The following is a 417,137-nucleotide window of genomic DNA, read 5'->3' as shown; positions in this document are numbered from 1 at the left end:
ATTAATCCAATTTGCTTCCAGAGGGATGGGGTTTTGATCTGTTGTTTTTCCCAGCAATCAGATTTTGGACAAAGCCAGGGAAAAGAGTGAAGCAAAATAAAGCCGAAGCTGGAAGAGGTGGGAGAGGGAGGGAGGGGGAGCCCAGGGGCTCGGGGGCTAACCAGTGTGGGAACTGCGGGAACAGCCAGTCCTGACCTGAATCTCTGCGGCCTCAGTTTACCTCATTTGCTTGCCTGCGTGGGGCCCTAGTCTACTTCCCTGCCTCCCAGCTCCCAAGCAGAGCCCCGTCTGGAATCGGCACACTCCTCCGAAGGGGAGTGCATGACTCCAGGGCCCTGCTGGCTCGCCCATGCCCCTCAGCACAGGGGTCGCCCGCAAGCACAGCCGTTACTGCGGTTGATGACCCGTGGGTATCCGCTGGTCCATGCCAGACCCAAGGTGCACCTGCTCTTCCTGGTTGAACCGTGACATGAACTTGAACTGCAGTCCCCGCCCTTCTGTTAGAAACGAGGTTCGTTCTGAGATGGGCAGCGTCGGCTCTGCAACTCGCTGCAGCTGCTCACTGCGCCAGGGGGATTCTTGCTCCACGGAGCCATCTCGGAGCCCACCCAGAGCCCTCCACGGTGGCAAGTCACAGATCAGTCATGGGTAGTCATGGCCACGGGGCCTTTGTGAACGCTTTCCTTGTACAACAATGTGCGACAGCTGAGCAAGAACAATCACCCACCCCGTGGTTTCCACCCGCCTCCGACAAGGAAACCAGCAGGCCGGTGCTGTGGCGTAGTGGGTAAAGTCACAGTCTGCAGCTCCAGCATCCCATATGGGCGCCGGTTCGAGACCCAGCTGCTCCACTTCCGATCCAGCTCTCTGCTATGGCCTGGGAAAGCAGTGGAAGATGACCCAAGTTCTTGGGCCCTGCGCCCGCTCCTGGCTTCGGATCAGCACAGCTCTGGCCGTGGAGGCCAACTGGGGAGTGAACCAGTGGATGGAAGACCTCTCTCCTCTCTGTGTAACTCTTTCAAATAAATAAATAAATCTCTTTAAAAAAAAGGAAACCGGGGTGCCCCTACGTGAAGGGCTCGGGCTCACGTCGGCACCCGCAGGCCTCTCCTTCTCTTCCCTTCTCCAGGTTTGCTTTGAATTCAGCTCTGTGTTTGCCGGATGCAAGGACCAGGAGGGCTGTGTGTGTGTGTGTGTGTGTGGGGGGGTGATCCATGGCTGATGCGACCGACTCCCAGCGGCTTCTCCTCGCTCCGCCTGTCGCCTGGCATTCGAGGGCTTGAGGCAGCCAATTCTCAGAGTCCTCGTGTCGGGGAAGGAAGCAGCGTCGTCTTGGCCGCGGTCCTCCCAAGCAGCCCAGACACGGCTCAGCCTGCACGTCCGCTGTCAATGCGTGTCCCAGGCGCGGGGCGCAGGTGGGGGACAGAGCAGCCCTGGCAGTGAGAGCAGAGAGGAGGAGGCCGGAGCTCTGTCCTCGCTGTTCTGCAGGCTGGCGGGGTAATTAGTGCCAACGAGCGGCCTCTCCCAGCCTGTACTTAACTCCCGGCAGCACTCGGGGGCTCCTCCCTGGTGGGAGCAGGGGCCAGAGGGGAGCCACCGCGGCACCTGTTCCCCCTACAGCCTGGGCAGCCCAGCTTACGTCCTGCTGAGGGCTCAGGACCCCCCCCCCCCTCCCCGGGCTGCCACTGAGAATCCTTGATGTCCTCGGAGCACCACCACTTCCTGTGCCCCCTGGGAGTGATCGTCCCCACCCCCAGGAAAGAGAAAGGAGGGCCCGAGGTTGGCTGCTCAGGGCCATGGAATGCGGGAGGACCGCCGACACTGACACAGGCATCCACACGGCCCACTTCTCCCGCCTGGGCATGTTCTCCTCCCGCCCTGAGCCTCCTCCCTCAGACCAGGTTCCAACCCCCAAGCACATGGCTACTGCTCAAAGTAAATGCTTACTTGCTAATATTACCACTTGCGATTAAAATACTGAAAGTACTGATCCAGCCAACACAAGAGGCACTGCGCCCCGTGAGTCTGTTCCGAGACCAGAATTCCTTCCGCTGGGAAAGCCCAAGACCCAGGCACTGAGCCTGCCTCATCCTCGCTCAGCCCAAGGCCAAGGGCGAGTGACCCGCCCTGGCGCGGTTTTCTGACTCCCCATGCTACGTTAGGTGCTGTCCAGTACGTGCACCTGTGCACCAGGAGGATGGTGCTGTTGACTTCTCAGCAGTCTGAAGTGTTGGGAAGCTGTGTGACTCCTAGTGGCAGGTACACATTTTCCAACATTGTCAACAATCGTTCTTACATGGGAAGCTCACTTTGTTTATTTTCAGAAAATACTTAAATTTGAATAATTGTAATTTGTCATTTTCCTTATTTATTTATTTGAAAGAGAGAGAGAGAGATGTCATCCATCTACTGGCTCACTCCCCACATGCCCACAACAGCCAGGGCTGGGCCAGGCCAAAGCCAAGATCCAGGAATTCCCTCTGGGTCTCCCACATGGGCAGCGAGGGCCCAAGCATTTGAGCCATCTCTGCTGCTTTCCCAGGCACATGAGCAGGAAGCTGGACAGGAAGCAGAGGAGCCAGGACTTGAACCGGCCTTCTGATATGGGATACAGACATCACTAGGGGTGGCTTAACCCACTGCCCCGCAGCGCCTGCATTTGACCTGTATCTTCACTGCCAGGCTCACCACCTGCACCTGCACCGCTGTTACAAGGGGACACAGAAGTATTCTGAGGACACAGGTATTTGGGGTAGCAGTCAAGATGCTGCCTGGGAAGCCCACATCCCATACCAGGGTCTTCAGGTTCAAGTCTCAGCTCCACTCTCAATGCCAGCTTCCTGAAAATGTGCATCTTAGGAGGTAGCAGGTGCATACTTAAGTCGTTGGGTTCCTGGCACCCACAGGAGAGACCAGACTGAATTCTTGATTCCTGACGTGGGCCTGGACTAGCCCTGGGGTTGGAGGCAGGCGTTTAGAGATCGAAGCAGCAGATGAGAGACTTCTGTCTGTGGGTCTTTCAAATAAAAGCAAACAAACAGGAAGGAAGGGGCTGGTGTTGCGGCACAGTGGGTTAAACCGCTGCTCGTGACACCGGCATCCCATATCAGAGTGCCGGCTGGGGTCCCGGCTGCTCCACTTCTGATTCAGCTCCCTGCTAATGCTCATGGAAAGGCAGCAGATGACGGCCAAAGTGTTGTGGCCCCTGCCACCCATGTGGGAGACCAGGATAGGGTTCCGGCTCCTGGCTTCAGCCTGGCCCAGCCCCCTTTTGCAGCCATTTGGGGAACAAACCAGCAGATGGAAGACCTCTCTCTCTCTGCACTTTGCCTTTCAAATAAATAAAATTAAGGGGGGGGGGACCCAAATATTTTTTTTTAACGATTTATTTATTTATTTGACAGGTAGAGTTACAGACAGTGAGAGAGAGAGGACAGAGAGAAAGGTCTTCCTTCCATTGATTCACTCCCCAAATGGCCGCTACAGCTGGTGCTGCACCAATCTGAAGCCAGGAGCCAGGTGCTTCCTCCTGGTCTCCCATGTGGGTGCAGGGCCCAAGCACTTGGGCCATCCTCCACTGCACTCCCGGGCCACAGCAGAGAGCTGGACTGGAAGAGGAGCAACCGGGACAGAATCCGGCGCCCATATGGGATGCCAGCGCTGCAGGCGAAGGATTAACCAAGTGAGCCATGGCGCCGGCCCAAAAAACCCCAAATCCTTAAAAATGCATTTTGAACTGAAGACAGATGGTACAACAACATATCACAACTGCTGAGATGTTGCAAAGCAGTACTTATGGGAAAATTTATAGCACTAAACCCTTGTGTTTGAACAGAAGAGAGGTACCAACAATACCAGCTTCCAAATTACAAAACAGTCAAGAACATTTTAAGCCATTTAAAGTAAGCAAAAGAAACACAACATAATATCAGAGTGGAAATCAGTAAAACAGGAAACAGAAAACCACTGGAGAAAATCAATGACAGCAAGGCTGGATTGCCCTGGAGCCATGTAATTCCTAGCAACAAACTGAAATTCGTACCATACACCAACAGAAGCAGAAAACGCAGCTGGCAAAACCCAACAGTCCTTCCTCACTAAGAAAAACCTACACAGCAGTCCAGACACTGCTTGAGATGTCCAATACTCCACACTGGGTGCCTGGGCTTCAGTCCTGGCTCCAGATTCCTGCTTTCTGCTAAAGTGCACCCTGGGAGGCAGTCAGTGATGGCTCAAGTCCTTAGGCTCTCACTGCACACATGGGAGAGCAGGATTGAGTTCCTGGCTCCCGGCTTTGGCTTGGCTCAGCTCTGGCTGTTGCAGGCATCTGGGAAGTGGATAGGAGATTCGTTCTCTCTCCTCCTGCCTCCCCCCCTACCCCGCCTTTCAAATAAATATAACTTTAAAAGCAAACTCATGAGGCCAGCGTCATGCTATAGCAGGTAAAGCTGCCGCCCACAACGCCAGCATCACATATGGGCGCCGGTTTGAGTCCAAGCTGCTTCTCTGCCCATCCAGCTCCCTGCTGTATGGGAAAAGCGGCAGAAGATAACACCCACATGGGAGACCTGGAAGAAGCTCCTGGCTTCGGTCTGGCCCCAGTCCCAGCTGACACGGCCATTTGGGGAGTGAACCAGTGGATGGAAGATCTCGCTGTTTCTCCCTCTCTCTAACTCTGCCTTTCAAATAAATAATCAAAAAAAAAAAAAATCATACGGAAACCAGGACCCTAACACAGCCTCTCAATCTGGGAAATGAATGACAAAACCGGCGCGGGAGCAGTTCCTGACTGCGGGACTTAGGTACAAAGCCGCAGTAGCCAGGACAATGTGGTCATGGTTCAGACGACAAACGTCACTGAGCAGAACAGAACCCAGCAGTGGACTGACTCCTACTAGACACTGACACCTAATAATACCTCTCTAACAAGGAAAGAGGACTTGGCCCTCTACTCCCACCACGCACAGACGTCGGCTCACGGACGCTCCAGAAACGGGGACCCGGAAGCTGCGGGGCTCTCTGCTGGGCCTTCTGCAAGGTCTCCCCACCACGCGGGAAAGAACTTAGAGGTAGAGGCACGGAGGTGTGCAGGCGAGCAGGACTTCTGTGGGGCAGAAGCACAGTGCAAACTCAAGAATCAAGCAGAGCGTTAACAGACGTCCAGAACCACTGAAGGCCTCGAGGAAAACCCGACCAAGGAAGAGCATCCACAGTCGCAGGCCCTGGATGAGGAGGACAAGCCCCCTCGGCACGGCTTCCAGAGGCACAGGGCCAGTATCTGCAGGGGAACCCAACTGGAGAGTCAAAGGCGGTGGAGTCTGGGGCAGGGCTCAGGCACCACTCATTTCCCTACCCCTTTCAGAAATACCGGAAGCGCCATGGTGTCAGGTGCACGATAGGAGTGGGAGTGGCCATGGTAATTTGATGATAATGACCTAAGGTCCTGCAGCCATGGTGGGTGTTTCCAGTTTGCAGCAATGTGGAACTCGTGGCTTCTGATGCATGGAAAGGAGCCGAGAAGGGGGAGGCAGAGGTCCTGCACAGGTGCCCAGAAAGGGGAGGGAGTTGGGACAGCACACAGAAGGGCACTTGTCCTGTGGGCTGGGCCACAGCAGGCTGGCTGTGGCTGTCAATCACTGACATGCACTGTGCTGAGGAGCTGTCCACACCTCGGTTCCTCTCCTAGCCACCTGTGTCTCCACAACACACAGACAACAGGACCAGAAAAGACGCCAGCAACATCCCTCACAGGGGAGCTGCCGGGCCCGTCTGTTGAAATGCCCTCTCAGATGCGGACATGGAAGTGGATGGAGCGCACCTGTCACACTGCTGAAGCGATGGGCAGCGGTGCAGTCACTCTGTGCATTCTTTGGCTACCCTGACACCCAGCATAGTATCCAGCCATTCCATCCAGGCCTTTTACCAAGCGAAATGAAAGCATTTGGCCGAAAACCCTTGCAAAGCAGCTTTACTTGCGGTAGGGACAGGCTGGCAATAACTCACATGCCCACCGACAGGTGAATGCCTAAGCCAACCAGAATACTCCTTGGCAGAACATGGGAACGCACCGTCCACACACGTACAACACAGGTGAATGTCCAAACAACAGCTGAGTAAAAGCCAGGCCATTTGGGGAGCAAACCAGCGGATGGGTGATCTCGCTGCCTCTCAAATAATTGTTCAGACTAAAACAAAAATGCAGGACAAAATCAAGGACAAACATGTGCATCACACATTATGTCAGTTCTCTACTCAACAGACTCCTGATGACGGTCAAAGTCCCTGTTGGGCAATTCGCCATGCACACAAGACCAAACCCAGAAGTAGTTCAGTTGGAGAGTTTGACTTCATCAGAATTTTTTTAGATGAAAAACAAATAAGTAAAAGTATCGTTTCCCCTGCTGTCCACTTCAGGAAGCCACTCCTCACATCATCAGCTCGTGATTTCTGGTAGTCTCGCTCCCGATCTGAGCCCGCATTCGGGGTCCCTGGCTGTTCTAGGACGTGGCAGTGGTCTCCACCCTCAGCTGCAGCTCCTTACGCCAAGGCTACTTCTCCCAGGCATCCCGCAGTGACCTGGGGCTGTCTCCAGCACCATGGCCAGCTTCTCCACCCTGACAGGGCCTTTCCCAACCCCGCTGGTGGGCCCTTCTTGCTTTTGTAAGCCAAAGCATTTTTTAATTTAACCTTCTCAGCCCCTTGGAGAATAAATTACCACACAAGATTTTTTCAAGCCCTTGCTTCAACACAGGCCATTTTGCACCTGTTAAGCATGAACTTCTCATCCTCCCCACCCCAAGTCCCTGGCAATCACCCTTCTTTCGGTTGCTTATGAACTTGACTACTCTTAACGGTACCTCACAGAAGCGTTTACTTCTCTTAGCATAGTGACTTCAAGGCGTGTGTCCCTGCGGCAGTGCAGAATTCCCTTCCTTTTGTTCATCCTTCATGTTTTATTTACCTGCCAACTGACAAATTTCACTTGTCTGCCAATGAGCATTTGGGCTGCCCGCCACCTTATGATTAGTATGGATACTATGGACGCTGGTACTCAATATATTTGAGGCGCTGCTTTCACTTCTTTTGAGTATATACCCAATGTAAAATTGCTGCAACGTGTTTTTTTTTTTTTGAAAAATCACTATATTTCCACCAGCAATGCACAAGTGTCCCAGCTCCTTCATATCCTTTCCAATAGTTATTTATTTTTTGGGGGGGAACAGTTGTCCCAATGGATCAAGTGGTAGCTCACTGTGGTTTTTTTTTTTTTTTTTTTTTTTTTTTTTTTTTTGACAGGCAGAGTGGACAGTGAGAGAGAGAGACAGAGAGAAAGGTCTTCCTTTTGCCGTTGGTTCACCCTCCAATGGCCGCCGCGGCTGGCGCACCGCGCTGATCCGATGGCAGGAGCCAGGAGCCAGGTGCTTTTTCTGGTCTCCCATGGGGTGCAGGGCCCAAGCACCTGGGCCATCCTCCACTGCACTCCCTGGCCACAGCAGAGGGCTGGCCTGGAAGAGGGGCAACCGGGACAGAATCCGGCGCCCCAACCGGGACTAGAACCCGGTGTGCCGGCGCCGCTAGGCGGAGGATTAGCCTAGTGAGCCGCGGCGCCGGCCGTCACTGTGGTTTTAATTCGCATCTTCTCGTATGGTTATTGCCATTTGTTATACTTACTTGGGGAAAATATCTACTTGGGTCCTTTGCTCATGTTTCTCTTGAGGTGATCTTTAAAAATTCTAAACACTTACTGATTATACAACTTGCAAACATTTTCTCCCATTCAGTATGTTGCCTTTGCACTCAGCAATGTCCTTTGATGTGTAAACTCTTAATTAAGTTCTTTTTCTATTTTTAATTTTGCCACTCATGCTTTTGGCATTCCATCCAGGAAACCACTGTCAAGCCAAATTCTAAAGCTCTGTTTTCTTCTTAGAGTTTTATCATCTTCCCCCTTCAACTTAATTTTCATGCGGATGGGGTTAGGGAAGGGTCCAACTTCATTCTTTGCAAGTCTACGGAAGTTTTCCCAGCATCACTGTCATTGAACCTCTCCCCATAGACTGATCTCGGCACTCGCGCTGAAAATAATTTGGGCTTACATCAAAGGGATCATTTCTGGCCGTTTCTGTCCCATTGCTTTGTGTGTCTCTCTGCTGGTGCCCCACTGCTGTGATGGCTATGGCTTTCTAGCATGGATTTTCTCTCCAGTTTAGGATGATACACATTTTGGTCCCTGTTGAGTTCTTCACCCCCCTCTGAGTGTTTATGGAGAGATCAGTACCCTGTGGTTCTCAGCTTTATGGAGGACCCAGGGATAGCTGTGCATCACGCACCGCGGAAGGGGAAAACACGCAGGGAAGTCATCCAACATGGTGTCTGGCTCCCTCGGAAAAGAAAAAGCACAGTCGCCTGGTAAAACTGTACGCCTTTATTCCACATAAAATCAGTCATTGAGATAAGAGTCCGCCCATGTGCAGAAACATTATTGTACATTCAACTCTCAAGAAGGTAGTTTTTATATGACCAATAAAAAGAACAGTCTGGGAGAGGAGTAGGGACAGTGAGGAGCTGACAGGCAGAGTGTCATCTGTCAAGGTGCTAAGGCCTGTGTGCAGACTGGAAAGTGAACAAGACCAAGGTAAGGTCATTTCTTCCATTCGGATTTTCCTTGGTGCTGGTGAAAGGTGCGGTGCAGTGAGTTACAGATCTAAGATGCGTCTGGAACAAACAGGTTAAAGCACTTATGGCTAAAAGTTTTCTCATTTCCAGAGTTTCATTTGTCATGTACTCTAGATCTTTCATGGATTCTAGAAATTTTGCGACTTCTCCAAGAACTTGTTCTTTAATTAGCATTTTAATATCAGAGAATAAGTTAGCATGTCTTTCCTGAGCCCAGGATCTACTTTCTTGTCTAATAAAAAGGTAACCACGTCTGATTAATTTACAACTTGTGCAAAGTGATTACACACAGGGTCGGCTGCGGTCACTACCGAGGACATCTCCAAACTGCGTTTGCCTGAAACCCAACGTGGAAAGAATGATCGACTTAGGGTCCAAGTCCAACCCCCCCGTCCCTCCCCCACCCCCAGGCTCCTGGATCTGAAAATGTCAGACTCAGGTTTTTAAAGAACCATGTGCTCTACTCCCCATGGGAAGGAAACAGGTGGTGTGTCAAATAGTTCTTCAGCTTATCTTGTGATCATTTAATGCATGGCTTTCTTACTGGGCTATCTGAATTTTAGATACTTAAGAAGAGAACTCCTGATTAAGGCTGGCAACACTTAGTGTTTATGAAGCCAAATCCCATTCCACCAACACACGGGGCACAACTCCAAGTTCTCATCAGTGTCCAAAGTGGCCACCATCAACAGACAAGCGCTCCTTAGCCCACAGCACGTCTCAAAAATCTTAAAACAGAGAAACAAAACGACAAAAACCCCCTTAATTCAAAGTTTACTTGAATGCACTTAAAAGTCGATCTTGGTTTCTCTTTCCGCTCTCCAAGCCTCCCTGTGGGACTTGCAGTTGACGCAGCTCGCGGCAGCTTCTTTAGGGCGAGGAGGGCCAGGAGGACCGAGCCGGAAGTCCGTCCTCAGGAGCCCCTGTGCAGGCGGAGCCAGCCCCGCTCCTCCCGCGGCTCCTTTGCAAGCGGCCTGCCCCTCCCTCACCGGGAGACCCTTCCAGGGCTGCCCCTCAGAGACCTGAGTTTCCTCACACAGGGTCTCCGTGCGCCCCGTTCCTGGGAGTGGAGCCGGCACCACCTGGTGGCACACACCTGCCACCTCTGAGAGGGGAATGGCGTGCGGAATGCAAGAGGAATCATCCGGAGGAAGCGATGGCAGACACGGATTTGCATTCCGAAACCCCCCTCCAGAGCAGCAGAGCGAAGAGTGAGGGTTTGGGCACTGAAGTGGAAAGGACGAGGACCTAGCTGCAGTGTTCTAGAATTCAAGTACTGTGACTTCACAGGGGGAAAAGGCCAATTCTGTAGTAGCACAGAACACCAATTTTGCCTACCATGGAGGAATAAAACAGGAACCGCAACAACTGGAAATGAGGAAAGACAGCTCCTTCTCACCTGTAAAATGGAAATCATGCTTAAAAAATCTCCTTTCGCTTCTTTTGGGTTTGAACAGTGACGGGGAAGCTGTGTTACTGACGCGACTGTTACCTGAAAGCCGAACATGACACTGACCTGCTGAACTGCATTATGGGAAGAGGCTGCTCTGGCTTCTCTCCCAGGATCCACTCAGATTTCTCAAAACTTCTACGAACAACTTCTGCTATTCCAACAATTCTTTAAAAGGGTCAATGTTATTCACACGGCTCCTAACTCCCACGGTGTTGTAAAAATTTTTCATCTGGAGGCAGTATCTCCTTTCTTCACATTTTGTCCTGTACCCCTTTACACTTTCACACCGGGACACGCTCAGCATCTGCTTCTCTCGACTAGAAACGTGCGGTGTGGATACCACTTCAGGAAAACCTCTGTACAGCTGACACAACTCTGCGTACCCTTGTATAAACAACACTTCAGTTCTCATAAATCTGTCAGGGAATAAAATGACTTGTACAAAAAGCCAGAAACATTTTGCAAAATCTCCATCTTCCAGAGACCAAATGAGACCAAGCAGTGTCAGAGGCACCGGACACAGGTTTCCAAGGCTGTGGGCTTGGCGAGAGGCAGCTGGGAGATGCAGGTGGAGGCTTCCTGTGCCGGCACACTGCTTCTCCTCACTCGGCTGCAGACCCGCTCGCCCACGTCGTCACCTGAACGTGAGCTCTGCTTCCCATGAGGTAGAAGGCGGCCCCCCGGAATCACAGTTCTGGACGTGGGGAGGCGCTCACTGGAAATGGTCGTTATGGACTGGTCAGACACATTCAGCTGTTTACCTTCACTGCGATGAGGGGACAGGAATGAGGCTGCAGGTATTCCCTGAGACGGAGGTAGCTGCCTGTCGAAGCAGTACACTTTCAGCTAATACCTTGAGCACCATGCTCTTGGGTGGCTGAACTATCTCCAATGTCTTTGGGCAACCCTCATGTATGAAATTTCAATTTTTGAAAAATAATGTTGTCTTTGAAAAGGCATTACTATGCATTAATTTCCAAAATATGCTATTTTTCTCCAGTGAAAATAACCCCAGCTCAGCAATTATGGGGAGAACTAAATATAGTACAAAGTCAATTTCATGGATCATCCAAGATACATTCTTAAAATATCTGATCTTCCCAATTTTTCTTCCAGGTTACCACTGTTTTTAAGGAACGGGCTACATACCTTGATTTGCAAGACCATCTAGTATTGATTTTCACCCTCCATCATACCCTAAAACCAAGTATTTACAACACGAAATGAATTCTGGACCAGACAGCTGTCTCCCACATCCAGGTGTGGGACCACAGACACTGGGCTCAGCCGCATTTCCATGACGTCCTTCCCAACACCAGCGAGTTCAAAATTCAAGTGTCAAACGTGCAGACACATTCTAATTAAGACAGGGATGCTTCTCCCAGCTCTGATCCAGCCCCTCCAGATCAGTCAGGCAGGACAGGGCTCCGGCTCTGGAAGTCACCTCTCAGAGCTGAATCTCCACACAGGACAAGTTTCCAATGATCTTCAAGAGGTGATTTCTTCACACACCCCGGGCCGGAAGGTGGCGGCAGCGAGTATTCGCTAATGGATGCCTAACCACTGTGGAGAAAGGAAAACCTAATTTTTCCCCTGAGATGTTTTCTTACCATTCTTCCTTTTAGAAGCAAACCAGGGGCACATTAAAAAAAAAAAAAAAAGAAAAGAAAAAGAAAAAAAGACACTACATTGTGTTTCTTTTCCAGTCAAATCAGGTGGGTACAAGACAGAACAAAGGACAAAACGTGGAGAAAGACAGACTAGGAGAAATCAGGAATATTTGTGCTAAATCTCTGAGAGAAGACACCCCCCGGTCTGCCAGCAAGCCCCTCCTTTGCGTCTGTCCGTGCCAGCAGCGGCAGCCTTCGCAGAGCAGCAAGGGAGCCACGGAGAGCCTCCGCTCGGGCCCGTCTCAGCGAGCCGGCTCATCTCAGGAGTCACCAAAAACTCGAAGGGTTTTATTTTCACTTTTAATCATCTTTTACTTAATAATAAAATGAAAAATAAGAATATATGAATACATACAATCTATATACATATATTTATTGCAAATACTTAAAATTCTTATGTAAAATGATTTTTTTCTATATTTGTGAAAAAATATGACTTTTTAAATGGTGTTGACACCAACTTCTCTGTACATACCCTCAATTCCAATGTTAACAATTCCTTTAAAAAGGCAAGAGACACAAAAGTTTTAGCAATTACCAAACCAGTCTGTACAAACCTTACAGCCAGAAGGGAAAAATAGCCTGTGGTAAATAAGTCATTTTCCTTTTAAAATAAAAAATAAACCCCAAAACCATTCCCCTTATTGCATTCTTGGGAAATAATCTGAGCGTCCTTAGAGTAACTTCCTTTGCACTAACCTGTGCCTTAACAGTGAGGGCCTACATTAAACACACCATACTTGAGAAATCCAAAGTCTTCCACTGTCACTTTTTACATAGATATTAAAATATATATTACTTAAAATATATTACTGGAAAGCTATTTTTAAAATTGATCTTTAATAGTTGTATCAAATGTAAAGCATTAAAAAAAATAAAGTAACCAAGAATCTATGAAGCTCCTGCTTCAACTTTAGGAATTGTTTTACCTACTGCTCTCTTTCAATAGGTTTGCAGGTATTGAAACATGGTAGGAAAGGTCCCTGCCTACCATCATGTTTCTCAAAGTCTCTTTGGACTATTCTATGAATGGAGCTGAGTTTTCACTGAGCACGGAGCAGTAATACGATGGGGAGACGTTTTCTCCTTGCTATGACATGATGTCAGAGAGAAAACCACCCTGGCACTGCTCCTGGACAGCAAGTTCTGGAAATAAACCGCAGTGGAATGGTCAGAGAAGACCCCCATCATTAGAACACATCATTTCACCAGAGAGTTCTTTAAGGATCTCTAAGGCGGGGCCGGGCAGGAATACACAACGGGGATGGTACCGTCAAGTCATGAGGATGTGACATTGCACCTTCAACTAGAAGGCAAGGAGTGCTTCCTTTGGCTACTTAATTCAATCTGAGATAAGCTCTAAGACATCAGTGTGTGTGCCTTCCCAGCCCAGGTCCCTGTGCTCCCTGGCCCCCAAGAAAAACTCCCCACTGGCCAGCTCTTAATCTTACAAATCGGACACAGAATTCCACAGCTAACTTCAGTGTCTTGAGCACAGGGGTTAAGGAGCAGAAGTAGGGCAAACGATTTCAGATTATTTGGCTTTATTTTCTCTTTTGTAGGATGGAGAACTTTAATCAAAATGCTCTAAGTTTCAGGAAGCCTTCTTTCTAGACCACTGAGAACACTGAGAAGTGAGACTGAGATGACGTACTACGAGTGCTCTCTCCTGAGGTGCCCTGCCATGGGCGGGGCTACGAGACCAGGCTGGGGGCAGGTGCACTGGACACACATCTAACTAGTCACCGGACATGGCGGCGCTTCATCTGCTGAGGGCAAGCTTAGCACTTCGTAAAACATTCTGGATTGGACTGAAAGGCAAGGCAACTCAAAAGCTAAGACAGAAACTGCTTTCAGACTCATCATGTAACGGCTTTCTTGCTCCTGCTTCATTTACTAATGGGCCAGACTGCAGCCCCCCTCCCCAGCCCGGTTCAGCTTACAAGATGACTGCTTTCTCCCTAAAACCACCGCTTTCAAACAGACTGCCAAAGGGACTGGGATTCAATCTGCTGCCGGTCAAGACTCTGATTGTCAGGACGGAGGCAGAGCACCCAGCGGCAACTTCTGCTTGAGAGTCCGCAGCAAACATCAGCTGCGTGGTCTTCAAGAGAATCTGGCAAACAGCAGTGCTGAGCACCTGTGTGCAAGAGCCTGGTCAAGAGCAAGGGAGGCACAGCATGGTTTGCTCTACCTGGACTTGAAATTCCCTGACACCGGTCCTCCCCTGACGACAGCCTGCCTGTGCCCAGATAGAGGGGTGCGTGCAGGAACACTTTTCCAACAGAAAATCAGTGAAGAAAGTAAGTCACTTTTATCAATCCAAATTGGTGGCTGACACTTTGCAATGGGGTCGATTCTGAAACACTCAAACCAACCCCCCCAGCACGCAGAGGAGCAGCCCTCGGCGCTGCCACCACGGCGAGGAGGAGAGACGGAAGTGAGACCCAGCAGGAGGTCTCCCTGACCCCCCTCGGATTACCCAGGGGTCGGCAAGTTTGGCAGCAGAACCACAGTTTCTACTTCCTACCCTCGGTGGGACTGAACTGTGTGTGTATGCGTGTACGGGGGGGAAACGGGAAGACGGAAGGACTTCACGCTGCCTCGGCTGAAACTGGGACACAGATCCTCTATGTGCCTTGGGCCACAAAAAAGCTGGAAAAGAAAAATGAAAAATAGTGGAGTGAGTTTCTTCTGGGTTTGGAGCAGGGACTGTGAGGAAACGCTGACAGGGTTTTATGATCACTCATGCTCTCCTAACCTGGAACGCGTCTCAGTGAGCAAGCTTAACTGGTCCGCAGCTTGTAAATGCCGCGTCCTGAATATGTGGTACAAATGTGAATGCACTAGGTTGCACGAATGCTTTTACACATTTCAAATTAGGAGATGAGTTCTATACGCAGGTGGTACCAGTTGACAATCTCCTACTTAGTACCAAATTCTGGTAAACTGTAGGCTGTTTCTAATGTTCTACAACCATGACCTAAATAATATGTACTCCAAAATTCTTCAGCCACTAAGAAAGATTTAACAATGAATAAACAAACAAACAAAAAATGAAACAAAAAACCAACAAAACTTTGGAGCCAATTCTTCTTCCTTTCAGACATTTTCTTAGCCATTCACCAAATCCCCTTTACATAAGAAATTTCTAGTACACAGACAGCAGTAATGCAAAGCAGGGCACAAGCTTGCTAAAACAGAAACTGTGCTCTGTGTGTGCGGACACGTGTGTTTAAGTAAGATGTAATCAGATCACTCCATCCTCAGATGCCTGGGAGGTCCAAACAGGTTGAACAGAAGGAGCAAATGTGTTACTGAGCTTTTCTACCTGTGACTATAAAACTTTAGCTACGGGGTTGGGAGAGAAGAGGAGAAGACAGGCTACCTTGTTTCTAGTGCGAAACTGTTTTCCAAAGCTCTTTATGCTCAGTTTAACAGCTTCTGCAGTTTCATTCCCCTCACTCAACAAGACATGGTTCCAATCACCCACTCACTCACCCTTTCCTGGTTATTTTACCCTTGGATTTCCAATCTGTCACGCAGAGCTGTTATTGCTGGAACCGCGGCCCTGCACAGGCCATGGTTACACGGCGGGGCCTGGAGAGGCGCTCCCGCCCCAGGCCACACTCACGTCTGGGGGCAGAGGGGTGGGGTTAGGGGACAGCAGGGCTCCAGCAGCTGCAGGCAGAGCGCCTGCCAACAGCACTGGCTGACAGAGCCAAGAACCACTCAGCTGTCAGGGTCTGCAATGCTGCCTGTGGGAGTAAGGCCTTAGCAAAAACCTCGACTTGAAACAGTTCCATCTAAGGTAAAGGGACTGAGGAAACCCTGATCCAAATCCTGGAAAGGCCGAATGGTCTCCGCACAACGTGCAGCCGGAATGTGCAGACACTCCTCACCTCCAGTCATCTGTCCAACACTCCCTCTCTCCCTGCTCTTCCAAGCCTCTCAGCGGAGGTCAGAGGCAGCCAGCATGGCATTCGCCTTTCCTCAGTCACGTTGAGTGGAACAAAATCTGAATTCAAAGTAACACATCATTACCGCGACCCTTGGGAAAGCCATGTTAGACAAAATGTGACATATTTACATGATTTTCTAAGTGCAAACTTGTCACAGACTCACAGTCCTGCCTGCCTTAGACTTGGTATACAAGGTGCTCTTCCTCTAAAATGCAAAAAACCTGTACTCTGTCTTCCTGATTAACATCCGTCTGCTCAGACAGCCCAAGCCGACTTATCTCTGTGATTCCAGGGACGCACACACGTCAGCAGCCCTTCCCTTCCCCCACCCTCACAGTGTGTACCTTTCTGCTCTCATTACCGAACAACAAGGCAGGAGACGCAGAGTTTGGAGGGCCCAATGCAATCATCATGGCAGAAAGCTCCGCAGCCCTTGCACATGATCATGGCTTTCAAGCGGCAGTAGCACTTCGAAGGCGCGTCCTCGATGCTGTTCTCCTCCGCAAAGGCCTGCACAGGAATGGTCTGGCCGTGGCTGCCGGGATTCATGGCTTGGCCAGCAGGGATGGTAGTGACGGTCACTGAGAAGGACATGACGTCACCCACATTGCTAGACACCTGGCTACCTGGTACGGCAGAGTTGTGGTCCATGTCGGGAGAGGTGGAGACATTGATCATGCCCCTGTAGCTTGGCCCTAGCTGGGTGGGGCTTCCATACAGCTTTGGGGTTTGCAGGGGCGGAAGGCGCAGAGGCTGATGGGTGGGACTGTCGGCAGGCAGAGGCAGGGCAGAAGAGCCGAAACGCTCAGGGCTGCTGCGCATCGTCTTACCTCTCCCTGCATGCGCCACCTGCTTCTGCGCTGCCTGAACAAAATCTCTGGCCACAGTCTTTTCATCCAGCGCTTGGCCCCTGGGGAACAGGTAATGCTCCTTCGCTGAAGTGGTCTGCTCGCTCAGCGGTGCCTCGGCCGAGCAGTCGCTGATGGACGGCGCTTCCCTGCTGTGGGGTCCTGCACTTGCATCGCCCTTGCCGGAACTCGGGGGCGCCTGGGGCTCCCTCTTCGCCAGCACCGACTCCTGCTCCTCTTCAGTGCTCTCCTCGTCAGTGTCGTCTTCCCTGCCGCTGCTGCTGTCCCCTGCTGCGCTCTGACCATCTGCATATCCCGTTTTCAAGGCTTCCGGGGGGCTACTTAGACAAAAACGGTCTTCAGGGTTTACCGAGTGGGTCCTCCTACAGCTCTCCGAGCCTCGGCCGTAGGTGGAAATATTAAGCAAGTAGTGGCCTGCCATGGCAGGCCTGGATGTCCTTCTGCCAGCAAAGCCCAGCATGAACCTCTGGCTCGTGGAGATGTCTTCCAGCTGGAAACCTGAGTGGGTGAAGCTGAACTGGGAGGGCGGCACGAACGACAGGACGCTCTGCCTGCGCACCCTCTGGATCAGCGTCTGGAGGACCTGATCCTGGGCCGCTTTACTGAGTCCTTCTGGGTACTGGTGCACCTCAACGCCCGGGTCCCTCAGGTCCTTAGGCGAGAAGAGCTGCAGGGGCCGGGCACCCTGGGGGAGGGGCTGACTCTGCAGGCTCTTCCCCAGCGGCTGCACAGCTGGATGGGACGGTCTCTCGTGAACTTCTTCTCTGGCGCTACTCTCTGTTCCGGCCGTGCCTGCGGGGGCTCCTACTCCCTTCTCCTCTTTTGCGGTCATTGGAAGAGTTTTCATTTCAACTTTGGTGAGAGGCTTAGGCAGGATTTGCTCCATCGGGACATCTTTGCCCTGGAGCAGCTGAGTAACTAAAGGGTTATTAGCAGGGATACTAGAGCTGGGTCGTGAAATGGGTCCGTTCACACTTGAAGTTCCCGGGGTTTTCAGGCTAGAAGCTGCTGGCAAAGTGCTCGAGGACGGAGCTGACCCAGTGGGAGCTGCAGTCACACTGACCTGGGGTACAGAGCGCTTCTCTAAAGTGGCTGTTGTCAATAAAGATGTGACAGGGGAGGGAGCCAGAGCCACCGGAGCACTAGCATTTGTCTCTGCCGAGGCGCAAGGGTTCGGTGTACTCTGACCAGAGCCTGCTTTGGACTCAATGGTGCCATTAGCTGCAAAACGAGCAGGTGAAGCATCTGAAACCAGAGCAGGACCCGCCGGAGAAGGTGCTTTTTCCTGTCTGCAGCCACTGGGCCCTGCGGGCTGACCGAGAGGGGCCGCTGCGGGTGCTGCCCTGGCGGGGTGCAGGGTCTCACTGTTGGGTTTCTCTACGTGGGCTGCTGATGGGACACCTGAGCACCCTCCGCTGACGGCAGGTGTTGGAGGCACTGAGGGGGTTTGCTGTAGTTGTGCTCCAGAGCCACTAGGAGGCTGTGCCTGGCCTGGGGTCTTGGTCTTAGACTGGGGCTGAGTCTCTGCACCACAGGGTAGAAGCTCTCTCGTACCTCCCCCGCTTCCAGTTCCTGCCAGTTCCAGTGCGGGGCCCTTTCCAGTTCCACTGACCCTGTCTGAGCCTGGACTGCCTCCTCTTGCAGTTTTCCTTTCGCCACCTTCTCCTGAACCTTGTCCACCCCCTGGGCCAGGTCCTGGAATGGTCCCTCCAACGGAGGCGGCGGCAGCGGCGGCGGCGGCGGCGGCAGCGGCTGCCCTCTGTGCTTTGACCAGCTGGGCTTTTGCTTTGATGTCTGCGAGGGTTCTGGCTCCTGTTCTGTTAGGACTGATGATGGGGATTGGAAACCGAGCCCTGGGAGAGACCTGCGACGGAGGAAACGGCATGGAGGAGATTCTGGAGACCGGGATCTGAAAGGAGGGGAGGGAAACAACAGAGCTTAGCTTCCACTCGTGAGAACAGCAACACTTCTGGAATGCCTGCGTTCTGAGAGCAGATGGACACCACACCTGTGACAGCCTCGGGAGAGCCCAGCCCGTGGAGACGGGCACACGGACACCAGTGACTCCGGGGCCCTTCATCTTGTCTATCGATGCTGGAGGCTGCCTCCCTCCACTCCCTCCCCCAGACTCTCATCCCTCTTTCCTCCACCCAACCTCCAACTGCTGATCACTTCAAATAGAGCCCTTCCTATGGTTTCTGCATTTTTAAAATGAGAGAGAACTAGGAAGAGAGAAAGAAAGAGAAAAAATAAAGGAAATACCATACCATTTGCGTCTTTTACTTTTTAGCATTACTATCAAGGCCTGGAGAAAATACTTTTGTTCTATACACATACACACAGCGTATATGCTGGATTGTCTGAAATTAGAGAAGCCTTTGCATAGCCCTGGAGGAAGACTTGTGTGAATGACACCGCTGTACCCTGCTATACACCATATAAAGGAGCATCTACATGCCAGGCATTTTCACCCCTGCTGCCAGTACACTTATTTGTGTAGCTTTAAATATATATACACACACACACACACACACACACACACACACACCCTGATTCCTATCCCAAAATTTACAAATCATAAAAATTAAGAGAAAAAAGTATTTATTAAAAAAAAAAAAAAAAACTACTTGTGGGGCTGGCATTGTGGCACTGCAACACTGGCATCCTAATTTTCAGTGTTGGTTTGAGTCCTGGCTGCTCCAATTCTGATCCAGCTCCCTGCTAATGTGCCTGGGAAGGCAATGGAGGATGGGCCAGCTGCCTGGATCCCTGTCACCCATGTGGGAGACCAGGATGGATTCCTGGCTCTGACCTGGCCCCAACGTGGCTGCTGTGGCCACCCGGGATGTGAACCAGCAGATGTAAGATAACTCTCTCTGTCTCCCTCTGTTACTCTGCCTTTCAAATAAATAAATATTTTTAAAGATACTTGTGAGATTCTGATACACTATCAGATTTGAAAACACTGGTTTTTATATCATAAACCAGCATGTTTCATAAGATTGTGAGGCCTGCACTAAGCTATACTTTGAAAACTACTGGAATTAATCACAACACTAATTAGGTTGTGGACATTTTAGAGCATTTAATTAAAAACAAAAATTAAGTCCATGAATAATATACCATGAGATGTACTTAACCTCTTCTTAGAGCTAAGTTTATTTTATATACAATGCTAATAAGCCTTGACAGCACATTTACTCCGCACATAGCACTTCAGAAGCAAATATCATCTAGTGGTGCCTATTGGAGAAAACTCGGTGGGGAAGAAGGGTGGCAGGTGGTAGGAAAGCCAAAAGTAGAAATTAAATACAAGAAAGTTGTCTAGGGGAATTTTAAAATATATATATTTATTTATTTAAAAGGCAGAGCTATAGTGATACAGAGAGAGAAAGAGATCTTCCATCTGCTGGTTCACTTGGCTGCAATGGCCAAGGTTAGGCCAGGCCAAAGCCAGGAGACAAGAACTGCATCGGATATGCCATTTGGGTATATCCCAATGGAGCCCGTACTTGAGACATCTTCTACTGCTTTCCCAGGGGCATTAGGAGGGCAACAGGACAGGAATCAGATCTCCTGTGGGATGCCGGCTTCCCAGGTAGCAGTTTAACTCACTGTGCCACAATATCAGCCCCTCTGGGAATTTTTTTTTTATTTTTATTTTTATTTTTTTTTTGACAGGCAGAGTGGACAGTGAGAGAGAGAGACAGAGAGAGAAAGGTCTTCCTTTGCCGTTGGTTCACCCTCCAATGGCCGCCGCTGCAGCTGGCGCACCGCACTGATCCAATGGCAGGAGCCAGGATCCAGGTGCTTTTCCTGGTCTCCCATGGGGTGCAGGGCCCAAGCACCTGGGCCATCCTCCACTGCACTCCCTGGCCATAGCAGAGAGCTGGCCTGGAAGAGGGGCAACCGGGACAGAATCCGGCGCCCCGACTGGGACTAGAACCCGGTGTGCCGGCGCCGCAAGGTGGAGGATTAGCCTAGTGAGCCACGGCGCCGGCCCTTTTTTTTTTAAATTTTTTTAAAAATTTATTTGAAAGAGTTACAGAGAAGGGGAAGAGAGAGAATGAGGAAGAAGAGGAGGAGGAGGAGGAAGTGGAAGCGGAAGCAGAAGCAGCAGCAGCCCCGGGGAATTTTATATAGAAACAAACAACTTGATATTGAGAACACTTTTTAGAGTATCATACATACCTAGCAAAATAAATGATATCTATAATAGTACCTGAAAATCTTAATAACATGCTGAAATCAAATAAGGATAATCATTAAAAGGAGTTTAATGTCTTAACAATTACAATAACATAACAAGTTTTGGCTATTTATGTAAATAGTGATATTACCTGGTTATACAGAATAAATGAAATGCTGTCCATGATAAATGAGATGTTTTAAGTACAAAACCACTGCTGGGGCTGGCACTGTGGCACAGCAGGTAAAGCCGCCACGGGGAGTGCTGGCATCCCATGTGGGCACCAGGTTCGAGTAATAGCTGCTCTACTTGAACCAGTGGATGGAAGACTCTCTGTCTCTCTCTCTGCCTCTCAAATAAGTAAATCTTAAGAAAAAAAAAAACAAAACAAACTAACTAATTTACTGAAATGCCCCACCCCACGCATCAGAAGTAGTAAATTCTTTTGAAGAATATACTGAATATAAAACAAATAATGTATACACGTGTGTGTATATACTACTTTTTTTTTTTTTTTTTTTTTTTTTTAATTTTTGACAGGCAGAGTGGACAGTGAGAGAGAGAGACAGAGAGAAAGGTCTTCCTTTTTGCCGTTGGTTCACCCTCCAATGGCCGCCGCTGCAGCCGGCGCACCGCGCTGATCCGATGGCAGGAGCCAGGATCCAGGTGCTTTTCCTGGTCTCCCATGGGGTGCAGGGCCCAAGCACCTGGGCCATCCTCCACTGCACTCCCTGGCCATAGCAGAGAGCTGGCCTGGAAGAGGGGCAACCGGGACAGAATCCGGCGCCCCAACCGGGACTAGAACCCGGTGTGCCGGCGCCGCAAGGTGGAGGATTAGCCTAGTGAGCCACGGCGCCGGCTCGTATATACTACTTTTTTAAAAAAGATTTATTTATTATTATTTATTTGAAAGAGTTACACAGAGACAGAAGGAGAGGCAGAGAGAGAGATATCTTTCATCCGTTGGTTCACTACCCAATTGGCCACAGTGGCAGGAGCTGCGCCAATCTGAAGCTAGGAGCCAGGAGCTCCTTCCAGGTCTCCCACGCAGGTGCAGGGGCCCAAGGACTTGGGCTATCTTCTACTGCTTTCCCAGGCCACAGCAGAGAGCTGGCTTGGAAGTGGAGCCGCCGGTACAACTGGTGCCCATATGGGATGCCGGCACTGTAGTTGGCAGCTTCACCCACTACACCACAGTGCCAGCCCCTGTGTGTATATTTCTCATATATTTGGACTAAAACTCAAATTTTTTTATCCTATTTAAATTTTGTTTAAAAGGTTTTGTCCTGCTATAATTTACATTAAGCATTTTAAAAAACATTTTATTTATTTGAGAAGCAGAGTTACACACAGAGAGGGAGAGACAAAGAAAGAGGTCTTCCATCCTCTAGTTCACTCCCTAAATGGCTGCAACAGCCAGAGCTGGGCCAATCTGAAGCCAGGACCCAGGAGCCTCCTCAGGGTCTCCCACGTGGATGTAAGGGCCCAAGCACCAGGGCCATCCTCCACTGCCTTCCCAGGCCATAAGCAGAGAGCTAGACTGGAAAAGGAGCAGCCAGGACACAAACTGGCACTCATATAGGATGCGGGAACCACAGGCAGAGGCTTAGCCTACTAGGCCATTGGCCCCATACATTAAGCTTTGTCTAAGAAAGTGGGATTTGAAATAGGTCTGGCTGGCGCCGCGGCTCACTAGGCTAATCCTCCGCCTAGCGGCGCCGGCACACCGGGTTCTAGTCCCGGTAGGGGCGCCGGATTCTGTCCCGGTTGCCCCTCTTCCAGGCCAGCCCTCTGCTGTGGCCAGGGAGTGCAGTGGAGGATGGCCCAGGTGCTTGGGCCCTGCACCCCATGGGAGACCAGGAAAAGCACCTGGCTCCTGGCTCCTGCCATCGGATCAGCGCGGTGCGCCGGCCGCAGCGCGCCGGCCGCGGCGGCCATTGGAGGGTGAACCAACGGCAAAAGGAAGACCTTTCTCTCTGTCTCTCTCTCTCTCACTGTCCACTCTGCCTGTCAAAAAAAAAAAAAAAGAAATAGGTCTAAGGTAAATTAGCTACCATAGGAACTTCCAGTGAAATCTTTTTTGGGTGAGTAAGGAAAAAAGTAAAATCATAGTCACTTAGTCCCAGCGGGTTTAAGTTTTCAGCACAAAGTCTGTCCAGATTATCAGTAAGTAGGCAGAAAGTGATGCACCTTAGACTTTTTCAGATGACAAAACAGAAAACTCTGTCAGCACTGAGCTCTGGAGATGAGCTGTGACTGACAGTCATTAGAGAAAGCTTTCTAACATGCTTGTTAAGAAGAATAGGAAAAGTAGTTCTCATAAAAATCAGTATATGGCGGCCGGTGGTGTGGCACAGTGGGTAAAGCCACCACCTGCAGTGCGGGCATCCCATGTTGGCACCGGTAAGTGCCAGCTGCTCCACTTCTGATCCAGCTCTCTGCTGTGGCCTGGGAATGCAATGGAAGATGGCCCAAGTCCTTGGGCCCCTGTGCCTGCCTGGGAGGCCTGGAAAGAAGCTCCTGGCTCCTGGCTCATGATTGGCCCAGCTCCGGCCATGCAGGCCATTTGCAGAGCGAATCAGCAGATGAAGATTTCTCTCTGCCTCTGCCTCTCTGTAGTTCTGCCTTTCAAATAAATAAATGAATCTTTTAAAAAAAATCAGTATCTGTAGCAAAGCATGACTGTGTTATGTTAATGACAGAAAAAAAACTCAACCAAATAAAACCCAAGATTCATAGGTGCTAAAGTTGCAAAACTTAAAATTAAGCAGCACTGAAGAATGAATGTCATCCTACAGGTAATTAAGAGGCACAGTGAGAGAGAAGTCAGGTGGTACAGGAATGGGAAAAATGAACGTCAGGAAAGTATTATTTCCAAGGAGTATTTCTTGATAGTACTAACTGGTTCATTTAAATTAAACAGAAGGGCCGGCGCTGCGGCTCACTAGGCTAATCCTCCGCCTTGTGGCGCCGGAACACTGGGTTCTAGTCCCGGTCGGGGCGCCGGATTCTGTCCCAGTTGCCCCTCTTCCAGGCCAGCTCTCTGCTGTGGCCAGGGAGTGCAGTGGAGGATGGCCCAAGTACTTGGGTCCTGCACCCCCTGGGAGACCAGGAGAAGCACCTGGCTCCTGCCATTGGATCAGCGCGGTGCACCGGCCGCAGCGCGTCGGCCGTGGCGGCCATTGGAGGGTGAACCAACGGCAAAGGAAGACCTTTCTCTCTGTCTCTCTCTCTCACTGTCCACTCTGCCTGTCAAAAATAAAAAATAAAAACTAAATAAATAAACAGAAGGGGGCTGGCACCGTGGCTCAATAGGCTAATCCTCCGCCTTGTGGTGCTGGCACACCGGGTTCTAGTCCCGGTCGGGGTGCCGGATTCTGTCCTGGTTGCCCCTCTTCCAGGCCAGCTCTCTGCTATTGCCTGGGAGTGCAGTGATGGCCCAAGTGCTTGGGCCCTGCACCCCATGGGAGACCAGGAAAAGCACCTGGCTCCTGGCTTCAGATCAGCGCGATGCGCCGGCCGCAGTGCGCCGCCGCGGTGGCCTTTGGAGGGTGAACCAACGGCAAATGGAAGACCTTTCTCTCTGTCTCTTTCTCTCTGTCCACTCTGCCTGTCAAAAATAAAAAAATAAAAAAAAATTAATTATACAGAAGGGGAGAGGAGAGTACCTTTACTGGAGTTTAAAAAAAATGTATATCCTAATGTGAATAATACCCAAAGTAGTATTAAAGACATATGCAGAGGCTGGTGTTGAGGCATAATGGGTAAAGCCACCGCCTGCAACGCTGGCATCCCATATGGGTGCAAGTTCAAGTCCCAGCTGCTCCACTTCCAATTCCATTAGCCCTGCTAATGGCTTGGGAAAAGCAGCAGAAGTTGGCCCAATTGCTTGCACCCCTGCCAGTCATGCGGGAGACCCAGATGAAACTCCTAGTTCCTGGCTTCAGCCTGGCCCAGCCCTGGCTGTTGTAGCCATCTGGGGAGTGAATGAAATGAATGGATAAAAGATCTCTCTCTCTTTCTTTCTGTGTAACTCTTTCAAATAAATAAATAAATCTTAAAGAAAGACATGCTGAGCAGAAAGCTTAGTAACATTATGTCATCTTTGTTTTTTTTTTAAAGACAGAGGCAGAGGCAGAGAGAGAGAGACACACACAGAGAGAGAGATGTCTTTCATCCACTCCACAGATGGCTGCAATGGCTGGAGCTGAGCCAAACTGAAGCCAAGAGCCAGGAGCTTCTTCCAGGTCTCCCACACAGGTGCAGGGGCCCGAGGACCTGGGCCATCCTCTACTGCTTTCCCAGGCCATAGCAGAGAGCTGGACGGGAAGTGGAGCAGCTGGGACTCGAACCAGTGCCCATATGGGATGCTGGCGCTGCAGGTGGTGGCTGTACCTGCCACACTATAGCACCGGCCCCACATTATGCCATCTTACTCATCTTCCTCAAGTAACCAGTGGTGACAGGACAGACACACAATTCTCTTCATAAGAGGGAGCCACAGGTCATTCCAGACTCACAGAATATCAAGTCAGCTATGGCAGTGTGGAAAGAGACACAGTACACTCAAATACCAAGCTCTTGGTACAGGATCAGATCTTCTAACCACACCCATGGCCTCCTTGTTCTTATTCTCGCAATTATCTTGCCATGTAAGACAGACTAATTTCCAGAACTGTCTTAATACACAGAGTGGCGAGCATGAGTAAGTGAGGGTGGTACCTCCCAACTCAGAACCCAACAAAGATCTGCAACAACGCAGTTCTAAAGGGCAGCTTATCGACCATTTTATCTGTGTAAGGCCAGATACATGCAGACCAAGTACATATGTTTCTGCGTTAAGAAATGCCACAAATTACTTGAAATTTACTAGGTTTGACCAAAAACATGGTGTTCAGACCAACTCTCCATTTCAAGTCTCCCTGCTCTCTTACCTTGAGGGGTGGAACTTTCCGCACGGGGACCCTGTCTCCTCTGTTGAGAAAGGGCTGCGGCGAGACCTGAAATGGCTGCTGGTGCTGGCGATTCTCGGTGACCCGTGGCCTCTTCTCCCAGCTTGCAGGGGCCTCTTCTTGGCTAAGAGATTTTCTCTTGAGGCTTTCTGGGCTCTGATCAGCAAGAGCTGCTGGAGCTTCTTTTGTGGGGGTCTCCTGTGGACCTGCCTCTGCTGGGAGCTTCAGGACCGGTTTCTCCCCGCCAGGACTCTGAGGTTGCACTGGGGACGCCAGGGGGGCTTCTTGGCCTCTGTCTTTGCTGTAAGCAGGAACGGCGGGGAGACGATCATCCCGCTCAGACTCCTGCTCAGCAGAGGCAGCCGGCTTCTGCTCCGGGACAGCCGCGTCCTGCGGGCACTGGCCGGGAAGGACGCTGCCGGGCTCCTCTGCGGCCGAGGCCGGGTGCGGCTCTGCGCACCGGGAGAGGTCCAGCTGTCCCTCATCCTGGCTCCCGTGCTCTTCCTTTGCGACGGGTGATGGCGTCGTCACTGCTTCTTCCTTACACTCCGCCGGGGGAGCCACCGGGACTGTTCTGACAGGAGAGGCCTCTGAAGGAAGTGCGGGTTTTGGTTGCTCGGCTGGGACTTTCTTGACTTTGGGATCACTGGGCGAAGCAGTCAGTTTCTTTGAATCTTCAAGGCTCAGACCAGAACTAAAGAGTGGAAGAAAGAAAGATCTTAGTTGAGAAATGGTCCGCATTACTGAGGCTGTTGTGGGACAATGGACTATGACAACACACAGAGGCTTTCTTCACGCGTTGGCTTCACTGCCGTTACTGGTCGTGAAGGCTCTGACAACTCCTGCACGCTGAGTTACTAAGTGACTAGGCTCCCGTACCTCCGTTCCTTCAGCGATCCGCTGGGGCTAATTACGCCATGCTGCTGCTCTGATGAGGAAGCGGCCTGGCGCTCAGGAAAAGTCTGGGGATGCTGGTTATTGTTACTGCTCTGGCTTATGCAGGCCCCATGATGTAGAGGCATCACAGCCCACTTACAAGGAGCTGGAAGCAGGCCAGGACCCATCCACCTGGGGACTGGGATCAACTGTGCTCTGTGGCACTTGCAGAAACGCTGACCCAAGAAATCTAAAGAACTCTGAGGAGACAGTAGGGGCCCACCAGCCAAGGTACCCCAGAAGCTGAGAATTCTGACGGAGCTTTTGGAAACCCTGTTTATTTATCTTTTATTTAAAGATTTATTGATTTATTTGAAAGGCAGAGTTACAGAGAGAAAGGAGAGACAGAGAGAGGTCTTCCATCCACTGGTTCACTCCCCAAATGGCCATAGTGACCAGGGCTGAGGCAAGACCAGAGCCAGGAATCAGAAGTTTCTTCCGGGTCTCCCACATGGGCGCAGGGGCCCAAGGACTTGGGTTATCCTCTGCTGCTTTCCCAGGAACATTAGTGGGAAGCTGGATTGGAAGTGGAGAAGCCAGGTCTCAAGCTGGCACTGATACAGGATGTGGTGCTGCAGGCCATGGCCTAACTTTCTGCACCACAATGTTGGCCCCTGAAAAGCCTGTTCAATTGCCATGTTGTTTAGCTCTAAAATTTCGAGATGAAATGACTATTAGGCATTTTGGGGTATAGGTCAATTAAGACTTTCAGTGTGTGTCCTGGCTAAGAGACAAAGAAACAGAGAGAAAAAGATGCACACAAATAAGAAAGAAAGTGAGCTCCCAACTATCAGTTCACTCACTAAATTCCTATAAGGGACAGGACTGGGTCAGGCTGAAGTCAGGAGCCAGAGATTCAATCCAGGTCTCATATGTGGGTAGCAGGAAGCCAATTATTTGAGCCATCCTCACTGCCTTCCCTAGGGTCCCCATTAGCAGGGAGCAAGAATCATGAGCTGAGGTGGGCGTCTAACCTAGGTGGTCTGATATGGGATGCAGGTGTCTTCTTTAGCATCCTAACCACTAGGCTAAATGACTGTATCTTCTTAATGTTTTAAAGCGTCATGGAACAGGTAAAATCAACATAGCCCTCTCCGATGACTGCAAAGAATCAGTACTCCAATTCTAGATTGACTAGCTTCTTTGATCGAATGGCTAAGGACAAAACAGAGCTATAATGAAAGATAATCCTTCTATAAAAGCTGGTAAAGAGTAATATTGAGGCCGGCGCCGTGGCTCACTAGGCTAATCCTCCGCCTTGTGGCGCCGGCACACTGGGTTCTAGTCCCGGTTGGGGTGCCGGATTCTGTCCCGCTTGCCCCTCTTCCAGGCCAGCTCTCTGCTGTGGCCAGGGAGTGCAGTGGAGGATGGCCCAAGTGTTTGGGCCCTGCACCCCATGGGAGACCAGGAGAAGCACCTGGCTCCTGCCATCGGATCAGCGCGGTGCGCCGGCCGCAGTGTGCTGGCTGCGGCGGCCATTGGAGGGTGAACCAACGGCAAAGGAAGACCTTTCTTTCTGTCTCTCTCTCTCACTGTCCACTCTGCCTGCCAAAAAAAAAAAAAAAAAAGAGTAATATTGAAAATAGAAAAAATTGGGACCAGCATTGTGGCTTTTGAGTTAAAAAGGCCACTGCCTATGATGCCAGCATCCTAAATAGGTGCCACTTTGTGTCCTGGCTGCTCCACCTCTGATCCAGTTTCTTGCAAATGGTCTGGGAAAGCAGAAGATGGTCCAAGTACCTGCATCTAGGACATTTGCATTGGAGACCTGGATGAAGCTCCTGGCTTCAGCCTGGCCCAGCACTGGCCACTTCAGACATCTGGGAGTAAACCAGCAGACAGAAAACACTTCCTTCTCTCTCCCTTTCTCTGTGTAACTATTTCAAATAAATCAATAAATCTTGAAAGAAAGAAAATAGAAAAACTTAATTGCTGTAATGTTCCAACTGTCTAATAAAGAGAGGATGAAAAAATATTTACAGGATCACTGCTACTTACAATTACGGTTCAAATATATAGCCATTATTTCTATAACACAGAAATATCCGTATTTGACCATAGGAATATACCCTGCATAATTGTGAAGGGGATCCTTGTCTCTACTTGGAGACAAGGAAAAGGAGCCCTTGGTTCTCAACCAGTGACTTATGGAGTCTCCTTAAGGGCTAATATTTGGTATGCACAATGAATGGAGACTAACAAAAGTCTAGGTGTTCAATCCTATTCCAAACAAAACAGCTCCACTATCATCTATTTATTTATTTAAAGACTTATTATTTATTTGAAAGGCAGAGTTACAGAGACACAGAGGCAGAAAGAGAAGTCTTCCATCTGCTGGTTCATGCCCCAGATGGCCACAATGGCTGGAGTCAGGAACCAGAAGCTTCTTCCAGGTCTCCTAGTAGCGTGCAGGGGCCCAAGGACTTGGGCCATCCTCTGCTGCTATCCCAGGCCGTAGCAGAGAGCTGGATCAGAAGTGAGGCAGCCAGGACTCGAACCGGCGCCCATATGGGATCCCAGCACTGCAGGTAGCAGCTTTACCCACTATACCACATTGCTGGCCCCTATCATCTATTTAAATATGCACATTAAGATTGCATTGGGGGAAGGTGTTTGCCACAGTTGTTAAGATGCTACTTGGGGCCGGCGCTGGGGCTCACTTGGTTAATCCTCCGCCGCCTGCACCGTCATCCTATATGGGCACCGGGTTCTAGTCCCGGTTGCTCCTCTTCCAGTCCAGCTCTCTGCTGTGGCCTGGGAAGGCAGCAGAAGATGGCCCAAGTGCTTGGGCCCCTGCACCTGCATGGGAGACCAGGAGAAAGCACCTGGATCCTGGCTCCGGGCATTTTGGGGGGTGAACCAACAGAAAGAAGACCTTTCTCTCTGTCTCTGTCTATAACTTTACCTGTCAAATTAAAAAAATTTAAATTAAATTAAAAAAGATGCTACTTGGGATACAAGAATCCCATATGGAGTGCCTGGGTTCAAATTCTGGCTCTGATTTTGATTCCAGCTTCTTGCTGACGCCCCCTGGAAGGCAGCAGATGATGGTCCAATTACTAGGGTCCCTGCACCCATGTGGAGACCAGGATGAAGTTTCAGGATACTGGTTTTGGCCTGGACCAGCTCAGGCTCTGACGGATACCTGAAAAGTGAACAACTGAATGAAGGATCTCTCTTTCTCTGTCTCTGCTTTTCAAATAAACTTTGAAAAATTACATCTGAACTTTGTGTTCGTGGAAAGAACTGATTCAGACCACAGTCCCTGGAAACAGGGACTGTATCTTGATCCAGCCATCTCCCAGAGTGCCGTTTACAAAGGAGTCAGGCTATTTCATTTCACGCTAGTTCAACAATCTACACTACACAATTCCTAGGTTGCCTGAGTGATTCTAGATTTTGAGATGATTAACTATTTTAAAAAATGTGCAAACTTCACATTCTTTTATCTTTTACACAGTTACTAGGGAAGAAGTCAACCTTTTCAAAGAAGAGCATCTAAATCAAGATAAAAATAATCTTTTTTATTTTTCTCTTAAAAGATACCATCACACCTATAATGATAATATGCTAGGGTCAAGAACTATTAGTAATTAAATGCTGTGGTGCAGTGGGTTAAAGCCCACTGAAGCGCCAGCATCCCATATGGGTGCCAGTTCTAGTCCCAGCTGCTCCACTCCGCTCCAGCTCTCTGCTATGGCCTGGGAAAGCAGCAGAAGATGCCCCAACTCCTTGGGCCCCTGCACCCACGTGGGAAACCCGGAAGACGCTCCTGGCTCCTGGCTCTGAATCGGCGCAGCTCCAGCCGTTGTGCCCATCTGGGGAGTGAACCAGCGGGTGGAAGACCCCCCCCCCCACCTCTCTCTGTAACTCTTTCAAATAAATAAATCTTTAAAAAATAAATAAATGCTGTGCCCTATGATTTATGAAAGAAAAAACCTTTTGGTGAAGAACTGGTGACAGGGTTCTCCCACTCTCCCTTCAGACGAGAACAAGACAGGGTCTGGAGGCACCGTCTGTACTTCCCACCCCTATTCATTTCCTCTTCCTGCCTACTCTATCTCTGAACAGTGCCCACACGCTTGTGTGTATTTTCCTCAACTTTTAAATAAACTTTATAAGTTTGTGTACCATAAAAAATTCTTTTAAAAATTGTGACATAAATAAAAAAGGAAACTGGCATTAGTTTTTTTTGTGAAGTTAATGAGATGAAGTACCATATGACATATATGCAGGAACTAACATTGGTTTAATAGAAACTGTCTTATATTACCTCTGACCATAGTAGCTTTCAAAGAACTGTTCTTTCCAAGGTTCCACTTTTTTCTCCTTCTCAATCTCCTGTCGAATTCTCACCTGCATCTCAGGTGTAAACTCACCTGTAAAACAACATGAAAAGGATATTCAAGAGGGAGGAGGATGTGGTGGAAAATACCATTATGTTCTTAAAACTGTATTATGAAATATATGAAATTTGTTTCTTCTACATAAATTTTAAAAAGAAAAAGGGATATTCCACTTAAAAGTATTTAGAAATCCTAACAGACTCTTGCAGGAATCAGGTTACTATCATGTAAAAGGAACAGACTTGGCTGGCGCTGCGGCTCAATAGGCTAATCTTCTACCTTGCGGCGCCGGCACACTGGGTTCTAGTCCCGGTCGGGGCGCCGGATTCTGTCCCGGTTGCCCCTCTTCCAGGCCAGCTCTCTGCTGTGGTTTGGGAGGGCAGTGGAGGATGGCCCAGGTGCTTGGGCCCTGCACCCGCATGGGAGACCAGGAGAAGCACCTGGCTCCCGGCTTTGGATCAGCATGGTGCGCCGGCCGCAGCGGCCATTGGAGGGTGAACCAATGGTAAAGGAAGACCTTTCTCTCTGTCTCTCTCTGTCCACTCTGCCTGTCAAAAAAAAAAAAAAAAAAAAAAAAAAGGAACAGACTTGCCAAAGCACCCGACTGTAAGAAGGCCCTACATGCCATCTGCACTTACTCCACACAGTTCTCAATGCTCAGGTGAGGCCTAGACAGCCTTCACCATGGGCCTTCCCTATAGCACTTCCTCCTAGTCCCAACATCATATCCCATACAGATTTCTTTTAGTTCAAATTCCAGTTAAAAAAAAAAAAAGTGATGTGTTTTCAGTAAATAATGCTACTGGGAATATTATTACATTAAAATCCTGCTTCTCCAAGACAAACTGCATTTTAGAATTTTTACCTGTAACTATATAACGAAAAGCTATTGCCCTGCTTAAAGGCATTTGAAATTCTACTAAAGAGGTAGGAAATGATTCTGGAGTTGTCAGGTTTCTAATTGTTCCAGAAAATGTACCAGTCTAGTTCCCTAGCAACAAGATTCTCAACATGTTAACATCTAGCTGCTTTGACTATGCAATTTATTTGCATAAACCACCAGCCACCTCAATCCTGCCCACTCCATCAGCATACAATAGTGAATGCACTGGGCAGCCTATCTTCAAACCTGTGGCTTGCCCCCTTTTATATTTCTTTATATTTAGTCCCAGGGCATCAGCGAATAAGAGGTGGAAATGGCAGAACACAGGGTCTGGTGTTGTAGCGTGATGGGTTAAACTGCTGCACGCAATACCGGCATCTCATTTAGGTCTGAGTTCCAGTCCTGGGTGCTCTCATTCTGATCCAGCTCCCTGCTACTGTGCTTGGGAAAGCAGCAGTAGACAGCCCAAGTGCTTGGGCCCCAACACCCATGTGGGAGACCTGGAAGAAGCTCCTGTCTCCTGGCTTTTGCCTGGCCCTCCCCCTGGCTATTGTGGACATCCAGGGAGTGAACCAATGGATGGAAGGAAGATCTGTCTCACCTCATCGTAACTTTGCTTTTCAAATAAGTAAATAAATAAATAAATCTTGAAAAAGAAAGACAGAAATGGCAGACTTTTCAGTTGGAAACCTCCAGGGGGTAAGAAGGAAGGATAGAAAGAAAAGTGTTAGATGACTGTAACATCACAGGCAGGAGCCACAGAGCGGGACCAGAGAAATTCTGACTGCCAGAATTCAAGCTAGAGTCTACTCTGTCACACGCACTGAGGAAGAGAAGTGTTGGCCTCTGCTCACATGTGTACTGTTCAGTTTTTGTTGCTCATAAAGCATGATATGACTGTGGTATAGCAGTCACTGGCTTGCATGCTTTTCTTTTTCTCTCTCTCTCTCTCTTTTTTTTTTAACAGGCAGAGTGGACAGTGAGAGAGAGAGACAGAGAGAAAGGTCTTCCTTTGCCGTTGGTTCACCCTCCAATGGCCGCCGCGGCTGGCGCACTGCAGCCGGCGCACCGCACTGATCCGATGGCAGGAGCCAGGAGCCAGGTGCTTTTCCTGGTCTCCCATGGGGTGCAGGACCCAAGTACTTGGGCCATCCTCCACTGCACTCCCTGGCCACAGCAGAGAGCTGGCCTGGAAGAGGGGCAACCGGGACAGAATCCGGCGCCCCGGCCGGGACTAGAACCCAGTGTGCCAGCGCAGCTAGACGGAGGATTAGCCTAGTGAGCTGCGGCGCCGGCTCTTTTTTTTTTTTTGACAGGCAGAATTAGACAGTCAGAGAGAGAGACAGAGAGAAAGGTCTTCCTTCCGATGGTTCACCCCCGCAAATGGCTGCTGCGGCCGGTGCACTGCGCTGATCAGAACCCAGGAGTCAGGTACTTATCCTGGTCTCCCATGCGGGTGCAGGGCCCAAGCACTTGGGCCATCCTCCACTGCCTTCCTGGGCCACAGCCGAGAGCTGGACTGGAAGAGGAGCGACCGGGACAGAATCTGGCGCCCCAACCGGGACTGGAACCTAGGGTGCTGGTTCATAACCTGGCTGCTCCTCTTCCAATTCAGCTCTCTGCCCATGGCCTGGGAAAGCAGTGGGAGATGACTTCAGTGATTGCGCTCCTGCACTCAAGTGGGAGATCCAGAAGAAGCTCCAGGCTCCTGGCTTTGGATCAGCCTAGGTCCAGCCATTGTGACCATTTAAGGAGTGAATCAGTGGATGGAAGACCTCTCTTTCTCTCTCTCCCTCTCTGTATCCCTGCCTCTTAAATAGATAAATAAATCCTTAAAAAAAAAAGTAACCCTGATAATAATCAAAGCATCATTGTTGGTACTGTCTACTTACAAAAACTGGGGGTTGGAGAAGTAAATCCTTTTTTTTTTTTTTTTTTTGAAGATTTATTTATTGTAAGTCAGAGTTACACAGAGAAAGGAGAAGCAGAGAGAGAAAGAGAGAGAGAGGTCTTCCATCCGCTGGTTCACTCCCCAGTTGGCCGCAACAGCCAAAGCTGCGCCGATCCAAAGCCAGGAACCAGGAGCTTCTTCTAGATCTCCCACACGGGAGGACTTGGGCCATCTTCTACTGCTTTCCCAGGCCATAGCAGAGAGGTGGAGAGGAAGTGGAGCAGCCGGGACTGGACTCGGCGCCCAAATGGGATGCCGGCGCTTCAGGCCAGGGCGTTAACCCGCTGCGCCACAGTGCCGGTCCTGGAGAAGCAAATCCTTTAACAATATATTCTTAACTGATCTGCTTTAAATACTTATGTGATTTTAATTAAATCAGTAAAAAGGGGATCTCTGCCCAAAGAAATCTGTAAGAAAGGGCTATAGTAATCAAAAAGTCCTTCCTTGGCCGGCGCCACGGCTCACTAGGCTAATCCTCCGCCTAGCGGCGCCGGCACACCGGGTTCTAGTCCCGGTCGGGGCGCCGGATTCTGTCCCGGTTGCCCCTCTTCCAGGCCAGCCCTCTGCTGTGGCCAGGGAGTGCAGTGGAGGATGGCCCAAGTGCTTGGGCCCTGCACCCCACGGGAGACCAGGAAAAGCACCTGGCTCCTGGCTCCTGCCATCGGATCAGCGCGGTGTGCCGGCCGCAGCGCGCCGACCGCGGCGGCCATTGGAGGGTGAACCAACGGCAAAGGAAGACCTTTCTCTCTGTCTCTCTCTCTCACTGTCCACTCTGCCTGTCAAAAAAAAAAAAAAAAAAAAAAAAAAAAGTCCTTCCTTCTTCAAGAATCTATGGTGAGCAATATAAATACAGGAGAATACTCCAGGAATGCCATTTTTCCAGTCATCGCAGTACTCTCCTATATTAGCTGATCCTGATTCTAATTGTCAGGGATCTGATGAAAAGTAAGCAATGAACAGCATTTCTAAGGCTTTCCTTACAAATGTATTTATTTTAAATCTTCTCACACTTGTTTAAAGCTTACATATATATCAGTTTTCAAGTGTTATTCTGTATCCTATATACATTGAAAGGTGTAATATTTGAAATAGTACAGGTTTCAATCACGGCTGCATATTAGGATCACTTGGCAAAACTTACAAATGAAACATTTAAGCTCAGGTACCACCATAAATTTTTCAAATCAGAGTTAAATGCACAGCATAAAGGGCAGCCAGTCACCATAGGTCCTAATCTACACTTAAAATGTTCTTATTGGGACCGGCTCTGTGGTGCAGTGGGTTAAAGCTCCAGTCTACAGTGCCAGCATCCCAGGAGATGCCAGTTTGAGTCCCGGCTGTTCTATTCCCGATCCAGCTCCCTGTTAATGGGCCTGAGAAAACAGCAGAGGATAGCCCAAGTGCTTGGGACCCTGTACCCCTGTGGGAGACCTGGAAGAAGCTCCTGGTTTCAGATCAGCTCAGCCCTAGCTGTTGTGGCCACTTGGGGGAGTGAACCAGCAGATGGAAGACCTCTCTTGCTCTGTCTCTCTCTCTCTCTGTAACTCTGATAATTCCTTTTTTTTTAAATTAAGATTTATTTATTTATTTGAAAGTCAGGGTTACAGAGAGAGGAGAGGCTGAGAGAGAGAGGTCTTTCACCCGCTGGTTCACTCTCCAGATGGCCGCAACGGCTGAAGCTGCGCTGATCCGAAGCCAAAAGCCAGGAGCCAGGAGCTTCTTCCAGGTCTCCCACATGGGTGCAGGGGCCCAAGGAATTGGGCCATCTTCTTTTTTTTTTTTTTTTTTTTTTTTTTTGACAGGCAGAGTGGACAGTGAGAGAGAGAGACAGAGAGAAAGGTCTTCCTTTGCCATTGGTTCACCCTGCAATGGCCGCCGCGGCTGGCGCACTGCAGCCGGCGCACCACGCTGATCCGATGGCAGGAGCCAGGTGCTTCTCCTGATCTCCCATGGGGTGCAGGACCCAAGTACTTGGGCCATCCTCCACTGCACTCCCTGGCCACAGCAGAGAGCTGTTGGGCCATCTTCTACTATTTTCCTAGGCCATAGCAGAGAGCTGGATCAGAAGTTGAGCAACTGGGTCTTGAACCAGCGCCCATATGGGATATCCGGCGCTTCAGGCCAGGGCGTTAACTCACTGCATCACTGCTCTGGCCCCAAGATACTTCTTATCTTCTTATCTTAAAGTTCTTATTGCCACTTACCTGTACACTTCAAATATATACATTTTATAGTATTTTAAATATATCTCAATAAAGCAATTTTTCAAAAAGTTCTGATACCTTTCTTTGCTAGTTTGATGCTATCTTACTGCTAATGAAACTGTGATTCATAGCACCACAAGATAAATATGACCTAAAAAAAATCTACACCTCTTAGTTTCTCAGGAGACTGTGAATCATTAAAGAAACTTATTGCTGGACTCTCCCAGGAGTCAACATAGCTACATGGGCTCTGCATCTAAGTGCAGCCATGTGTTTCCCACAGGACAGCTAATTCTACCTGTTGGAGTCAACCTGCCCATATACCTGAGGAGGTGTAGAGGTGCCACCACATCCTCACGGTAGCTCCAAGTGCGCATACATCCTGGGAGACACTTACCTTCTGAGAGCCTTTCCTTCCAGCCTTGGGCTGCCGAAGTGAAGAACTCATTGTTAAGGGCTGAGCCATTTAGCTTCATCAAACCATCAGGACCAACCTGGGTCAAAGAATATGCCAGAGAAAGCTCACAAAGAAAGCAAACGGCATCACGTGGTAGTTGGCTTCCATCTCAGAAAACAATGTGTGTACACTTAGTTTCTTAGAAAAATCATCAACTTGTACCAATGCTGCCCACTAAACATGGGTGCCTGTTTTTTAATGTAGTTATGATTTTGTTCTAAAAACACCCCTTTTCACTTTATCTCTCCATCCAACTCCCAGTGATTAAAAAACCAGCTCACAGAACCACACCTAAAGATGTATGTACAGTTTTTGCTTTTTTTTTTTTTTCTGCTTTTTTTTTCCCCTGGGAAAGGTCTTTTATAAAAGTGGTAAGCCAGTTATGTATACTGTTTTGCATTTTACTTTTCTCTCGGAAAGCACTGTGCCAGTCTTTCCCCATCAGTAAACAAAGCTTAAGCCCATTTATAATGGCTGCAGATTATTTCATTTTATGAATGTAACTCAGTTAATTTACCCATTCACTAATAATAGATTTATGCTTTCTTTCCAAGGTTTTCCCAAAGTCGATAAAATTGCAACAGATACCCTGGTGGAGAGGAACATACCAGCACTTTTATTTAAAAGGGAAACATTCCTAGAACAAGAATATTTGTGTGTGTTTAATTACTGTCCAGTAAGGCTAAAACAACAGGTATTTCCACCAGCAATATATGGGCTTACTTTTTCCCTGCCAACAGATGTTAATATACTACTTAATTTCTGCCCAATCTAGTGGGTTTAAATGGCCCAAAAATTTTCTTATTACTACTTATGTATCCTTCTGTACTGTTCATTAATTCTGCTATCACCTGAACTCCCAATTCCTGTCATTTTCTCATTTTTCTATTAGGTTGCTTTTTTTCTTTTATTCTTTAATATTAACCATTTGAGAGGCAGAGAGATGGATGCAGAAGAGAGAGATCTCCCATCTGTTGGTTTATACCCCAAATGCCTGATAGCCAGGAACTCAACCCAGGTCTTCCACGTGGGTGGGAGGAACCCAATTATTCGACCTATCACCAATGCCTCCCAGGGTATGCATTAGAAGGAAGCTGGAATCAGAAGTTTGGAATTAAAAGCAGGCACTCTGATATAGGACACAGTGTCTTCACATCTAGGCTAAACACCTGCTTATTTTTATTATTTATTTGTGAGGTCCTTTAAATATTAAACATGGAGGGGTCAGCGCTGTGGCCTAATGGGTAAAGCCACTGGCTGCAGTGCCAGCATTCCATATGGGCACCTATTTGAGTTGTGGCTGCTACACTTTGAATCCAGCTCCCTGCTAATGCACCTGGGAAAGCTGAGGAAGATGGTACAGTCTTCGGGGTCCTTCTACCCACGTGGGAGATCCAGAAGAAACTCCAGGCACCCAACTTTGGGTTGGTCCAGCTCTGGCCACAGTAGCCATTTGGGGAGTAAACCAGCAGATGGAAGATGTCTCTTTCTGTCTCTATCTGCAACTCTGCCTTTTAAATCAATCAATCAATCAATCAATCTTTATTTTCCCTCAGAGTGGAATTTCTTAATATCCATTAAGACATCACTTGGAGTGCCTGAATCTCATACTGTAATGCTTAAGTTCAAGTCCCAGCTCTGCTCCAGAATCCAGCTTTCTGCTAATGAACATCTTGGGAGGTAGGACGTGATGACCCAAGTACTTGGATCTCTGACCCTCACAAGGGAAGACCTTGATTGAGTTCCAGGCACTTGGCTTTAGCCTGGCTCAGCCCTGGCTACTGTGGATATTTTGGGAGTCAACTAGCTGTGGAAGATCTGTCTCCATCTCTCAAATAAATTAAATTAAAAATATTTCCCCTGGGGCCAGTGCTGTGGCATAGTGGGTAAAGCCGCTGCCTGCGGTGCCAGCATCCCAAATGCACCGGTTCGAGTCCCAGCTGCTCCACTCCGATCCAGCTCTCTGCTATGGCCTGGGAAAGCAGTAGAAGATGGCCCAAGTGCTTGGGCCCCTGTACCCACATGGGAGACCCAGAAGAAGCTCCTGGCTCCTGGCTTCAGATCGGCGCAGCTCCGGCCATTGTGGCCATCTGGGGAGTGAACCAGCAGTGAAAGACCTCTCATTCTCTCACTCTCCCTCTCTCTTTGCCTCTCCTCTTTCTGTGTAACTGAGACTTTCAAGTAAAATAAATAATTCTTTAAGTATTTCCCCATAATGTATCTATTGACTTGATTTGTGATGATCTGCCAAATGGTTTTAAAATTCTTAATAAATAATGTAAAACCTAAAATCTTATTTAAGGGCATAAAATATAAGAACTAAAAAACCTGAGTGGGAAAACTTAATATAAAAGTAGTTATTCTCTCCAAAATTGTAATCTAGTATTCTATCAGAATCCCTAAACAGATTTTTCATGAACTCAATAAAACAATCTGAAAATTCACATGGAAAAACAGTTTAGAAAAACTGGGATAGAGGATTGTCTTTCAGATTATTAAACAAACCAAATGATTGCAATCAAAACTCTCATAATTGGCATTAGAATGAAAAAGGTGGTTATATAATACGTAAATAGGTAGTGCTGGGAACAACTCGCTATCCATTCAGCAGAAAGTAACACTGAGGGGCCAGTGCTGTGGTGTAGTGAGTAAAGCCACCGCCTGCAATGCTGGCATCTCATACAGGTGCCAGTTTGAGTCCCGGCTGCTCCACTTCCAATGCAGCTCTCTGCTATGGCCTGGGAAAGCTGCAGAAGATGGCCCACATGCTTGGGCCCCTGCACCAGGGTGGGAAGACTTGGAAGAAGCTCCTGGCTTCGGATTGGCACAGCTCCAGCCAATTGCAGACAACTGGGGAGTGAACCAGCAGATGGAAGACCCCCCCCCCCCCCGCCTCTCCTCTCTCTGTATAACTCTGACTTTCAAATATATAAATTAAAAAAAAAGTAATCTTGAGAAGAAACGAGCACTTTCCACTAAGGTGCCTGGGAAGGGAGTGGATGATGACCCAGGTTAGATTGGAAGTGGAGCAGCCAGGACTCAAACCAAAGCTCTGATACAGGTGTTGGTGTTGGAGGTATAAAGAGGTTTAACCTGCTGCCCAACAATGCTGGCCCCTCTGCTTTTTTTTTAAGTTATGTTGCCAGCACACAGAACACGCCACTGTTGTACTGGGGGAAGGGGCCTAGGTCATAACAGAATGTCTCCAAAGCTAGACTGAGGTGGAAGAAAATCTCCCTTCTAGTTGAAAGACGTCTTGACATCCAGGAGGAATGGGTTTCCCTGCCACCGAAACACACAAAAACACCTGTGGTGTGGAAAAATTAAAATTTAAATTTGTTTTTATGACTTTCTCCCTGTCAGTCTTTCTCATAGACTTAACTCCCTGAAACCTAGGGACCTGTTGGGATTTGACTCAAAAATCTGAGACCAACAGGACAGGCCATCAGGAGTTAACACTCACAGCACAGAGATGGTGTCCCTCAAAAGAAACAGTTCTTTTTTAGACCGTGGATTTCGATTGACAATGCTTCCACTTTCATTTCATTTCCTGAAAGTCAAGGTTGCTTATGCTAAGCTGTTAACAAGCTAAATGTGAAAGGTCAACGCTCACTCTAAACTTCTCCTGTTGAGAGCATCGAATAAAGCCTCCACTGGGTTGTACAGTGGTCTTCTGATTTTGATAGTCCACTGAAGGGGGGAGTTTGAGAGTAGCTGTGTACTGTCAGCAGTGGTCTGCCCATGACCTGCCTGAAATACAGTGATTATCTATGAAAAGAGTCTTTTAGTTATATTGGTTAGACCTGAGAGGCAGACAAATTGACAGTGCTTCCATCCACTAGTTTACTATCCAAATGCCATGACTGAGCTGGGATGAAGCCAGGAGCCAGGAACTTAATCCAGGTCTCCCACATGGGTGGCAGGAAACCACCTGCATGAGCCATCACTGCTGCCTCCCGAGTCTGCATTAGCAGAAAGCTGGACACAGGAGCCAGAGGTAAGTACTGAATTCAGGCACTCTGATACGGATGTTGGAATCCCACAAAGAGTCTTTAAGAAGATGAATACAGGGGCTGGCGCTGTGGTGCAGTGGATTAACCCCCTCGCCTACAGTGTTGGCATCCCATATGGGTGCTGGTTCAAGTCCTGGTTGCTCCACTTTCCATCCAGCTCCCTGCTACTGTGCCTGGGAAAGCAGCAGAGGATGGCCCAAGTGCTTGTATCCCTGCATCCACATAGGAAACACGGAAGAAGCTCCTGGCTCCTGGCTTGGGATCAGCACAGCTCTGGCTGTGGCAGCCATTTGGGGAGCGAACCAGCAGATGGAAGACCTCTCTCTGTCCCTACCTCTCTCTGTAACAGTTTAAAATAATAAATAAAATAAATATTTAAAAAAAGGAAGAAAAAAAAGCTGAATACAGTTTAGCCTTGGGGGAGGAGGGAAGGTTGAATAACCCCCAAACCCTGAATCTAGATGGATTAAAAAGCAAAATGCAGGGGCCAGTGTTAAGCACATCACTTAAGACACTGCTTGGGATATGCCAGCATCCTGTATCAAAGTGATTGGTTTGAGTGCCAGTTCTGTTTGCAATCCTACTTCCAGCTAATACGTTCCCTGGGAAGCAGCAGGTGATGGCTCAATGGTAGGGTTCCTGCTACCCCTTGTGCGAGACCCACAGAGAGTTCCAGTTCCAGACTCCAGTCCTGGCTTTTGTTGGCATTTGGGGGGTGAACTGATGGATGGAACACTTCTTTCTCTCTACCTTTACTTAATTTATTTTTAAAGATTTATTTATTTGAAAGAGTTACAGAGAGAGAGGGAAAGACAGGTAGAGAGAGATCTTCTATCAGCTGATGTACCCCCTAGATGGCCATAACAGCCAGGGCTGAGCCAGGAGCTTCATCTGGGTCTCCTACATGGGTGGCAGGGGCCCAAACAGCTGGGTCATCATCCACTGCTTTTCCAAGGCCATAAGCAGGGAGCTGAATCGGAAGTGGAGCAGCTGGGACATGAACCAGTGCCCATATGGGATGTCGGCGTCACAGGCTGCAGTTTTCCCAGCAACAACAGAATCCAGCCTCCACATACAGTGAGAGCACAAGGGCCTTCAAACTGAAGACAACTCTGAGGAACTGTCATTAGTGTCCCAGAAATCAGCCCTGGTTAGGTCCTTTATCGTTACTGCTAGCCTAATTACCCTGAGTCTTCAAAAATGGTCAGAGTTAACTCTCAAAGACAGTCCTCAAACACTGCTGAAACTTCAGTCTCCCAACACGTTCTAAGCAAGAACCTGGACTCCCTGAGCTACAACGTCTCCAAGAGGAGTGAAGGAGGTAAAGGCAGTCCCTGGGAAGGACAGTTTCACGTCTTAGTCCCCAGTGCTGGACGAATACTTGACTCATTTGGATTCCTGGGATAACAGACTCTGACGTGCTTTGACACAGGACGATTCACAGCATTATGAAATTGGTACCAATGAGGTCTAGTAGAAAGACAATTTTCAGAATTAGAGGGATTTTGTTTTGACTTTATAGTCAATAAACTGTAATGGACTTATTCTCTGTCTACCTCTTACTACAAGTTATGCAATAAAACTAGTCCCTTTATTAAAAATAACAGAAAACACCTTCCTCTCATCTTGTTTCTACAACGATATTAAATAGGTAAAAAGAAGGAACCTATCACACATTACTCAGACCATAGTAGGTGTTTGGAAATAATAATGAATTTTTAGGGGCCGGCGCTGTGGCACAGTGGGTTAAAGCCCCAGCCTGCAGAGCTGGCATCTCATATAGGCACCAGTTTGGGTCCTGGTGGCTCCACTTCTGATCCAGTTCTCTGCTATGGCCTGGGAAAGCAGTCCAACTCCTTGGGGCCCTGCACCCTTGTGGGAGACCTGGAAGAAGCTCTTGGCTCCTGGATTCGAATCAGCTCAGCTCTGGCCACTGCGGTCAGTTAGGGAGTGAACCAGCAGATGGAAGACCTCTCTTTCTGGCTCTACCTCTCTCTGTAACTCTTTCAAATAAATAAAATAATTCTTTAAAAAAATAAAAATCCAAGAAGTAAATAAACCTTAGAAAACCATAAAGGTCCCATCTTCCTTCCTCAGAGGAGAAAACAGAAGAACACAGGGTTTTGTGCGTAGCAGAGCAGCTCGCTCACTGAGATCTATTGAAAGTCAGCCCTTGACACAAGGGTTTGTAAAAAAAAAAATAATAATAATACTTTTTCAAAAAAGAAAAATATAAGGAAAAAAAAAAAGAAAGCAGAAGAACAGAAGGGGCAGTAACTTGCCAGTTACTCTTTCCTTGATGAAAGCTTTGCTTTATTCCTGATCAAGTGAGAGCTCTTTGGTCCCAAACCTTTGGCACTTCCTGTTATTTTTTTGTTTTTAAAATATAACATACTGTATTTTAACTTCTGTATTACCAAAGCAATAAATATTTCCTTAGAAAAAAATTCACAAAAAGAATATAAATAATGAACACTCAATTCTATCACTGTTATTCCATGTTGCATGCCGTTCTAAATGCATCTATTTATCTGGACTCATGAGGCATTGGCCTAAATCCTGCTTATACAGGACCAAGACAACTCTTCCTCCTGAATCTGTATTCTTTTTTTAAATTATTTTTTAAACATTTTTATTTATTTTTAAAATATTTATTTATTTATTTGAAAGGCAGAGTTAGAGAGTTAGAGAGTTAGAGAGAGAAAGTTGTCCATCCGATGGTTCACTCCCCAAATGGCTGCAACATCTAGAGCTGGATCGATCCAAAGCCAAGAGCTTCTTCCTGGTCTCCCATTTGGGTGCAGGGGCCCAAACATTTGGGCCATCTTCTGCTGCTTTCCCAGGCTTATTAGCAGGGAGCTGGATCAGAAGCAGAGCATCTGGGTGTCAAACCAGTGCCCATACGGGATGCCAGCACCACAGGCAGCAGCTTTACCACAGTGCCGGCCCCTGAACCTGTATTCTATGTCCTAATACGGTACCTAGTCAAATTTGTTGTGTGAACTTGACATCTTGGTACAAAAGTTCCCCTGCCACTCATATGGGAGACCTGGAAGAAGATCTTGGATTCCTGGCTTTGGCCTGGTTAGTCCCAGCCATTGTGGCCATCTGAAAGTGAACCAGTATACGGAAGATCTTTCTGTCTTTTAAAGAAATCTTTAAAGAATGATACCACTTTCTTACAGGCATACCTAAAAAACTATTTTAAAAAACCATAAGCAGTTTCTAAAGGTGCTGTGTAAAGGAAGCTCCAGAAAGGTTTCAAATTGCATATGTTTGAAATGACGCACCTGTCGATCTACCTCTGGAAGCAGTAGAAGCAGTCGCTGTTGGCAGTCTCCAGGAAGGACTGAGAAAGTGTGTTTGTTGATCAGTGCTCGCAGATTTGTATTAACCAGAATGGAGTCCGGTGTCTCAACATCAATGTCAGCACATTTAGTCCTTTTCATTTGCCCTAAAAAACACAGAAAAGAATCATTTAGGCTTCTTTCACAGCCCTCTTTCTACCTGAACTATAGATCGCTGTGCAGTGCAAAAACCAGCACTTAGCTAAGCACCACACTGTGGAGAAGGCTAACACATAAGGATCTTAGAAATGTCTTCTAAGACTAACAAATCAAGTCTTGTTCACTACAGAGGATATGGAACATAACTTATCATCTCTGTAAAAACAGGACAAGGTCTGTAAAGTGCATCTTTTGCTAGACTAGATTCTTTCCCAAGATAAACTGAAGAGGTTTCTGATAAATGACAAATACACAGAATGTCTAACAAAGCTGAAAACCAAAATCAACCAATGATCATGATACCCTTTTCTTCTTCCTATTAGAATTTGTTTTACTGATTTTAATTTGCACATCTAAAAATGTAATAATTCTATAGCTTAGCAGTTTCAGTAAATCTGTCCATAATAGGTTTACAGTCTTTAAAAAAAAATGATTTGAGTACACAAAGGATTTAAAATGTAAATGAAAAACAACAACAACATATAAATCAAAGACTAACTTGGAAAAACATTTGCCAGATGTGACAAAAGATACTATTCTTCATAGGAAAGTGAATTTACAAATTAATAAGAAAAAGTCAAAGGAAAACAAGCAAAGGCAATTTATTCAGTTTACTGGGTTCGGCGCTGTGGCATAGCGGGCAAAGCCACCACCTGCAGTGCCGGCATCCCATATGGGCACCAGTTCAAGTCCTGGCTGCTCCACTTCCAATCCAGCTCTTTGCTGTTGCCTGGGTGTGGGGAGCAACTGGGAGCAACTCGGACTAGACTAAGTTACTGGAATTAAGACTTATTCTATGCATCTGCTCTCCCACAATATGGCGCTGGGAGAGGAGGAAACAGCTTCTACACAGCTGCCTCCAGTTCAACCAATAAACAGCAGGACCTGCTCCTGATTGGAGGAGAGCAGCATACTCGGCGTGTGGGTAGCAGAGTTGGGATTGGTGGAAGAGGACTATAAAGGAGGAGAGAGACAACATGCATGAGGAACATCTAAAAGGAACATCTATCTGAAGGAACACCTGTGCAGGCCCCGAGAGAGCCGGCCGGCGGTGTGCCGCTCCCCCGCGGAAGTGGGGAAAGTGGCAGGGGGAACCGCCCTTCCATGGAGGTGGAAGGGACGGTAGCCAACCCGGGAAGAACCAGCAGCAAACCCGGGGAGGGCCGAGCAGACAAAAGAACAGCGCAGGGTCCTGTGTCGTTCCTCCACGAAGAGGGGGAGCGACATAATGGTGCCGTGACTCGGATATGAAGCCTAGGCAGGGTTTAGTGTCGTTCCTCCATGAAGAGGGGGAGCGACACCTGGGAAGGCAGTGAAGGATGGCCCAAGCCTTTGGAAGAAGCTCCTGGTTCCTGGTTTCTGAACAGAGCAGCTCCAGCCATTGCGGCCAATTGGGGAGTGAACCATGGGATGGAAGACCTCTCTCTCTTTCTCTCTCTGCCTCTCCTTCTCTCACTGTGTAACTCCGACTTTCAAGTAAATAAATAAATCTTAAAAAAAAATTCAGTTTACTAATCATAAGCACATTCAGACATCCCAATTGGGCACAAGTTCAATTCCTGGCTGCTCCACTTCTGATCTAGCTCCCTGCTTGTGTCCCTGAGAAAGCAGCGGAAGACGGCCCAAGTGCTTGGGCCCTGCAACCACATGGAAGACCCAGAAAAAGCTACTTGCTCCTGGCTTTGCCCTGGACTAGCCTCAGCCGCTATAGCCATTTGGGGAGTGAACTAGTGGGTAGAAGACCTGTCTTTCTGTCTCCCCTCCTTCCCTCTGTAACTCTGCCTTTCAAATAAACAAAAATAAGTCCTTAAAAAATGAACAAACAGGAAGAATGAGGACAAAGAATGTGGACCAAACAGGAAAAATCTGAGAAATTCAGTCTCCCACTAATGATCACATGAGTGCTTACCAATATTTGTATAAACAATGCTGCAAAAGGCAATGGAAGATGGCCCAAGTCTTCGGGCCCCTGCCACCCACTGGGGAGACCCAGAAGAAGCTCCTGGTTCCTGGCTTCAGACCAGCCCAGCTGTTTTGGCTATTTGGGAAACAAACCAGTGGATGGAAAATCTGTCTCTCTCTCTCTCTCTGTATAACTCTACCTTTCAAATAAATAAATAAGTCTTAAGAAAATAACAACAATGCTGCAATGCCCCTAACAGGTTGGAAAGCAACACCTGTCTTCCTTTCCCATACGTAGCTCATGGAATCTGGCAACATCAGTGTGCCTTGAATAGATTTCACTGTTTTTGCATTCGCTGTGCCTTCACATCTGAACCGAACTTTTAGTTAAAATCTGAACTTAACTTCTTTAGTGAGACTTGAGGGGCAGCTATAAATTATTCTCCATACTGGTTAAAGTATACTCCGAAGATACTTTTATGTACCTCAAAGTGGCTAATTTAAGGCCTCTAATTTTGGTAAAATTGCCTTACCTTTTTTTTTGTTTAAGTTATGTTTATTTTTCTGACTATGTGATGTAAAACTATAGGATGTCTCTTCAAACATTCACGGGAAATGTGTATTATAAAGAAGTATGCATAAATTTCAAAATTTTTAAAAAGATCTTATTTATTTACTGGAGAGGTAGAGTTACAGACAGTGAGAATGAGAGACAGAGAGAGGTCTTCCATCCACTGGTCGCTCCCCAGATGGCCACAATGGTCGGAGCTAGGCCAATCCGAAGCCAGGAGCCAGGAGCCAAGAGCTTCCTCTGGTTCCCCCATGTGGCTGCAGGGGCCCAAGGACTTGGACCACCTTCTGCTGCTTTCCCAGGCCATAGCAGAGAGCTGGATTGGAAGAGGAGCAGCCAGGACTAGAAACAGAGCCCAGAGACCATATGGGATGCTGACGCTGCAGGCGGAGGATTAACCTACTGTGCCACAGGGTCAGCTCCTCAAAATTTTTTATACCATATAAACTTATCTTTAAAAAATTATTGAGAGGCAGAGCAATGAGGGTAAGGGTTGGGGACTGAAAAAGAAAACATTCCCATCTGCTGATTCACTGAACCAGGTTGAGGCTAGGTGCTGGGAATTCACTCCAGGTCTCCCAGGTGGAGGACAGCGACCCAATTACTTAAGCCATCAACATTGCTTCCCACAATCTGCATTAGGAGAAAGCTAAAGTCAGGGGCCAGAGTCACATTACCAAATGGAGGCACTAGGATTCAGGTGGAATAGGTCAGTGGGGGAAGCTGTCATCATCTTTATCCCCAGTTCAAACAGCCGCCCCTCCACGAACTTCTTGAGTATCTTTGTACTAAGAATTTTACTGATATTAAAACAAGCTACACAGGGGCAACATTTGGCCTAATGGTTAAGACACGGCTTGGCACACCTGCATCCCCTTATCAGCTGCCTGGATTCCAGTCCCAGCTCCACTCCTGATTCTGGCTTTCCTGCTAATGTGTACCTACAAGGCAGTGATGATGACTCAAGTAGTTGTCCTCTGACACCCATGTGGGAGACCCAATTTAAGTTCTTTGCTCCTGGTTTCTGTTTCCAACATCTCTTACATTACCTGCCCAACTGATGTCTCCTTGCCTTCTTCACCTGTATTTAACCTTCATTATTTCCACAATCTTACCTTAGTGGGATTTCAGAAGGAGCAGAACAAAAACAATTGGTTACATTTCACTATCTTTTTGCATACAGAAAAAGAAAATGTAACTAACACTGGACAAAGCAACCTATTGGCATAAAGAGAAAAAAATTCACAAAATGGCTGATAACAGATCTTTCTCTGAGAGTCTGGTAAGGGGAGGGGACAAGAAAAAAATTAAGAGCTCAAAGGCAAATAGGGACTAACAAGTAAGGGGAAAGACACACTGAATCAATTCTGTTCACGCTTTGCTTCATTTCTTTCTTTCTTTCTTTTCTTTTTTCTTTTTTTTTTGACAGGCAGAGTGGACAGTGAGAGAGACAGAGAGAAAGGTCTTCCTTTTCTGTTGGTTCACCCCCCAAATGGACGCCACGGCTGGCGCGCTGTGCCAATCTGAAGCCAGGAGCCAGGCGCTTCCTCCTGGTCTCCCATGTGGGTGCAGGGCCCAAGCACTTGGGCCATCCTCCACTGCCTTCCCAGGCCACAGCAGAGAGCTGGACTGGAAGAGGAGAAACCGGGACAAGAACCTGGGTGCCGGTGCCGCAGGCAGAGGATTAGCCTAGTGAGCCACGGCGCCGACCGGCTTCATTTCTTACAAGTACTTATGTCAGTAACAGAAACTATGTCTAATCTTTGCTGTGTAACTCAAATCAGGCTCTAAACCTAAGCCAAACAGTTGATGAATTTCAAATATCCAGTTGATAAATCATGCAGTGAGAAACCAGTCTTCATAAACTAACTTACTTGTGTGGAGTCTGTCAGACCTCTGGAAAGCCTTCTTCCCCAAGCCTAGCAAGGGGCTTTCCACTTTGGCTGAAGAAGAAAAGCTGGAGTTTGAGTTCTGGGGGCTGCTTGACTGTCCGTCAGCTTGCTTTCCTTCCCATATTGCTGGGGGAAAAAAGGTAAAGACTAGTTGCACTAAGGTTACAGACAGAAATCAACCATCAGTCAAACATTCATTCAACACTAGCGAAATGGAGTCATGTATGTAGAAGGTAATGTAAAGTCAAAAAGTAAAATAAAATCCCTTCGCTTCTCTCAGCATACTGTTGGCTTTTGGTGGTACATTTCCTCTCTAATAAAAACACAAAATTCTGCGAGACTCAGACTAAGACTGGCAGGCTCACAGAAATCAGTTTATCGCATCAAACTGATATGTAATATAGCACAAAGTCTATATCCAGGTCAGTTCAAGTTAAAAACAAAATAAACAAATACAAGAATAACAGAAAATCCAAAGATCATATAGACAAGTCCAGTGGAAGCCAAGGCGGTCTGAGTTCCTGAGAAAGCTTTCTGTTTGTCAAGGAGAGAACTGGTGAGGAGCTCTACCTGGTGTTCCATGAAAACATCAACTGTTCAAGATTTACTAGAAGCCCTCACACATGATTAGGTCAGGCATCTTAGAAGTCAGTCGGATTTCATTCTCGCACTCAAATTCTGGTGATACTTCTTCAAAATAACTGCAGGATTGTTTTACATAAAAAATTTCCCTTTTATCCTGGAAGGATTTACATTGATGATACAACAGTCTAAGAATTGCATAAGTAAATACAGTAAGTTAAGAATAAGTGATGTAGAATATAAATTTGGGAAACCAACACAAATCCCTAGGAAAAACATTTTCCAATGAAGAAGTGCCCAGACTGCATACCGGGTTTAGCAGGTGCAGGATCAGTGGTGGTCTTGACATTCTTGAGAGAGAGATGCTGGTTGGAGGAGATGGACATGCTGGACCTGCATTGCTGCTGCTGTTTCTTTTGCTGTTGCTGCTTTAGAGCCTATAAAGAAAAAACTGACTGTAAGAAACAAAACAAATCAGATTTCAGTAATAATAGAAGACACATGAATTCTTTTTAAATGGTGAGAAGCATGTGGATCATCCAGCTTCTCTGAAATCTATCAAAGCAATGAAGAACTTAAACCAACTAAACATAAAGCCTCTTATTATCCTTAAGAATTTGGACTTTTTTGGATTACATACTTTTTAAAAATGTGAAAATCATTCATACCTTTGATTAAAAAATCTTTTTTTATTATTTTAAAGGCAGAGAAACACACACACTCACTCTCTCTCTCTCTCTCTCACACACACACACACACAGCTCTTCCATTCACTGGTTTACTCCCCAAAAGCCTGGGTGGGATCAGGCTTTTGGGAACTCAATCTGGGTCTTCCATGTGGGTGACAAAAAAACAATTATCTGAGCTATCACCAGCTGCCTCCCAGGGTGTGTGTTAGCAGGAAGCAGGAATTACAAGTGGAATGAGGACTTGGTCCCAGGCACCCTAATAAATGCAAGCACTCCAAGCAGCATCTTAACTGCTTTGCCAAATGCCTGTCCCTTATTTTTTAGAACTTAAAACTCACCAGTAAGCCAAAGACTTCCCAATCTTATAATCAGAGGATCATGTTTTCAATCGTCTCCAGAAACAGAATTCTGAGCCCTACACAAACAAGAGCGCTACTTGCATTACTTATTTGTAGAAGTGTAAATATTAATGTATGCTACCCAGGTGCCACATTTGAACGAAAGGTTGTAAATAACTACTTGAGTTATCCTGGAAGAACAATGAGATTTGTCCCAACTTCCAAACTTCAGAAACCTAAAGCAATGCAGTACACAGAAAGAAGGGAAGGAAGACTAGACAATACTAGTTCTAAGAACAGCACAGCTCCTTCCGGCTACTTCAGAACATTTTCTTTTTTCTGAGGTTCATAATTTATAGAATATGCTTGGCAATACTATTTAAACTAAATGGAAAAAATAAGATTTCCCAAAAATATAATCATAAAAATATAAAAGACAATTCTTTTGTACTCAAAGTTTTGAGTTAAAGAGAAAGAAAATGAAACCAAGATGGTAATTTTAAGGAAAAAATTGGAAACTCATGACTTTGCTAAGTTGCCAGTTTCAAGTCTTAACCTGAAGACCATTATGAAGTGGGGGGCAGCAGCAGGGGTGGCATTGTGGCACAGGTGGTTAATCTGTCACTCACTGGTCTGACTATCTCAGAGGGCTTGGTGTGTGACCTGGTTATTCTGCTTCTGACTCAACTTCCTGCTAAAGCACTTGGGAAGCAGCAGATTACGGCTCAAGTCTCTGCCACCCATGACCATATAAATACAAACAGGTATAGAAGGTACAATAATTTTTTAAAAAGATTTATGTATTTATTTGAAAGGCAGAGTTACAGAGAGGAAGAGGGAGATGGAGGGAGAGGGAGAAGGAGAGAGAGGGAGAGAGAGGATGAGAGAGGGAGAGAGAGGAAGACAGAGGGAGAGAGGGTCTTCCATCCACTGGTTCATTCCTCCAAATGGCAGCAATGTCCAGAGCTGGGCCAGACTGAAGCCAGGAGCCAGTAGCTTCTTCTAGGTCTTCCACATGGGTGCAGGGAATCCAGCACCTGGGCCATTTTTCGTTGCTTTCCTAAGCATACCAGCAGGGACTGGATCAGAAGTGGAGTAGCCAGGAATTGACCTGATGCCCATATGGGATGCCAGTGCTGCAGGCAGTGGCTTAATCCACTATGCCATAGTGCCCACCTGGAAGGTACAATAATTTAAACTCCCTTTAACTAGAAACTGCACATAGTTTTTCCTCATTCAGTGGTTTACAAATAAATGGAGTTCCTGGCTTCTGATTCTAGCACAGACTTCTACAGGCATTTGGGGGAGTGAAGCAGACCTACCTGTCTGTCTGTCTCTCTCTCTCACACACACACACACACACCCCCAAGACCATCACACAGAAAATTGTGGAATAACTGGCTACTTTGATTTTCCTGTTCTCTCTTATGAATACAGTTTCTTCTACATTCATACATCTCTCCAGCTATGCCATGGGCACAGTGGTGACAGCTCCTCTCTTGCTCTAAGCGACCAATGGAGAAAAACACCCAAGAGTCACACACTGGGCTGAGATTCACCTACCACATTTATAATAGATGAGGCACAAGCACAATGTGTGAAAAAGGGCACTGCTGCTTAACCACTGATTCTGGCTTACTCTCTCGTGCTGTGCAATCAGGTTAGAAGATGTTCACACATTTCTTATGCAGCAGTCACCAGTATTCATCCATTGCTACTCAGAGTGTTGTAATTTTTAGTTCATGTAAAACTTAACAACTCATCCATTTCTGCTGTGACATATAACTACATGGTAGAATGGTAGATGGTAGAATAATTTATACACCCTCTGATCAGAAACTGCAGTTTTTCCTCATTGGCTAGTTTATAAATCCTATTCTTGAGTCTATTTTATAGTCAATAAACAAATATTAAAAAACTCCTTCGTACTAATTTCCTAGTTCTATTTAAAAACTAGTAAATTACAACAAAACCCTAAAAATGTTAAAAGTAATTTTTCTCACCAAATACTATGAGAAGCAAATGCCGGAAGCAAAGACGACTTACTTTATATACTAACAACCTAACATATATAACTTTCCCTGTTGATACTACTTAGAAAACACAAAACATAACATTTGGCTCTCAGGACTGTCTAAGTGCACTTTAGGAGTAGTATACATGTCATGAATTAGTCAACAGAGTGTAAGAAAATACTCCTCTTTCCCTGTGGAGAAGCAGTACTCTGTATTTCTTAAAGTCTTCCAAAGAAAACAGAAATTCAAGTGCTACAAAATACTCAGGCAGACAGTAACTAATCTTATCAAATTTATGAGTATCTAGTAACTGATTTAAACACTTTAAAACCTATACAATTTAAAATTTTCTATTAATTTTAATTACACAGATAATAAGTGAATATATTTCTACCAATGAATTGAAACACAAAGCTAGGGAGCAGCATCGTGGCATAGCAGGTTAAGCTGCTCTCTGTAACACTGGCATCACATATGGGTGCTGGTTGGTGTCCTAACTGCTCCACTTCTTTTTTTTTTTTTTTTTTTTGACAGAGTTAGACAGTGAGAGAGAGAGAGAGAGAGAGAGAGAGAGGGAGGGAGGGAGGGAGGGAGGGAGAGGTCTTCCTTCCGTTGGTTCACCCTCCAAATGGCCACTACGGCCAGCGCACTGTGCCGATCTGAAGCCAGGAGTCAGGTGCTTCTCCTGGTCTCCCATGCTGGTGCAGGGCCCAAGCACTTGGGCCATCCTCCACTGTCTTCCCGGGCCACAGCAGAGAACTGGACTGGAAGAGGAGCAACCGGGACAGAATCCAGCACCCCAACCGGGACTTGAACCTGGGATACCGGCGCCGCAGATGGAGGATTAGCCTAGTGAGCCTCAGTGCCGGCCCTGGCTGCTCCACTTCTGACTCAGCTCCCTGCTAATGTGTCTGGAAAAGCAGAAGATGGCCCAAGTGCTTGGACTCCTGCCACCAATATGGGAGACCTGGAATAAGCTCCAGGAGCCTGGTACAGCCCTGGCCATAGCAGTCATTTATGGAGTGAACTAGCAGATAGAAGGCCTCTCTCTCTGTCTCTTCCTTCCCTCCAACTTTGCCTTTCCAATAAATTTTTAAAAATAAAGTTTAGGGGCCAGTGCTGTGGCGTAGTGGGTAAAGCCACTGCCTACAGTGCCAGCATCCCATATGGGCACCGGTTCGAGTCCTGGCTGCTCCACTTCCTCTCCAGCTCTCTGCTATGGCCTGGGAAAGCAGTAGAAGATGGCCCAAGTCCTTGGGCCCCTGCACCCACGTGAGAGACCCAGAAGAACCTCTGGTTCCTGACTTCGGATCGGCGCAGTTCTGGCCATTGCAGCCAATTGGGGAGTAAACCAATGGATTGAAGACCTCTCTCTCTGCCTCTCCTTCTCTTTCTGAGTAACTCTTTCAAATAAGTAAATAAATCTTTAAAAATAAATAAATAAATAAATAAATTTTAAAGACCCACAAAGCTAAACTCTTTTAACCATAATTTTTATTAACACTTTTATACATATACATATGTATAATGTATGTGTACGTGTATATGTGTGTTTGTGTGTGTTGCTGTGTGCAAAAGTATTTCTATGATATTTTGTAGGTATGTGCATGTTTACGATGTCGTAGTAAAACTTAAAATCTAATAATTCAACATTCTATCTTGGTGATTTTACCATATCCAAACACACAGAACGATCACACTAAAATAAATTTAATCACATTTGGTTATTTGCAAGTTCCTGGCTATTATAAACTTTAATCCAAATATTTCTGTGTTTTTGCATATACATTTTTCTAACATAAGTTCCAAATTGTTTAACTGGTTAATCATGGGTTATATGCATTTAAAAATTTAATAACTGGGGCCAGTGCTGTGGCGCAGCGGGTTAATGCCATGGCCTGAAGCACCGGCATCCCATATGGGAGCCAGTTCGAGACCTGGCTGCTTCATTTCTGATCCAGCTCTCTGCTATGCCCTGGGAAAGCAGTAGAAGATGGCCCAAGTCCTGAGGCCCCTGCACCCGCGTGGGAGACTCAGAGGAAGCTCATGGCTCCTGGCTTCAGATCGGCACAGATCCAGCTGTTATGGCCATTTGGGGAGTAAACCAAAGGATGAAAGACCTCTCTCTCTCTCTCCCTCTCTGCCTCCTCTCTCTGTGTAACTCTTTCAAATGAATAAATAAATCTTTAAAAAAATTTAATAATAACAAAATTTCTCTTCAAAGTTCCTATAATAATTTACATGCAATCAGAAAGTGAGTAATTATTTTCCCACACACTTACCAATGCTTGATATAATTAAATTCTCTATACCAAAATCTGAAGATAAAAGTAATGTTATTTTAATGGTGTTCTGATTACTGGGGAATTTATATTTATTGATCAGTTGCATTTTGAAAAACAATTCAAAGTGAATTCTTTGAAAAATGTGGTAACACAGATAATCACTGGCAAGTAGTGTTGGGAAAAAAGAAGATATCAATTATAAATGAACACCACTGAGGAACCAGGAGGAGACATAATAAAGTACTGTGGGGGTTGGTGTTGTGGCACAGAGGGACAAGCTACAGCCCGAGACGCCAGTATCCCATGAGTACTAACTAGTTCATGTCCCAGTTGTTCCACTTCAGATCCAGATCCCTGCTATTGTGCCTGGGAAAGCAACAGATGATGGATGGCCTCTGCCACCCACATGGGAGACCCAGATGGAGTTCCAGCCTCCTGTCTTTGGCCTAGCCGAGCCCTGGCCATTGTGGCTTTTGGGAAGTCAATCAGCTGATGGAAGATCTCTCTAACTCTGCCTTTCAAATAAATAAAACAAATCTTAAAAAAGAAAAAAAAACGTACTATGGAAGTGGGTGTTTGGTGCAGTGGTTAAGATGCCAGTGGGACACCTGAATCCCCAATCAGAGTGCCTAGGTTTGAGTCCTGGCTGTACTCCTGATTCCAGCTTCCTGCTAACGAATACTCTTGGAGGTAACAGAGGACGACTCAAGTGGTTGGGTCCCTTCCAGCCATTTGGGAGACCTGGACAGAATTCCCAAGTCCTGGCTTCGGTCCGGCCCAGCTCCAAACATTGTGGGTACTTGAGGAGTAAACTAGCAGACCAGTGTTCTGTTTTTCTCCCTCAAATTAAAAAAAAATAAAACGAAATAAAGAAAAAAGTACTATGTACAAGTTTGTAACAATATTTGAAAATTTTAGAAGTGGACCATTTTCTAAGAAAAATAAATTTCCAAAATTGGTTTAAAAAGCAAAAAAAAAAAATCAAGTTACTAATAGCAGACAAAACTGTATAAATAACAGCAGGAAACAGTTTTAACAGGTTTTATTTACTGAATTTTCAAGGAAAAGATGACTTCTACAATCTTGTTCCAAAATCTGCAAAACTATAGAGAGCTATACAACTTATTTTAAGGTATAAAAGCAATCCTATTTTCAAAACTGCGTAAGGATAGTACAAGAAAACTGCAAAATTCAAACTAAAATCTTAACACGGAAAATTCAAAAGGATTTTTTAATTAAAAATTTATTTATTTATTTGAAAGGCAGAGATAGAGAGAGGGAGGTCTTCCATCTGCTGGTTTACTCCCCAGATGGCCGCCATGGCCAGGGTTGGATCAAACCAAAGCAAAGAGCCAGGAGCTTCTTCCAGATTTTCCACGTCAGTTCAGGGGCCCAATTACTCAGGCCATCTTTCGCTGCTTTCCCAGGTACATTAGCAGAGAGTTGGATCAAAAGTGTAGCAGTAGGGAATTGAGCCAGCACCCATACTGGGTGCCAGCACTTCAGGCAGTGGCTTTACCTGCTATGCCAAAGCACCGGCCCCCAATAGCATGTTTTTAAAATGTAGGGGTTACTCCAATTACAGCAAATTACAAAGTCTAGCTGTATAATTCTGCATACCATATTAAAAGAGAAAAATCAACCTGATCATGTCAATAAATCCCAAGAAAACAAACCTGAAATTCAATACCTATTCATGATTAACACATACACACACTTCATAGCAAAGAAGGAATGAATTAGAAACTTTAAAAACGTGGTGTAAAGAATAACAACCAAAAACCTACCACAGGCATTATTATACATGGAAGTGCCTCGGCCTCTAAACACAAATCAGGGTACTGCATGGAATTCCCCTGACAAGAGCAGATTGTAAGAGCTTTCAAGAACTTGCCAAGGACTGCCAAAGCCATGCGTTTGTAAAATGAGAATACACTTCTGAAAAAACAGACTAGCTCTGCTTACCTGCTTTAGCGCCTTCTTGCTGTGCTTCTGTGACGGAGAAATGACTTTACCTGCTGGAATGGTGGGTGACGGGCAGCCTGACTGGGGGGAGGATGGCTGTGACAGTCTAGATGATACTGGAGGGGGGCGGAAAGTGACAATGAGGAATTTTGTTATCAGAGTTGATAAAGCACCATTCCTTCCCCAATCATATGCTGCTACCTGTATTAAGAACTGTGACCAAACACTTTTGGGAAGGATCTTCTCTTTGGAGTTCTACTGCAAACAGCCTCCCTTTTCAGTTTATTTCCTCAGAAAGCTCTAGTGAAGGATGATATAGGGTGGGGAAGGGATGGGCGTTAGTATTCATTATGCTTCATTCTTTTCTTTTTCAATAGAATTGACTGAAGTAGCAGGAAGCAGAATACAGAGCATGAATCATCAAATTAGAACGGAGAAAGCATCCTGGAGCCCTCTGGACACCATCTATGTTCTTACAGTAAATCTGAGGTGTAACCTGACAACATGATGCAGTGTAGGAGCTGTGGACTGGCCATTTAAAATGCAGGCAGTTGGTCATTCCACCACAAAAACTCTACCATAGCTATAATCCTTAAATCAACAGATTTAGGCTTATCAGTGTGAAAGGGCATCTTAAGACTTCTCTAATAGATGCAATGTAGGTTTGCATAGGACAGAACCACTCTACTTCATCACTAGCTGTTTTCCATAGCCTTTGAGAGCTGAATTAAACCTGAATCATGTGAAACTATACCTCTCACAATTAACAGCAAGTAAATCTTCATGTTCTATAAAGTTCAACAGCATGAGAATATTATTTATGATAAGGAAGAACATAGAATTGCTGATTCAGATCCCTTATTTAGAAAAAATAGAAGAAATTATAATTGCTACTGCTAGTGATGATTCTCAGAGTACCCTGTTTACCAATGTCTTCTTCCTTCATAGAAGTTGGCCTGAAAATGTATGACCCACACAATGGCATTTCACGACAAGGCAATAAGCTTTAGGATACCATAAAAAAATATGCACTGGCAAGTAGCTGCCTGGCATGAAAAGGCAGAAGCACAGTTGATAGATGAGAGTTTTAAAATACACTATCTGAATTTACTCTTAACTTTCCTAAGAAAGGAATACGTAATACACTTATTTAAAGAAGGTAACAGTCAATACCAAGACAATGACTTATTCTCACACTTAGCTTTAGCTCTGTACCCCAACCTTTATGAGAAAGTTTATATGTGAGAAAGAACTGTCATATAGAAAGGCTGGGGGTTAAAAGAAGAAGAAGAAAAAAAGCGAAACCTAACAAACACATGAACTGTTGGCTGAAATACATGATACAAAAGGGGAGATGGGTAATTCTTGTGATGGTTGAGCAATGAAAAGAAGCCATATCATCATCAGTGCTCTCTGATGTTGACCAATTTTTCTAAAAACCAGCTTTGGAGATATAATTTATACACCATACAATGCGCCTATTTGAAGTGTAAAATTCAGTGGCTTTCAGAACAATCACAAAGCTGGGCAAATATCACCAATATGTCTGTTATGGACATTTTTGGATGGCATCATACATGTGCTCGCCTGTGTCTGGCTTTTCTCACTTGGAATAGTACCAGGATCACCTATAATGTGACGTGTGTGCATTCCTCACACCTTCATACTGCTGACTGCTTCTCCAGTATATGCATATGCCACATTTTATCTACTCAGCAGCTAGTGAACATTTGGATTGTTCCCACTTTTTGGTTACTATGAACAATGTAGTGAAGAAGACTTATGTGCAGGCTTTTGTGTATAATGTTTTCAATTCTCTTGAGTTCTCTCCAAGGAGTGGAATTGCTGGGTCTTACAGAAACAAACTTTTTAAGGAGTTGCCAAGCTGTTTTCCAAATGTCAGTGAGACTTTTGTAGTTCTACAAGGAATATACTCGGATTCTGTTTTCTCTATATTCTTGCCAACATTTGTACTGTCTTTTTGACTTGGCCAGTGGTCTTAAACGGACACAATTAAAATAAAAGTTAAAACTATTAACAATTAACTATGCTCATTTTCTTTTTAATGTCTTGCAGAAATATGAGAATACACATTTCCTCACCTGCCTCAAGTACTGCCTGATTATAAACACATAACTAACAAACCAAAATAGCCCCATTAGAGAAAGAATTCTACTTTGCAGCTTGGAAAAGAGATCATAAAGCAGCCTGTAATTACCAGAACTGCTTGGAACAATCTCCCTAAAGGCAGAAGCCTTTTCTAACAAATGAAACCACAAGCATATAGAGTCACCTGAAATCAATCATGAGAACTACAGGACCCGCCACTGAAGCACATCTCCCAGAGCCGACTCAATGCTAAGTACTGGTCTCAACGTCCATAAAACTTAAACACTATTCTAATTTTTTAAATATTAAAGGCTCAGAAGTATAAACAGAAAACCAGACTTAGACAACAAAGATTTTAATACATGTTGAAAACTTCTCTGTCATAATTCCTTTCAGCTGCTACACTTTTCTTGAAAGACACAATTTCATTCATCTCTATGTCTAACACTGTCCTAGGTTTGACAGAATTTCACTGAATTCTCCTAAGACAGGTATGAGTTCTCTTTTAACTCCCACCCAAATTCCTCCAAAGTCTACTTCCAGAGATTGATAAATAATACAGTTTGGCTGTCATCTTTATAGTATTAAATAAGAAGATTTTTAGGAACATAGTTCCTAAAAACAAATCTCAAATATATATTCATCTGCACAGTATTATCTAAATTTTACATATAAATAAATTTAATAAGCTTGCCAAAGGACACATAGCTAAATGAGTACAGACAAGTTTTGAATTTTTTTAGCATAACGAATAGGTACCTGCAGCAGGCTGATAATGGTAGCCACCAAAACTATACAACCACATCCCTATCTCTATAATGTGACTATTACTTTATTTGAGAAAAGGGTCCTGGTGGGTATGGTTAGGTTGAGGATCTTTAGATGTGCTCATCATCCTTGGTTATCCAAGGGGGTTCTAAATCCAATCACAAAGGTCTCCATACGGCACAAACAGAAGACAACGTGAAGACAGCTGTAAAGACTGGAGTTAATGTGGCCACAGGCAAGTCAGTCAGCAGCAACTAGAAGCTGGAAAAAGCAAGCAACAGTCTCCCTGACTAGGGCCTCTGTAGGGGAAGCACATGTGTCAACACGCTGCATTCAGACATCCTGGTATGTAAAATGAGTGAGTTTACATATCGCTATCAACACACAGACGTTCACATATCTGAAATGTTCAAATCCAAGGCAACTGTTAAAAGATCTGGCATTCAGTTTGTCCCACTTTGAGCTAAAGGGAACTCCTTCAAGTTGTACACTGGCATTGGGACATGGCTCTAGCACTGCTAGGCTGCTTTTTTGCTATCATGCATACTAATGGCCTGGGATCAGCCACTTCTCCAAGGAACTCCGATTATCTTTGTAATCGGACATGGTATTGAAAGGATTGCTCACTGCTACTGCCATAAAACTGGTACAAAGGCTTTTCCTTGGTTGGAACAAGAAAACAAGGCTTGTTTTAGAGAAAACGGAATTCATGCTTACATACCAAATTACAATTCGGATTATGGGTTGTCACTTTTCTGATTTTACATTTCTATCCTTTTTCTTCTCCCTTAAGAATCCCAGTTCCTAATAAAATTATAATTATTTATTTTCTATTAGTTAGTTTCAAAGAATCTATCAAAATAATTAGTAAAAATAAAGATAACTGAACATGGTTTAGTAGTTCTGTCTGGTTTCTCAGACCCAAGATAAATCCCACACCAACTTATCTATGTCATTATGCCACAAATTTAAAATATACTGTTTATTTCATATTTCTAGAAAATGCATCTAAAACTTGTGATAAAAATATAGATCTATTTTAATCCTTTTACTCATTTCTTTAAACAAAAGATAATGTAGTATTAAATGTAAAGCACTTTTACTTGCTTCCACTTAATGTATCCTGGAGAATAACCTAGAACAGTAGAGATTTTCCTCCTTCCTTTAACAGCTGCGTAGAAGTCCAATAGGTTAGGGTTAGGGCTTTGTCTTCTACCAGACAAAACAGGTATCTGGGTTCTTTCAGATCTTTTGTGGTTATTATTGCACTGTCTTAACTAAGGGTTCCTAAGATGGAATGGTCATAACCATACCATCACTACCCAAAAATCTATTAGAAATGCAGATTACTGGGTCCAAGGCTAGACTTACTGGATCAGAAACTCGAAGGGTGAAGCCCAAGAATCTGCATCATAAATGTACTCTCAAATCAGAAGCACTGGTTTTAATTTGTAACGTTTTATATTTCTGACAGCGTTATCTTCGAGATTCAGCCTCAGAAGTGGATTTGCTATGCCAAAACTCATGCTTCTAGAAGCAACAATGAAAAGTTTCACTATGTTTGAGTTTTAAAAGAAATGCACTAGTGTTTTCCTTTAATAGGTGGTTTCATGTTTTATTATATTTTTCATGTTTTATATTTTCTGTATCTCTATAATTTTGGGGAAATTTAACCTGGAATATAGAATACATGAGTCCATTTTCATATTTTTGGCTATTCAGTTGATTCAGTATTTTGCACATTATCGCACAAAGGTAATGACCAGCTATTAGTGTTGTTTTTCATGTTGTTACTACAAATGTGTCCTCTTCAATATTATCTACAAGATGGCCAATGGCTATGTTAGTTTTATTTTTATACTGCTACTTTACTAAATTCTCCCTTATTAATATCCACTGATTCTTTGTCAGATATAAAATCATATCATCTGAAAGCAGCTTAACCTTTATTTCAGTCCTACTGCATATTACTCCAACTGCTTTCTCTTGCTTACCTGTGTTGAGGTAAATACCTCTAACATAATGCTAAGTGAGAATGGAGATAGTGGGCCTTATCTTGATTTGTTCTGCCTAAAGAGTAAGTCAGTAGTGGTTCCCCAATAAGATGCTGACTTTTCAACTGAGTCATCATGTTAAAGAAGTGTATCACTTCCCTATCTTATCAAGTATTAAAGTTATTAAAGGGCTTCTCATCAAGAACAGAGATGGACACATCATTTTGCACATTAGTTCCATTAATATGATGAATAATGGATTGCCCAGCAGTTACCACACTTAAAATAAAAATATCTCATTTGTGATATATACTTGTAATGTGTAGTTGCATTCTATGTGAAAAAGCTTTTAAGATTTTGCCTGGCTGGCACTGCGGCTCACTAGGCTAATCCTCTGCCTTGCGGCGCCAGCACACGGGGTTCTAGTCCCGGTCAGGGCGCCGGATTCTGTCCCAGTTGCCCCTCTTCCAGGCCAGCTCTCTGCTGTGGCCAGGGAGTGCAGTGGAGGATGGCCCAAGTGCTTGGGCCCTGCACCCCATGGGAGACCAGGATAAACACCTGGCTCCTGCCATCGGATCAGCGCGGTGCGCTGGCCGCAGCGTGGCAGCCATTGGAGGGTGAACCAATGGCAAAAGGAAGACCTTTCTGTCTTCCTGTCTCTGTCTCTCTGTCTCTCTCTCCCCACTCTGCCTGTCCAAAAAAAAAAAAAAAAAAAGATTTTGCCTCAAAATTAATGAGCCAGTTCTGCAGTCTCTGGAAAAACCTGAAAATCTGCTTCCAAAAAGAATCTGGATCATCTCTTTTATTCTTGCTCTGACACAGCATTAAGAATGTGAGGAATGTTTGATCGCTAGACACAGGATTGTGGCTGGATTTCCTTGAAGAAGTTTCTGGGTGGGTCATTTTTTTGAGAGTTCTACTATAACTCTACTTCCATGAAAACTTATTATTTACACCTTGGTCACTAGTGGGCTCCATTGTTGTGTACCAAACTTATAAATTGAATTCTGGAAAATCTATCTCATTTAATCAAAGTTTTTAAAGCACCGTGGAAAAGTATGATTGTTTTAGAATCTTAATATCTCAGACTGAATTGGTATATTTGTTGCTTTTCCCCAAAGTAGGTTGACAAGTTTGCCCAGTTTATCATTTTTTAAAAATTTAATAGAGACAGAGAGATCTTCCATCTCTTAGTTCACCACCATCCCCAAATAGCTCAACTATTTGGGCAAGGCCAAAGCCAGGAGCCAGAAACTCCATCTGGGTCTCCCACATGGATGGCAGGGGCCCAAGTACTTGAGCCATCTTCTGCTGCTTTCCCAAGCCTATCAGCAGGGAGCTGGATCAGCAGCAGAGCAGCTGGGACTTGAGCCAGTACTCCAATATGGGATGCCAGCAACACAAGCAGCAGCTTAACCTGCTGTGTCGAAACACTGGCCATTTTATTGATTCATTTTGAAACCAATTCTTTTTTGTCTGTTAACTATTGTTTCTACATTTGAACTTAGTAGCTTCCATTTTATTTTTATTATAAATTCATTATTTTACTGTTGCATTTTTAGTTGTATGTTTATTTTCCTTTTATTAACAAGAGATATCTTGTTATTTATTTATTTATTTAAAATTCATTAATTTACTTGGAAGAGAGAGAGGGATCTTCCAGCTGTTAGTTTATTCACCAGATGGCCACCAACAGGCAGGAATGGGCCAGGTTGAAGCCAGGAGCTTCTTCCAGGTCTCCCATGTGGGTAGCAGGGACCCAAGCACTTGGGCCACCCTCTGCTGCTTTTTCTAGGCCATTAGCAGGGAGCTGAATCAGAAGTGGAGCAGCTGGGACTCGAACCGACACCCATATGGGAGACTGGCATAGCAGGCAGTGGCTTTACCCACTACACCACAATGCTGGCCTCTGTTTATTTTTTAAAAAGATATATTTGAAGGCCGGTGCCGCGGCTCACTAGGCTAATCCTCCGCCTTGCGGCGCCGGCACACCGGGTTCTAGTCCCGGTCGGGGCGCCGGATTCTGTCCCGGTCGCCCCTCTTCCAGGCCAGCCCTCTGCTGTGGCCCGGGAGTGCAGTGGAGGATGGCCCAGGTGCTTGGGCCCTGCACCCCATGGGAGACCAGGAAAAGCACCTGGCTCCTGGCATCGGATCGGTGCGGTGCGCCGGCCGCAGCGCGCCGGCCGCGGCGGCCATTGGAGGGTGAACCAACGGCAAAAGGAAGACCTTTCTCTCTGTCTCTCTCTCTCACTGTCCACTCTGCCTGTCAAAAAAAAAAAAAAAAAAAAAAAAAAAAAGATATATTTGAAAGTCAGAGTTACAGAAAGAGAGAGATAGGGGGCAGGGAGTGTCTTCCATCCACTGGTTAACTCTCCAGATGGCCACACAACAGTCAGGGATGGGTCAGGCCGAAGTCAGGAGACAGGAGCTTCTTCTGTGTCTGCCACGTGCATGGATGGCACGGGCCCAAGCACTTGATCATCTGCTGCTGCTCTCTCAGGTGCATTAGCATCAGCAGGAAGCTAGATGGGAAGGGGAGCAGCTGGGACACAAACCAGTGCTGCAATGCCAGCCCCAGTGGAACTTTAAATCAAAGTTTGATTCTTTTCTCATGTTAGACCTATAAGCCATCTGGAAATTTTCTGTATTGTGAAATAAGGATCATTTTTTATTTATTTCATTTGCCTCCCCCATTTGGATACCAAATTAAAGGAATGTTCTTTCCTTCACATCATTTCCTTCCCTTCATTGCCCTTTATGTCACAAGTCAAATGACCTTACAGATGTTTGGTTTCTGCACTCTTTCTGGTTCCATGTTTCCACATACCCCTTCTACAATCAATCAGCTGAGATTCTGGTTAAGATCACATTCTATCCATAAACTAGGCTGAATTCTGCTGACATGTTTACAGTACTGAGCCCTTCAGTCCTTGAATGTTGTATATTATGACATTTTGTGTAATTTATTTATTTTTTAAATATTTTTAAATATTTTTAAATATTTTTTTTATTTATTTGAAAGAGTTACAGGGAGAGAGGTCTTCCATCCACTGGTTCACTCCCCAGATGGCCACAATGGCCGGATCTGCGCTGATCCAAAGCCAGGAGCCAGGAGCTTCTTCCGGGTCTCCCACGCGGGTGCAGGGGCCCAAGGACTTGGGCCATCTCCCACTGCTTTCCCAGGCCGTAGCAGAGAGCTGGATCAGAAGAGGAGCAGCCAGGACTAGAACCGGCATCCAAATGGGATGCTGGCGCTTCAGGCCGTGGCGTTAACCTGCTGTGCCACAGCACCGGCCCCTTTTGTAGTTTATTTTATCAAAGCTATGCACAAAGTTTTTGCACATACTTTTTATTAATTTTTGACATTTTAAATTATGATGTGAATGACCTTAGAATTTTTTCATTTCGTAGTTGCTCACTGCTAATAGAAATAGTTAAGTTTCAAAAGTAGACTGCCAGTGTTTATGAGGAACCTGAGATTTTACCCTGTTTGTAAGCTAATAAGCCTCTTAGTGGTCCATGAATGTTGACAGAAGATATACAATTCCTGGATCTAAGAAAAAAGGATTTGATTACTCACAGCATAGCAAAGCAGTGTGAGTATCACCATCCCTTCTGTGTCAGTTTCCCTATACCCTCCCATCGCGCATTGGCAATGAGATATAGGTTCAGGTGCATGCTACTTGCGCAGTGGGTTTGCATCTCAGCCAAGAACACTGAGCTTAAGGGATTCACTGTTTTTATAGGAAGCAGAAGTAAGCACACATTGCCTGGTATGAAACACTGCCTCATTTCAAGATTTCTCACTATAAACATAACCTTGAGAGACAGCATGGATAAGGAGTGACCAGGGGCTTGCAATCTGAACATATCCAGTAAGTACCTGCAACAAAGCCAGGGTCCAAGGTAGATCTCTGGTGGAACAAGAAGGCCATGCCAAGATGGCCACTGTCAAGCAAGTGTCAGTTACCAGGAATGGCTTTGAAACCTACCTGGCAACGGAGCCTGCCTGGCAACAGGCTGTGATTGGTTAGGGCATAAACCGCCCCTTGACCGGACTGGCTGTCTTGGCTATATAAGCTGTTGTACCAACTGAAATAAACGAGTCTGCTGGCTGCTCACCTCTAGCCTGCTTTCACCCTACTCCCGGGGTCTGTGTGGTGACTCTGCGCCTCTTGCACCCACCATGCTCCTCCTCTCAGAACGAATCCACCACAACAGATCTCCCCTCCCAGCACTGACATTGTATGCAACAATATTACTAACTTTTAAAATGTGATGATTTACACACAGCCTTATTCTTAGAACTGTCTACCTATGCAAACATATGTTTTATTAATAATGGGAGGTGTCTTCTTCTTTCCTTTTTTGCCATGTTATAATTTGCTAGGGCTTCTAGGAAAGAGCAGAATAAAAATGTTCATGTTAATAATTCTTTCCATGCTTTATCTTATTGCAAAACTGAGTGTTATGACATTTTAAGAATGAGCTTGACTACACAGTAGGTTGTTTGCAGACACTATCAGATGAAATTAGTTCTCTTCTCATTTTTAGCATGCTATTTTAGCATTTTGTTATAAACAGATGAACTGTTGTCAGTGCCTTTTCTTCACCCACTGAGATGATATTTTTCGCTTTATCCTGTTTATGTAGTAATCCAGCTTCATGCTCCTAGGAAAAACCAACTTGGTCATGGTGTATTATTAAAACTATATATCACTAGATTCGATTTACTAATACTCCAAATTTATTTATTTATTTTTGTTTTATGGAGGAGAAATATTTGTTAGTATTCTCCCTCAATAATGTCCTTGTCAAAATGTGGTATCACAAAACAAGTTGGTAATATTTTCTGAGTTTTGGTTCTTTGAAAAAATTTGTGTAATATTGTTGTTTTCCTCCCTTAAAAACTCTGGGATTATTCGCTAGAAGACATTAGCTGGGCTGAGAAATTTCTTTGTAGAGATATTTTATCTTGAGTTAAAGCTTAACATAAATATGTGGAAAATACACAGGTCATAAATCTGTATCTCATATGCCGGATGAGAATATGTGCCAGAATAAATGAATGCTTAGTACAATTCCTTGACCTTGGGAAAAACTCTATTAGTCCAGGTAGCACTTACATTAGCTTATATTCAATGAATGGCAAAGTGTTAGTTCATACCATCTGTACAGCTCTGAAAAACTGGGTAAATAAAAAGTGAGTGTTGTGGTTCAAATTGTGTATCCCAAGAAAGATAAGGTGAAATCCTAATTCCTGGTACTTCAAAATGTGAACTTGGAAACAAGAGTTATTACAGAGATAATTTAGCTAAGATGAAGTCATATTGGATTAAGGTAAGCCCAACCTAATGCAACAAAACTAGTGTCCTTTTGAAGACATGAAGACATAGGAAGAATGCTATGTGAAGAGGCAGAAATTGGTGTGATGGATTGATGAGCCAAGGATTGTCAGATGCCAGAAGCTAGGAGACAGGGACAGAATTGCTTCTTCATCAGAGACTTCAGAAGCAATCAACCCTGCTATAATAACACTGTGATTTCTGACTTCTAGTCACCAGAACTGAGGGAATAATTTTTGCTTTTAGCCACGGAGTTTACGATTTTTAAGTTTATTTATTATTTATTTTCATCTGCTTGAAAGGCAGAACAAGAAAGGAAGGATGATATCTTCCATGCACTGGCTCCATTTGGGTCTCCTGCGTGAGGACCAGGGGCTCAAGCATTTGAGCCATCATCTGTTTCCCAGGTTGTATTAGAAAGGAAATGAATTAGAAGCAGACCAGCTGGGACTTGAACCAGCACTCAGACAAGAGATACAGGTGTCCCTAACCCACTCTGCCACAAGAGCTGCCCTGGTAATTTTTAAATGAGTGTCCTATGGAATTAATACAGGAAACAAAGTTGATTTCCCATGACAATAAGAAAAGTGCCAGTGACATTTATTTTTTAACATTTTATAGTTCATCATCTCTGCTGCCATAACCTTTTTTTGGTAAAGATTTTAACCATCTTATTTGGTGCCATCTGCTTTCACTGTGGGGTTTTATGGGCAATTTCCCACCTAGTTTTACTGAAGATGTTGCCCATCAGTATTCCCTTTTGCTATCATAATTATACTATCTTGAAATTGGGGTAGATCCAAAGCCTTCTCCATGACTTTTACTAAGTCGCTTCTCTTTTTTTGTATTTGAAATGAAGGATTTTGATGAATACTGCTTTAGTGGAGAGGTGGCTCACTGGAGGGGCCATATTTTTAATGTTCAATTTTTTAAAAATTATAAAGGAGTTGCAAACTCACAAGATAGCTGCAAATACAATACATGGGTATTTTTTCCTGAATCCTTGGAGAGCTACGTTGCTGAACTAAGAATGAAATGCCCTATTTTTTTTTTTTTTTTTTTTTTTTTTTTTTTGACAGGCAGAGTGGACAGTGAGAGAGACAGAGAGAGAAAGGTCTTCCTTTGCCGTTGGTTCACCCTCCAATGGCCGCCACTGCAGCCGGCGCACCGCGCTGATCCGATGGCAGGAGCCAGGATCCAGGTGCTTTTCCTGGTCTCCCATGGGGTGCAGGGCCCAAGTACCTGGGCCATCCTCCACTGCACTCCCTGGCCATAGCAGAGAGCTGGCCTGGAAGAGGGGCAACCGGGACAGAATCCGGCGCCCCAACCGGGATGAAATGCCCTATTGTTCCAAACACTTTACTGTAAGGGTCAACACATTTTCTAACGAACATCTAAAACAAAGAATGGATAAAAATAAAAAGAGGGTAAAGATAGGATAAATGATTCTAAATATGAAGAAAACAGTAGTTGCAAAGCTGGTATCTGACAATGAATAATTAGGGGCAAACATTTAAATAATCAAAAGCTTAAATGCATAATGAAAATAGAAGAGATGATCAAAGCTATTAAAATTATGCAACACAGCAAATTTTATAAAGCAAAATCTTGTGGCAGGCATTTGGGGCAGTGGCTAAGATGCCACCTGGCACACCCACATCCCCTATCAGAGTACCTGGTTCATGTCCTGGCTTCTCTTGTTGAGATCCAGGTTCCTACTAGAGACAACAAGTGATGGTCCAAGAACTTGGGTCCCTGCCACCCACATGGCAGTCCTAGGTAGAGTTCCTGGCTCTTGGCTTTGCTCTGATCCAGCCCTGGCTGTTGTAGACATTTGCAGAGTTAAGCAGCAGATGGAAGATCTCTCTTTTTCAAATAAAATGAAAATGAATAAAAATTAAAAATGAAAACAAAGGAGCTGGCAGTGTGCCACAGCATGTAAAGCCACCACCTGCAGTGCCGGCATTCCATATGGGCACTAGTTAAGAATCCCGGCTGTCCAACTTCTGATCCAGCTTCCGGCTAAAGCACCTGTGAGAGAAGTGAGGGACAGCCCAAGTGCTTGGGCTCCTGTACCCACACGGGAGACGCAGATAGAGCTCCTGGCTCCTGGCTTCAGTCTGGCCCTGCCCTCGCCATTGAGGCCATCTGGGGAGTGAACCAGCAGATGGAAGGCCTCTACCCACTCTTTGTTTTTGCCTCTCCCTCTTGGTAACTCTGCCTTTCCCTTTCAAATAAATAAAGAAATCTTTTTTTTTTTTTTGGACAGGCAGAGTGGACAGTGAGAGAGAGAGACAGAGAGAAAGGTCTTCCTTTGCCGTTGGTTCACCCTCCAATGGCCGCTGCAGCCGGCGCACTGCGGCCGGCACACCGCGCTGATCCGATGGCAGGAGCCAGGTGCTTTTCCTGGTCTCCCATGGGGTGCAGGGCCCAAGCACCTGGGCCATCCTCCACTGCACTCCCGGGCCACAGCAGAGAGCTGGCCTGGAAGAGGGGCAACTGGGACAGAATCCGGCGCCCCGACCGGGACTAGAACCCGGTGTGCCGGCGCTGCAAGGTGGAGGATTAGCCTAGTGAGCCGCGGCGCCGGCCAAGAAATCTTAAAACACACACACACACACACACACACACACACACACACACTACAGAGATGCAGGGTGAAATACAGGAACATGGTAACACGAAGAAATGTTTACATCCCCTTTCAGTTGAAGATATCAGGCCAGTCAAGACAGTGGGTCCTTTTGAGGAAGGAGGAGTCATGATCAATAGACAGCATGATTAATGAGTATCTCTGCAGTGCTGGTAAAGAATCATTATAGTTAATTATTTATTCATGGGAGTAGAGTTACTTTCTGCTTTTAGTTTGGAAAAAACAAAAAAGGCCAAGATCATTTTATCGTTTTATAAGGCTGAAAAGTCAAGTAAACCATTGCTGTTTCAATATGGTCCATCTAATCCATTGCTATTCACATGCTACTCAATCCACAGACCAGTCTGCAACAAGATAAGTGTAAAACGAGAACAAACATTTAGATACTTTCATAGAAATTTGATATTTCTGGGCAATTCTTACTGCATTTTATAAAAACATCAGTCTGCAATAGACTGGGGGGAAAACTGGTCCCTTAGGATGAGTGATTTGAGTGTATCAGCTAATTAAGGATGCTAGCTGGTGACAGGTAGGGGATGAGTGAGAAGGGCATGAGAATGGTGCCAGTCAGAAAATAAGCAACCGAAGCATCCTAGGACTACATCTTCAAAAGGATTAAGATGATAAAAATAAAAGTCTGTTCAAAATAAACATTAAGGCTTCATTTTAAGTCTATCATAGTACCGTAACAATCTTTTCTTACAAAGTGACACTTACAGAAAAATAATCCCAACATTTCTCTATTATTAGCTTTGCTTCAAACAAAACAATGCCACAACTAATGTCATCATGTACCAAGGAAACACTGTCCACACAAATGATTGTCAATATCACAATGCAAATGAATTATTTTAACCTTTATGAGTTGTTAGGAATCTACTGAACTAACCTGAACACTACTGAATAGAAAAACAAAAAAACAGCATATTATTAATTCAGACATTTAACGGTTAAGAGAGTGAAATCAACAATACACAATCTTGTTCCTCTTGGTACATGGCTATGAAAATTTGAGTCTTCAGTGTTGTAATGTTCTCTCTGATCCTTCCTTTAGCTTTCCTAAGAAAGAATCTTCTTAATCTCTAAAAAAATTATTTTTGAGAGGCAGAGAGACAGACAGAAAGACAAGACAGACACAGAGCTTCCCATCCTTTGGTTCATTCCCCAAATACCAGCAACAGCTCAGACTGTGCGGGGCTAACGCAGGAAGCCAAGAACTAAATCCAGGCCTCCCACGTGGGCAGCAGGAATCCAGCTACTTGAGTCACCACCTGCTGCTTCCCAAGGTGTAAATAACAGCAAGCTGGAATAGCGGCAGAGCTGGGACTCAAACCCAGGCACTCCCACATGGATGAGGGCACCCAAGCAGCATCTGAACTGCCATACCCAAGGCCTGTCCCAGTTAACATTTCTTTCCTTTCCACAATACAACTTGTCATCGTTGTCTTCTTTTTTTTTTTTTTTAAAGGTTTATTTTATTTATTTGAGAGGTAGTGTTATAGACAGTGAGAGGGAGAGACAGAGAGAAAGGTCTTCCGACCACCGGTTTACTCCCCAATGGCCACAATGGTCAGGGCTGCGCCGATCCGAAGCCGGGAGCCAGGAGCTTCTTCCAAGTCTTCCCACCCTGGTGCAGGGGCCCAAGCATGTGGGCCATCTTCTGCAGCTTTCCCAGGCCACAGCAGAGAGCTGGACTGCAAGAGGAGCAGCCAGGACTAGAACCGGTGCCCATATGGGATGCCAGGACCACAAGTGGAGGATTAACCTACTGCACCAACGTGCTGGCCACACAACCTGTCTTCTTTAGTGATTAAACTCTCAAGGGAATGACAGTATCAAAAAACTTTCTATAGCTCATACAATACTTAATAAAGTAAACTTATTATCCCTTCTCTACTGCTGCCATAATATGATAAATATTAACACATCTATCTTTTTACATCATTTGCTATTATCTGTTTATTTTTCTATATCTGAGAAAACTTCTATATGTTGAAAAAACTTTCAGTATGTAGGCCACATCTCATTCCAATTTGTTTCCCAAATATCTTGCAAATAGTACATTGTGGAGAAAGAAAGAGTATATCAAGAAGTTTAAACAGAGATGTTACTTTGGTTATTGTAAATAAAATATTAAATAAAATTACTTAAAATATAAAAAGATTAAAACAAAAGAGCTCTTAAACAGAAATGTGACTGTGGTTGTTGTAAATAAACTACTGGATTGAACAAGTTTTCAAGATTATAACTGGTCCTCCAATGTGGAATGCTCAACAGAGTAAAATAAAAGAACTCACTTTTTTTCTTTTTTTTACAGGGAGAGTGGACAGTGAGAGAGAGAGACAGAGAGAAAGGTCTTCCTTTTTGCCGTTGGTTCACCCTCTAATGGCTGCTGCAGCCGGCGCACTGCGGCCAGCGCATCGCATTGATCCAAAGCCAGGAGCCAGGTGCTTCTCCTGGTCTCCCATGGGGTGCAGGGCTCAAACACTTGAGCCATCCTCCACTGCACTCCCTGGCCACAGCAGAGAGCTGGACTTGAAGAGGGGCAACCGGGACAGAATCAGGCGCCCTGACCGGGACTAGAACCCGGTGGGCCGGCGCCGCTAGGTGGAGGATTAGCCTAGTGAGCCGCGGCGCCGGCCGAAGAACTTACTCTTTAAAAAAAAATTACTTTATTAACTTGAAAGGCAGAGTTAGAGAGAGAGAGAGGGAAAGACAGATAGAGGTCTTCCATCTGCTGCTTGAACCAGTGCCCATATGAGCTGCCAGTGTTGCAGACAGAGGCTTTATCCTCTACACCACAAAGCCAGCCCAAATATGCTTAAAATGAAGACTGAAAAAACCCAGAATGGTTTCTCTTGAAGGTGAGGTTTTATTCTAACAGGCTTTCTAAGAGAAACTTCATTCCTCTAAGTAACAGACTTTTAGTTCTCTCAGTCCCTTCTTCCCATTCCAATACATTCTATTCCAAACTGGGCAGGCTGTGGTTTTGCCTATTTTCAGAGTTTCATAACCAAAATGGGAAAGGCCATTCCTGCACACCTTTCCCTGCTTCTGGATTCTCGCTGACTCTCCAAGCCCTAACAGCGTCGTCAGCTTGAACACAGCACAGAACACCTCCATCTAACTCAGCCATCAGCAGGCACCTCAGAGGAAAAGAGATCACCTCCCAGAGAGCTCAGCCCACCGAGTTAAGTGTGCCGAAAGGGGCCCGGCCCCTCGTATACCTCCCAAGAGACGTAATCATCCTCCTTCAGTGACTCCACACAGATATTAGAGGGCAAGTGGATTCATGGCATGTCAAGTAACTATGGACACAACATACCAAATTGCTGACTTAAAGTGATTCTTAATAAGCAGTAATTTTAACATTAATTTATGTTCCCAGAAATAATTAAGATGCCTTATAATAAGCGAAAAGCTGCATTTCTCATAATTAACTTTTTGTAAAGTACTCTAAAAGCATTCCAAAAACCCAACAAAACTTTTCTTTTCTGAAGATAAAAATAATAGTCCTGCAGTTACTTCATGCTGCAATATTTACATTTTATTTCTAGGGAAAAGAGAATTTATTTAGCTATGATCATAAAAAAGCAAAAAATCATTGATTTTAGTAATCACTTTTCTGGAGTTGTTCCACCTTACCTCGGCTTGGGATTCCATAAAGCTCTTCTCTGAACATTGTTTCCTGTCTGAAAACTACAAACTTTTAAGTTCTTCCCACTTTACATAAAAATCAATAAACTAGTTTTAACATTGGACTGAGTTTCAAAGTTCTGTTCTCTGTTCCTAATCTGGCTGAAATGTATCCATATATCAGGAGACTTTCTATAGATTTTCAACCAGAAGCATCAATTTTGCTGTCAGAGCTCTTTATTTGCATACATAAAAGGAAGTGGGTTTTGATACTTATCTCAGAGTTCTTCCTGTCTTACAAAGCATTTGAAATAAAGTGATGTCAGATTGAGAGTAAAAGCCCTAATGGAGAAAGGAATAAGCAGGCTTTGCTTCACTTGTATTGACAACTGCAACTGACTGAGAGCTTCTCAGCTGTGTGCTGCTACGATCCCTGCACACTACCAAGCGGCACTTTGATTAGTACTGAACTATATTTTTTATTTTTTTATTTTTTTATTTTTTGACAGGCAGAGTGGACAGTGAGAGAGAGAGACAGAGAGAAAGCTCTTCCTTTTGCCGTTGGTTCACCCTCCAATGGCCGCTGCAGCCGGCATGCTGCGGCCGGCGCACCGCGCTGATCCAATGGCAGGAGCCAGGTGCTTTTCCTGGTCTCCCATGGGGTGCAGGGCCCAAGCACCTGGGCCATCCTCCACTGCACTCCCTGGCCACAGCAGAGAGCTGGCCTGGAAGAGGGGCAACCGGGACAGAATCCGGCGCCCCGACCGGGACTAGAACCCGGTGTGCCGGCGCCGCTAGGCGGAGGATTAGCCTAGTGAGCCGCGGCGCCGGCCAGTACTGAACTATAAAAACATCTAAATATACCTAAAATGTACATGGTGTGTACATGCCTTACGTATCAGCCATGCAATACAGATGCATATTCAGTGAGAGACTACATTATTCTTCATTACTGGTAGCTTGGCATTCATCCAGTTCTTGAGAATATCCAAGCTGCTTAAGTAAAAATGAACTACAGGTGACAAAATGTGCATCTCTCACCTCACCTTCCAACCTCTTCTCCTCTCAGCTGTATAAACTACTTCCAACTAGAAAATAATCTTATCTTAATAATAATAAAATCTTATCTTGTACTAACTGAGAAAAAATACTGTGATGGTCTCTTGGGGCTTCAACTATGATGTAGTAGGCGGAGACTCAGCCTGTGACACCAGCATCCCATATGGGCGCCGGTTCCAGTCCCAGCTGCCCCACTTCTGATCCAGCTCTGCTATGGCCTGGGAAGCAGTGGAAGATGGCCCAAGTCTTTGGGCCTCTGCACCTGCGTGGGAGACCAGGAGAACCTCCTGGTTACTGGCTTAGGATTGGCGCAGCTCTGGGCATTGTGGCCATTTGGGGAGTGAACTCTGTCTCTCTCTGTCTGTAACTCTGACTCTCAAATAAAAACATTAAATCTTAAAAAAAAAAAAATTTATAATCTCTACAAGAGGAATGAATCAAAGGTAGCTCAAAAACAACTTAAATGGATCCAATTTTAAGTTGATATTACTTTGTTGTTTTAAATTTATTTATTTGAAAGGCAGAGTGACACAGTGTAACACACAGAGAAAGAGAGACAGACAGACAGACAGACAGACTCATAGAGAGAGCAAAATCTCCACCTGCTTCTTCACTGCAGAAATGGCTGCTATAATCTGGGCTGGGCCAGGCCAAAGCCCGGAGCCAGGAACTCCATTAGGTCTCCCATGTGGGTGACAGGGACCTAAGTACTTCAATCATCACCCACTGCTTTCCCAGGTACATTAGCAGGGAGCTGGACCAGAAGAAAAGCAGAGCAGCTGGGATTAGAACTGGCACTCTGATATGGGATGCCAGCATCACAAATAATAGCTTAACCCACCATGCCACAATGCCTGACCCTTACTTTGTTTTGTTTTTTGTTTTTTTTTTTTTTAATTTATTTTTATTTTTTGACAGGCAGAGTGGACAGTGAGAGAGAGACAGAGAGAAAGGTCTTCCTTTTGCCATTGGTTCACCCTCCAATGGCCGCCGCGGCCGGCACGCTGCGGCCTGCACACCGCGCTGATCCGATGGCAGGAGCCAGGTACTTCTGGTCTCCCATGGGGTGCAGGGCCCAAGTACTTGGGCCATCCTCCACTGCACTCCCTGGCCACAGCAGAGAGCTGGACTGGAAGAGGGGCAACTGGGACAGAATCCAGCACCCTGACCGGGACTAGAACCCAGTGTGCCGGCGCCACAAGGCGGAGGATTAGCCTAGTGAGCCACGGCGCCGGCCTACTTTGCTGTTAATGTCTCCTATTTCATACAGCGTGTAGGGCAAGTTTACGTTACTCAAATCTACTTATTAAGCCACAGACAACAGGGTTCTTAGATGTTCCCACAGCACAATACACTGATCTCAAGTTCCCAGAGCTAGTCACTGAATGTTAGTTTTGAGCAGAACATTGGCAAGCACAGAGCACCAAGTCACCACTCCAAACAGGTACTGTGATGCATGTGGCTCTTGAAAAGTGAGGGCCACTCCCTATAAGTAAACTCCCAGGCAGGGATCAGGTTCCCAGTTTATCAGACTGACCTCCTTTAATATTCAATTCCCTGTGTCCAACCCATTCAGAAACATCCATTTTGCTGTTTCCCTTGCCTGATGCTTGGTTCCTAATTTTACAGCTATCCTTTGCAAGCATAAGAAGAAAAGCTTAAGTAGAGAACAAACAGTGAATATATAAAGCCCTTTATTCTTCCAAAAATGGGTGCTTAGAGGACCCCAGCAAATGGAGGGCCCTGGACCACACCACCTTTCACTACTGACCAGGACTATGCTAAAACTATACACCAAGAAAACTGGTGAGGAGCCTCCACCTTGTCTTGTTTTCATTCCACTTGTCTCTAACAACTGAGGTGGCTCTCAAAATGGTGTGAAATTAAAGCTGGAATCCTCTGTTTGCAAAGTTTGTTCAAACTGCAGACATAGAAGCTATACCAGAGAGCAAAGCAGGCTTCACCAGTTCCAGCAGCTCTCCCAGTTCTTTTCAGGAGTACCTCACACATTAGCTCAGGGAAGGGAAGGAATCAGAATGTTCTGATTCAGACACATTATCAATTCTGAAGGGACTTAAAATGGAACATGCTAGTATTTCAGAAAATATAATCTTAGCTTTTAAATCCAAAGCCAGCTCACTGATTACTCAAAGGACAGGGGCTGGCATTGTGGTGTAGCAGGAAAAAGCTGCTGCCTGCAAAGCTGGCATCCCATGTGGATGCCAGTTTGAGTCCTGGATGCTCCACTTCCAATCTAGCTCCCTGTTAATGGCCTGAGAAATCAGTGGATGATCGCCCAAGTACCTGGGTCCCTGTCACACAAGTGGGAAACCCAGAAGAAACTCCCAGCTCCAGCCTGGCCCAGTGCTGGCCATTGTGGCCATCTAGGGAGTGAACAAGCAGATGGAAGACCAATCTCTCTGTCTCTCCCTCACTCTAAGTTAACAGGATATTCAAATTGAGGAAATCCTGGAATCTCAATTTTGTTCTGGAATATCACTTTGTCAGTCTTTGTAAAGGAAGCAGGCTTAAAATTTACCTGGCCATGTATACCAAATTATAAACAGTGGGATAAAAAAGATTTGCCATCTTCAAACAAATTCTGAGAAGAACCTACAGAACCATTAGCAGGAATAAGTAATTATGTGACCTTAATTGGAAAATCCATTCCAGCAAAGCTGCAGCAAACAAACACATCATTCCTTAAAGAAAGCTTTTTGGGTGAGCGATGAAGCAGACACCAAACGGGATAAGAGCAAAGACCAGCAGACTAAGCTTAATGTTTGCTAGCAGAAATGAAAGCATTCTTTTCCTAGTAAGGAGACAGTTGTTAAAGCAATAAATGCTTGAAGTTTAGAAGGGAGGATTAGAGTGACAAATAAAATAAGAGCATCTTTAAAAAGCCCATGGATGGCCAACAGCTAAGAAGAAACCCAGGTACTATACAAAGTGTTGTTCAATCTGGTAAACACTAACTACTATTGGCTATTTAGAGCTCAATTACAAATACAGTTCCTATCTGGACATCCAGATGCAAAAAAGAAAAAAAAAAAAACACCTAAACACAGATCTCATACCTTTCACAAAAATTAACTCAAAATGTATCACAGAACTAAATACAAAACAAATTTAGACCTCCTAGAAGATAACATAGGAGAAGGTCTGCAAAAATCTCAAAGGCACAACCCACAGTACATAAGCTAGACTTTATAAAAATTCAGAATATCAAGGGCCAACATTGTGGCATATGGGTTAAACCACTGACTGCAACGCTGCCATCCCATATGGGCACTGACTCAAATCTCAGCTGCTCCATTTCCTATCCAGCTCCCTGCTGATGCACCTGGGAAAGCAGCAGCAGATGGCCCAGTGCCCGGGCCCCTGTACCCAAGTGGGAGACCTGGATGAAGCTCATGGCTCCTGGCTTTGGCCTGGCCCAGCCCCAGCCACTGTGGCCATTCCTCTCTGTAACTCTGCCTTTCAAATAAAATAAAATCTTTTTTAAAAAAAATTCAGAATTTCTGCCCTATGACAGAAACTGCCAAGAAAACAAAAGAACAAACCACAGATTAGAAGACTATATTTGAAAAAAAAATCTGATAATATGTACTGATAAGGACTGTTACCCAAAATATACAAAAAACTCTTACAGTGCAATAATAAAAAAAAAGCCTTGACCTAAAACAATATACAAAAAGATGCTTCATAATCCATGATTATCTAGGAAATACAAATTAAAACAACAATGATATACTTATTAGAATGGCCAAATTCCAGAACACTTAATACCAAATGCTGATAAGAATATACAGCAACAAGAACCCGTATTCACTGCTGGAGGGAATGAACAACAGTACAGCTACTTTGCAGAGAGTCTGGCAGTTTCTTACAAAAGAAAACATACTCTTACCATATGATCCAGCAAGCACACTCCTTGATTGTTCCTCAAAAGAACAGAAAATACTCCACACAAAAACTGCACACAGATGTGTATAGCAGCTCTATTCATAACTGCCAAAACTTGGAAGAAATCAAAATGTCTTTCATTATGTGAAGAAACTCTGCTACATGCAGATGGTGGAATGCTAGTCCACACTCAAAAGAACTGAGCTATCAAGTCATGAAAAGACATAGAGGAATCTCAAATGTGTATTACTAAATGAAAGAAGCCTCTCTAAATGACACTCTGGAAAAGGCAAACTTTGGAAATAGTGAGAAGATCAGTGGTTGCTAGGGGTTAAAAGGGAGGGAGAGATGAACAGATGGAGTACAAGGATTTTTAGGGCAGTGAAAATATTTTGTATAAAATTCTAATAGTGAATACATGTCATTTTATATCATGCATTTGTCCAAACCCACAGGATGTCAACACCGAAAGTAAACCCTAATCTAAACTATGGGCTCTGAGTGATATTGGTTGCCAATCTGAAGGAGATCTTGATGGTAGGGGAAGCAGTGTATGTGGACGGGACAGGGGCATGTGGAAAAATCCCGGTACCTTCTGTTCAATTTTGCAGTGAACCTAAAATTGCTCTTAAAAATAAAGTATTTTTAAAAAATTCCTTGGTCATATTAGCCATATTTCCAGTGTTTGCTAGGCACACATAGCTAGTAGCTACAGTGTTGTGAGAGACAATATAAATACAAACATGTCTGTGGTTGCACAGTACTGGTCCAGAGGGTAAAGGAAAGAGACTGACTGGGCTGGGGGATGGGAAAACAGGAACTACTAACAGGCACTGGTCCTAGAGCAATCAGTACTTTATTGAAGGATCAGGTGGATTTACCTTTCCTTTTCCACCTGCTCTTTTTTCCCTCCTTGTTGCTGCCACCATCACTGCTGCTGCTGCTGTTCTCAGAACTCTGGGAATCTGACTGACCATCACTGCTTTCTTCTGAACCTTCTGATAGCTCTTTCACCCCATCCGGCACATCTTTCTGCAAATGTAGGCATCCAATTAGGATTAATCATTACCATTTCAGCAAATAGGAATTAAATTTCTGATAGTCAATGTTGCAATTTAATTGCACTGATTAACTTTAGCATTATCAGGTTCAGGAACAGAGCCAGCAATAATTATAAGACTCAGTAACAGAGCTAGCAATATTTTCTGAATTCCTGTAGTTTCTGTTTTTGGGTCAAATAAACTAATGTTTCTATCTCCTCTCAAAGATTAAAAAGTATATACACAATATTCATATACAGGTACAACACACAAGATAAATTTAGACAAAAATTAGGTAGATGAAAATCCAGGTAAGTGATGAAATTTTCAAGAATTGTAAAAAAAAAACCTATATAATAATTTTGTTAAATATATGTACATGTGTTTGTGTGTGTGTGTAAGTACCACCGTGTATTCTGAATTCAACTACAGAATGAGAGTACTGACACTTAAGAAATAGTACATTATTTAAATCTAATTGGTTCCTGGATATTGGTTAGTAAGACGCAAGCGTCAAATTAAAATAATTTTTAAAAATATCACATGAATCTCTCTGGTTTCCATACTTAGTTAATGAGAATACTAATCAAAAAGGATAACTCTGTCAGCTTAGTACTTAAGAGATGTAACAGCTTAGTTTCAAGATCAAAGACAAGGAAAAAAGATTTTCTGGCTTTATCTTCCTAACTGTGCAGCCTTGGTCAAAGACTCGCCTTCTCATGCCTCAGTTTCCCTGACTCTAAGGTGGAGGTAACAGGAACAACTTTAAAAGATCTTTATGAAACAAAATGAGCTAATTACTATTAAATGCTTAAAACAGTGCCTGGCTTAAGAATTCAGTAAAATATTAGCTACTGTGTATTTATGTAGTATATAAAAATATAACATTTAAAGGCATTTGTGGATGCTATTTCTAAGTTATGTAACTATGGGTGGTTCTTCCCTCCACTATTTTATTCCCTACATAGTTGACTTTTATAATCAGATTAAAAAACAATTCTGGCAAACACAAAATGGCAAGGGACATTAGAAAAATAGAAAACATTTATAGCATTTTGAATGGGTAAAAGAGGGGGTGAAATGAATCTAGAATTTGAGCCGTGACCAGTTGATTCTGGAGGAGTCAAAGGTTAAAAAAAGATAATTCTATTTCAGATACTTGTTAAACCTACAGGTCAAGATATCTGTGTGCCAACTGATTGTATAAAAGCTACTGTGCATTTTGAAGAACAGAAAAAGAAGGGGTTTATATTTTACCAACCCTCTTAGTTCAGGACCTGAAACTCCTCCACACAACCATAACCACCTTTTCCTCTGCTTTCTCCTTAAATCTATCTATCTGATTTATCTTCCTAAACATGGATTTGACCATGCTATTGAGAAAAACCGCTGCCATCTACTCCCACACACACAGCAAACTCCTCTGTGAGGCTGTCAAAGGACTCCATTGATCAGAACCTAGTGGTTACACTATCCTAACCCCTTAATACATAAGTCCACATGCAGATTATAGGCTCTACTTTCACATACATTCTGATCCTTTTGTCTGTGCGTTTGCTTAAGCTATTCCCATGTCCTGGAAGGCCTTTCCTCACATTACTTATCTGTCAAAGTCCAGCTCATCTTAAGAGGATGACAACAAAATACTAGCTAGACACCTTTAGTCAAAATCAACTTTTATTTCTCTTCACGATCACAGAACTTCATAGCATAGTGTTTTGTGAGTATGCACCTATCTCAATAAGCAGAATGTGAGCCTCAAGGGAGAAGCCACCACAGAGGACCCGTCTCTACAGGCTCCACAGTTCCCAGCATGGGTGTGGAATTTTGATATAATAAATATACACTTGGTCTCTGACCATGGTTCCTGACACAGAGAGCGAGAATTCTAAAATTCTTGTAATCTCCTGAGCAACAGAGCCATTAGAAAAAATCTTTTGTTCTGATATTTGGTCTTTGATCCCAGTTCCTATCACAGAACTCCTAAGACCTGTAGAAATTCCTGGTTGATAGGAACATCTTTTGTTCTAGTGAGAAGAATCTTGGCCTCCTAAACAGCCACCGTTTCATGGGACTGAGCCCTCAATCTATGGAGCCCGACCCCATCTCCAAGGAGACAGCGTAAGAACTGAGGTGAAGAGCCAGTGCAATGGGCAGCGGGTTAAAGCCCCAGCCTACAGCGCCAGCATCCCAGAGAGGCACCGGTTCGAGTCCCAGTTACTCTACTTCTGATCCAGCTCTCTGCTATGGCCTGGGAAAGCAGCAGAAGATGGCCCAAGTCTTTGGGCCCCTGGCTTCAGATCAGCTCAGCTCTGGCCATTGTGGTCATCTGGGGAATGAACCAGCAGATAAAGACCTCTCTCTCTCTCTCTCTCTCTCTCTCTCTCTCTCTCTCTCTCTCTCTCTGTAACTCTTTCAAATAAATAAAATAAATCTTTAAAAAGAACTGAGGTGAATTTGAGGACATCCAGCTGGTACCTGCTGGAGAACTGCTTGGTATGTGGGAAGAAATTCCTACATGTCTGGTGTTGGAAGTATTGTACTGAATGGTGTCTGACAAAAGGAAAAACACTTTGATTATTTTCCTACATCTATTAACACAGCAGGGACTTATTTACTTATTTTTTTTAACAATATGGAAGGTCTAGAATTGTTAAAACCTAAGAGAAATGTAGAAAGCTCCATGTGGGAATTAAGTACAAAAAGGAGGTGTTTGAAGAGGTTAGATCTTTTGACTGTGAGCGGGCTGCACACAACCACTGAGCACAGAGATGACTAGGGCTCAGAATTAAAGAGGCAGCAGGGGACAGAGCACCACATACACCGGAACACAGACAATCTCATTCTCCTGTTGCTGATCGATGTCCTGTGCAGAACAAGCCCTCTCCTTCAGGTCCCCTGGCTTCAGTGGGCTTAATCTCAACTTTACAACAAGAGTGATCATGAACTGAAGTCCGGCCAATCAGAAAAATCTATACATTTGGCAACAGTAATCACTTGGGTACAGCCACAAGGACCAAGCCAAACCAATGAAACCAAGTTAGAATTAGGTGACAGGCTCCTCCCTCAGCTCCTAGAACAGAGCTCTGTACCGACAAGTTTGCAGAGTGAGGGTAGGGAATGAAATCATGTATGATGAAGAGAAAGCCTAACTAAGAACTAAACCAAAAGAAAGTGGAGAGAACAATCCTGATGACATCCTTTGAGTTCTTGGATCCAGCCTGGGTTTTCTTAGAATTTCCAATTATGTGGGCAAATAAATTATCTGTCTTACTCAAGCTGATCTGAGTTGGTTTTCCTGTTAGTAATGGAAAGGTCATTGATAAGTAATGGTCACTTCTCAATGTAGCAATTGGAAAGTAGCAGCTTTTTCTGGTAGAAAGAATGTGGGCTAGGAGTGAGAGACAGACCTGCATTCTTTTCCTGGCTCTGATACTATATGGCTGCAACACTAGGCAAGAAAATACAATCTTCTAACCTTTACCTTCCTACATTCTAAAAAAGAAAAGAAAAAATAACCATAACTGCTACTTGTGTGGAGAATTAAATGAGAAAGTAATATACAGCATTTACATAGCATGCTCCACAGTAACTTTTATTATTCAAATACAGTAAGGCTCCTTAAAAAGGCACTGTAAGTATGTTTTACTTCATCATTTAAAGATAAGGTAATAAGAAAGAATAAAAAATAAAGTCACTCCTCTGATCTATTTATACATAGTAAGAGATTAGTTTAAAAAAACACACACATATATATTGGGTACAGGATTAAAAATATTGCCTCTTCCTGAAAATAGGTTCTTGAAGGACAGAATTCTCTATGATGAGTCAAATATTACTTAAAAATGGTCACTTTCTCTTTTTTCTTTTTAAATGACTCCCCCCAAAAAATATTTACCTTCAGAGTATACACTCCCATTCTACCTGGAACCTTATAAAAGATGCCCTCTTCACCTCGGGAGTTTGTGTGCAGCATTGCATTCAGGCATGCAAGAGGGGAAGTCCCACTGCAAAACAAATAAAAACAAGATGATGATGAAGATCGCAATGATTAGTTTCTTTCCCCAAATACCCATGTTAACACCCACTTAAAGTTAATTGGTCAATACTTCATTCACTTATATACACTTTACAAACTACCAAAAGAGGAGGAAAAAAAAATCAATTCTTTGATCCTGATTCAGCAACTAACATTTAACTCTAGACAAGTACAGAAATGAGGATGACCTTGTGGCATAGTAGGTTAAGCCATTACCTACAACGAGGGTACGAGTTTTGAGTCCTAGCTGCTCCACTTCTGATCCAGCTCCCTACTAATGCGCCTAAAAAAAGCAACCCAAGATGGTCTAATTACTTGAGCCCCTACCACCCATGTGGGAGATCTGAATGAAGCTCTTGGCTCCTGGTTTCAGCCTGGTCCAGCCCCAACCATTGTGGCCATTTGGGGAGTGAATCAGCAGATCAAAAATCAATCTCTCCCCCTTCTCTCTCTAATTCTGCCTTTCAAAAAAAATAAATCTTAAAAAAATACAGAAACATCACATTTTATAAACATCCTATTTTATTTAGCATTAGCTTTACAAATGTAAAAGTAAACAAAGAAAAAAGAACAAATACAAAGATTCAAATAAACAATATTTATCCTCTTGCACACTGGTGTCCCAGATAAAATCTGATCTCTAAAAGTAACACATTGCCATGGTTTCTTGTATTTAAATCTATCATGAGACGACTTTAAAAATGGATTATATAGGCTTCAGAATATTTATCTTGTATGTAGCAACTTAGTTACATGTTGATTAATTCTAATATACATTTATATTTTCTGGAACTTTAGGTATATAATAAATTATCTACAAAAATATAAAAATTATTTTCTTTCCAATTACAACCAGGTTTCATTTTCTTGTCATTTTATATTTATTTAATAAAACAAATAACAATAAAAATTACTAAAAGGTATTCTTAGCTTGTCCTTTTATAGAGGGGATAACATTCATTAATGAAATTTTACCACTGAATCTAATGTTGATTTTTGTTTTAAAATAATTACTTGCATATTAAGAAAAAGAAAAGAGAACTGTAAATTAGATGCATACTTTTTTTCTGATCAGAGAATCACCTACAAAGTTCTGTATAAAATATCAAATTGTAGACTGACTAGCACTATGCTGAAAAAGATAACACTTATCTCGGATGATAAACCTTTAGTTTATAATGCAATAGGAATTATAAAAAGCTGAAGAAACTGGATATTATAATAGCTTCTAAATAAGAAACATATTAAGACATAGAAAACAAAATTGTAGAACTACTGTTAAGAATCAGCTGCTACAGCCGGCGCCATGGCTCACGAGGCTAATCCTCCCCATTGCGGCGCCGGCACACCGCAAGGGTTCTAGTCCTGGTCTGGGCTCCGGATTCTGTCCCGGTTGCCCCTCTTCCAGGCCAGCTCTCTGCTATGGCCCGGGAGTGCAGTGGAGGATGGCCCAAGTGCTTGGGCCCTGCACCCCATGGGAGACCAGGAGAAGCACCTGGCTCCTGCCTTCGGATCAGCGCAGTGCGCTGGCTGCAGCGCGCCGGCCACGGCGGCCATTGGAGGGTGAACCAATGGCAAAGGAAGACCTTTCTCTCTGTCTCTCTCTCTCACTGTCCACTCTGTCTGTCAAAAAAATAAAAAATAAAAAAAAAGAATCAGCTGCTACGATAAGCGATAGTATCGGGGCTGGCATTGTGGTGCAGCAGGTTAAGCTGCTGCTTCAGATGCCAGCACCCCATTCTGCAGTGCCAGTGTTTGAGTCCCGGCTGCCCTGATTCCATTCCAACTCCCTGGGGAAAGCAGCGTAAGACGGCCCAAGTACTTGAGCCCCTGCTATTCTCATGGGAGACTTGGATGGAATTCAGGCCTGGACTAGTCCTGGCCATTGTGGACATTGGATTAGTGAACCAGCAGATGGAAGATCTCTGTATCTCCTGCTCTGTTATTTTGCCTTTCAAATAAATAAAATAAATGTTAAACAAATAAATAGAAGACCTGTAGAGTTTAAAGATAATGCTGTAATACTTAAAGGCAAGATTCTTATATCTGAGGAAAATAGCAAAAATATATTTGCACAAAATATCAGAACAAATGAAAAAACTAAGTAGCAGGAAAACATATGGAAAGATTATACAGAGCAGTTAGAGGTCTGGAGTTTCTTGACTGGAGATGTGCGGCAACCTTAAAAGTTTTTTAAAGATTCCTCATAAGACCTGAGGGGTAGGGCAACTTAAATATGTATTCCCAACTCCTCTCCCTCTCAGTTCTCTTTGAAACTACTCAGTAACCAAAAATAGGCACTCCAAGAGGCTGTGAGTTATCTTGGGTGTCCCTGAAGACAAGTGCTCTCCAACAGGGGCACAGATCATGTGCCCACTGCCTTCTGGAACTAAGTATGGAGGGCCAGACACTGGAGACAAGGTCTGTATCCCCCTCAATACAGGAGGAGGACAACACAAAGAAAAAAAATAAAGGCTTTTAAAAAATTATTTATTTGAAAGTCAGAATTACACAGAAAGAGATCTTTCACATGTTGGTTTACTCCCTAGATGGCTGCAAGGACCAGGGATGGGCCAGGCTGACGCTGGAGCCACAAGCTTCTTCCAGGTCTCCCCTGTGGGTAGCAGGGGCTCAAGCACTTGGACCATCCTCTGATGCCTTTCCCAGGCCATTATCAGGGAGCTGTATTGGCAGTGGAGCAGCTGGGATACAAACCAAAGTCCTATGGGATGCCAGCGCTACAGGCGAGGAAGACTTACCCACTACACCATAATGCCAGCACCAAAGAAAACCTTTTGATGAAGAAAATTTTGAGCATCTCCACGATGGCTTTCATTGTTATAGTCATCTAATTTACATAGTTCTATGCTAAAAATACATATAATGTTGGGGCCAGAGTTGTGGCACAGCAGGTTAAGCCACTGCCTGTGATGCAGACATCCTATGTGAGTGCTGGTTCAGGTACTAGCTCCTCTACTTCCAATCTAGCTCCCTGCTAAAGTACCTGGGAAAGCAGCAGAACAAGGCCCAAGTACTTTGCCACCCACATGGGAGACTCAGATGCAGTTCTAGAATCCTGACTTCAGCCTGGCCCACCACCAGCCGTTGCGGCCATTTGGGGAATGAACCAGTGAGTGGAAGATCATTTGCTCTTTCTCTCTAACTCTGCCTTTCAAATGAATAAATACATCTTAAAAAAGATGTATTTATTCATTTGAATGTCAGAGTTACACAGTGAGAGGAGAGGCAGAGAAAGAGGTCTTCCATTTGCTGGTTCACTCCCCAGTTAGCTGCAATGGCCAGAGCTGCACCGATCCGAAGCCAGGAGCCAGGAGCTTCTTCCCGGTCTCTCATGTGGGTGCAGGGGCCCAGGGACTTGGGCCATCTTCTACTGCTTTTCCCAGGCCATAGCAGAGAGCTGGATCAGAAGTGGAGCAGCCAGGACTAGAACCAGCACCCATATGGGATGCCGGCGCTGCAGGCAGTGGTACCTGCTTTGCCACAGCGTCAGTCCCATAAATAAATCTTAAAACACATACGCACAAAGAAACTCCAGTTGGGATTCTAACATTTGTTCAAATAAATATTGCCAAGAAATATCTAGGAAAACAATCATGGAAGACTTGCTTAAAAAGACAATAAAAAGTACATCAAGCCACTATTATTGAGGCAACTGGGACAGGATGAAAAGGCAAATGAGCATTCTTATAGACAGCTGGCAGAGGAAAACAAAAAATGCAGAAACAGAATATAATAAAGCCAAAAGGTGCCATTTATGTTTTGTAGAAGACGGATTATGAAATGGTCATCTGTGCCTTGATTATCTGGCATCTGTGCCCTTTTCCAGACAATACCTAAAACGTCCTGGGAACACTGGCTTTCCCACTACTGCTCACGTGTTTTAGAGGGACTTAATCTCGTGCTCAACAAAGAGCAGATCTGCACTGGCTTAATGAGCCCTGACACACGCACGCCTCAGTCCAGCCCACAGTGACAGACTCAGGGACAGATACACGAATCCAAGCAGCTATTTACTGGAGCATTAGAAGCAGGCAGGGAGGACCCACTGTCTAGGAAATCTTCAAAAGACATCCTCTCTTCATCTGAGTAACATTAGGAAATGAGACCTAACCTAAACCTTTGATGAGAAAGGATTTGGACAGAAAAAATAATGGCAAGGTGAAAAGTGTAAAGAGAAATGCAGCATCAAAAGGGAAATATTGAGAAAAAAGGGGAAAAAATTTTTTAAAGCAGTATTACTTTTTCCACTGTATCAAATCTTGCCTTAAAAACATGGAATTTGTTGAGGTGTTAAGTCATAAAACAGTGGGGCCAGTGCTGTGTCACAGAGGGTTAACACCCTGGCCTGAAGTGCCGGCATCCCACATGGGTGCTGGTTTGAAACCTGGCTGCTCCACTTCCGACCCTTCTCTCTGCTATGACCTGGGAAAAGCAGTAGAAGATGGCCCAAGTCCTTGGACCCCTGCACCCATGTGGGAGACCAGGAAGAAGCTCCTGGCTCCTGGCTTCGGATCAGTATAGCTCTGGCCATCGCAGCCACCTGGGGAGTGAACCAGCGGATGGAAGACCTCTCTCTGTCTTTACCTCTCTCTTTAACTCTATCAAATAAATAAAATAAATCTTTTTTAAAAAGTCATAAAACATTGAAAGAATCCTAAATGAAACACCTAAAAGATAAACATTCTTACAAAACAAATTCAAAACCACAACAGACATTTGGCTGTATTAATAATAAAGATTTCTGGTGTAGTGCTGTGTCCATCAGGTGAAACTGCTGCCTGCAATGCCGGCCTACCAGATGGGCAGCGGGTCCAGTTCTGGCTGCTCCACTTCCAACCCGGCTCCCTGTTAATGCATCTCGGAAAGCAGCAGAGGACGGCCCAAGTGCCCAAGCCCCTGTATCCACGTGGGAGACCAGGATGAAGGCCCTGGCTCTTGGTTTTGGCCTTGCTCAGCCCTGGCAGATGCACCCATTTGGGGAGTGAACCAGCAGATGGAAGACCTCTCTTTCTAACTCTGCCTTTCAAATAAATAACTCTTTAATATATATATAATAAAAAATAAATATTTCTATACAGAAAAAAATCAACAACATAATGGAAAATAAAGCTAGAATAATTAACTGCAAAACATATGGCAAATAAAAGATAAATAGTTCTATGAAGAGCTTCTTTTAGGAAAACACCAGCAACTCATTAGAAAAGACATAAAGGGTATGAATAAGTGATTCAGAAAACATGAATGTAAAGGGCCAATGAAAAGTAGCACATAACAATAGTCAAAGAAAATCAAATTAAGTCAAAATACTATTAGTCAAATTGGGTGAAAGCAAATGAATTTAAGTCTTGGTCTTACACCAATGGCAATTGTCTGGTTTTGATTGAACTGGAGTGACATAAGACATCACCATCACAGCAAACTGAGCAGAGTGTAAACGGGACTCAATGTACTATTTTTGCAATTTTCTGTGAAATATTTGGGATCACTGATTTAACAATCCCACTTGTATCTATTTATAAAAATGAAGCCACAAGGAGCTAAGGATTGTCAGAAGTGTCAAAACAATGAAAATGACTTACAAATTCATTAATAAAGGGAACGCCTGACCACGTATTAATGACGTAACCAATGGGATATGAACAACAGCTGCAGCTATATTAACAACTAAAGGAGTGCTAATTCCAGGAAGCCTTCACAACAATCTCAGGAGGCAAACAAAATGACTGCACCATTTTTACAAACGACTAACATATAAAGGTGTTAAATAAGCTGTTCAATGTCACATCATAAATGCTAAAGCCAAGACTGCCACAAGAAGAATGCAGAATAGGAAAGAGCTTAAAAAGAGCATAGGGGCCGGCGCCGCGGCTCACTAGGCTAATCCTCCGCCTTGTGGCGCTGGCACACCGGGTTCTAGTCCTGGTCGGGGCACCGGATTCTGTCCCGGTTGCCCCTTTTCCAGGCCAGCTCTCTGCTGTGGCCCGGGAGTGCGGTGGAGGATGGCCCAGGTGCTTGGGCCCTGCACCCCATGGGAGACCAGGAAAAGCACCTGGCTCCTGGCTCCTGCCACCAGATCAGTGCGGTGCGCCGGCCGCAACGCGCCGGCCGCGGCGGCCATTGGAGGGTGAACCAACGGCAAAGGAAGACCTTTCTCTCTGTCTCTCTCTCTCACTGTCCACTCTGCCTGTCAAAAAAAAAAAAAAAAAAAAAAAAGCATATGTATCAAAGTTCAATAACCTATCTGGTAAATTCACATTAAAAAATAGTTTGCAATTTCAATATTAGGTTCTTACTGATGAAGGCAATAATCTAGGGTCTGAGGATTCAAAGAGGAAACTGTTACTAGCTCAGAGTCTGATGGGAAAGGTAGACAAGGGAGCAAACGGCCACTCCATACTGTTATCAGTGCTATTACTATAATCCTTCATCTACTTGGGCCAAATATTTCAGTCATAAGAATTTTTTTAATTTTAGAAAGCTAACAGGATATAATGTAAATAATGTAACACCATCAAAAAGACTGGGATGATATCTCATACTCAAACACAATGAAAACTATAGACACTCATACTAAGTGAGATAAGCAAACTATGTATAGTCTTATGTCATTTCAAAATAAGTGTTGTCAAATGAGTTCTGGTGCTAAGGAAAGAAACCATTTTTCAACAATTTGGGATACTGAAATTATGGAGGGGCCAGCACTGTAGCAGAGCAGGTTAAACCACAGACCCAGCTGCCCCACTTACGATTAAGCTCCCGCTAATGGCCTGGAGAAGCAGCAGAAGATGGCCCAAGTGCCTGGGCCCCTGCACTCACATGGGAGACCCAGAAGAAGCCCCTGGCTTTGGCCTGGCACAGCACCAGCTATTGTGGCCATCTGGGGAATGAAACAGCAGGCAGAAGATTCCTCTCTCTCTGCCTTTCAAATAAATAAAAATTAAACATTTAAAAAAAGAAAAATTATGGAAGAAAATACTGCAAACCTGTACTTATAAAGTATCTTAAGTCAGAGAGGAAAAAAAAAACAAATAATCCAGTCTAGGTCTTAGTACTTATAACAAAAATTAAAATGAGGAGGCCAGTGCTGTGGCTTGGAAGTTTAAGCCTCTGCCTGTAGTGTAGACATGCCACATGGGCACTGGAAGGAGTCCCAGCTATTCCACTTATGATCCAGCTCCCTGCTAATGCGCCTGGGAAAGCAGCAGAGATGGCTCCACGTGGGAGGCCAGGAAGAAACTCCTGACTCCTGGCTTTGGATCGGCCCAGCTCCTGCCACTGTGGCCATTTGGGGAATGAACCTGCGGATGGAAGATATTCTCTAACTCTGCGTTTCAAATTAATTAAAAAAAGACAAAAAAAAAAAAACAAAAAAAACAAAAAAAAACAAAAAAAACAACACTCTCCTTAAAGTGAAAACTATAAAAGTAAAGGGCACATGCATTCTGATGAAAAGATGTGGTAAAAAAGTAACTACAGGGACACTGTCAGAACGTTTTTCTTTCAAGTCTGAGTCTAATTTTCTTTTGAAGAAAATAAGTTTTGAAAAATTCACAAGATATACAAGACCTGCACTATTTAAAATAAAATTTATATTTGATCTCAGAAAAACACAAAAAGTCAGGGAACCCTGGCAAGTTTATTTTTTATGAATAATGAAGCAATGGCAGAGGAGTAAAGCAGGTATAAGGCTCATGATGGCAAGAATACATTTCATGAGAGCATATCCCAGATTCTATAATTAAAGAAAAGGAATGATTTGAAGAAATAAAGCTTCATCTATAGTACTGAGATCAACACCATCTTAATTTAACAGGGGGAAGTAACTACACTTGAGACAGCTGTAATAAGAACCACCTCAAAAGATTACAAAACTATCACAAGACAAGCTGGCTTCTAATTTTTCTTGTCTATGCTCACAAAGTTGGAGTTGAAGAGGTAGGGGTTCTTTCAGGGAAAGGAATTAAGTGCAATGCTCTAATGGTATGCTGAATGTAGCGTACCTAAGGATATATACTAACATGTTTATATACAAAGCCCAAAGAACAAAAATAACTTCAATAATATTGCCAACAGCCTTTTTCAGCTCTCTTGCAATAAAAGTAGTTCTTTAGCAGTGGCTAGCAGAGTCGAGAGACTTGAAGTATACAATTGCACCGCTTAGTTGAAGTAAATATAGTAACTCATGAAAAGAGACATAACTGCATAGTAAAAGAGCCTGATTTGGGGGTTCAAAGCAATCTGAATTCAGATCTATGCAAATTAGGCAAATCAATGTTAACACTTGTAATCTCACACACCTGTAAAATGGAAGCAATAGCACCATCCTGCAACATAACTGTGCAGGTCACAGAATATACAAACTTACATATTGTATATGTCAGATTCTAGGTGGTTTCTTCAGCAATCTGTGCCCCACCCCGCCCCCGTCCCAGTCTGGTGATGTTCCAGTGTTCCCCATCTCCAGTGAGACATCTAGACTCATCTAGACTCCCACCTATTCTTCACTTTGAAGCCGGAGTAACCATTTTTTTTAAAGATTTAATTATTCATTTGAAAGACAGAGTTACAGAGAGAGCAGAGACAGAGAGAGGTCTTCCATCTGCTGGTTCACTCCCCAGATGGCTGTAACAGCCAGAACTGAGCCAATCCGAAGTCAGGAGCCAGGAGCTTCTTCCAGTCTCCCATGTGGGCGCAGGGGCCCAAGGACTTTGGCCATTTTCTACTGCTTTCCCAGGCCATAGCAGAGAGCTGGATCGGAAGTGGAGCAGCCAGGACTAGCACCAGTGCCCATATGGGATGCCGGCACTTCAGGCAAGGGCTTTAACCTGCTGTGCCACAGTGCCGGACCCCAGAGTAACCGTTTAAAAATGAATATAATGGTGCTCCCCCCTGTCTAGTTTAAAATTCATTCATATTATCATACTGTTCTTAGGACAAAGTTCAAGATGATCAGTGTGATCTGACCTTGACCATTCTCCTACATACTTCCTCTGCTCCAGCCATCTTTCCATCTGTAACTTAGTTCTTCTGACTGCTTGGCCTAATGCTTCTGTTTGCAATGATAACTCTCACTTGTTCTCCTCGTTGGCTCCAATTCACTTTTCAGATTTCTGCTTTAATGTCTCTTGCTTAAAGAAGACACTTTTCCAAAACACCTGTAATTTATAATTATATACATTGTAAGAAAAAAATTAGTTTAACATCTGATTCCATAATGGGCCAGCCAGAGTCCGGCATGCGATTTTATTTAAGGTCTCTGGGAAGCATATTGTCTCTCCTTCTATGTTTGAACCTGAAGACACCCAGCTCCCCAGCTTGCTAGCAATCATGATGGATGACACTGATGAAACTGCTTCGAGCACCTGAATCAGATTTTGCCTGCTTTTTTCACTCACATTAGATGATGAATTTCCTTCAATGTTTAAGCCAGTTTACACTGTTTCCTGTTGTTTACAACTAAAAATATCCTATTTGATATAAAATACCTAGGTAAAAGCATTCAAATTTACAGAGATATATGAAAAGGAAACAGAAGCTACAGAATATTCAAAGGTAAATAAATCTCTTCAATTAATGAGAAAATACAATCTTTATGAATCCATAATGTACATTAAATAATATACAAAGAGACAAGGTATTAGCCAAACTTGTACAGATTACCTCAAGTACTCAGATACTCAAACATGCATCTTAATTTTTTTTCTAAATCTGAACTTCAAGGATTCAGAAAAAAATTAAACTGCATCCAGGCACAAAAAGTCAAAGTGGCAGGGTGAATTATTATTTTTTAATTCATGATCCATTTTATCATATGACCTTGTAAGTACACAAGAGTAGGTAAAATATACTTTACTACTCCAGTGATGCTGGGTGTGGCCACAGACTTGATTTGGTCCATGAAATGATAACAGACATGACAGAATATGATGTTAAAATGTACTTGCACTGTTTTGTTTATGCTTCTGATTACCAGGAAAGCAATGCCACAGGTTCCATAAACAGAACAATTCACAGCCTAGAGCCAAGCCTTGCCAACCACTACTAGCTCAGCTAACCTAAGGACATGACAAATAAAATTGCTTTTGTTGTAATAAGCCAATAAAATTTTGAGATTATGCAGCAAAAACGGACCAAAAAAGCAAGCTCTTAGCAATACTCAATGCCACAAGAAAGTAAACAAGGTTCTTAAGAAAAATGTGAAGGAAATCCTATTTATCAACCATAAATGTAAAACAGAAAATTTGTTTTAAACCTATAAGATTTCAGAGAAAAGATCGACACCATAATCTCAAAAATTCTATTTGATCAAGAAATCCAGCAACAACAACAACAAAAATGCAAAATAAACAATTTGGGAATGGAAGGGAAAAAATTTAAGTAGTATACAGTTAGTTGTACTTAGGTAATATAAATGTAAATGCTTTTTATTTTCTCAACTCTTATTTTAAAATAACAACACGGGGCTGGCGTTGTGGCGCAGTAGGTTAAAGTCCTTCTAGTCCCAGCTGCTCCTCTTCCAATCTGGCGGATGGAAGACCTCTCTCTCTGTCTCTAGCTCTTTCTGTAACTCTTTCAAATAAATAAAATGAATCTTTAAAAAAAAAAAAACAACACACACCCTCAGAATTTTTAATTTTCTGTTCCCTCAACTTTGGGAATCATTTAGAAATTAATATTCTCTCATGGTAAATAAAGCTCCAGCGGGGCCGGCGCCATGGCTCACTTGGTTAATCCTCCGCCTGTGGCTCCGGCATCCCATATGGGCACCAGGTTCTAGTCCCAGTTGCTCCTCTTCCAGTCCAGCTCTCTGCTGTGGCCCAGGAAGGCAGTGGAGGATAGCCCAAGTGCTTGGGCCCCACACCCGCATCAGAGACCAGGAAGAAGCACCTGGCTCCTGGCTTCGGATCGGTGTAGCTCTGACTGTTACGGCCATTTAGGGGGTGAACCAACAGAAGGAATACCTTTGTCTCTCTCTCACTGTCGAACTCTGTCAATTAAAAAAAAAAAAAAAACGCAGAAAACTCTAGCAGCTTTTTTTTTCTTTTTCTTTTTTTTTTTTTTGACAGGCAGAGTGGACAGTGAGAGAGAGAGACAGAGAGAAAGCTCTTCCTTTGCCGTTGGTTCACCCTCCAATGGCCGCCACGGCTGGCGCGCTGCGGCCGGCACACTGTGCTGATCTGAAGGCAGGAGCCAGGTGCTTATCCTGGTCTCCCATGGGGTGCAGGACCCAAACACTTGGGCCATCCTCCACTGCACTCCCAGGCCATAGCAGAGAGCTGGCCTGGAAGAGGGGCAACCGGGACAGAATCCGGCGCCGTGACCGGGACTAGAACCAGGTGTGCCAGCGCCGCTAGGTGGAGGATTAGCCTAGTGAGCCACGGCGCTGGCCAAGCAACTTTTCTTAATCATGCAATAAACAATGCTTACTGCTAGTGACAGAGTCCTAGGATATTTTCTCCAGTGTACATTTCTTCAATATTGAGAGTTTTATCAGGTATCATTTGTACAAAAACATTAAAAAATCCAAAAATATATGAATAAGCTATTAAAAAAATCAAGGAACTTTCTGAAAAAGAGTAAAGCTCTTTTTTCAAAATTACTACCTTTGTCATAGGCACACTACCTAACACAAAACAAAACAAAAACTATAGCAGCAGATACTTTCCCTCAAAAAAAAAAGAAAGACACAGTGGATGGCATAGTAGTTGTTGGCCAACCACAAGGAAACACATACTCAAAAGAGAGTCAGAGTCCTAGCTGTCCACAGATGCACATGGAGGGGCTACTTTACTTAACAAAGATCAACAGGCAAGTCAAAGATGAAGAGGCTAAGATGATACAGTGGTTTTGGAATGAATGTCTTTAGATTATAACACCAAAATTTAATTATCAGAATGACATGGTAATGATCTTTAGGGAAGAAATTAGCTTTTCACTTGAAGAATACTGATATAAAAGCAATTTGGCATTTTGGTAATATGGAAATTTCTTATATGAAAGCATATTTTCAAGTACAATTATAAAGGCTTTGCAAACCTGATACTCACACGCCTCCCCTGGATTGTGGGTAAACAGTACAGAAAGGCGCTGGGGTGTCACTTTAGTGGCTGTTTTCCTAAGACTGCAGTACCCTTCTGACCAGGTGACTCTCCCTGGCTGCCCTTTGTAGCCACGCTAGGAAGGCCCATTTGGGAAAGGATTCAGGACGGCCTGTAGCCAACAGCCAGCTAGGGACAGATACATGGATGAGAGTTGAATGAATGTTATTGACATTTGAAGAATCAAGGTAATGGCTAAATAAAAATTCTTTGGTACAGGCATTTAGCCTAGCCTTAAGCCTATGTCTCGCATCTGATAACCCACAAGGATCTGAAACCTGCCAAACACCATGAGCGCTTGGAAGTGGATTCATCATGTCTTCATCATTGCAGAGGACCCAAAAAGCCTGTGCCCGCACTCCTGACACACAAACAGCCAGACAATAAATGTCATTTTAAGCAACACATTGTTAACAATGCGGTAATACTGTAGAGCTAACTTTATAGTTTACAAAGTAGATCAGAAATAGGTAATAATGAGATACTAAAACCAAGTGGAAGGCAAAGCAGCTTAACCTGCTCCTTGGAATACCTGCATCCCATACCAGTATGCCAGTTCAAGTCCCAGCTATTCCACTCTGAATCCAGCTTTCTGCTAATGCACCCTATGAGGCAACAGAAGTTGAAGGCCCAAGTACTTAGGTCCCTGCCACCCATGTGGGAGACCTACATGGATTTCTGAGCCCCTGGCTTCAGCCTGATCCAGTCTAGCTATTGTAGGCATTTTAAGAGTGAACCAGTGATGGAAGACCGATTTTTCTCTCTCTTTCTTTCTGCCCCCCACCCCCACCCCTGTATTGTGTGTATCACTCTACTCTGACCTTCAAGCAGATGAAAGCAAATAAAAATTTTTAGGAAATAAAATTATTGAGCAAAGACGAGTAAGAAACAAGAAAATTTATATAGCACCAAAGTATCTTTCCCCCTGTCCCTGGTTCCACCAAGACACTTACTAATCATGAGTATAAAGCGGAAAATGTCATCTTTATAAGTGGAGAAACTTGGGTGGGCACTGTGGCACAACAGGGTAAGCCACCAGTTGAGACACCTGCATTCCAGATCACAATGCCTGCCCTGGTTGTTGTAGGCATTTGGGGAGTGAACCAGCAGGTGAAAGATCTCTCCTTTTTGTTTTTCTCCCTTTCTTTCTCTCTCTCTCTCTTTCAAGTAGATGAAAATAAACATTTAAGTGGAAACATTTGGTAGTCATCACATAAACCAAGTGATCTAAATTATCTCACCAATACTGTGGTAAACTAAATTCATGTGTGTCCTAACAGGATATAGTAAGACATATCAATTCTGTAACATTCCTGCCAAAATGAACAACCATATCTAATCTTGAGAAAACATGTGACCTAACCAAATTGAGGGACAGTCTACAAAACAGTCGGCCTACACTCAAAATAAAAGTCAATCTAGCAGGTAAGAGTTTGGAGCAGTGAATGAGAAGCTGCACCAAGTCCTAGTACCTCTGCTTCTTGTATATCTTCCTGCTAAGGCATTCTGGGAGGCATTTAGCCTAGTGGTTGTTTGCTCACATCTCACACTAGAGTAACTGGGTTTGATCCCTGGCTGCAGCTTCCTCTAATTACGTCATGGTGGTGGCTCATGTTGTTGCCACCCGTATAGGAGACCTGGACTGCATTCCTGGCTCCAAGTTTCAGTCTGACACAGCCTGGCTACCACACATTTGAGGAATGCGCTCTCTCCAATTAAAAAAAATTATCTGTGCTACTTCTATAACTTTTGTGAGAGCCAATAATTAATAAATTCAATAAACATCATAATTAAAAGTTAAAAAGAATGTCCTATCTAAATGAGAAAAGTCTATAAAATATGGACCAATGAAAAGGAATGAAGAACTTATAATGAAGTACAGCAGAGTAACTTCTAAACACCACATATTATATAACAAGGGAACTTCAAAATTTTGCGGAAAATGAAATTAAAGATACTTTAGTACAAGACTGTCCACGCAGCATCCACAGATATTTTTCAAAACTTTTTAAAGATCTCATATAATTTCATTTACATGAATATCCAGATATGGCCAATCTTCAAAGAATGTAGATGAGGGGCTGGTGGGAGCAACCAGTGTTAGCTATTGAGGTGTATGAGGAATCGTATTGGAATCGTGAAAATATTTTAAATTTGAATTATGGTAATGGTTGCACAATTCAGTAAATACATTAAAGATGGGTGAGAATCTGGCCGGCGCCATGGCTCACTAGGCTAATCCTCTGCCTTGCGGCGCCAGTACACCGGGTTCTAGTCCCGGTCGGGGCGCCGGATTCTGTCCCGGTTGCCCCTCTTCCAGGCCAGCTCTCTGCTGTGGCCAGGGAGTGCAGTGGAGGATGGCCCAGGTGCTTGGGTCCTGCACCCCATGGGAGACCAGAATAAGTACCTGGCTCTTGCCATCGGATCAGTGCGGTGCGTCGGCCGCAGCGGCCATTGGAGGGTGAACCAATGGCAAAAGGAAGACCTTTCTCTCTGTCTCTCTCTTACTGTCCACTCTGCCTGTCAAAAAATAAAAAAATAGCCGGCGCCGCGGCTCAGTAGGCTAATCCTCCACCTTGCGGCGAGGGCACACCGGGTTCTAGTCCCGGTTGGGGCACCGGATTCTGTCCCGGTTGCCCCTCTTCCAGGCCAGCTCTCTGCTGTGGCCCGGGAGTGCAGTGGAGGATGGCCCAGGTGCTTGGGCCCTGCACCCCATGGGAGACCAGGAGAAGCACCTGGCTCCTGCCATCAGATTGGCGCGGTGCGCCGGCCGCAGCACACCGGCCGCGACAGCCATTGGAGGGTGAACCAACGGCAAAGGAAGACCTTTCTCTCTGTCTCTCTCTGTCTACTCTGCCTGTCAAAAAAAATAAATAAATAATAAAAAAATAAAATAAATCTTTAAAAAAAATAAAAATAAATAAAAATAAAAAAATGGGTGAATCTTATGGCAATGTAAACTACATCTCAACAAAATTGTTTTTAAAATAATATGGACAGGGGCTGGTGCTGTGGCACAGGTTAATCCTCCACCTGCAGTGCTAGCATCCCATACAGGCACGGGTTCTAGTCCCAGCTGCTCCACTTCCAATCCAGCTCTCTGCTATGGCCTGGGAAAGCAGAAGATGGCCCAAGTGCTTAGACCCCTGTACCTACACAGGAGACCTGGAGGAAGCTCCTGCCTCCTGGCTTCAGATCAGCTCAGCTCTGGCCATTGAGGCCAATTGGAGAGTGAACCAGTGAATGGAAGACCTTTCTCTCTGTCTCTCCCTCTCACTGTCAGTAACTCTACCTCTCAAATAAATAAATTCTTTAAAAATAATAATAATATGGACAAGAAGCCGACTTTCTTTTGCATTTCATTGAACATTTACAAAGTACCTCTTATGTGGTAATAAAGTGGTTCGTGTGGGTGATATAAAACAAGAAACAGAAGTTTCCATAAGAAGTACACGTTTATGCATTTTAATGTAAAAGTAACTGAATCAGGACTAAGCAGAGCCAGTCTTAATTTGCTGGTGCACACACACTAAAATATCACTTAATTTATGACTAAATTGGTTTTTCTGTTCTCAGAGAGATGAGGCAAATTGGTCCAAGTTTAAAATGTGCAGTACATAAAAACTTTAGCCACATTTTTGATTTTGCTATGAATTCAAGAATTGAGCAAAAGTAGAAACTCAGATTTAGAGCTTATATTTTCTAATTATTCATCACTAACACCTGACTTATAGCAAGAACATATTCAGGGTCCGGTGCCTTGGCTCACTTGGTTAATCCTCTGCCTGTGGCGCTGGAATCCCATATGGGCACGGGGTTCTAGTCCCGGTTGCTCCTCTTCCAGTCCTGCTCTCTGCTGTGGCCCGAGAGGGCAGTGGAGGATAGCCCAAGTCCTTGGGCCCCTGCACCTGCATCGGAGACCAGGAGGAAGCACCTGGCTCCTGGCTTTGGATTGGCGCAGCGCTGGCTGTAGCGGCCATTTAGGGGGTGAATCAACAGAAGGAAGACCTTTCTATTTCTCTACCTGTCAAAAAAAAAAAAAAAAAAAAAAAAAAGAGCGCATTCAGGGGGCCAGTGCAGTGGGTTAACACCCTGGCCTGAAGCGCCAGCATTCCATATGGGTGCCGGTTCTAGTCCCAGCTGCTCCACTTCCCATCCAGCTCTCTGCTATGGCCTTGGGAAAGCAGTAGAGGATGACCCAAGTGCTTGGGCCCCTGCACCTGCATGAGAGACCCAGAAGAAGCTCCTGGTTCCTGGCTTCGGATTGGCGTAGCTCCAGCCGTTGAGGCCAACTGGGGAGTGAACCAGTGGATGGAAGACTTCTCTCTCTCTGCCTCTCCCCTCTCTGTGTAACTCTGTCTTTCAAATAAATAAATAAATCTTTAAAAAAAAATCCAGCTGTTAGTACAATACCACTTGCAGCAAAATGATCATTCTTAATAATTTCAAGTTTTGCATTTAAAAAATAATATCTGAAGTGCGGCATTTTGACTAGAAGTTAGGATGCTGATTAAAATACTCGCATCCCAAAACAGAGTCCTGAGTCTGACACCAGACTCCACTCCTACTCCAGATTCCTGCTAATGCAGGCCCTGGGAGGCAGCCATGATGGCTCAAGTGATTGGGTTCCTGTTTCCACATGGGAGACCTGTCCTAGTTACCTACTCCTGGCTTCCAACTGGCCCTGTCCCAGCTGTGTGAACATCTGGAGAGTCAATCAATGAATGGGAGCTCTCTCTTGCTCTCTTCCTCTCTCAAATAAGTAAGCATGCCTAACTTTTCCACTGAAAATCTGGACACTTTCACTATTATTTTCTTTCATTTTTAGTTTCTGGGATCTGAAGATACAAGTTAAAAATGTAACTAAAGCCTGAAATAGATTTCTAAGTATACAGGGCCCATCAACTGTCAGTAAAAATTAAAGTCAGTTCCTAAGAGCTTTATCTTGCTTAATTTTGTCTATAGCTCATCCCATTCTAAAGACCCTTCTCAAGAGTCTTAAAAAATGATTTCACTTGTTTTATCAATTCTGAATCATCACACTGTAGGCAAAAGTTAATAAAACTCTACTCTTGGGGCTGGCATTATGGTACAATGTGTTAAGCTACTGCCTGCGATGCTAGCATCCCATATGGGCTCCAGTTCTGCCACTCCACTTCTGATCCAGCTTCCTGCTAATGCACCTGGGAAAGCAGTGGAAGATGGCCCTTGGCACCCATGTGGGCGACCTGAATAGAGTTCCAGGTTCCTGGCTTCAGCCTGGCCCAGCCCTGGCTACTGTGACCATCTGAGGGGTGAACTAGCAGATTGAAGATTTCTTTCACTCTCTTTCTCTGTAAATCTGCTTTTCAAATAAATAAATAAATCTTTTAGAAAAAAGAAATCACTCTTAACTTCTGTAGCCTTCTGTCAAGATTTTAAATTTAACAAGAAAAAATTAACCTTTACTACCTTCTATAAAAAGGTAAAGGCAGACATACCCCTGTTCATTCCTTCCACCTTAGGCAAATGTTATGACTATTTCTCCTACATTACCAACAAAATCCTACAACTTTATTCACTGTGGTAAAATATACATAAAATGTATTACCTGAGCCATTTCTAAGCATACAGTTCAGTAGTACTACCTGTACTCTCACTGTTGTGCAACCAACCTCAGAACTCTTTCATCTGCAAAACTGAAAGTCTATGCTCTGTGAACAAAGCCTTTCCCTGTTCACCCAGCCCCCCACAACTCCATTCAGCTTTCTGTCTCTATAAATCTGACTTGCCTAAGTACCTCATATAAATGCAAGCGTAAGTATTTGTCCTTTTTTTGGTAAGATTTATGCATTTATTTGAAAAGCAGAGTTACAGAGAGGGAGAGGCAGAATCAGAGATAGTGATGTCTTACATCCACTGATTCACTCCCCAAGTGGCTATAACAGCCAGGCATGAACCAGACTGAAGCCAGGAACCAGGAGCTTCATTCAGTTCTCCCATTTGGGGAGTGAACCAGTACATGGAGGATTTATCTCTCTCTCTTTCTCTCTCTCTCTCTCTAAACTCTGTCTTTCACATAAATAAATAAATCTTTAGAAGAAAAAAAATCTGTTCCACAGAGGGCAGGCATTTGCTCTAGTGGTTAAGACACTGGATAGAATGCCTGTGTCTCAGACCAGAGTACTTGGGCTCGAGCTCTAGATTCTGATTATACTTCTGACTAATGCAGACCATGGAAGGTAGCAGTGATACCTGAAGTAGCTGGGTTCTTGCCACTCAAATAGAAAAAAATGACTGAATTCCCTGCTCCTGGCTTCAGCCCCAGCCCACTCCTGGCTGTTGCAGGGAGAGAACCAGAGGATGCGGGCTTACTCTCTCTCTGCCTCTAAATGAGAGAGAAACAGAGAGAAAGAGAAAAAGAGGAAATAAGCATTATATAAAAAATCTGTTCAAGACCCTGCTTTCAATTGCTGTGTATACAGGAGTCAGAAAGTTTAAAGAAAATGAGTATTATGAAAAGCTATGAGGAGTGATGTTTTGGAGCACTGGTTAAGACACTGCTTGGAATGCCTGCACCCCATACTGGAGAGCCTAGGTTCAGGTCTCTGCGCTGCTTCCAATTCCAGCTTTCTGCTAGTATATACAGGACAGGCTGGGGTGGGGGGAGCAGGTGCTTCAGTCCCTGCGCCCCACATGGGAGACCTGAATTGAGTTCTGGGCTCCCAGCTTTACCCTGGCCCAGCCCTACCTATTGCAGGCATTTGTTGTGTGAACCAGTGAATGGAAGCTATTTCTCTGTGCCTTTCACATTTAATGAAATTTAAAAATGAATGCAATTTTAAAAGTTCATGCAAAAAACTTAATTATAAGATAATACATTTTCCATAAACTTTAAATAAAAAAAAAAAAACAGATTTCAAAACTTTTCTCACTGGGGGCAGCATTGTGGCATAGAGGGTTAAACCTGCAATGCCAGCATCCTATACTGGCGCCAGTTCCAGTCCAGTTGCTCCACTTCTTTTTTTTTTTTTTTTTTTTTTTTTTATTTTTTGACAGGCAGAGTGGACAGTGAGAGAGAGAGAGACAGAGAGAAAGGTCTTCCTTTTTGCCGTTGGTTCACCCTCCAATGGCCGCTGCGGCTGGCGCGCTGCGGCCAGCGCACCGCGCTGATCCGATGGCAGGAGCCAGGAGCCAGGTGCTTTTCCTGGTCTCCCATGGGGTGCAGGACCCAAGCACCTGGGCCATCCTCCACTGCACTCCCTGGCCACAGCAGAGGGCTGGCCTGGAAGAGGGGCAACCGGGACAGAATCCGGAGCCCCGACCGGGACTAGAACCCGGTGTGCCGGCGCCGCTAGGCGGAGGATTAGCCTAGTGAGCCGCGGCGCCGGCCCAGTTGCTCCACTTCTGATCCAGCTCCATGCTAATGCACCTAAGAAAACAGTGTAAGGTGGCCCAAGTGTTCGGGCCTCTGCAGTGACATGGTAGACCTCCAGGTCTTGGCTTTGGCCTGGCAAAGCAGTAGCCATTTGGAAGTGAACCAGCAGTTGAAAGATCACTGGCTGGCTCTCTCTCCCTGTAACTCTGACTTTCAAATAAATAAATAAATAAATCTTTAAAAAAAAATCTTTTTGTACCAAAACAAACTTATCTTTTCAATTCACCTTCCATGAACTTTTTGTAATATCATTATATACCCAGAAAAGGAACTGTTGGGTCAAATAAAATCCTATAATGTTTAATATTTTTTTTTACTTAATCCTCAGTTTATACTACTAACTCTCTGGTCTTATCACCTACTGACAAGAATTAGAGAAATCCTGAGGTTGTCATGGAATTTCATAAGTAATCCAGTCCATTTACCTACAGATGTCTCTCCCCCCTCTAAAACATCCAAGTAGGACATACATCATCCAGTCTTTAGTACAAACATATAAGGTGAAAGACAGTATGTCCTCAAGCATTTCCAATTATTCAAAAATTCTTACTCTCATGCCAAATATGTCTGCCTTTAACTCCACTTATCAGTCTTAATTTTACAATGAAAATCGTAGTTATCAATGTGGAGAAACTTGAGTGTATCTTTGCTTTCCTGCTTGTGTTTTTCTGCACTATCTGAATTTTCCAAAATGACTGTTTAACGATCATTGAAAATAAAAAATCTAGGCTGGTGCTGCAGCTCAATAGGCTAATCCTCTGCCTGTGGCGCCGGCACCCCAGGTTCTAGCCCCGGCCGGAGCACCGGATTCTGTCCCAGTTGCCCCTCTTCTAGTCCAGCTCTCTGCTATGGCCCGGGAGTGCAGTGGAGGATGGCCAAGTCCTTGGTCCCTGCACCTGCATGGGAGACCAGGAAAAGCACCTGGCTCCTGGCTTCGGATCAGCGCGGTGCGCCAGCCGCAGTGGCCATTGCGGGGTGAACCAATGGAAAAAGGAAGACCTTTCTGTCCTCTCTCTCTCTGTCCACTCTGCCAGTCCAAAAAAAAAGGGGGGGGGGAGAAAAGAAAAAGTCTGACGTTTTTCTTTTTTATTCCAATGATAGTCCTTCAAGTATTTTAAGACTTCCATAAAATCCTGAAAGTCCACTACCTTCCAGATTACCTTTCATCTTTTGTTGGCATTGCTTGCTGCAAAAAATATCAAAGAATTTCAATACAGGGGCTGGTGCCATGGCACAGCAGGTTAAACCACTGCTTATATCTCGTATCAGAGTGCTGGTTCAAATCCTGGCTGTTCTACTTCCAACCAACCTTCCTAATAATGCACCTGGGAGGACAGCGAGGGAAGGCCCAAAGAAGCTGGGCCTCTGCCACCCATGGGGGAGACCCAGATGGAGTTCTGTGCTCCTGGTTTTGGCCTTGCCCGGCCCCAGCAGTTGCAGCATTTGGGAAGTGAACCAGTTGATGGAGTATCTGTCTCTCTCTCCTCTCCCTCTCTTCCTCATCCTTTCCCTGCCACTTTGCCTTTCAAATTAAAAAAATTACATTATATAAAGATTTATTTATTTATTTGAAAGTGAGAGTTACAGAGAGAGAGAGAGAGAGAGAGAGAGAGAGAGGTCTTCCATTTGCTGGTTCACTCCTCAATTGGCCGCAATGGTTGGAGCTGAGCCAATCCAAAGCCAGGAGCTTCTTCCAGATCTCCCACGTGGGTGCAGGGGCCCAAGGACTTGGGCCATCTTCTACTGCTTTCCCAGGCCATAGCAGAGAGCTGGGTTGGAAGTGGAGCAGCTGGGACTTGAACTGGCACCCATATAGGATGCTGGTGCGGCAGACGGCAGCTTTATCCGCTATGCCACAGCAGTAGCCTCATAAAAAAATATATTTTTTATAAAAGGAATTTTTAATTGTCCATGTTCAAAATTCATCTGTATCCTCTAGTATTTATGATCCCCATTTCAAACCCCTGATAAACCACTTTAATGGACTTCATTATCTCATTTCTTCAACCCCTCAGATTTCACCCCCTTACAATGGATTACCCCACTTAATCCCTAATTTAATGCCCATTCTCTTGTTCAGTTTTCTGTTCTCCAGCCTAGAAAGCATTCTTGTCAAAACTGAAGCCTTAATCAGCTTCTATATCCCTGGGCTAAACTATTACAAGCACTATATTTATAAAGGAGGAGAGAGATGGCGTGCACCAGGAACATCTAAGGGGAACATCTAGCTGAAGGAACACCTGTGCAGCCCCCGAGAAAGCCGGCCGGCGGTGTGCCGCTCCCCTGCGGAAGTGGGGAATGTGGCCAGGGGGAACTGCCCTTCCACGGAGGTGGAAGGGATAGTAGCCAACCCGGGAAGAACCAGCAGAAAACCCGGGGAGGGCCGAGCAGACAAAAGAACAGCGCAGGGTCCTGTGTCGTTCCTCCACGAAGAGGGGGAGCGACAATTCTCTTTACCATCTCATTATTGTCTTGTTTCTCCTACTGTCTTTTTTAAAAGCATGGCTTACTCAGTAACATGTGAGCAAAACAATTTCAAACAGAAAAAAAGGCTGTGACTCTATATTCGATTCTAAGTAAATATATACAAGAGCAAGGTTCAATTTCATTTAGATTAGATAATCCCTCTCTTGGTTTAGAATGACCTTGGAAACAGAAATTTTTCACCTAAAGAAACACACAAACCAGTTCATTAAGATCCTTGCCCAGGGGCCAGTGCTGTGGCATAGTGGGCTAAGCTTCCACTTGCAGCGCTGGTATCCTATATGGGCACCAGTTTGTGTCCTGGCTCCTCTTCTGATCCAGCTCTCTGCTATGGCCTGGGAAAGCAGCAGAAGATGGCCCAAGTCTTTGGGCCCCTGCACCCACGTGGGAGACATGGAAGAAGCTCCTGGATCCTGGCTTTGGATCGGCTCAGCTTTGGCGGTTGCGGCCATTTGGGGAGTGACCCAGAGAATGGAAGACCTCTCTCTCTCTCTCTCTGGTTCTACCTCTCTATGTAACTCCTACAAATAAATAAATCTTAAAAAAAAAGAAAGAAAGAAAGAAAGAAAGAAAGAAACTAACCTACAGATTCAAGAAAGAGAAAGAACTTTAACAGTTCACACCAAGATACATCATTTTGAAAACAAAATGCAAAGAAGCAGCCCCAAAAGCAGTCAGAGAAAAACATATTACCTATAAGGAAACACTAACTCAAATGACAGATTTCTCATCTAAACCACGGAGGCCAGGTGGAGGTGGTGTAGTATTTCACATGTCCTGAATGAGAAGAACTGTCAACTGTGAATTCCATATCTGATGAACTACCATTCAGAAACAGAGGGAAAATAAGACAGCCATAGACAATGCAGAACTGAAAGAATCTGTCATCAGCAGACCTACAGAAGTTCTTCAACAACAGAAGTAATCCTGTAGCAGCAGGAACAGAGAGGAACAACAGAAAGAGTGGATACAGGTACATACAACAGACTACTCTTCCAATGAATTTTGAAAGTCATATTTGATGATTAAAAGAAAAATTATAAGAGCATGTGATACTCAAGAATATAAATGTTAATAAGGTTTCTAACTTCATTTAAAGTGGTAAAATGAGGATACAGTAGATTGTGATAAATTACATGTGCATATTATAATATTCAGTACAAACACTAAGAAAACTATACAAAGCTATATAAAGAAATACATTAAAAGTAAATCAAAATGGAATTCCAAAAAATGACCAATGTAGTAGGCAAGAAAAGAGAAAAAAGGAACAGTAAACAGAAAACAATAATAATAGCAAACTTAAACTTATATTTCATAAATTACCTTAAACATAAATGGAATAAGTACTCAAATTAGAAGGCAAGGATTGGCAGAGACATTTATAAAAGTGCATTACACAAGAAATTCATTTCAAATTTAAAGAAACTAGATCACTCACACATTGCTAGTAGGAATGTAAAATGATAGTCACTTCAGAAAATAATTTGGAAGTTTCCTTAAAACTAAACATTCACTTACTGTATAACTCAGCAATTACACTTCTTCACATTTATCCCCAAGTAGATAATTTATCCCCATAGAAAAGCTTTAGTAGAGAAAAAAATTGGAAATAAGCCAAAAGTTCTTCAATGAGTAAACAGTTAAACAGTGTTATGTCCATGTCATGGAATACTCCTCAGCAATAAAATAAAATGAACTCCTGACTCAGCAATTTGGAGCAATCTCCAGAGAAGCACACTATGGCAGTGGTGGGGGTGTTTGGGTTGGATGTTGGAAAGTAATCTCAAATGGTTACATACTGCATCATTTCATTAATGTAAATTCTTAAAATGAAAAATTATGGAAATGCAGGACAGGGTTGCATCAGGGAGGGAGGCAGAGAGAAGGTCCTTGAGAAATAGGTTTGACTGAACAACGGGAACACAGGGATGCACTTCACGAAACTCTTCTGTATCCAGACTGTGCTGGTGGCTACATGAGTCTATACATATGATAAAATTGCACAGAGTTATGGATACATCCATGAGCCCCTGCCACTCTCCACCAAATACACACACACTCATACCAGTAAAACTGGATAGGCTGTATCAAAAGCAATACAATGGCTATTACACTGTACTTTTTTTTTCTTTTTCTTTTTCTTTTATTTAACAGGTAGATCTAGACAGTAAGAGAGAGAGAGAACAGAGAAAGGTCTTCCTTCCGTTGGTTCACACCCCAAATGCCTGCTATGGCCGACACTGCACCGATCTGAAGCCAGGAGCCAGGTGCTTCCTCCTGGTCTCCAATGAGGGTGCAGGGGCCCAAGGACTTGGGCCATCCTCCACTGCCTTCCCAGGCCACCTCAGAGAGTTGGACTGAGAGTTGGACTGGCAGAGGAGCAACTGGGACTAGAACCCGGCACCCATATGGGATGCCAGCGCCGCAGGCAGAGGATTAGCCAAGCGAGCCACGGAGCCAGCCACCCCCCCCCTTTTTTTTATTTGACAGGTAGAGTTAGACAGTGAGAGAGACAGAAAGGGACACTGTACTTCTTACAATTGTTCTTCTGTTGTGCTCTATTTTTCTACAGTCAATAATGTAGTAGTAGTAGTAGTAACAACAATAACAATGTTGTTATTGCCTGGCTAATACCCATTTCTTCTTCTGGAAATAATGCTCAGTTTTGCTTTGGGGAAATATATCCTAAAACCATCAGAAATAGTCTTGGTAAGACAGTCCACCATGATATCTTACTATCCCCAGGCACTGGGCCAATCAGATTCACTCTCTCTTGACTAATTATTCCCAGCTGGAGTGCCCTGATGAGACATCCATTAATCCCAGTTGCCTCATCTCTGAAGTTGCCTTCATTCTTTTAATCTCAAAACCTGCTTTTTTCCTTTGAATCTGTGAGATATGCCAGATTTTTCAAATAAATCTCATCTTGCTTAAGTGAGTCACATTGACTTCCTGTTATTTGCACCTAAAAATTCCTTCATGTAAACTTAACACTCTAAAAATGTATTTCGTTTAGAAATTTTACATTGCGGGGCTGGAGCTGCGGCACAACGGGTTAAAGCCCCAGCTTGCAACACTAGCATTCCATATGGGTGCTGGTTCGAGTCTCAGCTGCTCCACTTCCAATCCATCTCCCTGTTAATGCATCTGGGAAAGCAGCAGAAGATGGCCCAAGTCCTTGGACTCTTGCACCCACAAGGGAAACCTGAAAAAAGCTCCTGGCTCCTGGCTTTGGATTGGCTCAACTCTGGCCAATACAGCCACTTGGGGAGTGAACTAGCCAATGGAAGACCTCTCTTTCTTTCTCTCTCTCTGTACCTCTTTCTGTAACTCTTTCAAATAAATAAAATAAATCTTTACAATGTATATAAAGCTTACATTATAACTTTACTATTATTAATAATTTACTATTATTAATACAGTACAAGTTTTAACTGAAGTAAAAAAGATACATTAAGCTCTAACTATAAACCAAGCATGCCATGTTCAAGTGATACAAAAATTCAAAGCCTTCAAAAGAGTTCATGAATAATGCACATCATCTTTTAATTCCATTTTTCCATCAACTTTCTGAAGCCTCCCCATACATGGATATGGTTCCTACTCTCAAGTCTCACAGGCAAGTCAGGTAGCTGTGATGAATAGTTATATCATGGGAACCGCTGTAACAGAGAGATATCTAAAATGGCATGCCAACAAAGACAAAAAGCCAATTCAGTAAAGAATACAGATCATGAATTTCTGGATAATATGCAGATTATGAACCAGGCTTCTTGTGGCCTAATTTTAAATAAGTATCATTCTCCTTGAGGATTTACTAATATTTTCTATATTCAGGCAGAGCAAAAATATACATTTCACAGCAATAGAGTAAATGTTAACATAAACATTTCCAATCTCTTAAATATTTTTATTTTAGTCTGCAGATTATTAGGTATCCCAATAGACTAAGTCAAAATGATTTAGTTAACCTTAATGTAGATGAGTTTCTAAAATTATGACCAAATAATGACTATAAACTACAAGAACAACAAAAAAGCACATTTAATGAATAAACATTTACATAATAGCATAATATTTAGGTTTTGGATTTAGCTTTATGAAGTATAAAAATCATATACCCAAAGGTAACTACAACTTGTAAAGAGTGCTTTATCATTATGTAACACTTCTTTAGAATAAAGTAATACTTCTTACCTTCTGGAATTGGAATGCACCCCAAGAAAATGAAAGGAGGAAGAAAAAAAAAAGTTTCTCATTATTCTTTACAAAGCACCAATAAGGCCAAAACATGAACTGTCCCTTCCCTTCCCAGCAACATCTGCAATCCTTCAAATCAACTCACACACACACCTCACTACTATACAGAACATCAATTTATTCCTTAAAATTTATAGATTAGCCCAAAATATCACTGTCTTTTAAAAAGCACAAATTCAACTAACTAGTCTAAAACCACCTCAGAAAACTGTTGCAATTCCTTAATTATGTGGCAGAATAACACTCTTAAATTACTTGAAAGTTAAAAGTGGATACAATGAGTATTTCCCATTCTTTATTACTCTTCCCATGCATTTCAACTCTAAGGAGCCATCATGAAGCCATCAGCGACAGATCTGATGTCGACTACTTCCCTTAGATCATAACTAAACTCATTGCAAATCTGAATAACACTGGATAAGAATTCTCTTTTCCATCAAAACCATGTATTTTGTTTCTATGTTTTCATTAGCAATTCTTTTTGACATCTCTATCAGGTTTGCGGGCTTGAAAGCAGACTGCAACTAGTAGATGATTCAGGCTTAACAACAAAGATATCAGCCAACCTCACATAAAAACAGTATTAATTGAATAAATAATGTGCATTCTTAAACTGTGCTCTTTCTAATGAAGCCACTGTAAAGCAATTCAGCTTGCCAAAGGACCAAGTTATCTATTGTGGAAGCATAAAAGTTTCTGCTGAAGTCACAGAAAATGTGGACCTTATTTCTCTTGCTCTGTTTTTTGATGAGGACAGGTAGGGAGAATTAGATGCCCTGATTAGCTCTTGGAATGAGGTAAGCTAAAACAACCTTAAATACCATGTGAGAGATAATTTTGTTAATAAATAAATATAATAGTGCTAATCAGATGTGACTGGGACTCCCTGAAACAAAGTCAAAATTTCAGTCTAGCCAATGTTTGTTTATTCAGTATGCTTTTGGCTGGATGGTTCCCAGAGTTCTTTATAATCTCCACCTGAAATATGCTCACTACTTTGCTTGGGATATAAAACTGAAACATAAACTCCTTGCTAGATAAGTTTTGTGCTCTGTAAACCAACAACACAGAAAGAACTATTTTAATCCAGCTTTTTCTAAATGTGCTAGGCCTTTCAGAAGCCACGTTATTACAGTAACTAAGCTTTTTACTTCAAATTCTCCCAGTAAGCAATATGTAATTAAATTACTAACCTAATATTGTTGTATGACAGCATACAATAAGTTTGGCTTGAAAAATAATACTGAAAGAGCAAATATATTAAACAGAAGGGTAAGAGAAACAATGGATATAAAGGCAGCGCAACATAAAGACATATGACTGAAAAGATCAAAAGAAGAAGCAGTAAGCTTCGGTCTCTGGTTTCCCCGAGCTGGTTGTAGGATCCTGGCCAAGTCTCCACTTTAATTCTTCAACAATAAACGAGATGTAACTGTAATATTTACCGAAAAAATAGAAAAGGGATAGAAGAGGGAGGAGAGAAGATGAAGAATACAATCGATGAATACCCACTTTGGAGTGCTGTTAATTAGAGGCATCACGCTTCATGCAATGGCAAAGACTACACGTCCAAATCACCTGCGTGTCCGCAATCTGCCGGCACTGCTATATAACCAGCACTAAGCGTTCCTTCCCAGGTCTTTTCTCATATAGAATCAAATATTTTAAATACTCCTTGATCTTTTCAAAGGTGACAAGTAATAATGAATCTCATTTAGGAGCCTAGGCAGTTAGTCATATCCATCAGCTACATCAATCTTATAGTGCGAAACTTTTAAACTCATACCTCACCAAAATTAGAATTTTACATGATGAACCCTTGGGAGCATTCATAAGTGGTCTAATTTAGAAAATGCTTAATTTGTGGATGATTAATTCATGAACAAAGAAAATTCTTAATTTTTCTTCATTCATGATTGGAAACACAAGAAAAACTAAAAAGGGAACAGGGTCTCAAGAACTAGATATTTAACTATTTTATCTTTTTCCCTAAAAACTCTCTATTGGCAGATAGAAGAGTCAAGATAATATTCTACAGCTAGAAAGATGAGCAAAGTATGGTAAGAAAATCTAGTGTAGAGGAAAAAAAGCACTGAAGGCCATGGCTGTTTCAGAAGGAAGGCACGACATCCTCTACACTTAACGTAGTTGCGTCTCTGCCACCCGTGCGGGAGAACCAGATTGAGCTCCAGGCTCTTGGCTTCAGCCTGGCCCAGCCCTAACCATTTGGAAAGTGATCCAAAGGATGGAAGCTCTCTCCCTCTGTCAAATAAACAAACAAACAAACAAACCTATAATCAATCATTCTTGGCAGCTGAAAAAATAAAAGAACTGATTTGAACTTTTTGTACTGGTGAAGACAGAGCAACCCATATCACCTCTCCCATTCCTCACTAGTTACAACTAAAAACTCTGGGCAAAAACACACAAAACACTTGTACATGAAATGCTCAAAGTGATGATGAATGGATAAACAAAATGTGGTATGTGCCTACAATGAAACATTATTCAAAACAGGAGTGAAGTGCTGATAAACGCTATAATGTGAATGAACCTTCAAATCATTGCAAGAAAATGCCAGTCACAAAAGAGAACAAACTGTATGGTTTCATTTGTATGAAATGTCTAAAACATGCAAATCCACAGAGACAGAAAGTAGATTTGTGGGACTAAGGGGCACGACAGGTAATGAATATGGTATGTTTTTACATGTGATGAAAAGATTTTGAGTGAATATAACAAAACACACCAAACTATACACTCTAAACTGGTGAACTTCATGATATGTGAACTGCATCTCAATTTCTAAAACACAACTATAAAAAACACTAAAAATTAAGAAAGCTGACATATGGGGAGGGAAGTAAAAGCTTTATTCCTATGGAGATAAACAAAAAGTTCTTATCTTTGTCCTGGGGGAGCTGGAGAGAGAGGAGTCCAGAAAGAGAACCAGAGAAGGGAATGTCTTTAACACTCACATCAGACCTGCGCTGGGGCCGGCACTGCGGCGCAGAGGGTTAAAGCCTTGGCAGCCGGAGTCCTGCCTACTCCATTTCCGATCCAGCACTCTGTTATGGCCCCTGGGAAAGCAGTAGAAGATAGCCCAAGTCCTTGGGCCCCTGCAACCATATGGGAGACCTGGAAGAAACTCCTGCCTCCTGGATTTGGATCAGCTCAGCTCCAGCCCTTGCTGCCATTTGGGGAGTGAACCAGCAGATGGAAGACCTCCCTATCTCTCTGCACTCATCACTGAACCAACATCTGCAGAAGACTAGCAAGAACACGTGAGCTCAGATCACTTGGGTTGATTGTCTACCTTTTAAAGAAAGAAACCATGAATCTCTAGACACATTTAACAGAAAAATAGAGCCTAAAATATAATACTGAAAATATGTACAGAATATAAAATTAATTTCTAGAAAATAAAAACCCAGGGAAACATGAAGCCCTCCCAATGGAAAAGTCAATCAGCATGGGTCAATCCTGAGGTTACCCAGGTATTGAAATTATCAGACAAAAACTTTGAAAGTACTTAAAATAACTACACTCCATGAGGCAAAGATAAACAAACTTGAAACTGATGGAAAGGCAGGTTTTCAGCATAAGGTTTTTACTGTGAATAAGAATTTTAACACTAAAAGATATGATAACAGAAATTTTAAAAGCCAAGGGTCAGGGAATGTGAGAGTAGAGCAACAGAAATTATCCAATCTAAAAAGTAGAAAAGGATTGGGAATTATGATAAAATACCATAAGGTAATTATGTCATTGGACTCCCAGAAGAAGACAAAGTGTATGACAAACAAAAAATATCGGGGCAGGGGAGGGGGACACTATGGCATAGGAGACAAAGCCACCATCTGAGGTGCCAGCATCCCATATGGGCACTGGTTCGAGACTCAGCTGCTCCCCTCCGATCCAGCTCTCTGCTATGTCCTGGGAAAGCAGTGAAAATAACCCAAGACCTAGGGCCTCTGTACCCATGTGGGAGACCCGGAAGAAGCTCCTGGTTCCGGGCTTAGGCCTGACCCAGCCGTAGACGTTGTGGCCATTTGGGGAATGAACCAGCAGATAGAAGATCTCTCTCTGCAACTCTGCCTTTCAAATAAATAAATAAATAAATCTTAAAAGGAAAAAAAGGAGCCGGCGCCGCGGCTCACTAGGCTAATCCTCTGCCTTGCAGCGCCGGCACACCAGGTTCTAGTCCCGGTTGGGGCACCGGATTCTGTCCCAGTTGCCCCTCTTCCAGGCCAGCTCTCTGCTGTGGCCAGGGAGTGCAGTGGAGGATGGCCCAAGTGCTTGGGCCCTGCACCCATGGGAGACCAGGAGAAGTACCTGGCTCCTGCCATAGGATCAGTGTGGTGCGCCAGACGCAGCGCGCCGGCCGCGGCGGCCATTGGAGGGTGAACCAACGGCAAAGGAAGACCTTTCTCTCTGTCTCTCTCTCTCTCTCTCTCACTGTCCACTCTGCCTGTCAAAAAAAAAGGAGGGAATAAATACAACTCAAAAGAAAATCTAAAGAATTGCTGAAAAACTGAAAGCTACAGATTCAAGAAGCTCAGTGAACACTAAACAAATTAAACACAAATTCACACCACAACAATATTAAAATCACACTGCTAAAAATTAAACAAAGTATCTTGAAAGCAACCAGAGAAAACATTTGTATTATTTGGAGAAGAGCTATGATTCAAATGAATGCAAATTTCTCATCAGAAACATGAAGGCAGCAGAGCAGTACTTTTGAAATACTGAAAGAATAGAGGGGAGGATGCAGGGGTAGCGGTTAAGACACGACCCAGGATGTCTCTGTCACATGTTGGAGTGCCTGCTCCGACTGATTCCAGTTTGCTGCTTATAAGCCCCTGGAAGCAGTGAACGCCTGCCACCCATGTAAGGAGATCCACACTAAGTTTTCAGCTCCCATTTCAGCCTGGCACAGCTCTGGTTATTGCAGGCATTTGGAGAGTGAACCACAGGATAGGAAATCTCTATCTTTCAAACAATGAAATAAGTAGATAACATTTCTTTAAAAGCCTACCAGAACATATAAAAATAAAAGAGCAGAGTTCTTTATTTAGAAAAAAATACTCTCAAAAAGACAAGGGGCCGGGGCTGTGGTGCAGCAGGTTAACACCCTGGTCTGAAGTGCTGGCATCCCATATGGGTGCCAGTTCTAGACCCCGCTGCTCCACTTCCCATCCAGCTCTCTGTTATGGCCTGGGAAAGCAGTAGAAGATGACCCAAGTCCTTGGGCCCCTGCACCCACATGGGAGACCTAGAGGAAGCTCCTGGCTCCTGATCGGCACAGCTCCAGCTATTGTGGCCAATAGCGCTCTCTCTGCCTCTCCTCTCTCTTCTCTGTGTGACTCTTTCAAATAGATAAATAAATCTTAAAAAAAAAAAAAAAAAGGTAAGACAAAAGTAAAAAGACAAAAAGTAAAGCAAATACATATGCTTAGATGAGAGACAACTAAGAATTAATCACATGAAGGCCTGCTCTAAGAAATATTAAATGCAAGTCCTTCAGATTGAATGAAATGATCCTAGAGGGACATCTGAAACTTAATGAGATGAAGGGAAACCAAAAGAAATGGTAACTCTCTAGGTAAACATACTCTTTGAGCTATCTGTGACTGTAGAAAGCAAAATTAATAATAGTATAGATAGGGCCTTCTGTGTGTGTTATATGACAAGCAGAAAATGAATAGGATGGGCAGGTTGTAGAGCTTCTATATTTTTTATTTATTTATTTATTTATTTTTTATTTTTTGACAGGCAGAGTGGACAGTGAGAGAGAGAGAGACAGAGAGAAAGGTCTTCCTTTGCCGTTGGTTCACCCTCCAATGGCCACCGCGGCCGGCGCACTGCAGCTGGTACACTGCGGCTGGTGCACCGCACTGATCTGAAGCCAGGAGCCAGGTGCTTCTCCTGGTCTCCCATGGGTGCAGGGCCCAAGCACTTGGGCCATCCTGCACTGCACTCCTGGGCCATAGCAGAGGGCTGGCCTGGAAGAGGGGCAACCGGGACAGAATCCGGTGCCCCAACCTGGACTAGAACCTGGTGTGCCAGCGCTGCAAGGCGGAGGATTAGCCTAGTGAGCCGCAGCGCCGGCCTAGAGCTTCTATATTTTTAAAATATTTTATTTATTTGAAAGAGAGACACAGATCTCCCATCTGCTGGTTCAACCCCCAAAGGTCCACAGTAGCTAGGGTTGGGCCAGGTCAAAGCCAAGAGCTGGGAATTAAAACTAGGTCTCCCACGTGGGTGGGGAGGACCCAGCTTCTTGAACCCTCACCTTCCAGTGTACATAATAACAGGAAGCCAGCTTCAGGAGTGGAGGTGAAACTCTAATGCAAACTGAATGGAATGCAGATGTCCCAAGTATCATCTAACTACTGCCCATTGCCTACCCGAGGCTTTACATTTTATTCACAGTAAAAAGGTTTGGGGTGTATCTGTATTGTAATCTCTAGAGAAATTACTAAGACAAACAAAAAAAACACTACAAAATGTTTAATTCAAAAGAAGACAGTAAGTAGGGAGGGAATAGTGAGATAACAGGAAAAACAAAAATAATAAAATGGGAGAATATATATAATCATGGCAATAATAATCAGATTGCATTTTTTAAAAAAGCAATTAAATGGGGGGCTGGCACTGTGGCGCAGTGGGTTAAGGCCCCAGCTGCTCCACTTTCGATCCAGCTCCATGCTTATGCAGCAGGGAAAGCAGCAGTGGAGGATGGCCCAAGTGCTTGAGACCCTGAATCCACATGGGAGACCTGGAAGAATCTCCCGGCTCCTGGCTTCAGCCTGGCCTAGCCCTGGCCACATTGGCCATTTGTGTAATGAACCAGTGAATGGAAGATTTCTCTCTCTGTCCCCCTCGCTGCCTCTGTAATTGTGCCTTTCAAATAAATAAATCTTTAAAAAAAAAAATCAAAGATTCAGATAGATGTGTCCACTAGTGTAGCTTGTATACTTAAGTTCCTCTCTAATGGAAACTTTCTGTGCTTCTGTTTTGCATTGAATCATTGAAAATTTGTGGCAAACGGCTCTTCTGAGCCATCAGTATATAAAGTTACCTTAAAATGTCAGTTGTTTCCTTTTTGTCTGAAGCTGAAGATTTTACAGTTTGCAGGAAAACTAAAACTCAATGAAGCCAGCGCCCTGTTCTGGTTTTAGTTTCTCCTAACTTGAGGTCGCACTGCTTCCTGTGATTATGACCTGAGTCATGAACAGTCAGGCGGTTCACCCCCTCCAGCCTGCCAAGTGTATTTTCACGGGGCTGTTTCTCAGCTTTTGGGCATCACTTTTTTTAAAAATCTTTTTAAGATAGGAATTTACGTGGATGTTTTCTGTAGTCTTTGAGCCCTAGTGTTCTGTAGTTCTGAGTTCAATCAGAGGACAGAAAATGCATGATAATCTGAACAGGGAAGTTATTGACTGGTTCAGTTACTAGCTGGACACTCATCTGTCCAACTTGCTGGGGAGCCTGCGGAGGCAGCAGCATGATTTTCTGGAAAGCCACCGCAGGTCTTACGTTGAACCTCGTGGAAGAGTTGAGTGTCCCTCCTGCTGCTGCCTCTGGTGTGCCACAGGTTAAGCAGGCAGGAGGACGGCCCTTCTTCCTGCTGCGCTCTCCAGTACTCTAAAGGCAAAACCTAACACTGAGCCAGCTGCCAGAGGAGACATGTTTTCAGGCTCCAACTAGGATCTGGAGCTAGAAGTCCATGAATTGATAACTGGCACAGGGGCCTGCAGTAGTTTTTCTACAGAATAAATATCCTCTATTGACTAATCTCACTTACTGCTTTGGTTTATTACAAGATTTATTTTTTGAAAAATTATTTGTTTATTTGAAAGAAAGGAGGGAGAGAGAAAGAGATCTTCCATTTGCTGATTCATTAAAGGGACACAACAGCCAGGCTGGGTGAGGCTAAAAGTAGGAGTCAGGCACTCTCATTTTGGGTCTCACACGTGAGTGACAGGAACCCAGGTACTTGGGCCATCACCAGCTGCTTCTCAGGCACATTAGTAGGAAGCTGGACTGGAAGTGGAGCAGCTGGGGCTCAAACTGGCTCTCTAATATGGGATACAGGCATCACAAGAGGCAATTTAATCTCTATCACAACAGCCATCGCTACATGATTTCTTTCTGCTTATACCTGCTAAACTGATAACTACTTGTTCTCAGTACATGACCTAAGATTTCTCACCTTTACTTAGGATATTGAGCAATCTTTTATCCCCATCTATTCTTGAAAGTTTTCTGACATTCTTTTAAAACTGACTCTACAAAGTTGGCCTTTTCCCCTTCAGCTCAAAGTAATCTCTTGTCTGTATCTTTCTTAAAAGGAGGGCTATCACTTGCTCTATTTTATGTAGTAATTTACCTTCACTTCCCTCACTAGATTTTTATTAAGATTTATGATCAGTTTCTTTGAGTATTATGGATATTCAATACCAAGACAAACTGGACTTCGTTATTTTAAGATTTTATACACAAAATTTCAGAGAAAATAAGCAAACAATATATTATTTTTAATGGAATATTCAAATTCTTTTGTACTGTGAGTTAAAAAGTTAGAAATGGTAGATTTTTGCATGGGAGATAGATATTAAGAACATTTCAGAGCCGGCGCCGTGGCTCAATAGGCTAATCCTCCACCTTGCGGCGCCGGCACACCGGGTTCTAGTCCCGGTTGGGGCGCCGGATTCTGTCCCGGTTGCCCCTCTTCCAGGCCAGCTCTCTGCTATGGCCAGGGAGTGCAGTGGAGGATGGCCCAGGTGCTTGGGCCCTGCACCCCATGGGAGACCAGGAAAAAGCACCTGGCTCCTGGCTCCTGCCAGGATCAGCGCGGTGCGCCGGCTGCAGCGGCGGCCATTGGAGGGTGAACCAACGGCAAAAGGAAGACCTTTCTCTCTCTGTCTCTCTCTCTGTCCACTCTGCCTGTCAAAAAAAAAAAAAAAAAAAAAAAAGAACATTTCATTTTAGAACTCAGGAGACTTTAGAAATCATTTGATTCCAACTTATAATTTTGAATGGACTTAAAGAAATATTTCAAACTTAGAATATATCAAACACATGAGCTGTGAAATAGAGTGATAAAGACACCCGATTACCCGTGCCGTTGGAGCTACCTCTCTGCTTCTCTACCAACACATTCACCTCCCTTATTGTGCTGGCTGAAACTTTCAGTACTATGCTGGTAGGAACATAGTCTTTGCCTTTTTTTTTTTTTTTAAGAATTTTATTTATTTATTTGAGAGGTAGAATTACAGACAGAAAGAAAGGTCTTCCATCCGCTGGTTCACTCCCCAATTGGCCACAACGGCCAGAGCTGCGCCAATCCGAAGCCAGGAGCCAGGAGCTTCTTCCAGATCTCCCACGTGGGTGCATGGGCCCAAGGACTTGGGCCATCTTCCACTGCTTGCCCAGGCCATTGGCAGGGAGCTAGGTTGGAAGAGGAGCAGCCGGGATACAACCAGTGCCTATACAGGATGTCAGCACTGCAGATGGAGGCTTAGCCTTCTACGCCACAGTGCTGGCTCCTTTGCCTTGTTCTTAGGGAAATGGATACTTTTACCATTCAGTATAACACTAACTGTAGGTTTTTTTAGATCTTTTTATTAAGGCGAGGAGGTTCCCATTCTCTATCAGTGGCCTAGGGCTACCATAACTAAGTGCCACACAGTTCTGAAATCAGTGAAGTCTGAAATCCAGGTGTTGGCAGAACTGACGCCTTCTGAGGGAGAATCTGTTCCATGTTTTCCTTGCTGCTTCTCTGGTGGTTGCTAAGAACCCTTGGAGTTCCTTGGCCTGCACAGCCATCCTCCAGTCTCGTCTGTTGTAGGGCATTCCACCTGTGAGTCTGCGTACAGAGTGCCATCTGCTCAACAAGCACACCAGTCACAGAACTAGTCACTCTATCCTAGTAGACCTCCTTTTAACTTGACTTATATGTAAAGACCCTACTTCCAAATAAGGTTATATTCAGAGGTACTAGGATTTAGGACATATGTTTTTGGGGAACGTAATTCAACCCACAACACCCTCTATTCCCAGTTACCTGAGAGTTTTTATCATAATTGGGTGTTGGATTTTGTTGAATGTTCTACATGTGCTGGTTGTAATATCATTTTTCTTGTTTAGCTTATTGATATCACAGCTTATGCTGATTTTTGAATGCCAACTAACCTTTGCACACTTATAATACTACTTGATTGTGGTGTATAATTCTTTTATCTTTATTTGGTTTTGCTGATGTATCATTGAGGATTTTTGTTTTTAAGTTCATGAGAAATACTGGTCTGTAGCTTCCTTATTTTTATACTGTCATTGGTTTTGGTATCAGAGAGACACTATCTCATAAAATAAATTGAGAAGTGGGGCCGGAGTTGTGGCATAGCGGGTTAACGCCCTGGCCTGAAGCGCCGGCATCCCATATGGGCACCAGTTAGAGACCTGGCTGCTCCACTTCCCATCCAGCTCTCTGCTATGGCCTGGGAAAGCAGTACAAGATGGCCCAAGTCCTTGGGCCCCTGCACCCGCAGAGGAGACCCAGAAGAAGCTCCTGGCTCCTGATCGGCCCAACTCCAGACATTGAGGCCAACTGGGGAGTAAGCCATCGGATGGAAGGCCTCTCTCTCTCTCTGCCTGTCTTCTCTCTGTGTAACTCTGACTTTCAGATAAATAAATAAATCTTTAAAAATAATTCCTAAAAATAAATAAATAAATAAATAAATAAGTAGAGAAGTGTCTCTTCCTCTTCTGTATTCTGGAAGATACTATGTAAAATTGGTGTTCTTAAAGTGTTTGGTGGAGTTCTTGATTGACATTGGACCTGAAACTTCCTTTTCAGGAGGCTTTGGAAAAAACAAAACAAAACAAAACAACCAATATCAGCCGGCGCCGAGGCTCACTAGGCTAATCCTCCGCCTAGCGGCGCCGGCACACCGAGTTCTAGTCCCAGTTGGGGCGCCAGATTCTGTCCCGGTTGCCCCTCTTCCAGGCCAGTTCTCTGCTGTGGCCAGGAAGTGCAGTGGAGGATGGCCCAGGTGCTTGGGCCCTGCACCCCATGGGAGACCAGGAAAAGCACCTGGCTCCTGCCATTGGATCAGCGCGGTACGCCGGCCGCACCGCGCAGGCCGTGGTGGCCATTGGAGGGTGAACCAACGGCAAAAGGAAGACCTTTCTCTCTGTCTCTCTCTCTCTCTCACTGTCCACTCTGTCTGTCCCAAAAAAAAAAAAAACCAAAAAACAAACAAACAAAAAAAAACCAACATCTATTATTTGGTGGGTGTGGATGGGTAAAGAGAATGTTTTCATCTGCTGATTCATTCCTCAAATACCTGCAATGACTAGGGCTGGACCAGGCTGAAGCCAGAAGTACCCATTCTGTAACATAACTTCCTGTCTCCTGTCTTGGGATCTGTATTTGCAGGAAACTAGAATTGGGAATCTGAGCATAGACTCAAACCCAGGTCTCCAATGTGGGTGTTTTAATAGATATCTTAACTGTGAGACTAAATACCTGTTGTCCCCCGGCTGCACACAAAGCTCCTCCCCCACGGCCAAGGTGTTGCTGTTATTAAGATTTACTTATTTGACAAGTAGAGTTACAGAGAGAGGTCTTCCATACACTGGTTCACTCCCCAGATGGCCACCACAGCCAGGGCAGGGTCAGGAGCCAGAACCTCCATCCAGGTCTCCCACAAGGTCCATCAACTGCTGCTTTCCCTGGAGCATTAGCAGGCAGCTGGGTCAGAGTGGAGCCGTTTGTACTGAAGATGGTGGGTTAACCTGCTATGCCACAATGCCAGCTCCCTGCTGAGGTTTTTCATTACAAACTTGATTCTTTAATCAATAAAATAATAGAGGACTATGGAGATTATCTGTTTCATCTTGGTTGGATTTTAGTAGTTTGTAGTTTCTGAGGAATTGGTTCATTTTTTCTAAGTTGCTGAATTAACAAGTGCAAAGTTGTTTGCACCACTTCCTTATTTTAATGGCTGTAGAACTTAACACAGTACTTCTGCTTCATTCCTGATACAGGTGACTTACGACTTATCTCTTATCTTTGTGAATATTGCTAGAGATTTATTCTAATTATTTTTAGAAAAAGAAAGATTTCTATTTCATTGACATCGAACCAGCGCCCATATGGGATGCTGGTGCTTCAGGCCAGGGCATTAACCTGCTGTGCCACAGCACCAGCCCCTCCCCCAATATTTAGATTCATATAAGTGGAGAGCATGATCCAGGATCAACACACAAGCTGTAACAACAAGAGTTCTTCAACCAAGCAAACCAAATAAGCAAAATCTCTACCCACAGAATTTTTAGAAGCTGCCTGGATAAAAGTAAATGAGTAAAAGCTTACAGAATTTCTTTAAAGATTCTAACATTTCAAATTTGGAATGATCAATTCTGTGTTGACTAGCTCAACCCCTGGGCAACAACTGCCACATTACCCTTGGTAAATATGTTATGACTCAGAGCAATGAGGTCATACTTTAGCCACAGAAAACTGAACAAGCTGAAATGTCACTCAACAAATGTTTCTAAACTATTTAAAATATCCTAAAATAACTATTCACTAATAATGCAGAAATTAACTTTTCTCTTTATTTACAAATAACCAAATGTCACAACAGCATCCATCTACATCATGTCTTATTTTTTTATTCAGCTAGAACTGAGTACTTTAAGAATATTCTAGAGTATCGATGCCATTCACCCTGACTTCTAAGTATACCAGAAACAGTTTTTTTTTTTTTTTTTTTTGACAGGCAGAGTGGACAGTGAGAGAGAGACAGAGAGAAAGGTCTTCCTTTGCCGTTGGTTCACCCTCCAATGGCCGCCGCGGCTGGTGCACTGCGGCCAGCGCGCCGCCCCGATCCAATGGCAGGAGCCAGGTACTTATCCTGGTCTCCCATGGGGTGCAGGACCCAAGCACTTGGGCCACCCTCCACTGCACTCCCTGGCCACAGCAGAGAGCTGGCCTGGAAGAGGGGCAACCGGGACAGAATCCAGCGTTCTGACCGGGACTAGAACCCGGTGTGCCGGCACCGCTAGGCGGAGGATTAACCTACTGAGCTGCAGCGCCAGCCCAGAAACAGTTTTTAATCTTCCTTGGCCTAAGTCATGCCTTATTTCATATGAAACATCAAAACCTATATCTTCTTTCTTCCATATGACTCTTAAGAGAACTCTAAACTATGTATTTCTTAAAAATACCAGGGCATTGTGGTGTAGCACAATGGTAGAGTCATCAGAAATAGCTTCTGACTTCACTTACTGACAATTTACATGTAGCTATTCCTAGTTAAACTAGGAATGAACTAGTTGTGGCTATGTGGCTTTCTGACCACAAAGCAATTCTTTCTAAGTCATCAGTGACTTCCATTTTGCCAGATCTATGGTTCATGCAGTCCTTGCCTGTTTGAATCACTTAATGCAGTGTCCTACTGCTTCTGTGCTGAAACTCTGCGAGTGCTAGTTCAAGTCCTGGCTGCTGCATTTCCAATCCAGCTCCCTGCTAATGTGCCCGGGAGAGCAGCAGAGGGTGGTTCAAGTGGGGCCCCTGCCCCCCACATGAGACTGGTTTCAGCCTGGCCCATCAAGGACCAGTGTATTAGAGGAAGGAAGATCTTTCTCTCTCTCTCTCACTGCCTTTCAAATAAAAGATGTAAATATTAAAAAAGAAAAGGGGCGGGTGCAGTGGCGCAGTGGGTTAACGCCCTGGCCTGAAGTGCTGGCATACCATATGGGTGCCAGTTTGAGACCTGGCTGCTCCACTTCTGATCCAGCTCTCTGCTATGGCCTGGGAAAGCAGTAGAAGATGGCCAACTGGGGAGTAAATCATCAGATGGTAGGTAGATACATAGATAAATAGATAGATAGATAGATAGATAGATATAGATAAATAGATCTCTCTCTCTCTCTCGCTACCTCTCCTCTCTGTTTGTAACTCTGACTTTCAAATAAATAAATAAATCTTTAAAAAGAAAGAAAAGAAAAGAAAAGAAAAGAAAAGAAAAGAAAAGAAAAGAAAAGAAAAGAAAAGAAAAGAAAAATGTGCATGGTGGTGGTGGGGAGACAGATTTTTCTAATTCATTCAGAACTGCATACTTTGGATAAATGAATAACAATCTTTTTTTTTAATAGGTAGAGTTTTATATATATATATATATATATATATATATATAGAGAGAGAGAGAGAGAGAGAGAAAGGTCTTCCTTCCGCTGGTTCACTCCCCAAATGGCCACTACGGCCGGCGCTGCGCCAATCCGAAGCCAGGAGCCAGGTGCTTCTTCCTGGTCTCCCATGTGGATGCAGGGGCTCCAGCACTTGGGCCATCCTCCACCGCCCTCTTGGGCCACAGCAGAGAGCTGGACCAGAAGAGGAACAACAGGGACTAGAACCTGGTGCCCATATGGGACGCTGGCAGCACAGGCAGAGGATTAACCAAGTGAGCCATGGCACCAGCCCCTGAATAACAATCTTAACATCTAAGTTCTCTTTAAATTTTTTTAAATAGATTTTATTTATTTCTTCTTGAGGTAGAGTTACAGAGAGAGAGGGAGAGACAGAGAGAAAGGTCTTCCATCTGCTGGTTCACTCCCCAAATGGCTGCAATGGCCAGTGCTGGGCCAATCTGAAGCCAGGAGCCAGGAGCTTCTTCTGGGTCTCCCACACAGGTGCAGGGACCCAAGCACTTGGGCCATCCTCCATTGTCTTCCCAGGTCATAGCAGAGAGCTGGATTGGAAGCGGAGCAGCCAGGACACGAACTGGCACCCATACTGGATGCTAGCACCTCAACCTACTATACCACAGCGTGGGCCCTAGTGTTTTAAATTTTTTTTAAAAATTTATTCATTTGAAAGGAAGAGAGACAGAGAAAGACAGTGAAATTGTCCATCCAGTTTCCCTTCCTAAATGCCCTCAACAACTGGGGCTAGACCAAGCCAAAATCAGGAGCCAACAGCTCAATCTGGTCTCCCACATGGGTGGCAGGGACAGAAGCATTTGTCCCTACCTCCCAGGGTATGCACTGGCAGAAACCTGGATGAAATAAGCATGTGGGCATCCCAAGAGCATTTACCACTGCACCAAATGCCTGTCCCTCGCCCAAATTCTTTTTTTAAAAAAAAAATGCTTATTTATTTTCACTTTATTTGAAAGCCAGAAAGAAAGACACAAACATAGTAAAAGAGAGACAGACAGACAGAAAGAGAGAGAGAGAAAGAGAAAGAGAGAGATCTACTTATCCACTGGTTCACTCCCCAAATACCTGCAACAGTTGAAGTGGGCCAGGTCTAGATTAAACATTCTCCAAAAAAGCAATATTCAAATTGAGGCCTGACAGAGTTAGCAGTCAAATAACTGAGGGAAAGCTTCTTCCTTGCCAAGAGGTCAGTATGTACACAAGCTAGGATGCAATGCAGCATCCCTAAATATTTGAGTTCTGAAAAAACAATACATAAAGTTGTAAGAATGGGCAACATTGCACTTATGTTAGACAAAAGATTATTAGGGGGAAAAACACAAAATCAAAGCCTGAGCAGGAACGCTTAGAGGGGAAGTAAGGAGGAATGCCAGCTGTGCCACTTATGGTAACAAGAGCTTCAGGACAGAAGCAGAACACTGCAGTAAGTGATTCTGACAGGCAAGGACCACAAGAACCTAGAACTGGTAAAATGCAAGTCATTGATGACTTACAATTGCTTTGTTGTCAAAAAGCCACATAGCCACAACTAGTTTATTCCTAGTTTAACTACATGTAAATTGTCAGTGAAATCAGAAGCTATTTCTGATGAGTACCATTTTGCTACCTTTAAAAAAAAAAAAACTCTTCCTTTGATTTCTCATTTCTCTTTAAAATTTTTTACATTATTTTATTTTTATTTATGTGAAAGGCAAGCAAGCAAACTGAGAACTTCCATCTGCTGGTTCACCTTTCAAACACCCACAAGGTGGGGTTGGGCTGGGCCGGGCCGAAAACAGGAGCCCAGAATTCAACCCAGGTCTCCCATGTGGCTGTCAGGGACCCAATTATTCGAGCCATTGCCTGTCACCAACAAGGGTGTATACCAGCAGGAAGTTAGAATCAGGAGTGGAGTCAAAACTGAAACCCAGGCACTCAGGTAAGGGATATGGGTCTCCCAAGCAGTTTCTTAACTGCAGCACCCAACGCCTGCCCCTCTACTTCTTTCCTATTCTTTACTTATTTACTATTTTTGTCTGTTCCCTGGAAATGATAACGGCAAGTTTAAAATTTCAGATCCTTACTCTGTAAAAGCAGGGTGAGACAATTAACATTTAGGCCCAAAAAGATTACAAGTCTGATCCCTACCGGAATTCCTCTATTATTTGCCTTATGTGTCAAAATTCTAATTTTATGGAAACAAACAAAAACTCTTGCTAATTCCTAGATTATAAGACCCAATAAAGTAATAAAAGGATACTGCAATGCTTTAGCAGAATCTGTTCCTTGGAGTCACAAACCACTTTCATTTTCTCCTACAGCTTCACACAAACTAATCTGCGATGAAATGGGTATTGTACTTTAACCATTTCTATCTAAAATTCAAATAAAAGTTTAGAATTACATATTAAGTAAAGTGCTTAAGTTTTTAAGTTTGCAAGAGATACTCTTAAAGACTGATTCTTCAAGTGCTTATTTATGGTTTTATTTAAAAATGTTTACACTCAATTCTTAAGGGACATAATATATAAAGGGAGATATGCTGATTTATATTTTATTTTTTCTTATCAATGGAGCAAATCTAAATTATTCCCAGCCTATTGAAGTCTGACCACAGATCGAAAGACAAATTTTAAAACTGCTTTAGAAAAGGAACGCCAATAACAAAAAAAATCTCAAGTCAAATTTCCTGTTGAAGAGAGTTCAAGTCTAGAAATGGCTATATCAAGAAACACACTGTTGTCTATTTACAAATATTTCAACATAGCTCACTATTTCTCAATGAGAACATCATCAGTATTTGAATTGAACAACTATTCGGTGTAAAGGACTATCCAGCACAATGCAAGACACATAGGATCCCTGTTACCTGTCCATTAAATATCACCATGCATCCCCTCCCTAGACACTATGACAATCAAAAAAAAGAGGGGAGAAGTGTTGGCACTGTGGCACAACGGGTAAAGCCGCTGCTTGCAGTGCTGGCATTCCATATGGGCGCCATATCAAGTCCCCACCTGCCCCTCTTCCGATCCAGCTCTCTGTTATGGCCTGGGAAAGCAGTGGAAGATGGCCCAAGGGAGACCTGGAAGATGACCCAAGGGAGACCCAGAAGAAGCTCCTTGCTCTTGAGTTCAGATCAGCCTAGTTCCAGTCGTCGGGGCCAATTGGGAAGTGAACCAATGGATGGAAGACTTCTCTCTCTGCCTCTGCCTCTTTGTAACTCTGCCTTTCAAATTAATAAATAAATCTTTAAAAAACAAAGTCCCAAAAATGGCTGGTGTTGTGGTGCAGTGGGTTAAATTATCACCAGTGATGCCAGCACTCCATATCAGCCCTGAGTTGAGACTCAGCTGCCCTACTTCTCATCCAGCTTCCTGCTAATGCACTTGGGAAAGCACTGGAAGATGGCCCAAATACTTAGGCCCCAGCCACTCATGTGCAAGACGTATAAGGAGCTCCTGCCTCCTGGGTTCAGCCTAGCCCGGCCCAATCCTGGCTGATGTGGCCATTTGGAAAGCAAACAAGAAGATGGAAAACCTCTCTCTCTCTCTATCTCTCTGTTTCTCTGTCTCTCTCACTCTTTCTAACAGATGAAAAGTCTTAAAAAAAAAAAAAATGGCAGAATAGGGATGGCGCTTAATGTTCTAGTCCAGGGGAAGACTGCTTTAAAAAAAAAAAAAATGGAGAGAGTGGTGTAATCTCAGGGAAAAGTTAGAGAGAAAACTCCATGCAAATCAGAGGGACACTGAGAAACTACACAAAGGTGTGGACACGCACAGCTCAAGACCCCAGCAGCCGAGAGCCTCAGCACCAGTTCTGGAGAGTGAGGTGAGACCAGACAGCAGCTGCCCAAGCCACTGGAGGTAAAGCTGCGAGAAGAGCCTGGCAGGATTCTGGCTTGTTAGACGCACAGTGGACTTCTCAACCGAAACCCTACAGGCTAGGAGAGAATGGCAAGATATATTCCAATATTCCAAGTCTTAAGAGAAAAACCTGTCAACCCAGAACACTGTACCCTGCAAAGCTCTCATTTATGAATGAAGGTGAAATAAAGACCTTCCACAACAAACAGAAATGGAAAGAATTCGTCACCACCCATCCAGTCATACAAAAGATGCTTAAGGATGTTCTACAAACAGAAACACAGAAACATGATCATCACTATGAAAGAAAGTGAAGGGGCTGGCACTGTGGCACAGCAGGTTAATGCCCTGGCCTGAAGCTCTAGCATCCCATATGGGCGCCGATTCTAGAGCTGGCTGCACCTCTTCCTATCCAACTCTCTGCTACGGCCTGGGAGAGCAGTGGAAGATGGCCCAAATCCTTGGGCCCTTGCACCCACGTGGGAGACCTGGAAGAAACTCCTGGCTCCTGGCTTTAGATCGGTGCAATTCTGGCCATTGCAGCCATCTGGGGAAGTGAACCAGCGGATGGAAGATCTCTCTCTCTATCTTTACCTCTCTCTGTAACTCTGTCTTTCAAATAAATAAAATAAATCTTAAAAAAAAAAAAAAAAGTGAAGGGACTGCGCCACGGCTCAATAGGCTAATCCTCTGCCTTGTGGCGCCAGCACACCGGGTTCTAGTCCCGGTCAGAACGCTGGATTCTGTCCCGGTTGCCCCTCTTCCAGGCCAGCTCTCTGCTGTGGCCAGGGAGTGCAGTGGAGGATGGCCCAAGTACTTGGGCCCTGCACTCCATGGGAGACCAGGAGAAGCACCTGGCTCTTGCCATCGGATCAGCGCGGTGCGCCGGCCGCAGCGCACCGGCCGCGGTGGCCATTGGAGGGTGAACCAACGGCAAAGGAAGACCTTTCTCTCTGTCTCTCTCACTGTCCACTCTGCCTATCAAAAAAATAAAAATAAATAAAAAATAAAAAATTTTAAAAAAAGTGAAGACAGAAAATCTCCCAGTAAAAGTACCAAACAACAGGAATATTTATGGAAAAATGGCAGGGCCAAGTCATTATTTATCAATAGTCACCTCGAATGTAACTCTCCAGTTAAAAGACACAGACTGACAGAATGGATTAAGAAAAAAAAAAAAAAAAAACATCTATTTGCTGCTTACAAGAAACACATCTCACCAACAAAGATGTACACAGAGACTGAAAGTGGAAAAAGATACTCCATGCTAACAGGAACCAAAAAAGAGCCAGTGTAGCCAACCTAATATCAGATAAAATAAACTTTAACATAAAAACTGTTAAAAGAGATAAAAAGGGCACTATGTAATGATTAAGGGATCAATACAACAGGAAGATGTGACTATTATAAACATATATGCATCTAATTACAGGTCACCTGGTAATTTAAACAAATGTTAAGAGATCTAAAGGGAGACATAGACTCCAATACAGTAGTAATGGGGGACTTCAATACCCTACTTTCAGCAATGCACAGATCAACCAGACAGAAAAGCAGCAAGGAAAAAGTTAATCAATACTATAGACCAAATGGACCTAATGGATATCTACATAACTTTCATCCTACAGTTGCAGAATACATATTCTTCTCACCAGTGCATGGAACATTCTCTAGAATAGACCACAGGCTAGGCCATAAACCAAGTCTCAGCAAATTCAAAAAATCAAAATCATACCATGCATCTTCTCTGACCACAATGGAATGAAGCTGGAAATCAACAACTCAGGAATCTCTAGAATATATGCAAATATACAGAGACTGAACAACATGTTCCTGAATGAACAGTAGGTCATAGAAGAAATCAAAAAAATTTCTGGAAACGAATGAAGATCACATTACAACGCATCAACACTTATGGGATGCAGCAAGAGCAGTGTTATGAGCAAAGTTTATAGCATTTGGTGCCTACATCAAGAAATTGGAAAGGCATCAAATAAATGAGCTATCAGTGTATCTCAAGAACCTAGGAAAACAGCAGTAAACCAAGCCCAAAACAAGTAGGAGAAAAGGAGTAATTAAAATTAGAAAAGAAATAATTTGGGGAGTGAACCAACGGAAGGAAGAACTTTCTCTCTGTCTTTCTCTCTCTTACTGTCTAACTCTACCTGTCAAAAAAAAATAGAAAAGAAATAAAATTTAAACCAAAAAATAAATATAAAAGATCACAAAAGATCAGCAAAATGAAGAGCTGGTTTTGTAAAAATATAAACAAAATTGATACACCATTGGCCGAATTAACCAACAAAAAGAGGGAAAAGACCCAAATCAATAAAATTAGAGATGAAAAAGGAAATGTAACAACAGATCCCAAAGACATAAAAAGAATCATCATAAATTACTACCAAGAGCTGTATGCCAACAAATCAGGAAACCCAGAAGAAATGGATAGAGCTAAAACCATTCCTGGAGCAACGACAGTCTCCTCAAGAAATAGTGCTGGGAAAACTGGATCTCTACAGGCAGAAGTATGACGCAAGGCCCCTACCTCACACCCCACACAAAAACCCACTCATCATGGGTCAAAGACTGAAATCTATAACCCAATACCATCAAGTTATTAGAAAACACTGGGAAACCATGCAAGCCATTGGCATAGGCAAAGAGTTATTGGAAAAAGACCCCAGAGACACAGGCAATCAAAGCCAAAATTGACAAATGGAATTACATCAAATTGAGAAGCTTCTGCACTACAAATGAAACAACCAGCAAAGTGAAGAGGTCACCAACAGAATGGGAGAAATTATTTGCAAACTATGTAACTGATAAAGGATTAATATCCAGACTAAATAAAGAGCTCAAGAAACTCAACAACAACAAAACAAACAACCCACTTAAGAAATGGACAAAGGACTTAAACAGGCATTTTTTCAAAAGAGGAAATTCAAATGGCCAACAGACACATGAAAAGATGCTCAGGATCACTAGCCAGAGAAATGCAAATCAAACCACAATGAGGTTTCACCTCACCCCTGTTAAAATGGCTTTCATACAGAAATCAACAAACAGCCGGCGCCACGGCTCAGTAGGCTAATCATCCGCCTACAGTGCTGGCACACCGGGTTCTAGTCCCAGTCGGGGCGCCGATTCTGTCCCGGTTGCTCCTCATCCAGTCCAGCTCTCTGCTGTGGCCCAGGAAGGCAGTGGAGGATGGCCCAAGTCCTTGGGCCCTGCACCCACATGGGACACCAGCAGAAGCACCTGGTTCCGGATCAGCGCAGTGCGCCGGCCGCAGTACGCAGGCCACAGCGGCCGTTGGGGAGTGAACCAACGGAAAAGGAAGACCTTTCTCTCTGTCTCTCTCTCTCACTGTCTAACTCTGCCTGTCAAAATGAAAGAATGAAAGAAGGAGGGAGGGAGGAAGGAAGGAAAAAAAGAAATCAACAAACAAATGCTGGTGAGAATGTGGGGAAAAAGATACCCTAATCTGTTGGTAGGAATGTAAACTGGTACTGCCATCATGGAAGACAGTATGGAGATACCTCAGAAAGCTGAATATAGACCTACCATATAACCCAGCCATCCCATTCCTGGGCATTTACCCAAGGGAAATGAAATCAGCATATGAAAGAGTTATCTGTACCCCATGTTTATTGCAGCTCAACTCACTATACTGTTATGAAATCAACCCAAATGTCCATCAACTTTAGAATGAATAAAGAAATTATGGGAAATGTATACCATGGGATACCACACAGCAGTTAAAAAAAAAAAAATGAAATCCTGTCATTTGCAACAAAATGGATGCAATTGGAAAACATTATACCTAGAGAAATAAGCCAATCCCAAAAGGACAAACACCATATGTTCTCCCTGATCTGTGGTAATTAACAGAGCCACCTAAAAGGTAATCTATAGAAGTGAAATTGACAGTTTTGAGATGTGATGCCTTTGAACAGCCCTCGTCTCAACCATTGAGGAACAGTATTGTTTTTTCATACTATTTGTTGAACTCTTTACTTAGCACAGAGTTAACCTTATGTGTATAAAGTTAACTGAAAATAGATCTTAGTAAAAAATGGGAATAGGAGAGAAAGGAGAAAGAAGGGTGGGAATGCAGGGGGGAGGGCGGGTATGGTGGGACAAATCACCATGTTCCTAAAGTTGTATTTAAGAAAGGCATGAAGTTTGTATACCTTAAACAAAAGGTTTTCGGGGGAAGATAAAAGAATTAAAAAAAAAAAAAAAATCCCTCAAAATTCTGAACCCCTTCCCTAAGGGTGTTTCACAATATCTATACAAAGAACTACTAGTAGCAGTTTGAAAGCACCGCAGTCTTTTCCTATCTTAATGAAAGTTTGTCTAATATAGACTCCCAAATTTCTGTCTTAATAGACAAAGCATGCTTAATATGATTTTAACATTTCTTGATGAAAAAAGTCTTGATTATGAAGAATGACTATTTTGTGACATTGTAATAATAGCTCTCAGAAATTACAGTGTGCCATCTTTGATCCTATACAAATTGACCCCTGTCTATTATATTTGAACATAAGACTTATTATTTGACATATAATACTGCATTTTATCCTTTTTGGCCAGTGTGACTTCTTCCTCGCCTGTCTACCTCTAGCACTGGAGTAATTTTTAGCTGCTGATGACCAAGCTTATTACCTCAAAGCCTCGAGTGATGAATGACGGCTTGAAGATGGCTCCAGGCCTTCACAAAAACTAAAATGCATGGGCTTGGAAACAGCTGCCCTCTTCGTTGATAAGAATATTTTTTAACTCACTTTCAGTTTTACAACTGTGCTAAGACTTAAAATCTCCAAAAATCTGACAGCTAAATAAATCTGAAATTATAAAAGCATTCATTACTATATAATCAATCTTTAGTACGAATGCACACTACTATATACTACCAAATACTCTAATTATTATAATTGCTACTAATAATATTTAAATAACTCACCTGATTTCTTTTAGTCCTTCTCTCTGGATAACTTGAAGAATTTCTTTATGACTCATGGGTGTATTAGGATATTTTTCTAAGACCTGAGAAACAAGTATATAATAATAAATTATTCCTTCTTATTTTAATTATCTATGTAATTATATACGTATGTCTTAATAATTACATCCAGAACATAATACCCAGAGATTTTTATTCCTTACATTTTCAGATAAGGAGAGAAGTAACTGAATATAAACCAGTCTTCCCTCCTTTAGTCATAAACAGTAAGTTTATGGGTGACCAAAAAGACTACTTATTCACTATTAACTAGAACGAAATTGTTTACTTTCTGCCTCCTTCCCTATATCCCACCTCTGTGACTACTATTAGCACCTCAAGATTATCCATTTCTAGTATTTCTATCCATTTCCAGCAAAGCCTAGTACAGCATGGATATGCAAAAAATTCTTAACCAAAACAAATGTATATAAAATTTACAATGAAATTTAAATGATATCTACATTCTAGTTCCAGTAAGACAGAGTAGGTATAGTCCATGCTGTCTCTCCCACTACATGCAACTAAAAGCCTGGGCACAATGCACAGAGCAGCTATTTGAAAACGAGAGCACGTGGCATAGGGAGGAAACCACAACTAGAAGTACCACCAGCCCAGCAGTTAGTTTCCTGGTTTTGTTTACTCTAGTAAACAGCCTGGACTCAAAGGCAGCCCACAACTCCAAACTGTGCAGACAGAAAGCACTCCAAGAAAAAAAACACCCCTTTTTTTGGTTTGAGGCACAGTGAAAAGGATCTTCGTAAGTGTTAGCTAAAGGAAGAAGAAAACCCCTGAGATGTTCTTTTTCTCTCTGTCCCTGCTCCAAGCAACAACCTCAAAGATGCTATGGCAGTGATGATACTAACAGTAACTATACAGGGACCTAAAACTTTCAACATGGAACACTTCTGGTCCCATAAGCACAGGGAAAATCCCTAGGACCGACATTCTTTCTCTATTATCCTGATGCTTGGCACTGAATTCAGTTGCAGAAATGAACAGTGAAACAGAAACAGAACTGGGCCGGCACTGTGGCTTAGCGGGTAAAGCCGCCACTTGCAGTGCCAGCATCCCACGTGGGTGCCGGTTCAAGTCCCAGCTGCTCCTCTTCCAATTCAGCTCTCTGCTATGGCCTGAGAAAGCAGTAGAAGATGGCCCAAGTCCTTGGGCCCCTGAATCTGCGTGAGAGACCCAGAAGAAGCTCCTGGCTCCTGGCTTCGGATTGGCGCAGCTCTGGCCATTGCAGCCAACTGGGGAGTGAACCAGCAGATGAAAGACCTCTCTCTCTGCCTCTCCTTCTCTCTCTGTATAACTCACTTTTAAACAAATAAATCTTTAAAAAACAAACAAAACCTCAAAAGGACATGAAATAGGGGTCACAAGAAGCCAAAAAGTGTCAGGTTACTCACAAAGATGAACGAGCTTCAGAAAGCGATATATGAAGTTCTATAGTACTTCCAGGCCCTGGTGCTGCTATACACACGTGCATCTGATCCTGAACAACATAAGGTCAGCTTCCTGTATCCACAGATTCTGCTTTTGTAGATTCAACCAATCATGGGCCAGAAATGCAGTTTTCAGGGAGAACAAATCAATATATTCGTACTGAACACCTACATACTCTCTGTTCCTGTCATTACTATCTAAATACAGTATAACAACTATTTACATCTAAATACAGTATAACAACTATTTACATAGTATTAGGTATTATAAGTTATCTAGAAACAAAGTATACAGGAGAGCTACAAAGGTTAAATGCAGATATTACACCATTTTATGTAAGGGACTCAAGCACTTGCAGACTTTGTTATTGCAATCTCTACCAGTTACCAAAAGATGACTGTGTTATAAGATAGACCAATATCCAGCTGCCAAACTAGTCACTATGTGTCACAAACAGGACAGTTTGAAATAGCTGTGTAAAGGCTGTGAAAACTAGACACTGGAATTATAGTGTACAGAAAGTATGTAGAAATTTACAACCTGAACTTAACAGTTCAAATGCCTGCTTTAAAAAAAAAAAAACCTTTCCATACACCCTTCAAAAAATATTGTCAACATGACAAGATTGTAACAAAGCATTAAAATGCCTAATATACAATCCAAAATCACCTGACACATAAAACCACAAAAAGTTCGACTAATAAAAAAACAAGCTACACACAAAAAACCAAGATGACACAGATATTAAACTCTCAGACAAAAGCATCTACTTTAACTATGCTTCAGGAAGTAAAGATGAACACAGCAGTCTCAGCAAAATACATTTATGAATGCTTATTTGTTTCACTGTTTAATTTCATATTTTATATTTATATATGAAATAAAATAAAACATTAGAACTAAAAAATAATCAAAATTTAAAAACTGAGATTTCCTCTAAGGGCTCAATAGCAGCAGGGGAATGAGAAAGAGAGAGACAGTGATTTGAAAGATCAGCAGAAATTAACTAACCTGAGGAATACAGAGAAAATTTAAAAATAAGGAAAGGGTCAGCATCATGGTATAGTGGGCTAAGCCTCCAGCTGCAGCACCAGCATCCCATATAGACGCCAGTTCTAGTCCCGGCTATTCCTCTTCTGATCCAGCTCTCTGCTGTGGCCTGGTAAAGCAGTGGAAGATGGCCCAAGTATTTGGGCCTCTGCATCCCCACGGGAGACCTGGAAGAAAGTCCTGGCTCCTGGTTTTGGATTGGCCCAGTTCCAGCCATTGCACCCATTTGGGGAGTGAACCAATGGATGGAAGACCTTTCTCTTTGTAACTTTACCTCTCAAATAAATAAAAAATCTTAAAAAATAAATAAGTAGGCCGGCGCCACGGCTCAATAGGCTAATCTTCTGCCTGTGGCGCCAGCACACTGGGTTCTAGTCCCGGTCAGGGCGCCGGTTCTGTCCTGGTTGCTCCTCTTCCAGTCCAGCTCTCTGCTGTGGCCCGGGAGTGCAGTGGAGGATGGCCCAAGTCCTTGGGCCCTGCACCCGCATGGGAGATCCCGAAGAAGCTCCTGGCTCCTGGCTTCGGATCAGCCCAGCTCTGTCCACTGTGGTCATTTTGGCAGTGAACCAGCAGATGGAAGACCTCTCTCTCTGCCTCTGCCTCTCTGTAACTATTTCAAATAAATAAATAAATCTTTAAAAAAAATCTAACTGCAGGAAATCCTCAAATTTGGGGGAAAACAGCACTTATGTCAAAATGATCAACGATTTTCACACAAGACAGATTCAAAGAAATACATCCTAGATACATTACATCAAACTACAAAAAACTCCTGAAAGCAACCAGAATTTTCTGAAAACAATCAGGAAAAATTAATGTATCCCAATTAGAAGAATAATTCAAATGATTGTGGATTTCTCATCTAAAACCAGGGAGGGCATAAGCAATAGGAAAACATTTTAAAGTGCAAAAAAAGGGGGCCAGTGCTGTGGCATAGCTGGTTAGGTCACTGCCTGCAGCGCCAGCATCCCACATGGGAACTGGTTCGAGCTCTAGCTGTTCTACTTCCAATCCAGCTCTCGGCTATGGCCTGGGAAAGCAGTGGAAGATGGCCCACGTCCTTGGGCCTCTGCACCCATGTGGGAGACCCAGAAGAAACACCTGGCTCCTGTCTTCAGATTGGCCCAGTTCTGTCCATTGTGGCCATTTGGAGAGAGAACCAACAGGTGGAAGACCTCTCTCTCTCTGTAACCCTGCCTTTCAAATAAAGAAATAAATCTTTTTAATAAAAGTGCCAAAAGAAAAGAATTACTAGTCTGAAATTCCCTATCAGAATCAGAGAGAAATCAAGACATTCTCATCTGAAGAAAATCACTATCAACAGATTTGATTTAAAATGATTTTTTCCCAAAAAAATCTTTTATTTAAGGCATACAAACTTCATGCATTTCCTAAGTACAACTTTAGGAACACCGTGATTCTTCCCACCATACCCACACTCCTACCCACACTCCCACCCCTCTTCCTCCTCCCTACCTCCTTATTCCCATTCTTATAAAATGCTTTTTAAGTCAATTCTGGTTTCCCTTTATTTTTATTTCAAGTGGGTTTATTTATTTTCATTTTATTTGAAATGCAGAGACACACACACAGAGACATATCTTCTGATAGTTTGTCCCCAAATATACTCAAAAGTACAAGCTGGGCTAGGATGGAGCCAGGAGCCTGAAACTACTTCCAGGTCTCCCACATGGGTGACAGGGACTCAAGAGGGGTCATCTGCTGTCTCCCAGGATGCACATTAGCAGGAAGCTGGAGCTGAAGCAGAGCAGAAAACCAGGTTTGCAGGCATTGGCATCCCAATCAGCAACTTAAGCCACTACACTAAATGCCTGTCCTATAGTTATCCATTTTTTAATGTAAGATTTTTATTTGTAAGTCTTTATTTATTTATTTGAAAAGAAGGCAGGGAAGAGGGGGGAAGGGAGAGAGAGAGGAAGGGAGGTAGGAAGGAGGGGGAGAGAGGGGGAGAGAAGGGGAGAGAGGGGGAGAGGAAGGGATGGAGGGAGGGAGAGAGAGAGAGATACAGAGGGACAGAGACAGAGATCTCCCGCTCACTGGCTTATTATCCTGTACCTGTAACAGGAGGTGCTGGGTCAGGCCAAAGCCAGAAATCATGAACTCAATCCCACATGAGTGGAAGAGACCCAAACACATAAGCCAGCACCTGCTGCCTCCCAGGGTGTTCATCAGTAGGAATCAGGAAGAGAGCACTCTGATAAAGGATGTGAATGTCCCAAGCAGCATCTTAACCACTGCACCAAACACGTACTCATCACTGGCATCTTTTAGCAGCCAAAGGTTCTTTATCTTTAAATTAGTAAAAATGGAAAGTGGGGCGCGGGTTAAACTACCAGTGGTAATGCTGGCATCCCATGGCAAAGTGCCAGTTCAAGTCCCAGCTGTTCCACTCCCCATCCAGCTCCCCACTAAGGCACCTGGGAAGGCAGTGGATGATGGGCCAAGTACTTGGTTCCCTGGAGACTTATACTGAGTTCCTGACTCCTGGCTTTAGCCTGGCCCAGCCCCTTCAGTTGCAGGCCTTTGTGGAGTTAACCAGGAGGTGGGAGATTTCTTTCTTTCTGACTCTTTCTAGTCCCGGTTGCTCCTCTTCCAGTCCAGCTCTCTGCTGTGAACCAGGAAGGCAGTGGAGGATGGCCCAAGTGCTTAGGCCCCTGCACCCGCATCAGAGACCAGGAGGAAGCTCCTGGCTCCTGGCTTCGGATCAGCGAAGCCGGCCCTAGCAGCCATTTGGGGGGTGAACCAACGGAAGGAAGACCTTTCTTTCTGTCTCTCGCTCTCTCTCACTGTCTAACTCTGCCTGTCAAATAAAAATATATAGATATATATTATCTCAGATTGGCACAGCTATAGCCATTGCAGCCAGTTGGGGAAGTGAACCAGCAGATGGAAGGCCTGCCTCTCTCTCTCTCTTTCTCTGTCTCTCCTTCTCTCTGTGTGTAACTCTGACTTTCAAATAAATAAATTTTTAAAAAAAGAGAGAAAGAAAACTGAAAGGGGAGCCAAGACTCAAATCCAGGAACTCCAATATGGGCTGGAAACTTCCAAAGCAGTGTCTTTTTTTTTTTTTTTTTTTTTACAGGCAGAGTGGACAGTGAGAGAGAGAGAGAAAGGTTTTCCTTTGCCGTTGGTTCACCCTCCAATGGCCGCTGCGGCCGGCACGCTGCAGCAGGCACACTGCGCTGATCCGAAGCCAGGAGCCAGGTGCTTCCTCCTGGTCTCCCATGCGGGTGCAGGGCCCAAGCACTTGGGCCATCCTCCACTGCACTCCCAGGCCACAGCAGAGAGCTGGCCTGAAAGAGGGGCAACCAGGACAGAATCCGGTGCTCCGACCGGGACTAGAACCCGGTGTGCCGGTGCCGCAGGTGGAGGATTACCCTATTGAGCCATGGCCCCTGCCCAAAGCAGTGTCTTAAGGACTGCCAAATGCCTGTCCCTTTAAAAAGTTCTTATTATGCAAATTTGAAAACAATGACACCTCAGAAACTAACTACAATTTTGTAATACCAAGCTATTTAGTCCTATAATTTCATGGGGGAAAAAAACTTTTTAAACAGTTCAAACTAATACCCAAGGAATAATATATACAGCATTTGGTTAATATGTATTTTTTTTTATTTTAAACACTTTTTATTTGAGAGGTAGAGCTACAGACAGAGAGGAAGAGACAAAGAGAAGCTGCCATCCTCTGGTTCACACCCCAAATGGCTGCAACGGCCAGAGCTGGGCCAGTCCAAAGCAGGATTTTCTCTGGGTCTCCCACGCGGGTGCAAGAACCCAAATACTTGGGCCATCTTCCACTACTTTCCCAGGCCACAGGCAGAGAGCTGAATCAGAAGAGGAGCAGCTGGGACTCAAACTAGTGCCCCTACAAGATGCCAGCATGGTAGGCAGAGGCTTAGCCTTCTACACCACCGCACTGGCCCCTTAAAATGTGTCTTAAAGTGTCTTCTCACTCTTTTTCGTTCTAATTTACATACTGAAAAAAACAAGCAGACTATGTACTAAGTGTTCCACATTCTGTATTTTGCTAATTGCATGGTTCTCTGACCCCTTCTATTTTCAGAAAAAAGAATTTACGGCCGGCGCCGCGGCTCACTAGGCTAATCCTCCGCCTTGCAGCGCCGGCACACTGGGTTCTAGTCCCGGTCAGGGCACCGGATTCTGTCCCAGTTGCCCCTCTTCCAGGCCAGCTCTCTGCTATGGCCCGGGAGTGCAGTGGAGGATGGCCCAAGTGCTTGGGCCCTGCACCCCATGGAAGACCAGGATAAGTACCTGGCTCCTGCCATCGGATCAGCGCGGTGCGACGGCCACGGCGGCCATTGAAGGGTGAACCAACGGCAAAGGAAGACCTTTCTGTCTCTCTCTCTCTCACTGTCCACTCTGCCTGTCAAAAAAAAAAAAAAAAAAAAAAAAGAATTTACACCTAGAGGCTTGTTCACATGTAGAATTTTTAAATGTTTTATTTATGAATTTTTATGTATTTGAAGAGCAGAGAGAGAAAAACAGAGATCTTCCATCTACTTGTTCACTCCTCAACTGCCCACAACACCTGGGATTGGGGCAGGCCAAAGAAAGGAGCGAGAACTCAATCTAGGTCTCCCATGTGGGTGGCAGGGATCCAATAGCCATCAGCTGTTGCCTCCCGAGGAGTGTAACAGTAGCAAGCTAGAACCACAAGCAAAGCCAGGACTCCAACCCAGGCCCTTCTTATTAATGTTATACATTGTAATTAATTGGCCTTGTTTTTCTTTCAAGACTTCTCCACTTAAATGTACCTTCCTTCCTTTCAATAACAATTTTTCTTTCATTTACACTTAACCCTTTTAATTCACTTAAGAAAATATGCATGGAAATGAGAAAAATGTGCAAAAACCTTAGAGGGAGAGGAGATAAAAAACAAAATGGCCCCATATAATCATATGTGTAAAAATACTAGATTAACTATTACATTCTTCTACTACATGATCAATATAAATGGAGACTAGTACTTTATAAAACATTTAGCTTACTTCAACCACAGGAGGGCAGTGTTCATCAAACAAACCCTCATTACATTGGAACTACTCATGGAACTACAAAATAACAGTAACTTTTAGAAATTCCCTTATGACAATATGAATAACCACAAAGAATCAAATTAAACCAAAAAATTTAAGGTGCAATTAAATAGTTCTAAAACATGCCTAATATTCCTAATTTTTAGTTTGCAGATTCTCAACTCAGCTAGTAAAACAGATGTAAAAATCGTTATTTTCTGATACTCAAGAATAAGCTGGGTAGCCGTCAAGATTCACATTAGACTTCAGCAGTATTTAAATTTCAATTGTTGTTACACTTACGAGTTCATTCCAGGTATGCACAGATGTGTAGTCTGAATCCTGCATAATCTATGACTATTTTATACTTAAATGTCCAAATTAATGACATGATGATCTTTATAGAATTATATCAGTATTAAAAGACTTATTTACCAAAATACAAAAGTTTTAACTGGGGCTGGCATCATACCATAGCAGGTAAAGCCTCCAATTGTGATGCCAGAATCCCACATGGACCCTGGTTCAAGCCCCAGCTGCACTACTTCTGATCCAGCTCCCCTCTAATGGTCTGGGAAAAGCAGTGCCTGGGCCCTGCCACACAGGAGAACTGAATGAAGCTCCTGGCTCCTGGCTTCAGTATGACCCAGCTCCAGCCTTCACGGCCACTTAGGAAGTGAACCAGCTGACAAGAGATCTCTCTCTCTCTGTCTCTCCCTCTCTCTATGACTTTCAAATAATAAACAAATCTTGGAAGTGGGGGAGCTTTTTTTTTTTTTAAACAGGCAGAGTTATACAGTGAGAGAGAGAGAGAGAGAGACAAAGGTCTTCCTTCCATTGGTTCACCCCCTAAATGGCCGCCACGGCCAGCATACTATGCTGATCCGAACCCAGGAGCCAGGAGCTTCCTCCTGGTCTCCCATACGGGTGCGGGGCCCAAGCACTTGGGCCATCCTCCACTGCCTTCCCGGGCCACAGCAGAGAGTTGGACTGGAAGAGGGGCAACCGGGACTAGAAACCGGGAGTGCTGGGTGCCGGCCAAGGGGGTGGGAGAGCTTTAATTAGGGAACCAAGAATATTGAAGTGAAGAGGTCAGAGTATGCAGAGTGAGAAAGATGAGAGCTGACGATGCTACAGAACAATCTGCCTGTGGTTAAGAGGCAGAGAAGAAAAGCTAGCAAATAAACTAACAGGTGGCCAGAAGGATAGGAAGAAAAGCAGAAAATGCTGGGGCCTCTGAAAAGATGAAAGTATTCTAAGAAGCTGAGGTGGGCACAATGGCAAAAGCTACTCAGAAGCTGAGATAACAACAGAAGTGCATTCCCTGCATTTAGCAACACAGAGATCTTTACAAGTTCAGATTCCATTTAATCAGGAAGGAAGAAATCAGGCTGGAGGGGGTTTAACCCTGAATGGGAATCCAGAAGTGGCAACAGAGTTGAAACAGCCCTCCCAGGAAGAGGGAAGGAAGCACAAGTGGGGACTCAAGGAGTAACTGCTTCTGTCAAGACTTGAGTAGTGTCACTGAACCAGGATAAAAGGAGATGCACGTATCCCTTGTCCCCATGTCAACACAACAGGCAAATGGATTCAGACAAATTTTTTTAAATAAGTAGCCTTAGACAATTTTTTAAGTTGAAAGCAAATACAAATAAGGTTATGAATTTGGGAGCTGAAACTTATGTGTAATAAGTAGCTGAGACTATTTACATACCCAATTTATACAGAAAGGCACCTTTTGCCTCAATCAGCACAGTGGTTTTGTTTTATCTAGGGATCCCTTAATTCTGAATGACTAGTAAGTCACACAAGTGACTAAAGTCTTCTAGCTTGGATTCTTCTTTTTACTTGATTATCCAAGAAGTCTGGATATTACATACTCTGTATTACAAAAAAAAAAAAAAAAAAAAAAAAAGTCTCAAAATCTAATTCTCCCCAACTCTGAAGAATTGGTAACAATTTAATAGTTAATACTTATCTAACATTTAAGTGTCAGGTACTATTTTAAGTGCTTTACATATATTAGCTAATTTAGTTTTTATAATAAAGCTACAAGGGGGATACTATCATCCTATTTCTTTTTTATGAAAATTGAAGTGACTTGCCCAAGATCACATCAGCCAGCAAATGATGAAAACCACCAGCACTGCCAACCATAAGGCTCCGTGTGTCACAGCTCTTCAACAAGATGAGCCCATGGCAAGCTGATTACACTGGACCTCTCCCACCAGGAGAGGGACAGCAATTTGCTCGGGCCGGCACTATCAGTAAGTCCAGCAGAGCTTGCTCTCTCTGCCTCTAATACCTCAACCACCACCACTGTCCAAGGGTAGCTGATTCGCCACATGGGGCCTAATACCACCTCAGACCCCCCCCCCCTTTTTTTTTTGCAAAAGGAAGCATAAAGAGCCAGTGCCGTGGCACAGTGGGTTAATGCCCTGGCCTGAAGCGCCAGATGGGATGCCGTTCAAGACCCAGCTGCTTCCACGTCCGGTCCAGCTCCCTGCTGTGGCCTGGGAAAGCGGTGGAGGAGGGCCCAAGTGCATGGGCTCCTGCACCCGTATGGGAGATCCAGAAAAGTTCCTGATTCCTGGCTTTGGCCTGGCCCAGCCCAGGCCATTACTGTCATGTGGGGATTGAACCAACAGATGGTAGACCTCTCTCTCTGCCTTTCTTCTCCCTCTGTAACTCTGTCAAATAAATAAATAAATCTTTAAAAAAAAAAAAAAAAAGAAGCATAAAAATGGGTTCTAGGTTGCGATCTCACAGTCTGTGATATCATCAAAAAGAAAAAAAAAAAGCCCAAGAGAATACTGGATTGGCCTCCAAAATGCAGTAAATACATCCTCAAAGTACAATCAGAGGTGAAACTGGAAGTTAAGATTGGTTCCTACGATTCCAGAGACCAAATTAAATACTTGGTTCCCATCCCTGCAACTTTAGGCTCTACTGGGAATAGAGATCCTATTCCTAGAGAAAACATTTTTATCAAGGGACCTTTAATCTGAATCCGAAGTTAACAACTACTGGAGGGCTTATGCAGATAAACAAGTAGGCAAGAAAAGGAGTCATTACAATGGCTGCTACAACTGACGCTACCTTGCAGGTAACTGAATCTACCAGATGGTTCTCCATGCTTCCCACATGTTGCCTTCCAACAGGCAACTTCAGCAGAGGGCAAAGACGTGATGAGAGCTCAGACTCCTCAGGAGTAATGGTCTCAGGCAAGCAACCTAGACCAGCTGAAGTCTGGCCAAAAGTAAGCAACTCTAGAATGGGTGGAGGTGGAGGGACATGAGGACTATCATTATGGCCTTGGAACCAGCTGTGCAGCAGAGACTGTCACTTATCCCATTAATCTCCTACAATAAGCCATTCTAAGACCCCAGCCAATGTTAGCCTTGAGACACTGATGACAAGAGTTGGCTTACTGTGGAGCACCAACTGTGTACAAACAGACTCAACAGAGTCCGGGTGGGTGTCAGGAGCAGTAGTTAAGCCAGCTTCCATATTGGCTTACCTCAGTTCAATACTTGCCTCTGGCTCCTGATCCCAGCTTCCTACTAATGCAGACCCTAGAAAGCAGCAGTGATGGCTGTCAGCAATGGCTCAACTGATTGGGTTCCTACCACTCACGTGGGAGACCTGGGTAGAGTTCCAAGTTCCCAACTTTGGCCTCAGTGGGCCACTACAGGCATGTGGGGAGATAGTCAGAATATGGGAGCTCTCTCTGCTTCCCAAATAAAAATTTTTTTATAAATAAAATACGACACAGTTTTTCAGTGTCCTCCAACACATCCCTAAAAAACCCCTTGCCTCTAATCTCCACTACAGCTCTGATGAATAGAGAATTTCACACTGCCAACAGGCCACCTTCACTCATGCTGCCTCGTAGGGAGGGCATTAGCAGAAAACTGCAATTGGGAATGGAGCCCAGACTTGAATCCAGGAACTCTGATATGAGATGCCAGCATCCCAGTGTCTTAACTGCTATAGCAAATGCTCACACCCAAAAAAAAAAAAAAAAAAAAAAAAGGTGTAACTTTTATTGTTGGTTGCTGTGGGTCCACACACTTCATGAAGCCTAAGGTAGATCTGTGTTTCTAGGAACTCACCTCCCTTTCAGCATTCTCATGATAAAAAAGTCCTACTGTTCTTTTAGAAATGCACCTCTCTGGGGCTGGCGCTGTGGCACAGCAGGTAAAGCCACCGCTTGCAGTACAGCCATCCCATATGAGCTCCAGTTCGAGTCCCGACTGCTCTACTTCTATTCTTTTTTCTTTTTTTTTTTTTGACAGGCAGAGTGGACAGTGAGAGACAGAGAGCAGAGAGAAAGGTCTTCCTTTGCCGTTGGTTCACCCTCCAATGGCCGCCGCGGCCGGCGCACGGCGCTGATCCAATGGCAGGAGCCAGGAGCCAGGTGCTTTTCCTGGTCTCCCATGGGGTGCAGGGCCCAAGCACTTGGGCCATCCTCCACTGCACTCCCTGGCCACAGCAGAGAGCTGGCCTGGAAGAGGGGCAACCGGGACAGAATCCGGCGCCCCAACCAGGTCTAGAACCAGGTTTGCCGGCACCGCAGGCAGAAGATTAGCCTATTGATCCGCAGCGCCAGCCCAGACTGCTCCACTTCTGATACAGCTCTCTGCTATGGCCTGAGAAAGCAGTGGAAGATGGCCGAAGTCCTTGAGCCTCTGCACCCGCATGTGAGACCCAGAAGAAGCTCCTGGCTCCTGGCTTCGTATCAGCACAGCTCCAGCTGTTGCAGCCAATTGAGGAGTGAACCAGTGGATGAAAGACCTCTCTCCTTCTCTTCTCTCTCTCTCTGCCTCTCCTCTCTCTGTGTAACTCTGACTTTCAAATAAATAAAATTAAAAAGAGAGAGAGAGAGAGAGAGAGAGAGAGATCCACCCTCTCTGCCATCCTCAATCCATACTGTATAAACCAACAATAACAGTAAAGCATGGAACCAATGAGTACTTTCCATCATCTTGGCCACAGCAATTGGTTTAGAAACGTGCAGAAGACCGGCGCCGCGGCTCACTAGGCTAATCCTCCGCCTAGCGGCGCCGGCACACCGGGTTCTAGTCCCAGTCAGGGCGCCGGATTCTGTCCCGGTTGCCCCTCTTCCAGGCCAGCCCTCTGTTGTGGCCAGGGAGTGCAGTGGAGGATGGCCCAGGTGCTTGGGCCCTGCACCCCATGGGAGACCAGGAAAAGCACCTGGCTCCTGGCTCCTGCCATCGGATCAGCGCGGTGTGCAGGCCGCAGCGCGCCAACTGCGGCGGCCATTGGAGGGTGAACCAACGGCAAAGGAAGACCTTTCTCTCTGTCTCTCTCTCTCACTGTCCACTCTGCCTGTCAAAAATAAATAAATAAATAAATAAATAAATAAAATAAAATAAAAATAGAAACGTGCAGAAGACTCAAGCTAAGACTGAATGGGCAGAACATGAGATAAGTAAGGATTATTTCTCTCCAGCAATCACTAGACTTCAACCTGAATGATGTGAGGCTGGGGTTAACAGCTTTTTTGCTCCATTAAGAGTTTGGCGCCGGCGCCGCGGCTCACTAGGCTAATCCTCCGCCTAGCAGCGCCGGCACACCGGGTTCTAGTCCCGGTTGGGGCGCCGGATTCTGTCCTGGTTGCCCCTCTTCCAGGCCAGCCCTCTGCTGTGGCCAGGGAGTGCAGTGGAGGATGGCCCAGGTGCTTGGGCCCTGCACCCCATGGGAGACCAGGAGAAGCACCTGGCTCCTGCCATCGGATCAGCGCAGCGCGCCGGCCGCGGCGGCCATTGGAGGGTGAACCAACGGCAAAGGAAGACCTTTCTCTCTGTCTCTCTCTCACTGTCCACTCTACCTGTCAAAAAAAAAAAAAAAAAAAAAAAAAGAGTTTGGCAATCAAATCAGCACCCCAAAGACAAAGAGAAGCAAAATTTTGATAATGCCCTATTTAAACACTGAACCAATCATACCTAATGTTCTTTGAAAGTTTTCAGTGACAAATTCCTTTTTCTTCTTTCTACCACTTTGGGATAAGTTTTCTTATCATTTTTTAAGAGTCCTAAGTGAGAGAGAACCTGAGACCAAGATTAAGAACTGGAATAGACAACAAATCTATATTATGAATTCATACACATGGATTCAAGACAGTAAAGCTAATTATGGGAAACAGACTGGCAATAATTAGAGTCTACTAGTCACACAAAGCTTTTAATCATACTAGAAAAGAATTTTCTTAAATCTTCACATGATTTTTTATTTAAGCTTTGTAAATTATTGAACAATATGATGAAATATTCCCAGAAACTAGCCAAAGCAATGCCTTGAAGCTACCAAGACAAGACAATTGTTTAGGATGGCAGAGTTTCCCAGATGTCAAACAGAATCTGTGCTCCCACATCCTTGCTCAAAAGAACCAAGTCCAGATACATCTCTCTCTCCATGAAATGTGCTCTCACCCACAATGACACCCTTCCTTCTCAGCTACTTCAGGTACTTCAAGTAAGTAACTGCCACAGTTAATTACTTCATATTATTTTTCTTATCTCCACTTATTCACTGAGATTTTATTAAAGAGAGAACGTAGGGCTGGCATTGTGGCACATGGATTAAGTGCTACTTACAACATTGGCATCCTATATCAGAGTGCCAGTTCAAAACCCGGCTGCTCTCCTTCAGATCCAACTCTCTGATAATGCACCTGGGAAGGCAGTAGATGATGACCCAAGTACTTGGGTCCCTGCCACCCATATGGGAGAATTGCCTGAAGTTCCAGGCTCCCGACTTCAACTTGGCTCAGCCTTGCTGCAGCTTATATGGGTACTGAACCAGCAGACAGAGGCGCTCTCTCTCTCGCTCTCTGTCTCTGACATGCCATTCAAGTAAATAAAACTAAAAAAAAATAAAAACAAAAACAAACAAAAAAACAGAGCACTGAAAGGAGGCCTCCTGAAGCACAGGACAGCCAAGGGGCTGGCACTGTGGTGCAGCGGAGTAAGCCCAGCCTTAGACACCGGCATTCCATACAAGCAAAAAGTTAGTGTCCTGGTAGTGCCACTTCTGATCCAGCTCCTGGCTAATGTGCCTGGGAAAGCACCAGCAGAAGGCCACATTGCTTGGGAACCTGCAACCCACATGGGAGACTCAGATGGAGTTCCTGGCTCCAGGTTTCAGGGTGGCCCAGAGCTAGTCGTTGTGGCCATTTAAGAAGCAAACCAGCAGATGGAAGATCTCTTTCTCTATCCCATATCTTTATCTGCCTTTCAAATAAATAAATCTTTTTTTTTTAGAAAAAGAGAGAGATTGAGAGAGAAGGCTAAGGAAGCAATCCCAACTTAGATTTCCTGAATTTCACGTTCCTTATTAGAGAAAACTCTAGAGTTTTCTGTGGTTAATACTGCCACCAGCACAATGGCCCCCCCAGAAGTACAATGATCTCTATTTAAAGCTCTGATTCAAATGTGAAATAAAAACCCTTTTGCTTTGGCTGCCTTTCCATGGTTTAAAAGAAAAAATGCAGGCACTGTAAAAAGAACATTACTAAACAGGGAGGGAAAGTTGCACAACAGAATGAAAGGAAAGAAAATACAACTTGCAGTCACTTTTATATGAAGACATTTCTGAATGCCATTGTGATGACTTTTCAGTATTGGCACTCCCTGCTCTAGCTTCTGCCCACCCTAACTGCTTACCAGCTACCAAGGCTCTAGTGAGCCATACCAGCGCTCACACAGGCAGCAGGAGGCAGCTAGGCCTGCATAATCAGTAAGCAGAGTTACTTCTTCAAGAGTTATGTACTAATGACTCACAATAACACAAGCCAGCACAAGGTTAAGTAGAGGGAAACCCTGGAGGAATAGTATGCTGACCTATCACTGGTTAAGACTGTGGGAAGCTTTTCTCCTTTTTTTTATTCTCCCCATATTTTTTAGCATGTACAAGTATTATTTACCTATAAGATATTTTTTCATTTTCATATAGTTAAATCTTGTCCTTTGTGGATTTTGCCTTTGTTAAGTAAGCTTTCAAAAGAATGACATAGGGGTCAGCGCTGTGGCGCAGCGGGTTAAAGCCCTGGCCTGAAGTGCTGGCATCCCATATGGGTGCCGGTTCTAGTCCTGGCTACTCCTTTTCTAATCCAGCTCTCTGCTATGGCCTGGGATAGCAGTAGAAGATGGCCCAAGTCCTTGAGCCCCTACACCTGCGTGGCAGACCGGAAGAAGCTCTTGGCTCCTGGCTTTGGATCGGCGCAGCTCCAGCTGTTGCGGCCAACTGGCGAGTGAACCAGTGGATAGAAGACCTCTCTCTCTCTGCCTTTCCTCTCTGTGCAACTCCAACTTCAAATAAATACAATAAATCTTAAAAAAAAAAAAAATGATACAAAACCCAGAGCAATAAGAGGGAAAATATTTGCAAGTGTGACAAAAAAAAATAAAATTTGGCATTGTGGCACAGTAGGTTAAGCCACCAGCTGCAAAGCCAGCGTCCCATTTTTGCAGCAGCAGTTTAAGTCCTGGCTGCTTGGTTTCTGATACAGCTTCCTTCTAATGTGCCTGGGGAGGCAACAGAATACGGCCTGAGTACTTGGATCCTTGCCATGCACATGGGAGACCAGGATGGAGGTCCATGTTCTTGGTTTCAGGACAGACCCACAGTCTGCTGATGCAGCCATCTGGGGAGTGAACCAGCAGATGGAAGATCTCTCTCCTTCTCTACCCCTTTGATACTATGCCTTTCAAATAAATAAAATAAATCTTTAACAAAAAACATGGATATTGTATATAGGCGCATGCATGCATAAGCATACACAAGAATGCACATACACACATGTATACACATTCCCCATAGACAAAATCTACAGAGAAATCAGGGAGAAAAGCTGGAAAACATACCACCAACAACACTGTGACAAATCAATGAGAAAAATTCCAACAATTCAAAACAAAACTGGCAAAGGATATAAAGAAGCAGTTCAAGGGCCGGCGCTGTGGCATTGTGAGTAAAGCTGCTGTTGCTTGCAGTGTCGACATCCCATATGGGTGCCAGTTCAAGTCCTGACTGCTCCACTTTTGATCCAGTGCTCTGCTATGGCCTGGGAAAGGAATAGAGGGTGGCCCAAGTCCTTGGACCCCTGCACCCACGTGGGAGACCAAAGAAGCTCCTGGCCCCTGCCTTCGGATTGGTGCAACTCTGGCTGTTGCGGCCAATTGGGGAGTGAACCAGCGGATAGAAGATCTCTCTCTCTCTTCGCTTTCTGTCTGCCTCTCCTTCTCTCTGTGTGTAACTTTGCCTTTCAAATAAATAATCTTTTAAAAGATAAAATAAACAGGTTTAGAGAAACTGAAATACGAGACGTTCAACCACAACCTTACAACCATGAATACAGAAATCAAAAGCTAAACCAGGTATTTTGCAGCCAACATTGTGACGCAGAGGGTTAGGTGGCCACTACATATCTGCACGCTACAGCAGAGTGCCAGTCCAAGTCCCGGTTCCTCAGCTTCTGATCTAGCTCCCTGCTAATGCACCTGGGAAGGCAGCGGGGAATGGACCAAGTGCTTGGGTCCCTGACACCCATGTGGGAGACCAGGATGGGGGTTCCTATCTTCTGGCTTCAGCCTGGCTGTTGCGGGCATTTGGAGAGTGAACCACCAGATGGAAGACCTCTCTCTCTCCTTCTCCTTCTCCTTCCCTATCACTTGCCTTTCAAATAAATAGCTTTTTTTTTTTTTTTTTTGGACAGGCAGAGTGGACAGTGAGAGAGAGAGAGACAGAGAGAAAGGTCTTCCTTTTTGCCGTTGGTTCACCCTCCAATGGCCACCGCAGCCGGCGCGCTGCGGCTGGCGCACCGCACTGATCCGAAGCCAGGAGCCAGGTGCTTTTCCTGGTCTCCCATGCTGGTGCAGGGCCCAAGGACTTGGGCCATCCTCCACTGCACTCCCGGGCCACAGCAGAGAGCTGGCCTGGAAGAGGGGCAACCGGGACAGAATGCGGCGCCCCGACCAGGACTAGAACCCAGAGTGCCGGCGCTGCAAGGCAGAGGATTAGCCTATTGAGCCACAAATAGATCTTTTTTAAAAAATGTTTTTCAACTACTGAACTCGCAAGGCAAAAAATGTTAAAAGCCTGGTATTCAACAGGATATAGGAAGCAAACACTCGTCCACTGCTGTACAATGGTATAGTCCTTTTGGAGCACAATTTGATACTCTCCACAATTCCAATTTAAAAAGTAATTCTATCTATTTCTGTAAGTATACAAATAAATGTGTTCTACTATATTTACTGGAGCCATATTTGTTAGCATCACAAATCTGGTAATGACCTAAACTTGAATAAGGAATTAGTAAAATAAATTGCTGAAGAACCAATTAGAAGACTACCTCCATCAAAAAGAATACTGTAGGCACCAAAGTCTTAGAAACACAGTAAAAATAAACAAACAGCACTACATCAAAATCTGAAACTTTTGTGCACCCCAAGATGCAATAACAAAGCCAAACATCTAGCATAGCAGTTAAGATGCCAAGTGGGATGCCCACATCTCATACTGACAGTGCCTGGGCTTTTTTTAGGATTTATTTTATATCATTTATTTGAAAGGCAGAGTTATAGAGAGGCAGAGGCAGAGAACGATCTATCCACTGGTTCACTCCCCAAATGGCCACAACAGCTGGAACTGGGGCAATCCTAAGCCAGGCGCCAGGAACTTCTTCCTGGTCTTCCACGTGGATACAGGGACCCAAAGACTTGGGCCATCTTTTGCTGCTTTCCCAGATGCATTAACAGGGAGCTAGATTGGAACTGGAGCAGCCAGGACTTGAACCAGTACCCATCTGGGATGCAAAACTGCAGGCGGTGGCTTCAGCTGCTGGGCCACAGCACCAGCCCTGGTGCCTGGGTTTGAGTTCTGGCTCCAGCTCCAGACTCCAATTTTCCACTAGTGCAGGGCTGTCTCCAGTAGATAGGTCCCTGCAGCCATACAGGAGACTGGGTCTCCAGCTCCCAACTTCAGCCTGGCCCACCCCCAGCCATTGCAAGCACTTAGGGAGTGAACCAGTGGGAGAGAGCTCTCTGTGTTACAAATGAATAATTTCTAAACTCACAATGAGGTAGCATTTCACATCCATGATGATGGCTACTATTAAAACAAAAAGTGTTGGCAAGTATGTGGAGAAGTTAGAACAACAGTACAGTAGAGATGAGAATATAAAATGGTAGATGTTATGGAAAATAATATGGCTGTTCTGCAGAAAATCAAAAATAGAACTACATGATCCAGCAACATCACTTCTGAAGATACATCCAAAAAAATTCAAAGCAGGATTTCAAAAAGGTACTTATACACTTCTGCTCATAACAGTATTATTCACAATAGCCAAAAGGCAGAAACAAACCAAGTGTCTACAAACTGTAAACAAATTGTGGTAAATACACAAAGTGGTACATTATTTAGCCTGCTACAACATGGATGAAACTTAAAGATATTCAGCTAAGAAAAATAAAGCAATCACAAAAAGTCAAATACTGTGTAATTTCACTTATATTGGGTCTTTTGTGAAGTCAAACTGGTAAAATGGAAAGTAGAATGGCAACTGCTAGCTGGGAGAAAGCGTGACTGGAGAGTTGCTTCCCTGTAGTTTCAGTTCTGCAAGATAAAAAAGGTCTGCAGATGGAACAATGGGAATACACTTAACACCACCAACCTGCAGACGAGAACGGTAAGGATGGTAAATTCACATGCACTTTGTCACAATGTTTTTAAAAAAGAACAATGAGGATAAATAATAAAATGGAATGTAGACCATAATTTCACTGTAAAAATTCTTTTTTCTAGCTTTATTTGGACAAAGAATTGGGAGATGAGAAGCCCTGAGATAGCATATTCAACTAAGGAGTGAGACCAGGTTCCAAAATGACATTCAGAGCTCATCAACCAAATGGATCCCACTTCCCAGCAGTCCTGTAGTTGGTACAATCAAAGAAAGGCCTGCTGGGAAATATATCTACCACTAAATCATCCAATTGTGCCGCCACTATAACAAAGATACAAGTTTTTTTTTTCATAATTAAATTTCCACAAAACCCTCCGATCACAAGTATTACAAAAGAAGGGGGGGGGGGGATCACATTTTTTACATCTTAAAATTTCTCTTCAGCATCTAGCTCGAAGGCCTAAGCATCTTCAGATAACAGCTCCCCTGCTAACTCTTCAGCTGTAAGATCTATCCAAGCAGGCAAAGAGATGACCTTTGGTAGCCCATGGTAATCCTCTTCCCATTTTCCTTGGCCGTCAGGGCTGAACAGCAGGGTAAGCTTCAGATGTGGGGTGGGGGCTCAAGGGCTAACAACCCCAGTACAACATGGCAGCTGCAGCTTGATGGGCGAGCAGAACTGGGGAGACCTGAAGGGAGGGTTCAGGCCCAGTTTTCAGTCAGCATCACTGCTGGAAGAGGAGGAGGAAGAGGGATGCCGGGCCTGCCTGTGGTGCTTGTGCATCCTTCCACAGGCTTTCTACATTCTTGTCCACATCTTCTTGTCCACTGCCAGACTGGGAACCAAGAGACTCACAGGAGGCGTGCCAGGAGTACATGGTGGATGTGGGGGAGGGCAGGGGCCCGAGGGTTGGCATCCTGCATACATCCAGGGGCACAGGATGACGAGGCCCACCTTGCGGGGAAGATGAATTCCTCTGGGGAACTCCTGGAACAGTGGGAAAGAAGCCTGGAAGAAAGGCCGATTGAGAAGCAGTAGGTCGGCAGGGCTGGAACCTCCAGGGCACTGACGTGTGAGAAGACCAGGATGTGGGCACTGGGATTCCACGTGTTCAGGTGTTTCCCACAGCTTTCCCACCACCAGACTCAATTCGTCCTTCTTTCTAGTCTGTAAACATTCTATTTTGCTCCATGTTCTAAATTTTTCACAATAAAAATGTTGAGAAAAAAAACATAGTGTTCTATGTACAGATAGGCAATGAAGTCACAAATAAGTGAAAAACAGAAGTTGCAGAATTGTATATATAGTTTTAACTCTTTACCCACTAAAAAGTGTTATTTCAAACAAATCATGGAAAACTGGAATTCAAAAATAATACACATTTTCCACAAACTCTCTGAAGACCTGCAGTATAGTTATGCAAAGAACAGCTTTGGATGTATACCTTACAAACCATTATCAGTCATCGCCTCTAGAAAGGGGGAGCTAGAGATGTAAAAGTCTTTACATTCTTCAAGTATTTGGGATTTCTGCTATGAGCATCTATTACTTTTACTGCAAACATATACCTTTATACAGCTGCTGCACCACCACCACAAAACAAATTAAGAAGTACTTTCAGGCCGGTGCCACGGCTCACTAGGCTAATCCTCCGCCTAGCGGCGCCGGCACCCCGGGTTCTAGTCCCGGTCGGGGCGCCGCATTCTGTCCCGGTTGCCCCTCTTCCAGGCCAGCTCTCTGCTGTGGCCAGGGAGTGCAGTGGAGGATGGCCCAGGTGCTTGGCCATGGGAGACCAGGAAAAGCACCTGGCTCCTGGCTCCTGCCATCGGATCAGTGCGGTGCGCCGGCCGCAGTGGCCATTGGAGGGTGAACCAACGGCAAAAAGGAAGACCTTTCTCTCTGTCTCTCTCTCTCACTGTCCACTCTGCCTGTCAAAAAAAAAAAAAAAAAAAAAAAAAAGTACTTTCAGGGCCGGCACTGTGGTGCAGCGGATTAAAGCCCTGGCCTGAAGTGCCAGCATCCCATGTGGGCACCAGTTCTAGTCCTGGCTGCTCCTCTTCCAATCCACCTCTCTGCTATGGCCTGGGATAGCAGTAGAAGATGGCCCAAGTCCTTGAGCCCCTGCACCCATGTGGGAGACCTGGAAGAAGCTCCTGGCTCCTGAACAGCGCAGCTCCAGCTGTTGTGGCCATCTGGTGAGTGAACCAGCAGATGGAAGACTTCTCTCTCTGTTTCTACCTCTCTCTGTAACTCTGTCTTTCAAATAAATAAAATAAATCTTAAAAAAAAAAAAGTATTCAAAAATTTGCAGAAAAATGGAATTAAAATGTTTAGTTTGAAACAAATAAATTTGAAATTTATATAAGGGGTATTCAAAAACATTGTGGAAATGCATATTATGAAAAAACTATGCATGGATTTCAAATTTTTTTACACCAAAATAAACTTTTTTAAATCCACTTTCTAGGAACTTTCTGAAGTATATTCACATTTACCTTATAGACATCTAAATTTCCCAGTCCTACTGTAACTTACTTTGGTATACAATATGAGGCAGGGATATAATTCTTTTTTTTTTTTTTTTTTTTTTTTTTTGACAGGCAGAGTGGACAGTGAGAGAGAGACAGAGAGAAAGGTCTTCCTTTGCCGCCAGTGCGCGCTGCGGCCGGCGCACCCCACTGATCCGATGGCAGGAGCCAGGTACTTATCCTGGTCTCCCATGTGGGTGCAGTGCCCAAGGACTTGGGCCATCCTCCACTGTGGGGAGCAATCCGGACTAGACTGAGTTACTGGAATTAAGACTTATTCTATGCATCTGCTCTCCCACAATATGGCGCTGGGAGAGAAGTAAACAGCTTCTGCACAGCTGCCTCCAGTTCAACCAATAAACTGTAGGACTTGCTCCTGATTGGAGGAGAGCAGCGTACTCGGCGTGTGGGCAGCCGAGTTGGGATTGGCAGAGGAGGACTATAAAGGAGGAGAGAGACGGCATGCACAAGGAACATCTAAGGGAACATCTAAGGGAACACCTGTGCAGCCCCCGAGAGAGCCGGCCGGCGGTGTGCCGCTCCCCTGCGGAAGTGGGGAAAGCGGCCAGGGGGAACTGCCCTTCCACGGAGGTGGAAGGGTCAGTAGCCAACCCGGGAAGAACCAGCAGCAAACCCGGGGAGGGCCGAGCAGACAGAAGAACAGCGCAGGGTCCTGTGTCGTTCCTCCACGAAGACGGGGAGCGACACTCCACTGCACTCCCTGGCCACAGCAGAGGGCTGGCCTGGAAGAGGGGCAACCGGGACAGAATCCGGCGCCCCGACCAGGACTAGAACCCGGTGTGCCGGCGACTGAGCCGCGGCGCCGGCCTAGCACACATATACTCTTTCCCAGGCTTATCAAGTCTCATATCAGCACAATCCTGCATTTTAAAGATGCTTTTATTTATTTCTTCATTCATTTATGTGAAAGGCAAGGATATAGGAAACACAGATCTATCTGCTGGTTCACTACCCAAATGCCCACAAAGGCTGCAGGAAAGCTGGGAGCCAGGAATTCAATACAGGTCTCCCACGTGGAACCCAATTAACTGAGGCATTCACCACTACCTCCCAGATAAGAGTATGTCAATTTAAGAAACTGAATCAATAATTAATAACCTTCCAAAACAGAATGCATCAAGCCCTGATGGGTTCACTGGTGAGTTCTGCCATTTAAGGAAGAAATTTATACCAATTCTCTACAATGTCTTCCAGAAGACAGACACAAAAGAGTATTTCCTAATCAATCCCATGAGGCCAACATTAAAAGAATAGAAAACTACAAACCAGTATCTCTCATGAACAAAGATGGAAAAATCCTAAACCAAATACAACAAGGTAAATGGTGGCAAGGAGACTTGGGAATAAAATCAGAATTAAAGTACCATCAGAGGTATTTCCCCCTCCAATATCTCTCAACTTGAATTCAACACAGACCAAACCTAGAAACAGGCAATTAGCATGGATACAGAGAGTTCCATGAAAAGCCCTCATTCCCCAATGCTCAAAGAAACAGAGGAAAAAGTTCTCATTCTCTCCCTCCTCAACTCTCTCCCCTTGATTCCTGTCTCCCCTTTTTAAACTTTCCCTTTCTTTTAGATCTCAGTCTCCAAGTGACCCTGTGACAACCATAGCAACAGAGTAATAAGCAGGTACCTACAACTCCGAAGGAAATTTTCCCTTTCAATAGGAGTTATGGTCTTAAGAGAATGAGACAAAACCCACGGTTCTTTTTCCCTTTCTTGTCTCCTGCTACTTGGCTCAAGGGGAGCACAGTTGAAGGAAGTATTAGGAGAAGAGGTTGAAGAAAGTGCCAGATTTCTGGACAAAGAGCTGAAAGGAGAAGCTAAAAGAACTGGAAAGCACTAGGAAGAACACAAAAAGGGAAGAACTTAGGCAAGCCATCCCTTGAAGGTGTTTACCAATCTCTAGAATAATTACTGAGCTGGGTAGAGCCTGGTCCTACAGAGTATACACAGACTTTGAGAACTGAACTAGACACATCACACCAGCAAATCTTTTTAGCGTCCCAATTTTTCAACTATGACCACTATCATATGAAAGCAGCCTCACATAACACATAAAAAAATGCGCACAGCTGTATTCCGGTAAAACTATAAAAAAAAAAAAAAACAGGTAGTGGGCCAGATTTAGCCTACAGGTCAGAGTCTCACAACCCATGGAGAAGATCACTACCTAAATTCCAGGTGAGCCACTTGACAGCACACAAGGAACAAATCCAAATAATGGCACTAACAACGCTTTGAAAACTTAACGGACATTAAAACCATGACCCACAAGAACCTGATCAGCACTAGTGGCCCATACTCAATCTAGCCAACTGAACTGCTAAAATACAACTACAAACACTCCCAAGTAAGGGTAAACACTCTTGAAATGAATGGAAAATCACAGTTTAGAAGAAGAACTGGGGCAGTGTGGTGGCTTAGCAGGTAGAAATGCCACCTGTGATGCCAGCATCCAATATGGGCACTGGTTTGAGCCCTGACTGCTCTACTTCCAATTCAGCTCCCTGCTAATGGCCTGGGAAAAGCAGTGAAAGATGACCCAAGTATCTGGGCCCTGTTACCCATGTGGGAGACCCAGATAAAGCTCCTGGCCCCTGGCTTCAGCCTAGCTCAGCCCTGGCCATTGCAGCCCTCTGGAGAACAAACCAAAGGATGGAAGATCGATCTCTCTCTCTCTCTCTCTCTTTCAAATAAACAAACAAAACTTTAAAAAAAAAAAAAAAAGAAAAGAAAGAATTGTGGCAATCTAAGATGAAAGAACCAAATGGGGGGCCAGCACAGTGGCACACCAGGCTAACGCCCTAGCCTGCAGCGCTGGCATCCCATGTGGGCGCCGGTTTGAGTCCCAGCTGCTCCACTTCCAATCAAGCTCTCTGCTATGGCCTGGGAAAACAGTGGAGGATGGTTCAAGTTCTTCAGTCCCCACACCCATGTGCTTTGGAAGCTCATGGCCCCTGGCTTTGTATCAGCCTAGCTCTGGCTGTGTGGCCATTTGGGAGTGAACCAGTGGATGGAAGACCTCTCTGTCTCTACCTCTCTCTTTCAAATAAATAAAATAAATCTTAAAAAAAAAAAAAAAAAAAAAAAAAAAAAAGGAACCAAATGGAAAATTTGGAACTGAAAAATACAATAACCAAAAAAGCAAAACAAAACCAGAACTCTGGGGCCAGCGCCATGGCTCACTTGGCTAATCCTCCACCTGTGGTGCCAGCATCCCATATGGGCGCCGGGTTCTAGTCCCAGTTGCTCCTCTTCCACTCCAGCTCTCTGCTGTGGTCCGGGAGGGCAGTGGAGGATGGCACAAGTGCTTGGGCGTCTGCATCCACATGGGACACCAGGAGGAAGCACGTGGCTCCTGGCTTCAGATTGGCGCAGTGCGCCTGCCGTGGTGGCCATTTTGGGGGTGAACCAATGGAAGGAAGACCTTTCTCTCTGTCTCTCTCTCTCTCACTAACACTATCTGTCAAATAAAAACACACACACACACACACACACACACACACCAGAACTCACTGGATGGACTCAATAGCAAAAAAAAAAATCGATGAACATGCAAAAAAAGAAAAAACAAATTACCAAATGACTGAATAAAAATAATTACATTTTACGTATTGATGGACTTATCAAGAAAGCCAAAATAAAATGCAAAGAGAAACTATCTGCATATCATGCATTTGATAAGAAAATTCTATACAGAACGCTTACAAACCAACAAGACAATACAACTTTTAAAATGGACAAAGCATACAAAAATACATTTCTCCAAACAATGTATACAAGTGTTCACTAAGCGCCCGGCTCAGTAGGCTAATCCTCCACCTTGCGGCACCGGCACACTGGGTTCTAGTCCCGGTCGGGGCGCCGCATTCTGTCCCGGTTGCCCCTCTTCCAGGCCAGCTCTCTGCTGTGGCCAGGGAGTGCAGTGGAGGATGGCGCACTGGCCGCGGCGGCCATTGGAGGGTGAACCAATGGCAAAAAGGAAGACCTTTCTGTCTCTCTCTCACTGTCCACTTTGTCTGTCAAAAAATAAATAAATAAAAGAAAAAAAAAAGAACAAGTGTTCAATAAGCACATGAAAAGAAGCTAAACACAAAACAAGTCCTTACAGGAATACAAATCAAAACCACATTGAGATACCTATTAGGTACCTACTCTAAGCCATAATTTGGGGGAAAAAAAAAGAAATAAAGGAATACAAGCATTGGCAAGGATATGGAGAAATTAGTACTCTCAAACACTGCTGTACAAGTAAAACAGCCTATGATCCTGTGACACTAGACACATATTGAAAAAAATTAAAAACACTTGTTAATACAAGAAGTTAGACACAAATGTACCTAGAAGCATTATTCATACCAAGAAAATGGAAACAATGTCTATCAGCTAATGAGTGTCTATCTAACCAGATGTCTATCACCTAATGAATGAAACGTGGTATATTCATACAATGGAGTACTATTCAGCCATAAAAAAGATTTGTTACAATATGAATGAACTTTGAAAACATTATGCTAAATGAAAACAATCCCAAAAGGCCACTTATTATGACACCATTCACATAAACTGCCCAGAATAAGCTAATCTAGACATAAAAAGTAGATTAGTTGTTACCAGTGCCTGAAAAAGTAACTGATAGTAAGTGTGAAGTCTCTCTTTACAGCAATGAAAATATTCTGGGGGCCAGTACTGTGGCGTAGCAGGTAAAGCTGCCACCTGCAGTGCCAGCATCCCATGTAGGCGCTGTTTGGAGGCCTGGCTGCTCCACTTCCGATCCAGCTCTCTACTATGGCCTGGGAAAGCAGTGGAAGATGGCCCAAGTCCTTGGGCCCCTGATCCCACATGGGAGACAAAGAAGCTTCTGGCTCCTGGCTTCACATCGGCTCTGCTCCGGCTGATGCAGCCATTTGGAGGACTGAACCAAGCAGATGGAAGACTTTTTTTGTTTTAAGATTTATTTATCTATGTGAAAGGCAGAGTTACAGAGAGGCAGAGGCAGAGAGAGAGAGAAAAACAGACAGACAGAGAGACAGAGAGAAGTATATTCCATCTGTTGATTCACTCCCCAGAGGGCTGCAATGGCCAGTACTGCGCTGATCTGAAGCCAGGAGCCAAGAGCTTCTTCAGGTCTCCCACGCAGGTGCAGGGACCCAAGGACTTGAGCCATCTTCCACTGCTTTCCCAGGCCATAGCAGAGAGCTGGATGGGAAGTGGGGCAGCCCGGTCACCAAGCGACGCCCACATGGACACCGGCACTGCAGGCGGTGGTTTCACCCGCTATGCCACAGCACTGGCCCCAGAAGACCTTTCGCTCTCTCTCTCTCTCTCTCTGCCTCTCTGTAATTCTGCCTTTCAAATAAATAAATAAATCTTAAAAAAAAATAACCAAGAATATAAAGGAACTGAACAAGGTCACTCACCAGACAGATCTGACACTTACACAGTATTCTGCCAAACCACTAAACACGTATCATTTTCAAGTGTACAAAGAATACTCACTAAGACAGACCACATCCTGTGTTGTTGAATAATAGTTTAATAAATGTAAATGTAAAAGTACTAAAATTATACAAAGTGTGGTGTCCTGACCAAAATGAAATCAGACTAGAAACTGACACAAAGACTACAAAAAATTTTGATAACACTTGAATTAAATAACACATTTCTAAATGATCCAAGAGTAAAGGAAGAAGGCAAACAGTTAATTAGAAAGCATTTTGAATTAAATAAAAATGAAAATATGATGGGGCGAGTGTTGTGGCACAGCAAAGTAAGCTGACAGTCGAGACACTTGTATCCTTTACTGGGAGCCTGACTGGCATCCCGGCTACTCCACTTCCAATCCAGCTTCCTGCTAATGAGCATCCTGGAAGGCAGCAGCTGATGGCTATGGACTTGGGTCCTTCCCACCCACATGGGAAACCCTGCCCTGGTTGTTAGAGAGTAGACCGTGGATAGAAAGTCTCTGTCTCTCTCGTTATTCTGCCCTTCAAACAAATAAAAAGAAACATTTTTTAAAAATAAAAGTATAACAGATCAAAACCCATGGGCTGCTATTAAAGCAGTTATGATAAAAACAGAGTTTTAAACACCTGTGACAAAATAAATATCTCAAAGTAAATATCTGTGCTTTGGTACCTCAAAAAGTTAAACAATGACTTTTTAAAATATTTACTTACTCATTTTTATTTATTTGAAAGGCAGAACAATGAACAGAGAGAGACATCTTCGTCTGTTGATTCACTAACCAAATACCTGCAGAAGCCAGGGCTGAGTCACGCAAAAGCCAGGAGCCAGAAATTCCATTCCAGTCTCCCATATAGGTAGCAAGGACTCAGTCCTTGAGCCATCATCTGCTACCTCCCAGATGCACAGCAAGAAACTGGACCAGAAGCAAAGGCAGGGACAAGACTAGATCCCAAGCACTCCAATATAGAATGGTATCCCTAGCAAGAGCTTAACGTGCCACACCAAAATTCTGGCCCCTAAACACACACTTGCCATAAGACTTAGCAATTCCTCCCCAAGCTATATACCCAAAAGAACTGAAAACAGATAATACTCAAGCAAATAACTATATATGAATGCTCCTAACAGCACAACAAACTTAGTCAAAAGAAACAGCCCAAATGTCCACCAGTGAATAATCAGAGAACAAAATATGCCATATACATAAAAATGAAAGAAGTAGGGGCAGGCGTAGAGCAGCAGTGAAGCTGACCCTTGGGGCACTCACAGACTCTGACAGAGTGAGTGCCTGAGTCCAGACCCAGATCCACTCCTGTCTGATTCAACTTCCTGTTACTGCACACCCTGGGAGGCAGCAAGTAATGGCTTAGGATCCTGGGTCCCTGCCACCCATGTGGGGGTCCTGGATTGAGTTCTGAGCTCCTGACTTCAGCCTGGCCCAGCCCTGGCTATTGCCTGCATTTGGAGAGTAGAACCAGCAAATCTCCCTCCATCTCTCTCTCTCTCCCCTCTTTTCAAATAAAATGGAAATAAAAGGAATAAAGTACTGATATGGGTCAACTTTCAAAATAATGTCAAGTGAAAGCAGTTGGACATAACACAGGTCATATATTGTATAATTTCATTTATGTGAAATGGCCAAAATAGTTAAATCTATACACGGAAAGCAGAGTGGTGGTTGCTAGGAGCTAGGGAAAGGTTGAAATCAGTATTGTTTATTGGGTAGGGCATTTCTTTTTGGGTGGTAAAAAATGTTTTGGAATTTGGGAAAGGTGGTAGCTACACAAAAACATGAATGTATACTAAATGCCAGAAAACTGCGTACTTTCACATCATTTCTTTTGTTATTTATTTCATCTCAGTAAAATAAAAATTCATAGCTTTCACTTTTATTATTATTTTTTATTTATTTGACAGATAGAATTAGTGAGAGAGACAGAGAGAAAGGTCTTCCTTCCATTGGTTCACCCCCCAAATGGCTGCTACGGCAGGCGCTGAGCCGATCCGAAGCCACGGTCTCCCACGCGGGTGCAGGGGCCCGACGACTTGGGTCATCCTCCACTGCCTTCCCAGGCCACAGCAGAGAGCTGGACTGGAAGAGGAGCAACCGGAACTAGAAGCCGGCGCCCATATGGGATTCCAGCGCCACAGGCGGAAGATTAACCAAGTGAGCCAGGGCGCTGATCCCCATAGCTTTCACTTTTAAAAAAATTTAAATGAAGAAAGGAAGCCTAAAGGAAAAAGGAAGAAAATAATAAAGAACAGATATTAATTAGAACTAACACAGAAAAAGAGAAAATGTAACAAAACCAAGAGCTGGTTCTTTCAATACATAAATAAAAATGATAAATCTTTAAACAAACAAAGAAAAAAGTGAGAAGACAAAAATTATCAATATCAGGAATAGAGGGGACAGCAATATAGATTTTGCAAATGATAAGGAGATAGCATGTACAACTCGGCAGACAAAAATTCAGCAAATCCTGGAAAATCACCTATAACCAAAACACAAGAAAGATAATCTGAATTGTTCTATAATTACAAAAGAAATAGAATTTATAATTTAAAACTTCTGCAAAAGAATTCTTTAGGCCCTGATGGTTTTATTGCCAAAGACTATCAAAAACACTTAAGAAACAACACTAGTTCCTCACACACTCAATTCTCAATATTCACGACGGTCATGTTAGGTCAACTTAAACATTAAATTGGCAACTACTGAACCACAAATTCTAGGAAAAATATAGAGTTGGTTCCTACAAGCCCCTGGCCACAACATTTTTGTCAAGTTTTCAATATAACCTTATTTTCAAGTATGTTTCTATCTATTTAATACACATTGATTCATTAATATTGAACTCACATCCGACAGCACAGTAACTCATGCCTGAACAAAGGTTATCTAATACAATATTTTCTCCTAAGGCACATTGTAGCCTTCCTGTGCATAAGAAAACCAGACAGCTCTTCAGCAAAAAAGACTACAGAAATGCAAAAATCATGGCACTAAATATACTACAAAAAGGACTAGGCTAGCTCAAACAAAAAGGCAGAGGGCCACCCTGTCTGTTCTCAACTGGGAATACCTCAGATGACTCAGCTGTCATTCTGGGCTCCTCCCTGAATGCAGCAAAGTGGGTACAGATTTGGGAGCAACAGGCAAACTTCAAAAAGTATGGGAACTCACAAATATGGAAACCATGAACATCAAAAATTGACAACCTTTCAGGAAACGAAGAGGAAGAAAGACTTCTCAATTTGGTTTTTATAAGGCTACCATTATTCTGGTAACCAAAACAGATATAGTAAAAGAAAAGAAAACTACAGCACGACATCCTTCAAGAACCTAAGTACAGGGGCCAGCACTGAGGCCTACCAAGTTAAGCCACCACCTGCAATGCAGGCATCCCATATGGGCGCTGGTTCAAGTCCTGGCTGCTCCACTTATGATCTAGCTCCCTACTAATGTGCCTGGGAAAACAACAGCAGATGACCCAAGTCGTTGAACCCCTACACCCACATGGGAAACCTAGAAGAAGCTCCTGGCTCCTGGGTTCAGCCCAGCCCAGCCCTGGCTGTGGGCAGCCATCCAGCAGTTGGAAGATCTCTCTCTCTCTCTCTCTGTAACTCTGCTTTCCCAATAAATACATAAATCTTAGTTTAAAAAAAAAAAAGGAAGAAAAGAAGAAGGGAAAAGGAAGAAAAGAAGGAAGAAGGAAGGAGGAGGGAGGAAGGAGGAAGGGAGGAAGGGAGAAAGGAAGAGGAGGAGGAGGAAGAGGAGAGAACCAAGTATAAAAGTCCTCAACACAATATGTGCTAGTTGGGCCAGCGCCGTGACTCACTTGGTTAATCCTCCGCCTGCCGCACCGGCATCCCATATGGGCGCCGGTTCTAGTCCCGGTTGCTCCTCTTCCACTCCAGCTCTCTGCTGTGCTCCAGGAGGGCAGTGGAGGATGGCCCAAGTGCTGGGGCCCTGTACCTGCATGGGAGACCAGGAGGAAGCACTTGGCTCCTGGCTTCAGATTGGCCGTGGGGCCATTTGGGGGGTGAACCAACGGAAGGAAGACCTTTCTGTCTCTCTCTCACTGTCTATAATTCTACCTGCCAAATAAATAAATAAATAAATAAAAACAAAATATGTACTAGTAAATTCAGCAATACAGGAATACAAGGCTTTTTCAAAATTTGAAAGTCTATGTTCTCTACCACTTTAGGAACCTAAAAAAGAAAAGCCAAATAATCTTATCAATAAATTCAGAAAAATTAAAAAAAAAAAAACCAACATTTTTTAAAAAGGTTTATTTATGTATTTATGTACTTGAAAGGCAGAGTGACAGAGAGATCATCCACCCTCTAGTTCACTACCAAATGACCCCAACTGCTGGGGCTGGGCCAGGCAAAGCCAGGAGCCAGGAACTCCATCCAGATCTCAAGGACCAACTACTTGGGCCATCATACACTGTCTTCCCAGGCACATCAGCAGGAAGCCACACGGGAAGTCAGCACTCATATATGAAATGTGGACATCACAAATGGCGGCCTAACCCACTATGCCACAACCCCTTGTCCCTTTTTAAAAATCATTGACTATCTGTTATTCAAGTAATTAATATAATTCATTCATTACTAGCTGCTTCAATAATGTTTTTTTTTTTTTTTTTTAAGATTTATTTATTTATTTATTTGAAAGGCAGAGTTACAGAGAGGCAGAGGCAGAGAGAGAGGTCTTCCATCCACTGGTTCACTACCCAGATGCCTGCAACAGCTGGATCTGGCCAATCTGAAGCCAGGAGCTTCCTTGGGATCTCTTACATGGGTACAGGGGCCCAAGCATTAGAGCCATCTTCTACTGCTCTCAGAGAGAATAGCAGAGAGCTGGATTGGAAACAGAGCAGCCAGGTCTCGAATCACTGCCCACATGGGATGCCGGCACTGCAGGTGGTGGCTTTACCCACTGTGCCACAGTGCCGGCCCCGATACTGTTTCTTTATTTTTATTTATTTGTAAGGCAGAGCGACAGAAAGGGAGATACAGATCTTCTACCTGCTGATTTACTCCTCAAATGCCCCTAACAGCCTGAAATGGGCCAGGAACTCAATCCAGGTCTCCCATGTAAGTGGCAGGGACCCAGTACTTCGGCCATCATCTGCTGCCTCCCAAGTGCATTAGCAGGAAGCTGAACCAGAAGTAGAAGAGGTACTTGATATAGGATGCAGGTGTTCCAAGCCACAGCTTAAAACTACAATGATCCCTTTGGGGGATGAAGCAACGGAAGGAAGACCTTTCTCTGTGTGTGTGTCTCTCTCACTGTCTAACTCTATCTGTCAAATTTAAAAAAAAAAAAAAAAAAAAAAACACCTACAATGATCCCATCTGCTGGATTACTCCCCGCAAATGTCAGGCACTGCCCATGCTGAAGCCAGGTCAAGACCAGGAACTGGCAGAAACCTGACTACTCAAGCCATCACTGCTGCCTCTCAGGGTGCAAATTAACAGGAAGCTGGAATCAAGAGCAGAGCCAAGAGTTAAACCAAAGTACTGCGAAATGGGATGCAGTCGACTTATCCACTAGGCCAAACATCCACCCCAAAACACTACCTGAAATTTCATTTTTAGGAGCTGGTGCTGTGGCACAGTGGGTTAACGCCCTGGACTGAAGTGCCGGCATCCCATATGGGTGCTAGTTCAAGTCCCGGCTGCTCCATTTGCGATCCAGCTCTCCGCTATGGCCTGGGAAAGCTGCAGAAGATGACCCAAGTCCTTGGGTCCCTGCACCAGCGCGGGAGACTCAGAAGAAGCTCCTGGCTCCTGGCTTCGGATTGGCGCAGCTTCAGCTGTGCAGCCAACTGAGGAGTGATCTATCAGATGGAAGACCTCTCTCTCTCTGCCTCTCCTCTCTGTGTAATTCTGACTTTCAAGTAAATAAATAAATTTTTTAAAAAATTTCATTTTCCAAGAACTTCTTGAAGTGCCCTTGTAAGCACAAGATGATAACAACATTAGAAAAGTTAACCTAATTAGAAAAAGAAATTAAAACTACAATGATACACCAGTTGGCAGTATTACAATTGCTAACATTAAAAATGCTGGTAATACCAAATGCTAGCAAAGATGTGGAGCAAGTAAATTTCACATAGACTGCTGGTGGTAGTGCAAAATGATTCAATCACTCTGAAAACCAGTTTCACAGCTTCTTATAATGTTGAGCACTTATGTACCATATTACCAAGCAAATCTCCACCTAGGTATTACCCTAAAGAAATGAAACTTACATTCAAAGGGAAACCTGCCCATAAATGTTTACTGTGGCTTCGTCCTCAAGTGTCAAAAAGAGAAACAACCCAGAAGTTTTTCAACAAGTGAAATACTGCTCAGCAATAAAAATAACTTTGATGAATCCCAAAGGCACTGTGCTAAGTTAAAGACACCAGTCTCAGTTAGCTATGCACTGCTTGAATCCCTTTATAAGTCATTCTCAATAAGAAAACTACAGTGATGAAGAACAAACAGCTTAGTGGTTGCCAAGAACCAGGGGCAAGGGGAGGATGACTACGTCATGATAGCAGGGACAGAATCTGGGGTATACCCAATTGTGATGGTAATGATTTTAAAATTCATAAATCTGTGGAACAGAAAAGGTCAACAGTTGCTGTATGTTCTCTTTCTTTAATATTTATTTATTTGAAACGCATAGTTACAGAGAAGGAGAGACAGAGAGTTCTTCTATCCAGAGGGTCACTCCCCAAATGGCTACATCAGCCAGGGATGGGCCAGGAGAGAGTCAGGAGCCTGGAACTCCATGTGGGTCTTCCATATGACAGGGTGGGGGCCCAAGTACTTGTGCCATCTTCTGCTGCTTTCCCAGGTGCATTAGCAAGGAGCTGGATCAAAACTGAAGCATCCAGGACTCAAGCCAGTGCTCAGACAGGATGTCAAGTGTCCCAGGCAGTGGCTTAACCTGCTGTGCCACTACACCAGCCCCCATTTTATTTTTAAAATAAAAAATATTGGCATATTGGGGCAGGTGCTGTGACATAGATTATGCTGCCTGCAATGCCAACATCCCACATGGGTGCCAGTTCGAGTCCCAGCGGATAAAGCTACCACCTACAGCGCCGGCATCTCATAAGGGCGCTAGTTGAAACCCAGGCTGCTCCACTTCCGATCCAGCTCTCTACTATGGCCTGGGAAAGCAGCAGAGCCTTGGGCCCCGGCACCCGTATGGGTGACCTGGAAGAAACTCCTGGCTCCAAGCTCCTGGCTTCGGATGAGCCCAGCCACTGGCTGTTGCGGCCATTTGGGGAGTGAACCAGCAGACTGAAGATCTATCTCTATGCCTCTGCCTCTTTGCAACTCTCTTTTTCAAATAAATAAACAAATCTTTTTTAAAAATGCTGGGATATTTTGACAACCACACAATAAAATACCAAAAAGGGTTAGCAAACCCAAAGAATGACATACAAAAACATTTTTTTAGATTTATTTGAAAGGCAGATATTCAAAAAGAAATGCGTGGAGGGGATGGGGGAGATCCATCTTCCATCCTCTGGTTCACTCCCCAAATGGCCACAATGGCTGCGGCTGTGCCAGACTGAAGCCAGGAGCCAGCAGCTTCTTCCGGTTTTCCCATGCGGCTGCAGGGGACCAAGCATTTGAGCCACCTTCTGGGTTTTCCCAGGCACATTAGCAGGGAGCTGAATCAGAAGTGGAGCAGCTGGACGCTGCAGTTCTCTCAGTTTGTTTCTCAAATAAATGGAAACTATAATAGATGTGCATATACGTGAAAAGACGTTGTAGTAATTCCAGAAAAGGCAAACAGAAACACAGATATGGCGAAACAAAATGGCATGTATTATGGATTGAGTAGGATCTGTATCTCCCAAAATTCATGTAAGATGTTTAAACTCTGATACCTTAATTTTTATTTTATTTTATTTTTTTTGACAGGCAGAGTTAGACAGTGAGAGAGACAGAGAGAAAGGTCTTCCTTCCGTTGGTTCACCCCCCCAGATGGCTGTTACGGCTGGCGCACTGCATCGATCTGAAGCCAGGAACCAGGTGCTTCCTCTTGGTCTCCCATGCGGGTGCAGGGGCCCAGGCACTTGGGCCATCCTCCACTGCCTTCCCGGGCCACAGCAGAGAGCCGGACTGGAAGAGGAGCAACCGGGACAGAATCCGACGCCCCAACTGGGACTAGAACCGGGGGTGCCGGTGTCGCAGGCCGAGGATTAGCCAAGTTATCCACGGCGCCCGTCCTGATGCCTTAATCTTAACAGTCAAAAGATTCAGGGTGGATATTTGATCTAATCCTGGTAGCTAGGAAGCAGGGCCAGTGGGAAGTCGCTGGACTCCTGGGTTTGATCTGAGTTCAGCCTCTGCCTCTCTACCTCCTGACTCACCATGTGACTACATCTTGGTACCCATCACAACCAGCCTAAGCCCCCACAGACACCGACCTATAGATCCACCCGATCCACCCAACCCCGAACTATCATCTCCAACTGTAAACTGAAATAAACCTCTTTTTTCCTAAAGAAGATCCTCCAGGTATTTTATTTAAGGTAACAAAGAGTGGACCTACACAGCATGTTTGAAAAACTACTCAATACTATTAAACTATCAGGCACAAAAGCAGCAACAGTAAAAAAGAAAACTGAACAGATAAACATGAGCAATATCATAATAAAATGTCTTTAATGCCAGGGCATAAGCCTTGAATTTACCCTATTGGCAAATAAGAAGGAGTTAGCAAAAACAAACAAAAAACTAAGAAAAGAAACACTGGGGCCGGTGCTGTGTCAAGTGGGTAAAGCTGCTGCTTGCAGTGCCAGCATCCCATATGCATTCCAGTTCGAGTCCTGGCTGCTCCACTTCTGATCCAGCTCTCTGCTATGGCCTCTCTCTCTCTCTGTCTCTGTCTCTGCCTCTCTGTAACTCTTTCAATTAAATAAATAAATCTTAAGAAAGAAAAGAAAAGAAACATTACAATGAAATTCACGTTTTAAAAACATGAATCTAACAACCCTAGGGAGAACAGATGGACTGAAGGGGGCTTTAATACACAGGCAGTGAAATATAGTTGTGTAAACCACAATAACTAAGCAGGCAAAATGAAAATGCAAAAGAAATGGATTTTAAAAACCCATGGGGGCCAGTGCCATGGCATAATGGGCTAAGCCTCCGCCTGTGGCACCAGCATCCCATATGGCTGCTGGTTCATGTCCCAGCTGCTCCTCTTCCAATCCAGCTCTCTGCTATGGCCTGAGAAAGCAGTGGAGGATGGCCCAAGTCCTTGGGCCCCTGCACCCACATGGGAGACCCAGAAGCTCCTAACTCCTGGCTTCGGATTGGCCCAGTTCCAGCCGTCGCAACCATTTGGAAAGTATATACCAGCAGATAGAAGACCTCTCTCTCTGTTTCTCCCTCTGTCTATAACTCTACTTTCAAAGGAATAAATAAAATCTTAAAAAAAAAAAAAATGAGGTTTTCAGAGGCAGGTGACCTTAAAAACATACAGGATGGGGCCAGCACTGTGGTACAGCAGGTTAAGCTGCTGCCTGAGATGCCAGTGTCCCAGTTCAAGTTCTGGCTGTCCTGCTTCCAATCCAGCTCCCTGCTAGTACACTCAGGAAAGCAACAGGTAGCCCAAGTCCTTTGGCCCCTTCCACCCACACAGGAGACCCAGACAGTTACACCTCCTGGCTCTGGCCTGGCCCAGCCCCACTGGGGCCATTCAGGGAATGAACCAGAAGATGGAAGATTTCTCTCTCTGTACCTCTCCCTCTAACTCTTTCAAATAAATAAATAAATCTTTAAAAAAAAATCACAAAGTATGATTCTAAATTTTTATATTCTGGTAAAAGAAAAAAATCAAAAACAAAAAAAGTTTTGAAAAGATTCAGTTTGAACACATGGTAATCTCTTGTTAAACCAGAGAAAACATCAGTTAAAGTAGTATAGATCAAACTTGAATATTTAAAAGAAAAAAAATCTCAGGGCTCACTCCATCTCCATATTAACTTTAAATTATGACACATACATACATACACATGACAGGGAAAAAAGCCATAAATCCTTTATGCTTATTTTTCTTATAAAAGCACAAAAATAAAACATTTATTTAAAAATATAAAACAATGAATCTTCCTTTTAAATAAAGAGTCATGTTACTGACTGATAACTTCATCAGCATGGTGCTGACTGCTAATACACACAGACTTTTGCGATGTTCCTGTGTACACAAAATGCCCACAGCTTCTATTCCAGCTATGGTGAAACCCTCATTCCATTAACGCACATGATGACAGCTGTGACCTTGCCTTGGTACAAATGCATCATTTCACTATTAAGTCTGCCTACTCCGTTAAAACAAACAACAAAATCACAAGGCAAGTCACAAGATTATCATGAGAGCCTAAAATCTAAACATTTTCAGACAACTTCAGAATGTTTCAAGTTATGCTACAAACTCCTGGGAGGTCCACCAGAAAGCTAGTCTGAGAAACATTTTCATTAAACCTTTCTCATCTGTTACCTCTTGTCTGCTAGAAAACAGAACTGAGAATAAAAGACTTCACCTGTTCTTAAGGTGTGGCTTTTATAATACAAACCAGTAACAGCTATCTCCAGCAAAAATGTCCTTAATATTTTTCAGCAATGAATATATCAACATGGAATCCTGTTTTCACAAAAGCTATCTATCATAGGGCCAGTGCTGTGGCGTAGCAGGTACAGTCACAAGTCCCGGCTGCTCCTCTTCCGATCTGGCTCTCTGCTATGGCCTGGGAAAGCAGTAAAAGATGGCCCAAGTGCTTGGGCCCCTGCACCCACGTGGGAGACCGGGAAGAAGCTCCTGGATCAGCGCAGCTCCAGCCATTGCAGCCAATTAGGGAGTGAACCAGCAGATGGAAGACCTTTCTCTCTGTTTCTCCCTCTCATTAACTCTACCTCTCAAATAAATAAATTCTTAAAAAAAAAAAAAAAAAAGACAGAATATTGTGTTAAAGAGTATTCCAGAGGCTCTTCTACGAGGATATTTCAAAAAGTTCACAGAAAACTGAATTAGCAAATTATTTTGGGGCAAAACAAATTCTCAAACTTATGCATAGTTGTTTTTTTGTTTATTTGTTTTGTTTTTTGACAGGCAGAGTGGACAGTGAGAGAGAGAGACAGAGAGAAAGGTCTTCCTTTACCATTGGTTCACCCTCCAATGACCACTGTGGCCGGTGCACTTCGGTTGGCGCACTGCACTGATCCGAAGCCAGGAGCCAGGTGCTTCTCCTGGTCTCCCATGTGGGTGCAGGGCCCAAGCACTTGGGCCATCCTCCACTGCACTCCCTTTCCACAGCAGAGAGCTGGCCTGGAAGAGGGGCAACCGGGACAGAATCCGGCAACCCGACCGGGACTAGAATCCGGGGTGCCGGCGCGGCAGGCAGAGGATTAGCCTATTAAGCTGCGGCTCCGGCATATGCATAGTTTTTTTATAACACATTTTCCATGAACTTTTTGAAGATCTCTCTATGCATGGATTTCAAAAATGTTTTGCACTAAAATAAACACATTTTAATTCTAATTTCTAAGAACTTTCAGAACTATCCTTGTGTATATGAAAATTTCAGGGGCCAACGCCCTGGTGTAGTAGGCTAAGCCTTCACCTGTGATACTAGCATCCCATATGGGTGCCGGTTCATGTCCTGACTGCTCCTCTTCCAATCCAGCTCTCCACTTAAGGCCTGGGAAAGCAGTAGAAGATGGCCCAAGTGCTTGGGCCCCTGCACTCATGTGAGAGACCCAGAAGCTCCTGGCTCCTGGTTTTGGATCAGCTCAGCTCCGGCCACTGCAGCCATTTGGGGAGTGAACCAGCAGATGGAAGACTTTTCTCTCCATCTCTCCCTCTCAAATAAAATAATTTTTAAAAAGAAAGAAAGGCCGGCGCCGCGGCTCACTAGGCTAATCCTCCGCCTTGCGGCGCCGGCACACCGGGTTCTAGTCCCGGTCGGGGCGCCGGATTCTGTCCCGGTTGCTCCTCTTCCAGGCCAGCTCTCTGCTGTGGCCAGGGAGGGCAGTGGAGGACGGCCCAAGTACTTGGGCCCTGCAACCCATGGGAGACCAGGATAAGTACCTGGCTCCTGCCATCGGATCAGTGGGGTGCGCCGGCCGCAGCGCGCCAGCCGCGGCAGCCATTGGAGGGTGAACCAACGGCTCTCTCTCTCACTGTCCACTCTGCCTGTCAAAAAAAAAAAAAAAAAAAAAAAAAAAAGACAGACAATTTCAGGAGAAGACTGACAGAATCTGTGAGGATTCCATCAGAAAATTTACAGATTGAAGAGTAATTAAAATAGATATGAAATGAGAAAAATCTAGAGGATAGGAAAATAAATTTATACTCCCTCACACCAGGCTTTCCAGCCCTCTACAGAAAATCTCACAAATGAGCCAGTCTGCTCAACACAGACACAATGCTACCTTTTGCATAAAAATTCTCTGCCACTCCTAGACAAAAGTAGCTGTCAGCCCAACTTCTACCAGCCTCCACAGTTTGGCCCCAATCTAACTTGTCTGGGTTTATCTGCCTCTACATTTCACAATACTCAAGGGTAAATTAACCATGAGTCAAACATACCCAGCATTTTTCGGTCTTTTTTTCAACTCTTCCCTTTGCCTGGAACGCCCTTACCTATTATTCACCTGTAAGGGTTTTATCCATCATCCTTGAATATCCAGGTCAAACCTTCTCTGAGACCAACTCTGCTCCCCAACCCTCCCACATTTTTGTATGACCAGTAGTTTGCTATTATGCAGCTGCAATAACACAAATTTATTTTATTTGTGATTACAAGTCTTACTATCAAACAGAGGTGAAACAACACCCATTTATCTCACAGCTCGTGTCAGGATTCTGGGCAGATCAGCTGGCTCCTGTGCTCAGGCTCTCACTAGGCTGAAGTCAAAACATCAGCTGAGGCTGTGACCTCATCCTAAGTGTGAGGTCTCTTACTGGCTCACCAGTTCTTGACAGATTTCAGTCCTTTTTGGCTGTAGACTCCAGATTTGTTTCCTTGCTGGCTTTTAGCCAGGAATCTCTCAGCAATCAGGGGCTGCCTGCCACTCCTTGCCCCCTGCCTGTCTCCAGAGGCATTTACAACATGGTCGTTTGCTTCTTTTCAAGGCCAGCAGAAGCACTTCCTCTTGCTTCAAATTTCTCTTCTCTCTGACCTCTGAACTCTGTTTTTCAGAGCTCATCTGATTAGGTCAGGCTCACTCCCTCTGATGAAAGTCAAGTGTAATTATCCCAACAAAATCCCTGTATCTCTGCTGCAGAATGTACGCAAATCACAGCAGTTATATCCACAGGGCCCACTCACTCAGAGGAATGGGGATCTCACAGAATCTCAGACTTCTTCCTACCAAACTATACGCACATGCTTGATATATTTCTTAAAATGTAGCTTCATGAATGTCAGCAGTAACTCCTTGGTCTGCCTTCTGTGACACAGTGAACTCCAGGACAGCAAAGACAGTATGTTGCTTCCCAGAGGCTCCAACGTGATAGAGTAAGCAGTCAATAAACAGAAATGGATGAGAATAAAGTGAATTTGCAGTTGACACTCTTAAGTTCAAAAGCAGTTGAAAGCAGTATGTTGTTATTACTCATTAACAAAAATCCATTATTTTAAATAAATAAAGCACAGCTGGACTTACACCTGAACATCACTACTAAGCGGGGGGAGGAGGAGTTGAAGAGATCCGTACAAATCGGGGCAGATCTGGTGTGGAGATGTCTGCAATTGTGCTGTAATGCACTAGATGGGTCTTTTGGTGATTTCGTAAACTTGTTTATAGCTATTTTAGGTCTCCGCGTTGATTCTACATTGATGCAGGGAAACAAGCAGCCAATGAGATGCCCCTAAGGTTTTCCTTTTTTTTTTTTTTTCAAGATTTTTATTTATTTATTTGAGAGGTAGAGTTACAGACAGTGAGGAGAGAGAGAGAGAAATGTCTTCCATCTGCTGGTTCACTCCCCCAAATGACCGCAACAGCCGGATCCAGGACAATCTGAAGCCAGGAGCTTCTTTCGGGTCTCCCACGCAGGTGCAGGGGCCCAAGCGCGTGGGTCATCTTCTACTACTTTCCCAGCCCATAGTAGAGAACTGGAATGGAAGAGAAGCAGCTGGGACTAGAACCGGCATCCACATGGGATGCCAGCGTCACAGGTAGGGGATTAATCTGCACCACAGCACTGACCCCAGAGGTTTTTCCTTACAACTCTCTCAAACTGCACTTACTTACTAAGACAAACATCTTTATAATATTTAGTTTTCCCATTCAGAAACATAACACGATCCACATTTATTAAGTTTTCAGCAATATTAACAAACAGTGCTTATAATATACCAAGCATTGTATGAAGCATTTTTCATATATTTTCCTTTTTTTTTTTTATTTTATTTATTTATTTATTTTTTGACAGGCAGAGTGGACAGTGAGAGAGAGAGACAGAGAGAGAGAAAGGTCTTCCTTTGCCGTTGGTTCACCCTCCAATGGCCGCCGCGGCCGGCGCGGTGCGGCCGGCGCACCGTGCTGATCCGATGGCAGGAGCCAGGAGCCAGGTGCTTTTCCTGGTCTCCCATGGGGTGCAGGGCCCAAGCACCTGGGCCATCCTCCACTGCACTCCCTGGCCACAGCAGAGGGCTGGCCTGGAAGAGGGGCAACCGGGACAGAATCCGGCGCCCCGACCGGGACTAGAACCCGGTGTGCCGGCGCCGCTAGGCGGAGAATTAGCCTAGTGAGCCGCGGCGCCGGCCCGCATTTTTCATATATTTTCAACTCATCACTTAACATCCCAAGTAGTAGATTTCATTATAATCTCCATTTTACAGTGAGGAAACTGAGAAAGCTTAGATAGTATAAAGCCTTTCAACTCCAAATATGGTCCTTGGAATAGAGCACCAGCATTACTTGGAAACTTGCAGAATCTCCAGCCACATCTCACATCTATTCAGTCAAAATCTGCATTACAGGGTGGGTACTTGGCACAGCAGTTAAGATGCTGCTTGAGGGGCCAACACTGTGCAACAGTGGGTAAAGCCGCTGCCTGCAGTGTCAGCATCCCATAAGCTTGCTGGTTCGAGTCCCGATCCAGCACTCTATGGCCTGGGAAAGCAGTAGAAGATGGCCCGAGTCCTTGGGACCCTGCACTCGTATGGGAAACCCAGAAGCTCCTGGCTCCTGGCTTCGGATCCACGCAGCTCCAGCCTCAGCTGAGGTCATCTGGGGAGTGAACCAGTGGATGGAAGACCTCTCTCTCTCTCCCCCTGCCTCTGCCTCTGCCTCTCTGTAACTCTTTCAAATAAATAAATAAATCTTAAAAAAAAAAAAAAAAAGATGCTGTTGAGATGCCACATCCCATATCTGGGTGCCTGGATTCAAGTCCCAGCTCTGCTTCCAATTCCAGCTTTCTGCTAATGTGCACACAGAGAGCAGAGGGGAAGGTCTAAGTACTTGGGTCCTTGACACCCATGTGGGAGATCTAGATTGAGTTCTAAGCTCCTGGCTTTGGCCTGGCCCAGCCCCATCAGCTGCAGGCATTTGGGTAATGAACCAGCAGACAGAAGCTCTCCCTCTCTCTTTCAAATAAATTTTCAATTTTTAAAAAATTTTTATGACAAGATTTCTACATGACTCTTATACACATTAATATTTGAGCACTGGTTTAAATAACTTGTCTAAGTTGACACAACAAATGGTGAAGTCAAGATCAAACCCAGATTGGTATGATTCAAGGTCCTTGTACTTAACCACCAGCTAATAATTATGTAATTTTCTTAAACAAGGTCCACATATTTATTGTCATGGTTATTCCCAAATGCCATTTAAAAAACCCACTTTTTCCCCATTATGTCTTTTGTGGGTTATTAGTGATTCATATGAAAATTATTTTTCCATTATCTTTATCTGTAAACCATCCTTTTACATTTTGACATAAACATACAAAATACACATAAGAGAGAAAACCCTGCATAACAATTTAATATGTTTCATGGATACAATCATAAATCTGTCAAAACCTCAAACCAGATAGGAAAACTAGTTTAAAGAATGGCAATACACAGAAAATGTTGTGCTACTATTTATAGAGTCACTAATACCATTGAACACTTACTTTATTTGAAACTGAATATGGCTAAACCAACTAATGAATAATTCAAACATCAGTGAGTTAAAGATTCCAGATGATGTTGGGCCATCACAAGTTGTGAACTCCAATGAAGTCCATCCTAGATGTAGTGTAACTGCTAGAGTGTGCACCTAAAGAACTGGCAAAGCAAAGGTCTTTCACAACATATTTTTTTGCCTAAAGGTGGCTCAACTTAGAGGACATTTTAATTAGTAAGCTTTACAATGCCCTCTGCTACTCAGGACCAAGTACATGTGCAATTACCACTAACCAATTTTAGTCCTGTTAAGTAAGGTCAAAAGTAAGAATTGTCACAGACATTCCCCAATGTCTAAATGTAACTCCAAAGAGTCTTTGTAGGCAAATACCCTAATGTGTCATGAAATAATTTTCTTTCACAAAAAAAGATATTCAATCAGACTTCAAACAAAACCCAACAATAGTCTACTAGCTTCTAAGTGAGAACAAATCTATCTCAAATTCTTGCAAGACACAAAAAAGACTCAAAATTCCTGTGCAAGAAACTAAATTAAAGGGCTGGTGCTGTGGCTTAGCAGATAAAGCCCACCTGCAGTGCCAGCACCCCATATGGGCTCCAGTTCAAGCCTTGGCTGTTCCACTTCCAATCCAGCTCTCTGCTAATGTGCCTGGGAAAGCAGTGGAAGATGGCCCAAGCCCTGGGCCCCTGCATCCTCATAGGAGACCCAGAGGGAAGTTACTGGCTCCTGGCTTCAGATCAGCACAGCTCTGGCTGTTGTAGCCATCTGGGGTGTGAACTAGCAGACAGAAGACCTCTCTCTGTGCGCTCGTTCGCTAGCGCTCTCTCTCTCTGCCTCTGTCTCTCTGTAACTCTGCCTTTCAAATAAATAAATCTTCTAAAAAAAAAAAAAAACACACAGAAAAGAAATGAGTTAAGCTCTGCAGACAACATTTTAAAAGAAACTCTTTAAGCAGCACAAAGTATTATTACAGGTATATAAACAGAATTTTCCCCTACTTGTCCAAAATAAAATATATATTTTTTATTTAGGAACGATATGCATTCAGGACCATCATTATTAAAAAGTACTTCACTTGGGCCGGCGCCGCGGCTCACTAGGCTAATCCTCCGCCTAGGGGCGCCGGCACACCGGGTTCTAGTCCCGGTCGGGGCGCCGGATTCTGTCCCGGTTGCCCCTCTTCCAGGCCAGCTCTCTGCTGTGGCCAGGGAGTGCAGTGGAGGATGGCCCAGGTGCTTGGGTCCTGCACCCCATGGGAGACCAGGAAAAGCACCTGGCTCCTGGCTCCTGCCATTGGATCAGCGCCGTGCGCCGGCCGCGGCGGCCATTGGAGGGTGAACCAACGGCAAAGGAAGACCTTTCTCTCTGTCTCTCTCTCTCACTGTCCACTCTGCCTGTCAAAAAAAAAAAAAAAAGTACTTCACTTAAAATCTTTGAGCTGGGAAACTTTTCTTAGTAGGACCCAAATATCAGAAAAAAATAAAAGACAATTTTGTTTACATAAACATTAAAAATGGGCAACAAAATACAAAAAAAAACTCCCTAAGTAAAATCAAAAGAAAAAACTGGGAAACGGATCTTCAGCACATAAGACAAAGGGCCAGTTTTCAAGATCTATCAAGCACTCTCAAAAATTAGTATGAAAAAAAAAAAAAAGGAAGCAAGAAAGAAAAAGGTAAAAAAAATTTAACATACAAGTTTACTGAAAAAACTACAGTCAATATACATAGGAAATTACTTGACATCTATACTAATAATAACAGCAGTCACTAGCCAAATATGACTATTTAAAGTAGTTAAAATTAAATGAAATTTAAAATGCAATTCCTTGCTCACTCTAGCCACATTTTAAGCATACAAATGGCCACACACATGTGACTAGTGATTTCCACACTGGAGAGCACCAACACAGAACATTTTCATCAAGTTCAACTGAATAAAACAACCCCCAAACTGCTTTGCTCCTATATTACAACAGCGAACAGCAAGACTTCACATATCCCTGAGGCTCAGCAAGTTAAACCACTGCTTGTGATGCTGCTGTCCCACATCAGTGTGCTGGTCAGGGTCCCGGCTGGTCTGCTTCTGACCCAACTTCCTGAAAATGTGCCCAGGGAAGGCAGCAGCACATGGCCCTGGGCTCCTGCTTCTAATGTGGGACACCAGGATGGAGTTCCTGACTCCTAGCTTCAGTCTGGCCCAGCCCTGGCTGTTGGGCCATTTGGGAAATAAACCAGCAGATGTAAGATCCCTCTCTTTTTTTTTTTTTTTTTTTTATTTTTTGACAGGCAGAGTGGACAGTGAGAGAGAGAGACAGAGAGAGAGAAAGGTCTTCCTTTGCCGTTGGTTCACCCTCCAATGGCCGCCGCGGCCGGCGCACGGCGCTGATCCAATGGCAGGAGCCAGGAGCCAGGTGCTTTTCCTGGTCTCCCATGGGGTGCAGGGCCCAAGGACCTGGGCCATCCTCCACTGCACTCCCTGGCCACAGCAGAGAGCTGGCCTGGAAGAGGGGCAACCGGGACAGAATCCGGCGCCCCGACCGGGACTAGAACCCGGTGTGTCGGCGCCGCAAGGCGGAGGATTAGCCTAGTGAGCCGCGGCGCCGGCCAAGATCCCTCTCTTAACTCTTGTTTCTCCTTCTCTGTCGCTGTGCCTTTCAAATAATTAAAAACAAATCCTTGGCCGGCGCCACGGCTCACTAGGCTAATCCTCCGCTTTGCAGTGCCGGCACACCAGGTTCTAGTCCCGGTTGCCCCTCTTCCAGGCCAGCTCTCTGCTGTGGCCAGGGAGTGCAGTGGAGGATGGCCCAAGTGCTTGGGCCCTGCACCCCATGGGAGACTAGGAGAAGCACCTGGCTCCTGTTTTCGGATCAGCGCGGTGCGCTGGCCACAGCACACTGGCGGCGGAGGCCATTGGAGGGTAAACCAATGGCAAAAGGAAGACCTTTCTCTCTGTCTCTCTCTCACTGTCCACTCTGCCTGTCAAAAAAAAAAAAAAAAAAAGGAAGACTCTCTCTTACTGTCCACTCTACCTGTCAAAAAATAAAAATAAATAAATAAATAAATAAAAACAACAACGTAAGCATAGTGGTACAGTATGTTAAGCCGTTGCTGGGAATGCCCAGCATCAGTGCTGGTTCAAGTCCCAGCTACTCTGCTTCTGATCCAACTTCCTACTAATGCATCCTGGGAGGTAGTGGATAATGACCCAAGTGCTTGGGCCCCTGCTACCCATGTGGGAGACCAACCTAGATGGAGTTCCTGGCTCCTGACTTCAATTTAACCCAATCCTGCTGTTGAAGGGGTACCTCGAGATACCTTTCTCTTTCTTATTTTCTGCCTCTGTCTCTGTCACTCTGCTTTCAAGTAAATAAAAATAAGTAATACACATTTTTTTTAAAAAAAGAAAAGAACATAGAACCAGAGGGCTTTCAGAGTGTTCTTGTAAAAAGGACGAAGATGACAGATTTTTTTTTCTTTTTTAACGATTTTTATTTTATTATTTGAAAGGCAGAAGGCCGGAGCCGTGGCTCACTAGGCTAATCCTCCGCCTGTGGCACCAGCACACTGGGTTCTAGTCCCTGGGCAGGGCACCAGATTCTGTCCCGGTTGCCCCTTTTCCAGGCCAGCTCTCTGCTGTGGCCAGGGAGTGCAGTGGAGGATGGCCCAAGTGCTTCGGCCCTGCACCCCACGGGAGACCAGAAGCACCTGGCTCCTGGCTTTGGATCAGCGTGATGCGCCGGCCGCGGTGGCCATTGGAGGGTGAACCACTGGTAAAGGAAGACCTTTCTCTCTGTCTCTCTCTCTCACTGTTCACTCTGCCTGTCAAAAAAAAAAAAAAAAAAAAAAGAAGAAGAAGAAGAAGAAGAAGAAGAAAGAAGGAAAGAAAAAGAAAAAGAAAGGAAGAGCCACAGAGAAGGAGAATCTTCCGTCTTCTGGTTCACTCCCTGAACAGCGGCTACAGATGGGGCTGCGCGGGCTGAAGCCAGAAGCTTCATCTGAGTCTCCTATGTGAGTGCAGGGGCCCAAGCACTTGAGCCATCCTCAGCTTTCCCAGCAGTGAGCTGGATCGGAAGTGGAGCAGCTGGGACTCAAACTGGCGCTCATCTGGGATGCAGGCACTGCAGGTGGCAGCTTAATCCACACCATGGGTTTTATCAAACCTTTGCACTGATCAGATTCCTAACATGCTGGCCTCCTTCCAGACGGCTTTTGTAGTATAAAAGTAATATTCTGGCCGGCGCCGCGGCTCACTAGGCTAATCCTCCGCCTAGCGGCGCCGGCACATTGGGTTCTAGTCCCGGTCGGGGCGCCGGATTCTGTCCCGGTTGCCCCTCTTCCAGGCCAGCTCTCTGCTGTGGCCAGGGAGGGCAGTGGAGGATGGCCCAAGTGCTTGGGCCCTGCACCCCATGGGAGACCAGGAGAAGTACCTGGCTCCTGCCATCAGATCGGCGTGGTGCGCCGGCCATTGGAGGGTGAACCAACGGCAAAGGAAGACCTTTCTCTCTCTCTCTCTCACTGTCCACTCTGCCTGTCAAAAAAAAATTAAAAAAAAAAATAATATTCTTTCACTGACAATAAAACTACCACCTTATCGGAGTAGACGGATCTAAGGAGAGGAAGCATCAAGGACTTCTGCAAAGCTGAGGTTATTTTCTCAGCTCCCGTCAGAACTCTAGAATTCTACAACAGATGCACCTGCCAGCAACACCACCTTTCTGGAAGTATCCAAAAGAGATTTTGATTTTCTTCCCCTCCAACAAGCCAGGAGGCTTATGGACTTTCAAGTCAGGAACATAAAAACAGGACAGAAATAATCATGAAGTTAATAATAACACAAAATGCAAAAGGCAAAATGCAGGGAAACTTCACTAATATGGCAAGGACAATCACTCAGAGTTATATCAAGTCCAGCACAGACAGACTAGTGGCAAGTAGTTCCACAAATGTAAACACGCAGCTATTGTTTTCAGAATTATGCATCTGAGGGGACTGCTGGCTTGGCAGGTAAAGTTACTGCCTGGGATGCCATCATCCCATATGGGCGCCGGTTTGAGTCCCAGCTGCTCCACTTCCAATCTAGCTCTCTGCTAATGTGCCTGGGAAAGCAGCAGAAGATAGCCCAAGTATTTGGGCTCCTACACCCATATGAGAGACTCAGAAGAAACTCATGGCTCCTGGCTTCAGACCAGCCCAGCTCCAACTACTGCAGCCATTTGGGGAGTGGCCCTCTCTGTAACTCTGCATTTCAAATAAATAAATAAATCTTTGGGAAAAAAAAAAAAGTATGCAGCTGAGCAGTTTCTCAATTTTTACCCCGTGTCCCTTACAGTGGTTTCCTGCTCTAATTTTCATGTGTTCTACAAGCCAAGAAAATTTTGCCCAGTTATACTTTCTAGTTTGTACTATAAAACAGTGAAGGTTTTTTCAAGCTGGAGATTATAAATATAATGCAAACATAGACCTAAAAGGACTCTGGACCAGTTAATATATACTCAACGAGGCATAAGAGGCCCACCCTTGTTCTTAAAGAAAAAGTTATTCAACTTGGGCCCTGCAGGACGGCTCCCACAGGAAGGATGAAGAGGAGCTGCTCTTCTATCAGTGAGGTGGTGACCAGGGATGTACCAACATTCACACGCGTGTCCGTGGTGTGGGCTTCAGGAAGCATGCTCCTCGGGCACTCACAGAGATCTGGAAGTTTGCCATGAAGGACAAGAGAACTCCAGATGTGTGCATTGATACCAGGCTCAACAAAGCAGTCCGGGCCATACCACATCCATACCACACCCACGTGAGATTGCCTAGAAAACGTAATGAGGATGAAGATCTGCCAAACAAGCAAGTAACAGACTGCTCCCCTCTGGACCTCACCCAGAACTCTATGGATCAAATTAGTCTTTCCAGATTTTAAATGCAATTTTCCATACAACTACTTAGAGAATGAAATGAGCAAACAGAATAATTTGCTATAGGGAAATCTACACAGATTAGATGTAGACTAATTCTTGCTATTTGTCACTATCTCCCAATGATCAGACTGTCTTATCCAAGGAGCTCACTACTCTGTAGGTCCTAGCAACATAAAATTAATTAACATAATTCGGGTTGAGGTCTGCTTACCTATAATTAAAATTAATCATGCTTCTTTTATTAATCAGGAAGAAAGTATCTGTGGAGGAGCAACCTTCCCACCATCATCAACAAAGTAATTTCTAGCATTTTATCCTAGTTTTACGGAGATGTACTGTAGGTGAAAATTCTCAGTAAAATAAAAGCGTTACTATTTTTTGACTTTCCACATTTCCACCTAAACCAGAAAGGCAGGATGAAGCCTCATCAACCCCCTAATGCATAAAGTTTACAAAACAAATGTGCCCGGTTTACAAAACAAATGCACGAGGCTTAATAAAATGCGGGGGAAACAAGAGACTAGACAGCAACATAACAAAACGCTAATAGACATAGCCGAGGGGTGAAATACATGATTTTTTTTAATTTTCTTTTTTATACTTTGCTATAATCTTCCAAACGTTCCCAAAGTGAATCTTTTTTTTTTTTGTATTTAGAAAAACCTCACTCAAAAAAAAAAAAAAAAAAAGGTTCATTTACAAGAGCTGCCCACGCTGTCCCAGCCATCACCGACATTATCCACGGCGTGCACGCGGGACCCTCTCGCTTCCCCGCGGGCCAACCCTGTCGCTCCGCTCCCGCCTGTGTGAGGCTCCATCCCTATAGACACACGCGCCTGCACCGTTCCCGTCCGAAAAACACACAGCCCAAAGTTCCCACCGCGCCGCGAGCCGCCACTGTCCTGAGCCCACCTCTACAACTCCGCTACTACACGATCAGGGCGAGGGGAGAGCTACCGCGCCCACCCGCGGCCACCTGGCCCGGCCCCCGGCCCCCGGCCCCCGGGCTGCGGACCAGCGGAGGCCGGGCAAACTACACGTCCCGCCATGCATTGCTGCCCTGTTCGGAGTAGGTCTCTACGGAAACAGAAAAAAAAAAAAAAATCCTACAAGTCCCACCTGTTACTTCGTTTCTAAACACCTCCTGCACTTTCAGCTCCAACAGCAAACAAAAACAAAAGCCTCGTGAGCCCGCGCCGGCTGCGAGGGCCAGCGGCACAGGGCGCCCGGGGGCGGCCGGCTCGTCTGCCGCGGCGGGCCGACTCCGCCGGGCTGCAGCAGCCGGGCTTGCCCCTCTTCTCCCCCGGGCTGGGTGCACGCACCAGCCTGCCTCCGGGCCGCGGCCAGTGGGGGCTCTCCGGCCGCACAAGGGACGAGAGCCCGCTCACGGTGCGAGCACAACAAGCCCGTCCCGAGCCGCGGCGGGGGCTCCCCCACGGAGCGGGGGCGATGGCGACGTGACCCCGAGAGGCAGCCTCCACACATCGAGGGGGCTCGTCGCACACGCTGGGAGAAGCCACGGCCCCGCCACGACCTCCTTCCGCCGGGCGCCTCCATTCCCGCAGGGATCGCAACCCCGACGCTAACCGCCGCCCTCTCCGCGCGGTTTTGCGCCCCCTCAGCCGGGTCGCCGGGCGGGCGACCTCCCCTCCTCTGCGACTGGCGGGCGGCAGGGCAACGAAACCCTCCCGGCCTTCCCTTCGCTCCCTCCCCCTTACCGTCTTGGCGGCCTCCGCCCAGGTCCTGCCCTTCTTCCTACGGCCCTTTTCCCTCATGTCGGGTCTTGAACTGACTGGGAGGCTCCCGTGTCCGGGCTCCGGCCGCCCTCCCTGCCTGCTCTGCCCTGCGCTGCTTTTCCCGCGGTGCCGGGAAAGGTGGGAGAAAGGGGAAGTCAGGCCGGAGGAGCGCCCGAGCAGAGGAAGCGGCGGGGGTGGTGCGCGGGGGGGTCTATGGGGCGGCCGGTCCTCCTGCTGCCGTTGCTACTGCGACCGCCGCTGCCATATTGGGTTCTTACTGTACAGGCAGCCGCTACGGTCATGTGACCACTCCCGCGCGGCCGTCACTACTGTACGCAGCCGGCCGCGCGGACGAGCGCGCGCGCGTCCCCGCCTCCCGCGCCCGGCCTCACAGCGAGCGAGCCGGCCGTCCGCGGCGCCCGGCCACGCCCCCGCCCTTCCGGTCTCCGCCCCTCCGCAGGAGCATGCGCGTGAGGGAAAGCGGACGGCAGAGACCTGCCTGCGGAAGCGGAACTTGATCCATCCGAGAAGGCTTATCGAGCTGCGCGCTGGGCGCCGCGGTGGCTCCAAAGATGGGGGTCTTGGGTCGGGGTCGGAGGGGGTGACCGTGCCAACTGTCACTTCCACTGAGACTCGTGCTTACTCATTTATGCTCGTGTTTACAAAAGTTATCTTAGTGAAGGCTTGCGACGGCACTCATCTGCTTGTTATCGCCGTTCGGTGAATGAGGCTGCACAAGGGCGGGTTTGCCAAGCTCAGGAGCCTGGGACGTGTGGAGGCCGGAGGTCGCCGGCTCAGAGCCCTTTGCGTCTCCCCCTGCCCCGGCACTCACACTCTGGCTGTGAATCCTCTCGTCAAGGACAGAAGTGGCGTCTCTTATCGCTGTGAGCTCAGCCCCTGGCACGGTGCCCGGAAGTCCAGGCACCTGGTAAATATTTGCCGAATGATTCAGCGGGGGCTGCAGTCAGAAGCCATTATTTCTGTTGTCCGTCAGTGCCTCCCGAGGGACCCAGCGTGGCATCTCCCGTCGCGTTATCTAGGTCTCTGTTGGCGAGTGAAGGATGTGTAGTCCCCCCCCCCGCTGATCCCGAAAGCCCCTGCCTCCGAACTCAACTATATTCTGAAACAGGACTGAGGCTTGGGCCGGTTCTGGAGGAAAGATGGCTGAGAGCGATGGTGGAGCCGTGTGGATTAGGACGCTGTAGTTTCTATTTAACTTTCCGCAAACCTAGATAGTTTAAGTAATTCCCAAGAGGGCATGGTACGGTTCTCCAGGTGACTATTAATTCAGTCTTGAGCCTTCTCCCGTCTCACTCAGAAGTGACCACGGTAGTTCTGGACTTCCTTAAATGTTCTGTTTCACTTTCACCCTACTGGAGCTCATTGTAGGTAGGATGCCAGACTATCTTCTTAGTACCCTACTCACCCTCCTACGAACGTATCCCCTGTAGCTTGAAAAGTGTCTTAGCTGTACAGACACAACCTCTGTATTCAATCTACTCATCCTCTCACTTATCCCTGATGGCTTCTATCAGCATTTGTCCCTCCCCTGAGGACCCCCGCCTCAATGTCTGCCTCTTCATTTAGCTAATAGCATGTCTTCTTCAACATTGTATAAAAATTAGAGACTACCAGTTGCAGTCTTGCCTTCCCTTAGCCCCAAATTTGCCCACAAAGGAATTTGCCAATCTGAAACTTCCCCCTCCTCACCGCAGCTAATGTCTTCTTAAGGGTACATCATGCTACATACAGGCCTCCACCCTACCTCACCTTCTATCCAGTGTTGCTCCATGAACCATTCTTGTTTAGTTCATTATTTTCTAGTTCTGAACCCCCCCCCCCTTCTACAAGCATACTCAGAATCCTTCCAGGTTAAATAAGTCTCTTTATCACACTACTCTACCAAATTATTTTTTCCTCTCTTCCCTGCCCATATATATCTTAAAAGTGTGACCTGTCCGCACTGTCTCCATGTCCACGACTCCTGCCCACTTCTCTGGCCTTCCCAGCATAACAATACTTTCTCTACATTAAGAAATAGAAATCTCGGCTGGGCATTTGGCATGGTAGCTGAGTCCCTGTGTTTGGGACACCCACATCCCCCATCAGGGCGCCTGGTTCAAGTCCTGGATACCCGACTTCGGGTCCAGCTCCCTGCTGATGTGCCTCCTGAGAGCCAACACATGATGTCTCAAGTGCCACTCCCATGAGAGGTCTGGGCGGCGGTCCAGGGCCTGGCCTAGCGCTAAATGGTGCAGGCATTTGGGGAAGTGAACCAGCAGGTGGACGACTCCCTCTCTCTCTCTCTCTCTCTCTCTCTCTCCCTCCCACCCTCTCTTCCTCCCTCCCTCCCTCCCTCCCTCTTTCAAATAAATACATAAACATTTAAAAAAAGATAAATAGACGTCTGACTCTTTCATGGTAAAGTGAATGACCTGCTTTGACAAATGATGCCTTTGCACACCTTAGAAAATGAGAAATCAAGATCAGGCAGCAAATACCCAGCCACAAGCAATGGGCATGTTTTATCCTAGAGTTCACGTGAGGTTTTCCTTTTCAAACTACAGATAACTTTTTTAACATTACAAAATTCTAAACATTCCATAGCTTTTTGTTTTATGTCTGGGGAGACATGGACTGCGACTTTACTCTTTAAGCAAGTAATTCATTGGAGTGTTCTCAGAAGAAAGCTGTAAAGGTGTGAGGGAAACGTGATAGAGGAGGGGAGAAGCTACGAAGGTCTCTACTCAGGCTGATATCTGGGCTGAGCATGAACAGCCCCACGTTGGCTAAGCGTGTCTCCTCTGCAGAACCAGGCTTGCACTCAGACGTGATCTCATCAGGTCTAGACTTGAGGAAGTTGGGGACAGGAAGTGCCGGCAAGCCCACTGGGCCCTAGCACCCAAGCTGTTTTATCTTCAACAACTTTATCATTATGAATGTGATATTTTTAACCTCCATCTGCTTGCCTCCTCTAGGTAGCTGTCAATTTTTTGCCAAGTTTGGGAAAATTGATACTCTCAAACTTCAGCACATAATTTTAAATAGCTACATCATCCAACTGTTTGGATTGTGTGCAATGATTTTAACTAATCTATAGCTAACAGTTTCTATAGTTAACATGTCAGTACTATTTTAAACAATATTGAGATGAATATCCTTGTATCCACATTGCTACTCATTCGAGGAAAGACCTAACAATATTATTAAAGTGCAAAGGCAAGGTGTAGAATCATATGCATTATATGGTTGTTCTGGATTAAAAGAGGGAGAATAAAATTTCCTATTCAAATTAGACAAAATTGGTTTCTCTTCTCTTTGTCTTTACCTGGACTGATGCATGGGGGGCACCCACGTACATACACACACACACACACACACACACGTACATGTGCTTGCGTGCGTGTGTGTGTGTGTGTGTGTGTGTAGTTCTGAGGTGCCACCCAGAATGCACTTCAGGCCTGAAGGACTTAGCACCGTAGCTTCTGGAAGTACTGCTAAAGAAATCCACCTAATCCAAGGTCCTGCTCTAAATGTGTCCAGATGACTGTTTGACGTGGCGACTACAAAGCCGTGCCCTTTTGTCCCACCCCAGGCCGACAGCAGTGAGCCATCCCAGCTTCAGGAGTCTCAGTAGGGATGATCGGGGCTGTTGTTGGTGCTGCATCAAAGCTCAAGTTCTCCTTCTTCCCTAACTGGCTTCCTCTCCTCCCCACCACGTGTTGATCCTGAAAGTACTCCCCAGCTAACTTCCTGCATGCCATCACAAGCCTATTAAAGTATGGGGGTGGGAGGGCGCATGTCAGGCCCTCAACATAGGGAAGGCCAAGTAGAGGCTCTGAATCAGCCTCTGCCTTCATTACCCCTAGGCGGTCAAGATCATAAGCCAACCCAAGATCCCAGCACAGGGGATGTAAAGGATTCAGGGGTGTTGGTCCTCACACCTGTCCATTAAGTTCACTAACCCCACCTCCACAGAAGCCAAGTGGATGCTGGAGGATGACAGAGGACTACCAGAAATGGAACCAGCTGGGATCTCAGTTGCCACCTAAGGAAAAGAATGATACGTTTTTTGAACCTAGTATCCAAGCATGCAGCCAGAAAACTATGTCTCGTCAGCTTTTGTTTGTCCATCAACTTCACCAAATCATAAGGGCACATGGGTCCAGGAGCCAACCTGTTGTCTGATGGAAGTTGTACACATGAGGCCAGAGAGCTTACAGGTAAGCTGCATAAACACGTGGTCCAGGCCCCCCACCCATCGTTTAACACTGATGCACCGACACTTCTTTAGTTCCCATTGTGGCTGCCTGGAAGCCTTGGCTATTTGACAGAGGAGAAGAAAAGCCAAGCCTGGTTCGCAGATGAGTCAACTTGGTAAGTAGGGACAAGGTAAAAGGTAACCTCAGCTTCATTACAGTCCCATGGAGGGGGTGCTTTTAAAGCTAACAGTGTGGGCAGAGCTTCAGGCAGTGTACTGAATTATCTATTGTATGTGGGAATAGAAATGGTCCAAGGTCAAACTATAAATAGACTCATGGTCAGTGGAGAAAAGCTTGGCCAAGTGGTCAGGGACCTGGACATAAAGAGATTGAGATCAGAGAAGATACGGCTAGGGTAGAGGTATGTGAAGAGACCCTATGGACAAAAGTGTGAAGCTGTCACACTGGTGCTTACCAGAAAGCATTCACCACAGAAAAGGCACTAAGCGAACAAACATAATGACTAAGTGGGCATGAGCCACATTCCCACTGAGTGTTTGATTCACCGACATGGGACCCCCTGTAAGATTGCAACAAAACAAAGAGCCCGTTTGACAACAAAAGAGTTAAGGCAGCAGACACATGGCTGTGGGATCCTCTGCTCCCAGGAGCTGAGTATTCAAAAAGTGTGTGATTCTTCACATAGCAATCACAATACTAATGAACTGAATTCTTGTTAAGTGGTCGACTGCCATCATACACTACTGAGAAACTGCCAGTCTGAGCAATGCAATGACCATCGAAAGCACTCTGAGGTACCTGCTCAGAGACACACCCCGTAAGGACAAGACACCACCCTGGGACAGTTATTTTGAGGTCTCACCTTGACTGGATTAAGGACTACCTGGAAACCTAGTAAAGCATTATTTCTGGTTCATCTGCAAGGATGTTTCCAGAGACAATTAGCATGTGAGTTTGAGTGGACTAGGTGCCAAAGAGTCGCCTTCAATGTGAGCGGGCTCTGTCCAATTGATCGGGCCCAGAGAGAACAAATACAGAAGAAAAACTGGTCTCTTCACTGAGAGTTGGGGTAGACTTGGTCTGCTGTTTTGGATGTCAGAGCTCCGGGCTCGCCAGCCCTTGTACTTCAGGACTTAGAGTAGGGCCCCTGGGTTCTCAGGCATTTGGCCAAGGACTGAGAGTTATATCGTTATATCATCAGCCCTCCTGCTTCTGACTCCGTCCAGCTTGGACTTGCCATGCTACCGGCCAGGGTCTCTTGCTTGCAAATGGCCTGTCAAGGGTTCTCCTAACTTGACATGATCATGTGAGCCAGCTTCCCTAACAAATCCCTCTTGTGCATTATATACATATTATATACATATTCCATTCACTCCGTCTCTCTGGAAAACTCTGACTAATATGACTACAACTTTCAAAACACTTTTACATTCTCTGTATCAATGACCAATATGTGGTGCTTTGTCCCCAGTAGATAGAGTACAAGGGACTGGAAATACAGGGGTAGAAGTAAGAATGGCTTTGTTTTATGCATCCCATCCCCTAAACGCTAGAGTCTGTGAGTTTAGAAATCTTGATTTTTTTAAAAAAGATTTATTTATTTATTTGAAAGTTGGAGTTACACAGAGAGAGGAGAGGCAGAGTGAGAGAGGTCTTCCATCCAATAGTTCACTTCCCAAATAGCTGCAATGGATCCGAAGCCAGGAGCCAGGAGCTTCTTCTGGGTCTCCCACGCAGGTGCAGGGGCCCAAGGACTTGGGCCATCTTCTACTGCTTTCCCAGGCCATAGCAGAGAGCTGGATCGGAAGAGGAGCAGCTGGGTCTCCAACTGGTGCCCATATGGAATGCCAGCGCTTCAGGCCAGGGTATGAACCTGCTGTACCACAGTACCAGCCACAGAAATCTTGACTTTTTAAAAAAATAATTGGTTTATTTTAAAATATTAATTTTTGTTTAGTTGGAAATGCAGAGAGATCTTCAAACTGCTGGTTCACTCCCCAAGTGGCCACCGTGGCTGAGGCTGGGCCAGGCTGAAACCAAGGGTCTGGAATTCCATCTGGGTCACCCACATGGTTTGCAGGAGCCCAAGTACTTGGACTGTCTTCCATTGCTTTCTTTGGCACGTTAGCAGGGAACTGGATTGGAAACAGAGCAACCTGGATTCAAACTGGTGCCACTATGGGATGTTGGAATCATAAGTGTTGGCTTATGCTGTTGTGCTAAAAAATACCATCCCCAGAACTCCTGATTCCTGAAGCGTGGTCTTTCCTCCAAGTGGCATACCCATTGAACTTTAAGCTACATTTGGTACCTGAGTACCCTGTGTCAAGGCACCTGCTGACACAGAGAAGTCACCATCATGGCCTGGGTAACTGACCCTGATCTTCAGGAGAAGCCAGAAGGACCCTATCTAGTACCCAAGCGATGCACTCACTTAGCCGATGTTGTTAGGAAATGGCTAAGTATATCAGCCACAGCCCAAATGAGGATTCTCACCAGGGGCCCGGAGCCTGCAGGCATGAGGTCTGGGCCACACCGCCAGACAAGCCACCTAGGGCAGTGGAGGCACTGCAGAAGGGTGAGAGGACCCTGGACAGCGGAGGAGGGACACAATGACGGGTTTCACCTCGAGATGGGCTGCAGCGGCGGAGACTGCTCTGTCCCACTCACTCTGGATGAACTTTGCTCAGAAGGCAGCCCACGAGAACCCTGGAAGTTCTGTGCCTAGCACGTACACAGGTAAATGGCTCCCGGTGAGCCACACACAACCACACATCCACCCCTCAAGCCCTCCTTCAGGACAGACTTTCTCCCCGGCTGCTACAGATGTCCCTGAGAATGTCCTTCATCTGAAGACGACCGTTTTGTCCAAGGCCACTTCTCGGAGCAGCTCACGTTCAACGATGGATCAGTCAGGCCAAAGGCCTGGCCACCTGACCCCAACTCGGGACAGCTTCGAAGCTGCCCATGGAGTACATGGAGCATTTGCCAGGACTGTATCAGAGCCCCACTTCGCCGCCGCCCAGTCCTGCTGCCTGCCTTGCCTTCCCCTGCGGGTTGGTCCCGAGCACACTGCAATAAACTTGCCACAGGCCAGCCTCCTCTGCAACCATGCTGGTGCTTACCAAGGAAATCTCTGGAAGGATGCCTGGGAAATTATGTGGAGTAATTATCTCACAGTAGTGGGACTGAGAGGGGTAGGAATTATGAAAAAAGACTTTGTTAATAAAGCAAAAATGCATTAATAACGATGATGATTGAGAACTAATTAGGTTTTTTTTAAAGGAGAGATTTTATTCCTCCATTTCTTCCTGTGATCGTGCTGCTGCCACCTGGAAAGCACACCAAAATTTATTGAATTAAATTATCTAACCCCACGAGGAAACACACACGCATCACGGTGCCCCTGCTAAAGCATCGTAGTAGCTCCCAAAAGGAACACAAAAGACAGATATGAACAGATAATTCACAAAACAGGAAATTCAATTAGATAATAAACATAAAAAACAGCATCTACTTCGTGAAGATCAGTGAAATTCAAATCAAAATATGACTAACTAACCAAAAGTTTATCTGGGGCCAGCGTTGTGGCACAGCGGATTAAGTCATGGCTCATGATGCCAGCACTCCGTGTCCTACAATGCCAGTTCTAGTCCTGGCTGCTCCACTTTCTGATCCGGCTCCCTGAGAACGCAGCTGGGAAACCAGTAAAGATGGCTCAACTACTTGAGTGCCTGCCATCCACAGGGGAGACCAAGATGGAGTTTCAAGCTCCTGGGTTCCTCCTGGCCCAGGAGGAAGATCTCTTGCTCTCTGCCATCTTCTGCTCTTCGCCAGATGTATTAGCAGGGAGCTGGATTGGAAGTGAAGCAGCCAGGACTTGAACCTGCGCTTGTATTTGAACTGGTTTAACCTGCTGTGCCACAATGCCAGCCCCTAAAATAACACCATTTGTCTGCTGACCTGTTACTCCACTAAATGCAGCAAGATTTAGCTTACTTAGGGGACTGGGCCAACCAACAGGAACTGAAAAGGAAGAAGAAAGGAATTAACTATTGAATGTCTGTTGCAGACCAGACAATTTATATAAGGACAAGAATATTTTGAAGAATTTCTCAAGAAATATTTCGTAGTACTCTGACCTTGAAGTAATCCAATTCAATGCAACAGATTAATTTACTATCTTTCAATTATGAAACAAATGCTGAAGACCAGAAAGGAGTACAAAACCACAAGCAGTAAAGGCAGGGACCAGGTCTCCCCTGCCGTTACGATATTTGAAGTGCTCCTGGCAGCACCTTGTAACGGATGCATTTTTATTGAACACTGTTGACTGTTGACGGGCGGGCGTGAACTAACCCACCTCGTGGACAGGAACTGAAAGCCAGAGCCCTGATGTAAACTGTATTGTAGTGCAGGTGGCCAAAGGCTCGTAGACTGTAGGAAGCAGGAAGGAAGGCGAAGGAGTTGGAGACCAGCCAGGAGTGCGCTGGGAACCCGAGCTGTGCTGCTCCTTAGTTACTGCGGCTTTGTCCAGCCAGATGTCCCCGGAATCTCCTGGGTTTTCTGCCTGAGGAATTGGACTATTCATTCCTGGGTTGTCTTAAATGCTCTTTGCATTCACAACCACTCCTCAGAAGCCAAATACATTTCAAATGCTCATTCTAGCAAGAGATCTTTACATAGGTGAGGACGTAGCCTAGACCTAAATAGACTTTGGCTTTATCCCAACCTTGTCATTTACCGGCTGAGGGAACTTAAGCAATTTCTTCAGATCTTGTAATCTTCAGTTTTCTCATTTGCCAGAGGCTGGGATAATTTACTCAATAAATACTCATTTTTGAATGACCATTATGTAAGAAGCTCAGATTTGGGCTTTCGTGTCATGGAGGTTCAGTCTTGTGGCATTGGGGAAGAAACAGACAAGACAATATCAGATGTTGATCAATGTTTTGAAGACAGACAAGTTCACATGCAAGAGTGCACCTGAGATGACAAGGAAAACCCCTCTGAGAATTGACTCTGGCGCTGAGACAGAAGACAGGAGGACAAGAAGGGACCGGCCCTGGGCACACCAGGGTCAGGTGGAGGGAAGGGGCATTTCAAAGGCTGGAAGGCAGAGGAGAGAGCTTGGTGTGGTCGTGGAACCCGAGAAAGATCAGGCTGGGATGAGGCAGGAGAAGTAGGCAGGGCTGAGGCAGGGGACCAGGAGGTGGGAGACATGTGGAGGGCAGAGCCTGTGAAAACGTTGTTCCGAAGAATGGGGAGTGTAGTGTGGCTCCTTGGCAGCTTTGATAGTCCTTTTGAGTTGTGTGGTCATGAATTTAAACTAGAACTAGTTGGCATAGTTGCTGTTCTGAAGGTTAGATCAAATGAATAGAAGTTATTGTTTTTAATTTTTACAACTCCTGTAATTTATTTGAGAGGCAGAAAGACAGAGGAGCCGGCATGATGGAGTAGCAGGTAAAGCAGCCGCCTGCAGCGCCAGCATCCCATATGGGGTCTGGTTTGTGTCCTGGCTGCTGCACCTCCCATTCAGCTCCCTGATAATGGCCAGGGAAAAGCAGCAGAAGACGGCCTAAGTGTTTGGGCCCCTGCACCCACGAGGAAGACCTGGAAGAAGCTCCTGGTTCTTGGCTTCTGCCTGGCAGATGTGACAGAGAGAGGGAGAGACAGAGAGAGATCTTCCATCTGCTGGTTCACTCTCCAAAGGGCTGCCACCTTTGGAGACACCAAAGCCAGGAGCCAGGAACTCCATCCAGGTAGCCCCTATTCATGGAAAGGACCTAAGTACTTGGGCCGTCATCTGCTACCTCCCAGATGCTTCAGCAAAAAGATAGATTAAAAGTGGAATTAGAGGTTGAGGCAGAAATCAATCACAAGGCAGTGTCCCAACCAGCACTTAACCCACGGTGCTGTGACGCTGGCCCTGCATCTGCATATTTTTAATCTGATTGCTTTTTCATACATAATGCAAAGTGCTGTGATGTTTGGCTCTGTACTCTTAACAAACGGGAAGTAAATTTCTTTGGCCAGTCCCTTATAGAACCACTTCCTTGTATCCCAAATACAGGAACTCAGCTCCTCTCGATAGATACAAAAACAACAACAACAACAAAGGAATTGCTTCTCTTTATTTTTCTGAGTTCTCAGACAACAGAAACGTGTCTTCTGGTAATCTTCCAAGATGTTTTGAAATTGTTCTTTCACACACCTGGTACCTGGGAACAGTGCTGCAGCCTAGGATGTCACAGGCATTGCAATGTTCGGTAGCATCTCCCGCTTCGGGCAGGCGCTGTGGCATAGTGGAATAGCATCTCCCCTACCAGGCAGGCCTGTGTGTGATGCTACACACGCTGGAGATTTCATGCAATTTCATGTCACTGAGGAGATCCAGCTGGACAAGTCCCATCGTGAGCCTTCTTAAAGTCTGGAAGTCCTGAGTAGAAAAGCAGAATGAGGGGCTGGCGCCGTGGCTCACTTGGCTAATCCTCCGCCTGCGGCACTGGCATCCCATATGGGTGCCGGGTTCTAGTCCTGGTTGCTTCTCTTCCAGTCCAGCTCTCTGCTGGGGCCCGGGAGTGCAGTGGAGGATGGCCCAAGTGCTTGGGCCCTGCACCCGCATGGGAGACCAGGAGGAAGCACCTGGCTCATGGCTTCGGACTGGGGCAGCGCACCAGCCGTAGCAGCCATTTGGGGTGTGAACCAATGGAAGGAAGACCTTTCCCTCTGTCTCTCTCTCTCTCTCTCTCTCTCTGTCTAACTCTATCTGTCGAAAGAAAGGAAGGAAGGAAGGAAGGAAGGAAGGAAGGAAGGAAGGAAGGAAGAAAGAAAGAAAGAAAGAAAGAAAGAAAGAAAGAAAGAAAGAAAGAAAGAAAGAAAAGCTGAATCAAGTGGATTTGAACACAATAGAACCTGGAGACAGGCTTGAGAACACTGAGGCCCTCAAGGGCAGGGGCCAGGGACAGGCAGATGCTAAAGCGATAAAAAGGACAACAGGTCGGCAGGAGGCTATTGAGGAGTTCAGCAAATAGCAATGAGGGGATCCCAGATGTGTGCATTCAAGCAGCACTGGGTTCTAGGCAAGGAGTCTGACCAGCAGGCTACAGGCTAGGAGAGCTCCAGCCCTTACACAGCGAGAGGCTGAAAAGAACAAGGTAGGGAGGGCACTGGGCACAGTGGGTTGGGCCCCCACGTGGGCATCCACGTCCCATATCAGAGTGCTGATTCAAGTTTTCTTCCAATGCAGCATCCTGTTAATGCATCCTGAGAAGCAGCAGATCACAGTCCGAGTACTTGGGTATCCACCACCCATGTGCAAGACCCGGATGGAGTTCCAGGTCTCTGGCTTCGATCTGTGCCAGCCCTGGCTGTTGCATTCATTTCAAGAGTGAGTCAGAAGCCGGCGCCATGGCTCACTAGGCTAATCCTCTGCCTTGCGGCGCCGGCACACTGGGTTCTAGTCCCGGTCGGGGTGCCGGATTCTGTCCCGGTTGCCCCTCTTCCAGGCCAGTTCTCTGCTGTGGCCAGGGAGTGCAGTGGAGGATGGCCCAGGTGCTTGGGCCCTGCACCCCATGGGAGACCAGGAGAAGTACCTGGCTCCTGCCATAGGATCAGCGCTGTGCGCCGGCCGCAGCGTGCCAGCTGCAGCGGCCATTGGAGGGTAAACCAAGGCAAAGGAAGACCTTCCTCTCTGTCTCTCTGTCTCACTGTCCACTCTGCCTGTAAAAAAAAAAAAAAAAAAAAAAAAAAAAAAGTGAATCAGAATGGAAGACTCTTACCCTCTCTCCCTCTCCTTTCTCTTTCTCTGATTTTTCAAGTAGATAAAAAAAATCTATAAATAAACTTTAAAAAGAGAAAACTTTGTCTAAAAAAAGAAAGAAGAAGAAGATAGGCCCCGTATCTCAGTCTCTGAGAGCCCACCTGTATGTCTGGCAGACTCTTCCCCTCTGCGGTGGCGCCTTCCAGAGGGATGATCTCAAGGTCATGGCTCCTCACAGAAACCTACTCCTCTCCATCTCCCACCCCCACGCGGCCCATGCAATGCTTATAAATTGGGCAAAGGAGGTCTGAGGTCTTAGCAAATGTTGCAGGCCAAGGTCATAGCAAATGTTGCAGGCCAAGGTCATAGCAAATGTTGCAGGCTGAGGTCATAGCAAATGTTGCAGGCCAAGGTCTTAGCAAATGTTTCAGGCTGCCCCTGGTATCTGCCTGCACTCAATGTTCTGTGGATGCTGACAGCTCCTTCCTGCAGGTGTCTGGGGCTCTCTGCCTGACAGTTTTTTTGCATCTCTGGAGCAGGCTTGCTTCATGAATAGGGCAGACCAGAAAAGCCAGGATGTTCATGCCCCCAGGAGCAACCATCAGTGATGGACTGAAGCCGCTCAAACAACCCTGAATCTGGTGGCTTTACAGAATTTTATAATTTGCTGTTCTCATGATGCTGTGGGTGGGCCTGGTGATTCTTCTGGTTTCATCCAAGCCCACTCACATCGCTGCATTCAACTGCAGAGTAGGCGGGGCTGGAAGCTCCAGCTGGTACCTCGTTGAATCTCAGTGGGGGGGGGGAGGGGGCTGAGGTTGAGAAATCTACATAGTAGAATGCACCAGGCACAACCAAGCTTAACAAATGGATAACTCTCCTAAAGGTAATATTGAGTAAATCAGGACAGACATACTTCCATTTACAAGATATAATTCCATTTATATGAAGTACAAAAGCAGGCAAAATTAATCTGTGCCATTAGAAGCCAGGACAGTGGTAACCCCTGGGTGGGTAGGTGGGGGTGACTGACAGGTGGTGCAGGGACAGGTTCTGGGCTGCTGGGACCATTTCTTTCATTATCCACATGCTGATAACATGGGTGCCTCTGAAAATTCATCCAGCAGTATGCCTGAAGCTTGTACCATTTTCTCTTTGTATGTTATATTTTTTATTAAAAAAATCCTCTTCCATTTCTTTCGTGTAGTGGTGGACTCCCAATAATTTGAGCCAAAAAATAAGTAACCCAAAGTATAAAGATCCACAGTCCACACCGACAGAAATAAGTGACTGGACCATCAATGAAAGCAGGAGAAGAGACAACAGGTCCATGCTGAGGAGGTCCCAGTAACTTGCACAGGTGGCACTGCGGCCACATGGGCTGGAGCCTGACTCCCGTTATTTATGCATGGGCCTTCCTTCCACAGAGCACCATATAGAAAGGGGGAAATGGTACCTTCGCAGTGGAGAAACCTGACCTCCACTGCTTTAGCCAGGAGCCCCAGGTCAGCATCAGCAGTGCTAAGTCATGTTGATAATATGCAGAGATAGCGTGTGATGCTAGCAGCATGATACTTCCTCCCCCAAACTGTAACACAGTCATGACAAAAACATCAGACAAAGCCCAAGAAAGGGATTTCTTTTTTAATGATATAGGACCTGGTTAAAAAACAAACAAACAAAAAAAAAAAAAACAACTCTAGCGTTTTTCCTTATAGGAAAGATTTGTTTTATTTATTTGAAAGGCAGAGTGACAGAGAGGAGAGAGACAGAGGGAAAGAGATCTTCCATCCACTGGTTCACTCCCCAAGTGGCTGCAATGGCTGGTGCTAGACCATGTTGAAGCCAAGAGCCCAGAATTCCCCCCAGGTCTCCCACAGGTGCAGCAGGGCCTAAGTACTTGGGCCATTTTCTGCTGCTTTCCCGCTTGCATTAGCAGGGAGCTGGATCAGAAGCAGAGCAGTGGGAACTCAAACTGGTGTTCCAGTGTGGGATGTAGGCGTCCCAGGCAGCAGCTTAATCCCTGCATCACAACACCAGCAACAACCCCTCTCGTTGTTTGTTTGTTTTTAATTCTGTTTTATATTTTTAGAAGATACATTTATTTATTTGAAAGGCAGAATTGCAGAGAGAGAGAAAGGTCTTCCATCTGCTGGTTCACTCCCCAAATGGCCACAACGGCCAAAGCTTTGCCAATCTGAAGCCAGGAGCCAGGAGCTTCTTCTGGGTCTCCCACATGGGTGTAGGGGCTCAAGCACTTGGGCCATCTTCCACTGCTTTTCCAGGCCATAGCAGAGAGCTGGATTGAAAGTAGTGCAGCTGGGACTCGAACCAGTGGCCATATGGGATGCCCATGCTGCAGGCCGGGGCTTTAACCCACTGCACCACAGCGCCGGCCCCTATTTTTACCCATTGTAATCCAGATTTTGTCTTCTTCCTGGCAGTTTGCAAGTGTTCTTTGAATATCAGGAATATGTCATATGTGTTACAATTTTTGCCAAATCTGCCTTTCATTTGACTTCATTGACAGTGTCTTTGGACATATCATTTTTAAAAAATTTTTCTTAAAATCTGGGCATTTTTCATATGCTTTTGGGTTTACTGACTTATTTGTGGTTTCACAGGAGTTATGCAAACACCCACTTAATGTTATTACTGTTCTATTTTTTACATTCACACCTTCAATTTAATTCTCCCTTTCTTTCCTTTCTGGGCTGCCCCATTGATGAAATGGAGAATCCCAAGTCACTCCCCCACCCGGCTTCCACCAGCTGGTAGGTGCAGGGGATCTGCATAGCTGTCAGGGCGGGGGAGGCAGGGTACTGGCTGTTAGCTGAATTTTTTGGTTATCACAGTCCCCCCACCCCCACCCCCGTGCCCGGCACTCTCTAGCCCACTCCTATCCCCTGCTCTTTTTCTCAGCTAGAATGCTGGTTTTTAGCAGCTTGGAGACTTTCTTTTCCCTTTGCAAAGAAAAGGGAGTGGGGGCGGCGGCGTGAGAGCCATGCAGTGTTCTTGGAGGTGGCCGGGCTTGGTCGGACTCCAGGGCCCTGGTTGCTGGGAGAGGCGAGTTGTGTGCGCCGGGAATGACAGCAGCTCCTGCCTGGCGCTCCCAGGGCAATGATCAACTCATTCCGTCAAGTCTTTTTCTCTGCATTGTTTTTGTTGCTGTTCATCTCAGCTGGAACAAGCAATCAACATATGGATTTAATTTGACAAGGAGACAGCGCCTCCAACAACTGGCAGCCCACCTGTGGGCAATGCCACGGGTGAGGAGCAGCCCACTTTTGCACACCAAAGGGAACTGTCATACCGCTCTGTTAGGCGCCATAGAAAGTATCTGACACAGAAGTCATTCCTTCCAAAGCTAGCAAAACGCCTGGGGTTTCCACGGCAAATAAACCATTGTTTTAGCCTTAAGTTTCAAAATGTCGAAATAATAATTAAAGCAGAAAACCTGTCTTTCTTTCCAGAGATGACACCGAAGTCCTTGCACCAGCCAAAAAAATGCAAAGGTCAGTTTCCACTCTGGCTGCCAGGGCCCTGGAGGCCTGGGGGAGGGGAGCGTGGGGGAGGGGTCCTAGAGCACAAAGTGTCACTTGCGGTAGTCCCGGGTCCTGCCTCTCCTCTTCTCTTCTTTGATGAACACTGCACTCCCCAGGGACGTCCCTGCATGGCTTTCTCACACGCACTCTTACTTCTTTATCACTTTCCTGCAAACTCATTTCTTCTTTCTCTCCCATGCACTGCTGTATCTCCACCAGGCAAACCAAGTACAAAGCTAGCCAGATTACACAACTGAAGTTTGGGTCTTTTTAAATGTGTATTACTTTAATGCTTATCATTCTTCATTAAAATTATAATTAAGTAAAATAGCTCATCTTTTTTTTCTCAACAGTAAAAAAATACCATGCCTCCTTTAAAAAAAAAAAAAAGATGTATTTTTATTTGAAAGGCAGAGAGATGCAAAGACAGACAGAAGTCTTCCATCCATGGTTTCACTGCCCGAATGCCCATAACAGGCAAGACTGGGTTGGGCCAAAGCCAAGAGCCCAGAACACCTTCCTCCTACTCTCTCACACGGGTGGCAGGGGCCTGAGCCCTTGAACCAGCATCCACTGCCTCCCAGGGGCTTTAACAGGAAGCTCGATTAGAAGCAGAGGGACCAGGACTTGAACATGTATACTGATAAGCGACGCAGGCATCCGAAGCGGCAGCTTAACTGGCTGTACCACAACGCTCTACCCTTACAGTTCTTCAAAAAGTTTGACACTATGAAAATTTCCCGGGGCCGGCACTGGGTCACAGAGTAAGGCCACTGCCTGCAGTGCTCACATCCCAGATGAGCCATGGCTGGAGTCCCAGCTGCTCCCCTTCCCATCCAGCTCCTTGCTGCTGTGCCTGGGAAAGCAGTAGAAGATGGTCCAAGTGCATGGGCCCCTGCCACCTACGTGGAGACCCAGATGGAGTTCCAGGCTCCTGGCTCTGGCCTAGCCCAGCCTCTGCCATTGTGAACATTTGGGGAGTGAACCAGGGGATGAAAGCTCTCCCTCTCTCCTTTCCCTTCTTTAACTCTGCCTTTCAAATAAATAAATGAATCTTTTTAAAAATAAAATTAAAAAAGAAAAATTCCCATGGTAATTCTTGCCTTCTATACTTTTTTTTTCTATTTAAAAGATTTCTTTATTGGAAAAGCAGTTAGAGGGGAAAAGATCTTCCATCCACTGGTTCATTCCCCAGGTGGCTCCCAAATGGCTCCCAAAGCCAGAAGCCTGGTGCAAGAGCCCAACTGCTTAGGCCATCCTCCACTGCCTTCCCAGGGGCATCAGCATGGAGCTGGATCAGCAGTGAAGCAGCCAGGACTCAAGGAACCGAAACTCCTCTGGGATGCAGTGTGCGAGTGTCCACAGGCAGCGGCTTGACCCCCTGCGTCACAACGCCGGCCCCTTTCTCAGGAAGAGAGAAATCCTTGGGATAGGAGTTGAAAATAGAGTGGTACGGAGGGGAGGCCTGAACAGGCAGGACCAGGGTTTGCAAGGTTGCTCTGCACCGTCTACAACTTGGCCGTGAAAGCACTACCCCTCCCTGCCACGACCGAGGCAGAGTCACTGGGAAGCTTTGGAAGCTGGAGGCCCAGCACCTCTCCCGCAGGGGTCCCTCCCAGAGCCCAGTGAGCAGCCCCAGCAATGCACTCTCGGGGTCCCGTGTATCTTTACAATTCCCCAAAGTGACATATATATCATATCTACTTATTTATTTATTTGACAGGCAGAGAGACTGAAATCTGATGGTTCATGGTCCAAATGCCCATGGCAGCTACAATTCAGGTCTCCCATGTGGGCGGCAGGGACACAATGACTTGAGCCATTGCTGCTGCCTCCTGGGGTCTACACTGTCAGGAAGATAGAGTTAGGAGCCAGTGCCAGGAACCAGACCAGGTACCATGAGTGGATGCAAGTTCCTTAACTGCTAGGCTAAAAGTCCCCTCCATACATCATATATTCTCAGTTGTTTTTTTTTTAGCAATTTTTAAAAGATTTATTTATTTGAAAGGCAGGTTGACAGAGAGGCAGAGAGAATCGATCTTCTATTTACTGGTTCACTCTCCAAGTGCCCACCACAGATAAGAATAGACCAGACCAAGGCCAGGAGCCAGAAACTCCATCTGGGTCTCCTGCACAGGTGACAGAAAAGTGTTGCCTTCTGGGTGTGTTGGCAGGAAGCTGGACTGGAAGCGTGGAGCAGCTGGGACTCCAATCAGGACTTCATATGGGATACAGCATCCCAGACTGTGCCTCAACCCACTGCACTATGATGCCTTCCCCCGATTTTTTTTTCAAGGAAGATTTATTGACTTATTTGAAAGGCAGAGTGACAGAGAGAAAGGGAGAGATAATTTTTAAGTTATTTTTAGTAAGCTCATTATTTCTTGAGAAACAAACAGAGGAAGAGAGCCCCCATCTGCTGGTTCACCCTCAGCTGCCGGCCCTGGTCAGGACTGGCCTGAGCTGAAGCCAAGAGCTGGGAGCTCGAACCAGGCCTGCCACAGGCGACAGGGACCCAGCTGCCCCAGCCATCACTGCTGCCTTCCATGTTGCACATTAGCACATGCTAGAGCCAGCAGCTGGATACCAAGCCCAGGTTTTCCACTTCCACAAGGCCACACGCCCACCCTGTACGTGTTTGTGGGGTACAACATGATCATGTGACACACGTGGACCATGTATCAGGCCTGTAAGCGAGACGCTTTGATTACAGTCACACAAGAACATTGTCTCTTTGCACTCCTACTTCTTCGTGGTGTGGGAGAGGTTGCAGGCATTTTTGGGATCCGGCTAAATAGGGGAGCTGATCCGGGGACACATTTAGTCTGTTTACGGCATACACATACGTGGTTCATGGTCTTGTCCGCGTGTACATAGTTATCCCTAGCTGACCAGGTAGGAGAGACTGCCAGGAGTACTCCTCTATCACCCACTCCACCAGCCTACTGTAGCAAGACACAAAGGTGCCATGGCAGAGCCACTGAATGGGTAAGAGTCCCACAATGCCTGGCCCTGGACATGAGTGTGGGGAGTAAAGGAGAGACAAGGTTGAAATTTACAGGGGCTGGCGCTGTGGCGTAGTGGGTAAACCTGCTGCCTGCGGTGCCAGCATCCCATATGGGCGCTGGTTCGAGTCTGGACTGCTCCACTTCTGATCCAGCTCTCTGCTATGGGCTGGGAAAGCAGTTGAAGATGTCCTTGGGCCCCTACACCCTCGTGGGAAGACCTGGAAGAAGCTCCTGGCTCCTGGCTTTGGACTGGCGCAGCTCCAGCCATTGCAGACATTAGAGGAGTGAAGCAGTGGATGGAAGACCTCTCTCTCTCTCTGCCTCTCCTTCTCTCTGTGTGCAACTCTGACTTTCAAATAAATAAATAAATCTTTTTTTTTAAGAAATCTACAGAGCCAAGATACAGTACAGGAAATTCTTCCAGTTATCAGACGAGTGAGTGGAGGGTTGAGTCTTCATCCACGCCTGCTTGAACCCAATTCCCCATCAGAAATGCACCTGACGCTCTTCCATATGATCAGAGACAATGAATGTTTTTTCATTTGTTGAAGAAAACTGGGCAAAAGAGAATGTATCAGATTCAGGTGTGATCTTGTAGCGACACTGAAAAAGCTTGTACACCTCTGTGTCTGTTGCATACTTTCTGCATCCACACAAACACTGATACATGAAGATAATGCTAAACACTCATTAAGCCATCACAATTAGCACATCATCAACAAACTGGCCAATTCAAGATCAGTAAACAGTCTGAAAAATTGGTTACTGCACACACACACAGACACAACTTGAAATGAGTGTGCAATGACTGAACGTTGGTGTCCTTTCACAATTCGTGTGCTGGAACCTACTGCCTCATGATGATATTACAAAGCAGGGCCTTTGCAAAATAAAATTAAGTCATGAGAGCTCCACTCTAATGAATAGGATTAGTACCTTTTTTTTTTTTTTTTTTTTTTTTTTATGGAACGCTTCACGAATTTGCGTGTCATCCTTGCGCAGGGGCCATGCTAATCTTCTCTGTATCGTTCCAATTTTAATATATGTGCTGCCGAAGCGAGCACAGGATTAGTACATTTTAACAAAAAAGTATTTATTTTTATTTGAAGGCAGAGTGACAGAGAGAGATCTTCTACCTGTTGGCTCATTCTGCAAATGCCTGTAGCACAGCCAGGGCAGGGCCAGACCAAAGCCTGGAACTTCGTCCTGGTCCCTCATGTGGGTGGCAGGTACCCAAGTTCTTTTTTTTTTTTTTTTTTTTTTTTTTTTTTGACAGGCAGAGTTAGGCAGAGAGAGAGACGGAGAGAAACGTCTTCCTTCCGTTGGTTCACCCCCCAAATGGCCGCTATGGCCAGTGCGCTGCGGCCGGCACTGCATGGATCCAAAGCCAGGAGCCAGGTGCTTCCTCCTGGTCTCCCATGGGGTGCAGGGCCCAAGCACTTGGGCCATCCTCCACTGCACTCCCGGGCCACAGCAGAGAGCTGGACTGGAAGAGTAGCAACCGGGACAGAATCCGGCGCCCCAACCGGGACTAGAACCCGGGGTGCTGGCACCGCAGGCAGAGGATTAGCCTAGTGAGCCACAGCGCTGGCCGGTACCCAAGTTCTTGGTCCATCACCTGCTGCCTCCTAGAAGCTGGAGCCAGGCATTCTGGTACGGGCTGCAAGCACCTCAAGTGGCATCTTAACTGCTACCTCCAACACCCACCTCCTGAAATCATACAGCTCACAGATGAAGAAAGTCTCATAGAGGTTTTCTCGAGTTTAACCACAATCTCCCCAAGCTACATGACATTGCCAATAATGAGCTGGAATGGTAACAAGCTTTCCTAAACACCCAATAATAAAAATAATTTCAGTCAACTGTGTCAAAAGAAAGTCTGGATTATTTTTCTGTTTTTCTCCTACAAAATATTACAACATTGTTCTCATATGCAGAATCAATCAGAGTCCACAGCTGGAAAATACAGGGGAAAAAAGGATCAGCGAGATCTATCAGATTTAAAATATTGTAATATTTTTCTGAATTTTGGGATATGGTGGTTTTGCCAGCTTTTAAAGTATTTTTGTGACTTATTTTCTAAATAAACAGTCACTTTTATAGCAATTTTGTTTCTTCATTTTCATCCCTTTTTTGATTTATTTATTTTATTTGAAAGGCAGAGTTATAGAGAGGGAGGGAGAGAGAGCTCTTCCATCTGCTGGTTCACTCCCCAATTGGCTGCAACGGCTGAAGCTGCGCTGATCCGGAGCCAAGAGCTTCCTCTGGGCCTCCCACATGGGTGCAGGGGCCCAAGTCCTTGGGCCATCTTCTCCTGCTTTCCTAGGCCATAGCACAGAGCTGGATTGGAAGTGGAGCAGCCAGGTCTCAAACCAGCACCCATATGGGATGCCGGCGCTTCAGACCAAGGTGTTAACCTGATGTGCCACAGTGCCGGCCCTCATCCCTTCTCTTAATAAGAGCCCTCTCCACTCTTCTCATAATGCTATAAGGTCCCAAGCCTGCAAACCTTGCCTCTACCCCTGGCACAGATGCAATGGGACTCGGCAGAGGCCATTGTAAAGAGCTCAAAGAATAAGGACAGGTGCTCTGAACAAGAACAGCACCACAGCCTACAGCTGTGACTGTCAGCCACCCAGGATAAAGCTGCGCCAGGAAGAGCCTGTGGCCACGTGACCAAGTTCTGCCCAATGGGCTGCATTTAACTTCAAGGTTCCTGTAAAGGAGCAGGGCTTGCCCTCTTCTCCTTTTCTCCCTGTCCACCAACCCTGGTGCAGAGGTGGTGAGGAGCACCCTGGGCCACGCTGGAGACTCTAAAGGTGCTCTAGCAGTAGGCTGGCGTTTGGTGTAAGGGACACTGCTTAGGATGCCCACGTGCCACATCAGAATACCTGGGTTCAGCTCCACTCCAGATCCCAGCTTCCTGCTGTGTGCACCCTCGGAGGCAAGAGGACTTACATACTTGAGTCCCAGGCTCCTGGCTTCAGCCTGGTCTGCTACTGGGGAGTAGACCAGCAGATGGATGCTCTCTCTCTCTGCCTTTCAAATAGATGAAAATAAACAAACAAACTCTAAGACAACGGAAGGAGTCTAGTCTCCAAACCTAGCCCAGGTCTGCCTCCGCCCATGCCACTATATGAGAGTAATACAACTTTTATCTTGTTTAACCCCCAGTTACTCTGGCTCTCCCTTAGGCAACTGATCTTTTACCCTGATACAGTCATCACAACCCATTGCAATGATGGGGCTCTTCGCTCTACAATTCTGTAGTGTCTCTGTGAGCAGCTGCCAGTGGGGCTGGGTGGGGAAGAGGTCATCATTATTTCATCTTATTATTTAAAAGATTTATTTTATTTATTTGAGAGGCACAGTTAAAGAGAAGGGGAGAGGCAGAGAGAAGATCTTCCATCTGTTGGTTCACTCTTCAGATGGCTGCAACCGGGCTGGGCCAGGCTGAAGCCAGGAGCCAGGAGCTTCTTCCACTTCTCCCATGTGTGTGCAGGGGACCTATTCTCTGCCGCTTTCCCAGGCACATTAGCAGGGAGCTGGATTGGAAATGGAGCAGCTGGTACTTACACTGGCGCTCCCATATGGGATGGGGTGTTGCTAGCAGCTGCTTAACACTGCTGTGCAGTCACGCTGGCCACCAGGCCAGCCTACATAAGCCTATCCAAGACACACCCCAGCCCTAGGCTCTGTGCGGACCAGGGGTCCAGTCTTAGAGAAGGGAGCCAAACATAGCAGTTTTCTTGTGGACTACCTGGAGCCAGGCCGAGGGGTGCTCGTGCCCTCCACCGACTCCACAGTGCTCTGGACCACCTTGGCCCTCATGCAAGGCTCTAAAGGCCAGTCTTATTCCCATCCAGCCGGCTGAGACCCCCCACTCCGTCCTCTGCCCCGGCTCTTACTGCCTGTGAGACACGTAGGGTGCCTGTGTTTTTCCACGGGCTGCATAAGCAGAGGCACAGGGAAAACGCAGGCTCTGGGGTCTGGAAGCCCAGCTTCACTGCCGTCTTCAGCCAAGCGAGCTCACTTCCCTAACTCTCGTCTGTAAACCAGCGGCGGTAATTCCTGGCTGGGAGGGAGGAGGGGTTAGGCGGTCCATGTGTGCACAGCAGCACACACACACACACACACACACACAACACCTGGCAAATGCCACTCCAGCAGCTGCAGCGTCACACCAGCCCCCGTCACAGCTCGGCACTGGGAGTCCCTCCAAGGAAGTGTCACAGAAACTGGCTCTGTACCAGGTGGGCCTCAGTGCCCCACTGGAGGTCAGGGTTTGTGTTGGTTTTTTAGCAGCGAGGTTGCTTCCCGAAAGATCTCCACAACACTGAAGCCAATCGCTAGAACCCAGAGGGAGGAGAGGACACAGGGCAGCAGCACCCAACACGCGGCAAGTACCACCTCTGCGTGCTGTGTGTTATTTCCTGCCGGAAGCACTCTCAGCGGATACATGCAGAAGCAGATGGCAGTGTGACATGGACTGCTGATCTGGACACCACCTGGGATGTTCTGAAATCTGCTAAGAGCTCAGCGCTAACTGGCTGGGGACTGCAAGCCTGGAAGACGAGCAGCTGCTGCCACAGCCCCGGCACAGACGAGAGCCTGGGACCTGCCACTCAGTCCTCGGGGGCAGGCAGCTCCCCTTGTACTCAGCAGCCAGCTCTTCTCGGAGCTACTGGTAACTGTGGCTGGGCTCCAGACACTCTGGAACCCCGACTGCAAAAGCAAGGAAGAGAGACAAGGGAGCACGCGGAAACAAGAGAGTAAAAGCAGAAAGCGCAGAGGCAGGCGACCGACTCGCAACAATACTCATTCCTTTATTGTCAACTGTGTTAATCTGATCAGGGCTGGGGCCTGTGGGCTGCTGGCCGCACCCGGCTGCAGGTGCAGTTCAGCTCCGAGAGAGGCCTCCATCCTAAGCCGAGGGGACAGAAAGTAACGCTTTATATATATATTTATATATTACATGTGTCCCTTTTAGTCGTATGTATAGAGTGACAAGAAGGGGCCACTGCATTTAACTGTCATCCTAAATAAAGACCATAGCAACAGACACGGAAATTTGGTCCTATTCAAGGCCCTTATTCTGTCAACCCAAAGCGTGATACAACAAAAGGAGAGGGAGAGAGACAGAGAGACTGAGATGCAGCCACCCTCGGCGGCTCTGTTCCCAGCACATCTTACGCTGAGTGTGGAGTGTCCCCTGTGGAGGTAAACAAACACACAAACACACGCACGCGCACGCACACGCACGCACACACGTACACAAATCTGCAGGCAGGAGCTCCTCCTCCGCCCAAACGCCGGGCCAGCGCTCGGACTGCCGGTGGTGAAGGTGGGGTGTTGTGCTCTAAGACTGTGAGAGACGAGTGACCAGACAGAGCAAAGTCGGTGTGTCCAAGTGATGGGTGGGGTGACATGGGCTCTGTCCACAAATGCGGAACAGCCCGGTGGCAGGGGCTGCTCCCCACGGTCCTGCGAGTCCCCTGCGTCCACCTGGGGCACTTCTGCTCCCAACTCCCGCTCCAGCCCCAGCCGCCACCTCTGATCTGTTCCTGAGTCTCAAACGACCTCTGAGGGGCTCTGAGCGAAACCGTGGAGAATCGGAGTCAATGGCAACCGAGCGGCTGCACCATCTGGCCCGGCAATCATGGCAGACAGGACAGCAGCCCGAGCCTCAGAGCTGGAAGGGAGTGTTTCCTCCAGCAAAGAGAATACCCCCGCCGCCTGCCCTGCCACAGCTGGTGTGCCCGTCACTGTCGTGCCTGTCCCCTAAGGACGTCGTTCCGCAGCCTCTAGGGACTAGAGACCCCCCCCCCCAATCAGGGCACCCTGAAATCCTTCCTCACTTCCTTGCCTCCTTTGCCCTCCACCAGAATGAACCCCTGAAAACTACGTCAGTGCAACTTCACTTTCTTTCTTCTTTGTTTTTGGTGGGAATAACCACTGGAGATTCCCGGAGGCATCTGGGTTATCAGCCCGGGGACCAATGTGCACAACGGGTGAGAAAAGGACGGGTGTTCAGCAGAGCGGGATTCAGAGACCGGGGCATGGAAGGGCAAGCTGGCCGGGATTGTGCCCAGGGTCTCCTTTTCCTGTGCCAAACCAGGCGGGACAAGCAACAGATGTTGGAATATTTGTGGAGCCAGGGGCAGGATGACCTGGATCCATCGCACTGGGAGCTGGGACCTCGCAGCTGCAGGGGAAAATGAAGAAAACAGGAAGGAGCCCTGTCTCAGATCTGCGGAGCTGGCTCGGGGCTTGTGGCGCAGAGGAGGGCCGCCCCTTGGGCCTGTCGCGTTGTCTCCATGGCCAGCGCCTTCCCTGCTGGTCCCCAGGTGGCATTCCCATCCAGGGGGTGGGGAGGTGAGCAGGAAGCAGCTGGGGCAGCCGTGAGTCCGTGCCAAGGCCGAGGAGCAGGTGCTACGTGTCGGAGAGGCCAGTGCAGTCCTTGCAGCAGAGCCCAAAAGGCTGGAAGAGGCCATCCGCGCGCGCCCCCGGAAGCCACGGCTGGGCTCTGTTCCCCGGTCCTGGGGGGGGGGGGCACCCCAGCGTCTCTGAGTCCCACAGAGCGCTCAGGGGACTGCTCACCACCAGCGTGGCAGGAGGTGGCGGCGGCGGCAGAAAAGTCCTGTCGGCTGAAACTCGGGCCCCCTTCCCCTCGGGGGCAGCGGCGCGGGCAGGCGCCCAGATCCGACTTGCACGGTGAAGCCAGCGGGAAAGGAGGCGGCGCACAGACCGCTGCAGGCCCTCAGAGCGCAGACGAGGGCCCCTGCCCCACACCAACGAAGGCGCTCCACGAATAAATAACATGAATTAAATAAAGGAGGTGAAGACCGGCAGGCAGGCGCTCCACCCGCCGGATCCCCACCCCTGCACACATCCACCCACGCACATGCACGCACACGCGCACGCACCCGCACCAAGCCGCAGGCCGCGCTTGGCTGCCCCATCCCAGGAGTCCATCTGCTGGGCGACCTGACCGTGGCGCTCTCACTCGTGGTCGGCCACGGTCGAGGAGTGCAGAGAAGCCGAGGCCAGCGGGGCGTGTGCGGAGGAGGGGGGAGGCCGCTGAGGACTCTGGCACCTGCGGGGACCCGGGATGGGGGAGGACATGAAGTGCGGGAAGTAGGACAGCCGCGCCTTTGCTTCCCTCCACACAGCCCGCGTCAGCCCCCACCCTGTGTCCCCCAGAGCCCTCCTCAGCCTGGCCCAGCCACCCGTCTCCCCCCTTCCCCGCCCCCCAAGTCCAGCGCTAGCGCCGAGCGCCCCGCTACTGACCAGGATCTGGACTTTCGGACTTTGGACGTGGACGGTCTTTCCAGAAAGCTGTCCAACCGCATGAGGCGCTCCATGTGAAGCGCGCGAGGGTCCTGTTCTTGGTCTTGGGAGAATTCCATCTCAAAGATGGCTGGCGGGGACACGTCCAGCTCCAGGAACATGATGTTCTCAGCCTGTGAGGCCAACACCACGCCACTGGTGAGCCCTCTGCGGGCACCCAGGGAGCTCAGGCCGGGCTGGGAGGCAGTCGGAGGAGGCAGAGGCGGGGGCATCCCCTCCCACCCCGCGTCTACTCCCCAGTTCCTTACCCGGTACCTGGGGTGGGACCCCATTGCCATGGCAACGCGAGCATACTGGCTGATCGGCCTCTTGTAGCCCACAGCGGACGTTGGCCGCTTCTTCATCTGGCTGCTACTGCTGCGGGGGAGAGGCGCGGTCAGAGAGAGAAAGCGCAGGTGATGTGACCTCAAGACACGGCTGCTGGGGTGGGTTAGACCACCACCCGAGACGACAACGTCACACAGGAGCAGCGCTTTGAGTCCTGGCTGCTCCACTTCCGGTCCAGCTCCCTGCGAATGTGCCCTAGAAAAGCAGTGGAAGATGGCCCAAGTGCTTGGGGCCCTGCACCCACGTGGGAGACTCAGATGGCATTCCTAGCTCCTGGCTCCTGGCTCTGGCCTGGCCCAGCCCGGGTTGTTGCAGCCATTTTGGGAGTGAACAGTGGATAGAAGATCTCCCGCTCTGTTACTCTGCATTTCACATAAATATTTTTGAAAGGGGGGGGATGTAGTACTGATATATGGATATAATCCAAATCTTTTTAAAACAAATTTTTATGTTTATTTAAAAGGCAGAGAGAGAGAGTCTATCTTCCATCTGCTGATTCACTTCCCAAATGCCTACAATAGCCGAGGCTGAGCCAGGCCAAAGCCAGGAGCCCAGAACTCAACCCAGGTCTGTCTCCTATGTGGGCAGCGGGGACTCAAGTACTTGAGCCATCACTTGCTGCCTCCCAGGGTGTGCATTAGCAGGAAGCTGGAATGGAAGCCGAGGACTGGACCCCAGGCACTCCTGTATGGGAGCGGCATCCCAGGCAGCATGGGAACTGTTGCAACAAATGCCCACCCCAGACACCTTGAAAAGGTTTTGCCAGGGGCTGGCTCTGTGGAGTAGTAGGTTAGGCATTCACCTGCAGTGCTGACATCCCACTGGCTGCTTCACTTCCGATCCAGCTCTCTGCTATGGCCTGGGAAAGCAGTAGAAGATGGCCCAAGTGCTTGGGCCCCTGCACCTGTGTGGGAGACCCGAAGTAGGCTCCTGGCTCCTGGCTTCAGATTGGCGCAGCTCCGGCCGTTGCAGCCAATTGGGGAGTGAACCAGTGGATAGAAGACCTCTCTCTCTCTCTGCCTCTCCTTCTTTCTCTGTGCAACTTTGATTTTCAAATAAATAAATAAATACTATTTTTTAAAGAAATCTACATAGCCAAAATCCAGTCTGTGGGAGATTCTTCCAGACGAGTGATGGAGGGTTGAGTCCTCATCCACGCCTGCTTGAAGCCAGTTCTCCACCAGGAATGCACCTGACGCTCTTCCATATGATCAGAAACACACAATGAATGTTTTCCTATTTTTTGAAGACCTCTCTCTCTCTCTCTCTCTTTGCCTCTTTGTAACTCTGCCTTTCAAATGATAAATAAATTAAAAAAAAAAAAACTAAAAAACAAAATAAAACAAAACTCAGGTTTGGCTTTTTAAAAGTACTTATTTTTTGACCCAAATTTCCATTCCTAGGAATTTCCCTAAGGAAATAACCAAAGATTGGGCCGGCGCCGTGGCTCAACAGGCTAATCCTCCGCCTTGCGGCGCCGGCACACTGGGTTCTAGTCCCGGTCGGGGCACCAGATTCTGTCCCGGTTGCCCCTCTTCCAGGCCAGCTCTCTGCTATGGCCCGGGAGTGCAGTGGAGGATGGCCCAAGTCCTTGGGCCCTGCACCCGCATGGGAGACCAGGAAAAGCACCTGGCTCCTGGCTTTGGATCAGCACGATGCGCTGGCCGCAGCGTGCCGGCTGCGGCGGCCATTGGAGGGTGAACCAACGGCAAAAAGGAAGACCTTTCTCTCTCTCTCTTTCTCTCTCTCTCACTGTCCACTCTGCCTGTCAAAAATAAAATAAAAATAAATAAAAAAAAAGGAAATAACCAAAGATGAAGACAAAAATATTATGCGTAGGGGTGTTGACTGAGGCATTACTTATAATTGGAAAAAATCAGAAACAACCAAGTATGCGAGTAGGAGACAGTAAATTAGTATTGGGGTAGGCATTTGGTCTGGTGGTCAAGATGCTGGTTAAGAGCCTGCTTTCCCTATGGGAGTGCCTGGGTTTAATGCCTGGCTCCGACTCCCGACAAAGCTTCCTGCTAATGCAGACCCTGGGAGGCAGCGAACATTGATCAAATAATTGGGGTCCTGGCATGTGGAGGGCCTGGGGTGAGTTCTCAGTTCCTGGTTCAGTCTCAGCCCAGATTTAGCCAGTGTGGGAATCTGGGGAGTACACTAATGGATGGGAGCTCTCTTTTTTTTTATCTCTGCCTCTCAAATGAATAAATAAATAATTTAAAAATATATTATTCAGGGGCCGGGGCTGTGGCTCAGTAGGTTAAGCCCTGGCCTGCAGCGCCAGCATTCCATATGGGCGCCGGTTGGAGTCCCAGCGGCTCCACCTCTGATCCAGCTCTCTGCTGTGGTCTGGGAAAGCAACGGAAAATGGCCCAAGTGCTTGGGCCCCTGCACCCGTATGGGAGACCTGGAAGAAGCTCCTGGCTCCTGGCTTCACCCTGACCCAGTCCTGGCTATTGCAGCCATTTGTGGGGCTGAACCAACAGATGGAAGATTCTCTCTCTCTCTCTCTCTCTCTCTCTCTCTCTCTCTCTGTAACTCTGCCTTTAAAATAAAATAAATAAATATTTTTTTTTAAAGAAGTTCAAACTCTTTGTGACTTCTGACCAGAGCAAGAACTGAAAAAGGCTTTTCAACGCTCCTTCCCACACTCTCAGAAAATATGTCTTCCTCTCTTCCCAGAGGGCTGAGACGGGCGGCAGTGTGCAACCCAGCCTATTCAAACGGATGGTGAAGTGCACGTTGTGCCCGTAAAGGCCACAGACTGCAAAGCAGTCCAGGTTTACAGGAGGAAATACGTCATCTGCACTCAGCGGGCGCAGCAAGGAGAGGCCAAGGCACAACCGTCCATGTGGGCGTTCACCCCAGCAAGGCGGTATTCCTAAGCTAAAACTGCACAGAGACCACAAAAAGATCCGCGAACAGAAAGCCAAATCATGCCAAGTAGGAAAGGAGAAGGGCAGAGATAACGAAGAAACAATTGAGACTAATCTTCTACACACAACTTCTGTTAAAAATGCGTATGTACACCTCCGAATGCTTAGGAAAAAAGTCTAGGTATTCAAAAAAGTTAATATCTATTATCTTTTATTGTGTGATTATGGGTGATTTTTATTTTCTTTATGCCCCCCCCCCCCTTTTGACAGCAGAGTTAGATAGAAAGACAGAGACAGAAGAAAGGTCTTCTTTTTCCGCTGGTTCACCCCCCCAAGTGGCCGCTATAGCTGGTGAGCTGTGCGATCCGAAGGCAGGAGCCAGGTGCTTCTCCTGGTCTCCCATGGGGTGCAGGGCCCAAGCACTTGGGCCATCCTCCACTGCACTCCCTGGCCACAGCAGAGAGCTGGCCTGGAAGAGGGGCAACCGGGACAGAATCCAGGGCCCCGACCGGGACTAGAACCTGGGGTGCCGGCGCCGGAGGTGGAGGATTAGCCAAGTGAGCCGCGGCGCCGACCTTCTTTATGCCTTTCTGTAATACTGAGGGTTTTTTGCAATAGAAATGCTTGTAGTTTTATATCTAATAAAACAATTCAAACATTTGAAAAGTGCAGGAAATCCTATCTATTTACGTGCACACCTACCACCCAGTTTTGCAAAATCTTAACATTTGCTATCCTTATGACAAATCTTTTTTTAAAGAAATAAAATATAGGGGCAGGGGCTGGTGCTGTGGCGTAACAGGTGAAGCCACTGCCTGTGGTGCTGATATCCCATCGGGGCGCAGGTTCGAGTCCTGGCTGCTCCACTTCTGATCCAGCTCTCTGCTATGCCCTGGGAAGGCAGTGGAAGAGGGCCCAAGTCCTTGGGCTCCTGCACTTGCATGGGAGACCAGGATTGGGGCAGCTCTGGCCGTTGTGCCCAACTGCGGAGTGAACCAGCAGATGGAAGACCTCTCTCTCTCTCTCTCTCTCTCTCTGCCTCTCCTTCTCTAACTTTGACTTTCAAATAAATAATCTTAAAAAAATATATGTATATAGGGGCTGGTGTTGTAGCTCAGCAGGTTAAGCCACCACCTGCAACGCCAGTATCCCTTATGGGTGACAGTTCAAGTCCTGGCTACTTCACTTCCGATCCAGCTCCCTGCTGATGTGCCTGGGAAAGTTCTGGAGGATGGCCCACGTGGGGGGCCATCTTTTGCTGTCTTTCCAAGTGTATTAGCAGGAAGCTGGATCAGAGGTTGAGCAGCTGGGGCTCAAACCAGCACTGTGACATGGGATGCTGGCATTGCAAGTGGCAACTGCACTGCTACATCACAGTACTGCTCCCTGAACTGCTTTCTTTTTGTGTTCAGCAAAGTCTTTAGATTTATCCATGTAGCCCTGTATTATTCAAGTGTAACTGCATTGCTACATTGAGTATTTCAAGGTTTCAATATAACATTTTATTACTTTCTAATCAGGAAATCTTATCTATCATACTATATTCCAAAAAGCTCACTGTATGTTATGAAAAAAATTATATGTTAATTTCAAAAAATTTGCACCAAAATAAACATAATTTCATTCCATTTTCCACGAATGTTCTGTACGATCCATGTGTGGGGGCACGCATTTGACCTAACAGTTAAGACCCCCACATATCATACCGGAGTGCCTGGTTTCAAATCCCAGCTTCCTGCCAATGTGCACCCTGAGAGGCGGCAGGTAATGGCTCAAGTATTTGGGCTCCTGCCACTCATGTGGGAGACCTGGGTTATGCTCCTGGCCCCCTGCTTTGGCTCTGGCCCATCCTCAGCCATTGTAGCATTTGAGTAGTAACCAGCAGATGGGAGCTCTCTCTCTCTCTCATAAATAAATTAATAAAAGTCTGAAGAAAATAGAAAGAAAAGGTAAGTTTAATTTGGTGCAAAAGTCTCTGAAATCCATGTGTACTTACATATTCTCCTACATCTGGGGCTGGCGCTGTGGCACAGTGGGTTAAGCTGTCACCTGCAGCACCAGCATCCCATATGGGCACCAGTTTGAGTCCTGGCTTCTCTGCTTCCGATCCAGCTCCCTGCAAATGCACTTGGGAAGGTGGCAGAAGATGGCCCAGGTACTTGGGCCCATGTACTCCTATGGGAGACCTGGAATAAGTTCCTGGCTCCTGGCTTCAGATTAGCCCAGCTCTAGAGGTTGCGCTAATTTGGGGAATGAACCAGTGGATGGAAGATCTGTCTCTTTCTCTGTAACTCTTTCAAATAGATAAATCCTTTAAAAAAATTTTTTTTTAAAAAAGATAGGCATATAGGGACCGGCACTGTGGCGCAGTGGGTTAACGCCCTGGACTGAAGTGCCGGCATCCCATATGGGCACTGGTTCTAGTCCTGGCTGCTCCTCTTCCGATCCAGCTCTCTGCTATGGCCTGGGAAAGCAGTAGAAGATGGCCCAAGTCCTTGGGCCCCTGCACCCTTGTGGGAGACCCAGAAGCAGCTCCTGGCTCCTGGCTTCGGATTGGTGCAGCTCCAGCCGTTGCAGCCAACCGGGGACTGAACCCTCGGATGAAGACCTCTCTCTCTCCCTCTGCCTCTCCTCTCTCTGTAACTCTGACTTGCAAATAAATAAATAAATCTTAAAAAAAAAAAAGATAGGCATATAGGTTGACTGTTCTCTTTTTCCTCCTTTTTTTTTTTTTTGGCTATAAAACACAGTGCTGCTGCGATAACTTGGACATTCCTGTACAGGTATTTTCGTGTACACAGCCACCATTTTCCTGCAGAATTGACCAGGAACGCAGTGTTGCATTACAGGGCATGCGCATTTCCAGCTGCACCAGATGTCGCCAAATTGCTTTTCAAGGGTTGTACCTGGAAACGTCTCCACTGCTTCATATCCTAGGAAACTCACAGCGCGTCAGACTTTTTACTTTTAGCAACTTGATGACTGTGATATCTGATTTTTTTATTACAAAACAAAAACAAAAACACCGGAGGGAGAGGAAGGAAAACGAAGCTATTTCCATTTTTCAAAATAAAGCGGCACAGGTTTGAGAATAAGACTGACCCAGGTTTGAATGGCGGCCCTGGCCCAGAAGCTCTGTCACCTTGAGAAGTGGCTTTTCTGTCTCGGAGCTGCAGCTGTGCCATCCCCACCCTGAGGACTGCTGAGACAAGCACTCAGCACACAGCCGCGAGGGCTCACCACGGGCAGCTGCGACGAGTATTTGTTCTCAGTTCTTGCTAATTTCCAATAGGGACACCAACAAAACGAGCAACGGGAAGAGTCCAAAGGCGCGCACTGGGAGGCAGAGGAGGGGACGAGGCAGGCGGAGCAACTCGGGGACAGGACACTGTGTCCCGCAGAGGAGAACACGCTGTGCCGTGGGGAGGGGCGGGCAGCAACACTGGGGGCTCCCTTTATCACCCACGTACAAGGGAGGTGCCCCCGCCCAGGGGTCCTTGCAGACCCTCTGTACAGATGAAAACCAGGACAGACAAGGCCACTTTGTTGCTGCATGAGGGTCGGTGCACATGGGGACAGGCAGCCACAGCGGTGGCAAGAAGACGGCCTGCGACACAGGCCACTGAAAACCAGGGGAGGGGGAAGTGAGGACAGAAACAACTGGTCACTGTCAGCAGCTGCCCGGCAGTGCACCTGAGCTTCAGGGCAACCCCCCAGGGTGCGGGCGGAGTCCACAAGGAGCCTGTGGCTCAGAAAGGTGGGAGAGCAGCGGGAATCCGAACCCTCCCAAGGACCCTCTGGATGGCAGTGGGCTGCCTCTCAGGAGCGCCACAGTGCGCCTCTGACAGTGCAGGCTCTGCAGGCAGGACAGGGAGCGCTGAGCAGAGGATCAGCGTGAGTTGGCAGCCTGACCCGGTGAAGGTGCCAGGGCTATTCTGGGTGGTGTGCGGGAAAGGGGCTGGGGGAAGGGAGTCTGTAACTGGGACACTGACCTCCCCGTCTGCTCCCTCTGCTGCCCCAGGCCCGCTGTGACTGCTCCCTCTGTGGTGCGCAGGCTGTGGCCAGCAGCCCAGAGCCGTGGCCTGGCTCTGCAGCCACCCACCGCCCCGCCCCACACCAGCCACAGCAGTCACGTGCTTGGTAGATCCCGTGAGTGCTCTCTCCCAGGACCCTCCCTCCACAATTGGCTGCTATCATCTTGTTTTCTTCCCTTGATACTAAAAAAATAAAAGAAAGAAACCATCTCTTGGCTCCATCCCAGAGGCTGACGCCATTATTCCCACTGCTGGCCCGGTCTGATCACCCTCTTCCCTCCCCTGTTCTGAATACAGGCACCCAACACCGCTGGGTGTTTCCTTCCAGGTCCTTCAAGGCAGCCAACGTGGCCAACCAGACTCATCTCTGTGTGGTCTCCCTCTGCTCATTTCTCTGTCACGCTGCCCCACCCCAGCCTGCGAGGGCTGCCCCTTCTCCCCGTCTCCCTGTTTCAATTCTCACAGGCCTGAGCAGAAACCCGGGGACTCAGGCAGGTGTTCGGTCTAGCGGTTAAGAAGCTGTTTTTGTTTGTTTGTTTTTACAGGCAGAGTTAGTGAGAGAGAGAGACAGAGAAAGGTCTTCCTTCCATTGGTTCACCCCACAAATGGCTGCCACGGCCAGCGCGCTGCGCTGATCCGAAGCCAGGAGCCAGGTGCTTCCTCTGGTCTCCCATGCGGGTGCAGGGCCCAAGCACTTGGGCCATCCTCCACTGCACTCCCGGGCCACAGCAGAGAGCTGGACTGGAAGAGGAGCAACCGGGACAGAATCTGGCGCCCCAACCAGGACTAGAACCTGGGGTGTCGGCGCCGCAGGCGGAGGATTAGCCTAGTGAGCCGTGGCGCTGGCCAAGACGCTGGTCTTCAGCGGTCTCCCACACTGGAGTACCTGGGTTGAGTCCCAGCTCCATGGGTGCCAGACTGCAGTTTCCTGCTCCTTCAGACCCTGGGAGGCAGCAGCAGTGGCTCAATGAGTTGTTTCTCCTGCACCCACGAGGGAGACCTGGGCTGAGTTCCTGGCTCCTGCTTTCGGCCTAGCCCAGCCCCAGGCATTGCAGGCATTTGGTGAGTGAACCACAGGATGGGCGTTTTCTTTCTTTCTCCCTCTCAATAACAATAAATCCAGGGGCTCAACGGGGAGCTAAGAGTGTTCCCGAGAGATGAAACCGGCTCTACTTCCTCTTCTTCTTAGAGCAAAGGACTCGCCCTCTAGGACAGGTGCAGACTGGCAGGCTACAGGACTTCATTTCAACCTCAACAATCCTACGAGATACATGTTATTCTCCCCGCTTCACCTTCCCAGAGGTGAAGGCCTTGTGTAAGCGGCAGAGCAGCGACTAGAATTGAGCGTGATCTAAGCCCTAAACCCAGTCTCTCCCTTTGGCTGATATTTTGAAAAGAACTGCAGGTGTTGGGGTGGCTGAGGCCAGAGGGCTACAGTTCCAACGGAACACTGTGAACTGTAAGCAGAGGGCTAGGGACACGCTCAGACATCTTACCCTTAGAAGACAATTTTGTATAAACACGAGGACAAAGGAAATCCAGGTCATATTTGTAAAGCAGTCACTGCTCCAGCTGGTTGCAAAAATGTTTTTTGCACGGTCACGGTCACTTTAACACAAGACTGGGGTGGGGGGGCGGCAGGCAATCACCTGGACTTCTTCTGTCTTCCCCCATGGCTGCAGAGCGATGGTGGAGAAGCCAGCGCGAGAGCACGAGGCGTCCGCACGGCTGACAATGACCCCTTGTTCTAGAGGAGGCTGGGGGAGAACGTGGGGGGAGCTGCCTGTCGCCTGAGGAGGAGGCGGCAAAATGTTTTTCCAGCAAAAGCTTGCTCCAGGGACAGCGTGACCTTAGGTAGTTTCTGTCGGACAATGAGTTTTCCTCTCACGCTGAGCAGGGCTCCGTGTTCCCAAACCGAGAACACCACAGGCCACAGCCGAGCGGCGTGTTCCAGCCCCCGCGTGCAGCGGACGCGACAATGCCCTGATTAGTTAAATATGCTTTGGAGAGAAAGTGCTTCTCTGTTTCCCAGCCCTGATTAGGTTACGTGGCGGAGGGTGGGAGCCTTTCCTCTGGGGACTGGGGGGCTCGTTCCACGGCAGGGAGCCCTGGATGAGGAGAGCTGAGCTCCAGAAGTCCAGCTGGAAGTCCCGACCGCCAGAGCGCGACGTGGGGCAGATGCTCGGGAGGTCCCTGGCCCGCCAGGCTGCCCTGCCCGGCTCCCTCTGCTGGGTCACAGTCACAACTGGGATTGCAATTATGACGGAATTGTTTTTTTACTTTATTCTAACCACCACTGCATTTGAAAAAGTAATTTAAAAAACCTGTTTCATATAAAAAAATTCCTGGGTCCATTTTTATTGTCTTTTGTGTTTGTGTTAATTTTTTTTGTTTAAGTTCTGAAATAAATATTAAATACTGCAGCCACCAGACATTGCAAACTGGACAGTGACCAAAAAAAAAAAAAAAAAAAAAAAAAAAAAAAAGAAAGAAAGAAAAAAAAAGAAAGAAAGAAAAGAAAAGGAAAAAAATCTCAGTATTATTTGCTATTTCTTAAATATTTTTTCTAAGTAATTTCTTTCTTGGAGTTCTTTTTAGAACAATTGGTTTTAACTGTTCATATAATTTGTATTCAGTGGAGAATACTATGTGCATAACTGCCTTAGTCTTTTACCCTTATGCAGATAGATATATTTTGAATATTTTCTGTATAAAATATATATTCCTTGTGGCCAGTGCTGTGGTGCAGGTTAATCCTCCGCCTGCGGGGCCAGCATTCCATATGGACGCTGGTTCTAGTTCTGGCTGCTCCACTTCTGATCCAGCTCTCTGCTATGGCCTGGGAAAGCAGTAGAAGATGGCCCAAGTCCTTGGGCCCCTGTACCCACATGGGAGATTCGGAAGAATCTCCTGGCTCCTGGCTTCAGATCGGCGCAGCTCCAGCCGTTGCGGCCATTTGGGGACTGAACCAGTGGATAAAGACCTCTCTCCCTCTCCCTCTCCCTCTGCCTCTTCTTCTCTCTGTGTAACTCTGACTTTCAAATAAATAAATAAAACTTAAAAAAAAATAGCAAGTTTGGGGGCCAGAGTCGTTTTGTGCAAAAGGTTAAACCACCGTTGGCAGCCCCAGTATCCCATAGGGGTGCCAGTTCCCCATATGGGTGCCAGTTCGAGTGTTCAGCTTCTGATCCAGCTCTCTGCTAATGCACCCAGGAAAGCAGTGGAAGATGGCCCAAGTGCTTGGACCCCTGCACCCATGTAGAAGACCTGGATAAAGCTCCTGGCCTTGGCTTGGCCCAGCCCTGACCCACCCACTGCAGCCATTTGGGGAGTGAACCAGCAGGTGGAAAATCTCCCCATCTCTAGCTCTCCCCCGACCCCTCACCCCAGAACTCTGCCTTTCAAATAAATAAAGTAAGCCTTTAAAAGGGGGGAGGGGCTGGCACTGTGCTATAGTGGGTTAGGCCTTCATCTGTGGCACTGGCATCCCATACAGGCACCAGTTTGAGTCCTGGCTGCTCCCCTTCTGATCCCGCTTCCTGCTTATGTGCATGGGAAAGCAATGGAAGATGGCCCAAGTGCTTGGGCCACTGCATCCACGTGGGAGACCCAGATGTAGTTCCAGACTCTGGGCTTTGACTTGACCCAGCCCTAGCTGTTGCAGCCATTTGGGGAGTGAACCAGCAGATGGAAGATCTTTCTCTCTGTGTGTCTCCCTCTGTCTCTATACCTTTCCATCTTTCTTTTCTTTCTTTTTTTTTTTTTTTTTTTTTAACATTTTTAAGCTTTTATTCAGTGCAAAAGATGCAAAGGAGAGTGAGGGCTTTATCTAAGAGAGAGAGAGGTAAATCTGGGTTCATACTGACTACCAGGAACCAGCCACATGGAGGAGCATCTAGGCCAGGAAACATGGGGGCGGGAGGCCCAAAGGCTACGCACCCTGGAGGCGTAGGGCTGTAGCAAGTCCCGTAATGGCAAAAGGCCAAGGAAAGGAAAGCCTATAACTATACCTTTCAAATACATAACTAAATCTTAAAAAACATAAAATATGGAAAGTTTATTTTCAAATGTTCGCAGACATCACCACTAAATGGACATATTTTCATTCTTTCAATGCCTATCTAAATTTCCCTTAACAAAAACATATATATATATATATTTTTTTGAACAGGCAGAGTGGACAGTGAGAGCAAGAGACAGAGAGAAAGGTCTTCCTTTTTGCCATTGGTTTACCCTCCAATGGCGGCCGCGGCCAGCGTACCGCGCTGATCCAAAGGCAGGAGCCAGGTGCTTCTCCTGGTCTCCCATGGGGTGCAGGGCCCAAGGACTTGGGCCATCCTCCACTGCACTCCCGGGCCACAGCAGAGATCTGGCCTGGAAGAGGGGCAACCGGGACAGAATCCGGCGCCCCGACCGGGACTAGACCCTGGCGTGCTGGCGCCGCAGGCAGAGGATTAGCCTATTAAGCCACGGCGCCGGCCAAAAACATATTACTTCTGCAACTTAACGAAGAGTTATGAGAAATTTAAAAAATATTTATTTTTATTTTAAAATTGTTCTTATTTTGTTTGATAGACATAGAGACAGAGATACAGAGACAGAGAGAGGCAGAAAGAGATCTTCCGTCTGCTGGTTCACTCCTCAAATGCAGACCTGAAGTAGAGATCTGCCCAAAAGCCCAGATCCCAATCCAGGTCTCCACAAAGGTGGCAGGGACCCAAATACTCGAGCCTTCATCTGCTCCCTCCTACAACATTGACCCCAGGGACTTGGACAGCCAGGTACCCGGATGCTGCACTCAACACCTCCCCCAACTTTAAGAAAACATAAAGAAGGGCAGCTCATGAGAGGGGCATTCAGCCTCGTGGCTTAGATGACTGCATCCCACGTCACAGAATCAGGGTTGGATGCGCAGCTCCAGCTCCTGACTCCAGCCTCCTGCTAATACCGACTCTGGGGGCGGCAGGGATGGCTCAAGTAAACGGGCTGCTGCCACCCCCACGGGAGACTGGATGGCATCCCTGCTCCCAGCGTTGGCCCAGCCCTGGCTGCTGTAGGCATCTGGGGAGTGAACCAGCAGATGAGAGCTCCCTTACACTCTCTGCCTCTCAAATAAACAAACAGCCTTTTTGTTTTTTCTTAAGTGTGGAAGTGTGGGGAGCAACTGAGACTAGACTAAGTTACTGGAATTAGGACTTATTCTATGCATCTGCTCTCCCACAACATGGCGCTGAGAGAGAGCAAACAACTTCCACGCAGCTGCCTCGCCAATTCGACTGATAAACTGCAGAAGCCGATCCTGCTCCTGATTGGAGGAGAGCAGTGTGCTCGGCGTGTGGGCAGCAGAGCATGGATTGGTAGAAGAGGACTATAAAGGAGGAGAGAGATAGCATGCACTGGGCAACATCTGAGGAACATCTGAGCAGCCCCTGAGAGAGCCGGCCTGCGGTGTGCCGCCCCTCCGCGGAGGCGGGGGGCCGGCAGCTAACCCGGGACGGCGTCGTTCCTCCGCGAGTAGGGGAACTGGCAGCTAACCCGGGGAGGGCCGGGCAAAAAGAACAGCGCAGGGTGTGGTGTCGTTCCTCCGCGAATGGGGGAGCGACATGGAAGTTCACGGTCATGAAGCAGAAAGCTCATCTTCACTCCAGCCAAAGCCTGCACCAGGCTTAAAGTCTGGATCATGTGACTGATGCAGTTAGAACTGCAGGGACTTCCTTCTGAGAAAGGAAGAAACTCTTCCAGAGAGCACATAACTGCGAATCTCAAATCGACGCCCCTTCTCTGGGGCCAGTGTTGCGGCATAGTGGGTAAAGCCACCATCTGCAGTGCTGGCATCGCACATGGGTGCTGATTTGTGTCCTGGCTGCTTCATTTCCAATCCAGCTCCCTGCTAATCTGCTTGCCAAAGCAGCAGCAATAGCCCAAGTGCTCGGGCCCACTGCATCCACATGGGAGCCCCAGATGAAGCTCCTGGCTCCTGGCTCCAGTACGGCCCAGCCCTGGATGTTCCAGCCATTTGGGGAGTGAACCAGCAGATGGAAGATCATTCTCTCTCTCTCTCTCTCTCTCTCTCTCTAACTCTGCCTTTCAAATAAATAAATAAAACTTAAAAGAAAAAAAAAAGAGGCATGAAGAAACACGACAATGGGGAAGAGGGGATTATCACAAAGGACATTGTTGGGGAACAGACAAAAATTAAAAGTAAACTTGCACTATGTTATTCTAGAATCCCCATCCCCTGAAGTGGATTATTGCACTGTAGTGACCTAAAAGAGCGTCCTCATTCTCAGGAAATGCAGGCAAGGGGCCAGGCTGTCCACAACTCAACGCCAAATGATGGGGGGGGGGGCAGTAAGGGAAGAATTAATAATGTTGCAAAAGTGTTAACAATTTGATGAAGGGCTCAAAGAAATTCTTTGTACTATTCTTTTTTTTTTTTTAAGATTTATTCATTTGTTTACTTTGAAAGGCAGAGTTATACGGAGAGGGGGAAACAGAGAGAGAGAGAGAGAGAGGAAGAGATAGCTTCCATTTGCTGGTTCACTCCCCAAATGGCCACAATAGCTGGGGCTGGGCCAGGCCAAAGCCAGGAGCCAGGAGCTTCTTCTGGGTCTCCCGCATGGGTAGCAGGGACCCAAGCACTTGGACCATCTTCCACTGCTTTCCCAGGTGCATTAGCAGGAAGCTGGGTCAGAAGTGGAGCTGTCAAAACTCAAAGCAGTACTCATATGGGAAGCACACATGCCAGGTGACAGCCACACCAGCTGAGCCACACAAGCCCCAGAACTTTTTTTTTTAAGATTTAATTATTTGAGAGAGAGAGAGAGAGAGTCCACCTGCTAGTTCACTTCTCAAATGGCCTCAACAGCCACATCTAAGCCAGGCTGAAGTCAGGAGCCAGGAATGCCATCTGGGTGGCAGGGCCTAAGTACACTATTGCTTTCCCATGGGTATTAGCAAGGAAAGGGATCAGAAGCAGAGCAGCCAGTACCATAATATGGACTGCCTGCATCACAAGCAGTGGCTTAACCTACTGCACCACAATTCTGGCCCCTCTTTGTATTATTCTTACGTTTCAAATTAAAATGTTAAAAAAAAAAAAAAAAGAATGTTGGGCCAGAGTTGTGGCACTGGGCTAAGCCACCACCTGTGATGCCAGCATCTCACATAGGCATGAGTTCAAGTCCCAGCTGCTCCTTCTGATTCAGCTCCCTGCTATTGTGCCTGGGAAAGCAGTGGAGGGGAGGTCCAAATACTTGGGCCTCTGCCACTCATGTGGGAGACCCGGATAAAGCTCTTGGCTCCTGGTTTCAGTCTGGCCCAGCTTTAGCTATTCAGACCATTTGAGGAGTGAACCAGTGCATGAAGATTTTCTCCTCTCTCTTTCTCTCTCTCACTTTGTCTTCCAAATAAATAAAAATCAATCTTAAAAAAAAAGTCACCTTACAGCCTCGCCTCTCACCCCATCTGACACTCAGCATACTGATGGCATGACTACAACCAATGTAAAAAAATTTCCCCCACCTGCAAGCTTGCAAGCCAGGCACTTGCATGAGCACCAGATAACCAACAGAGCAGAAACCCCACCAGCATCCGCCTCTAGCAAGCCGCACTGCAGCAGTGGGGTCGAAGCCTGGCCTCGCGGCAGTCACCTGGACGCCTTGAGCAGGAGGAAACCACAAACCATGAGCCCTGAGATGTAGCAAGAGCCTGCAAGTGAGGCTGTCTGTAGCCCCGCCTCACGGGCAGTTCTGGCTGTGGCCAGGGTGAGGAGCTCTGCAGCACACGGCGTACGGCTGAGTCCCTGCTTTGGTTAGGAAGGCGGGTTTGAGTCCAAGATGACAGCAGTGGAAAGTCCTCTACCGGTGGACTTGGCCCTTACACACCTGTGCAGGGTCACGGTGGCTCAGCCTTTCAGGAACTGGATTAAGCAGGCATCCAGTGCTCCCATGAGAAGCTCCAGACCTCTTGCCAGCTTCCCATCCCAGATTTGGGGACTTGTGCCCTAGCTTGGCAGTCCTAGGATAGGGAGAGCGAAGCATCTTCCAGAAGCGCCTTGCTGTCCAGCCTCTGAAGCGGACAGTGGCTCAGCTGGGGGAGGCAGTACCTCCGCTGGGCTTGAATAGCCTATTGGCTTGCTATTCAAGGCCACCAGCAGAGGGCACTGCACACCCAGCCAATGGACGCAGCTGCCCATCAGCGCTAGGACGCGGAAACAGGTGGAAATGCTGACTCACCCAGCTGAAACCGGCTGGAGAGGCTGCATGGCACCTCTGCCATGTCACGATCCAGTTACTTCTCTGTATTCCCACTGGACTGCGAGCCGTCTGCAGGATCTCATGCAGTACCTGACACACAGTAGGGCTCGGTACATGCTAGCTACAGTTGCTGTGTTTGGCACCTGCACCCCAGGCCAGTGCATCTCATTTCTTTTTACAGAACACCCCTCCTGCATGGAGATCCCTGCACACTGGGTCCCAAGCGTCCTCCAGCTGCGTCCTCCCTAGCTCTTCCCCCTGCCACACAACACCTGTCTCTCTGCAGGCTGGGCCTCAGGCCCCTGAGCAGCCCCAGGCCAAGCCTGCCAAGCCCTGGGTGGACACCAGGTAGGGGACTCACGCTCCAGCTGGCACCAGCGGCTGGAACTTCCACTGCTCCTCCTCGCAGTCCAGGAAAAGGCGGTTCATGATCTTGTTCTTCTCCTCGGGGGGGATGAAATTCTCGATGATCAGGTACCTGCAGGCGGGACAGAGGTGGGGATGCAGACGGCAGTGCAAGGCTGCCTAGGGCCTGGGGGCTGAAGGGTCAGAGCAAGGAGCGGTGAAGGTGGGAAACCAAAAGAGCTGGGGGAAGGGGTCCTTACAGTCTTAAAAAACACACTGAATGCAAAGGTTGAAGGGTGGGGCCAGCACCCAGCATGCACTGGGGCTCATCAGATGCAGACAGCAGAGATGGCGGAAGCTGCAGAGGTGGGCCTGTCCCTGTCTCTCAGGCACACCTCACTCCTTCCACATGGACCTGGGCGTGAGGGCACCGTCAGAAGGGGGCCTCCGGGAAAAAGAAGCATCTGGCAGGGGACCCAGAGCAGTGGGGAGCAGCGGGGGCCCCTACTTGAGCTTCAGTTCCCGGGTCTGCTCGTTCTGCGCCTCCTCCAGGTCCTGCCGCACGCGGATGTACTCGTCGTGCTGGTCCTGGATCTCCGCCTTCACCGCCTGCAGCTTGGCGTAGAGCTGGGTGGGGACACAGGCAGCTCAGAGGCTGCTCGGGGCTGCAAAGAAGCTCCGGTCCACAGGCTGGGCCCTGAGGACGCTGGGGAGCCCGGCCCGAGCTGCCCGCTGCTGCCCCACCCACTGGGAATCTGGCCCGGCCACTCAGAGGGCTGCCCTGTGCCCCTTCACTGAGCCGGTGGCCCCGACCTGCCATCCGCACCAGAGATGCTCAGACTGAAGGGAACTTTGGGTCTGACCTTTTTTACAGATGAGGAAGCTGAGGCTTAGATTTGGCCAAGATCTGGCTGACTTGTGCAAAGAGCAGGAACTGGGACCTGGGCCTCACTTGGAGACCTGGGCTCCCAGACGGAGGTCCCGAGTGAGGTGGGAAGGGGACGTGCCGCTCCTGCCTCTCCAGGTGCTCTGCACGGTGGGCGTGACGGCAGCACTGGCCTCCCGCTCCACAGCCGACCCACCGTGCTGGGCCCTGGTTGGCTCTGGGCCATCCACATCTGCAGCCTTGAGGGCTCCCCAGGTTCTTCCCAGAATCCCAGGTACGCATTGTCCCTGCTGCAGCCTGGGCCGGGTCTGTGAGCAGATCCCTGTGCCATGCCCCATCACGGGGGCTCGTGCTCCCTCCCTGAGCACACCCTGCATGGGTCTCCACACCCAGGTCTCCTACACCCTGGCGACACCGGGGGGTGGGGGTGGGGGTGGGGTTACGCAGGATGGTGAGGACGGCAACTCCGGGGAGCGGCAGTGACAGCTCCTGACCCATGAACCCCCAGCCCTGGCCAGGGGCTCTATCCCAGGCCACATGGGAGGGACTCCTCCCTCCCTGGCAAGCACCAGCAGTGTAGGCAGTGTGACGGGCAGACTGGGGAGGTGGCTCCCGGGGCCAGCCGCCCTGCCGGCACCCTGCCGCTGCCTCTCACCTTCTTGAGCTTCTTGGTCTTGGCCTCCACCTCCTGCTGCAGGGACGTGTAGGTGCCCCGGAGCTCCATGGTCTCCTCGTCTCGGAGCAGCATCTCCTGCTGCATCTCCCGTTCTCGGCGTTTCTAGGCCAAGGCAGAGCAGCGGGCTCACTGGGCGGCACGGAGCCCAGGGGACCAGCTTGCTCTGCCTTCCAGGAGACGCGGCGTCAGATGCCAAGGGGGAGAAGCAGGCATCTTGTGCCCACGTCTACCGCTCCCCAGGCATAAGTGGAGCCCCTTGGAACCTCCTTGTGTGGACGGAGAGACCCCAGCCCTGAGGGCTGGCACCCTCCAGGGGCAGCAGGCACACAGACGGATGCCCACCACACCGGCTTCCAAGCTGCCTCACCCTCTCCTCGTGTGATTGCACGGCTCGTTGGTAACCAATGAACAGGTTCTTGACGATTTATGAAAGAATCTCGCAGTCGGCAAGATTCACATCTTTGTGGAAGGCCCTGGGATTGGTCCCAGGTGCTCTGTGCAGGCTGGCAGCATCATGGAGGGCAGTGCCCCCACGGGATCCAGAGAGGCACAGCTGAGATTCTCAGCCCTGGCGTTTCAGGGGCCCCAAGTCCATGACAGCTTCCCGCCCTTCAGCCCCCAGACACGACTGTGTGGCGACGAGGGGACCTGAGCCCTGGCAGCCCTACCTGCTCGGCAATCTCCTGCCTCTTGAGTTCCAGCATCTTCTGCTGCTCGTTGGTGTGATCCATGATGTTCCTGCCCCCGATGAGCAGCTTGCTCTCCATGGCCTGGGACAGAGAGGCGGTCAGAGACGGGCTTCCCCAAGGGTCACAGCGCTCACCCTACTTGAGGTTTTGCTTCCCTGCTCTGTGGTCCATCAAGCAGCAGATGCAAGACGGGGCATCTGGGCCCCCCTGGCCCTCAGCTGGAGACAGAGACTCCCTCTCCAGCCTCTCCGGCCCCAGCACAAGGCTCCCATTGTCAGCTGGGCCATTAGCGAGGCCAAGAGAGGAAACCCCTCAGGGAACACAGGGCACCTGATCCGTTTGCTTTGGATACAGAGGGATGCCGCGGCTGGGAGGAGGCCGGGGGCAGCAGTCTAACCCCGGCAGCTGGGCCCCAGCTGGCAGGTCAGCAGGGAGGAGATGGAAGATACACTCACTGGGCGGCCCAGCCCTCGCGCTAACTGGCTTCTGGCTCAGGAAGCTCTCAACACAGGCTGCAGGAGAGGGTCTCATCTTTGGCTGGCCTGGGAGGCAGAAGAAAAACCCAAGGGAGAAGATGCTGCAGCAATCGGGGGCAGTTTGGGGCCCTGCAGGCAGCGTGAGCTTTGCATTCAGCCAGAAAGATGTGGTTCAACCCACCAGCCTCGAGCCCCTGGGTGGGTTTCTCCCTCGGGTTCTTTCCTCTGTGGAATGGGGACCACACAGTCCATGCTCCAGGAAGGCCAGCAAACATTTGCAGAGTGCCCACTACTTTGCAAGGTGCTGAGCTCAGCCCTCAGCAGCTATCATCTCCATCCGCCCTTCCCCGGGCAAAGGAAAGAACTATTCCTCTCCCCCTATAACAAAGGCAGAGGGGAGATTTGAACCCAGCACCCCGGTCTCACCCAGTGAGCCCCGTGCTATGTGGAACCCATGTGAGTGCTTGGCACAGATACTCAGCAGGTGCTTCTTGAATCCCAGACTGAAACCAGAGGGAACTGTGTGCACCATGACTCCACAAAACTCACCTTCACCGCGGCCAACAGGAGGCGCTGCCCCCGCGGCACCCAGCCGTCCTTTGCTTCCACCCCAGGCCTCCTGGAAGGCTGAAATCACCTTGAGCCACCCAAAGAAACTGGCCGCCGCCCCACTGGAACTCTTCCCTGCGGAACCAGCTGACCTGCCTGAGGCTTTCACAGTGGGGAGTTGTGGGAGGGTGCAGGGAGCACACCACTGGGGACAGAGCAGGACAGGGGCTCAGGGCTGCCCTGGGGAGGTCAGAGGCTGGGCTGTGTGAAGATGCCAGGGGACAGAGAGCAAAGCTGGGGCAGTCAGAGAGGCTCGAGCCTCGTGCCAGCCACCCCGGTCTTGGGGGCCAAGGAGAGAGGAAGGGGCCCCGGGCAGCCCCCTGCTCTCCTCTCAGTAGACTCCCCACTGACCCCATCACCACGGCGCAGACCTAACTCACCTGATTCCTTCTCTCTCAAGGCCGGCCCCTGCCTGACCCTGCAAGTGAGCAGCTCGCCTCCCGCTTCCTGGCCCCACACCCGGCCAGCCCCACAGTGCCATCACACCTGCTTCCTGGGGGGGCTGACACCAGAGGCACCTTTCCCTGACACCTGCTGCCTCTCCACACTCCTCCTGACTCACCTGGCTCCTCGCTGCCTCAGTTTCCCCTTCCACCTGTCCATCACATGACACCTGGGGTAACCCACCAATCACACAAGCATGAACAGCTGCTCCTCGCTGCAGCTACCTAGTGGTTTCCCTTCAGGATGAAATCTCGGATCTGCAGTTACAGGCCGGGGGCTGGAGCCTCCCAGGCCTGCTCACCGTGTACCCGGGTCTGGCCCTCCAGCTTTTTTTTTTTTTTAAGGTTTATTTATTTATTTGAAAGGCAGAGTTACAGAGATGTAGAGGCAGAGAGAGAGAGAGAGAGAGAGAGAGAGAGAGAGAGAGAGAGAGAAATCTTCTATCCACTGGATCACTCCCCAAAGTTGGGCCGATCCAAAGCCAGAAGCTTCTGGGTCTCCCACGTGGATGCAGGGGCCCAAGGACCTGGGTCGTCTTCTACTGCTTTCCCAGGCCACAGCAGAGAGCTGGATGGGAAGTGCAGCAACCGGCACTACAGGAAGTGGCTTTACCCGCTATGCCACAGTGTCGTCCCTGGCCCTCCAGCTTCGCTGAGAGCATTCCTTGACATGTTGTGGAACGTACAAGCCCGGGTTCTTGCTTCCCCCCCACTCCCATCGGGAAAACTGCCACTCATCTTGGGAGAACTCTGGTTCCCTCCCGCTGCGTTTCGGGCCTCCTGGACTAGAAGGGCAGAGCCATTCCTGAGCCCCAGCCCGTCTCCCCGGGAGCACCTCCGGGAGCCATACCTTACTCACACCTCAGGGTCCTGGGCTCAGCACAGAGCTTGGCACACAGCAAGCGCTCAATAAGCATTTGAGGAACCCATGGGCATCCTTGAGGTGACCCAGAGGAAGTCCCAGGTCCTTCTGGGGGGCTGTCTTACCCAGAAGAGGCCCCATCTCTCTCCCAGTCTCTCCTCCACTGACCGATCAGCCTAAACTACTGCAGGCTCTGAGCACCTGGGAGACCCAGCAGGGGTGCGAGGCTGGTGTAAGAGACAGCAGAGGAACCATGGGGAGGAGGCCCCACTGTGAGGGCTGTGGACAGCTGACCACTCCAGCCGCCAGGTAATGGAACCTTCAGGGGCCTGATGTCTGGCCTGGTCTCCAGATCGGGGCGGGGGTCGGGGGGCACTTGTCCACTTGGGCCTTGAGTCCTTGCGTCTTCCTCAGCGTTCCGACTCTGGCATTCTTTGTCTGCCATCTGAGAACAAGGCGCGGGCTCCTGGGGTGGGCCTTTGGTGCACTGGCTACGATGCCATTTGGGATGCCTGCGTCCCGGGTCAGAGCCCCTAGCTTCAAGTCCAGGCTCCACTCCTGATTCCGGCTTCCTGCTTATATTCACCCTGGGAGGCAGCAGGTGATGGTTCAAATGCATGGGTTCCCTGACACCCATGTGGGGGACCCCAGCTGCGGCATGCATTTGGGGAATGATCTCGTGGATGGAAGATTTCTCTGTCTCTCTGCCATTCAATAAAATAAAAATAATTAATTTTTAAGAAGACACTGGTTCTCAAACATAGCTGCGTATTCAAATCCCCTGGGGAGCAGACCTGGACAGAGAACCCTGCCCAACCCCCTGACCCCCACGTGACCTGCACATTTTCCCCCCACGTGACCTGCACATTTTCCTGTGTGGAAAGGACAGCTTTTTTTTTTTTTTTTTTTTTTTTTTTTTTTTTGACAGGCAGAGTGGACAGTGAGAGAGAGACAGAGAGAAAGGTCTTCCTTTGCCGTTGCTTCACCCTCCAGTGGCCGCCGCGGCCGGCACACCACGCTGATCTGATGGCAGGAGCCAGGTGCTTTTCCTGGTCTCCCATGGGGTGCAGGGCCCAAGCACTTGGGCCATCCTCCACTGCACTCCCGGGCCACAGCAGAGAGCTGGCCTGGAAGAGGGGCAACCGGGACAGAATCCGGCGCCCCGACCGGGACTAGAACCCGGTGTGCTGGCACCACAGACAGAGGATTAGCCTAGTGAGCCGCGGCGCCGGCCAGAAAGGACAGCTTTAGCGCCCTCCTGCTCACACCAGCATTTTCCCAGTGCAGGCTAGTGAGGTTCAGGAGCCCACCCGGGGTCACAGCACAGCCGTAACACGTGAGTGAAGAATCCAGAGCTGGGCCTGCGTGGCTCCGAAACCGAGGCCCTTTCTATTGCGGTCATGGCGCTAAGTGATGAAGCAGCAGAACCTATTAAAGGAAATCAACCTGTTCCCTGCGAGACAAGGTCCTGCGTGACCAACCTCTGGAGCCCCTTCAAACAGGGACAGGACAGCCTGCTGCTGTGCTCAGGGAGGCCAGAGGTGACTCAGAGCGACCCGGGCGGGGCGAGGGGATGCAGCACAGGGACGGGGAGGTGATTTCGGGAACGGACACAGGCACCGCTCCAGATGAAAAAATGCGCCAGTGATGAATGACCTCTGCTGGGCGCTGTGCAAGACAGCGCACGCGTGAAACACACCAGACTCCCCGGAGGCCCCCAGAGGCTTCTGGCGGTAAAATGCAGGGCAATTTCCAGGCTGTGTGTGCTGACAAAGAAATGGCAGATCAGGGCCAGTCACACTTTTACATCTTGGGGGGGAGCGATGCTCACTCCACTCAAATGATAGCTGAGAGCCATCAGTTATGAGCCAGGAAAAAATGGTGGCGGGGGCAGGGAGGGCTGGGGTGGAGTAACTCTACTGTTCCCGGAAGATACTGGCCTAACCCTAGCTAAAAGCGCAGCAGCACTTGGCCAGGCACTGGCACCAAGGCTTTCCAGAAACAAGACATAATCTGTCCGCCAAAAGTCAGGAGGATGCTGATCTGGAGTGCTGTGCACAGTCCCCCGCCTGCCCCTCGAGACTGGAAGCAGAGGGTGTGATCTGGAGTGCTGTGCACAGTCCCCTGCCTGCCCCTTGAGACTGGAAGCAGAGGGTGTGATCTGGAGTGCTGTGCACAGTCTCCCGCCTGCCTCTCTGGAGACTGGAAGCAGAGGGTGTGATCCGGAGTGCTGTGCATAGTCTCCCCCCGTCTCTCCAGGGACTGGAACCGGAGATGCCTCAGGGCTATTCTGAGACTTAGGAAATAGGACTCTTGCCTTTCAAAGACAAAGAAAGGTTAAGAGGACCTGTCTGGAAACCAAGCAATCCAAAGACCCAAATGGAGCGACAGGGGAAGTTCCAGGCTTTCCCAATCAATCCTGGAAAGAGCTTATCCCTGGAGCTTTCTGGAGAAACAAAAGGAAGTTTTACCACTTATATGAAAAAGACTCATGAAATGTATTATCTCAAGAGTCGGCAGAGGATTAAATATGGAACAGTTTAGGAAGGGGTTGGAAGGACACATTTTTACCTATTATTGTCTTCGTCTTTCAGAGAAAAAAAAATGTAGATATCAAAGTAACCACAGAAATAAAACGAAGCGAGCAGCTTCACCTATGTCCTGCCTCGACTACTCAGCTGCTTCCATTTCCCTCCTTCCTCGGAGCTGTCCATACGCACACTTCACTTTCACCGCCACAGACACGGGATAAACACGCCTACAAGCTCTGTCCTGCTAGTTCCATTTCATCTAATTGTCCAAGCATTTTGTTACTTCTGTGAAGTTTATGCTTGTAGTTTTAATGGTGTTTAAAGCGGATAATCTGTACAAATTCGTATATTTCATTAACCCCAGAAGATGGTCAGGTTGTTTACAGTAAACATTTGCACGTGTAAGTTTTTGTTTTCTTGTTGCTGACTTTCTTACAAGGCAATCTCAGGACTACAGAAAGGGGAGAGAGATCTCATGGGCCTTGGAATAGCTTACCAAGTTAGCCTTTCCAATGGTTTCCAGCACTTCAACACTGTTCGCAGTAAGTAACAGAACTACTTCCACTGCAGCCTCACTAGCATGAAATAACAGCTCAAAAATGCATTACTGTAATAGATACAAAATGGAACCTACATTTATATTATGTTCTCTATAACTTTCCTTAAAAAAGATGCATTTGAAAGGCAGGATGGCAGAGAGAGAGTGAGAGACAGAAAGAGATCTGCAATCCACTGGTTCACTCCCCAAATGTCCACAACAGCCAGGGCTGGGTAAGGTTGAAGCCAGGAGCCAGAAATCCCATCCAGGCCTCCCACGTAGGTGGCAGGGCCCCCAGCTAAGTGGGTCATCATCTGCTGCCTTCCAGGAGCCTCAGCAGGAAGCTAAGTCTGGGACTCGAGTCGGCACTCTGAGATGGGATGTGGGCACACCTAGCGGTAGCTGAACCTGCTACATCACACTGCCTGCCCTCTTTTCCCAACACACCCTTTTGTGCTGTTTAGGGTGATTTATTTATTTGGGGAGCACAGAAATAGAGAGGGGACAAGGGAGGGAGGAGGGCGGGGAGGGAGGGAGAATGTGTGTTCTCATCTGCTGATTCATTCTCCAAATGCCCGCAACAACCCACAACAACCCGGGCTGGGCCAGGGCCCAAGCTAGGAGCTGAGAATGCCATCCCATCGGGGTGGCAAACCCAATCACCTGAGCCATCACCAGAGCCCGGAATTAAACCCGGCACTGCAGTGTGGCAGGCAGCTGTCTTAGCCGCCAGGCTGAATGCCTGCTCCCTTGTGGCTGATTTTTGGCTGAGGGGATGGATCTCTTATTCCAAGCAGAGATCTTTGCTGATTCAGCTTCCACCTTCCCTGGCTACGCTACCCTGGGCCCATGCATCCTCACACCACGAAGGCCGGCACCTCCCCTGGTTCCTGAACCCATCTGAGATTGCAGACAGAATCGGAACTGCCCATCAGGGCCAGGGCCTGATGTATTGGCCGAGGCTCCTGGGTCCCCACGCCCCGGCCCCCCCCTCATTCCCATGACGTGATTCTCAGGACTGGTTCCTGCAAACCTGCGTGCAGGTCAGGTCTCCTTGGACACAGAACTCTCTTCCAGCTCTCTCCTGCTAGCTGGGCCCTGGGTTTCCTGCAGAGAACTGTGGGTGACGACAGTCGTTGCCCACCTATTCCCCTGTCTAGCCGCGCTGGGACCCGGCACGGACGTGGTCTGAATGACAACCATGCCTGCCTTCTCGCTTCCGTGCCAAGTCTGGCCCAGGCACCCCAACCCACACACACTCAGCCAGGCAGGCTGACAGACCCAGCCTTGTGCTGGAAGAGTGGGCTGGCTCGGGTGTGAAATCTGTGTGTGTGCTGGGGGTAGGGGGTGATGCTCAGTACCAGTGCAGGGTCTCAGCCCCCTTCCCCCAGTCTCAGTCCATGCAGTCTGCTTTACCCCCACGCTTTGAAATACGTCCCACACAAGATCCCTTTCTTTGCTTAGAGACCAGGTTGTTTTTTTCCCTTTTGTTTTCCCCATTTCTCAGGATAGCAGTGGCCACCTCCTCCTTGGCTGTGGGGATCTCAATCCTTAACCACCACCTATGGAGGGCAGGGAGGGCCCAGGTTGCCTTCAGCCGCTCAAAGCGATTCAGGCTGGGGTGAACAAAGCAGAGAGCCTGGGAATCTGTTCTGAGACCCCAGGAAAAGCCCCCTGGAGCTCTCAGCTGCCCCGTTAATGCTTCCTTTGTGATCTTTCAGAGCAAAAGAGTAGAGGTGGGTGGTGCCGGGAGACAGAACTGGGTTTGGTCTGGCTACCGCTAAGTCAGTCCAGTGTGACTAAAAGGCCAGCGGAGGCTGTGAGGGTAGAGGTGATGGGGCTGGGCGCCCAGGCCACCACCACCTGACACTCAAGAGGACACAAATCCCAGGGAAAACCAGAGGAACCAGGACTCACAGACCCCCATGCTATGCCTCACAGATGAGGATATGGAAGCTGGAGGAGTCCTCTGAGCTGCGGGTTCCCAGTGAAGGGCAAGAGCAGCTGCCCCTCCACGGGCTGTGCCTTCCCAAGTAACTTCCCAATATGATCAAGGCCCTGGTGCCAAGAATCAGTGCAGGTAAGCCGCTGTGACAATGAACAGCCAGAAACACAGCAGGGACCACCCCGGCTTGCAGACACGGCCCGGGACACAGGAGTAACTGGGGCACACATCCAGAGGGAGAAGGAGGCCCCAGGACCCCAGTACTGATCTGGAGAGCCAGAAAGGAGACACTCGCTGCAGCCAGCCACTCTTCTGGGAAGATATCATCAGCAGGATGATGTTCCCAAGGACACAGGAGGCGAACTGCTCTGCTCGGCCACTGCCGCCTAATCTACGACATTCTGCAGGAGACAGGAGTCTCAGATGCAATTTGCCATGTGCCTGAGGCTGGGCTGGGCCCTTTTTACACTAATTACCCTGTCTCAGCATCGCTAGGACCTTATGAGATAATGATTAGGATCTCCATTTGACAGACGAGGAGAGCAGGGCTCAGACAGGCGATTTGCTCAAGGTCATGGAGCCAGTAAATAGCATGGTGGATTTGAACACCAGCCTCCCAACCCAAGTGCGACGCCCTTTTCTCCATGCACAGCCTTCTTCTGGGTTCAGGCACCCTAGAGAAAGCTCTGTCCCTTCACCAACCCAGGAAGCACCAGGGAAGCTCGGGGTACCACTTTCTCCTCCAGCTGAAAGAGAGTCCTGATGGAGATGCACCTGCCCGAGTGAGGCTCTCACGGGGCCTCTGGGGGAAGCGGCTTCGAGCTCTTGACCGTGGGCTGGAGAGAGCATGTTAGTACCACCAGAGAGCCAGACAGAGGCCAAAGCCTGAGCACTCACAGAAAGGGCTACCCACAAGTCCCATGGTGGTATGACAAACAGCATCGGCCATGTCAGAGCACCCTGGTCCCCTGACACCCTGGCACCCTCTCTGCTGCAAAATCCACAGCATCAGCCCTCTGGACTTCAGTTTTCTCAACTGTAAAATGGGCGTGAGTACCCTGCCACTTTGCACGGGAAGCTGGATAACAGTTGGCAAAGTGCTGAGTAGATGACAAAATGCAATCAAAGGTTGGCGGCTGCTCACGCACTCGGTGCCGCACTGATGCTCACCGGCCGCTCACCGCAAAAAAGCCAAGTCAACGGCTGAGCTCGACAGAGCAGCCCTTTCCGCCACAGGCCTAGTTCTCCTTTTCCAGCCCCCCCCCCCCCCCCACCGGCCGCGGTCTTGAGGAGTCAGCAGTGAGAGAGACAATGGGGGCGGCACGGACAGTGCTATTTTCAGAGCAGTGCTGCTATCTTGGGGATCCTCTGCCCTGGGGGACGGAAATCAGGACACTGAGTTTGAGGCTCTTTCTTGAGTGGCTCGAAACACAGCGAGCACGACAGCTGTTTCAAGTGCTAGGAATTCTCTCTTCAGGAAGAAAGCCCGGGCGTCTATCCTGCCGGTCAAGATGTCACTTAGGGTGCCTGCGTGAAACACCAAGTCCCTGGGCTCGAGTCCCGGCTCAGGCCCTGGCTCCAGCTTTCGGGGAGCCAGCAGTGATGACTCAAGTAATTGGGTTCCTCCCTCCCATGTGGGAGAGACCTGGACCTGAGTTCCCAGCTCCTGGCTTTGACGCTGGCCCAGCCCTGGCCACACCAGGTATTTGGGAAGTAAACCAGTGAATGGGAGTCCCTTCCCACCCCCCAAATAAATAAGTGTTTAAGAAAAAAGAAAACAGGAAGAAACAATGAGAGATTGAGAGAAATTTCGGCCAGGGAGCGAGGGGCGTACACCCTGGTCTCGGCCTTGAACTGGGCAAGGCAGGATGCCCGGAAGTGCTTCAGGCCACGCTGGAGAAGAGCGGGCAGAGACAGTCAGCCCTGAAACTTTCAAGTAGATGAAAACCATGAGTAAAACCACTAGAACAACGCTTCACTCCCAAGCCAGCTTGTCTCTCCATTCCTCTTTCCTACAAGCTTCAGGAAGCACCCTTGTCTAGGGGGTGGGGGTAGTGGTGGGGGTCACGGCCTCCAGGCTCCCAGTGAAGGCCTGGCCATCCCTTTCCCTCCTGCACTGCCCGCACGCAGGCTGCTCCCTGCCTCCTGGCTCCCAACCCACGGCTCCCCAGGTGAACCAGCAAATGGTACAAAGAGCAAGGAATCATCTACCTATCACTTCCTCCAACCCCTGGCAGGGGAAGCCACTTGTCCACAGCCACAGGATTACCAACAACTGGTGTAAATGGGTATGGTCATCAACCTGGAGTTCCCTCAATTATTCATCACCTTCAAGCAAATCTTCCAACGGGATCTTGACATACAAAGGAACAAACAAACAAACAAAAAAATCAATGGAAATCGAACTAAAAGATACGATTATTTTTGGTGCAAAAATTTCTAAATCCAAGCACCTGTCTGTCTTCCCCCCAACAAAAGGGTTTTTCCCCTTGAAGAAATTTACATTACTTTTTGTTCAGTTGAAAAAAGTAACATACAATTATGAAAAAGGTATAAAAATCCTGGCTTCAGATCGTCACAGCTCAGGCTGTTGCGGCCATCTGGGGAGGGAACCAGCAATGGAAGAACTCTCCCTCTCTGCCTCTGCCTCTAACTCTGCAATTCAAATAAATAAAATAAATCTTAAAAAAAAAAAAAAAAGTGGAGCCAGAGGCCAGCACTGTGGCATAGTGGGTAAAACATCGAGTCCCAGCTGCTCCACCTTCTGATCCAGCTCTCTGCTGTGGCCTGGGAAAGCAGCGGAAGATGGCCCAAGTCCTTGGTCCCCTGCATCCACGTGGGAGAACCAGAAGAGGCTCCTGGCTCCTGGCTTTGGATTGGCCCAGCTCCAGCTATTGATTCCATCTGGGGAGTGAACCAGTGGATGGAAGACTTCTCTCTCAGCCTCTGCCTTTCTGTAACTCTGCCTTTCTAATAAATAAGTAAGTCTTTAAGAAAATGAAGAAACAAACAAAAAAGCAGAACCAGGACTCAAACCCAGGCATGCTGATTTGGAATGCGGGCATCCCAACTGGTGTGTTAACAGCAGTGCCAAATGCCCACCTGTACTTGTTGATTACATAGGTGAATGGCGCTGGGCTGAGGGCAGAGGCTGGGCGGGGGTTGGAGGGTTGCATCATACGGAGAGGCAGAGATGAGTTAAGCACCTCGAGACAACAGGTTCCCGCTGGGGCCTGTTAGCCAGGGATCCGACATAAATGCTTCCTTTCTGAGCCGATGTCACAGCAGGGATGGGAAGCCTGCAGGCTATGGAGCCAGGCAGATATGGGCTCTGAATTCTGGCCCTGCCTCTTCCTAGGTGTGCGACTTAGAGTTGTTCATTCCTTAATATCCCTCACTGTCATGTGAAGATAAAAATAGCACTACTCCAAGTAGACATTTAGTCTAATGGTTAAGACACCCGCATGCTATACCAAAGTGGCTGGGTCACTCCCTAGTTCTGGCTCCTGACTCCAGCTTCCTGTCAGTGCTGATCTCAGGGGCAGCACTGTTGGCTCAAGTACTTGGGTCCCTGCCACCCACATCGGAGAACTGGGGCATATTCCCAGATTCTAACTTTGGCCTTATCTAGCCCTGACTCTCATCTCATGGGCATTTGGTGGGTAAGCTGGTAGATGGGAGCTTTCTCTCTCTCTCTCTGCCTCTCAAAAAAATTTCTTAATAATAAAATATTACTATTTCACAATAGTACTATTTTGAGGATTAAATAAAACAACATAGGGATGAGCATTTAGCACACTGCTTGGGAAGCCCACACCCCACATCAGAGTGCCTGACCCCATATCAGAGTGCCTGGCTGTCTCACATAGCAGATTCCTACTGATGTGCGCCCTGAGAGGCAGTAACTGACGACTCGAGTACTGGGGTCCCTGCCACCCACACGGGAGACCCACATTTGAGTTCCCAGCTGCTGACTTTGTCTTGGCCCAACCCTAGCCATTTCATGCATTTGGGGAATGAACCAGTAGGTGGGAGACGTCTGTCTCTCTCTTCCTGCCTTTCAAATAAATAAAATAATTTTTTAAATAAAGTAAAGTAATGCACAAAAAGAACACACCAGAGGGGCAGGCATTGAGACACTACAGGTCAAGCTGATTCTTGGGACACCTACACCCCATCTCAGAGTGCTGGTTTGAGTGCTTCCAATGCAGCTTCCTGTGAATGTATCTGGGAGGTAGCGTATGATGGCGCAAGTGCTTAGGCCTCTGATATCCAAGTGCGAGATCCAGATGGAGTTCGAGGCTCTGGCTTTGGCTTGGCCCAGCCCTGCCTGTCGCAGGCATTTGAGAGTAAACCAAACGGAGAGAAGAGCTCTTTTATTTTTATTTATTTCTTTCTTTATTTGAAAGTCAGAGTTACACAGAGAGGAGAGGCAGAGAATGAGAGAGAGAGAGAGAGAGAGAGAGAGAGAGAGAGATCTTCCATCTGATGGTTCACTCCCCAGTTGGCCACAATGGCTGGAGCTTCTTCTGGGTCTCCCATGCGGGTGCAGGGCCCAAGGATTTGGGCCTTTTTCAACTGTTTTCCCAGGCCATAGCAGAGAGCTGGATGGGAAGAGGAGCAGCTGGGACTAGAACTGGTGCCCATATGGGATGCTGGCGCTTCAGGCTAGGGTGTTAACCCACTGTGCCACAGTGCCGGCCCAGAGAAGTTCACTATTTCACTCTCTCTCTCTGCCTTTCAAGTAGATGAAAAAACAAACAACTAAAATGTGATTGGGCATCTCTAATTGTTAAAGTGCTTTTGAAAAAAAGACGTATCAGAGTGCTTGGCATTAGGCACATATGGAAGAAAGGGTAGCTCCCATTATTATTACTTTTTTTTAAAGATTTTATTTATTTATTTGAAAGACAGAGTTACAGACATAGAGAGGCAGAGACAGAGAGAAAGGTCTTCCATCCACTGGTTCATTCCCTAAATGGCCGCAATGGCCAGAGGTAAGCCAATCTGAAGCCAGCAGCTTCTTCTGGGTCTCCCACGTGGGTGCAGGGGACCAAGGACTTGGGCCATCTTCCACTGCTTTCCCAGGCCATAGCAGAGAGCTGGATTGGAAGTGGAGCAGCCCAGATATGAATCAGCACCCATATGGGATGTTGGCACCACAGGCGGAGGCTTAGCCTACTATGCCACAGCACCAGCCCCCTATTATTAATGTTATTGTCATTATTATTTATTGTCATTATTTTCCTGCTGGCCCACCTGAAGAAAGGTAAAAGCCCACAGGCCTGTTATCTAGTGTTCTGTTAATAGTTTCACTCAGCACCTGGTACTGCTCTGCTGGGTACACCAGGGAGGGAAGACAGTCAACTAGAAAGTAACTCTTCAGCATGCCCACAAGTCAATGCCCAGGAATTTCTCAGGGTGTCAAACATTTCAGACACACTGACTCAAATGGCAGGTGCCCTGCGGGCTCTGAGCACAGGGGTCTGCCTTGCCCAGCCCCTCAGTGGCAGGGCTGGATCTGTGGTGAGGACCATTTTCTCATCCACGCAGACACGCCACCAGGCTCAGCAGCTCTAAGTGCCCCCGACTGGCCAGCCACAGCCAGGACAAAGCACCCCTCTCCAGCTGGGTCCTGGGCCTTTCCTTCTGGTCCTCGGAATACAATGAGAACATTATCACAGCCACTTCATCCAATGTCTCGCTACCCACCGGCTGTAATAAAAGCCAACGCACAGCCGGAGAAGGCCGGCGCTGGCCCCAAAGGCCTGCTGAGACGCATCGAACCTCAGATGGAGACACATTAGTCTTAGGTGCTTCCCGCCAGCACAGGGAAATTCTGCTAAGTGACCACACCCTCCGGGATGGGAAGGAATGCCAGTCATGGCTCCCACCAAGGCCATGGACTCCGACTTAGAAGCCAGGCCCGGCTTGCTGCACAGGCCACTTGCTATGTGGATCCTTCTCTCGAGGGTCTGATTGGGGAGGGTTCAGCTGGGATGGGGAGCAGGGTACACAGTGCCTGATCACCCCGCCCCGTAAGTCTCAGAGTATCCCACACAGGGCTTGGGGATGTGCAGATGTGCAGATGGAACCAGACAGATTCTGGAAAAGCAGATGCTCCCTAGGTTATCTTTTTAAAAAAGATTTATTCATTTATTGAGACGAGAGTTGGAGAGAGAGAGATCTTCAATCTGCCGGTTCACTCCCCTCAATGGCCATAACTGCCAGGGGTGGGCCAAGCTAAAGCTAGGAGTTTCTTCTAGGTATCTCATATTGGTGGCAGGGGCCCAAGCACTTGGGTCATCTTCTGCTGATTTCCCAGGATATTGGCAGGGAGCTGGATCAGAAGTGGAGCAGCTGAGACACAAACTGGTGCCCATATGGGTTGTTGGCATTAGAAGCAGTGGTTTTACCTGGTATGCCACAATGCTGGTCCCCACCCACTTTTTTTTTTTTTAAGATTTAATTATTTATTTGAAAGTCAGAGTTACACATAGAGAGAAGGAGAGGCAGAGAGAGAGAGAGGTCTTCCATTGCTGGTTCACTTCCTAATTGGCCTCAACAGCCGGAACTGCACTGATCCAAAGCCAGGAGCCAGGAGCATCTTCCAGGTCTCCCAAGCGGGTGCAGGGCCCAAGGACTCGGGTCATCTTCTACTGCCTTCCCAGGCCACAGCAGAGAGCTGGATTGAAGGGGAGCAACTGAGTCTCAAACTGGTGCCCACATGGGATGCCGGCACTGCAGGTGGCGCTTAACCTGCTACGCCACAGTTTAAAACAGCTCAACTCTAACTTAAAAAGGTTTGGGAGCCAGCTCCCAGCTAATGTGCCTAAGAAAGCAGAGGAAGATGGCCCAAGTGCTTGGGCCCCTGCACCCACGCAGGAGACCCGGGTAAAGCTTCTGGCGCCTGGCCCAGCTCTGGTCGTTGCAGCCATTTGGGGAGTGAACCAGAGGATGGATGGTATCTCTCCCTCTTTCTGTAACTCTAACTTTCAAATAAATAAATAAATAAATAAATATTGAAAAAAGGAAATTCTTTCTACGGAGCTTAACCTGCTTCCATAACTGCCACTTGTTGGTTACCAGGGACATTACAGAATACAGAAACAGTGCAACCAGCATGTTGGGTTCAAAGGATGGGGTAGACCAGCTGGCTGTGGGTCTCCTACTGGAGTAAGTTGCTTGAGAGATTAACTGCAGCCAGACTGGTGGGCTTTGAATGCTGAAATAAAATGTGATGTGTTTGACACATCAGGAAAGCGGCCACGGGAAAACTTCCATCAGCCAGCTAAAAAGAACGTTAATAACAATTATTTGCTGACCACTAACATGCCAAGAACTGTGCAAAGTGCTATACATTGATTATTGTATTGAACTTCTCAACAGCACTAAAACGTGGGTGTGAATATTAACCCAGCTCAGGGCTCATGGTCTCAGAACTAGCGCCTCACTAAACCCAGACCTGCCCGACTCTGAGGCGCAGGTCCTGGACGGAGCTCCTCAGAATGAAGTCTGCAGAGATGAGGACAGGAGTCTCGCGCACAGAGCGAGCGGCCAGGGCCGCCAGCCAGGGGTTTCAGTCGAGCCTCTCCTCAAGGGGAGCCCCAGTCTCCAATCCAGCCCTTTCTTGCTTCAAAACGCCACTGACCCATCTCCAGTGGGGCTGGATTCTGTCCGCAAATTCCACATGTGGGGCGGGCGCTGTGGGGAGCAGTAGGTTTAGCCTCCACTTGCAGCGCTGGCATCCCATATGGGCACTGGTTCAAGCCCCAGCTCTTCCGATCCAGCGCTCTGCTGTGGCCTGGGATAGCAGTGGAAGATGGCCCAAGTGCTGGGGCCCCTGCACCCATGTGGGAGACCTGGAAGAAGCTCCTGGCTCCTGGCTTTGGACCAGCCCAGCTGCAGCCATTGCAGCCATTTAGGGAGTGAATCAGCAGATGAAAGTGCTCACTCTCTCTCTCCCTCCCTCTCTCTCACTCTGTGTCCAAAACTCTGCCTCTCAAACAAATAAATACATTTTTTTAAAAAAGTCCACATGTCTTCTACAGCTCCTGTCATTTCACCACCTCCCCAGCAGCCAGTTCCCACCCTGATGCTCCTAATTCTTTCAGCATCAAGAGCATTCCATTTCATGTCAAACAAAGCTGAGTTTAACCAGATCTGCTATATGAAAAGCATGCAGCCTGGGCCAGTTACTTAACTACAATGGGCCTGGCTTTCTCATCTACAAAATGGAAACAATAACATCGTTCCTGTATGGATTAATGAGACAATCTGTACATAGTATCATGCTTGGCACAAAGCAAGTGTTCAAAATGTTATTTTTATTGCTATTGTTTTTCAGGTTTGGACTCCCTCTCCTGCATCCTCATGTATGGTTAATTCCCATGCTGAGAGGACACGAATAATTCAGTGTGGTTTATGCTCCCTACAGTGACAGCATCCCTCTGGCTTTTGGGGCTGCTTCTGCAGGGTCTCCTTTCCACGTCCCTCCACAGAGAGCTGGGCTCTGGCCAAGCCCCCTGCTCTGCTCCCCGCAGACCTGCCAGCCATGGATCACACCCAATACTGCGATTTCAGCCTCTCTACTTTGGCTCAAGCCCGCACTGTGTCTTTCCCTCTTTTCCCTCTATGCAGCTGGACCCAAAGCTTTAGAATCCATTTAATGCAATCCCTCCAAAAAAAAAAATCTATTTCAAAATTAGCCATTTTAAAATAACTGTTTATTCATTTATTTTCATCTACTTGAAAGGCAGAATGACAGAGAGACAGAGGGAAAAAAGAGATCTTCATCTACTGATTCATGCCCCAGAAGCCAACAACAGCCAGGGCTGGACCAGTCCAAAGCCAGCAGCCCACAATTCCATTCGGATTTCCCACATGGCCAGCAGGGGAAGACCCAGGCATGTAAGCCATCATCTGCCACCTCCCAGCATGCATCAGCAGGAAGCTACATTAGAACTAGAGATGTTGGGACTCAATCCCAGGTACTCCAATATGGGGTACAGGCATCCCCAGTGGCAGTTTAACCCACCACACCAGGACATTTGCCCTTAAAGTAGTCATTTTAAGAAATTTTCTTGGGGCTGGCGATGTGGTGCAGGGGGTTAATGCCCTGGCCTGAAGCGCCAGCATTCCATATGGGCGCTGGTTCGAGACTCTGCTGTTCCACTTCCCATCCAGCTCTCTGTTAAGGCCTGGGAAAGCAGCGTAAAACAGCCCAAGTCCTTGGGCCCCTGCACCTGGATCCTGGCTTTGGATCGGTGCAGCTCTGGCCATTGTGGCCAACTGGGGAGTGAACCATTGGATGGAGGACCTCTCTCTCTCTTTCTCTCTGCCTCTCCCCTCTCTGTATAACTCTTTCAAATAAAGAAATTTTTAAAAAATTTAATTAAAAAAAAGAAATAAATTTTCTTGGAGCCAGCACTGTGCTGTAGCAGGTAAAGCAACCACCTGCAATGCTGATATGTCATATGAGCACTGGTTCAAGTCCTAGCTGCTCCACTTCCCTGTTCCTGTGCCTGGGAAAGCAGCAGGTGATGGCCCAAATGCTTGGGCCCTGTACCCACATGAGAGACATGTAAGACACTCCTAGTTCCTGCCTTTGGCCTGGCCCAGCCCTAGCCATTTAGGGAGTGAATCAGCAGATGGAAGACTTTCTCTCTCTCTCTCTCTCTCTCTCTGTAACTCTTTCAAATAAATAAAACAAACCCCTAAAAATTTTTTTTCTTGCACAATTAAATCTGAGTCAAGCAGGCCTTCACCCAATCTGCATGCACCCACCAGCGCGCCTCCAGGATGTGCGCTGTGCCCTGACTCGTGCATTTTCTCTGGACAGTACCGAAGAGCTGAGCTTTCCCTCAGCACTGTGGGTCTGCTTTGTCACCTCCTCCTCTTCCCTCCCAGGCCTTGCATGACACCAAGCCCCCCAGCCCTTGGAGACACCACTAAGTATGGCTGGCTAATGACAAATGCTAAACAGAGCCCTGACCACCAGCACAAACGCGCACATCTGCACATCTTCAGTCCCCTGCGGCCGGCAATCCACAGGGCAAGTCGGAAACGGGGAGGAAGGGAGGCTCCAGGAGCCAGGCGTGGGATTCGCACACAGTGAGGGGAGAACAAAGGGAAAGGGAGCCTCGGAGGTGGCAGGCAGGGAGGGCGGGCGAGGCAGACTGAGCGTGAGTCAGACAGGGAACGAGGGCACTGGGTCGCACCAGCTCCTGCTCAGCTGCCCCCAGGGGGGAGCAGGGCGGGTGAGAAGTGCAGTGGACCCCACAGCGCAGAGAGCAGGGACAGGAGGGAGCTGAGGACGGGGAGCAAGAGCTCAGCTCATTTCTAGGAGGGCCCAGAGCTCCCGCTTTCCTGTCTGGCCCTGCTCCCGAAGGCTGCAGGGCCACGGTGAGGCGGCCAGGGGGCAGGTGAGGCAGCAGTGAAGCTAACAAAGCTGCCAGTCCTGGCAACCACGACACCTCCCGGAAGACAGAAGCCGCCCTGTGGCTGCTAACACCTCCCATTTATTTGGAGCTTTCAACTTATTTCACACAGCCTCACATGAATGATCTCATTTCATCTTCAGCACAACCCCGGGAAAGAAGAGGCCTGAGGATGCCATCCTAAAAACAGCCCCCCCCCCCCAGGCATGCCAGAGGGGCTGGGGGGAGGCTGGGACCCAGGTCTAGGCTCCACCCTGAGCTTGCTCACGGCTGACTGTCCGGGGCTGGGTGGGACCAGAAGTCACCGGACACAGCATCATCCCCGCCTGGAATTTCCCAGACACCCCTCCCCGCTGGCTTACATCCAACACCTGGCACAAAGTGACCATTCCAGCCCCTCCCCGGGGAGCTATGTCAGGCAAGGCCTTTGTCGTGAGTCACACAGTGAGCCCACAGGGAGGACCTGGTGACGATCTCAAGACAGCTCAGGTCTGGGGGGCACCAGAAGACTCGGGTCCCAGCCCCGGCCCTGCCACTCGCCAGCCAGTATCACTCCACCTCTCCATCCTCATTTCACTGTCAAATGAGAACACTAATGAATACCCACGTCTTGGGGTTGTTGGGAGGAACAAATGAGATAAAGATGTCAAAGTGTTATTTACATAAAAGTGAACCACTCTGATTATCAAGTGCAATGGACAGAGGCTGGACCGAGGACCAGAGTCTGGATTCTTCCTGCCTCACCTGTGTGGCCCCGGGCACAGCCCCTGCCGGCCACAAGGCTGCAGCATCCCCTGGGCTACACCGCTAGTGCAGGAATTCTGGTGCTGGCTTCTCTGCTTGACTATCCTGCCATCTGTGCCTTGTGTTGCCTTTGATCCTAGAAACCTTATTAAGGAGAGCCAGCCCGTTCTCAGCAGCGGGAACCTTCCAGCCACCCTGCCCCTCCTACCCATCTCTCAGGGGGCTGATGGGTGTTCATTGCCCCCAGCTTCAAGGAGGGGGAGGTCTTGCGGAGAAACAAGCGACAGACTGAGCAGATAAGATTCCCCAGTTGCAGAGTCTGGCCTGCCGGGGATGGCTGATTCTAACCACCCTGTCTTAGCATCCGCTTCTCCCAGGACGGCCCTAATGATGCCAGGCCCTGATGCCTCCCTTGAGGAAGCAGCTCAGCACAGCCCTGGCTGAGCTCACGGAGGTGAATTAAATATTCAGCACGCAAGGCTCGCGGCGCAACACATCCCCACCTCACAGACAATGCAGCCAGCCCAGCTGCCACTCTTCCAGGGGCTGTAGGCTGGGCTTCCCTGCCCCCAGCTCCCACTTCTGGGCAGAACAGGGAATGGCGATGGCTGCCTCTTCCCAGCAAGCTCATGGCTCCCTATGTCCTTCCTCCAACCCCTAGCACAGAAGGCTCTGGGGGCCTGGAAATGCCTGGACTAGCGAGTGGTGGCATCTGCAGCACTGAAATGAAGCAGGTCTGTGGTGGGCCAGGTGGCGCCTGGGTAGCTCAGCCCCACTTAGGGTCTGGAGGCTCCCACAGGGAAGCGCACAGTGAGGCTCTGGCACCCCTCAGGGCAATGGGGGACTGGGTATTATTGTGATGAGGCCTGGGTGGGGGCTGATTGGTTTGCTTTTCAGAATAATTCAGGTCAGCTTGGCACAGCCTCCGAGATGTCCAGGAGAAGGGAGACCGAGGCCTGGAGAGAGAGAGGAGCAACGTGCGCAAGGTCCCTCGGCGAGGAGCAGTGCAGCTGGCCCGGCCTCCAGGGCTCTGGTACGGGGCCAGGGCTCTTTCCACCCCACCTCCTGCAGGACCCTGCAGCGCCTTCCTGCTGACACCGGGCCAAGGGCCCACTGGGTGGGCCTGGGAACCATTTTCACGGGGAGTATGCTCCATTCGTGGTCCCGCCCATCAAAGAGCAGACCGAGGTCCGTGGGTTCCAGCTCAGCTCTGCCACTCTGTACACAGCAGTCTGGGACCTGCCACTTCTTTGTGCCTCAGTTCCTTGCCTGTAAAGGGGGATTAAGAACTGCCAACTTGGATGAGATCATACATGGCAGGGACTCCGTAAGCAGCAAAGTGCTACCCACCTGTCAGTCGTCACTAAAATGATGCAGGTCAGAGGATGCTACAGAGGGAGGAAGCCTCAGGGCAGGAGGCTGCGCCGGGCTCACACTCACGAGAGGCTGCGGGCCTGCCTGGCCATCCCCAGACCTGGTGGACCCTCTGCTGGGACGGCCAGCAGAGACCACCAGCTCTGCTTTGTGTGTGTGTGTGCATGCGTGTGCACGTGTGTGCCTGTGCCTGGCACTCCACGAGGACAGCCAGGGGCCCTCTGGGCCGGGTCGCAGACCCTCGGGGGAGCCCTGCAGGGAGCCCCCACGTGCCCAGGCTCGCCCGGGCCCTTACCTTGTACTTGGCGGCGAGCAGCTCTGTGGCCTGCTGCTCCCGCCGCAGGTCCTCCAGCATCTTCTCCTTCTCCTCCAGCAGCTTCTGCTTCTCCTCGCTCAGCAGGCTGCGGTCGTCCTGGATGGCCGCCTTCTCCTCCTCCAGCCGCTCCTTCTGCTCCTGCAGGTAGTTCTCCATGCCCTTCTCCAGGGCCGGCTCCAGGAGGGGCTGCGGCGGGCAGTGGTTGTTGTTGCTGTCGTCCTCGTCCTCCGCCACCCAGGCCTCCGGCACGGCGCCCTCGGGGTACCCGGCCGGGGCCGACACGGCCTTCTTCCTGCGGCCGCTCTTCCTGCGCGGCCGCTTGCCCAGCATCCCCTTCCTCTCCAGCTGCGCCTTCAGGCGGGCGATCTCCTCCTGGAACTCCCGCAGCAGCGTGTCCTTGGGGTCCTCGTTCACCCGGGGCTTGTTCTTGATGTTCTTGGCTCGGTTGGCAAAGCGCAGGGTGGACAGGCTCTCGTCGTAGCTGTGAGAGGCTGGTCCCAGCGTGGCCACCATGATGGTCTTGGCATTGCCCCCTAGAGAGTCCTGGAGCAGCCGGGTCAGCTTGGAGTCCCGGTAGGGGATGTGGGTGCTTCTGTTGCCCGCCAGGGCGGCGATCACGTTGCCCAGGGCTGACAGCGAGAGGTTGATCTTGGAAGCTTCCTTGGGCCTCTCTCCGCCACCAGCCCCGCCGCCCCCGCCCCCTCCACTGCCACCGCCGCCACCCGCGGCTGGTGCGGCAGTCCCCCCGGCTGCATTGGGGCCTGCCTTGTTCTGCCTCTCGCTGCCAGCCAGGTCCACCAGGTTGAGCTTGCCCACACGGATGTGGTCCTGGCCGTCAGTGCCCCGCTCGCTGCACTCTACGGTGATGACAAAGATGGCATGCGAGCGGGAGCTGAGCTCGTTCATGTGGGTGCTGCCCACCGCCCGCGCCTGGTTCCCCAGGTTCATCACGTGCTCAATCTCCTTGACGTTCTTGGTGACGAAGGAAGACAGGTCCTTGATGTAGACGCCGGTCTCCGGGTTCTCCTTCAGCTCCAGCCTCTTGCCCGGCTCCTTGGAGAGCAGGTCCCGGATCTCCTCCTGGTAGATCTCCAAGTAGGAGGCCCGGACCAGGTACTGCTGGTTCTGGGAGCGGGAGATGTGCGTGAAGATGTGCTCGAAGGCGTTGGGGATGACGCCGCGCAGCTCGGGCTCCACCCAGGTGCCCTGCATGGTGTAGGTCTTGCCGGTGCCCGTCTGGCCGTAGGCAAACACGGTGCCGTTGAAGCCCTGGAGCACCGAGTCTATGAGGGGCCTCACGGTTTCGTCGTACAGGTCTGCCTGCTTGGAGCTGGCATCGTACACGGCGTCGAAGGTGAAGGTTTTGGGCAGCTCCCCGGGCGCGGCGCGGGGGTTCCGCAGGGTCACCTGGCCCAGCTTCACGTCCATGGTCAGGATCTGCTCGTGACCCGCAGCCTCCTCCTTCCTGCTGAGGGGGCGGCACCGGGCCACCACCTTCAGGGCCTCGCTGGCCTTGGTCTTACTGGCCATCTTGCCGCCCGGCAGAGTCCCGCTGTGCGCTCGCTGCCCTAGGTCGGGATGGGCGCGGGCCGCGCAGCCCCCGGGCGCCGCGCCTCAATCCGCATGCGGCCTCCGAAGGTGGGGATGCTGGCGTGGCCCCGCCGCTGCTGCACCAGCGGGGAGGAGGAGGGGGAGACGCACGGTCAGGCGGAGTCCCCGGGCAGCCGAGGGAGCAGCGCCGGCCCGAGGGCAGCGCCCGGAGCCCGCCCCATGCCGGGGCAGAGGCGGCGCTGCCGTAAACAGCCGCGGCAACAATGAGATAAAGGAAGAGGAGAATGCGATGGGGGTGGGCGGCAGAGCTGTCTCCTCCGCCTCCGCCTCCTTCCGCTAGGGATGCATGGCGGGGCCGGGGCGCCGGGCGGCGGGGTCGCGGCCCTCGCGAGCGCAGAGGCTCACCTGGAGTCCTGACCCGCGCCGGGGGCACCAGTCATCGCAGCCCGCGCCGCTGCGGCTGCCTCCGCCCGCGCCCCCGCCGCTGCCGCCGCCGCGGGAGACTGACGGAGAAAAACAGAGGGGATGGGGCGGAGCAGCGGCGGCCCGAGGGATGTTGCCGCCGCCGCTGCCGCCGCCGCCGCGCTGCGGCCCGGGCGAAGCCTCCCGGCTGGGGTGGGGCGAGGGGCGGGGCCGCGGGGCGGGGCGCGCGGGCGGGCGCGGCCGTGCGCGGGGAAGGGGGAGGCCGCGCAGAGCACGTCGGGAGTTGTAGTCCCGCCTTTGTTGTCGGCCGGCGCGGCGGGCTGCAGCGCCCTCGCGCGCGCTCGCGTCCGGGCGGCCTCTCGCGCCGCGGGCGAGCCCTCGAGGGACGTCAGGCGCGCGCCCCCGCCCCCGGTCCCGCGGTCCCGCCCTTCCGGCCCGCAGGTGTCCCCCCCTCCCCACGACAGTCCCCTTCAGGGCGCCTGCAGCGCCCCCCACCGCCTAGACGTTCCTGGTTCAGCTTGCAGCTCCAGGGCCTGGGCTGCACCCCCAGGGCAGGGCAGGAGGGGCCGCGTCTCCTCGCCCGCGTCAGCACCCGCAGCCTGCTCGCGCGACTCCTGCGTCGCTGCCCCGCGGCGTGCCGACTCTGCAGCTTCACCGCCCTGACAGTGCACTCTCGCAGTCCACCCCCGCCCCGCACCTGCTGCACCCCAGGCCCCCAGCTAGGAGCCGCACCCTTCTTGTCCGTTAGGAGCCAAGTTTGGCTCCGTAAGCGGCTTTGCCCCTTTGTGCCTTTCCCAGAGACCCTGTCCTCTTCTGCACTTGGGGCGCCGCCACTTGGACACCACTGGCACCTCCTCCTCCTCCTCCTTCGTGGTGCCTTCCCTGACCCCTGGGTTTTTTCCATAGCAGAAGGAGGCATCGAATTTGCATAAAACACAACCTGCATTCCAGTTCCGGTTCTGCTCTCCATCCAAGCTGGGACTGGAGCAGCCACCTGCTTTGCCCCAGCCTCCCTTTCCTCATCCGTTTAAGAGGCTGTCTCCTTCACGGGGTGGGCGGGCAAGCGGCTCCGGGTTCCTGGAGCATCCCGGAGACCAGGCGTGTGCCGGATGCTCTTTTCGGGATCTTCACTCCCTCCCACTCTAGGGTGCAATTTAAGTGTAATTCTACAAGTGCAAGGACAAAGTCAAAGTCCTTTCCGTGGAGCACTGGGTGGGGACTGAGTCCTCCCCCCAGATGTGTCCCATCGTGTCCTTGGAGGGCCCAGAGCCTTTGCCGTGTCTTCCCTGGGGCTGGAAGGTCGAGAGGAGGAGGAGGCATGAGGCTTGGCTGGGAGCTCACTCACCTCTGCAGTGTCCTGTCCGCCCTCCACCCTCTTCTTGATCGGGCTCCACTGCTTGTGAGTAACTTGGCTTTGGGACCAGTTGCCGGGTGGGGTTTTGGCTTTGTAGACTGACTTCTCTTGGCTGTGACAGGCTGACTTCCGGATGGACCACTTGGCTCTTAAGCCATGTTCCTGTTGCATTTGGCTTTGGTTTTTGAACGCCCTTTTCTCTGCTTTGGCTGACACATCTGATGCTACGGCTGGATGAAAGGGCCACCCCCTGGGAGAGCGTGCGTCCAGCTCTTCCTGTATGGGACGCAGATCGGAATCTATTGCTTCTAAGACGTGTGACTCTGAACGCACTGTTGAACTTGTCTGAACAGCTGTCCCAGCGGGAAACCTGGGGATGAAGTGACCATGTGGGTGAAGGACGTGGGAGGCACTCGCGAAATAGTTTTCCTTTCTTTTCTCCTTTGAGTTCAAGCCTATTCACCTTCTACCCAGTCAGAAAGAGAGAGGGAGAGGGATGGGGTGGGGGAGGGGGAGGGGAGGGGCGAGCTCACATCTGGATCACTCCCCTGGTGCCCACGACAACAGCTGGGCTGGGCCAGGCCGGAGCATGTTGCTGAGAACTCAATCCAGGTCTCCCACGTGGGGTGACAGGGACCCAAGAACTTGAACCACCACCTGCTGCCTCCCAGAGTGCCTTCGCAGGAAGCTGGAATCTGGCGTAGAGCCAGGACGCACACCCAAACCCTCTGGTAAGGGCTACAGCCACCTGACCTGTTAGACCAAAACCTGCCCCCGGTGCCTTCCTTCTCAGCATCGTCCTCAACCCTTCTTCCTCCCTCCTACACACCTGCACCTCCAGCCGCTCTGATTTGTCTCCACGTCTTTGCCCCTGCTGTCTGCTTCGTTGCCTGAAACGCCCTCCTAAGTGACCACTCCGGTCTACACAGCCTCACCTCCATTCGCTCTGCCGCTCAATGCGGCCTCTCAACAGAGACTCTTCCCCAGGACATCGGCGCGCCACGGTGCCAACTCCAGGGAGCCTTGGACATAACCTACCTCCCTTCCCTTCTTCATGAAACTCACCTCTCATGGCGCCCATGACACTACAGTGTTTTGGGTTTTCTCCTATGGATCCTATATGTTCTGGTTCCTTACTTCCTGGTCTCCTTAACCAAGTTGCTCCCCCTCAACTCCAACATTAAGATGTTGGAGCTCTTTAAGAAATAATGATAATAAAGGGGCCAACGTCATGGTGTAGTGGGTCAAGCTGCCGCCTGCGATGCCGGCATCCCATATGGATGCCGGTTTGATTCCTGGCTGCTCCACTTCCAATCCAACTCTGTGCTAATGGCCCAAATGTGTGGGCCACTGCTACCCATGTGGGAGACCTGGAAGAAGTTCCCGGCTGCTGGCTTTGGCCTGGCCCAGCCCCAGCCATTGCAACCATCTGGGGAGTGAATCAGCAAATGGAAGATTTCTCTCTTTCTCTCTCTTTTCCCCTTTATCTGTGTAACTCTGACTTTCAAATAAATCTTTTTTTTTTTTATTTATTTTTTTTTTTGACAGGCAGAGTGGACAGTGAGAGAGAGAGACAGAGAGAGAAAGGTCTTCCTTTGCCGTTGGTTCACCCTCCAATGGCCGCCGCTGCAGCCGGCGCACCGCGCTGATCCGATGGCAGGAGCCAGGAGCCAGGTGCTTTTCCTGGTCTCCCATGGGGTGCAGGGCCCAAGCACCTGGGCCATCCTCCACTGCACTCCCTGGCCATAGCAGAGAGCTGGCCTGGAAGAGGGGCAACCGGGACAGAATCCGGCGCCCCAACCGGGACTAGAACCCGGTGTGCCGGCGCCGCAAGGTGGAGGATTAGCCTATTGAGCCACGGCGCCGGCTCCAAATAAATCTTTTTTAAAAAATTAAGATGTTGGAGTTCACCAAGAGCTGGTCCTAAGCCCCTTGTCTGCCACCCTCTAGTGTCACTGCTGCTCATGGCTTCTATTATTGTCTTGATTCCTAAATTGGTATCGTGAGTCCAGGTTTCTCCTCTGAGTTCCAAACCTATAAATCCAATTCAGTAATGGACAGATCCTCTTGGATGCCTCCCAGGCACCTGCAATTCTCTCCTCCAAATTTGCTGCTCCAGAAACGGTCCCTTGCTCTGTCAGCAGCACCTCCCTCAGGCCTAGGACATCCACTCAAAGCCCGCATCGACTCTACTCAAATGCTTAAGTATTTCTCAGCTCTGTCTCTGCTCGTCCACCTCCCTGGCCACTGTCAGGTCTTCTCTGGCCTGGCCTCCTACAGGAGCCCCCAGTCTGGCCTCCCCAGCTCTGCTCTTTCTGCACACCCAGCGTTTGTTTACAAGTCAATCTTCTTACAAGATGTATCGGCTCATGTTTCCCTGTGCTTCCCACTGCAACGCCCCGGTACTGCAGGACCCTGTCCCCTCTCACACCACTCTCTGCCATCCCCCGGTGCTGCAGTCAGCATGGGCTTGTTCCGCTCCCTTCCAGCTTCCTGCCACAGGGCCTTTACACATACGGTCTGCTCCCAGCACATGTATCCTCATCATCCACGCCTGGATACCTCCTCTTCATCCTTCCAGTATCAGCCTGCATCTCACTTCCTGGGTAGGAAAGACGCTTTGTGTGATCCCCCTCTGTAATATGTCCTCATCCTTCCCAGCTCATACTCTCGTGGAACTTAGCGTATTCATAATTAAATGACTACTTATCCACCTCCCTGTTGTTATATGAAAACATACCATGTCTGCTTAGCTCATCTTTTGTATCCACAATAAGCAGTCCAGTTTCTCATATGTGGTGTATTTTTTTAAGATTTATTTATTTATTTGAAAGTCAGAGTTACACAGAGAGAGGAGAAGCAGAGAGAGAGAGAGAGAGAGAGAGAGAGAGGTCCTCCATCCGATCATTTACTCCCTAGATGGCCGCGACGGCCAGAACCGCGTCAATCTGAAGTCAGGAGCCAGGAGCTTCTTCCGGGTCTCCCACATGGGTGCAGGGGCTGAAGGACCTGGGTCATCTTCTGCTGCTTTCCTGGGCCATAGCAAAGAGGTGGATCGGAAGTGGAGCAGCCAGGTCTCGAACTGGCGCCCATATGGGATGCTGGCACTTCGGACCAGGGCGTTAACCTGCTGCGCCACAGTGCTGACCCCATATGGTATATGTTTAATCAATTTTTGTTGAAAATTTTTGTTGATTTATTTGGGAGGCAAGAGAAGGCGATATGTAAACAGAGAGAGCTTCCATCTACCAGCTCACTCCTAAATGTCCAAAACGGCCCCCAGGAGCCAGGACCCCCCACCCCCCCAGGAACCAAGAACCCCCACCCACCCAGGAGCCAGGACTCCCCCACTCCCCCAGGAGCCAGAACCCCCCCAATCCTTCAGGAGCCAGGACCACCCCCCAGGAGCCAGGACCCCCCACCCTCAGGAGCCAGGACCACCCACCTTCCCAGGACCAGGACCACCCACTCCTTCAGGAGCCAGGACCTCCCACCCACCCAGGAGCCAGGACCACCTACCCCCCAGGAGCCAGGACCACCCCCCCCAGGAGCCAGGACCACTCCCCCAGGTACCAGGACCCCCCCCAGCCAGTACTCCCCGCCAGGAGCTAGACTGCCCCCCACCAGGAGCCAGGAATTCAGTCCAGGTTTCCCACACAGGTGGCGGGAACCCAATTACTTGAGCCATCACCACTGCCTCCCAGGGTCCACACTAGCAGGAAGCTGGAGTCAGCAGCCAGAGCTGGGACTCAGACCCAGCCTCTCCAGAATGGAAGGTGGTTATCCCAACCAACAGGCCAAACACCTGGACTCAATTTTTTTAAGATTGTATTTTGTTTTACTTTATTTTTAAGGATTTATTTATTTGATTTGAAAGGCAGAGGCAGAGAGAGAGAGAGGTCTTCCACCCAATGCTTCACTCCCCAAATAGCTAGCAACGGCTGGAGCTGGGCTAATCTGAAGCCAGAAGCCAGGAGTTCCCTCGGGGTCTCCCACGTGGGTGCAGGGGTCCAAGGAGTTGGTCCATCTTCCACTGCTTTCCCAGGCTATCAGCAGGGAGCTGGATCAGAAGAGCCAGGACTCAAATCAGTGCCCAGGTGGGATGCCAGTGCTGCAGGCCAGGGCTTGAACCTCCTGTGCCACAGTGCCAGCCCCTTGTCTCCATTTAAAAAAAATAAACTAAATAAATCTGAGCCCCACGTGACTGTCACCTCTGTTGGGAAGACTTCTATGACCCCAGTCTCCAGACTCTGCCAGAATGAATCCGTCCCCTCCTGATTCTGTAGCTCACTCTTAGCTCCTCTTCCTGGTGCTCACGGAAGCCACACTCGCACGGTGGTTAACAGAGTCTGTTTGCCGCTCTGTAGCATGTGTCCCCAGCATTGGAGCGGTGATCTTGGCCTTTGGTTCTCTTCCCCAGACCCAGCATGGCTGTGTCTACACTGCAGGTCCGCACGGATCGTTAAACAAATGAACGAAAGCTCAGATAACTTCAGGCCAAGAAAATGGTGAGGAGACCAAGAAGTGCCAGTAGTAAACCCTCGTGTCTGTAGAGTGGTTTACAATGAACAAAGCGCCAACACATTGATTAGTCCCTGGGCCCTCACAATGATTCCAGAAAAGGGGAAACTATTAATATACCTGTTTTGTAAGAAAATTCCCAAGTTTCAGACTGATTGACTAGGGAAGGAACTCCAGTCCTGAAGTGGCCTGGTCGCTTGCAGCCCCCAGACCCGCAGCCTGCAGATCTTCCCTCTGTGCCTCAGGGTGAGCTTGCTGTGCAGGGGAGGGGCACATCAGTTGCTTCCTTATCCCAGCGTGAGCGACAGCTTCAGGTCGGCTTGGTGGGAGGAAGGAGTTCCTTTGCTTCATTTCCTTGCTAATGAAGGACCTTTTTTCTCTCCCAGGGGATTCCACACCAGCATCTTCTTCCAGGATGGTCCTGGTAACAACACAGGGCAGACTACACTAACACGACAGGGTCATTCGGGGTCTGTAGGTGCAATTACAATCTCTGCCAGCAGAGGGAGACATGACTGTGTCACAAAATTACTGGATTAGCTCCCAATTTCCGGGCTGTCAATCACTACGATGTTATCTAACTGGGAGTCCCCCAAATGTGTCCAAACCCAGAGGTTTTTAAAAGTTTTTATTTATTTATTTTCACTTTATTTGAAAGGCAGAGAGACACACGCAGAAACATAGAGATCTTTCATCCGTCCGTTTGCTCCCCAAGTGCTAGCAATAGCCAGAGCTAAGCCAGGATGGATTCAGGAGCCTGGAACCCAATCGAGGTCTCCATGTGGGTGGCAGAGACCTAAACACTTGAGCCATCATCTGCTGATTCCCAGGGTGCACATTAGCAGGAAGCTGGGTCAGAGTGGAGGAGCCGGGACTTGAACCGGGCGCTTTAATCTTCACATTAACTCAGCGGGTTAGTGGCAGCACAAGGACTTGGGTTTCCCAGTCCAAAGCCAGCATTTTTCCCACCCTCCTGTGCTGAGTTCTGCAGCTCAGCTCTCAATCCACACCCTATCCAGATCGCTCCATCTTCTTCCAACACTTCTGTCAACTCCTGCCTCCCGATAAAGACTCTCCTGCCTCCTGCGAGCCTCCGGAGTCTCGTCTTTTCCTCACCTTCTGTGGCAACTTGGACTGGGCAAGGAGCATGCCTTTCTTTTTTTGAGAGGTGGTGAGACAGCTCTCATTTGCTGGCTCACACCCCACATGCCTGCGATGGCCAGGAACTCAATCCGGGTTTCCCACATGGAGGACGAGAACCCAACCTTGAGCCATACCACTGCCTCCCAGGATTCTTGTGGTCAGGAGCCAGAGGCAATCCCTGATCTGAGGCACTGCAGTGCGGGATGAGGGCATCTCCACCACCAACCTAAATGCCCACTCCAGTGAGCTCTTCTGTGGCGTTATCCGTTCATCTCTGAATACAGAAGATGCCTGCAGTGACCCCTAGTGGGCACCTGAAACCCCGCAGAGTTCCAAACCCTTTAATAGTCTTTTCCTATATAGACATGCCTATGATAAACTTGAATTTATAAATTAGGCACCGTGGGAGACGACCAATAACTTATTTTTTTTAAAAAGATTTATTTATTTATTTGAAAGGCAGAGTTACAGAGAGGCAGAGGCAGAGAGAGAGACAGAGAGGTCTTCCATCTGCCGGTTCACTCCCCAGATGGCCGGCGACAGCCAGAGCTGGGCTGATCTGAAGCCAGGAGCCAGGAGCTTTCTCTGGGTCTCCCACGCAAGTGCAGGGGCCCAAGGACTTGGGCCATCTTCCACTGCTTTCCCGGGCCACAGCAGAGAGCTGGATCCAAAGTTGAGCAGCCAAGTCTCAAACCGGTGCCCATAGGGGATGCCGGTACTACAGGCCGTGGCTTTACCTGTTATGCCACAGTGTCGGCCCCATCAATAACTTCTAACAAAACAGATCAATTCTAGCAACATGCTATGGTAAGAGCCGTGTGAATGCGACCTCTCCTCCAGGACGGCTTACTGTACTGCACCCACGGTTCTTGCTGACCTCAAGTGACCCGAGCACCGCAGATTGGGGGTCCTGCACATCCTGTTTCCCCAGCTCCCCAGCTCCCTCCCCTCTGCTGTCTGCCTTTCAGTGTCTTGTTGCAAGAGCAATTTACAGACAGCTTTAGAAGAGTTTTGGCCATTGTGTCTCCCCGTTTGTTTGTTGTTGATGGAGAGTCCTGCACTCTTCCCTCGCATGTCATCCTCCGACAGCTCCTATCTGGATCCCACCTACAAAACCTACTGACCCTGACCCCAAAGCGCCTCACGCCACCACGGCCACTTCCTGGCTGGTGCTGCCTTCCGGCAGCCTCTGGGCAGGGGTCCCCGCTGGCTCCTGGCCGCCCCCGCTCTCCCTCCACACAACAGCCTCCGCCTTCCTTATAAACCCGGCCTGGAACTTGGCCACTCCCTGCACTTGGCCCTGCAGGGGCATCTCATCACTCCCTGCTTGAGGTCCGAAGTCCTAGCCAGGGTGCCTGGGCCTTCCGTGGCCCAGCCCCCGGGGCCTTCTGCCAGCTCCCGTCCTCCTGTTCTCTGCTCTTCTCACTCTGACCCGGCAGCTCTGGCCTCGGCCCTCGGCGCTGCCCCGCGCTTTCCCGGCCTGGGCCCTTGCCCTTTCCGCTCCTGCGAGCTTTGCCCTGCGCGGCTGCCTGTGGTTTCCCTCGCTCACTTGTGTTGCCACGTCAGCTCCTCGGAGAAGCTTCTCTCCTCCTAAAATACGTCCTTATCGCTCTCTGTCCTTGCTGATTTTCTTCCTAGCACTTACCACGATGGACCTTCTAGATGTTTCTCTCTGGACATGGGTTATCTCCCCATTGGCGGTAAACACCATGAGCGAATTTCCTGCTGCATCGCAGTGCCTCGGGACATGCCTGGTTCATGATAAGTTTCCAGGGAAGATTTGCTTAATGCAGAAATGGTGAATGCAGCTGCTGATAGCCGTCACAAACAGCATTTTGAATGAGCTGCTTAGTGTAATGCGCATTACTTTTATTGTGAAATGTTAGGTTGTGTCGTATGCGTGGTCATTTTCTAGACGACTAGATTGGGAGGTGGGTGTTAGGGCACAGGGGGTTAGGCTACCACACAAGACACACAAATCCCAATTCAGAGTGCCTGGTTCAAGTCCCAGCTACTCTGTTTCTTATCAAACTCCCAACTCATATATATCCTAGGAGGCGGCAGATGATGGCCCGAATACTTGGGTCCCTACCACCCACATGGGAGACTTAGCTGGAGTTCCAGACTCCTGGCTTCGGCCTGGCCCAGCCCTGGCTCTTGCAGGCATTTGAGGCAGTGAACCAGCAAATGAGATATATCTTTCTCTATATATAAAATAAATAGACATTAAGAGTAAAGATCAGACTTTCACACACTTTAGTCCAATAAAGCACTCCCTCAGAAATGCGCACCATACATATATTTTTATTTATTTATTTTTTTTTTATTTTTTGACAGGCAGAGTGGACAGTGAGAGAGAGAGACAGAGAGAAAGGTCTTCCTTTGCCGTTGGTTCACCCTCCAATGGCCGCCGCTGCAGCCGGCGCAGCGCGCTGATCCGATGGCAGGAGCCAGGAGCCAGGTGCTTTTCCTGGTCTCCCATGGGGTGCAGGGCCCAAGCACCTGGGCCATCCTCCTCTGCACTCCCTGGCCACAGCAGAGAGCTGGCCTGGAAGAGGGGCAACCGGGACAGAATCCGGCGCCCCAACCGGGACTAGAACCCGGTGTGCCGGCGCCGCTAGGCGGAGGATTAGCCTAGTGAGCTGCGGCGCCAGCCTGCGCACCATACATATAAACATAGGTTCAGCATCTCTAATCTGAAATGCTCCAAAGTGTGAACCTTGCTGAGTCTCTACACGACGGCACAAGTGGAAAATTCCATCTGACGTCACTGGACAGGTCACAGCCAAGCAGAGGTGCACTAGAAGATGTTATAAGCGTACCCTCCGGCTATGTGGATGAGGTGTGTGTGAAACAAGTGAGTTTGGGGTCTCATGCCTGAGTATCTCATTGTGTGCATGCAAATGTTCCAAATTTTTTAAAAAATGAAATCCAAAAGACTTCTGGCTCCGAGTATTTTGGAGAAGGGATACGCGGCCTGGGCGCTGCTGAAGGCTTGATTGCAAATCCGCACCTGCGCAGCCGCAGGCCAGGCCTCTAACAGGGCCGTCGCTGACTTCCTGGAAGCCCCTGCGGGAACTTCCACCCTCACAGTCCCTCTCTCCTCTCCTGGTGAGCCCTTGCTTGCTTTTTCCTTGTTTTTTTACCCTCTAAAGAGAATGGCTTTGAGTCACCTGTTTTTCCACTCTGTGTAAACACATGCAGTGTTTATCCTTTTGCATCTACTTTTCCTCCTAAAGCTTCCTCCATGCAGAAGTGCGTTCCTCATCCGAGCCGGCCCTTGTAGGAATCGGCCGCCCGCGGCTACCCCAGGGGATGTTGGGTGACTTCCAGTTTGACGCTATCACAAGTTATCCGGCCATGAGCATCGCCGTTCATATCTCCTGTGAACACTTTTCCGTTGGGTGTTGTCTTGGTTTAGGATGCTATAACAAAATGCCATAGCCTGGCTACTTTATCATCAGTAGTTGTTTCTTTCTCACATTTCTAGAGACTGGCAAGTCTAAGATCAAGGTCCTAGCAGGTCTGCTGCCCGAGAGGGCCCACTTCCTCCATAAGGGACCCCGTCTTGCTGCGTCCTGTTATAGGACTGGAGGGTCTTGCCTTACTTATAATGGTACTAATCTCATTTATGAGGGCTCTGGCCTCAAGGCCTAATCCCCTCCAGGAAGCCCCACCTCTATTTTTTTTTAAGCTGGATCTCCTTTAAATGATCTTAAATTTATTTTTCGTATTCTTTTTTTTTTCTCTAAAGATGTGTTTGTTTATTTGAAAGGCAGAGTGACAGGGAAGGAGAGACAGAGATCTGCCGTCTACTGGCACACTCCTCAGAGGGCTGCAACCATAGAATTAGGCCTGGCCAAGGAACCCGGAACTCCCTCCAGGGCTCCCGAGTACTTGAACCATCACCTGCTGCCCCCAGGACAGGAAGCTCACTGGCAGGGGGCTGGATCCGAGGCGGAAGAGCCGGGACTCAAACAAAGCACTCTGATTCGGGGTGCAGGTGTCCCAGTGGAGACTTCGGCACCAGACCGAATGCCTGCCCCAGCTCCACCTCTTAACATTGTCACCTTGAGGTTAAGGATTTCCGCAGAATTTCGGTTTGGGGACAGAAACCTTCAAACCCTGTCCCTGGAGGTGGAGCCCCCGGGTCACAGGAGAGAGCCTTTTCCTCTTTAGTGGACGATGCTAAGTGTGCACTCCCAGCGCTGCAGGAGCTTCTGGCTGCCTCGCCCCAGCCCCAGCCGCAGCCCCAGCCCCAGCACTTGGTGGTGTCACTGTAGCTGTAGATGTTTGGTATCTCATTGCCTTTTTTTTTTTTTTTTTTTTTAAGATTTATTTATTTAGGCCGGCGCTGCGGCTCACTAGGCTAATCTTCCGCCTTGCGGCGCTGGCACAACGGGTTCTAGTCCCAGTCGGGGCGCCAGATTCTGTCCTGGTTGCCCCTCTTCCAGGCCAGCTCTCTGCTGTGGCCCGGGAGTGCAGTGGAGGATGGCCCAGGTGCTTGGGCCCTACACCCCATGGGAGACCAGGATAAGTACCTGGCTCCTGCCATCGGATCAGTGCGGTGCGCCGGCTGCAGCGCGCTGGCCGCGGCGGCCGTTGGAGGGTGAACCAGCGGCAAAGGAAGACCTTTCTCTCTGTCTCTCTCTCTCACTGTCCACTCTGCCTGTCAAAAAAAAAAAAAAAGATTTATTTATTTATTTGAAAGTCAGAATTACAGAGAGAGAGAGGGAGAGAGGGTGAGAGACAGAGAGATCTTCCATCCGCTGGTTCACTCCCCGGATGGCCGCAACGGCCAGGGCTGAGCCAGGCTGAAGCCAGGAGCCAGGAGCTTCTTCCAGGTCTCCCATGTGGGTGGCAGGGGCCCAAGCACTTGGACCATCTTCCGCTGATTTTCCCAGGCCACCAGCAGGGAACTGGATCAGAAGTGGAGCAGCCGGGACTCAAACTGGCGCCCATATTGATGCAGGTGCTGCGGGCGGCAGCTTTACCTGCTATGCCACAGGGCTGGCCCTCTTCCTGTGATTTCATTTCAATTGCCCTCATAATGAATACAGCTGAGTGCCCTTGGCATTTCCACGTTTTTGCAGAAGAATTGCCTCTTTGAGACTCTGCTCACTTTCCTGTGAGTGGTTTTTCTTATTGCTTTTAATTATTATTTTATATTTTGGATATGAGCCTTTCACGGCTTACCTGCATGGCAAACCTCTCTGTGGCTTGACTTTTCATGATGCCATTATTTATTTATTTATTTGACAGATAGAGTTAGTGAGAGAGAGAGAGAGACAAAGAGAAAGGTCTTCCCTCTGTTGGTTTACCCCCCAAATGGCTGCCGCGGCCGGCGCACTGTGCTGATCCGATGGCAGGAGCCAGGTATTTCTCCTGGTCTCCCATGGGGTGCAGGGCCCAAGCACTTGGGCCATCCTCCACTGCACTCCTGGGCCACAGCAGAGAGCTGGCCTGGAAGAGGGGCAACCGGGACAGAATCCGGCGCCCTGACCGGGCCTAGAACCCGGTGTGCTGGCGCCGCAGGCAGAGGATTAGCCTAGTGAGCCACAGTGCCGGCCCCTCGTGATGCCATTTTTAGAACCAGAGTTCCTGGCCGGCGCCGTGGCTCACTGGGCTAATCCTCCACCTTGCGGCGCCAGCACACCGGGTTCTAGGCCCGGTCGGGGCGCCGGATTCTGTCCCGGTTGCCCCTCTTCCAGGCTAGCTCTCTGCTGTGGCCAGGGAGTGCAGTGGAGGATGGCCCAAGTGCTTGGGCCCATGCACCCCATGGGAGACCAGGAGAAGTACCTGGCTCCTGCCATCGGATCAGCGTGGTGCGCCGGCCACGGCAGCCATTGGAGGGTGAACCAATGGCAAAGGAAGACCTTTCTCTCTGTTTCTCTCTCTCACTGTCCACTCTGCCTGTCAAAAAAAAAAAAAAAAAAAAAGAACCAGAGTTCCTTTATTTTATTGAAAAATATTTTTATTATTTTTATTTTATTGGAAAGGCAGAGAAATGCAGAGAGAGAGAGTTCTTCCATCTACTGTCAGGCTGTGAATGCCCACAACAGCCAAGCCTGGATTGGACAGAAGCCAGGAGCCCAGGACACAATCTGGATCTCCCACGTGGGTGGCAGGGACCCAAGTACTTGAGCCATCATCTGCTACGTCCATGGTGTGCATCAGCAGGGAGCTGGGTCAAAAGTGGAGCAGCCAGAACTTGAACCAAGCCCCCTGAAAAGGGACGCAAGTGACCCAAGGGACAAATTAACCACTGAGCCAAACACCTGGCCAGATTTCCTAATTTTAATGTAGTCATTTTTATTAGTCTTTTCTTCTGTTGTTACTTTTTATGTCTTGCCCAACCCCAGTGTCACAGATAATCTCTATTGTTTTCTGAAAGCTGATTGATTTGAATGGCAATGTTACTTGATAGTTCATTTCAGATCATAATTTACTTCATATCAATCTCTCTAATATTACACATTTAGGCTGTCATTGATGTTTTTCTTTTAAAGATTGAATGATCTATTTGAGAGGCAGAGTCACAGAGAGAGAAAGAGGTCTTCCATTCGCTGGTTCACTCCCCAGATGGCCACAACGGCCGGAACTGGGACAGTTTGGAGCTAGAAGCTTCTGCTGGGTCTCCCACGTGGGTGCAAGAGCCCAGACACTTGGGCAATGTTCTGTTGCCTTTCCAGGCCATTAGCTGAGAGCTAGATTGGAAGAGCAGCCGGGACACGAACCAGCACCCGTATGGGATGCTGGCACGGCAGGCGGAGGCTTACCCTACTACGCCCCAGTGCTGGCCTCGTCACTGGTATTTTTAACCATAGTAAATGATGTGGTGGACGACGCCTATCACAGTTTTCTGTCTCACCCAGCCCCTCAGGAAAGGGCAAGGCAGGGTGAGGTGAGAGACAGGCGCCACCCCTGAACCACTGCTGTTCTTGCTCTGCTCTCTTTCTTAAATCCCTGATCAGGCCACTGTCATCACCAACTCGGGAGGCGGCTGCTTCCGCAGAAAATCAGAGGACGTGACTGGGGACAAACCGCGGTGCTGGTGCACTTGCCGGCGGCAGGCAGCGCCTGCACCTGCGCCTCCTGTGGTCCTGTGCAGCCGAGGCGGAGTCGTTCGTGTCCCCCTGCCCAGCTGCTGCCCTCTCCCCTGACTCACCCCCGTGAGCCCCAGACCCGGATCTTGCGTCCTGGAATGTGCCAGGAGTGGCTTCCGGGTGTGACTCACCAGCAGCAGGAAGGCTGAGGTCAGCCAGGGAGACTGACCGATGGGGGAGGCGGAGACCCCTGCCCTTCTCGGCCGGGAGCATCCCCCCTCCCTTGCCCCTGGAGTGCTCACAGCACTGTCTTTCACACGCAGTACTTTTTTTTTTTTTTTAAGATTTTTATTTATTTATTTGAGAGGTAGAGTTACAGACAGTGAGAGGGCGAGACAGAGAGAAAAGTCTTCCTTCTGTTGGTTCACTCCCCAGATGGCCGCAACGGCTGGAGCTGCGCCGATCTGAAGCCAGGAGCCGGGAGCTTCTTCCTCCAAACACTTGGGCCATCCTCCACTGCCCTTCCGGGCCACAGCAGAGAGCTGGACTGGAAGAGGAGCAGCCAGGACCAGAACCGGCGCCCATATGGGATGCCGGTGCTGCAAGTGGAGGATCAACCCACTGCGCCATGGCACCGGCCCCACATGGTGCTGTTTTTCCAACTGTGAACAACTCCGGATCAGGAACGTGTGTACATTTTTTTCCTAGTCCTAACGTGGTGTGCTGGGTACAGGTGACACTCAGTGGCTGTGAGACGGAGCCATCAAACCGTCGCGCAGGCATCCAGCGCATTATGTGGCCGCAGTCGCTCCTGGAGGTGTGGCAGCAGCAATGGCCCGAGTCCATGGGTCCCTGACATCCATGTGGGAGACCTAAATGCTGTTCCTGGCTCCTGGCTTTGACCTGGCCCAACCCTGGGTTTTATAAGCATTTGGGGAGTGAACCAGCTGATGGAAAAACATTCTCTCTCTCTCTCAAAAAAATGAATAAGTGAATATTTAAAAAAAATAGTCTGAAATGAACACATGTGGCCTGGCTGTTGGCTGGTCACTGTCACGGAGGAGCCTGGGCCAATTCCCATGAGCCGGGGCGGAGCCACTTTTCAAATCCTAAGGCTGCCTCACTGGCACAGGCTCAAGTGTCCTCCAAAATAGCTCCACCTAAAGGCCATGCTCAGTGCCATGGGAAAATTAATCCTCTAAGAAGATCCTGTCTGCACACTGGGAAGGTTTAGACTCTAAAGAGAATGACAGCTGGCAAATTCTGGGAGCAGCACTGCCCCAGGAACTGGGCGCTGGTCCCAAGCTGGAGTCAGGAAACCTGAGCTCAGACCTGGCCTGGCCACGATGCGCCCCGTGACTCTGGGCCCTGCGGTGACTTCACCCTGGGAGCCTGTGCCCTTATATGCCCAGCACGGAGCAGCCCTGCCCAGCCACCTGCCAGAGACGGTGTCAGGAGCAAACGGCACAGATGAGACTCAAACAGTCAGTAGCACAGAAAGCTCTGGAAGGAGCGAGCTCCCAACACCTGCCAAGGTGACTGACTCGGTGGTGAGAACGGCTTCTACAGTATTTGTCCAGTACTCCACAAGGTTCTACCAATTTTTTAAGGATTTATTTATTTGAAAGGCAGAGTTAGAGAGAGACAGAGAGAGAATCTTTCATCCGCTGGTTAGTGAAATGGCCACAATGGCCAGTGCTGGGCCAAGCCAAGGCCAGGAGCCAGGAGCTTCTTCCAGGTCTCCCACGCAGGTGCAGGGGCCCAAGAATTTGGGCCATCTTCTGCTGCTTTCCCAAGCTGTAGCGGAGAGCTGGATCGGAAGTGGAGCAGCCAGGTCTTGAAGCGGCACCCACACGGGACGCCGGCACTGCAGGCAGCGGTGGCTTTACTTGCTACGCCACAGCGTCAGCCCCTAAAAGATTTTACCTATTTGAAAGCTAGAGAAGCAGAGACAGGGATCTCCTACCCACTGTTTCATTCCCTGCAATAGCTAGAGCAGAGCCAGGCCTAAGCAAGGAACTGGGAACTCAGTCAAGATCTCCCCCATGGGCGGCAGGAACCTAACACACCATCATCTGCTGCCTCCTGGGAAGTGTTAGCTTGCAGCTGGGCCAGGAGTGGAGCCGAGACTTGAACCCAGGCTCTCTCCTATCTGATGCAGGTATCCTATGGCCTGCTAACTGCTGTGCCAAATGCCTACCGCCGGACTTAGCAATCTACAAAGAGTTCCCAGGTTCCTTATCCCACCTGTGCCTCACAGTAACCTCAAGGTGTGAGGGCAGGGGATGCTCTCCTTGACCACCGAACAGGAGAGAAAAAGGAGGCTTGGAGAGGGCACATAATTCTCTTGTGGTCCTACGCCCACAGGACTGGGACTAAAATTCTCTTTTGGGGCCAGCACTGTGGCATAGTAGGTAAAGCTGTTGCTTGCGATGCCAGCATCCCATATGGGCACTGGTTGTGTCCCGGCTGCTCCACTTACAATCCACCTCCCTGCTGGTGGCCAGGGAAGCGCAGCTTGGGTCCCTGACACCCACGTGGGAGACCCAGATGAAGCTCCTGGTTCCTGGCTTCCACCATTGTGGCTATTAGGGGAGTAAACCAGCAGATGGAAGCTCGCTCGCTCTCTCTCACTCCGCCTCCCTCCCTTCCTCTCCCTCTCCCTCCCTCTCCCTCTCTGTGTAACTCTGACTTTCAAATAAACAAATAAGTCTTTTTAAAAAATTATCTTTTTGCAGTTTCCCATGCTCCTTGTGATGGGCCATACGGTCCTGCCTGTTTTAAAGTTGCTGCAGCCCCCTGGGGCAGTTCCGACGGGACCTGTGTGCGTGTATCCCAGCCCATCCCAGGCCAAGAGCAGCTGGAACGGCTGGGAAAGACTGGGAGGAGCAAGGAAGGAGCGTCATCATCCAACAGGCATTGGGAAGTCACCCAAAGGTTGTGAGCAGAGAAATAATATGATCAGGCTGTGGGTTTCTGAGCCTTTTTTAAAAAAATATTTTCATTTCATTTGAAAGGGAGAGAGGGAGGGAAAGAAAGAGACAGAGAGACAGAGAGACAGAGAGAGAGAGAGAGAGAGAGAGAGAAAGAAACAGAGATCTTCCATCTGCTGGTTCATTCCCCAAGTACCTGCAGCAGCCAAGGCTGGGCCCAGAACTCCAAAACGTGGTTGACAGGAAGCCAACCACTTGAGCCATCATCTGCTGCCTCCCAGGCTGTGCCTTAGCAGAAAGCTGGGTCAAACGCCGCCGAGGTGAGACAGCCCAGTCACCCTGCTATCAGGTGCAGGCAAGCAGTGAGTTAACAGCTACACCAAACACGCATCCCACAGGGCTGCTTTTGTTTTTGTTTTTTTGTTTTTAATCCTCTTGGGGCCAGCATTGTGGCACAACAGGTTAAACCACCCCTTGCGACCACGTTGGAGAGAGCCAGTACAAGCCCTGGTTGCTCCACTTCTTGGCCCAGCCATGGCTGTTGCAGCCATCTGGGGAGTGAACCAGCAGATGGAACACCTCTCTCCTTCTCTCTCTCTGTCTTTAAATAGATAGGTAGGTAGATAGATAGATAGATAGATAGATAGATTTTTTTTTTTTTTTTTTTTTTTTTTGACAGGCAGAGTGGACAGTGAGAGAGAGAGACAGAGAGAAAGGTCTTCCTTTTGCCGTTGGTTCACCCTCCAATGGCCGCCGCTGCAGCCGGCGCACCGCGCTGATCCTGGCAGGAGCCAGGAGCCAGGTGCTTTTTCCTGGTCTCCCATGGGGTGCAGGGCCCAAGCACCTGGGCCATCCTCCACTGCACTCCCTGGCCATAGCAGAGAGCTGGCCTGGAAGAGGGGCGACCGGGACAGAATCCGGCGCCCCAACCGGGACTAGAACCCGGTGTGCCGGCGCCGCAAGGTGGAGGATTAGCCTATTGAGCCACGGCGCCGGCCCGATAGATAGATATTTTAAAAACTCTCTCCTTCCTATTTCCTCTCCCCTTCTTCACCCCTGTTCTTTCTCCGCTTTGTTCTTCCTTTATGCTATTTAACATCCTAGGAAAAAGAAAGAAAGGGAAATCCTGGGACTTCCTGTCACCCAAACCCGTGGGCATCAGCCAGAGGAAGCCTTGCAGAGCAGGAGGCCAGTGTCCTGCCCAGAGACGCCCCTCTCCAGGGCCAGTTCTGGGAGGGGCAGGCCCAGGGGCAGGGCCAGGACTCAGTGCAGGAGCTTGAGGCTGCGGGCATGTGCCGGGGTTGCTTCCCTATGGAAAGGCTGGCACCAGGCCCCTGGGCCTTCTCACCCTTTGGGAAGGGCCTTGGCTGCAAAGGGGCCAGAGCTGGAGATCCTGGCAGCGTGTCCTCTGCCCTGGGTGCTTCTCCACCAGAGTCACACACACCAGGCCACTAGCAGATGGCCAGCAGCTGATGAGGACATGTGGGGATGTCCCGTCCAGGCTGTCTGCCCCCTCTTCCTCTCCAGCTTCCCCGGCTGCCGGCTCTACTTCCTTCCCATCTGTCTGTGTCCCACAGAGATCACAGGCCTGGCAGCTGAGTGCCAAGGCAGAGACTGTGTGGATGTTGTCAGTAGAAAAAGCAGAGGTATATGCCTGGATGCATGTGTGTGCATATGTGTGCATGCATGTGTTTGCATGTATCTGTTGTGTGCATGTGTGTAAGTGTCTGCATGCATCATGTGCATGTGTGTACATGAATGTGTGTTTTGTGTATGTACCTGTGTGCATGTGCACATGTGTGAATGCCTGTGCATTCATGTGTGTTGTGTGCATGTTCCTGTGTCCACGCATGTGGGTGATGTGTGTGCATGCATATGCGTGCATGTGTGTTGTATGTGTGCATGCACAAGTGTGTGATGCCTTGGGCGGAAGAAGGATTCACTGCCCCTGCAGGAAGCCTCTGCCTGCACACTCGTATTCAATATTGTGCCCCCAGCACTGGGCTAGCGTTGACATCAACAGATATTTGCTGGTGTAAGTGAATGAATGAACAGCGAATGAGTGAAACAAGGTTAGAGCTGACGAATGTCTGTTGCCTGGATATAGCGACAAACAAGTCCCTGGAGACCCTCCTGGAGCGTTTCTAAGGAACGCCTGATGGGCAGAGCAGACCGGGGCTGAGGGCGCCATGCGGTGCAGGAGGCAGTCGGGAGTGTGGGGAGTGGAGGAAGCAAGGCAGGAAGGGGAGGCGCTGTGGGGAGGCGCGGGGCGTGAGGCTGAAAGTCCACCTTGCTGGGCTGGGAAAGCATCCGACTCCCTCGTCCACACCAGCACTGCCCTGGATCGGATCCCGACCGTGTTGCTTCTCCTCCCCACACTTAAATCCCGTTTTGGACGCTCCTAAAACACAGATCTCATGGCTGGCCCGTGCCACGGCCTGTCTTACCCAAGTCCCATTTCACCCAGTTCATCATTTCTAGATGTTTTAATTTCTTTCTTCCTCTTTCATTCTGTATCTATATTTTCTCCCTCTCTCGCAGCATTTAGGAGAGAGAAATAACTTATTGGAAGGGCAAGGTGAGAGAGAGAGAGAGAGAGAGAGAGAGAGATCTTCCATTTACTTGCTTATTCCCCAAATGCCTGCGACAGCCAGGGCAGGAGCCAGGAACTCCATCCAGGTCCCCCACGTTGGCTGCAGGGCCCATCCCAGGCTGCAGCTTAATGCGCTGAGTCACAGCACCTGCCTCTGGACAGGCTTTTTTTTTTTTTTTTTTTTTTTTTTGACAGCAGAGTTAGGGAGAGAGAGAGAGAGAGAGACGAAGAGAAAGGTCTTCCTTCCATTGGTTCACTCCCTAAATGGCCGCTACAGCTGGCGCGCTGCGCCGATCCAAAGCCAGGAGCCAGGTGCTTCCTCCTGGTCTCCCATGTGGGTGCAAGGCCCAAGCACTTGGGCCATCCTCCACTGCACTCCCGGACCACAGCAGAGAGCTAGACTGGAAGAGGAGCAGCCGGGACAGAATCTGGTGCCCCAATCAGGACTAGAATCTGGGGTGCCGGCGCTGCAGGTGGAGAATTAGACAAGTGAGCCGCTGCGCTGGCCTCTGGCCAGGCATCTTAACTGGCGTCTTAACCAGCAGCCCAGGGCCCACAGCCCGCCCCACATTTCCACTTTGGAACCCTGCACAGCTGGTGCATCTTGTTCAGCGGCTTCAGCGGCGGCCTTCCCTCCCCAAGGGATTCCCAGGGCGCTCCAGCTTCTGCCAGCTCTGCCCTCCTGACGAGGGAGAAGACATTGCTGCAAAGACAAAGGGAAGACACCTGGGGCCCAGAGTCACGGAGGGAGGCGCCTCCACTCTGGACTTTGCAGCTGCCTGCCTGGAGCTAGCATGCAGAGGCTTCTGACAAAATCAAAACGTGAGCCCCTGCCCACCTCGACACCCCTGCCCACAGCTCTCGCTCCCACCACCATCTCACCATTGCCAGTGCTGTGTTTGGAGGCGCCTCTTACCCCATACCCCCACCCTATTCCCACCGCTCGACCCCAGGCCTTCCTGGGCCTATGGCCCTGTCTCATCTGCAGCTTTCTTCCCTCACCTGTGAGTCCCTGGTCTCTCCTCTCCACCCCATTCTGCACAGCACCGCCATTCATTCTTTATTCCCTTGCACTTTAAAGGATTATGAATTATGTATTTCTTCAGCAAGATCATGTACTTATCTCTCATGTATTCATTCAGAAGCCTGTACTGGGGCCAGTGCTGTGGAGTAGCAGGTAAAGTTCCCGACTTCAGCGCTGACTTCCCACATGGGTGCTGGTTCAAGTCCCGGCTACTCCGCTTCCGATCCAGCTCTCTGCTATGGCCTAGGAAAGCAGCAGAGGATGGAACAAGTGTTTGGGCCCCAGTAGCTACGTGGGAGACCCGGAGGGAGCTCCTGGGTCCTGACTTCAGTTTGGCCCAGCTGCAGCCATTGTGGCCATTTGGGGAGTGAACTAATGGATGGAAGATCTCTCTCTCTCTCTCTCTCTCTCTGTCTCTCCCTCTCTGCAACTCTGCCTTTCAAATAAATAAATACTTTTTAAAAAGAGTGCATAAAACACATGAATATAATTTAGAATGCATGTTTATTGAGGGGCTGTAACAATCCACTATGGTAGGAAACAGAATAATCCCAGGACCCACGATCTTTAAATGCATCTAAAAATTGTGGAAGAGGGGACAGGTGTTTGGTACAGCAGCTAAGGTGCTACTTGGGACGCTCACATCTCACATCAGCAGCCTGGGTTTCAGTCCTGACTCTTTTTCCGATTCCAGCTTCCTGCTAACACACACCCTGGGAGGGGGCAGCAGGGGATGGCTCAGGTACTCGAGTTTCTGCCACTTACCCGGGAGACCTGGATGGAGTTCCCGGCTCCTGTCTTTGGTCTGGCCCAGCTTTGTTTGATGTGGGCATTTGAGGAGTGAACTAGTAGATGGAAGAGCTCACTCACTCTCTGTCTTTCCCTCTCCCGTTCAAATAAATAAATAAGGAAACATACATGGGCTTGGGCCCATACTCAAGGGCCCTGATTTTTTTTTTAAAGATTTATTTTATGTATTTGAAAGGCAGAGTTGCAGAGAGAGGTAGAGTCAGAAAGAGAGGTCTTCCATTGCTGGTTCACTCCCCAGATGGCCACAACGGTCGGAGCTGTGCCAATCCCAAGCCAGGAGCCAGGAACTTCTTCTGGGTCTCCCATATGGGTGCAGGGACCCAAGGACTCAGACCATTCTCCACTGTTTATTTGGGTCATTGCAGAGAGCTGGATCAGAAGTGGAGCAGCTGGGACTTGAACCAGCGCCCATATGGGATGCTGACACTCTAGGCCAGGGCTTTATCCCACTTGCCACAGTGCTGGACCCCCTAATTTTTTTTTAACTGTGCAAGAACTTCAAAGACTCCCTGTTTCCTCCTTTAATTTCCCAGCGTGTCTTGCAGCTGGCCCCATCAGGCTGGCCCCACTGGCCACCACGCTGCTTCTTCTACGTAGCCTTCACCATAGTTATCTTTTTTCCTCTAAGCTTACAAGAAGGGAAGCCTAAAACCTATGTTCTGGTTTCCCCTAGTCGTTTAGTGGCTGTGTGAATTTAAATAGCCTGTGTAGGCTTTCTGAGTTACTCAGGATGCTTTTGGTAGGAACCAACAGAAACCAAGCTCACACTGGCATAAATGAAAAAGAACCCACAACAGCTGACCTCACAAAGATCCTAGGGCGATTCTGGTCTGGGGCACAGCAAATGTAAGAATGCAAACGTCGCCAGGAAGTGGTCTCTGGGCTCTGCTCTCCTCTGTGTTTGCTTTACTCGTGTCCCCAGTTGCTCCAGCCAAGGTTCTGCATGTGAATCTCTCTGGCCCGCAAGGGTCAGGCACCCATCCCTGGGCCACTTGGCCATCATTGCACCAGTAGGGGGCCAGGCCTGGTCATACCCGCCCCTCTGCTCCCCTCCTCCCCGGAGTCAGAGGCCGATGGGTCTGGGAGTGCAGAGAGACCCTTTCCCCAGGAAAGCAAGTGTTCTAACTGCAGAGGGGGGAGGGATGTTGGGCAAACAAGACCCACGCTCCCAGTTCTCACTGGCCCTGCGAGTGGGAAGCTCTGCTTTGCCACAGGCTCAAGGCTGCTGGGAAGATCAAAACAGATCAAGGCCATGAGGCTTCTTTGAACTCTTGAAAGTACAGCAGAAATGGGAGTGATTTTGGAGGTGATGGTCTCTCTTCCTCTCCCTCCGACTGTTCACCTGTCCCGAACGCTCCTGCTATGTTCCTCCAAAGCCTACCCCTCCTGTAGGGCCCCAACCCAGCAGGGACTGGTCTTCTTCCAGCCCCTGGAGTCTCTTGAACACCTGTGGACCTGCTGGGCACTTAGCTGGGCCACACAGCTTAGCTTTTGATTAGACATGCTCTCTCAGCATCTTGGTTACTTGACACCTCTTCCTTGTCCACACTTCCAGATGAACTGGAAACAATTTTGAGTCCCAGGAAAACTCCTCCTCCCCTCCTGGAATACTTAGCACTCTCACTGCTGCCCCGCCCCTGCCTGCTCAGGGAGTCCAGGCTTATTTTGGCTTAAAATGGGAACAAAAATCATATCAGTTACATTGTTCCTTGGGCGTTCCCCAAGCATTGTTCTCCTTTTTCTAGTTACTTAGTAGAAGAACTTGGGCCTGTTCTCTACTCCATAGAAAGGCCTGTGGATTGATTTAAAAGCGAATTTCTGAATAAGCAGAGAAACAAGCCCAAAAGCTAGGTTGGGAAGGTTCTGCTCCTGCCATGGTGAACTTAGTGCCAGGGCCCGCAGACTTGACGTTGACAATGGGTCTCTTGAGCTAGATTGTCCCAGCGTCCTGCTGCAGCGATGGGTACCTTTCCCTGGCTTTTGTCTCCTCCTTGGGAGGTGCCAACTTGCCACCCATGACTCTTCCTTACTCGGCTACTCTCAGGAAGCCTTCCATCCGTCCCAGTTACTACAGGAAGGAGCGTGCCTGTGGACAGGGAACTGCAAGGAGAGCAGAGCTTGAACTTGAACTTTGTCTCAGGCAGACAGGGGACAATTCCTTCTAGCCCAACAGGGGGCCCTATTCTTTCAATGTCTTTCTCAGACATGCAACACACATATACATACAAGACACACATATGTACATACAAGACACACGTATGTACAGGAGCTACGAGGACAGCAGAGATGGAGAATGTCAACCCTAAGGGTCTCTTTCCACGGGTACCCCTCTCTCTGGCAGGCCATGGGGAAGACACCTGAGAGCCCTGGGCTCTTCCTTTCACTGTCTTGTGCCCACAGAGACTCCGCGACAGGCATCTGGGGCAGGGCCTCCCGTCTAGATTCGCCCGGTTTTCCCAGGCTGGGGAGTGTGCTGAGAATGTGGCAAGAGCGGAGTCCCCAGACGGAAGCAGGACAGGGCGTCTGTTCCTCAACTTGTTGAGGCCAGAGCCGTGCAGCCAGACAAGCCAGAGCGTGCTCAGCGGATCTCCTTCTGACCTGGGTTTTGCCTCGGCGGCAGCCCGGCTACTCCACAAGGTCAAGAATCCAAGAGAAGGAAGCTGCACAACTTCTCCTCCAACAAGGGAGGAGCGGGGCTGGGTGGAGGCTCCGGCAGAGGCTGAGTCAGTTCTATTGCCCCATCTCTGGATCTGGCTTCTCCTGTTCCTCTACCCCGCCCGCCCCGCCCTCTCAGCACACCGGTGTCGTTATCCCTGCCCATGACAGGCATGGCTGCTGGGTGCAGCTCCATGGGCCGTGCCCTTCGGAATGCCAGCAGGTGCCATTCCCACAGACAAAAGAGTGCATACCAACCCCAAGAATCACGCACAGTTGTACCAGGTAGTCCTGAGCCATGCCCTGCTACGACATCCTTCTTTTCCACATCTGAGTCTCTTTTGTTCAATTTTTAATTGACTAAAGAAAAGTCACACATCTTTCCGGTCACCACTTATGTTCCCAGGATTACCATTCTTCTTCTTCTTTTTTTTTTTTTTTAAGATAATTTATTTATTTGAAAGGCAGAGTTACAGAGAGGCAGAGAGAGAGAGAGAGAGAGAGAGAGAGAGAGAGAGAAAGTCTTCAATCCACTGATTCACTCCCCAAAAGACCGCAATGGCCAGAGCTGAGCTGGTCTGAAGCCAGGAGCCAAGAGCCTCTTCCGGGTCTCCCACGTGGGTGCAGGGGCCCGAGGACTTGAGCCATCTTCTACTGCTTTCCCAGGCCACAGCAGAGAGCTGGATCAGGAGTGGAGCAGCTGGATCTTTAACCAGCATCCGTACGGGATGCTGGCACTGCTTTACCTGCTACGCCATCGCGCTGGCCCCACCGCTATTCTAATTGCCACCCCGCTGTGCCTGTTTGGGGATATGCAGTATGTATTCTTCTGTGTCTGACATTTTTATGTGTTGTGTGCAACAGTCATTTTCTTTTCACTGCTGTGAGACATCCCAAGTTATGAATAAGCACATGGCTCACCCGTCCTCTGGTCGGTGGGCACCTGGCTTGTTTCCAGTTGGCAGCTGGTGCGAACAGAGCTGCCAGGAACACTTTCTCTCATTTTGTTGTGTGCACATACGCGGAGCACATATGCATGGGAAACAACACTTTCAAGACACTGGGCAACAGATCACTCGGGACAGCGATCCCTGAGAGAAGAGAGGACCAGGAGCTGAGCCGTGCGGGAGTCCTGGCTCGCTGCCTGGAGAGTGCTCGGGCCACAGCACAGAGGGGGGACCGTGCAGACCCGCAGGGAGCACCCTGACCGTCTATCTGGGTTTCCGTCAGTCGTATTCATGATGAAACTTCTGACACTGGAGAAAGAAGACAGGAGAGGAGGAGGAGGTGGGACAGTTAGTGGGAGGAGTTCGGGGTTCTTGTTTGCAGGAATAGAAAATTCTCCCAACACACTGGGTGCAGAGTTCTCAGAATGAACTTGGGGCCGGCGCTGTGGCATAGTGGGTAAAGCCGCCGCCTGCAGTGCCCGCATCCCATATAGGTGCCGGTTTGAATCCTAGCAGCTCCACTTCCTATCCAGCTCTCTGCTGTGGCCTGGGAAAGCAGTAGAAGATGGCCCAAGTCCTTGGGCCCTTGTATCCACGTGGGAGACCAGAGGGAGCTCCTGGCTCCTGGCTTCAGATCGGCACAGCTCCGGCCATTGTGGCCAACTGGGAAGTGAACCAGCAGATGGAAGACCTCTCTCTCTGCCTCTCCTTCTCTCTCTGTATAACTCTGACTTTCAAATAAATAAATTAAAAAAAAAAAAGAAATGAATTTGCCTCAGTAGTCAGACCAAAGCAGCCCCAGACTAAGGGCTGTCCTGGACTCAGCCTAACGAAGCTTAGGCGCAAACCTGGGGAGGCTGAGGCTCGTCACTGATGGACTGAACTGCGTGGATATGAGAGAGGAAAGATCCATGATCTTGAAGCACCCAGGGCTGGGGTGGGCCCTGAGGCACAGTGGGTTAGACTGCTGCACAGGAAGCCCACTTCCCGTACCAGAGAGCTGGTAATGAGGTCCGGCTCCGCTTCTCGTCGGCATCCTGCTGATGCGCCCGGGAAGGCAGTATACGCTGGTGCTGGGGCCCTGCTTCCCATGTAGGAGGTCCCAGGGAAGCTCCTGGTCCTGGCTGCAGCCTGGCCTGGCCATTTGGAGAGTGAACCAGCAGATAGAAGTGCTCGCTCTCTCTCTTTCTTGCTCTGCCTTTCAAATATATAAATCCAAAAAAAAAAAAAAAAAAAAAAAAAAAAAAAAAAAAAGACACCACTCGGGATATGTTGCCTATCAGAGTATCTGAATTTGAGTCCCAACTCCACTCTGGTTTCAGCTTCCTGCTAATGTGCGCCCTGGAGCTGGTGGTCTAAATAACTGGGACTCCTCCCACCCGCATGGGAGACCTGCATTGAGTTGTGAGTTCTGGGCTCCTGGCTTCAGCCTGGCCCAGCCCTGGTTGTTGCAGGCATTTGGGGAATGAGTCAGTATGTGGGAGCTCTCCCTGTCTCTGTCTCTCAGCCTCTCAAATAAATAAACTGAATAAAAAAAATTTGTTTGTTGAAAATGGAATTAAAAGATAAGCTTACTTCGGTGCAAGAAAATGTTGAAATTCATGCGTAGTTTTTCCATAATATGCATTTTCTGTGTGCTTTTTGGAGATTCCGCATACACATTAAGCAACTATGTGTCATACAATGGCTAGGTGCCAGAGACAACTCATGTACAAAGCAAATACGCGTTTATGCCTTCACCTATTACAGATAGCTTTTAAAGGCAACCTAAGGACTGTTTCCCTTAGCAAATACTTTCCCCTCCCTGCCTTTGCTGTCTAGGTAAATCTTTGCTCTTTAAACCAAGCTCAAATAATATAGAAATCAGAAGGCACACACCACCAAATTGGTGTCAATGGTGGTTTTATGTGTGGCTTTAAAATTATATTAATTTATTTGAACAGCATAGAGAGAGGAGAGAGAAAGAGAGAGAGAGAGAGAGAGAGAGAGAGAGATGCTCCCATCTGCTGATTCACTTCCCAGATGCCTGCAATAGCTGAGGCTGGGCCAGGCGGAGACTGGAAGTTGGGACTCAACACTCAATCCAGGTCTGCTACGTGGGTGGCAGGAGCCCAGCTTAACTGAACCTCACCTGCTGCTTCCCAGTGTGTACGGTAGCAGGAAAATCCGAATTGGGAGCAGAGCCAGGACTTGAATCCAGGATCCCTGATATGGGATCCAGGCATCCCTAGTGGAATCTTGACTGCTACTCCAAATGCCCACTTGTATGTTTGCTTTCCATGGTTTCCAAGTCCTTTGTTTTGTGTGTTTTCTGAGGTTTCCATATTTGTCATTTTTGTAAAGAAAGAAAAAACAATAGAATTAGCAATATTTCAGAAAGAACTCAGAGGAGGGCATTTGGCCTCATGATTAAGACACTCGTTGGGGCACCTGTGTCCCATATTGGAGTAACTGGCCTCCATATCTGGCTCCAGCTTCCTGTTGATGCAGACTCTGGGAGGCAGCAGGTGATGGCTCAGTTGGATTCCTGCCACCTGTATGGGAGACCTAGACTGAGTTTCTGGCTCCTGGCTTCGGCCTGGCCCAGCCTCAGCTTTTGCAGGGTGTTGGAGAGTGAATGAGCAATAGGGAGATTTCTCTTTGTCTTTTAAATAAAATGGAAGATGGGGCGGGCGCTGTGGCATAGCAGGTAAGGCTACCTGCAGTGCTGGCATCCCTTGTGGGCACTGGTTTGAGTCCCGGCTGCTCCTCTCCTGGTGTAGCTCTGTGCTGTGGCCCGGGAAAGCAGTAGAAGATGGCCCAGGTCCTTGGGCCCCTGCACCCATGTGGGAGACATGGAGGAGGCTCCTGGCTTCGGATCGGCCCAGCTGTGACTGATATGGCCATTTTGGGAGTGAACCAGAGAATGGAAGATGTCTCTCTCTCTCTCTCTGCCTCTGCCTCTCTATAACTCTGCTTTTCAAATAAATAAGTAAATCTTTGGGAAAAAAATAAAATAAAATGGAAGCAAATAAATAAAAATCATTAGCAGGAGTTATGGAAGCAGAGCCAGATCACGTGCATGGGACATCTGATGCTGACTCCTGCCATTGGGGAAAATCTCAAGTCTCCCTGGTGAGGAGGGGATGGGAGAATGTCAGGACCCGGGAACCGCTGGGCCTGCAGGCTGCAATTCAGTAACCGGGGTGTGCACGGTCCCCGTGTGAGGCGAGCCGTTGATTTGGTTGCTCAGCCATGGTGCATCACCCCATCACTCACTTGTGTAATCTGAGCACAGGGATCTCATCTGGCTCTGTCAGAAGCGCCCCGACCAAGGCCTGGCACATAGCTGGTACTCAATAAATATTTGCTAAATAAACTCACTCTAAACCAAACCCACGCGGGAGCAACCGGAGGCAGCATTATTCATTCATTCTGTAAAACATAATTGACAATGGGCCTGGAAAGTCGCCGTCAGCACATTCTTGGCCTACAGCGGCTCCAAGAGTCACTTGGTAAATACAGTGCTGGGTAGAGGGGACTTGGGCCATCTTAGCAGACGGCGTCATGGAGCTGTGGCGCCCGGATGAGTCATGCATTCCCACACAGCACGGACCATGTCGCTCGCCAGACAGGCTCCTGCCTTGCCACGTGCTGACACAGCATCCCTGTCACAGGGGAGACCCACCGAGGTCTGTCCCCTCCCCCTCCCCCCTGCTCAATGCTCCTTATCAGCCACAAGGCTTCAATGCTTTGGGCCTCACTCACGTTACAGGGTCCAGGATTGCAGTGTCCCTTCCTGGTTACATTTTCCACTGTGGCTTCCCAGGGAGACTTTTTTAGCCACAATTTTGCATACCCTGCTAAAGATAAACCGTGGTAGACTGCAGATACGACCTTCCACTGAGGGAGCTGCAAAGCCGCTCAGCCACCCTGCCTCAGTTTCCCTGTTTGTAGAAAAGGGAGTTGTACCCATTCATCCACCCCCATGGGGCTGGGAAGCAAAAGAGGCTTGCATGTTTAACCCTTACCACCCAAGTTTCATGCCAGACTTCCCACTCATAAGCTGCCTGGCACAAGGTCGTGTTGTCAGGTGCTCAGCCTGGCGTCTCGTTCTTAATACACACTCAGGAAATATTTATTATTGTCCTGGCCCTATGACCGCAGGACGAGCTGAGATCCTGCCCCACTTTTGCAAGGAGCGTGTTTGAGGAAAACTGATTGGTTGATTTTGGGGTAGCTGTTATACTCTTTTTTTTTAATGTAAGAGTTACACAGGGAGAGGAGAGGCAGAGAGAGAGAGAGAGAGAGAGAGAGAGAGAGAGAGAGAGGTCTTCCATCCGATGGTTCACTCACCAATTTGCTGCAATGGCCAGAGCTGTGCCGATCCGAAGCCAGGAGACAGGAGCCTCCTCCAGGTCGTCCACACAGGTGAAGGGGCCCAAGGACTTGGACCATCTTCAACTGCTTTCCCAGGCCATAGCAGAGAGCTGGATCAGAAGTGGAAGGCCCATATGGGATGCCGACACTTCAGGCCAGGGCCACAGCGCCAGCCCCGACTCTTAAAAAGTTTATGTGTTGGGGCTGGTGCTGAGAGGTAGTGGGTTGGGCATCTGCCTGCGTTGCTGGCATCCCATATGGGTGCCAGTTCAAGTCTTGGCTGCTCCACTTCCGATGCAGCTCTCTGCTATGGCCTGGGAAAGCAGTAGAAGATGGTCCAAGTCCTTGGCCCCCTGCACCCATGTGGGAGTCCCAGAAGAAGTTCCTGGCTCCTGGCTTTGGATCTGCGCAGCTCCGGCTGTTGTGGCCATATGGGGAATGAACCAGCAAATGGAAGATCTCTCTCTCTCTCTCTCTCTCTCTCTCTCGCTGCCTCTCTGTAACTTTGCCTTTCAAATAAATAAATATCTTTAAAAAGTGTATTTGTTGACTTATTTATTTTGAAAGGCAAAGAGAGAGCGAGCGAGCGAGCGAGCTCTTCTGTCTACTGCTTCCCTCCCTGGGCCAGGCAGGAGTTAGGAGCCCAGAGCCCTTCTGGGACTCCCACGGGGATGTGAGGGACCTGAGTACTGGAGCCAGGACCTGCTTCCTCCCAGGATGCGCCTCAGCAGGAAGCCAAATCAGAAGTGGAGGCGGGACTCTGCTGGCTAAGCGCTTTTGTTTTGTCGAGTGCCATATATAAACTTGGCACTAGGCTGGACGACTTGGAAGGAATTTTGGATGCTGTCGAGGGGGAAGGGGTGGGGAAATGAGACTGGGCAATGTGGCGGCCGGCAGGACACTCCCGGAGGAAGAACAGGCCCAGCTGATCAGTTAGAGGGTCTGATGGAGATCAGCATTTTTCCTGCCTGATGTAATCCTCTCCCCCGCCTTCTCACGAAGCTTCAGCAAAATCTCATTGTCACAAATACCTTGGGATTTCAGCGCTCAGACGGGCCTTGAGGTGTACTGGGAGTCAGAGCCAAGATAAGGCATCCTCTTCTGTTATTAACTTAAAACTGGGGGTGAAGCCGCTGCCTGGGATGCCCGCATGCCATATGGGCGCCAGTTTGAGTCCTGGCTGCTCCATTTCCAATCCAGCTCCCTGCTAATGCACCTGGGAAAGCAGTGGAGGAGGGCCCAAGTGCTTGGGCCCCTGCACCCATGTGGGAGACCCCGAATAAACTCCCGGCTCCATTTGGGAGTGAATCAGTGGATTCTCTCTCTCTCTCTCTCTCTCTCTCTCTCTCTCTCTCTCCCCTCTCTGTAACTCTGCCTTTCAAATAAATAAAATAAATCTTTAAAACATATAAATGACTAACAAACACATAGAAAGTGCACAACATCATTAATCACTAAGGAAATGCAAATCTAAACTACAGTGAGATACCAACCACACACATACCAGGATGGCTGCAGTAAAAAAGGTAGGACAAAAAGCATGCTGACAATGTAGAGAAACTGGAGCATTCACGGATTGCTGGTAGGGATTTAAAATGGCTCAGCTACTTTAGAAATCAGTTTGGCATTTCTTCAAAACGTTAAAGATGATGTTGCTTTATGACCCAGCCATTTCTACTCCTAGGTCTTTATCCAAGAGAACTGAAACATTCACTCGGGAGAAAGCCTATGCATCCAGTCCATTGCAGCATTACTGACATAATGGCAAGGAAGTGGACACAACCCAAATGTATACCCAAGATGAATGGGTACACTATAGCAGGAAGCAACCCACTGGGGCTGGCGCCATGAGTGGTGAACTCACCAGAGCAGGTGCAGTGAACAGAGCTAGCTGTACTCCACCTGCTGCAAGGGAACACAGGCTCCTGGGCTATACAGACTACAGTCTGAGAGTGCACTTGGGACTGCAGCCTCTCACAGTCAGGGTGAGTTTCTTCCCATGGCCCAATGGGTTTCCCCAGATAGGTGATTTGCATTTCTGGGTGGAGCTGGGGAGCCTGCACCTCCTTACTTTGGGCCTTTCCCAGTGCCCTGGGGCAACCCTCCACATACACAAAATGTGGTCCATCTACAGAAAGGATTATTATTCATTCCTAGAAAGGAATGAAGTTCTGAGTTAGGCTGCAACGTGTGTGAACCTTGAAAACATTGTGCTAAGCGGAAGAAGCAACCAGTCATGAGAGGTCACGTGTTGTAGAGTCCACTAATATGAAATGTTCAGAATGGAGAAGTCCACAGAGACAGCAGATTAGTGGCTACCGCGGGCGGGGGGAGCAGCGGATGGGGAGTGACTGGGAACGGATATGGTTTCTTAGGGGAGTGATGACAGTGATCTGAAATAACATGACAGTAACAGTTACACAATTGTGTGAGTATGCTAAAAACTACAGGAATGCACACTTTAAGAAGATGAATTTTGGGCCAGCGCCGTGGCTCACTAGGCTAATCCTCCACCTAGCGGCGCCGGCACACCGGGTTCTAGTCCTGGTCGGGGTGCCGGATTCTGTCCCGGTTGCCCCTCTTCCAGGCCAGCTCTCTGCTGTGGCCAGGGAGTGCAGTGGAGGATGGCCCAAGTGCTTGGGCCCTGCACCCCATGGGAGACCAGGAGAAGCACCTGGGCACCTGGCTCCTGCCATCGGATCAGCGCGGTGCGCCGGCTGCGGCGGCCATTGGAGGGTGAACCAACGGCAAAGGAAGACCTTTCTCTCTGTCTCTCTCATTCACTGTCCACTCTGCCTGTCCAAAAAAAAAAAAAAAAAGAAGGTGAATTTTGGTTCTGGTGCTGGGGTGCAGCAGCTTTTTTTAATGCTGGCATCCCATATTAGAGTGCTGGTTTGAGTGCTGGCTGCTCTACTTCCAATCTAGCTCCCTGCAAATGCACCTGGGAAAGCTGTGGATGCTGACGAAGGTACTTGGGGTGCTGCCACCCATGTGGGAGACCTAGATGGAGTTCCTGGCTCTTGGCTTTGGCCTGGTCCAGCCCCAGCCGTTGTGGCCATTTGGGAAGTGAACCAGCAGGTGGAAAATCCCTCTATCTATCCTTCTCTCTCTCCCTAACTCTGCCTTTCTTTGAAGTAAATAAACAAAATCTCAGTATTTGAAAAAAAAAAGTTGCATGCAAGATAAAATCATACCAAATATTCCAATACAAAATTGAACATTTTAGGGGCTGGCGCTGTGGCATAGCAGGGAAAGCCACCACCTGCAATGCTGGCATCCCAAATGGGCTCTGGTTTGAGTCCCAGCTGCTCCACTTCTGATCCAGCTCTCTGCTATGGCCTTGTGCCCCTGCACCTGTATGGGAGACCCAGAAGAAGCTCCTGGCTTCTGTCTTTGGATCAACCCAACTCTGGCTGTTGTGGTCGTTGGGAAGTGAACCAGAGGGTGAAAGACACCTCTCTCTCTCTCTCTCTCTCTCTCTCTCTCTCTCTCTCCTTCTCCCTCTCTCCCTCTCTCCCTCTTTCCCTCTTTCCCTCTCCCTCTCCTTCCCTCTCCCGCTCCCTCTGCCTTTCAAATAAATAAATAAATCTTAAAAAAGAGAACATTTTACATTATGCATTCTGTGGCTTCACCAGTAACACATACACTCTATTAGTCAGAACTTCTCTATGCAAGGGACAGAAATCCAGCTTAAAGTGGTTTAAGCAGAGAATAGAATGTATTGGCTCAAATAGCCAAAAATTACAGGGGTTGTTGGCTTTAGGCGCAGCTAAATCCAGTCGCTCAAAGGATGCAATCCAAGAAGCTCTTTTTTTGCATCCCTTGGATCTGCTTTCCTCTGTGTTGGCTCCGTTCGCCGCAGACTCTTCTCAGGAGGTGGCGAGATCGTCACCAGCACCTACACAGGCACAAGTGTCCAGCTTATCAACAGAAGAAAATGTCTTTCCAAACAAAAATCCAGGATTAGACTTTGTCTTGTTCTGACCTGAGTCATGTGTGTAGCCACGGGAATGTGACATTCTCATCATCTGGGCCTTATGGCAGGATGGCGGGGGACAAACTACAGTGAGTTAGTCTTTTTTTTTTTTTTTTTTTTTTTGGACAGAGTGGACAGTGAGAGAGAGAGAGTCAGAGAGAAAGGTCTTCTTTTGCCGTTGGTTCATGCTCCAATGGCCACTGCAGCCGGCGCGCTGCAGCAGGCACACCGCGTTGATCCGATGGCAGGAGCCAGGTGCTTCTCCTGGTCTCCCATGGGGTGCAGGGCCCAAGCACCTGGGCCATCCTCCACTGCACTCCCTGGCCACAGCAGAGAGCTGGCCTGGAAGAGGGGCAACCGGGACAGAATCCGGCGCCCCGACCGGGACTAGAACCCGGTGTGCCGGCGCCTCAAGGCGGAGGATTAGCTTAGTGAGCCACGGCACCAGCCTGAGTTAGTCTTGATGCTCTAAATGTCAAAACTGGATTATTTAAAACAAGCGACCTTAAAGTGTTTTGGAAAAGAACAGATAATTTGGAACCAATATGAATTCACTTAGGACAAATGGATCAAAACTCTTAATTTTAAAAAATCGGATTGCAAAAGTGAGCAAGATAGTGCATGGGAAACAGCATTGTGGTGTAACAGGTAAAGCCATCGCCTACAATGCCAGCATCCCATATGGACACAGATTCGAGTCTCAGATGCTTCATTTCCGATCCAGCTCTCTGCTAATGCACCTGGGAAAGCATCAAAGGATGGCCAAGCGGCGGGCCCGGCACCCACGTGCGAGATCTGGATGAAGTTCTGGCTCCTGGCTTTGCCTGCTGCGTCCTCGGTCATTGTGACCATTTGGGGAATGAACCAGTAGATGGAAGATCGATCTCTCTCTCTCTCTCCCTCTCTCCCTCTCTCTCTGTCCTTCTCTCTCTAACTCTGTCTTTCAAATAAATAAACTTTAAAAAAGATAATGCTTGGAATCTAACGTTTCGGTTTTCACAAGGCTCTAGATAAGTCCTTTTTTGATATGCCTGCAAACAAATAGCGGATAATTGAGTTAGATGGAATTACAGTTCATTGAAAGTCAATTCTAAGAGGACAGACTAGTTGGCTAACCTAGTGGCTCTCGGTGGACTGCAGAAATCTGCTGTAGGCCTCACCTGGTTTGCACATTTCCACTGATGGACATGACATTTAAGTCTCTTTCATTCTGCAGGTTGCTCCCTGATACTTTTGTCTTTGCAATGTATTTGTTAAAGAACCAATTAATAGATAGATGAGATACCCAAGTTAGACCCTATAAAGTTAGCTATAACACTACAAATGGGAACAAAGGGCCACAAACCTAGAAGCGTGAACATCAAGACACAGTTGCCAAAGTCCTAATACACACCTAGATTCAGCTGATCCCAGTGCAGGTGCACCTCAAGAGATGTGTTCGCCCTGTCCGCTCTTCCAGGCTGAACTGTGGCATAGTGTATGTGACTGTGGCTCCCACACTTCAAGATGGGCTGAAAAGCTGCAGCTCACAGGCAAACCCCTGGTTCTCGTGAGAGAGCTGTAATCCCTTTCCCCAGGCAGGGAGCCTGGAGGAGAGAAGTGTGTGTGTGTGCGCACACACACACCATGCATGCCTAGGGGTAAGGGGGGGGGGCTGGTTCTTTATTTGAGAGGAGGAGACTCAAGGCAGTGGGTCCCTAGAGCACTCGCGTGCAGAAGTTTTGAGACTAAATAAAGTGGGAGGAAGAAGGTAATGAGTCAGTGAGAAATCGAGTCTGACCGTGTGGTTGTAGCCAAGTGGACAGACTGAGGCTGTGCAGAGGCACAGAGACAGGAGATCGGCTGTGTGTGGCCTGGGCCTGTGGAGGCCCATGTGTCGTCAGCAGGAGCGCAGATGTTAATGGCCAGCATCAAGACAAGGAGCGGGCAGTGAGCGCCTGGTCTCTGGCCCGAAAGCTTCAGTCTCACTCTAATTTGAAGGAGAGTGGACCAACCAAGGCAGGGGGAGGGACACGGGTCTTCACTGTTCCTCTGCTGAGTCCTGTGCAGACATGACTCTGCAGGCTCCTCACAGCAACCCTGCGAGTAGGAGTTACGTTCCTACTTCATTCATTCATTTTTTTAAGAAATTTTATTTTTATTATTATTGAAAAGCAGAGTTACAGGAAGAAAGAGATATTTTCCATCCACTGGTTTATTCCCCAAATGGCCACAATGATCTGGACTGGGCCAGGCTGAAGCCAGGAGCCTGGAGCTCCATCCAGGTCTCCCACGTGGGTGACAGGGGCCCAAGCACTTTGAGTCATCTCCTGCTGCTTTCTCAGGTGCATTAGCAGGGAGTTGGGTCGTGGAAGAGGAGCAGCTGGGACTCGAACCTGAGTTCATATGGGATGCTGGTGTGGATAGAATACTGAGGTTGGAGAGGTTAGCACTCAGGATCTAGGTCATACACACTTAAATGGCAGGGCCAGAGAGGCCCAAAGGAGGAAGCTGGTGTCAGGGAGAAGATCAGTGTCCATGTCCTCTTTTTTTTATTTTTATTTTATTTTATTTTTTTACTTTTTGACAGGCAGAGTGGACAGTGAGAGACAGAGAGAAAGGTCTTCCTTTGCCGTTGGTTCACCCTCCAATGGCCGCCGTGGCTGGCGCACCGCACTAATCCGAAGGCAGGAGCCAGGTGCTTCTCCTGGTCTCCCATGGGGTGCAGGGCCCAAGCACTTGGGCCATCCTCCACTGCACTCCCGGGCCACAGCAGAGAGCTGGCCTGGAAGAGGGGCAACCGGGACAGAATCCGGCGCCCCGACCGGGACTAGAACCCGGTGTGCCGGCGCCGCTAGGCGGAGGATTAGCCTAGTGAGCCGTGGCGCCGGCCTTCATGTCCTCTAACCAAGGTGTCCGGCTCTGTGGCCCCAGTGCCTCGAAAGTATGCTGTGTCAGCACTTTCTGTGGCTTCGTGTCTGGACCCAGGAAAGGAATGATGGGAGGATCTGGGCTTCGCAGAAATACAGACCCAGACTTCGAGGTCCTGGCCTCTGCTGGGGCTGATCCTTGGGCTAGATTCCTGCTCCATGGGAGAGGAATTCTGTTTCTCCTGAAGCAAACCCCAGGGCCACCGGAGGAAGAGGACCTTCCCTGCTGATGGTAGGAGGTCTGCTGCCTTCAGGGCCCAGTTCCCAGATCCCCATCCGTGGCTCCAGGGACTTGGGGGTGGTCTTTCAGCTCCTTTCTGAGCTCGAGCCTCGGACGCGAGGTTGCTTCTCTGGACAACATGGGCAGCACAAGTGTGGTCTAATAGGCTGCCCAGAAGGCAGCCGAGGAGCCAGAAGCTGCGTGCTGAAGAGGATGCTGGGACAGGGCAGGGCTGGGCTGGCCCAACTGGTTGTGGCCAGCCAGGAGAGGGCAAGTCCCAGCTGGCTGAGCCGGGAAGGCGGGGTGGGGGGCGTGGCGCTGACACGGGGCAGCGCAAGGACAGCTGCTGCCTGGGTGTTTTTAGAAAACACTGGGTGCCAAGCACTCTCTCCGCGGACTGTTCTGCACCAACTCAGAAGCAGGCAGAGGAGGGGAGGCCGTCTTCTCCGTGCTAAGCTTGAGGTGGGGCTGGTGGGCACGGGTTTCTGGCTGTGCTCGCGTGAACCTTTCCCAACAGACAGCAGGAAGGTAGCAAGAGGCCTCCGAATCCCCTTGGAGTGAATCCTCTGAAGACCCCTTCTCTTTTCTGCTTGGCTCTTTTTAGGCACCTTGCTGGGCTAAAGCTCACTTTATCCCTTCTTGTTTGTATGACTTTGATGATCAAGTTCAAAACAAACCTTTCCATTAGGGGAATTCTCACATAGATACAAAGAACGCACATCTGTAATAGGGACTTCCGTATGCCAGCTGCCAAGCTCAAGCAACCACCAAGCCACAGCCGGTCTTGTTTCATTTCTGCTCAGCCACTGCCCCCACCTCAGGCTGAAGGAAGTTCCCGGCATCGTCTCGTTTCCTCCCTCTTAACTTCCTTGAGCTCTTGTTTCCTTGTCCGACATGGGGATTCTAGTAGGCGTTACTGTGAGGCCAGGTTTCCAGGCAAGAACTCAGTAGATGAAAACGCTAAAGTCAAAGTTACACAGAGAGAAGAGAGGGGGAGAGGCAGAGAGAGTGAGGTCTTCCACCCAATGGTTCGCTCCCCAGATGACTGTGATGGCCGAAGCCATGCCAATCCAAAGCCAGGAGCCAGGAGCCTCTTCCAGGTCTCCCATACGTGTACAGGGGCCCAAGGACTTGGGCCATCTTCTACTGCTTTCCCAGGCCACAGCAGAGAGCTGGATCGGAAGTGGAGCAACTGGGTCTCGAACCGGTGCCCATATGGGATGCCGGCGCTTCAGGCCAGAGCGTTAACCTGCTGTGCCACAGCACGGGCCCCAGGCCTTTTTTTTTTTTTTTTTTTTTTAAGATTTATTTTATTTACTAGAGTTACAGAGAGAGAGAGAGAAAGAGACAGAGACAGAGACAGAGAGACACAGAAAAAGATCTTCCATTCATTGGTTCACTCCCCAGATGGCCGCAGCAGCTGCAGCTGAGCTGATCTGAAGCCAGGAACCAGGAGCTTCTTCTGGGTCTCCCACGAGGGTGCAGGGGCCCAAGGACTTGAGCCATCTTCTACTGCTTTCCCAGGTCATAGCAGGGAGCTGGATCGGAAGCAGAGCAGCCAGGACTCGACCCGGCACCCATTTGGGATGCCAGAGCTGCAGGTGGAGGCTTAGCCTACCATGCCACAGCGCCGGCAGGTGCCCTTCCTTTCTTGAATTGAAGGCCTCTCTCTTCAGGACTGACTGGGAGCACAGTGTGCCCGAGTCTGGGGGTCGGGGCGGTATTGGAGCGGGGGAACTAGAAGGAGGCAATCGGAATACAAGAAGGATGGGAGCTGCAGCACCCTGGGGGAGAGGCTGGCAGACAGGAGCCAAGTCCAGCAGAGGTGCAGTAAGTCTAAGCAGCAGGTGGGAAGAGGGTGGGAAAGAGGAAGTGGGTGTGGAGCAAGCGTGGGCAAGAACTGGAGGCCTCCCGGGAGTTCTACCAGAAACAAGTGTCTCAGTTGCAACACCAACTGACTTTGGCCCTCAGAGGGAGAACATAGATTTATTGAAATGCTGTTGGGAAGGCCGGGGAGCCAGGGTCAGGAATTAGGATATGGGGATGACAGGAGATGAGGCGGAGACAGGTCACAGGTGCAGCTGTTAGGCCAAACAGCGAGGCCATGATTGCTCCTAGTGGACCTGGAGGGATTCTGCAGCTGGTAGCACCATGGTGGTCAGCACTGGGCCTGGGCTCCCATCTGGTGCCGAGGCCCACAGGTGCCCTGGAAACCAAGAGCTCCTGCCATTGCTGCTGGGGCACCACACCTGCCTTCCCAGTACACACCTGGTGCCTGCTATTTTGTATCGTTAGCTCTGGGTCAAGGTTTGGGGCTGGTGCTTCTGTTTGGTGGCACTTACCTCAAATCTCCACGGCCTAGAGGTGTGTTTAGGGGTTGGTGGGGTTGGGGAGTGGTTCCCGGGGGGGAGGGAAAAGAAGAGGAGGGGGCATCTGCATACTTCAAACTCATAATAGAGTTTCCTGGTCATGAAAGCAGGGTTTGATGCTGGGCAGGCAAAGGTAATTGTCCGTTACTCAAGGAAGAGGGTGTGGGTATTGGTGAGGGTGAAGGAATTGCATGGGCAGGAACAAAGCAAAAATCAGGAAAAAATCAGCATTCCGGGGCTGGTGTTTGGTTCAGCAGGTTAAGCTGCCTCTTGCACTAGTTGAGTGCTGGCTACTCTGCTCTCCAGCCAGCCTCCTGATGATGTGTCTGGGAGGCAGGAAATGATGGCCCATATACTTAGTTCCTGCCACCAATGTGGGAGACCAGGATGGAGCTTCTGGCTCCTGGCTTTGGCTTGGTTGAGACTTGGCCATGTGGTGAGTGAACCAGTAGATAGAAGAGATTCTCTCTCTCTCTCTCTTTCTCTCTCTCTTTCTCTGTCTTTGCTGCTCGGCCTTTCAAATAAATAAGTCAATGTGAAAATAAAAGAAAAGGAACAGCATTCCTATTTGCCTGTCAAGGATACAGGGCAGGTTTGCCCTTGGACACACCAACGCCCTGAACTAGAGGCAGTGTGTCCTTGAATGTACAAGCTACATGGGCCAGGGCCTGGCCACCTCTGGGCTATTGTGGACAACAGAGACTGCTTTCAGACGTAGTCTTGGCAGAGTCTAGCTCCACTGGCATGCAATGTGATGGCTTTGATGCCCTGTGCTTCTACCCTGTCTCTGGCTCCAGCAAAGAGGCGGGACAGTCTGCAAATAGCTCAGTGCTCATTCTGAAGAGCTGCAACCAGAAGGGGCAGGGTATGAGCTGACAGCCCACAGCTGAGAGCTGAGCTCCAAGCTTCAAGAACAGACTATTCTGTGAAGTCTGGGCTTCCATGATCAAATAAATGTGATCAAACAAGACTGTCCCTGTTAAAACTTGCATAAGTACTGCCATCCATGTGGCAATCAGGCAGGACAGAATGTGTGCCATCATAAATTCCCCAGGTTCCTCAAGCTGAGGAAGTGCACCTGGTAGCCCTGTTTGGCAATGCCCCATTAAGGGTGTACTGTGCACATCATCAGGTGGAGAGAGAATCCTGTGTTCATGTATTTCTTGGTGCTCCCCTTCTTCTAAGTACTACTAGTTGAGCAGTTATTACTTTATCTTTAAAAAATTATTTTATTTGAAAGATAGAGATACAGATAGAATAGGAGAGAGAGAGAGAGAGAGAGAGAGAGAGAGAGAGATATTTTCTGCTTGCTGGTTCACTCCCCAAATGGCTACACAGCCAGGGCTGGGCCAGGCCAAAGCCAGGAGCCAACAGCTTCTTCAAGGTCTCCCACATGGGTGCAGGGGTCCAAACACTTGGACTATCTTCTGCTGCTTTCCCAGGTGCATTAGCAGGGAGCTGGATGGGAAGTGGAGCAGCTGAGACTCGAACTGGAGCCCATATGGGATGCTGGAACTGCAGGAGGAGGCTTAGCCTTCTATACCACAGTGCCAGCCCCTATTAAAAAATAGTTGAATAGTCCATTATTAGGAAATAGTTCATCACATTTTGCCTTGGGTGATTCTTTTATTTTCCCTTAGATATTAAAAAAGAGATGGACCTGGGGTGTGCATTTGGCCTAACACTTCTGATGTCTGTGTTCCATATCTGAGTGCCTGGCTTCAATTCCGGCCTTCTGCCAATGCAGACCTCTCATAGGCAATAGATGATGGCCCAAGTGATTGAGTCCCTGCACCCATGTAGGAGACCTGGGCTGAGTTCCTGGCTCCTGGCTACAGCCTAGCCTATCACAGTGAACCAGCTGTGTCTATGTGTCTGTCTCCTTCTCTCTGTCTCTCTGCCTCTCACATTAAAAAAAGAAAAACAAGGAAAGTGATGAACTCGCTTACATTTAATACACAGTTCCTAGATTAGGAATCCTAACCAATCTAGGATTTCCACCTTCAGACAGGCACAGAATCGAGAAGATGGAGTTAGAAGTTTTTTTCCCTTATAAGACAACTCTGTGGATTAGTAGAATGCTTTCTTGTTGCTCCTTTTCCAGTCCAGGAAGGCAGTAGAGGATGGCCCAGGTCCTTGGGCCCTGCACCAGCATGGGAGACCAGAAGGAAAACCTGGCTCCTGGCCTTGGATTGGTGCAGCACCAATGGCTGTGGCAGCCATTTGGGGGGTGAACCAATGGAAAAAAGGAAGACCTTTCTCTCTCTCTCTCTCTCACTGTCTAACTCTGCCTGTCCAAGAGAAAAAAAAAAAAAAAAAAAGAATGCTTTCTGTCGCTCCCCCTCTTCGTGGAGGAACGACACAGGACCCTGCGCTGTTCTTTTGTCTGCTCGGCCCTCCCCGGGTTTGCTGCTGGTTCTTCCCGGGTTGGCTACCGTCCCTTCCACCACCGTGGAAGGGCGGTTCCCCCTGCCACTTTCCCCACTTCCGCGGGGGAGCGGCACACCGCCGGCCGGCTCTCTCGGGGGCTGCTCACATGTTCCTCAGGTGTTCCCCTTAGATGTTCCTGGTGCATGTTGTCTCTCTCCTCCTTTATAGTCCTCTTCCACCAATCCCAACTCTGCTACCCACACGCCGAGTTGCTGCTCTCCTCCAATCAGGAGCAGGTCCTGCAGTTTATTGGTTGAACTGGAGGCAGCTGTGTAGAAGCTGTTTACTCCTCCCAGCGCCATATTGTGGGAGAGCAGATGCATAGAATAAGTCTTAATTCGAGTAACTTAGTCTAGTCTGAGTTGCTCCCCACACTTTCTTAACTTTATTTATTTATTTATTTAGACAGGCAGAGTGGACAGTGAGAGAGAGAGAGACAGAGAGAGAAAGGTCTTCCTTTTATTGTTGGTTCACCCTCCAATGGCCGTTGTGGTCAGCGCGCTGCGCTGATCTGAGGCCAGGAGCCAGGTGCTTCTCCTGGTCTCCCATGGGGTGCAGGGCCCAAGCACTTGGGCCATCCTCTGCTGCACTCCCTGGCCACAGCAGAGAGCTGGCCTGGAAGAGGGGCAACTGGGACAGAATCCGGCGCCCCGACCGGGACTAGAACCCAGTGTGCCGGCACCACAGGCGGAGGATTAGCCTAGTGAGCCGCGGCACTGGCCTATTTATTTATTTGAGAGCCAGACTGAGAGAGAGAGAGAGAGATCTTCCATTCATTGGTTCACTCCCTATATGGCTGCATGAGTCAAGGTTGGGCCAGGCTGAAGCGAGGTGCCTGGAACTCCATCTGGGTTCCCCATGTGGATAGCAGGGACCCAAGTATTTAGGCCGTCTCCTGCTTCTGTCCCATGCATGTTAGCAGGGAGGTGAATGGGAAGTGGAGCACCCAGGACTCAAACTGGTGTTCATATGGGATGCCGGCATTGCAGCATCCCTAGTAGAAAACTTTGTATGTTTAAGACAAGTGATGTTTTGTTCTCACTTCTGTGCCTCTAGATTAGCTTTTTTTTTTTTTTTTTTTTTTTTTTTTTTTTTTTTGACAGGCAGAGTGGACAGTGAGAGAGAGAGACAGAGAGAAAGGTCTTCCTTTGCCGTTGGTTCACCCTCCAATGGCCGCCGCTGCAGCCGGCGCACCGCGCTGATCCTGGCAGGAGCCAGGAGCCAGGTGCTTTTCCTGGTCTCCCATGGGGTGCAGGGCCCAAGCACCTGGGCCATCCTCCACTGCACTCCCTGGCCATAGCAGAGAGCTGGCCTGGAAGAGGGGCAACCGGGACAGAATCCGGCGCCCCAACCGGGACTAGAACCCGGTGTGCCGGCGCCGCAAGGTGGAGGATTAGCCTATTGAGCCACGGCGCCGGCTTCTAGATTAGCTTTTTATAACAAGCCAATGATCCTCAACTGGAAGAAAAATTTTCTGTTTTCTGCTGGCAATACCAGTGTTTCTGAGCATTGCCTAAAAGTCACTGTGGCTTTTTTTTTTTTTTTTTTTTTTTGACAGGCAGAATGGACAGTGAAAGAGAGAGACAGAGAGAAAGGTCTTCCTTTTGTCATTGTTTCACCCTCCAATGGCCGCCGCGGCTGGCGCGCTGCGGCCGGCGCACCGCGCTGATCCGATGGCAGGAGCCAGGTGCTTCTCCTGGTCTCCCATGGGGTGCAGGGCCCAAGGACCTGGGCCATTCTCCACTGCACTCCCGGGCCACAGCAGAGAGCTGGCCTGCAAGAGGGGCAACCAGGACAGAATCCGGCGCCCCGACCGGGACTAGAACCCGGTGTGCCGGCGCTGCAGGCGGAGGATTAGCCTAATGAGCCGCGGCGCCGGCCGGTCACTGTGGCTCTTAATTCTCACACAACTCTGGGTTAATTTGTATTTTGTTATCATTTCATAGAAGGGGAAACCGATTGAGAGAGATCAGGTAATTTACTCAAGGTCTCTTATCAGCAAAGTGACAGAGATATAAAATTTTAGAGGTAACAGACTCAAGGTTCTTGTGATATGACACAAATAGGCAGGCAGCTAGCTAAGTCTAAGTGAGCAGGAATCCTTGCAACCTTGTCATGCAACGTTCTCCCTACCTGTCAGTCAAAAAGTCCACCTTCTCAGGATGCACCTGGGTCTCACCAAGGACTAGGAAAGGGGAGATGCCATGAAAAACCTACGGATATTCTCTTTCTTTCATTGGCGACTCTCCGGCCCACTCAGGATGGGTATTTCTCTGTGTGGGGTGACCCACACTCACACACAGATGCATGGCTTCTCTCTCATTGTTAAACGATTTTGTTCTCACTTTGCGCCCCTATATGGATGTCTCTGCTACGAATTCTTACCTCTGTGGATTGAAAACTAAGATGCTCAGGCCCATATCACCAATTTTTTTTTTTTTTAAGATTTATTTATTTGAAGGCAGACTTACAGAGAGGCAGAGGCAGAGAGAGAGAGAGAGAGAGAGAGAGAGAGAATCTTTCATCTGCCGGTTCACTCCCCAGATGGCTGCAATGGCCGGAGCTGGACCAATCTGAAGCCAGGAGCCAGGAGCTTCTATCACATTTCCAATGCGGGTGCAGGGGCCCAAGCACTTGGGCCATCTTCTACTACTTTCCCAGGCCACAGCAGAGAGCTGGATGGGAAGTGGAGCAGCCGGGACTCATATGGGATGCCAGCACTGCAGGTGGTGGCTTTACACACTACACCACAGTGCCGGCCCCATCACCAGTTTTTAACAACATGCTGGACAAATTACTCCACACTAGGTGAGAAGCTTGGTATTCATCTGCTGGAGACAAGGGTGTGAAGGTTTTCATCTCAGTGGGGCGTGGACCCTGCTGCCTGCAGCTGGTGATTCCCTCCCTCCCCTCCTCCCTCCTCCCTCCCTCCTCCCTCCCTCCTCCCTATCCCTCCTCCCTACCCTCCTCTCTCCCTCTTTCCTCCCTCTTCCCTCCCTCCTTCCTCCCTCTTCCCTCCCTCCTCCCTCCTCCTTCCCTCCCTCCTCCCTCCCTCCTCCCTCCCCTCCTCTCTCCCTCCTTTCCTCTCTCTTGTTTTCACTACTCCCTTTGATGACACCATTATACCCTGGCAATTCGCGCCGGTTCTGATTTGTGCTTCTCCAGGCCTTTATTTCTCCCTGTTCTTAGCTCCATTTCCCTTGGCACCATTTCTCTTCCAGGACGTCCTCTTGATCTTGGCTTGTCCTATTTCTGCTTCCTTCCTGCCCCCTAATGTGTACCTCACTACGTCAATGATAATAGCAAGAACTTGTGTGTGCAGTGTTCTCAAGTCATAACATGTACTTGCGTGTGTTCTCTAATTTGGAACAGTCCTGTGGAGTACTCTCTGACACACCAGGAAGAGGCCTCGTGAGGTTAGATGAGGCTCCACAGTCAAAGAGCTTGTCATTGGCAGAGCTGGCTCTTGGCTCCACTGTGTTTTAGGGTTTGGGCTGGATCACAGGTACCGTTAGCCTTAACAGAAGCGCACACAATGGAGATAGTTGAGTTCTTCATGTATTTACTGAAATTACTAAAATATTGTTCCAAAAGTGTTACCTTTTTTGAATTCTCAAGTTTTCTTTTCAATATTTAGAAAAATTCTCCAAGTAGCATCTGCAGGAACCAGTGAGTCTTTCAGTTTCATTTGCTTTTTCTGTGAAGAAACATGTTTTGATTTTCTGATATAGTCAAAGCACTGTGCTAAGTGATGTGTAACAACTTACAGCCCTCAAGGAGATTCCAATGTGAGAAAATAAGATGTGTACACATGTATCTTTCAGAAAATGTAGAAAATGTGTCATAAGAAATACATAAATTGATAGCTATGGGAAAGAAATATCCATGTGGCTGTTCAACAAAATGCTAGTATTGCTTATCTATGAGAATTTAAATTTTTTTTTTGTTTTGCTTATCTGCAGATTCTAGGATTCTAACATAAATATGTATTACTTGTGAAAGAGAGGGAAGTGGAATTGACTCAAAAGTTCAATGGGAATCCAAGGGAAAAACAAGCCACTTCTGATATGAGCAGGAAGATTTCCCCACAACTTCTGTCTGTGCAGCCCTGCATTCCACCACATCCCCTTGGGTGCCAATCCAGTATGCCCACTTTCCCAGGATGCACCTGTGTCTGGAACGGGGAAGGAGGAGCAGATGAACAAGTGAAAGCTAAACTCCACGAAGCCGCCAGAAAACCTCACGCACTCCCACTCATCTGTATACTCAGTCAGGGCACCACCCCTACTCCATAAAGGCCATTGCTGGATGAGGGAGCAGCCCTTTTGGCCTTTCTCTTCCTTTCTCCCTCTCTCTCTTCACGGGCCGCTCTCTGGCCTCCCATGGCAAGCTTTTCTCTTTGCGGGGCTGCCCATACTCACGCCTGAATGCATTGCCACTCTCTTCAAATAAACCCTGCCCTCAATTAGGCACCGTATTTACACCTCTGCTTTGAATTCTTGTCTCACTGGGGACAGAACTTGGAGTAAAAACTGGCAAACGTATTTCCATAACACTTTCATCCAGAGCTGAAGGTAGCCTCCAGTGTTGACCAGAAGGCTAAAGGGATGTGGGAGATGTGCATTCCCCATGGAGGGAACACATTACAACATTGCATTAGCATGAAATCAAGAAGATACACAGTAACTGCGGCAAAGGTGTGAAGCTAGATGGCTGGGGCCAGGAGTCCCTTATATGCCAACAGAAAAAGCTAGCATTTCAGATCATGGGGAACAGCCCTGGTGACATGGACAAACACATCCAATGGGCTCTGCAAGACGCCCGGGGCCATATTTTTCCACCAGAGGAAGCCTAAGTCAAGATGTGCAAGCAGAGCAGATACTGGCAGGCTGCTGAGGTAACAGTGGCAGCTGCGGGCAATCGGTACTGAGCACCAGGGAAAGTCCGCCAAAGACCTTTCTCCTGGAAGTTCCTGCAGGAGGATTGTGGGTGTGAACACGGGAATAGGCCACAGTCCAGAGACCAGAGGGGTGTGTTTTACAGTGAGCTGAGAACAGAGCAGTGACCTGCCCTTCAAGAGAGAACAAACAGAGCAGGGGGAGGGGAAATAAAGCCCAAGAAATGAGTGCGCAGCAGTGCACCGGGACGAAGGTGACGGTGATTCTGAGTCATTATTTTTGGAGGCAGGTATCTCGGAGGAGCTGTAGAGGCAGGTCCTGAAAGCTTACTGGAATCGTGAGCTGGTCAGGTGTGTTTTTTTCTCGAAAAATAGAGAAACAATAGCATAATTAATAGTATAAACATATAAATGCACCTAATTTATTTCTTGGCTTTGCAAATATTTGAACTAGACCCTTTTAAATTTTTATTTAAGAGGCAGAGAGACAGAGGGAGAGAAGCAGAGTGAGATAGAAAGACAGAGCTCTCTTCCACTGGTTCACTCCCCAGATGCCGGCAAAGGCAGCCCCACCCCAAACTCGGAGCCAGGAACTCAACCTGGGCTTCTCACGTGGGTGGCAGGAGCACAGCTACTGCAACCAGCGCCAGCTGTGTCCCAGTGTCTGCATTAGCAGGAAGCTGGAATCCGGAACACAGCTATTGCTCGAACTCCTACACTCTGATACGGAATGCCGGCGTCTTAACTGGCAGGCCAAATGCCGGTCCCTGGGCTAGATTCTTTATAGAGAAAATTTCAAAAAAGGCGTAAGTCTTAAACAAATTCCAGATTGGCATTTCCTTAATTTCCTTTCACTGAGTTCCCACCTAAATTTCTGTTTCTCTTCTTCCTTATTTGAAAAGCAGAGAGGGAGAGAGTCTCCTATCTGCTGGTTCACTTCACAAGTGCCAGCAACACCCAGAACTGGGCCAGGCTGAAGTTGGGAGCCTGGAACCTCATCCAGGTTTCCCACACAGGTGGCAGAGACACAAGTATTGGAGCTACCACTGCTGCCTCCCGGGGTTGTATTAGCAGGAGCAGAGCGGGGGACTTGAACTTAGGCACTCTGATATGGGATGCAGGTATCCCAAGCTGTGTCTTAGAACTACACAGATCTTCATTTTATTTGTTTATTCTTTTCAAAGATTTATTTACTTATTTGAAAGGCAGAGTTAGAGAGAGAGAGAGAAAGAGAGAGAGGGAAAAGAGAGAGATCTATCCACTGGTTCCCTCCCCAGATAGCCACAATGCAGGCAGAAACCAGGAGGCTGGAGCTTATTTTGGGGTTCCCACATGGGTAGCGGGGGCCCAAGCACTTGGACCACCTTCCGCTGCTTTTCCCAGGCCATTAGCAGGGAGCTGGATCAGAAATGGAGCAGCTGGGAATCCAACCAGCACCCATATGGGATGCTGGACTCCCAGGCACTGGCTTTATCCACTGTGCCTCCATGCTGGAGCCTACTCTTTTTTTTTTTTTTTTTTTTTTTTTTGTTAAGTTAGAGTTCACCCATATCTTGATCACTTTCACTGGCTTCAGTGGCAGATAGGCCCTGGTACTGCGGCCTTATTCCAGCAAAATGTTCAGTTAGCTTTAGAGCCACCAAGCACAAGGTAGCGGCTGAGCCTCCGTTTCACCTGTATTCAGTACGATGTGCCACGGAGGCTTCCCTCCCTTCCCGATGGCCCATCTAGTTAGTCCTGGCTCTGGCACGAACAGCGTGACCTCTGGCAAGTCCCTAACTCCTCAACTGCAAATTACATGCAGGTGTTGAAGTATGCCTTTTTATTTTTAACGATTTATTTATTTATTTGAAAGGCAGAGTTAGAGAGAGGCAGAGAGAGAGAGAGAGAGGTCTTCCATCCGCTGGTTCACTCCCCAAATGGCCACAATGGCCAGAGCTGGGCCGATCTGAAGCCAGGAGCCAGGAGCTTCTTCCAGGTCTCCCATATGGGTGCACAGGCCCAAAGACTTGGGCCATCTTCTACTGCTTTCCCAGGCCATAGCAGAGGGATGGATCGGAAGTGGAGCAGCAGGGACTCCAATCGGCACCCATGTGGGATGCCGGCACTGCAGGCAGTGGCTTTACCCGCTATGCCACAGCGCTGGCCCCGAATTATGTCTCAAAAAAAAAAAAAAAAAAATGACAGCTCTATACTTCTATGATCCTGACCCAGTAAAATTTATTATTAAGTTCAATTTATTCCCGAAGTTTCAGAATATGGTTTCTGAGGAAAAGGTTCTAATTGATAAAACTGTTGGAAACAACTGGGGTAAAGAATGAAGGTTTTTTAAAAAATTAATTTTTAGCTCCTTAGTACCCCCATATTTATGTAGCGGTATTACTCTCCACATTAGACTTTCTACATTAAAAAAAAAAAATCATAGCGGGGGAGACGTTTGGCCTGGCGGGTAGGATATGGCTGGACTGTCTGGCGTCCCATATCACAGTACCTGGCTTTGATTTCCAGCTCTGACTTCCAATTCCAGCTTCCTGCTACTGCAGACCCTCAGAGACAGCACTTAGCAGTGGCTCAAGGAGTCCCCGCCACCGTCTGGGAGACACGGATTTAGTTCCCAGTTTGGCTTTGCTGCAGGTGTTTGGGGGGAATGGACAGCTAGGATGGGAGCAGCGCTCTCAACCAAGTAAATAAACATTTAAAAGAAACATGACACTTTTAAGATGCTTTACAATCGAGCCTGTTTCAATAGGAACAATCAAGCTAACACTGAAGATCTTCCCAGGTTCCACGTCCTGCGTCTGAGAGATGACAGGGTGTGAGGCACTGGCCGCACGCGGCTCGCTGATTTGCATAGCTAGCCTATTTTAGAATTGTTGGTCTTAGCCCAAGACCGTGCCAGTTGGAGGAAGAATCATTCCGAGCGTGTAAAAGCCAGAAGACAAAGAAGCGCTAGCAAATAACCCAAGCGAAGCAGACCAGCATCTTCAGGGACCCGGCCTTAGGGCCGCTGGGAGGACAGCAGGTGACACACGACTTTCAGGAACGGGAGACCGAAGCAGGATGACCGGGACTGCCTGAAAGACGCCCTTTAGGTCCATGTCGGAGGCACCAGCGCCTCGGCGATGCTGAGACCGAGGAAAAATGTCGGCGCTGCTGCTCTCCCAGGCCGCGTTTCCTGCGGTCCGCGCGTCCCCGGTTTTCTACGCTGTCAGGTGTAGGCGAACCTGTCAGCTCGGCCGCCGTGAGGACTGAGGGGCACCCCGAGTGCACCCGCTACCGGCGGCAAGAAAGGAAGAGGGGGTGCAAACACCAATGCGGGGAGCGGACGCGTTTCCCCGCCGTCCCCTGCGGCCGGGCAGAGCCCGCAAAGGCCCGCAGCAGGCGCCCCGCCGCCCGCGCCCAGGTGTTCCTCGGCCCCCGCCTCCTCGCCCAGAAAGGCCGATTACATCAGCGCGCCCCGAGCGGCGAGGCCAGTCTCCGCATCTCAGACGGCCCCTCTCCTCCACGCCACCTCTGGCTCCTTAAGGGAGCCGGGGCGGAGCTCTCCCCGTCACGGCGGCCGCGAGGGAGGGCCTCCAGGAAGGCACCGCGTCCGAGCCGAGAGCCCCTTACACCGTGAGGGTGCTCCCCTCGCTCGCACGTATGGACTACACAGGGCCCGACAGCCACCCGGGCAGGTCGCCGCGCCGAGACCCACGGCCCCACACGCCCCACAGAGCGCGGCGCGGTCCGCGGGGCGGCCCCGGGAAGGAGGGGGCGCGGGGCATCCACGGGAGACTCGGCCGCGCCGCGCCTGCGCAGTCCCCAGCCAGCCCCGCCCGCCGCGGGGCGTGCTCGCACGGCCGCGCACCCTATCAGGCGGCCGCAGGGAGCGCGCCCGCGGCCTCGCCCTCTCTCGCTCCTCCCCTCTCCCCAACTCTGTTCGGACTCAGTCCGAGGCTCGGGGACCCGGGCCCTCGGCTCTCCGCCCCGGCAGGCGCCCACGCCCTCCTGCGCGCGTGCGCAGAGGCGGGCCGCAGGGCGAGGGCGCGAGGGAAGGGCGGGCGTACGTCCTTGCGTGCGTCCCAGGCAGCGCGCACGCCGGCGTGAGAGGGCACGGGGAAAAGGTGGCTCTGGCCGGGGCGGCTCGGCTTCCTGGGGCTATGTAGCTGGGCTCGTCGGCTCGGGGTCCTGCTTCGCCGCCCTCGCCGCGTCCCTGCGGGGAGTCGCCGCTCCGGAGAGACACCGCCCTTACTCCCGCAAGCGCTCCCTCGACGGCAGAGCTCTCTCGCCCGCCCGCGGGAGCGTCCCGGCCGAGCAGCCCCGAGGGGGGAGGGGAGGCCATTTTGTCCCGACCGACTCCCCGGAACCGGGAGGAGCGGCTGGGAGAGGCTGCGGAGCCGCGGTCGCCGCCCTCGGAGGCACCGGACGCCGCCACCGTCGGGGCTTCCCGGACGAGGCCGTTCGTAGGTCGCCCCTGCCCTCGCCAGCCCGCGGCTTTCCCACGCCTGCCCAGTCCTCCGGCCTGAGAACGCCCGGGAGAGGAGTTGGCCGTGGTGAGCGGGACCGATCCCTTGGGGCCGCCGGCGGCGAGAGCCCGAGCCGCTCCTCCCAATGGCGAAGAAGACGTACGACCTGCTTTTCAAGCTGCTCCTGATCGGGGACTCGGGAGTGGGCAAGACCTGCGTCCTTTTTCGCTTTTCGGATGATGCCTTCAACACCACCTTTATTTCCACCATAGGTAAGAGCTGCGGGAGGACGGGGCGCGCTCCCTCCGCTGCGAGCCGTCTCTTTTCGCCCCAGACATCTTGCTTCCCGTGATATACGCCTTTGTTCCGGCGATTCCGAGCCCAGACGCCAGCCCCAAGTTGCTGTTTGAATCGGCTTCGAGCTGGCTGGGGCGGGGTCTTCCCTTGCTTTCCATCCGGTCCCTGCCCAGTGCCTGCTGTTAGGATTAGGCAGCCTTTTACCCACGGCTCTGGCCGCGACTTGGGCTGGCTTTTTCCTATTTGTGTGGCGTTGCCCAGCCTGTGGGATATCGTTCGGGACCCATCTGAGTGGTTGGGGGAGAAGCCGTGGTGGCTCTTTGGGAAGGGGTCTGGGTTTGTACAGGATTCCATATGGTCCTTAGAGTAAACTTGAGGGTTTGTGTGAGGAATAATTAAGGCAAATTAGAGGGGAAAAGTGCGTTGCCTGCGTTGACTAATCCATTGATGTGTCAGGCAGTCGGAGACTGGTGCTTGGGGTGGAACCCTGGCGTGCTGGCCGCGACGGGGGGGCGATGCTCGGCTCGTGTGCTCAGACCCCAAGGCGTGAAGCCACACACACACACACACACACACACACACACTCGCCCTCCTGTTGTACTCGACGCTGGGTTTACAGGAAACCATTCTGCCAGTCGCAGCCCACCCCCTGTTTCAGAATTACTTGGTGTGGAAGTAAGAGCTATAGGTTGACCTTTGAAATAGGTTTCCCGTTTAGGAAAAGAAAGGAAAAGCGCTAAGAAAGTCCCTTTTGCGTGGCACTAACCCGAGTTGTTTTCAAGTAGTAAGTGTGCGTGAAACCCAGCCTCTTGCCCAACACACGGCGGATTGCTCGGCTGCCTCTGTCACTTGGAGCCCAGTGCTCAGCACTGGGCAGTGCAATGAAACCTGCTGTTCAATGCAACTAGTTTAGTATTGGGACTGCTTTAAAAAGAGCTGCAGTCTTTATTGAGTTGGACCAAAGTGTCAAAATTAAGTTGGTTTCAGCCAAATTGTAGCATTACTGAAATCGTTGGTTTGGATTTCTTATGGCATGTATTTATCGGCTACTCACTTCATTCTCACAGAACAAACTGTGGCGAAATTAAATTAGACAAGGGATTATTTGAAATAGATATTTGACTCACCTTCTTTGGGGGAAAGTCGTTATTTTCTGAGTGTCATAATGTTCTCTCTCATACATTTGTGAGACTCAGAACTTGTGTTCTCTGCTTTGTGGGTTAGCACCCCTAGCACCAAGTGTGCTTTTAATATTCCGGTTTTAGCTGTTGCTGGGTGGGTCAGGTGGTTAGGCTGATGAGCAAATATTTATTGAGCACCTATCGCTAGGCACTGTTTCTGACACTGGGGGACACAGTAGACCCCTTGAGGGACATTGCAGTGAGAACAGTCACGGTGGGGCGTGAAAGTGGGGCTGCATCTGAGAGGAAGTCTACGGGACAGATAGGAATTGGACCAGAGGGCCGGGAAAGGGGGACACAGCGGACCTGCCGTCGTTGGGGATTTAATTCCTGTGGCCAACTTTAACCTGCCTTGGGAGGGGTGGAGGGTAGGAAGAAAAGCAGTAACGTGGTCTGCTTCGGTCTTTCTGTGGCTGTGTACCCATTCCAAAGCTCAGCCCTGTAAAGGTAAAGGCGTGCTCTTTTTGTGTGGTCCTTATACTGGGAAAATGTGGGGGACGTTGGATCAAGCCTGCTGGGTTACTGTCTGTGTGACTTTGGCAGGTCACTTAACCTTTCTCTGCTCCGGGTTTTTCTTTTTTTTTTTTCCCCCTTTAAATAGTGTTGGGTATGAGATCTGGCAGGTAGGGTAGTTGTGAGGGATTTGTGGGTTAGTGACAGTCACTTTGCGTGGTGCCAGGCGCTTCCTAGGAGCACAGTGCATATAAACTGTGCGTGGAGTACGTGGCCCTTCTGCTTCTGAAGTGGGGCAGAACGTGTTACCTCACAGACGGAACATCCTGCACACACCGGTCTCCCAGAAATTTGTTGTTGCTCTGCTAAACAATTTCACATTAGATTCTGACATTTTCAGCATTTTAATATAAAAATGTTTGCGGGGTGGCATTTGGCCCAGTGGTTGGGACGCTCACGTCCATTTCATGGTGCCTGGTTCCAGGCCTGGCTCAGTTTCCTGCTAGTGGAGACCCTGGGAGGCAGCAGGTGGTGATGGCTCATGGGTGCGTTCTCCCATTCCCCTTATCTCCCCCTGCTTTTCAGATAAAAGGTGAAGATTAATAAGTAAAAAGTATAAAATCCAAGCACAGAATTATATTTGTGTTTACAAGACCACCCAAGAACAGAGGGACAGAAACATTAAAAAAGTTTTTGATATTTTATATGTAAGATGTTGAATACTGTAAGCTTTGTGTACTAGCTCTGTGCACAGGAATGGAAGTCTATTGTCTTAAACCCATACTGTTAAAAAAAAATAATGTGAGTCACATATATAATTTAACTTTTTTTGATAACCATGTCCAAAAAAGTTAGGTTTTAATATATTTAAACTCATATCCAAAATGCTATTTTGTTGTGTAACAAGATTTAAAAATTATTAAGATATTTTACATTCTTTTTCTCTTGTTTGTAAGTTATACTTAGAGTTTATCTTGGTTAAGATTATGCGTACTTCAGGTCCACAATAGCCGCATGTGCTAGTGGCTACCATATTGGACAGTCCATGTCTAAGTGACCTAAAGTAGCCAGTTGGCAATGTGCAGAAGGTTAGAAAGTTTTTCAATGTGTAATACTTTTAAGACATTAAAAATGTCAGCTGACTAGGGTTTGTTTTAATCTAGAGCATTCTCTAAGCATAAAGGACTGTAAAATTTACGATTTGTCGCTTGATTGTTAAAACATTTGAAATCTGTGTAGAAGGACCGAGTGGCCAAAATAATGCAGGCTATCATTTCAGGTGCAATTGTTTTCACTATCAATTCTTGAAAAAAATTTTTTTAAGGATTTGTGATGCTTATTTAACAGTGCTCACAAAGACTACTGCATTTAACTTTTTCTCTATACTTTAAATTTTCACATGTCTATGCTAGAAATTATGGATAACATTTTTGGTCAGATTTATTGCAGACAGAGTTAACAAAAACAGATTACTGGTATGTTCCACATTTATCCAATCTCATGTGAATCCAAGGACACTGGAGTACTTAGTATCCATTTCACAAGGGCAGAGATCTTTTTTTTTTCCCTGATAGTGTGTGCTAAGCACCCAGAAGAGTCTCTGCATTAAATTGGTGCATGATAAATAATGAATAAAGGCAGGCAAGCAGATAGGTAGCACAGTCAAGATCCTCTTGATACGGCATTGGAACTAGTTTATTTTAATATTTTTCCCTTTTACTTTTTGAGCAGTACTTGAAGTAGATTGGGATCAGGTTTTACTTAACAGTATTGGCTGTTTGGCTAACAGTGATTTTAGTGATTTTAGGGCAAAACTGGTCTTGGAAATTCAAATCTTATTGAAGAGGAATTGCTTGAGAGAGTTGCTGATTTTGGATGAACAGGTTTCAGTGGCTGATATGACAGTAACTCTTCTTGACAGTATGAGCTCATGAAAGTTTTGCCCATTAGTGATACGGTAATTACATGAACTGTGCCCCAAACACAAAGTTTTAGTGGGCTGTTTCCGCTGAATGTGCTGTCTTCTGGTGGTGGTAATTCTCCCTGCACCCCTAGACTTACTACTACTGTTTCCATAGGGAGTATCTTGGGAAATGGAGTCTCTGGGCACTATGTGAAAATTAAATCGATAAAGGCTCTTGCCCCTGGGAAAGATATAATACATTTTTTTGTGGTCTTGAATGTTTCTGCTATGCTTGGGAATTGTAGGTTGGTTCCACTAACCTGCATTTAAGAACTGACGGACTCAGTTGAACCAAACCCATTTTTTATGGAGTATGACTACTTTTAGAGAAATGAGCCAACGCTTTGTGATATTCAGCATGTCTGGGCTCTGCTCTAGTATGCAAGCAGCTCATGCTGCAGGAATGCCAGAGTACCTGAGCAGTTTTTCTCACTTGAACACGTCCTTTTCAGCTTGATTAAAAACTATCTGAAGAAGATACACAAATGGCCAACATGCAGATAAAAAATTCTCACCATCACTAATAATTAGGGAGATGCTAATCAGAACCATAATGAAATGTCACTTTATATCCATTTAGGATGGCTTTCATAAAAAAAGACAAAAGTAAGTGTTGGTGAGGATGTGGAGAAATTGGAGTCTTGGTGTATTCCTGGTGAGAAAGTGAAATGGTTTCTTTAAAAGAAGGGGGCGGGGAGGGGCCGGCCTTGCGGTGTAGTAGGCTAAGCCTTCACCTTAGCTCCAGCATCCCATATGGGTGCTGGTTCGAGTCCTGGCTGCTGCTCTTCCAATCCAGCTCTCTGCTTTGGCCTGGGAAAGCAGTAGAAGATGGCGCACGTCCTTGGGCCCCTGTACCTGCATGGGAGAACTGGAAGAAGCTCCTGGCTCCTGGCTTTGGATTGGCCCAGGTCTGGCCATTGCAGCCTTTTGGGGATTGAACTAGCAGACTTTCTGTCTCTCCCTCTTCTGTAACTCTACCTATCAAGTAAATAAATAAAATAAAAAAAGGAAAGTATTACCATGTGATCCTATAAATTCTGCTTCTAAATTATATGCAAAAGAATTTAAAGTGGGGACTTGAATAGAGGGTTTGTACACCAGTGTTCACAGTAGCATAATTCACAGTAGCTAAAAGGTAGAAGCAACCCAGATGTCCATTGATGAATGAATGGTTAGTAAACAAAATGTATTTACATACAGTGGAATATTATTCAGGCTTTAAAAAGGAAGCCAGTGCTGTGGTGTAGTGCCTGAAATGCTGGCATCCCGTGTGAGCGCTGGTTTGAGTCCTGGCTGCCCCACTTTCCTTCTACCTCCCTAATAAACCTGGGAATGCAGAGGAAAATGGCGCTAATGTTCTACTCATGTGGGAGACCCAGATGAGGTTCCATGCTCTCCTAGCTTCAGCCTGGCCTACCCCCAGCTGTTGCAGCCCTTTGTGGAGTAAACCAGCTCATTTAAGATCTCTGTTTCTCTGTGTCTCCTATTCTCTGTAAGTTTGCATTTGAAATAAATACATTTTAAAAAAAGGGAATGAAATCCTGATATGTGCTGCAACATAGATGAATCTTGAAAAACATACTAAGTGAAATAAACCAGACACAACGGGATAAGTATTGAGATACCCGGAATAGACAAACTCATAAAGTAGAATAAAGGTTTACTGGGGGCCTAGGGAACGGGGTAATGGAGTTACTGTACTGCTTATTGGGCACAGAATTTTAGTATGAGAGGATGAAAAAATTCTGAAGGATGGATAGTGGTGTGTTAGATTTCTTTTCTTTAAAATTTCTGACAGGATGGGCGTTGTGGCCTGGTTGGTTAAGCCACCACTTGGGCTACCAGCTTCTGCTTCCAGTCAAGCTCCCTGCTAATGCACCTGGGAAGCAGCAAGTGCTGTCTCAGTGACTTGAGTCCCTGCCACCTATGCGGGAGCCCAGGATGGAGTTCCTGGCTCCTGGCTTTGGCCTGCCCTAGCCCTAGCTGTATGGCCATTTGGGGAATAACTAGTGTATGGAAGATCTCCGCTCTCCCAACCCACCACCCCTCTATTGTTCAAATAAATAAAGAAATCTTTAAAAAGTCTGAGAGGAACTACTTATGAAGGAAGGAGGTTTATGGCAGTTTATGGTTTTGGAGGTTCACAGTCTAAGATCATGTGACCCCATTAGTCTGGCATCTGATGAGGGTAGAGGCTTGCAGTGGGAGAGCATGTGTGGAAGAATGATAACCGGGTGAGTCAGGAAGTAGAGACAGACAAATAGGGAGTCAGTCTGTCTAAAGCAGTTATGATCAGTTCACAGGGCTCCACCTTAGCAACCTAATCCAACACAATCTCTTCTCAAAGGCCCTACCTTCAGACTGTATAACTGGATCAAACCTCCACCTTTAATCCAGCAACGTTAATCCATTAACCATTAGTATAAGACTTCGGGGCTTAAATGCATGAGTTGGGGAACCAAGTCATGTTCAAACTATAACAGGTGGTTATGGTTGCATAATATGAGTGTATTTAATACCACTGAATCACACACTTAAAAATAGTTAAAATGAACAAAAAGACAAAAGCTGTGTGATTCCACTGATATGAAGTATCTGAAATTGTCAAATTCATAGGATGGTGATCACCAGGGATGTAAGGGAGGAAGAAATAGAGAGTTGTTTAATGAGGATGAAAAGGCCTATTTCATTTGGCAGGATCTGTTGTATGTAATGTGACACATGATACACAATGTGATACTGTCAGTTTTGGAGGAGGGTCGGTTCCAGGACCCCCTCCTACTCAAGGATGACCTGGCATAGTAGTATCGGCAGATAATTTGTACAGTCCTACTATGTGCTTTGAGTTATCTCACGGTTGCGTTTAATGCCTACTGCAATGTAAATGCTGTTCTTTAGGGAATAGAACATGTTCAGCACAGACATTTTTCTCCCCCAGATGGTTTTGATGTGCAGATGTGGGGGACTGATTGCCCTTTACTGAACTGTACACCTGAAAAGGCTAAGCTGGTAAATCTCATGTTACATGTGTTTTTTAACCACAATTTTAAAAATTAGTTTAAATGGTAAATTTTGTTATGTGTATTTTGCCACCTCCCTCCAAAAACCAAAACCAGAAAAGCTATTCAGCATTTGACTCAACTCTAAAAGAGCATTGGATCACAGGTGACTCTCCCATTCCAGTGATGGCTCCTGTTAGCCAGTGGACAGTGAGCCAGGAGGACCCTTTATCATCTTTTCCTGTGTGTTAGTATGACTCTGTACTTCTAGAGAGCAAAGGTAGTTTTGTCTTTCTGTGTTTTGCCTATCTACATGGACCTCCTTGGACTGTTAGAATCACAGACTGTTGGTGCAGGAGTGACTCCTAAGTAAATTTTCAGGGTGGGGAAACTGGGATTGGAGCGGTGAAGGTTGTAGGACTGATGAGTAAAGGAGCTTTGATTAGAATACAGAGCCAGTTCTATTCTGGGCCATGTTTCTCATCCTCAGAATTTAATTTTTTTTTTTTTTTTTTTTGACAGGCAGAGTTAGGTCTTCCTTCTGTTGGTTCACCCCCTAAATGGCTGCTACGGCTGGCACGCTGTCCTGATCCAAAGCCAGGAGCCAGGTACTTCTTCCTGGTTTCCCATGCGGGTGCAGGGCCTGAGCACTTGGGCCATCCTCCACTGCCTTCCTGGGTCACAGCAGAGAGCTGGACTGGAAGAGGAGCAACCGAGACTAGAACCCAGAGTGCCGGCACCGCAGGCAGAGGATTAGCCTGGTGAGCTGCGGCGCCGGCCAGAATTTAATTTTTTTAAAAAAATTATTTATTTGAAAGGCAGAGAGGGGCTGGTGCTGTGGCATAGCGGTTAAAGCTGCTGCCTGCGGTACTGGCATCCCATATGGGCAGTGATTCGCAACCTGGCTGCTCTACTTCTGATTCAGCTCTCTGCTGTGGCCTGGGAAAGCAGTGGAAGATGGCCCAAGTCCTTGGGCCCCTGCACTTGCATGGGAGACCTGGAGGAAGCTCCTGGCTCCTGGCTTTGGATCAGCGCAGCTCCGGCTGATGTGGCCAACTGGGGAGTGGGCCAGCGGATGGAGGACCCCTCTCTCTCTATCTCTGCCCCTCCTTTCTGTGTAACTGACTTTCAAATAAATGAATAAATCTTAAAAAAAAAAAAAAAGGGGCAGAGAGGCAGGGAGAGAGAAAAGGAATGGGGTCATCTTCTGCTTTCCCAGGCTATAGCAGAGAGCTGGATTGGAAGTGGATCAGCTGGGACTTGAACTTGCTCCCATATGGGATACTGGCACTGCAGGCAGAGGCTTTACCTGCTGTACCGCAGCATCGGCGCCAACTGTTTTTTAAGAAGTCTTTTTTTTTTTTTTTAGTTTGAGAAGTGGAGTTACTGTGGTTCTCCCTTCCCTTTCTCTGTCTTTTTGGCAAGAGTTGAGAAGTAACAGGTCTTAGCACCTAATATCAAGATTTTGTTCAGGGAACTGGTGTTGTGGTGCTGTGAGTTAAGTGCTCTATATGGAGTGCTGGTGTGATTTCTGGCTGCTCTGCTTCACATCCAGCTCTCTGCTGATGTGCCTGGGAAAGCAGTGGAAGATGCTTGGGCCCCTGCCACTGTTGTGGGAGTCCTGGATGGAGTTTCTGGCTCCCGGCTTTGGCCTGGCTCAGCCCCAATGAACCAATGGATGGAAGATCTCTGTCCCCCCCCCCCCCTTTATTTATTTATTTCTTAAGATTTATTTATTTATTTGAAAATCAGAGTTACAGAGAGAGGAAAGACAGAGATCTTCCATCTGCTGGTTCTCTCCCCAAATGGCTGCAACAGAGCTGTGCCTATCTGGAATCAGGAGCTTCTTCTGGTCTCCCATATGGGTGCAGGTGCCTAACCACTTGGGCCGTTCTGCTGCTTTCCCACACACACATACAGGGCGCTGGACCAGTAGTGAAGCAGTAGGGTCTCAGACTGGAGTGCATGTGGGATGCTGGCACTGTAGATGGCGGCTTAACCTGCTGCACACCAGTGCTGCTCCCCTCCCTCCCTCCCTCTCTCTGTAACTCTGCCTGATAAATATATACATAATTTTTGAAAAAGATTTTGTTCAGGTTGCTTATTCTTTGCAAACTTACAGCATAATAAGGCAGAGTTTTTTTTTTTAAGGTTTATGGTGTGTAATCATGGACAAGGTGTGGCAGGTGAACTACTGATTATTGATCTCTTCTTGGTGTGTAAAAGGAAAAGAATGATTGGAAAAATACCGACAATCTATTTCAGCTTATAACGCAACAGGGCGAGGTTGTCCAGGCAGTGCATGGTAGCAGCTGTGATGAACAGAGAACTGGAGGCTTGTGGAGCATCAGCTTAACAAAGAGGAGATCATTATTTAGTGTAAAGCATAAGGTACGTGATCAGCTAAAGAGATCTGGGGATCTCGTATGGAGATAGACATCAAGGAGCAGTTTAGAGGAGCTGCAGAGGTGGTTGAGGTTGAGAGAATACTAATATTGTCTGAGCCATCTTCTGAACTTCCTGGATTGGATTTCTCTATGTGAATAATGAGAGTTAATGGAATAAGCCCATTAACTGTGGATTATAAGAAAAGGAATTTGAAGTGATCAGAATAAAATTTTGGTGAAGAAAACTCAATCTGAAGGGATAGCTGAAATAAGAAAAAAAATGTCTTTGAAGACAGTGCCATGCATTTTGGTTTTCAGGCAAGAGTTATTGATGTTTATCCTTGCTTCCAGAGATAAATAGTAATGTAGGGCTACTTCAGAAGATTGTGGAAAGTGAAATTAAAAGATAAGTTTATTTTAGTGCAAAGATTTTGAAATCTCTGTGTAAGAGGGCTCTTTCTTAGGTGCAGCAGCTTGAATCTGCTGTTGGTGCTGCCACCGCTCACCTCAGAGTGTTTGGTTCAAGTCCAGGCTACTACTCCTGCTAATGCACACCCTGGGAAGCAGCAGGCGATGGCTGAAGTACTTGATCCCTGCCACCCATGTGGGAGACCTGGAGGGAGTTCCTGGCTCCTGGCTTTGACCTGGCCCAGCTCTGGCTATTGGGAGATTTTGGGGAGTGAACCAATGTGAATGGAAGATCTCTGTCTGCCTTTCAAATAAAATGAAAATAAATAAGTGAAAAAGTTCATGAGAAATGGTATTATGAAAAAAACTACCTTTTGCTTTTGAATTTTTTTGCATCAAAATTCTTTTTTTTTTCTATGAGCTTTTGGAAATACCATCAGCATTTTTGAAGAGAAAACAGCCAGTGATGGAATGCTACATTTCCACTTTGACCCAGAACAGAGCATCCAAGGTTGTTAAAGAGTAGAAAATGGAAAAATTATTCTGGTTACAAAAAAGTACAGCGTATCAAAATCAGAACAGAGGACAGTGTTGATTTGTTTCTTTCCTATCAGTAGCAGTGCTTATGCAGACTTTAAAAAATTGAACTTTTTATTAAGATATTGGTAGATTCACTTGCAGTTGTAAAAGATACAGAGGGCATCCCTTGTGCTTGTATGCTTTGCCCAGTTTCTCCCAGTGGTAACATTTTTACAAAACTGTACTATAACATCACAACCAGGATATTGCTATCAAGTGCAATACACTGGTCTTATTAAAATATCCTTAGTTTTATTTGTACTCATGTGTGTGCTAAATTCTATGTAATTTCATCACTTGTGAAAGTTTTATCCACCACCACAGTCAAGATACTGAACAGTTCAAGGGACAAGGGTCCTCCGTGTTGTTTTACATAACCATACCCCACCCCTGTTTTTCCCCACTAACCCTTGATAACTACAAATCTGCCCTCCATTTCTAAAATTTTGTCATTTCACAAATGCTATATGAATGGAGTACTACAGGTTGTAACCTTTTGGGATTGGCTCTTTTCCTTTCTTTAAGTCTGTATAATTTCCTGGAGCTTCATCCAAGTGATCTGTATTAATAACTTTTTAAAAAAAATTATTTATTTGAACGAATGATATGGAGGGAGAGAAGAAGAGAGGGAGAGGAGCCGAGAGAGATTCTATCTGCTGAGAAACTCAAGTGCTAAGGACTTGGGCCATCTTCAGCTCTCTTCTCAAGCATATTAGCATGGAGCTGGATCAGAAGCAAACATGGAATGCTGGTGTTGTAAGTGGTGTTCTCAACACTGACCCCCAGAATTCTTTTTTGATGTTACATAGTATTTCATGATATAGATATAGTACAATTTGCTGAACCATTTACCTGTTGAGGAATGCCAAGCCTCATTCTTGGTTTTACTGTACTTAAAGCTGCTTTGGATATTTGTGTACAGGTTTTTGTGTAGTCATAAATTTTCATTTCTCTGGAATAAATGCCCAAGAGTGCAGTTGCTGGGTCACTTGGTAATTGCATGTTTAGTTTTATAAGAAACTGCCAAGTTTCCAGAACAGCTGTGCCATTGTACACTCCCACCAGCAGTTTATGAGTGAGCCAGTTCCTCCGCATTCTCACCCTCACTATCATTTGGCATTGTCATTATTTTGTATTTTAGCCTTTCTGATAACTGTGTCCTGATTATCTCATTGTGGTTTTTAATTTTCATTTCTGTTACAATCAATGGCGTTAATCTTTTTATGTGCTTATTTGCCATTTGTATATCTTTTTCAGTGAAATGTCTGTTCAGTGGTTACCCTTCTTTTAATTGAATTGGTAAAACTTTGTTTAACTTTTGAATCTTGAAAGGTTTTTAAACATTTAAAATCCTAGTGCTGGGGCTGGCGTTTGGCTTAGTGGTTACAACACCTGCTTCTCATATCAGAGCATCTGGAATTGATTCCTGACTCCTGCTTCCAGTTCCACTTTCTGTCAGGGCAGACCCTGGGAGGCAGCAGGTAATGGCTCAAGTAGTTGAGTTCCTGTCACCCAGCTGGAAGACCTGGGTTAAATTCTTGGCTCCCAGCTTCGGTCCAGCCCAGCCCTGGCTGTTGTGGACAACTGGGAAGTGAACCAGCAGAGAGGAATTCTTGTCTCTCTCTCTTTCAGCCTCTTGAAGGAAAAAATGAATTCTAGTCCTTTGTTGTGTCTCTGGTTAGCAGACATTTTCTCCCAGTCTGTAGCGTGTCTTTTCAACTTTTTCACACAGGCTTTTGCAGAGCAAAAGTTTAAGAATCTGGGGCAGGCGTTGTAGTTCAGTTGGGTAAGTTGGTGCTTGGGATATTCACATTCTGTGTTGAAGTGCCTGGAGTCAGATCCCACCTCTACATTTTTTTTTTTTTTAAGATTTGTTTATTTTTATTTGAGAGGCAGAGTTACAGACAGAGAGAGGGAGAAACAGAGAGAGAGGTCTTTCATCCTTTGGTTCACTCCCCCAAAAAGCCACAACATCTGGAGATGGGCTAATCTGTAGGTAGGAGCTTCTTCTGAGTCTCCCACGTGGGTGCAGGGGTCCAAGCACTTGGGCCATCTTTGACTGCTTTGCCAGGCCAATAGAAGGAAGCTGGATTGAAAGTGGGGCAGCTGAGACTGGAACTGGTGCCTGTATTGGATGCTGGCGCCACTGGCCGCCCACCTCGGCTTTGACCCGGCTTACTGCTAATGTGCACCCTAAGAAACAGCAGACAATTACTCAAGTACTTGGGTCCCTGCCACTCATGTGGGAGACGTTGATGGAGTTCCTGGCTTCGGCCTGGCCCTGTCCCAGCTGTTGTCTGTTGAGGGCATTTGGGGTGTGAACTAGCAGGTGGAAGATACTTCTTGCTGTTGCTGTCCCAAATAAATAAAAATAAACAAAAAAATTCTTATGGGGTTCATTTATGAACCATGCTTTTGTGGCTAAGAGTTCTGTCTATCCTCAATCCCCAAGAGTTTCTTCTGTATTTTTCCTAGGGTTTATGGTTTTATGTTTCACCTGTTAAATTGTGTGTGAGTGGAGCCGGCGCTGTGGCGCAGTGGGTTAACGCCCTGGCCTGAATCGCTGGCATCCCATATGGGTGCCGGTTTGAGACTTGGCTGCTCTTCTTCCGATCTAGCTCTCTGCTATGGCCTGGGATAGCAGTAGAAGATGGCCCAAATCCTTGGGCCCCTGAACCCATGTGGGAGATCCGGAAGAAGCTCCTGGCTCCTGGCTTCGGATTGGCACAGCTCCAGCCATTGCGGCCATCTGGGGAGTGAACCAGCGGATGGAAGACGTCTCTGTCTCTACCTCTCTCTGTAACTCTATCAGATAAATAAAAATAAATCTTAAAAAAAAAAAAATTGTGTGTGAGTTGATTTTTATATGGTGTGGTGTTTTGATTGAGGTTTGTACCCCTCCTCCCACCCCATGAATGGGACCTCCAGTCACTTGGGTTTTATCCCTTGAATTTTAGGCTTCCCTCTCTCCAGTCACTCACATGTCAGGTGATGAAAATGTTCTGAAGGGTTTCAGAGTCTATAGGACCCTGTAGGAATTAAAGTTGACAGGGTGGTTTACTCCTTACCGTAAATCTAAACTGAGCTTTCTGAAAAGTTTTGAAAATGAGTGTTTATTCATCCAGTGATATATTCATTCAGATTTATATATACATATATATTCAGATATATATATTCATTTGGATACACACACACATATATTTGAAATAAAATACTGCTGAAAGGTTTTCGGTAATGAAAAGAAGTAACCCCTTGTCCTGTTCTCACTCCACTTCAGGGGCATCCTCTCTCTACTATCTGCCCCTGTGTGTGTGTGTGTGTGTGTTTTTTTTTTTTTTTAAGTTTTTATTTTTATTTGAGAGGTAGAGTTACAGACAGTGAGAGGGAGAGACAGAGAGAAAGGTCTTCCTTCTGTTCGTTCACTCTCCAGATGGCCACAATGGCCGGAACTGCGCCGATCCAAAGCCGGGAGCCAGGAGCTTCTTCCCAGTCTCCCACTTGGGGACAGGGGCCCGGGCACTTGGGCCATCTTTTACTGCTTTCCCAGGCCATAGCAGAGAGCTGGACTGGAAGAGGGGCAGCTGGGACTAGAACCGGCGCCCATATGGGATGTCAGTGCCCAGGTGGATGATTAACCTACTGCGCAATGGTGCTGGCCCCCTGTGTTTTCAGAAGAGATGCTTATACAGGTATCTTTGGAGCCATTAATTTAATTCTAGGTGAGAGTTTTAGCCTTTTATAATCTCATCCCATTCTGTTCCAATTCTTGTTAAATTGATATCTGATGGTTACATTAATATGCCCATGCAAATATTCATTGTTTAGCCAGATAGTCTACCCTATTCCCTGTCTTCTAAAGTTAAACATTTTCTTTAATTCATTTCCTTTTACTCATATCTAGTCTGCCTGCATCCTCCAATCACTTCTCAAAATGAGTTTCCACATTTGAGAGTTTATCTTGCAGTTTCTGTTGTTTTCCTGCACACTGCTTTCTTCTAGATTCTTTCTCCCTCCTGCTTTAGCAGTAGACTGGTTATTAATTAGGCCTGCTGCACAGCTGTTGTCTTGGTCATTCCTCTTTGTGTGGCATCTAGTTTGTTACCATCCCTTTGTTGGTTTATTGTCTTGGAGCATGTCCTCTAGTAGATTCTTGTACAAAGAGCACATTTCTGAAAAAGGACATTTTTGAGACTTTTTAAAAAAAGATCTATTTATTTGAGAGGCAGAGTTTTATATATATATATATAGAGAGAGAGAGAGAGAGAGAGAAAGAGAGAGAGAGAGAAAAAGACAAAGGTCTTCCATCCACTGGTTCACTCCCCAGATGGCTGCAATGGCTGGAGCTGGGCGGATCTGAAGCCAGGAGCCAGTGGCTTCCTCCAGTCTGACACGTGGGTGTAGGGGCCCAAGCACTTGCACCATCTTCCATTGCTTTCCCAGGCGATAGCAGGAAGCTGGGTCGGACGTGGGGCAGCTGGGACTGCGGATGTCAGTGCTGCAGGCAGAGGCCTAGCCTATTACACCACAGCGCTGGCCCAGAGACTGTGTTTGACAGTGTCTTAATTCTTTTTACTCAGAGTATTTGACAGATCAGAGAATTCTGGGGACTTTTTTTTTATTTTTTATTTTTTTAGGGTTTAGAAAGCATTATTCCAAACTTTTGTAGCATCTGATGATGCTGACAAGTGCAATATCATTTTGATTGTTTCTCCTTAATAGCCTAGTTCGGTGCTTGGGCCCCTGCACCCATGTGGGATACCTGGAGGAAGCTCCTGGTTCCTGATGGGCTCAGCTGTAGCCGTTGCAGCAATTTGAGTTGTGAACCAGTGGATGGAAGATTCTCTCTAACTCTGCCTTTCAAATAAAGAAAAAAAAAAAAACTTTTTTGGGGGCCGGTGCTGTGGCGTAGCGAGTAAAGTTGCTGCCTGCAGTGCTGGCATCCCATGTGGGCGCTGGTTTGAGTGCCAGCTGCTCCACTTCCCATCCATCTCTCTGCTAATGGCCTGGGAAGCAGTAGAATATGGCCCAAGTTCTTGGGTCCCTGCCCCCACATGGGAAGACCCAGTGTAGGCTCCTGGCTCATGGCTTCGGATTGGCACAGCTCTGGCCATTGCGGTCAATTGGGGAGTGAACCAGTGGATAGAAGACCTTTCTCTGTGCCTCTCCTTCCTCTCTCTGTGTAACTCTGACTTTCAAATACATAAATCTTTATTAAAACAAATTTTTTTAAAAAAAAGCCTAGTTTGTCTTGGAAGGTTTCAGATTTTTTAATTTTTAAAATTTCTATTAATACATTTTACAATCGTATACCCTTGGTGGATGGGTCTTGTAAAAATTTTTAAAATCTGTTTTCATTTCATTTTGTTATTTGAAAGAGAAACAGATCTACCACCTGCTGCTTCACTGCCCAAATGCCTGCAATAACTAGCTGGACGTGGGCCAGGCTGTAATGATGAGCCTGGAACTTAATCCAGGTCACCCATGTGGGTGGCAGAGACCCAAGCACTTGAAGTATCATCTGCTGCCTCCCAGGGTGTTTATTAGGAAGCTGGATTTGAAATAGAGGTAGGACTCAAACCAGGCACTCCTGTATGGCTTGTAGGTGTCCCAAGTGGCATCGTTAGATGCTGCAGCAAACACCCACCCTGTGGATTTATTTTTTTTAAATCAGTTTTTCTGTGTACTCTTGATGGGCCTTTTCAGATCTTACTTATTGAAATTTTCTTGCGGTATTCTCCCTCTATATTTTCCTTCCCTTTATTTTCTGTTTGCTTTTATTTATTCACTATGCTATCTAAAAGAGAGAAAGAGAGATCCTCCCTTCCCCTGGTTCGCTCCCTCAGTGTCTGCACAGCCAGGGTTGGGGCAGGCTGAAGCCTGGAACTTGGAACTCCAGCTCTGTGGGTGGCAGAGAACAAATGACTGGAGCCATCACCTGCCTCCTTCCAAGGTGTGCAGTAGCAGGAAACTAGAATTAAGAATGGAACTGGGACTCAAACCCAGGAGCTCTATTATGGGATGTAGGTATCCCAGGAAGAGTTTTAACCAGTGTGTCAAATGTGCACACCTCTTTTTTATGTTAATTATTTTTATTTATTTGTAAAGCGAGGGCCAATGTTGTGGCTGCTGTGGTGTAGTGGGTAAAGCTGCCACCTGCAATGCTGGCATGCCAGATGGGCACTGTTTAAATTCCTGGCTGCTCCACTTCTGATCTAGCTCTCTGCAATGGCCTGGGAAAGCAGTAGGAGGTGGCCCAAGTCCTTGGGCCTCTGCACTCACATGGGAGACCCAGAAGAAGCTCCTGGCTTCGGATGGGCCCTGCTCTGGCCAGTGAGGCCATTTCAGGAGTGAACCAGTGGATGGAAGACTTCTCTCTCTCTCTCTAACTCTGCCTTTCAAATAAATAAATAAATCTTTAGGAAATTATTTTTATTTATTTGAAAAGCAGAGTAACAGAGAGAGGGAAAAGAAAATAGGCAGAGAGAGAGAAAGAGCGAGTGAGCAAGTTAGTATCTACTGGTTCACTCCCCAAATGCTTGCAATAGCTAGTACTGGGCTAAAGCCAGGATCTGGGAACTTTATCCAGGTTTCCCATGTGAGTGACAAAAGCCAAATACTTGAGCCATCATCTAGTGCCTTCCAGGCAGGATATTAGAAGGAAGCTGGGTCTGAAGTGCAGAGTACCTGGGACTTGAATCAGCACTGATCAGGGATGCAGGTGTCCCAAGAGGTAACTTAACCTACTGTGCCACAACACCTATCCTCGTTTTCTTTTTAACTGAATGTTGGTCTGCCTGGGTTGTCTAATTCCCTGTTCTCTAACTTTTTAAACTTATTCTACTTCTGGGAGATGATCTCAAATTTAACTTTTAAAATGTTTATTTTCATCTACTTGAAGGATAGGGTATATAGAGAGAGACAGAGATCTTCCATGTTCTGGTTCCGTCCCCAAATGGCCACAACAGCTAGGGAAGGGCCAGGCCAAAGCCAGCAGCCAGGAATTCCATCTGGGTCTCCCCCATAATAGTAGGGCCCAAGTACTTGGGCCGTCCTCCACTGCCTTCCCAGGCACACTTGCAGGAAACTGGATTGGAAGTTGAGCAGCCAGGGCTCAAATGCCATGGCGTTCTGGTTTGGACTGCCTGGGTTGCAAGTGGCAGCTTAGCCCGCTGTGCCACAATGCCACTCCTACACTTTTTATTCTGTATTTTATTTTAGAGGCTTTATTCAAATAATTGGTGATTTCAGGCTATGTATTCATGATTAAGAATGAATCATTTAAGAGATGTTTGCAAGCTCTGTAATCATGGGTAGGGTTTTCCGCTGATGGACTCTGCTACACGGTGGTGATGGAACAGTGAGCCTATTTTTTTCCCCCCACTGGGAGAAGATCCAAGTTGTGATGTCTGTAGCTCTTGTTTCTTGAGCCATTCAGTTTCTCCAGAGAAAGCCAATCATATTACTTGCTTGATACATGGGAAGGAGAGTATTAATTTGGCTGCTTGCCTTTTTGAATCTAAGCAGCTAAAGGGCCTTCAGTGGTGAGTATGGGTTTAGCTTTAATTGTACACATTTGTGTTTAGTCTCCTTTTTAGTCTTATCCCCATTCTCCACTGAACCTAGTGTTCCTGAGTTCAGAGTATATCTGTTTCAGATTGTCTGAATAGCAGTTAGACTCCTGGTAGATCTTCAGGGAATAGGAATATCTAGCTGTGTAAGATGAAGCTATGTCTTAAGATGTCCTTGTGTTGACTTAACCAGGCCTTCCCTTTCTGCCTGGTGTCTGATAACTCCTGTTGCTAAAGCTTTCCAAGGTTCTGAGGCATAAATTGGCTTGCTCCTTCTGTTATTTTTCTCAGCAGGCCCTGAAATCATAGACTTCTTTGTCTTCACCGATTGTGATAGGAATTGCAATGTTTATTCATTGAAATTAAAGTAGAATTTATTTATGTTTGTTGTTTTCCTTGTTGTTTTGGTGTGACTTTGGAGAGATGATGACAGAAAGATCTTTTTCTTCTTTCTCAAATTTCTGGCTTCAAATGATTTTGACCTAGTGATTTAGCTCATATTACCCAGTAGAGTTGGGGCATGCTTAAAAAAAAAAAAAATCCAGCCCACTCTCCAAATAATGAGGTTTTCCTTGTGTAGCAAGGTCAGATGGATGTAGTAGAGAATCAAGGTAGTTTTAGTACCATGCAGAAAAGTGACATGTTAAAGGAGACAGATTCATGATTCTTGGCTGAAAGATGTGGGGAAAAGCATATTTTGGCTTTTTGAACAGAGTATGTAGTTTTAAATTTCAGTTTTATGCTTGTGATTCATATTATTTTATAGGATTCTGAACAACAGATGACTCAGCAAATTTTAATTTGTCAGAATTGCATGGGACTAATAGTGTGAGTGTAGTACTTGGCATTGAATGGTACTGCATCTGATTCTTAACTTTAGCTGATATGAAACCTAGTAAATGTTAGCGATTACAAAATGGGATTTTTGAGTTCTACCTTGATGTTCTTAGTTTTAAAGATACTGTGGCCTTCAATTCGACATTATAAGTGTGAATTTAAAAAAAAAATTTAAGTAGTGGCTCTTTGCATACTTGTATTCTAATGTGTGGAGACATGTATTCAGCATAATAAATGAGTAAGAAGGTACCTAGAATTTAATGATTTTTTCAAACATTAACTCTTCGTCTCAGTGGATAAGAATTGTTAGTAGGTCTTCCTGGGAGCCCCTCCTGGCTGCTGCAGCAGGAGGTTTCTGACTCCTGTAAATCTTGCTTTGCTCACTGCCGTGTCGGCGTGGGAATTCTACATGAGACAAGAGCTGAGGTGGCCTCTCTTCACCTGTGGCAATGCCTGCCTGGCTACCTAATGTGAATAGTTTTCCTTGCATTTAGATTGGTCATTTTTTCTAGGCCTTTTCAGTGCACAGAGTCAGGGCACATATCTAGTAATATGAGTTCATGTTGACATGTCAAAATTCATATTGTTAAGGCAGCTAGGTGCTAGCCTATGTGTGTAAGAGGGGTCAAAGAAATTTTAAAGAAAATAAACCATGGGGGCCAGCGTTGTGGATTGGAAGTGGAGCAGCCAGATCTGGAACTGGGATGCTGGCATCACAGGCGGGAGGCTTAGCCTGCTATGCCACAATGCCAGACTCAGATTACCTATCTGTATTTTGAGATTAGCATTTCTTTTTTTACAGACTAGGAAATTAAACTACCGTCTCTTGTATTTGTCATTTATTTAAAAAATTGAGATTTTAAAATGAGTTACACATCCTGTACTAAGCACTAGGGATGCAGTAGTGATTTATACAGACTAGGTACCTGCACTTGTAGAGTTTGAAGCCTAGTTGAGGTTCTGAAAATTGTATCAAAATATCACTCTTTCATACCTGTTAGGATTAGCTTCTCAATACTTTTGTTGCTCTTCTAAGACATTTTAAATTGTACAAAATAGGAGTTTTATGCTTTTTTAAGTTCACTTTGTTTTTAAAATATTTATTTATTTGAAAGAGTTAAAGAGAGGCAGAGGCAGAGGGAGAGAGAGATCTTCCATCTGCAGGTTCACTCCCGAAATGGTTGCAATAGCTGGAGCTGGGCCTATCTGAAGCCAGGAGCCAGGGGCTTCCTCTTATCTCCCACGTGGGTACAGAGGCCCAAGCACTTGGGACACCTTCCATTGCTTTCCCAGGCCATAGCAGAGGTCTGGATCAAAAGTGGAGCAGCCAGGTTCAAACCAGTGCCCAAATGGGATGCTGGCACTGCAGGCAGCGGTTCTACCTGCTATGCCACAGCGCTGGCTCCTGTTTTGTTTTCTTCTTCTTCTTTTTTATTTATTTTTTGACAGGAAGAGTCGACAGTGAGAGAGAGAGAGACAGAGAGAAAGGTCTTCCTTTTGCTGTTGGTTCACCCTCCAATGGCCGCCGCTGGCCGGCGCATTGCACTGATCCGAAGCCAGGAGCCAGGTGCTTCTCCTGGTCTCCCATGCGGGTGTAGGGCCCAAACACTTGGGCCATCCTCCACTGCACTCCCGGGCCATAGCAGAGAGCTGGCCTGGAAGAGGGGCAACCGGGACAGAATCTGGCACCCCGACCGGGACTAGAACCTGGTGTGCTGGCGCCGCAAGGTGGAGGATTAGCCTATTGAGCCACAGCGCCGGCCTCCTGTTTTGTTTTCTTACGTAGTTATGGTTACTGGGCTTAAGGAAGATGTAGAACTTTTTTTTTTTTTTCTTTAAAGATGTAGAATTTTAAACACCCATCTTAATAACACCACATTTGTCTGGAAATTAGCTTTCTCTCAACCTCTGACTACATTCCAGACTCTCATTATATATATGCATCTCCTAAATTAAAGCCACTTAAATTTTACTTGGTGGGTTTTAAAAGCAATTTTGTAAAATTCATTCATTTGAGAAGCAGAGAGGGACAGAGAGAAAGAGAGCATGTGAGAACAAGCTCCTGTCTGATCATTTCCTCCCCAGATGCATACAAAGGCTAAAGATGAGCAGGGACCATTGCCAGAAGCCAAGATTGTAGTCCACATTTCACGTGTTGATACAGGAACCCACTTACCGAGCCATTACCACTGCCTCCCAGGGTCTGCATTGGTGGGAAGCTGGAGTCAGGAACTGGGGCTGACCAATGAATATAGGCTTGCTGATGTAGGACACAGACATCTTAACTAGTAGCTGAATGCCTGCTCTGATTGATGTTTCCTTAGTGCTTTACCACCATTGACAATTAAGCTGAAAACAGTTGAGAAGCAGCGAACTTTTGCTGTTATGCAGGTAGCATGTTCAGCCAGTGGGAAGTGATTTCAGATCAGACGTTTAAGGAGAAGCCCTGAAAACTAAAATAAGGATTACAGTTATGTTACCTTACCATATAGTTAACTATTTATGAATTTGTCATTATCATCAGTGAAAAGAAGTCTTCCATCTTCAATATTCTTTTTATTTTTTATTTGAAAGGTGGAGCTACACAGAGGAGAGGCAGAGAGACAGAGAGGTCTTGCCTCTGCCAGTTCACTCTCCAATTGGCCGCTATGGCCGTAGCTGCGCTGATCCAAAGCCAGGAGCCAGGAGCTTCTTCCTAGTCTCCCACATGGGTTCAGGGACCCAAGGGCCTGGGCCGTCTTCCACTGCTTTCCCAGGCCACAGCAGAGAGCTGTGTTGGAAGTGGAGCAGCTGGGACTCGAACCAGTGCCCCTATGGGATGCTGGCAGCAGCCTCACGCGCTACAGCACAGCGTCAGCCCCCCATCTTCAGTATTCTTTTTGGAGACATAATGAAAATGATTAAGTGTTGATGCTTTAAGTATAATTGGTGTAATGTTTGCAGAATAATTTTTCCTGCAAGATGTTGGCCAAATGATGTATTATGAAATGATAGATGTCTGCTAATACTAACTGATAGAATTTAAAAGGAGAGAACAATCCAACATGGGAAGCAGGATACACAGCAGACTCATAGAATGACAGATGTCCTAAACAGCACTCTGGCCTCAGAATCAGCCCTTAAGGCATTTGGATCTGGCTAAAAAGCCCATGAGAGTATTTCAGGCATGGAAAGCCAAGACACTGTGGCAAAACAAAACAAAACAAAACAAAACCTAAATGAAAAATCTCTGTGAGTGAGATCCCAGTGGAAAGAACGGGCCATCAAAGAAGGAGGTACCTTTCTGTGAAGGGAGGAGAGAACTTCCACTTTGATTATGGCCTTGTCTAAATAAGATTGGAGTTGGCAAACTCAAGAGGCTTCCGTAGCCTTGGCAGCTCATGACAAGAGCCTCGGGTGATTACTGACGCCACAAATAAGAGTGTCAGTTGTTAAATCAACAACAGGAGTCACTGTGCACTTACTCCCCATGTAGGATCTCTGTCCTTAAAGTGTTGTACTATGTGAATTAACAGTATAACTAGTACTCAAACAGTACTTTATACTTTCTGTTTCTGTGTGGGTGCAAACTGTTGAAATCTTTGATTAGTATATACTAAACTGATCTTCTGTATATAAAGATAATTGAAAATGAATCTTGATGAAGAATGGGATGGGAGAGGGAGTGGGAGATGGGATGGTTGCGGGTGGGAGGGAGGTTATGGGGGCGAAAAAGCCACTGTAATACAAAAGTTGTACTTTGGAAATTTGTATTTATTAAATAAAAGTTTAAAAAAGGAAATGATAGGAATAGTCTTTTGTATTAAAAAGATAAATGGGGATGTGTGAGTGGAAAAGTGAAGAGAAAGGGTGACTATAATACAATTTATGAGTCTAGATAAGGTAACCTAAATACTTATTCACCAGTTGTCAAGTACTAGGATTGTTGGAGGGTCATCCTTTGAAATGTGAGTGAACCAGTTTTGGAGGTAAGTGGATCTTTCCACATTGAATAATACATATAAAGAAGTCATTTCTCCATATTAAGTGGATTCAGAAAGGATCTAAGCAGATGTTTGAATGTCAGAGCCATAAATAGCATCTTAGTGAGACTGGCTTCTATGTAACCTTTAAGGAGGTCTCCTGGGAGGTCAGCCTTTTCTCACTTCCCATGTGTCCCTCGGAAGAAGAGAATGGGAGCTTTCTGGAGCATGTGTCCACAGGCTTTGGCAGTTGGTGTTTGGGTGAAATATTGTAATAAAAATGTTCACACAGGTAACTAAGCAGCATATAGGCTGCTTACTCTGTGGGGCTATTTGTGACTAAAGGTTAGTGTATTGTTAAGGTGCTAAAAATTATTTCGATTTTAACCAGGTAAGAGCTAATGTAACTCACTTTTTAGAATGTATCATCACCCTTTTTTTGGGTAATTTCTCTTTTGAAAAATTGATGTTTTGGGGCCTCAGTGTAGCATAGCAGGTAAACCTACTGCCTGCAGTGCCCGGCATCCTGTATGGGTGCCATTTCCAGTCCCGGCTGCTCCACTTCTGATCCAGCTCTCTGCTATGGCCTGGGAAAGCAGCAGAAGATGGTCAGGTCCTTGGGCCCCTGTACCCACATGGGAGACCCGGAAGAAGCTCCTGGCTCCTGGCTCCTGGCTCCAGATTGACCCATCTCTGGCTGTTGCAGCCATTTGGGGAGTGAACCAGAGAGGATGGAAGAGCAATCTCCCTCTCCCTTTGCCTCTCTGCCTCTGCCTCTCTGCAACTCTGTCTTTCAAATAAATAAATGAAGCTTTTAAAAATTAAAAAGAAAAGAAAAATTGATATTTTTATGTGTAGGTGCCAAAAATCATAGAGCTTAAAAAAAAAAAACCACAGGCATTTTATTTTAAACTTTCTTCTTCTGTTCCCAGCACACATTTTATTGAGCTGTTTTTGCCTTTTTTTCTGGGTGAAGCTTTTTAGTAGGTATTGTTTTAGGTCAGTGGTGATGAGGTTGTGTGTATATATGAATATTAATATATATGAATGCTCTATCCTTTGCCCTGGGTTGTGATCTTTCTTTTGATGTCCATTTTCTGCAGTGATTTAGTTACCCACAGTTTGCTCTTTGAACATGTAATTCATGTTTTGGTAACATTTCTATCCTTGGAATACTGTTCCTATATTTGTAATACATCTGTACAGTCCCATAATGCCCCATTCCTGCCCTAAATGGACTGTTGCTTTGAACATGTGCCTCCTCCCATTTTCTATTGAATTTTAGTTAATTTTTTGAATTTTAAATTGCGCTGTTGAGTATGTTTTAGCAAACTGTATTCTCAAATACAGCTTGTTTTATTGTCTCATTACTTGCTGATTGAACTGAATAAGGGGCTGAAAATAAAGAATTAATTTAAAAAATTGTGGGCTTTGGAAGTTTTGAACTTTTTTATTTTTAAATTTTTTTAGAAAATGTATTGAAAGGCAGTGTTATGAGAGGGAAGGAAGGAAGGAAGGAGGGAGGGAGGGAGGGAGGAAGGGAGGAAGGGAGAAAGAGAGATATCTCCCATATAGTGGTTCATCCCCAAGTGGCTGCAAATGCCTGGGCTATGCCAGGCTGAAGCCAGGAGCCTGGAGCTTCTTCCGGGTCTCCTGCATGGGTGCAGGGGCCCAAGCACTTGGGCCATTTTCTGCTGCTTTTCCAGGCGCATTAGCAGGGAGCTGGATTGGAAGTAGAGCAGTCAGTTCTTGAACCATTGCCTGTATGGGATGCCAACGTCATGAGCGGTGGCTTTTCCCTCTATGCCACAATGCCAGACCCTGAACATTATTTTATTTTTATTTGAGAGGTAGAGTTACAGACAAAGAGACAGAGAGAAAGGTCTTCCTTCCACTGGTTCACTCCCCAAATGGCCGCTACAGCCGGAAGTAAGCTGATCCAAAGCCAGGAGCCAGGAGCTTCTTCCTGGTCTCCCATGCAGGTGCAGGGGCCCAAGCACTTGGGCCATCCTCCACTGCTTTCCCAGTCCACAACAGAGAGAGAGCTGGACTGGAAGAGGAGTGAGTGGGACTAGAACCGGCACCTATATGGGTTGCTGGCACCGCAGGCGGAGGATTAACCTAGTGCGCCATGGCACCAGCCCCTGAACATTATTTTTATTTTCATTTATTTGAGAAGCAGAGCAAGAGTGCTCCTGTCTGCCAGCCCGCTCCCCAGATGCCCACAACATCCTGGCCCTGGGCCAGGGCTGAAGCCAGGAGATTGAAATTTCGTTCAGGTTTCTCAAGTGAATGGCAGGCAGTGAGCTAATTGCTTGAGCCATCTCTGCTGCCTCCAGGGTCTGAATGAGTAGGGAGCTGGAGGAAGAAGCCAGGGTCAGGAGTTGAACCAGGTGTTTGGATGTTGGACATTGGCAGCTACAGTAGGCTAAACACCTGACTCTTCAGAATTATTTTTGAATAAAAATGATTTTGTGTGTAGGATACAGTGTGATATTTAGAACTGTGTATGTTACAGAAGGACTCAATTGAGCTGATCAATATATCTACATCTCAATAACATCATTTATTTTTGGTGAGATTATTAAATATTTTTTGAAAAATTCTTTTTTTTTTTTTTTTAAGATTTATTTATTTATTTGAAAGGCAGAATGACCGAGAGGGAGAGACAGGGAGACAGAAATCTGTGTGCTGGTTCACTCCTCACATGGCCACAATGGCCAGGGCAGGGTCGTACCAAAGCCAGGTGCCAGGAACTCCATCCTGATCTCCCATATGGGTGGCAGGAGCACAAGACTTCGGCCATCTTCACACGCCTTCCCAGAGGCACCAGCAGGGAGCTGGATAAGTAAGGGAGCAGCTGAGACTCAAATGGACACTCTGGTAGAGGATGCTGGTGTTACAAGTGGTGGCTTAACCTGCTGTGCCACAGTGTTGGCTCCCAGCACTTATTTATTATTTTAGCATTTTGAAATCTACACTATTACTAGCTGTTATCAAAGGAGTGCAATAGACCTCTGAAAACTTGCCCTTCAGTCTAATTTAAACTTTGGATCCTTTATCAGCACCCCCCCTCCCCCATCTCTTTACTGCTTTCTGTTTCTGCATGACTGGCAGTTTGAGAGTCCACATAAAAATGAGATCGTACATGAGGTTGGTATCTGATGTGTAGCACAGCAAGCTGCAGCCTGCCATGATGGCATCTCATGTGAGCACCGGTTTTTGTCTGAGCTGCTACATTTCCAATCCAGCTCCCTGCGCTAATGCACCTGGGAAAGCAGCCGAAGATGGACCAACTACTTGGGCCTGGGACCTCTCATGTAGAAGACCTGGATGGAGATCCAGTCTCCTGGTTTCAGCCTGGTCGTTGTGGCCATTTGGGGGGGTGAAGCAGTGAACGGATTATGTCTCTGTTTCGCTATCCTGCTCTGTACTCTTTCAAATAAATAAATCTTTTTTTTAATTTTTTTTTTATTTTTTGATAGGCAGAGTGGACAGTGAGAGAGAGACAGAGAGAAAGGTCTTCCTTTGCTGTTGGTTCACCCTCCAATGGCCGCCGCGGCCGGCGCACTGCGCTGATCTGATGGCAGGAGCCAGGTGCTTCTCCTGGTCTCCCATGGGGTGCAGGACCCAAGCACTTGGGCCATCCTCCACTGCACTCCCGGGCCACAGCAGAGAGCTGGCCTGGAAGAGGGGCAACCGGGACAGAATGCGGCGCCCCAACCGGGACTAGAACCCGGTGTGCTGGCGCCGCAAGGCGGAGGATTAGCCTAGTGAGCTGTGGCGCCGGCCTCAAATAAATAAATCTTAAAAGATCATACAGTGTTTGTCTTTATGTGCCTGGCTCATCTCATCAGCAGCACCCTCCGGTTCTATTCATGTTGTTCCAAATGATAGAATTTCCTCCTTCTTAAGACCGTATGGCATGTCATTTTGTACACTACACGTTCTTTGTCCAGTCCTCTGTTAAAGAACACTTACTTTGGCTGTTATGTATAATGGTGAAATGAACTTAAGAGTGCAGATATCAGGGCCGACAGTGTGCCATAGCAGGTCAAGCCTCTGCCTGTGATGCTGGCATCCCATGTGGGTGCCGGTTCAAGTTTCAGCTGTTCCATGTCCAATCCAGCTCTCTGCTGATGGTCTGGGAAAGCCGTGGAAGATGGCCAAAGTGCTTGGGCCCCTGCACTTGCGTGGGAGGCCCAGAAGAAGCTCCTGGCTACTGGCTGCCCAGTTCCAGCTGTTGTGGCCATTTTGGGAGTGAACCTGTGGATGAAGATCTCTCCCTCTCTGTGTCTGTAACACTGCCTCTTAAACAAAAATTTTAAGAAAGAAAGAAAGGCAAAGTTAGAGAGGAGCGGGGAGAGCAAGAGATCGATCTTCCATCTGCCGGGAGAGGCAGAGGCTTAACCTACTGCACCGCAGTGCCAGCCCTGTGTAACTCTGCCTTTCAAATGAATTTTAAAAATCTGTAGAAATTTAAAAAAATGCATATATCTCTTCAGTGTACTAAATTTCAGTTTCTTTGGCTACCCAAGAAGTGAGATCTGAAACATTAAACATTTTGAGTAGGGGCCAGAGCTGTGTCCTAGAAAGTTTAAGCTTCCTCCTTCAGTGCTGGCATCCCATTTGGTCAATGGTTCGAGTCCCGGCTGCTCCACTTCTGATTTAGTTCCCTACTAATGTACCTGGGAAAGCAGCAAAGGATGGACCAAGTGCTTAGGCCCCTGTACCCATGTGGGAGACCTGGAAGAAGCTTCTGGCTCCTGGCTGTGTCTTGGCCCAGCCCTGGCTCTTGCAGCCATTTGGAGAGTGAACCAGTGGATGGGAGATTGATCAATCTCCCTCCCCCCCTTTCTTTTTCTGTATCTCTGCAATAAATAAGTCTTTAAAAATTTTTAGAAGAAATTTAAAGATAACTTAATTTCAAGAATAAACAGTTTAAGGGTCTGGTTGTGGCACAGTGGATTAAGTTGCCACTTAAAATACTGGCATCCCGCATTGGAGTATTGGTTCAAGTCCTATCTGCTGCACTTCTGATCTGCTTTCCTGCTAATGCTTCTGGGAAGGCATGGGGATGGCGGCCCGAGTACTTGGGTTCCTGCCTTCCATTCCTGTCTTTGGCCTGGCCCAACCCTGGCTGTTGCAGATCTTCTCTGTCACTCTGACTTTCAAATAAATAATTTTTAAAAACTGAACAATTTAAAGTTTTTGATAATTTGTTCTTGACTCTACTTTAAGACACATTTTCCTGAAAGTATTGGTGTGATATGCCTGCCTCCTTGGTATTTTATGATCATGTTTCTTGTAGATTTGAAATGTACCATGGAGTAGTATTACAGCTTGGCTCTCTGCCCTGCCATTAGTCACTTAATGTAACTACCGCAATAGGCTTCAGTAGATGGTTTGCTTTTAGTCAGTATTTGGCCTTCCTTAGTCATTGTGTAGTTTAGTCTGTGCTTGGTTGATTTTCTTATAGTAAAGAATGCTCCATTTTGTGAAATGTGGAGAGAGTGGAGACAGTGGCTTCAAGGTGTGGATCATTCACCAGCAGTACCTAAAACTTGTTGGAAATGCAAATTCTTAGATTCTACCTCTGATCTGTTGAAGTGGAAACCCAAGTCTGTTTAGACAGAGCCTTCTTGGTGATTCGCTACAAGCTAAACTTTGAAAACTGAGGTTATACTATTAAGTAAATACACCACATAAATAGCCATTTATGAAGAAAAACTTGCTACTGAACATGCAGTTTCCTTTCTTAATTTTTTTTTTTAAAGATTTACTTATTTTATTTGAAAGGCAGAGTTGCTGGTTCGCTCCCCAAGTGACTGCAATAGTTGGAAGCGGGCCAGGTTGAAGCCAGGAGCCATGAGCTTCTTTAGGTCTCCCACATGGGTGCAGGAGACCAAGCACTTAGGCTGTTTTCTGCTGCTTTCCCAGGCACATTGACAGGGAGCTGGATTGGAAGTGGAGCATCTGGGACTCGAACCACTGTAGCTTAACCTGCTAAGCAATTTCCTTTTTAAAATTAAATTAAAGTTTTAAGTAACTCTATGCAATTTCCTTTTTAAAGATTTTTTTTTTCACTTTGAAGATTTTATTTATTTATTTGAGTGGTAGAGTTACAGACAGTGAGAGGGAGAGACAGAGAGAAAGGTCTTCCTTCGTTGATTCACTCCCCAAATGGCCACAACAGCTGGAGCTGTGCCAATCTGAAGCCAGGAGCCAGGTGCTTCTTCTTGGTCTCTCATGAGCCCAAGCACTTGGACTATCTTCTACTGCTTTCCTAGGCCAAAGCAGAGAGCTGGATTGGAAGAGGAGCAGCCGAGACTAGAACCGGTGCCTGTATGGGATGCCGGCGCTGCAGGTGGGAGATTAACCAAGTGAGCCATGGCGTCGGCCACTCCTTTTTAAAAATTATTTTAAATTAATGCTGTGATAAACACTACTATTTAATATTTTAAGCTAAGGGTTCCTGATAATAGACTAAAAATTATTTCCATATCCTCATTTTTCTTGATCTTTGCTACACTTTAAAAAACTTACTATCTAGGAGCAGGCACTGTGGTGTAGTGGGTAAAGCTGCTTCCTGCAGGGCTGGTATCCCATATGGGTGCCTATTATTCCCAGCTGCTCCACTTCTGATCCAGATCTCTACTATGGCCTGGAAAGCCGCAGAAGATGGCCCAAGTCCTTGGGCTCCTGCACCTGCGTGGGAGACCCGAAAGAGGCTCCTGGCTCCTGGCTCCTGGCTCCTGGCTTAGGATCTGTGCAGCTCCCGCCGTTGCAGCCATCTGGGGAGTGAATCAGCAGATGGAAGACCTCTCTCTCTCTCTCTGTCTTTGCCTCTCTGTAACTCTGCTTTTCAAATAAATAAATCTTTAAAAAAAAATTTAAAAACTGCAGGTGAAGCCGCCCCCTGCAGTGCTGGCATCCCATATGGGTGCTGGTTTGAGTCCCAGCTGCTCCACTTCCAGCCCAGCTCTCTGCTATGGCCTGAGGAAGCAGAAGATGGCTCAAGTCCATAGGCCCCTGCACCCAAGTGGGAGACCCGGAAGAAGCTTCTGGCTCCTGGCTTCGGATCAGCACAGTTCTAGCCTTTGTAGCCAGTTGGGGAGTGAGCCAGCGGATGGAAGCCCTTTCTCTCTCTGCCTCTTCTCTCTCTGTGTGACTCTGACTTTCAAATAAATAAATAAATCTTAAAAACACAAACCCTTATTATCTAGATGTAGTTTCTGGGGTTTTGTTTCACATATCAACTCTTGCTCAGTTTCTTAACTGGTCTATGATTCTTTCTTGGCTGAGTCATCAAAAGTTTGCTTTTCTGTTTTTTCTTTTTTTTAAAAAATTTTTTTTTTTTTGAAAGAGTTACACAGAGTTACACAGAGAGGAGAGACAGAGAGAAAGAGAGGTCTTCCATCTGATGGTTCACTCCCCAGTTGGCTGCAACAGCCAGAGCTGCGCTGATCCGAAACCAGGAGCTTCTTCTGGGTATCCCATGTGGGTGCAGGGGCCCAAGGACTTAGGCCATCTTCTGCTTTCCCAGGCCATAGCAGAGAGCTGGATTGGAAGTGGAGCAGCCGGGTCTGGAACTGGTGTCTAAATGCTGCACCATAGTGCCAGCCTCTCTCTCTCTCTCTCTCTCTCTCTCTCACTCACTCTCTCTCTTTTATTAAATAAGTACTGGTATTGTTAAAAATTCAGAAGGTTTAACAATCTCCTTCCTCATTCCTGCTTGCAAACAAAGTTGCTTTTCAAAAATGTTTCTCCAAACGTTTTATGTGTCTTAAGTAAAAACAAATAGGAATATAAAATCTTTCCTTTCATCACTTAAGTTGTAGCATATTCATGCTGTTGTATTCCTTGTTTTTATGTCACCTATCTTGGAGATATTCCTTGTCAGTATTAAGTAGTTGCTTCATTTTTTAAAGTGAAATTTTTTAAGGAATAGTCATTTCATCAGTACAGCTTTAGAAAAATAGTTATTCCGCCCATATGCTCTCTCCCGCCCACACTCCCACCCATCCTCCACCTCCCTCTCCCCTTCCCAATCCCATTCTCCATTAAATTTTTTCATTTTTTAAACTGCTGTATAATAGTGTTCCCTTAGAGGTATTATAATTCAGCTAGTCCCTAGTGACGTTTTGGGTCTGGAGCATCAGATGTTTAGAAACTCGGTTGCCAACTGTGAAGGATTTTGTCCTGGTAGTAAGCTTGTATTTCATTGTACAGAAGAGGCAGTGAGTGACTTCATTAGATTAGTGCCATATTTTTGCTGTTACTACTTGCTGGATGTATTGATGGCATTAACCTAGAGAGTATGGGTGTAGGAGCAGATAAGTTGGAACATGCGCCTGTGGAATATACATTTGTTTAAGTTTGAGCGGTAAGGAATGGATTCTAGAAATAAAAGTACTTTACTTGAAGTCACAGTGATTTCAGTGAATGTGGATCAAAATCTCCAGAAACTCTAAGGAATACCAGCAGTTAAAGTGTTGATAAAATAGGAATCCAGCAAGGAATTTTTAAGAGGATTAATTTGCTTCTTTAAAAGGCAGAGTCAGCCTTCTCTCTCTCTCTCTCTCTCTCTCTCTCTCTCTCTCTCTCTCACACACACACACACACACACACACACACACACACGTCTTCTGTCAAGTGGTTCACTCACCAGATGGCCACAGGAGCTGTAGCTGGGCCATGCCAAAGCCAAGAGGATCCTTGTTGAGCAGGGGCCTAAGCACTTGGGCAGTTTTCCTTTGCTTTCCCAGTTGCATTAATGGGGAGCTGGACTGGAGACAGAGCAGCCAGGACTCAAACCAGCTCACTCTGTTATGGGATGCCAGCATCACATGAGGTGGTTTAACCTAATGTGCTACAGTGCTGGCCCCGGAAGTTAAGAAGCAGTGGCCACAATGGTTGGTGTGATGGTGCAGAGAAATGAATTGGATGAAGTGGATAGTGACAAGTAGAACAGGGCCTTGACTATGGTAGATACTCAGATATTTGGTGGGGTTTTCTTTTTTAGATTTATTTATATGTTTATTTGAGAAGCAAAGTTACAGACAGAGGGAGAGAGAGAGGTCTTCCATCTTCTGATTCACTCCTCAAATGGCTACAATGCCCAGAGCTGAGCTGACCTGAAACCAGGAACCAGGAGCTTCTTCTAGGTCTTCCATGTAGGTGCAAGAGCCCAAGTATTTGGTCCATCTTCTACTACTTCCCCAGACCATTAGCAGGGAGCTGAATGGGAAGTGGAGTAGCCAGGACTCAAACTTGTGCCCACATGGGATACTGAAAATGCTGCTGCAGGTGGAGGCTTAGCTTACTGTGCCACGGTGCCAGCTCCCCAGATGTTTGTAGAGACTAAAACCTTGGCGTTAGGCTTGAGGCCTCCTTTACTTGCATCCCACATCAACATTTTTTTTTTTTTTTTAAGATTTATTTATTTGAAAGGCAAGAGTTAAAAAGAGAGAGAGATCTTCCATCTGGTTGACTTCCCAAATGGTCACAATGGCCAGGGCTGAGTCAGGTTGAAGCCAGGAGACAGAGCTTCTTTTGTGTTTCCCACATGGGTGCAGGGGCTCAAGTACTTGGGCCATCCTTTGCTGCTTTCTCAGGTGCATTAGTGGGGAACTGGATTGGAAATGGAACAGTGGGGACATGAACTGGCACCCATAGGGGGTACCAACGTCTCATGTGGCAGCTGTATCCCCTGCACCATGATGCCAGCTCCAGCAGATCCGTTTAAGAAATTTTACTTATTTATTTGAGGGGTTGAGAGAGCAAGAGAGCACACTCCTGGGACCGGCTTTGTGGCATGGTGTGTAAAACCTCCACTTGTGTTGCCGACTTTCCATATGGGCACTGGTTCATGTCCTGGCTGCTCCACTTCTGATCCAGCTCCCTCTGTTGGCCTGGGAAAGCAACAGAAGATCACCCAAGAATTTGGGCCCTTGCCATCCATGTGGGAGATCTGGATGAAGCTTCTGGTTCCTGGATTTTGCTTGGCTCAGCCATGGCCGTTGTAGCCATCTGGGGGAGTGAACCAGTGGATTGGAAGATCTCTCTCTGTGTCTCTCCCTCTCTCTCTAAAATCTGACTTTCAAAATAAATAAATCATAAAAAAGCACATTCCTGTGTACTGGCTCACTCCCCCAAATGCGCACAGCAGTGGGTGGCAGGAATCCAGTTACTTGCAGCATCACTGCTGTCTGCTAGGTTCTGTATTAGCAGGAAACCGCAGTCAGAGCAGAGCTGGGTGTGGAACTCAGGAACTCTGTTATGGAATGTGGCTGTCTTACTTGAATGCTCACCCCGGCACGTTGTTTTGGTTCCACCTTTAGGATTTTCCTTATCTTTGTCTCCTTGCTAGCCTCCTGGACCATGACACCATTATGTGGCCTTTATGATTGTAATGTTGTAGCTCGTCTCTAAACTTCTTTCTTGCCCTCTGCAGACCCTTTTTGATGAGGCACTTGTGATTTGATCATCACGTCCCTGATCAGGTCAGAGCCTTCATGGCTTTCAGTCTAGAAAGCATGTGGAGCTCCATGTCATGCCCTTTCCTAAGAATTCCTCACACTCATCCTCTCCCAATTTATATTGTTTTTTCTCCACTCCTCAACAGTTCAGCTTCCTTGTTCTTTGGGTTTGCAGGTATACTCCTGCAATAGGATCTGTGTGCTTTTTTTCTTCTCTGGCTGTAACCACTTTCCGTAGGTATTTACTTACGTGGCTCATTCCCTCAAATGTCATTTTATCAGCACAGTCTTTGCTGTCAAGCCTATTATAAAATATTAACAGTTCCCTTCTGTCAAGTCAGATTTACCAGTCTGCTTCATGGTATTAAATAGTATTTCTGACATACATTGACTTTTTTCTTTAAAAAAAAAAAAAGATTTATTTATTTATTTGAAAGAGTTACAGAGAGAGGAGGAGAGGCAGAGAGAGAGAGAGAACCTTCCCCTGTTTCACTCCCCAATTGGCCGCAATGGCCGGAGCTGAGCCGATCTGAAGCCAGGAGCCAGGAGCTTCTTCTGGGTCTCCCACACAGGTGCAGGGGCCCAAGGACTTGGGCCATCTTATATTGCTTTCCCAGGCCATAGTAGAGAGCTGGATTAGAAGTGGAGCAGCAGGGACATCCTATATGTCCCAGTGCCCCTGTGGGATGCTGGCGCTTCAGACTGGGGCTTTAACCCACTACACCACAGTGCTGGCCCCATTTTTTAAAGATTTATTTATTTGAAAGAGTTCACAGAGAAGGAGAGGCAAAGAGAGAGAGGTCTTCCGTCTGCTGGTTCACTCTCTAGTTGGCCGCAATTGGCTGCACCTATCCAAAGCCAGGAGACAGGAGCTTCTTCTGGGTCTCCCATGTAGCTTTACCCACTACGCCATAGCGCCAGCCCCATTATTATACATTTTATGAAGAGCTGGAACACAGGAGTTTGAAGACTCCTACCACAAAAAATGACAAAAGTTTAAGGAGATAGAAAAACTAATGACCCTGTTTGTTCATTATACATTGTATACATGTAATGAATTATCACACTATATGCCACAAATATGAACAATAAAAAATTTGAATAATAAATTTAGCATACTAGAGTGTAACTCCTAACATTTTGTAGCATAAACAAAGCATGCATTAGGTTAACCCTGAGTTTGGAGATTATTTTTTAAAAAACCAAAATACAAAATTTCAGAAGCACATGGTAAATATTTTAAGAGTTTGCTGTTACAAAAAATGAGAGTACATTGGGATTAAAATTATTGTAACTACTCGAAAATTAAAAATAGAACTTCCATTTGACAGAGCAGTTCTACTTTTCAGTATGCATCCAAGAGAACTAAGAGCAGGGGTTGGAGGCACTTTGACACCCAAGTTCACAACAGTACTGTTTAAAAACAGATACGGACAGTCTTGTGTCCTCTGATGATTATCGGGCTAAGAGGAGGACGCCCAGGGGGTTGTTGTTTAACAGGTATAGAGTTTTCAGTTCTGCAGGATTAAAAAATTCTGGATCTGTTTCACAGTGATGTAAATATGAGCCACCAGTGCTGTGGCTCCTCAAATTTAGTTTTAAAAAGAAATAGTGGGGGACCAGCACTGTGGCGTAGAGGGTAAAGCTGCCATCTGCAGTGCTGACATCCCATATGGGCACTGGTTCGAGTCCTGGCTGCTCCACTTCCGATCCAGCTCTCTGCTGTGGCCTGGGAAAGCGGTAGAAGATGGCCCAAGTCCTTGGGCTCCCACACCTGCGTGGGAGACCCGACAGAAGCTCCTGGCTTCTGTCTGGCCCAGCTTTGGCTGTTGTGGCCAGTTAAGGACTGAACCAGTGGATGCAAGTTGTGTGTGTCTCTCTAACTCTGCCTTCCAAATGAATAAAATCTTAAAAAAACAAAAAAGTGTAAGTGCTTTGTCCCCTCTTTGTGGCCCAGTCTATTCCATATCCTTGGTCTAATTTTGGTGACAGTTCTCTTTTCAGTGTTTTATGTATTAGATGCTTTCCTTTGGAAGTGACAGTCCCTCTCTGCAACTAAAACATCCCTACAACTGGCTTACACAGAGTTTCAGGGTGTGCTTCTTTGAGAGATTTTCTGTCTGCAGGCTCATTTCTCAAATGGCCATGCTAAGCCAGGAGCCTGATGGGTCTCCTATATAGGGATAAGGGACCCAATTATTGGAGTCCTTATCTGCTGTCTCCAGGATGTGCATTAGCAGCAAGCTGGATTGCAAAAGCAGAGTAGCTGGGACTCAACCAAGCACTCCAGTATGGAGTGTGGCATCCCATCCCATTAGGCTTTTTATTTTCAAAACTTCTAAACTTACTGAAACTTTGAAGAATAGTGCACTTGAACATGCACATGTCCTCATGTAGATTTTATTTAAAGAAACAAGTTTTATTGTAATTTATTTGAGTGGCAGAGATAGACACAGGGAGAGGAAGACCTCCCATCTGCTGGTTCACTCCCTGAGTGCCCGCAGCATTCTTGGCTGGGACCAGGTCAAAGGTGGGAACTGGGAATGCAATTACTTGAGCCATCACTGCTGCCTCCCAGGGTCTGCATTAGCAGGAGACTGGGAGCTGATATCTAGATACGCTAATATGTGGGTGTCTTCACCACTAAACACCCACATCAGATATTCTATTGATTAACATTTTACTGCATTTTGCATGCACATGCTTTGTGTGTATTAGTTTTTTTGTGTTAGACTATTTGAAAATTTGAATGTAAGCAGTAGATATCCTTTGTCACTTCATCTCTAAATACTCCAGCATGTAGCTTTTCAAAATAAAAACATTCTCTTACATAACCACTGTGTCATTATTACAATTAAGAAATTAATATTGGATGGTTATGTATACTTTATAATCTTTTCAGGATTTGAAATTTTTTTCTTCTCTAAAATTAAATAATAGATATTTATGATTGTTAATAAAATACAGATCAGTGTCAGAAATACATAGTGCCTTCCTTGCCTCTCTTGATTCAGTCTGCTTCACCCAGTGAATGCCTGGTTCGATATCCTGCTAGCCAGAGAGTGCCTGTGTGGTCCTGGAGCAGCTCAGCCCTGGCTGGTGCTTCTAAGCCCTCTCTTTCTCTGGACCCCCATCAGAGGGCACCTGTAGTCTGTGTGTCTGTCACGGTAGAGGTGGTATCTTCTGTCATCCTCAGACTGTTACTGGTCTTTGCTGATCAGAGGTTCTTATCTTCATGCAAGGAAGATTTCAGACGTGAGATAGAGAGTGATTGTAAGCAAGGTAGCAAAGTTTAATGAAGAGAGTACACCTGGTAGGCCAGGTAGGCATCTCAGGAGAGAACTGAACGTCTGCTTCATAGTCTCTATTCAAACGTCCTCAGCGTTACTGCATTTTGGAGTAGTGATAGTAGTGGTCAGGTGTCCAGGGTCCCAGTCAGGGGCATGCATTGTATTTAGTTGTTCTATCTCTTTATTTTCCTTAATCTAGAACAAATGGATTATATTAACATTTTTGAATGAGTTTGAACATTTTTAATAGAATATTCCTCATTTTTTTTTTCTAAAAACAAATATTTTGGAAAGAATACTACATAGGTTATATACATAGGTGATGTTTGTCTTTTTCAGTGTATTGCATCATAAGATACTTAGTGTCATTTTATTCCATTAGAGAGATACTAAGTTTGAGCCCTTGGGTAAGATGTAGCTTGCCAGGTTTCTCCACTGAAGTTGCTTTCTCCCTTTGTGATTAATAAATAGGGTGAGGGCCGTTGCTGTGGTGCAGCAGGTTAACACCCTGGCCTGAAGCGCCGGCATACCATATGGGCACCAGTTCGAGTCCCAGCTGCTCCACTTCCCATCCAGCTCTCTGCTATGGCCTGGGATAGCAGTGGAAGATGGCCCAAGTCCTTGGGCCCCTGCACCCACGTGAGAGACCCAGAAGAACCTCTGGCTCCTGGCTTCAGATTGGCGCAGCTCCAGCCATTGCAGCCAATTGGGGAGTGAACTGGCAAATGGAAAACCTCTCTGTCTCTCTGCGTCTCCTCTCTCTTTGTAACTCTGACTTTCAAGTAAAAATAAATAAATCTTTAAAAAAAAAAAGGGGTGATAACTTTGCATGTCTATCTTATACTTCAGTAATATTTTACTCAGTGGTTTTATCCATGAATGAATCAGTTATTATATTTTGGGTTTTAAAACATACTTGTCTTTTTATCATTTTTTTAAAAAAGATTTATGTATTTATTTATTTGAAAGTCAGAGTTAAAGTGAGAGAGGGTGAGACAGACAGATCTTCCATCCACGGGTTCATTCCCCAGATGGCCTGGCACAGCCCTGGTCATTGCAGCCAAAGCCAAGGGCCAGGAGCTTCTTATGGGTCTCCTACATGGGTTGTAGGTTTCCAAACACTTGGGCCATCTGGGACACAAACCGGCACACACATACAGAATACCAACATCACAGGCGGTGGCTTTATCTGCTGGGCCACAATGCCTGTCCCACTCCTCTCCCTTTATCATCTTTTAAGAGCATAAATACTCTGACCGGAAACCCCTTTGGCATTTCATTAGCCAGACTGCCAACATCATTGTGATTAAATCAGTATTCCCTGACGTAGGGGCGTTTTTTATTTAGTTTTTTTTTTTTTAAAGATTTATTTATTTATTTGAAAGTCAGAGTTACAGAGATAAAGGGAGAGACAGAGAAATCTGCCATCCACTGGTTCATTTCCTTTATGGCTGCAATGGCTGGGGCTGGGTTGTTCTGAATCCAGGAGCCAGGAGCTTCCTCTAGGCCTCCCCTGTAGGTACAGAGGCCCGAGGACTTGTGCTGCTTTCCGGTGCTTTCCCAGGCCTATTAGCAGGGAGTTGGATTGGAAGTGGAGCAGCTGAGACTTGAACTGGCCCCCATATGGACTTTGCCTGCTGTGCCACAGTGCTGGCCCCTATTTAGGGTTTTTAGTATTTATTTACTTGAAAGGCAAAGATGCACAGAGGAGGGTAAGGGAGAGTTCTTGGTGGTTCACTCCCCAAATGCTGGGTAGAAGTCAGGAGCCTTTTAGTCCTGCTTGCTTGGGACAGCCACATTTAATCCACAACTAATTTCTGCACGCATTTACTATCATATTACTAAATAGTACAGTTTTCCTGCTGTTTCAGTTACAGCCACTATTTATTCATTTCCTGTAATGGAATATGAGAATTTGAGCTGAGACTTGTAACTCCAGAGTCCATACTATTTGTCTTATAAAAAGAGGATGTTTTATTTTGGTGTATGTAGCTTATTAGTCTTTATTCTGTGTGTCTTCTCAATTTTGACATTCCTTTGTAAAGTTTTAGCTTTTTTAAAAAAAGATTTTATTTATTTGAAAGGCAGATTTAGATAAGGAGAGAGAGAGAGAGATATCGAGATCTTCCATTTGCTGGTTCACTCCTCAAATGCCCCAGTGGCCATGGCTGCACCAAGCCAAAGCCAGGAGCCAGGAGCTAGGAGCTCCTTCTGGGTTTCCCACATGGGTACATGAGCTCAAAGACTCCACTGCTTTCCCAGGCACTTTAGCAGGGAACTAGATTATAAGTGGAGCAGCCAGGACCCAAACCAGAGGGCATATGGGATGCCCTAATTACCTTTTTAAAATTTTGGGGCGGTGGTACAGCAGGTTAAGCCACCACCTACAAAACTGGCGTCCCATATGAGCTTTAGTTTGGGTTCCGGTTGTGCCACTTCCCATCCAGCTCCCTGCTAATGCACCTAGAAAAACAGTGGAAGATGGCTTGAGTACTGGGCTGTTACCCATGTGGGAAACCTGATGGTGTTCCAGTCTCCTGACTTCTTCCCTTGTGGTCATTTAGAGGGTGAACCAGTAGATGGAAGATACTCCTCGCTTCTTGCCTTCTCTCTAACTCTTCCTTTCAAATAGATAAATAAATATTAAAAAGAAAAAAATCCTAATTTGATTTTTTAAGTTTTTTAGAGAACAGTTTAAAAAAATCAGCTTCAAAAAGTCACTCGTGTGCATACATGCGTCATAAAAGTAGATCTCTTTGTCTGAATAATGGATAGGCTTTTTTTCCCTCTGGCATATTTTGAATTATCTATATAAATACTTACATGCATAAATAATTTTACTTTTTGTTATTTGTGTATTTGCTTATTTTGTTTTTTTTTTTCAGATATAATGTGTGTACTTATATATATGTATGATATTCATGCTTTTGTCTTTTTAAAAAATTTTTGAGAGGCAGAAAAAGAAATCTTGCATCTGCTGGTTCACTCCTAAAACTCTCATGATACTCAGGACTGGGCCAGGCTGAAGCTGGGAGCCAGGAACTCAGTCTGGGTCTTCCCCACCCCTGGAGGGTGGTTGCACACCAGCAGGAAGCCATAATCAAGAGCAGAGCCAAGAGCTGAACCTAGGCACTTACATAGGTTGCAGGTGTCCCAACCTATGAATTAAGCACTAGGGCAATAGCTGTCCCTTATGTTTTTTCTCCCACCTGCTATGAGCTAGGAACTTATTTTCTATTTTTTGGCATTTGTTGGTATTCAGTTTTTTGAGTGAACACTACACATCTAAAATAAATCAGTCCAGTTTCTTACCTGAAAAAGATTGGAATTCCCTTGGAATTGCAAGATTCCAAGGATGTTGATCTGGGTACTGTAGTACTTAAATTCTGAGAGTGATTCTTGCCAGCAGTGTGATGAATAATTTTTCTCTTGCCAAACAAACTGAGGAAAAGCCTTTTAATTTTATCTCAGGTTAACTGTTTTTACTTAGAATATATTTGGACAGTGCTACATTTTAGCTCACAGCATGTGCAAGTGAGCTTTGAGATTTGAAAAAAAAAATGGTTATAAATGAAAACATGGCATTTTTTTCAAATTTTTGAAAATGGTTTGTGATAGTTTTTGTGAGATAACATTTTTAGTATACATTACAGTCAGAGACTTATGGGCTCAACTAAATAAAGAGTTCAACTAATAAAATGTTAAGCGACCACAGTCCAGTAGGAAGATGGGCCAGGGCTATAAACAAAACTCAAACGCAGGGATGTTCAACTTCACTCATATAAAGTAAATTTACAAATTATCACAAAATCATAAAACTATAGTAATTCCTATCAGTTTGACAAATATTAACACAGAAAGACAAAGTCTGACAAAACATTGTTTTTGCAGCAAAACTGATATACTCAGGCATTTCTTTTTTTTTTTTTTTTAATTTTAGTTCCCACAACTAAGGGAGAAAGAATTTTTGATTTAAACACATTTGGAAACAGTGGTGGCCTGGAGACTTTCTAAAAATGGCTTCTACCACTTTTTTTCAATAATGTATTTCAGAAATGAAATTGTAGACAATATGAAAGAAAATAGCTAATTAAAATATTTTAGAGTTGCCGATTGAATTATGGTGAAAAATAGGCTTTTTCAAGTAGCAGCATTAAGGGATTTGGGTTTATTCAGTAAGTGTGTATTGGGCATATATTGTGTGTAGTGGACATGATCATTATATAGGGATGAAAAGAAAAATGAAAGATTATTTTTTTTTGACAGGCAGAGTGGACAGTGTGAGAGAGAGCCAGAAAGGTCTTCCTTTGCCGTTGGTTCACCCTCCAATGGCCGCTGCGGCCGGTGCGCTGCGCTGATCTGAAGCCAGGAGCCAGGTGCTTCTCCTGGTCTCCCATGGGGTGCAGGGCCCAAGCACTTGGGCCATCCTCCACTGCACTCCCTGGCCACAGCAGAGTGCTGGCCTGGAAGAGGGGCAACCGGGACAGAATCCGGCGCCCCGGCCGGGACTAGAACCCGGTGTGCTGGCGCCGCAGGCGGAGGATTAGCCTAGTGAGCCGTGGCGCCGGCTGAAAAATTTTCTTTTAAACACTCTACAATTGAATGATCCAGTCACCTAAACGACTGTTAAAATGTGTGAGGCCGGCGACGGATTCTGTCCCAGTTGCCCCTCTTCCAAGCCAGCTCTCTGCTGTGGCCAGAGAGTGCAGTGGAGGATGAACCAAGTCCTTGGGCCGTGCACCCCATGGGAGACCAGGATAAGTACCTGGCTCTTGCCATCGGATCAGTGCAGTGCGCCAGCCGCAGCGTGCCAGTCGTGGTGGCCATTAGAGGGTGAACCAACGGTAAAGACCTTTCTGTCTCTCTCTCTCACTGTCCACTCTGCCTGTCAAAAAAAAAAAAAAATGTGTGAATAATAATAAAACTACGTAGTGGCTACCTGGCATTGTGGCACAGCTTGTTAAGCTGCTGCTTGGGACACATGCATCCCACATTGGAGTGCTGGTTGAATCTGCTTCTGATCCAGCTCCTTGCTAATGTGCCTGGGAAAGCAGTGCATGATAGCCCAAGTACTTTGGCCCCTACCACCCACATGGGGACCCTAATGGAGTTTTGGCTCCTGGTTTCAGCCTGGCCTATCCCCAGCTATTGTAGCCAGTGAACAGGTCTCTGTGTCTTTCTTTGTGTCACTCTACTATTCACAGAAATAGAGAAATAAATAAATCTTAGAGAAAGAGATAACTGGGGCTGGTGTTTTGTGTAATAGGTTAAGCTACTGCATGTAATGCTGGCATCATATAGGTGCCTGTTTGAGTCCTGGCTGCTCTGCCTTCTATCCAGCTCCCTGCTAATGGCCTGGGAAAAGCAGCAGAAGATGGCCCAAGTGCTTGGGCCCCTACTACCCATGTGAGAGACCTTGAGGAAGCTCCTGGCTTTGGCCTGTCCCAGCTCTGGCTGTTGAGGCCACTTGGGTAGCAAACCAGGGTATAGAAGATCTCTTGCTGTGTCTCTCCCTCTCTCTGTGTAACTCAGACTTTCAAAAAAATAAATAGACCTTTGAAAAAAAAAGAGTGCACGAGAGAGACCAGGAGCCCTGGTTGGGAGTGTAAGCTTTATAGAGGAGATTTTGTGTAAGCTGAGCCTTAACACAGGATAGTTAAGGTGCAGGGCGATTGTTAGAGGATTCTTCATTCATTTAGAGGAAACTGTAAGAATGTAGTCATTGGTATGTGGTGTGTGTGGAGACTGCAGCCAGTACAAGGTGCTAGAATGGGAGGTGTGGCAGGGAGTAAATTTGGGTGAGGTTATAGAAGGGCTTTGAAAGTCTTGTCAAGGAGTTTGCATTTTCTAAGATGTCTTTGGGAGTTTTGAAGTAGAAGAAACATTGACTTAAGGTTTAAAGAATTCTTCATGCTTAAAAAGTATGCTATCTATACTTTTAAGATTTTAAAATTTATTTTTATTTGAAAGAGTTACAGAGAGGCAGAGGCAGCGAAATAGAGAGAAGTCTTCCATCTGCTGGTTCACTCGCCAAATGGCTACAATGGAGCTGAGCCGATCTGAAGCCAGGAGCTTCTTCCTGGTGTCCCATGTGGATGCAGGGGCCCAAGGATTTGGGTCATCTTCTGCTGTTTTCCCAGGCCACAGCAGAGAGCTGGATCAGAAGTGGAGCAGCCAGGATTTGACCGGTACCCATGTGGGATGCCGGTGCTGCAGGTGAATGATTAACCTAATTACGCCACAGCATCAGCCTTCCTTTCTTATGTGTGGAAAAGAACATGAAAATATGTATACCAAATCATTAACACAGTAGTGAACATGGGCGTTCCAGCAGAGTGGGTAGGCTGCCGCTTGGGGTGCCCGCGTTCCAAATCTGAGTGCCTAGGATTGAGTCTTTCTGCTTTCAATCCAGCATCCTGCTAATGTGTACCCTGCAAGGCAGCAGGTGATGGTTCAAGTACTTGTGTCCCATGTGGGAGATTCAAATGGAGTTCCTTCTCCTAACTTTGGCTTGGTCTATCCCTAGCCCTAACTGTTTGGGGGCATTTGAGAAGTGAACCAGCAGATGGGAGATATCTCTGTCTCTCTCTCTGTTGCTCTTCCTTTCAAATAAACTTTTAGAAAATTGGAGTTTTTTTTTTTTTTTTAAGGGAAAGGATTTATTGGGGAAACCCCGCAGGCTAGAGGGAAGGGACAAGAAGGAAAAGAGAGAGGAGAGTATAAGAGAGAGAGAGAGAGAGAGAGAGGAGAGGAGCCAAGAGAGCCAGAAAATGGGAGTTTATGGAAGTAGATTAGCAAAATGTAGAGTAGAATCCAAGAGAGACTGTATAAGTGATAAGGTCATTATAGCAAAAGTTCTTATCTCTGTATACACTGTGAAAGAATTGCACATACACATGCCACAGGTATATATAATTTCCATGAATCCCACTAATACTTGCCTGATGGCTTCTTGTCTGAGCATTAACCATTGTGCCGATGATTGGTAAGGGCCACAACCTCAGATAATCTGTCAGTGTCTCTCAAGACCAGAGGAGTTAACTATCTTCTACTGTTTTTGAAAATGTCGGTATTAGGCATTTAGGAATAATTGAGAAAAGAAGCAGAAGCCTTGATACTAGTCTTTTTAAAGATTGAGCCGTTATGAACAAGTTGTAGCTGTTGAGTCTGCACGAGTCTCCCAGGATTACTGGTTAAGACTTGGCAGAAGCTGGGAGTCCGAGTTCAGCTGTGTAGCGAAGTCTCCACACTTAATGTGACTGTGGACTTGGACAGGATGTTGGGAAACGTCATCAATGAATGCCGTGGCCAGACTTTACGGTCACTGTACTTGCAGCAGCTTAATTCATCAAGCAGAAAGAAACACCAAACCAAATAATTCTTTAGTTTGGTAATTGCTGTAAGAAAAAAATACATTGTAAAAATAGAATACACTGAAATTATTTTTTTAATCTATTTCGGGTAGTAGGGAGGTTGGCGCTCAGCGCATGCTGTCCTGAGGAATTGACAGGCATGCTGCTGCCTGAGGTGTTAGAGGTTAGATAAGAGGAGGGAGGGAGGGAGGGAGAGGGGGGGGGAGCAGCTGTCCTTAGTGAAGAAGCTTGTGGAGCTCAGGGAGATGACGATGGGTGTTACAGGTGTGACTGGAGGGCAGGGAGCAAAAGAAGTAGATTTTTTAAAAAAGGATCTGCTTTTTTATCTATTTATTTACTTATTTGAAAGTTATAGAGAAGATGAGGCAGAGGCAGAGAGATCTTCCATCTGCTGGTTCACTCCCCAGATGGCCACAATGGCCGGAGCAGGGCCAGTCCGAAACGAAGAGCCAGGAGCTTCTCCAGGTCTCCCACGTGGGTGCAGGGGCCCAAGAACTTGGGCCATCCTCTGCTGCTTTCTCAGGCACATTGGCAGAGAACAGGATTGAAAGTGGAGCAGCTGGTGTCCATATGGGATGCCGGCACCTCCGGTTGCAGCTTTACCTGCTCCGCCGCTGCACTGGCCCCAGAAATAGATGTTAGAAGAGGTTGGTATGGGCTGGATCATGTATAACTTGGCATCCATTCTGTGGGATTGAATTCAGTTGAGGACTTGAGCGGAGGTGTGGCCTGATTAGATTCGACTTTAAAAAAGATGACTAGCCCAGGCAGGATGGTTTTGAGTTAATTTTCCAGTTACAGCCTTATCGAAGATGTAGCTTATTTGTATATTGAATAATCTGTGAGGATCATGAAAAAATATATATGAAAATGTCCATCAGTGACTGTGACAATGAGCTTTTGTTTTTTGGAAAAATCTTTCAGTGCCACATGCATTAGACAAAATGTTGAGCCACAAGACAGTGTCCTAATCATGGTTAATTTGCTTTTTGAGCTTGAGCAAGTCATTTAACCTTTGAGCCTCTTTCTTTATCTGTAAATTGGGCATGTTTAAGAAACATGTGTTTAACTTTAATTGTGTTAATCGCTTAACTCCAGTTAACATGGGCTGAGTGTTGCTGAGTCATTTTCTTAGACTGTGTGGGTGAGGCTTAATTAAAACCAGCTAAGCAAACTTAATGACACCTCATGCCTCCTTGTAGAAGTCAGAGTTGTTTCATGTATATTTTATTTATTTATTTTTGATTTCTTCATTCATTTGAAAGAGTTAGAGAGAGACAGACAGACAGACAGACACTGGGTTCCTAACAGGCATCTTGACTGCTGGACCAAACACACCCGGCCCTGCTTAGATACTGTTGATGTTGGTAATCTTGGTTTGGGGGAACTGTACTTCTGTTAACTTTCATTCACTCCATGTTGTCTATTATTGAACTGTTGAGCTTTAATGGATGTACAGCCACACCCATTGGTGTAATGCTTATTGGTTTTAGGGATCAGGCTCTTAGAATTTGAAGTTACGCATTGTTGACTTTATCACTGGGATTAGCCTTCTAAGCCTCAAGTTTCTTTGGGTTAAATTTCCTGGATTTTTTACAAAGGGTTGTAGAGGGCGGGCTTGCTTGCTTGCTTGCTTGCCTGCCTGCCTGCCTGCCTTCCTTCCTTCCTTCCTTCCTTCCATTTATTTATTTATTTGGCAGAAGCAGAGAGAGAGAGAGCTTCCATCCACTGGTTCACTCCCCAGATGACTTCTACAGCTGGAGCTGGGCTGATCTGAAGCTAGGAGCCAGGAGTTTCTTCTGGATCTCTCACGTGGGTGCAGGGGCCCAAGTACTTGGACCATCTTCTGCTGCTTTCCCAGGCCACAGCAGGGAACTGGATAGGAAGTGGAGCAGCCGGGTCTCGAACTGGCGCACATATATGATGCCGGCACTGCACGTGCCACAGCGCTGGCCCTTTAGCTCTTTTTGCTAGTTCAGAAATTAGATCTTGCAATGGGAGGATAGACTTGAGAGCTAGCTACAGTTGGGCCAAGCTGAAGTCAGGAACCAGGAAGTCCACCTGGGTCTCCCATGTAGGTGGCAGGAACTTGAGCACCTGTGCTGTGACCTGATGTTTCCCAGGTGTACCAGCAGGAAGTAGAATAGCTCAGACTTGAACTGTGACTTAAACTGCTGTGCCACAAAGCCTGCTCCTAGTTTTTTAGTTTTCTCATCAAAAGTTGTTACTGTCAGTTTTAAGAGTGATGTTTTTTATCTCATAAGATTACTTCTGATTTACTATGGTAATTTAGAAGTAAACTAGATGGGGGTGGCACTGTGGCAAAGTGGGCAAGGCCGCTGCCTGCAGTGCCAGCATCTAATATAGGTGCCAGTTTGAGTCCTGGCTGCTCCACTTCCGATCTAGCTGTCTGCTATGGGATGGGAAAGCAGTAGAAGAGGGCCCAAGGATTTGGGCCCCTGCACCCACATGGGAGATTTGGAAGAAGCTCCTGGCTCCTGGTTTTGGATCGGCACAGCTCTGGCCATTGCAGACATCTGGGGAGTGAATCAGCAGATGGAAGACCTCTCTGTCTCTGTCTCTGTCTCTGCCTTTTTGTAACTCTGTCGTTCAAATTAATAGATCAACCTTTGGAGGGGGAGTAAACAAGAACCAGACAAATAAATGAAATCTGCATGTTTTGGGGAAGTAAGCTCAAAAGCAAGCTTATTTTGGGTTGAATGAAGTTTAAGCTATAGATCATTAATACTTTTATATTGCTGTGTTACATATTAGAGGTAGAAATATGATTAAATATTCCCCAAACTTGTTGACAGTTGGACCTTTTGTTTTATGTGGCACATCTTTTGGAAGTAGTGTCCTAAGAACAAAATTTTGGGAAAGCTTATTTATTTCCTATTGATTCCTTAACCTGTTTTTATTTAAGAAGTGATATGCAGTTAAATACACAAATCTGGTGTGCTGCTTTGAGTTTGACCTATATACACTGCTGTTGACATAAGGAGCATTTCCCTCTAACTCTGTCCCCAGTCAGCGCCTCTTACCTCTGCACTCCTTTTCTGACTTTTTCACTGTAGATTAGTTTTGCCTGTTGTAGAATTTCATACATTTATCATGTCCAGCTTCTTTTGCTTAGCATGTACCTGTGAGATTGATGTTGTGAGGAATAGAAATAGTTCATTCTTTTAAATTATTGATTATATTCTAGTGTATGAATATTCCCTAATTTATTATCAATTATGTTGATAGACAGTTGTGGGTTTTTTTCCAGTTTTTGGCTACAGTGAATAAAGTAACTGAATATTTTTTAAAAATTTGCTGACCTTTTCATGAATTAACAGTGACAAGATAACAAAAAATGAGAATAATTGCACTCAAGTATGGCCTTGATGAAACAGAATGAATCTTTATTAAGTCTTGATCCTTGATCACATATGTTTTTACTGCATGACAAAATAGGAAATAAATATGAAATACTTCTGCCTCATTTGAGAGAGAAACAATTGTCTGAAGGAAAAGTATTTGTGGAATTGTCTCATTGTTTTTTGTTGCACACATTTATTCTTGAAAGAACAACTGGCAATCAGTGATTATTCGGATTTGAGCACTTGGCAGGTGCTTTCTCAAATGAATGAATGACAATGTTGTTGCCAGTGATGAAATTCATGCTTTTAAAATTAGAATTTTGGAAAATTGATGGTTGCCTCTGTGAGCGTGAGGCCTTTCCAACACTTAGTTGTTGAACTTCTCCTGAGGAGTCTGTGGTGGTGAGGAACATGAATTTTTTTCACATTGTGTAATGCAGTGTCAACATTTGGAAGAACTGAGTAACTCAGTGAATCAGTAATTTCCAGATGACCAATTCATGATATTATACAGTTGTGCATGGATGAGACGATCCACTTGAAGTGTGAAATAACTGATCATTTTAATATAAAAGCCATCAGAGACAGAAAGCTAGGGCTTTTTGTTTTGTTTTGTTTTTAAATGGGCAGATGACTTCATATCTGGGTTTCCCTTCCTATGGGTAGTAAAGTAATAATATCTGACACTTAGGCTTACTCTGTACCTGGAGCTCCATGTGGATTGTCTTTGTGGTTCCCATACTAGCATGGTTTGAGAGGTGGGTTATAGAGTCTTGCAGTGTACTAGCAGTGAGGCTTTGGGGAGAGAATAAAGCAACATACCTTTTACGACTTGGAAGAAAAGCCACTTCAGCGCTTTAGAAAGGAACAGTAAAGTAAAAGGATGTGGTTAACACTGGTAGTGTTACAATGAGTTCTGATGACTAACCCCTTCCTTGAAATCTTTCCACCTTTTCTCTCCCGTCCATCTTCTGTGAATACCATCTAAATTTGGTCCTGTAAAGGAGAGAGAACTGTTTTCTCAGATTTCTTGAATGGGCATTCATAAGTTTCAGACCTTTTTTAAAATTTAAAAAGTCAGGATGGGCATTGTGTTGCAGTGGGTTAATCCCAGACTGCCTGCATCCCATATTTGGGATACCAGTTAGAGTCCTGGAAGACTCCATCTGCTCCACTTCCCATCTGGCTCCCTGCCATTGCACTCGGGAAGCAGGGGATGAAGACTCAAGTACTTTAGTTCCTAGCACCCATGTGGGAGACCCAGAGGGAGTTCTGGCTCCAGTCTGGCCCAGCCTTGGCTGTTGCATCAATTTGTGTTTTTGTTTGTTTGTAGATTTATTTATTTAATTGAAAGGCAGTGTTACATAGAGAGCTAGAGAGAGAAAGAGATCTTCCATCCTTTGGTTTACTTTCTAAATGGCAGCAGCCCGGGCTGGGCCAGGCTGAAACCAGGAGCTTCTTCTGGGTCTCCCACATGGGTGCAGGGGCTCAAGCACTTGGGCCATCTTCAGCTGCTTTCCCAGGCACGTTAGCAGAGAACTGGATCGGAAGTGGAGCAACCAGAACTTGAACCGGCACCCATATAAGATTAGGCTATGGTTAACCTACTGTCCACAATGTCGGCCTCTCGTCTCCTCTGCTAAGTCATTTACTGCTTGATGCCATTTGAAGATCCCTCCCTTTTATTTCTCCCACTTCTCTATTAGAATGAAATATTTTTGTGCTTTGACGGATGGTGTGCTGAATGCATAAGCACAGGTTTAACTTGTTTAAGCAGATGTTTAGTTTCTCTAATAAACAAACTACAGATTGCTTTAAAGATTCAAAAGAAGTTTTAAATTTTTGAACTGGAAAACATAAAACTTGAGCTCAAAGCTAGAGAGGTCTAGGACTGGGTAAAGGCTTGAGAAAGTCCAGTAAATGAGTAGGAAGTTTATCTAATGCAGAAAAAGTAAATTATATTTCAGAGTATTAGTCTTGTCTAAAGGTACCATGAGCAGATGATGAATGGTTGTGATATTCATGGGGACAAAGTGTTATGCACTATTAAGTTTGTAGCAGTTAAGTCCTGGATTCTGAATATTTGCTGGTCTTTATAGGTTGTACCTGAACTTATTTTTTAATGTTTTAGAAAAATGTGAAAAACTGTAAATGTCGTGGAAGAAAAGTAGAGGGTTAGGAGATAAAGATAAGTAAACAAGTTCTGAGAAAATACAAAGCAGAGCTGCTGATCTGAGAGTCATATTGCTGTCTGAAATACAGTTTGGGCTAGATCAAGGAGGTAAGGGCAAGCTGGGAAGGTAAGAGATTCGATTAACTAGTGGCAAAGGATTACTCTGAGAGAAGGGTGAAATTGAGTAGATACAGAGAATTCAGTAGCCTGATTGAGGGCTTTATATGTAACAGGCACTGTCCTAGGCTCCCCCCTTAAAGGTCGATTGATTTGTTTGAAAAGCTGAGTTACGGTAAAAGATCGACATCTTCTTTTCTCTGGTTCACTCCCCTAAATTGCCACATGACCAAGGCTGGGCCAGGCCCAAGGCAGGAGTGTTATCTGAGTCTCCCATGTGGGTGGCAGGGGCCCAGGCACTTGGGGCATCTTTTGCTGCTTTCCCAGGTACATTAGAAGGAAGCCAGAGGGACTGGCTTTGTGGCATAGTGGGCTAAACCTCTGGCTGTGGCACTGGCATCCCATATGGGCGCTGGTTCATGTTCCAGCTTCTATGCTTCCAATCCAGCTCTCTGCTATGACCTGAGAAAGCAGTAGAAAATGGCACAACTCCTTGGGCCCCTGCACCCACATGGGAGACCTGAAAGAAGCTCCTGGCTCCAGATCTGCTCAAGCTCTAGCTGTTGGGGCTGTGGGGAGTAAACCAGCAGATGGAAGACCTTTTCTCTGTTTTCCTCTCTCTGTAACTCTACCTCTCAAATAGATGAATACAATCTTTAAAAGAAAGAAAGAAAGAAAGAAACCAGATTAGAAGTGGAGTGATGGGACTTGAACTCAGGCTTGCCTGGGATATTGGGCACTGCAGGTGGCAGCTTAACCCATTGCACCACAACGCCAGCCCATGTCTTTGGCTTTGAATACATGATCTTATTTAATTTTCATAGCACACTTGAGGTGGAAATTATAGTTTCTACTTTACTGCAGGGAAAGGGGCAGGAAATAGGCCTGGGGTAGTTAAGATTTTGCATATTACCACACTACTAGGATGTGGCAGAGCCAACAACTGGGTTTATCTGATTCCTCTTAATCAATATGCTCTATCCTGCCTTTATTCTACTTGTAGTATATTTGTATTAATGGTACCGTTTATAACCTAAGAGATCATCATAGCTTGATTGGAATCAAGATAGTTGTTTGAGTTAGGATTACTCTGATACTGTGCTACCAAATAAGGACATACGATACTGCCATGGCCTGGAAAACATTTTCTTGTGGAAGGTGTCCCCAAAGACAGCAGAAGCAACAAAATGAGATTTCACCACAATCTACTTCCTCTGTCTTTTAAACAAAACTTTTTCTTTTTATAGAAGAGTATCAAAAGAACATATAAAGAGAACTCAAGAATAAAAGAAATGGGCTAGTGTTTGGCTTGTGGCTAAGACTCCCATATCTCATGTTGAGTACCTAGGTTCAGTGCCTGGCCCAGGTCCTGATTCCAGCTTCCTGCTGGTGCAGACCCTAGGAGTCAGGGAATGATGGCTCAAGTCGTTGGGTATCTTTTTTTAAAAAAAGATTATCTGTTTTACTTGAAAATCACAGTTACACACACACAAACACACACACACACACACACAGAGGGAGGGGTAGGTCTTCCATCCGCTGGTTCACTCTTCAATTGGCCGCAATGGCTAAAAATGTGCCGATCTCAAGCCAGGAGCCAGGCGCTTCTTCCAAGTCTCCCATGCGGGTGCAGGGGCCCAAGGACTTGAGCCATCTTCTACTGCCTTCCTAGGTCACAGCAGAGAGCTGGATCGGAAGTGGAGCAGCCGGGACTTGAACCACTGCCCATATGGGACGCCAGCAGTGCAGGCAGTGGCCTCACCCACTATGCCACAGCGTCAGCCCCAAGTCGTTGGGTTTCTGCCATGCAAGTGGGAGACCTGGATTGAGTTCCCAGATACCAGCTCCGGCCCTTGTTGGCATTTCAGGGTGTGGGAGAGTGGGTGGGATGTGGTGTGGTGGGTGGTGGTGGTGGTGGTGGTGGTGGTACTGAGCTAGCTGCTCTCCCTCTCCCCCTCCCCCTCTCTGTACTGCTGAGGGAAGGGGAGAAGGGAGGAGGGAGGTGGGGGAGAAGGAAAGAAAAAGAATAAAGGAAGCAATTCATAATGTACTAGGAACTCAAACTTAACTGCATGCCAAATTTAAATTTGCTCCTGGAAATACATGTCTTGAGTGAGAAATTTTAGGACTTTTGAGAAATAAAGCTGCATTAACTTCTACTACACTAATTCTGAATTCAGAGTAAGTCAGACAGTGTCACTGGGTTTTTTAGAACTTTTGGTTGTTCAGAAATCTTGTGAAATGTGAATATAAATTGTTCTTTCTCTGTTTATCAAATTGCATAGGTGGTAAAGGGCAAATGTCAAGTAATATTTAAAATGTGAATATTGCAAATATAAGTATTAAAGGAAATTTTAGATTTTCAATGAGAAAATTGCTTATGTCAGGATGAGGATAATTGCACATTAATCACATGTTAATTTTGTTTTATGGTATTTTTTTAAAGTTTTAGAATCCATGTATATTTTTTTCATAATATGCATTGCCTTTGAATTTTTTAAAAATTTATTTGAAAGACAAGAGTTACAGAGAGAGGTAGACAGAGAGAGAGGTCTTCCATCTGCTGGTTCACTCCCCAAATGGCTGCAACAGCCCTAGCTGAGCTGATCTGAAGCCAGGAGCCAGGAGCTTCTTCAGGTTCTCCCATGCGGGTGCAGGGGCCCAAGGACTTGGGCCATCTTCTGCTGCTTTCCCAGGCTATAGCAGAGAGCTGGATCAGAAGCAGAGCAGCTGGGACTCAAACCGGCGCCCATATGGAATGCTGGCACTGCAGGTGGCAGCTTTCCCTGATATGCCCCAGGAGACTTAACATTATTAAGAGGACAAAATCATCCAAAGTCATCTAGATCAGTCCAGTTCTTAACAGTTGTTTAGCTTATTTGTTTCAGAAATTGACAAATCATTCCTTAAATTTTTATAGCAGTGCAAATGACCCAGAATAGGAAAAAAAAAATCCAGAGTTTGAAAGACCTGATTTCAAAACAGTGTGGTGCTGGCATATGAGTAGACATAAGATCAGTGGAATAAAATTGAAAATCTGTATTTCTGGTAAGTAGATTTCTGATCATTAAACACTAAACAGCCTAAAATACTGTGTTTTCCTATTTGCTCTTCTGATTCTACCCTCTTCACTTTCTTCTTTTACTTAAATTAATAGGCATTTCTTGGTGCATACATAGGACTGGGGTGATTTGTGATATATTTATTAACATACCTATGGTTTGTCAGAGCTGATTTACATGCTAAGGATTGGTAGCTGGTAGAGTGCCAGTTTTTTTTTTTTTTTTTTTTCTTCTTCTTTAATTTGACAGGCAGAGTTAAGACACACAGAGAGAAACAGAGAGAAAGGTCTTCCTTCCATTGGTTCACCCTCCAAATGGCCGCTAAGGCCGGTGCACTGTGCCGAGCCGAAGCCAGGAGCCAGGTGCTTCCTACTGGTCTCTGATGCGGGTACAGGGGCCCAAGCACTTGGGCCATCCTCCACTGCCTTCCCGGGCCACAGCAGAGAGCTGGACTGGAAGAGGAGCAACCGGGACTAGAACCCGGCTCCCATAGGGGATGCCTGCACCACAGGCGGAGTATTGACCAGGTGAGCCATGGTGCCGGCCCCAGAGTGCCAGTTTTTAACTGCGGTTAGAGAGGTATGAATACACACACACAATCCACCCTACAGTTGATGGTGGCTAGATGTTGGCATAGTAAAAGAAAAAATTTTAATAATTATATATAGTGAAAGAAAGGTAGTAGGAAACAGTACAGGTGCAAAACCCAGATTACACTTTTTTTTATTTAAAGATTTGTTTATTTACTTGAAAGAGTTACACAGAGAGAGAAGGAGAGGCAGAGACAGACAGAGAGAGAGATCTTCCATCCGCTGGTTCACTCCCCAGATGGCCACAACGGCTGGAGCTATGCCAATCTGAAGCCAGGAACTTCCTCCAGGTCTCCCACACGTGTGCAGGGGCCCAAGGAATTGGGCCATCCTCCACTGCTTTCCCAGGCCATAGCAGAGAGCTGGGTTGGAAGTGGAGCAGCCGGGACATGAACTGGCGGCCAAATGGGATGCCGGCATTGCAGGTGGTGGCCTCACCTGCTATGCCACATTGCCGGCCCCCAGGTTACTTTATCTTTGTTTACTTATTCTGTAGTATCAGGCTGCCATTATATCATCATTAAAATATGTGACAGATATTACCACACATGGAGGATGTTTTTGAACATGTTTTATATTTTTACAATAATAGTAATAAAGGGATGTCATTGTTGATTTAAAATTTCCTTGGCTCAGATTTTGTTTTGTTTTAAAGATTTAATTTGTTACAGTCACAAAGAGGAGAGACAGAGACAGAGAGAGAGAGAGAGATTGATTGATCTTCCATCCACTGGTTGATTCCCTAGATGGCCACAATGACCAGGGCTGGGCCAGGCCAAAGCCAGGAGCTTCATCCGGTCTCCCACATGGGTGGCAGGGGTCCAAGCACTTCCACCGCCTTCTTGGGTGCATTAGCAGGAAGCTGGATTGAAAGTGGAGCAGCTGAGACTCAAATCGGCACCCATATGCGATGCTGGCATTGCAGGTAGAGGCTTAACCCACTATACCACAATGCTAGCCCCTGCCTTACATATTTTAATTCCAGGCTTAATGAGTTTCAGTAAATAAAAATCGGGCCTAACACCTTAGAGGATGATAGTACAGTATATTGTCATAGACTGCATATTAAAAGGCAAGTGGGCTGGGGCAGAGCCTGTGAACTTGTAATTCTATTCCAAATTTTCTTTGTATATACATTGGGTATAAGGTTATAGACAGGATCTATGGCTTTCATTAGGTTCTGAAATGAAAACATAGTCCAGAAATATACTAAAGACTGCTTAACCTTTAAAAGACAGTAAAGCTTTTGAAAATTCTCACTTCTGGCTGTTATACAATAACTGATACCAGACTAGCCCTTTGGTCATAATGGGCAGGACACTGAAAAAATAGTATGAGACAAGTGTTTTTAGGTATTTGGTAACACACAGGACAGGACTCTGTTCTCCGGGAGAAGGAAAACAAATAAATTGAGCTCTGTGATCTTCCTGGCTTTCCAGTGTAGCATCCAAGCTGAAAAAGACAGTCTTGCTGGTTCAGGGAGATAGAAATCAGAGTACAGGGAGGATAAGGAGGCTGGAATTTGCAGGATTTACTGCCATTGAAGACTGTGTCACGTGCACAATAAGGTTTAGAAATCTACAGAAAGGGGCCTGTGATGTGGTACAGTGGGTTAAGCTGCCACCTGCGAAGCCAGTTCCCATATTGGAGCACTGGTTCAAGTCCCAGCTGCCCTACTTACAGTCCAGCTTCCTGCAAAAGTGCCTGGAAAGGCAGCAGGGGATGGCCAAGTACTGAGACCCTGTCATGCACATGGGAGACATTCTGCATAATGCGGATGTAGCTTATATGTGCTAAGTGAAGGAAGCCAGGCATAAAAGGATAAATGTTGCGTGCCTTTATTTCTAGGAAGCCTCCAGAATGGGTGCATTCATAGAGACGATGCAGATTAATATCTTCCAGGGTGTGCAGGCAGGGCAGCATGGGCGTCATTTTGAGGTGAGGACAGATACTTGGAACTGGATAGAAGCTGTGGTTACACAACATTATGAGTTGAACATTCTAAAATGGTCCAAGTCTTGTGAATTTTACCACAAAAAATGAAAATGGAGTTAGGAAACTTAGTGGCGGTTAAGAACATAGACGGCATGAAATTAGGTAAGAAATTGAATCCTTGGGGCCGGCACTGTGGCATAGCTGTGCCAGCATCCCATATGGGCACTAGTTCGAATCCCAGCTACTCCACTTCTGATCCAGCTCTCTGCTATGGCCTGGGAAAACAGTAGAAGTTGGTCCAGGTCCTTCTTGGGCCCCCGCACCCACGTGGGAGACCCAGAAGAAGCTCCTGGCTTCGGATCAGCCCATCTCTGGCTGTTGCAGCCATTTGGGGAGTGAACTATTGGATGGAAGACCTCTCTCTCTCTCTCTCTCTCTCTCTCTGCCTCTGCCTCTGCCTCTCTGAAACTCTCTTTCAAATAAAAATATATCTTAAAAAAAAATGACACCTTTATTTAAAAAACCGTGAGTCCTTGTTCTGCCGCCTGTTAACCTGTGACCTTTATAAGTTTACCTCTGGTTTTCTAGCTTATAAAATAGACTCAGAGGGTTTTTGCAGTTGTTCAGTGAGTTCCGTAATATGTGTGAAGTGCTTAGACATTTAGTAATTACTTTGTAAATATTAGTGTTATTGCTATTATTGGTGCTGCTATTTTTTATTCCTTATTTGTAGAATGAGGATTGCTTTGAGGATAAGAAATTATCTATGCAAAGGGTTAGAGCAGTACAACTGTAAAACTTATCAGCATGAAAGATCTCTAGAGGGAACCTTTTCACATTCTACGTTTCATATTTGTGTACAAATGGAGAAACTAGTGTGCACAGTGGAAAGTGAACTTTTCAAAATTTATACTGTGAGTGACAGCTAAGACTAGAACCTCTTCTCTTTACTTTCAGACTAGGCAAAATTCAAGGATGTAGGTATATGGTTCTTATTTCCTTATTGGTCGTGGAGAAAGCACTTGATTATCATTTCAAAAGCTGGAGATATTTATCATTTCTCTATAAATCTTTAAACTTTGATTGTCTGGAGTTTATGATATGGGTTGCTTCTGTAATTACTGTGTATTCCATGTGTCATTAGAATCCAAGCTTTGAAAAACTGAACGGTGGCTGAAGGTTGTATTTACTCCTTTTACCACTAGATGGTACTTGTGCAACATCATTAAAACAAATACGTTGATGTTATTCCTCCCTTGAAGAGCTGAAAATTGATAAATGGGTTGACTGCCGTAAATTGAAATACTCTTTTGAGCTAGGTCCCAGAAACGTGTAAAATGTAGGAATTTCTTTTAGTGTGTTTTTTACATAAACAAAACCTAAAGTCACTGATCAAACCCTATGATTATCTGTGTTGATGTAGCAAATGATAGTGTTGCAGGAGAACTGATTATTCATTGTGGCAGAATCTTACAGATTTGTAGGTTTCCCTAGCTTCTCTTGGCAGATGAGCTATTGGTTTTGTTCTGTCCCTAAATCTTATCACAACTGTTTCTACTCTATTTATCTTCACTATAAGTTGTTCTGTGCTTAGGTATGTTGTGGGGTGGGGGGTGGAAAGCACTTGGTGGGGTAATAAAGATACTTACTTGGAAAAAGTATGAAGCTGTAAAAGTTTCCTGAATGTGACTACAGGAGGAGAACTGGCAGGAATGAGACTGGAGAGGTGGCCTGGGGCCCTGCTAGGGAGTGGAGGTATAGGGGCTTCTTCTTCATAGACAGTGGGATTGAGCTGAGGTGTTCCGGCAGTGAGGAGGATGGGTTTGTAGGCATATCTCTGGTGTTGACCTAATTTATTTGTTAATGTAGTAATAGTTGTGTATTTTTAGAAGTCAGTTCATATTTCACTGCTGTGATGACAATAGCAGCTGCTTGAAGTAACAACTCTTTGTCCACTGCTCACTTGTTCGTACTTTTCCAGATATTTTGGGCCTTTTTCTTCTGTTCAACTCCACACATGTTCCCTAATCACATGCTTCTAACTTTTAAAAGGCTTATTAATCTTAGAAATGAAAAGTATATACATTTATTTGAAAAGCGGAGAGAGGAGAGGCAGCCCAACAAAAACAGGTGTCTTCCATCTGTTGGCTCGCTCTCCAAATGCCTGTAATAGTTAGGGCTGAGCCGGGACAGGAGCCCAGAACTCAGTCTAGGTCCCCTGCATAGGTGACAGGGATCCAACTAGTTGAGGCATCACCTACTACTTCCCAGAGAGTGCATTACCAGGAAGTTGGAATAGGGACTTGAACCCAGGCACCCCAATATGGGACGCGGGTGTCCCCAATGGTGTCTCTCTCTTTTTTTTTTTGACAGGCAGAGTGGACAGTGAGAGAGAGAGACAGAGAGAAAGGTCTTCCTTTGCCGTTGGTTCACCCTCCAATGGCTGCTGCGGCCGGCGCATCGCGCTGATCCGATGGCAGGAGCCAGGAGCCAGGTGCTTTTCCTGGTCTCCCATGGGGTGCAGGGCCCAAGCACCTGGGCCATCCTCCACTGCACTCCCTGGCCACAGCAGAGGGCTGGCCTGGAAGAGGGGCAACCGGGACAGAATCCGGCGCCCCGACCGGGACTAGAACCCGGTGTGCCGGCGCCGCTAGGCGGAGGATTAGCCTAGTGAGCCGCGGCGCCGGCCTGGTGTCTCTACTATTAACCTCAGCGCCAAATGCCTGCTTTCTCCCGCCACCACAGCTCCAATGCTGAAGATAACCTTTGTTTCTAGTGCACTTGCGTGCTCGTGATTGGTTATCACTCCTCCAAGGCAGAGAGCAACCTTGTCCCGGGCTCATTTTGTAATCCTAAAATTAGTTTCCAGGTTCATTCATTAATCCTAAAAATCATTTACAGCCCCCTCTAAAGTAGCTCACATTCCACCCTCCCCAAAGTCCCCCCCCCTCTAATTTCCACCTTCCCTGTGAAGAGGGCATTTAAGCTGGGCCATCAGACTGTTGGTGTTTGTTTTGTACAGCTCTGTTACACATGCACATTGACAAATCTGGTCGCCTTTTCTCCTGTTAATTTGTTCCCAGCTTGTTTCAGCAGACTCCGTTACTGAACTTAGAGTTTGAACTTCCTGTGGAAGCTTCCTTTCTAAGATGAGAATTAGGATATTGCTTTACCCAACCAAGAAGGAAGAAGAAATGAAACCGTCAAAGGGCAGGTCACACTGGCCTAGAGAACAATGAGGAGAAAGGTCCAAGATGGGTGCCTCCTGGGGATGAGTTGGCAAGGAGGAAATAATATAAAAGAATTTAAATGAAAAACAGTTGAAATGGGCCCACCAATTCTGTTCTGGATAAAGCAAAGATAGTACCTTGAATTCTAGGCAAATTTAATGTGTAAACTACCATACAAAGTTGTCCAAAAAGGAACTACAGTTATGGCACACTATTCTGTTCAGCAGTTAACTAAAGCATCCGTTGTCAGTATTTCAGGAGATGGTGGGAGGAGACCACCAGGAATGTCTGGTGGCAGGAGAGTATTAGATTCTCACCCTCTGTGCACAGGTGGGCAGTGCCCTCGGGAAGGCAGATGACTGTTATTTTCCTGGTTTAGCTTTCAGGGTAAGGGAGGGGAGGTTGAAGACAACTGCTTTCCCTTTGTAATAGCTTCCTTCAGAGGGAACTCCTCCTTGCTCTTGGATAGATAAACAAGGAAGGTTAGAGAGGCCTTGATTCTGAAATTGTCTCTCCTGCTCAGTGTGCCAAATCATTGTTCTTTGGGGATATCATTTTCTTTCTTCTAATTTTTAAAAAAGATTTATTTATTTATTTGAAACTTAGAACGACAGAGAGGGGGTGAGAGGGGAGACAGACCTGCCATCTGCTGGTCCACTCCCCAAATGGCCACAATGGCCAGGGCTGTGCCAGGCTGGAGCCAGGAGCTTCGAGACTCCTCCAGGTCTCCCACGTGTGCAGCAGGGGCCCAAGCACCTGGGCCATTCTCAACTGCTTTTCCCAGGCCACTAGCAGGGAACTGGATTGGAAGTGGAACAGGTGGCAGCTCCACCCACTACACAACACTGCTTCTGTTTCCCTCCCTTCCCCTCCCCTCCCTTTCTCCCCTCCCCTCCCCTCCTCTTCCCTCCCCTTCTCCCCTCCCCTCCCCTCCTCTCCTTTTTGAAAGGCAGAGTTACAGAGAGGCAGAGGGAGAGAGATGAGTCTTCCATCTGCTGGTTCACTCCCTAGATGGCCTCACTCTCAGAGCTGTGCCAATTAGGAGCCAGGAGCTTCTTCTGAGTCTCCCATGCGGGTATAGGGGCCCAGGCACTTGGCCCATCTTCTGCTGTTTTCCCAGGCCATAGCAGAGAGCTGGATGGGAAATGGAGCATTATACTTTGTGTTCTCTGTGGGTGCAAATTGTGGAAATCTTTACTTAGCGTAGAGTTGGTCTTTTGTATATAAAGTTAATTTAAAAACAATCTTAATGAAGAATGGGATGGGAGAGGGTGTAGGAGGTGGGACAGGAGTGTGGTTGGGAGGGCTTGTATGGGGGGAAGAACCACTGTATTCCTAAAAAAGGAAGTGGAGCAGCCAGGATTCAAACCGGCACCCATATGGGATGCCAGCACTGCAGGCAGCACCTTTACCCGCTATGCCACAGCGCCGGCCTATGTTTTCTTTCTTTTTAAAAAAAATTGATTTGATTTGTTTGAAAGGCAGAGAGCAAGCAGTCTCTTTTATGTGCTGCTTCACTCTGCAAATGGCTGCCATAGCCAGGACTGGTCCAGTTATCTAGTGCTTTCCCAGGTGCATTAGCAGGGAGCTGGATCAGAAGCAGAGCAACCAGGACTTGAACCAGCCCTCTGATATTGTCACTGGCAGCCAGCTTGGCCTTAATTCTTTGGTGCTGACAGAATAATGAATTACAGTTCAGAGAGACAAAAGTAGGAATTGTAAAGCAAAATTTATCAAAGTAGGTTCCAGGGGAAGGAAGGGCCAACCGAAAGAAAACCCCCTTTCCTTGGGTTGGGACTTTTATCCCTGAAGCTTAAAGATGTTGATTGTTGATGTGGCTGTGGTGCTGACCTTCATGGTTGAAGTGTGGAAGTTGCATGCCTTTGGGCTCTCTCTGCAAAGTGGCCAGTCTTGGGTGTGTCCCAGGGGAAAACAAGGTTCTTGGTTTCACCCCAGGGAAGGGTCTTGTGGCCCTTCCCCCATTCACTCATGTCTGGGTTTCTGCCTGACAATACGGGATGCCAGCATTGCATGTGGTGGCCTAACTTACTACGCCACAATGCTGGCCTAAGAAAAAAATACTTAGACTATTTTTTGTCTTTTGGGTTGTAATGTCCTGTTGAGAAAGTGAAAGCTGCCATAGTCATCAGTGTGGCCGGGTTTGTTCTCTGCATCTTTTATAATAATCGCTTAGTCCTAGTGTTCTGAAGCTTCACCTTCTGTGCTTTGGTATGCTAGTACGTTTTATTCACTACACTAGAGACTTGTGTTGTTTAATTTTTAAAAGTAGATTACTTTGGTTCTATTTAGGCTTTTTTGCGTAATGTATTAAGGGCTTTTTTGTGTAATCTTCTGCATATCATTTTCTCTTTTCTTTCTCGAACTGTTCGTTTGATGTCTGACTTCCTGATTGGATATTGTAACTTGTTATACTTCATGTATTTCATTCTTTGTCATATTTTCTGACTAGTTTCAATTTTCTCAACTTTCCAGTTAAATGTACTATGTTTTTTTTGTAAATTTCCAAGATTTTTCTGTTTGGTATTGTGTCTCATCTCTCCCCATTTAAAGACTGTAGGATTGTCTTGTCCTGAGAAGATGGGAAATAATCTCCTTTTCCTCTGCCTGTACTTCGGTATCCCTTTTTTTCCCTTCCTGTTTTGGTTTCTCATTGGGGTCTTTGGCCTGAGACTCAAAAGCTGATTGGAAGCAAGGTGGCTAAGAGTAGAGCTGTCAGGTATGGAGTTTCACCTCAAGTGTGATTTATTTATTTATTTGAAAGTCAGAGTTAGAGAGAGATCTCATCCGATGGTTCACTCCCCAAATGGCTGTAACGGTCGGAGCTGCGCCAATCTGAAGCCAGGAGCCAGGAGCTTCCTCTGGGTGTCCTATGTGGGTGCAGGGGCCCAAGGACTTGGGCCATCTTCTACTGCTTTCCCAGGCTATCGCAGAGAGCTGGATTGAAGTGGAGCAGCCAGGTCTCGAACCAGTGCCCATATGGAATTTGCCCATATGGGATGCCGGTGCTTCAGGCCAGGGTGTTAACCCGCTGCGCCACAGTACTGGCCCTCTCAAGTGTGATTTTATTCCCTGCTAAGGGGACCCTTTTACTTTTATGAGAAAACCATTGTTTACCTGTTTATTCAACAAATCAGTTTTTGAATGCCTGCTACTTGTCAAACATTGTATGAGGTGCTGAGAATTTAATTCTAATTAAACAGATTCAAAATCCCTACTTTTGCTCAAAAACTGGTGAGTCCTGGTTTGCTTCCTGGTGGTGGTGATGACGATTTGTGAGACGAGACACAATGTGTTCACTCTCAGGTGCGCCTTGGATAGATAGATCTTTTGTATTTGTTCCCTAACAGCTGAACTGGAGCTTCAGATAAATGGGAGTTCACCTGGAAGAGAATTGGGATAAGAAGAGGTTTTAGGGAGTAGAATGTATCAAGTGAGAGAGAAAAATGGGATCGAAGGGATATTTCTTGTAGTCCCAAGACTTTGATACTGAAGGATATTTCACAGTCTTATCCTGTGAAAACATTGAAGAAACAGAAAAGCTTTTCATTTTGGAAAAATTTGGACTACAATCTAAATGAAAGGACAACTTTTTGGGACAAGTGCTGTGGCACAGTGGGTCAAGCTGCTGCCTGCGTGCTGGCATTCCATATGGGCGCTGGTGTGAGCTGGCTTCAGCCTGGTCCTTGTGGCCAATTGGGGAGTGAACCAGCGGATGGAAGACCTCTCTCTCTCTCTCTCTCTCTCTCTGCCTCCCTCCCCCCCCCCTTCTCTGTTACTCTGCCTTTCAAATAAATTAATAAATAAATATTTTTTTTCTTTTTTAGTTCTAACTTTCATTGTAATTTCTTCTTTGACCTATGAATTTCTAAACTTTAAGGAATTTTTCTGAGTGTCTTTCTGTTAACTGATTTCTAATTTTAATTTTTGTGGTCACAAAAAACATACTTTATGTGATTTAAATACTCTTAAATTTATTGAAATGTCTTTTATGGCCCTTTTGTTACTCATTCAGCATGTAGTTGTAAAGAGTGTGTATTCTGTTGCTAGGTGATTTATGTAAATGTCACTTAGGTCAGACTGGTGGATAGTGTTATTTGAGTCTTCTACATCATTACTGATTTTCTGTCTACCTACCTTTATTTCCTCACAAAGGAGAATTGACAGCTTTATCATTATAAAATGTCTCTTTATTCCTGGTAGTTTTCTTTTGCTCTGCAAGTTGGTGAAGGCAATCAGAATTTCTTACTAGGAAATGTGTTTATGTTACGTATTAAAATATTGGATGTTTACTCATTTCCTAATTTGCATGTACTTTCTTTCTTTAAGATTTATTTATTTATGTGAGAGGCAGAGTTACAGAGAGAAGTAGAGCCAGAGAGAGAGAAAGGTCTTGCATCTGCTGGTTCAATCCCCAAATGGCCGCAACAGCCAGAGCTGGGCCAGTCAGGAGCTTCTTTAGAGTCTCCTGGGCGGGTGCAGGGTCCCAAGCACTTGGGCCATCCTTCACTGTTCTCCCAGGCCAGCAGAGAACTAGATCAGAATGAGCAGCCGGGACATGAACCAGTGCCCATGTGGGATGCAGGCACGGCAGGCAGGCGCTTAACCCACTGGGCCACAGCGCCGGCCCCTGCAAGCGCTTTCTTTTCCATAGCTGTTTCTCCTACCATTCTGGATCTTGTTCCTCAGGTTTAAAGCTGGACACATCTGTTTAACATTGTATACCAGGTGACTATCCAGAGCCTTCCAAAAATGAGTGTCTGAAAATGTAATAAGCATTTTTACTCCAGTAAATTTTATAGTCAAGCACAAAGCTACAATTACAACGTACTTTTTTTCTATGTTGTAGGAATAGACTTTAAGATCAAAACAGTTGAATTACAAGGAAAGAAGATCAAGCTACAGATATGGTAAGTGATGCTAATTTATTTACTTTATGTAGCAGAGTGCCAAGTTCCTTAAAGTTCAGGTTCTGTGGAACCTTCCTTTCTAAAACAAACAAATGACCTCTCAGTGAAGTAAAAAAAATTATTTCCATGGACTTTGTAGTCCATGAGATCTGCTGTTTAATCTTTTTCACTTACTGTGTGAACTTGGGCAAGTGATATACTGTTAATTTTTATATCTTCATGTGGACAATGGAGATAATACCATCTATCTCAAAGGATTTTTATTTGGATTTCATGAAATAATCTGTAAAACCTTTCGCACTATGCTTTGCTCACAGAAAGCCAATTTAAAAAAAAATGTATTTTCATTGCTTTGAGAGTCTTAAACTAAAATATTTGTTTTCTTTAATGCATTGTAAACTTTATAGGCATTATTTTTCGTTAGTTTTTATAAGGTTTTGCCCATCGAAGTACTATAAAATTATTTGAGTTAGTATTTAAATCTGAGTCATAGATTTGATAATAGCAGTATTTTTCAGTGCATAGTATGTGTATTAACTCATTAAATATTCATAAGAATCCTATGAGGTGTTATTCCTTTTTTTCAAAACAGCTTTATTAAGGTATAACTGACATGCAATAAAAACCGCACAAATAAAAAGCATATATATAATCTGGTAAGTTCTGACGTGTGTGTAACTCTGCAAAGCCACCATTACCACCAGATACTGATCTCAAACATACGCCCTCCCCGCAGTAGTTCACAGCCCCTCCTTCCCCACTGCCACAGCTCCCCAGGTGGCCACTGTTCTGCTTTCTGTCACTGTAGGCTTGTTTCTGTTCTCAAGTACTGTATATACTTGAAATAACTTGCATGAAATCATAACAATGTGTTCTTTATCTCTTTTTGGAGGTGGGATCTGGCTTTTACCTAGCATAACTTAATAAAAAATTTTTAAAAATTTATTTATTTATTTGAAAGGCAGAGTTAGAGGGAAAGACAGAGAGAGAGATATCTTCCATCTGCTGGTTCACTCCCTAAATGGCCAAAATGGCCAGAGCTGATCTGGTCCAGAGCCAGGAGCTTTCTCCATCCAGATCTCTCACGTGGATGCAGGGTTCCAGGCCATCCTCTACTGCTCTCCTAGGTGCATTAGCAGGGAGCTGGTTGGGAAGGGGAGCAGCCAGACTTGAATCAATGCCCATATGGGATGCCAGTGCTATAAGTGAGGGTTTTACCTGCTAGACCACAGTGCTAGCCTCTCAGCATAATTATTTTTAAATTATCGTAATTTTATTACTTTTTATTGCTGAGTACTATTAGAGTGTTAAGTTGTATAACTTGCTTATCTCTATACTATAAAAATTACTGCAAGGCTGTATAGACATATACTTGCCCTCTCCTGAATTACTCCTATTTTACACATAAGGAGACAATGGCACTTGAAATAATTTATCCAAAGTCTTAAGGCATGTAAGTGGCAGAGAGTTGGGAGGCATGTGTGCTCAAAGTGTAGGTTCCAGAGTAGCACTCTTTTTTTAAAAAATACTTATTTTAATTTTTACTTGAAAAGCAGAAAGATAGAGACAGAGAGAGATCTTCTGTCTTGGTTCATTTCCCAAATGCCTGCAGGAGCCAGAATGGGCCATGCCAAAGCCAGGCACCAGAATGCAACCTGAGTCTTCCACATGGTTGGTAAGGATCCAGGCCTCTGAGCCATCACCTGCTACCTCCAGGTAGAAAGAGGCTAGATTGAAAGAGAAGCCAGAAGTTGAGCCCAGACACTTCGATAATTTTTTTTGAGATTTATTAATTTATTTGAAAGGCAGAGTTACAGAGTGGTGGGGTGGGTCTTCATCCGATGACTCACTCACCAAATGGCCGCAACAGCGCCGATCCGAAGCCAAGAGTCAGGAGCTTCTTCTGGGTCTCCCACGTGGGTGCGGGGGCCCAGGGACTTGGGCCATCTTTCACTGCTTTCCCAGGCCATAGCAGAGAGCTGGATGGGAAGTGGAACAGCTGGGACTCAAACTGACTCCCATATGGGGTGCCAGCACTGCAGGTGCAGCTTTACCTGTTACGCCACAGCTCCAGCACCTGCTCCACTTCTGATCCAGTTCCTTGCTAATGGCCTGGGAAAGCCATAGAAGATGGCCCAAGTGCTTGGGCCCCCTGTACCCACGTGGGAGACTCGGAAGAATCTCCTGGCTTTGGATCAGCTCAGCTCCAGCCATTGCAGCCATTTGGGTAGTGAATCAGTGGATGGAAGACCTCTCTCTCTGCCTCTCCCTCTCTCTATCTGTAACTCTGCCTCTCAAATAAATAAATAAACCTTTAAAAATAAATAAAACAAGCTCCTGGTTCAAGCTACTGTCCCCTCTAACGTCACCTCTCGCCAGCTTTGCTGCAGCCACTAATGGCTTTTCCTCCCTCCCTTGAGTGTGCCCAGCATAGTCCCGTCACCAGGCCTTTGTACTGTTACCATTCTTTCTGCCTGGAATATTCCTCACCAGCTATTTGCTGCGCTGCTTTCTCGCACTCAGGTCTTAGTTTGATGTTGCCTCTGACAGAGGCTCTGTGATGCCCAGCAGTCCCTCCAGGCACTGGAACATTCTTCTGGTTTATCTTTGTCGTAGTGCTTTCAGTATCTGAACTTACTATATGCTTTCAGTGTGTTCATTATTGCTCCCTATTAGAATGTAAGCTCTCTCAGGATGTGAATCCCACCTGTCTGATGTCTGCTTATGTCTCCACCACCTGGAACAGAGTCTGGCAAATACACATTCTCAGTAAATATTTGTTGACTGACTGGTTGGTTTCTGTTCAAACCTCACTTCTTACCATAAGCAAAATCTCTGCAGAGAGCACCCCAGTCATCCATGTGAATTACTTCCTGCTGCCTCCCTACTCATTCTTGACCCTTCCTCCCTGTGAAGTTGCTTGTGCTTCTGACAGTTTGTGATTATATATGTCTTTTTTTTTTTTTTTTTTTTTTTTTGGACAGGCAGAGTGGACAGTGAGAGAGAGAGACAGAGAGAAAGGTCTTCCTTTGCCGTTGGTTCACCCTCCAATCGCCGCCGCGGCCGGTGCGCTGCGACTGGCGCACCGCGCTGATCCGATGGCAGGAGCCAGGAGCCAGGTGCTTTTCCTGGTCTCCCATGGGGTGCAGGGCCCAAGCACCTGGGCCATCCTCCACTGCACTCCCTGGCCACAGCAGAGGGCTGGCCTGGAAGAGGGGCAACCGGGACAGAATCCGGCGCCCCAACCGGGACTAGAACCCGGTGTGCCGGCGCCGCTAGGCGGAGGATTAGCCTAGTGAGCCGCGGCGCCGGCCGATTATATATGTCTTTACTTGGTTTATCCTGTCCCCACTGGTGCAGACTTTGAGAGAGGTCAGGTATCAGACTTTCATCTTGGAAAAAAATTTCTTTTGGGTGAAGCTAAGTGTAAGGTAACTCATGGTATTTTGTGTGTAGACAGATACTAGTTCCATGAAGAAGTACAGGACTTGTAAAAATAAAACACATAATGTGGGGGCCACCACTGTTGTGCAGCAGGTTAAGCCACCATCTACAGCATTGGCATCCAGTGTGGTTACCAGTTCATGTCCCAGTTGCTCCTCTTCCAATCCAGCTCCCTGTTAATGCACTTGAGAAGGCAGTGGAGGATGACCCAAGTCCTTGGACCCCTGCACCCATGTGGGAGATCCAGAAGAAGCTCCTGGCTTCATCCTAGCCCACCCCGGCTGTTGCAGCCATCTGGAGAGTGAAGCAGCAGATGGAAGATCTCTCTCTCTAATTCTGCCTTTCAAAAACAAACAAAACTCAGGCTGTGAAATTTGAACACAAAGTTATAAAATCTGAGGTCTCTGCCTTGCAGAGCAGATTACCTCTGGCCTGTTCCAGTGCTGTCAGTGCCCAGACTGAAGATGACTATCATACTAGTGCACAGCTTCCCTGGCTCCGCATGAGGGAGTGTCAGTTTAAGGAAACAGGCTTTAATCTGCAGGAATAGATCACTTCTTTTTATCATTTGCCATTGGGAAAAATAGAATTTCCCAATATTCTCTCAGCTGTGTAGGTGTTATGTAATGAAAATTCCCCCACTGGTTTATAGTGTTAGAAACCTGTCACATTAAATAAGCTAGGAAGAAAAACCTTAATAGCATAGGAAGATTGAGTGGTTTTGAAAATAGGCTTAGACACCTGAATTATGGAGACATTGTAAACATGCATGAAGTTAATTGTATTCATATATTTAACACCTGCTTTTTCTTCTTGGATTTAACCTATTGGATTAACACATATGTTAACCTATCAGATTTGTACATATGTGTTTATGCTAACCTAAATATAATTTTACCAGTGAACAAGCAGCTGTGGCTATATTTGGCCCTGAGCAAAGGGTTACCCGTTAGCCTAGAGGTAATGGAGCAAGGAGCTTGTTCTTTGGTTTGAAATAAATTACTGATTGCCTTAATAATTAGCGGGGATGATACAGTGAGAATCCAGGCAGGAAGGAAAAAGGATAATTTGAAATCAAGGAGCCAGATCGTTTTGTGAGACAGTTATATTGAGAGAAATACAGACATGAAATATATAAATGGAAATGGTATGGATCCAGTGTTGTGCTACAGCAGGTTAAGCTGCTGTCTGCAACGCTGGCCCAGGCACTCCACTTGTAGTGCAGCTTCCTGCTAAGTGCCCGGGAAAGCAGTCAATGATGGCCTGATTGCTTGGGCTCCAGGCTACCCATGTGGGAGACTTGGATGGAGGCTACTGGCTTCAGCTGTTGTGGGTGGGGACCATTGGGGAGTGAATCAGCAGATGGTAGATCAATATCTCTCTCTTTGTCTCTCTCTTCCCTCCTTCCCTCTATCCTCTTCTCCCTCTCCCTATCCCTCTTTCTCGATAACTCTGCCTCCCTCCCTCCCTCCCTCCCTCCCTCCCTCCCTCCCTCCCTCCCTCCCTCCCTCCCTCCCTCCCTCCCTCCCTTCCTTCCTTCCTTCCTTCCTTCCTTCCTTCCGACAGTCAGAGTTAGACAGTGAGAGAGAGACAGAAAGGTCTTCCTTCCATTGGTTCATCCCCTAAATGGCTGCTACGGTCAGCGGCACTGCGCTGATCCGAAGCCAGGAGCCAGGTGCTTCCTCCTGGCCTCCCATGCGGGTACAGGGCCCAAGCACTTGGGCCATCCTCCACTACCTTCCTGGGCCACAGCAGAGAGCTGGACTGGAAGAGAAGCAACCGGGACAGAACCGGCGCCCCAACCAGGGCTAGAACCCGGGGTACTGGCGCCGCAGGCGGAGGATTAGCCTAGTGAGCCACGGCGCTGGCTTCTTTTTTTTTTTTTTTTTTAAAGATTTATTTATTTATTTGAAAGTCAGAGTTACAGAGAGAGATCGATCTTCCATCCACTGGTTTACTCCCCAGTTGGCTGCAACGGCTAGAGCTAGGCCGATCTGAAGCCAGGAGCCAGCAGCCTCCAGGTCTTCCCACACTGGTGCAGGGGCCCAAGGACTTGGGCCACCTTCCAGTGCTTTCCCAGGCCACAGAAGAGAACTGGATTGGAAGTAGAGCAGCTGGAACTTAAACTGGCACCCGTATGACTTTCAAGTAAAATAAATAAATCTTTTAAAAAAAAAAAAGTCTGGAAGATGAAGGAGAGAAAATCAAAGATCAGAGGGAATAGTTTAGTGTGAAACAGAGCAGACTTAACTCTGGATGTAAAGAATGATAATTCTGTAATTAATACACAATTACTCTTAGGTGTTTAATTAATGCTATAATTAGTACTCAAATAGTATTTTACACTTTGTGTTTCTATGTGGGTGTAAACTGGAAATCTTTACATAATATATGCTAAATTGATCTTCTGTGTATAAAGATAATTGAAAATTAATCTTGATGTGAATGGAAGGAGAGAGGGAGTGGGAGAGGGGAGTGTTATGGGTGGGAGGGAAGTTATTCGGGGGGGGGGGAAGCTATTGTGATCCATAAGCTGTACTTTGGAAATTTATGTTCATTAAATAAAATAAAATATAAAAAAAAAAGAATGATAGATAACCTTTCTTTTCAGAGGGTCTATTAACACTTCGGTATCTTTTCTGTCCATGTTTCATAGCTAACCAGCAGTATAACATAAAACTCCCTCTGTAGGTGCTGTTGAAATAGCTGTAGCTAAGTGGCTTCTTCTGCAGTGTATTCTGTCTTGGAGAATTTAGTCAAAAGTTTGCCACTAAAGTGTGTGTATGATTTGCTAATTGTGTAATGTGACTGAATGGGGAGAAAGAAAGCATAGAGGAGCTAGGAGTGCTGGGATGGTGTTCATAGTGGAGTCCTAGGGGAGATCTTACCAAATGTTTCTTACTATTACCTGGGACAAAATTGGAATGCAGATTTCCCAAGCCTTCTGCACCGTAGTTGTTAAGCACTGTTGGAAGCTCAGGTCCTGCACACTCTTTGTATTAGATAAGTTTATTTCCAACTTGGCTGGTAAGGAGGAGACTTAAATCCTTCTCTAGGGGATAGAATTATTAATTAATTTATACTTCTTTTTAGCAGTTCAGAAAAGTCAACTATTTACATTGTGATGAGACAGATCTTTATTTTTTATGACAGCATTTGTAATTACACCTGATTTACGACACTGTAACCAAATAAATAAGATTAATAAAGAATAAAACAAGAAATTGGAAGTGAGAAAAATGGAACATACAAGCTTACAACTTAATTACTTTGCTTAATATGTAAAAGTTACCTATAAACTTCTTGACAGCCAAGGTAAGAAAAGAGGATGTGTGGAGGCTGTAACATTGTTCCTTTCAGAAGTTAAGGAGAGGGTGGGTATTTGGCACAGCAGCAGTTAGCCAGTCTCTTAGGATTCCCACTTCCATGTCTGATCCATCTTCCTGCTGATGCATCCTGTGAGGTAGCAGATGAAGCTTTGGGAATTGAGTCCCTGACACCCATGTGGAGACTCAGACGGAATTTCTGGCTCCTGGCTTCAGCCTGGCCCAGCCCTGGCTATTGCGGGCATTTGGGGAGTGAACCAGTATATGGAAGGAAGGTTTCTCACTGTCTCTCTCTCACTGCCTTTCAGGTTAAAGAGAAAACCAGATTAACACACATACAGAGTAAATTTTCATAAAACTATTTCTTATAATGATTCTTTTAGTAAGTTGACATAACTTTTGTAGAAAACTACAAATGTTCATGGGAAAATGGAATTAATAAGTTTACTTTGTGCAAAACTTGAAATTCATGTATACAAGGGGTCTTTTTTAGGAAGTTTATGGAAAATGCTGTAATAAATTATGGAAAATTTACACAGAGATTTCAGATCTTTTGCACCAAAATAAACTTACCTTTTTAATTCCATTTTCTATAACCTTTTTTTTTTAAAAAAAGAAAAGATTTTATTTATTTGAGAGGTAGAGTTACAGACAGTGAAAGGGATAGACAGAATGATCTTCCATCCATTGGCTCACTCCCCAAATGGCCACAGTGTCCAGGACTGAGCCAATTGGAAGCCAGGAGCCAAGAGCTTTGTCTGGGTCTCCCCTGTGGGTGTAGGGAGCGCTTGGGCCATCTTCCACTGCTTTCCCAGGCCATAGCTGAGAGCTGGATCCAGAAGTAGAGCAGCTGGGACTCAAACTGGTGCCTGTATGTGAAGCCGGCACTGCAGGCGGAGGATTATCCTACTGCACCGGCCCCCTCCTTGACCTTTCTGAAGTACTTTTGTATTAAAGGGAATGGAGGGACTGGCATTTGGTGCAACAGTTAAGCCCCTGTTTGGGACACCCTTATTCCATATGACTTTGCCTGGTTCAAGTTGTGGCAGTTCTGCTTCCAGTTCAGCTTCCTGCTGATAGTAATAAGCACCCTGGGTAGCAGTAGATGATGGCTCATGTCTTTGGGTCCCTGCCGCCCCTGAAGGAGGCCGTGGTAGAGTTCCAAGCCCCTGGTTGGCATAGTTGACTGTGCAGGCATTTGGGGAGTAAACCAGCAGGTGAAAAGTCTCTGTCTCTTTGCCTTTCAAAGAAAATAGAAGTAAATTAAAAGTTTTTTGTTTGTTTTAAGATTAATTTACTTATTTGAGAGACAGAGTTACAGAGGGAGAGACAGAGAGAAAGGTCTTCCATCTGCTGGTTCACTTCCCAGTGGCTGCATTGGCTAGAGCTGAGCCGATCTGAAGCCAGGGGCCAGGGCTTCTTCCGGGTCTCTCATGTGGGTGCAGGGGCCCAAGCACTTTGGCTGTCTTCCACTGCTTTCCCAGAGAGAGCAAGATGTGAGCACGAACCAGTGCCCATATGGGATGCTGGTGCTGCAGGCAGAGGCTTAACCTACTATGCTGCAGCGCTGGCCCCAGTTAAAAAAAATTTTTTTTTTTTTAATTTATTTGACAGAGTTAGACAGTGAGAGAGACAGAGACAGAGAGAAAGGTCTTCCTTCCATTGGTTCACTCCCCAAATGGCCACCACGGCCAGAGCTACGCCGATCCGAAGCCAGGAGCCAGGTGCCTCCTCCTGGTCTCCCATGTGGGTGCAGGGGCCCAAGCACTTGGGCCACCCTCCACTGCCCTCCACTGCCCTCCCGGGCCACAGCAGAGAGCTGGACTGGAAGAGGAGCAACCGGGACCAGAACCGGGCGCCCGTATGGGATGCCGAGGCCGCAGGTGGAGGATTTAACCAAGTGAGCCACGGCGCCGGCCCCCTAAAAGGCTTTTAAAAATTCTGGAGGTAATGGAGTTAAATGTTGTAGTTTGAGAATGTAAATAAATATATAAATACAAACATAACACATATATGTATGTTCATTGTTTAGTTTCTTAGGTTTAACCTGACTAAAGGATCAAACCTAGAAGAATTAATAAGATTGTTTTAAAGATTTATTTATTTATTTGAAAGAGTTAGAGGAGAGAGAAGGAGAGGCAGAGAGAGAGAGAGAGGTCTTCCATCTGTTGGTTCACTCCCCAGTTGGCCACAACACCAGTGCTGAGCTGATCCAAAGCCAGGAGCCAGGAGCTTCTTCCAGGTCTCCCACGCTGGTGCAGGGGCCTAAGTATTGGGCCATCTTCTGCTTTCTCAGGCCACAGCAGAGAGCTGGATCGGAACTGGAGTAGCCAGGACTTGAACCGGTGCCCATATGGGATGCTGGCACTGCAGGTGGAAGCTTTACCTGCTATGCCACAGTGCTGGCCTCAAGATTTTTTTTTTTGAAATGGTGTTTCTCTTGGTAGTTTTTTTTAAAATAGATACTGCATTACCTCCCTTAACTCTGCCTCTGTATGTGTGCACACACACAAACACACACACACTTAATTTCAATGTAGTAGATAGAATGGCGCTTTATAAAAACGCAGATTAAGCCATTTCTTTCACAGAACCCATCGTTGGTAGATTTCCCATCTCACCCAGAGGAAGGGGTCCTTTCAGAGCCTTCAAGGTCCTACACAATCTGTGTTTCCTACCTACTGTCACACTTATCTGATCTTCTATTTGCGTTTATTTGAAAGGCAGAGGTGATACACAGAGGGAGATCTTTTATCTGTTGATTCACTCTAAGTATCTGCAACAGCCTGGGCTGGACTAGGCCAGAGCCATCCTTGTCTCCCATGTCTGTAGCAGTTGCCCAAATATTTGAACCATCATCTTCTGCCTCTCAGTGTGTGCATTAGCAGGAAGCTGGATAGAAGTAGAGGTGGGACTGGATCCCAGGCACTTGGATATGGGATGCAGGTGTCTCAGTGGTGGCTCAACTGCTGTGCCACAATACCCACCTTTCTCTCTGATCTCATACTAATCTCCCCTTATCCATCCATTCCAAACTCATGGACCCTTTTACTATCCCTGCCCTTAGCCTCAAGATCTTTAGTTCTTCCCTGTTAGAACATGATTCTCCCACATACAAGTTGTAGCTGTGACTCAGCTAACTTTATTTCCTGCGTCTTCTCAATGAGGCCTTCCCTTTCCACCCTGTTTCAAGTTGTACTTTGCTTGCCCCACCCCCAAAATCTATCCCTAGGCTCCCTCGCCCTTTTTTTTTTTTTTTTTTTTTTTTTTTTTTTTTTTTTTTTTGACAGGCAGAGTGGACAGTGAGAGAGAGAGAGACAGAGAGAAAGGTCTTCCTTTTGCCGTTGGTTCACCCTCCAATGGCCGCCGCGGCCGGCGCGCTGCGGCCGGCGCACCGCGCTGATCCGAAGCCAGGAGCCAGGTGCTTTTCCTGGTCTCCCATGGGGTGCAGGGCCCAAGCACCTGGGCCATCCTCCACTGCACTCCCTGGCCACAGCAGAGGGCTGGCCTGGAAGAGGGGCAACCGGGACAGAATCCGGCGCCCCTACCGGGACTAGAACCCGGTGTGCCGGCGCCGCTAGGCGGAGGATTAGCCTAGTGAGCCGCGGCGCCAGCCGGCTCCCTCGCCCTTTAAAAGGCCTGATAATTCGCTTTATTTTTCTTTTTGTTCCTTTTCCTTTCTTGTCTTTAGATTTGTTTTTATTTGTTTGAAAGGCAGAGAAGGGAGAGGGAGAGAGAGAGAGATCTTCCATCCGATGGTTCATTTTCCAAACGGCCTCAACGGCCAGGGCAGGGCCAAGTGAAGCCAGGGGACAGTAGCTTCATTCAGCTCTCCACATGGGTGCAGGGGCCCAAGCACTTGTGCCATCTTCTGCTGTTTTCCCAGGTGCATTAGCAGGGAGCTGGATCAGAAATGGAGCAGCCAGGACCCAAACCAGTACCCTTCTGGGATGCCAGCATCACAGGCGGTGCTTTACCCAATAAACCACAGCACTAGCACCGTTTTGTCTTTCTTGTGTAAAAACTGCCTAGTATGCACAAGCAGAGCTGGATTCTCTGCACACGGATTCTGGTGTGGCCTTTCAAGATGAGCAGTGAGCCTTGATAGGGAGACTTGCTGAACACAGGCTGTTCTTTCCACAGGCCATGGGAAAGTGAGCTAGTAGGCCTCAGATATGGGATCCCAGGTGGCCTGGGCAGAGTTGCCCAGAGTGGCACCTTAACTCCTGGCTGAAGTGTAGCAGGTGTTGATACTGGCTGTCAGTAGCAGCTTCTTGGGCAGAGGAGCTGAGATGATGCCAGTGCCTGTGGGGGTAGAATGAGCCACAACCACAGAGTCACAGTGGTCAGCCACCTTGGATGGGACTGCATGGAGCTCGGTGATCTTGTCCCCCTCACTATACGTGGGTGACGGCAAGATGGACCGGGATGGTGAGGTTACTGTTTCCTTAAAGCACTTAACACCCAGATTGATATTAGTGTTGTAGTCCCTTAGGGCAATAAATGCCTTGAACTCGTTCCGCTGGCCAGTGCAGGTCTACTCTTACACAGGCATAACGTTTAAAAATCTCGTACTTGAGAACATCCCCAGGAAAAAAGATAATAATCTCAGGCTGGGACTGTGATGGACAGTGAGAAGAGAGAGATCTCCTCCAGGAACTCGATCTTCGTCTCTTTGACCAGGTGGCTCAGTTGGTGACTGGGAGCTGCTTTATATGGAATAGTCAAAAACTGGAAACAACCCAGATGTCCTTCTAAGGATGAATAAACAAATCGTGGAATACTACTCAGCAATAAAATGGGACAGACTCATACTACATGGAGCAACTTGGATAGCATGTCAGGGACATTGAGAAAGCCACAAGTGCCAATTTAAATTAAAGATAACATACTTCCTGATTCCATTTAGATAGCATTCTGGAAATCACAAAATTATAGACCTGGAAAACACTATTGGCCAGGGTTTGTGTGGGCAGAGGGGTAATATGATAAAGTTGCAGAGAATTTTATTCACACGCACACACAGATGAGTGCATTTAAAAACCATGAAACTGAATACTGTTGTGGATTGTACCAGCCTAGCCTTCCTGGTTTTGCTGTTGTACTCCAGTTACATAAGAGATCACCATCAGGGAGAGCGGGTGAAAGGTACCTGGGCCTTTGCTGTTTTTGTAACTTCCTCTAATGGTATATTTATTTCAAAATAAAAGAGGAAGTATCAGCTAAGAATAACAGAAATGAAGTGTTAGTAGGAAGGATGTGGGGTTGTGAGTGGGATTTTTTAATTTTGGTTTTTTGAAAAACTAGGGTGTACTAAATCACACTTTGTATGTTGATGAGAATGATCTGTAGGAAGGGAATTTGTGATACACTGAGGGCATCATTCAGGAGCAAAATACACCTGAAACTTCTGACTGAACATGTAGATGGATTTCTGTCCTGTGTGTAGTTACTGATAAATGCAGTTCTCTTTGTACAACTTTGTGTGGAACGTTGTAAGTGGGGCTCTGCCATCCACGTGTTTTATGTTACATTGTGGAGCTAGGTCACCAAATAAAATGGAATTCCAAGAGTGTTTTTGGTGCATCCTGGTATTTATTTAGTCACTGCAAGAGTTTTGTGTATCATTTTCTACTGTTTTCCTTTCCAGATGTTCATCCAATATGGGTGCATTATAAATTTCCTTGAACTGAAAAGTTATTTTATATATATTTATAAAGAACCATAATTGATTATAGTAAAAAGTTAAATGAGTGGTTGTCCCCATCTTGCTTTTTGGTAGATAGTTGGTTTTTAGTCTGTATTTTAGCAAACTGTTCTCTGGTTTTATTGTTTAACTGGAAAGTAATAATATCAAAATCCTGACTACAGATTATTGACTGTTTGTTTCAGGGATACAGCAGGCCAGGAGCGGTTTCACACCATCACAACCTCCTACTACAGAGGAGCAATGGGTATCATGCTAGTGTATGACATCACCAATGGTAAAAGTTTTGAAAACATCAGCAAATGGCTTAGAAACATAGATGAGGTAAGACCTAGAAACTTCATTAACCCTTTATGACCATATTTGTGTTCCTGTTTTGGAAGAATATTCCAATTGACCTTAGAGATATAATGTATCATTATTATTGAAGTCATTATTGAGATATTTCTATATTTTAGAAGTAATGTTATTTTCTTCATGCCTTTTCCTTAGTCTGTTTAGAACTCTATCAAGGGAACTATTAGTTACCAAAAAATTCTCTATAGCCATTTTATAAGATGGCCCCAAAGAGAAACCACCATTGATTTTTACAGTTTCCCTCACTGAATGAATTCTCTCAGTGAATGTTTATTGGATGAGTTAATGAAGTCTTTGGTAGTAATTAAAAAAAATTTTTGGGCCGGCGCCGCGGCTCAATAGGCTAATCCTCCGCCTTGTGGCGCCGGCACACCGGGTTCTGGCCCGGTCGGGGTGCCGGATTCTGTCCCAGTTGCTCCTCTTCCAGGCCAGCTCTCTGCTGTGGCCAGGGAGTGCAGTGGAGGATGGCCCAAGTACTTGGGCCCTGCACCCCATGGGAGACCAGGAGAAGCACCTGGCTCCTGCCATCAGAACAGCACGGTGCGCCGGCTGCAGCGGCCATTGGAGGGTGAACCAACGGCAAGGGAAGACCTTTCTCTCTGTCTCTCTCTCTCACTGTCCGCTCTGCCTGTCCAAAAAAAAAAATTTTTGTGGCAATGTCATACCTCTTCGTGACTTTGTTAAATATACAGAGTTTTACTATAGTAAAAGCCTAACCAGTGTCATGTCATTACGTGTAATGTTATTGTAAGTAATGTTGCTTATCAATTCACAGCACAAGCAGGTGTTATCTCACATCAGGTTAAACTACTGCTGGAGATGCATGCATTCCATGTTGTAGTGCAGGTTCGAGTTCTACATCCTCTTTCAATCTAGCTTCCTGCTAATATGCCTGGGAAGGCAGCAGATGATGGCTCAAGTCCTTGCGTCCCTGCTACCCACAGGGGAGAGCTGGATGGCGTTCTAGGTGCCTGATCTTAGGCTGGACAGTCCTGGCTGTTGAGGCCATTTGGGGAAAGAACCCTCAGATCAAAGATACTCCTCTCTCCATCTCTGTCTTCCACTCTGCTTTTCTGTATTTGTATTTCTGTATTTCACTCTGTATTTGAAAGGCAGAGTTACAGTGAGGTTGAGGCAGAGAAACAGAAGGAGGTCTTTTATCCGCTGGTTCACTCCCCAGATGACCGCAACAACTGGTGCTGGGTCAGGCTGAAGCCAGGAGGAGCTTCATCTGGGTCTCCCAAATGGATGCAGTGGCCTAAGTACTTGGGCCATTAGCAGGGAGCTAGATTGGAAGTGGAGCAGCCAGGACTCAAACTGGCCACCCAAATGGGATGCTGGTGCTGCAGGTGGCAGCTTTACCCACTGTACAGCACTGCCTCTGAAATAAATTTTTTTTAAAAGCAGATTTTGACTGGATACACAAAGACTAAGTCTTAAGCCAATTATTTGATTCAAGACAATACCTTTAGTGGTAGCAGTACAAAGGGTTCATTACTAGTTTTTTAAAATTCTTTATCCTTTATTTTATAGTTAGACCAGGTAGTCTGTGTTAAACAGTTTAGTTAGTCTTTGCAAGGTTGTCCTAACGATCATTTCTCTGGCTCTGCATCAGCTGATAGCCAAGGATTTGATCCTATTCTGACATTAAATACCCAGAGTTGTGTCCCACTCCATAGGTTTAAGGGCTCAGGCCCTCAGGACTGCCCTCCCTCCCATTAGACACCAAATTCTGGGACCCCAGGTTACCCGCACTTCCGTTTCAGGTTTGATAGTTGGCTACAGTGAGTCCTAGAACTCAGGAAAGTGCTGTACTTACTGACTGTAGTTTTATTAGAAGGGACACAACTGAGGAAGAGCTGACATAGAGATGTGTGTGCAAGGTGTGGTGAGTGTGGGCGCGGCGCGGCTCTGCCTTCTCCCTTACACTGCTCTCCCAGCACCTCGATGTGTCCACCGGCCTGGAAGCTTCCTAGCTCATCGCTTCAGGGTTCTCAGTGAGGTTTCCCTACTTCGGCAGGATTAATTCATTGGCTTCCCCAGCCCTTCTCCCGCCCTGGGGAGTCCAGGAGGTACTATAAAAGCCTAGCCCTCTAAACACTTGGTTGGTTCTCCTAGAGACCAGCCGCCCTTGTGAAGCTGGATAGTGGCCCTGCTGCCCATCCTTCTCATTAGTGTGATTGCCATTAGGATAGAAAAGGGCTCTTAGGAGTAACAAGAGGTATTCCTGTCACACTCAGGGACTTAGGAACTGGGGGCAGAGTCCCCACATGTGTCCTTTATTTTACCACAGACATACGCTCATAACTTGAATTTCTCAACATAAACTGAGATATTTAAAACTCTGCTGTTAAAGAAGAAAATCCTGGGCTGATGTTGAACCCAGTGGTTAATACAGCTACATCCCACATCTGGGTACCTGGCTTCAGTGCCTGGCTCTTGCTCCTGACTCGGTTCTTGCTAGTGTGGACCTGGGAGACCGCAGCAATGGCCCAAGTAGTTAGGCTCCTGCCCCTACCCCTGTGTTGGATACGTGGATTGAGTTGCCAGCTCCTTTTGACCTGGCCCAGCCTAAGCTATTGAAGGCATTTTGGGAATGAGTAATTTATAAAACCACAAACCAATATGGTACTGGCATAAATAGAGACCCATCAACAGTTGGCTTTTAACAAGATTGCCAAGGAAGTTCAAAGGGAGAAGAACAGTGCTTCCAACAGATGATGCTGGAACAGCTAGATATCCCCGTGCAAAAGAATGAAGTTGGGTTCCTACCTCAAGCCACACAGAAAAACTAATTCAAAGTGGGTCATCTAAATGGAAGAGCTAAAGCCATTAAACTCTTAGAACATAGGAATCTATCTTTGTGACTTTGAATTAGGCAGTGGATTCTTAGATATGACACATTGCAAAAGAGGACCTGACAAAAGACAAAGTTGAACTACATCAAATCAAAAACTTCTGTACTTCAAAGATTACCATTAAGAAAGTAAAAACGTGGATCTGGCTGGTGTAGCGGGTGAGGCTGCTGCATGTGACGGCGATGCTCATGCATCCCATTTGGGTGCCGATTTGAGTTCTGGCTTCTCCACTTCCATTCCAGCTCCCAACTAATGCATCTAGGAAAGCAGCAGAAGATGGTCCAAGTGCTTGGGTCCCTGCACCCAAGTAGGAGACCAGGAAGAGGCTCCTGTCTGCAGTCTGGCCCAGCCCTGTCTGTTGCAGCCATCTGGAGAGTGAACCAGTGAACAGAAAATCAATTGAGCAATCTCTCTCTGTGTCTCTGTCTCTGTCTCTGTCTCTGTAACTCTGCCTTTTAAATAAATAACTCTTTTTAAAAAAAATTTAAAAAAAGAAGCCAACCCACAGGATGGATAAGAATATTTGCAAATCATGTATAGTATTTGATGAGGCTTATGTATGTGGAGTTTTTAAAGAACTCTTGGCCGGCACCGCAGCTCAATAGGCTAATCCTCTACCTAGCAGCACCAGCACACTGGGTTCTAGTCCCGGTCTGGGCCCCAGATTCTTTCCCGGTTGCCCCTCTTCCAGGCCAGCTCTCTGCTGTGGCCCGGGAAGGCAGTGGTGAGGATGGCCCAAGTGCTTGGGCCATGCACCCCATGGGAGACCAGGAGAAGCACCTGACTCCTGCCTTCAGATCAGCGCGGTGCGACGGCCGCAGCGCGCCAGCCGTGGCGGCCATTGGAGGGTGAACCAACGGCAAAAGGAAGACCTTTCTCTCTGTCTCTCTCCCTCACTATCCACTCTGCCTGTCCAAAAAAAAAAAAAGAAGAACTAATAATAAAAGGATGGATCCGGTGCTGTCGCGTAACAGGTTGAAATGCCGCCTGCAGTGCCGGCATCCCATATGGGCCCCCATTTGAGTCCTGGCTGCTCCACTTCCCGCCCAGCTCCTTGTCAATGCATCTGGGAAAGCAGCAGAAGATAGGCCAAGTGCTTGGGCCCCTGCACCCACGTGGAAGATATAGATGAAGCTCCTGGCTTCTGTCCAGCCAAAGAGTGGGCCAGCGGGTGGAAGATCTTTTTCTTTGTCTGACTCTTCCTCTCTCTGTGTAGCTATGACTTTCAAACAAGTAAAAAATAAATTTTTCAAAACAAAAGAATAAAAGAACAGTCATGCAATTTTTAAGTGGGAAAAGGATCTGGACAGATATTTCTCCAAAGGTGATGATCTCCAAGCAGCCAAATAAGCCCATGCCAAGATGCTCAGCCTTGGTAGTCACTAGGAAAAGGCGAATCAAAACCACAGCGACTTACTGCTTTAGGCACTAGGATGGCTGTCGTGAGGAGGGCAGACGGAACCAAGTCTAGAGGACAGCATTTGTATAAATCGTGGCACTCATCTCTTGTTGGTAAGGATGTACATGGTGCAGCTGCTCTGGGAGACGTTTGGCAGTTCGTCAAATAGAGGAAATTATCATATGACTCCAGAATTCTTCTGTGTACCCCAGAGAATCAGAAACATACCACACGAAAGTATATGTTAATGTTTCTAGTGACATATTCATAAAGCCCAAAAAGTAGAAACAACTCACGTTACCTATAAACTGATGAATGGGGTGTTGTGTATCCATCAATGCAGTAGTTACCATGATACATGGCAGCTTGCGGGCAACCATGAAAACATTGTGGAAGAAGCTAAACACAAAAGGCCATATTTTGTGGGATTTTCTTTTCCTATGAATGTCCCATATTGATATATCTGTAGAAGCAGAAGGCAGATTCATAGTTCCTGGGTGCTGGGGGAGATGTTGCAGGGGAAAGGAGTGGTAAGTTCAGGTGCAGGTTTAAGGGAGGATGATGTAAATATTAAAGTCAGGTGGGGGGGATAGTTGACCTCCTTCCTTGTGAATATATCTAAAAATGCTCGGTTATGTAGTCTTTAGAGAGGTTAAATTTCATAATTTGTGAATTCTTAGCAATTTGAGTTTGTTTTTTTTTTTTTTAAGATTTATTTATTTATTTGAAAGTCAGAGTTACACAGAGAGAAGGGGAGGCAGAGAGAGAGAGAGGTCTTCCATCCGCTGGTTCACTCCCCAGGTGGCCGCAACGGTCGGAACTGAGCTGATCCAAAACCAGGAGCTTCTTCTGGGTCTCCCACACTGGTGCAGGGAACCAAGCACTTGAGCCATCTTCTACTGCTTAGGCCATAGCAGAGAGCTGGATCGGAGTGGAGCAGCTGGGACTCGAACCCATGCCCATATGGGATGCTGACACTGCAGGCAGCAGCTTTACCCGCCAAGCCATAGCACCTGCCCAAGTTGAGCCTTTTTTTTTAAGACGTATTCATTTGAAAGTCGGAGTTACACAGAGGAGGGGAGGAGGGAAGGAGGGAGGGAGGTCGTCCATCCACTGGTTTACTCCCCAATTGGCCGCAACAGCTGGAGCTGCACCAATCTGGAGCCAGGAACTTCTTCCAGATCTCCCACATGGGTGCAGGGGCCCAAGAAGCACTTGGGCCATCTTCTACTGCTTTCCCTGGCCATAGCAGAGAGGTGGATCAGAAGCAGAGCAGCCGGGACTCAAACCGGTGCCCATATGGTATGCTGGCATTGCAGGTGGTGGCTTTACCATCTACGCCACAGTGCCGGCCTCCGAAGTTGAGCTTTTTAAACATTTATTTGAAAGGCAGATGGGGGTGGGAATCTTCCACTTATTGGTTTACTCCCCAAAAAGCTGTGGCAGCCAGGTCAAAGCCAGGAGTCAGGAACTCCATCCAGTCTCCCACATGGGTGGCAGGGACCCAAGTACTTGTACTTGAGCCATCTGCTGCTCTCCCAGGGAAGTGGAGCTAAGACTTAAGCTGGCACTCTGATATGGGGTGCTGACATCATAAGTGGCAGCTTAACCCACTGTGCCACAACACCGGCCCCTGAATTGAGCTTTAATAGCTTATTTTACGGGTCCGGCGCTGAGGCGCAGTGGGTTAAAGCCCTGGCCTGAAGCACTAGCATCTCATATGGGTGCTGGTTCGATTCCCAGCTGCTCCTCTTTCAATCCAGCTCTCTGCTATGGGCTGGAATAGCAGTAGAAGATGACCCAAGTCCTTGGGCCCCTGCACCCGTATGGGAGACCCAGAAGAAGCTCCTGGCTCCTGGCTTCAGATCGGTGCAGCTCCAGCCGCTGTGGCCATCTGGGGAGCGAATCAGCAGATGGATAACCTCTTTCTCTGTCTCTACCTCTCTCTGTAATTACCTCTCTTTGTAACTCCGTCTTTCAAATAAATAAAATAAATCTTTAAAAAAAATGATATGGGGGAATAAACACTTTAAAAAATAGCTTATTTTACAATTGGTACATGACCTTGCTTTTATATACTCATGAGTTTTGTGTATTTATTTTTTATTTTATTTGAAAAGCAAAGAAGCAGATATAATCTATTGACTGGATCACTCCCTAGATAAAACAGCCAGAACTGGGCCAAGCTGAAGCCAGAAGCCTGGGACTCAGTCCTGCCCTTTCATCTAGGTGGCCGGGAACCACGTATTTGAGCCATCACCTGCTCCCTCTCAGGGAGTGTGTTAGGGGGAGGTGGAGTCAGAAGTGGAGGAGCCAAGACTCAAACCCAGGCATTCTGATATGGAACCACTGCCCCAAACTCCCACTCCTGAACTCTGTTTTTTCCAAAGCATTTCCTGTAATTTAGTAGTATTACATAGCATAAAGGTTTTATGGACATATAAATTAAATATGAATTTTGTTATGTGAATTCTGATTGTTTCATATACGTTAGTATATTGTGATGGCCAAAAATAATACAATACTTAGCTTTTTGAAACTATGAAAATGTTTTACAGCTCTTGAGATCATGCTTTGAAAGGTCAGCTGGGTTTGCAGCATGACATCCCTACTGTGTTAGCAGGGTTTTGTGGTTGCTCTAATGATACATGTAAGGCAGGCTACAAAAGGGGAGATGTTTATTGAGGTCACAGGTTTGGAGGGCTGAGGCAGGCCGCTGTGGAAGTTCATTTTTGAACTGCTCTCGGCTGCATCGCATCTGGTGGATAGCAGTGACAGGGTCATGTGCTGGAGCCAGAGATCAGTCTATACAGAAAGCAGAGGGACAAACCATACACAAAACAGCCCCGGGGCTGGCACTGTGGCCTAGCAGGGAAAGCTGCCACCTGGACGGCCGGCATCCCATATGGGCATCGGTTCGAGTCCCGGCTGCTCCACTTTTGATCCAGCTCTCTGTTATGGCCTGGGAAAGCAGTAGAGGATGGCCCAAGCCCTTGGGCCCCTGCACCCATGTGGGAGACCCAGAAGAAGCTCCCGGCTCCTGGCTTTGGATCAGCTCAGCTCTGGCTGTTGCAGCCATTTGAGGAGTGAACCAGCGGATGGAAGATCTCTCTCTCTCTCTCTCTCTCTCTCTCTGCATCTCTCTGTAACTCTCTTTCAAATAAAATAAATCTTAAAAAAAAAGAAAAAAAAAAAAACACACAGTCCCTGCCCAACACTAAGGTTCAGGAAGCATGCGATACTTTGCTAGTTGTCACCAAGTTTTGATGGTAGGACTGGCAGTGGAGGGTAATGAATTTGAGAAAAGACCTGAAGAGGTGAGTAGGTGAGGATGGGACTGGTGGAAAGAATGTAACGGATTCAAATTTAAAATAGATTAAGGGGAGACATTGTGGCATAGAAGGTAAAGCCAATGCCTGCAACTCCAGCATCCCACCTGGGTGCTGATCCAAGTCCCGGCTGCTCCACTTCCAATACAGCCTGAGAAGGGCAGTGGAAGATGGTCCTTGTGTGTAGGCCCCTGCCACGCACATGCGAGACCTGGAAAAGGCTCCTATCTTTGACCCAGCCCAGTTCCAACTATTGCAACCATCTGGGGAGTGAAGCAGTGGATGCAAGATCTCTTTCTCTGTCTCTTCCCCCTCTCTTTGTAACTCTGACTTTCAAATAAATAAGTAAATCTTAAAAATAAGTAAAACAAACCTCATGGGGCTGACGCTGTAGCGCAGCAGGTTAAAGCCCTGGCTTGAAGCGCTGGCATCTTTATGGGTGCTGGTTCTAGTCCCGGCTGCTCCTCTTCCCATCCAGCTCTCTGCTTGCAGTGTGTTAAGCTGCCATTTGAGATGCCCACATCCCGTATCTCAGCACTGATCTAAGTCCCGGCTACTCAGCTTCTGATCTGGCTTCCTGGGGAAGCAGTAGAAGATGGTCCAGGTCCTTGGGCCCCTGCACCCGCATGGGAGATCTGAAAGAAGCTCCTGGCTCTTGACTTTGGATTAGCTCAGCTCCAGCCATTGTGGGCATCTGGGGAGTGAACCAACGGATGGAAGACCTCTCTGTATGTCTCTACCTCTCTCTGTAACTCTCTGTGGGGAGCAACTCGGACTAGACTAAGTTACTGGAATTAAGACTTATTCTATGCATCTGCTCTCCCACAATATGGCGCTGGGAGAGGAGTAAACAGCTTCTACGCAGCTGCCTCCAGTTCGACCAATAAACTGCAGGAGCTGCTCCTGATTGGAGGAGGGCAGCGTGCTCGGCGTGTGGGCAGCAGAGTTGGGATTGGTGGAAGAGGACTATAAAGGAGGAGAGAGACGGCATGCACCAGGAACATCTATCTGAAGGAACATCTGAGCAGCCCCCGAGAGAGCCGGCCGGCGGTGTGCCGCTCCCCCGCGGAAGTGGGGAAAGTGGCAGGGAGAACCGCCCCTCCACGGAGGTGGAGGGGTTGCCAGCCAACCCGGGAAGAACCAGCCGCAAACCCGGGAAGGGCTGAGCAGCAGAAAGAACAGCGCAGGGTCCTGTGTCGTTCCTCCGCGAATGGGGGAGCGACAACTCTCTTTCAAATAACTAATAAAAATAAATCTTAAAACCTCATAATTGGCCAGCGCCGCGGCTCACTAGGCTAATCCTCCGCCTTGCGGCGCCGGCACACCGGGTTCTAGTCCCGGTCAGGGCGCTGGATTCTGTCCCGGTTGCCCCTCTTCCAGGCCAGCTCTCTGCTGTGGCCAGGGAGTGCAGTGGAGGATGGCCCAAGTACTTGGGCCCTGCACCCCATGGGAGACCAGGAGAAGCACCTGGCTCCTGCCATCAGAACAGCACGGTGCGCCTGCCGCAGCGCGCCGGCCACAGTGGCCATTGGAGGGTGAACCAACGGCAAAAGGAAGACCTTTCTGTCTCTTGCTCTCACTGTCCACTCTGCCTGTAAAACAAAACAAAACAAAACAAAACAAACAACAAAAAAAAACCTCATAATTTACTTTTGTTATATGATGAAGGTAACTACATTAGGTATAGAGATATTAATGGAAAGGTGATTTGGACCAAAGACCTTAGCTTGAGATCCACAGAATGCTTAGTGTCATGTTCTTTCTCTGATATGAGTAGGTGTGCTTTTAGCTTCAGTTTTGACAACATAATGCTTTAAAGCATTTTTTGAAGATTTACTTGAGAGGTAGAGTTACAGATAGAGGGAGAGAGAGAGAGGTCTTCCATCCTTCACTCCCCAAAATGGCTGCAACAGCTTTAACCAATCTGAAGCCAGGAGCTTCTTCTGGGTCTCCCAAGTGGGTGCAGGGACCCAAGGACTTGGACCATCTTCTGCTTTCCCAGGCCACAGCAGAGAGCAGGATTGGAAGAGCAGCTGGAACACGAACCAACATCCATATGGGATGCTGGCACCACAGGTGGAGGCTTAACTTACTACACCACAGTGCTGGCCCCTTAAGACAAATTTAACAACTTAGCGTGTCATGGTTGTGAACCTATCTTGGCTTCTGAATGGTTTCTTGGTTAATTATGAACAAGACATCCTTTTGAGTTACTTGAAATCTCTTAATTTATTTAATGGTGGACTGTGATCTTTTTCTGCATCAGTAGTTGTCAATCAGCTACGATTTTACCTCCCGGGAATGTTTGATGGTGTGTGGAGATATTCTTGGTTGTCACGGCTCAGCTCTAAGGAGAATGTTATTTCGCATCTAATAGAGTGCTCGTCAGCACCTACAATGGACAGCCTTGTTTGCACCTGAACTATGTGCCCCAAGATGTTATTAGTGCTGCAATTTTTTTAATGCTTATTTATTTTCATCTACTTGAAAGAATGACAGACCAGAGAGAGAGCGAGAGAACGTTTCTGTCCACTGGTTCATTCCTCAATGCCTGCAATAGCTGGGGCTGGGCCGAAGACAGCCCAGAACTCCATCTAGGGCTTCCACATGGCTGACAGGGACCAGAGCACTTGAGCCATCTTCTGCTGACTCAGAATAAATGACCAGGAAGCCAGATCAGAAGCGGAGTAGCCGGGACTCAGATCAGCATGATATGGGATGTGGGCATCTCAGATGGCAGCTTAACACACTGCAACGCAGTGCCTGCTCGAAACTTACTTCTGTGAATTAGCACCTTGGGAAATGCAGCCTGTTTTTAAACTAGTTACAGTCTGGGTGTACAATTTAGAGAGATGTGTGCCTCTAAACAGATGTGTCTCTGAAAATTTTATCTGTGTGTCTATTTGTGTGTTTTTGATGGAGTTATAAGCACAAGTTTTATGTATCTGAATGAAAGGTTAATGTGCATGTTGGGATCAGGAAACATCCGAGAGAAGCGGTTCCCATTCCGAGTGTTGTTTTAGTGGCCTCCTAAGTTTTGCAGTGGAGCCTGTTGTACCGCTGGCTGCTTCCTTCTTAGTGTTAGTGTTGGCTCTCAGCTGAAAAGAGTTGTTTAGTATTGTTGACTTTTTTATTGTGTTTGTTATCCAGTGAAGTATATTGCAGTTGCTTTGGAAGTATTTTTTTTCTTAGCCATGCTGCTGTCTCTTCACGGTGTAAAAGGGGCAGTAATTAGGAAAAGAAATCTTGGGTCAAGAAAATATTAACTCAGAACGTTTCTTAGACTGATAGCAATGCATTATTACCTGATGAGCCCAGAAATGTGACATTGCTGCATATGTAATGGTCACTTCTGTACGAGACCCAGCCTTGTAACAGATGAGCCTGGGCACGTATTGTGGTGCATCAGATTAAGCTGCTGCTTTGGACTCTTGGATCCCATATCAGAGTGCCAATTTGGATTCCAGCTTCTCTGCTTTGGATCCAGCTCCCTTCCAACGCACCTGGGAGGCAGCAGGTGTTAGCTCAGTAATCAAGTTCATGTCACCCATGTGGAAGACCTGCATGGAATCCCGGCAGCTGGCTTCAGCCTTGCACAGCCCCGACTGCTGCAGCCATTTGGGGAGTAAACACTTTGAAAATCACTTCTGGCTGGCGCTGCGGCTCAATAGGCTAATCCTCTACCTGCGGCGCTGGCACACCGGGTTCTGTCCCGGTTGCCCCTCTTCCAGTCCAGTTTTCTGCTGTGGCCCGGGAGTGCAGTGGAGGATGGCCCAAGTGCTTGGGCCCTGCACCCCATGGGAGACCAGGAGAAGCACCTGGCTCCTGGCTTCGGATCAGCGCAGTGCGCCGGGCGGAGCGTGCCAGCCGCGGTGGCCATTGGAGGGTGAACCAACGGCAAAGGAAGACCTTTCTCTCTGTCTCACTGTCCACTCTGCCTGTCAAAAAAAAAAAAAAAATCACTTCTGCTAACGTCTAAAGAGGAATGTAAGAAACTTCACAATATCAGAACATATTTTGATAAATTATTTGTGAGGCAAAGAGAGAGACAGACACAGAGCTCCCATCTACTGGCTTACTCCCCAAATGCCCACAAAGGCCAGGACTGGCCAGGAAACTGAGAACCTGGAACTCATTCCAGCTGTGTGTAATTAGCAGGCAGCTAACCATTTGAGCACTCACTCACTGCCTCCTAGAGTCTGCCCTTAGGGAAGTGGTGTCAGGAGCCAGAGCCAGGATCAAACCCCAGGCACTCCAGTATGAGATAAGGATGTGTGTTGCCGGCATCTTAACTACCAGACATCTGCCCTGAAACACGTTGTAAAAAAACTCACGTCCTTGCCTGTGGGTTGTTAGTCCCACTTGAAGGTGCCTGTTTGCTTCTGGTTTTAACTTCCTGATGAAAATCAGCAAGAAATGGGTATAGGGCGGTGCAGATGCAACTCTAAATTTCCTTGCAGAAAGAGATACCGATTCTAAAGAGAAGGACTATTTGAGATAGACGCCTTCCTCATCAGCACCAATGGTTTTCATCAGAACTAGACGTGCTGCCGCCGTGGTTTGCCCTGCCCCCTTTAGGTGAGAGGGTCCCTACAGCCGCCAGGAGGCAAGTCTGAGTGAGGAGGTGGAGGGCAGCTTGGACAGGGAACCTGGGGGCAACGCCGTCCAGTGGAAGGAACTCTGCACTATCCAGGATGTGCTCCCTGGCCCGCTACGTGAAGCTGTGGGACCATTCTCTGCAGGGCTCTAAGGTCTTGTTTCTTTGGGCTTTTTTTCAAAACTGTTGTTTTTTTGTTTTTTTGTTTTTTTGTTTTTTTTTTTTCTTAGCAAGTTACAGTTATGCCCTGAAATGTCACAGATGTGTAAGGTCTTTCATCTATTTCTTCATTGGCCTCAGAAAGTGCCGTGTCTGGGTATGGAGGTATAGTGGGTTGTAACTTGGGTGTCAGATTGCTGTAGCTTTACGAATTGTTTTTGAACCAGGCTCATATTGCCTCAACACTTTCAGTTTACCTCTTAGGTAATTGTACCTTTGTAGTATTTTGTTGATCACTTATTTATTGACTTCCTTTCATTGGCCTGCTTATACTTTAACTTAGAAGTTAGTGGTGTACTAGTGGTCCCCTGTCGCTCCCCCTCTTCATGGAGGAACGACACAGGACCCTGCGCTGTTCTTTCGTCTGCTCGGCCCTCCCCGGGTTTGCTGCTGGTTCTTCCCGGGTTGGCTACTATCCCTTCCACCTCCGTGGAAGGGCAGTTCCCCCTGGGCACATTCCCCACTTCCGCAGGGGAGCGGCACACCGCCGGCCGGCTTTCTCGGGGGCTGCACAGGTGTTCCTTCAGCTAGATGTTCCCCTTAGATGTTCCCCCCAATAGATGTTCCCCCGTGCATGCCGTCTCTCTCCTCCTTTATAGTCCTCCTCCGCCAATCCTAACTCGGCTGCCCACACGCCGAGTACGCTGCTCTCCTCCAATCAGTAGCAAGTCCTACAGTTTATTGGTTGAACTGGAGGCAGCTGTGCGGAAGCTGTTTACTTCTCTCCCAGCGCCATATTGTGGGAGAGCAGATGCATAGAATAAGTCTTAATTCCAGTAACTCAGTCTAGTCCGGTTTGCTCCCCACAGTCCCCAAAGCTGTGAACTTGGATGAATTGTCTTGTTTTAGCAGCGGCTGAGGTTTGTGTCTTTGGCAGCTTGCGGTGTCTGTTAGTGATCAGGGTATTGATAGGTGTCTTAGAGCAGTGCTTCTGTATTTTGGAGGGGAGGGGGCATGGACTCATTCAGCATTTTTAATATTACTAGAACAGTGTATTAACTCCCATGACTTGAGTTTTGTATGTGATTTGGAATTCTTGAAGCTCCTGAAGTCCATCTGTAGATTCCTGGGTAAGAATGACTCTTCTGGGGTGGGTGCTGTGGTACAGCCAGTCAAGCTGCCACTTGCTAGGTGTGTATCCCATTTCGGAGTGCCTAGGATCCATTCCTGTCACTGGAGAGGTAGCAGGTAATGACCCAAGTGCTTGGGCCCCTTCCACTCAGGTTGGAGACCAGGATGGAGTTCCTGGCTTCTGGCTTCAGCTTGACCCAGCCCTGGCTGTTGCAGGTACTGTCAGCCAGCACGTGGGAGCTGTGTCTTTCTGCTTCTCAAACTTATTAAAAAAAAAATTGGAGCCCAGCACTGTGGTATGTGGGTAAAGCCACTGCCTGCAATGCCAGCATCCCATTTGGGCACCAGTTCAGAAACCAGCTACTCCACTTCTGATCCAGCTGCAGCCATTGTGGCCATTTGGGGAGTGAGCTAGTGGATGGAAGATCACTCTCTCTGTAACTTTCAAATAAATAAATACAATCTTTCTTTTTAAAAGGTTTTTATCAGTTTTTCGCATGGGATAGTTTTGTATGATTACTTTAAAATGTTCAAGGTATTGAGATGACATTCTAAATTGAGCAAATTATTTTTTGAGACTGTTAAGCCATAATTCATAGTTGTGAGTAAAATTAAAACTTTATTCCATTTTAGCATGCCAATGAAGATGTGGAAAGAATGTTACTAGGAAACAAGTGTGATATGGATGATAAAAGAGTTGTACCTAAAGGGAAAGGAGAACAGGTAAGAATTTCTCAATGAAACTGCTATGCTGCCTTTCTTTGTGAAGGTGGTACTGCTTTTGATGATGTCTGTACTCATGGTATGGAAGTACACCAAGAGCTGGTCTTAAAATCCGCCTTGGAAACCGTAGTTTACCATTCAGTGCATATCCGGCACGTAGGGGAGACCTTTAGGTACGGCTGTAGTATTTTCAACCTTATTTAAGCAACAAAGAAGGAAAAGCACTAGTCAGAACTTTAAAGGAATGTTGGGATTTTAATGTGATTCCAGCGTTCAGAGTCTGGTTAATCTTCCATGTGGGCGAGTCATACTGGATACTTCTATAACGACATTTTGCTTCTTTTTTAGATTGCAAGGGAGCATGGTATTAGGTTCTTTGAGACTAGTGCGAAAGCAAATATAAACATTGAAAAGGCTTTCCTCACATTAGCTGAAGACATCCTTCGAAAGGTAAGTTCCCGGCTTTACCTCCTGCTGAGAGTCTCAGGAAATAGCCACTGTTCTCACCCACCTGCAGTCACTTCTCAGGCTAATACAAAGCGTGTATTTATTGTGTACTGAATAAATTAAAAACTTCCCCAGATTTCAAACACTAAACATACGCGGTAATAAATGGGGTTGCAAAATATAAATCTGGAGAAATTTCTGAGCACTTCTAAGAAATTGAATTCAGATAGTTCCATTAAGTAAATTTTCGGTATCAAATCATTAAAGCCAAGCAACTTCATTTCTGAGTAAAGTGTAGGTGAGGGGTGCAGGAGGGAGTGTCGGGCCAGGCGGGACGGTCTTCAGTCCCATACACAGGTGGTGCTTTCCAAGGTGCCGGCGTCTTACAGGCCATGGTTTGGGAGTTGCTGCTTTTGAAGGTGGCTTTCTGTGAGAATCCAGTCAGATAAACTGATTTCAGAGGATTGAGGGAGGCTTAGAACAATTGCATGTAAAGGATATGTATAGAACATTGATAAAAAGTAAATTAGGCATGTGTAGTGATCTCGGTTTTTAAAATGATAAACCAAAAACGTGTGGGCTGCTTTCAGCAAATAAAGATCTGGGAAGGAGAGACAGACACCAAGCCCTAGTGGCCCTAGGTGACATTGATTGGAGGGAGGCTGCAGAATCCCTTGCTGTCCTCTAGGGCAGTTTTGTTCTGAAGTTCTAATAGGTTTCTTTTTTAAATTATACAATGGAAATTTTTTAAACTATTCTTTTAGGTAAAGCTCGTTAGAATTTTTTTAAAAAATAAAGTTTTATTACTCCTTTGAGGAATGAAAAATGTATAGAAAAATAGTACTAAATCAGTTAAGGGAAACTATTTCAGAAAAAGTATTTGGTACAGTCTGAGAAAGACCAAGATATGACCAGTGGGAGGCATTCCAGAATTTACTGGAATACCCTTGTTTCCACATTCTTTGTCTTGTTGGCTGTCTGGTCTCCATGCTTTCTGGTTTCTTTCTGTCCATGCTGTGTCTCCTCTTCTTACTGGTCTGGGCTTGGCTTTCTTCTCAATAATGTTACATAGTCTTCATATAATTGTCATTCTGGTGACACAGAACTTCCTTATTATCATATTAAAGGCTGTGTGGATACAGCAATAAGGAAAGAGCTTTTAAAAGAGTTCTCTCCTTGTACCAAGGTCCAACACAGAAGGCAATATTTTCTATACACTTGTTTTGATGTAGTAAAGTTATGAGTTAAAAACATCAAATGTAAACTTCTCATTAGTATTAAGTTTTATTTATTTATTTATTTTTTTAATTTGAAAGGCAGAGTTACAGAGAGGGAGAAGGAGAGGCAGAGATTCTCCATCTGCTGGATTACTCCCCAGGTGGCCACAACAACCAGGGCTGGACCAGGTTAAAGCCAGGAGCTTCTTTTAGGTCTTCCACGTGGGTGCAGGCCTCTGCGGCTTTCCCAAGTGCGTTAGCAGGGAGCTGGATCACAAGTAGAGCAACCAGGACTCATGTCAGCCCAATTGCTGATTATTTGGACAGGTCAGTCATTGCCACATCAGAGCTCCGGTTCAAGTCCTGGCTGCTCTGCTTCCAGTCCAGCTCCCTGCTAATCTGCCTGGGAAAGCACTGGAAGATGGCCTAAGACCTTGGGCCCCTGCCACACACATGGAAGACCCAGATGGAGTTCCAGGTTCTTTGGCTTCATCCTGGTCCAGCCTTGGCTGTTGTGGCCATTTAGGGAATCAACCAGCAGGTGGGAATTCCTTCTCTTCAAGCCTTTCAAATAAAATTAAAAATTTTAAAAATAGGGTTAAGAATCACTTTGCATTTCCTTTTCTGTAAACTTTGTTCATTCTTTTGCCTAGTTCCTGGCCTTTTCTTAGCCAGGAACCAGCTTAAAGTTAAATTTGATGAAGTTAATACTTTGTCTATGAATTGGTTTGCTCTGCATGGGATAATTTCACTTCGACTCTTAAAGTAGACTCTCTCAAAGAGGTGGCTGGGAGTGAGCGAGTTGCTAACTACGTAGTGTGGGCTTCCCCAGCTTTCCACACCCACACCGAGTGTTTCCCATGCAAGTCTGTGAATAATTTTCTTGCTCTGGGTGAGGTCCTGAGCTGACTCTCCTGTGTTTGTAACAACACTTGTTTGGGGAAACCTACCATAGTCTTTCGTGTATAACTTGCTGTTTTAATGTTCACGGAGGAAAAGAATCCCAAAAGGCAGTTAGAGTAGGTGGGTGAGCTCCAAGGGCAAGTAGAAAAGTTCTCCTTGGTGTGAGTTAAGTCGGCCTCCCTTGGGCTGCGGCAGGTTTTAAGGTGCTTCCCCCCCACCCGCCCTACCCCTTAAGCTACCCAAAGTAAGCTGCCTTAGTTTCATTTATTGTTTCCATGAGAGAATAAGTTCTTAGGTAGATCCTGGGTTTCAAAGTTCTGTTCACGAGGGACTGACGTTACACACAACATAGATAGTCACACAGGTTGGCTAAGGCAGTCAGGTGCAGAGGAATACACGGAGCTGTGATGGAAGTAAGAAGAGTGACTGCCTTTGAGGGGACAGTGCTAACCCAAAAGGGACCCGAGGGAACCCCTAGCTGGTGGCACACATTTGTGAAAGTTACCACTAACATTTTTTCCATATGTCCAGCATAGGACTGCCCATATAAATACTGCATTATTCACATTTAAAAAGTAATGTTTGTAATGTTGGGACGTGGAGGATTACACAGAGAGGAAACTTGCCCCTGGCCCACCGCCGAGGTGCTGCTGTTGGCACTTCGTGTCTTTGAGGCTTTTCCGCATAGGTGCCTCCCGCCCCACCGCTCCTCACTCAGTGCTCGCCACGGCTGCCTGCTCCCTGCTTCAGGACAGACAGAAAGGCTGTACCTCTGCAGCGCTGTCTTTACACAACTTACTGCCAGTGCTGAGCACTCCAGGGTTAGGGCCAGAGGTGTGTGCAGAAGCGGGGCAGAGGCTCGCCGCATTCACAGCTTTGGCTAAACGACAAAACCAGGCTTCCAGATCTTTGCTGGGGGTGGCGGGGAAGCCCTGTCCCATGCGACTGTAACTGCGTTTTGCTGCTTGGGTTGATTCTCCATGCAGTGTTTTGTCTTCTTGTGTTTGTTGCAGACCCCTGTAAAGGAGCCCAACAGTGAAAACGTAGACATCAGCAGTGGAGGCGGCGTGACGGGCTGGAAGAGCAAGTGCTGCTGAGCGCCCCCGCCGTCAGCTGCCACCACGCCCGTTCTCTTCTCGCTGCAAATAAACCACTGTCCATTTCCAACTCGAAAGCAGATATTTTTGTCCTCATCTTAACTCTCCAGTCCACCTGTTTATTTGTTCTCTCATCTGTGGCTGCTTGCTGACTTTAATTTTCTTCGAACAAAAAATGTATAGAAAAATCATGTCTGTGACTTCATTTTTAAATGGACTTGCTCAGCTCACCACTGCATTTCAGTTGTATTATAGCCCAGTTCTTATCAACATTAAAACCTATAGCAATCATTTCAACTCTATTCTGCAAATTGTATAAGAATAAAAGTTAGAATTAACAATTTTATTTTGTACAACAGTGGCATTTTCTGTCATGGATAATGTGCTTGAGTCCCTGTAATCTGTAGATGTGATAGCAAAGGAAACAAGCAAAGCCAGGAACACACTCATTTTCGCCTTGACTATGTAAATGGGGTTAATTTTGTCCTGTGCCTTATGTGGAAAGGAACTTCTTTGGTTTTTCCTTTTTGTTTTGGTGGAAGCATGTGCAGAAGATATATCATCCAAACATATAACCATTAAAAAGTTTGTGGTTTGCTTGGCTGTCATTTTCAGGCTAGTTAATTGAGGACAAAGGGTAATGCAAAAAAAAAAAAAATATGATAGCTTTGGTTTGCTGAGTCTCATTAAGTGGCCTTGATATTTAAAGCTGTTCCTGCCCCTGTTCTCCTTGGCCACTTCTTCCTCTCACCTTCCTGCATGCTGCTTTATTTGCTTCTCCCCATGGTATGAGTTATTTAAAAATGAAAGGGGCAAATAGTAGGACGTCAAGTTTCACATAAAGCACTGACTTAACGCGAAGTAAACTGAAGAAGTATTCTAACCGCCTGCCATCCAATGCCAGTTCATCCGTGTCTTCCCGCACTTGCTCGCTCCCTAGAGCTTGTCCCGACCTCCGCAGTCACCATCTCACGCCTCCTCCCCTGCGGCCCCTTCCCCTGTCCCTCCCCCCCCCCCCAGCTGCCCTCTGAGTTTCAGAAACGGAAGAGTTACCTGCATGCTCTCGAGTGTGGAGGGTGTTGTGGTTTGTCTGTCCCAGGAGGCGCACAGCTCTCCACTGTCCTAGATCCATCTCTCAGCCCACGTTTGAGTCGTCTCCATTTTGGCAACTCCTCTAGCATGTGGTAGCCCAGCAAAGGTGATCTAAAAAAAAAAGGACGAGGAGTGAATTTTATTAACCACGCTCGCCAAATGTATTGATTTGGCCTCCGAAGAACACTTTTTCAGTGTTGTCTTTACCTTAAGATTTAGAAATACTTCAGACTCTTACTAAGTCGGATCTTCACATCCGTATTGCCGTGATTTGGGAGAAGGACACAGGAGGCTTTGCACGTGCAGATCAGCCCCCAGCTGTCTCTCGCCCTGGCCCTTCCCCGGGTTCTCTAGTTTTGCTCCAGTGCTGTCATTAGTTAAGTTTGCTATGCTGCTAGCATCCTAAGATGACACCTTTGTTGGGTCCCTGTGAAAGGCGTGATTCACTCCCAGCAGAGGCTGAGTTTAGGACAGCGGCTCCCATTGACAAGTCTTTCTGTGCCGTGATCAGCATCTTAATGACGAAACAACACAGGGACCTATCGGCTGTGAAAATCCGTGGATTTTTCCGATAGTGCCCTGGAAACAGTTTTATATGCCTGACCGACTGTTCTCGGATTTTTCCCTCACTTGACTTTATCACTGTTTACTAGTAAAAAGCAGCATTGCCAAATAACCCCTCATTTTCCACTAAAAAAATAATGAAGTGATACTAAACTTCTCAAGGTTTTAGGATAAACCTGTTAGATTAACTTTGTTACTTCCCTTTATCTGGAATGTGGCAGTAGCTTTTTCATTTCTAATCCTCTTTAATGCTTCCTCAGTTCAGCGACTTAAGGTTTAAGAGCTCAACACTGGGATTTTTGGGTAACAGACTGACAGTTTTGGTGTTTGCATAATTATAGTCGGCATTGTACATAGAAAGGATATGGCTACCTTTTGTTAAATCTGCACTTTCTCTATCAAAAAAAGGGAAATGGAGTATAAATCAATTTTTGTATAATCTGTTTAAAACATGAGTTTTATTTGCTTAATATTAGGGCTCCGCCCCTTTTCTGTAAGTCTCTCGGGTCCTATGTAGAAGCTGTTCTCATTAAACACCAAACAGTGAAGTCCATTCTGTGGTACTAGCTACAAATTCGGTTTCATATTCTACTTAACAATTTAAATAAACTGAAATATTTCTAGATGGTCTACTTCTGTTCATATAAAACTAAACTTGATTTCCAACTCTGTCGTTTGGTTTTCATTTATTTATGGAACTGGAGGATTATTTCTGCAAACCTTGCAGAATTTCCCAAAACTAAATTCGAAGAGTAGCAAAAATAGAATGGAGATAGTTCTTGAAATTTTCTGCCCAGTTTTCTATATAATACCTTTAATTAAAAAAAAAAAAGGCATTAAAAAGATACATTAAAAAAAGTCACCTGTGGGACACTTAAGCCGAATCCTCTGGAGCCCAGTCAGAGCCAGGATCCCAGTGTCCCCACCGTGTGCGCAGGGGCCGGGCGCAGCTGCAGTCAGCTTCCTGGGGACAGGGCGAGCGCGCCGGCCCGCGGAGAGAATCCTTGTTGGAGAAGCAACTGTCCTCGTCCTGAGAAAACTATGTCCTACGGTGCTGCCATGCATTGCGACAGCACCTTGTGTAGACGCGTCTGATCCGGGTGACGGCCTTGGCAGCCAACACCAAGTCCCTGCCAGAAGACTTGGCAGCCACTTCTGCATACACACTGAGAGCCCCTGCAGTGTGTGTAACTGCTGCACCCCCCCCCTTTTTTTTTTTTTTAAGATTTATTTTAAAGAGTTAAAGAGAGCAAGCGAGGTCTTCCATCCGCTGGTTCACTCCCCAGATAGCCACAACAGCCACAGCTCCACTGATCTGAAGCCAGGAGCCTCCTCTGGGTCTCCCACACAGGTACAGGGGCCCAAGAACTTGAGCCATCTTCCACTGCTTTCCCAGATCATAGCAGGAGAGCTGGATCGGAAGTGGAGCAACCGGGACTTGAACCAGCGCCCATATGGGTTGCCCACTATGCCACAGCGCCAGCCCCATGATTTGTTTTTTCTAAGATTTATTTGAAAGGCAGAGTTATGGAGAGAGCAAGCAGGACCTAACATCTGCTGGTTCACTCCCCAACTGGCTGCAACAACCAGAGCTATGCCAGTCTGAAGCCAGGAGCTTCTGGGGCGCTCGTGTGGGTGCAGGGGCCCAAACACTTAGGCCATCATCAGAACTGGAGCAGCTGGGACACAAACTGGCACCCATTTGAGATGCTGGTGCCACAGGTGGTACCCTTACTCTATGCCACAGCACCAGCCCATAACTCCCATTTCCCCCCACCCCACAATTTTTTTTTTTTTTTTTTTGTCTTGGGCATCTTGGATAAGGCTGATGATTCTGCTTTTGAGATTGGCAAAGGAAAATAGCATGTAACCCCCAGTTTTTTTGTTTTTTGTTTTGTTGTGTGTGGTTTTTTTTTTTTTACATATTTATTTATTTGAAAATCAGTATTACAGAGAGCGAGGTCCTCCATCCGTTGGTTTACACCCCAGGTGGCCGCAACAGCCGGAGCTGGGCCAATCCGAAGCCAGGAGCCAGGAGCGTCTTTCTGGTCTCCCATGTGGGTGCAGGGGCCCAAGGACTTGGGCCATCTTCTACTGCTTTCCCAGGCCATAGCAGAGAGCTGGATTGGAAAAGGAGCAGCCAGGGCTAGAACCAGTGCCCATATGGGATGCAGGTGCTTCAGGCCAGGGTGTTAACCCTCTGCGCCACAGCACCGGCCCCACCCTCTGCCTTTCAATTAGCTCTTTGGGGCTGGCGTTGTGGTGCAGGTTACATTCACCTGTGACGCTGGCATCCCATATGGGCACTGGTTCTGGTCCCAGCTGTTCTTCCAATCCAGCTCTCTGTTGTGGCCTGGGAAAGCAGTAGAGGATGGCCCAAATGCTTGGGCCCCTGCACCTGTGTAGGAGACCCTGAAAAAGCCTGTGGCTTCAGATCAGCTCAACTCCAGCCGTTGCAGCCATTTGGGGAGTGAACCAGCAGATGGAAGACCTCTCTTTGTCTCCCTCTCTAACTCTGCCTCTCAAATAAATCTTAAAAAAAAAAAAATTAGCTTGCTTAGAAAACACAAGTAATTTTACTAGCTACGCATAACAAGAGCCTGGTTGTCCATGTTCTAAGTGCTGTGTTACTAGGAGAGCAAGTGTAGCTGGCAAGAACAGCCGGGATGGCTTTTCTGAGGTTGGTCCTTAGCTGTGTGGGCCCATGGGCCAGGCTAGAGGAGGGCATTGCAAGCAGCAGCTCCAGGGCCAGGTGTTGGGCCCAGTGGGGAAGATGCCGTTCGAGACGCACCCAGTGCCGGAGAGCCTGGGATCGAGTCCTGGCTGCACCTTTAATCCCAGCTTCTGCTGATGGGCGCGCTGGGCGGCAGCAGTGAGCGCTCAGGTACTTGGTCCCTGCCACCCGCGTGGGAAACGGAATTCCCAGCTCCCGCCTTCACCCTGCCAGCCCTGGCTTTTGCAAGTATTTGGAAGTGAACCAGAGGGGAATTGTGTCTTACCTCTCTAACACAAAGAGGGCTCAGAGGCTGGGCTTTTGTGAAAACAGCCCAGCCAGCCAGTGCGGTCTGCGGCAGGGAGTCGGTGAGCGCCGCAGAGCCGCAGTGGGGTGGGGTGGGGGGTCCGAGGAGGAGGAAGGCTCCGAAGGTCTCCTGGGTGGTTCTTGAGGGTGGAGGTTTGGATAGAACCTGCGGAGAGCACGTTAAGGGGAACACTTGAAGCAAAGAAGATGCCTGTGTGCGGCACTGTCTGGTTCTTTGGGTGTCAGTGTCCGCACGTGGTTGTGCCCGTACTAAGAGGCTACCTCTGATGGCGTGGATTTGCGTGAGGTTGCAGGCCAGTTGGTGCTGGAGGTGGGTATAGAAACCAGGTTGGGACCAGTGGCTGTCCTGTTTCCACTTCCCCATATCAGCTTCTGCGGATAAGGTTTGGTGTAAGTGATTACACTCGTGGTTAAGCGTGGCCCAGAGCCGCGGCATCTGAGTGCCCCAGTGCAGTTTGTGGCTCACGGCCATTGGTGACTTCTAACAGAGGAACGCCCTTGCAGGTGCTTAGCTCTCACTGCTGTTGCGTCTTGCTCGGCTCACCTTGCTTATCTTATGGTTTGTCTCTATCCCAACCATCGGCTTTTCACAGTTCTCTTAGTCGGCTTTCTGAGGTCTTTGAGGGGCCTTTGGTGGCTTATTGAAGGCTCCGGCAGGAATGGTGGCAAGGGAAAGGCGGCAGGTGGCCAGGTTCCGTGCCGCACTCCGAGGTGGTGGCAAGCTCAGGAGCCAGAGAGAGCGGCCGCGGCGCCGAGATCCGCGGCTCCACGGTGAGAAGGCAGCCCGACTTTCTGTTGCATCGGGTAGAGGGACCGTTGCTGAAGGAAGGAAATCTCTAGCCCAGAACTCGGGGATCCTTACACTCTTGGGGGTCACTGAACTTCAAGTGCAGATGTCAGCTATGGACCATCATCTCCCTGCACCAGCTCAGCCCGGGCTCACCTGCTGCCCCTGCCCTGCTAGACGGTGACAGCGCTGTGTTCGGGCTGCCATGCGTCCCCTCCCGTGCACAGCCCTGCCTCCTCCCCACGCCACCGAAGTCCCACGTAGGAAATAAATACTGAGGACTGTCCGAGGAGTAGCTCCCTAGCGTGGGAATCACCCATTCAGTTTAAACGCCGGCTCCCTTGCGGGAGGTGGCACTAATTGCTCGCCCCACGTTGAGACCACCTGCTGCACCTGCCGCGGCTGCAGGGTCACCCTCCTCACCAGCCACCTTGCTCCCCCGTATGTCTCTCACACGTCACGGGACCACAGCAGGGACCCTCTGCTGGGTGGTCTGGAGGCCTCAGAGCTACTGCAGCCGTGGAACGTTCGCTTCCACCCGTGTCTGTGCAGGGTCTCAGCTGCAGCCGTGCCAGCCTCTACTAACTGACAGGGCAGGGGCCGATCGCCGCTGAGGTACGAGGGTGCGATTTAAGGAGCCCGCAGTGCCTGGTGCGCCTTCGCGTTTCCCACAGATCCCTCCAGAAAGGCCCAGCGGCTGGGACGACAGAACCCATGGACATGTACAGAAGTAGCCAGGCAGGGGACAGCAGACCCCCGCCCCCCACACAAACCACCTGGCTCCGGGGAGGCCTGAGCAACGTCTCCCCCTGTACAAGTGACGCAGCCGGGGAGGTGGACGCTAAGTGACGAGAACTTTCACCGCTGGCAAGCGTCCCAGCAAAGCTGCACCAGCAGACTTAAAGCCTTAATGTTTTGCAATCTCTAGTAATTACTGGGTCGAGGCAACCATCCATGGCTGCCAACATCACAAAAGATTCCAACGAAACAGGATCGAATCTAGCCCACGGGCAAGCGCCACATTGCCAGCAGTCTGGGAACAGGAGCGCACAGCTGACCGTAGCAGCAAAACGCACCTCTTTGACAACTCGCTTCCTGCAAGGAAGGAGGGCGAAGCGGGCGAGAGGAGGCCACGGAGGTGAAGGCCATGCAGGAGGAGAGCCACGGCTCCAATGCCGCGCGGCCCAGTCCTGGCTGCTCGGCTTCCTGCCCACCCACGCACCTGGGAAGGCAGCCGAGGAGGCCCAGGGTGAGTTCCCGGCTCCTAGCTTCCACCTGGCCCGGCCCTGGCTGTCATAAGCATTTGGGGAGTGACTGAACAGATCAAAGAGCTCTGACTCTGGCTTTCAAAGAAATCATTTGGGTGGGGAGGTCAGGGGAGGTGGCGGCAGACTCAGCAGATAGAACCCACGCTGCGACAGGAGCCCAGGCGACCCCATCTGGGCAGGGCTGGTCCTCAGCCCCCATGAGGCAGGGAGCTGTCTCACCCCGAGTCCCAAGGGCGGTCTTGGCACACGTCCTCTGGCTGGTTCATCTCACGAGCTTGCCAGCATCTGGTAGGCGGGGACTCTGCTTGTCCCCTTTGGCTGCCCAGGTGGCAGGTGTGCAGGACTTGGGCTGAGCACGCTCATACAGTTCCCGCAGCGGCGGCCCTGGTGGCCTCCTTTGCCCCACCCCTAACTTTGCTGCATTCACATTTGCAGTAACCTGGATTGTAACTTTAAAAGGACTTTAAAATCCAAGCTCCAGTGGAATGGACCACTGGTGACTGCTGCAGGTCGATTTCCTCGTCTCCAAAAGGAGTGGACAGGAAAGCCCCCAAGGCTTGGTCCAGCACAAGTGCTCCCCTGTGTGGGATTAACCTGGACTCAGAATGGTGCCAACTCCTGCCCTGTGGCGCAGGGCAGTCAGGGAAACTGTGGATTAAGTGGAGTCACTCTGCCACCGTGTGACTACTCCTGGAATTGCACCTACTCAGAGCACTGGCCCACAAACCATCAAGAACTTAGGTAAACACAGCCCCACACAGGTTCTCTCCCCCAACTCCTGCTCACAACAAGGCAGGGAAGAAATCCAGGAAGGCATAGGCCCACAAACACCACGGAAGGGGAGGGACAGCAGACACCTGCAAGTGAGGCCGGTGCTGTGGCGAAGCAGGTTAAGCCACCGCCTCGGACGCTGGCATCCCATAGGGGCACTGGTTGGAGTCCCAGCTGCCCTGCTTCTGCTCCAGCTCCCTGCTAATGCACCTGGGAAAGCAATGGAGGATGGCCCAAGTGCTTGGGCCCCTGCTATGCACGTTGGAGACCCTGGTAGAGGTCCAGGCTCCTGGCTTCAGCCTGGTCCTGCCCCAGCTGCTGCAGCCATTTGGGGAGTGAACCAGTGGATACAAGATAGAGGTTTCAAATAAAGAAATCTAAAAAAGGAAAAAAAAATGAAAGGTGGGAAACAGAGCTAACTGACACAGGTTGCAAGTTACAGTGTAAGAGTCCTCAAGGGAGAGGCCGATAAGAAATGAGATCTGCTCTAAGGGCTCTTAAGAGTCCCAGGACTGGGGCATCCTGTATGGGCGCCGGTTCGAGTCCCAGCTGCTCCACTTCTGATCCAGCTCTCTGCTATGGCCTGGGAAAGCAGTAAAAGATGGCCCAAGGACTTGGGCCCCTGCACCCGCATGGGAGGCTGGGAAGAAGCTCCTGGCTCCTGGCTTCAGATCGGCAAAGCTCTGGCCATTGTGGCCAATTGGGGAGTGAGCCAGCAGACGGAAGACCTCTCTCTGCTTCTCTGCATAACTCTTTCAAATAAATAAATCTTTAAAAAAAAAAAAAAAAAAAAAAGAATCCCAGGATTTGCAGAGGCACCAGAGACCCAGGAGAGGGCAGGCACGAGGCAACAGAGGCTAAACCGGGTCAGCCAGCGCCAGCACAGGCCAGGAGGCAATCCCAGGGGTCTGTCCCCACTCCTCCTGGAGCTTGCTGCTTGCAGAAATGGAGTCGCAGTGGCTCCCGGGGGAGGACTGAGCACGGGGTCACCAACAGGGACAGACGGGTATACAGCATCTGCCCAGCGCCTTGGCCTCTCCCCTCCCTCGCCCAGAATTCTGGCAGCCGAATGATGGACCCCGGTGGATTCAATTGGTCTTTGCCGGAAGCTGTGGCCCAGGGGAGCCGACCTCGCCGATGCTGAAGCTGGGGAGTCCCAGGCAAAGGCCAGCCTGTGGCACCCGATTCTTTGTGGAGGCCTCCAGTCAGGAGCACAGAGCATGCAGCCGACCAGGGCCCACGGAAACAGGCAGGGAGGGTGGATAAAAGCCCACGCACCTGCCGACAGGTGCCCGCCTGTACCAGGTCCTCGGCTTTCCATTCCAACACGAAACAGAGGAAGCTGACGGTGCCAAAAAATCCCCCCAAATCCCCAAACTCGCTGTAGCAGTCCTGGATGTGGGAGGCGTTGAAACCATAGCACCAGCGTGGGGTGCTGTGGGCGCACCACTGAGCCACGGAGCTCCGGAAAAGCCCTCACAGGGGAGACAGTCACCCTGGGGTTGACCCCTTGGGTGCGACGGAGCCAGGCTCCGGAAGGCGGTCACCCTGCAGAGCAATGGACTGTGCCTGCCCAAGCATTCAAAGGAGTCCCTTCTGAGCCCCACCGCAGCCCCGGGAGGAACCAGCCTGAGAGAGGAGGCCGGACCGGCCACCAGTCTCCGCGGTGCTGGGCAGCGTCACCGTGGCACATGCAGTCCAGCTCCCTGCCCCGACACAGGGCCATATGGACTGAACGTGAGTCCTACAGGGCAGGGACCGAAGACTTCAAAGGAGGAGCCAAGAACGAGAAAAGCTCTCACAAACAGTCATTGAAGTGAAACGATAAAAAATTTAAACACACACACACACACACACACACACAAGCGGAGAGGACAGTCCCAGGCCGACACTTGGTTGCTGGGACTGCAGCAGGAGGGAGCTGTGTGGCCTGCACTGTCCCCGGGATGCCTGCCAGGCCGGTGGAGAGAGGGTCTTCCAGTCTCCCCGGCCCCTCTGCCTCTGCCAGGCATAGCCATGGCCTCACCAGATGCCGGCGCCTCGTCCTGATCCCCCCAGCCTCCCACAACTGTGAGAAATCAATTCCTGTTCTTGGGACTCGTGGTGCAGCAGGGGTTAACCCTGCCGTCAGCAATGCAGGCTTCCAGTATTCCCGCCCAGAAGCAACGGGGATGGAGGGGGGGGGAGAGAGAGAGACAGACAGACCGACCTTCTATCTGCTGGTGCACTCCCCAAACACCCACCATAGTGGCCGACTCTCCCCAGGGTGCCTGCGGGAGCCAGGCCGGAAACCGCTCTGCCCGGGGCCGGGGGACACGAGCGCCAACTTAACCTGCACCACCTTAGGGCCCCCCCCCAAAGGAAGCAACAAGAATTGGAAGCTTCCCAAGTCCCTCATCTTTTCAAGTTACCTATAAAACGTGAAGGTAAGACAGTGCGGCAGAGCCCTGGCTGCAATCCCTAAGCTCCGGAGGCCTCGTGGAGATCCGCGCCCCTCGGGCTTCTTCGCCCTCCCCTGCCGGGGCAGCTGGGAGCCGGCCAGGCAGTGGCGCCGAATCTGAGTCCTGGCCCCTCCCTGGACTCCTGATTGGTCTGCGACACCCGCCTCATTCCTTGACCTCTAGGGAGGCCTCATGACCCAGGTGGGGACCCTGCCACCCTCACCCCTGGCGCCACTCCCCACGCTACTGACAGCTCCCAAGCCACACCCCCACAGTGCCCACCTGCTGGCCCAGCTGCCCCTCAGGATGGGCGTGCCCTGTCCCCTCCTGGCCTCCCTGTCCCAGAGTTCTGGATACCCCCAGTGTGGTTCTTCTCAGCTTTCACCCAACCCCCTCGCAAGCCCTACCATCACTCCTTCAAACGCCCTTAGCCCAGCCTCAGGGGGACCTGGACAAAAGACCAGGCCCTTTTCCGTGGGCCCCTGCCCTGGGCTGAGCCTCTCCCACACTCAGACTCCACACAGTGCCTGCCGAACCCCTCCCTGTCCTTACCATGTCCCCATTCCTGTTCCAGCTCAACCCTGCTGGGCCCCAGGCCATTTGCACCTCCTTCTGTTGTAAACATTCGTCCTTGGGCTGGTCTCTGCCCAGCACCCCCACCCCCTCCGCCGTCTGTTTCTCTCCACAGTTCCTACCACCATCTGGCAGCTGGGGGTTAAGCTGCCGCCTGCTACGCTGGCATCCTGGCTCAATCACCGATTCAATTCCCAGCTGCTGCACTTCTGATCCAGCTCCTTGCTAATGGCCTGGGAAGGCAGCAGATGATGGTCCAAGCGCTTGGGTCCCTGTACCCACTTGGGAGACCCGGATGGAGTCCCCTGGCTCCTGGCTTTAGCCTAGCCCAGCCCTGGCTATTGTGGCCATTTTGGGAGTGAACCAGCAGATGGAAGACAGCTCTCTGCCTTTCAAATAAGTAAAAAAATCTTTGTGTTTTTTTTTTTTTTAATAAAAGTTACTGTTCACTTGTTGTCTTGCCAGGACGACAGAGGCTATCTGTGGGCAGGGCCCCATCTGACCTGTTCACTGCTGTCTCCAGCCCCCGAGGCAGTACCAGAGGCGCTGGGTGTTTGTTGAACGAATGCACCTGCGCTCTCATGCCGCTACCTCCTCCCTGGAAGTCCACGCCAAGGAAAGGAGTGGAGCAGGTGTCCACACAGCATTTTTCTCAGGGGCATGGAGGGGGTCCAGTGTCCTCAAAGATGCTGGCTGGGCCTCCCTGGGAACAGTTGGACAAAGTGCCGCGGGCTGCCCCGCTGTGCCGCCCGCCTGCTTCTGACTGCACACCGAGGAGGGAGGGGTGCATCATCCCGCTCAGCAAAGTGACGGGGACCTGCGAGGACCTCACGGGCTGCAGGCAGACAAACCCAGGTTCCATGGCCGAGGGCTGTGGCTCCCGGGCTGGATGCTTCCTTCTGCATCGTACGCCCCCAGGAAGGGCCACTTTCACTCCTCGCTGTCTGTAGTGAGAGCAGTGCCCCAGACACAGTGCGAAGTGTGTGCCCGGTGGTATCCTCGCCGAGGACGGGGCTCTTCCCTGCACCTCACGCAGGCGTATGGTGCATGACAGAAGAGACTTTATCAACCCCCTTGAAAGAACTGAATACACCTCTTAATACTTAATGTCAGGGCAGAGCTGTGACATAGCAATAAAGCTGCTGCCTGCAGTGCCGGCTTACCATACAGGCACTGGTTCAAGACCTGGCTGCTCCACTTCTGATCCAGCTCTCTGCTATGGCCTGAGAAAGCAGAAGATGAGCCAAGTGCTTGGACCCCTGCACCCACATGGGAGACCCAGAGGAAGCTCCTGGTTTCAGGTCAGCCCAGTTCAGACCGTTGCAACTATTTAGGGAGTGAACCAGCAGATGGAAGACCTCTCTCTCTCTCTCTCTGGCTCTACCTCTCTGTAACTCTGCCTTTCAAATAAATAAACAAACCTTTAAAAAAATACTTAATTTTTTATAATGTTTCAATAATAAATGTTCACATAAAAATAAGCAGAACAGACTTCTGCTGTTATTTATTTTTCCTGAAGATTTATTTGAAAGGCAGTGTGACAGAGGGAGAAGAGAGAAACAGATCTTCCACCTACTGGTTCCCTCCCCAAATGCCCACAACAGCCAGGGATGGGCCAGGCCAAATTCAGAAGCCTGGAACAGAACCTGGGTCTCCCAAGTGGGTGGCCGCCGCCCGAGTACTTGAGTGTGCACTGGCATGAAGCTGGATCAGATGCAGTGGAGCTGGAACTCTGCTGAGGCCCTGTGATGTGGGATGTGGGCACCCCAACACTAACTTAACCCCTACACCGCAAGACTGCCCCTAAAAGTTGTTTTTTGATTTGTCTTTTAAAAATTGACAAAGGACAAATTCTTACCTAGACTAAGAAAATAAAGATTGAAATACCTGAAATCAGAGGTAGAGACTGGTGCCACAGAAATGAAAGGTGTTGTAACAGATGTGATGAACATTCACATGCCAATAAGTCAGGTAACCTAGCAGAAAGGATCCATTTCTGAATGCACGCCACCTACCAAGACTAAATCAGGAAGGAATAGAAAAGTTGAACATAATAGGGTGGAGGCGCCATCACTCACAAACCTCCCAGTAAGGGAGAGCTTCGGACTGAATGGCCTCACTGGAGGAGTCTACCAAATGCTTAAAGCTTAACAACCACCTTCCAAACTCTTCCAGTACAGCTTAAAACACTTTCAGACGCATTTTATGAGCCCAGCATTACATGATACCAAAGTCAAAGATTCTGTCATAAAGATTGGATTAAGATGGTGGAGTAGGGAGGGGGCTTACTGCTCTAGTCTAGAAGACAGTTTTAAAAGAGAGGAGAGAGTACAGTCTCAGGGAAGAGTTAGGGAGGAAACTCCACACAAATCAGAGGGACACCGTGGACATACGTGGGGTGTGTGGACACACACAACTCAGGACCCCAGCAGCCAAGAGCCTCAGCACCAGCGTTGGAGAGTGAGGTGAGATCAGACTGCAGCAGCCCAAGTCACTGGTGATAAAGCTGCAGGAAGAGCCTGGAGGGAATCCGGCTTGGAGCCCCGTGGGAGATAGTGTACCCACCAAACTAAAGGAGAAAAAACAAAGTGGGGGGCACATTTCTCTCTCCCCAGTCACCCTGCAATGGCATCCTGTAATAAGCTGACTGAGAGCGGACACCATTTTGGACATTTGTAACAGCTTGTGTATGTGCCCAGGAACCAGCCAACAAGCAGACTCCTGAGTCTGGTGGGAAGAACTGACAGAGGGTTGGGTGCTCATGACTGTGAGAGGCTTGTGTGCCGGGACTGTAAAACACAGAGGCTTCATGGGAGGACTCAGGGTGTGGCTAGGACTTTGGGCAGTCACTGTGGGAGATTACACGTTCAGGGCTCCTTGATTACCTGGTGAGGGACATTGCTGTGGAATCTATGCTTACACCGAGGACTGCACAGATCCTTAGTATGGTCTTCTTAGTGTGGTCCTTGCGGCAGAGTGGACTAAGAATGTGCTCACCACCGGGGCTAGCACCCAGGCACTGGTCTCCTTTGAGGAGAGGAAATAAGCTGAGTCTATGATAACAGAGTAGAACAAACATCCCCTCTAATTAAAAAAAAAAAATTACCACACCCAACCTGGCTGTCACCTAAAACACTCCCTTCACCCTGGACCACTGAACAGAGCTCTCTGGCCACACCCACCACACACCTCTAGGTATTCACTGAAAAAGCAGACACTCCACTAATCCACAGAGGAATAGTCTAAAGAAAAGACACCACAGTGAAAAACCAAAGAAGAAAGCAACAAGTATCTCCATAAATGCCAAATAACAAATGCACCAATTCAAGAAACAAGATTAAGGAAGACAACATAACACCCCCAAAAGAATACAACACTTCAATACTAGATTGTGAAGATGAAGAAATGCCAGAAATGGAATTTAGAAAACTGATCATAGGATTACTTAGCAGTAATCAGAAGCAAACACATGAACTAGTGAAATCTGTATGTGACATGAAAGAAAATTTCTCCCACAAAATTGAGATCTTAAAGAGAAATCAAAATGAAATCTTAGAAATGAAGAATTCAGTAGAATGAAAAATGCAGTGGAGAGCCTTAACAACAGAATCAGTGAAGCAGAAGAAAGAATATCTGACTTAGAAAACATATCATGGGAAATTATACAGTCAGACCAAAAACAAGAAGAAATTAGAAAAATAAAAAACACTCTTGGGAATCTACAGGATACTATAAAATGACCCAACATATGGTTCTAGGAGTTCCTAGAAAGAGAGAGGATTAGAAGGCCTTTTTCGTGAAATAATAACAGAAAATCTCCCCAATTTGGGGAAAGAAAGGGACATCCAAGTACATAAAGCACATAGAACCCCTAATAGACAAGGCCAGAAAAGATCTTCACCACAACACATTGTTGTCAAACTCTCCACAGTAAAACATAAAGAAAAGATTATAAAATGTGCAGGAGAGAAACACCAGATTACTTTCACAGGGTCTCACAGCAGACTTCTCACCAGAAACTCTAAAGGATAGGAGGGATTGGTGAGATATATTCCAAGTCCTAAGAGAAAAAAACTGCCAACCCAGAATACCATTTCCTGCAAAGCTCTCATTTATGAATGAAGGTCAAATAAAGACCTTCCATGAGAAACAGAAATTGAAAGAATTTGTCACCACCCATCCAGTCTTGCAAAAGATGCTTAAGGATGTGCTATACACAGAAACACAAAAACATGGTCATCACTATGAAAGAAGGTAAAGGCAGAAATCTCCCAGTAAAAGTACAAAGGAAATCCAGAGTAAAAAATAAGAATATTTTTGGAAAAATGGTAGAGCCAAGTCGTTACTGATCAATAGTCACCTTGAATGTAAATGGCTTAACTCTCCAGTTAAAAGACACAGACTGGCTGAATGGATTAAAAAATATATATTTGCTGACTACAAGAAACACATCTCAAAGATGTACGCAGACTGGAAGTGAAAGGATGGAAAAAGCTATTCCATACTAACAGAAACCAAAAAAGAGCTGGTGTAGCCATTCTAATATCAGACAAAATAGACTTTAACACAAAAACTGTTACAAGAAATTAAGAAGGGCACTATGTAATGATTGAGGGATCAATTCAACAGGAAGATGTAACTATTATAAATGTATATGCACCTAATTACAGGATGCATGGCTATTTAAAAGAAATGTTAAAGTATCTAAAGGAAGACAGACTCCAATACAATAGTAGTGGGGGACTTCAATACCCCACTTTCAGCAATGGACAATTCAACAAGACAGAAAATCAGCAAGGAAACAGAGTTAATTGACACTGTAGACCAAATGGACCTAACAGATATCTACAGGACTTTTCATCCTATAGCTCACCAGTGCAAAGAACTTTCTCTAGTATTGACCACATGCTAGGCCATAAAGCAAGTCTCAGCAAATTCAAAAAAACTGAAATCATACCATGCCTCTTCTCTGACCACAGTTGAAAGAAGCTGGAAATCAGAAACTCAGGAATCTCTAGAATGTATGCAAACACATGGAGACTGAACAAATTTCTCCTGAATGAACAGTGGGTCATAGAAGAAATCAAAAGAGAAATAAAAAAATTTCTGGAAACAAATGGAGATGACAGTACAACATATCAAAACTTATGGGGTACAGCAAAAGCAGTGTTAAGAGGAAAATTTGTAACATTTGGTGCCTACATCAAGAAATTGGAAAAGCACCAACTAAATGATCTATCAATGCATCTCAAGGATCTAAAAATAGCAAACCAAACCCAAAACTAATAAGATAAAAGAAATAATTAAAATTAGAGAAGAAATCAACAAAATTGAACCCAAAGAAAGATTAGCAAAATGAAGAGCTTTTTTTTTTTTTTTTAATTTTTGACAGGCAGAGTGGACAGTGAGAGAGAGAGACAGACAGAGAGAAAGGTCTTCCTTTGCCGTTGGTTCACCCTCCAATGGCCGGCGCGGCCGGCGCGCTGCGGCCGGCGCACCGCGCTGATCCGATGGCAGGAGCCAGGAGCCAGGTGCTTTTCCTGGTCTCCCATGGGGTGCAGGGCCCAAGCACCTGGGCCATCCTCCACTGCACTCCCTGGCCACAGCAGAGGGCTGGCCTGGAAGAGGGGCAACCGGGACAGAATCCGGCGCCCCGACCGGGACTAGAACCCGGTGTGCCGGCACCGCTAGGCGGAGGATTAGCCTAGTGAGCCGCGGCGCCGGCCCGAGCTTTTTTGAAAAAATAAAATTGACACACTGTTAGTCCAACAAACCAAAAAAAGTAGAAAAAAGACCCAAATCAATAAAATTAGAGATAAAAAGGAAATGTAACAACAGACACCACAGAAATAAAGTCATCAGAAATTACTACAAAGAGCTCTATGCCAATGAACTGGGAAACCTAAAAGGAATGGATAGATTCCTGGACACATACAACCTACATAAATTGAGCCATGTAGACATACAACACCTAAACAGACCCATAACCAAGACAAATTGAATCAGTAACAAAGACCCTCCCAACAAAGAAAAGCCCAGGACTTCACTGCTGAATTCTACCAGACATTTAAAGAACTAACTCCAAATCTTCTCAAGCTATTCAAAGCAACTGAAAGAAGGAATCCTCCCAAATTCTATGAAGTCAACATCACCTTAGTTCCTAAACCTGAAAAAGATGCAGTAGAGGAAAAGAACTATAGGCCAATTTCCCTGATGAACATAGTCACAAATATTCTCAACAAAATTCTAGCCAATGGAATCCAACAACACACCAGAAAGATCATTCACCCAGATCAAGTGGGATTTATCCCTGGTATGCAGGGATGTTTCAACATTCACAAATCAATGTGATAGACATCACATTAACAAACTGAAGACCAAAAATCATATGATTATCTCAATAGATGCAGAGAAAACATTTGATAAAATACAAGTGTAGTATACATAGTGGAGTGCTAGCTTCAAGTTCTGGCCACTCCACTCCTGATCCACCTTCCTACTAATGCACCTGGGAGGCAATGGACAGTCGCTGAAGTACTTGGGTGCCTGCCACCCATATTAAAGACCTGGATGGAGTTCCTGGCTCCTGGCTTTGGCCTGGCCCACCCCTGGCTGTTGAAGATGTTTGGAAGATGGAAGCACATGGAAGATTCCCTCCACCTCATTACTCTGCCTTTCAAATCAACAAACTAAAAAATACTAGCAGGGGCTGGCGCTGTGGCATAGTAGGTTAAGCCTCTGCCTGCAGTACCAGCAACCCATATGGGTACCAGTTCTAGTCCCAGCTGCTCCTCTTCTGATCCAGCTCTCTGCTATAGCCTGGGAAAGCAGTAGAAGATGGTTTAGGCACTTGGGCTCCTGCACCTGCATGGGAGACCCAGAAGAAGGTCCTGGCTTCAGATTGGCCCAGCTCTGGCTGTGCTGCCATTTGAGGAGTGAACCAGTGGATGGAAGACCTCTCACTGTAACTCTACCTCTCAAAAAAAAAAAAAAAACCTCTTTAAAAAATACTAGCAAACCAATTTCAACAGCACACATCAAATGGCTCATACACTATGACCATGTAGGCATGCAAGGATGGTTCAACATAAAAGTTAATCAATGTAATATACCAGATTAATAGAATGAAAATTACATAATCACCTCAAATGATGCAGAAAAACACTTGACAAAATTCCATATCCTTTTATGATTAAAAACAATTGACAATTAGGAGCTTAAGTAAATTACCCAACATAGTGAAGGTTATATGTGAAAAGCCCAGTGCTAACATTACTCTCAACAGTGAAAAACTGAAAGCTTTTCCTTCAAGATCAGGAAGAATGCAACAATACCCACTCTCACTTCTTTTCAACATAGAACTGAGGGAAGTACTAGCCAGAAAAATTAGGCAAGAAATTATAAAAGGTTTCCAAATTAATAAGGAAGAAATAAGTTCTCTATACACAGATGATCTTCTATGTAGGAAACTCTAAAGGGTCCACAATATTATTAGAGCAAATGAAAAAATTCAGCAAAGTTGCAGGATATAAAAATATTCAAAAAATTGTGGTGTTTTTATGTATTATCAATGAACAATGTGAAAGGGAAATAAAGAAAATACCATTTATAATAGCATAAAAAATAAAATACTTAAGAATAAACTTAACCAAGGAGGCAAAAGACTTATACCCTTAAAATCACAAAACATTACTGAAGGAAACTAAAGATGACAAAGAAATGGAAAGAAATCCCATGTTCATGGATTGGCGACTTAATATTGTTCAAGTGCCCATACTTCTCAAAGCACTCTTAGATTCAATGCAACCCCTATTAAGCCCCCATAACAAAAACAGAAAAAAATCCTAAAATTCATATGGAAATATCAAAGCACCTCCTGAATAACCAGTCTGGAGAAAGAAGTACAAACTTGAGTTATGGCATTGTGGTTCAGTGAGTTAAGCTTGCATTACCAGTATCCCATGTGGTGCCAGTTCAAGTCCTGGCTGCTCCACTTCCAATCCAGCTCCCTGCTAATGCACCTGGGAAGGCAGCAGAAGATGGCCCAAGTACCTGGGCCTCTGTCACTCATGTGGAGACCTGGATGAAACTCCTGGCTTTGGCCTGGCACAGCTCTGGCTGTTGCAGCCTTTTGGGGAGTGAACCAGTAGATTGAAAGTCTCTGTCTCTCCCTCTCTCTAGCTCTGCCTTTCAAATAGAGACACGGGGGGAATAAATAGGTTTTTAAAAAGATTTATTTATTTGAAAGACAGAATTACAGAGAGAGGCAGAGACAGAGAGAGAGGTCTTCCATTCGCTGGTTCACTCCCCAGTTGGCCACAATGGCAGGAGCTGCGCCGATCCAAAGCCAGGAGCCAGGAACTTCTTCCGGGTCTCCCACATGGGTGCAGGGGCCCAGGCACTTGGGCCATCTTCCACTGCTTTCCCAGGCCACAGCAGAGAGCTAGATTGAAAGTGGAGCAGCTGGGACTAGAACCAGTGCCCATATGGGATGCCAGTGCTTCAGGCCAGGGCTTTAACCCGCTGTGCCACAGCACCAGCCCCCAGAATAAATAGTTCTTTTATCCACTGGTTTACCTCCTCCCCCAGATGACCACAACAACTAAGATTGGGCCAGGCCAAAGCCAGGAGATCCATTTGGATCTCCAACATGGGTGGCAGGCACCCAAGTGCTTGAACCATCATCTGCAGCTTCCCAGAATGCAATATTTTATTTTATTGACTGGCAGAGTGGACAGTGAAAGAGAGAGACAGAGAGAAAGGTCTTCCTTTTCCATTGGTTCACCCCCCAATGGCCACCGCGGCCGGCACACCGTGCTGATCTGAAGCCAGGAGCCAGGTGCTTCTCTTGGTCTCTCATGCAGGTGCAGGGCCCAAGGACTTGGGCCATCCTCCACTGCACTCCCGGGCCACAGCAGAGAGCTGGCCTGGAAGAGGGGCAACCGGGACAGAATCCGGCGCCCCAACCGGGACTAGAACCTTGTGTGCCGGCGCTGCTGGCGGAGGATTAGCCTATTGAGCCGCGGCGCTGGCCTTTTTTTTAAAGATTTTATTTATTTATTTGAGAGGTAGAGTTCCAGACAGTGAGAGGGAGAGACAGAAAGGTCTTCTTTCCGTTGGTTCACTCCCCAAATGGGCGCTATGGCCGGCTCTGCGCCAATCCGAAGCCAGGAGCCAGGTGCTTCTTCCCGGTCTCCCACATGGGTGCAGGGACCCAAGCCTTTGGGCCACCTTCTACTGCTTTCCCAGGCCATAGCAGAGAGCTGGATTGAAAGAGGAGCAGCCGGGACTAGAACCAGCACCCATATGTAGGTGTCAGAAGTGGTAGCTTAACCTGCTGTGCCACAGTGCCTACTCACCACATTTTTCTTTCAAGATTTATTTATTTGAAAGTCAGAGTTACAGACAGATAAAGGAGAGGCAGAGGCAGAGGCAGAGGCAGAGGCAGAGGCAGAGAGAGAGAGAGAGAGAGGTCTTCCATCTGCTGGTTCACTCCACAATTGGCCACAACGGCTGGGGCTGCTCTGATCCAAAGCCAGGAGCCAGGAGCTTCTTCCAGGTCTCCCACTTGGGTCCTGGGGCCCAAGCACTTGGGCCATCTTCTACTGATTTCCCAGGCCATAGCAGAGCTGGATAGGAAGTGGAGCAGCCGGAACTCGAACTGGTGCCCATATGGGATGCCAGCACTGCAGGCGGCAGCTTTACCCACTATGCCACATGTCAGCCTCAACTCAATTTTTCACAGCAGCAGTATAGTAGAATACAACTCAGCCATAGAAAAGAATGAAATTCTGTCTTTTGCAACAAAATGGATGCAACTGGAAGCCATTATGTATAGTGAAATAAGCCAGTCCCCAAAAGACAAATACCTTATGTTTTCTTTGATCTGGGGCAGTTAACATATAATACAAGAAATGAATAGGAATGAGGCAGATATCTTGTGACATGATTGTTTTTACTCCTTGTTTATACTCCTGTGGAACTGTGGCCTTCCTACTTGTTCCTTGCTGAGTATTATGGTTCATGGCGCATTAAGCCTGCAATTATAGAAGGGATTGAAAGTATGTCTTTGTAAAAATTAAAGGAAAAAAAAGGAAGGAAGGAAGGAACGAGGGGGATTGAGGAAGGGAGGGAAGTATGGTTATGTTCTTAGAACTGTACCTATGAAATCCATTCTCTTTATATTAATAAAAATTCTTTAAAATTTCATTATATAACTTCATCCATAGCTCAGTAGAAAATTAAACACTTGACTCAATAGGATTCTGCTTACAACATAAGTACAATAAATTGAAATATATAATTTGATTTAAAAAAAATCTAGAAAGCCTCATGGCATTGGTGGCCAGGGATCTCACAGCGAGGTGTGTATTTCTCCGTCGGGTCTGCTGTGTGAGCAGGACCACAGCCTGCAAGGTAAAGGCATGAAGTCCCCAGGACGAGACTCCTGCCACCCGCTCAGCCCCTGTGTGGTGATGGCCGTGAGCCTTCCCACGCGCTCTGGAAATGGTCCACGAGAGCACTAGACCCAGGGTTCTCGGCTACCATCTTCCCTCTCTGCTGCCAGGCTTGGCGGCTCGATGGAAGGGTGCTGGTGCCAGCAAGGCCAGGTCTGGTGGAAGGGTAAGTCTGCGGTTGACTGGCCGGGCTCGAATGCCAGCATCAGCCACGCTGCTTTGGTTGTGCTGGGAACAATTCCATTTCCCCAGAACATGGGGGGTCTCTGTCCTGACTCACGTGGTGTGTCAGTGTCACCTCCTGGGAGTCACTGCAGCTTCCTGATGGCGGGTCTTACATCTGGAGTCGGAAGCTACCACACCCATCTGCAGCCATGAATCTTACCGCGGTCTATCTGGCGCTCAGACGGCAGAGGATCCTGGATTTTAGAGCAGTCACAGCAATGTGTCTTTCAGGGAGCGTGCGTTTGCTGTGATCCTTTCAAGACGTCAGCACCTGTCCCAAGGCCACTGAGATTTTCTCCAATGTTATCTTCTGGAATTTTTTTTTTTTTTTTGCATTTTATGTTTTGGACTATGACCTACTTTGAGTTAGTTTTGGGGAGAGCATAGGGTTTGCATCTAGATTCTACAGAAAATGCCTTTGTCTGTGTGTCCATGCTTCCAGCACTGTTCTCTCTCCAAACTGCCTTTGACCGGCCAGCTCAGGGTGTGGCGCTGCACCTGGCTCCCCATCCTGCCCATTGGTGTATCTGTGTTCGTGCTCAGATCAGAACTTCAGTGGGCTTGTGGGGTCATCCGTCCCAGCAGACAAAAGCAAGGCCGACTCATTGGCTTGATTCACACACGAGGTGTTGGATGATTTTATTTTAAAGATTTTATTATTTGAGAGGCAGAGTTACAGACAGAGAAAGGGAGAAACAGAGAGAAAGGTCTTCCACCTGCTGGGTAACTCCCCAAATGGCCAGAACAGCTGGAGCTGTGCCACTCTGAATCCTGGAGTTTCAGCAGAAGATGGCCCAAGTGCTTGGGCCCCTGGACGCATGTGGGAGATCTGGAAGAAGCTCCTGGCTCGTGGGTTCAGCCAGGGCCAGCTCCAGCCATTTGGGGGAGTGAACCAGTATTGGAAGCTCTTAATAAAAATATTTTTAAAAAAATATTCAATTACTCAACTTACTACAAACATGTCAAAAAAAAAAAATCCCCTTGAATTGGCACCCGAGTTCTCTTGCATACAACGGTCATGGGATAAATTACAAAAGTCTACCAACCATTCTTTCCTGCTCTGCAACATTTTCGGACATTTTAGAAGTCACACCACAGAAATAAGAAAGAAATCTAGGGGCTGGTGCTGTGGCATGGTGGGTAAAGCCGCTGCCTGCAGTGCTGGCATCCCATACAGGCACCAGTTCAAGTCCCGGCTGCTCCACTTCCAATCTAGCTCTCTGCTATGGCCTGGGAAAGCAGCAGAAGGTGGTCCAAGTGGTTGGGCCCCTGCACCCGTGTGGGAGACCTGGAAGAAGCTCCTGGCTTTGGATCAGAGCAGCTCCAGCTGTTGTGGCCATTTGGGGAGTGAACCAGTGGATGGAAGAGCTCTCTCTCCTCCTCTAACTCACCTCTCAAATGAATTTTAAAAAAGAACCACTTTTAACCCATTAAGTTTTCAAATCTGGATATTTCAACAAAATTGACAGGGTACATTTAAACTGGCTGGGAATCATAACCCAGCACTTATGCACCCTTTAGTATCATGAACAGAAATACAGTCTGTGCTACCAACAGGACGCTGCTGGGGCACAGGGCACCTTTGACACATACGGAAGCCGTCCCACAGACAGGACACCAGGATCAGAGACGAGACCCTTTCCCCATCACACGGCGTGCAACGTGACTCGGGTCGGCTCCGCATTCTCCCGGACGGAGGAGCAAATCACCACCAACAGGATTACGCGGCGCTCCTGGCCGCGCTGCGGGTTCGGCGCGCGCAGCTCACCGGACACCTTCCTCCTTGCGCCGGTTCTCATCCTGCACAGTGGTGGGTGCGGGAGCCTGATGCCGTC

At 47.1% G+C, this 417,137-nt stretch overlaps 3 protein-coding genes, 1 long non-coding RNA gene and 1 other non-coding gene across 19 annotated transcripts; 2 read left to right on the top strand and 3 right to left on the bottom strand.

The window, feature by feature from the left end:
* Positions 1-8,405: 8,405 nt before the first annotated feature.
* ASXL2 (ASXL transcriptional regulator 2) lies at positions 8,406-183,708 on the bottom strand. Of its 11 annotated transcripts, none has more exons than XR_011386742.2 (14): positions 183,325-183,396; positions 132,191-132,273; positions 82,715-82,823; positions 78,658-78,808; positions 56,307-56,422; positions 49,325-49,451; positions 48,415-48,558; positions 43,852-44,015; positions 36,489-36,585; positions 30,981-31,086; positions 25,754-26,465; positions 16,106-18,539; positions 10,193-11,692; positions 8,406-10,075 (listed from the first exon to the last, which is right to left on the bottom strand). XR_011386742.2 is itself a non-coding variant. In XM_089326715.1 (14 exons), the coding sequence occupies exons 3-14, from the start codon at positions 132,244-132,246 to the stop codon at positions 14,430-14,432; spliced, it is 4,224 nt and encodes a 1,407-aa protein (XP_089182841.1). In that variant the 5' UTR covers positions 132,247-132,273; positions 139,022-139,133; positions 183,325-183,481; the 3' UTR covers positions 12,086-14,429. The 11 variants fall into 11 exon arrangements, 10 of the variants coding, with proteins under 10 accessions (XP_051699070.3, XP_051699074.3, XP_089182841.1 ...); XM_089326715.1 differs by lacking the exons at positions 8,406-10,075; positions 10,193-11,692 and adding exons at positions 12,086-14,454; positions 139,022-139,133 and having other exon boundaries at positions 16,123-18,539; positions 183,325-183,481; XM_051843110.3 differs by having other exon boundaries at positions 8,406-11,692; positions 16,123-18,539; positions 183,325-183,708.
* Positions 183,709-191,122: 7,414 nt separating this feature from the next.
* Positions 191,123-202,454, top strand: LOC138848658 (uncharacterized). Its single transcript, XR_011386741.2, has 3 exons — positions 191,123-198,596; positions 198,801-198,842; positions 202,264-202,454. It is a non-coding gene; the product is annotated as an uncharacterized LOC138848658 (long non-coding RNA).
* Positions 200,836-249,742, bottom strand: KIF3C (kinesin family member 3C). 3 transcript variants are annotated; one of them, XM_008254660.5, is made up of 9 exons: positions 247,584-249,740; positions 227,307-227,408; positions 226,618-226,740; positions 225,585-225,703; positions 225,093-225,209; positions 209,479-209,584; positions 209,171-209,343; positions 202,956-208,976; positions 200,836-202,816 (listed from the first exon to the last, which is right to left on the bottom strand). In XM_008254660.5, the coding sequence occupies exons 1-8, from the start codon at positions 249,132-249,134 to the stop codon at positions 208,883-208,885; spliced, it is 2,385 nt and encodes a 794-aa protein (XP_008252882.2). In that variant the 5' UTR covers positions 249,135-249,740; the 3' UTR covers positions 200,836-202,816; positions 202,956-208,882. The 3 variants fall into 3 exon arrangements, with proteins under 3 accessions (XP_008252882.2, XP_002710023.2, XP_051699085.1); XM_002709977.6 differs by having other exon boundaries at positions 209,479-209,587; positions 247,584-249,739; XM_051843125.3 differs by lacking the exons at positions 200,836-202,816; positions 202,956-208,976; positions 209,171-209,343; positions 209,479-209,584 and adding an exon at positions 220,219-224,821 and having other exon boundaries at positions 247,584-249,742.
* Positions 202,838-202,944, bottom strand: LOC138848852 (U6 spliceosomal RNA). The gene has a single exon (XR_011386998.1). It is a non-coding gene; the product is annotated as a U6 spliceosomal RNA (small nuclear RNA).
* Positions 249,743-299,825: 50,083 nt separating the features above from the next.
* RAB10 (RAB10, member RAS oncogene family) lies at positions 299,826-396,406 on the top strand. 3 transcript variants are annotated; one of them, XM_002709976.6, is made up of 6 exons: positions 299,826-300,484; positions 363,330-363,390; positions 376,053-376,191; positions 390,331-390,420; positions 390,769-390,870; positions 394,001-396,406. In XM_002709976.6, exons 1-6 carry the CDS (start codon positions 300,358-300,360, stop codon positions 394,082-394,084), a joined length of 603 nt encoding a protein of 200 aa, XP_002710022.1. In that variant the 5' UTR covers positions 299,826-300,357; the 3' UTR covers positions 394,085-396,406. The 3 variants fall into 3 exon arrangements, with proteins under 3 accessions (XP_002710022.1, XP_089182837.1, XP_089182838.1); XM_089326711.1 differs by lacking the exons at positions 299,826-300,484; positions 363,330-363,390; positions 376,053-376,191 and adding an exon at positions 388,397-388,561; XM_089326712.1 differs by lacking the exons at positions 299,826-300,484; positions 363,330-363,390; positions 376,053-376,191 and adding an exon at positions 388,622-389,486.
* Positions 396,407-417,137: the final 20,731 nt, after the last annotated feature.

Source organism: Oryctolagus cuniculus, chromosome 2, assembly GCF_051225735.1.
Source record: "Oryctolagus cuniculus isolate XC-2025 breed Fujian yellow rabbit chromosome 2, ASM5122573v1, whole genome shotgun sequence".
In the NCBI taxonomy this organism is placed as follows: domain Eukaryota; kingdom Metazoa; phylum Chordata; class Mammalia; order Lagomorpha; family Leporidae; genus Oryctolagus; species Oryctolagus cuniculus.
Note: the sequence above shows the minus strand (reverse complement) of the source record. Positions and strands in the feature narration are given on the sequence as shown.

What these genes read in the sequence shown, in the direction of transcription:
- ASXL2 (XM_008254662.5), bottom strand. Translation starts at nt 183,381, where the DNA reads ATGAGGGAAAAGGGCCGTAGGAAGAAGGGCAGGACCTGGGCGGAGGCC. An exon ending in GAGCAGGTGGAAAAGGAAAG is followed by an intron (nt 56,423 to 78,657) that starts GTAAATCCACCT and finishes GCCCCCCTCCAG; the next exon opens with TATCATCTAGACTGTCACAG. An exon ending in GGAAAGTTCCACCCCTCAAG is followed by an intron (nt 18,540 to 25,753) that starts GTAAGAGAGCAG and finishes CCCTCCTTTCAG; the next exon opens with ATCCCGGTCTCCAGAATCTC.
- KIF3C (XM_002709977.6), bottom strand. Translation starts at nt 249,134, where the DNA reads ATGGCCAGTAAGACCAAGGCCAGCGAGGCCCTGAAGGTGGTGGCCCGG. An exon ending in GGCAGGAGATTGCCGAGCAG is followed by an intron (nt 226,741 to 227,306) that starts GTAGGGCTGCCA and finishes GCCTTGGCCTAG; the next exon opens with AAACGCCGAGAACGGGAGAT. An exon ending in CCGCTGGTGCCAGCTGGAGC is followed by an intron (nt 209,588 to 225,092) that starts GTGAGTCCCCTA and finishes TCTCCCCCGCAG; the next exon opens with CAGTAGCAGCCAGATGAAGA.
- RAB10 (XM_002709976.6), top strand. Translation starts at nt 300,358, where the DNA reads ATGGCGAAGAAGACGTACGACCTGCTTTTCAAGCTGCTCCTGATCGGG. An exon ending in CACCTTTATTTCCACCATAG is followed by an intron (nt 300,485 to 363,329) that starts GTAAGAGCTGCG and finishes TCTATGTTGTAG; the next exon opens with GAATAGACTTTAAGATCAAA. An exon ending in AAGATCAAGCTACAGATATG is followed by an intron (nt 363,391 to 376,052) that starts GTAAGTGATGCT and finishes TGTTTGTTTCAG; the next exon opens with GGATACAGCAGGCCAGGAGC.